Raw genomic sequence first — 441559 nt, 5'->3', positions numbered from 1 at the left:
GGTTTGAATTATCTCACAAAACACAATAGGGCCACATGGTGGACGAGTGGTTAGCATGTTGGCCACACAGTCAGGAGATCGGGAAGACCTGGGTTCGATTCTCCGCTTGGGCATCTCTGTGTGGAGTTTGCATGTTCTCCCCGTGCATGCATGGGTTTTCTCCGGGTATTCCGGTTTCCTCCCACATTCCAAAAACATGCTAGGTAAATTGTCCATAGGTATGAATGTGTATGAGTGTGAATGGTTGTTTGTCTATATGCGCCAGATGTCTGCTGGGATAGGCTCCAGCATACCCTTGCGGCCCTAGTGAGGATAAGCGGCATAGAAAACGGATGAATGAATCATGTTATGATTACACATATGCTATATAAATATTATATAGGCCACTACATTTTGTTGTGACTTCATTTTTAAGTCATATATAATTGTGGATGTTGATATTTCGTTGTTTAATTGTCAGTGTTTAATTGTCACCTTTGGTTATGTTCTAATGCAGGCCATGTTTGATGTTCATTTTCTTTAAATATACCACAGCCCAATAAAATACGCTGCTGGCCTACAGGGTACGTGCAAGCATGTTTGCACACCTGAACTGAGTAGCCTAGTTCACACAGTTAAATGGTGTGTTTAAGTGACAGTGAAACAGTCACACATGACGTTCCTTAAGAATGAGGCGTCTCAAGTCAACTTACCTGCGGGCCGCCGCAGAGAGGAATCTGGGTGAGGCTCATGGGAAGCATCGGGTATCCCACACAAAAAGGGATTTTGAAGTATTTCTGAAAATAGAAAACATAAAGATAAAAATGTAATATATTGTACCATTGCTGGGAGTGCTTCCGCCTTCACAACATGCTTATTTTTATTATTATTTAAGCCTCTAATTGCCAGAACTAGCCCTGTAGCTTAAGCTAACATGGTTTCCAGCAACACTACCTGCACAAGGCCAGACTGAGAAATATAATACAGCACAGCGGTGTGTTTCAGTAAGGATCACGGGTGGTTTTGATCGTGTGCACAAGCTGGAACTTCACACAGCGACATACAAAATGCAAACTGTGAAAAGCTACAAGTTAATCTTGCATGAAAGTGAACAGTCAGTGCCTCTTCAAACACACTGGGGGGCATGCTTCATGCTTTAAGCCTCATAGGAAGACATGGCTTTGGTACTGGGGTCCTTTTTTTTTTTAACATTCATGGATTTGTGCTCAGCCTGTGCCTCACCCCTGCTTAAAGGCGATGTATTTTGTTCATTTTCAGCCCTCTGTATTGAGTTGTGGAAGTTACACACAATTACCTGCACAGAAAGCTTCCTAGAGCTGCCAGAATCTGCACCTATTCCAGCTGTATTTCCTTGGATTTCCAAAACGGTCTATTCTAAGTGGAAAAAGAAGTTAACCCTTATTGCCATTAGAACATGAAAGTATAAAACACTATTTGAGAAGGCATAATGTGAAGGTGACCGATTCGAGACGCACTTCCATGTACAGTCATCCCTCGTTTTTCACAGTTAATTGGTTCCAGATCCGACCGTGAAAAGTGAATTTCCGCCAAGTACAATTCACTGTTAATAAATTGAAGATTTTCATCGACAGAGCATTTAAAACCTGCTTATGGCCTTCTGAAAACATCCTTTTAAAATGATTAGAGCCCTGGAAACATGAAGTAACACCCCTATATTCAACTTTATACTCGTGTTAATTAATATTGTAGGCATGATAAACAATAGGACATAATAACACAACTTTAGCATTGGGAAATATCCTTGTTGATGTAGTATCTCAAACATAATTTAGGTGGATGGGGCATGGCATGGCAAAAATGACTCTGCCATACGTAGTCGAACACGCCAACAGCATTGCTAGCTTTGTTTACATCCCAGGCCAACATAAGTTTGAAACTGAGTGAGGAAAAACAAAATAAGCAGGCAAAAACGTACCACTTCCACACAAAATACGAGGCCATTAATTCATTCATTAAAAAAAATTTAATATACAACTGTTCGAGTAGATTCTCAGTCATGCAGGTACTGATAGGTTATTCATCATTCTTACAATAAAAAAACAAGTTAGCCACTGTTAGTATTAATTGCTTTATTTTGCAACATTGGACTGTAGTTCCTTCTCATGTATGCAATGCTACAGGTCCATGTATGTGGACCAGGCGGTGAGAACCGGGTCACACCTGCAAGGTCTGGCAGAGTGATGAATGATGTTGCTTTCAACTTTGAAGGCCATCATTTTTGGCAGCCACCATTGAAGTCAAACGGCGGCCTTTGAAGAGCAAAGCGTGTCTGCTTCTTCGTTTTGGGCAAGAGGACAAACTAGTCAGTTAATGACACTTTCTGCTTCTAAAAGGAAAAGAAGTCTTCTTTGGGATGGGGGGGGGGGGGAGTTCTCTCTGACAAACAACAGCACGCTACACTGTGGCCGTCATCCATCATGCCGCCGCAGCTCGACAGGAAGCGTCCGCAAACATGACGCGCGTCATTTAAAGCGTTGTTCTTCTCCGCTGTGATAAGAGGGAAAGAAGGCCAAACTCTACCTCATGATGTTCTTCAATGTGAGCGACAGCAGACCTCAGCCTGTCAATCAAAGCGCTCCAGCAGAGATGGTAAAGCTGTGTTGGACTGACCCCTAGTGGCTGTGCCTGAGAACTACAGTCCAGCTGACTTTCAATGCTGTGTTAAAAGCATTCATTCATTCATTTTCCTCACGAGGGTCATGGAAAGTGCTGGAGCCTATCCCAGCTGTCTTCGGGCGAGAGGCGGGGTACACCCTGGACTGGTCATCAGCCAATCACAGGACACATATAGACAAACAACCATTCACACTCACATTCATACCTATGGACAATTAAATAGCATGTTAATGGAATGTGGGAGGAAACCGGAGTACCAACATGCAAACTCCACACAGAGATGGCCAAGGGTGGAATTGAACCTTGGTCTCCTAGCTGTGAGGTCTGCACGCTAAACACTCGACCGCCGTGCAGCCCATGTCAAAAGCAATGATAATGTATTCTATTCTAGTATGTAGTCAACTGTGTTTGTGAAGGCAACAGTAAAGCATAAAGGAGACGTTCCTCCACACTCTATATGGATAAGAATAAGCTGCCATAGTGCTCCATCATTCATATCATGCTCATAAAAGCGGAGGCCCATCACGGCTTTACGGTACCCTACACTGCCGTTACAGCAGCTCTCACATGATGGAGGCCTGCAGGCTGCCAGTAAAGCTGGAGGCAAACGAGGGATGAGAGGCCTTATTGATGTGCAATAAACCTCTGGATTGTGTTTGGTTTTATTTTAGCAGGAGGAGACTGTGTGTGTGTCTGTTTCCAGCAGGTACGTCTTAACTTTATACATGAGCTGCTTTGGTTTGCTTTAAGCCCGAGTCACATGACCTGCAACAAATGTGGATGCCATAAATATAAACATGGATATGACTATGAATTGCCATAATCACCAACAGTCTACTGCATAACAGTATGGTAATGGTAATGGTTTTATTTCATTTGAACATGCATCAGATTACAATTGAATGCATCACATAATCAGTTCACAGTTCCACATGTCCAAAAGGAGTAGGAAGAAGCAAAGCTTATTAAATCCTACCCCTCCATTTGGTACTTTTACAATCAGTAACTGTTACATTTGTTCACTTCCTGCTTTCCATAATACAGTTGTTGTTTTTTTTGTGTGATATGCCCATACAATGACACTATGTGTACCATAGTAACTGTCCATAATTGTAAGTAATAATTGTAAGATAAATTGGAGTACACCAGACAATAAGAGACCGTTTTCCTGTCTATTTAAGTGGTGAGTCCCCCCCCCCATCCCACTACCACCATTTTTTCCAACCTGCAACACTCTTCCTCACTTCTTCCTCACCACTTGTGTACAAAGATCTTCAACGTGTCTTTTCACACACACATGCGTCCATAAAAACACACAAACAGTCCCCTGGGCAGCCATTTGTCAACTGGGGAGGAATCTACAGTCACGCTCTTTAATCCCGAGCCTCCAACTTGAGGCATTCCTGTGGAAAATTTATGTCCAAACAGCTGTGGTCTCATCCGCCCATGTGCGGACCTTCAAGACAACACTGTCCCAGGATTACGAGGGGGGGGATCTAATCCATTACACACCTCAAGTGAGTCCACTTGGAGAATGGTGAGCATCTCGGAGCGTTGTTGGCATGCTAGCAGCTGCACGACAGCCATACACATGTGCTACTGACTTAAAAAAAAAAAAAAAGAGTCAGAGGTGGTTTTGTGCTTGTTTCTTTGATGGCTCAACAAGTTATCCGGTGGTTTTACACCAGGATATAAAGTTCAAGAATAAAAAGGGAAACCATCATTATCTTAATTCTGCTGCGTTCTCATGACAACGACCTTGTAAACAACAGAAAACAATGTCATGTGAATGCCAGGCCACTAGTTGGCGATGTCTGTAATACACTTCATTGTGTAGTTCATTTATGTGATGAGTGAACTTGCTGTTGATGTGTTGTTTCTGTTTTGTTGCACTGTGAACAAGTATGTTGCCCTGCCTGATGCCACCTACACTCAAAGAAATAATTTGTTGGTTGAACGTAATTAAATTATGGATAGAATTTCCACCCAATTAAAATGCTGTCATTTAATGAGATACAATTTTGTTGAACCAACTAATTGCAAATATGTTGAGTGAACATAAAGTATTGGTGTTACCATTAAAATTTTTATATAGTTTTTTTAATATATTTACTAAGGTAGAAGCTGACTTATTTTCCTTGGGTTACATTAAACTTCTGTATGATTATGGGTACCTACCCTATCGCCCTGTAATATTATGAGAGACAAAATTTCGGGTGGGAAAAAGTTAGAATATTATGATCAGAAAGTGAAAATATAATGGGAATAAAGTTAAACTAAATAAAATGTAAATGTTGAAATATTTCGGAGAAAAAAATGTAAAAAGGAAAAAAAAAAAGTTTACACTAATATGCTTTCACCGACATCACAAAGCTGATGTGCTGGCTTTTTTTTCTTTAAATATATATAACATATTGCATATCTACATGGATTATTACAATGATTGTGACGTGACGTGAAGTGTAACATTCAGTGTAGATTTCCTCTCACTCTGCGAGAAAGCCAGAAATCAAACAATCTGACAGGAACGGAGGTACACCACCAGTTGATGGAAAGCCAATGAAGTGTGTTGATGTTTTAAGTGAGGAGAGGAGAAGGGTTCAAGGCGTGGGCTTGTGCGTGTTTTCAGCATGGCGTCACCTCTGTGGAAGAGGAGGAGGAAGAAGAGGAGGAAGAGGCCAAACCTCACTGGGATGTGCAGCCGTGCATTGTCGGAGACTTGGAAAGTCTGATGATGTTTGCCCACACGCATGCTGACACTTTTTCTTATGCTTGGTGCAAAAAATCAAGAGGTGAAATCATGATGTCTAAATGTTTACAAAGGAGAAAGACCAACAATAATGGCAACCAGAACGGCTCTCAGGAGAGCGCAGATGTCCGCCAAGGTTGAACCAAAGCTAATGTGTTCGCTAGCAGGTTCACAAGATGACGTTAGAGAAAAAAAAGGCGCCATTTTGTTATTCTAGGTGCAGATATTGGCTGGTATCAAGGTTTTTTTCTGCTAATATAATTATATCAAAGCTGCATGGTGGTCGAGTGGTTAGCACGCAGGCCTCACAGCAAGGAGACCCGAGTTCAATTCCACCCTCGGCCATCTCTGTGTGGAGTTTGCATGTTCTTCCCGTGCATGCGTGGGTTTTTTTTCCCGGGTACTCCGGTTTCCTCCCACATTCCAAAAACATGCTAGGTTAATTAGTGACTCAAATTGTCCATAGGTATGAATGTGAGTGTGAATGGTTGTTTGTCTATATGTGCCCTGTGATTGGCTGGCCACCAGTCCAGGGTGGCATCACAGTAAAAGAAGCATAATGTGCTCATTACTCGAGATTTCTCATTCAGAAAGAACGTCTCATGGGAACTAGGCCTGGGACGATAATAAATTAATAAAATAAATAAAAATGAACTCTGCAATCATCAGTGTACGTGTTAATGTATGATCACAGCATGGATATCAAACCATGCAAGGTTGTTTGAGGTTTTTTTTAGAGGGCTTCATAGTCAAAATAAGTGTATCCCAATGACGTGCATTTTTAGCTAGCTCATGTTAACTCATTTTCTCATGTTCTAAAGCACAAAAAAGAAATATGTGTTCATGTTTCACATAAATATTGTTAATGATGGAGCAATATTCCAAGCATCCCTTGTTTAAACACAAATGTAAACTTGTTCATCTGTAGATCACGACCGAACCCATGATGAAATAAAAATGACATGTCCATCTTTCACTCACTTTGCTCAAAGCAAAAACTTTGTTCCAGGCGTCTTTCCTACAGCTTTCAGGGCCAAAGTCAGCTTTGAAGACCCATTCCAAGTTTGTAAATATCTGAAATGTCCTGGCTCGGGATTGGCTTTGTAAGCAATGTCATTGATTGATGAGTGGGAAAACTCACAGTCCATTGAATTTTATTTTATTGCATTTTTTCAGATGATTATTAATACAGTCTAGTGTAGTTTTATAGTCCAACAATGTTCTTACCAATTCAAAATTAACTGCTAACATTCATTCATTCATTCATTTTCTACAGCTTATCCTCATTAGTGGTATGCTGGAACCTATGCAGTCCAGGGGTACATCCTGGTCGCCAGCCAATCATAGGGCACATATAGACAAACAACCATTCACACTCACATAAATACCTATTGACAATTTGGAGTCGCCAATTAACCTAGCATGTTTTTGGATTGTGGGAGGAAAGCGGAGTACCCGGAGAAAACCCACGCATGCACGGGGAGAACATGCAAACTCCACACAGAGATGGCCGAGGGTGGAATTGAACCCTGGTCTCCTAGCTGTGAGGTGTGCGTGCTAACCACTCGCCCACCATGCAGCCTAACTGCTAACATTATTACGCAATTTAGTCCGAGGTTCAGAGGTGAATATCTTGACATAAAAATACACAAAGTTGGTACCAAAGATGCTAACATCACAGGTCTGGGGAACCTGACTCCATCCACTTCGCCACTACAGAATGCTTTGTTGTAATTTAGGATCATACCATATAAACATTCTCGCCCACACAATCAGTGCAAACCAACATTTTATGTGCGGCATATGCAGAGTTGAGATTGAAGGACAAATGCAGGAAATGAGAGGATAAATCAAACCTTTCTCCCAAAAAAATAAAAAAGCCACACGCCAAAGTCTGACACGTCTTAGAGGCGAGTTAAGAACAACAAACGGGTGGAAAAAGTCAAGAGGAATGAGATGCCGGCTGTTTTGGCAGAACAAACGTCATCTTTGGACGCTGCAGCAGAATGGAGGGATGATGAAAGGAATGAAAAGATCAATTCCTGAGAGTGGAGCTCAGCGCCTGCTTGTTTCCTGACCGTGATTAGAGGCATGCAGGGGCTGGTGGGCACATTGAGATAAAGATCTTGGCTTTCCAGAGGGAATCACACAAAGGAAGCAACGTGTGTGCGTCTTTATTCAATGTGACATAACTGCCTTACAGCTACATTGTATTGGACTATTTTCTAATCACACGTTTGACCCCCTCCAGGGCCCATCCAAATTGTTACCATGCGTGCGGCTTTCAGTGAGCAATTTTCTGCCTGATTTACTGCCACCATATTATTAGGTACACCAACAACTATAACAGTTGCATGCAAAAACTGCCTTTATAAAGTAACTATGCTTATGTTTGAATGTTTATTGTGCATATGCTGAGCAAATAGAAATACATTTATTTTATTTAAAAAAAAACATTCAAAATACTTATATTACGCTATGAAACACTTTATGGAGTCATACAGAATGTCCAAGACCGTAATAAGTTTGACTTTATATCAAGTGTGAATAAACTGAATAAAATAAATAAAATAAAAATAAATTAAATATATTAAAAACTGCACGAATTAAATACTTAACATTTCAATTAATGTATTATAATGTTGCAAACGTGCATTTTACTGCAAACAAAGTCATAACAAAGCTATTTATTATTAGCGTGAATACATATTGCATACGTCGCCGTATGCTTGACGTTGATTGGTTCATATTCAAGTGTGTGACGTCACTGTGTCAATTGTGGAGATAAAATTAAATGTGATTATTATCTGCACATAAATGTGACGTCGTGTTAAGAATTAAAAACATTTTACTCACCTCCGGTAGAAGAGTATGTGGCTGTCGACGTTTCCGAGCAGTTTGAACTTGTTTGGCGAGGCGCCGTCGTCGACTTGCGGGTTACCTCATTGACAAAGTGTCCTCATTCATTGATAGAAGTCAAGAAATGTTTAATGGATAATTTTCACTTTTAAACGTATTTTTTAAGAGTTGTTTTCTTCCGTGTTGCACTGTGATTTAACGTGAGTTTAACACGCGGTCATTTTTGTTTTTTTCCAGGTTACACTAGTTTGATAGTTCTTTGACTTCCTGTTTCTTTACCATCAGTCAATCCCCGGATGTTAGCTATGCTAGCAATCTAAGCTTTCGCAATATAGGCTCGTCTATTAGCCGGTTGCTATTGTAATAATCTTTTATTTAGCCGGAGCCAGTCGTGTTTTTTTTTTAAGTCACACAGACATGTATTTATTTGAACACTGTTTTTATTATTGTGCTTATAGTGAAATAAAAATGCACCATACAATTAATTTGTGCTCAAGATATTATGAATACCTTAACATTTTCTGTCTTTGCAAAGCCCTGTTATGATATTAATTTTCAACCGCCAGGCGTGCTGCAGCCTATCCCGGCTCTCTTCGGGCAAGAGGCGGGGTACACCCTGGACTGGTCACCAGCCAATCACAGGGCACATATAGACAAACAACCATTCACACTCACATTCATACCTATGGACAATTTGGAGTCGCCAATTAACCTAGCATGTTTTTGAAATGTGGGAGGAAACCGGAGTACCCGGAGAAAACCCACATATGCATGAGGAGAACATGCAAACTCTGCACAGAGATGTCCAAGGGTTGAATCAAACTATGGTCTCCTAGCCGTGTGGCCTGCGCGCTAACCACTCGGCCTGTTTTGACATTCAATTTATTTAAAATTGTGCAAATCCCATACATAGGATTCATTCAAATTCTGACACAAATGTTAGTCCACCCTATAAAAAAAAGCCACGTTTGGATATCAACTGTCTATCCTTGGTCAACACCCTGAATTTAGGTATGATCACAGCAAAAAAATACAAAATATGGATTCACAGAATCACTTTAAAAATAGAGAAATTATAATTTCTCATTTGGTTAACAAAAAAGCATGACATTAAGTTTACACAGAACACGTTTTAAGTCTTACTAAATACTAATAAACATTCATTGAAATTCACACAGTATTCCAAAAAGTCACTTTTGAGGTCATTAAAAAAATTACATTGTTGTATTTCAGAGCAGCTGTACATCACATTAGTCCATCTCAACTCTTCTTTGCACGCTTTGATGGCGTCACATCTGAGGTTTTGCCGGACGCCGCTGCCTTTTTCTTGGATTCTCGCTCTTTCGGATCAGCGAGGGCATGCCTTAGAAAGCGGCCGGCGGCTCCTTTATCCAGACGGGCTGCTTTCTTCTTGTCTGTGATCTCCTTCACTCTGTTCATGTACTTCCTGATTCGTTCCTAAGCACCCACATACATGGTACACAGTGAATAAACACATAATACTGTAAAATGCTTACAAAATTATACGTACCAGTTCCTGTTTGACGCCATGATCTCTGGGATTGACACCTTGTGTTACTAAGTACACTGCAAAAGACGACAAAGTAAAAATAAAATGACAACACTCAAAATCAAAGCTTGAGCACTGATATTAGTGAAGAGAAACAACTTACTCCAGTATAAAGAATTGAGGGTGTAAACAGACATTAGATCCAGCTTGGCCTGGTCCAGCGGGTCCAGCTGTTGACATGTTTACACATGAGCACATTTACTACTCTAAGTAATAAGACAATACTAGAGTTACTCCTATATGTTATAATTGTATAACTGTTTATGTGCTAAAAGATGTTTAAACGCTGTTGTTACCTTCTGCTGCTGATCATTCCTGGGTACCGACATCAGTTTGTCCAACATGGTTTTAACAGCAGACACAGACGAGTCGAACCCTTTCAGCTGCTCGTCTATCTCGTTAGGGTAATCGTCCGTCATGTCATCGGCGGCCATAGTTCTGTATAATAATAACAACATTAACGTATAACTTGTTTTATAGACATTCACAGTGTTGATTTGCTACGCCGCAGCTAAAAATTAGCATTTTAGCAACGGAAGGCGATCGATAATATTCAACGTCTGACTGAAATTCAGTAACATGTGTTACTTATATTTATATATGAATCCAGGAGATGACAATTTTAACGCAATTTGTGGTTTAAACTATTCAAATTGTCTGCTTATATTTACCTTTAACTATACGAGAACGCTACCTTAGCTTCTTTCCGCCACACACCACGCTGAATCAAGCCGGAAATGACGTTTGAGGAAGGAAGGAAGTACTTTTTGCTATTTTTCTGCCTCTGTTTGTTCATTGCGTTTTTGTTCTACTTTTAAACATTTTTTTAAAATATATTAATTCATTTATTTTCAACCGCTTATCATCACGAGGGTTGTTGTTTCTAAAATTATCGTACTTTTTAAACTTGAACTGCGTTCTATAGAATTTCTTTGTAAAATCATGGCGAATATCTCAATGTGTCCAGCAGATGGCAGTAACGCATCGGTGGAATGGCGGATTGACTGCATAATGATATATTTTACCATTTAAATGCTTTGCAGTTATTCATACCTTTTCTAAATTGTTTATATGGATTGTTTTATAATTCTATAAAGCTTTTTGTTTTTTTGTCGCCATGATATATTTTACCCTGTCATTCTAAAGTACTTGTGAGTGCCTTTTATAAACCATGTACACTAATGAGTGGCCGTAGAAGATAACAATATACAAGCAACCCACTCCAAGTGAAGTATGTGACAATTGTAGACATCAGAATGTCCCTCGGTGAACGTCCAAATGGGCCCACAGGACTGCAGGAGGGAAAGGTCAGAAAGAGAGATCAAACCCAAGCCAACATGGCCACGATCACTAGCGATCGACGTTTCTCATCCTTTATTTAAAAGTCAGTTCAAAGAAACTAAATTGGAGGTCACGTGCAACATTTTAGTATGTAAAAAAAAAATCAATGGAAAGGTCCAGTTCAGTTCGATGGTATGGTTTGGAAGTATAAATCCTGGTTTGGTGTGTGTGTGTGTGAGATTTATCACACCAAATTGAGTTTAGTGACAATGAGCACGCGCACAGACTGGTCAAATCCAGCACAAACACACAAGCCTTGTTTGTCGGGGCTCCAGTCCAGACTGGCAACTGGTTGAGTGGACAGCGTGACGTTCTGTAAGAGGTTGACCGTCCCGGCTACGCCCACACTGGTGCCGTCTGAATCCGGCTTGCTTCTCTGAGCAGGATACTCGCTGGGGATGATATCGTAAGATGGGATCAATAAAGTCAAGATAATGAGCATAGAAGATGATCAATAGGTTAACAAGGAGTAAATTCAAATTTGAAGACTTACTATTTCCATAGATGAAGGCTTCCTGATCCACCTGTGGTTAGAAAGATCTCTCTGTTCTGAGGTAAATGTTTCACCTGCCAGATGGTGGATTTATGAGCCTGAAGTCAAATCAAACACAAAAAGGACAAGAAACTGCTCAGTTTTCATATTTTATGTTTTGCCCTCATGAGTCTAGAACACGCCAGGCATTCCAGGTCCGCCCCTGAGTCAATTACCTTTTCTGACACGGAGGCAAAGCCTTTGGTGGGGTGCTGAGTCCTCATGTCGAAGACGTGGAATTTCCCCTCCAGCGAGGTGGCCACCAGCTTGTTCATGTTGATGTCTTTCCTGTCGAACTCCACGCAGCAAACCTGGCCAAAATCAGTCACTATGTTTACATGGAGTCAATATTCCAGTTAAGGTCAATATTCCGGTTTCTGAAACATTCGGAAGAACCCGTTTACGTGCCGGTGCAAACAGGGTTATTCCTGTATACATGGTAATTGTAAACAATCGGGATATCCCCAACAAAACATTGACGCACAAACAACGTCATGCGTGTCATTCCTGTTTCTTCTTCCTGTATTCAAAAATAACACTAGCAACACTCTATAAAAGGACATCAATATTTTTCTGTATTTCACCACATTAATGAGATGTTAGTTTCCCCCTTAGTTCCCCCCCATGCATTCAAATTCAATACCTACTATCAAAAACCCAAGATTCCTTTTAAATGGAACATGTGCAGAGCATGGCTGCCGAGTGGCTAGCGTGCATGCCTCACAGCTAGAAGACCCAAGTTTGATTCCACCCTCGGCCATCTCTATGTGGAGTTTGCATGTTCTCCCCGTTCATGCGTGGGTTTTCTCCGGGTACTCCGGTTTCCTCCCACATTCCAAAAACATGCTAGGTTAATTGGCAACTCCAAATTGTCCATAGGTATGAATGTGAGTGTGAATGGTTGTTTGTCTATATGTGCCCTGTGATTGGCTGGCGACCAGTCCAGGGTGTACCCAGCCTCTCGCCCGAAGACAGCTGGGATAGGCTCCAGCACCCCTGCGAACCTCGTGAGGATAAGCGGTAGACAATGAATGAATGTGTAGAACACAAATCAATATTCCTTTAGATGGGAATATCCGGATAGGCGTATACATGACTCAATATTCAGATTAGAAAAGGAGTAACCCAAGGGTAAAAACCAGAATACAAGAAAAGGGTTATTAGTGTTTACATGGCCGTGCGCAACCGGGTTATTGCTAATATTAAGGTTATGATAGGGTTGTCTGACTGCATATAAACGTAACCATTAAGGATCTTCTACTTGACTTAGTTCACTTTGCTAGCTAAAACATGCCCTTGACTCTAACAGAATAGGCAGCATCAACGTCCACCTCACCCCATTCTTGATGTTGGTCTCCCACCGCAAGGACATATTCCGCAGGTCAAACAGTTTGATGTCGCCGTTGTCGTAACCAGCACACACACATCGGTCCTGGTCATTGAAGGAGTGACCTGTAGTGACAGTGACGTTCACTTAGTAGAGGTTAAACATTTTCCAGAGACATATATTTGATACGGGACGCACCGAATGCGACAGTCCAGCAGTCCCTCTTGGCGTCTCCTTCAACGGGTTGCATGTTGGCCACGGGTGAGTCCCGCTGACGAGGGTCCCATACTTTGACTGTGCCTGTAACACGCACAGAAGGCAACTTGTCAGATCTCTTATTACGGTGTGCTATTGAATTCATTCATTCATTCATTCATTTTCTACCGCTTATCCTCACGAGGGTCGCTGGAGCCTATCCCAGCTGTCTTTGGGCGAGAGGCGGGGTACACCCCGGACTGGTCGCCAGCCAATCACAGGGCACATATAGACAAACAACCATTCACACTCACATTCATACCTATGGACAATTTGGAGTCGCCAATTAACCTAGCATGTTTTTGGAATGTGGGAGGAAACCGGAGTACCCGGAGAAAACCCACGCATGAACGGGGAGAACATGCAAACTTCACACAGAAATGGCCGAGGGTGGAATTGAACTAGGGTCTCCTGGCTGTTAGGTCTGCACGCTAATCACTCGTGCGACGTGCAGCCCTGCTTTTGAATTATGATGATTAAATTAATCAATATTTCTGTACTCTAGTTGGTTTACCATCTCTGCTTCCAGTGACAATCTCAGGCGCGCCGTCACCGATCCCCAGGCCCCCGACGCCATCAATAGCGTTCACTATCTCTTTGTGAGCCTTTACAGTGTACACCGGGATGTCAGGTACTTCCAGGTTCCTGTGAACAATCAAGAAGATTTGCACTGAATGAACGAATACACTTCAGGTAGCTCTGCTTGGTTCTGCAGCCATTTCAAATAAACACATTAATGGCTAGGACATGACTGTGTTTTTGTTTTTAAAAGATTACCATATATTTAGATGTCCGTCAAAATCACCCGTTGCTATGTGTCTTTGTCGGAGAGATGTGGCCCCAAATGTGCCGCATTTGATGGGCTTGGGCTTCTCTACCTGAAAGATAAAAATAGATAGAAGGCATTACTATAGTGTAGATATAAGTATAAGGCTACATGTTCCTATTAAAGGGGTGTACCATTTTATGGCCCCCAAATAATATTCTATACATTGCAGTACATGTAACTTTATGAAGGGCAATTAGGGCAACATTGACATGAGAAAAAATTGAAATATTGATGGTTTGAAAAAGATTTTACAATAATAATGGTAGTGTGCTTTTTCGAAAAAAGTACGATTATATCCGATTCACCGCAAGTTCATGGATGTAGCTACACTGCGTTCTGGCTGCTGATTGGTTAAGCAAGGGAAGAGGGCGGGGTGGCCAGTGTGTTTAATCAATCAGACAAAATGTCTTGAAAACACCAGTGCGGGGTTATATGTTAGTAATATCGCACTTGGTTATATTATGCCGTATTATACTAGTCGTACATATAGCACTACATTATGATGCAGCAAAATCATGAAGTATAACAAGGGTTTTGTACGTATAATTTGATATATGCTGTTGACTTCAGGTCGAAATGTATTATAGTACTGCGTCACCTGTTGCTATGGAGACGGGACACAAATAGGAATGGAAGCCCCCTCATTAATACCAAACCCTTTTATGTTAAAGTATGCTTTTTTAAAAATATTTACCTCTTTGATAAGCTGAGCCTCTCCATGCTGCATTTCATAGATTTGCATCACTCCGGTTCCTCTTGGAAAGTTGCCCATACACACAAACTTGGAACTACACGGGATCCATTTACAGTCAAACACTGTGTAGTTTAAACTTTTCTGGATGTGCGCGATGATTTGGGGCTTCGAAAGTGGCGATGACATCTTGTTCGGTCCAGTATTTTGTCAAAATAATCCGGAAAATGTGGTAAGAACGTACTAGTGAGCTAGTCAAATGTAAACCTCCATGTCCTGTCACGTGACTTCACGACAGGACCAGCTTCTTTCGAGCTGTATGTCCAAAGATATGCCTGATTAAATGTAGTCTTTTAAGTTAAAATCTTCCTCATTTATGAGGAACTGAAATTACAGTTGCGTGTAATATGGCATATAAACATATTTAATTTAGAAATTATCGTTAAGAATTGTTTTTTATTTGTGTTATTTTATTCAGGCGACATCGATGTGGCTCTTAGGGTCTTTCCGATTACACGAGGACAGCTTCATGCCTCGCTGTTCACATTCGCGATAATTTTCCCCTTTTTATTTGTCCTTTGTGAGTAAATTTTGAGAAAATGGACACGACAACAAATACAGAAATGGACGCTCGCACAGATGAACAAAATGACACCGACTCCTTTATTAAAGTGAAGTCTAAAAAGAGCCAAAAGCGGAAACACGATCCAGCAGACATGGACACGGACGGACCAGCAGCTAGCAAGAGGCCACAGTTTCCACCTATTTCTGCAGAAAATCTAAGGGTAAGCACAACACTTAACCTCTTAATATGTGTTAAATGCAATATAATGGGTTACAGTAATTAGCAATTTTTTTTATTCCAGGGGGCGGATCAGATGCGTAAAGTGGCCGTCCCTGCCCATAGGTACACCCCACTGAAGGACAATTGGATGAAAATCTACTCCCCCATCGTGGAAAACCTGCATCTTCAAGTTAGATTCAACCTCAAAACACGACACGTTGAAATTAAAGTGAGTGGTGTGGGACATGCTTTCATTTTTCCAACCTGGTGCCTTTTAACATGTATTATCCCCATGTAATGTAAATATCATTATTTTTCAGACTTGCAAAGAGACACAGGACATCAGCGCACTCACAAAAGCATCAGATTTTGTTAAAGCTTTCGTTCTGGGATTCCAGATAGAAGTAAGTATGTTGTTTACTGACAGCAAGCATAAACAATGTGTACTGTGATTTCAGGAAGTACATGAAAATGTTTGCAAGAACAAAAAACTAACAGAAGTAAACAAACCCGGACTGCTGTTGAGGGAGCAAAGCATACATTCATATACCATATTTTCTGCACGATAAGGCGCACTTAATACCTTAATTTTGTGTGCAATGAGTTCCAAAATGATAATATACTATTTTGGTAAGCCCCTGTTTGATGCAATGTAAAATCAGGATGAATAGAGATGCTTGCCATGATTAATTAATTACTTTAAATAGCGCAATCCAAACCTACACTTATGATATTATGCAAATGAGTGTGGTATGGCATCTTAAATTAGCAGCAGCTAGCAAGAATTCACAAATTTGCTCATATGTGATTTGACCTGGACACGTCATGCTGAATGATATCCTGTAAGAAAAATCTGCAAAACACAGATGGATGTAATGAATGAATCATTACACTTGTAGTAACAAGCTAATGGCTATCTATGTAAAGCACATAGATAGAGGAACCTGCTGAAGAAATACATGTTTTTGTGTTTTGTTTACATTGGGTCATGTTGCATAAACGCCACTATTACCTTTCCCCAGGATGCGCTGGCCCTCATCAGACTAGACGAGCTCTTTATAGAAACCTTTGATATCACAGACGGTAAGAATTAATGTCATTGTACTATTTTTTATATATATATTTTTTATCATGGTACAGCTGTTTAATTTCTGGTGGTTGTTATTGGGCTGCAGTGAAACCACTGAAAGGAGACCACTTGTCCAGAGCCATTGGAAGGATAGCAGGCAAAGGAGGAAAAACTAAATTCACCATCGAGAACGTCACAAAGACTCGCATTGTATTGGCAGAAACGTGAGTCGAATAATAATTAGTGATGTTTTTGAATGGAGGAATAGAATGAATGACTATATTTTTTGTGATTTATCGCTCTTTCGACAGAAAAGTGCACATATTGGGCTCCTTTCAAAACATTAAGATGGCCCGAACCGCCATATGTAACCTCATCCTCGGTAAGTCAGTTGGTTGTATATCCTCATATTTCTATGTACACAAAAGCCGCATTTCTCTCATATTGTTCACATGTGTCTAAATTTGTGATTAACAAGCATTCATAAGTCATTCTCCTCACAGGCGTGGCTTATTAGACAGCACAGGTTCTGGCCACAATAAAAGGCCACCCCACATGTCTAAATTTGTGGTTAACAAGCATTCATAAGTCATTCTCCTCACAGGCGTGGCTTATTAGACAGCACAGGTTCTGGCCACAATAAAAGGCCACCTCACGTGTCTAAATTTGTGGTTAACAAGCATTCATAAGTCCATTCTCCTCACAGGCGTGGCTTATTAGACAGCACAGGTTCTGGCCACAATAAAAGGCCGCCCCAAAATATGCAGTTGAGCTATATTTAACGGCGTTTGAGGGAAATGGTGCTCACTGACTAGTTTTCTTAGCCCCCCAATATCGTTATACTGCACATTTTGGAGTGGCCTTTTATTGTGGCCACTAATCAGCATCTTGATTTGCCACACCTGGGAGCGAGTCGAACTATAAATGCTCACAAACACAGATTTCTGAACAATATTTGTCTAAGCTAATCTTGTGAAAAATGGGACCACTCATTTTGGAGTGAATATTTCTTTATGTGGATTCATACAATTGGAAATGTCTCCCCCAATGCAGGAAGTCCACCTTCGAAGGTCTACGGCAACATCCGAGTGGTCGCTAGTCGAGCGGCTGAGAGATTCTGAAGGGTGATTGGTTGCTGTGTTTTATTTATCTCCATCACGGGTGATGAATTGCGGACATAACACCAGATGAGGGATGGATGATCAATCTGTATGATTTCTGTGTACAGTAAATTTGATAAATACAAATCACAAGAGCGTTTTTGTTTCCTAAGTGCCTCCAAGTTCAGACAGAGCATTGGCTTTTTCTAAAGACGTCATTTCTGTGAAGGACTTTGAATCAGGGGTGTTGAAACTTTTTCCATAGGTGAATAAGCGTATTATTTGTACAAACTTGGGACTATTAAGAAACAATATCTACAGTATCTCTACTGTACAGACTGAAATGGAAACTGAAAGCAGGACAATGCAATAAACTGGAGAGCAGTGCAGCATACAAGCATATTGAAGAGTACGTTTGTACAGATCTGCGCCAACATTGAAAGTACTCGCTGCCTCTCACCCCCCTCCTCCCCCCGACCGCCCTAAAGTGAGTAACCCACACTCAAATCCAACCATTTTTTGCATTCAAGTACAAAAACACACACAAAGGAACAACAAACATCAATATTTTTACGTTTATTTAAATCGTATTTCATTATTTTCATACAGTATCAAGTTTCCAACAGTCCCATAGCATAATATGCAGCATGCAGAAAAAAGAGTGAGGGGGGAAAAACCTTAAATATATTATCTGATAACCCCCCCCAACACAAACAAAAAACCCAAGTCCCTCAGAAAAAGAAGCACTTACAAACTAAAGCGTAGTCTGAACTATAGAGAACAGCTACATTGAAAATATACAAAAAATAAAAAACAATGTCCCCTTTAATGAGTTTGAGTACAGTGTGTATGTATATGTGTGTGTGTGTGTGGCAGTCAGACAGGATCAGATATGCAACCGTTTGAAATAGAAGCATGTGGCTGATCCGGCAAGAGAATACAAAAAAAAAATATATATATATATATATTATTCCACATAAGTTGAGATCATTTGGATTACCTCTCATGTACATTGACCAAAACATTTGGCAACATCCGCACTGTGGACCGGTAAATTCTTAAATATATTCACATCACCATCCATGTGTAAACAAGAGGATCAGTTCAAACATGTTCATCTACATGCACAACAAAAAAATGAAAAAAAATGAATAAAATAAAATTCCATGTCATGCAAGCACAGGGAGGCCAAAGCCGTGCAGTGCAGAGCTTTGGGAGTTTGGGATAAAGGGGTATATATGTAGAGGGGTGAACGAGGGAGGGGGGGCGGGTGTTCCAGTTTTACATCCCGACTGAAAAAAAAGTCCTGTTGAGAGCAGCATCTGTGGTGGTCCGCCTCCATCTTCTCAAGTCGGAAGCACTTTTCCCTTGCAAGACTAAAAAATGTCTTTTTCTATTTCTTTTCTCCCTGCTCGTTCATCGCCTGGTGAAGTGATGGGAAGTTAAAAAAAAAATGTAAATACTTCAAAAACAGCATATACAGCCTATGCCATCCGAGGTTCAGCAAGAAGTCTTCTTCACGGTTAAATACTCATTCCAGGCCCGTCTAGTGAGGACAAAAGCCTTAAAACTGTGTTATATGCATGCTTGTATGTGTTTTTAAGCTAGTTTGAGTCAACTAAAGCTCTGCATGGAGCCTGGTGGGTTGCGTGTGGATATGTTCCGCTTGGCACTTCATACCCTAGTAGCTAGTTATGTACTGTCAAGTGTGAATTCATGTAAAAAAAAAATAAAAAAAATCAAACAAAACACAAGCTACTCCTCTGCCTCATCCAAAATGTCTTTCAGGTCCGTTTTAATCATTAAAAAAAAAAAAAAAAAGTGACCGGTAGTAGCACTTGCTCTTCACTTAACACTTTAGCAAGGCTATTCCCAGTCGCAGGGCAAAAAAAAAAAAAAAAAAAGATAATTCTTCCACTGATGGAATCCGGAGCGTGTTGTTTTTTTTTTCTAGTTGAGCAGATCTTCAGAGATGGAGGAGAAAGCGACTGGAGGGGGGACGAGGAGAAGGAGGAGGAAGAAGAAGACGACGACAGGGAGCGCTCACACGTCCACCACCATCTTTTTGTGTATATCCAGACCGCCGACCACCTGGGAGGAGAAACGGCAGAAGAAATGTGGCCAAAGCGCACCCCAAACCTCCACACCAAACTCATCCAAGCGTGCTGGAACGTAAAAGGTCCCTCCCAACAAAGATGGAAGCATCCATTCATTCATTTTCCACTGCTTATCCTTTTTATCCTTACAAGGGTGAACCAAGATGCTAATGATGCTGTTTAATGCAACAACATTGTTATTATGGAGGTTGGTTCAGTGATGATATTCCTAAGAGGCTCCTTTGTCAAACAGATGACACACTTTTATCTGACTACAATCATCAGGAGCTATTTATAATATTCTTTTTTTTTTCTTCAGGCAAGTTCCAGACGTTTTGTTACAGGAAATTGCCTTGCATCATCCAACAAACTGTTCTAATAACAACATGTATTGCACATCAACAATAAATTAGAGACATATACATATATGGACAGTCAAAGGCAACATATCTAATGATATATAATATCTGCTTCAATGGTTTATATATATATATATATATTTCCTTATACTGAAAGCTGGTTGTAATATTTTAATACTACAATAATCCCTCATCACTTTGCACTTGATCAGTTTTTCAGAAACTTGCCTATTTTTAGCCAAAAAGTTTGCAAGTTTGGCGTTTTCAAGCATAAAAACAGCTACATGAACTAAAATAGAAATATAAGGCATTCAGAAGACACATTCAAAGACATATGTAGTACTCTACACTGGTCAGTGATGTTATTGATGCGACCGCAGGAAGTACTGAAATCAACAGGAAGTTGAAAAAAAAACAATGCTAACATGTATGAGTCTATATTATATCTTGTTTTTTGTTATTATGTCTACTATATTGGGTAATACCAGTGTAAAGGTGACTATAGGGGTGCTATTTCGTGTCTAGAGGGCTCTAATAAGGTGAAAAACTGATATTGGTATTTCTATGCTATAATTATGAAAATATTTCACAAATAAATACAAAATCGTACTTTCAATTAACCATGACCGCAGGAAGTACTGAAAATGAACAGGAAGTTAAAAAAAAACAATGCTAACATGTATGAGTCTATATTATATCTTGTTTTTTGTTATTATGTCTACTATATTGGGTAATACCAGTGTAACGGTAACTATAGGGGTGCTATTTCATGTCTAGAGGGCTCTAATAAGGTGAAAAACTGATATTGGTATTTCTATGCTATAATTATGAAAATATTTCACTAATAAATACAAAATTGTACTTTCAATTAACCATGACCGCAGGAAGTACTGAAATGAACAGGAAGTTAAAAAAAATCAATGCTAACATGTATGAGTCTATATTATATCTTGTTTTTTGTTATTATGTCTACTATATTGGGTAATACCAGTGTAACGGTAACTATAGGGGTGCTATTTCATGTCTAGAGGGCTCTAATAAGGTGAAAAACTGATATTGGTATTTCTATGCTATAATTATGAAAATATTTCACTAATAAATACAAAATCGTACTTTCAATTACCCATGATAAACGAGTGTAAATGCTGACTTTTGATTGGATCTCATAAGCGGGTGTACCTAATGTTGTGTCCAGTGAGTCACACATGTTAGCTCACTTGTGCTTGCGTCAGAGACAACAAAGACCGCATCAGCACAAACGTCAACATAAAATAAAAAAAGAACTTACGGCGCAGAATTCTTCAAAGGATATCCTGCCGTCGCCGTCCTTGTCGGCGTTGATGATGGTCTTGTCCACAATCTGCTGGAGCTGCGTGTCCTTCAGGTTGTTTCCCACCATCATCTTCAAAACCTGGAAGAGCTCGCCGTTGGAGATGTAGCCGTCCTTGTCCATGTCGTAGATTCGGAAGGCGACTGCGTGGGACGAGGGGCAGGGTAGCACGGACCAAAAGACGTTACATCACTCACCATGACAACTACCTTGTTTACGTGTTCCTAATAAGTCGGAAAAGGCTCAATTCTAGCAGGGAGTGTAGCTAAGTGGATATGCTTCCTGTACTGTTGCGATTCAGTCTGTGATGACGTTGAACTTACATCGAAGTTTCTGTTCCTTGTCGCCTTTGACGCTGAACTGCGACACGCCCTCGATGAACTCTGCGGCGGCAGATAGTGAGGATTAGTGCCGACAACTCAATTACACAAAACACAACATGCTAGGTTAATTGGCGACTCCAAATTGTCCATAGGTATGAATGTGAGTGTGAATGGTTGTTTGTCTATATGTGCCCTGTGATTGGCTGGTGACCAGTCCAGGGTGTACCCCGCCTCTCGCCCGAAGACAGCTGGGATAGGCTCCAGCACCCCCGTGACCCTTGTGAGGATAAGCAGTAAAAAAATGAATGAATGAATGAACAGCATGTTATTGTTACATATGGAGCATTGGATGTGTTCAAGGGGGCTGTACGGTTAGCGCGCAGACCTCACAGCGAGGAGACCCGGGTTTGATCCCACCCTCGGCCATCTCTGTGTGGAGTTTACATGTTCTCCCCGTGCATGCGTGGGTTTTCTCCAGGCAAAAACATGCTAGGTTAATTAGCGACTCCAAATTGTCCATATGTATGAATGTGAGTGTGAATGGTTGTTTGTCTATATGTGCCCTGTGATTGGTTGGCGACCCCGCCTCTCGTCTAAAGACAGCTGGGATAGGCTCCAGCACCCCCGCAACCCTCGGGAGATAAGCGGTAGAAAATGAATGAATGAATGAATGATGTGTTCAAGGTGTGCTTGAAGCTAATTGCTGTGTGGCTACAGGCTACAAATGACCACCGGGGCCGCTCTTTGGACACCCTTGCTCTATGGTCTACCTTTGTTTCCTTGTCACTGGTTTCCTCCTGCCTGTGGCTTATAATACACAGTGTTCTGTTTTTACTATGTTCAGCTTATTAACGGTTCCCTACTGCCTTGGTTTCCTACTAACCTATTGGTTATTGATTATGTGCCTTACTGCCTTTATGACCTATTATTGGTTTCTTCTAGCTGTGTGGCACCCACCTTTAAAGTCCACTTCCCCGTTGCCGTCAGTGTCGAATATGTCGATGACCCTCTGCACCAGAGGGTTCTGTTGCAGTTCCGGCAGCGACATGAACTCCTCCACGCTGAGCGAGCCCGAGTTATCGAGGTCTAGTTTCTTAAAGCGTTTCCCCAGCCGCTTAATCTCATCAGCATCGACTGGGTGGGGAAAAAGGGGGCAAGGGCGGAAAAGACGGGAGTTGAGAGACACATAACGTGTTATTTGCACCTTGTTATAATCACAAAAGACAAAGAATGCAGTAACCTGTTAAGTAGACATGAGACAGTCAGAGCACTTTATTTGACAGGAAATACAACAACAACAACAACAACAAAAGAAGAAGCCAGACTAGTCCTTGCTGGCACATGAATAAGCTGTCACCAAGACGCTGCCACTTCCAACTAGGTCAAGGACGAGACTCCATATTGCATGGTAGCAAGCTGCAGATGGTACACTGTGTCCTGATCCAACCACTTTATTACTGATTCTTACATGTTGGAGAATTACTGCTTATTTTTTAAACAAACTAGTCATGATAATGACCCCGAGTTGTCCAATCTATTGTAAATACAGTAATCCCTTGTTTAGCACAGTTTATTGTTTCTGGAGCTGACGGTGATTAGTCAATTTCGGTGAAGTAGGATTCCTCGTACAGATCATTAATGCGTTCCAGAAGGTCCGACTAAAACCAAAACAGACTGTAACCAAAGCAAATTTTCCTGTAGAAAATAATGTCAATGATATGAATGTTTAATGGATTCAAGTCCACATTATGGCTGCACGGCGGACGAGTGGTTAGCGCGCAGACCTCACAGCTAGGAGACCCGAGTTCAATCCCACCCTCGGCTAGCTCTGTGTGGAGTTTGCATGTTCTCCCTGTGCATGCGTGGGTTTTCTCCGGGTACTCCGGTTTCCTCCCATATTCCAAAAACATGCTAGGTTAATTGGCGACTCCAAATTGTCCATAGGTATGAATGTGAGTGTGAATGGTTGTTTGTCTATATGTGCCCTGTGATTGGCTGGCCACCAGTCTCTTGCCTGAAGACAGCTGGGATAGGCTCCAGCACCCCCCATGACCCTCGTGAGGATAAGCAGTAGAAAATGAATTAATGAACAGCATGTCATTGTTACATTTGGAGCATTGGATGTGTTCAAGGGGGCTGCATGGCGGACTAGTGGTTAGCGTGCAGACCTCACAGCTCGGAGACCCGAGTTCAATCCCGCCCTCAGCCATCTCTGTGTGGAGTTTGCATGTTCTCCCCGTGCATGCGTGGGTTTTCTCCGGGTACTCCGGTTTCCTCCCACATTCCAAAAACATGCTAGGTTAATTGGTGACTCCAAATTGTCCATAGGTATGAATGTGAGTGTGAATGGTTGTTTGTCTATATGTGCCCTGTGATTGGCTGCCTCTCGCAGGGTAAGCGGTAGAAAATGAATGAATGAATGAAAGTCCAAATTATCACAAAATGCAATTAAATCAATTGGGTTTATTTTCAATAGAATTGTATGATATTGTGCCATAAACAGAAAACAGGAAACCAAATGACACTTTTTATGGTTCACATTGTCGCAAAAAAGCCAAAGTGTAATCATACACGGCAATAACAAAGCCAGCTGTTAATTACTATACAAGCCCGTCCACACGTGGTCACATGACCCTGGCGGCCAAACCCAAAAGACAATGTGCTGTCATCTGAGCTCCCCGAGTGACTCCAGCTATATATTCATCGGCTTGCGTGGTTTCTTTCTGACCCACATGCGGGCAGCCTTGTTGGAATCACTGATAAGAACTGAGATGTGTGCCAACTGTCATGGCCGCAGAGAAGCAAGAGAGTGAGATGTTCTCACAACCGTGCAGAGACGAGAGAGACGGACGTGGGTTGTGTTTATGGGTTTTGGACGCCCGGACAGGCTGTGCTGCATCAGCTCGTTGACTATGCACCGCGTCGGGAAGGGGAGGGGGGACGGAGAGGCCACATTAAAAGGAGCACTGAATAAGAAAACTGTCCTGATATACGTATTTCATTGCTCGATACAGCGCTCTTTTCCAGACACTGTTACCAGTTTGGGCGGCACGGCGGTCGAGTGGTTAGCGTGCGTACCTCACAGCTAGGAGACCAGGGTTCAATTCCACCCTCATCCATCTCTGTGTGGAGTTTGCATGTTCTCCAACGTGCATGCGTGGGTTTTCTCCGGGTACTCCGGTTTCCTCCCACATTCCAAAAACATGCTAGGTTAATTAGCGACTACAAATTGTCCATAGGTATGAATGTGAGTGTGAATGGTTGTTTGTCTATATGTGCCCTGTGATTGGCTGGCGACCTGTCCAGGGTGTACCCCGCCTCTCGCCCGAAGACAGCTGGGATAGGCTCCAGCACCCCCCGCGACCCTCGTGAGGAAAAAAGCGGTAGAAAATGAATGAATGAATGAATGTTACCAGTTTGACTTGCAGCTTGATCATCACAATTTAGAGGTACTTATGAAGAATTGTGGATATAAGCGACCGAAATTAACTTTCTCGGGGGTGTTCGGGGCATCACCATCCGGTAGGAGACCCCAGGGCTGACCTAGGACACGATGGAGGGATTACGTTATGTCTCTCAGCTGGCTTCCCCTATTGAGACTGCTGCCCCCGCGATTATTGAATATAATAAACACTACATGCACCAAAATCTGTGTTACTAGGCAAAAGGAACCCATTCAACCCCCACCTGTTGACCAACATAAACCCTTAACCTGATCACAAACAATTATCTATTAATGACTAAAACCCACAACCTGCAGCTTATAGTGTCGCCCCTTCATCTTACACAAAAGGTAAGCTTAAGTAGACTTACATACATGGACATATGACACGCAAGCTAAGCAGTTGAGTCGCTGAGTGTTGAGCCACAACGTAGGTGAAGAAAAAAAAAAAAAAGCTAGTTACATAATACGGAAAGGTAGAGTGTGACCGCTAGAGTCCAAGCTTTCTGAAGAGAAGAGATAAAGAACATTGGAACATACAAGATCAAATGTGTGCATTGTATGTGTGTATGTATTACAGCACATTCCCAATTACAGCGCAAGCGGGAGGTGGGCGTTTATTGGAATAAAGCAATGAATTAGAGAGAGGCAGTTGTCTCTCAAATTTTTTTTTTGGCTTTGATAATGATTTGGAGAACACAAGAAAGTGGACGGGCAAAGCATAGTTCTCTTGGACCAAATGGTCATTTGTTAAAAAGTACCAAGCAGCAGCAGCAGAACCAATGTTGTAATTACAAAACAACAAATGGCTCAGCTAGCATTACTAGCACTGTTTGATAAGCTCATTGTAAACAATGTCCGACATGATAGAGTTAAAAAAAGTTATCCTCCCATTTTGTGTGGAAGTGGTACATGTTTTGCTTATTACATTTGAAACACTGTCCTAAGTTCATTCATTCATTTTCTACCGCTTATCCTCACGAGGGTCGCGGGGGGTGCTGGAGCCTCTTCGGGCGAGAGGCGGGGTACACCCTGGACTGGTCGCCAGCCAATCACAGGGCACATATAGACAAACAACCATTCACACTCACATTCATACCTATGGACAATTTGGAGTCGCTAATTCACCTAGCATGTTTTTGGAATGTGGGAGGAAACCGGAGTACCTGAAGAAAACCCACGCATGCACGGGGAGAACATGCAAACTCCACACAGAGCTAGCAGAGGGTGGGATTGAAATCGGGTCTCCTAGCTGTGAGGTTTGCGCGCTAACCACTCGCCCACCGTGCAGCCATAATGTGAACTTGAATCCATTAAACATTCATATCATTGACATTATTTTTTACAGGAAAATTTGCTTTGGTTACAGTCTGTTTTGGTTTTAGTCGGACCTCCTGGAACGCATTAATGATCTGTATGAGGAATCCTACTTCACTGAAATTCACTAATCACCGTCAGGTCCAGAAACAATAAACTTTGAAACCGGAGTACCCGGAGAAAACCCACACATGCACGGGGAGAACATGCAAACTCCACACAGAGATGGCCGAGGGTGGGATTGAACTCGGGTCTCCTAGCTGTGAGGTCTGCGCGCTAACCACTCGACCTCCTAACAACAAAGCAGTCATAAAAGTGCAAAAGTCATCTCCATACTATGTGAAACTAGTACATTGCTTCACTTGTGAAAGTGTGCCAATGGAGATGGTTTCTGTGTGCTGTTCAGGAAATCGGGTCGTTACTAGGACTACAAAAAAAAAAAAAAGGAGATGCACCACTCAGCTCGCACACACCGATCCGATTTTGAGTGTTCTCGCTGTAAGAGGTGAGTGCAGCCACTTCCTGCATTATGCTGATTGCTATCATAATGTATAGCTCGGCCTGTATGCAGCACCCGAGCTGGGCAGCGCATGGTATTATTTATAGCTACGCAGTCATTAGAAAACCCCTGACAACCCCCCCCACCACCACCACCACCACCGGGACTGTCACCACTGACAGTGATTCCCAACCTCAGGGAAATCCCTTAGCAACAAGAAAGTCCGGTTGTCCCTGCAGGCTGCTCCAGACGGGTTATTGATGAAACAGTGGCTATACTGATGAGACACATTCATGGTAATAGTAAACTACGCCACCAAAACTGTGTGTGGGGGCGGGGTTTGTGGGTCTAAACTATCAAGAATGGGGCTAAACTATGTAGAATATATTACACATGGTGGTCCCCTATTATGCAAAACAGACTTTTAATGATTTTCAAACCCTAATGCGTCCCTAGAGTCTGTTTATGAGCACCAAATACAAAAAAAATTATAATTCGCAGCTGATGGGGTTAAACTAAGAGAGGCTGTAAATATCCCTGACTGAGGTCCTTGATGGGTTCAGCTCGGGGGCATTCATCATCCAACCCCTGCATGGTGGCACCATGCCTGGGGAGGAATGCTTGGAAGGCCCACGGTCTAAGTATGGACGATGTGCTTATGTGGTTATTTGGAATATGTCGAGGTCTTGCTTGGGTGAATATACGGTATAAAAATGGCAACCCTTATATAAGGCGGTTGTTACTATGATCTACTGCAGGGGTCTCAAACTTGCGGCACGCAGGCCAAATGGGGCCCGCAGGACGCTATAGTTTCAGGCCCCCGCGTTGATATGACAGTTTAATGTGCGAGTTTGATATGGATGCTGTATGGTATCATGTACCCAGAAATTACAGCTTAAATTATTTATTTTTTCATCTTATTTTATGTAGAAAAATACAAATTAAGATATTTGAGAACAGTGGAATGTTTTATCAGAACTTTTCTTGTCGAAAACCGAAACCAAAGCACTGAAAAAGTGAAGGTTATAGCAGTACAAGCATTAAACAGAGTTTATTTATTTATGTTTCTGTTTTTAATAAATATGTTTTTTTTAACCTGATGTGGCACAGCCTCACACAGACACTAGCTCAAGTGGCCCCCCAGGTAATAATTTGAGTTTGAGACCCCTGATCTACTGTGTTGGGGGATCTCTGTGTGGAAGAGATGCAGATTTGATTGACAGTTAACAAATAGTCACTAATGTGCTGCAGCACCGCCTCCCAGAAGACTCAAACGGAATAGTATTGGTTCACAGTCAAAGCGAGTTGTAATTTCCGCTAAATTCACAAATTTGGCACCTCAACACATACGATCAACTCTTGAGCCCAAGTGTCAGACTTCCTAATCAGGCGTAATTGCAATGAGGTCATCCTTTCAGTCCCTGAGCTGGATCTTCAAATTACAGAACGTCCCATTGGCGTCCTCGTTGCTCATTAAAAACGGATGCAGCCTGTAGTAGGCCCATTTTTAGCCCCTTGCCTCTCAACCGTGTCCTTGCTGTGTGTAAAATGTGCCGACAACACCACAGCTCGATTCTCGACACAGAGCTGAGATTATCATCAGGTGGAGAAAGTGAAGTTTTTTAAAAGGAAATACTTACAATGCGAGCACATCTCCAGGGGGTAACTGGCTTCATTTCCCTGAGGAGAGATGAAAAACAGAGGTTACTGATATTGGTATGAGCGAGTTCACAAAAATACTTCCCATAGGAGTCACTGAGGGGGCAATGGCGATGATGGTTGGTGGTGATGATGAAACTGAGCCAGCGATTGATTTTCGAGCAGCTTCATCTACAGCCAGCTTTATTGTATTGTCCCTCGTGGTGCAATACATCTTCATTTTGAACAAATAACACCTCTAAAATCTTTCCTCTGCTACTAATTGTTAATCAAAAAACAGCACTAAGGCACCAAGAGCAACAGTAATAACCATTAGCTATGGGCAAAATAGACACCAGCTGATAATCGGGTTCCTGTGGATGGGATTGGTAATGTTTTTATTTCATTTGAACATGCATCAGATTACAATTGAATGCATCACATAGTCAGTTCACAGTTCCACATGTCCAAAAGGAGTAGGAAGAAGCAAAGCTTATTAAATCCTACCCCTCCATCTGGTACTTTTACAATCAGTAACTGTTATATTTGTTCACTTCCTGCTTTCCATAATAATTTTTTTTTAATTTTTTAATTTTTTGTCCCGTACCGAAGTACGAGGTGATATGACCATACAATGACAGAATGGGTACCATAGTAAGTGTCAATATAGTGATATGTATAGCACATCATGACTGGTTCAAGACTCTTCATCCTTGTATTTAGCAAACATCAACTGCTTGTATTGTTTCTTGAATTGGCTCATCGTTGTGCATTGTTTGATTTCCTTACTCAATCCATTCCATAGTTTGATTCCACATACTGAAATGCTATGGCTTTTTAACTTATTGTTTCAAATGTAGTTCTTCCCTGAGATCATATTTCTCCTCTCTTGTAGAGAAGTATTGGATGACATTTTTAGGTAATTGGTTGTTTTTAGCCTTATGCATTATTTTAGCTGTTTGAAGATGAACTATATCAGCAAGTTGAAGTATTTGTGATTTTAGAAATAAGGAGTTAGTATGTTCTCTGTAGGCGGCATTATGAATTATCCTTACTGACCTTTTATGCAGTACATTTAGCGAGTGAAGATTGCTTTTATAGTTATTTTTTGACATTTCCTTAGGTCATCCATGAAAGCAGACCCTAATATCTTTGTGTTTTGCCTAAAAATATTCACAAACACATCAGCTTGGACTTTGGAAAACAGTGATCAACATTTTTGCCTCATTTCTGATTGGTTTTGTAGACCAAACCACTTACCGTTGTGGTGCCTAACCGGTTACTTGATTAATCGAAACAACAAGCTTCAGCTTAAATCGACAAAAAAAAAAAATACTGATACTGTTGTACAGATTGTGTACCTGTAAGAATACCTAATGTCATACCTCAAATAATACACAACAACACACAAAGCGGGCCCAGAGCCACTTATGTCATCTGGCTTACGGCCTTGCAGACTTACCTCACAGAGCATTGTGGTATTTTAAGAACAGCAAGGAGACAGAGGTGACACGGAATTAAGTCATGGGAGCGACTTAGCTTTTGACACAGATTTCAAACTAAAACCAACAGCGCTTCATTACTACATGCAGAACGGCAAGCCAGACGCGGCTGACAACAAACAGGGTTGAGTTTCAGCATAGCACACAACAACACCGCCATTGAGCGTGGGTGTGCTGTTACCCGTAGTGACAATTCGATACCTTTTAGAACACTATAGGACAATACAAAAGCTGTTCATTCAAAAAAAACTGAAAAAACATCCTGAGGCTCAGAGCTAACGGTCTTCACATAATGCACAAGCTAAGACTAACAACACACAGTTTGCCCAGCCTGTTCATCCTTGTTTAAAAATACAGTATGATCAGCCACCAAAGTTGATTAGGAACTAATGATAACTTCTCCAGCCTGGGAACCTCACTCATTCATTACTCACTGGTATTAGTCATAGGTGTACACAGTATTGCTGTATTTACAAAAAACATCTGGTTAGCCGGGGCGGCACGGCAGTGCGCAGACATCACAGCTAGGAGACCAGGGTTCAATTCCACCCTCGGGCATCTCTGTGTGGAGTTTGCTGTTCTCCCCGTGCATGCGTGGGTTTTCCTCCCACATTCCAAAAACATGCTAGGTTAATTGGCGACTCCAAATTGTCCATAGGTATGAATGTGAGTGTGAATGGTTGTTTGTCTATATGTGCCCTGTGATTGGCTGGCGACCAGTCCAGGGTGTACCCCGCCTCTTGCCCGAAGACAGCTGGGATAGGCTCCAGCACCCCCGCGACCCTCGTGAGGAAAAAGCGGTAGAAAATGAATGAATCTGGTTAGTCGCACTTGGGAAGTACAAGTGGATATAAGGAGACTTACAGCAAAGCAGATTTTGTTTGGAGAATTACAGGAAGTACAGAAGCAACTCCAGTCACTTCCTCTGCAGCGATACTCACTGAGCACGTCTGTGAGTACAGAGGCTGACTGCCTAGTGCAGTCTCATCAATAATGGATCCCTTATTCGCAATCAATCAGACCTTTTGCAAACACAAAACACATTTTTGCATATGGAAGAGGATGGCTGGCAGCAACACTATGGCCAACTCCAAAAAACACCCCTAATTATAGACTTTCAGCACCCAGTCACCAATGTGAAAGACATGATGATGAGGGGGCGCAACAGATCCGACTCGAGCACGCAGAATTCATACATTAAAAAAAAATACTATTATTATTTATTGACATTTTTCAATGTGTCACTGTCTCATGACAAACCCACGAGTTCTAATTTTGACGTGAAAACGTGACCTACGATATTAGCATAGCCCAACAATCAATGAAAACAATACTGTCACTTCCTGTCCAAGGAAGAAAGTGTTCACATCAAAAATCCTGTGGCTAAATCAGCTATTAGCTATGAATTTTGCTAATTTCCAACACCAGGGATGGACTTTGACTTTTGACTTTTTCCAGCAGGAAGATACTTTAGCAAGATATTATATTGTGTAACTGCAGATTTTGTCAGTACATCCATCCATCCATTTTCTAGGCCGCTTATCCTCACAAGGGTCACGGGTATGCTGCAGCCTAGTGCTGCAGCAATGTAATATTTTCCAGCAGGAAGATATTTTGACAAGATGTAATATTGTGTAACTGCAGATTTTGTCAGTACATCTATCCATCCATCCATCCATTTTCTAGGCCGCTTATCCTCACTAGGGTCACAGGTATGCTGGAGCCTATCCCAGCTATCTTCGAGCGAGAGGGGGGGTACACCCTGGACTTAGCTATGAATTTTGCTAATTTTCAACACCAGGGATAGACTTTGACCGTATGAGCTAAAATCAAAGACAGATGGAAGCGTACATCATAGGATGTGGGCGGGGCATGGATACAAACTTTTCTGTTCAGTCCGACGATGCACCACAAAAATGTAAACATTAATAACTCAGCTCCGCAAAGTCCGATCTTGGTCATAATTGACACGTATGATGAAAATTACATCATGAAGCTATGCGTTGGTCACAACACCAACCAGGGGCAAAAGGAAATTACAAAAATTGGAGCTTCAATTGGTCTTAAATCTATCCAATAGCAGTCGATTGCGGTGTGTTTTTGTCAAGTACTTCAGAGCGATAATGGCTGCAGTATCCGCTCATGAAGGCAGTAACGCCTGCATCACTCCCTGCAGCACATCAGTGTATTGAACACCAGGATAGATGGGCGGCCAAAGTGAGAGTACGACTGATCCATCTATCGTGCAGGGAAGCAAGCACCATTTTGAACTACAGAAGTCCTGTAAATTATTATTAAAAAGCCTAGAATGGGGAGTTATCTTAGGGGAAGAATGACAAAACTTTATTTACAAGGTCCTCCTTCTTGTGGCATTCAGATTTGGTTCTGTAAACACATTGCAGGCAATCTCCTGCTCCAGACATACATAAAAAAACACAGTAAAAAGCATCACTTATTTTACTATACAATCCTACTACAGTATGTGTGTCAGCTGTAATCCTGTCCACTATTTCTATCCCTACAAAAAGGTCCTGAAGGCCTCATAATGCATGTTAACCAGCATCTGATGCGATAAACCCAGTAACACTCCATGCACTTCTTGATGTGTGCATTCATGAGGCTTATTCACAGTAAACGCCTCATGTTCTTTAATTCAACGCAATTCAAAGCAATGTCACCAAGGCTAATTGACACAAGATAGGTGAAAAGTATTGGGACGTGCCTCTTAAGCAATTAATGAATCCGTTTTGAAAGGTTAGACTAGAGTTTGAATCCTAATTCATTATTCCATCTTTGTGGGAAAACTTTAGGGAAGGTTCCAGAATACACATAAAAGCATGCTTGGATAAGTTTGGTGTGGACGAGTACCCACCCAACAGTATTGAGATGAAGTAGAACAGAGTCAGCAGTGGTCTGTGACTTCTCAAATGGAAAAAATAATAAATTGTCCACAGACACATTTTCCCAGAAGACTGGAAGTTATTAAAGGAATAGCCACATACCCAAATACATTGTATATACAGTGAACATTTGTTGCATTAACTATAAATGCACAGATTCAACAACGTTTGGCTGACCACAGCCACTGGTACAGGTATTGGTACTGGTGCCAACCACCGCAGTGATGCACTGGGAGAATAAATGCAGATTGAGTGGGATGCTGGATTTGTGCAAGTGCAGCTCTTATCTCTTCAGAGTCCAGCTTGATTGCGCAGCAGCATATGGCCTCCATGGATCAATCCGCTATATTGTATGTGCTGCTGCAAATGTGCACCCAAAACCCAACACCCGCCCACTCCACACACACACACACACACACAATTCCACCTCAGGGCGCTCAATATTGTCATTTGACAGACCACAAGTTGGCACGCCATGTGCAGTATATTATGTATAGGTGCTGAATTCTGCATAGAAAAGCCATATAAGCAGAATGAGTTTTTGCAAGCTGTGTTTTACTTAACTACACAAATAGCAAAGTTGGCAACATAAATAAGCTCAGTTGTGACATAATCTTCCTGCTTCTTAACCCATTTCTCCTCTGGACGTCTTTTTAGGTATGGATTACTTACACAGACGTACACGATACAAATCAACATTACTTAACATACACTAGACTACCATCTTCCTGCACCATGCATTTCCCCTTTAATTCAGTTATCACTGTCCAGGGTGTACCACGCCTTTCGCTCAAAGTCAGCTGGAATAGGCTCCAGCATACCCCCATGACCCTAATGAGAATAAGCGGCATAGAAAAAGAATGGATGGAAATCACAGGCACTATCTTTAATTCAATTTATTCTGCTTGAGTCAAAAATTCATTCATTTTCGATGCCGCTTATCCTCATTAGGGTCCATCACGGGTATGCTGGAGCCTAGTGCAGCAGCAATGCAAGATTTTCCAGCAGGAAGATACTTTGACAAGATGTAATATTGTGTAACTGCAGATTTTGTCAGTACATCCATTTTTTAGGCCGCTTATCCTCACTAGGGTCACGGGTATGCTGAAGCCTAGTGCTGCAGCAAAGCAATATTTTCCAGCAGGAAGATACTTTGACAAGATGTAATATTGTGTAACTGCAGATTTTGTCAGTACATCCATCCATCCATTTTCTAGGCCGCTTATCCTCACTAGGGTCACGGGTATGCTGGGGCCTAGTGCTGCAGCAATGCAATATTTTCCAGCAAGAAGATACTTTGACAAGTTGTAATATTGTGTAACTGCAGATTTTGTCAGTACATCCATCCATATATTTTCTAGGCCGCTTATCCTCAATAGGGTCACGGTTATGCTAGAGCCTAGTGCTGCAGCAATGCAATATTTTCCAGCAGGAAGATACTTTGACAAGTTGTAATATTGTGTAACTGCAGATTTTGTCAGTACATCCATCCATCCATCAATTTTCTAGGCCGCTTATCCTCACTAGGGTCACGGGTATGCTGGAGCCTAGTGCTGCAGCAATGCAATATTTTCCAGCAGGAAGATACTTTGACAAGTTGTAATATTGTGTAACTGCAGATTTTGTCAGTACATCTATCCATTTTCTAGGCCGCTTATCCTCACTAGGGTCACGGGTATGCTGGAGCCTATCCCAACGGTCTTCGGGGGAGAGGAGGGGTACACCCTGGACTGGTCGCCAGCCAATCGCAGACTTGAGTCAAACAATTTGGGCCAAATACGCCACTTAAGTGCAAAACTATGCTTTAGCTATGCACGTTGTAACGCAAGATGGCAGTGAACCGTGGAGTCGTTCATTCAATCATTCACTGAAGAAGTGATTCGGTATGTGCGTTTTGGTTTGTTCCCGGCAAAAAGATGAAGTGCACTAACATTGAAAGACTCTAGCAACATGAAACCGTTACTTACATGCTAGCAAAATTAACATAACCGTTTTAGTACTTTTACAGCATTTGTTTGAATGTCAACTTAATCAATCCATGACTTTTGAGTGTTTTAAAAGACTATTTAATGTTCTTTTGCAGGTATCACCATACATTTGAAAGACAGCGTCAATCCCAGCTCGAATCCTGTTCTGTTCTGTACAATCTGATGGTCACTCTACCGATGCCTTGTGGTTACTAGGCAACCTCACCTTCACTTATTTAATACATAATGAGCAGTCAGTACGATGCAGTCTAGTGGCCACTCGCTACAGCGCTTTTCTTATGGGTCTTTCATTGCAAACGTAACATTTGGCTATTATGCAAACTGCATTGTTGCAAATGTCAACACACACATTTCTCACAACGATGAGTCTGCACAAAAACACACGACGTTCCCGTCTGCAGTCTGGCTGGCTTTCCTGTATGGATTTGTGTCACCAAAACTAAAAAAAAAAAAAAAAAAAAAGCAGTGACAGTTCAGACGAGAAGGGATCAAGAGAAGCGAATGTGGGCCAAAGGCTTCAGGCTGCTGGTTGACAGCCTCCGGGTATTGCACAGAGGAGCCAACAGTGGCGGCTAAAGCATGATCCCCACCTCGGGTGCTCGTTGTGGTCAGCTTTTAACCCAAATAATCAAAAACAGTTGATTACTCAATGCAAAAAGACGCGGGCCTGCTCACTATGGAGGAGTATTTACCAGTCGCAGGGTGAAAACAGTAGCCGCTTACCATGGTGCCGTTCGGATGATCGAATCCAGGCGACGTGGACAGAGATACAGCAAGTGGGAGTCGGTGGGTTGCCGTGCGGGGGCGAGGAACGCTCAACACACCACCGCGGTGGAGGGGGGAGGGGGTGTCACTTCTCTGCTTTTACACCCAGCTTTGGGGCTCTCTTTTCAGCCTCGCTCGCCTTCGCCGAAGCGGTGACTGCAGCGGCGAGGAAGGGAGGGAGAGCCACTGGGCGGGGACAGTAAGGCGGAGGAGGGGGCTCGTTTTGATGAGCAAGCGGTGGCAGAGGGGTGGAGACAGCGTAAGTAAAAGGGGGCGGGGGGTGTTACTGTGCATCAGTAATTATCGTTTAATTTCTCGTTTAATCTCGTTTAATTCAGATCTAATAAAATTATTTTATTAGATTATTTATTATAATAATTTATAATTATTATGTTTTAAGTCAAATCGCAATTTAATTCCATCACTTTCAATCTATGCAATCTATGCAATCTTATTATTGTCTCTACACTCGTACATTGATTAGTGTATTTTGTAAATTACAGTACTTCTCTATCACTGTTAATGCAAGATATGCATATTATTACTTCCGGTATGACGTCACATATTAAACGCGGAAGTGAGTCGCATCCATCCATTCAACGGTACCTGTGTTCATATTTAAACAGTAAGTCTCACACTTTGTTTCACAAACGACACATTATCTGTCACACACCTTCTTAACGTATATCTTATGAAACGTTAAGTGATTTTTTTTGAATGAATTATGACAAGTGTGTTTTTTTTTGCTCATTGTGACATGTCGTTTAAGGTAAGCTAACAAATGTTTTTGTTTTTCGCCCCTCCCCGTTAATCGTGCAACGTGAGACGTTTCTAATAACTAATAAACGTTTGAGTAAACGTACTTCTGGCGTATACATACAAGAACAGTGTTTATTTGCAGTACTGTATTGACAATTGCGTATGCGAGGAAAGGTTTCCCTCTCCACGATTGTTTGGGTTCCCCCTGGTGGCGGTGAGACGCCACTTCACCATGTGAATGTCCCCAGTCTTTTGCCATGTTCTCACAGTGCATGCGTGGGTTTTCTCCGTGTACTGCAGTTTCCTCCCACATTCCAAAAACATGCATGTTAGGTTTTCTAAATTGTCTATATGTGCCTTGGGATTTAGTGGCGACCAGGCCAAGGTTTACCCGGCCTTTCACCTAAAGTCAGCTGGGATCAGTGACCCCTGCCATTGCCATTGCACCCGTCTGTAGTACATATAGATGGATTTTTTTCCTATGTAATCCTCTAACGTTAAGATTGTCTCACGCACACACTTTAAATCCATGCTGAACATTCTAAGCCTTGGTTAAGGTTGGTTTAAGTGGCTTAAAGATAAAGCGACGCTGTCAAGAGAGCCACCTCTAAAGAGAAACTAATGTTATAATAACAAGGTAGTTAATTGAAATCACACTCTTAGTAACTCACCAATACATTACTTGGGGAACTGTAAATGTTAGATGAGTTATATTAATGCAATAAACCCAAAGAAGAATCAATCCTAACTTGTACTTTTTAGGTGTTTATTTTTTTCTTGCATAGGTCGAGTCAAAGAAAATAGTATATCACAACATATATATCTGTCAAAAATGTACACACATTTAAATTCATTGTCACTTTGTACAAAAAATACACCATTTACAACACAAAATAGAAAAAAACCCTGATATTTTTATCCTTTTATACAGTATTACATCCATTGAACGAGGTAGACAGAACTTAAACACCAACAACAGGAGCATATCATCACAAACTGTCATAATACTGGGTTCAAAACGGCATAGTTCCATTTTCGTAGGTCACACGAGTTCACACAAGACGCTGACTTGAACGTTTCATCATAGTAATAACTTTGCTTTACAAGAACACATGACCACGATGAGCTTGATTGCCTCTCTTTGTTGATGGATGACAGTTCAATTGGACTTGCGCTTGTGTCTGCATATACAATTTAATTTAATGATTAAAAAAAGCAATGAAGTAACTGTTAAGCAACACAGTGTATAGCTTATTTAACAGGGAGTTGCAGAATCAGCAAGTGTAGCCACACAACAAAGAGAGGTAGTTGTTATTAAATTGACAGAAATCACCCTACTTAGCTACATAATAGCTAACCAAAATATTAGAAACAAGCCTCCGTATGACGCGGTGCAGTGGCACACCGCTGAAGACTACATCCACAATTAAAAACTGAGCATTATTACCTTTTGTGAAGGCGGAATTGTGGATACAGTTCTTATTAAATTGTCTGAATACATAAAAACATACAATGTATTTATGGAAAATATAACCTGGGTTCACGAGCACCATTTATAATAACAATAACACATATGCCAGCTAAAGCCTAAAACAGTTACACACTCCAGTCACTTCGGTTGTGTTCACACTTGTGAATTGGTACTCTTGTATGGGACAAAACACTTAATGACTTTGGACTCGAATTGAATAATCAAAGACTTTTTAGTTTTAGTCTTTCGACTTTAGTCTGATGACTTGAAAATACAGTCAGTGTGTTGAGTAAGTGTGTCCCCATTCAAAGTATTCAACTAACAAAACCGGTATTAAGTCATTTCAAGCCAAACAGCAAATTTCCCCACATAATCTGCCTCATTGAATGCATCTATCAATGTCCAATGAGGTTTAAGAACAAACAACGAGTGTGTGGTCTACATTTCTGTGAGCTCCAGGATGGGTCTACATGCTACCGAGAATAACATCATTTGCATTCGTAAATTACGAAGTCAAGGCATTGTATTTGGTAAAGACTTAGCAGTGCTTATGACTTGTAAGGACATAATTGCATGCCTATGACTTTGGACTTGACTTGGACTTGCACGTGTTTACTTTTACACTTGCAAAACAGTAACTTTCTTTCACTTATGGTATTTTTGTGTACCAAAATGCAGTTCACTGGGGTGAATAGGTGGGTTATTTTTATACTCCGTTATGATTACTAGCGGGTGGCACGGCGGTCTGGTGGTTAGTGCGCAGACCTCACAGCTAGGAGACCAGGGTTCGGTCCCCGCCCTCGGCCATCTCTGTGTGGAGTTTGCATGTTCTCCCCGTGCATGCGTGGGTTTTCTCCGGGTACTCCGGTTTCCTCCCACATTCCAAAAACATGCTAGGTTAATTGGCGACTCCAAATTGTCCATAGGTATGAATGTGAGTGTGAATGGTTGTTTGTCTATATGTGCCCTGTGATTGGCTGGCGACCAGTCCGGGGTGTACCCCGCCTCTCGCCCGAAGACAGCTGGGATAGGCTCCAGCACCCCCCGCGACCCTCGTGAGGAAAAAGCGGTAGAAAATGAATGAATGAATGAATGATTACTAGCTTAGAGTCTCATAATGTGCTATATACGTATGTCACTATATGGACAGTTACTATGGTACACATAATGTCATTGTATGGTCATATCACCTTGTACTTCGGTACGGGACAAAAAAAAAAAACTTAAACTGTATTATGGAAAGCAGGAAGTGAACAAATGTAACAGTTACTGATTGTAAAAGTACCAGATGGAGGGGTAGGATTTAATAAGCTTTGCTTCTTCCTACTCCTTTTGGACATGTGGAACTGTGAACTGATTATGTGATGCATTCAATTGTAATCTGATGCATGTTCAAATGAAATAAAACCATTACCATAGATTTCACAAAAAGCTTCTAAAATGTACTTTTAAAGAGCGGTATTGTCAAATAGCACAAACACTGAGAGAGAGTATTTGTGTTGCCATTTTAACACTGATCCGAGTCTTTGGTTCGCATAGCGTTCACAACCAAACCGCACCAAACTTCCTTTGCAAGTAGACCGAGAACCATGTCAATCCACTTGTTTGGTGCACACCTTTTTAACCCAACCAAACACGACTAGTGTGAACTCACCCTTACAGACACCATCAGTCAACTTGAACATTAAATATAGATTCAGGTAAACGCTGTCAACGGTTCAAATTGGTTGGGAAGGTAGGAACACACACATTTGTGGGTTTTTAACCCCCGACCCGCCCCTCACATAAATGTCTCTTTGTTGACCCACATGAGCGTGCGCGTGTCGTTGGGTTTGCACTCGTACTCGATGCTGTTGAAGCTGTTCCCCCACTGGCAGTGGTCCCGCTTGTTGTAGTTGTAGTACTTAACCTGCCACACCGTCTCAAACATGCCCGCCTCTGTGAACTGACACACACACACAACATAAAGAAGGACACATTCAGAGTGCAGGTACCGTATTTTCCGGACTATAAGACGCAGTTTGGTTCAGGTTGGCTGTTCCTGCGACTTATACTCCAGAGTGATTTATACATGAAAAAACTGTTTATGTTACATAAACACTGGACATATTTACTGCTCATGTTTATTTTTTGTGTAGCCGAATAACCATTGTGTTAGCATTCAGCCTGTTCTCTATTATTTTATTGTTAGAACTTGATCTTCCAAGAGGACGTAATGTCTGTTTTGGTCAAGTAGTTTATAAAATAAATTACCCGCAAAAAATGCGACTTATACTCCAGTGCGGCTTATGTATGTTTTTTCGACCTAACTATGCATTTTGGCCTTGTGCGATTTATACTCGGTATATGAATAAACATGCTTTAAGTACACACGCATGATGTACGTGTGATGCATCTAGTGATGGCGAACTGAACTCAAATCACCGCCATACAAGCGCTATAAATAAATATACACAGGATTTTTGACTTAAACACAGCAGAGCGCTCCTGTCATACAGAGGATCTTTGGCCAGCATTTTTTGCAGTGTGTTCTTCAGGGTGTTGTCAGCTAATGATAGCGACTTGGCAAAGTTTAGCTACTAACACCAGCTATCATTGATGTTCAAGATAGTACCTTTAATACATTATGTGTTACATTCCCTTGCCTTCTTGTTTGTTTTTTTTTCTATTTTCATAGACCCTCGGTTCGGCTGGAAGCAGGAACAATAACTTAAATAAGACAGGCATGGGTATCAGCTAAACAAAGTGAGCCTGATATCATGATACTGGTACATGCATCGTCTTAAGTGTACCTGTATGTCGATCTGAACAGGTTGCCTCTCCCCACTCTTGGTGTGTGTCACCCCCTCAGTGTTGTAGAGGCCTGTATAGACGACCGACTGGGGATCTTTGGACTGCTGCTCCAGGATGAAAGTGACACCCCCTATGGTCATTGACCTGCAAGGAGGACCACCAATGCTTATTAGGGACACACAAGGTTCTGTACTTATGTCATGTAATGATTTAACCAAACAGTAGTTGGTTTTTGTCCAAAGTACAATACTACATATTTATATTACATATACAGTATTCAGGCTACATGGCGTATGAGTGGTTAGCATGCAGGTCTCACAGCTAGGAGATGCGAGTTCAATTTCACCCTTGGCCAACCAGAATTCTCCGAAAGTTACAACTTTTTTGTTTTGTTCATCATATTTAAAACATTTTTTTGTGTTTTTTGTGGTTAGCATGTTGGCCACACAGTCAGGAGATCATGAAGACCTGAGTTCGATTCCCCGCTTGGCCATCTTTGTGTGGAGTTTGCATGTTCTCCCCGTGCATGCGTGGGTTTTCTCCGGGTACTCCGGTTTCCTCCCACATTCCAAAAACATGCTAGGTTAATTGGCGACTCCAAATTGTCCATAGGTATGAATGTGAGTGTGAATGGTTGTTTGTCTATATGTGCCCTGTGATTGGCTGGCGACCAGTCCAGGGTGTACCCCACCTCTCGCCCGAAGACCCTCGTCAGGATGAGCGGTAGAAAATGAATGAATACAGAATCCAAAATGATTGGAGGATGCCTGATGGCATATATTGTGGTCATCTGCAACCATGCATTTGTCATTATCATAACAATAACAAATCAAAATGGTGATTCTTAGCCGTTACATATATACCGCAAAACCACTATTTCTTTTTATGTCATCACGTGCTTCTTGCCATGCCAGCACAGCTGTGCTCATGCCCCAAATTCTCCCATATGCACCATGCCATGTGTGACCTATTTTCATGAATTGCTCCATCAGATCATTGGCATATTTCACAGGCTGTGTGATATATGTAGAAATCAGAAAAATCTTATTTAAAAAAATAAATTAAAAATATTTACATTTGAGCAGATAATTGTAAAAAAAACAAAAAAAAAACTTGGAGTTCCTAATCTCTGGGCTGTCGTGCAGCCAATTGGGTTTTATGTTGCCTTCTAGTGCTCCTCTAAAATCCTTCTTCCGGGATTAATTTAGCAACAGGCGCTGAGGTGCGTCACCTTTGACCTGCCGTAGCAAAATAAAACGCCTTTACTGTTTGTTTGACACACTACATTGAGATAAATCACGATTTATATAACGATATAGTATAGCTAGTGAATTAATTGCCAGCACATTTTGGAAGTCCTATTTAACAGCTTCGCCTTGAATGCATCTTTGCAATAGTCACCTGGTTTAAGGTCACCAATCAGAGCCTGCCAAGGTCTTTAGCTCTAATTCTCAAACCGAAATGCTAAATTACAAAAGAATATTGATCGATTATGATAATTTGGAGTGCTCCTGATTGGCTATTGAACACTAATCGACACGTCTCCCAAAAATAAATCACAACAAATAAATAAACTAGAGGTCTACCTACGTGGCCTCCACCGCTCCGGGTTTAACCACCACCTCGATCTTGTACTTGGACCCGGTCAGCAGCTTGATGGTCCGGCTTTGCCCGAACCTGGCGCCGTCAGATTTGAAGTATACGGCGGTGTTGCTAGGAAGCATTTTCAGCGAAATCCCGATTTTGACGAGCTGCGGGACGTCGGCCATGTCCACACCAATAAAAACAGCCGTGCGGATCCAGACGCGGGATTGAGGATGTGCAGAACGTGATCGAACCGTCTCAGGTGGCCGTCGGTCCGCACGCAAGGAGGGTGTGGTGCGCGCGCAGCCTGGACTGGAGCGCTCCCTAATCCTGTGTACCGGTCTAATCCCATTCCACAACCACTGATCTCGCTCTTTCTCATCCATAAACTAAAGTGCACACTATCTTCTTGTAATGTATCACAGCCATTACTGTCAGAGGTTCCGAAGTTCTGCCAATTGGACTGTTAAGTAATCTTCTAGTGAGTCACCGAAACATACAACATACTTAACACCACCAAAGAATACATATTTTAATGATAACAGTATTTACATCTTCTAAATAAGCAGTTGAACCAATCAGAAGAAATCATTTTACGACACAGCAAATCTCATGTAATAGCAAGGTGTAACCACTAGAGGTCAGAGTTGTACCATGCTCACACTTCAAGTCACCTGAGTCCCGGGAATATGTCAGTCAAAGTAGCTTCGTAGCTTCCATTAGGAGACACAGTTCATGCATTATGTCCAGTTGGCATTTTATAACAAACATTATCCTTATACAAGAATTGAATCTGATAATGCAAAAGACAATGCAGCCGAAGTCAAGGCCACATATTCTAAATTTGGAAATGGGCACCTTTTCCAGTTCATCATGAACTAATATGGTTTAAGAAAGGGAAGTGTATAAAACATGCCTTTCTATAGAGGAGTTCAGGACACAAAGCAAAGCCATCAAACAAATGACTTATTACAGCATAACTATTATTAGCGATGGGCATTTTAGTTAGTTTATCCATAATCAGAATGATAATGATGGTATGCAACATCTTTCCACAATTAGCTGTTGATATTCACATATAAGTCATTGGTACATAAAGCTTACTCAAAAAGAGCCGATCAACTATTTACAGTCATGTTGTTGCAATGATAATTATCAGTACTGATAATAATCAGTATAAAATGTGATATCAGTCGATATTGGTATTGGATTTCCAATACTGTATGCTGTATACAACATATATGTGTGCATTCCACCGCATGCAATATGTCATGTTACACATATCGGTATGGGCTGATATCGGTATCGGCATATTGATTTTCAGCAAAAAAAAACAATATCAGACATCCATAGTAATGACCTTCAGTGTGCCCTTCCCTCTGAAGTCGCCTGGATCCCCCCAAATGTAGCCCACCTCACAGATGAACTGTTAGCTAGTTTTGCATAATGGTACATCAATAACTTTCCAAACAAATATGATTCCTTTGCGTTCCACAACAAATGCCAGTAAAACTAAAACAGTATAAAGGTACAAATTGGTAAATAACATAAAGATAAAGTTACCACTGTGGCTTTAAAGACGGTTCTTCTGCCTCAGATACATCTTAAATGTGTTTAATGTCATCTTCACTGCACATTTTTATTGATGTTGTATCCACAGGTAACACAGCCGTGACGTCAGTGCAGCCCTGGGGTCACATGGTCAGTCAACCCGGAAGTGTGTTTTGGCGCAAATCAAACAAATTGAGAGTAAAAGGCAACAGCGTGTATTAGAGCGTAACTTTCCAAATTAATGAATAGACAATGCAGCTAGGTTGATTATTTAAGGTATTTGGTTACTTATGTATGCGTACAACGTGTGTTTATTGACGTGTTTCCCTCCAAAAAGTGACAAAGGTGTATTTTTGTGGCACTTTGTGGTGGTAAAATTGAGGAGCAGCTACAATGAAGACCTGGGAATTGTCTTTGTGTTTTTTTGTAAAAGAGAAATGAGATGGTGGGATGGTGGGTGAGTGGTGAGAACACATACACCCCCCCCACCCCTTTCAACACAAATGTCTCCATGGGTCCACTACTTCTTCATAACCCAACTCTTCTGCCGCTGTGCGCACATGCTCAAAGGAGGAGTGTTCGAACCGGACACTCCATGTGCAAAATGAGAGCAGCAGATTTCGCCATTTCAGTTTTGTCCAATTAAAAAGTCTCCACACACTTTGTATGCGAACGTCCACCCGACTCCCGGCGCCCTCCACGCCCGCGCCGGTGATGCCATGCCGCGGGGTGACGGCGGCGACGAGAGCGCTGGTGGTATCGGTATCGGTGGTGGCGGTGGTGGTGGTGGTTTCGGCTCCGGACTCTGGCTGAATACTTCCCCTGGACGCCTGGCGCGGGATTTCCCTCTCAGGGATGTGGAGTGCGGACAGAGGATGATGAACAACGCGGTTCGGATCGGGGACAGGCTGGGGCCGCCCGGTGCCGACATGAAGCAGGGCGCCCGGCTCAGCCTACTGGGCAAGCCGCTGACGTACAGCGCGCAGGGCGGCCGCAGGAACGCGCGCTACCGGTGGCTCCAGAACTACCTGTACAACGTCCTGGAGAGACCCAGGGAGTGGGCGTTCGTCTACCATGCTTTTGTGTGAGTACACTTTTAAAAAAAAAATATCATTTACACAGTTAACTTAGTTGCATTCACTTCCAACATACTAACAGGGCCGGTTGCAAGAGGTGCACTTTTGGGAACCTCGGCCCCCAATCTGGCATTTGTGAGATGGACTTGAACGTATGCGGTTCTAGCTGTTTAGAATCTATTTGCAAACTGTCAAAAAATGAACAAAGAAATAGTTTTTTTGCTTCATGTTTGGTGTACTAGGGGCAGCACGGTGGGCGAGTGGTTAGCACGCAGACCTCACAGCTAGGAGACCAGGGTTCAATTCCACCCTCGGCCATCTCTGTGGGGAGTTTGCATGTTCTCCCCGTGCATGCGTGGGTTTTCTCCGGGTACTCCGGTTTCCTCCCACATTCCAAAAACATGCTAGGTTAATTGGCGACTCCAAATTGTCCATAGGTATGAATGTGAGTGTGAATGGTTGTTTGTCTATATGTGCCCTGTGATTGGCTGGCCACCAGTCCAGGGTGTACCCTGCCTCTCGCCCGAAGACAGCTGGGATAGGCTCCAGCAACCCTGCGACCCTTGAGAGGAAAAAGCGGTAGAAAATGAATGAATGAATGAATGTTTGGTGTACTATATTCAGAAATGTAGTATGTTTTTAAGACGGCGCTGGTTCGATTCCTGGGGCAGTGCCGCAACACCCATCCGCTGGAGATGCACAGTGCAGGTCCCAAAAGTTCCATCAGGAAGAGCGAAAAAGAAAACCAGAAGACAACATGCAACTCATGATGCTAGACATCTTCCAAATAAAATTAAACACCATTTTTTATTAATTAAAAAATATATATAATTTAAAAAAAAAAGGACCCATCGACATGTCAGTCAGGTCTGGGTTTGGTATCAGTCTAGGGAAGCAGAGCGTTGTTGGTATCAGCTAAAAAAAAGTAGTGGAGGCCATGTTGGACACGTTCTTTGCTGTCTCCCAAGTGGAAAAAGAAGCGAAGTCATGGTGGGGTAAGAAGAAGAAGTGAAAGAGGAATAAAAAAAATACTCAGCAGTGAAAAAAAACAAAAAAACACCAATGTTATTGTGAAGAATTCACCTCGCAAAAGCAAAGTGGTTAAAGATTAGCTTTTTTATGCCACTTTATATAAACCTGCCGTTTGTTATTGTGCAGCCTCAGCACACATACAGTAACTAGCGACATGCCACCGTCGTTGTCGACGATAGGAATGACGAGCAAAGGGCATCAAGAAAACGTGGATGTTTAAATCGTCACCCTCCACCCAGGGCTCGACAATAACGTTGTACCGATGGCCCGGGGCAAGTTAAAACAAAATTCGGGCAAGTAAATCCAATCATTAATATTCCCGTCGGGCAAGTGCACTTTAGCATGCCGTACTGCCAAGAGTTTTTTTTAAAGCGGTTCTTGTTGGGTGTTGGTAAAACACGGACTGCGTAATTCCGGTGGTAATTTGCAAACCAATCCTTGCAAATCTTGAAATGGACCAATCAGAATCGTTTATTTAGACCGCGGTCCGTAATCCACAATCCGCGTTTTACCCACACCCGTTCTTGTTCGCGATCAACCAATCAGCGATCGTTTTACTAGGAAAACATCTATCATGGCGTCCCTGCCAACATCGTCTAATTCTTCAACAACTTCTGAAGGAAAACACCAAAAAGTGATGAAACAGTGCCTCCTAAACAAGTATTTTATTAGCGGCAGCAAATCAAATGATGGCAAAGGTGAGTGAATCACATTGCTGTGACAATTTGAAGTGGTCACAATGAAACACCACCCATCAGATCCAATACCAAGTGCTGATTTTGCACAAGCTACAAAACCTAGCGGTTTCATTTCTCTGTGTATTTTTCTCACCTTTGCTTCACAAATTATTGTTTGACCATTGAGCATTTTTTCTGAGCATTTCTTTCTAAAAACACTTTACTAGTACACAAATGTGTCAAATGTTTCATTGAGGTGCACAACTTAAATAAATATCACTGCTTACTACGACTACCATGTGTAAGGTAGCATGGCTTGCCATGTTAACATACATCTCCACAAATTTTCAGACATTCCTCCAAATACAATGCATCAGTACTATTATCTGATGAATTATCAGCATATATTGATATATGATATCATTATGGCAGTCTTTTCATTTTACATGGGGCAAGTAGTTCGGGCAAGTAGTTCTCACCTTAAGGATTCCCCATGGGCAAGTAATTTTTCTTTTTAACGTAGAGCCCTGCCTCCACCGCTTCTTTAGTGTTGTATTAAGGAGAGAATCCGATGTACCATTGAGCTCACGTGACACTTGTTTCTCCTTGAATTGACTGTTGCTATGTCGGAACTCTTGTCAATTGACCACCTGTTACACCCGAGCGCTTTTAATGATTGCTTAGGGCTTTGAATTTATTTATTGGACCTGTGTGTGAGACAGACCACATCAAATATAACATCATTGATTATGTGACCACCATTTCATTTTTTGCCTTTTTCTTTAAGTGACGTACCACAGCAAGCAGCATATCATTCATTCATTCATTCATTTTCTACCGCTTTTTCCTCACGAGGGTCGCGGGGGTGCTGGAGCCTATCCCAGCTGTCTTTGGGCGAGAGGCGGGGTACACCCTGGACTGGTCGCCAGCCAATCACAGGGCACATATAGACAAACAACCATTCACACTCACATTCATACCTATGGACAATTTGGAGTCGCCAATTAACCTAGCATGTTTTTGGAATGTGGGAGGAAACCGGAGTACCCGGAGAAAACCCACGCATGCACGGGGAGAACATGCAAACTCCACACAGAGATGGCCGAGGGTGGAATTGAACCCTGTTCTCCTAGCTGTGAGGTCTGCGCGCTAACCACTAGACCGCCGTGCACTATATCATGCACTATCTTGGATAAAGAAGCTTATTCCCATGACAGCATCAAATAGCTATCCAACATATGTCCTTATATTTTACGTCAGGATCAATCCGGACTTTGGCTAGCGGACCCTGAGTCAAACCTTTCGAGCAAAATCTTGGTACGGAAACAACGTCATATAACGCCAGTCGACTCGTCAAGTCTAATTAATTGAGTAGTATAGTATATAACATGATTGGGAAGTGAATTGATGTTCTGTGTATGACATGTTTTTCCGAATGTACATTCCATCCTTATATGTATATTTCGAAATTGTAAGTGATCCTGGATATTGGAAAAGGAAGAAAAAGGAACATGAAAATCTGACAGGAATATCATGGGTTTATTGAGTGGCTCTGATACGAAGTGTAATTGCATCCTGTAAAATGATTAACAGAGGAAGTCATTATTGATGTGCTGTTTGCAAAATGAATGGATGCCTTCTGTTTTGCGTCTAACACACACCAGCTGCAAATTAGGAAGCAAGGCCAAATTACTCCATGTGAATTAAAAAAATAATAATAATTATCAGCAGGTTTGGAGAATATGACATATATGTTGATATATATATACTTACAGTGGAACCTTGTATACCGTCATTAGTTGCTTCCAGTTCTGACTCCAACCTAAATGGACACTAACCGAAACAAGCTTTAACGTAAGAACGGTCTCCAAGTAGCGCTATCATGTATCTTATCCACCTTTTACATATGCAGCTCCAAAAAATAAATAATTAATTATTAAATTATTGCTATTTCATGGTTGCCTATGTCCGACATGATGGAGTGAAAAAAAAGTTCTCCTTCCATTTCATGTGGAAGTGGTACATAATTGGCTTATTCCATTTGAAACACTGTCCTAAGTTTATTCATTCATTAATTCATTTTCTACCACTTATCTTCACGAGGGTCGCAGGGGGTGCTGGAGCCTATCCCAGCTGTCTTTGGACGGGAGGAGAACACCCTGGACTGGTGGCCAGCCAATCACAGGGCACATATAGACAAACAACCATTCACACTCACATTCATACCTATGGACAATTTGGAGTCGCCAATTAACCTAGCATGTTTTTTGGAATGTGGGAGGAAACCGGAATACCCGGAAAAAACATGCAAACTCCACACAGAGATGGCCGAGGGTGGAATTGAACTCGGGTCTTCTAGCTGTGAGGCCTGTTCGCTAACCACTGTTCAGCCGTGCAGCCCCATTTATAAAATATGACCATTATAAGAGATGTACAAGTAATTCTTGGGTTACGACGACACTTGCCTATAAATTAAATAAAAACTTAATTCTGGTCTTTAAACATAACATTCAAGTTCGAAGAAAAATACACAACGCGCGGCTTCTAAACAAACAATCCCTTTGGAAAAACATAACAGTTGAATGAATGAACTACCACAGACACCATTTGAGGGAATCGAGTAATTGCTACCAAATGATTGTGGTTGTCTGTACACGCACAAACAAGAAAACACGACAGAAAATTGCTATTAAAAAAAACATTACCTCCCAACTTGCCCTAGGTATTAAAAAAATATATATATATTTATCTCACAACATTTAGATAATTCTTAAGCGAAATTCCGCCTCCACAGTGTCCAACATTTGGACCCGCCGTGTCTTATGTAAGACTGGAAGCCCCCAGCAGCACATGTGGAGGGGCTCTTAGAGAAGGTCAACAAGCTGTCAGCTGCACAGGCTGAATGAAACATTAAGCCTCGCGTGAGTAAGCCAGTCTCTCACAGGCCTGAGACTTGGACCATGGAGGCGCTGTGGGAAAAGTCCTGCGGTGGAGAGACGCCTCCAGCTTGGTGTGAAAGTGTCTGATTTGGATTGTGTTTGGATTTGTGCGTGAGTCTGAGAGAGGAAAAACAACAATACACTTTTTTTTCTTTTAAGCAATTAGTCAAGTCACGGCAGATGGGATTTGTGCCTTGATGCTTGTAAACATGTCAAACATATTAACTGATATATACACCCATGCTGTAGTACTCATCTAGTACTCATCTCATCCCTCATATAGTACCTACCACATACATTCACATACAGGGCATCCAGGAAGTGTGCAGCCTGATTCCAAAATTGTTTTTTTTTACTCTATACTCTGCTATAAATATCTCTTATACTGAAAAAAAAAACATTATTTTAAATATTCTTGCTAATTAAGTACAAATAAAACATTCAAGTGGATTTTATTTCTTTTACACTCCTATTATTCTTTGTTTACACCACATTTTGAAGGCTATGACATCATTGTAGGGGCATAAGAGACGGCTACGGCTAGCATAGCCAGCTACTGGGCTACCGAGTTAGCCTCTCCTGTTTATTCTAAACTTATTCTAAAGTTAAAATGTTTGAAACGGTTGAAGAAGGACACAGTAGGAAGCTAAAAATGTACCACTTCCACATGAAAAGGGAGGAGAATATTTTGTCACGCTACGATATTGGACATTATTTTTGGACAAGTATTTTAAGTTTTGACAGGGTGCTTCTATTTTGACTGGTGTATCTTTTTTTTTTTTTTTTTTAGATTTTATGGTGATCAGCTCAGGAAAACTACTCCGCCAATCAAATATGTGCATTTGCACAAAATACGGCGACTGATAGCCAGCTACTGGGCTAGCTAGTTAGCCTCTCCTGTTTACATATTCTAAAGTGTTTGAAACGGGGGAAGAAGAGCACAGTAGGAAGCTAAAAATTTACCACTTCCACATGAAAAGGGAGGAGAACTTTTTGTCATGCTATGATATTGGACATTTCCATGTCTGACTACATGCAGTGGGAAAGTAAGGTAATTTTTTTTTTACTAATAGGCCTTAGTCAGCCATGAAACAGCGATAGAATAAGTGAGCAATGTGCTAACCGTGATGTGGTGAGGGACGATAATAAATTAAATATTTCAAGTTTTGACAGAGTGCTTCTATTTTGAAAAATACTCAGCCAATCAAATATGCGCATTGCATTTGCATTTGAGTACAACAGAGTGACATACACCCCGCCCTTCCTCGCCCTGGCCACCGGCAATGGCGGAGGAGTGACGGACTGGACCTAACCTTAGCTTCAATTTTCTATATCTGGACCTATTTGAATTTCAGCCGACAGCCCCTGCTGTATGCCGAACACTCTGAGCAATATCCATATTTATAAGCTTGCCTGTACCACATTACCCTCATCTTACCAACACGCCCTGTTATATCTTGTCTGATTGCATGTTACTATTCTTACCCATGCCGCGAATCTGTCCTTAAAGCTAGCATGTCTACACGCACGGATGTAGCAATCAAATGTATCTACTGTATGTCAGAGCGTCAGGAAGAGGCCAAGCTGTCAGGAGGAAGGGGGCTGCAACGCCGGATGTGGACATTTTATTTGCTCAGGCGGGACAGCTGAGGTCGCCAGGGGTTAAGTTGTTACATCTGCTCCCCGCACCGGCTCCCACATTTGTAGTCTGCATCAGCTGGATGTTGGAAGTCTGAATTAGAGTGTAGGACATTGGGCGTGTATGTTAATGTAAAGAATCACACCAAGAGCTTTTTCAGACGTGTGTCTAAATGAGGTATGCAGCTAAGTACTAGTATTAGGATCAGCTCTCACACACTACATTTACTTGTATTGACTTAAAGCGCAGCCTTTCTACATCCAATATGGCGGCAATGTTGACAGGCAGCCACTCACAAAGCCACAACAATGTGCTTTGTTGTACTCATTCATTATTTTTCTACCGCTTATCTTCACAAGAGTCGTGGGGGGTGCTGGAGCCTATCCCAGCTGACTTCAGGCGAGACTGGTTGCCAGCCAATCACAGGGCACATATAGACAAACAACCATTCACACTCACATTCATACCTATGGACAATTTGGAGTCGCCAATTAACCTAGCATGTTTTTGGAATGTGGGAGGAAGCTAAAGTACCCTGAGAAAATTGCAAAAAATGCAAATTCCACACAGAGCTGGCCGAGAGTGGAATTGAACTTGGGTCTTCTAGCTGTGAGGCCTGCGTGCTAACCACTCATCTGCTTTGCTGTACTCATTCATTCATTCATTTTCTACCGCTTTTTTTCACGAGGGTCGCGGGGGGTGCTGGAGCCTATCCCAGCCGTCTTCGGGCGAGAGGCGGGGTACAACCTGGACTGGTGGCCAGCCAATCACAGGGCACATATAGACAAACAACCATTCACACTCACATTCATACCTATGGACAATTTGGAGTCGCCAATTAACCTAGCATGTTTTTGGAATGTGGGAGGAAGCTAAAGTACCCTGAGAAAATTGCAAACACAGAGCTGGCCGAGGATGGAATTGAACTCGGGTCTTCTAGCTGTGAGGCCTGCATGCTAACCACTCATCTACTTTGCTGTACTGTTGCAAAATTCTAGCAGTATATAAATCCGATGAGCTTTGCTAGCTGTTCCATAGCAAGAGAGTCAATGCAGGTGCGTGCTGCGTTCGGGATCTTTCAGATGTTGGAGAACAGTTTCCAGTAACAATCAAACATTTTTTTCAACTTAAAAAAAAAAAAAACGCCCTAAGTCAGATGCTACACACATGTGTCACCCTCTCACGGAGACGCACACAAACACAAGAAAGTATGTGATTTATGAAAGAAATATCCTCTTTGATCATTGGCTTGTGTTGAAACAGATGCAGGCTGTGTGTGTGTGTTCTTAATCCACACGCCGTTCAACGCACGCTCCTCCATATAGATAGACTCCTCGGTGGGCTTCTGATACGTGATGATGCATCTGGGTCTGCTTCCCGCCTGCCAAAATAGTGCGTGCCTTCGGAAACACCGCTAGCATTAGCATGCAGCTAATGAGATGGCGTGTTAAAAAAAATGTGTGTGGGACAAATCACATTCACGGAAATGACTTCCAGCCGCAAGTCCTCGCTCGAGATGATGCACACTTTTCTGACACAAGTTTTTGAGTTACTCATGGTTCACTAGCAATTCAGTTCAGGGACAAAGCGCCTTTTAGGTTTTACTAATTCAGAGATCCACTTTTTTCTTTGTCTTTTTTTCTGTAGGCATTTGAAAATGAATGGCAAACGGTTTGACCCAGGAACAGATCGACTTGTTATGTACTGCGTTTGGCGGCACGGCGGTCTAGTGGTTAGCGCGCAGACCTCACAGCTAGGAGACCAGGGTTCAATTCCACCCTCGGCCATCTCTGTGTGGAGTTTACATGTTCTCCCCGTGCATGCATGGGTTTTCTCCGGGTACTCCGGTTTCCTCCCACATTCCAAAAACATGCTAGGTTAATTGGCGACTCCAAATTGTCCATAGGTATGAATGTGAGTGTGAATGGTTGTTTGTCTATATATGTATGTGCCCTGTGATTGGCTGGCGACCAGTCCAGAGTGTACCCGCCTCTCGCCCATAGACAGCTGGGATAGGCTCCAGCATCCCACGGGACCCTCGTGAGGAAAAAGCGGTAGAAAATGAATGAATAAATGTACTGCGTTTGACCTGTGAGGTTCCACTACATGCGGTTGGTTGCTTTGGTGCTTAGTAGCCATGGAATCTTCAGGTGTATCGACAGGATCCCGCCTCATGATGATGTTGCTTTGAGGCGGAAAAGAACCTTGTGTAAATGTGTTTTTTCGACAAGTATTTCCTCCATTTGTGCATATTTTTATTTAGATTCTTCGGTTTGTATACAGTATATGTAGTATCGTGGGTATTGTTATGGTTCTGAGGTGTGATTCAGGCTATACGTAGAGTCAGCCCAAGAGAGAACAGTTTCGGAGCTGCGTTAAACGTGTGGAGTGTATCTAGCTGGAAGTATACAGTGCTCTTTTGTAGATGCCAATAAAAGCTTGATTTGGGATTTGGGATTTGTGAGTCATACTGCCTCATGGCCGTTCCACCAACATTATAATGTTTTATATGTTTATCTAACAGTGCTGTTGTGATAATTTTGTTTTATGTTTTGACTGCAATGACAAAAAAGTACTTGGGATATATATGTAAATCTTTTTTTCAGTGGCTAAAAAACCATAACAGTCTGACACTTGGTTTCATTTCATAAAGAACACTAAACACATCACACAGCAACTTAACACCCAAACATTATACCTTTAGAAATACACAAACATGTGCCAATATGAGTTTAAAATAAAAAAAACAGAACTCTTTTATAGTTTTAACATAAGTATTGCGTCTGAGAAACACATTCATCGGTGGCTGCCGAGGTGCTGCAATGACGTCAGCCTCCCTCTGGGCTCTCGGCTCCTTTGTCTCCCTCTGGTAGACAGAGGCAGCATTGCAGTGCCATCCATACATTAATTTTCTGTGCTGCTTCTGTTCTCCAATGAAATGCTTAGTTATCGGATTCATCTGTATGATGTCACAGTTCCTCATATTAGCCCGATAATGATTGTGCACCCCAGCCTCCAAACATTATACCTGAGAAATATACAAACATGTACCAATATGAGTTTAAAATGAACAAAAACACAGCTCTTTTATAGTTTCAATATAAAGTATTGCGTCTGAGCAACGCACTCATTGGTGGCTGCCGGGGTGCTGCAATGACGTCAGCCTCCCTCTGGGCTCTTGGCTCCTTTGATCGTGCACCCCAGCCTCCATACATATACCTCCTATTATATATATATATATATTCCTCCAGGCTACTGAAACGCATACATGTTTAATGTTATAATTGATTATAAATGTTATAATCCATCTATTAAGAAAGCAAAGTGTGATGAGAAGTGATAACATACAGCAGAGCCTACAGCTGTTCCTTGCCCCACACACCCCATAATACCAAATTTTCATGAAACTTGGGGGCTCTGATTAAAACCATGGTGTTTTATTCATCACGATAAGCCTTTAATGTAACATTTGCCTGCCTACTTTTAGCTTTCTTTCCCTCTCCTGTCTCACCTTTCTCTTCTGGCAGCCTGATTTGATTCTTTGCGGGGGACGTGACGCCGTGTCGCTCTGAGCACTGTGTACGAATGAGCAATAGGCTGCAATAGCACCCTTTTAAGCAACCTTTACCGTTGGTGAGTCCTATCGGGTGGAATGAACCGTTTGCTTTCACACGTTTAGGTTGGTCTTTTTAACTGACATATTTAAATCAAAGAAAAAAAAAAATGTCTTGTCGCCCCTGCCTCCGCAACAATAAAATGAACCATATCTTGTCATGTTGCTGTAATTACAAATAATACCAATGCCAGTTTAATATTACAAATGAACTGGAATCAATACCAATGCATGTTATCGTTGCCTCTAATGTATTGTATTGTGCAAGTGTAGCTAATGTTGTGCGACTCTTTGTTTCATGATGTGAGACACCTGAGCCCATAAAAGAGTCTCTGTTGGGGCTCAGTGACACTCCCAGGTAGGGGGCGAAATGTGGAGGGGGGGGGATATTGGCCTGCCTCCAATGGAAAAAGCTGCAAAATGCAAGATAGCATGAAGACGGCGAGTGACGTTTGTGTGTATAAATACTGTCAGCATGTCTTATGCATGAGTTGCTAGCTACCTTGTTAAAGGGGGGGGGGGGGGTTCTGTAGGGAGCATAGCACATTACATTAAACCACACAGATGGTGGCGTTCCATACAATTGGGGGGTGGATGGGGGGGTCTGCTACTCTCAGTTCTGGTTTTGCGCACGAGTTGAAGCGCTTCCCTTAAATGTGGCCAAACACACGTGACCTAAATGATGTTCAGACCGCAGATTCTTTCCATCGCTACTTTCCAACGCAAAGCACGAGTTTTTAAAATCAGTAACATGCCTGAGAAAGGTGCAGCTCCTCGAGGTCTCAATGCAGAAGTTTGGGATGTTTTTTTTGTCTTAGTCTTCCCCAAAGAGCCTTTCTCATCCTCACATTCACGCCATGTGAGTGGAGCTATCAATTTATCATTCAACTGATAATGAATGCGTGAATCAGTGCAACATCATCAAGAATACCCTTTTTATTACACTTTAATGACTCAATCCAAGTCCACCCATTATTATTTATAAAGGGCCGAATGTCAACAAAAGTTATCTCAATGTACTTTATATGAGGTGACGAGGTCGACCCCCAACTGACCTTGAATGTATTTTTAATAGGGCTGTCAAAGTTAACTCATTTGCTACCAAAGACGTGTTTACGTATATGTTTTTTTTTTTTCAACCCGACCAGCACAAAGAGATGATAATGCAACTCCACAATAGAAGAGATCATGTTTGGTACAGTTTTAAGGCGGATGGCCACCAGGTGGCAGAAATGCATTTTCTAAGACCTCAGCATGCATCTCTCCTATTGAAATCCATGCTCCGCAGTAACTAGGAGTCAGAACATTCATTCATTTTCTACCGCTTATCCTCACGAGGGTCACAGGGGGTGCTGGAGCCTATCACAACTGTCTTTGGGCGAGAGGCGGGGTACACCCTGGATTGGTGGCCAGCCAATCACAGGGCACATATAGACAAACAACCATTCACACTCTCATTCGTACCTATGGACAATTTGGGTCGACAACAGTACAAGAAAATATAAATGTTGAAATATTTTTTTGGGGGAAAAAACAGTAGAAATGGAAAAAGTTTACGCTAATGATTTTTTTTTTTACCTAGATCACAAAACTGAGATGGAGGCTGTTTTTTCTGAACATGTATATCATTTGATTGTTGTACAAAATTTAAAATATCAAAGTGGTCTATCCTTCCTTTTGATTTTTCAGTTTGCATCCGTTGTCGAAATACTTTTGCACACCCCCAACCTATAGATAGATAGTCCATTGATCTCCAAGAAAAATTCACATTAGTCCTCCAAACACATATGGCGTAGAGGAGGAATGATCTGCTCAGTCTTTCATTGCATCTAATCTGCCGCTGAAACTGCATGCTCTGCATTGGGTGATGCTGGTTGTCCATGATGGAAAGGAGCCTCCTCAGTGTCCACAGGCTGTCAGGCTGTCCAGCTCGGTGCCAATGACAGAGCCTTCCTCACCAGTTTGTCTTTTTGAGGCTGCTACCCCAGCATATGTATGCTACCACATACAGAAAAGCACTAGCTATAGCACTAACAGTCTGGTAGAAGATCTGTAGCAGCGTCTTGCATACATTTAGCCTTCCAAGGATGGCTCAGCAATTTCCTGCACAGAACATCTACACTTCCACTTGGTATTTCTAGGTGTGAACTACCTCCATGATGTCACCTTTTAATGAAAACAGTCTACCACAAATTCCCTGGTCTTGGTAGCGTTGAGTTCAGTCATGGTTCAGTTTTCTGTACTCATCTTCCTGTTCATTTCCAACAAAAAATGCCGTGACGGAACATCACTGCTTGTCAAAGCATCTTCATGTTGAAAAATGTTGAGTGAATTGACTTGTGAGACAGCGCCTTCTGCTGGATTCATAGCTGCAGCACTCTTTTCCCACCATCAATCCACTGTTTGGATTCATGTTCTTTGGCTACATTTTTTCATATTTTTCTTAAAATTTATAAAGTTTATAAGTTATATATCTTGAGAATCTAAATTCTTTGTGTTTTTTTTCCTTGCAATGCATCCTGGTCTGCTGTCGCCATGATCCATGCAAGTGTTTCCATTGCGTTAGATTGCGTGCTTGTCGATTAAGTGCGTTCACCGAAGGTGTCAGAGCCTTCAAGCCTCATCTGAGAAGCAGACGGAGACATCAGTAAGAAGTCAGTGGTGAGAATGTGCGACATTGGGAGGGATGATGATGATGATGACGAATGCGCTGTGACATGCGGGCAGGTCACGCGATAAGTGTGCTGTGTTTGTGCGAAAGAGCTGTGGTGGCAAACTTCTTTTTTTTTTATGACGCCTCTCTTTTCGATATTAACTATGAAGTCTCAGTAGCCAACGCAAGTTTTTAAAGGTCCCGTGTTACGTTTAAGGTGCCACAATATGAGTGAGAATGAGTAATAGATTCCATACGTCACATACAATGTCATATTAAGGAATGGGATAGGATTACAAGCATTAAATCTACTACAGAGAATGTAGTACTGCTTTTCCTTCACTGATTATGTTTCTTGTCAAGCGTTGAAATTTTGCACGTTGTTTGGCGGCCTTGAAGGCACCATAGTGAAACATTCAAACAGCAAATCATGTTAAGTTAGCCCAAGGATCTGCAACCCGTGGCTCCCGAGCCACATGTATTTCATGCTGTAGTCAAAGTTCTGCATCACAGTCAGAGTGTATACACAGCAGTTCTCCTAGTACTAGTAACTGGGGGCGGTATTTTCCCATGAGTTAATTCGGTGAGAAACCATAATGCTGCTCTACTATTTAGCTTGTTAGCTTTCATTGGCAACTAACAAGAGCGGTACTGGAACTGTTTGTTTTTTGCAAATGTTGATCTGAAATTGGTGGAGTGGGTGTTTGCAAAGATGGACTTGACCTGGGTTGAAAGAGTCATATCAACACAGGAAATAATGTACTAAAATATGACCAATTACAGCCATTATGTAATGTATATTCCCTCAACAATGGTGACGGAGGAGATGTATGGCAAGATAAACTGATGAACCTTAAGAAACATAACTAATTACCAGGAAGAACAGGAAGGCAGAAAATGAATATGACAAGATGTTTAAGGAAATGTGTATCATTACCTAATAGGTTATGTGGCTCCAAGTGGGCGAGATTGACAGGCAGATTGGTGCGGCGTCTGCAGTGACGACTCTGCGTCAGTGAGTTGTGGTGAAGAGGGAACTGAGCCGTAGGGCAAATCTCTCTATTTAGCTGTCAATCTATGTTCCTAACCTCACTTGTGGTCATGAGCTTTGCATATTGACAAGAAGGACAAGTGGCTGAAATGATTTTTATCCATCGGGTGGCTGGGCTCTCCTTTAGAGATAAGAAACTCAGGAGTTGAGCCGCTGCTCCTCTGCAGTGAGAGGAGCAAGATGAGATGGCTTGGGCATCTGATCAGGATGCCTCCCAGACGCCTCCTTGTCGAGGTGTTCATGGCATGTCCGACCAGTGAGCCTTTAGTAAGAGCCAGGACATGTCGGAGAGACCATGTCTGGGAATGCATGGAGCTGGACCAGGTAGCCCGGGACAGGGAAGTCTGGGCTTTCCCGTTTAGGTTGCTGCCCACGCCAACTAGTGGCCAGGCTTATGTATTCATTCATGTATTCTTTTTCCACTGCTTATTTCATGGTTGCCTATGTCCGACATGATAGAGTTAAAAAAAGTTATCCTCCCATTTTGTGTGGAAGTGGTACATGTTTGGCTTATTACATTTGAAACACCAACTCGTGGCCAGGCTTATGTATTCATTCATGTATTCATTTTCTACCGCTTATTTCATGGTTGCCTATGTCCGACATGATAGAGTGAAAAAAAGTTACCCTCCCATTTTGTGTGGAAGTGGTACATGTTTGGCTTATTACATTTGAAACACTGTCCTAAGTTCATTTATTCATTTTCTACCGCTTATCCTCTCGAGGGTCACGGGGGGTGCTGGAGCCTATCCCAGCTGGCAGGGTACAGCCTGGACTGGTCGCCAACCAATCACAGAGCACATACAGACAAACAACCATTCACACTCACATTCATACCTATGGACAATTTGGAGTGGCCAATTAACCTAGCATGTTTTTGGAATGTGGGAGGAAACCGGAGTACCCGGAGAAAACCCACGCATGCACGGGGAGAACATGCAAACTCCACACAGAGATGTATGAGGGTGGAATCGAACTCGGGTCTCCTAGCTGCGAGGCCTGCGTGCTAACCACTTGTCTACCGTATAGCCCGGCTTATGTATTACAATGTTATTTTTTGCAAAACGTCCATCCATCCTTTATCTGTACCGCTTATCCTCACAAGGGTTACGGGCATGCTGGAGCCTATCCCAGCAGTTTTGTTTTTTTTTTATTTTGTGAAAATAACACTCATTTTTGACTGCCACTATCTGAGAGTCATTCATGCAGCAAAAGTTTTATTATTGACGTTGTCGTCCGCTTTTTGATAGAATCAGGCCAGTCTCTGTGTATTCCTCTTGCATTGATCTCAGATAGAAGATTTATTTCACCACGAGGGACGAGAGTTTGAATATTTCAGTAGGGTGCGTGTGTTCCAAAAACACATATTGCAGCAAAAAAACATACAATGCAGCCCATCCCGACACTGTGTGAATAATTTAGCATCGGTATTTTTCCCAGGTGGCGCTCTACTGATGCGGAGGCTTGCTGACCTGATACTGTTTGCTTTCATAGGAGAGAGAGTTGGACCTCCTGACACTGCACATAAAAGAAGCTGACGTCGTTTTTTTGGCGTTGTAGACTTTCTCTCGGCATGCTTTTGATAGGAAAGTTATTTTTACTTCTGAAATAATTAATGTATTTATTGTTAAAAGCTATTAAAGAGCCAAATCGATGGCTGCCAACAGTCGTCACTGCCTCTAGCAACCAGCAATTTGACTACTCATGGACACGAGTGTGTACATCCAAGGAGAGAGAATGTCCCTGTGAATGAAAGTGTGTGTGTGTGGGGGGGGGGACTTTCTCTGGCCCTGTGTCTGTGTGTAGGCGTTGGGCCCAGTCCATTGACGGCAGTCCGTCTAATGTGGAGTGAGGCTCTGTTTTGTCAAAGTAAGCCTTCCCCCCCAGGCCTGCAGCCAACAGAGCAAGCAGCCTGACACAACAGGACAGCTGGCTGTTTGGATAGCATCACACTGGTCTCTCTCTCGTTCTCTCTCTTTATGTGTGTGTGTGTGTGTGTGTGTGTGTGTGTGTGTGTGTGTGAAGCTTGTAATCTTTGATTAAACCAAAATAGAAGCAGACGAGCGGTCGCCATTATAGTTTTTGTACACACAGTGATATTGCTGTTTGCGCTCACTGGTGCACATGTCCTGTTTGGTGGCACAGGGAAGAGGACAAGTGTTTTGTTGCACACTTCCTAAATGTCCCCAAGGGTGTCACATGGTATGGTGTCATAATGTGAAGGCTGACGACGGCTCCCTTTCACTTCCTGGTCCAAGTGACTTTTTTGTCACTGTGTGTTGCAGCCGTGCGGGACCATGAAAAAGACATTAGCACTCAGTCTGAGTTTAACAGACCGGTTCATGCGTCATATCGCCGGTGAAGTGCTTTTCTACACCTTTGTGGCCAATCTCATTATTAGAGAGGTTTTGCAACGTCCCTTGGTGTCCATTGTTCAAAATCCAACAGAGAGAGAACGAATATACTAATATAATTTGTTTTTATTTGGACCAAATTCTGCTTTTACAGCGGCATCACTGTTGCTCTGGCACTGATTTGATTTACTGTAGAGTGTTCGTTTTTCATTACTCTTGGAGCCCAGCTGATGCTGAGTGCAAAGCTGTTGTAAAATAAACACAAATACTCATGCCTGCAGAGAAGGACTTGAATCTCCAATAGCAACCGTGCGCAGGTTGGTGCACCACTATTAGCATTTAAATGAGAGTTCCATGGAAAGTTCACTCGGACACTTAAAGGTCCCAGATTATAGTATTTGTAATTTTAAATGAGTCTCGGAGGTTTCACAAATTGAAATCTAGCATTGATGCTGGAATTTAGACAGTTTTCGTTGTGCTTTTAAGTGATCCCAACTGGGAACACGCATTTGTGTGTGTATGTATTTTGAATGCTAATGAGCTGTGTTGGCCAATGTCTTTCTTCGATCGAGTGAAGGTCTCCAAGTTACGGGTTATCTTATGCACTACGGGTGTATCTTATGCACCTTTTATATACCTTATATACCTTTAGTGTGGAAGTGGTACATGTTTGGCTTATTACATTTGAAACACCAACTAGTGGCCAGGCTTATGTATTCATTCATGTATTCATTTTCCACCGCTTATTTCATGGTTGCCTATGTCCGACATGATAGAATGAAAAAAAAATCTCCTCCCCTTTAGTGTGGAAGTGGTACATGTTTGACTTATTACATTTGAAGCACTGTCCTAAGTTCATTCATTCATTTTCTACCGCTTATCCTCACCAGGATCGCAGTGGTGCTAGAGCCTATCCCAGCTGTCTTCGGGCAAGAGGCGGGGTACACCCTGGACTGGTCGCCAGCCAATCACAGGGCACATATAGACAACCATTCACACTCACATTCATACCTATGGACAATTTGGAGTCGCCAATTAACCTAGCATGTTTTTGGAATGTGGGAGGAAACCGGAGTCCACAGAGAAAACCCACGCATGCACGGGGAGAACATGCAAACTCCACACAGAGATGGCCGAGGGTGGAATTGAACTCGGGTCTCCTAGCTGTGAGGCCTTTGCAGACTTTAGCTATAGTTACAGTCACGATGCAGTCATGATACCAATATGATGATAATAAGGGGGGGGGGGTCCTTGCCGCTTATTACGCATGGAGCTTATTACGGAGATCACCCCACAGCGCTGCTGGTTTGCGAAGCTAATGCTCAGCCGTGACGTGCAAACCGTCCGTCCCCCTTGGCCGATATCAGTCGCCCCTCAGGTTGCCACGACAACAAGCAACACTTGTGCAAACGGCACTCTTCTTGTTCAAGAGTGCTTTGGATTGATTAGCCCCGGGCTCACAGGGTGACGTGTGTGTGTGTGTGTGTGTGTGTGAGTACAAAGCAGAGCAAACAAAGCAATGGTTGGATCAATGCAAAGGCCAATACATCGGCAACACACGTTTTATACCTTCTCTCTCCCTATTATGATAGGCCGGCATGCCTTCACTCTTTTATTCTTTGTACATATTGACATGCTGAATAGATAGGAGGAAATGTGTGTTGTTGCTATTATTATTATGTACTGTATATGTAGATTACACAGGTATTTTGAAATCTCAACTGTGTTTCATATCACAGCGTTTAGACTCCATAACAGGCTTCAATGTGTTTTACGTTTGGGGTTATTTGTACCCTCCACCTGCTCCACTTATTGGGTTGCATTTCCTTTTTTAAAAATACTTCTGCTCTCCCCTTGCAAGTATCACTATCATATACTGTACTGTAAACAACTACATATACGTCCAAGTTGGTTGTGATGAGCCTTTATATTTGTATTTGGCTAAAAGCGAAGAGGCGTAGAACCAAGGTTGAAGTGTTAAAAGTTTGAAGGGTGGCGTAAGATGATGGGATAGGAATGTACCATTTTTGATGGTACAAGGGGGGGTGATTCACTTGACTCAAAGTTGGGCCATATGCTAAAAGTGGACATTTGAAAAAGATAAATCTCCATTTATTATCAACTCCTATACCGTTTATCAACTCCCAATAAAGTTGGGTTTGCAGCTAGCGGCACAAACCTTCTAAGCACTGGAGAGTGTGACCATCCACACCTGAGTGGGCGTGCCTGGAGGCGGGCCGTGGGTGGAATACATTTACATGAAAACATTCATGAAAACATTCATTCATTTTCTACCGCTTATTCTCACGAGGGTCGCCTATCCCAGCTGACTTTGGGCTGGACTGCTCGCCAGCCAATCACAGGGCACATGTAGACAAACAACCATTCACACTCACATTCATACCTATGGACAATTTGGAGTCGCCAATTAACCTAGCATTTGGAATGTGGGAGAAAACCCACACATGCACAGGGAGAACATGCAAACTCCACACAGAGATGGCCGAGGGTGGAATTGAACTCGGGTTTCCTAGCTGTGAGGCCTGCACGTACATTTAAACAGACCGTTTAAACGTAAAGCACGAAATACAGCGGAATAGGTGCAGATTCTGGAAGAACTACAACGCTTTTTGTAGTGGTCATTGTGTGTCGCTGCTCTATAGGAGTCCACAATTCAATACAAAGGGCCAAAAATGAGCGCAAAAGGTCCCCTTTAAACATTATCTGTATTTTAGTTAATTGAGCCAATTTTAATGTGGTACATTAGGAATAGACAGACAAGCCCATTGGCATTCCATTGTGAAAAGTGCAGGAAATCTGCCACAGGTGGTAGTTAAGTAGACTTCCGATGGAATAGGAATAGAAGGAATATACACATTTGCATTGTGGGTAATGTAATGTTTCCACAAAGGTTTTACATAATCCTGCAATGGAACAAAGCCGATAAAGGCAACAGGTTGCACTCATGCTTTTTCTTCATCCATCTTTCCTGCTGTGAATAACTGTGGCATGTCCACATCTCCACTTTACAATGGAGTACATCCAAGCCTCAGCGTGCCTTGTCGTCTTTCTCTGAGCTTGTTTCTCCTAATCCTTTATTTGGCTCAGCTGGTTGCTGAGCCTGTCTCTCTCTGGGGTTCAGATTTTCTTTTAACGAGATCTCTCCTGTTCGTAAAATAAGCCGAATGGCAGTACAATTGGTCATTTGTTGTTTTGAAAGATGTTCAAGAATTTGCATCACAAACGTCAGCGCGCTTTTCCACCTTATTGTACGATGATCCATTAGGGTATTGTGAAGAAATTCATCACAATCTTGCTACTGTATTTTGAGAAGCTTATAAAATAGCATAACCTGTGTTTTTAGTCAATATGGAAGTGGAAGTTAACTCTGTTGATGCCTGGATGAGAATCATCATCAATACGGGTCAGCGATGCAGCGGGGCCGTTTTTTCGCTCATTTGATGGAGTCATCTGACCTTCACAGTGCGATCTTCAAATGTTAATTGTATAATTGACATCTGCTATGGTGTTGATGATACTCGCATCACACCAATAAGTAGCTTTTAAGAGGTGTTATTAACTGACTGGGAGAGGCTAACGCTCATCATCATTAAACTGTTTTTTTTTTTTTAAACCATGGTCTGAGCTTTATAAATATTAGACAAATGGCTACCATGGTAATCCCAGAAATGTAGTGGGCATTCGATGTGATGTGATTTAAAGTTATTTTTCTAATAGGAAATAATGTAAGGCATATTTCCTGGTTCTAGTTTAGCCTTTTTGTCCCATCTTTTCTGAATTCTATGACATCTTTTCCGACCACATTTTATCTTTGATATTTTCAATCATATTCCAAGATATTCAAAAGCATAAACAGTCGACTTTCAAGGTTCCACTCTCATGTCCACCGCTATATGTCATTTGTATGCCAGTGACATGTTTAAATTGTTGAATTATTAATGTTTTTGAAATGGTACTTTTAGTGTTAGTGTAGACCTGCCAACATGTACACATTTATAGTACTCATCATGCAATTTGTGCAGTCTGTACAATAAATAGATATTATCATTTTCTCTAGTATTTCAAATCAGGGGGGCATGAAAACATTCCTGTCTCAATACATACCATATTGAGAACCACTGGTTAATGCTAACAAGCTAATGGGTAAACAGGTTGGTTTTTGGTCTTTGCACATGCAATAATTTGCTAGATGCTGCTAGTTCGAGGTCAGAGTGGTTCAAGGAGTGGAACAAACATTTGGAAACAGAACGTCTGGTCTCTGGTGTACTGCAGTACTTTGGCACCCTCGACATCAACTGCTGCTGGACTAACAAGCATCTTGTCATGAAGTGGTTTGATTTTGCTGGTCGCAGCATCATCCAATATAATCAATGCTCGGATGCGGCATTTAAAGGCCTTTCTGTGTACTTATTGGGAATTTAATGTCCTCACTCTATCTAGCTGACATCATGGCTGACTTGGAGTGGATATGCTTTTAGGAAGATTACTGCAGCTCAGAATCGGTCTTGCTGAGCCACTCACGTTGCTACCACTAGAATTGGTATTTAAAATGAAACATAGAAATTTGCGGCACTTATCCTTTACATATTTCACCAGGACGGACACATCTTCTCAAACAATAGACTAACAATGAAAGAGGTTTGTCAAACATGACTTGTTCTTGCTGTTCAAATCTCCATTTGGGAATCTGTGTGTGTAGTTTACATGTTCTTGTATTGCACCTTCTTCCCACGTTCTCAAAATAGCTTTATGTTATTGTTACGTTAATTGGATCATCTAAATTGTCTGTAGGCGTGAATGGTTGGTTTGTGAATGGTCTGTACATGTCCTACGACTGACTGGCCACCGGTCTAAGGTCAAACCCGCCTCTCACCCAAAATCAGCTGGGGATGGGCTCCAATTTACCCCAGTTTACCCGGGACGTCAAATGAGGTATAGAAAATGAAATAGGACCAAGTAAATAAGGATCATTAAGCATGTACTAATGACACTACTGTAGTAGTATATCAAAACAAAACTAAATGCAGCAGTCCAACCGCTTGTAAAAGGTCCAACTGAAGTGCAAGACATTTCACGATCCATTTGCAAAGTTTTCCACTACATTACACCACTCGAGAAATGATACACTCATGCACTTTTGTTGCAGTAGTGGAGACATGAAAAGAGTTGAAAGAAAGCAGTTTTAAGCACGTATCTGAATGAAAATAATCCTCAATATGTTTATGCATATTACATTTAAATATGAATAGTATATTTTGTGAAAAATTTAAAAGTAGCAAAGAAAATGCTACAACTCTACTGGATCCAGACTTTGCTAGCGCCCTGTGAATTATGCATGACCCAATTCTTCAAATGTTAAACCTGCTCCAACCTTTGGAGATTCTTACTGTATTGCAACGTAAGTTCGATTAAGTAAAGATATGATTCGGATGAAAGGTCGTATTGGTAGGTAGTGTTAACATTCAGCAAGTGTACTTTCAAGAATAAATAAGAGGGAATTTCACACCGTTTTGGCTATTATAGTTAGGAATGTCCGATAATATCGTCCGAATAGCATTATATAACTATTGTGTTTTTTCATAAATGAATCAATTAAATAATGATTGCTGTTTCATGGTTGATTATGGCATTTTATTAATATTAAATACAAAATATTATACTGTATTTTCCAGACTATAAGTCGAACTTTTTTTCATAGGTTGGCTGTTCCTGCGACTTATACTCCGGAGCGACTTATAAATGGAAAAAAAAAACTGTTTATGTTACATAAACACTGGACACCTTTTCTGTTCATGTTTATTTTTGTGTAGCTGAATAACCATTGTGTTAGCATATCTTACACCGATTCAGCCTGTTCTTTATTCTTTTATTGTTAAAAAATGCGACTTATACTCCAGTACGACTTATGTATGTTTTTTTCTACCTAATTATGCATTTTTGGCTTTGTGCGACTTATACTGCGGAGTGACTTATAGTCCAGAAAATACAGTATTTAGGCAAATTGTACTTGTCCAAAATGGAGCATTTTCAAGCGCAAAAGTAGCGAACTAACGACAAGCTAAAGCCATCACTTCATGTTCTTCACACATCTGTCCTCCCGCCAATAAGGTCCCTTGGGGGGAACTCATTTACTGTGACACACACGATCAGAAGTTGTATATACATTTTAAATAACTGATTTACTATATTGGGTATTACAAGTGTAAAGCCAACATTCCAAAGCGTTGATGCGACGATATCCACTGCAGAAGTAAATTGTCCAGAAAAACAACAACAAATGTGAATATATTTTTTAATTTTTGTAAAAGAAACCACAACAGAGTAAGCAAAGAATGGGCGTTTCCCTTGAACAACAGTTTGCCGCTACATGCCACCTTGAGGCGGCTGTGCGTAACCCAATCTGATCCACGTCTTTTGGACCTGGCCCGACTCTAAATATACACCCTGAAGGGAGGATCTAGTGTAGCATTCGCAAACCGGGGATGGGGGGGGGGGGGGGGACCACAGGAGGAAAACCGATCACTTGACATGGTAAACAAGTGGCGGGTGGAAAAACAACGTTGGCGTCAGAAAGATGCCCGCTGAGATTTTGGCGACATAGAATCCAGTAACTTGCGGTGATAGTGGGACTCGTTTATCAACGTAATATTCTTATCATGATGATGAATGAGTGTGAAACGGTAGAGAGAGGCTAGCCTCAGGAAAGATGAGCTCCTTGATGAATTTTCCAATCAATCTTCTTGGTTCTCTGCAGCAGGATTTCACTTGTTATCATTATTATGGTTCTGTGTGTGTGTGTGTGTGTGTGTGTATGTGAGAGATGCTGATTACAGCGGCTTCCAGCAAACCGTACAGGAAGAAGAAACCACTCCATCAGAGCCATTATGATCATTCAGGTCAACATTTATGAGTATTGATGGTTTTATTTCAGCGTCATTGACTTCAGAGAGCGGAACAAGCTGCACTCCTAGCTAGTACATCTTTAATATTAGATTAGCTCAAAACTTTGTTGTTCATTTCATCTCATTTTGACTTTGCATTCCATCGCTCCAAGAAACAAATTCCATGCGACCTTTTTCCCGTGGTAAGCAAAATACACAATTATGTGATTAATTTGCAGCAAGTGCTCTCTCGTGCATTTACTGGACACTAAATTCATGACTGAGACGTTGGCACACTTGTGGAAGTGGTAATTTACTGACAGTGTGTGGGAGGTGCTCATGGGAAATCGGGGGGTTGATGCATGAGGACTGAAGCCTAGTCTTGTTTATTTGGCAGGATAGCAGAAAATGTACTGCCACATAACTTTGTCGAGGGGTGCGGCATGAAACAAAGCAGAAAATAATCCATTAAAGATACAATATTAAAGTATTATTCATTTTAAATAAGTCTCAGAGACAGTTTCAAAGTGTTTTTCATTAGCTCTAATGGAACCTGAAGCTTTAATGCCTAATGACTTGTGTTTGTCAACACCTGTGTTGCTAATGCTAGGAGTCCACTGGGCCGGCGCCAGTTGGTGCCAGTTCACGCCGAAGATTATGTGATTGCCGCATCGTAGCGTAGTGGCTCGCTGTGGCGCTGAATAACGGCAACATTAATCAATCACATAATCTTTGGCGCAAACTGGCAGTGGACTCCTAGCATCTTTGGCGCAACTTGGCTTGCGCCATTACATTCCAGTGGATTCCAATAGGCATTTGTTTGTGACATTTGGTTCCACTTGGAAAAACACACTTTATAAGATTTAAAATTTTTGACATTTTCTTGTTTCAAACTCAATTTACTGGCCACCACGAGCCAGTTGGGAGGCGGTTTGAGCCACTGCATGCCACTAGGCACCCTATTGGTGACACTAGGCACCACAGCAAATTGCATTAGCGCGAACTGGCACCAACTGGCGCCGGCGTAGTGGACTCCTAGCATCATTGGCGCAACTTGGCTTGCACCATTACATTCCAGTGGATTCCAATAGGTGGATTGTTTGTGACATTTGGTTCCACTTGTTGGACACTTTTTAAGATTAAAAATTTTTGACATTTTCTTGTTTCAAACTCAATTTAAGGGCCACCACGAGCCAGTTGGGAGGCAGTTTGAGCCAATGCACGCCACCAGGCACCTTATTGGCGACACTAGGCACCACAGCAAATTGCAATGGCGTGAACTGGCACAAAAAAACTTAATTACTGTGAACTTTATCCACTTTTACATAAAGTCGTTACCATTGTAATAAGTGAGGATTACAGATTACATCCCCTGCTACATCGCGGACATCGCTTCCTCTATCTCGTCCTCTATCCTCGATGAAGAAAAAGACAAAATTGAGAAAGATCATGCAGACACAAACTGATGTTTTTCACCAGGAAAGTCAACTAATATCTCGGACTAACTATCGGTCGCAATCACAGCCTCTTCCTCCTCCTCACTCATCTATTTGGCTGAGTGACGCATGAAGCCCTTTCCGCTTATTATAGAAGTCACAATCCAATTAGCCTCCGCTTTAAGTGACTTTATCGTCTGTCAGCTCATCTTCGTGGTCCCGGAGTCTGACAAACTAGCGTATCACGCACATGTCATGACCCTCACCCAGTTTTTTTTGGGACTTAAAGTTCAAATCAAATCACATTTCCGGCGCCTAACATCCAAATAGCATAGCAACGCTTCTAATTGATTGTTATTTTAACTAGATTAGCATTTCATGAAGGCGAGACAATAATAGCAAGTAATGGGATTCCTGTTATTTTTTACGTCGACATCTTTAGCATTCCTTCCTCCGAGCTAAGAGGCTGGTTTTTAATGAACTGATACATATATTCTTCTGTTTTTCTTTTCTTTTTTTATTACAGTGAAACCTTGGTTAGCGTCTGTCCCAGTTAGCATGTGGTTTTGTTTATTTCACGATAATCAATTAATTTCACGATAAATAAAAACAAATTCAGTCATTTTATCTGCGTAAATTGTTTTATTCTTCACTCAGTGCCTCTGTTTTAACACTTGGGCAGGTTGCTTCTATTGCAAAGAAATGGAGCGAGTGTCCCAGTGGGTGGAGTCGGGGCTGCTCGCTGCACGTAAATAAAAAAAAAAAATATGACTGATGGCACATAAAGTGATAGTATCTAAGGCGTATGCCACAGCCCCATTGTGAGAATATTTTGGTTTTAAACACAATTAACAAGGTGAGCTTAAAGAAGACCTACTATGGTTGCTAACTATGAACCATATAAGGAAGTCCCTCTGTGATGTCACAAAGGAACGGGTTAACCACGCCTTTTCAAACCGAGCGTTTTGAACCATCCCAAACTTTATTTAGGGCTCACTTCCAAATGCGCAAACCTCATTATCTGAAACTTTGACATCGTTTAACACAATAATACGACATTCTAACTACATTTATAGGTCAGAAAAGTGGAAAAGCATAATCGTTCCCTTTTAAACACTATTGTGTCTTGTACTCCGGAAATTATAGTAATAAATAGTTGCTTGAAATACACTTTAATATATTTTATTTTTAAATACATGAAGAGATGCCTCCAGACAGGTGAAAACATTTATTAGGGTTATTATTCCTCTGCAGAGTCCAAAGTCCTGCTCACGGCTGGCGCTGAACTTTAATGAGGCCGGCCTGCAGAAAAGGAAAAAGAGAAAAAGCAGCCATATAAACGGCCTCGTTGACAAGACAAATCTTCTCATTTAGCGCCGCGCTAGCCTGAGGGGCTTATGTTAAGTTCAGCGGTCACCATGGCAGGATGACCAAAAATAGATGCCGGAGTCAGAACTGCAGAGTGGTCCACACCGTGGCCTGGTTAACAGGAAATAAAAACTACGGCTGAAATGATCACTGCTCTCATTCATGCACTTTGTTTGTTGTCATCTTTCTGCAGAGGAAGAGAGAGACTAAATTAGAGACGTCATCATCGGCTTGGCTCATTTGTAACTTCACCTCCTGTCTGCTGCATGATCCAACCAACACACAGACACACACACACATTTGTCCAGTCATGTCTGCCGCCGACATTTCCAAAGTTCAGCAGCTTCCTACATAAAAGCCACAAACGCTTCCTAAAATAACATGACTGTCTAAATACGTTGCATCAAACAGTTGCGTTTGATGCGAGCTGCGGTTAGACTAGCACGTTAGGAGATAAAGTTACTCTAAATTGCATGTGTGCATTTTTTTTTTTTTTTTTACTACAGCTACAGCATGGGATGGTGGCCACCCACCGCTTCTGTATAAACTGCTGAGTCTACTTTGAAGGGAAATTGGATGGGAATGTCAAACATGAGCATTTAATGTCATCAGCGTGCATGCACAAACTCAAAGAGGGATTGACCGTCTATGACAGTGGCGTTCAAAGTGCAGCCTGGGGGCCGTTTTTGGACAGCGGCTTTGTTTTTTTATGTATCGTGAAAATAAAATAAATGCATTATTAATGAGAAATATTACATATTACGTTTATTTGCTTTGTTGCCTATAACACAAAGCTAAGATGTGGATGCTTGGTTCGGAATGGAATGGAATGGAATGGCCTTTATTGTCATTATACAAGATGTACAACAAGATTGGAGAGCTTCTCCTTTCAGTGCAGTAGTCAAGTTTTAAAAAAAAGTATATAAAAGTAGAGTAAAAAAGACAATTTAACAAGATATATACAAGATATATACAAGATATCCAAAATACACACATAGTATTGCACAGGAGCATATGCAGGAGCAGACATATTGCAGATATTAATTTTAGTGCAATGATAAATGGGTCATAGTGCAAATAATGACTGGTGTATACGGATGAGTAAAGTCACATATGAGTGTATTGTATTGGGTTATTAAATAAATAAACATGATTGAGGTAGTAACAGAGGCAGTGATGGAAATTCAAGATTAAGATATGCCTTTATTCGCCCCTCAGTGGGGAAACATGTCAGATAACAAACATATACTGATCTACAGTGGATTGGTTTTAGCATCTTCTTGAATGTGCGGCATGTATCAAAACGTACGCCGCCTCGACTTAAGTACCAAACCACAGGCTTTAACTGCAGGTTTGAATGGTCTCACAGCGCAAAGCTGAAACTCAATGCTTCAAAGTGCACAATAACATTTTCGAAGCCCTCAATGTGCTGGTGCTCATAGATCTTTCAGACGCTTTTCATACTGTACAGCACTCAAGTCTTCATCTCCCATCTGGACCACTTCATATCTTCAGTAATGATGAATGATTTTTCCTCCACAATCGCTCCTTTTTCTTCTGGCGTGCCCCAGGGTTCAATCCTTAGGCCTTTGCTATTTTGACACTACATGCTCCCGTTAGGTCCACACGAAAAAATTGTGGGAAGTAGTGGTATGGTAACACACACAAGCTTGAGTCTTATGGATCTTATGGAACAGCCTATAAATGCTCCAACTATGAAAGTACTCCATTTTGAAATAAGGAATCCTACTTTGCAGAAATTTGCTGATCACAGTCAGGCCTGGAACCATTCATTCATTCATTAATTTTCTACCGCTTAAAAATTCTCCTCCCCTTTAGTGTGGAAGTGGTACATGTTTGGCTTATTACATTTGAAACACTGTCCTAAGTTCATTCATTCATTTTCTACCGCTTATCCTCACCAGGATCGCGGGGGTGCTGGAGCCTATCCCAGCTGTCTTCGGGCAAGAGGCGGGGTACACCCTGGAATGGTCGCCAGCCAATCACAGGGCACATATAGACAAACAACCATTCACACTCACATTCATTGTCACCTATGGACAATTTGGAGTCGCCAATTAACCTAGCATGTTTTTGGAATGTGGGAGGAAGTTGAAGTCCTCGGAGAAAACCCACGCATGCCCGGGAAGAACATGCAAACTTCCACACAGAGATGGCCAAGAGTGGAATTGAACTCTGGTCTCTCTGTCTATCTGTGAGGCCTGCGCGCTAACCACTTGCCGTGCAGCCGGTCTGGAACCAATTCACTGTAATATATGAGGGATTACTGTACTTCTTCCAAAACATTCTGACTATAACCCATGGGGGTGTCACAAATGTCACTTCCAGTCGTGAGAAAAAAACTGACTGTAAAACTGTAAATAGATCGAAACAGGAAGTTGAGCACATCATTTCACTTTGCCTCAACATTTGTGCAACGCCGTCTTCATCAGATGTACGTATGTGAACATGTGAGACCTGCAACAGCGGTACAAGTGCAGGATGCGGTCGTCGTGGATACGGACAATGGAGTTGTTAGCATCACTGGAGGATTTATGGAGCAGATTGAGCGTATCCCTGTTGTGGAAAATTCCTGTCGCATATATAAACAGCCAGCTTGCGCTTAAACGGCAAAGAGGATAAAACACACAGGAAGAGCTTCTGTATGTATAGTTATAAACGCCGCTTGCCTGCGTGTGGTTAGCTCAATTGCCGCATTTTTACGAGTATCTCCTTGTTTGCTAACAAGTTTTGCGGCTTGCCAACAAACAAAATGTGTGGTATTGCTCTGGCTTATTGAGTCACTTTGTTTCTCTTTACTGGGCGTAGCGAGACCACATTAGCAGATCTTTGCCTCGTTTGCAACTCGTTTGTTGTCACCAGAATGCAAACACCTGCATGTAGCGGTCTCATCTCACCCCCTCGGTGATGCAATGCCCCCTCTTTGACCCCCATTTTAAGTTAGGTTAACTAGGGCCATGACCCAAACCGGCCTGCCCGTTCATGGGTGTGCCTGTGGGGGTACAGCTCGGGACAAGCGCTCCCCACTCACTCTCCTCTGGGGCTCTTAAACACTGAGAGCTTGGGGGCCGGGAGCACCATAGATGTCCATGCATCCTGCTGGTGATGGCTCTACCATAAACGGTGGTGAAGTGGGAATAGGTTCCAGATGCTGTTGGGGGGGGGGGAGCAAGCAAACGCACATTAACATACACACACACATACACAGAGGAACTGCAAGACTTTAAAGGAAAAAAAGGAGTCTCTGTATGATTGTTGTCCCCTGGGAAGAGGGGCTCTTAGTCTGTAAAGAGATGCAAGTTCAAAGGTGAAAGACCACATGATTAAATGGTCATCATTCATATCTAGACAGCATTTTGCTTGTGTGTGTGTGTGTGTGTGTGTGTGTGTGTGTGTGTGTGTGTGTGTGTGTGTGTGTGTGTGTGTGTGTGTCGGGGGAATGTAGGACAGTTAAAAAGGGAAGGTGTATCCTTTACCATCATCAGCAGCGCACCCGGCCTCCTCCGCATGCCTGATGGGAGAGGCTGATACTCCCGGGCAGCTGCCAAGATGCCACTTGAGCTCGTCAAGCAGCTGATAATCACCTCCTCATCCGGGGTTCCATTTTATTTTTTATGTAATTCCCTAAAGGAATCCCTAAATTGTGCAAGTTTAAGCATCATCCTGGAGTCTCAAACTCGCATTATCTGCTATACATCATTATTTACATTGTCTGGAAAGCTGCTCACTATGTACAGCAGGGATCTCAAAGTCAATTTACTTGGGGGGCCACTGGAGCTAGGGTCTGGGTGAGACTGGGCCGCATCAGGTTTTCAAAAAAAAAACAACACTTTTTCAGTGTTTTGATCTCAGTCGTGGATGATGAGAGAAAAAGCAAAACAGGCGGGCTCGTTCGCTTGCGTATGGGCGGGGCAAAATCGCATCAATTGTGTCCAGTGTGCACGCAGCTCTAAGCTGTTATTTCTGGGTTCATGAAACCATACGGCATCCATATCAGACTATTAAGGCGGGGGCCTCAAATTAGCATCCTGTGGGCCGCATTTGGCCCGCGGGCCATGAGTTTGAGACCCTTGATGTAGAGTATAGACACAACTTTCATTCTTTTTTAATCTGCTGGGGCCAAGTCGCCAATTAAGACAAACAGTGGGGCCCTTTAAGGGTCAAACACAATCTGTCACGATATGTTTTTCCCATAGGAAATAATGGAAATAGAAATAATCTGTTCCAGGGTGAAACTCAGGCCACTGTAAATGCTTTATTGACAATATAGGCAACATTTGAAGACACTCTTTAAAACTCTGTCATACAAGTGTAAAAAGAAGTTAACCTCTGCTCATAGTCAAATGTAAAACTTGTTTGAAACCGCTTATGTCGACGCCCTTCGGATTGACTGACTGACTGATGCTGACTTAAGTGGTTGTTGACATAACCGAAGCTATACAATGACTTGGGACTTTATATTCGTGTATTACAATTTATATATTATATAATATATTTATATATTATATTACGGGCGGCATGGCGGTCTAGTGGTTAGCGTGCAGACCTCACAGCTAGGAGACCCGAGTTCAATTCCACCCTCGGTCATCTCTGTGTGGGGTTTGCATGTTCTTCCCGTGCATGCGTGGGTTTTCTCCGGGTACTCCGGTTTCCTCCCACATTCCAAAAACATGCTAGGTTAATTGGCGACTCCAAATTGTCCATAGGTATGAATGTGAGTGTGAATGGTTGTTTGTCTATATGTGCCCTGTGATTGGCTGGCGTCCAGTCTAGGGTGTACCCCGCCTCTCGCCCGAAGACAGCTGGGATAGGCTCCAGCACCCCCCGCGACCCTCGTGAGGAAAAAGCGGTAGAAAATGAATGAATGAATGAATATTATATTACAATCCTGGTGCTGACTTCCAGTTTAGAACTAAACTCATCCAGTGCTGTCCCCTGATGTCCAGCTCGAATGACTGTGGGTTCGCCGCCACGTTAGAGTCAAACAAACTGTTTTACACGGCCGTCGCATGCTTCCTTTGGTGTGTTTGTGTCTTATGAAAAGGCCTTTGAACTGTGTATAACCCAGACACCACAGTATGGACCACAGCTCGTGATGCTGTCCAGACCGCAGTGCATACATGTGTGTGTGTGTGTGAGAGAGAGAGAGAGAGATACTGCATGAAATGAAACATAACAGCAGCAGTAGTAAACCAGACACAAGAGTCACTAATATTCCATTACGTCGTGGCCTTTTCCAGCAGCTGGCTGCAAACAGTCAAATCATGCAGCTCCCATTAAACTGCAGATTAGCTGCTCCGGAGGAGAGGAGAAGAGAGGAGGTGGGTGGCGGTGGGACGGTGATTACAATTGCTTTATGTTTTAGGAATGAGAAGCATCCTTCTTGTTGTTCAAACGAGCACGCATCAGGCTTTATGTGTTTTATTGTTTAGTTTGGTTATTTTTTCATGTTGCGGCAGATTGTTGCGGAAAAACTGACCGACATTTGAACATAGAGCGCATGTGGTGAAAACGTGCAATGTATGCAAAGCTCAGCAGGGATCTCCAACTTTCATCACTATTAGATCATCAACTATGATATCAAGCTTACCCATGGGACAAAAAGGAGCGCCTAACTAACCGCATTGCTCCTTTTAAAAATAAACAATGATGCAAGAAAAGTCGAGCGGCGTTAGGTTTGATAAGGGATTGATCAAACGTGATGGCATCGATAGTTTATGGCAAGCGGTCAAACTGAAGCCATTGAGGTTTTGCAGACTAATTTTCATTGTTGCGTTAATGACAGCAGACATGGAGGGTTTCCCGCCCTACGGCATTCGTTTTTTAATTGACTTTGAAAGGCGTTTTTATGGAAATCGTCTGACACTAGCCACGTTTACATGAAGAGTTTTTCCTCTTTCCGAATGCCTTTTCCGAAAACAATGGTATACATGGAAAGGAATATTCCAATCTCTTGTCTACATGCGCCGCTATAATCAAACAGAATAGTCAATGGGGCATGCGCAGTAAAGCGTAAACATCAACATCACGTGATACAGACTTCCCCGAGTTTTTCTTTCCCTTGTTGGAATAACTCCGTATTGCCAGTTTTTCGTTCGTCCAGTCTTGAAATTTAGTTTGGATCAAAAACAAACTTTCCGCAGCAGTCCAGTGCCGATTGCTGGCCTCCATTTTTAAAACCGAAGAACGTCTGGAGCTGCGTGTTACGTCATATCTGAGCATGCGCTGAAAGAACGCACCCGGGATAAATTTAAAAAAGATCAATTAAATCTTGCTAATATTTTATAATTAAACTCAGGACATGTTTTATATAGATATATATTTTCTTTTTAAGAAAAAATGGACTTGAATGAAGTATAGAAGGGTTTAGATTCTGTTCCACAGATGGCGGTAATGCACACGAAAGCTGCTTGCCAACCGCCAATACACAACAGAAGAAGAAAAAATACACGTCGTATTATGGTAATGGTAATGGTTTTATTTCATTTGAACATGCATCAGATTACAATTGAATGCATCACATAATCAGTTCACAGTTCCACATGTCCAAAAGGAGTAGGAAGAAGCAAAGCTTATTAAATCCTACCCCTCCATCTGGTACTTTTACAATCAGTAACTGTTACATTTGTTCACTTCCTGCTTTCCATAATACAGTTTAAGTTTTTTTTTTTTTAATTATTATTATTATTATTTTTTAATAATGCACCCCGTACCGAAGTATGAGGTGATATGACCATACAATGACATTATGTGTACCATAGTAACTGTCCATATTGTGATATACATATATAGTACATCATGACTGGTTCAAGACTCTTCATCCTTGTATTTAGCTCATCCGTTGTGTATTGTTTGAGGTCCTTACTCAATCCTTATTAAAGAGTACTGTGGAAGTATTCCATTTGAGACACAGCAATTGTCCAACTTGAGTATTTTATTCCCTTCCTGCTCGTGGAGAAAAATGTGTTTTTCATGAGACATCTTGTATATGAGAAGCTGATATATGAGGCAGAATGGATGTGATTCATCACTTGGACATGAGAGTATAAAATCCATCCTCAAGAAGAAGACCGACTTAATAAAAACAGCCGAGGTGCGAGTGGAGCATCTCACACGGAGGCACAATCTTAGAAACAGATGTAGAGTCCTTTGCGTGTGTATGTGTGTTAATATATGCCCGTCTCCTACACAGATGCTTTCCATCATGAAGCCATATGTCACGCATTCAGACACGCTGACCAGTTGGAGGTCAAACAATTTCTTTGCGAGAATGTTTGTTTGAAACCAACGTCATGGCTGCACACGTTTCTCTCATGCTACTATCAGCCAAGCACATTACATCATAGTCTATCTTTCCATCAATGAAGGTATTTTCACAAGCTTTTTAGATTGTTTCATGTCTATTATTTGACTTTATGATGCCTCATTGAAGATGAAGTATTTAAATTTTTTATTAGTCTGCACGCCGACGCATCTCATCTCCACCAGACAGGAAGGAGAAAACATGAACGTCATTTGACTTACCTGCTACAGCGGTTATTCAGCCAAGGTTCCGAAGGTTTAATTTTCAAAAAGCAACGGATCGTAGGGGCCGTCACTGTTAATCTTCTATCTGTAAGACTTTAAAGGGGACCTATTATGCTTTTTTTCCACTTTTCTGACCTATAAATGTAGTTAGAATGTCGTATTCTCATGTTAAACGATGTCAAAGTTTCAGATAATGAGGGTTGCACATTTGGAAGTTAGCACTAAAAGGAGTTTGGGATGGCTCAAAATGCTCGGTTTCAAAAGGTGTGTGTCCTACATAGTCTTTGAGCATGAACTCGACTAGAGCTGTCCTATCTAGTTACTGTTGTGTGTCCTACATAGTCTTTGAGCATGAACTAGACTAGAGCTGTCCTATCTAGTGTGACTGGTGTGTGTCCTACATAGTCTTTGATCATGAACTAGACTAGAGCTGTCCTATCTAGTGTGACTAGTATGTGTCCTACATAGTCTTTGAGAATGAACTATGCCAGACCTGTCCTATCTAATGACTGGTGTGTTCTACATAGTCTTTGAGCATGAACTCGACTAGAGCTGTCCTATCTAGTTACTGTTGTGTGTCCTACATAGTCTTTGAGCATGAACTAGAGTAGAGCTGTCCTATCTAGTGTGACTAGTGTGTGTCCTACATAGTCTTTGAGAATGAACTATACGAGAGCTGTTCTATCTAATGACTGGTGGGTTCTACATAGTCTTTGAGTATGAACTAGACTAGAGCTGTCCTGTCTAGTGTGACTGGTATGTGTCCCACCTAGTCTTTGAACATGAACTAGACTAGAGCTGTCCTATCTAGTGACTGGTGTGTGTCCTACATAGTCTTTGAGCATTTTGAGCATGGACTAGACTGGAGCTGTCCTATCTAGTGACTGGTGTGTATCCTGCATAGTCTTTGAGCATGAACTAGACTAGAGCTGTCCTGTCTAGTGTGACTGGTGTGTGTCCCACATAGCCTTTGAGCATGAATTAGACTGGAGCTGTCCTATCTAGTGACTGGTGTGTGTCCTACATAGTCTTTGAGCATTTTGAGCATGAACTAGACTAGAGCTGTCCTATCTAGTGACTGGTGTGTGTCCCGCATAGTCTTTGAGAATGAACTAGACTAGAGCTGTCCTATCTAGTTACTGTTGTGTGTCCTACATAGTCTTTGAGCATGAACTAGACTAGAGCTGTCCTATCTAGTGTGACTGGTATGTGTACCACCGAGTCTTTGAGCATGAACTAGACTAGAGCTGTCCTATCTAGTGTGACTGGTATGTGCACCACCAAGTCTTTGAGCATGAACTAGACTAGAGCTGTCCTATCTAGTGTGACTGGTGTGTGTCCTACATAGTCTTTGAGCATAAACTGCTCAGATGAGATCTGAAAATGTGCACGGTCACAACAAACAGAGCGCACAGATGGGGGCGATACATGTTCTCGACAAAGCCACATGTGTACACACACACACACACACACATTGAGTCAGCCTCTCTGCTGACCCAACACCTCAGTCGGTAAAGCGGTGCGACCATCTGTGTTCCTAATGAACTGCTTCACCCTTCACACTCCCTCCCTTCTACAACACACCAAACTCACTCACACAGGATTTCATCATCATCATCTTTCAGGGTTATTGTTAATGAAAAAGAGGAAGTCGTGTGTGTGTGTAAGCAGCCGTGGGTTCTGTTTCGAGCGGTAGTTGCTTAGAAATCAAAGACAAATCACTTAGCGCTGCCGTCATCACTCCAGTAGATAAACATGATGGTGGTTAATAATACGTCTGCACTGTCCTTATACTTCTCTTTTTCATCATCTGTGAATGGAGCTCATCCTTGTTCCTCTATTTGTTGCCTTTGTTAATGTTTCATTCATTGTTTGTCATCTTTTGTTCGTTTTTGGGGCATCTTATCTTCATCTTAGTGCATCCTTTGTTAATATTTTTCCTGTCTTTGATACTGTTTTGTCATCTTTTTAGCTCTTTGTTTACCCTTAGTCGACTTCTTGTTATCTTGTTGACTGTTTTGTTTGTATTAATAAATAATATATAATATTTATACAGCACCTTCCTCTCAAGAACAGTTTTATATCAGTTAAAATTTACTAAAACAAAAGGACAATGTAGCATTTACTGTACGTAATGTAGTAGGTACTGTTGTTTCATCTTTGGTCATTTTTTAAAAGGGAACCTATTATTATGATAATTTTTCAACCCTTTGTATTGAGTTGTGGACTCCTGTAGAGCAGCCACACACAATAACCCACACAGAAAACTTTCTAGATCATCCAGAATCTGCACCTATTCCAGCTGTATTTCTTTGGATTTGTGTTTCCCCGCCAAAACTGTCTGATTTAATTTATTCCACCCATGGCCCGCCTCCGGTCACGCCCACTCCACTGTGATTGGTCACACGCCCAAAGTGCTTCCTAACTATGAACAAACTCCGCTTTCTGATATAGTGGGTTGACAAGATTTGTTGTTCAGAAAGCACTAGGTCTGGAATGATCATAAATAAATGTAATTAATTAATTAATCAGCCAATAAATGAAAATGAATTATCTAATTTTGCCGGCGTCAGTATATTGTCTTATGCATGCGCGTCTATCAGAGCGTTCCCTCTGTTCATTGGTTTCAGCACCTTGGTTCTTTTATTCCATAGAACAACTACATGAACAGAGTGGAGGTGGGGCCACTAGCATACACACACTGCAGAAGAGTGATACATAGTAGAAATGATATTAATATTTTGTCATATATTTTTTCCACTGTACTTTTCTTAAAAGTAACGTCTCGTCTTCATATTTAAACACCATTGTTCATTTTTACAATCATAGATAGATAGACTTCCTTTATTGTCATTGCACAATAACAGCAGTGAAATTGCCACCGTATAATTACATTATTAAATATGATATTTCCACAGTTTGATTCATTCATTCATTCATTTTCTACCGCTTATCCTCACAAGGGTCGCTGGAGCCTATCCCAGCTGTCTTCGGGGCGAGACACGGGGTACACCCTAGACTGGTGGCCAGCCAATCACAGGGCACATATAGACAAACAACCATTCACACTCACATTCATACCTATGGACAATTCGGAGTCGCCAATTAACCTAGCATGTTTTTGGAATGTGGGAGGAAACCGAAGTACCCGGAGAAAACCCACACATGCACGGGGAGAACATGTAAACGCCACACAGAGATGGCCGAGGGTGGGATTGAACTCGGGTCTCCTGGCTGTGAGGTCTGCGCGCTAAACACTCGAACACCGTGCAGCCCTGCCACAGTTTCATTTATAGATAATTTGTTCAAATTAGTTTTGTTTTTTGGGGGGAGTTTATCTCTTACTTACTATTTCATTCATTCTGGTTTCATTGAGTTCAAACTGCCCTCCATTCACTTTCTAGCATATTTTCCCTTCGTGTCTTCTTGAAGGAGCCTCCTAATATTTGACCACATCTTCAAGTGTGTCTTATTCAAAGTAAAATGTCTCATCTGGCACTGTTTTTGTCTTTCTTCTTTCCATCCTCTCCTCCTGCTCATCCTCCAGTCTCCATCCTTTTCTTTTTTTTGTTTTGTTTCCATTCGCTCTTTCGCCGCCTTGATTGAAAAGTTCTGCATGCTTGGCACCGTCACATACTGTAGATGATGGTACCAGGGGATAATGAGTGGAAAACTTTCACCTCTGACATATACCACATCCTCCTCTCTCACGCACACACACACACACACACACACATTTTATTCCTGCCTAGATGATTTATCGAATTGTGTCAGGAAGCTCTTAACACTTTAAACCTTTACAAAGTGTGTCTGCGGCCAAGTTTACGTGTTTTCTTTTGCTCTGAGATTCCTCGTTTTATGACTACTGCCGCTGTCGGTCAAATATTATTTTCACCATCAATCGAAAGGACGTATTTTACTGCCATACACATGGAAAAGAAAGCAAAGAATGATTTTAAAAGTAGATTGGACCATGGCTGACAAGAGCAAACCTTTGGGTTTAATCATAGCGCAGTGGTACTTAAATATTCATTGTCATGCCTCCTTAGATTTTTTTCCTCCCAGAAATTATTCTGGTGTACTGTAATATTCTTTATTTTACTTTATTTATGAGTGATGCTGTTGGATCGATATGGCCAATTACCCGCCTGAGTTTTACTCAGTATCAAATTGGAAAAGAAATCAGCTGCATCACACATCAGATGTTTTTAGCCGCATCACTGGGTAAGCCACAGTGGAAAAAAAAGAGGTGATGATGCAACTGCACACTAATAGATGTCACTTTTAGAGCAGTTTTAAGCCAGAAAAACAGCCAGAAGGTGGGCTAAGGTGGTGCTATGAGTTTGGTCTGTGAATTTGAATGGGAAAAAAACACAGTTCAGTTCCAAGTGTGCAAATTTTAAGTAGTTCATGGTGTTATATTTGTAAATTAATTGTTAATTCGATGTAAAACCACCCTTTGTTTATGTTGTGGTATAGTTGTTTATACAGGTATACTATATTTGAGATGTGGCTGCTCAGTGGATCAGTGGTTAGCATGTTGGCCACACAGTCAGGAAATTGGGAAGACCTGGGTTTGAATCTCCACTCGGGCATCTCTGTGTGAAGTTTGCATGGTCTCTCCTCTCACATTCCAAAAATGTTAATTGCCGATTCCAAATTGTCCATAGGTATGAATGTGAGTGTGAATGGTTGGTTGGTCTATATGTGCCCTGTGATTGGCTGGCACCCAGTCCAGGGTGTACCCTTCCTCTTGCCTGAAGTCAGCTGGTATAGGCTCCAGCACACCCCCGCAACGAAAAGAAAATTGAAAATTTCTCCCTTTTTTAGTTGGCAACTGATATTTTCCTGAAACTTACCTATGTTCTACTACTGATTACTAAAGAACGGAAAAAGGTAGAAACAAACTTTTTTTTCTTGTCGAAAGATTGGAGTCAAATTCTTAATTTGGTAGGTTCCATGGATATATATCCATAGAACACAATATTCTGTGTGCCTTGAAAAATTTGTTCAAATTGTCTAAAATGGCCGGGACTGAAGGATTGAATGAGTTAATATAAACAACACACATATTATGTGAATAATTTGCATCATTTTCCAATTGTATGTGCATTATGGATGAGTGGTGCAGGCCACACAGCTAGGAGACCCGAGTTCAATTCCACCCTCGGCCATCTCTGTGTGGAATTTGCATGTTCTTCCTGTGCATGCGTGGGTTTTCTCCGGGTACTCCGGTTTCCTCCCACATTCCAAAAACATGCTAGGTTAATTAGCGACTCCAAATTGTCCATAGGTATGAATGTGAGTGTGAATGGTTGTTTGTCTATATGTGCCCTGTGTTATTAACATTTGCAATGGCTGTTCTTAATGCTTTGTATCCTGAACTATTCTTGGAATCATTTCATGTTGGAAGCATCTGATGTCATAGCTTTTTATCAAAAATGACCATATAGGCACAAAGTGGTGTTATTTCAACCAATTTGAATGCTTTCATGTTTGATGGGGGTAAAAAAAATGTATAAAGAAACGAGAGAAGAAACAAGTGGCATCAAAGATTAAAGCCACGAGGAGTCCATCGACGGTGAAGTTGTAAACATGCAAGAGGCAGATGGCGTCCTCCTCCAAGACTTCTAGCACATGCATATGTTGCCTGGAAGCCCCCTTATGAATTTTAATTTGCCTTTGCTCATTAAGCTAGTTACCATATGACACAGAGGAGAGGAGAGGTGCATTCTGGGTCGCCGTGTTCACATTTTAATTGAATCTCCTCTTTTATTCGCTGTGCTTTGCTGTTACACCCTTAACATGAGATTGACTATATGCTTCAGTAGTGGATAGCGTTATAAATAACCAATACGGTCAATTTCAGCATAGCTAGACTACATCTACATTGTTTATGCAGAGATATGATAATATCAAGGGCGCTGTTTCTGAATAATTCATGTCTTTGAGCAGAGTTCTGAACACAGAAATCCCGGATATTTCCTGTCAAATTTTGTTAGAAGATAAACAAAATAAATTGCAATACAATTGAAAAGTAATGATAGCCAGAATGAAATGTCATTTTTCTGTCATTTTACTGTCAAATATTAAACAATTGAAAGTGTGTTTTTAATCAAAACTTTATCAATTGTATTTAAATAATTACATTTATTTTAAAATGTATTTCTCAACAGTATTTGAAAATGTTATTTGGATTGTCATATTGTAAAATCTATGAATGACAAATGTATTTTTGATTTTTAAACATATTTTTTAATGAAAATGAAAGAAATAAAAAAAAAACATTTAAAATTTTACAAAAAAATTCAAAAAATATTGGCGTTGCCAGATTTTAATTAGTAAGAATTTATAAAATGGATTTTTAATTTATGATTTAATGTATCTGTAATGAAATTTAATAAAATTGTTTTGGGTATTATTTTGAGTATTATTTTGTTTTGTTGAATTGTTATAATAATGTATTTTTTTATTTATATATTTGTAGATAATAAAATCTACGAGTATTATCATATTTTAAGCTAAATTAAATTTAAATTTATTTAAACGTATTTCTGAAAATGTTTGTTGTGCAGCCAATCAATGGACAGAAAGATGCAAACAAATAATAAACAGCGATATTCGCATTATGTCTGTGTTTCCCATGCACACAGTGTGGTAATCAAGTGTATCGCCATGGCAACAGCTATTTAATGAAGCTAATGTGAGTTTTTGGTGGCTCACAGAGGAGAAATAATCACATCATTGTGCGGGTCGCCTTTGTGTGTGTGTGTTGTACATCACCTAACATAATGAGACTGACCTTCACCTCTTTGTTTGTTCAATGGGCTAATTGCGTGCGGGTGTGTTTGTGTTTCCACAGGTTCATCCTGGTGTTTGGATGTTTGGTTCTGTCTGTGTTCTCCACCATCCCTGCTCACCAGGAATTCTCCTCACACTGTCTGCTTATCCTGGTAGGACACACAGACACAATTATCTGCAATCAAGACGTGTGTTTTTTTGACTGATGAACTTGTAATTAAAAACTGAGTGACAGCTCATCATTCTGTCATTGGTTAGCATTTTAAAGACAGCAGTACTGTTGTGTGGCCTGACACCAACATACAGTAGCAGTGCACGAAGCAGAATAGCATCACTGTCGTTGTCATGGTGACTCATGATGACCAGCCAAGACACATCTTACTGGTAGTCACAACATAACTTTGTGTGTGTGTGTGTGTGGTGTGCAGGAGTTTGTGATGATTGTCGTGTTTGGCCTGGAGTATATCATCAGAATATGGAGCGCCGGTTGCTGTTGCCGTTACCGAGGCTGGCAGGGACGCCTCCGCTTTGCCAGGAAACCTTTTTGTGTCATAGGTAAGTCCATGTTTAGGTAAAATGTTATAAGAGATAAAGATGACATAGTAGTTATAAGGATGTCAACTTGAGGATGTTCAGTCATCTTTTGTCACACCCAGACATTATCGTACTCATCGCTTCCGTGGCCGTGGTTTCGGCCGGAAGCCAGGGCAACATTTTCGCCGCTTCCGCCCTGCGCAGTCTTCGCTTCCTGCAGATCGTACGCATGGTACGCATGGACCGAAGAGGAGGGACATGGAAGCTGCTAGGATCTGTGGTCTATGCACACAGTAAGGTACAAGTCATGGAAGATCTAATAACTAAAAGCATTCAGATAATTGGTGAGTATGTGGAAATTATTTTTTTATAGCATACTTTTTCACCATATACAGGAGCTGGTGACGGCCTGGTACATCGGCTTTCTTGTGCTTATATTTTCCTCCTTCCTGGTTTACCTGGTGGAGAAGGAAGAAAACAAAGATTTTGCTACCTATGCTGACGCCCTGTGGTGGGGCACGGTGAGCGGCCTTTTCAGTGTCTTTTCTGGCGTATCGCTGTGTCCTTCATAAGAGCATTTTCTACACTTTTCAAGGAATTTTGGGGGTGATAAAATACATATTTTGCCTAGCCCAGGGGTCTCAAACTCAATTTACCTGCGGGCCACTGGAGCTAGGGTCTGGGCAAGGCTGGGCTGCATCAGGTTTTCTAAAAAAAAAAAAAACGCATTTATTATTTTCTACAATAAAAGCTCTGATAAAACATTCCACTGTTCTCAAATATCTTAATTTTTATTTTTCTGCACAAATTAAGATGAAAAATAAATAAACAAATAAAAAATAAAGAATATCAGTAATAAATAAAAATCAGAAATAAATAAATATAATAATAATAATAAAACGGCAAAAGAAACCATATATTTGGTGGGTAGACAAATTATTTTTTTCAGATTAAAATGAACAAAGCATTATTAGAAACCTGTAGACATGACAAAACACGACTATAGTCACATTTATACTTTTTTTTATTTACAACATATTGCGCAACTGCAGGTTCTTGAGACACATGCTAACTCGCAAACTAGAGCGCTAGCGACCTAAACGGTAGCCTTCAAGTTATTTCCTTTAAACTTAAATAGCCAAAAACGTACCACTTCCACACGGATAGGGAGGATAACTATTAACAGTTATTTAACCTTTAACATGAACATTAATCAAACATTAATAATTTTTTCTGGGTACATGATACCATACAGCATCCATATCAAACTTGCGCGGGTCGCACTAACATTAAACTTTCATATCAAGGCGGGGGCCTCAAACTAGTGTCCTGTGTGCCACATTTGGCCCGCGGGCCGCGTGTTTGAGACCCCTGGCCTAGCCTAATGTGATACTGTTTTTTTACATACCAGGTCTGTCGATATATTTCTATTTCTGGTGTCTTTGCGATGTTAATGACAACTACACTTTCCTGTCACACTCTGCCGGTTTCCCTTTATCGTCGTTATCCCAAGCCCATTACACTGTGACGCTCCATCTAAACTAGAGATGGACCAATCAATACATTCAATTTTCTGCTGCTGCCAGGGGAAGTCGGCCTGTTATTGAACGCCGAATGTGGGAATGGCAGTAATTGATGAAACTTTGAAGCATCTTTCTCCCTGATTGACAATACCTTCATTCAATCACAAGTATTTGAACACACAAATTTAAAAAAATATATTAAATATATGTGATAAGAGTGGAGAGAAAAACGGAAAAAGCAGAAAACAGTTTTGCGATGTACAAATATTAATTTTTGAACGCATATTGTTTTGAGAAATGACCCCAACCAGCCGGAACTACTTTCTTCAACGGCCAAAAACTAACCAGAACTCTGCTAAAACGCTGACAAAGTAAGGGGAAAGTCACTGTTGATGCACTACACTGCAGATGGGGTATTGACGTCATGTAACAATATAAAGAACACTAATAAAAATATGCAAAAAACACAAAACTGAAGGTTGTTAAATATATAATGTATGGTTTTAGCCTGTTTAGTTATCAAACTGGCCTCTAAAAGTTGGGCACCCCTGCCTTACACAATTATGATGAATGTAATAAGTCATAATCGATCGCAATGTCTATAGTAGAGATTTCACACTCTGCCCTTTCAGATCACCCTGACAACCATCGGCTATGGTGACAAGACCCCGCAGACCTGGACGGGGAGGTTGCTGTCTGCTGGATTCGCTCTTTTGGGAATCTCCTTCTTTGCCCTGCCAGCTGTAAGACACAGACACTATGGTCATGTTGTGGTGGTAGTGTATTGTATCGGAGGCATCTTGTCCAAAATGTTACATTAGACATATTTAGACTGTTTAAAGGGCTTTAACGCTGTTTTGTGTGTCTGTAGCATGAATGAACTATTTGTCTCCAATAGAGTGTGTGTCTCCAAGAAGCACTATTGTGCACTTTATCCACAGTTTACATATACAGTACACTAACTCTGTTGTTATCCACTGTAATAGTTGCCATATATCAGATATGACAAGGCAACGTTAAAGGGGAACTGCACTTTTTGGGAATGTTGCCCATCATTCACAATCCTTATGTGAAACATGAACACATTTATTTCCCTTTTCTGTGCATTATAACACGAGAAAACAAGTTAATTTCAGCTAGCTAACAATGCTGTAATTGGGATACACTTATTTCGATTATGAAACCATGCAACGTTGTCGAGATTTTTTTTTTTTACAGGACTTCATAGTCCTGTAGGACTATAGGTGTATCCCAATGACAGCATTGTATGCTAACTGATATTAACTTGAAATTAACTCTCGTGTTTTAATGCACAGCAAAGTGAAAATAAATATGTGTTCATATTTCACGTAGGTATATCCCAATGATAGCATTGTAAGCTAGCTGATATTCACTTGAAATTAACTTTTTTATTTTAATGCACAGCAAAGTGAAAATAAATATGTGTTCATGTTTCTAATAGGTGTATCCCAATGATAGCATTGTAAGCTAGCTGATATTAACTTGAAATTAACTCTTATGTTATAATGCACATAAAAGGGAAATAAATATGTGTTTATGTTTCACATAGGTGTATCCCAATGATAGCATTGTAAGCTAGCTGATATTAACTCTTGGGTTATAATGCACATAAAAGGAAAAAAAAATATGTGTTCATGTTTCACATAGGTGTATCCCAATGACAGCATCGTTAGCTAGCTGATATTAACTTGAAATATAACTCTCATGTTATAATGCACAGAAAAGGGAAATAAATATGTGTTCATGTTTCACATAGGTGTATCCCAATGATAGCATTGTAAGCTAGCTGATATTAACTTGAAATTAACTCTCATGTTATAATGCACATAAAAGGAAAAGAAATATGTGTTCGTGTTTCACATAGGACTTGGGCTGGCTTAGCTATGCTGCCCCGAGGCCTAGACTGCTTAGGAATCTCCCTTGATAAGACTGAGTTTTCCTTTTCTTTTTTTTTCCTGTATCTTTCCTACCTCTATATCTTAGTCTGCTTATATGAACCATTGCTGTCATCATGGGACTATTATTGTTGTTATGGCAGTGCTTATGCCCCCTCTATCCTGTTTTCTCTCCCTCTCGCTACCATTTATCTCTCTATTCAGTTTATTTATCCCAATTGGTTGAGACAGACAGCCGCCCCACAGAGGTTTTATTCCCTTGCCTCTATCCCTAAGCGCTTGCTCACGTGGGCTTCAGTTGGATCTCTTTTAATATATGCAGAGCCTCCGTGTATAAAGTGCATAGAGATAGTTTCTATGTGTGAATTGGGGCTATATATCAATAAACTATATCAATAGAATTGACTTGGCTTGAATTGACTCTAGGCTTCTTTCAGGGCATCCTGGGCTCAGGTTTCGCCCTGAAGGTACAGGAACAACATCGCCAGAAGCATTTTGAAAAGAGGAGAAACCCAGCAGCCAGCCTCATCCAGGTAACGCACACAGACACTCACTGCATCCCTTGTCTTGCAGCAGCTGAGTGGAATCAAACCGCATGCATCTGATGTCACCCTTTTGTCGTGCACCACCATGTTTGCCTACGTGCTTTCAGCGCCGCTCGTCTAATCAGAGTGTGTGATGAAGAGTGATGTGTGCCTGTGTGCGTCGTCTGGTGGATGTATAGCCGGTAATTAATTACGCCAGGCAGGCTGGGGTCGGACAGCGAGGAAGCTTGATGGGGTGAGTGAGCCGTTACCATGGTGATCACTCCCAGGACATAGGTATGCACAACTTCAAGCCGACTTCTGAGAATGATGCATCATATTCAATAAGCTATGTGTGTGTTTTCTGGGGGCGTTTGCACATAAAGTCAATATTAGATTGCGTTTGTGCATTGACGGTGAGGTCAGTTGTAAATGTGTTTTGTTGCACAATATAGTATTGTCTATTCAATCTGCAGTAATTGGACATAATTAGAGCTGTTAATATTGGTATATGTAATGCCATACTATTGCGGAAATGACGCTACTAGCTAATGACACAATATAATAATAAGTAATAATAAATAAAGTAATAATAATAATAATAGTTAATAATAATTCAGCTCCAGAACCCTCTCTCTTTACTTACCATTGTTCGTAAGCTAGCAAGCCGAAAGCACAATCCAGGTTTAAGCACTATATACAGTCGTCCATCCCTACACCGGGGTTCAAACATCACTCCCTCACTATATTGCGTTATTTAAAAAAAAAAAATCATTAATAAATGATTGTGCATGGCGGTCAAGTGGTTAGCACTCAGGCCTCACAGCTAGGAAACCCGAGTTCAATTCCACCCTCTGCCATCTCTGCGTGGAGTTTGCATTTCCGGGGTTCCTCCCATAAAAACATGCTAGGTTAATTAACGACTCCAAATTGTATGAATGGTATGAAAGTGAGTGTGAATGGTTGTTTGTCTATATGTGCCCTGTGATTGGCTGGCGACCAGTCCAGGGTGTACCCCGCCTCTCGCCCGAAGACAGCTGGGATAGGCTCCATGAATGAATGAATAAATGATCATGAGTGAATGTGCCATATTGTTAGTAAAGAAAAAAGAAAGAAAAATTCATATTTAAGCGACCTGTAGCTATTCTAACCATTTTTGAGCATGAAAATTGCTAAATGAAGTAACAAAATGAACTAAAATATAAATTCAAAACAGAAAACCAGAAGTTTGTACTGTATTCTACGCTGACTACTCGACAGGCACTAGACTCGTCACTGAGAAGGCATTTTATTTACGTCTTAAATGGTTTACATACTTTTATTTCGTCTACTATAATTGAGTAATACGATTATAAAGCCAAAACACAACTTAAAGAGATTTTTTGAATTTTTTTTGTGTAGTACATCAATGGAGACTTACCCCCACGATTGGTCCTATGATCCCAATTCTGGTAGGATTTAAATGAGGACGAACGTAGCTTAACTGTCTTGCTTATCCAGGCACCCCTCACAAACAGTAGGAAATTACAAAACTCTCGCTATGATACGTGCCGAGCAATACGTCAGAACGCATCGTTACACTAAGGAAGGACAATGTCACTTTTGCTCTTTTTAAGTAACTTTTTAAATTTAACCTCCATGATGCCTCCCCCAGGAGTAGGACAGACGCTTCTGGTGGCAGCGCCTTAAAAAAAAAAAAAAAAGGACAGTAAAAGTGAAGAGTGAAGTTAAATTAGACCTCGTAAAATGCTCGATGGAGCAGCGTAGTGGTTTCATTATTTCCTCCTTCCAATAAGCGTGTCTGTTTGCAATAGGGATAAAAGTTTCGTTTTTTATTACTGTTTGATTTAATCTTTTTATTTTATTTTATATGTTCTTCATCTATTCTTCTTAAAGTGTGAGTGACTTAGCAGATAGTTTATGTACAATTTGGATAGAAGATCCAACTTCCAAGGCTTGTTTGTAACCCAAGGATCACCTGTAGTGTAAGTAGAAGTAGTATAATACCCATCCAACCGTTTTCTATACTGCTTATCCTTATTAGGATCTTGGGGGTATGCTGGAGGTGGGAGGCGGGGTACACCCTGGACTGGTCACCAGTCAATCACAGGGCACATATAGACAAACAACCATTCACACTCACATTCATACCTATGGACAATTTGGAGTCGCCAATTAACCTTGCATGTTTTTGGAATGTGGGAGGAAACCGGAGTACCCGGGGAAAACCCACGCATGCACGAGGAGAACATGCAAACTCCACACAGAGATGGCCGAGGGTGGAATTGAACCTGGGGTCTCCTAGCTGTGAGGTCTGCGCGCTAACCACATGTCCACCGTGCAGCCCCACGGCCTTAGTATAATACTATTAATTAAACTATTTGGGATAAGTCTAGTTTCGGCCTTTTAAAGGGACGAATATTGTGATTAGCGTCGATGGTTACGATCTGAAAATAACCAAATGTTTATTTTAACAATGTGTCACGTGCAGTGTGTGTGTGTGTGTGTGTCATCCTCTGCCTTTTCTTGGCTTCTATTTCCCCTGCAAGCTCCAGTGTTGCCAACTTGGACTTTGTTGCTAAATCTGGCTAGACGCTGACAGGCGTTGGCTGGGATAAAATATTAAAACGATTTATTTTTATGACGAGATGGCCAGTTTTCATATTTGTAGCTGTAAATGTAATTCAGGTGTTTTTACTTACTTTTTTTGTTTCTCCTATGTCTCTCTATTATGATCCTACAACATGATATGTAAATGATATGCAAATTAGCATATTGGCAAATTTGCAATCTGCTTTTTTTTTCCGAGGAGTTGGCAACAGTGACAAGCTCATAAAACCTTTTCCCCAGCAGGTGAAAGAAATCTTGATAGCAGACTTATTGTGTTTAAATGTGATTACGCTGCTCGCCTGTCAATCATTCATCACACACATCTCTCCATACCGCCACACAGGGGCGGGAAATCACCACCATCACCACCATCAGCACATCGCCACCACTGGTCCGTTCTCACTAATTGGCCGTCACCTTTAGTTTTTAAAAGATGACTCTAAAGTGGGCTCCAACGTGACCTGCTCCTGTCAGGTGATTGGTGGTCGTGTTCCCGCCCCTTGTCATGTTTCTGTGAGGGCCTTCTGGACTTGTCACTCTCCTGGCGCCATTAGCGGGTGTTCACACATGATGCAAAAGTGCACACTCTAATGTGTGAGGCCACACAGTATGAGTGAGTAGGCGTGGTGCCTGAATGGCCTGCAGATGTTTGATTCCCATTTGGAGCCGTTTATAAGAATTGTTGTGTTTTCACTGCCGATTGCGAGTTTGTTTGTTAGGTAGCAGGATTTCACCAAAACTACTTCAACAGTTGCAGTAAAGCTTTGTGGAGAATGACTGCAAGACTTTGTTGACGGGAACATTTACATAAAAGTGACCATAGGCTGTTATAATGATGGTTTTGGACCCTTATAATGCTTTAAAAAATATAAAAAGTGGAATATTTTAAAAAGAATGGCATCTTTGTCAATTGAAAATTTGAAAATTGTTATGAACTGTTCTCTGAACTGGTACACACAGTGACATCGCAGGGTAAAAGAAAATAAATCCTATGACGCCATCTGGTACTTTTACAATCAGTAACTATTACATTTGTTCACTTCCTGCTTTCCTAATATAATTTAAGTTTTTTTTTTTGATTTTTTTTTAAAACTTAATTTAATTTAATTTAATTATTTTTTGCCGCGTACTGAAGTACAAGGTTATTGCGATTGTCTCATCAATGTGATTGTCCGACTATTTTAACTGCGTCGTTGCTGTGTAAATAATTATGTTGTGTAACCTTATTAATGCATGACACTGTCAATTATTCCAGAAAATAGGTAAATTTTCCTTATTTCACATATTTTCCGCTAAATACTGACAATAATGACAAACTTTTTTGTGCTTGATATCAAAAACATGTTTGCATTGTCTCTAAAAGACCACTTTTTGCACATTTTCCTATGTGCAAATTATTCCAGAAAATAGGTACATTTTCCTTATTTCACATATTTTTCTCTAAATACTGAAAATAATGACAAACTTGTTTGCTTGATATCAAAACCATGTTTGCGTGGTCTCTAAAAGACTACTTTTTGCACATTTTCCTATGTGCAAATTATTCCAGAAAATAGGTACATTTTCCTTATTTGACGTATTTTTCTCTAAATACAGAAAATAATGACAAATTTTCTTGTGTTTGATATCAAAACCATGTTTGCGTTGTGTCTAAAAGACTACTTTTTGCACATTTTCTTACTACATGGTGTGGCCACTCACTCTAAAGCTTAACTGTGAAAAGTGAGGTAAAGACTACAGGGCCTCCAAGATGGCTGCCAGCTGGTGACACGCTCAGGATGCCATGTTTATGTCACATGATCACATATTTCACATTCCCTTTTGCCTCACCACATCTGTGCCATTGCCCCTTTGTGTCGTCTTTCTGTGTGTGTGTGTGTGTGTTTGTGTGTGTTTGTGTGTGTCATGTGGTCCTCCACCAGGCGGCTTGGCGTCTGTACTCCACTGACGGTGCTCGTCCCTACCTCCGAGCCACCTGGCATCACTACCAAAGTGCCCTCCCCCCCTTCAGGCATGTATCCTCCCCGCTGCCCGCTCTCCACCCACCACCACCAAAACCACCACCGCCTCCTCCTTCCAACAACCCACCCCCGTCCCACACGGTGCATCAACAGTACTCCCATCACAAAATAACCTAATCAGCTTTTTCTCTTTGTTCCTCTTCTCACTACTTTAACTCCATCACCTTGTGACCCCTCCCCTTCCCTTCTTCCCTCCCTCGACCACCTTCCCTCCTTTCCTACTCTGGCCTTTGTTTACATTTCCAATCATGACCTCTTCCCTCCTTCTTGACTCTGCACGTAGTGTGTCTGGCGTAGTTACGCTGCCGATGAGAACTCGGTTTCCATTGCTACCTGGAAGCCTCATTTGAAGGCATTGCATACCTGCAGCCCCGCCAAGTAGGTGACCTGACTTACTGACCTACAAACATGGCCGCTGCTGCTGCTGAAAAGCCCTTCTTCGCCTCACGTCTGCTCCTCGGCTGCCGCCGCCCGGCGCAGCCTCAACACACGTCTTTCTACCTCCATCTTTTTCACCTAGCGACCACTATGTCGGTGCACGTGACTCTCTTCATACTTCCTCCTCTGGCATGTTGAGCCGAGCATGCGTCGCTCTTGCCACCCGCTCGCCACGGGCGTCATTCTTACCTATCTTAACACCGGCCACAATATTAGGAACGCCTGCATGTTCTCCAAAAGAGCTACTAAAAGGGCTATGCTCATTTTTGAGGTATCATTTTCAACAAAACATTGTTGTTGTGTGCATACATCATAGTGAGAAGTGTTTCTAATATTTTGGCTACCTTATATCATATGTCTAACATGGAAGAGACAAAATATTAGAAACACAACATACATCAGGGGTCTCAAACACTCGGCTTGCGGGCCAAAAGTGGCCCAAATGTGCGGCCCGCGCAAGTTTGATATGGATGCTGTATGGTATCATGTACCCAGAAAAAAATTATTAAGTTCGATTAATGTTCATGTTAAAGGTTAAATAACTGTTAATACTTATCCTCCCTATCCGTGTGGAAGTGGTAAGTTTTTGGCTATTTAAGTTTAAAGGAAATAACTTGAAGGCTACCGTTTAGGTCGCTAGCTCTCTAGTTTGCGAGTTAAAGTCTCAAGACCCTGCAGTTGCGCAATATGTTGTAAATAAAAAGAGTATAAATGTGACTATAGTCGTGTTTTGTCATGTCTACAGGGCTCTAATAATGCTTTGTTCATTTTAATCTGAAAAAAATAATTTGTCTACCCATCAACTATATGTGGTTTCTTAAGTTTTTATTATTTGCCCTTTTATTATTATTATATTATATTATATTATTTATTTATTTTTCATCTTATTTTGTGTAGAAAAATAAAAAGTAAGATATTTGAGAACAGTGGAATGTTTTATCAAAGCTTTTCTTGTAGAAAATTGGAACCAAAGCGAAGTTTTTTACATTTTTTTGTTTTTAATAAATGCGTTTTTTTTTTGTTTTTTTTTTTTAAAACCTGATGCGGCCCAGTCTCACCCAGACCCGAGCTCCAGTGGCCCCCAAGTCAATTGAGTTTGAGACCCCTGGCGTACATAGTCATACCATGTAGATGTGCTGTACAGTATGTATACACATCCAACATCCGCAATGCCTCCTAAGAACATTAACAGTAATAATATTATGACTCAAAAGTGAGCATCGTTATCTTCAGCATGTGTACCTAATAAAGCGCCCAATCTCGTAAGTTAAGTCCGATCATATATGAGAACAGAAGACAAGAGTTCACGTATCGACCCAACGTCCCTACAGAGCTTTATCGAATAAAAAGCCAAGGAAAAGCCAAGCTAAACATGTTGAATTAGCAAGACGCCATTTGCTTTGGCGCTTCTTTTGTTGTTTTAGATGTTTTACCAGCCAAACGTTCCACGCAAGGCCTCATCCGCATGCCACATCCACGACTTTATACCTTCGCCGGTTCCCACGCCTTTCCACATTGTCTTCTTCTTCTTCTTCTTGTGGTTCTTGTGCACGGTTCACAGCTTGCATGCGTTACCTTCTTGGCCTCCTTAGCGGAATGTTCTCTCGTAGAGGCTATTTTTAATCCTCTAGAAGACTGACTTCTCTCCCTTTGTCTCCTCCTCATCGCACTAACCATCGAAGGAAAGAGCAGGGCGAGGCCACTTACAGGTTTGTATGATTCTCCACCCCTTCGTTGCTACATTTACAAATACACACACAAAACCAACAATGGATGACCATGGTTTGCTGCTCAAGGAAATGTGCAACCAGATTTCAACCTTCAGTGTTTACATGTGTATTTATGTCTAGCGAGTTGTACCGATTGTGACCGATTGATTGTTGTATTGGTTCAAAGCTGAGGCTTGAGACACTTGCTGGTCATAATATTAGATAATATTAGGTACCGGAGTTGTGTGCTTAAAAGTGAGTACACTATACAGTAGAATGAATATTTCTATACAGCTTGTATAGCAGTATAGTTTACTATTCTCACAGCCATTATTATTGCTGCCAAAATAGCAAGAGTCATAACTGTGTCTTGTACAGAGCTGCATGAGTGCTGCCACTACTGGAATACCTGTTGTGACACTTTCAGCATATTTTGTCTTCCACAGTGGTGCGCAGTTCTGCATGCCACTGAGTAAATTGATAGTAAACAGGTGTGTAGTATGCAGGGCTGCGTTCGAGTGTGCCATAAAGATGTGTGGCACGCATACTGTAATTTCTGTGAACTTTTTTCATGAACGCACCGCAACTTGTGCCTAAACAAAGCGTATCAAAGCGTGTCTCATTCACATGAATGGGTTAACTTTTCCGCCACCTCTTAGAGCAAGTCGGGGTGAATTCTGTAGCCTCTAAGTTTTTTTTATTATTGTTAGTAAGTGATCATAATGTCCAAAGCAATGTCTTCAAGTTAGCAATTCCCTGTCCTGAACTGTCAGTGCCTCCTTTTTTTGTAGTTTATGCCTCCTTCCTACTCTTTCCGCATCCTCTTTTTACAACTGCGAGGTAATATAAACCTAGCTTTCTCTTCTGCATGAGCTTCTTCTCTGGAGTTCATCATCGTCCCTTGCAAATAGAGGAATTAATAAAGGTAGCATGACGTGGGACGCAGCAGGAACAAATATTGTCGCAATTGCCTCATGGATGCGGGAAGTGGTGGTGACAATGCGGGAATCATGACTCACTAGACGTAAACAGTACTTGACGTGGTGTAAATAAGTCGTGTGGGAGTGTGGGTCATTTTGTGCCAGTACGCACCATTTTTCGATGACGAATAGCATGCCGAGTGCGGACTTAAATAGAATGCAAAGAGTAGACTAGTCTTCAATAAATAAATGACATCGCTTCAGAGTGCCTTCATTCTGAAATTTCACCCAAAATCTGTTGTGAAAATGAAAGTGAAAGTCTTACAAAGTCTTACAAAGTAAAGTCAATGAGGGTAAACATAAACTCCAACATATACACTACTGTACTCTGGACTCACTTGTGTTGATATCTATCTATTTTTCTGTGGTTGTAAAGTCATATTGGGTGTTTTGAAAGGATCTCATATACATAAAGAGGGTTATTGTTATAAGAGCCCTGTTTTGTAAGCAAAGGTAAGTGGTGAAAAAAACACTATTTCCATTCAAATTACTGCACTTCTTCAAACCTAACTGGAAGACATATCACCCTTGTCAAAAGATGCATGCAGTGTGTCATATACATTCATTCATTCATTGGGGTGCTGGAGCCTATCCCAGCTGTCTTCGGGCGAGAGGCAGGGTACACCCAGGACTGGTCGCCAGCCAATCACAGGGCACATATAGACAAACAACCATTCACACTCACATTCAGGGTCGCGGGGGTGCTGGAGCCTATCCCAGCTGGGGTACACCCTGGACTGATCTCCAGCCAATCACCAATCAATGACTCCAATATTTCATCACAAAAAAGTTTGTTTCTACCTTTTTCTGTTCTTTATTAATCAGCAGTAGAACATAAGTTTCAGGTAAATATCAGTTGCCAACTAAAAAAGGGAGAAATTTTCCATTTTCTTTTCCTCATTTCGGGGGTATGCTAGAGCCTATACCAGCTGACTTCAGGCGAGAGGCAGGGTATACCCTGGACTGGTCGCCAGCCAATCACAGGGCACATATAGACAAACAACCATTCACACTCACATTCATACAATTTGGAGTCGCCGATTAACCTAGCATGTTTTTGGAATGTGGGAGGAAATCGGAGTACCCGGAGAAAACCCACGCATGCACGGAGGAGAACATGCAAACTCCACACAGAGATGGCCGAGGGTGGAATTGAACCCTGGTCTCCTAGCTGTGAGGTCTGCGCGCTAACCACTTCTCCACCGTGCCGCCCGTGTCACTTACATATACATATATATTCATGAGGCACATGAATACCGTTAAAAACTAAGGTTTTCCCTGATTTGTCATGTCATGCTAATATTGTTTAATAAGCTCTGGCTTGTATTCCCCACACTCAAAGATGGAAAGTATTTTGGTGGCCAATTGGTTTGGCGTTCAAATCTCTCCTTGGGCATCTCTGTTTGGCGTTTGCATGATCTTTCTTCCCACATCTCCAAAATCTTAACTGAAGACTCTGGCGACCAGTACAGTCCTCTTGCCAGAAGTCAGCTGGGATAGGCTCCAGCACACCCTAATGATAACAAGTACTGTAGAAAAGATTTTTGGAAATATTGGCATGTTGATGTTTCAGCTTTTTGTTTTCCTACACTCTAGTTAAGACAGACAAACATGCTCGTCATCCTCAAAGCAAATATTTAATTAGACCCGCCAGTGCTCGCATCCAGAATTCCGAGGCCACATCAATCCCTACCTTTTAATTAGAAATTCCTTTCTTAGACACTGTTGTGGCGAAAAGCCCAATTTGCACTCGTCAAATCACACTTTTGGACACCTTTTATGGTACTGTTTGTTAGCTTTGCAGGCCGTCGGCTAAATTTGCGAGTAGCTTTTGTTTTAGCAAATGTATAAACATCAACTGTGGGGTTTATTTGAGCCACTCAACCACTCAACTATTTTGTTTCATTTAGATTAAAGTGCCCGAAACCACTACAGCTGTCACATTTCAGCAAGCGTATGATTCTGTCTTGTAATGGAACAATACTATAGAAAGTATAGATTCATTAAAAATGGGAATTTCAGACATAGTGTGACATTGTGATTAATCATGATTAATTGATTTGAAAACGGTGATTAATCTGATATTAAAATGGTAATATTTGAATATTTGACAGCATTTAATCCACCACTGCGAGGGTCACGGGGGTGCTGGAGCCTATCCCAGCTGACTTCAGGCGAGAGGCGGGGTACACCCTGGACTGGTGGCCAGCCAATCACAAGGCACATATAGACAAACAACCATTCACACTCACATTCATACCTATGGACAATTTGGAGTTGCTAATTAATCTAGCATGTTTTTGGAATGTGGGAGGAAACCGGAGTACCCGGAGAAAACCCACACATGCACAGGGAGAACATGCAAACTCCACACAGAGATGGCAGAGGGTGGAATCAAACTCGGGTGTCCTCACTGTGTGGCCTGTATTCTAACCACTTTGACGCTGTGCAGCCTTGACAGCATTAATTATTATATATAATATTAATATATTATAAATAGGGCGGCACTGCAGTCGAGTGGTTAGCACGCACACCTCACAGCTAGGAGACCAGGATTCAATTCCACCCTCGGCCATCTCTGTGTGGAGTTTGCATGTTCTCCCTGTGCATGCGTGGGTTTTCTTCAGGTACATGCTAGGTTAACATGCTAGGTTAATTGGCGTCTCCAAATTGTCCATAGGTATGAATGTGAGTGTGAATGGTTGTTTGTCTATATGTGCCCTGTGATTGGCTGGCGACCAGTCCAGGGTGTACCCCGCCTCTCGCCCAAAGACGGCTGGGATAGGCTGCAGCACCCTCCGCGCCCCTTGTGAGGAAAAAGTGGTAGAAAATGAATGAATTAATATATTATAATAAATATTATAATATATTCTTTTTAGATTTTATATTTGTGAATATGCACCCATCTTCTACTAAGTACCAACTCACTAAATATTTGAATGTTTTTGAATGTGATAGTTTAAAGGGAGGTGGCTGGAACGAGAAGACTTTAATTAACGTAATTCACATTTTACCCTTTGACAACAACTGGCAGCCTCATGTAGATCCTGGCATTTCAACGTATTCTACATTTCTACATTCTAAGACACACAAAATGTGCTCGTCATCCTCAAAGCAAACTTTTAATTAGGCCCACCAGCGTCCGCATCCAGCATTCCCAGCCTCACAAATCCCTCACTTTAATTAGGCTTTCCTTTCTTAGAAATTCGTGTGGCGCAAAGCCCAATTTGCACTTGTCAAATGGCACTTTTGCACACCTTTTATGTTGCTGTTTCCTAGCTTAGCTTGGCGCACACTAAACAGCTGGCGGCTTTTGTTTGAGCAGACATGTAAACATCGACAATACCGTTAAAAAAATTACTGTCATTTGGATTAAAGTGCCAAAAACAACTACGGGATCTTACAAAAAGAAGAAAAGCCATCACAATGCAGCATGTCGGCAGCACTCGTGCATGCTACCACCACGCTTGACTGTAGGAAGAGACACAACTATCGTGCTACTTACTTGCGTACACAAGCTGTACACTGACTACTCTAAAGGTAAACCTTTCTATGGTATATATTATATACTATAATAATGTACTATAATAAAATAAGGTTCCCAAGGGCGTTGATCATGCACTGCTTCATAATGTACATGTTGGAATTTATATTTACCCTCAATGAACCGCAGCTCCCCCAGTGTCGGCAGCACTCATGCACACCACCACCACCATGCTTGACTGAAGGAAAGACAGTTATCTTGTTACTCACTTGCATTTTCAGTAAATAGAAAATCTATACTGCTAAACAAGCTGTGCATTGACTACTCTAAAGTGTATTTTCTATGGTACATATTATATAATAATAATAATAATAACATACATTACTATAATAAGCTCAGCTTCCCAAGGGAGGGGATCATGCACTGCTTCACAATGTCACAGTTCATGTTGGAATTCATGTTTGCCCTTGATGAACCACAGCTCCCCTGTGTTGGCAGCACTCGTACACGCTACCACCACTGTATTTGACTGTAGGAAGGACAGTTTTTTTGCTACTCACTTACGGTTTGAACCAGAGCTCCCCAAGGCCGGCAGCACTCGTGCAGCCTCATGCAGACCACAGTCCGTTCATACCATGATATCTGTTGGTACAGCGGATGATCTTGTTGATAGCAAAGTTGTTATCATCCCACAGAAGATCTTGTCATGATGACTCCTATATATGGTATCTTCCAATCCCGGTTCTCCGGGATAAAAGGTGTGAAGGCTGCTTAATTATCTATTAGTCGGTGCTAATGAGACATTTCTCCAAATCTGACCTAAGTAATGTTTTTTCAGCCTTGATTATGAGTTGGGCTGCACGGAGGTCGAGTGGTTAGCTCGCAGACCTCACAGCTAGGAGACCCGAGTTCAATCTATATGTGTCTATATGTGCCCTGTGATTGGCACATGGCGACCGGTCCAGCGTGTACCCCGCCTCTCGCCTGAAGTCAGCTCCAGCATACCCCCGTAACCTGTAAAGAAAATCGAAAATTTGTCCTTTTTTTTTAGTTGGTAACTGATATTTTCTTGAAACTTACCTATGTTGTACTGCTGATTACTAAAGAACAGAAAAAGGTAAAAACAAACTTTTTTTGATGAAAGATTGGAGTCAGATACAGCTGGGATAGGCTCCAGCACCCCCTGCGACCCTCGTGAGGATAAGCGGTAGAAAATGAATGAATGAATGAATGATTATTAGGTAGTGTCCTTCAAACGAGCATCTGTGTGTGCTGCAGTCAATAATTCCACATATTGGTTAAAAGGACTAGAATATTTTTAATCATTTCAATATGCAGAAATATACGAGTGTTTAAGATTTCCGGATAAATAATGAGCGATACAGTTTTTCAAAGTAGGCTTTGAGTTTTGGCCCCCCCGCGTGGTTGAGTTTGACACCCCATCCTGTAGGTCAAGCTTGTCCCTGCTGCAAGACACCTTCACTGACTGTACCGTGCACACCGAGGGCGGCCAATAATAACCTTGTGGCTTGCTGCTGGGAGCCGTGTTTATTAAAATGGAGCCCTGCAGTGCACGTCGAAGAGGAAATGATTTCCCTCACGGCTGAAAAGCCAAACAGAGTGAATCACAGTGTGGATGCTTAGTCACAACACAACAGCATCATCTATACATCGCCTTCATCGTTCTAGCAAATATGTACTCTTCCTTTACTTTGTGTACTCTGCTCCAATATTGTCTGTGTGGCTGGGGATTCCTCCTCATCTTTTAATATCCTTCCTCCTCTACCTCCTCTTCCCTCCCTCCTTCCTTTACTCTAGTAAGAGTCACGGGAAGTTCTTCCGAAGGTATACTAGGAAATACAGGAGGTACTTCCCAATATCCTCTTTACGCGGCAAGCTATGGGAATGACTGACTAATAGCATGGAGGACAACATATTAGAAATCAGAAAAGGTTTATTGCCATGTATGATCAAACACATACTAGGAATTTTTTTTGGTATAGTAGGTGCAGACACAACTATTAAAAAATGAATGAATGAAAAATACAAAATATACAGAATAACAGTATAAATATATGTACACAGTCTGTTTTTTGTTTGTTAATATACAGTCGTCCCTTGATTATCACAGTTAATTAGTTCCAGACCTGTGGAAGTGAGTTGGGATTCATTATTAGAACCCCGCGAATATGAGATAACACCCCTATAGTCACTTTTATACAAATACAGTAAACCTCGGATATATTGAATTCAATTGTTCCCACTGGTTTTGTCCGATATAAGCGAAATCCGTTATATGCGTATACCGGAAAATGTCCGTTTTACGCATATATCGGATTTTATCCGTTATAAAAAGGCACTTCCTTGACTATGTTTCCAATGTAAAATGACCAAACCAAGAAAGTACAGTAAACCTCGGATATATCGGACTCGGATATATCGGAAATTCGCTCACAACGGACAGATAAAAAAGAACCAATTTTTCTGTAATGCATTTCCAATAAAAATTCATTGCATATATCGGATTTTTTATAACGGATTTCACCTATTTCCCGTTCCAATGCATTTCCATTAAATTTCCCTCGCATATGTCGGCTGGCCGCATCGTGGCGCTCCGATTCGCCGAATCGTGACAGGCCGCTATACGACGTCATTTGCAGCGTTTGCAGCGTTGCCTGCGCGTCCAGGTACATTGGAAACATAGTCAAGGAAGTGCCTTTTTATAACGGATAAAATCCGATTTACGCATATACCGGATATAAATCCGTATATGCGTAAAACGGACATTTTCCGGTATATGCATATAACGGATTTCGCTTATATCGGACAAAACCAGTGGGAACAATTGAATCCGATATATCCAAGGTTTACTGTACCACTTCCACAACAATAATCAACAGACCATAATCAACTACGAAACAGCGATCATTTATTACTTATTTTTTTTAAAAAGTGCCGTAGAGTAAGGAAGAGATATTCGTGAGGGACGACTGTATTTCATCTGTTTTATTCAATAAAAAGTGTGCTGACAATGTCCAACACATTTGGCTTTGCATGTGGCAGAAAAGTTATAATATCGACTTTTTTTACTAGAACACGAGCTAAGCGCTTTCTGAAATGCAACATTTTAAGAACAGGATGTTTGGGTTGGAAGTGCAACATTCGAGAGTCAAACCAATGCGGTGTGTTGCGGAATGTCATAGTTTAATTGGAAATCGTTTTAATTGTGCACGATGAAAGATGAGAAACACGTGGTGGCCTGCATTTGTATTTTTTTTTCCCCCAAACCCCGCCCCTCTGGTCTGCTGCAGTGCATGATGGTCCTTTTTGATTCAGGCCTTGCTTTTTGGTTTTGGATTGGAAAGACTCTCATGTGCGATTTCAAGTATTTTAGGGCTGGTTTTTGTAGCTTCTGATGAACGATGATGACGTTTTTGTCACCAGTTTAGTTGGAACACGCATATTTTATGTTGCGGTTGTGAAAACGAAACATTTACTACAGAGCTCCCCGATGGTTGTATATGTGTATCTGTGTTGCAATGTTGTTGCATTTTGTGTTTTTTAAATTTAAAATATCATTAAATTAATTTATACGTTTTTATACTAAGCGTTTTTTTCTCATTTTAATGATGGCGTACTGTTACACCCTTAGTGTCGAGGGCTTGGCAAGCAAGCTGGCTTTTGCACTTTTCTTTTGGGCATGTCATCTGAATGGTGTTTAGTTGGAGTGAACACTCTCAAGCAGACCCTAAGTTTGTCTATTCTTCTCCTCTCCCCATTTGTCTTGTCCACCCAAACTCACAAATCCACCTTTAATCACTTCCCCTACTTCCCTCCCAACCTTCATCTGACCTTCACCGCCCGTCGTTCCTTCAAACCACACAGCCAAAAGTTGAGCTTTAAGGAGCGAGTCCGCATGGCGAGTCCCCGGGGACAGAGTATGAAGAGCCGGCAGTCGTCCATCAACGACCGACAGCGCTGTTCCCCAGGCAACGAGGTGGCGAGCGGCGCTGAGCTGATGAGCGGGAGCCCGGCCAAAGTGCAGAAGAGCTGGAGCTTCAATGACCGCACCAGGTTTAGACCCTCCTTGAGGCTGAAGAGCCAGTCGCGGACCGTTGCCTCAGACGGTGAGCTGCACTGACTGTGTGTGTGTGTGTGTGTGTGTGTGTCAGAAAAGCGAAATAACAAAAAGACAAGTGTCTTTCTTGACAAAACCGTTGTCTCTCAGTGGACACAGGCATGACCACAGAGGATTCCCAAGATGAGAGAGGCTGCCATTGTGACATCACCGTGGAGGATCTGTCCGCTCCCCTCAAGGCGGTCATCAGAGCTGTCAGGTGAGACCTAAATCGGACATTTTACGGCCTTTGAGGTGCCATCAGTCAACGTCTCCACGTGCTTTATTATATATGCTTAAATTCAGTCATCAGTGGTTGGATAAGAGCTCCTTAGTTGTCTTAATTCTTCAGCCGGAGGACATAGAGGGAGGCTGATGTCATTACAGCACCCCAATTAAGGTGTTGCTCAGGTGCAGTGCATTATGGGAAAGCTTTAGTCCCCCATGCCCCCGTTGTAAACTTGCATTGGTATATGTATCAGTTAAGTTGCTGTGTGATGAGTTTAGTGTTCATAGTGAGATACATAGTTAGATTGTTATGCTGTTATATGTACTGACCTGGGATTTCCAGTGGGTTGACAAGCTGATTAAACAATTAGTCGTGGTTCTCAAATATAAGTGGGAGGAAACCGGACAAAAACTCCACAGAGAGACCGGCACAAATTTTAAATTGTTGTTATAATTAATTCAGTGATATAATTTCAATACCAGGCTGCACAGTGGTGAACTGGTTAGCGCGCAGGCTACACAGTTAGGAGACCATAGTTTGATTCCACCCTCGGCCATCTCTGTGTGAAGTTTGCATTTTCTCCCCGTGCATGCGTGGGTTTTCTCCGGGTACTCCGGTTTCCTCCCACATTCCAAAAACATGCTAGGTTAATTGGCGACTCCAAATTGTCCATAGGTATGAATGTGAGTGTGAATGGTTGTTTGTCTATATGTGCCCTGTGATTGGCTGGCCACCAGTCCAGGGTGTACCCTGCCATATACCCATTAATGTATTATCAATCTGCTGAATGCTAATATTTTCCATGAATACAAGGACTGATATATATATATATATGTTTTTAAAGTATATATTTCCTCCTCTGTTTGTGTTCTCGAGAGGTTTCACGCTGCTGTGCACAGTTGTGTTGTTGAGCTAACAGACAGATGAACGTCCATTGAAACGGCACCCTGGTGGTACAATGTTTGTCCCTCCTGCCCCCCCCCCCCCCCCCCCCCATTTCTTCATCATCATTCAATTCTCATGACGAAGAACAAAGTGCAAGCAAATCCACATATTGTTCACATCTGAATTCCTCCATTGCAACTGCATTGGTGGTAAAAAAAATGGTAAAAAAAAGAATTTGGACACATGCTGGCGTGTGTCCATTTGGCTCGTCATCTTTATTCTAGCTAACATTAGCCATCAGTTGCTCTATAAATTGTGAAGTATTACAGCCAACTGTTGAATATAGCTTTTCGAAAGTGCGCCAACTTTCTTCAGAAGTTATCCCTCAGGTTGTCTGGCTAACTTCTGTTTGCATTTGCAGCATTTTTCTTACACATTTGTTTTTGTTCCTATAGGTTTTATGTGATGGCAGCATCCATTTTTAATTTCATTTTCTCATTGAATTTATTTTCTTATGTGTGTGTGTGTGTGTGTGTGTTTGGTTTTGTATTATTTCTGTGTTTGGGTGTTACTGCTTGTTTGATCACAAAGTTGGAAGCATGCAATTGTCCGCAACATCTTACTAAGATGAAGAATTAAGATTCGGGGATAGCTAAGGACCCTGGGACAACTTCTGTTTGATGAATATATCAATTCAGGCGGGGGTGTCCAGAGTGCGGCCCCAGGGGCCATTTTTGGTCTGCGGTTTGTTTTTTAATAGGCATATTCTATAATGTTTGTTATTATTGAGATTTTAGATATTACATTGCTTTATCACCTAGAACACAAAGCTAAGATACAGATGCTTTGCTAGCATGTATTGACTTACAACGGGTTGGTTTTAGCACCTTTTAATAGAATAGAATATTCATTCATTCATTCATTTTCTACCGCTTTTTCTTCACGAGGGTCGCGGGGGTTGCTGGAGGCTATCCCAGCTGTCTTTGGGCGAGAGGCGGGGTACACCCTGGACTGGTGGCCAGCCAATCACAGGGCATATATAGACAAACAACCATTCACACTCACATTCATACCTATGGACAATTTGGAGTCGCCAATTAACCTAGCATGTTTTTGGAATGTGGGAGGAAACCGGAGTACCTGGAGAAAACCCACGCATGCACGGGGAGAACATGCAAACTCCACACAGAGATGGCCGAGGGTGGAATTGAACCCTGGTCTCCTAGCTGTGAGGTCTGCGCACTAACCACTCGACCTCCGTGCAGAATATAATATAATATAATATAAATGGCATGTAAAGGTCTTCCTCTGTACTTTAGTAGTAAATAGTCCATCCAGGAAGTGCCAATGTATTGTTCTCATGTTGTCCTAACCAGGGTTTGAGAAGAGCTGGTGGGGTACCAGCCCCACCTTGCCTGCCCACCCAGCAGGCCTCCATGGGCAGCCAGACCTCAGGCCTTTCCCAGGGTGTCGGGTTGAGGTTTTGGTGCCGTCTCCCCCGGTGGGAACTGTTATAACTGAGGGTCATCTGTCGCCGCTGTTTTCACTCAGACGGTGGGAAAGGCAGGCAACTGTAGGGAAGCGCCACCCACCGGGGAGGGATGACGAACAAGTGTAGATCAGCTTACCTGTATCAATATTATTCACGCAGGAAATACGACTCACGTTTGGATGCTGGGGGGGGGGGGGCTTTAGTGTCTTCTTTGACACTGATGGAGTTATCTGATATTGCAACAATGTTTGCTTTGTTCCCCTCCGACACTGATGGCTCAACCCCCCCCCCCCACACTGCACCCCGTTCTTGCTTTTGAAATGTTGTTGCTGCCCTCTTATGGTTGCTTGCTGTCCTTACATCTTTACGTCCATGTTACTGATGTTCATAAATACACCTCTAATTTAATTTTTTTAGTCTGTTCATTTATTTCCTCATTATTTACTTCATTCATTCATTCATTTTCTACCGCTTTTCCTCACAAGGCTCACGGGGGTGCTGGAACCTATCCCAGCTGTCTTTGGGCGAGCGGTGGGGTACACCGGAGTACCCGGAGAAAACCCACGCATGCACACAGAGAACATGCAAACTCCACACAGACATGGCCGAGGGTGGAATTGGTCTCCTAGCTGTGAGGTCTGGGCGCTAACCACTCGACCACCGTGCCACCTTGACTTATTTGCTCTAATTACTATTCAGGCAAAGTTTTGAAACTCTCTTAGGCTGCATGGTAGTCAAGTGGTTAGCACACAGGCCTCACAGCTAGGAAACACGAGTTCGATTCCACTCTCGCCCATGTCTGTGTGAAGTTTGCATGTTCTCCCCATGCATGCGTGGGTTTCCTCCCACATTTCAAAAACATGCTAGGTTAATTAGCGACTCCAAATTGTCCATAGGTATGAATGTGAGTGTGAATGGTTGTTTGTCTATATGTGCCCTGTGATTGGCTGGCCACCAGTCCAGGGTATACCCTGCCTCTCGCCTGAAGTCAGCTGGTATAGGCTCTAGCATACCCCCGCAACCCGAATGAGGAAAAGAAAATGGAAAATGTCTCCCTTTTTTAGTTGGCAACTGATATTTTCCTGAAACTTACCTATGTTTTACTGCTGATTACTAAAGAACAGAAAAATGTAGAAACAAACTTTTTTTTCTGATGAAATATTGGAGTCATTGATTGGTGATTGGCTGGAGACCAGTCCAGGGTGTACCCCGCCTCTCGCTCATAGACAGCTGGGATAGGCTCCAGCACCCCCGCGGCCCTCGTGAGGATAAGCGGTAGAAAATGAATGAATGAAACTCTCTCTGTTTTGTAAAAAGAAGTGAACCACTCGCTTTGGATCGTGACCAAAAGGACAACCAAGATCGCGGGTCCAAGCGGCCATTATGAGTTTTCTCTATTGGGTGGCTGGGGGGGGGGGGCTTAGAGATAAGGTGAGAAGCACTGTCATCTGCGAGAAACTCACTCGCTGCTCCTCTGTATTGAGAGGAGCCAGAGTTGGTTTGGGCATCTGGTCAGGATGCCTCCCAGACTCCTCCCTGGGAAGGTGATCAGGAGACATTCGACCGGTAGGAGGCCTTGGGGAAGACCCAGGACACTGACCTGGGTCCCTGTTTAGACCACTGACCCAACCTCGGATAAGTAGAAGATGGATAAATGGATACATTACATCTACTCACTCTTATCATGATGGAGGGGTAACATTTTTGAAGTACTTGTGGAAGACTACTGGATGCAAGTTGACTTCATGTACTTATTATGTGTTTATGTATTATGTATTATGTGTTTATTGTGCAGGATCATGAGGTTCCACGTGGCCAAGAAGAAGTTCAAGGAGACGCTGCGTCCGTACGACGTGAAGGATGTCATAGAACAGTACTCTGCGGGACACTTGGATATGCTGTGTCGCATCAAGAGCCTTCAGACCAGGTCAGAACACATTTATGGGTCCTCTATTTTTATGTGTCTCACCAACCGGATATCCTCGCCTCCACATTTGAAGCCACTTTTGATGCACTTTTTTTGTGTGGTACGTGTCTTTCTCTCTTACCTCAGACTGGACACTGTAGTCGGGCCCGCTCCGAGGCCGCTCAACAGGCGTGTCAAGACCTTTTCCTCCCCGTCGCTGCATTTATATTACAGTCAGGCGAGGAGGAAGTCCTCAGCACCGGGGTTAGACCCGCCCCGCCCTGCCCCATCTTGCTCGCTCACTCGCTGCTCCCCTTCAAACTAACACAAGACTAATGTCAAATAGCGTTCCAATGCTTTTACAGCATTAAGTACACATGCATAATATAATGAGATCTCAAAATCACAACTTAGGTGATACAGTAAACCTCGGATATATCGGACTCGGATATATCGGAAATTCGCTCACAACGGACAGATAAAAAAGAATCAATTTTTCATTGCATATATCGGATTTTTTATCACGGATTTCGCCTATTTCGGACAAAATCTCCAGTCCCGTTCCAATGCATTTCCATTAAATTTCCCTCGCATATATCGGATGGCCGCACCGTGGCGCTCCGATTCGCCGAATTGTGACAGGCCGCTATACGACGTCATTTGCAGCGTTGCCTGCGCGTCCAGGTACATTGGAAACATAGAAGTGCCTTTTTATAACGGATAAAATCCGATTTACGCATATACCGGATATAAATCCGATATATGCGTAAAACGGACATTTTCCGGTATACGCATATAACGGATTTCGCTTATATCGGACAAAACCAGTGGGAACAATCGAATCCGATATATCCGAGATTTACTGTATTTAATCATGAGCTTATTATCATGTACTATTTAATCAAAAGACCATTTTGTTTCCAGAAAATGTTCAGTTTATTACATGTATTATATCTAAACAGTGTAAACACAACAATTGCAAAAATATTTCAACAATAATATTTTATCAACAGTCTTATCTTATCAATGTCTGACAATTAAAGTTCCATTAATCAAGTTTGGGTTTTTTTGGTGACTGGAGAAGCACTAGGCACTAAGCACTCGTGTGCTGTTCTCTGATTGGTTGTTTCACGGGCACGATACCAGAGCAGCGCGCTCTGAGTGGACAGCTACGGGGGCTGATACTGGACATGGTTAAACTCTATATTTTATCAGTATCACTGCCCTGGGCTTTGACACAGTATCATTTCGGCCTTTTCCCGTATCATTCATGGGCGGTTTCTAGGGTACAGTTACAATTAATACTGTAGTATGTGATAATAAGTCAAAGAATTCTATTGGATCTCATTTTATTGTGCATCTGTGGTTTGTAAGGTGGATGGTGTTTTTTTTTTTTGGTTAGTTTATCCTTCTCATTAAAGGCTTTCTATGTGATTAGCGACACTTGGACTTGTTTTATTCAAAGTCCTGCATCTGACTCGGTCTTTCTCCTGTCTCCAGACTAGCCAATGCAGCAGGTTCTGGTCCCGTCTTGAGTAGTCGACTCAGGAACATGTCCTCCCCCGCTCTGCATTACTATTACGCCAACAAGAAGAAGAGCACAGGCTCAGGGTTGCCTTTTATTTTTTATTATCCCTCCTTTTTTTTTTTTTTTGCTAGCTTTGTTAGCTCCCCACAAACACTCCAGTGTTGCATCATGGATGCAACTCAGTGATGACTTATTAACCCGCCCTACCAGATGGTTGCAGTTTGCATCTGCATGTACACGGTGTCGCCGAACAGCAGAGATTGATGGGAATGTTGCATTTTATGTGTGGAAACGATAAGGTTGGCGGATCCTGTTCGACTCCAACCACCTGGGGAGGCTTTCATTGTTTCGCTGTGATATTGATTATTGTCATTTATGTATACTAACATGCACAGAGATCCCGCTTGCTGCATTAGATGGTCTCCATGATTACGGCCCTATAGGTTGTGTTTGAATGTTGCTCAATGGTGTGTATATGTGTCGTCAGTCTTTAAAGATCCCGTATTATACAGAAGTGACTTTTTAATGATGGTCTAACAGTAACATGTTACAGATAATTTTTTTAAATAACTTTTAAAGATAATTGTGTGAAACTTTGATTATTTTTTTTATTATCACTTTTTAAATCTATGATTTCCTGTGTATGTGTATTCTATTGTGGAGTTACATCATCACCTCTTTTTGCCTTTAGCGCAAAACAATGTAAACAACATAAAAATAATCTTTGGGTGTGAGTGGTCGCTTTGAAAAGAAAACAAATCCGTCTTTGGTATCAAATCAAATCAACTTTATTTGTATAGCACTTTTCCTGCAAAGAAATGCAACACAAAGTGCTTTACAGAATTAAAACAATTTCCACAATTAAAAGGAAAAAACAAAGAAACAAAAGAAAGTTAATATTACATTGTTGACATATGGCATCTATAATATCTATTAAGTGCAAAGTTACAGTGTACTGCATAGATAACAAGTGGATAAAGTGCACAATATTGGTTCTTGGAGACCCACTCTCTGTTGGGGGCTGGCATGGACAAATACCGCTCATTTGCATTAAAGCTACAGACACACAAAATGATGTGATCCCATTTAAGCGTACTAAAAACATTTTTAAATTGGCTTATTTCACTTCAAATGTACTAGTGTGGGATAAGGGACTTATTTCAAAAGAAAAATATTATAATATGGGATTTTTAAATGAAGCTGGCTATTTGTTGTGTCATTTAAACCAAGTGCATATTTGACTTTACTCCTCAACAGGATAATATTGTCAATATTGTCATTCAACTCATGTTTGTGTCGAATGTGTGAAGATGCATATTTGAAGCTCAACATTGAGCGCTCTTTAACCTGTAACAGCAATAATGCAATCGATGACGCCCCCCCCCCTCCCTTTTTCTTTTTATTTTTCTACTAATCCTAACATCCTACTTTAGGTGTGCTCTTCAGCCTGACACAAAGTGGCGTGCGTGCGTGCCGCCGACTTCCATGACCAGTTTTTTCCCAATGTGGTAACTCCAATGTGTGTGTGTGTGTGTTTGTATGTCCACCAGAGTGGATCAGATCCTTGGAAAAGGCCAAATTCCTGTGGATAAGAAGCTGAGGGACAAACTGAACCCAGATGGAGATCCTCACGAGGGCATGAGTATGCTGGGTCGTGTGTGTAAGGTGGAGAGGCAGGTGAGGAAAAAAAAACGTCTAAACTGGAACACCCAGAAGAATTCAACCCTCCTCTTGTGTTAGGGTCGGCAAAGACCCATTTTACATTTTAATGCATAAAAAAAATCACATAACATTTGTTTATTGCATCAAGTCTTTTTGACTTTGTCAGGAAACTCTACTTTAACAAAATAAAACAAAAAATAATAATTTTTACTACATTTTAAAATGGTCTGGTTGAAATTATGACCACTGTATTGTTAGGGTCGGTTTCGACCCGGTTATAATAATATGACTATAAAGCAATATTTTGAGCCTCAACTGAAATCATAAGTGTACAATTAGCCAACACAATGACAACCAGCTCCTTTTTTCATCATGTAAGCTTCAGGGGATTCTCATTTCACTTATTTGATTTCACATTTAAAATTTGGATCATGGAAAGAATGGCAAGAAGTACAGTGAACCAAGATCTGGACCTGTTCTGCTTTTTGATTTCAGTTTATACTAAAGTTCTGTTGCTGAAAACAATAAATGTTTCTACCTTTTTCTGACATTAATATATTAATTCATTAATTTTCTACTGCTTATCGTCACAAGGGTGCTGGAGCCTATCCCAGCTGTCTTCGGGCGAGAGGCGGGGTACACCCTGGTGGACTGGTGGCCAGTCAATCACAGGGCACATATAGACAAACAACCATTCACACTCACATTCATACCTATGGACAATTTGGAGTCGCCAATTAACCTAGCATGTTTTTGGAATGTGGGAGGAAACCGGAGTACCCGGAGAAAACCCACGCATGCACGGGGAGAACTATGCAAACTCCACACAGAGATGACTGAGGGTGGAATTGAACTTGGGGCTCTTCGTAGTGAGGCCTAGATATGAATTGTGCAGCCCAGAAGCCATAATAAATGCATAATAATTAATGTAATGATAATACAAGTATAAATGTCATCAAATAACATACAGCTCAATGAGAAACAATGAGGGAGAATTTTGTATTCGAGTGGAATTGAACCCTGGTCTCCTAGCTGTGAGGTCTGCGCGCTAACCACTCGACCACTGTGCCGCCGACATTAATATATATGGGTCAAAATTGACCCGAACACCATAGATGTTTCTTTAGTGATTAATACTAAAATGAGAAAATAAATCAAACTAATTGCTTTAAGAGATACATATGTTCTATAGCCCTCAGTAATTGCCAGGTAACAAAAGAATTAAATTTATTAATATGATTCTTTTGAGGTTCATTTTACTATTTTCGGAAATTGAAATGGAGGGGTATAATGACAAAAAAAAGGCCTCCATGCCCACAACAAAAGTATAAAAACCAACATTTTCAATGAATGAGGAAGCCTAAGAAGTAAATTTGATGGTAACTTATTGTTTTTAGTGTATTTTATAGCTGATTTAATACACGGGTCAAAACCGACCCATTAACAAAAGAGATGATACCAGAAAACTAACACAAGAGGAAGGTTAAGCAATACCTATATACTGACACTAGGTGTCAGTATGGCTGGAAAAAACACATTCATTGATGTTAATGAATGTTTTGCTTTCAGGTGTCCTCTATCGAGTCCAAGCTGGATTCTTTGCTGGATGTTTACCGCCAAGTCCTCCAGAAAGGTCCCTCTGCTCTCGCTCTCTCCTCGCTGCCGCTTTTCGAACTGGACCAACATCACGACTCCGATTACCAGACCTCCATCATGGACCGGGACCCGCCCTCCCCGCAAGGAAGCGGGGGCGACACCAACTCAAACCCGAGAGGACTACGGCTCATCTTAGCGCCCGTCGACGACGATGGCCCGCCGGATTCGGCCCCTCCATCCTACCCGCCGTCCACCGCTTCGCTCTCCCCATCGCCACTGCTGCCCCCTGATAGCCCTTACCCCACCCTGGTCACCCCTAACAGCACCAGGAGGGCGCACTTCCCTGACCTGCCTCCTCCGCCTCCTCCGTCAGGGGGGTTTACACTCCAGTTGCCTCCTGTGATGCACCCATCCCACCTGCGCTGCCTTGCTGACCCCGTCCCAGATGATATAACAGACGGAGTGCTGGCACACAGGGGGAGTCCGAGTCCCTCTGTTATCGTGGGAGCCGGTGCTGAAGTGGACAGCCAGCCAGGGAACGCTCAACTCCGGGAGAAGCACTGCGCCAAATCCGAGGCGGCCTGGAGGAGACACATGAGTCTGGAGGTGGACCCCCTGCTGCTGCTGTCACCGAGCCCAGACGTGGCGCCCCCAGACTTGGGGGGGAACACTCTCGGAAAGTCCCTCTCCATGCACAATCTTAGTCAGCCTTCCAGCAACCGGGCCACGGGCCACAGTAGCGAACACGCTCGCAGTGACCTCAGCGACTGGGATGCGAGAGAACTCTTTATCAGTGAGCACAAACTGCAAGGGGACACCCCTGAACGGCATTTGGACTTCCTGGCCCAGGACCCCGCCAAGGGTCCAATACACCTGTCGCACACTGTGGACGAGGCTGCTGCTCTCTCCAAGGAAACATCAGACTTCCTTAGTCAGTCGCCACATGTCCAACTGGCCTGATCCACCACCCCCACCCCCCGTCCCCCGCCCCCCGCCCCCCTGTCCCCACACACACACACAGTCACTGTATGCCATTCATAAGGAGGCCACTTTAAAACATTATTACAGGAAATGAACTTGTTTGCCTTGAATGTACTACTTTTTCATCATATTTCACCAAGTTTGCTTTACAAAAAATACACAAAAAATATGAAAGTCAGGCAAAAAAAAAAAACAGATTCATTTACATATTTAGGATAAATTTAGATCGAAACTGGATGAGAAGAAAAATGAAAATAAGTGTCACTTTCACCGTTTCATTCATTAGCTTATATTCCAGTATTTTTACCAAATTATCATGCGGTCAAACAATTTATTAATACTAAGAAAATAATCATGGTCGCATGTCACAATCATCTCAGTGTGTTTGTTTACCGCATAAGTGATGGCTGCTCACTTTTTTGACACAAAAATCAGCCCTTGAGCAACCTTTAATGGGTAATGCACGGTGGATGCTGCATGTCTGTAACTTGCTTAAAAAGAGTTCTATGCATGTTGTCCCCAGCATCGTCACATTATATTCTTATTTTCTTCATTTGATAGCAGATAAAAACACTAGAAAGATTAGAATTTCACAACAAAGCTCTTTGGACAACCCCTATATTGGGTGCTGCTAGCACCATGTGCATAATATATATAATATATACAATAATAATAGTGGGCTGAATCCAATGGAACCAGCCAATGCTTCCATCAGTTGGAAATAATAATAATAAAGTCAAATTAAACACGGTACTTCTCACTGTTTTAGCTTTTTATGCGATTCTTTAAATTTCTAACGCATTCTGGTTGGAAAAAAACTGTACCAAGGATGAAATGTTGCCCTTTTTGTTGTAAAAATGGTTCAAGACTTGTCAAAAATGTCCTGAATTTTCATCACAAGTCTGTTTCCTGTTTTTAAAAAAAAATGTATTTTTCCAGATTTCATTAGAAGTGCAGGTTTACCATCATGATAGTCTTAAATGTATTTTAAAAAAGTGTCACAACTTGTTTTGAACAAAACTTAACATTAATTTCAAGCAGGTCAGTCAATGATATACTCTATTTAGACTCCGATCTTGATTTACTGTTATACGATGCAATATAAAAGCACAGCGAGAGCCTGAAAATGTGGTTAATTTGTAGGATTAATGTTGCTGTTGACTGATGACTTTGGCTTCATATGATAAGAGGTCAGCAAAAAAGTGAAGCAGGAGGCTCATTAAGTAAGAATTAACGCATTAATGATTGTGTTTAGAACCTGTTAACGGTGCCCATCTTTCATGCCATATTTGTTTGTTTAGTTGTATATCTCTTGTACTAATTTGGCTATAAGGTGTCAATCCAGTTAACACACATAGCTCTCCACTGATTTGTTTCTTTATTCTCATAATGCATTTCCGCTCTCTACTGCTAGAACGTAATTTATTACACAGCAGGCCTTAAAAACGCTTGTCAATGTTAACACTCTTTTTACGTTGAAATTAATTTATTACAAGTGCATATTATATATATTCTCTGGATGAGAAACGCAAAATGATTTTTTTGTCATTCTTAAATAAAATTGAAACTTTAAATGGATGTTGATTGTGGGTTTGTTTGTTTTTTGTGTGTTTTTGCCAATAAATTAATATATGCGAGATTTCCAAGGGGCTTTGAAAGCATCATCTTGATTGACGGTTAGGTCCTTACAGGTGTATTAGCTCGCTAGCTTCTTCAGAACTGAATGGAAAATGTCGGACTGGGAGGAGGACGGCGACGAGAACGCAGCTAAACTGACTCCGACTAAATGGAAGCCTCCGACTGACGTTCCTCAAAATGGAAATGTTTCGTTCGGTGTACGCAATAGAAATAAATTCGGAGCTCGGCAGCAGAGTGGAGAGGACAATGGTGGCGGGAGACTTGACTGCCAAAGTGGGCTAAATGAAGGCCGCTTTTTTAACCGGAGCTCTGAGCGACGAAACACTGGACGGCGTTTTTTGGGGGCTGACAAGTCAGACTCTGCCGTCACTATCACCGTGGAAAATGGCATGGTGGGGAGAATCATCGGTATGTGTGTTTGTTTGGTTTTTTTTATTCATGAAAATTGCAGGAATTTACGCGAAATCTGAATGTATTTGTGGTGACCAGCTAGCTAGGTTAGCTAAGCTAATCTTTGCTAGCTTGGTTATTTCCGTTTTTTTATTTGTATTTACAAATCCCACAGTTGTTCTAATGACTTGTAATTGTCTTAAAGGCCGTGGAGGAGCTAAAATCCGTGAACTAGAGGAGAATACTGGTGCAAGTATAAAGGCAAGTTGACAAGTTCTTGTGTCTAAAGTAGAGGTGCACATGTCAAACACTTTAGTTGACTAAAATACCCCAAAATATACTTTTTTGTGAACAATGGGTTCGGTTATGTGTCCATGTGTTGTAGAAATGATAACTTCAATATTTTATGTAAGCCAGCAACATAATTAGGGTCCTATGAAATCAAGATACAGAGCATGTACACACAGTGACTTCCTGTTCAGTGCAAAGTAGCCTCAAACTAAATGGCAATATTAACATGGATTCTACTGCTACAACTTAGAAAATGCACCTATTATTTTTTTCATAGATCATATAGATTTACACATTTTATATCACATGCGCAAGGTACAAGCAAATTACAGAAGCTCTGTTGGATAAAATATACAAAAATCCTCAAGGATTAAACAAATGTACACACAAATGGAGGAAAACCATTCGAAAAAACGGCCATAGGTTTAATAGTCCATTGATCATCCATTGTCATTATGTCTATTGCAAAAGTCACAAGTAAATGTGCAAGCCATGGCTAGGTTCAGTTTCAGTTAGTCAGTCAGACATAAACCAGTTCCACTGTATTAGTCACAGTAATGCGCAAAAAAACCCTGAACAATAGTTGTTTTTCCAACCTATAACACAAGATTGAAATATAGGCTTTTTTTACTTGAAATATATTTAACTGCTTAGCATATCATGACTTACATTAGTGTCTAGGCCTGTCACGATAATGGATATATCAGACTAGGTTGATAATTATGAGCCCTCGATAAATTGACATAGATGTGTATGCAGGTCTGCGTCATATGTTAGTCTGTCTGTGCTGCAACGGCTAGATGACAAGGGGGTTCACTCTGCAGCTGTCTGTGTGCATTGGTTCTATATGAAATGAATACAGAAGAGAGTGAGCATCTTCTCACTAATGACCCCTACAATCGTTTAGCTACACTACATACTGTAACTGAGTGTGGAGGTTTTATTAAAGTTGTTTTTTTCTTCTTAACAAAGATGATATATATGATGTAGCATCTCTGGGAGAACTTCCTGTTTCCCCGAGTGCTTTGCTGTACAGTTTTTGTTTAAAAAAAAAAAAAAGCTCAGATAGTAGTTGGTTAATATTCTGCATTATACGTTGGTAGTGTATTGTCTGTTTTTATCCACCCGTTGTGTTGCTGCATGTGTCTGACGTGGTGATGCTCCGTGATTCGTAGCTACAGCAATAAGGTATGCCTCACACAGGAACACTACACTTGTGCACCATTTCATGGCTCAATTTGTTTAGTTTTTTTAAAAAATGACCAAATTAGTGAATATCGGTCCAACACAATCACCAAAATTTGTTATCGTGTCAGGCCTAGCGGTGTCCAATGCATGAACCCCAGGGACCATTTGCAGTCACCATTCTGTCCCGTTTTCTTTTTGCGATGTAGTTCTTTTCCATGAAATGTTCAATAATTGCATTAAAAAGCTTATAAACTTTGCCGACGTTGTAGATCAATAAGGGAGAGTATGAGGGCCAGGTGGTCATCCTTGGACCTCCTGTTGCCCAGCAGAAAGCCAAAGAGATGATAGAAGAGCTGGTGGCAGACAGCAACTCTCGATTCCACAGTGGTGAGTTTTATAAACTATATGATACTATATGGTTTACTATGAAATTTAATTCTGAATGTGTCTCCCAGCTTCCTCAAGAGGAGGAGGCTATGCAAGAGGAGGGGCTGGAGGCGAAAGGGCCGGTTCCGTCTGGTCCAGTTCACAATTAGAGGCTTCGCATGTTGCCCCGCCACGTGTGTCCATAGACTGGAGCAGCATTCGAGAGAACAAGCAGAAGTATGAAGAGTTGAAGTGGAAAGGTGCATTATTTTGGAGTCCATGTTTGATGCAAGGTGGAAGTTATTAAATATATGCATATATATGTGATTGCAATATATTTGGCCACTGTACGTGTGTATATGTTTCATCTCTATACTCATGGTGCGCAAATATGGTACTACACATATAGTGTTTTAAACAGATACTAGAAGCCCGGTAGGATACATTGTGGTTGTCTTTGACATATTAATATTCTTCCAGACTTGCCACCCATGAAGAAAAAATTTTATGCAGAGGCTGAGAGCGTTTCCCTCCTCACATCAGAAGAAGTTCGTGACTGGAGGTGATGCTCATCATCATCATCATGTTCAAGTGTTGGGTGACAGGCCCCCCATCTCCCCACCAAAAAAAGGCAGCAAAGACTAAACATAAACACTGTTTCTCCCCAGGAAGGAGAACAACAATATTTTTGTGGATGACCTAATAGACAACGGGAAGAAGCGCCCCATCCCCAATCCCTGTCGGACCTTTCTGGAAGCCTTTGAACTTTATCCAGAGATCATGGAGAACATCGAACGGGTTGGCTTCGTCAAGCCAACCCCCATTCAGGTATAGAGGCAATATCCCCATAGGAAAATGTGTTGTAAACAACTTTACTAACTGTACAGGCAAGGTTCTTTGCCTTTTTTTTAACATTCATACAAAAGTAAAATGAAAGAGAAAAGTTTATTAAAAAATTTGATAAATCTACTCACTTTGAAAATGCCTGACAGACTCATAAGGTGTTAGCAGGGAAATAGTGCCATCTAGTGGTGTGTTTTTGTAAGCGATTTCCAGAATGCATTGTGTTGGAATGATTAATTACAGAGACAACCAGACACTTTTCTTTGTTGCTGTCTGAGGCGGACTTGCCATGAGGCAAACCCTGGCAATTGCCTAGGGCCCCATGATTTCTAAGTGCCCCCAAATGTCTCATAAAAATTGCTCTCATCAGTCTCAGGCGTGGCCGGTGCTGCTGAGCGGAGAGGACCTGATCGCCATCGCTCAGACGGGAACAGGGAAGACATTGGCCTACCTGCTCCCGGGATTTATCCACATGGATGGACAGCCCGTGTGAGTACCAGAAGTTTTGGTCATTTGTTGAGACAGAGCTTTACTATTGTAACGTCCTCACTGTGTGTTCTTCCTTCCTAGTCCTCGCTGTGAGCGGGAGGGCCCAGGCATGTTGGTGCTGACCCCCACCAGAGAGCTGGCCCTACAAATTGAAGAGGAGTGCAGCAAGTATCGTTACAAAGGCTACAAGAGGTCACAATGCTAATGTTGACGCACAGCACCTCTCCATAAACTAGTGACGATGTGCTATTAAAATAACGCAAGCTGCTCTCTTCTCTCAGCATCTGCATCTACGGCGGCGGGGACAGGAGGGGTCAAATCAATCAGGTGAAAGGCGGCGTGGACATTGTGATTGCCACGCCAGGACGACTAAACGATCTACAAATGAATGAGCTCATCAGTCTTCACTCCATCACCTACTTGGTTCGCTGTGTGTGTCTGTGTCTGGTCAATGCTGCTGTTTATCGACACTATCACATTTATTCTTACATATTCTGTTCTATTCTAATGGTTTGGAAACAAAGGTTCTAGATGAAGCAGACCGTATGCTTGACATGGGCTTCGAACCCCAAATTATGAAGATTCTGCTTGACATCCGTCCTGACCGACAAACTGTAATGACCAGGTATAAAATATTCCAGGTTACCTGTATTTTCACCCCCTTCGCTTACCTGTCATGACTTATTTCAGTGCTACCTGGCCTACCGGTGTGAGACGTCTGGCCAAATCTTACCTCAAAAATCCCATGATGGTATATGTTGGTACCTTGGACTTGGCTGTGAGTAAAGATAATGTTGAAAATACAAGTACACGTTTAGCAGATTTTTTTCATACAGCCTAGTTAGAACAGCCCGAGAATGTGAATTTCAAATACCTTGAAATGTTTTACGATGTCTGTACGTGGTGGCTTACCCAGGCTGTAGATACTGTGCAGCAGACGGTGCTGGTTGTCCATGAAGAAGACAAAAAGTCCTACCTTTTTGGCTTCATCAGAAACATGCTGCCCGAGGATAAAGTCCTAGTCTTTGTTGGCAAGAAGATCGTGTAAGTGTGGTGTACCGTTTATGTTACACACTCTATATCGTCACTGCAGGGACACTGGACAACGTAAATGATCAAATAAGTTTCTTTTAGTCCAGATAAATTCACTGATATTAGTTTTAAATGCACTTCAGACAACTTGTAGCATATTACATCATTGTTGTGTATATTGATTTTGGGTGGCAAGAGTGGTAAAGAAATAGGATGCTTTGACTTTTGTGTGCAATCTTAGGTGTGATGACTTGTCCAGTGACATATGTCTAAATGGTCTGGCTGTGCAAAGTCTCCATGGCGACCGTGAGCAGTGGGATCGGGAGGAGGCACTCAAGGACTTTAAAGAGGGTAAACGACCAGAGAGCAAATTGTTGCTTTGTCTCTTCTTAACACAAAACAAAATATCTGTTTTGGGGGGTGTTTTGTGCCTGCCAGGTCGAGTTCGTATCCTGGTAGCAACAGACTTGGCATCCCGAGGGTTGGATGTCCATGACATCACACATGTGTTCAACTTTGACTTTCCGCGAAACATTGAAGAGTATGTGCACCGCGTGGGTCGTACCGGACGAGCAGGGTACGTGTGTGAATTTAGTCATATTGTAGTTTTCATTTGCTGCTTTTTTCCAAGATTTCTAATGTTTTTATGATCCAGACGCTCTGGAGCTGCTGTTACCTTGGTAACAAGAGACGACTGGAGGATGGCACCTGAGCTGATTCCCATCCTGGAGCGGTCAGGGCAGGTCGGCACACTTAAAACTTACGCTGCTCTTGCAATGCAGTTTTTTCTGGCTCTGTCTCTGACAAAAATATATGTAATGTCATTGCAGGACATCCCGGTGGAACTGATCCAAATGGCAGACAGATATGAGAAGCACAAGAGGGAGAAGGAGATGTACAGTCCAAAGGATGGAGGTGGTAGAGATGGACGACGAGGAGGCAGGGATGGAGGACGAGGTGGCAGAGACTCCCGCCAAAATTGGAGATTCTAACAGTCTTCCTCTTCACAGTGAGTCATCTTATCCTGCACAAGTATAGATAGATTTACAATACATTATACAGTGGAATCTCTGTTTTCGACGTAAAATATGCCTCAGGTTTTGTATGGACGAGAGTGAGTGTTCCAAACAAGTCTTCAATGAAGGTAAAATAATCATCACAATTTCAATTTGTCATTTATATGTATTTCACTTTGTTTTTTGTTGGTATAACTATATTATTGTAAGGGATTATTGATGAAAACGGAGGTTCAACTGTATAGATGTATGCTACGTGATGGTCAGAACCATCGACAGTGCACAGCCATTGACATACATAACATAGTTGTATACAAGCAGTAAGTCGCCATTACTTTGGTTTTCTCAACAGAACGTGACAGAAGCTGAAGACTGACCTTGTAATTTGTGTTTAGTTTGCACGTTATCTTTGTCTATATGACTGACAAACTCATTTAGTTAGCGACCATTATGTTGGCATTCAGTCTGTTGTAGCTGCACCAGTTCCCGTTTGTATATATTTTAGTTTACATCCCATATTATTCTGTTTAATAAAGACACATTTTATTACTTGCAGACTGTAGACTCGGTATTCATTGCATAACACATAAAATGACCACAGCTGAACATGTTGAGTGGAATAGTGTTTAATGTTGCAAAGCGGCTTGTGCCATTCTACAGTAAGGTGCAGTTGCGTATTCATTTTTTTTTTAAATATCTCCACAGCAAGTGCAAAGTTAGCAAAGTGCCAATGAAAGTGCTTAAAGAATTAGGTGGCCTATTTAGAGCCACTTGGGAAGGACACATTTTGCCATTTGTTTTAAAATGCTTTGTTAAAGCTGAACCACAACAAAACATGACGGTCTACTCGTCTACATACTGCTCTGAAAAACATACATTAGTCTTTAACTGCTTATACGGAGCGTCATGTAAAAACTGAAAACCGACACTAATAAAAGACGACATTCATCATGTAAACACACCAGTACCTGTATTTGAGCTATAGAGAGGTGCTAGATTTGAATACCCCTAATTGTACACGATCACAGAATGGGATTGCCATGAATCAAATGAACAGTGCACACTTAAAACTATGTGATATTACATTATTGTATGTCATAGTAATACAACAACAGGATCTGAATGTTTTTCTTTTCTTCTGATGGTTTTGCGATGCATCGTGATGATTAACCAGTCTTTGGTTATTAAGTTGAAGCAGCCAATCGTATGATGGAGTTGGATGACTGATGTCCTGCCCTGGGAGACCCTGGGGTCGGCAGCGAAGCACAACATTCATTTGTTCCTCTGGGCCTTCTGGGCGGATTTGGTGATTTTCCCAGTGGTGGAGGCCTTCTTCTCCACACCCTTGATGACGCCCACAGCCACGGTCTGGCGCATGTCACGCACTGCGAAGCGACCTGCAATTCAGAAGCATTCGATTCGGTGAATATGGACCCAAGGTATTGTGCAACATCTAGCAATCAGTTGATCAGTCATGAGTTCGGCCAGGCCCTTTTGGTCTTTGTATGTGTTTGTAAGACATCTTTATGGACTTTGAATACAACGGCCAGCAGGGAACTAGATCTACGAGCAACTACTACAAATATGTTCCAGCATGACTCTTTCCCCTGTGAAAACTGCAAAGTCCAAAAACTGCCTTTAGGTGTGATCATGTCAAGTTCTTCACCACCAAACAGCTCTGGGAAACAAAGCTGGTATAACGGCAAAGAGGATACTAAGTCCACATTGCTGTGATCTGGACGGGTTAATTCATCGATCTGTTTTCCTTGGACTTACCCAGTGGAGGATACTCAGAGAAGCTTTCCACACACATGGGCTTGCCAGGAGTCATGTCCACAATGGCAGCATCTCCGGACTTCAGGGATTTTGGGTTGTCCTCCAACTTCTTACCGGAGCGGCGGTCAATCTTCTCCTTGAGCTCGGCAAACTTGCAGGCGATGTGAGCTGTGTGACAGTCCAGCACGGGAGCATAGCCGGCACTGATCTGGCCCGGGTGGTTCAGGATGATGACCTGTGAACACAACGGACAGTCAGTATGATTTGTTTCTGCCTAAACTTTTAAGAGCAGAGTGCATGAAACCATAGCTGCTAAAGAAAATCCCAGTCGACCTGAGCAGTGAAGCTGGCAGCTTCCTGCGGCGGATCGGTCTTGCTGTCGCCAGCCACGTTTCCACGGCGGATGTCCTTGACTGACACGTTTTTAACGTTGAAGCCTACATTGTCACCGGGCAGGGCCTCGGACAGCGCCTCATGGTGCATCTCCACTGATTTCACCTCGGTAGTTATGTTGACGGGGGCAAATGTCACTACCATGCCAGGCTTTAGGATGCCTGTTTCCACGCGGCCTACAGGCACGGTTCCAATACCTGAGCATAGACAGCAGTGGGTCAAAAAGTAGTTCAGAGCAGACTTGATTTTGCTTTCATTTAATTCTGACATCTACGCCTTCACACCGCCAGCGCTTAGCAAAGGCTCCTGTGTGTTCGAAGTTAACCATATAAGTGTTACAAACCGCTCCTTTAATCTGTACTACTCTACTTCTGGAAGAGGCAGAGCGAGGCCACCATAATTAGGACGTTTTCAGTGCCAATGACTAAATTAGGTGAGGGAGACACTATGGATTCTGAAGGAAATTCTGGAAGTGGTCATCATGTTATGATCCTGGTGCACTTTGGCTCTCTTAGCCAAAAAGGCCTTAGTGCGTTGGGGGTATATCTCATTTATATTGTCTGGAATGCTTGAAGTTGACGACTTCACATACCTCCTATCTTGTAGACATCCTGAAGGGGCAGACGAAGTGGTTTGTCAGTTGGTCGGGTCGGTGGTTGAATGGCATCCAAAGCTTCCAGCAGTGTGGTCCCCGATGCATTACCATCCTTTCTATTGATCTTCCACCCCTTAAACCATTGCATCTTAGACAGAAAAAATACAGTATATTCAGAGTAATTTGCATCACCAACAACGGAGCAAGAGCCAACAAAATGTCTTACATTGGGGCTGGCGTCGAGCATGTTGTCACCGTTCCAGCCAGAGATGGGCACAAAGGGAACCGTGTCTGGATTGTAGCCTATCTTCTTGATGTAGGTGCTAACTTCCTTCACAATTTCCTCGTAACGCTTCTGGCTGTAGTTTGGCTCTGTGGAGTCCATCTTGTTGATGCCCACGATGAGTTGCTTGACACCCAGAGTGTAGGCTAACAGGGCATGCTCACGTGTTTGCCCGTTCTTTGAAATACCGGCCTCAAACTCCCCGACACCGGCAGCCACAATGAGGACGGCACAGTCGGCCTAATGACACAAATGACAAAAAAACTAGCTAAGAGGAAGCCATTTGTAATACCAGATTACCAGTTTTTTTTTCTGCCTACACTGCATCCTCATGTTACCTACCTGAGAGGTCCCAGTGATCATGTTCTTGATGAAGTCCCTGTGGCCTGGAGCGTCGATGATGGTCACATAATACTTGGTGGTCTCAAACTTCCACAGAGAGATGTCAATAGTGATACCACGTTCCCGCTCTGCCTTTAATTTGTCCAGCACCCAGGCATACTTAAACGATCCCTTCCCCATCTGAAAGAGATCAGAGTCTATGTTAGCTTGATTGCATCGGGTCTCAATTAAAAATATATTTTAGCATCAATCAAGATGTCCTCAGTCTTTTGGCACATCAACACAAGATGATCACTGGTAGAGTAGACTCACTCATCATCCGCAGCCTTACCTCAGCAGCCTCCTTTTCAAACTTCTCTATGGTCCTTTTATCGATGCCACCACACTTGTAGATGAGGTGGCCCGTGGTAGTGGACTTTCCAGAGTCCACATGGCCGATGACAACAATGTTGATGTGGACTTTCTCCTTTACCATGGCGACCGGCTCAGGCTGAAGTCAAGACACACTCTGGGGGTTTTCTGGAACTGATTGTCTTAGTTAGTGTGGCTTTCAGATGGTTAACAGACCGGCAACATGTTGTTACATGACGTGGACTCTGAAGCCAGTCTCAAGGTTGTGACCCAAAAAAAAGTCATCATACAAACTAATAGTACCAAGGGAATGTCTAAAGTCGGAATTCCTTAGGATTAACTGCATGTTTGCTTTTTAATTCAGCTTTTTTTGTGATATTCTAAATGGACAAGTAGCCTCCGCAATGGGTCTGCAGAAGATTACAAATAATGCGTTCTTACATTGGCAATGGTCCAGTAATTGTAATTAGTCCACACTAAGTCATACTATATCCATAAAGACACGCAAACAGCTGCTGCACACTCTTAAGTATAACCTCGATATTCTGGTTGATGGGTGGCAAGGAATGGCTTCATATTTGGGGGGGACGTGGACTGTGCCTCAGCATCAATGGTGTACCTTTTGTAGAGAAGTGACAACTGACGGAATATAATAAAAAACAGAGTAATATACACCATTTTTGTAGTGTAATTGTCAAATTGGGAGGGATGGGGGTAGGCCAACCTAAAAAAAATATAAATGAAAATTCAGCTTCTAGTGATGAAGAGTGCAAAGCTATGCCTCTACCCTATATGGTTCATTCATTCATTCATTTTCTACCGGTTGCGGGGGTGCTGGAGCCTATCCCAGCTGTCTTGGGGCGAGAGGCGGGGTACAACCTGGACTGGTCGCCAGCCAATCACAGGGCACATATAGACAAACAACCATTCACACTCACATTCATACCTATGGACAATTTGGAGTCGCCAATTAACCTAGCATGTTTTTGGAATGTGGGAGGAAACCGGAGTACCCGGAGAGAACCTACGCACATGCAAACTCCACACAGAGATGGCCGAGGGTGGGATTGAACTCCGGTCTCCTAGCTGTGTGGCCTGCGTGCTAACCACTTGTCCACCGTGCAGCCCCTATATGGTTCAATGACAGCTTTGTTTACTTTGGATGACTTCCTAACAACATTTTAGGTCAGGCAATCACTGAATGCTAAGGGGTTAAGATGTGCTCCTTTTAAAATGGCCTGTTTAGGATAGATTAGTAATGACATTTTTCCACCTTTCCTCTATGTCGCTATGGGGACACACCCTGGTAATGTTGTTTGACACCACTGTAACGCCACAAAACCCCAAATCACCACCATTTTTACAGGCAAGTGCAGCAGCGTCTGTCTCTGCATTGCAATGAAGTCAGGTTGAAGCACAGCCGGTGCTGGGTGAAAGATGATAATGATGATAAAGATGGCGAGGGATGCATTAGTGGTGTATGCTAATTGACATTAATGTTGTAAACAGATCCAGGACAGCTCATCCTCATCATCATGCTGCTGCTGCTGCTGCTTCTTCTTTAGGAGCGTCACTGCAGTTGCCGCAGTGCGCTCTCGTTGACAAACACCCCCCCTAAAAAAATAAAAAAAAAACTGCGCCAAGTCCGCCAAACGGCTCAGGTCATCTTAATAAAGGAGGGATGTTGATAGACACCTCACGCCTCCGCCATGTTCTGGCACCGTCCCTTTTTTCCATGAACCAAGCAGCAGCAGTAGCATCACATTCCCGGGCGGTCTGCCGCTACGATGGGCCAAAGCAAAGCACGCACTTTGCTCCGTGAGGACTTTTAGAGACGTAAAAAGACGTCGTGGGGCTTGGAGCTGTCTTACCTTAGCAGGGAGCAGCCGGTCACTGCAGGTCGTCTGACTGTGGAAGCGCGCACACGCTTGAGGGCAGACGCTTGCTGATCCTCCGCGGGAGCGAGCACAACCTGACGGGAGGGAGGGTTGCATAATTTGCGCGCGCACGAAAACGGACAGCGTCACAAGATCAAGATACAGTATAAAAAAAAAAAGTCCCGTTTAGGATTTGATGTATGCCAAAATCAGTCCCTACTCTTTTCTAATGGACACGGTATTTTTTTATTTGTTAATATTTTATACGTTTTGTGACAGGAACTCCAGAATAACAGAAGGGGGCGCACTAATGTATACTTCAACTTTCCATTGCAGGAAGCTACTTCATCAGGTACACTTGCACGTGACCTCCATTGAGGCCCAATACTAAAATAATGACCGACACTCGCAGAGAGGTTTGCATTATTGTCCTTAATGTGTTTCTTTATTTAATATTTTATACATTTTGTGAGCAGTTTTGTGACAGGAACTCCAGAATAACAGAAGGGGGCGCACTAATGTATACTTCAACTTTCCATTGCAGGAAGCTACTTCATCAGGTACACTTGCACGTGACCTCCATTGAGGCCCAATACTAAAATAATGACCGACACGAGCAGAGAGGTTTGCATTATTGCCCTTAATGTGTGTTTCTAATATTTGGATCCTATAAAGTAGCTAAACAAGGGAGGGGGGTGACACCCTGTACTATTGGATCCCAAGGTACAATAATGTCATGGTTGTGGAACCTGGGAGGGGCGGAGAAAAGATTCACTGTTGGTCAATTTTCATTCACTTCAATTGGAAATGATGCAAAGAGAGAGAAGTAACATCGGGGTGTCCAAATCTTTTATTCATTTGGTACATTAAATATGATAAACACAATACAATATTGGTCAAAATACGCTAAGCTATACACCACTAAACAACTGAGCTTTGTTAGAGGTAAATAAATGAGTGTGATATCGAATAATATTAAAGTGAATCTGGGGACTGAAAATGGTGCACTTTCGACAGCCCTGATTGCATCATAACCATAACACTTAACACATACTGTAAAAGCTCAGTTGTGCTGTAATGATTCAGTATTTATGATAAACAAATCATTGAGACAACTTTACAGGAAAATTAGGATCGTAAGAAAAACAAAAACAAGTCCCTTCATTTCAAGCTTTCTTGTGTGAATAAGGCACAAGTGCAATTCCACAGTACTTGTTGACCAAGTGTGCAAACTGGCCCCCCCCATACGTGACAACAGACGTTATGGGATAAAAGCTACTACTCTGACCCCTGTGTACAGTTCATATAAACCTCATTGTTAAAAAGTAACAAAATGACTTCCTTGAATCCCTTTTTATGACACCTGAGCATTGACACATGGCCAAAAAAAATCATAATAATAATCACATAAAATACATCTGAAACTTACAGCTTAGTGTCAAATACAACACAGAGTTGAAAGCATCTTAAAAAGCTCTGAATGCTGGCAATAACACCGGGAATATAAAAACATTACAAGCAGATGAAGTCATTTTGTATATTTAAAAAAAAAAAAAAACTAACTGAATTAATTAGATTAATTAGCCGGAATGGATTTACACCCTGGCAGCATTGTTGATGTGTTGAATGGCTGGAAATGACACCAGAAAGTGGCTGGAAGATGGCATAGCAAAGAAAAATATTCACTCGAAAAATATTCTATCGCTGATCTTATTTGACAGTTTGGTGAAAATGCAATCTTTTCCGCCACAGGTTACTGTTAAAGCAAATGTTCCCATCATCCTTTGATACATGAACACATGCCTTTTTCCTCTTTTAAATATGTAACACATAAAAATACATTAATGAACATTTCAAATGAACTAATATAAGGCAAGACGGCTTTTTGCAGGTTTGAATTGGCACACAATAAAAATTTATTGAGTAATAAAAAAAGTTTAAATGTGACTATAGGGGTGTTAGGTCGTGTCTAGAGGGCTCTAATTATGTAAAAAAAACGCACACGTATGTGGAAGGTTGTAAACGTGTTTTCTGTGCTTAACTATTCAATTTAAAAATAAGGAATCCTATTTCATGGAAATTCACTGTTGGGTCTGGAACCAATTAACCGTGATAAACGAGGGATTACTGCACATGATGTATTTTTGTACAACTAATTGGGGTCTTGCTCTCGAGAAGGAAACCCTTTTGTAGACATTCCCAATATTGGATATGAATGTTTATAAAGAGAGGCTATGAAAATGTAAAACACAATCATAAACAGAGCAAATATTTTCCTTAATAAAACACCTTTGCCACTTCCACGTGTCATTATCAGCTAGAGAACACTGACTGATTTTGAGGCAGATGCAGCACAGTTAGCAATCAACCTAATCGACTTCTGCGCTTCGTATTGGCCTCATGGCCTTACTTGTGACTGGGGCTCCTTACTCACGGGACATCAGTCATAATCACCAGCTTTAATCAAGTCCGGTCCAAGACTGGCGGGTCACGTGGTCTTAGTCCCCTCTGTGGGGCAATTGGACGGCCCAGGGCTGCACTGTACCCTGTCCTAGCAGCGTATAGGTGGCGGCTCCAATGAGGTTGATGGCGGCAGCGATGTAGAAGACGGTCTGCCATTCTTCAATGGTATTCTAGAAGAAGAAAACGGACAGACGTCAGTTGATGGCCAAAAACTGTTGGTTCATAGGGAAACAGTGGTTCTGGTTTTCAGTCTGTCAGTTCCCAGAAGAAAGAAAATCCACACTAGTTTGAATATAATTAGTGACAAATGAGTTTGTTCCCGATTTTTTTTTTGGCACCCCCACCCTTACCATCTGCAAAATTGTCCAAAAAGACCAAAGAAATAAATAATGAAACTGCAAAAATGGTTAGCGCGCAGACCTCACAGCTAGGAGACCAGGGTTCAATCCCACCCTCGGCCATCTCTGTGTGGAGTTTGCATGTTCTCCCCGTGCATGTGTGGGTTTTCGCCGGTTACTCCGGTTTCCTCCCACATTCCAAAAACATGCTAGGTTAATTAGCGACTCCAAATTGTCCATAGGTATGAATGTGAGTGTGAATGGTTGTTTATCTATATGTGCCCCGTGATTCGCTGGCGACCAGTCCAGGGTGTACCCCGCCTCTCGCCCAAAGACAGCTGGGATAGGCTCCAGCACCTCCCATGACCCTTGTGAGGATAAGCGGTAGAAAATGAATGAATGAAACTGCGAAAATGGCCAAATCAATTTCATTATCTCTAATAGCATTTGTATATGAACAAAATGGAGGAGAAACATCTTACATTTGTAGTGAGGTGCCTTGCAATGACCGGTCCCACCATGCCAGGAATGGTGGCAAAGGTGTTGGTGATGCCCAGTAGGATGCCGGCATACCTGCCAGGACGACAACATCCACACCGAATGCTGTGAGTGTTTTCTGCTCTGTTTATCACATTTTCCCAAAGCTAAGATATACACGTTGTTAATCCTTTAGATGTTGACTAAGGAGGAGTCTCAACAGGTTGGTTGAAGGTCTTACGAGGGAGCGATGTCAAGGTGGTTGACGTTGAAGCCCGAGGCTGACACTCCACCCAGCGAGGAGGAGATGGTGAGGAAGGTGATGGCTAAGATGTAGTTGCAGCCCGTGTAGCCTGCCGCCACCAGGAACACAGCTGGGCCCACCATACCTGTACACACACACATACACACCTCTGAATTGTCTCACACAGGACAAGTCCTCAGGCTTGAGGCTGGGGTCACACTTACCAACGATGGTTAAGGCCTTCCTGACTATGACGGTGGAGTAGAAGCACCTTTCCTGCAGGTAATCAGCCAACTGAGCGCTCAGAAGCGCCGTCACAGCGCAGCCCACGTAAGGCACAGCAGACAACCAGCCGTTCTGATGTGGAACAACAATCTGTGCTTAGGTACGCACCACAATCTTGTGTTGCCGTTGTATACAAAATATGATGGTGGTCCTGACCTCCTGGATGCTGAAGCCCAGTATGTCTTTCATGTAGGTTGGCAACAGGGTGAGGAGCGTGTAGAAGGTCCAGTTGTAAGCGAAGTGGGCCACCACGATGGCCAGAAGTGGCCCAGACGTCAACATGGCTCGCCAGGGGATGTCTGCATGTGAGTTGGACAGCTGGAAGGAAGCAAAATGGAGTCATTCTAAATTTTAAACAGCAGAAAGACAAGTTTTACAGTAAGTCAATCAAGCCTGATGCATCCCATGAATGTGATAACAGCTGATTGTGTAACGTTAAGTGTTAAGCTAACAGCCTGTTTGCTTTGTGCTACATACTCATTAGGTCAACATTAGGTACAAGGTAGGGCTGCAGGAATAAAGTGCTTTAAAAATGGCCGTCTGGATTCGCAGGAGTGGGGAATCTAATTTCAAAATAACGATTCTTTCCATTTGACTCGCTGTGACGGCTGATGCTTCCTACTTGCTCTCGCATGACAGGGCCAAAATGCGGCTCGTACCATTTATCAACTGGCGGGAGGAGCGAGCACATTTATGAACTGTTGTCTTTTTCAACACATACGTGAATGTAATGTTAATGAGAAAAGAAGAAGTGTCAGCTGTCCTCCCCTTTAAGAACGTCAGAACAAGACAGCAGTATTTTTTTTTTTTTAGAAGAAGCACACAGACATGAATCTATATGTAAATAAAACAAGAAAAACTGGTTTTATATAACTTTGTGGCAACTTAAGCAAATACAGTATAATGCACAACTTGACTTTACCGTCGCATAAACCGCTCAAAGGACTTTATCACAGAACACATATCGACACACAGCCGTTACCACTCACAACACAGTAAGTTATGCTTGAACAGGAAGGTGTTGATATCACTGCCATAGCATGTCGAAAACTATAATAATGGGTTTTGTGTTAATATTTTTTAGTGTCAACTTTTAAGACATTATAGACGGGTTGACACAGCCGACTTTCATTTCTGGATGCCATTTTGTTAAGCTAGTTCCTCAGTCACTACTCTAAATTTATAAAAAATATTGAATAAAATATATTGTGCCTTGGGCATTAGTTCCTCGGCAACCACTCTATATTTATTGTGCTTTGGATATTAGTTCCTCAGTAACTACTCGACATTTACCTATGTGACTTAGTCATTAATAAATCAGTTACTACTCTACTCAGTACATCACTAACTACTCTAAATGTAGGTGCTTTAGTCATTGATTCCTCAGTTACTACTCTAAATGTAGGTACCTTAGTCATTAGTTCCTCGGTTACTACTCTACTCATTTGTTCCTCAGTTATTACTCTAAATGTAGGTGCCTTCGTCATCAGTTTCTCAGTAACCACTCTAAATGTAGGTGCCTTAGTCATTAGTTCCTCAGTTACTACTCCACTCATTTGTTCCTCAGTTACTACTCGAAATGTAGGTACCTTAGTCATTAGTTCCTCGGTTACTACTCTACTCATTTGTTCCTCAGTTATTACTCTAAATGTAGGTGCCTTAGTCATTAGTTCCTCAGTTAGTACTCCACTCATTTGTTCCTCAGTTACTACTCTAAATCTAGGTGCCTTAGCCATTAGTTCCTCAGTAACTACTCTAAATGTGGGTGCCTTAGTCATTAGTTCCTCAGTAACTACTCTAAATGTGGGTGCCTTAGTCATTAGTTCCTCAGTTACTACTCTAAATGTAGGTGCTTTAGTCATTGGTTCCTCAGTTACTACTCTAAATGTAGGTGCCTTAGTCATTCGTTCCTCAGTTACTACTCTACTCATTTGTTCCGGAGTAACTACTCTAAATATAGGTGCCTTAGTAATTTGTTCCTCAGTTACTACTCTAAATGTATGTGCCTTTGTCATTAGTTCCTAAGTTACTACTCCAAATGTACAGGGGTATGTGGCCGAGTCATTAGTTCCTCAGTAACCACTCTAAAGTTATGTGCCTTAGTCATTAGCTCCTATTTGAACAAAATGGCTACATCATAGCTTTGTGTTATAGGTGACAACGCAAACAGTTTAACATCTTGTTATTTGTAAATGAGTTGTATTTTTACAATAAACCAAGGGCACAATATGGTCCCCGGGCTGCACTTTGAACACCCATGGTTTATGGTGATGGTTGAGTTGCTCTTCTTTGTTGCAATGTTTGCGCTTTCTCAGCAGATAGCAACCGATATTTGATTTGCAACACAACCATGGATCCGTGCAGGTGTTCCACTGTTTCATCTACTGTTTGCTCTTCCAAGTCAAAGTGTTTTTTCAGAGTATGGTTGTGCTTCTGTTGCAGAGAACCCAAGTCTCCTCCTGGCCTTTGCTTTACAAGCAAACGTCATAAAGCCTCAGTCGAGCTTTTCTATTTCTACGCGGCATCACCTCGTTCTTCAGCGAGCTGACGATGTAGAGTCTTTCTCGCTCCGAGATCCACCGGTGAGTGTTTGGACTGTCAAAGACCAGGAAAGACCACAGCACAAACCACAAGAGGCCCACAGCACCTTAACACACACACATACATACACACATTAGCTAACACAGCACAAGTCAAATGTGGCCAACATGCTAACAACACAACATAAAGAGGAACAAAGACGGCGTAATCAGCTCATCTGAACACTGAATCAGAGGCCACAGGTCACATGACATCTTGAAACCTACCACAACCCACAATGTGATACAAGTGTCATAAGCAGTCAGCGAGCTATTCACTTCATGTGTTGTTTTTTTTTTTTTATTGTGCATCAACCTGGTTAGCGCTTTTTACAATAACTACAATTGCCCCATCAGAGCCATATCAGCTTCTACCCCTCGTACACAGAAGCCATTAAAGCGGGATACTTCCCTAACTGTGTGCGCTAATCAGATAGCTAAGTTGTGCAACATCATGCGACTATCTGACAGGGGCCAGTGCTTACATCAGCTGTTTTTAAATTCATTTCAACTTGATGAATGTATGACTTTTTCCCCCCAATATAATTTTGTGCCTCAACCCAGCCATTTTTTCAAAAGCCGTCCCTCTCTGTACCGGCCATTTTATTACATGTCATTAATGTTATTTTGGGTAGGAGTTAGTGTCGTTACCAAAGATATAGAAGACGTAGGTCCAGTCCAAGTAGAAGCAGATTTCACCAGACAGGGGGAGGGCCAACACCGTCCCAAATTGGGCTCCTGTGAGACATTGTTGCTTAGAAAAAAACAGCAGCTCGTGCAAATAAACTAGTTGTGCTCAACTTGAAGGTTTGACCACATGTTTTGTTCATCTCACCGATGTAGGAGATGCTGACAAGACGGCTCCTCTCCAGGGGCGGCGCCCACACGGCCCACATGCTGTACATGGCAGGGTAACTGACGCCCTGCACGCATGATGAAAATACACAAAGTCACACCAAGCTTGTACAATAGAAAACATTACGGGTGAATGCATGTTTAACACATGACTTCATGCACAACTTATGGGGTAAATACTATTTGTTTTTTGTTTTTTTGCAGTTGCTCAACGGCCTACCTCCCCGATCCCTTCCAGGATCCTGACGCCGATGAGGTAACTGGCGCCGAGGTCGGCCGCCAAAGGCGTGAGCAACGTAAACACAACGGTTACCAGGATTCCAAACCCCAACAGCCACTTTGACCCAAAGCGTCCGGCCAGGTAACCTCCAGGGATTTGCGTGAGGATGTAGCCGTAAAAGAAAGAACCCAGGATCCAGCCCTGCGTCTCTGTGTCCCAGTCATACACGCTAGCCTGGGGGTGGGGTGGGGGGGAAGCGACACGGGGGTTATATTTCTGAACATTCCGACTAAATGACACTGAGCCTCGAATAGAGAATAGAGTACAGGAAATCACCGTGTGGTTGCGTTTGGGCCGTGAGGGGCTGATGTGAGGGGGGCACACAGAGCTGCTGTGGTTGGTGTTGGGCTGGTTGGTGTCGAGCATCTCCACCATGGCCACGCTCAGGTTGACCCGCAAGCAGTAGGCCACAAAGAAGGCGAAGCAGGAAATAATGGCTAGGCCGTAACGGGCCGAGCAGCAAGCCGGTGCTGGGAGACACAAAAAACTTTTTAGCACCTGAAAAGCACCTTAACTGGCTCAGTGGCCATTCTGTGTTTTGTGTTTTATATTTCACACATTCTTCTTCCTGTTTTCTTCAGCACAGTGGGCGTGGCTAAAATGTGACCCTTCTTTTGCTGTCATGTGGGGTAGTTAGATGGAGCCCTGTCAAACTCTGCCTAGCAATAATTGGATTTGCACCTCAAATATACTTTTTTAACCTATGAAGTAGTTTTTTTCGATATGCATGACTTCAAGTACAAACATTGAAAACACGCACTTGCATCTTTTACCAACAATATTGATGCTAAACGTCTTACGTTTGGTTTAACTGTGGAAATAACGTCATGTGTATTTTTTTTAACATTGTAAACGACCATAATCCACATACACAAACACAGTACCAACCACCAAATGAATAGTGTGTCTACGTAAGGATAACACCAAGTCCAGGTGGATTCTCACCAGCACAATCAAAGCGCGCCATATGTTTTGTCCAAAGCAGCAATCTTGTGACCAGGGCGGAGAAGGTGTTAAAAAAAAGGGTTTGTCAGCCTGGAGCACCACAGTCGTGTAAATATTACATTTGGGTGCGTTATTGCAGAATGTGATATTATTATTCCGCGGGACATTAAAGGCTTAGAGGGACATTGCTTCAAGCGTCAAGTCACTCACCTCTCTGGACGTTGCTTTTGTATCTCTGATGAAGAAGAGGCGTTTGCTGCTCCTCCCCATCCGTGTCCGAACCATGCGACTCCATTTGGTAGATTTAGTTTGCGGTGGCGGCGGCTGTGTTTTCCTTCTGAATGACAAACCGCAAGTTTTCCAAGCTAACGACAACACAAGCAGGAAGCGGAGTGTGTAAGCCACGCCCACAGTTGATTGCGTCACAGGCACTGGAATTTCGGCTCATTTCAGAGATCCGGCTTTCGGCGCTCAAATGGCGACTCAATATTTTTTTATTCAAATTAACTGAAAATTAAGTGCAAATATAATTAGTCATAATTATTATTTATGGCAATGTTTAGATGCGCGACACAAACACTCATCTTAATTAGACAAAAAGGTCCAATCAGTTTTTGTACATTATTTGTACAGTTCCGATTATTTACAGTGAAACAACAGAACACTACACAGCAAAATATACATCACAATGTAAAAAAACTAAACGATTTTAGAAAAGAAAGTGTGTGTCAACACTCAAAGCGCTGTCTCCAAGAGCCGAATCGTTCACGAAGGACCCATCACTAGTTTCAAGCAACTGTCGATGCGTCTGAAATTAATATAATAATAATAAAACCACAGCATGATGTATCTGACTGAGAAACAAAGGGTAAAGAACAAGGTTTTTTTTATTTGCCATTTATTTGATGACACAGAAGTCCTGATGATTTCACATCTTGTCCTACTTCTGTCATTGTTTTATAGTTAAAACTACAATCATGTATTAGAGATCATTTCATAACTTAATAATTGCAGTTGTTAGTACATTGGAGTCAAAAGTCAAAGTTAACCTAAATGTGTCTGAAAACCAACATTCTCTATGTACTTCAATAATAAACCCACACAAACCCATTCAACTGTAAGTGATGAGATTCACAGATAGTGATTATCAAAGACCCACAAAGGTAATCATCTACAGAACAACAAGCAGGACCCACTCAGTCCTTTCTTGGACAGAAATAATGTGCTCAAGGTGGGGGGCTCATTCATTCATTCATTTTCTACCGCTTACCCTCACGAGGGTCGCGGGTCCGGGCTGCCTTCGGGTTAGAGGCGGGGCCTGGACTAGTCGCCAGCCAATCACAGGGCACATATAGACAAACAACCATTCACACTCACATTCATACCTATGGACAATTTGGAGTCGCTAATTAACCTAGCATGTTTTTGGAATGTGGGAGGAAACCGGAGTCCCCGGTGGAATCGAACTCCGGTCTCGCACTTAAACAATGCTTTAACATGCTTAAAAATGCATTTCTTCAGACTAATAGTAGGCCGTATTCCACCACAAAAAAAGCATCATTAATGAAGTCCTTCATCCACATAGATGCTCAGACCCTGCTAGTCAGACCGTGGCAAGGTGGTCTGCCTTTGGGGGGTCCATATAGGACCACTCCCTCTCTTTGACCATCTCAATAGACAGCTCAATCTGCTTCTTCCCTGCCTTGGATGACTGACCCCTCTGAGGCTCGGAGGGCTCTGACCCGCCTCGCATATCTGGATCACTTGCCCCGTGTCTGGCCGCATAGATCGAGCTGGGCACGGGCCGGGCTTTGAAGGTATGGCGCTCCTCTTGTGGTCCAACGACGGCCAGCTCCGCCTCCATCTGTGCCTCCTTCTTCCTCCTGTCTCGCTCCAGGAAGTGGAAAGGTGGCAGGGTGCGGGTAGAGCCCGATCGCCGCGTGTTACGCGAGTGACGGCTGATGATGTCGTAAAGGGGCAGGTGTACATGCGCCGGTGCTGGCGAGGCCCGGAAGTTTTTCTGACACTCCTTGATCTCTTCCAGCTCCCGTCGAAGCAGCGTGTTCTCAAGCTCGATCTCGGAGCGAGTGCGTACCTTGTGCCTCTTGCGCTCCTCTTCTCTCAGCGTCATTTGGAAAGGTCTGGGCACCGTGGCCTTGGACTTGGATCTTGGCTTTAATAACCCTGTCTGACATGGCAGCCTTCGCTGGGATTTCAGGCTGAAAGACTTTGGCTGGAACCTGAAGTGCTTCTGGATCATCAGGTCATCTGGGCTGAGCAGTGTCTCTCTAGTGGGAAGTGAAGGATAATGACTTATTAGCCTCAAACATGGTAAGTCATCTTATGTTGCCTCTGCAGTTTAGCCCCTTTCACACAGAGATCCGGCAAAATTCCCACATCGGTAGTAGTAGAAGCTCCAGATGTATCTGCCTGTACCTTTTTATACACAACCCAGTGAAGCATAACAGCACATTCACACAACCCCTGCAGAAGCACCACTTCTTGAAAATTATAATTTTTTGTGGTGATGTTTTGTATGAAAAGCACCGTCACAGAATCAGGCTCTTTTATTACAGCTCTATTTTGCTTGGCTCTCTGGGCTTCCGAAATTCCATCAAAAGCAAAATAGCAACCTTAGCTTTGTGTGACGATATCTGATACATCTCTAGTCCCTTTCACACAGTCATTCTGTGTGAAATGTATCAATATCTGTATCAATACGGCCGTCAAGGAATCGGGGAGCGACCAGGCAATTTTCAGTCGTACCAGACGGGAAAGCAATTTTTGTTCTAGTCGTCATGCCGGATCTCTGTGTGCAAAGGTTTTTGATACCACCTCCAAAGCTGCAAAATTGCCGATACAAAAATTCTGCCTTTAATGAGAAAGGGGCTACAGAAAGTCGTCATACAGGAAATATGGTCAGTCAACAGGTTTACATGCCTCCTTTGTTCCTTCACCACCTGGATCAGAGTCCTCCTCTGACCGTCCTGCACCATGTCCTTCATATTGTCCTCTCCGGATTGCTCAGACCCACTTGATGTCTCGTGGAAGTCCAACTCTTCCTGGGAATTGATCCTTTGGAGCGTTCTCATTCTGAGAAGAAACATTAACATTGCTAGTCTAATATTTCATGGCCATGTCTTACAACTTAGGGCTGGACTGAAGCTACAGTTGATCTTTGCTAAGCTTCCTAACTGACATGGAGACATTCTAACCTGATGGGCCTTTTGTCGCTCTCTCTCCCCAGACAGCTGCCATCTTCCTCCCCGCCGCCCGGGGTGATGTACATCCTCTCCAGCTCGGCCATGTTCCTTAGGTGAGTGTTCTTGAGCTCCTCCAGCCTCCTGTGGTACTCCAGGTTGGAGAAATTAATCCGCGGCTCCCTCTGCAGGCCGTAGATCTCCAGGGAGAGGGATTTGCGGACCCCCCTGCTGCAGTCTGGCTCCAGGTCTCCGTCCTCTGAGGTGGGCAGCCATGAAGCTCTCTTAATGGTAAGACATGGCAGGCAAATATGAGATACAGCAGTTATTCACCTTGCAGTAATAGAAAAAGGCACTAGGTGACAGTAATGCTCAGCAAAACTCCATTCCCGTCACCTCTCTTTTTTTAATTATGCACAGCAATTATTTATCTGAGCAGTACCAGTAAAGCACCACCAGGGAACAATAACTCTCTGTCAACACCTTCCTGTTCCCTCTCTCCTTACCTGTCTCCAAAGAATGAGTATTTTTCACTTTTATTATACAATGGTTAACTTATCTTTAAACTTGTACGTCTTAAAACATCACCAAAATAAAGGCTTTACATTTTTTCCTAGGGAGGGAAATTATTTTGAAGTCCCATAGTGTCGACTTTTGGAGGTTCCAGTTTACAACAATAGCCTGGCACTTGTTTGCAGTATTTTTTTAAAGGAGGGATTTAAATGAACTTAAATGGTGATGGACTGAGTAAATCCTGAAAACAGTTCACAGGGCCTCACTTTACAATAAGGTCCACAAAAATAACTACTGGGGAACTAAAGACTGACACACATATACATTTAGAGTAGTCACTGAGGAGGTAATGAAGAACTAATGAGTAGAGTCCTTACTGAGGTACTAATGAGTACTTAATGAGGAAATAAAGCACATACATTTAGAGTAGTTACTGATGAACTCGCGACTAAGGTACATTTGTTTAGAGTGGTTACCAAGGAACTAATGAATTATTACTGATGAACTAAGGCTCATATATTTAGAGTACTTACTGGCTTATGACTTGAACTTATGACTATGGAGCATGCATTTAGAGTGGTTACCAATGAACTAATGTGTAGTTACCTTTGAACTAAGGCTCATACATTTAGAGTAGTTACTGATGACCTCACGACTAATGCACATGTATTTAGAGTAGTTACTGATGAACTCATGACTAAGGTACATGCGCTTAAAATAGTTACCAAGGGACTAATTGGTAGTTACTGATGAACTAAGGTCCATACATTTAGAGTAGTTACTGATGAACTCACGACTAATGCGCATGTATTTAGAGTAGTTACTGATGAACTCATGACTAAGGTACATGCGCTTAGAATAGTTACCAAGGGACTAATTGGTAGTTACTAATGAACTAAGGTCCATACATTTATAGTAGTTACTGATGACCTCATGACTAAGGCACATGTATTTAGAGTAGTTATTGATGGACTCATGACTCAAGTACATACGTTTAGAGTAGTTAGTGAGGAACTAAGGTCCATACATTTATAGTAGTTACTGATGACCTCATGACTAAGGCACATGTATTTAGAGTAGTTATTGATGGACTCACGACTAAAGTACATACGTTTAGAGTAGTTAGTGAGGAACTAAGGTACATACATTTTGGGTAGTTACTGATGAACTCACGACTAAGGCGCATGCATTTAGAGTAGTTGCTGAGTAACGCATTAAGAACTAATGAGTAGTTAGTGAGGAACTAAGGCACATACATCTTGAGTCGTTACTGAGGAACTAGTGACTAAGTCACATAAATTTTGAGTTGTGACTGACAAACTAATTAGTAGTTACTGAGGAACTAGTGACTAAGTTGCATACATTTAGAGTTGTTACTGAGGAACTAATGAGTAGTCACTGATGAAGTAAGGTTCGTTTGTCGTTAACTACTGCAATTGCGTGTGCTATAGGACCAAAACCAAAGAGAAAAAGCCATAATGTCTGCAAGTACTCACCCTTCCGCCTCTGTCTTCATCTCTGAATAAATTGCTTGGTCTCCCCCCGCCATACGGAGCACACAGCACTTGCTCGTTTTGCAGAGAGTTGGAGTGACACCTCATCGCCATGCAGAATCACTAACGCAAGATGTAAAATAAACACAAATACAAAAGTGCAGTTTCTGCGTCTGAGCGGGGCGTTTGTCTCGTCCGTCTGCAAAGCGCTCTGCCGAAATGAAAACACACACAGAACTAAGCTCATCCTGTTACTCTGATGTTTCATTTGTCAGGGGGTGTCGCTGTCCAGATGGTCAACAAACTTTAATGGGAGATCAATAATCTAATTTACAGATTAGCTTTCTTAAAACATTAGTGGACCCGTCCAGGTGCATCCTACACCTGTCGCCAAGATTTGACATATGCTGCCTGTCAAATGGAATACCTGTTATCAGTAGAGTTCAATAAGTAGACCTCAGACCACATGCAAATGGCAAAAATAAAACCGAGACACCCATAAACACACACAATGTAACTGCACCATGCACACATACTATGGGCGTAGTATGCAAATGCAAAACTATACTGTTATTGGTCAGAATTGATAACCACCGAGGCATACGCCAGGGCAGATGTGACTACAGATGTAGATTACCACCACCATTGTGTGACTGAACATTTTCCTACTCCTCAGCTTCTATTACTTCAAGTTGGAGGTCAACCATTGTTCCACTGGTACACATGGACAAGAGTCCTCCACCCCCCTTCCCGGGAAGCTTTAATCCACAGAGGTCACATGACATGAGCTCTGGCCTCACTACAACGTTTTAGGATTCACCCGCCAGAAAAGGCATCTTTAATCCTTTCACTGGCTTTCTCGTCACTGTCACGGTCTCGTGCCTCTCGTCCTCTTACCCATCTGGCCCCCTGTCCCCCTCCATTCCATCGCCTGTCCACCTACTTGACACGGCAATGGGACGGTTGCCGCCCCTGTGGCTTTTGGGATCAAACACAAATGTGCACGTTGTGTCTTCCACTGATCATCCTGCACGGACAGCAATGGACAGTAGAGGTGTCCAAATTGCAGCTAGGGGCGTGCACATTTTTATTGGCCCTCTCTATATTCTAAAAATAAGATTAATCATAAATAATGCGATATATTACTTGACATAACACAATGACTAAAGCAACAACAGTCGGTTATCATATACTGTATTGACCTACAATGGATTGCTTTATGCATCTTTAATGTATCCAACAGGTCATAATGCAACATTATCTTAAAAAGTATTTCCGTATTTGTCCACTGGGTGGTGCTGTTGTGCTTTATTTCTGAGTTACGGTGTCAAGTACACACTCTCAATGTCCTTATCATTTGACTAAACACACTAGAATTACAGAGTGCATTGAGCTGTAGGAGGATTTTGACTCATTTTCTTAATTTAGCGAAGCTTGCATGCGAAAACTAACATCCAAAAAAAGGCAATGTAACTATAAACGTACATTAGATATGCTTAACACAAATAAGCTAGCCAAACCACAACTGATACATTACTAACAGCACACCATCAAGCTTACAAACATATTAAAAGTAATAAATCAGGAACATTTGCGGTAGTTATTTTATATTTGTACACATAGATAGTAATGAAGACAAAAGTTTGCCAAGGGTCAAACGTTTCAAGCAAATCCAGCGTGTTTATGATTTTGCAGACTTCCTTTCTTTGCTTGCTTCCTGTGCTTCACCCAGACAGGAGAAACGTCAAAGATTGTCTAATGGCAAGAAGAGAACTCACTCTGTGTTGTCACTGAAACGTTAAACTTTAACTATAGCTTTTTTTGTTTGTTTGTTTAACCATACATTTTTAACTTATTTACCAAATATGAACATATTTACACATGAAACCACTGAAACCTTGTGCTTTCATAACAGCTCTGCTGTTTGTGAGGAAATTGATATTATTACACAGTGTGGTTGGGCATTAGTCATTTGTTTCACATGACTGTGTTTGCATATCAGCTGGTTTAAAAAGGGACACCAATCTGTCCCTAAAGAGGCTACTGTGTACTGTCAAAGTGACCGGTTTTCAATCCGGTGGGTCGCTGTTACTTTTGCAGTGGAGTTTTTCCGCCGGCGTGGGATGAATGGCGCGAGTGTTTGGTCAGAGTGGGCTGAGTAAACAGTCATCACAAGCACACACCAAGAGTCTCCTGCAGGGTCAGAATATCCTAACAAGGCTGACTTCAATTGTAAAAGCAGACTCATATTGTTAAGCACAAAATAAGCAAAACATGCATTTTTGGTGATGATAAATAGCAATACTTAACAAAGTGGAGGGAAAAAAAGAGAGAAAGAGAGTTTACATTGATTATCCGCAAACTGTTATCTCCTGTGATAAATATTGTACATTCCAGTATTCCTTAAAGAATAGCTAGCGTGTTTGCTAAGTCTGCTTTATCACCGTTTGGAGTTTCAACCACATTTCCCACAATGCCCCCTGACGGTTTCAGACAAGAGTGGAAAACATGCACATGATGGAGGGTAAACTTCAGCTGTAACACATCCAGATTTTCCAGCAATTAATAGGCCTCTTCATGCATTCCAGTCAGGAAAAAGTTCCCACAACCTTTAAAGGTCCCATATTATAGTACTTCTTGACAATTTAAAGGAAGTATCAGAGGTTGCTAACTATCTTAACTATTGTAGGTGTGTTCCATAGAACAACGACATGAACAGAGTGAGACCTTTTGTCAGCTATACAGTCTCAATGGGTGGGGCCGCTAGCATACAGTACAGTATAGAAGAATGTATGGTAGTAGAAATGAAATGAGTAGATTACAATCAGTAGTGGTTCTAGCTATGAGCCCAGGTGAGCGTTTTGCCCATCATTCCCAATCCTTAAGTGAAACATGAAGATGTATTTCTTTCCTTTTTTTGTTAGTTAATTTCAACTATCTTACAATGCTGTCGTTGGGATTGGTTAATTGGTTAGTTAATTTCAACTAGCTTACAATGCTGTTGTTGGGATTGGTTAATTAGTTAGTTAATTTCAACTAGCTTACAATGCTGTCGTTGGGATTGGTTAATTAGTTAGTTAATTTCAACTAGTTTACAATGCTGTCGTTGGGATTAGTTAATTAGTTAGTTAATTTCAACTAGCTTACAATGCTGTCATTGGGATTAGTTAATTAGTTAATTTCAACTAGCTTACAATGCTGTCATTGGGATTAGTTAGTTAATTTCAACTAGTTTACAATGCTGTCATTGGGATTAGTTAATTAGTTAGTTAATTTCAACTATCTTACAATGCTGTCATTGGGATTAGTTAATCAGTTAGTTAATTTCAACTATCTTACAATGCTGTCATTGGAATTAGTTAGGGTTAGGGTTAGGGTTAGTTAATAAGTTGAAGCCAAATGCAATTTAAGGGGAGCTGAGCTTGTGAAATGATAATTTTGTGACAATGTCTAACTTAATATATATTTTTTTTATTTGTGCTAGTCTTGGCTTGGCTCGTAGACTAAATCTCGTGTCGTCTTGTGATAAGGGTAAGCGATCACTTATACTGTCTTGTGTTGTCGCGCCGAACACACACGCACAAACACACACTTTTCATAAACGCCCTCACTAATGCTGAATGCTGATAACATGCAGTTGTATCCACAGACGACATTGTCAGTCATCAGCTAGCTAACCACAGTGAACCACCAGTGATGCCCTGGCATTGCCTCACCAAAATGTCACTGAAGCATCTTGACTTATATATTTGACCAGCAATATGCAAAAATTTTACCATTTGTTGTTGTGTGATAGGTGATGTGAAAAACCTCAAATGCACGCTAAATGTAGTTTACATTAGATTACCCAGAAAGAAAGCTAACATGTCTAAAAACGTACGTCACAGACGTATCTGATCTGGTCCTCTCTGCCAAACTCCGTCAACACTACACTAACAGCCGAGAACCATACACTCCTCATCAAAATAAGTTTAGAATAAATAAACTGTTAGCCGCGGTCCTCCCAGCAGTGTAAAGGTGACTATAGGGGTGTTATTTCCTGTCTACACAGCTCTAATAATGGTACTAAAAAATATTTAGAAAGTCATTTAACTACAGATGCTGTCTGCTAGATAAACATCAGGATGTCGTGTTGGGCAGAAGCGGTAGCAACAAGCGAGGAGAGATGCTAGATTAAACTCCTGAGATGTGTTCACGGTCATGACTGCAGTCAAGCGGAAAAGATGTATCAGTGCAGTATTTAGGTAAACAATGGTGAGCTCACTGATGGGTCACACGGACACAGCAGAATTCTCCTGTCATATAGATGATCTTTGACTGGCATTTTTGCAGGAAGGTCCTTTAAAAACAGCAGTGCTTTCTTGTCGTGTGGAGGATCTTTGACTAATTTGATGGACTTCAAAACAAAAGGTAATTCCTTTTCTTAAGAAGATCTTTGGCAAGGGTGTTTGGCAAGTTCAGAATGTTGTAATGTGACTTAAAAGTGACCTATTATGTTCATTAATCGACCCTTTGTATTGAGTTGTGGACTCCTATAGAGCAGCTGCACATGATAACCAGCACGGAAAGCTTTCTGGATCTTCCAGAATCTGCACCTATTCAGCTATATTTCTGCTTTCAGCGAAAACGGTCTATTTTAATGCATTCCACCCATGGCCCGCCTCCAGAAACGCCCACTCCACTGTGGTTGATCACACTCCTGAGTGCTTATAACTTCTTGCGCCACGAGCTGTGAACCCAACTTTATAGCAATTAATAATAAACGGCGATTTATCTTTTTAAAATGTGCGCTTTTAACATACAGCCATATGTGTTGGATCCTCAATCCGATCCGGAAGTACAGCAATGACAGTCCGACATTTCTCAAGAAAAGAGGTTATGTCAAGACGTCTCTTGATAAGTAGCGTTAGCATTTTAGTGTTTTCTATAGCATCACTAATGTCTAATATGGTCATTACTTGTTTACTAGTGTTAAAAAACTCTAGTAGAGCCACTAATTGTGGTGGGAAACGGGTATTAGCAACCCCGCTTCCTCTATGCTATAATGCTATACAGACAAGTGATTTTGCTCCATGACTTACAGAAACACTTACAGTGTGACATCACAAAATAACAGTTTTGCCACGCCCTCTGAAACCGAGCGTTTTGAGCCATCCCCAACTTTTTTCAAGGCTTACTTTCAAATGCACAAACCTGAAACGTTGGCATTGTTTAACACAAGAATACAACATTTTAACTACATTTATAGGTCAGAAAAGTGGAAAAAGCACAATAGGTCCCCTTTAAAACTTTGTCTGCACTGTTAATAAAGGTTTTATGATGGCAAATTGGATCAGGTGAAATCACCCAGCATGGTTTGGTATGGGAAAGCGAGCATGCTGTGCAATGTTCAAGCATGTCATTTTAATACCTTGAATGAGTCCGTCACTTCTCGTTTTCCTTCATAAAAGGACATCACATGAATCACTCAATGTTGTGACTCATCAACACATGGAAGCAAAGACACACACACACACACACACATTCGCACACATGCAGTGGCATGCATTGTTGCAGAGCGGATGGGGTGCGCCCCGTGACCATATTGCACATGCGGTGAGCCGTTTTTTGGCACTTCTTCAAAGTGTACCGCTCACGTAAAACACAGCTCGTGATCCCTGAAGCTGCAATTTAGCAAAAGTAGCAGCAATCGCAATGTCGAGTGCTGCGGTGTCAAGACTGCAAGGGCCACATGAAAGGATGCAAAGAAATTTTGATGTTTTGTAAGAAAAAAGTTGCATCCGAGTTTTAGGTGAAAAGGCTACTACTACCAAGAACGTCTGTCTTTGCTTTTTTTGTTGTTGTTTTTTTTACATTTTGCAAATATTTATTTCTTTGTTTCTGCGATATAACTTCATATATAAATATTTATAACTCAAATATTTATAACTTAAATAATTATAACTTCCCTCGCCCAACTTAATACTCCAAAAATCATAACTTTATTTTGTTTTTTTTATTGTGTTATTTACAAACAGTGTATTTTTTCTTTCATATTTCAAGCCTGTGGTACTACAAAATATTTTCCAAAATATATCATAATATTTAAACTTCCCGTAGAATTTTCTAGCTTATTTTTGCAACCTAATTATCCAGATTTATTTTTTTTAAATTAATTAATTTTAATTTTTTTCTTTAGTATTTCAACTTTATGCGACTAAAATTACTTTATTTTTCCTTATAATATTATGCCATTATTTTTTGCCATTATGTTTATGTTTAAACTTTTTTTTTTGTCAAATTACAACTTTTTACAACTTGATTACGTTTTCTCCTGATATTTTAACTTTGTTCTTGTGAATGTACTGCTGATTTTTTTTTTTTTTTTTTTACAGTTTTTTTTTCCATTTAAAATTTCTTGTTGAATTATATTTTGGGAATAAACAGCCGTGACCTGTTCTTTGGACACCCCTGGTTCTGAGGTCCTTAACTTTAGAGAAAGTTAAGGACCAGGAGGAATGAATGTCTATTTTGACTGTTTTGACTTTTTTTATATAATCAATGCACTTGAACATTTTTACTTCCCCCGATAACAAAACTAAGCCCAAAGCAAACAACAGCAAAAAATAGTCCTAAATACAAGGAATATGTTTCCGTCATTCAAAGATCCTCTAAATGACATGAGCATACCATAGACACCCGCAGGCCACCAGTTGACAAGTCCTGGTCGTGGTTGTGTGATATTTGTCACACAAAACCGTAAGCAACTACTACTGTGTTGGCTAATGATTAGCCATTAGTGTTGACCTGGCTTTCCTTCACATGTTGACCTTGAATCAATCTGACCGTCCGACTGAGCAGCTTGGACATTCCCACCATGGGGCATATGGTCCCTTTTTGTCCTTGCTTTTTTACACGAAAGAAAACCTACTGATTACACATGCACTCTACTAACATTATCACGCGAAAACACAAGGAATACACACCTCATACTTATTATGAATTGCAGCAATGCCAACACACTTTATTATTTTTTTATATTTCATGTACAGCACTTGACTAGTTTACATTGCATACTAGTGTATGACAGTTAAAAACATTGGAATGGGGGTCTTAACCTTGCTGCTTAATAAAACTTTCATGATATTTCCCTTTGTAAAGACATGTATTTTCTCACAGTCTGTCAAACGTTTGCAGCATTTCTTGAAAAGAGCAGAATTTCTTTTGGGATGTTTTTATTTACTTTGGTGACCAAACATCTAAGTGAGTGTTGACTGTCAGAACAAAGGCTCTGTTGTGTTTTGTTCCCAGGATGGGAAAACTGGGTGGGGTGGTTACGGTATGTTTGAGGTGGGCAGATTTTTTTATTTTTTATGTTGCTACCACTTTCAAACAGATTCGGACGATTTGTATTGTTGGGCTCACTTTGCTCATCATCATCACCGCAGTATAGATTCAATGTTTTTAAATGGACTATTTTTGCAGTTACAGCATAGAAACTGTGTTTATGACTTTCTAAATATGTTTTTAACATTAGAGCCCTGTAGACATGAAATCACTCCCATATAATTGCTAGAGAGCTAAGAAGCTAGCGAGCCAACCAGGTAGCCTTGCATTAATTTCTTCTAAACTTAAAAAGCCAAAAATGTACCACTTCCACACGGAATGAGAGGAGAACTTTTTTTCCCCACTCCATTATGCTGGCCATTCTATGGCTAACATCAGGCAGTATTAAGGTAATATAATGTAAGGTAATGTCTCAATGTTTTGTGTCAATACTGTCACCTACTGACCAAAATACTACCTAGAACTTGTATTTAAATATGTTTTGACTAAAAATAGACCTCGAAACCCCGAAATTTGTTAATTCATTTCTGGGAAAAACTTGATATAGCAAGGGAGCGATAATCGAACCATGATATTTATACTTTAAGCCTATTATATTCCTATTATATTATTATATTCCACATCCCGGGTGTTATTTTCTGACTAGTTCATTTGTTGGCCCTTGGCACATTGTAAAAATACAGTTAATTCATTATTAACGTGCTACAGTATGGATCAATAGCTTTACTGCTATTATGAAAAGAACATTACAGTACAATGAAATTGTCATTTGCTATCAGTAGATGGTCTTCTGATGGGCTCCAACCAATCATCGGATGGTTGTTGTTGATGGAGAGGTGACCAGCTGGGACCCAAAGTCACAGGACCCAAAGACGTCGCTGCCAGGATCTGCAGCAACAAGCGACAAAGCTCTTATTGTTGCTCCCGGAGGAACCTCAAGCACACAAATAAACAACCAATTCCGATGGATTCCATCCAGCTAGATCTACTGTACGCTGATGAGAAAGATTTGTGTCAATCATATTATTTTGACTGTGCAAGTTGACCGCTTGGACTTTCTTGTTTCAAGTTAAGGAAACTCTTCTCTCTTTCAGATCTTAATGTAATGATCTTTTCTCTGTCTGTCCCCTTTTAAATCATTGTTTCCTATCTCTATTCCCTCTTAAACTAAACACCAACTGATGCTGATGTTGTTTAATTATTGTTTTTTTCTTTCTCTTTTTTCTCCATCTGTCCCCTCTTAAACAGCCACAAGCCAACAATGATATTTTTGCAGTTATTTCCTTCTCTGTCCCCTCTTAAATCATGCTGAACCAAACACTTGCCAGCAGTTTTGTTAGTATTTTTTATTCTTCTTCTCTTTGCCCCCTCTTAAACCACACATAAGCAGACAACTGTCTTTTTTTTTTTTTAAAGGGGACCTATTTTGCTTCTCCCACTTTTCTATAAATGTTACAATGTTGTATTCTCGTGTTAAACGATGCAAAAGCGTGAGATAATGAGGTTTGAACATTTGGAAATGAACACTGAAAGACATTTTCAATGGCTCTGCATGCTTATTTTTTTTGTCATTGCGATCCGGACATGTATCCAGAAGTCCTCGGGAGCGCTTGGGAGTGTCAGCGATCACAGTGGAGTGGCCGTAGGAGTAAATTAAACAGACAGATAGGGTTGGAAGCATGAAACACTGCAGAATGAGGCGCAGATTATGGAAGATCTAGAAAGCTTTCTGTGCGGCTGTATAGGAGTCCACAACTAAACACAAAGCGCTAAAAATGAGCACAATAGGTTCTTTTTAAATTGATTTTTTTTCTCTCTCTCTGTCCCCTCTTAATCTAAAAGCTAGCAGCTATTGTTTGTCGGTCCCCTCTTAAACCAAGTCCAGCTGCTTCTGTATGGTGGAAAGGTTCCATTAGATGAATGAGTTGGTGGGGGTTGTCATGCCCAATTTGAATGCTGCAACTTTATTGCACTTTTGTTGTGGTTAGCATAATGTCTGTCGTCTGGCTTCAAAACTGCAGGACTTGAGTTTTGGTATTGTCACTTCATTTCTTGTATTCCATCCTGAGGAAGTAGTACTCCCACTCACGTGCTGCTTTGACTTCTCAGGAATCAACAGTGGAAGTGAGAATGCAAGATGTCGAGTTAGCATTTTAGCTCTGTTATCGTGTGTTGTCACAATAGCTGCTTAGTGTTGTGTCAATAAAGGGTCTCGACTGCAAGAGGGTGCAAACGTTCTGCATTCAAATGCAAAATCACTGCTTCACTGATGACAGAACGTTAAATTTGACTTCATCAGTTGAGTGGCAACACCAGCCACAACACGACAATGCTTCCTGGACCACCTGAGACTCTCACCAGCAGACACCTGAGTCCTGGTACTCATCATCCTGGTCTGGTTAACACTGGTTGCTAGGAGACGTGCATGCTCTGTTGTGATGATACCGCGTGTGTCCTCCGCTGCACATGGGGCAATTAGCCCCAAATCCACCCTGAGCCCAACATAGTGGGATTGCAAATACAGTACTTGCTAAGATGACGCTAAGGGCCGCGTCCATTGTTTCCATTGGAGAGCAGATGTGTGCTCACAGCAGATCCTCTTTGTCTTGACCCTGGTCATTAGGTGGAGACAGCTTGGCAACAACCGCCCCCCTGCTGTTCGGAAACCACATACACACGCACACACTTCTATACACAATGCCAACAAGTAATGTAATTAAGGACATACCGCAAAAGCGCTATCTATAGTGAGCTGTGTATGAGTGCTCTGCTGTTTGTAAGGATCTACTACTCATGTTAGAGTCAGAAATTCTCTATATTGTTGTTTTTAGTACTTACTAAAAAAAACATGAGTCAAAGATACTATTTATGACAGCACTCTAGCGTTTTTAGGAGTCTGCTGTAAAAACGAGGCTGCACGGTGGACGAGTGGTTAGCTCGCAGACCTCACAGCTAGGAGACCAGGGTTCAATTCCACCCTCGGCTATATCTCTGTGTGGAGTTTGCATGTTCTCCACGTGGGTTTTCTCCGGGTATTCCGGTTTCCTCCCACATTCCAAAAACATGCTAGGTTAATTAGCGACTCCAAATTGTCCATAGGTATGAATGTGAGTGTGAATGGTTGTTTGTCTATATGTGCCCTGTGATTGGCTGGCCACCAGTCCAGGGTGCCCGAAGACAGCTGGGATAGGCTCCAGCACACCCCTCGCGACCCTCATGAGGATAAGCGGTAGAAAATGAATGAATGAATGCTGTAAAAACGCTAGTCAAAGATTGTGTATTTGACATGTACGTTGCTCTTGGGGGAAAAAAAAGTGTTGTTGTTTTTAGTAGTCTGATGCAAAAACACTAACAAAGATCCTCTATTTTGACAGTGCTGTGGCATATTTAGGTCTGATATCACTCACTGGGCCGCGGCAACTAGTGTGTGTGTGGGGGGGGGGGCAATATTGGCAATAATTCACACAGGGACCATCTAAACACTATTATGGTAATAATTTCATCCCTCTGGGCTTCAAGATTTTAGCTAGGCAACTAAATGTCAACACGGACAATCATGTGCTACTTTAACAGAAAAAAACGACTCTTTCACATCAAAAAATGGCATGGTCCTCTTTTTATGTTAGAGGACATTTACCTGTGTAGGTGACTTACCATAATACAGTATCACTATTACCATTGTGGATAGTGCACGTGAGATCCCACGAGCAACATAAAATAAGACTGTGTGTGTGGGAGGGGGCGCGTGTGTCCTGGCCACGCCCAAAAAACGTCACACTGGGGTGGAAGCACAACGCTCGAGACGAGAGTCAAGCAGTCATCTTCGGTTCTCCTCGTCCTCCATGGAGGTCCAGTTGCTAGTCGACTACCAGGGCTAAATGTGTGCCTCATTCTACTAAAATACCACCGAAGAACAACACAATACTTCTTTATTTATTTTTTTAACTTTCCCACGGCTCTTTTGTAGTCGGGGGCTCCTTCGACGAGTGGCGGAGTTTGTGTTTGGATTCTAAACCGCCATAAAGTAAGCTAAGGTAAGTGTCACAATGTAAGACAATGTACGTGTCACGAAGTAAGCTAGGGTACCTAAGTGTCACAGACTAAGCAAAGTGTCAAAAATAAGAAAGTAAAGTAAAAGTATATAGTGTTTTGAAATGTTCTCAGGGCATGTTATGTTCGTTCTTTAAACATATGACAGGAACTGCAGCGTTCAGACAAGTATAGCACAAGAAAGTCACGATTGCTTAAATCGATTTATTAGAAGCATGTAAACACATTTGGTTCATTGTGTGCATTGACGGGGTACAGGACATTCTTAAAATATAATTTAACAAGAAAACTAAAAATTGCAAAAATTGAAAAAGCATCAGTAATGTTACTAGGCTGAAGTCAAACTATTAAGACAATGAAATATTATGTGGGGAAATGGCATTTTAGTGGCATAAAATTTAAATATTAAAGTTAAAAATATTGTTTTAAAGTTGTAATTTCTGAAAAATAATTTTGTGGAAAAAGACAATATTATAGGAATAAAGTCCTAATTACAAGAAGTTAATTTACTCAATAAAGTCGAGGTAAAAAAAAAAAACAGCAAAAATAGAAAAAAAGAGAGCAAGAAAGACATGCTATACAAATAATATGTTTTTTATTTTTTTACATTGAGATGCATTTTTAAAAATGTACTGTATACAACTTGGTTAGCGCGCAGACCTCACAGCTAGGAGACCAGGGTTTAATTCCACCTTCGGCCATCTCTGTGTGGAGTTTGCATGTTCTCCCCGTGCATGCGTGGGTTTTCTCCGGGTACTCCGGTTTCCTCCCACATTCCAAAAACATGCTAGGTTAATTAGCGACTCCAAATTGTCCATAGGTATGAATGTGAGTGTGAATGGTTGTTTGTCTATATGTGCCCTGTGATTGGCTGGCAACCAGTCCAGGGTGTACCCCACGTCTCGCCCAAAGACAGCTGGGATAGGCTCCAGCACCCCCGCGTGACCCTTGTGAGGAAAAGCGGTAGAAAATGAATGAATGTATATAACTTCTTAGCATATCAACACGTGTTTGTTTACAATATATCAACGTTCCCTTTAATCAGGTCATTTCTCATGTATGTGGCCTTCTTTCCTAAATGAGTCATGGGGAAAAAGAGTAATCTTTATATTATGACAGAGCATGGTGATGTCTGATTTTAACAATGATTTTAACATTTCTGATTGCTCTTTTCTTCCATTTGAAGCTTCGTATGACTCAGCGATAACGCTTGAATCGCATGAAGAACATTCTCCAGTGCTCAGCTGTGTTAACATTGCTGTCAGAGATATGAGACATTGAAATATTCATTCTTTCTTTTAGTGTTTTGTTTGTTCTCAACATGCTTTTGTTGTTTGACAGGCCCGACGTGTCATTGGCTTTCTGTATATTTGCTTTAGATCCAGTTTTGTCCATTTGAGTTCTGCTGTCAAACTATATATTCATTGATGCATCGCTCAGCTGAAAGCAATCTATTTTCTATGCTGCTTATCCTCACTAGGGTCGCGGGTATGCTGGAGCCTATCCCAGCTGTCGTTGTGGCCCTGTGAGGACAATTATGACTGCGATGTGGCTGTCAATGAAAACGAGTTTGACACCCCTGTACTACAGCGTTCTAGTATGAATGCTGGTCTCCCAGCATTTGATGCTCGTTACTGACTGTTTTAGCAATTAGCTGCAAAAAGAGTTGCTCCCCAGTCGGGCCCGATTAAGGCCACCAGTGGAATAGCCCTGTTGTGTTTTGTGGACGTTGTTATGCAGTCTACATTGGATAAAAAACATATTGATCAATGTTAACTTTTAGTACTCATGCGCGGCCGCTAGAGATGTTTCTGTGTATTTGTGTAGGTCAAGCTTTTTAAAGATCCACTTAGCCGATCACGCAGTGTCATGTTGCCCGAATGCGGAGCTGTGATCAGTTTTGATTCTGTTTCAGAGCGGCAACAAACTGACACTGTATGATGGTATTCCCTTCTAGCTGAAACACAACACGCTGCCTTTTATCTTTGCAACTTCACAGTGCCTCACACTGTGAAAACGCCTTTTTCCCCCAAAAAAAGCTTTTGGCATTCTCGGCTGCTCAAGGGTAATCTTATGCAATGTATCACCTGATTCATTCTGAGCATCTGTATTTTTTTTTAATAGCATGAAGGACATTTTCTCCTGTCCACTCTCTCTTCCCCTCTCCATTCATCTCACCTAATGCATGTCACCTAATAAACTATTCATCACCGCGGGTCCAGACACTCGGGATGATGTCTGCTTCCAGGAAAGCGGAGACAAACATCAGTGAGTAACAAATAATATTCATGTGCAGTTTTATTCTTTCCTGGAACAAGTGAGCTTATAATTGACTATTGTTTTAATGATTTTTTTTAATATGTGTGGGTGATTTCAGTACTTTCTGCAATGTCTTTCTCTGATTGGTTGTCTTCAGTAGCCTCGCTCATTTTAAGGTCAGTATTTTGGGCTCATGCCAATATGGAGGGCAGGAGACTCCCATGGGCGCTGCTAATTATGGTGACATCTCATTCCTTCTGTACTGTAACTAGTCACGCTGACACTGAAACCTGTACTGTTCTTTTTAGCTTGACAGACGTACTCATTTAGCTTTGGTCTGATAAATGCATAGAATCAGTAGCCCCTTTTACACAGCATATTCAAGATGGGATTGACACAGCCTTTGCTGTTCTGTATAAACGGACCCACCGCAGCAGTTCAGAGAGAGAAAGCAAGGAACAGACTCCATTTACCCATGTTGATTGATCTGTGATATGTGATAATCGGCCTGATTAATCGGCCACCGGATATATCGGTCAGGTTTTAGTCACAACACCAGAGTTTACAAAGTCAACCCAGCGAGGATCAAGCTTCAGCTAGCTTTGAAAGTGATTCAGAAATCATTTTAGAGGGAAAAAAAAACTGGAAACATCGAATTCCACACCTTGCACCTTGTTGTATACAACACTTTTTGATGGCTTTGACATGGAATCAGCATTGCATCATCATTAATGGCCTGGAATCATAATTGCATCATCCTTGATTGAATCCCTTATAAGGGCGACCCTTATCCTAATCACAAGAGCACTCGGCCTGCCATTAGATGAAGAGGCTGTCCTACAAACTTTTCAGCGCAGAGGCATGAAACAGCAAAGATGGCATTGTGTGCTCCGGGGGTGGGCAAACTACGGCCCGGGGGCCACATGCGGTCCACCAGGCGTTTGAATCTGGCCCGCCAGTTGCTTTCAACTTTTAACATACAAACTGGCAACATGACTTGCAAGTTGTTTGTCTTATTTAGTTAAAAAAAACTGTTAAATTAAATTACATAGTTTGATGTGGTGGGTGGCACGGCGGTCGAGTGGTTAGCGCACAGACCTCACAGCTAGGAGACCAGGGTTCAATTCCACCCTCAGCCATATCTCTGTCCGGGTACTCCGGTTTCCTCCCACATTCCAAAAACATGCTAGGTTAATTGGCGACTCCAAATTGTCCATAGGTATGAATGTGAGTGTGACTGGTTATTTATATGCCCTGTGATTGCTGGGATAGGCTCCAGCACCCCCCGCGACCCTCGTGAAAAAAAGCGGTAGAAAATGAATGATGTGGTCTGATGTTTAAAGTGCTCCTTAAAAAAGGGACATGAGAACATACAGGTGATTATTTTACAGATAAAATAGACAAATAATTCAAGGAAAATTATAAGCATAAAATATTGTGTGTGTGTTAAATATATGGTATGCCCCCCCCCCCCGGACAATTCGGGCTCTCGTTGTGACTGTGTGTTCAGTCAGAACTGACACAAGGGGAAAAGTTAAGGACGGCAGGAAAGGTACTATGTCGCCTACAATGGCTACTGTCTGAAAGGCAAAGACGCCTCATTGCACTCACTCTTTTGACTCCAAACATGCAATGAAGTAGCCTGTGGGCCATTAGAGAGAATGGACCTCTTAAGCCACAACCAGTTTTTAGACCCTGAGCCCCCGCCTCCCATTGTCCAAACATATAGTAACAATTAGTATCTGCTATGATACTTCCTGGTTGCAACTATAGCTTTAAAATCCTAAAAGCAACATTATGGTATGCACCACTGTGTTGTCTATAGAGGCTCTACATTCTATTTATTTACAGTAATGCCATAAAAAGACTGGAATGGCCAACTTAAGTGAGCGATGGATCGTTTTATCTAGTACACTGGATTACAAAGGGAATGTGTGGCTAGCTTACGCTGGAGGCGCACCGTATGTTTTTAGATGTCTGCCATGTGACGGCTGATGGCTGCAAGTCAAGCATTCAAACACGCTGTAGCTCAGCAAGGTTGTGCTTTATTAAAATGCCTGGCGCTTTCTTTGGGGGGCCGGGATACACTTAACTTAATCAGGGATTGTACAGACTCTGTTTAGGCTTCAGCAAATGGGTTTGTCTCTCACCCCTGCGGTGGAAATATTTTCACAAGGTGTATTGAAGCCTTTCTTTCCACGGCAGTGATGAAGAGTCGAGTTGGATTTTTCCGTGTAATCAAAAGTCTGTTGATGACAAGGAAAACCCAGCGTCAACCCACAGTGCTTGGGGAAAAACAGGATATGACTACCACAGACCGGATTTAGCTGAAGGTATTGACAGTTGATGACACAACTAAGAAACTCCTAAGAAAGAAGAAGTTCTCCCCAAATCTCTGGAAGCCATTAACAGTCCAGGCTGTTTAGTCAGAAACTTACCCTCACCCTAGCAGGAAATAGCTCTTGATTTTTTGATGTTCTTAAAGTACTAAGCGAAACATTTCCTCGTCACTCAGCTAAGAGTGAATAATGTGTAATTCTGGATGTACTGTACCACCCAGCCCCCACATGAAAGTACATAAGTACACAGCCCAGTGGAACTTGAGAGTCCCTCCCAACAAATTGACAAGCACAATAAGTATGTGTATCCTGGAAAGCCTTCCTCTTCACCCCCTCATAGATCAACAGATAGGCGAGACTCGCTTCCCTCGCACATCAACAAGCTTTCTTTGAAATATTTTTTTTCTCCTCCTCTTCTATTAAGGTCTTTGCCACCGGTTGCAGAATTGTCTCGCTTCCGCCCCCGTCGGCTACCTCCTTCCTGTCCACACTCCCAGAGGATGGGACTTGTGTAGCAGTCTCAAATTCATAAGCAGATGCCAGGCCGGATATTCCACTACTGGTGTGTTTGCACACGAACCCATCAGACTTGTTCCAGAATTGCTCTTCATTTACTGAAGGCGGTAGATTCAATTCCAGTCCAAGCTTCCTAGTTTCTGTGAGACACACGACTGAAGATAATTGTTTCTTTTGGACCAAAATCATACCTGATATCCAAACTCAAACATTTTTCTGTATAAAGCTATGATTAAGATATTTCTCGCTGTTCCATGATAACTCTGTGTGTGCCACTTTTTTTCAAGAAGCACTAAAAACTGTTTTATTGCCAGACTATTTCATGAAAAAACACACCACAAACGGGTGATGATGGCTTTAGCGCCTTAAACATAAATCAATTTCATATTTTACACTAGGGATGTGCAACGTACATTTGTTTTAATGTCACAGTTATTAATTGTGATTGGATTCTGTCCGCCCGTCAGAGCGCACCATATGCGTAATGCGTCGCCATTTAACTTGTGATAGATTACCCAAGAGTGGACGTGCACAGTCGCAGTACCCCTCATGTGGACATCACTTTTAGTTTAGATTACAGCCAGCATGTCTCACCATACATAGAGATGACCTTTGAGCAAGCGGTGTCTCAGTGGCAAGTATTTGTTGATAATGAGAAATTCCGTTCTATTTAAAACGCCCGCCTTCCAACCTGACGGCTGACGTAACTTTTTGGCCGGTCACCAACACTCACTTGAGCTGAGGGCCTGAGGATTTACATTGCGATTGGATGATCCTGCGCATTAAAACAATTGATAAGCATCGCACGTGCTCTATTACTGCAAAGTGAACCCCCTAGCTGCATCTTGAGTCGAGTCAAATCAAATATAATAATGAAATAAAATGGAGACAAGGACAGCCAAGTCAGGAAATAATAAAAGTCCATTAATCTAACCGGTAAAGATAAGGTTCCTTAAAGATAAAGATAACACAAAATGATAACACAAAAAAGGGGGGCATGTTTACAATGGCAATGTAAATATTGACTTAGTATTTATGCAATAGTTCGGCTTAATTGAACCTCCTACTAAAGTTTATTGGCCAATGAAAATAACAAGCTATACGCATGCCGGTTCACAGCTTAAGGTCACATCCAGTATTAGGCAGTATTAGTAGTAGTTATTGTTACTCTCAAAGTAATTGAATTAGTAATGGAATTCCTCATTCTTAAATGTAATTAGTTACCAGAAGAAGTAATTGTTGTATGTCAAAGAACTGCCAAAGAACGTTGTAGTGGCGTGTTCCTTTTGAAGATGTTGTGAGATTAAGGCTGTGGGCTGAGCTGATGATTCAGTGGGGGCAGTGTTTCCTGAGAGTGGGCAACCATAACTTTCCTTGACTAGTTGCTTAGTTTCCTGTGCAGTGGTAGCCAACAATGCAGTCTGAAACGACATCTAGATTGCTGATCGACCAATGATTATCAACTCGTAGGTCAAAACTGTTTTTAGCGGGTCGCGGGGCCAAAAAAACACAATAACAATGTAATGACCTGATGCCTATGAATGCACTTTGTCTGTGCTATTGGCTTGTTATTCCGCTACGAGGTGCATGCTTAAGCAGCCGTGTAACCATTGTAAACCCAATACAAGTTCTGAAATTTTAGTGGCCTAAAAATGACTTGTGTGTTTTTGCGTGTATGAGCCCACCCAAACTTTACAGCAGCTGCTATTTTTGGTTTTGCAACATCTACTGCTATTCTGATACAAGCAGTCCGCCCTAGCAAGTCTACCCAGTAGGAGCCGGCAAGTGTTTGCTAACATGTTAACAGACTGGCAGAGAACCAGAAAAGTTTAATAATAGGCCCAGCCTCAGCGCATTTCAAGCAGCATCACAGGAGAAACAGGACAGCAAAGTCATTTGCTATAACAAAAAATAGCCAGCCCTTGTTTGTGGTAAGTAATATCGGGTATAAACGCTTAGTTGAACACATTGAACCTGTATTATGCATATCTGATAAAGCTAAATCCCAGAGGAAGTAGGCGGGTGACTTTTTCTCATATATAGTGTTACTGACAATTGTTCTCTGCTTGAATAAAGCAGTCTATTCTAACATTCCACACTACAAAGTAACAAAAGTATGTATTATTCGTGCTGATATTGGATCAGTATCGATATCGACCGACATTCGGTATCACTAAATTTGTATCAGGACACTCCGACAAAATACAGTTAAGTAGAACCGCTACGGCACCTGCACGGCCGCATGTCTGTAATCCACAGTACGACCTTTGTGCCTGCACGAATGCTGTTGTTGACCGAAGATATTTGGTGCTCAAGCTCAAGCTCAAGCAGCACTCATCCCAGCGGCGGCCCGCAGGCTATTTATGGTGCTGTTAGGCCCACATTCTATCAGGTCATAGCATCCTCTTAGCCTCTTTTCGTCCCTCCTAATAAGGCCTATTTAATTGGTACTGTAGTGGTGTGGTGTGTGTGGCAGATTACACCAAACTGATCTCACGGATATTTTAATATTGTCATTTCAAGATTTGGGCTTTGTCAAGGGGAACTGCGCTTTTTGGCGGGAATTTTGCCCATCATTCACAATCGTTATACGAATCATGAATACATATTTCTTTCCATTTTCTGTGCATTATAACGCGAAACAACGAGTTAATATGACCTAGCTAACAATGCATGTACTTCGGGTGCACCTATTTTGACACTTAAAGACCTAACAAAAAACTTTTAGCGATTTTGTTATTGTTGCAGGTAACACAAAGTACTATATTTCTGGTAACAACGCCTTGATTTCGGCGATATGAGTGACAGCTCAGCGTCACTCATAACGCCTCAGTCACGCTACCAGACTACATTGCTACAAAGACTCTTCTGAGCGTTTTTTATATGTTGGACCAGTTCAACAGAGAGCGCATATCTTGTGCTGAATGATACATCTATTCCATCAGTCGGCATCCCAATGAGAGCGTACGTTGTAATTAACTGTTGTCTGTGTGTGTGTGTGTGTGTGTGTGTGTGTGTATGTGTGTATGCTTCACCATAGCCTGATCTGCCTAACACACAACAACATTATTATCTTCCTGGAAGGAAAGAGCGCCTTACCTTGTAGCCTTAGTTCCGATCGGTGGGTTCTGTGAAATCAGTGCGCCTTGGAAAGATATTCCGGTAATCTTTTAAATCATCAAAATACAGCAAGTATTTAACAATGTTACATGTTATCATCAATGTACTTGTTCTTGCATGATCACAGCATGTATATAAAACGATGAAACATTGCTAGAGGTTTTTCTAGAGGTCTTCATAGTCGAAATAAGAGTGTCCCAATGGTGTACATTGTTAGCTTGCTCGTATTAACTCGCTTTCTGGTGGTATAATGCACAGAAAAGGGAAAAAAATATGTGTTCATGTTTTACATAAGGATTGGGAAAATTCCCCCAAAAAGCGCAGTTCCCTTTGAAGGTGGTTGAAGTCATCACAAGCTTTTTTTTTTCATTGGAGTACCACATGTGTACTATTTCTTTAGTCCTTTTAAACACAGAAAATAATTTTTGGTTGAAAAAATTAGCCCCTTTTGATGACTACTGATCTATTGTACAGACAGGCCACATACTAGAAGTCTTCATATTGTTTACATGTTTTGGGGCTTGCCTTACAGTGTGTTGCCAGACGTACTAGTTTTTATTTGGAATGAAATGTACTATTGTGCCAACAAGGCATGATTTTCTGGATTTTGTATAATCGGATTGGATTGGACAAACCTGAATTCCAGGCTGTATTAGCTTCCTAACGATGTTAAGACTGTCATTACAAAGCAGTTCATTATTGAAGAATTGGCAGATTTTCCTTTCTGCTTTTGCCTTTCTTCCTCTGGCTCTACTTTTAGCTTCATGTTTGTAGTTTTGTATCATTCTGTAGTTCTGTTTAAAATGCAGCAACATGGCAATGGTAATATAAAGTCGACCCATGAATTTTCTGGCTTCTGTGGTAGCATCACAGGCGTTACGGAGATGGTCAGGGGTGTGAAGTACTGCAGTGACTCCCTTGCCCCGCCCTGTTGCATTGAAAGCAGTTGTCCCTTTCAGACAAGTATTGTAACGTCACACCAGATGCTGCCGCTGATGTAATCTAATTATCTGATTGAGAGATACACTGTTGCTGCGTGAAAGCGCACACACTTAGGACAGTTCCTTGTTCCGCTGGGTGAATAAATGGAGGATGGTCTGTTGCACAAAGTTATGGGATCACTGTACCCCTTGTCCGCTGTTGCTGTTTCAGAGCTGCTTTGGAGTAGGTTTTCAGAGCTTTTGTTTTCCTTTTCCAAGACAGCGCAGGGGTTTCGAACTGGAAGGGTTTTTTTGGGGGGGGTTCTCCCCTGGCTGCAAAAGCTAAACCCTTTTGCATAATGAAGTGGTGGAAGGGTTACTTCAGGTATATTACCCGCCTTTATATTACCTTCTCCCTACTGTGATTGTGTGTGTGTGTGTGTGTGTGTGTCTAGTATGGAGGGTTGGAGGGAGTTGCTTTCCTAGTAATTGTTTTTCCTTTAAATTGTGGTAATTGTTTTTAATTCTGTAAAGCACTTTGTGTTGCATGTCTTTGCAAGAAAAGTGCTATACAAATAAAGTTGATTTGATTTGATATATTCCTTGAATCCACAGTCACATGTCATTTAGAATCCAAGGTTCCCAAAGTGGGGTACGCGTAATGGGGGGATAAGTGAATTAAAATGAGAAACACTGAACACATCACGACATAAGGAAAACAGAGCAGAAAGGAGAAAGATCATGAAGTTGTTCACTGCATCATATGAACAAATAAGTAAGTTTGATGATTATTTAGTGCGTTAAAAGTGTTTCATTCTTGCACTGTGAGTGGAAATTCCCCTGAAAATGAGACTAATTTGTTAGTTGTCTGTATTTCTGTACTTCGGATACTTTCATTTTCAATTTGGTGTTAAGTTTTTGAAGAGTGCATGAGTAGGGGGTACATGGTTTCAGGTCTAATGTCTGAAGGGGGAAGCGACTAAAAGGTTTGGGTACCACCGATTTGTGATGTATTTTATTGTTATTTCTATTATTTTGGAGAACAGGAAGTGATACATATCTTGACTGCATTTTGTTGCCCTGTACCAGTGACATGAGCAATAACAATAAAGTTGAATCTAATCTAATCTAAAATGCTACAGTCTTTTATAACATTTATTCTACTACTAAAGATCGCTGGCGTGGAAAGGAAGTGTGTGAAAGAGACAAAAGTTAATATGTCTCATTGTGGTGCCCTGCTTGTATTTAATGCAAATAAGCAGACTTTGTAATCACATCAGGAGCATGATGATAAAGTTCACCTCAGCCCCTCCAGTTCTACTCCTCTAGTCTCTCTTTTGCAGATGCCACTTGCAGTTCCTTTTTTTTTTATGTGTGTGTGTTGACGCTGTGGTTGTGTTGGTTCCAGGTTGAAGCCGCCCCCCACCCCGCCTCGACCCTGTTGGCTGCTCTGCTGCACAGGGCACAGCTAAGTATGGGGTAAGAGCGCTGAGAGGCAACATTACAGCGAGCACTCAGCAGCACAGGTAAGGTTTCACAACACAACAAAATGCTTCAGATTACATTTTTTGGTTAGCATATCAGAATCAGAAATTGTTTATTGCCAGGTATGATCAAACACATACTAGGAATTTGTTTTGGTGAAGTAGGTGCAGACACATTTATTACAAATGAAAATACAAAATATACAGTATAAATATATATACACAGTCTGTTTTTTGTTTGTTATTCCAGAAGCACAGTCTGATTATTATTCCAAAAGAGTCCAAACTGAGCGTTAATGTAACGCATAGAGTGTGTGTCAATATGGCGGGATGAGGCAGAGGTGGGGTGTGAGGAGTGTCGGGGGGTCCCAGGCCTTGTTGATAAGGCTGACAGAAGACCGGGAAAAAAACTGTTCTTTTGGCGTGAGGTTTTGGTCCTGATGGACCGCATCCTCCGGCCAGAGGGGAGCATCTCGAGGAGTTTGTTTTACTAATATTGTTTTAAAAGAACAGATTGTACTTTTTTTTTAAGAATTTTTACAACTACAGCTGGAGTTACATAAAAAATAATCCAAAATTTTCATTCAGCATGAATAAAATACGGTACGGTGCGTCCATATAGTACACCAAAGCAGCCTCAGAAAGACGTTGTTGTTATGATAGACTTTACATTTAATGTTATCGTCAGTAGCTAAATGTTAATATTAGTAGCTAAGCTTTGCCTTTATTGCTATCATTAGCTGACAACTAGTGCATGTGCATGTGTGACGTTGGCGTAGCTTACGTACAACAGGAAGAGATGCAATATACATTTTTGGGAGGTGCACTTTGGGAGGCTCCAAGTGAGGGGGGGGTGTAGGACGGTGTAGAAGCATAAATCAGTCTTGTATCAATCCTAATACAGCCTTATATGGTAGCACAAATGTCCAAATAGTGTAACTTCCTCTGTGCGATTATTTGACTTATGCCACAACTCCACAGCGTGTGCTTCCCTATTTTGTGATTCTTTACAGAACTTGCCGTTGGTTGCACACTGCAGATTTTGAAATATATGCTAAGAAGTTGCGAAAAAAACAGCCTGCGTATCAGTTTTGGGTAATAGATGAGAGCAGATTATTATTACTGTTATACGTATTAATAGTTCTTTTTTTTAATAAACTTCAGGTGTATTTTTTTGTGGGGTTAGGGGTTCTTGTATTGTATTTCTGGAATGTGTCATGGCCCAATATAAACCAAGCGGCAGGTTAGATACCGCTCAACAGATAATCTGTAGCCTCTTTCACACAGTTTCTGCAGAATTGCAGTATCAGAACCGTAGCCGAAGATGCGGCATTTGTCCGCCTTTTATTAAACAGAACCCAGAGAAGTGGTATATTTCTTGCTTGGTGTTCTCTGAATCCTCCAATCGAATAATTAGAGACATAATTAATGATATCACATGTATGAAATAATTACAGTTGACCATACCTTGCAGATGCTGCTAATTTAGCTAGCTGTTTCTGGAAGTTAATCTGAGGTTAGGAAGCTCTACTCTTGTCAACATGTTGTTCAACCTTCTTTTTTTGGACTCCTCCTCCTCCTCTTCTCCTCTTGTTCCACTCCATCCCCAGGAGTCTTCTTGTTTTTTTTGTTTTTTTTGTATGTCAGGCAATGCTGAGAACAGGGAGGTAATTATCCCCGAGAGAGGGAGGCGGTTGGTGCAGAAAAGACCATGTCTCGTGCTGGTTCTCTGATACCTGGTTGTGTTTGCATGTCAATGGGAGCACAGTTTCAGGGAGGAAACAGTAGGGCGAGGTGAGCAAGGATTTATATTGGAGCAGCAGTGTGGACGTGTTGCTAGGAGTCGGCTGGGTAGGAAGCGCTACGGCCAGTATTGACTTTGATCTATCAGGTGGAGTTTCTACGGAGGAAAAAAGATTGGGAATGACTTCAAATAAAGACGGGCAAACCCGAACAGATCAGTAGAAGTTTTGAAGGGTCAATTGTTAGACAGTAGAGCTGAAAAACAAAACCAGAAGCATCTCTTGGATGACAGCTTTGTGGCCGAAATATGCTGTGATGGTTTCTAAGGTCTATTCCCGTCTGACTCCAGCCAAGATGACATCCAACCAGTCAAACCTGGTCTAGCATTCAAACTCCCCTGTTGGTTAATTCAGGAAGAAACTCCATCTAAATACCCAAAACATGGCTTATTTGTTATTGGACCTCCACATATTGTTCTGTTAATGTTAGCTAGCCAGCTAGCAAGCGGGCAGTGAGCAGCATGGTGGGAATATTTTACACTAGAAACACCGCAAAGCAAGACAGCAACGTGGGAATTTTTGCAAGGCTGTTGTACCGAGAAGCGAAAACTCTGTCATAACTGAAAATACAACAACCGTTTGAAAAAGCACCATATACACAATAAACATGTTCATGTATACGAATGGCTATATGAACTACAATACAAATATAAGGCATTCAAATGACGCATTTAAAGACTTTGGTATATTCTGCAACATAAGACACTCTCCAACACATAAACAACAGGATATGTGCCATTGTTTTTTTCATAAGCTTTTTAAAAATACTAATGATTTGTGAATGTGTACTCCTATATATAATGTATATTTATGTTCATGTTGGATGGTTTGATACTTACTGTATATACTGGTTATTAATAACCCTGAGAAAAAATCATGGTAATTAAGAAGTCGTTCATAAAAAGTCATTCATTCATTTTCTACCGCGGGGGTGCTGGAGCCTATCCCAGCTGTCTTCAGGCGAGAGGCGGGGTACACCCTGGATTGGTCGCCAGCCAATCACAGGGCACATATAGACAAACATAAAAAGTCATATTCAAAATAATTTGGAGACAGACATTTCATCCAAGGACTTTGGTTAGCGCCCTCATTTCTTTTTATGACCCCCCCCCCCTCTCTGAAAAGAATCATAATCAGAACCGGAATCGCTCAAATTCAAATGATGCCCAACCCTAATTATGATGACGACTATATTTCTGTAATAGGGAATATAAAGGTGATTGTAGGGGTGTTAGTTCATGCCTGGAGGGCTCTAATTACGTTAAAAATACGTATTTAGAAGGTCATAAACATGAATTCACTTCTCATGGTTGGGTCTGGAACCAATATTTACTGTAATACTAATAAATATGCTTTGCATATGCAGCTGGTTTAAAACTTAGCTAGCTTATCTCGCTGCTACATTTTTTGATACTGAGTGACGCATCGATGTGCAGTTTTTTTAAAATGTTTTTCATGATTCAGGATCATAATAAAGCAGTTGTATTGATTGTATCAGTTTGTGGCACATGGGTGAATTTTTATGATTTGAGGTTAGAGGGTTTGTGTTTTTTTTCCGAGGTGAAACGCTCGTTGCACGGTAAGCTTGCAACGCCCCCTCAAGTGAACCTTTAATGGTTTTATTGTGTTTAGTTTGGACTCCATACAGAGCAGTTTGCAGTTTAACAACTGGGCTAACACAAACGCACGCCGTATGACATTCTTCACCTGAGTGATACCCTTTGGTTATTTATGGATTTGAACAACGGTTTGTTTAAGACTGTGCAAACGGTGAAAAGAATTAGTTGGTTGTGTCTGCCATTAGTTGCCGAGAAGACGCCATGGAGAGGAACAAATAAAAGTTGACCCTGGTAAACAAGTCATTTTGTGTGTGTGTGTGTGTGTGTCAGGTCATGGCGGTGCTGCGGATGAGGCTGAAGGTTGTGGTGATGGTGACGATGGCGAACCTCTTCATCTACATCCTAGTTTTACGTCACGGCAGCCAGTACAAGAACAACAACTTGAAGTTCATCGTCTCCTTAAAGTCGTTCTGGAACAAAATGGTGCCCAGCGTGGCTTACTGGAACCGCCAGCAGCAGATATTGGACTTTTGGAACAACCCCATCCTGTCCAATCACAGCCAAGGGGGCTTGCCAGACTGGCTCAACGGCACGCAGGTGGACTCTGACACCTGTCGGCCCGATTTCAGCGTTAGCACTCAGGTGAAAGACTACAACTCCTTACCCGAGCGCTTCAAGGACTTCCTGCTTTACATGCGCTGCCGCTCGTACCCCATCCTGGTGGACCAGCCCGACATCTGCAAGAAGCCCCCGTTTCTGCTTCTGGCCGTTAAATCGCTGGCGCTGCATTTCGACCGCCGCCAGGCCATCCGACAGTCGTGGGGGCGGGCGGGCGTTGTGGGCAATCGCACCATAGTCACCGTCTTCCTTCTGGGCCAAGCCACGGCAGGAGACGACCATCCGGATGTGTCGGAGATGCTGACGTACGAGAGCGTTCGCCACCGAGACATCCTCCAGTGGGATTATCGGGATTCCTTTTTTAACTTGACCATCAAGGAGGTTCTCTTCCTGGATTGGATTCAAACGCGCTGTCCTGATGCCAGCTTCATCTTCAAAGGCGACGACGACGTCTTCGTTAACACCTACAGCATGTTGAGCTTCCTTGATCACCTGACGGAGCCCAAAGCCGCTGACCTTTTTGTGGGCGATGTCATCACCAATGCGGGGCCACAACGGGACAAGAAGGTGAAGTACTTCATCCCGCAGAGCATGTACATAGGCTCCTACCCTCCTTACGCCGGCGGCGGAGGCTACCTCTATTCCAGAAGCGTGGCCGCTCGTCTTCACGAGGCTTCCCACCGCGTGGCGCTCTACCCGATAGACGACGTCTACACAGGCATGTGCCTGCTCAAGCTGGGGCTGGCCCCTGAGAAACACAAGGGCTTCAGGACCTTCAACATTGAGGAGAAGTACCGTAACAACCCCTGCGCCTACAGAAGCCTCATGCTCGTGCATCCGAGGACGCCGCAGGAGATGATGCGGATCTGGTCCTGGCTCAGCCAGCCGGACCTCAGCTGCCAGTGAGCAGGAGTCAGGACTCTTAAAGATGGCAGCTCCCAAAGCTGCTAGTATTTTAAATGTCTGCTTTGCTGTACAAAACAGCTTCAATCAAACCATTTCTCTTTGCACGGCACATATTTACATCACAACTATTTATATGGAACGCTTTAACACTGTGTCAGCTCCACAAGGGGGCGCCAAAATGCTGTATTATTGTTTTTTTTTAGGTAAGAAACCAACTCCAGGTTATTCCTTTGGTGATATTAGCCCACATTTTTTTCCCAGAACACCAGCATAAAATTCCTGACATTAGGAACATCTCATAAATCCCACACACAAAACTATATCGGGAATGCTGAATTCTGCATCCTGAGTGGTTTGGGGAATCGGGACCGCTGTTGTTTCAGTCACCGATGGTGGCGGTCAGAGGTAAAATGCAGTGGGGTCTGTTTTATTTCCACACTCGTTCTCGTGGATGGAGGCTACTGTCGCGGTGCTGCTAGTCCCGCCAGACTCCTTCCAGTATTTACTGTACGTGGGACTCTCTCTCTCACAGACCCAAAGCCCTGACTTCGCTGCCGGGGCAACCGCTTGGCTCGTCCTCATCGTCTCGCTTTTGTTCAAAACGCAAAAAAAATGCCTCAAGTGCTGGATGTGAGCTTGTATGTGTTTCTTGTATGATGTGATGGATCCATGTTACTGAAAAGGAAACCGTTTTTTTTTTTATTCCCAAAGGTCAGGAAAGCATGTATTAAGCTCAAAAATTATTCATACTTTTTTTCATCTTTACTTTGTATTAAAAAAGATACTTATTACACCAGAAATGCATAAGATTAAATTTTTATTTATTTATTTAGAAGTACAGCATACATGGATATTTTCATTATTTATTTGAAATTCTGACAAAATCGTCATAGCCTTTCACAACACACGCTATCCAGGGTTCTAAATGCATTGTTACATTGTTACACTATGGCTCTCTAACGAGTTCTACAAATAAGCTTTAATGATAAATATTTTTTGGGTAATGAATAATTTTGGGCTTAAATGTACTGCATATTCTATTTTGTTTGAATTGTGTTTTATCTAAAATAAACGTATAAATTTTAATCCCAAATTCTTTTCCAGGGCTTCAAAATAGAAATTATAAAAAATAAGCTTTAATGATAAATATTTTTTGGGTAATTAATAATTTTGGGCTTAAATGTACTGCATATTCTATTTTGTTTGAATTGTGTTTTATCCAAAATAAACGTATAGATTTGATCCCAAATTCTTTTCCAGGGCTTCAAAATAGAAATTATAAAAAATAAGCTTTAATGATAAATATTTTTTGGGTAATTAATAATTTTGGGCTTAAATGTACTGCATATTCTATTTTGTTTGAATTGTGTTTTATCCAAAATAAATGTATAAACTTTATCCCAATTTTTTTTTTCCGGAGCTTCAAAATAGAAATTATAAAAATAATAAAAATAATAATGAACCAGGACTACCATTAAGCTTTATAGCAGATGATCCCTTCACTTTTACTTTTGCGCAAATGTACTTTTGTTTTTTTTGCTGCTGAGCCAATGTTACAGTTTCATTTGCCTGTCTTCAGTATTCCATGTTGTAAAAGTGGCAGGACAACGATGATGATGATGATTATGATGATGCATGAATGTTGGCCTCCCCTCTGTTAGGACTCCCACTGCTGGTCAGGCTGGTTGATATGCAACTCTATTGTTTATTGTTTATATTAATTGTTAATTTAAAGAAAACCTGCTACTCTGGTTGAAAGTGTTCTCCTCGTGCACATCCTCTCATGTTATTTATCTCCTGGCTCCTTTTTTTGTTTGCGTCACCCAGGACAGCAGCCAGGCTGGACAATCACATAAATAAGACCAATGACCCGTTGAACGACCATGCTCGAACGACACGGCAGCGCGTGATACGCTGCCCCATACTTGAAGCGTTGAGAGGTCATCTGTGCTTTCGGTGTCCGTGACTGCGTGACTTTTTAGCTTTGGAAACTATTTTTAAAAACGCTGGCTTAGATTTCCTGCGCCTTCTCCCTGCTGATGCAAACAAAACACTGGTATTATCAAGTCACAGGTTGTTTAAGAAACGTGCACTCAGGGTAAAAAAAAAAAAAAAAGACCAAATATGTGCCTGATTGTTGAAGATGTTGATTGTACAAACATTTACAACTTGATGATGTCAGAAAATGTATATTATTTTCATGTTGGTTTTTTAAAAAACTCTACTTGTGTTTGTATTGCAACATGAATAAATGAAGTAATAAAGGCTGGTGTGGCCTTGTCTCTTTTACCCTCAAATATGGATATTCAGCTAGCAAATAAGCAAGTAACAAGTAAGTTATTTACTGTATGTAATGCTAAGAGTCCACTGGGCCGGCGCCAGTTCGCGCCAATGCAATTTGCTGTGGCGCCTAGTGTTCCCAATAAGGTGCCTAGTGGTGTGCAAAAAATTAAGTTTGGCGGCAAGAAAATTTCGAAATGTTTAAAATCTTTGTGTACACCAAGTGGAACCAAATGTTGAAAACAATCCGCCTATTGGAATCCACTGGAATGTAATGGCGGAAGCCAAGTTGCGCCAATGATGCTAGGAGTCCACTGGGCCGGCGCCAGTTGGTGCCAATTGGCGCCAAAGATTATGTGATTGGTGCGCTGTGGTGCCGAATAACGACAACATGGCAACAAGTCGTACATTTACGAGAATAAAGTCGTAAATTTATGAGAAAAAAGTTGTAAATTCACGAAAAGAAAGTCGTAAATGTACGAGAAAAGTCATGTACAAGAAAAAATTTCATAATATGAGAATAAAGTCGTAAATTTATGAGACAGAAAGTTATAAATTTACGAGAACAAAGTCGTATATGTATGAGAAAAGTCATATGTACAAGAAAAAAATCATAATACGAGAATAAAGTAGTACATTTACAAGAAAATAAGTTGTAAATTCACGAAAAGAAAGTCGTAAATGTATGAGAAATTATTCGGGGAATTATTATTAAACGGGGAATTATTCTGTTGGAATAATACTATGAGACCAACAATAAGTGTGTATGTGTGCTCAGTATAATAAACAACAGCATGTGATAACCAATTGCTATATTGTGTCTTCTTTTGTAAGACTAAAGTGTACCACCCTAGTCAGTACAGTATATTGTGTTTATTTTGTGCAGTGATCGTTTTTTACCAGCAGAGGGCAGCAGAATACAAAGTTACCACAGTCGTTTTGTGACAAACGGGCAAGAACAGTATTGGTGTCCCGAAAAATCTATAAAGTATACATGAACCATATAGTGAAGTATTTTCTCTCCATTGTGTCGTTAGCATCAAATGATATTATGACGCTATCGGCATAAACACACACACACACACTGAGGCTTTGATTCCTCACATGCGATAAGTCACAAGATTAATTCCTCAGCGGTGTTCAATCCAATCAAAGTGATGTCAGTGTGCGGTAAATCTGTCATGTGACCTTTTATTTTGTAAGCGTTTAGTTGCGTAACTGCTTGACAAATACCCAACGTGCGTGTCGGCCTTGAACATGTGCGAGCTTGTCGAGTCATTGCCAGTCAAACTAACTTTTGTATTTGAACCATGTGGTCAGTGTGGCTTATTGAACACTAACTGACTGACTGCATGTTTTTGTTATGTCAAACTTAAATTAAACTTTAATTTGTGTGGAAAACTACGACGGAGTATTAGTGCCACAAAAAATCACCTGAGATTTCTTTTTAATTACAGCATATGAACATTGTTATATCCGTGCCTTTAAGAAAAATTGCATTGTGGGAAGTTGAGTGTCTCTTCCCTTTGGCATGTGTTTGCACCGCCCACTGTTTTCTGCATCCTGATAGGCTGTGGACTTTGTCAATCAATCTCTTTCGCGCTCCCTTGTCTCCCGCTCAGGTCATTGCTAGCTTGCTTGCTTGCTAGCTTGTAAATGAATCTTTTGATCAAAAGAGGACGTCAAAAGAAGGACTACTGCAGCATCATAAGGATATAAAAACAGGATACAAATGGCACAGTCACATTGGAAATATGTGTGAGTAGCTTAATAATTTCTCGTGTGGGAACTGTGAAATTGTTGATGAAAATTCAATTGGTTGGTTGTCAATGCGTGTCTGCGAAAAGTGTATATATGTATGGTGATGATGTTGACAGCCTTTAAATATATATATCTATATATTAATTGTAAAAAATTATGTTGGCTGCTTCATGTATTTCACTTATTGCAGGCTAGTTAGGGGAACCTACCTGTGAAAAACGAGGGAACACTATTACAATTCAATTTTACGTAATATTACGTAAAAAGTTGGAAATTTACCAGAAACAACATGCAATATTTTCAGAATGAAGTCAAGAGTTTAAGAGAATAAAGTCCTAAAACCAAGATGGGCTGTTTTTTTTTTTCATTAAAGGGGACTTATTATGCTCAATTTCAGAGTTGTGGAGTCTTATAGACCAGCTACAAACGATTACCCGCACATAAAGCTTTCTGGATCTTCCAGATTCTGCACCTCTTTGTGCAGTGTTTCCGACCCAAACGCTCTGTTAAATGTGCGCTCTGCTGTGATTGGTCACACTCCCAAGCGCTCCCAAGGACTTCCAGAGGCGTAGGTCTGCTTTTACTGAGTGCTAGTTAGTTCTCATTATGAGAATACAACATTGTAACAACATTTACAGGTCAGAAAAGTGGCTAAAGCATAATAGCATAACAAATGTCTCAGCAGTATCTGCTTGGGTTGGTGTAAAAAATAACCACTGCAAACTTATATTTTTCAGTATGCGGCCCTCTGTGGAAAAGGTTTGGACACCCCTCGGTCTAACTTTTGCATGTTAAAACCATGCTGTGTGGCAGCATTCCAAAAAGGAAAGTGCCTCACCCCTCATCCACCCGTGTATCCATTCAGTCATCCTTGCGGAAACATCCAGGCTTCCTGTAAGCGGCACACTTACCATCAGACTCTAAAACATGACTCAGCAGATTGTGCTGTATATAGAAAAAAACAATTATGTTATAGGAGCACTCAGGCGTCGTGGAGGCGAGGAAGGAAGCTTGTCTCTTTTTAAAAATGGCACCTTGTATTTCTGAATATGGCTGGTCTGGAGTCTGTCTTTGCAGGACTCAGGTGTCCCCGCGCACTTTTTTTTTTTTTATCATCTGGAGGATGTTGTTAACAGTTCTTATCAAGTGCTTCAACAACACAAGCTTTGTCCAGCTGATAGCTACAAGAGGATGTGGGACTGCTGGCTGCCTGTAGAGAGAGATGTTGTAGAGCGCTGCCTAATGACAATATACTACAATAATACACAAATAAGACAAAGGCCTGCGGCGTCACATGACTTCTGTCGCTTTCTCACTACAATACAGTCTTTCATACACACACACACGCTAGGCCCATGTATGAAATGAGGCCTTTTCTGGCATGTAGGCAGACACAAATAGCGACATTTAGCAGGGGGTTATTTGTCCCATCAAAGCGTTCATTGACATGTGGCGGAGTGGGGTCATTATGCCGTCATGTCTACTGCTCATTTGTATGCTCTATTAGTGGAGGACGAAAGTAAAGCAAGCTTTATTGCGTATATTGAATGTTTCTATGTAAGTTGCCTTATTAAAAAATATGTTTTCATGAATTGGGCTTCTCGTGCTTGAGTTGTAGGGCGGGGTCATACCCTGAAGTGGATATTGATGGGTTGTCAATGTGTTTGGGCTTGTTTAGCGTCAGTCCTTGGTAGGGCAAGGTGAGGAGCGGGGAGTAATAGTCAAAATGAACGAACATGAGAGAATTGTTCGTCCAATGAATTGGAAATTTACATTAAACGCACCAAGGTAGTGTGACCATATCGACATAAAGCACCGACTTGCGAGTGCACCCTCAGGTAATGTTAGCGGCGAAGGCATTAGCAATCTGGGGAACCATAGTAAATCTCTTCGCCAAAACCAAAACATCCCCCGTATGAGCAACTCTAAACATAGTCAAGAACGAGCGGCTAAGAAAGGTGTTGTAAATTGCTTCCAATTAGACGGACTAACAGACAGACAGAATACTTTATTACATTACATTTATTACATTATTTATAACATCATCAAGGTGAACGGTAATTAATGTGAGATATAAAGGTAAACACAAAAGTAATACTCTGGACTCCAAAGGGTGAATTGCATGCTAAAACCAATGCAGTGTAGGTCAAAATATGTTTAAATATTTAAATTAGCTTTGTGTAACAGGAGACAAGCAAATACTTTGTGATTGTTTTGATGTGTTCTGAGTTTACAATATGCTGCAGGCCCATAAAAAATGAGCTGTGCGCTGCAAAAGGCTCCTTAACATCACTGAACTGAATTTGTCACTGTCTTTCATCATGAGGATAAAAATGTAAATTTCCTGTTATTAATATAATCTCAGCTCCATATGGTGTTGGCCTCCTTCCGCTACTTGCAGCAAGGATGTGTGTGTCGGCATGTACACAAGAGCAGGTATTGATTCCTGATGGATGCTGCTGCCGCTGCTGGGTGTTTTATGTCCTCCCTGCATGTGAGGACAATATAATCACTTATTAATGCACTGGGAGCAGGAAATTAAATCCTCATTAGTACAAAGCTTTGATACAATGTACAAAGGTACAATTCTACAATGTCCTGGGAGACTGTCTTGGGTTGTTTTCATTCCAAGTCAGCATATTTAATGTAATTCGATCACTTTATGGATGGATACCTAAACATTGAGGTAAGTCATCTATATTTAACCTGGTATAATGGGTATATGGAGTACAACATGAAGTGGTGAGAATAAAGAGGATCATACCGCACATCCATACTTTTCTGTACTTTACAAATGTGTTGCTCCTTCCAACAGTCATGGAGTGTCGACAAGATGTAAATGTGACAAAAAATCCAACCAACGATAGATTCCTGGAGGCTTTTCATCACCTTAAAGTCAACCGGGTGATGGAACAAAAAGCTGCATCAAGCGGAATGGAGAAACATAGCTTTTACCGGAAATGTGTGGAGTCGCCTACAAAACAAAAGATAATAAACTCCTTTGCAACTATTCAGACGCCAAAGTCAGCGGTAACACATTAAACCATTCATCTTTGAATAACATGTACGCGTATTTATGGTATGTTTTTGAAAATATAGAAAGAATATGTCCACGCCAGATGTGCGTGTTTGGCCTCTTCCGGTTATATTTTGAAAACGGGATCCGTGGAAATGTCAGCACGTTCGGTCAAAGTACTTTATATGCTTCCAACTACTTTGCCGTTAGAATTACAGCCGGTTTGTGTGTGACTGCTCCCTTTTATTTATAACCGCGGGGACATCCTCCAACAAATGTCACTCGTGAGTCACTTCTGACTCTTTGGAGCCGCCCGTGACCTGTAAGAATAAATGTGTCATCACGCCGGCCAAAGCAGCAGCGGCGCTATGTTATGGTAGCTAGTAGCTAGCATGCTATCAGGCTAGCAACCGTAACGAAGGCGATCATTATAGCTAGCTAGCTCGCTAGCAATTGGACATCTCGCTTCGCTCCTACTTATTCTCAGACGGTTCGTCATATCTCGCGTCTGGGTCCACTTGAGAGGCACGGCATCGGACTTCACAATAAGGTGAGTGTCATCCGAGCACCGTGGATGTATTTTGGCACAGAGCGCGAGCCTAGCAAGGCTGAGCCAGACGCAGACTACTCCCTGGATTGAGAGCATCATTGCACAAAATATTCCATGTGGCAACATGTCTGCTAGGCTTTTACTTTAGGGCGCCACTGTTTGCTTTAGTGGATTCGTGAGTGGTTTTATAACTGTTTATTTTTAAACAATCTATATTATTGTCTCTGGCGCCAAGTTACACAAACCCGTTGACAGACACGCGTGGATGTACTAACGTTCTTACACATTAACAGCAAGCTTTGCTTGGATTTAATTCCAGCTTTATGCATAAATACTTGACTAAAAATACGGTGGCCGACATGGGCAAACACAACGGCCGCTCTCTCCATCCAAATATTTTCTATGCCGCTGAATCCTCATTAGGGTTGCAGCGGTATACTGCAGCTTATCTCGTCCACTCTCTCCAAACAGAAAGAACTGACCCAAAACCGTGGACATGCAACAAATGCAAACTGCTGTAAGTTCACAGAACAAAAGTTAGCCAAGCTAGCTAGCCAAGTACTCAGTAAATCGGTGTCTTCCATCGGCAAGAAAGGATAGTCATCGGCATCCATTTTCAATGCTGCTTTTCCTCACTGGGGTCACAGTGGCTGGAGCCTATCCCAGCCGACTACGGGAGCGAGGTGTTGTACACCCTGGACTGGTCGCCAGCCAATCACAGGGCACACATATAGACAAACAACCATTCACACTCACATTCATACCTATGGACAATTTGGAGTCACCAATTAACCTAGCATGTTTTTGGAATGTGGGAGGAAACCGGAGTACCCGGAGAAAACCCATGCATGCACGGGGAGAACATGCACACTCCAAACAGAGAATTGAACCCTGGTCTCCTAGCTGTGCCCCTGTCTCGACCGCCGTGCAGCCCATCTAGTCTAATGAATTCAATAATTTAATATTACAGCACATAAGAACGAGTGTTGTCCACATGTCTACGTTAGCTGCCGTTTGACAGATGATCACACCGTCAAGTGTTCGGTCTTCAAATACCGAATTAAATTAAAGCCTTTTAATGTTCGACCCCCTCAAAAATGTTTCTGTGGCATGCATTGGCAGTTAATTTACACACGGTAGACATGATTGTTTTTGTTTTGGCACGCCTGCGCACTGTGAAGGAAAGTGTGAGGAGGATGCTGCCCAAGGCGTTAGTTAGGGCAAGACACTACATGCACTCAGAGATTGCTGCGGGCTGCAATAGTACGAGCCACAGGTGATCGGCATTGAAAGGTCGGATCATCGATCGGAGCATCTCAATGTAAAATTAGTAAAAAAGTGTTTAACAATGATCATGCAGTATCTAAGTGATTGCAGCATTTTAATTAGATAAATAGATGACCTTTGTGTGCTTTTGATTGTACCTCAGTTATGTGTTCGGTTGTTGTGTGGTTTGGCTCTATCGGCCACTGTATTTAAAAAAAAAAAAAAAAAGCTCTAACATGGCCAGCTCATCCCTGCTTTGGAACAGCTTCTATCTTTGTTTTGTCCAGCCAGGATGAGCATTATGATGGATTCACTGTTTTGTCTTTTCTCTCCTTTTGCAGGATGTCAGCCTAGCATCTACACCCAGCACATTACTCATCATGCCACTGGAAATTGTGGAATGTTTTTTTTTGCAAGATAATGCACGTCACACCAGACTTGTGTTGCAGAGATTTTGAGAGCTCGGTAATCGGCATTTCTCTGCTGGATGTCTTATCTGGCGTGCTTCCGGTAAGACGTTGACTATGTGTCTGGCCGCCTTGGATTTGCTGGGATAAACATTGGCGTAAAGTCTTGTGGAAAAAGAAGCGGAAAAAAAAGCCCAAAGAGGGAGGCCCAGGAGGGGATATCTGCTCCCCGGAAACATGGCTTCAGTTTGGAAGAGACTGCAACGTGTGGGGAAGCACGCCTCCAAGTTCCAGTTTGTGGCTTCCTATCAGGAGTTGATGGTGGAATGTACCAAGAAATGGTAAGTTCTGGGGGCGACTACAGTGCTGTCATTTAAGCCCCATGAAAAGTCTTGTGTGTGTGTGTGTGTCCTTACTGGAATGCAGTGCTCATTTCATAATACACACACACACTCATCTTCTCCTTTGGTGCGTAGGGTTGTCAGTGTGTTGGGAGGCGCCCGCACGCCATAAAGCAAAGTGGCAATGGTCATTTTCCTTTTGACAGACATTTGAGTTTGTTTGCTTTGAAGTCTTGAGGAGTGAGCGTGTTGGGCAGCTTTCAAGCTGACCTCCTTCAGCGATGGTGGTGGCTATCTGATCTTGACATCTCACCCCGCTGCAAGGAAGGGAAGCTATGCAAGCACTTTTGAATTATTATTCGTGTGCTGGAAGTTTACACTTCCAGTCTTTCACACAGCCCTTAAATGACAACTCATGTCGCTCATGTTGCTGTATTGACCGGAATATAGCACAATTAGTACGCATCATTTGTATATTATTTACTTATTTTGTAGTGTACGTAGAGTGTTAGTAAAGGCAGACAGAACAATAATCAACAGTAGTAGTTATGAGGAAAAAGTGACCCATTTACTTCTTTGTGCCTCTGGGGTACAGTTTTATCCACAATGTAGTGGCAAACACATATCATATAGCGTGCTTCCAGCTGCTGAATTCATTTAAATGAATTAGACATTACTCATTTACTAGTTATCTTTTTTGTTAGAGCTGACCACTTGTTGTCTCGGAATAGTTTCTCTTGTACCACTTCTTGTGTTATGCTAGGAGTCCACTGGGCTGGCGCCAGTTTGTGCCAGTTCACGCCAATGCAATTTGTGTCGCCAATAAGGTGCCTAGTGGCATGCAGTGGCTCAAACTGCCTCCCAACTGGCTCGTGGTGGCAAAAATTTAGTTTGGCGGCAAAGAAAATTTCGAAATGTTTAATGTCTTCGACGCAACACTTGCAACAAGCAATCAGCGCAAAGTGTCCACCATGTGGAACCAAATGTCGCAAACAATCTGCCTACTGGAATCCACTGGAATGTAATGGCGCATGCCAAGTTGCGCAAATGATGCTAGGAGTCCACTGGGCCGGCGCCAGTTGGTGCCAGTTATCGCCAAAGATTATGTGATTGGCGCATAGTGGTTCGCTGTGACGCCGAATTAACGGCAACATGGCAACATAATTCGGCGCCACAGCGATCCACGACACGGCAATCACATAATCTTTGGCGCGAACTGGCGCTGGCCCAGTGGACTACTTAGCATTACGTGTGCGATTAGTCTGGTGGTATTTACTTTCCCAGTTCTGTGCCACCACAGGAATCGGTTGTTCAAAGCTAACAGCTGCTGTCGAGTGTAAACAATGGAGCAAGCGTCAAGCTACAAATGTAAAAGATGAACATCCATAGCTGCACACTTGCTTAATGGGTCGGTATGGCACAAAACATAGTAAGGAAGTAATAAATAAAGCACTATTAAACACTAAAAACACGGCTGGAGACATGAAGCTGCCGGAACTAGCTTGCAGTCTTGTGGCGTCATCTTGCGGCATTAGACCTCTGTATCAAATCTAGTCAATATCATTATGAACGATATGCTCGTTTTCGATATCTTGCTGAAACAAATATGGATATAGTAGTAATGATAGTACAATGCAATGTATTGTCATATATTTTAAAAGTAATGTTAAAGTCTCAATTCGTTCTTGTAGACCCAATCTCGTGTATCACTCCTAGTAAAATCTGAAATAAACGTCTGGTCCTGCAAGGAGGCGTGGAGGCCATGTTTTCCAGCAGTGAAGATCCTGTGGAGAGATTGTTATACTTGAGCCTCGTGGCTCAAGAGGGATGGGCAAGAGATTCTTTGCCTGCAGGCATGGATTCTTTTGAGCAGCTCACCGTAGGCGGGGACTAACTCAGCCCCAAATACACTGCTCTGAACCTGGGACAGATGTTAGCGTGTTGGGGAATGGAATGAGAAAAATGTCCATGTCTTCCCAGAGCGAAGGGTGGGTGGGCGCAGCTTATAGCCGGCGGTACACTTTGTTTTTCCAACGTGGCCTCGGCTCTATGTTTCTATCTGATGGTCTGCGTTGATGAATGGATTAAGTGAGTTCACGATGTGGGCTTTTCTGTTATTTTACACAAGTCCTCTACCTTTGAAATACAGTCCCTCATTTTTCACGGTTAATTAGTTCCAGACACGACCGCGATAAGTGAATTTCCACGAAGTAGGATTCAACATTAATAAATGGAATATTTTCATAGAAACCTGTTTACGATCTTCTAAATATAGGACCCTATGATTTCCGTGTTAACGGAATCATGGACGGAATCGCAGAATTGGCCAATAAAAATTTAATTTTCAGTTAAATGCGGAATCTCACAGAAAGCAAAATAGTGTGAATTAAATTATGTCAGCATTAGAAGGAGGAACTATCGTGTGGGGAAGTATTTTCCCGGTGGACAGCTCTGTCGTAACGGAATCTCATCCCAAACACTAACACGCCCCCTCCTGAACTAAATATATCGAAACAGTGACCTAAAAACCCTGGTGAAAGTTGGTAGGAAAAACCATGAAAACTCCTATCTTACGGAGCGTGAATGGAAGCTAGCGGGGTTAGCTTAGTTTAGCAGAGCATGCTCATGTGGTTGTGTGTCTGTGACACTCGATTGTGTTTTACAGCTTTAATGTAAGTCAGCATTTTAAAATGCCCGCTGACGATGTGCAGGTTCTGATTGGAAAAAGATAAGTGGCATGGTTATTCTTAACCATCAATAGACATTCCTATCACACAACACATTTCCAGCTTTCAAAATAAAAGCGCTGTTTGTCATGTATCTAGTTGTGTAAACAAAATAAGGGTGTGATGAAAAATATTGTGCCTTAATAACGTAACTGGACAATTTTTTGGACAATAATGTACAATGTTTGTTGAATATTTTGTGAGGCTGCACGGCGGTCGAGTGGTTAGCAGACCTCACAGCTAGGAGACCAGGGTTCAATTCCACCATCGGCCATCTCTGTGTGGAGTTTGCATGTTCTCCCCGTGCATGCGAGGGTTTTCTCCGGTACTCCGGTTTCCTCCCACATTCCAAAAACATGCTAGGTTAATATGCCAATATGCGTCAAAGGTTAGCCAAACTACCTCCATTTATTTATTTCCAATGAAAACCGAATTAAGCAATTGTGTGAAAAGATGATATCATAGGTCCATATAAATACGTCTTTTAACATTATTAAAGCCCTCAAGACATGAAATAACCAATATAGTCAGTTACCTTTACATTTGTATTCCCCAATACAGTATACATGTGTATATACATTAGTCTCTTGAGCCATGGTTCACAGACAAAGAAGTACAACTATGACGGCTAACAGTTCAAAGTTCTGTGCTAACATATTGTCCTGCACGTGTCCTCAATAATGAGTCTGGTAATTCATCCTCCTGCTGTCTCTGAATGGAGCTCAACTATGACCTCAGCGCTTTTAAGCGCTCTCATCTTACGTTCCTTCCCTGCATGTCTTTCGACTTTGACTGCCTTATCAACTTGTTTGGATGCTAGCTGGGCAAAATGAGCATTTCACTTACAGACCGAATCAGTTCAGAGTAACCATAATATGATTGGGTTCAGTGTGTGTAATAATATTTCTTAAATGTATAATTATTATTTCCTTACTTGTGCATTAATGAGTTGACTTTCTGTCAGCCTCACTGCTTCGGAACCTTGGCGGTTTGGTATGTTTGTTTTGCAAGTCAGGCTGTGAGGAGGCTTTATTGGGTCATGAAGAGATGTGTCATGTTACAGGCAATATGGCGTTTTAAGTTAGGAGCTGGTTTCACTTGCACGGAACAGCTTGCAGTCGGGAGAGGTGTAAAAATGGAGACAGTGTTTGGGAGCGCAAACAGCCAGCGCGTGTCAGGCTGTGACACGTTTCTTCTGTTCAGCATGTTGCGTTCGCCGCTGTGGCGCGCGTCCATCATGTCGCTGCCAGACAAACATTTCCCTTGCCAACTTGCCTGACATCGACGTTTGACACATTCCTGCCTTGGAAGCTGTTGGGACTCCACTTAAGATCTACTCTACTGCTGCTTGTCGTAAACTGAAGAAGTGATGTTTTCTGACTTTTTGAGATTTAAACGATTTGCGGAGCCTTTTGGTTGCATGTATGGTTAAATGATGATGCATCTTCTGGATGTGGAGGTCACTTAGTCCCTATGGTCTTTACCTACGGTCACTTTTATCCAGATCTGCAGCAAAGTGTCATGGCTTCCTTCCTTCCATCAACACTGAAAAATCATTCATTCATTCATTCATTTTCTATGGTGAGAGGCGGGGTACACCCTGGACTGGTCGCCAGCCAATCACAGGGCACATATAGACAAACAACCATTCACACTCACATTCATACCTATGGACAGTTTGGAGTCGCTAATTAACCTAGCATGTTTTTGGAATATGGGAGGAAATCGGAGTACCCGGAGAAAACCCACGCATGCACGGGGAGAACATGCAAACTCCACACAGAGATGGCCGAGGGTGGAATTGAACCCTGGTCTCCTAGCCGTGAGGTCTGCGCGCTAACCACTCGAACGCCGTGCAGCCTACTGAAAAAATCAAAGGATTCATATTATTCATTTTCTCTAAAAACTAAAATCAATCAAATATTTCAAGCAGAAATAGAAACAGCTGCCTGCAGATGGGCCTCGGGCCACACGTTGGACACCGTGATTTAGGAATTGCATCCTAGCACCGAGAACCACACCGATCCACCTCTCTCACTCTTGTATATTTTCTCTCCACCCTTATCTCCTCATCTTTGCTTGTTGTTTCTCCATCTCCTTCCTCCTTTCACATTTTTCTCCCACCCGCCTTTACGCTCATGTGCAATGGAATCAGTCCAAGTGTGCAAACTGAAGAGATGTGCAGACAAACGGGGGGGGGGGGGGGGGGGCTTCGACAAAGTGATGCTCGGAGTCAATAGTCGGTTTGAGTGTCCACATACGGCCTTGGCGTTATCTCGTCACATATCAGCCTGCGTAGAGCTGACTTTAGAATGTGGAACTCGAACATCTTTGTCTCTCATTCGGAGAACGTTTCTTTCTCACTGCTGGGCTATCTTTGTGTGCAATGCAAATCTGCGGATGTTGTCAGAGCTGATGTTTTTGTTGCTAAAATCCCCTTAAAAGTTAATCAGCCTGAAATGTGCAGCTGCTGTTGTTACTAACATGGTGGGATTTTTGTTGATGGCTAGAGATTAAGACTCCAGCATCATGGCGCCGGCTGGCTCCTTTGGTGTAGGTTGACATGTACCTTCAAAAAATTGTAAGATTGCGCCAATGATGATGCAGAATGCAGAGATGTGATTGGTTTGTACAGTTCATTCATTTTCTGCCGCTTATTATCACGAGGGTCATGGGTTGCAGCTATCCCAGCTGTCTTCAGTCGAGAGGCGGGCTACACGAGAGGCGGGGTACAACCTGGACTGGTCAACAGCCAATCACAGGGTACATATAGACAAACAACCATTCACACTCACATTCATACCTATGGACAATTTGGAGTCTCCAATTAACCTAGCATGTTTTTGGAAAGTGGGAGGAAACCGGAGTCCCTGGAGAAAACCCACGCATGAACATGCAAACTCCACACAGAGATGGCCGAGGGTGGGATTGAACTCGGGACTCCTAGCTGTGAGGTCTGCGCGCTAACCACTCGTACGCCGTGCAGCCCTCGTACAATTCAGGTATTTTAAATCTGCCAAAAATCTTGTGAAGTCCCTAGTAATTTAATTATATAATAGTAGATACATATTTTAATATTGGAAGTGTTTTATTATTGATATTGAAGCCTCTTTGCAGTCTCAGAGAACTCTCAGAATATGACTTGCGAGCAAAGACGCCATTTCATTCTCTCCTCTTCATCAGCACTCACTCCTATTGTCTTCTCTGCTGGCGCAAGCTACCTCTGAACTGACCTTCATCCCTCCAGGATGGTGGAGTCATACATCCATCACGGCCGCTCTCCCCTCATAACCTAACTCACACAGACACAGCGCTTGTCTTTAAAAAACGTGAAAAAAAAACATCAATGTTGTTTGTCAGGATGCAGACATGAGCACTCGTACTAAAATAAATCTCAACACGTCGCTATGTGGGATATAAAAAGGCAACTGTAAATATTTATTCAAGGTTGTTATGATATACCATGTCGTTATGTTTAAATAACCTGATGACTAGCACACTGACTGCGAAGCTAATGGACAAGCTTTGCTGTCCTTTTGTAAAAAGGAGGAGCACCTCAGTGATTTTATGCTGAGGATGCTTCAAAGCATGCATCAGAATTGGTAATAAGAGTTTGAGGCTACATTGTTAGCTCGCCAGTGACATCAACTTAACCCGACACGGCTGTTTGTGTTCGTACTCACAATCGACATCTGGCCCATGGTATTGGATGTGAAGTGGTTCCTTCCTGCCGCCTTACAGGAAGCTCTGGGCAGCCACAATATCCTCTTGCACACTCTCCTTCCCAAGGATGGACCACCAAGCCTTCATAATAATAATAATAATAATAATAATAATAATAATAATACTAATAATAGTAATTCAGTTGCAGTTAATTGCCTTTTTGTTTCACATTGTCGTCGCTTCTATGTTGCTTTGCAGGCTCTCATTGTTTATTTACGCCAGAAGTGACTGTGTAGCGATGTGTGTATGAAAACTTCCCATATAAAGATGATCTTATGACTTGGGCTGAGGGATTCTATTGACACCCGAAAATAATAATAAGTGTAACATGCAGAAAATGTGAAATAATTCTAAATGATGAATGAAAGGAGCTTATTGTTGATGCAGAATTTCTGTACATCCTGGGGTGATTGAAAGTGCTGGCACTCCACATTGGTTCGGTCCCATGGCAGGTTGTTAAGCAGTCGCACTCACTAAAAAATGCATGGACAGTAAGTTAGCAGCCCGTAGGGTGCTTTGTGTGGGGAACTTGATTTAGCTGAATGATACAGTCCGGGGCAAACGGGACCATGTGTTATGTGCAATACTGTATGAAAACCCAGACTTTTTTTTGCAATTCACTTTCAAACATCTATAAAAAATGACAGCATATTGTTTGTAAAATAATATTAGTAATTCACTTTGAGAGCTCTGACATTATGTTATTATTTGCCCTCATGTCTTCTCTCCTATTTTTCAGGCAACCAGACAAACTGGTGGTGGTTTGGACCCGTAGAAGTCGACGGAAATCCTCCAAGGTTGGTATTTAACCATACTGTAATAGCTTAATGGTAAAATATATTCAGAATTTCTACTATGCAAATAAATCTTGCACATGAATGTTTCCTGTGGAACCATCCCAATATAATTTTGTCCACTAGAGGTCGTCCAAACATTGCTAATAGATTTTTAGAAGGATACCCATATTTTCTTTACTTCACTTTGTGTTCATGTCACATTTTGTTATGACAAAATTTTTAACCATGTGTGTTTCTTCTGTCCTGCAGTCTCACAGCTGGCAGCCTGGTATCAAAAATCCCTACAGAGGTGTGGTGGTGTGGCCTGTACCAGAAAACGTTGAAATCACTGTCACGCTCTTTAAGGTACCTGTGTGTTGTTTTGTTTTAATAATATTTTGTGCCATGTGTCATACTTTTCATTAGTTGTTGTCAGGCAGCAAACAAGCCAACCGACAAGCCAAAACATGTAAACTAAGACAACGCCATAAACTGAAAGTTGAGAAGGGCGATACCACAAATTTTGGCGTCAATCTGATATCAAGTAAATACCGGGATGGTATCGTTGATACTGATATTAAAACTAAAATGGATAATTTGGGGGGATTTTTAAAAATTTACACACTATTTACTTAGGTTGAGGAGATTGGCCATTCGGGAGGAGCTCAGAGTAGCGCCCCTTCTCCCTCACATTGAGGTGGCTTGGGCATCTAGTCTGAATGCCTCCTGGGCACCTCCCCGGTGAGGTGTTCTGGGCATGCCCAGCCGGGTGGAAGCCCTAGTGCAGACTTAGGATACACATGTCTCACAGCTGGTCTGGGAACACCCTGGTGTCCTGCCGGTGGAACTGCAGAACGTGGCCGAAGACCAGTAACTCTGGTCTTACCTGCTGAGACTGCTGCCCCTGTGACCTGGACCGGGATAAGCAGAAAAAATGGATGGAACAAAAAAAGACACAGATATTTGTGAAAATTAACGTAGAAGACAATCAATCTCTGATGTGATACCGATACTACTCTGGTATTGACATTAATGATACAGTTTGTGGATGGATTAGGCTTTTGGTGTTTGCCTGAATGAGCAAGGCAGTTTGATAGCTCTTTGTGTGCTCGTGTCTGTGTTGTGTTGTTTCTAGCTGTGTGCTTCACAGCTTCACATGGATGTGTCACATTTAACGCATGTGTACATAATCTATTAGTAAATAAACCGTATTTATGCAATTACATTGTGAGAGCACAATTGAATTTACATTCCAAAAGTGGTATTTTATTGTCAGGTGTTTTGTGTAAATAATAAGTAACTGGTGTACTTGCTGTGTTGTTACAGGACCCTCATGCAGAGGAGTTTGAAGACAAAGAATGGACATTTGTCATTGAAAACGTGAGTAGTCTTGTTCCATGTACATATTAGCACAGCCACTTTTTTTTCCATTCATTGTTGACATTTACTTTTTTTTTCTTGAATCTTGAATGATTAAATAACATGTGTTGGTGCTCATTGTATGTGCAGGCACTGCCACCATGTGGTCAGAGATTGCTATTACATGTACTGTAGTATAGTGGCGTATATAAACAAAGTCACACTGAGCAAGTATTGTGGTGTACTGCTTGATTAGAGTCAGTAAATATGTGTTAGCTAAAGCTTACATACAAATATATCAATAATCAACTTGGTTTGTATTGTCTGTTAATTAGACAATATAAACATGATGCTTGTTTGCTTAGTCTTTACATTGTGGTTCAAACGTGGCTCCCTCACTCGCTGAGGTTTTTTCAAAAATTGTTGTTGACTATAGTCTTTAAAAAATATTGAAGGACAAGTCATATATAATATTCTGGTCACTAGGTGTCAGTCATGTTATATTGATGAGACATTAAATTAGATTACCATTACACTGCATGTTGTCAGTGCATGTCCGACATGATAGCGTGAAGAAAAATTCTCCTCCCATTCTGTGTGAAAGTGGTACGTTTTTGGGCTTTTTACTTTGTTGATCATCCCCACACACTGGAGGCTAACTAGTTAGCTCCGCAGTGATCTCTTAGCCTATGCATTACAGTTGAGCCAAGAAAGAATAAAAGCAGTGTAAAGGTAACTATAGGGGTGTTATTTCTTGTCTACAGGGCTCTAATAATGGTAAAAATGAATTTAAAAAGTCATTAACAGGTTTTCTATGAAAATAGTGCCTTGATTAATCATACTTTGTGGAAGTTTACTTCAGGTCAGGAACCAATTAACCGCGATTAATGAGGGAGGATTGTACACTTGTGTGTACATGTGTGTCTCCTGCCCAGTTGGCGTCATTAATGTTGACATTTTATAGGCTGATCGTCATAAACAGTGCAGAAAGTCTTGCCTATTTAATTCCGCATTCTCCACAGCCACCTTTCCAAGAATGTCAACTACACACCCCTCACTTTTTTTTGTGCACACATCAAACGGACAACATAAGAAAGTGCTTGAGGGTCTGGTGGGGGGGGGGGGGCAGCAGCTTCTGGGGTTTGATAAAACACCAAGGTGACAAGCAGGTCAGCCGCTGTTCTGTGGTCAGAGCGTGGGAGAGACATCAAGGCAGCGTGAGCTTTCTGGGGTTTGTCTCTGCATACCTGACTAATGACTACTGCTGCTGCAGCACCATTTCTTGACAGCCGGAATGGACAGGAAGAATGCGGTTGTGACAAAACGTCTCGACGTTTATTCCTCTTGATAAAAAGCATCAGTTGACCTGATGGGATACATGTTGCAAATACAGAGTGGGATGTATAGTGAGATACATTGTGCCTGTCTCGGACTTTGAGCGAAGCTGGAACCTAGCTCTTGGGCAAAAATTCCTGACTACACCTTAGTAGTAGTCACCTGTGAATTTCAGAGTGGTTGGGAATGAGTCACTGACAATCATTCAGCTAATGGAACCACCTCCATTCATGCCATTGAAGTTGCGATGTTGAGCAATCTGTTATATAGAGTTTGACCACCAGGGTGCAGTATACACCTTTTATAATTTGTCACAATGGTCAATCCAGTTTATATTTGAGTCCTATGCTGTGTCTCAAATGCAATATTTCTCGAGTATACTGTGTACTTAATAATAATAATAATAATACATTTTATTTGTATAGCGCTTTTCAAGATACTCAAAGACACTTTACAGAAGAATGAAGTTGAATAAAGCAAGTAAACAGAATAGAAGAGACACCAAAATACAACATTCATTGGTTAATACAGTTAAAACATGAGTAAAAGCGGGGCGGGGTACCTAAGTACTTAGTACCTAAGTGTCTGAATGACACTGGTAATATTTACCCAGTACTACGACTTCTTTTCTCCTTTTTTGGTGGTGAATGACATCCACCAATGGTGTTCCAAAGTGTGTACTTGTGTGTGATGAAGTCACTATGTACTTTTTTGTGTATGTTTCCATAGTTTAAAGACAGCCATGACCCTCCCTCACACACATTGAGGTATTGAATGATATGAAGGCGGGACCTATGAATTCATTTGGCAGGGAGGTCCACATGAAGGAGAGGTGAGGTCTCCTCAACCCTCATCAGACGACAGAGGAGAGAGGCAAAGAATACGCCATTGTGCCAGAACGCCGGAGATGATGAAATTTAAGATCCTCGCGCTCTGCCTTCGTCTTAATCTGGTGGTGGGGGGGGGGCCCAACCTCGCGCTCGGCTAATCCTTCCCCGTTGAATTACTGGCCTCGCTAGATTGTATTTTGTCATTGAAAATGGCAGTGTCAAACACTGCCTTTTTCCCCTCTCCTATTTGTTCCTCTGCCAAGGCAAATCGCATAATCAAGAGAGGGCGCGGGAGTGAAGAGGAGGAAGCGACGAAGAGGGGAGGGAGAGGTGGCAGCCCGTAAGTGGCGACACAGTAGTATCTCTAAATTGCATGCTACCCTTGCCTTTCACCCTTTTTCAAATAGGTGCACATTATCAAAAAGGTGGGCAAATTGGTAGTCGAAAGATTGGACGGCTATATTTGAAGGCATTGTGCTGACAGACATTCAGGCATCTGCGTGTGCATATCAACCAGAACTGGAGATCAGAATCCATCTTCTTCGGAGCTTTGTGGGAGGATTTAATGCAACACACAAACGCAGAGTTATTTTTTTAAAATAAAACACGGGCTCTCACACCGCCCTCGAGTCACGCAGACCTTTTTGACTTGCATTACATCCAAGGCCTGCTGACAAAAACGGATTTGGGAATTTTTGGTAAATAGCGCCATCATCCACTGACATGGAACCAAAGAAACCCACTTAATTAGTGGGCTTATGCAATAAAATATATCAATATCAATTAATGGCAAAGCTTTGTGGAACTTTTTAGCTTTGTGAAACTAAAAAGTTTATTGCGCATCTGGGTGGGGGACACGAGTCAGAGGGGGCTGCTCCCGCTAATGTTTGGCCTCTCCTTGCTAGCATAGCAGACATACAGCTTCTCAAAGACTTAAGCGGAGTTCCAATTTCAGCGCCTCCATTTAGAACAGATCATACTGCAATAAAACCTGTCAATTAGGGCTTACATAACATTACATAACATGAATAGTTTCTGTGACATTCAACATAATGAAATGCATTAAAACACGTGTGTTAGCTCGATGCTAACTTGCATTGGTATTCCCATGTACACGCTCACGACATGCAATCTGCGATTTACATGGTGATTTTGAGCACTACGACTTAGACATTTAATTGTACGTAATGCACTTAATGTACTTAATGCACTTAAAGCAGATGATACATCATTAGCTTAGCATTCTTTCAGACATGCAAACATTTTCTACGCTACAACAGTAGCTACTTTCTGACTACAGCAGCATATCTCGGACGAACTGAACGTAATGCAGACTTCCAACATGAGAATGAAAGAAAGAGACGGCGAGAGTATGAAAAGTGGATCAGATATTTTGATTAGCTTGTTGGGCATTTTTGGGTGGAGACCGGAGGCATTTCTGAGCACTGTGATGTCAAAATGCTAATTAGATGAGTTAATTTACTCCCATCATAAACCTTGGGTTATACTGATGATTTATCTCATTTACAGTATGCATTTATCTATTACCATTTTCAAGCTCTAACCTTTAGAAATGGGTGTATCATGCGACCCCCATGTCCCCCCCTCTGTCATAAGGCTGGGCGCGTTCCCCCAGTTTGACAACCACTGCCTTCGGTCGTCCCCTTAAGTAATACATCATCATACATCAGTGAACAGTTCTGTATTACTAGTTCATCCTTGGTGAAGGTCTACTGTACTATTCTAATCAAATGCGGATGATAAGTTTACCATTTTGAGTAGCTTTAAAATGTGTGTACAGTATGTCAGTAATGACATACTTTCCACGGTCTGTTGTAAATAAGATAAGATATGCCTTTATTCGTCCCTCAGTGGGGAAATTTGTATTGCACAGCAGCAAGAGTACAGAATCAGTTAAGCAGTACAAAATACACAATATAGAAAAATAAACAATATAAACAACCCAAATATTAACAAAATCAACAGTTTTACCCAGAGTTATATACAAATACAGTATGCAGATAATATGAAACGAGATGAGATACATGACCAGTCTATACACTGAGATCTTGCTAGTGAGTTAATATGAGGCATTATAGAAATACTTCACCTAGAACATAATATATTGCATTTAGAGCCTTAATATTGCACGTGAAGGTGCATTGCGCTTGTACTTCTTTGCCCTCCGCAACTTTTTTTTTGTTCCGTTTCCAGACCTCCATTGCAGTTTTACTTGTGACTCCATTCAAGCCATCCAGGCAAACCGCACACACTGACACACTCCTCTTAGCGCTCACTCAAGAAAACACTGACATCCATCCACAAACCATCCCCATACCTTCTCTGTCTCTCTCGCTCTCTCTCTCTCTCTCTCTCTCTTACACACACACACACACATGTGTGCACTGTCCCCCCACTCCTCTTCCCTGCCAGGAACACATTACGTAGGCCAGTGGCTTGTGAGTGCAGACTGGGCCTCTGGGAGAAAAAACACAATTATTTCAGCCCTCCGCTATTCACGCAAAGGTGACAAAAGCTGGTATGAAGTATGAAATCCCAAAAGTTTCCTCCTTGCGCCAAGGCCGACAAATTGGGATTAATTTGCGCTTGGAGTGCATGCGCGCGTCTCCAAAGTTTTCACCTTTTGCTTGTTTCCTTCCTCCGTTTCTTAAATTGTTTGGGGAACTCCAAAGGCCCAATTTATTTGTGTCAGAAGGAAGTCTGTTTGTGTGTGTTTATTTTGGCTCATGTTGCGCATGTGTGCTCGCTGTGCTAACTTTAAATAATATATGCGTTGTAGTTCAAAGCTGCAAGCATGTAAATTATTGTGTGTGTGCGTGCTTTCAAATTAATTTAATTAATTACCCTGAAGAGAGGCAACAGATGCTGGTGATTACCCACCCCAATGCCCCCCCTCCCTAGACTGGCACACAAGAAATAGACACTGCAGACAAACACTTCACAATTGGACTCGCCGCACACAGGCATCGAAACGTAAACATGTCCGCATCCTGTCGGGCGTCTCTTTTTTGGGTGTCATGAGGTCTGTGTGCTCAACCGGCGACGTGTTCAGGGTGTGTGCATGTTTGTGTACGTGGGTTGTTGGTGGCTGCAGAGGCCGGGTGGTCTCTCCCCCGTCCCCCTTAATAGGCTTACCGGCCCCCTAATCCACGCCACACCACCTTGTCACATGGCTGGTCTGCTGACTCCCCAGCCATCACTGCCATTGGGGGGGGGGGGTTATGTGTATCGCTAACTGTGTGTCTGCGTAGGTGGTGTTCAGTCACTGGGATAGTTGTGTCACAATAGAATGTCTGCATCATTTATAATTAAGTGATGTTCAAAAGAAATATGTGATACGCATTGTTGTCATTGGACAGTGATGGTATCTTAAGTATTGCATGCATGTGTTTATCACTGTAAATATGCAATGCATTTGTAATATGCTTCAAGGCGCGCATCGACACACGCAACATATCTTCCATCAGTCTATATGCTGCTTTTGCTAACATATGCTAATGAAACTGATGAAACACTCGCCCTTGACCGTGAGGGACACTGCTACAGCGCTTATTACATCATCTCTCGTTTTTCTGTTCTGTGTGTACGCTTACTTTTGTATTTTGTCTCTCTTTGTATTGTTTTGTCTGCCTTACGTCCCTCCCCACTTTGTCCTGTGTGTTGTGTGCCGCCTAACGTCCTTGTCTTCTCGTAAGCCCTGAATATGTGTGTGTGTATTTGTCCATGTAGGATGTTTGTGTGCATTTGTGGCTTTCTTTTTGTGTGTGATGTGTGTTTTTTTGTGTGTGTGTGTGTGTGTGTGTGCCTCACCCACCGGTCCAGGTTGTGACCTCGGCTTTCATCTTCTTAGTCTGAGGCTCCTGCAGCCCGCTGCGCTCTGCTCTCGGCCAACAACACAGCAGATGTCACCAGACACTGCCGTGTGTGCGCACACACACACACACACACACACATACACACACACATAAGTTTGTCTTTCATTTTTCAACCTGTACACAAACAGCATATCATCTCTCAGTACAGATAAACTGGCTACACAGAATACAACACTTACCTCGAATATAAAGTATTTGTGCATAATACATGAGATTGTGATACTGTAGCACCACAGATCCATTCCAGTTGAAATGTTTCCAAATGGGAGGACCGCGGTCCCAGACTGTGCCTTTTTTGGTCCCGCATGCCCGTCTTCCAGGCAGGTCTCCTTGGGCTGGCTTGTGTCGCTCTCCAAAAAAAACAAGCTGCCCCTACTGTCACTGCATCCTGTCCCCAAGCTGACCCAGTAGACACTAGACCCAGCCCCCCCCCCCCCCCCAAACACTTTTGAAACCCGTTTGATGTTTAGCCAAAACGCCAGACCCGACCACCCTCTTGAGTTTTACCTCCTGCAGACAGCCAAGATGTACGCATTTTGAACTTTGAATACTTTTGTACGCATTTTGTGGCATTTCTCCGATTTCTGTTTCAAGTTGACCCCCCCCCCCAAAAAAAAAAACCTTCTTTGCACAGCTTGTTGTGCACCTCCACAAAAATCTAACCATGAAAGCTGTGATTGGGTGTTTTTTTCCCTTTGTGTATACAACCACTCTTCTGATTTTGCATCAACATTTGCAATAAAAGTGACTGAAAGTAACACACTGATTGGCTCCAGCTCCAATAACACACCACTTCTCTCTTAAATTACTATTGCTTGCTTGCAATGAGGCGGTACGGAGGTCGAGTGGTTAGCGTGCAGACCTCACAGCTAGGAGACCAGGGTTCAATTCCGCCCTCGGCCATCTCTGTGTGGAGTTTGCATGTTCTCCCCGTGCATGCGTGGGTTTTCTCCGGGTATTCCGGTTTCCTCCCACATTTCCAAAAACATGCTAGGTTAATTAGCGACTCCAAATTGTCCATAGATATGAATGTGAGTGTGAATGGTTGTTTGTCTTATGTTTTCAACCACGACTATAAAAAGACCAAGTCAGCGTTTCGGGGTCCGAGGATATCCTTAAGAGTTCTTCAATGTTGACAGGTCTACACCAGGTGTGCTCCCCAGTTGAACTTTTAGTGTAGATAATGGCACCTCCCCCCTCCTACCTTACTGCCAAATGTTACAGGTTGATGACGTCGGCCAGTCAGAGCGTAGCGACGGCAGTTATCAACAACACAGTTATTTATTTTGCCTCTGTTCGTCTTAAGATGGCTGCCCGCGATGGAGACAAGCCCGCGTGGCCCGCAAGACATCGGGCTCCCGCAAATCCCCTTGTTTATCCACAAGCTTGACCCACGTCGCTCCCCTGTGGGTGCTTCCGCAGATACTGGCGATTGGTGCACGGGGCGGTTAGTCGTTAGCAACTTGTTTGGCCTCGTTGGTTGTACATGCGCGTTCATGCCGGGAACGCTGCAGAGAGCGAGGCGATTGTTCTGCCGGGTGGCGATGAATAGGGTCTTATGACGTGCTCCGATGCCAGCGCTAAGCCAGCCACTGACAGTTAGACTGACACCCCCCCTCTCAATAACACGCTACAGCAGAAATCTGTCCTCTGTAGCGCCGCACCCACAGGTGACGGGGTCAGGAATTTTGAGGTGACTTTGCGCTTAAAGGCCTTTAGGAGTCAAACAGGGGGGTAGTGGGTGGACGTGGTGAAGGAAAAGAACATTCCAGCCTTGAAAGAAATGCTTGTATTAGGCGTGCTACAACTCAAATTACACTCAAATATACCAGAAAACAAACATATTTGCAGGAATCCTTCAACATAGTCGCCTCTAACCACATGATTGACAACATGTCAGCATAGAAGAAAGTTTCAGACGCTTTAAACGCTTTCTGCTCTTCTGCAGTATACTCTTTTATGTACTCTTTTAAGCTTTTGTCAGTGCATACACAGAATGCACATAAACAAAACTGGGGAAACCTTTTGTTCTGTGGAAGGACAAAAAAAATCAAAGAACAACCCATACACACACACACACACACACACACTGAGGCACACCGGCTCCTTATCCAATCCCTCCGCTAATTCCCCCTTGGTAGAAGGTGTTCATTGTTTCTCTTTCATTCTAATCTCTGCCTCTCCTTTTTTTTTAAAAAATCCATATTAGATTCTCTTTGAGTTGGCCACAATCAGAGGCAGTGGAGCAGAGCATCACCCTGCTAATGCTCTTTGTCTCCGCAGATTTGTCACTTAGCATGGAGAGTACACCTTTGTCATGGAGCAGGCTAGGAAAGAGGCAGACTCTCACTTGGGGCAATTGTTTTTTGTCACAGGCCATCTCAAACCCCCCCAAACCTCCCCCCACACAAGCAAATCAGCTTTGCGCTGGATTAGGGCCCTATCATAGCTCTGCCACATCTCTGCTGCCTGACTAAAACTGTTGAAACAAACAGACCCTTAAAGTGAGAACCGTGTAGATATGAAGAATCTGATTCCTTCACCAAGATGCTGGATTACATTAAAATTCAAAATGCTCACTAAATATATTTTAAATAAAGGTCACACACCTCACAGCTAAGAGACAAGGGTTCAATTCCACCCTCTGCCATCTCTGTGTGGAGTTTGCATGTTCTCCCCGTGCATGCGTGGGTTTTCTCCGGGTACTCCGGTTCTCAGATTTCTGTATCAATTTGAGCCCGCCCACCCCTCCCCCCCCAACCCTTTTTGCACAGCTTGTAGTGCACCTCCACAAAAATCTAACCATGAAGGCTGCGATTGGATGTTTTTTCCCACTCTTCTGATTTTGTTTCAACATTTGCAATAAAGGTGACTGAAAGTAACGCACTCATTGGCTCCAGCTCCAATAACACACCACTTCTCTCTTAAATTACTATTGCTTGCTTGCAATGAGGCGGCACGGAGGTCAAGTGGTTAGCGCGCGGACCTCACAGCTAGGAGACCAGGGTTCAATTCCACCCTCGGCCATCTCTGTGTGGAGTTTGCATGTTCTCCCCGTGCATGCGTGGGTTTTCTCCGGGTACTCCGGTTTCCTCCCACATTCCAAAAACATGCTAGGTTAATTAGCGACTCCAAATTGTCCATAGGTATGAATGTGAGTGTGAATGGTTGTTTGTCTATATGTGCCCTGTGATTGGCTGGCCACCAGTCCAGGGTGTACCCCGCCTCTCGCCTGAAGACAGCTGGGATAGGCTCCAGCACCCCCGCGGTAGAAAATGAAATGAAAAAAATGAAATAAAGGTCACACTAATACGTCATAAACATATAAGTATACCTTAAATATAACAAATAAAACTATAGGTGCATAATATCACAATACTGGGCTCAGAATGTTATCTGATTGACCCCCCCAACCAATTAAAGCGGTACTACTAGGATAATAAAGCAGTTTTTCCTGATAAATGATTATTCAGCTTGGCACATCTCGGCTTGACCCCCTCATACTGGCAAAAGGACTTGTCACCCTGCATTTTTCCGGTTAGATTTAGGTCTGGGCTCTGGCTGGAACAAAACAAAACTTGGCTTTTTTTTGGGCTGATGTGTGATGTATTTTTGGGTGCTTTGACAATGTTTACATACACATACTAGTATTCCTGTGTTAAGGCGTTTGCTTGCTAGCAGAGGTTTGTGGTATTTCTCTGGGTCTGGAATGATAGATACCCTTAAATACTTCAATTTTATGGTGTGCATCAACGGGCATTAGTCATGTACATTTATTTTACCTGTACCTGAAAAACATTGTTTGAAATTTTGATTTGAACAGCTGACTCTTGATGTCGACCCTTAGAAAAGTAGAATACTATGTGCATGTAAATGTAGTGAAGCCTGAAGCAGAACAAATAAATTGGGCTACATTTAGCTAGGAACTTAGAGCACTCAAATGGTGATGGACATCTAACCTGCCTCACCTTTATGTTCAATTTGTCAAGCTGCACACACACAACACAGATGTTACACTGTCTGCCACCATTTGGAATCTGCTGGCTTGATATCTGAGGTTGTGCTTCATGCAGGGGAAATAATCAATCCCAGATACAGTAGCTGACTTTCTGTGTGTGTGTGTGTGCCGATGTTATTGGCGTTTTATGCCTTGATGATGGCGAGAGATGGCGAAATGGCGGTAAAATGATGAGCAGGCACTTCATAGGGCAGGGATGAACTCTAGCTATAATCCTGTCGACCTTTCTCTGCCCCCCCCCCCCCCCCAGCTTGCCACGTCGTTCCCTTTCCTCATTTCCTCATCTCCTCATCTTTTCCCCCCCTTCTTTCTCCGTCCCTTCCCTTCCCTCTTCTTGATATCCAGCCCTCTTTCTTTTACCCCTCTCTCTTTCCATTTCCTGACCACTCTTTCTCTACCAAACACCCCCCCACCCCAGCACACGTCCCTCTCGCTCTCCCCAGCAGAAGTGCAGAGCCAGGGCTTTTTGCCTGCTGGTAATTTATTTTCCCATTAGCCCCCCGTCTGAAGTGCACGCTCTGGGTCTGAGTGTGTGTTGGGGGGCACCGAGGGCCACCCAAAAGAAAGATCCAGAGAGCAGGAGAGAGGAGGGCACTCTGGACACACAGATAAGACCAGGCAGGGAGGAAGGCAGGGTGGGGAACGTACACTGAGATGATGGGGAAGTGCGAGGATAGCAGATAGTAACTCTGTAAGCATTTTTTGCTGCTTTGTAATATGATGCACTCTTTTTTTTTTTTTTTTTAAAGCTAAGTAAACATTTGATTAGGTGTTTGATTTAGAAGTTGACATTTCTTTCCATACAGTACGTTAATAAAACTACACCAACACGGGAAGAACATGTGAACGCCACACAGTTCAAAATTAGTAAAGTTTTTGATATTTTTGATTTCCTGTCGTAGTTCTATCGTTATGGGGCGGCACGGCGAGCGAGTGGTTAGCGCGCAGACCTCACAGCTAGGAGACCAGGGTTCAATACCACCCTCGGCCATCTCTGTGTGGAGTTTGCATGTTCTCCCCGTGCATGCGTGGGTTTTCTCCGGGGTACTCCGGTTTCCTCCCACATTCCAAAAACATGCTAGGTTAATTGGTGACTCCAAATTGTCCATAGGTATGAATGTGAGTGTGAATGGTTGTTTGTCTATATGTGCCCTGTGATTGGCTGGCAACCAGTCCAGGGTGTGAATGAGTTCTATTGTTATGTCCATAAACATGTCAGCACTGATACCCTTGTGAAAAGTTTTATATCACTCAAAAAAGCCTGAAAAATGCACAACTAGCAACAAGGACAACTGAAATTAGATTTTAGATTATTTTTCCACTTTTTGAACACATTTTCCTAAAAATTTGAGATGCAATTCAGAGTTGTTTGACCACTGTAATGCCGATTATCATGTTTGAAATGGGCGTTCTTGCTACTTGTACACAGTTGAACACATTACCTGCATTCTGTCCAAGCAGTGCCAAGTGTTGTTATGATGCTGATTCTGGTTAGTAGGCACCACATCAAACAATCCGGTGTCATGTAGCTCAGCGTTTAGAGAAACAAGGCTGTGTCGGCAGCTCAGTGTCACTCGCGCGTTTGGACGTTCATCCAAAAAGCACAGCGCACTCTGCTGTAATCTGCCGTTTTAAAAGGAGCCTAATCCTGCTCTTGTGGAGACTAATCGCTCCTCCCGTGTGCGATTCTCTCACCTTTTTCTCCACTGTTTGTTGTTTTTTTTTTCCCTCTACTTTTGTGTGATGCACGAGCACGGGCGGAAGATTGTTTGTTTTTGGTCAGTCGTCCATTAGTAATAAGTATTGTGATGAGCGCTACTCTACTCTAGTCTGCTGTCCTTTTTAAAGGGTGGGGGACTACGTGTGTGTGTCCCAGTGAAACATGAAAGCAATTTTTTGCACAGATCTTTCCATTATTAAGACCATTGTTATTGTAATCACATAACTGCTGTGATAGTATTGCAAGCCATTTAGGGCCATTGTTGCCTTTAATACACACACACACACACACACACACTGCTTAGGCATATAATGGTGGCAGATATAAATTGGTCCTAATATGTGTGTCCATATATAGAGGCTGCAGTGGAGTATTCATAGGTGGTATGTAAAGCTGCCGCTTAGTTATCAGGGGAGGCCAAATTGATGCAGAGGAATCACTCCATTGTGCGTGCATTCAAAGAGAGAACGTCGGATGTCTCTATTTCGAATAACTGTGACCTTGAGGGGAGTGGAATGGCACAGTGCCCCCCCCCCCCACCTCCCTACAACTCAACACCAAAAAACACACACACACACTCTTCTTCAATCTGCTGACTGCTGAATTCAGCCAGAGGCAGCTGATTCTGGATGTTGAGGTGCCGAGCTAATCGGTGCTCCCTCAGGGACATTCCATAGGCCAAATGGAGTTTGTTATTTTTCTATTTATGGCTTGAATGCAAATTATAGACATGTAGTACGTCGCTCAGCCTCTGCGGACATTTCAAGCTCCTTTCAAGTCTGACAGTGCTTTTATACCACAAAGGTCGAAAAAGAGGAAGTACAGATCATCGGAAAATGCCAAAAGTTGGCGCTGGCACTGTTAAAGATACATTGTACATGCCACTGTTGGACCCTTTTTTCCAAAATGTTTTGTTACCACAGTTGTATAGGTTAGGTTTAGTGTAAGATAATTTTAGTAATGGTTTTATTTCATTTGAACATGCATTAGATTACAATTGAATGCATCACATAATCAGTTCACAGTTTCACATGTCCAAAAGGAGTAGGAAGAAGCAAAGCTTATTAAATAATACCCCTCCATCTGGTACTTTTACAATCAGTAACTGTTACATTTGTTCACTTCCTGCTTTCCATAATACAGTTTAAGTTTTTGTTTTTTTGTTTTTTTTAATCATGTACCTCGTACCGAAGTACGAGGTGATATGACCATACAATGACATAATAGGTACCATAGTAACTGTCCATATAGTGATATATATATATATATATATAGCACATCATGACTATTTTTTATGTTTTGTATATTGCTGTGATATAACTGTGATTGCATGGCCTTTTATTTTCCTTGTGGTATGCATGTATGATATTTACGGTGATGTGAAAAAATTAGGACACCCAATGGTGTAACTCGTCTACTCCTGAACCACTGCCTACAAAGTAGGAGGAAGTTTGTCAAAACATACTACACCCCCGACTGCGTAGCCTTCATTATTTTATACCACATATAATTTCTCACACAGTTCCATGTGCTCCACAAAACACCTGCTGCTACTTTAGAGTGTTTAACCCAATCATCGTGAAATTTGGTATACGCCTTCCGGAGACTGACAAGCACTTGTGTGTAAAATCTGAACAAGATTGATTGAGAAACATGGCTGGCATTGAGCAAAACGTTGATCAACGGTCACAATGGGACTTTGGGACTACTCGCAATTTTTCCAATACTTCTTGTATGGTAAACCACACCTTTGGATGACGTAGATTGGATACATATCAGATATGTTTATCCACATACAAACGAGGCCCAAGTAGTGGCAACATAAGCTCCGCATTTAGTTCTACGTTTGGCCATTGTGTTTATTTTTCAGCAATTTACAAACGGAAGTGACGCAAGAAAAGGTGGACTCTGATTGGCAGTTGTCATTTGGCCATGTTTGGGTGAATATGCTACCAGCTGATCACCATAACAGACCTGAAATTGATTACTATCACTGATCACAGTCATCAGGTCTAATTACATGTATGCAAACATGTCTCCAAAGTGTTTTGACCACACGAGTCATGTGACAAAAAACATTTATCACTTTGAACCGTCTTTTGGAAAAGCACACAAGATGACTTTTAGAGTGTCTCCAGTCTGAAATGTAGTGACCTCGTTTTGTCCTTTCCCAGTCGCCACCCAGCTCAGGATTGTTTTTGTTTCCGTGGCAGCAGGCTTAAGTCCGATAATCATCAGCCCGTTGTGATTCGTCACTTCTGCGTTTGTATCGTGTCTGCATCTTCCTCAGCGATCCGCCGACCCGTAGGTGTGACTCTTTGCCCCGAGCACAACAAACATTCGCACTAATTGATTGCGCTCCCTTTGCAGTTGTCGCCAATGAGACGGCCAATGAGATGGCGAGTTTGGCGTTATGATGATGCTAAATTGTTAGCAAAGGTGGAGGTACAGCAGATCAATAGGAAACATCGATCATGTTTGTTAATATTAGAACCCAATTGACTTTTGACCTGCGTTAAAAAGCCATTAGTTGATTGGTGTGTGCCGCTTTTTCCTTCATCACGGTCCAACTCCTGTGTGTGTGTGTGTGTGTGTGTGTGTGTGTGTCATCACAAAGCAGCCAGCTTCTGTTAGCACTCAGTCTAATTAATCCATCTCTTAGTCTCAAAGGAAACCACCCCCCACCCCCACCAGCCCTCCTTTGCCCCCCCGTCACCACCCCGGCCCGTCCCATTGGCATTTTGGGGCAGAGGGTTTCAGCGGGACCCCTGGGCACCCCTGCTGCCCTGACCCCTGCCCCCCCACCAGGGGAGCATCTGTGAATCGATCCGAGGCCAGCTGGCACCGAGTGAGAGGGGCAGGATTGGTACCCTGTTCATGCCACACAAAACACACACACACACACACAAGTGAGTCATTAATTAAGAGAGAATAAAATGACAGTTTTCCGGTTTGAAGGCATATTTTTATTTGTTGTCATAATACATTTGTATGTGTTTGCAGTGTTCCTTAGCAAAAGTCTGCATTTGCAAGTAGCTGCAGCCAGGGGGCAGCATACAGCCATCACCATTCTCTCCATCACAAGCGTCTTAGTCTTTAAAATAATGTTTTTTGAGACACACACACACACACACACCGACACACAGGTATTTATTATTAGTTATTCTCTGGGCTCAGAAAAGGGAGAGCATATTGCATATTGATAGTCTTATCCTCTGTAATAAATTAAACTTGTGTATTGTCCGTCCCTTTCATCTTACATTATCACAACCTCCTCGTCGCGCTAATCCCAGGGATGCCCCCCCCCCACCTCACCCTACCTCACCCTGCACCTCCTCTCAAACAGACATATGCACCCATCGTTTGATTGACAGGAACATCCAGGGAGATGGAGCAGATTCCCATTGTTTCAATGTGTTGAAATGTTTATGTCATTCACTTTCCTGGCGTATTTGCATATCCTTGAGTATTTCCCATTACCCCCCCCCCCCCCCCGCACCCCATTCTTTGCCATGCTCATCTTTAGCAAATCCCCTTCTTCTTAAGTGTTTGCCGCATTTAGCAAATTCATTCATAAAGTATCTACGCACGCTATTAGCTTAGTATAATAGCCTGAGTGTAATCTGCAGAGAGATAAGGTTTTTTTTTTTCCTCCTCCTGATGGGCTCTTCTGTGGACCAGCTCGACAGCGGCGCGCTGATACGTCGTTGCGTTTACCCCGCTTCAGTGACGAGGCTCAAATGTCAGCGGGAAAATGTCAAGTGGCCTCGCCTTTTTTTTTTTCCTCTCTTTTTTTCATGTAATTATTTGGACTTGCAGGTGGGAAATGGGAGGCATGATGGGAAGATAGGAGGAAGATGTATGGATACAAGATGGAGGGTGAAAGTGAAATAGTTATTTTTAATCTCGGTTACTCATGGCGTATGTATTGGAGAAGTGCTTGGAATTGATTGTCGGAATGTTACATGTGACACTTTGCACTGCTCATGTCCATCTTTCCCGTGTTGTACTTTTAGTCCGGCTCGCTAACATTGCTTCTTCTAAAATGGTGCGAAAAAGTGTTTCATTGGCATGCCATGGATGTCACATGACCAGTTGTTCAAGCGCCATAAACCACAGTTGTCATAAAATGCACCTACTTGCAGAATGTGACCATAATAAATGAAAAAAATGGATAAATCTGCCCTATTATTAGACAAAAACATTTGAAAGACATGATGTTATATTACATTACCTTCACAATGCTTGAAGTCAATGGTGAAATCAGGACATTTGCAGTACAGTTTTAAATGAAACGATGAATTAATTACCAAGATAGTTGTCGATTAATTGATTAATCATCGATTAATTGATTAACTTTTGCAGCTGTACTGTAAATATAGTAAATATAGAATAATAGGGGTGTAAAGGTGGCTATAGGGGTGCTATTTCATATGTACAGGGCTCTAATAATATTAAAAAACATTAAAGTCAAACAGGTTATGCTTTTTCTATTAATTCTACTTTGTGGAAATTCACATAGCGCTCGGGTCTGGAACCAAATGAAGTGTCTTCTGCGCTCTGCGCTGTGATGCATTCAGGTGCACTCGTAATTGTAAGTGCGAGGAGCTAATTGTTTTTCATTTTTATTCACATACCCACAATGACAATTGGGGTACCCCACTTTGGGAACCTGGGCATTGGCATACTCTGTATTGTATGAAGCTACACTTGCTTTTTAACATCTTCAATGCGCATCATGCATCAAAGCACAGACCCCACGTTATTGAACTTTTGTATATGCGGCCCTTGGTGGAAAAAGTTTGGACACCTTACACAGCCACCCTTGGCTTGGAATAAGACAGACCTAAGTATGTACTCTACGTTTAGAAAAGTACACAGCACTTGGCGAGAAGAAAGGCCCGCCAAAACGCTCCAGTGTGTCCAAAATGTCGTTATACCTGAAAGCTTTCTTCACATGATCACTCACTGTGGTAGTGGTGGTGGTGGGGGGGGGGCGTCGGCTTCAGACGACCTTCCTTTTTGTCCCCAAAAGTGTGGTTTTGAATGACTAGAGGTTCCGGGACAGCTTTTTCCCCTTTCCCTTTACTCGAGAGCGGCCAGTTTTTACATAATCCTTTTGAGTGAGCGGGAAGTCTGAGAGCGTCGATCCCTGCCAAATTCAATGGAAGGAAAAAAAAAAGAAGAAGAAGAAGAATGCGGCTCTTTACTATGTTAAACAGATCTGCCCCAAGATGTAATGCTTTCTTCCTTGGATCATGCTAAAAACCCCTTTTGGCAAGTTGACTAACAATCTGCCTCATTGTTTGTCCGCCATCTTGCTAACATACATGTTGGTTTATTGTCACACAACACAATTTTTCTATCCTTTTTCTGTTTTTCACCAGCATATTTACAGCTGAATCTCTGTGTGTGTGTATGCGTGTGTGTGTGTTTGCGTGCATATGAACAAATCCCCCGTGGACCTCCGCGATAAGGCCCCAGATTGAGTTTTCTTCACACAGTGAGATCCTCCTGAGATTTGCGCGTGAAGACATCAGGGGGAAAACGTTAAGGGGATGCTATCGCCTTATCTAGCCCACACGCCGGCGTCCTTGTATATGTATATGTGCTCTCCAATTCATGTTGTGCTGAAGCCACCTCGCAGATGTACTTTTGTTTGGCTTTGTGCGCGTGAAAGAGGTCGTCCTCGGGGCTCGATTCACAGCGCAGACGTGTTAGCAGTAGCTTTTTACAGACGACTGTGCATGCATGCTTTTAGATAGCCGGGCTATAAAAGGGGATGGAAAAATTACCAGTGAAAAGCTTTGGACACAGACAGATTATTATGCATTCATTCATTCTTTTTCTACTGCTTTTTCCTCATGAGGGTCACGGGGGTGCTGGAGCCTATCCCAGCTGTCTTTGGGCGAGACGCAGGGTACACCCTGGACTGGTCGCCAGCCAATCACAGGGCACACATAGACAAACAACCATTCACACTCACATTATGGACAATTTGGAGTCGCCAATTATGTAAACATACTCGTACTAAAGAAAATTTGGCTCCACAGATACATTTAATAAATTAGCTAATAGAAAGTGCCAGAAAACAATGGAAATAGTCTAAATAAAGATTCATTCATTTTCTACCACTTTTTCCTCAGGAAGAAGCAAAGCTTATTAAATCCTACCCCTCCATCTGGTACTTTTACAATCAGTAACTGTTACATTTGTTCACTTCCTGCTTTCCTTATATAGTTTAAGTTCATTCCTTCATTCATTCATTTTCTACCGCTTTTCCTCACGAGGGTCGTGGGGGTGCTGGAGCCTATCCCAGCTGTCTTCGGGCGAGAGGCGGGGTACACCCTGGACTGGTCGCCAGCCAATCACAGGGCACATATAGACAAACAACCATTCACACTCACATTCATACCTATGGACAATTTGGAGTCACCAATTAACCTAGCAGGTTTTGGGAGTGTGGGAGTACCCGGCGAAAACCCACACATGCACGGGGAGAACATGCAAACTCCACACAGAGATGGCCGAGGGTGGGCAGATTATTCTAAATGGGAAATATGTTTTTGTATGTTTTTTGTCTTTCATTTCATTATAATATATATACTCACTTGGACTTACGTCTTGGCCTTCCTATTTCCTCTGCAGGAGTCTCCCTCGGGTCGGAGGAAAGCCTTGGCCACCAGCAGCATCAACATGAAGCAATACGCCAGCCCCATGCCCACGCAGACAGACGTCAAACTCAAGTTCAAGCCACTGTCCAAGAAGGTGGTGTCGGCCACGCTGCAGTTCTCCCTCTCCTGCATCTTTCTGCGGGAGGGAAAGGCCACGTAAGGATTCTGTCATTGTTTGCCATAGATAGAATTTACAGTGGAACCTGCTTATGTCAAAGCGACTTCCACTGACCGACTGATGTTGACATAAGCAGTTGTTGACACAACCAGAAGCAAAATCTTGACTACTTCAAACCCCCCTCGACTACTTTTTGTAAGATATTTGAATTAATGCTGAAACATGAATGCTGTAACAATAAAGCTTGCATACATGTATAAATCTTATAATGTTAACAGAACAATAACAACAATAACAGTTGCAATGTGGGAGGTTATAACGTTTTGAACATCCTTTTTCGTTCAAGCTTACTTGCCCTGAACAGGAAGTGACTGTGTCCACATTTTAATGCTGTGTAACTAGACTAGTTACATTGCTGTTGTGTTTTACGCTGATTCGCAGTAATGGTAAAATTGGCGATATTGCAACACACAACGATACAGCATAAACGGCACCATTTTGGGTCTGAAATCTTATGTCGCCAAAAACTTAAGTGGGCACTTTTTAGGTGAACCGGGTGCTTGATTAATTGGGCCACATTGACTGGATGTCGATGTAAAAAGAACTGACTTAAATATTAGAGTAATAATTTGATGCTAACAATACTGATTTTTATTTTATTTTTTTTAAATGTGGACCAGCACCAGAACTGAACAGGATTTCTCTCCTGTACGGTGTTGAAGTATCGCTCTGCTGCCTGGATCTTTTGAAATAGAATAACTCATGATCTTAAAACGGTTTAATTTTCAGAGGCACGCTTCCTCTGCTAGTATTTGCCGTTTACGTATTCTAATTCCATAACAGCAACTTTCATTTAAAGGCACCCACATATATACACACACTCTCACACAAGAGTAGTGTGGCGGGGGCCTTTGTTGTGGCGTGGACGTCGGGTCGATGGCGCGTAACCCTTGTTAACCCTTCGGGGAATGATGTCGACCACACACAAACAAACTCCATCACGCCGCTTCAAATGAACCTCCAGGCCCCGGGAAACACCAAACACAAAGAACAGAGACCAGAAGAGCCAGATTATGATGGGATGGCGGTTCGGAAGGACTGCATGAAATAATGTAGAAGCCAAAGTGGGAAGAAGTGGCGGCGGCGGTGGGGGTGAGAGGAGAGATAAAGGCTGAGAAGAGACAAAAGGTTTTAAAAATGTAAGCAGTCAAGTTGAAGCCTTGCCTCAGTCAGGTCTGAGGAGGACGCGAAAGGCAGCGTTACATTAATCCTTACGTGTAATCGAGCTATCTGTGATCCCGCGTCTTCCTCCGCATCAAAATTCAACGCAATGCCATTCCCGTCTATTCATTCATACATTCACGTATAATCTTTCATTTCTGAAATCTCGATACGGCGTTAATCTCTCAAGGTTATGTATAGCAGGCACCTATTAAAAGTGTATCATATGCATGAGTGCTGCTGCTAAACCAATGGTGTGATGTACCAGGGACGAGGACATGCAGAGCCTGGCCAGCCTGATGAGCATGAAGCAGGCCGACATCGGCAACCTGGATGACTTTGAGGAGGAAAACGAGGAGGATGAGGAGAACAGGGTGAACCAGGAGGAAAAGGCCGCAAAGATCACAGGTGAAAACTGGCAAACAGATGGCAGAGCTCGCCAAAATTCACATGAAGACCACTTCATGTTTAGTTGGTCTTTTGGGCTTCTTACTGTCAGGTTGCTAAGCATTATCACAATCGCATTGATGATGCATTCATGAGGATTCCTGCATATTTGCCATTCTACAAATTACATAAAATTTGGTAATGGTTTTATTTCATTTGAACATGCATCAGATTACAATTGAATGCATCACATAATCAGTTCACAGTTCCACATGTCCAAAAGGAGTAGGAAGAAGCAAAGCTTATTAAATCCTACCCCTCCATCTGGTACTTTTACAATTAGTAACTGTTACATTTGTTCACTTCCTGCTTTCCTAATATAGTTTAAGTTCATTCATTCATTCATTCATTCATTTTCTACCGCTTTTCCTCACGAGGGTCGTGGGGGTGCTGGAGCCTATCCCAGCTGTCTTCGGGCGAGAGGCGGGGTACACCCTGGACTGGTGGCCAGCCAATCACAGGGCACATATAGACAAACAACCATTCACACTCACATTCATACCTATGGACAATTTGGAGTCGCTAATTAACCTAGCATGTTTTTGGAATGTGGGAGGAAACCGGAGTACCCGGAGAAAACCCACGCATGCACGGGGAGAACATGCAAACTCCACACAGAGATGGCCGAGGATGGAATTGAACCCTGGTCTTCTAGCTGTGAGGTCTGCACGCTAACCACTCGACCACCGTGCTGCTAGTTTAAGTTTCTTTATTTTATTATTATTATAATTTTGATGTAATTATTGTTGTAATTGCACATCAAATCGTTTACCACAAAGCGATTTCCCCTACCTGTTATAGATAAACTCATTTCTATCTGTGATTAAATGTGATTAATTATTTTTTTTATTTTTTTTTTAGAAAATAAAAGACTTTTAGTATAGTCCGGAAAATACGGTTACAGTCACGTTTAATGCAAATGTTGATCCAAATATGGAGAAATATGAATTTCAAGCTCCATAGGAGGCTTTGAATTGGCAGGGGTGACACAGGAACGTAATCCGGGCTTTATTGGGGTGTCAAAAATAGGCATTTTTATGGGCCTTTTCACTATTTGGGTCTCAAAACGTACTGTACAGTCAGTCCTTGGACCGTGCCCCAACCTTGTATATAGGAAATCAGAGAGTGTAATCCTGTAAAGGCAAAAAAAATATATGTTTGTGATGACTACTTGGATGACACCTTCAACACTTGTGTTCAACTCCTCAAATGGAATTACCAATATTTTTGTTGTTTTTTTCTGGTGATAATAAAGATATCCATTTATATTTTTCCCCCATTGCCAACTTCAGGTTTTACATCGTCCTCCTTTCTGATGCATCCTTGTGTACATACAATACATATTGGCTGCTAACGTACTGACTCCACCCCTCCCTTTCTCCGTCCTGTTTAGCCTAATCCTACCTTTTCCTCCCGCCTTCTGTTCATGTTAAGCTTCATGCTTTCTGTCCTCTCTTCTCCCGGTCTCATTTGTATGTGCAGTATTTGCATTGAGCGCCTACAGCGACAATTCAGCGCTAGCGTGCGTCCTGACCAAGCTGGCAAAAGTCCAACTGTTCTAACTCCTCCCATGGATGCTAGCTTGCTGTTGAGCCTGATACAAGCACGGGTTCTGCACCCCAGCTACTGTGTTTTGTATTTGTAGTACTGGGTGAAAGTGTCATTCTTGACTACTGGAGGAGTTGGAATACATGATTTTGGAGCATGATGCGGGAGTTTACTTTTGTGTTTCCTTGTTGTGATGAATGCACCTTCTGTCTTTTCTCTATCGCCTCACGTTACAATGTTCACTGTTGTTCTTCCTCCCTTCCTTCCTTCCTGTACGGCTCTGTCGTTTGCAGAGATAGTAAACCAGCTGAATGCCCTCAGCTGCTTACATGGCGATGATGATGATGATGATGATGGTGATGATGGAGGTCGTGGTGTCCTGAGGGGAGCACGCAAAGCAGCCGCTAAGCCTGCCCCTTCCTCCCAAGGTCTTTATTCGTCCACGTCTCTCACACCGTCTTCCCGAGTCATCACCTTGTTGAACCCTCCCTCGTGTTTTAGTTCTTATTCCTTTATCCCTCTCGCAGTCTCTTTTGTTTCTGTCTCTTCCCCCGAGCATCTTTGACGTTGGTGTTGTGCTCGTGTGGCTTCAGTTGATTTTGTTCCACGAGATGGTGTTTTATCATTTTGCATTGCCAATTTTTTTTGTTGTTTTTTTTTCAGTGGTTGTGACCTGTTGTTGTTGTTGTTGTTGTTGCTGCTGTTTTAACTGCAGTTAGCAGTGAACCAAATCCACTAAACCGTGGACTTTCACTTGAACCTCTATATTCCTCAACTTGGATCTTGAAAATGCGCAGAGGTGACAGCCCACCCACTTGTCGTCATGGCCTAAAAAGGCATATGAATGTTGCCGGAACAAAATGGCTGCCCCTCTTATCAACTGGCTCCACTTCACTTGGCGACACTGCAAATAGACGCCACTTTCAAGACCATCCTGCCATCTGCTTTGCTCTTCTTTTAACCTGCTGCAGCAAGAGCGACGAAGATGAAGTGGTCAAGCCTCTCCAGCCTAGCAAATCTTGCATGTATTGTCTCCACAGTGACGTCTCCCACTTTGTTCAAAGTTTCCCAGAAGACCACTGTAGTCAAAGGCTTGAGTGACTTAAGCCGGCAATCACTAGTGGTTCACTTCTAAGTGCAGCCTTGTTTTGTATATTTGACTTTATTTTTGAACCCATACCTATCCTTACTCATTGACATGCCTTTATTCTGACCTCCAAAGAGCTGATCAACAAGCTGAACTTCTTGGAAGACGAGGATCAGGAAACACATCCAGCCATGAGCAGCAACCCTTTTGACGAGCCTGAAGATAACCTCGCCGACCCCAACCACCTCAACCCATTTGGCGAGCCGGACGAGGAAGGTATTTGATCTGATTGTCACGTTCACGATCACGATGCACACAGTACAGTACAAAGTGCAGGTTGTTTTTCATGCATATATATAGTCCCTGGCTATATGGTGGTTGAGATTCTGTGGGTAGACAACCAATGAAAACATGTTTATAACACCATGTGTCTAATGGAGCAAGTACAGTGGCATCTCAGTTCATTCATTCATTTTCTACCGCTTTTTCCTCACGATGGTCGCGGGGGTGCTGGAGCCTATCCCAGCTGTCTTCGGGCGAGAGGCGGGGTACGCCCTGGACTGGTCGCCAGGCAATCACAGGGCACATATAGACAAACAACCATTCACACTCACATTCATACCTATGGACAATTTGGAGTCGCCAATTAACCTAGCATGTTTTTGGAATGTGGGAGGAAACCGGAGTACCCGGAGTAAACCCACGCATGCACGGGGAGAACATGCAAACTCCACACAGAGATGGCCGAGGGTGGAATCGAACCCTGGTCTCCTAGCTGTGAGGTCTGTGCGCTAACCACTGGACTACCGTGCCACCCCCATTGGAAATCATCTAAATCCAATTTTCTAATCAAGTTGCTTGTGCAGGAAACAATGTAAAAATAATGGATGAACGAAATGTATAATTTATATATTACAACAAACTTGTACATTTAAAACATTTTTATACAAGGACACCATTTTTGTACTGTGCAATGATTTCTTGAATTCAATAGTCTCACCCATTCTCACCCATTTTATCAAATTGCTGGCATTCTGAACTTTGTTTGGCCCCATGGCGGTTAATTTAGCAGTCTCTCAATTAAAAAATGCATTGACAGTGAATCACTATGGTGTTGGGTTCTTTTTGTTTGGCATTTGACAACTAAGTTTTTTTTTTGCAACAGGTCCAAATTGAGTAGCTCAGTTTAAAACTATGAATTATACTAATGCTCAATGCAGTAGCATGATTGTATTCTGATATCATTTCCAATTTTAATCTCCTGTGTAACACTGTCTAACTCGTCCAGCAGACCCTCTCGAGCCTCCGCTGCCGCCGTCAAGTCAACGGGTCGACAATTCCTTCTATGATCACGACTCCTCAAATCCATTCAGCGAACCCGAAGAATCACACTTGACTACGAGGAATCCCTTCGATGAGCTGGACCAGGACACAGAGCCTCAGCCAGAACCGGAGCCCCCAAAGCCCCGGCCGAGGAAAGGCGTGCGACCTGTTGACATGAGCAAGTACTTGTACGCCGACGTCGCTCAAAATGAAGAGGACGAACTCGATGAGTAAGATTTAATTTTATTATTTTGCATGCTGGGTGGGGTAGTGTTGATATAGTGGGTAGCTCTTTCAACAGGAACAATCCTCTGTTGTTTCACGGCATTCTTCCTTTTTACTCTTTCTCCTCCTCCCACCTTCTTTCACATCCTTGGTCATGTCCTCCCAGGGTCTGTGCGGCTTCAGAAAGTCTTAAGTAGAATGTGTACATTAATTCCAATTAGTTTGTTAAATATGTTTACCTCATAAATAACGAAAAGACACTGTTGAAATACATGTATCTGATACAATGAAAACCATTTAAGTTGGCCTCATTTATGTTGACCAACTCAAGTCCTGGTCCACCATTTTGATCCATTTCATTTCTTTTAGATTGTCGGAAGCTTTATTGTAAAAAAAAAAAAAAAAAATACCACAGCAGCTTCTTCAGATAATATTATAGAATATGAAAATAGAAGAAGAAGAAGGATGGAAAATTGTTTATCTTCACCCATTCTCCTTATGTCTTTAGCCGAAGTTGCAAGCAAATGTACAAACCGTGCTTAGTTTTGATTTTGGTTATGTCGACAACCTCTTATGTTGATGCCAGTCAGACATAAATGGGTTCTGCTTATCTTATAGAGTGTTTATTAACGTACATGTTTGCCAAGAGTGTACAAAAACTGTTTAAGAACACCACATATCCGTGTCTACTCTGACTATCTGAATTGTTGTCTGGTTTTCAGCGGCCTTCACAGGAGAATGACCGTAACTAAAGTCTACATGTATCTCATTGTGGTTGAGTTTTTTTTTTTTTTTTTTTTTAAGACAGACATGTTATTGACTGGTGCGACTGGCCCTGTAAATCCGAGGTCGCTCTCTGCAGAATGGAAAGTTCAAGAGGGCAGTGGGGTGTTTTGACTGGAGCCCTTGCAGGCCTCTTTTAGGGTCTGCAAGTCTGTTGAAGCCTCTCTTTTTAGGCTTGCCTTCTTTTCTTTACTTTGCCCTCTTTTTTTCTTTCCCCTCGGCCTCCTCCTGTCATGTCTCTGACCGGTTCTGACACTCTTTACTCCATCCATTTCTCGTGTTTATTTAGAACTGCTTGTCTCATGCTGAGTGAATATCTCAGAGCTTTTGCCTCCGCTTTCACTGCCACAGGCATGCCTCTATATTGATAACACACTGGCATGTGTGTGTCTGTCAATGGCTGTCACTAGTGCACCTTGAGCAGCGAGGATATGAGGTCATGCCGACTTGACCTTAGTTCACCGGAATCTTCTATTACCTCAGCACGTCTCTGTGTTGTTCATTGTGTCGCCAACAAATGCAAAAGTTTCCATTAGCTTCGACCCAACATTAGAGCTAACCATGGGTTAGGAAGTATGATGGCAGATGACTCTCAAAATTAGCATTTTTGTACATAAATATACTCCATGCTCCACAGATACATTTAATAAATTAGCTAATAGAAAGTGCCAGAAAAAATGGAAATAGTCTAAATAAAGATTCATTCATTCATTAATTTTCTACCGCTTTTTCCTCACGAGGGTCGCGGGGGGTGCTGGAGCCTATCCCAGCTGTCTTTGGGTGAGAGGCGGGGTACACCCTGGACTGGTCGCCAGCCAATCACAGGGCACATATAGACAAACAACCATTCAGACTCACATTCATACCTATGGACAATTTGGAGTGGCCAATTAACCTAGCATGTTTTTGGAATGTGGGAGGAAACCGGAGTACCCGGAGAAAACCCACACATGCACGGGGAGAACATGCAAACTCCACACAGAGATGGCCGAGGGTGGAATTGAACCCTGGTCTCCTAGCTGTGAGGTCTGCGTGCTAACCACTCGACCGCCGTGCCGCCCCTAAATCAAGATGTGTCCTTTAAATGAATGCAATGCATTTAAGCTCCTCTGCGCATGTCGAGCCAGAAAGGACATGCCTGTTTGTAAGTAAGAAAATAAATAAGAATAGTTTGTTTAATGAATCTTTCATATATGAAAGATACCCTGGCATTGCCTTTTAAAAAAAATAAATGTACTTGACCTTCTTGGTGGGACAGGAGTGGCCTTGGAGGAGTGGGATACTACTTTTATATGATAGGGGAAACATATTTGACATAAGTATTTGACAATGTGGCTATGCAACTCACCATAAATGTAATTTTTTTTTATTTATTATTATTTTTTGGCCTTGTATTGACATCTCTACTTTTCAACCAGGTCCAACCCATTCTACGAGCCAAAGTCCAGCCCATCACGGAGCCCCACTGGTGGCCCCACTCTCGATGCGGTCACCGGCCAGAAGAGGAAGGCTCCTGCGCCTCCTAGCACGGGCCCTGGCCTCAGCCCCAGTGTACCAGCTCCCAGACCGGGTTTTGGCCTAGTTGGGGAGAAAGCCCAGCCGCTGGGGCCTGGCCCACTGGCGGCAGTCATTGGGAGAGATCTGGTCTCCTCTTCCCCAAAGGTAAACATTGAACAGTGATATAGTTTTCAACTACGTTCCACACTGTTTATCCTCATTATGTGCGACTAAACAATAATATTTTTTGTCTACCTACTTGCAGCCATGTTTTTTATTGTCTTGAAACTTCCCAGCGCCTCATTTGAGTGTTTGTTTATTGAGGACTTTTCCAATTGTGATGTTTATTTATTTGTTTATTTAAATTAGGCAAATCGCGGCTGGCTCTAATTAAATGGCTGATGGTCACACACACTCACGGCAGGAGTCAGACCACTGGTGGGGAATGATTGGCTGGGGTGCCGTGGGGGTGTTAACGCTGCATATGTGTGTGTGTGTGTGTAGGGGTTGAATGGGCCTATGTGGGGCTTAAACACAGAGAGCTTAACTACAGCAGAGCGATCACAAGGGGGTGTTGACCCCCTGCGCGCGCTCACCCACACATGCGATCGCACTTTGTACAGTTACTTAGACCCACACAAGCACACACAGCCCCCCCCCCTTCACCACCATCACCACAACCGCCATGCACCTGGCTAGCTGACTGTTTTAGTGGCTGTCCATGTAATTATGGCACGGTTCCTTTATCACCCAGCCGCACTTGCCTGTGACCGTGGGTGAGGGGGGCCTGAACCACTTTAATTACCCAGAACCAGTGGTCTGTGGTGGGGCCACACTTGGCCAAGAGATGTCCCTGCCTCTGGAGGGAGGGTGGTGGAGGTGATGGGTGCATTAAAGGAGAGAAGTGAGGATGCTCTGAGAATAGTGAAAAGAGAGATATATTGTGGTTTGTGGACGTATACGCGCAGTGTGAATAGGTTTCTATTTCCTATTCTCGCCGAGCACTATATACGCACAAACGCGTGCACGCTGCAGCCATGTGTTGGCAGAGAGATGACCTTTTTGAATGTATGAAGTCAGAAGGGATTAAGAGAAGACATTCTCGCTATGAGAGGCTGAGACGAAGGCAACACATCGCACTGCGAACGTGTACGGAGTGTCGATGTACTCTTGAATGCACCTGTACGTCTGCTCTTAAAAGTCGCTGCTCAGCCCCACGGCTCAGATGAGCAAATGTGTTATAGGGGGGGGACAGTTGTCACCTTCCCCCAAAACCCGGCTAACCTCTACCTATCTCACACAATAGCTTTTGAGGTGTGCATGCCTCATTTCTATTTGTTTCCACCAACTGTTCTTGTAGCAATCTGGTGTGTCGGGCCGAGATAAACGCACACTGTGAGGCGACCGGGTCTAATCTCACCATGTGAATAAAAATGGTTTCATTGAAAGCCAGGGTGATGCATTTACAGCTTGCCCCGAAGGCTGAGATGTACGTATGTGTGTTTGCGTGAATGAAATCATATCCAAGCAAAGGAGATTAGTAAGTCTTGTATCACTCTCAGCTTTTACATATGGAGACGACTGAATGAAAAACACTTGCTTTCAACCGAGACCGTGCAAAAAGTAGAACATCCAAGTTACAAACATATGAACACATTGTAGTCTTAGTTACATTTTTGTTGACCATACTTCCAGAAGTTTGAATTTTGAGATGCACACCTTTGGTGTAGTAAAGTGTCTACTTGCTGTTCTGCGAAAGCGAGTTTGTTTATTCTAAACTTGAGTTAGTTCGGCACGATGCTATGTTTAATGCCTTTCCCTGCTGTGATATCCTAGCCGACACATTACAGTTGAGCAATGTGTTGTAAATAATGAATAATAGCAGTGTAACATGACTCTAGGGGTGTTATTTTATTTCTAGAGGTCTCTAATGCTGGTAAAATGTTATTTAAATGAGTTTAAAATCAGGTTTTCTATGCTCCAACTCCAAAAACATGCCATTTATTAATATTGAATCATACTTAGCGGAAATTCACTTATCGTGGTCGAGTCTGAAGTCAGTTAACCGTGATAAACGAGGGACAACTGTAATTTATTATAGTTATGGTAACTTAAATGGAAAGTGACAAGTACACTTTTATAGAATACTGTACACTGTAATGCTTTCATTTAATAACTATGCGAGGCATATTATAGGGTTTACTGTCACGTCTTGGCATTGTGCCGTAATATTCAAATCTATTCCGCCACGCCATCCCCATAGCAGCAGTTTGGTTTCGGTTTCAACCAAGTGGCGCAGAGTGAGAGAGAGAACAGGCGTGAATAATGATAATAATAATGATATTTATATTTTACAATTATATTATTCATTCATTCATTCATTTTCTACCGCTTTTTCCTCACGAGGGTCGCGGGGGGTGCTGGAGCTGTCTTCGGGCGAGAGGCGGGGTACACCCTGGACTGGTCGCCAGCCAATCACAGGGCACATATAGACAAACAACCATTCACACTCACATTCATACCTATGGACAATTTGGAGTTGCCAATTAACCTAGCATGTTTTTGGAATGTGGGAGGAAACCGGAGTACCCGGAGAAAACCCACGCATGCACGGGGAGATGCCCTAGGGTGGAATCGAACCCTGGACTCCTAGCTGTGAGGTCTGCGCGCTAACCATTCGACCGCCGTGCCGCCCACAATTATATTATATTATATAATATTATAATTATTACATGATATTTTATATATACGTAATGTATAATTATTATATTATAATTATTTGCCATTAATAGACAATTGGCAATAGATAATAGACAGTTGGGTTCTGTCTTTATTTTAAACACATACAAATAATATCCAATGTGATTTCCCAAACTATCCGTAAACTGGCTTAGATACGTTTCTAAGACGAACCGAGGCATAGCTTAAAACACTGAACCACCGTGTCATCGCATTAAAAGCTCCCTCTTCAACGGCAGCTTGTGAAAAATCGCCGCATCCTCAAGACATATGGGATACGCCCGCTTCCTCCGTGCGTACTTCTTCCACATATGGATCGGATTTGCAATAAGCTCAGCACACCTGCTGAGCACTGATTGAATGATTGGACAATATTGGAATTGCGTTTGTATTTAACATGTGGTGCACAAGTTTTCATCTTTATTTGGAGCTGAGGCGGCCCGGGAAGACAAGCAAATCAAATTGACATTTCTAACGCAGCATATGTACGGCGAGAGATGTCAAATTGAAGTGTTTTGTTTTGTTTTGTATAGTTTGGGTATGGTCTAACAAAGCGTACATATAACATATACAATGTACATATACAAGAACACAGTCAGGACCAGAAGTTTCATCTGTGGCGTAGCTGGAAGGAAATACAGTATCTATGGGATTAATTTAAATGAACAGTGGAAGCTCCTGTTCGGCGGCTTGTGAGCTCTGTCTGGTCCGATTCAGTCCATCTCCTTGGAGCTGATCCCCACCCACCCCCCACCCCCCAATAACCCCACCTCCCACTCCGCTCTCCATCCCAGTAATTCAGTGATCTCTTCTTCCTGTTCCATCTCTATTCCATAGTCAAAGCACTCTACACTTAGATGCTCTGATCTTAAGATTTTCATCCCGTTTCCGCTTCATGAATTTGTGTCATATTTTCATATAAGGAAAAGTTTCAAGCTTATATCTACTCGCTGAAGTTTGAGCAAAGATGTTCAACTCTATATTTAAATCAAAAAATCTTGAAAAGAATAAAACCACAACTATATGGGGTGCCCAAAGTCCAATGGCCTGCTTTTTTTTTTGCCGATATCGGCTCATTATCACATACTACAGTATTAATTGTCCCTGTACCCTAGAAACCGCCCATGAATGATACAGGAAAAGGCCGAAATGATACTGTGTCAAAGCCCAGGGCAGTGATACTGATAAAATATAGAGTTTAACCATGTCCAGTATCAGCCCCCGTAGCTGTCCACTCAGAGCGTGCTGCTCTGGTATCGTGCCCGTGAAACAACCAATCAGAGAACAGCGCACGAGCGTGAACACACAGCGTTTGTTTTGCTGCCGTCTTTAGATATAATACATGTAATAAACGGAAAATTTTGTGGAAACAAAATGGTCTTTTGATTAAATAGTACGTGATAATAAGCTCATGATTAAATAGTATGTGATAATAAGATCATCACATGGTTTGTCTGATATCAGGCCCGGTATCATGCCTTAACCTATAAATAGCCGATATCAATATTGGATCAGGACATCCCAAACTCATTCATTCATTCATTTTCTACCGCTTTTTCCTCACGAGGGTCGCGGGGCGTGCTGGAGCCTATCCCAGCTGTCTTCGGGCGAGAGACGGGGTACACCCTGGACTGGTCGCCAGCCAATCACAGGGCACATATAGACAAACAACCATTCACACTCACATTCATACCTATGGACAATTTGGAGTCGCCAATGAACCTAGCATGTTTTTGGAATGTGGGAGGAAATCGGAGTACCCGGAGAAAACCCACGCATGCACGGGGAGAACATGCAAACTCCACACAGAGATGGCCGAGGGTGGAATTGAACCCTGGTCTCCTAGCTGTGAGGTCAAACTTTGAGAATGTATTTTTTTTCTGCAAATCCTGATCAATATTGGATTGCTTTTAGTATATTTAATAAATAAAAATGGCTCCTCTAATCCCCGGACACCCCTGATCCACTTTTAGTTTATCGGCTGGCCTCACAATGAAATATAAATAAGCAAGTAGCATACTTTGCATTTTGGTTCAGTTCTCATCTGCTAACCTCAGCTCTCTCATTACAAACTACAATGCAATGTAAAATTATAGTCTTATTCATCATCTAACATGGTGTCGTAGCCATCTGTCTTTCTTGTACATTCTTTGCAGAGGTGAGGGAGAGGTGTTTTATCCTCGTCTGCAGTTGAAGGGCTCGTGTGATGACTTCTACTAATCAAAGGGTTCAAATTAAATCGTTTTTGCTCCTGTGCCATGGCGGCGGCGGTGGTGGTGGTGGGGGGGCAGAGGCCGGAGCGCTCCTCCTCCTTCTCCCATACTTTGTTTTCACACCCCCCCCCCCTTCAGTTCGCTCTACCTCCAAATTGAAATTAGAATAAATTAACATTATTTAATTGAGTTCGCGGAAGGCTGCGATATTTCTTAATTAGCTTTTGCCGGGGTCCGTGGCGGGAGTGGAGCGTGTGGACGCTGTGGAGCGCTACCGAGGTCGCCGTGACAAAGGAGAGACTTTCTTTTTTTTTTTTGGGAGGACAAAGGCGAGCCCAAGAGACAAGGACAGTCATCGCTCATCTCGTGATTGTTGCCCTCGTTAAGGCCTCATCTTTTTATCTTTATATATAGTATCCAAAGTTACTCCATCTTTTCTGATAAGTTTGACATGCCTTGTCCTACAGACTCTCACATATGTGGTCACATAATGGTTATTTCAAAGGTCCCATACATAGTGCCATAGTAGTGTATTGGAAGTGGGTTGTCCAAAATCAGACTTTTAGCTTTTAGTAAGCCCTACTGGGAACGTGCTGTATTCTGTGTCTGTATCTTTAATGCTAATGACCAGTTTGTCCACACTTGTGTCCAACAGCAACACAGTGTGTGTCTTCAAGCGGCGCTATTGTGCACTTTATAAAAAATTTTTTGCATATATACACTGGACGTTGCACTTTAACATAATAGATGCCATATACAGTATCGCATAGGTAAATGGGACACAAGGACACGAACGTTAGCAACACTAACACAGTTAGGTGAATCGTAGTCAAATTTTAACAGCATGCTAGATTTGCAGAAGATTTTCGAGAAGCCTGCTTTTTTCCCCCACAACTTGAAGGATGTAAACACGAGGCTCGTCTAGCTAGGGGCGGGCCAGAAGTGTTATCATGTCCATGATGGAGGAGGTTTTTCCTTCATGGCGTCATGAAAAGCCACTTCAAAAGCGAGCGTTTGAGCCCCTCTTCTCTCCAAAGTGGAGCAAACAAGGGAAGGAGATGATAGATTTTTGTCACGTTTATGTATTTACATACATATTTGATAAAGAGACAAAATTAACCGGTGAAACAAAAAGTCAAGAAGGGAAAAGAGGTGAAGCCTAAACCTCCAAGCTAATTTTGCCAACCTGAGCCCTCATGTAGAGCTGTCACTCATCTTTCGATTAATCTGGCAAAATTATTCTGATGTGTGTGAACTGACATGAAATAGCATCCATAGGGTCAAGTTTATATTGGTATTACCCAATATAGAAGATATATTCAGAGAAAATAAGCCATTTTAATTAGGGGAGCACAATGGCTGGAGGACCTTAAGTGGCATCGGGGGTTCAGAGGTCAGAGTTTGGAGTTTTAGCCCACAACAGTAACCAATGTTATTATGATGTCATTATTATTGTGAGATCATTTCAACCTGCAATTAAGCCAGTTGTTCAAGTCTGTTGCACAAGTAGTGACACCTTGTGACCAATACTTATACTGTATTTGTATTTTAGACAGTTTCATATCTGTAAATGCTTTATTTGGGCAAAAACTATGTGCAATTTGCGTAAATATGCATATTTGTTGTCTACAAATTGGCCATAGTCAACTACCAAACAGTATTTAATTTTTTTTATAACGTTTCAGAAATCACAAGTGAGGGAACGATGATTGAACCGTGATGTAGTGAGGGACGACTGTATGCGGTATTCAATACAACCGACATAGTCCACACCTCCCCATCTCTCCCCTACCTTCTCCATACGTTGTGTAATATTAGCAGAATAATCCTTAACTTGAGCAAAGCCACCTCAGGGCCTATCAATGTCTGCCCTATCCCTACGTGGACTCCCTCCCCTCCCTCCCTCGGCCTGTGTGCAGCCTCTGAGTAGTCTGACATTGGATCTTGTGGGAGAAAAGTTTTTCCTCCTTATTGGACCGCTTACGCTTTCATGCGGCAGGTCAGTGTTGTCGTCAAGTCGGGCTGAAGGTCGCTATCGAACTGTTGTTGATTGGCTTATTATAAACCAGTTAGTGAGGCAATTGTTGCGTGGTTTTGTTGCACAGTGGATGCTTACATCAACAACCTGTCTATTTTGGTCCAACTCAAGTCCTGGTCCACTGTGTTGTTCTTAGTGCTAAAATGTGCCTGCTTGAGTTAAGTTAAGCTTAAGTTTGGATTTCAGTGACGCAACAGTCAACTGTAGCAGTGAGACTCGCGGTTGTTAGTTGGAAGTTTCATTCATTCATTCATTCATTTTCGACCGCTTTTCCTCACGAGGGTCGCGGGGAGTGCTGGAGCCTATCCCAGCCTATCGTCCAGGGCGAGAGGCGGGGTACACCCTGGACTGGTGGCCAGCCAATCGCAGGGCACATATAGACAAACAACCATTCACACTCACATTCATACCTATGGACAATTTGGAGTCGCCAATTAACCTAGCATGTTTTTGGAATGTGGAAGGAAACCGGAGTACCCGGAGAAAACCCACGCATGGGGAGCACACCTGGTGTAGACCTGCCAACATTGAAGAACTCTTACGGATATCCTCGGACCCCTCCAACGCCGATTTGGTCTTTTTATAGTCGGGGTTGAAAGTGTGACGTCACATCAACAACCACTACTGTCGGTCTATTTAGCTTGTTGGCGTCCCTCATTGCAGGCAGTCGAGGGTCGCGGGGGCGAGAGGCGGGGTACACCCGTTCCTGGTCGCCAGCCAATCACAGGGCACATATAGACATATAGACAAACAACCATTCACACTCACATTCATACCTATGGACAATTTGGAGTCGCCAATTAACCTAGCATGTTTTTGGAATGTGGGAGGAAACCGGAGTACCCGGAGAAAACCCACGCATGCACGGGGAGAACATGCAAACTCCACACTGAGATGGCGGAGGGTGGAATCGAACCATGGTCTCCTTGCTGTTAGGTCTGCGCGCTAACCACACGACCGCCGTGCCGCCCTTAGTTGGAAGTTTGTTAGACTTAATACACAATATGGCAACGCACTTAATAATCACTGAATACAAAATAGTGTTTTGATGCGTTTCAGGGTCCATCGGAAACTCAATTTTATACATGCTTGCCTTGAAAGGCCGTCAGTGTGTTTTTTTTTTTGTGTGTGTTGTGACACATATTTTGATCCAGTTACTGTAATGCGCCTATCATTTCTTCACCTCCTCTTCGTCTGCCGGGTGCATGTCGAGTTCATAAGTTAAGCACTGCGCCAGAGCTCACTCTCAATACCCGCGTCGGCTGCTGTAAAAAGGGCCTTGCGCAAAGCGCCGCTTGTAATCTGCCTTTGGTAAGTCCTCTTTAGTTTTATCTGCCAAGGATTACCTCACAAGCTGCAAGCGGGATGGAGTACGGGGGAGAAATGAAAAAAAAAAAGCGAGTGAGACAGAAAACGATGAAGATGGAACCAAATGAAAACAAATCGCTGTGTAATCTCTGAAAAGAGAGGCAGAGACTTGCTTTGGTCTTGAAGGGAAGTTTCCCTTGCCACTCATTTAAAGAGGGAATTTACTAATCCCTCCATGATTGATGTCTGCTATGAGAGGCTCTGTAGCAGACTAATAGGGCTTATGAGGATGGCCACAAAGTCCTTTGTGTGTGCGTGTATGCGGAGAATGAAGCAAACCTTTTTTGTCTTGTGTGTTCCTCTATCCAGTGGCCGTGGAGGCCAGGGGTTTGAATGACATGGCGGCGGCAGAAGAAGTAACATTATCTTAATCTGGATTTAACTCGGACCCGCTCCTCCAGGTGTGTGGGTCTAAGCCCGCAAAGGACCTGGGGTTTTTGGGGGTTGAGCTTTAAAAGTGGGCTTTGGGTGACCAGATAAAAGTCGATGCTCTCGAAAAAGCTCTTCAAGCTCCCAAAAGGTCCAAGACCACCCCTCAACCATTGCACAATGGCTCCAGTTAGCCATACCACACTCTACTCATGTCATACTTGACGTTGCCCCCTGCTACATGTTTAATTGAATTAAATCATATGTTCTCCACAGTTTAAAAAGAAGCTCAGAAGTACCTTATGAATTCTTCCATCTTCTTTGTGTGTGCACTTAAATGTGCACTCTTGTGTGTGAAGAAAAGAGAAACGATAAGGCTCTAATTGCCTCTTTATAAGGCCCTCTAGCAACCTCCTCCTTTTTTCACTTATGGTGTTCAGCGACTAGAGCAAATACTGACTGGTTTCTTTAGTGCTGCTAGCTTTTATAAATGGGCCAGTACCACTGTGTTCACTTTATGCATGATATTAATCATTTCATGAATCAATCAGAGGTTTTGTACTTGACTTTGTGGAAGATCATAAAGGCATGCTTTGAGGACTTTTACTGTGGAAGAACATATTTTCACTTCCTGTTTAAAGACTGGAACATTCGTTCTATATCTAACAACAAAAGAGCAGTATTTCTTCTTGGCTTCTGGTCTCTCACTGACCCACAGTGAACTATTATTGACTCATGAGTGTTAGGCCATTATTATGACTATTGATATTGGCATAAGGAGTCTTAATCCAGTGCTATCTAGTTCCTCTATCAGGTCAATATTTCCTCTATATATATATATATATGTATCCTTCTTGTCAGTCAATTTATTGTCACAGAAATGATAGATAAGGAGCTTATTTTATCCTCAATCAACAATATTTAACATTCAAAGCAATGGAAGATTTGGGGTTGTGTTTTTTTTTTCCAATTCTGGGGTTTTTCAAGAACAAACATCGAAAAAAATACCTCTATATGATAGGAGCGGGGCGGCACGGCGGTCTAGTGGTTAGCGCGCAGACCTCACAGCGAGGAGACCAGGGTTTGACAAATTCCACCCTCAGCCATCTCTGTGTGGAGTTTGCATGTTCTCCCCGTGCATGCGTGGGTTTTCTCCGGGTACTCCGGTTTCCTCCCACATTCCAAAAACATGCTAGGTTCATTGGCGACTCCAAATTGTCCATAGGTATGAATGTGAGTGTGAATGGTTGTTTGTCTATATGTGCCCTGTGATTGGCTTGGCGACCAGTCCAGGGTATACCCCGCCTCTCGCCCAAAGACAGCTGGGATTTTCAGGCTTTTTTTAAAGTTGCAACTTCCCTTGATGATAGAATTTCATTCTCATTTGGTCAGCTTGAGCGTTTAATTCCGTGTTTAACAGTAGATTCTGTTAACGTGGAACTCATTGCGCACTACTATAGTGAAGGGAGTCCAGCAGCAACCACAGTGGAGCATCTCATCATCTCCTACTCTACACTACACGTTCTTCTCTAAAAGCTTTAATGGCATTTCTCTTCCCGAATGCCCTTGTCGGCTTCCTCACAGTCAGCATTGTTTCCCACCACACTCCCAGCTGGTGTGTGTGTGTGTGTTGATGCATGCGTATTCTGATCTGGAGTCAACGAGGTGACTTTGTAATTATGTTCATTATAATTGGCTGTGCTATCGCCCCGCTCATCGTTTTGAAGCCCATGCTGGACTGGACAATGGCGGTCTATGGTGGTGGTGGTGGTGTGTGTGCTGCTTGCTGTGTCAAGTCAGTAACCCCCCCAAATACACACACACACAAACACTTTCTGCTTCCTACCTGTGGAACGCAATTCCTAAAGTGGCCTCCTTAATGAGTTTTCCCTGCCCACGCTCAGATTAATTGATAAATGTCTGCCTTATCGGCGCGGCTCATCTCTGAATCCATTGCACCTCTAATTTGTTTGTTGAAGATGGTGAGGAGATTAATGCCTGTATAGATTTATGAGAGAGACCCCTCCCTCACATGCTGAGCCTATTTTAGGATGCTGGTAGGGGAAGAGAAGCTTCATGATTGGTGGCTTTTGGGATATTTTTTCTAGATTCTTAGAAATCAGTTGCAGGAAACCTCCAATGATTTGTTCCACTCGCTAATCAGCTAATCAAGCCTCTTGTTTACAAACCAGTTCTGTTCCTACGACATATGTTGATTTTTGAGTAAGTTGGAATTCATACCAAAAGTAACACTTGTGTCACTCACACGGTACGCAGAAGACAATAAGCATTTCTGAGAATTTCATGTCTAATTTCACTTTCACTTTCCTTTTTTTTTTGATGCATGGCCATCAGAAGAGTCTGCCTTATGCTTGGGCAAAAGTTTCATGAAAAACGTACTACTTAAGTAGTTCTCCAGTGTGTTGTAATGTGGTGTCCGAAGGCCAGACAATTCAGGAGGCAGACTTGCAGTTCGCCCAGTCTAGGCTCATTTATTTAGCTTGGAAGAGAAACTTATGGAAAACTATAACTTTCATTCATTCATTTTCTACCGCTTTTCCTCACGAGGGTCACAGGGGTGCTGGAGCCTATCCCAGCTGTCTTCGGGCGAGAGGCAGGGTACACCCAGGACTAGTGGCCAGCCAATCACAGGGCACATATAGACAAACAACCATTCACACTCACATTCCTATGGACAATTTGGAGTCGCCAATTAACCTAGCATGTTTTTGGAATGTGGGAGGAAACCGGAGTACCCGGAGAAAACCCACGCATGCACGGGGAGAACATGCAAACTCCACACAGAGATGGCCGAAGGTGAAATTGAACCCTGGTCTCCTAGCTGTGAGGTCTGTGCGCTAACCACTCAACCACCGCGCCGCCCCTAGCCTGGATTAATACATCACTATTATCATTGACATAACGCCACAAACAATGAAATCATGAATACACTAATACAAGGGACAAGTGATGAGTTCTCACTCATTCACTTTGTCACACAGCGAGTCTTGTATTTTGGAACCACTTAGGTGAAAAATACGTGTTTAAGTCATTTATAGGAGCGTGTCATAACCGTGAAATACAATACGTCGTCAACAGACCATCTCCTGTATCGACCAATATAAATAAATCAATCAGAGGTTGACTAAACCCGTTCATTGCCCCTGAATCTTCATTTTGGGAATATTTTGGACAGCTGTATACGTCCATCTTTGTGGGGATACGTTGGGGAAGGTACTTTTCGGTTCCCACTACACCAGGGAATGTCCATATGTGTACCTAAAAATGCTTGGCTTGGTACAAGGTCCAACTTCCGTGACATCCGACCTCACAATTGCACAAGAATTTGTACCGACACACAAGTCTGCCAAACCCACTGTGCCTATCCTCATCTTTTTCGTACCCCCTCCTCCACGGGCCAAAGCTCATTTTCCAAGGCGTGAGTGTGGGTAATGCCACTGCTGTTTCCTTGACAAGCTAAAGCCAGCGCTTACAGCACATTAAGCTGCCGTGTCACATGTTAGACGAGTGAGCATGCACGGGCACACCAGGCTGGCACGGTCGCTTCTTTGTCTGTTGCTGCTGTTGCCGCCACCGCCGCCGCACCGCCTCCATGCTGTGGTGCTTCTCTGTGCTTTTGGGGAACACTTTCAATTTTATTTCAGACTGTGGGCCCTGAAGCAAAATGGTCCTGGAAGATGAGGCCATGTTTTTACGTTTTTATGGATTTTACATCTCTGAGGCCAACTGCCGAAAGCCCCCCCCCCCCATATTCTTATGTCATGATGGAAATGCAAAGTCTGGATGTGAATGATTATACAGTGGAACCTGCAGTCAGTCTTCAGCACAATTTAAATCTGTGGCTCAGGAGGTTGAGCGGGTCGTCCAGTAACCGGAGTGTTCCCCGCCTTTCGCCCAAAGACAGCTGGGATAGGCTCCAGCACCCCTGCAACCCTCGACCCTGAAAATGATAGAATATTCTAAGGTCCATATCACCCAACCTTATTAACTTCCATAATTCAATGGTGACGCTGGAGTCTTATTGCTAACTTTGATTAACTTTCTGTGTATATTCTTCTCTTCACACTTTCTTCTTTTGGACTGTATGACCACAAAGCCAAAGAAAAAGCAAAACACACACAGTCAATGCTTGATGCTGGGTCAGTTTTGCACAAAATTCAGAATCATATACGTTTGGTTTCAGCTGTACTTTTTTACCGTCACAGCCGGTGTGTAAATATTGTCCCACCCCCCATGGCTGTCGGCTGGTACCTGATGTTACTTAGCAGCGTCTGCATGCGCGGTCACACATACATGCACACAGTCGCCCGACCCCCTCCTCGGAGCGATTACAACAGTAATGCGATATTTCCTTTTGTATGTTAATGTGTATTATTTTTCACGCTACATTCTCTCTCCTCTCCTGTTCTACCCTTTTGTCCCCCCTCCCCGCTCCCCCGCCTTCCACTACCACATTGTTCCACCCACTCCACATCTCCATTTACATAATTGAACTTTTGATTGGACTTTGCTTCCTGCTCTCTGCTCTCATGCATGCGGCGTTTGAAATCTGAGGTGTAATTTCATGGGTAAGATGACGCGGGACGATCTTTTTTTTTTTTCTTTTTCTTCTTCTACCCCGCTTTGTTTTGCTTCTTTCTAATGAGAAGACGCCAGGCACACAGAGCCCAGATTAAACAATCGGTGTGTTTAGTTAAAGGGTACAATTAAATAATTGAGCGTGTTGGTGGTTGGATTGTAGCCAATCAAATTGCAGTTTTCCAAAAGCCTGCTGGACGACCTACTGAAGTGCACCCGCCTTCTCAAATATGCTCCTCAAGTGTGTGTTGGATGAATGTGTTAATGTGTTTGCTCACCTTCTCCAAACTGTCTATCACGCCACTATGCGGTTTTCTATCCCTGTATGTGTGTTAGACTGACAGTATATGCATATATAGTACATGTGGCTGTCGTGTGTGTGTGTGTGTGTGTGTGTGTGGACGCGCGGTCTTGTGTTGCCGTAGGCTCCTTGAGCGGATTACAAGTTTTAAAGAGTAGCAGATTCAACACATTCTCAAATCTGACACACTCTGACACCACTTTGAAGCCATGAAAGTGAGATTGCAAAAAAAGACACGGAGGCGCTCTCCTCTCGTCGCCGCACATTGGCGGGCTTATGTCATTGGCTTTGAGGCCAGTTAAGTTCCTGTTCAAGCGTTATGGCCCAGAGTGAGAGACAACGCTGCCACTTTACACTTTCTTTTTTTATAAAGGAACACCCTGTTTACGTCATTGTTTACAACGGTATGTAACTTGGGTTACATTTGGACATCATTATGGCATTTTCAGAGTACCTTTAAAGCAGTGGTAGTAGTGCAGACCTGGCGGCCATTTTTTTGGCATGAAAAAAAAAGGTTTAAAAAACCTTAAACCACATTAGGAAAGCAGGAAGTGAACAAATGTAACAGTTACTGATTGTAAATGTACCAAATGGAGGGGTAGGATTTAATAAGCTTTGCTTCTTCCTACTCCTTTTGGACATGTGGAACTGTGAACTGATTATGTGATTACTCAATTGTAATCTGATACATGTTAAAATTAAATAAAGCCATTACCAAATATAATAAATGAATTATATATAATATTAGATATTAGATATTACATTCACATGCTTTTTCGCCTGTAACGCAAAACTAAGGACTAGTTCTATAGAGTGTATGAAACAATGTCATTGAAGTACATCACATGTTTACATTTACACAATATTTATTTAACCCTACCTCTTCTCCATATCTCAGCAATTACTGGTAGTTGGTTCATTTCCACAATTTTACCCTTTTTTTGTGGTAAAGTCAGTAGGGTTTGTAGATACAGTGGCTCTTTCAATGTAAAAAAAATAAATAATTAAATGCATAATTGTTCATGTAAAAAGATGTTAACCACTATCACAGTAAAATATCAAGACCGTAATCACTTGAATGGCGAAGGTGCATCACAGTAAAAGCTGTTTGAGTTATAATAATATAAATAATAATATATTTTATTTGTATAGCGCTTTTCAAAGTACTCAAAGACGCTTTACAGTGAAGAAAAAAAGATATAAAAATAGAGTTGAATAAAAAAACAGAGTAAACGATGCATTAAAATACAATATCCATACATTCATTCAGAGCTAAAAACAAGGCTAAAAGCGGGGCGGGGCCGTCAGGTATAAAAAGTTAGACATTAAAAATGGATTTAAACAGGTGGGTTTTGAATTGTTGAGTCTTGAAGGTGGGAAGGTCGGGGCAAACACGGAGTGAATGGGGCAAAGAGTTCCAGAGGGTGGGGGCAGCGATGGAAAAGGCTCTCTCTCCCCAGGTTCGGAACTTGGTCTTACAGGGGAGTGCCAAAAAATGTTATGTTATGTAAATGTTATGTTGCACATTCACCAGTTGTCATTCACCGGGTTGTTCCTTCTGAAATCTTCTGACGTTTTGCATTTTTAAACACTTTAATTGACTTTCCCCAAGTAGCACACAAAGCCCGAAGCCTTGGTCTTGGTTTTTTCTTTAGACAAGCAATAACTATTCTGAGAAGAAGCGAATCAATGAATCAATGATCCGACCAGCATATCCACATCTGCATTGCCTTACACCAGATATAATTTTAGAAGGATTAAATAAAAAAACTGAACAAAAAACTCTTTTGTTTCTTGTTGAGGCCTGTCCAATTGTACAACCAACCAATTAAAGTGCTGTAAGCGTAGCACAGTGTGGCCCAGTTAGTTTTTATAGGAATATATAACCCTAACCCTAACCCTAACCCTAACACACACAAATAATCTGACACACATCTGCTTTATCACCTACAAAACTAAGGTGTGAATGTTTTGCTCCAATAGCTTAGCATATAGATGATAGATTGTATTGGTTTTAGCATCTTTCAATGGATAAAATGTATCAGTTTTCTGCACATGCTTCAAAAATTCTGTGTGCATCCCTCGCTAGAAAAAGTTACCCATGGTAGCCATCATCGTGCTAAAGCAATACAAATAATTCTCTCGTTGGGAATGTTCTTGCTTAAGACCTTCCATTGACCTCCATTTTCTAATATTCCATCGTATCGTGATTCAGTGGACACAAATCCAAAGTCATATTGCTGACAACTGCAATGCTTCTTCCTGACTGCAACTGGAAGCTGCATTCCCAAGGTTTTCCTCCTATCTTGTCGTTCAGGTATTGTCAGGAGCTTAACCCCCCTCTTTTCTCGCTCTCTCCCTCCATTTTTTTTTCTTTCTTTGCCCCGTCGGATGTATGTTGTTGACACGGAGGCACGAGGAATAATGGGTTCTCTTGTCGGCGGTTGTATTTCTTCGCCCAGCCTGTTAGGCGTGTGTATAATAGTAGCAGAGGAGGTTATATGCCGCTGATAGTAATGAAGGTTGCCTTTTTCATTTTTTAATGTGGAATGTTTGTGGGCCCGGGCAATGCTCTCTGCTAATCCTACCCTCCAGCTGAGCTAGCTACATGACTGTGTGTGTGTGTGTTACAGTGACACACACTGATAAAACACACACACACGTGCACACTTTCCTGCAGGCAAGACAGCGCTGTAAGTTAATGCAGTGCATTTTCACTCCTCGTACGAATTTCACTCTAAACAAAGCGCTTCTTAAAAGTAGATACCGTGTTTATGCGATATTTGTTTGAGCATTTCTAAACTCTTTTATGGAACAGTTTGGACATTTTTATGAATATGGTGGTAACACTGTTAGTCATGAGCCACCCTTAGGTTAGGGGGTGTCCAAAATGTGGCGCGGGTGTCCATTTTTGCGGCACATTTTTTACTTTTTTCTGAAGTGTCCCTTAAACGTTCATTCATTCATTTTCTGTCGCTTATCTTCGAAGGTCGCGGGGAGTTCTAGAGCCTATCCCAGCTGTCTTCAGGCGAGAGGCGGGGTACACCCTGGACTGGTCGCCAGCCAATCACAGGGCACATATAGACAAACAACCATTCACACTCACATTCATACCTATGGACAATAGCATGTTTTTGGAATGTGGGAGGAAACCGGAGTTCCCGGAGAAAACCCACGCGTGCATGGGGAGAACATGCAAAACTCCACACAGAGATGGCTGAGAGTGGAATTGAACTCGGGTCTCCTAGCTGTGAGGCCTGTGCGCTAACCACTATTCCCGCCGTGCAGCCGTTCCTTAAACGTACCACAAAGAAAACACACATCAGCATGGTCGTATTTATACTGTCTGCTGGTCAGACAGGTGCGGCAATCATATGTGATGTACAGAAACCTAAGGAGGGAACATTTGGTTCCGCCTGTAGTGTATCATGGCTAGGAACCGGGCAGGGTGTATGTTCAAATTTCATAGTAACACAGAGCAATTCCCCATTTACCAATCAACAAACAGTATGTGCAGCTCCACCCTTACACAGGGGATTTCTACAAATAGTACTCCTTTGGGATCAATGCCTTATACTCTCTACAGTTAAGTAAGTAAACAGCTAATATTTGGGAAACTATTCAAACTATTGTAGAGTGTATAAGTATATATTTCCATATTGGCTGAGTCCCACAGACTGTACACGACTCAAGTGAGCCTGTCCCGCTGGTTATGCATATTTTTGTTGTTGTCGTTTTCCCACTAGCTTGTGTGTGTGTGTGTGTGTTTTCCATGGGCTAGGGTGCGGGGTCTGCGGCCCCCGGAGCGCGGTGTGTGTCTAAATGCTTTAATAGCACCTGGTGTCTAATCCCAGGTAATTAGAGTGCTCAAATTAGACAGCTACTTTCCACCGTCACTTGAAAGACCAGAAGGGGGGGAAGGCCTGGAGGAAGACCACTCCACAACTCATCACACACACACACACACACACCTAATGATACACACACACAGTGAAGCGCTTTCAACCTGTCACCTTCTTTTGTTTTGACATGTCTCTTCTGTTCTTTTTACATTCGATATAGATTTTAATAATTCCCGTGCTCTGATTTATTTGGGCGGCACACAGGCATTGTCGAGGCCCTAAAAACGTGTCTGCGGAAGGTATGAGGAAAGGTTAAGGCCCTCTTTTAAAGATGAGCCGGAAATGTCAAGTGTCTGCCCCTCAGGCTCCTGCTGCCGTCTCCCTGTACTCAGACAGCCATAGGGGCATTTCCTTTATTCGACAGACACACACACACACATGCACACACACATGCACACAGGAGCACAAAGGTCACGAGTTGCTAGTAGTGACTGCCTCTAGTCTTTCATCTCGGAACCCTTGTGGCATCTCGTGTTTGCAGGTCGCACTGTAAAAGAAATGAAAGCACACTACAACTCCATTCAAGCCTCCATTTCAGTGTCGACAGAATGCTTAAATACAATTTGCTGCTGTAAGCCTTCCTGGCACATTTATGTATTCAGCTTCTAAATATTTGAGTTACTGTATGCCCTTGTAGTAGCAGATGGACACCAACAGAGGGAGTTGGGTGGCCACGACTCTGCTTTTTACATGCCTGAAGCTATTCTGCTGTCCTCTGTCTTCCTCAAAAACTGTGGCGACGTCTACAAACTTAACTTTTGTCATGTAAAAAATCATATTTTTACCCGCCATAACCAAACGTATGATTTGAAACCTACCTTTATTTCCTCCATTACCCGATTAGGGTAAGGCCAACATAATGCATGCAATAGTGTTCCTCTGCTACAAAGGATTTTAGTGGTTTGGAGAGAGAGCGGGAGTGAAGGCTCCCCTCATGGCGAAAGCTTTGGACCCTGATAAGACTTCAGAGGCGGAGCTAATTAATAAATGTTTACATTATCCACGCTCTCACGCTTCTTTGTGAACATTGTGGCTTTCGGTGTATGGTAGTGTGCTAATTGGAGTGTAGATGTTGCAGGGTAAAATGTCGTTTTAGGGAGATATCTAACGTGGACATGCTGGACATGTGCTGTCATGTGCTGTCTCTTCTGTACTCTAACGAGTGCATGCGTTTTTGTTTTACAATCCCCACAGATGTTTGAACATCTCCATTCTCATGCTTCTGTTACTGTTACCTCTCTGCTCTGCAGCCCAGCCCGGTGCCAAGCCCCGTTTTGGGAGGGAAGCCCAACGCCAGCCAGTCGCTGCTGGCCTGGTGCCGCGAGGTCACCAGGAACTACCGTGGGGTGAAGATCACCAACTTCACCACCTCCTGGAGGAATGGCCTGGCTTTCTGCGCACTGCTGCATCACTTCAGGCCTGACGTCATGTATGACACTCACACGCATACACACATGCTTAAATGGGAGGCTTCGACGGAGGGAAAGGAGATCACCCTATGTAATTTATTATAGATAATGTATTAATTTCCAAGAGAAATCCTTTAATTTGATGAAAATTCACTATGGCATCATTTCATTAGCATCCCTGTATGTTGGAATGGAATGGCCTTTATTGTCATTATACAAGATGTACAACGAGATTGGAGAGCTTCTCCTTTCAGTGCAGTAGTCAAGTTAAAAAAAGTATACAAAAAGTAGATTAAAAAAAGACAATTTAACAGGATATATACAAGATATCCAAAATATACACATAATATTGCACAGGAGCATATGCAGGAGCAGACATATTGCAGATATATTAATGTTAATGTAAGATGTTATTAAAGTTGTACCGTGTCGTTAAATCTTTAAGCCAGGGGCGTCCAAAGTGCTGCCTGGATGGCAAATTCTAAAAACAGAATGAATAAATAAATAAAATAATGTTTTAATTTTGCTTGGTTTTGTTTAAAATTTTTATGTATGCTGCAGGTCGGGAAAAATCAAACTCTGCAGGTTGCAAATAATCCCAGGGCTGCATGTTGGACACCCCTCTTTTGTCAAATCATTGTGAACAGTTTGTAAAGTGTACTTTGGAGGTTGTACAGACAGCACTGCAATATTCCTGAATATTTCCTTCAAGGCTTGAAAAAAAAAAATCCGTCTCCACTCCGTTATTTTTTACATATTTTCCACTCTATTAGCCCTCTTGATTACGCTGCTATGAAATTGCATGTTTCAGTGCCATTACATGTGACGCATACTTAAATACACCTACTCTCTGTCTCTCCTCTCCGCCCACCCCCCACTGTTCTACCAGAGACTACAAGTCGCTCAATCCTCAGGATATTAAAGAAAACAACAAAAAGGTAAGAGACAACCACCGCTGAGCCCTTCACATCACTTAGCTCCCCTCCTGTCCGCTGCCACAATTGGCCTTATTTCCAGATTAATCCCTAAATAGAATGTGTGTGTGTGTCACAATATGTCGGCCGTTTTTCATTAGAGCCGCCCCCCCCCTGCTGTTGTAGATAGATGTGGCCGTGTGTGGTCACCTGGCGGAGGTGAGATGGTCTCCTAATGCGGCCTCCTGCTGAGCACTTACACAGCAGCCCCCTTGATTAGTTGTGTGTGTTTATAAAAGAGCAGGGTTGTTATTTGGTGTTAATTGGCGTGTACCAACTGTAATCCACAGAGTCCTTTTTTTTTTTTCTTCCTCCCACACACACAAGGACACTCAAATGGGAGCTACTTCATCAGAAGCACACAGCCAATCAATCAGTATTAGGCTTTAAAAATATTCTAATAGGTCATCGGATTGAAAATACCAATCCTAAATACTAAATTGTAAAATAAAAGCGTAAACTTCAAGCGATAACGTCACCTTCCAAAGGAACCTCACTCCCTTTGCTTTCCATGTATTGGAGGAAATAATAATAGTACAGTTGATCCCTGCTATTCATGGGGATTACGTTACGAGACCACCTGCAAATATGCAAATAGTAATGTCATATTTTCGTTACGCTAATAGATCCCTGATTCTGCTGCAGCATCGATGTGCCACCATACGCTACAATCCTCATCCCCCTCCAAACCCTCAGGCACACTTGGCGCTGATGTTCTCTCCAGTAAACCTCCCTGGCTTGTTTACAAATAAAGCTAACAAGATAAATGCATATGTGCATATGATATTCCTCATACACTTATTAAACATATTCTAAAAAATATACGTGTTCACCACTAATAGTAATTGATAAAGGTGATTGATAGAAGATACTGTATTTCCGGAGTTACGGTCTAGCCTTTAGCTTGATCATAAGGCGATAAGGCAAGTGAAACTCTAAAGTTGCTAGTAGTGCTATATGGCTCCGCCACTCCACAGGCTGATGGGGAGCTTTGCTAGCCGAGTAGTCGGAGAAGGAGCTTCTCTAATGCCTACATTCATTCATTTTCTACCGCTTATTCTTACGAGGGTCGCGGGGGGTGCTGGAGCCTATCCCAGCTGTCTTCGGGCGAGAGGCGGGGTACAATCACAGGGCACATATAGACAAACAACCATTCACACTCACATTCATACCTATGGACAATTTGGAGTCGCCAATTAACCTAGCATGTTTTTGGAATGTGGGAGGAAACCCACACATGCACGGGGAGAACATGCAAACTCCACACAGAGATGGCCGAGGGTGGAATTGAACTCAGGTCTCCTGCGTGCTAACCACTTGAACGGCGTGCAGCCTGCCTACATACATATAGATACGTATATTATTATTTTTGTTATATCCACATCATAGTATATTAACATGTGTTCACTTCACTGCAAGGTTTGAGGTTGGATTATAACCAAGCTAGTGCTTCCGTCTCCACATAGGGCGCCGCCATATTGCACAAACAATTTGCAGGAATGTTACGACTTTGACTTTTTTTAAGTAAAAAAAAAAAGGTCTAACCGCACATACACGCAACTGTATTTTCCTCCTTGCCGTATCTGCACATTCACAGTTTGAGGTGCAGACTCGCTGGCATCACTGCTTTCCCCCGGGCTCTTTTGCACGTACGATTCTTCTTTTTTTCCCCCTCCCCGATACACACAAATGCACACTTGCTACTACTACACACACAGCTGTCCCCTCTGCGGCCCCGAGGGCTACAGAGAGCGATATGCGTTGGCTTCCTCCTGCAGCTTGATTTCCTCTACTCATACACACTCTGGCTCAGCGATAACCTCTGGTGGCCCTGTTAGGCATGAATGCTACCCTGTTGACAATAACCACAGTGCAGTCGGAGCCAGAGAGCCAATCCCATATCTGCTACCTGCCCCTCACCCCCCCCTCCAGGTGTTCAAGTAGAAATTGGCTAGAAATAAGTAATGTGGTAATATGCTGCAGGAGAATGGCTGCCCAGCTTTCTTGTGAAGATCTTCACCACCGACTGCTGCTGGTGTAGCATCATCAGACGTTCCTAGTGTAGGAGTGCAGTTGGATATCTGTTTATTTGTGGGCAATGTAAGATAGCGAGGAGTTCTTCACAGTTGAAATTTACTCACCTGCATGAGATGTGTCATCTTTTCAAGGTCTTTGTACTGCTCAGAGAGGGTACCGCTAAAGCAGGGGTGGCCGGGGCCAGGGGCCATTAAACAGCACGCTCTCCTTTCCAACAAAGACCAAGCAGCGGGCGGACAATGGCCCCCAGGCTGCACTTTGCACACCCTTGGTTTATACGTACTGGGAAGGTGTCTCAATGCTTTAGTATATTGTGCGTCATCTTGCACCTTCACATAAAACCTCCTTTGGTGCAGGCAGAAAGGGAACAAAGAGAGGCGAGAAGAGGACTGGAATGAAATGTTTAAAGATTGAATCGAGATGAGTGGATGACTGCGGCAAACAGAGGCGCTCGTGGCGGCGATGGCGGTGGTGTTATTAGGATGTATTGAATGCACAGGTCAAATGAAAACACGGCAGAAACCACACCTATCTGCTCTTTTCATGGCTAGTTGATAGACATGCCCCCCCTCCTCCTTTCACAGTCTGTGAAGAGTGATTGCAATGAGCTCAGACTGTGCTGAATTATGACAGATAAGGGCAATCAATATTGGGGGGGGGGGGGAAGGAGGGCAGTAAATATTTAGGCGGTTTTAAAAGATGCTTGTTTATCTGTGTATATGCCCGCATGACTGTCAGCTTTGTGTTTTAAGGAGTATTCATGTGGAGAGTGTTCCTACGCATGCACCTCTTGTGTGTGTGCGTGTGTGCGTATGTGTGTGTGTGTATGTGTGTGTGAGAGCGAGAAGGCGACGAGGCCAAGGAGAAGTCATTTGGCGCGCCATCTTGATAGCGTAGCACCAAGCAGCCGGCTAAAACGCTGGGAGGGGTTGGAGTGAGGGGGGGTAGTGCTGATGATTGACAGCGATAGATAGCTGTCAGTCACTGAAGGGGGAAGCGAGGGTGGGCGGTGCAGGGAACAGCGGCCCGGGGCAGGGAACGATGACATTTAGTCCAAAGCATTGTCGCTGGGTTAATGGAAAGTGAGCAAGTAGAGAGAGTTTTTTTTTTTTTTTGTCATTGTCAAATGGGTAATATTGTGTGAAAAGAATCATATTGTGGACGCAATCGATGTTGCAGGATGCTCAAGAGTGGACCGGCTCACTCTTACGTGCGTTACACTTTTCACCCGATTCAGCAGCTTCACTTTTATTTATCTTAATTACAATAATACAAGCATATCTAAGCCCCCCTTCACGCTGCCTAATTTGCTATAGAAATTTTATTCGCTTAATTGTGATTTTGTCGTATTTATACAGTACCCATCCTCCTTGCATATACCTATATATTTTTTTAATTAATATTATTATTTAAAATATTATAAGAAATAGTGAAAAATGATAACATTGAATCTGGAATATCACACCAAAAGTTTAAATCAGGGGTCTCAAACACGCGGCCCGTGGGCCATATGTGGCCCGCAGGACACTAGTTTGAGGCCCCCGCCTTGATATGAAAGTTTAACGCTAGTGCGGCGCGCACAAGTTTGATATGGATGCTGTATGGTATCATGTACCCAGAAAAAATTATTACGTTTGATTAATGTTCATGTTAAAGGTTAAATAACTGTTAATAGTTATCCTCCCTATCCGTGTGGAAGTGGTAAGTTGTTGGCTATTTAAGTTTAAAGGAAATAACTTGAAGGCTACCGTTTAGGTCGCTAGCTCTCTAGTTTGCGAGTTAGCATGTGTCTCAAGACCCTGCAGTTGCGCAATATGTTGTAAATAAAAAGAGTATAAATGTGACTATAGTCGTGTTTTGTCATGTCTACAGGGCTCTAATAATGCTTTGTTCATTTTAATCTGAAAAAAATAATTTGTCTACCCACCAACTATATGTGGTTTCTTAAGTTTTTATTATTTGCCGTTTTTTTTATTATTATTATATTTATTTATTTATTTATTACTGATTGATTGATTTTCTTTATTCTTGATTTGTTTATTTTTCATCTTATTTTGTGTAGAATTGGATTGGATACTCCCGGAGCCTTAAATTTTTTCATAAGTGAAACTCACTGAAAAAAAGTTGTGACACCACTGGCTTAAAGTGTCCTCCATGCCTGTCAGGATATGAGAGAAGCTCCAAAAAGAATAGAGTGTGACACCAAGGTCAAAAAAGAGCGCATCATACGTCAAGACGAACACAGACCCTGAAACAAAACCCATCCTGAGAGCATCCCTCCCCTCCCTCCATCCATCCATCCCCGTGCAGCTCTCACTTTCTCCCGGGGTCTCAGCGGTTTCTCCGTCTTTCTTTCACGCTCTCCCTATTGAGCGGGCCAAGTTGTCGCTCCTTTTCACCCTAGACGGGAACAATGCCAGCACGCTTTTGCTCCCTTCAATGCGTGTTAGAAACCCAATCAGGCCCGCTTATTGCACATATTCATTTTCTTTCTTTTCTCTCGTCTCCTTTCACATGGGGCACCTTTAACAGACAAACTCCTCTCTGTTCTCTTTCTGCACACTTTTGAGTATTGATGTTCAAGCCATTGTTAGCTTCTACATCGGTCCCGGCGCAATAGGTTGGGGCGGGAAAAAAGACTTTTAACAAAAGACGTTATAATTGCTTGTAAATGGAGAAACATCACTGTTGAATGCACCGTAGTCTTTTTAGTTTTGAGTTTCCACTTTTCTTCATCTGAACTGTAAGCGCGGAGTTGGACAAACAAAACAAAAGTATATTTTGCAAAAGAAAAGAAAGGGGAAGTGATAGATTGGGCAGATGTGCAGGAGCAATGAGACGCAGCAACAGGTTGGAATTAGATCAACACTATCAAGCGGGCCAGATACAAGCTGAGATACGTGCACGTCTGTGTAGGAATGGAGATGGTGTGTGTGTGTGTGTGTCTTTAATCTATTTATTTACCTGTCATTGGCTGCGATAATGGTTTTCATCCCGACTCTCTGTCTCAGTCATTCTATGTGGGGGTGGGAGGGGGGGCTCTCTCCCGTGTGTGTCACTTGATAATCAAACCTGTATTTTCTCATCAGACTCTAATCAGACCAATTACACGCGTGACGGAGAGCGTGGGCAGGCTGATGTGGGAGAGTGATAACCACACACACACACACACACACACACAGTGGGATTAAGCGCTCTGTCTCAGGGTATCTTGGTCTCTTATCTGGGACAACCATCCCCGACGTGACCTGTCAGCAGTCCTGCCAAAAGGTGTCTCTCGCACGGCCCGGCATGGGCACATCCACCCAAAACCACCTGTCAAAAAAACGAAAACCCACTTTCTCTTTTCCAAGTTCAGTTCAGTTCTGGGTGTTGGGAATCTTTTTGTATCCGAAAATATCTTCATGTTTAGTGGTGTACTCCGTTTTGTGACATATTGGGGCAACATGGGGCTTTGGTTCTTCTTCATTCATACAGTACGTCACCCTATGAACACTTCTAACTTGAGCTCCTCTGCTGGTTTCCTTGGTGCTAGGCATATGACGGTTTTGCCAGTCTGGGAATCTCCCGCCTCCTGGAGCCATCGGACATGGTCCTGCTGGCCATCCCCGACAAGCTAACCGTGATGACCTACCTCTATCAGATCCGAGCGCACTTCTCCGGCGAGGAGCTCAACGTGGTGCAGATCGAGGCCAACAGCAGCCGCAGCACATACAAGGTGGGCGACTTTGAAACCGACACCAACGCCTCCATAGACCAGGACAAGTTCTATGCCGAGCTCAACGACGTGCAAAGCCGCTCCCAGGCCGCCGACTCCGCCACATCCACCGGCGACGCCACCAAATCTAATGGTTCCAAAAGCATCGAAGAGGACCTGACCGTGGTCCATGTTGGAGCACCTTTGGTTGGCTCTGAAACATCAGCGTCAACTCCGTCCTCAGCTCCTGTCCCGTCATCCCACACAGCTGCAGAGTCCACTCGGGTGACATCATCAGGTTCTGAGGACAGGGGCAGTCTTCTGAAAGCTAAAACTTTGGACCTCTGCGACCTCCCGCAGAAGTTAGAGTGGGACTTGGATGACAAGCGAAGAATCCAAGAGGATACAGAAAAGGTGTCCTCTACCCAAAAAGGGATGCCCTCCATCTTGCCTGCGCAACAGAAATTGGGCTTCTCTTATAATCGGGATGCTGACCTCATCAAGAAGAAAAGGGCCAGCCTGCGTCACTCCGAGTCTGAACCCACGTCAGATACCAGCCCTCCAGTCAACCACAAAGAATCCAAACAGGTACACATTTGGTACAACCTTAATAGTTAAGAGGTTTTTTCACACTATTTATTGACCTGACACTTATGCTAAAAATACAATGAAAACTATATAACAACATCAGAAATGAATACAGGTTTTTTTTTGTTAATAATAAAACTCATTCATTCATTCATTCATTTTCTACCGCTTTTCCTCACGAGGGTCGCGGGGAGTGCTGGAGCCTATCCCAGCTGTCTTCGGGCGAGAGGCGTGGTACACCCTGGACTGGTGGCCAGCCAATCACAGGGCACATATAGACAAACAACCATTCACACTCACATTCATACCTATGGACAATTTGGAGTCGCCAATTAACCTAGCATGTTTTTGGAATGTGGGAGGAAACCGGAGTACCCGGAGAAAACCCACACATGCACGGGAGAACCTGCAAACCCAGAGGGTGGAATTGAACTCGGGTCTCCTAGCTGTGAGGTCTGCCTACTAACCACTCAACCACCATGCAGCCCTTTTCCTCATAATATTATGACTTCATTCATTCATTCATTCATTTTCTACTGCTGGAGCCTATCCCAGCTGTCTTCGGGCGAGAGGCGGGGTACACCCTGGACTGGTGGCCAGCCAATCACAGGGCACATATAGACAACCAACAACAACCATTCACACTCACATTCATACCTATGGACAATTTGGAGTCGCCAATTAACCTAGAAAACCCACGCATGCACGGGGAGAACATGCAAACTCCACACAGAGATGGCCGAGGGTGGAATTGAACCCTGGTGTCCTTGCTGTGAGGTCTGCGCGCTAACCACTCGCCCACCGTGCTACCCCCACAAAGCTGTTATTTATTTAAATATTGAATACATTAGATTAGTTTTTAGCCTGTTAACATAATGACACAGCAAAATGTCCTCTGTGTCTTTCGATTTGTCAGTATATGCAGTCCTCGGTGGAGAAAGTTTGGACACACCTGCCTTAAGGTGTCAGTAGACGAGACTTTTTATTGAAATTGTCTTCATTTCAACTCCCCCATGAAGTTGTTTGAGGTATTAGCATTTCTTGTCTGCCAGTTTCATTTGTATAAAAGGATTCTAATCGTCTGCAGACTCCTCCCTAAATTAACCACTCACATTTTCTTTTGTTATTATCCTCCTTACACTCACTTTGATTGAAACTTCCTGTGTCACGTATGCCATAAGACAGAGAAAGATGGCAAACATTCATTGCCTGCCGGCGCTCGCTAAGCTTCAAATCCCGACCAGCTTGATGGCATTGCGAAGATGACCCTCGCAAAAATTGTGCCGCTCTGCATTAGATGTTGTCGTCGGCTGTCCCAGACGCTTTGAGGCCGTCCCCGTAACAACATGTGGCGGCACCCAGGAAAACCCCCTGCTTTGACATTTAATCATATTTTTCATTATATTTCTCATCCCCTCGCTTGATGGCAGTTGGCGGCGTGGCCGCTCAGGCGTGGCGACACTTTGCGCCGAGCACACCTCACCTCACCTCATTTCCTCTCGCGCGTTCTTGTACACGTGTGCGCGCTCACACACAAACACCCGTTAAATACTTTGCTGCCTGTGTCGCGTCGACCCCCACCTTCTCTCCCCCACACCCCAGATTAACGCTTCCTGTTTACAAGTGGAAAGGTCACGGGACAGGTGGGGGTGAGGCAGCCATTGGGGTGGGGGGGGGAGACGGGTGCTTTGACAGCTATGACACCCCATTTTGATCTGCTGTTATCTCAGCAGCGGGATGCAGCCTTGCTTGCAACACAGGCCACATTTGACTTGTGGAAAAGGATAAACATGTTTCAGTTTGGTTGCAGCCAATTAGATGCACAACAGCCAACATTACCTTGCAAGATAAACTTCTATGATGCCTGTTTATTGCCAAAGCAGTCACGTGGGCCTGCGCTTGGCACTGATCTCATCTGATATGTTTTCTGCTCATAAACACCCAAACATTCTTTATTACAAGAGAAGATGTGACTATTGTGTCGGAACATTCAGATATATATTTTGCCTAGGCCTAAATACCACAGTTGCTGTGTACTGGTAGTCAAATTTAATTTGTATACAATCTGAGTCAATACTTTTGTCTTTTAAAGGAACCAGCGCCTGCCCCTGTTTCAAGTCCTACGGGTGAGAAGGTGAGTGCCAGACTGCATCTTTGTTGCAATCTGATTCATTAGAGTTTCTTTATAGTCGACTAATTGTACAATGTTGTTGTTATTGTTTTTTTGTTATTTTTATTTATTATTATTATTATATATATAATATTATATATTATCAATTATTAATATTATATAACATTGTTATTTTATTTTGGGGGGGTTCCCCACAAGTGGAAATAATACACATCAGAATTGTACAATGTTGTTGTTGTTTTTTATTTTTATCTATTATTATTATAACATATATAATATAATATTATATATTATTAATATTATATACTATTGTTTTATTTGGGGGGGGGGGTTTGCCCCACAAGTGGAAATAATAATACACATCAGAAAAGTGTAATATTATATAAGTATTATAGTATTAATTATAAAAGTATAATATTAAATATATAATATTATATATTAATTTTTGATATTATATAATATTATTTTATTTTATTTTGAGGGGGGGGGGTTCCCCACAAGTGGAAATAATAATACACATCAGAATTGTACAATGTTGTTGTTGTTATTGTTTTTTTTTATTTTTTTATTATTATATATATATTATTAATATTATATAATATTGTTTTATTTTGGGGGGGGTTCCCCCACAAGTGGAAATAATAATAATACACATCAGAAAAGTGCTCATCAAATAAGTCATGGCTTAATTTATTTGGAACATGCATACAAGTTCCATTGAAATACATCACATAGTACAATTCCCAATTCCATATGTCCAATTATGAGTAGGAAGAAGCAAAGCTTATTTAATCTGTTTCACATCAATTGACAGAAACATAGTCGGGTGAGTAAGAAAATGAACAGTTAGTATGAAGTGGTTAGCCATAGCATTGGCAAAGTCAGGCCACATGGACACTCCTGCTTTATTTACTGTGTACATCAGTACCGGACCTGACCTATTCCTGCCTGTTCTGTGCTCCCAACACGCAGAAAGCCTTGTCCCGTCAGGAGGAGCTGAAGGAGCGAGCCAGGCTACTGCTGGAACAGGCCCGCAGAGACGCCGCCATGAAGGCGGGCAACAAGAGCATCCTCAACTCTGGTGTCTCTGCACCTAACAGGAGCACCAACGTCTCTGATGTAAGTCAGCGTTTATGTTTTGGTTGTCTATTCTTGCACTGCGATATTTGGGTCAGCCTTGGTCCTTCATTCTGTTTGAAGTTCTTGTACTTCAGTTGATGGTATGCGTTCGGCTCTCTTGCCACTCGCTTCACAAGAGCTTGTCCAAAATGTCCCCTGCCCAGGAAGTCTTCTGTGGTGAACACTTCATGAGAACACTGTGTGAGGAAGAGAAGACCTCCTCATTAACTTTTGCTCACACTCTCTTGAAGATGTCAAAACCTGTAATGTCAACTCACCCCCATTTATTCTACAAACACTTCTTTTTTTTTTTTCCATCCCCTTTTTTGGCTCTTTGGTCATCCCCTCCCCGCACAATTTTTATGACATGCTGTCCAAATGTGCTGCCCCCGCCAGTGTCCCGGCACACTGAGTAAATGTACACCTGTCAGCGAAAAAGTGCATTGAAGGTAAAACGGTTGAGTTGAGGGGGTGAGAAAACTGGCAAGAGAAGATGCAAGTGAAATTGCCAGTTCTAAAGCCAAGCATGCTCCACTGAACATAATACACTGGGAGGGCACCGGTGGAGTGACGGGGGCCGCTAATGGACCAGGAGTTACCTTGGGAAAGCACAGTGGTCAAATCTTCAGTGAAGCTCAGTAGGAAAAAGTATGTAAAATAAATACTGTTTGGTAATGAAATATCTAAAAGGCTGCAGTTGCCTGAATCTAAAAAGAGAATTGTGCCCTTGAATTAATTTTTTTTTTAAATGTTGATATGCATGCAAATGTGCACGTTCTCATTTCCACATAAGCTGAAGAAACAAACAAGGACCTTTCAAGGACTATTGCTGTTAAAAAAAACCTCAGTGGAGCAAAGCAACTTAATTCAAAGCTGAATCTTTTTAAAGCCGTGAGGAAGAAGGTGGTGCACTGTCCCGCCTTGTCTTTTTAAGATGGCGGACTCCCTAAAGTGGCCATCCCTCCTGTCTGACTTTCTCGTTTCCTCAGGCCCGCCCAAGGACGGTCGCTTAATAACCCCCTTGCACGCACGTGCACGGCACTCCCGTAACATACGGCAAGGAGGTGAACGAGGCGGCGGATATTGAATTGTTTACACTTTTTTTAATAGAAAACATTGATCAAAGGAATACGACTGGCCCCCGAGGCCAACGTGCTGATAATTGTGAGCGATTCAGATTAGATTACTTGATGTCTTGTTTTGATTAGCGTGAGCGTGTGTGTGTGTTATCAGCCCGCAAGGCCTGAGCCTTCTCCATCTTACTGCCTATCTGTCTAAGTAGGCGCTGTGCTGTTTAGCATGCATAAGGTAGAATTTAATTAAATTAAAGCAGGCTTTCTTCTTCCAGGGAGGTGTCTGGGGAGAAAAAGGGGGGGAAACGTCTACAGCGGTGGTGTTTAAAGTACCACATATAGTATTATAGTATTTTGTTCTTTGTCGGAGGTACCGCAATTGTGTTTTGAAGTATTCTGCTCAAAATCTAGCCTTGATGCTGGATTTAGTTTATCATTCATTCATTCATTTTCTACCGCTTATCCTCATGAGGGTCGCAGGGAGTGCTGGAGCCTATCCCAGCTGTCTTTGGGGGCGAGAGGCGGGGTACACCCTGGACTGGTGGCCAGCCAATCACAGGGCACATATAGACAAACAACCATTCACACTCACATTCATACCTATGGACAATTTGGAGTCGCTAATTATCTAGCATGTTTTTGGAATGTGGGAAGAAACCGGAGTCCCCTCCTCGGGACTCTGCGAGAACAGGATGAGAGAGGAGGGTTTTAAGAAAAAAAGTCCTCAAAGGCCTCATCTCCTTCAACGCCACAAAATTCCTCATTTGGGATTCATACGAGAGCACTAAGTATGGGAAATTGAAATGTGGGGAAAAAAGTTTTATTTTTTGAGGAAACAAAAAATGGCTTCCAACATTACTGTTACATCTCCTCTGAGATGTAACAGTAACCCCTCATGGCACAGTGGAGCAGATGCCATCATGATCTCAGGTGCTTTTTCCTTCAATGGAACAATGGAGTTTCAGGTTGTGCAGGGGTGTCAAACGGTGGATTGTCTATGTGGCGATGTTGCAGGGGGGGGGGCATCCCTCATGACTGCAGGCCCCCATTTGTGTGTTAATGACTAGCTTTTTCAACAGGACAACCCTATAGGGTACAATCTCTCTCGTTGTTATGATGAGTGCATTACTCTGTTGAAGTTAAGTGGCTCATTTTGGCAAATAAATTAGTGTTGTGTATGGGAATTGTAGTCCACATCAAACCCATTCCAACTCGGGAAGTGGTCCATTATTTTCCCATAGCCATTGTCAGCCAGTGTAGGTACATTGTTGTTGAACATTGTCTCAACTATTGTGATTGTGTGTGTGTGTGTGTGTGTGTGTGTCATCCTGTTCTCTTGACCTACGCTCTCCCTCCTGCCACCCCTAATTGTAGCCCACAGTGACTGTTTCTTTCATCTAAGGTCACAGGTCCACTTCTGTCTCTTTGCTGTCCTCTCTAGCACTCTCTTTTTCTCTCTCTCTCTCTGCCACCCCCCACACCCCCCCTTTATTCATATCTGTTTGTATTTCTCTCCATTTTGTGTGTCCATCACCAATAATTGTCACATACTCTCCACACTATCAGCAGCCGAGGCGCAGATGTCTCCTCGTGTCGTCCCAGACCCCCCCACCCCCCCTCCTTCAGCCAGATGCGTAATTAATGGCCTCATAAATGTGAGCGCTCAATTCCCTCACTTTATCCTTAATTGCCCAATGCCCACTTTTGACGTCCGTGTGGTGTTTGAGTCACCCCGTTAGCATTTTTATGAGAAACATCTCTTCGCTCCAGGTCATCTTCTTCATTAGCAGATGAGAGTAGTAATTTCACAGCGGCCTGGCCATGTTAATTATCACTATTCACACAGTTTACGTTCCATTACGTGTGTGTGTGTGTGTGTGTGTGTAGCACCTGTTCACTGTATTTGTGTCCTTTTGAGGCCTTGAGTGTGTGTGTGTGTGTGTGTGCTGTGTGTCAGAGGAGCGCACGCACATTCCTCTGTGTTTTCCAGGTAAAGAGAGTTCCCCTGCTCACTGACTCGTTGAGATTCCTATAATTGGTTCCTGTTTGATTTTTGCCGACGAGCGACCCAGGCAGACCCCCCTCGCCCCATGCCCCCTTTCCCCTGCCACCCCCTACAGGAGCGCAGGGGACGTCAGTGGTTTCTGCAGCACTGACCTGCGGGCTCCCCGCCATCCAGCGCACTCTGACCCTCACTCGACTGCCTTCCTCTTTTTCTCCTCTTTTGTGCAATCCGTGACCAAAACAAGGCCTCAATGTCTGCGCTTTTCCTGCAGGCTCCTCAACACAAGAAGCAGGTTACTTTAAAACAGGCTCTTTTCATACCAGCCTAACTTCAAATGACACTTTATGTAGGTTAAAAGTAGAAAATAATAAGTGCGTCGGATAACAACACAAATAGCATTCTAATGGACATTGCTTAAAATGCATTTTGGGTCAAAAAATACTGACTATGCACAGTTCACAATTCATAATCAAGTACCTTTTGGTATAGAAATTAATTTTTTTTCACTGTAGTGATGTTTGCATTAAATCATGTCCATCAAACCAAACAAAAAAACAGCAGGAATATAAAAAATAATGTAAAAATTGTTTAACAACATTAAACAACAATGTACGTCACATGTTTTTTCCTTGTTTAATTGAGTTTTTTTTTTTAACTCTTCCACCATGCCTTTCGTATCCCAAGCACCCCTTTTCTCGGCCTCATTTTTGTCCGCCATCCTTCAACCCACCCCTCCTCTCTGACTCTCTTCCTTTTGAAGCATCTGCCCCTAATGAAACTAAATAGTTTGCTGGGGAGTTCCTTTGCACTGTGTGTGTTGGAGTGTGTGGAGATGTGTCGTGGCTGAATTGGCCGGAGGAGAGATCAAAGGCGGTCTCCAAACGTGTGTGTGTGTGTGTGTGTGTGTGTGTTAATGAGCAATGAGAAATGCAGCTTTCTACATTGCATCACAAGAGCTGATCAAGCCATCAGAGAAGAAAGCAGTCACACACACACACACACACACACACACACACACTGGCATGCCTGCTGTTCATCTTTGACCCAATCACTTCCACCACTCCAAGAGAGAAAATGTCAAATGTTTTAGGTTCACCTTTCAGTTCTCCGCGCCCCAAAACCAATTTAAATGAGTGTGACGTTTTTTTTTTAATATAAATCTTTGCTACTTCCATTTAACAAAAGTACTCCATGTATTTGCATCATGACTTTATTTTTAGTCTTTTTCAACGTATACACTTTATATTATCTCCCAAAAGTGAGTCCGTCCCTCACATTTCAGTCTATTTTCTCAATGTTTCTGTCAACTATCAACTTTTCCATCATTTATTATATACTGTATTTATTAAGGCCATCAGAAATAGAGTGTTAGGGTGCAAAATAATTGTTTCCATCATTAATGATCATGTCAAGCCATCTTATAATAACTTTATTTTGACTTGAACACAACAACCGCATATACTGTATGTAGCCCCTTGATGTTGTGTGCTCTCTTTAAACGTACCATTCATGACATGTAGTCCATCGACAGTGATGTGATGTCGATATTTTGTAGCCACACGCACGCACATGTAGCAACACGCTACCTGAAGCGCGCACTGCTACACAAAGTTCAACTTCTGTTTGTTTATTTCCCCTCCCCTCTCAACAGCAATTATGTGAAGGGCAAAACCTTCCCATCTTACTCGCCTGTCACTGACATGTTTGTATGTCAGTCTCCATGCATCCTGTTCTACCTGTCCTGCTGCACAAGTGCTCTTTGTTCTTCATGCACACACACACATACAGTACATGCGGACACACAACACCGCAGTTAAACAGGAGTTAAAGAGAAAACAACAATTTGTCTCAATCTGTGGGCTTTTTGTCTGGACGAGCATAACAAATAATAGCCTGACGTCACATTTGCAACCACTCTCCCAAAGATCAACAGATCATCCGATATTCCCAAACGTGGTTAAATTCAAGTATTGACTCCAAGCAAACACTCCCAAGTCCATTTTCACATGTGTAAACAGCAGCCTGTCAAATCTCAAATGTATAAGATATTTATGTTCAAATAAACGAACACACACCCCCCCCCTATCATGGACGCGCACCCGTCACATTCATAATTAGGCCATGTCCCTGCTCTTTGATAGCCATGTACAGTGGGCTCTTCTTTAATTCTTTATCAAATGCATTGATCGCTGTGGGCCCTGCGCGCCCATTGATCCGCGCACTCCGTCTGGAGGCAGCCGATAAGCTCCCTTTCTGTCCCTCTCCCCTTTTTTTCTCCCCCGCTGCTCCTTTCTCAAAAAAATTGAGGGAGCAATTCAGGAAAGTAGTTTATTTCTGGACATTTAGTGTTTGTAAATATGGCAGCAGTGTTACATTAGCGGTGACGCTGGATGATGCAGAACAGGATGATGTTGCTAAAGAGAGAACCAGGGTATAGTCACATCAATATGATATTTTAAAAACGTGTACGCAAACATAGGTTTTTGTACTTAAAAAATGAGCTTTTGGAGAACTCGATAATAAATTATTGGCTGGTGCTTATTTCACTTCCTGCAATTGTGGATGCATGCACAACATGCGCAACATAAAAAAATCTAGTTGTTTCCTGAACTGAAGATATGTCAGACTTGCCAACATGTAGGATTTCTGTGTACTGAACACACAAAGGATAGAGTCCAATCGGAATCCATATCACCTGCGGCGATTTCCGATGCGGCCATGTCTGTGCTTTGTCTGCTGAAATGACTCCATAAGCACCTGCCGGGCTGCACTGCTAGCTGGCTGTGTCTCGACACACCTCCGTTCAGGAAATCCATTCCACAGTGGGCAGTCAGCTGGTAGACGAACATGGAACAGAATCAACTTTTCATCACAAGATATCCACTGTGTGGAAATATTTCTCAGTGGAAACACTGGAAGACAGCAATGTGCAATTATTGTGTAACCGGGGGGGCTTGACAAAAAGGTTGTAAGCTTATGACAACAGTGGATGTCATTTTATGAGAATATTTTAGGAGCATTTACTTTAGGGGCATTATAATCAGGACAAAAAAATTATGAGTCAAAATATTTGTAAAAGTAAAATAAAATTTTATATATATAAATATAGGTTTTTTAAATTTCTTTTTAATTATTTTTTTATTTTAGAATATTTTAGGAGCATTTACTTTAGGGGCATTATAATCAGGACAAAAACTTATGAGTCAAAATATTTGTAAAAGTAAAATAAAATTTTATATATATAAATATAGGTTTTTTAAATTTCTTTTTAATTATTTTTTTTTATTTTTGAATATTTTAGGAGCATTTACTTTAGAGCATTATAATCAGTACACAAAATTATGAGTCAAAATATTTGTAAAAGTAAAATAAAAATGTATGTATAGTTTTTTTAATTTATTAATTTATTTTTAATTTATTTATTAATTTTGCATTTTAGACCATCGTGAGACAAGTTAGTTTTACCCTACTGATGATGTGTCGTTGCTATATATATATATATATATACATATATGTGTATCTATATATATGTGTATCTATATATATGTGTATCTATATATATGTGTATCTATATGTATATATGTGTATCTATATGTATATATGTGTGTGTATATATATATATATATATATATATATATATATATATATATATATATATATATATATATATATATATATATATATATATATATATATATATATATATATATATATATATATATATATATATAATATAACCGAGCATATCTACCTGGTTTATACAATGTAAATTATCAAAGGCTCCTCGAACATTGTTTCGATTTTTCAGCGGCCCTTTTGGACACCCCTCACAGAGTGTATTCATAATAATAACAATGATTTACATAATGTATGTTTCAAGGGACCCAAAGGATGTTATTCGTCTTGTCATTGTTCTTACTTGTCTTGTCTTTCACCTCCAAAAGCTTCTTAAAATGGTATGGTCTGACTTTTGGGAGACTTCGTTACGTCACATGTCCCCACCCTTATCTGACATTCCGGTGCTAGATGGCTACATGTTAGCATTACTAACATCACATAATTTAAGAATTAAAATGTTATGGTCCCAAGAAATAGAAACATATGAAGCATCGGTGGTTTAAAAAAATAATAATAAAGACTTTCCTGTTTATTTTGCATTGCAATAGTTGTCAGTGATGAACCAACAGATAACTCAGCCAACTTTTTGTGTACCTCCATCATGCATGAGTCATTATTGTGTTACTGGAAACTGTGGAATGGCATTGTGGAAGCTTCTGTAAGTGTGTGTGTGTGTGTGTGTGTGTTCTGCTGCTCTTTAGTGCGTGTGGCCGGGCAAGATAGAGACCTAAAGCACCTCTTGACTGTGAATTAGCCTGTCATGACAAATGTCTGGACCTGCATGACTAGCTCCCAGACTGGCTGGCTATCTGGGAGGTTGGCAAACCCCTTTTTAGATAGTGATTGTGTGTGTGTGTGGCATCACCGTGTGCCCACGCCAGCTCTCTGTACATGACCAGCGGTGCATGCCCGCCCTCCCTCGTTCTCCTTGCACAGAAAAAGAGCAACCAAGGTGACAAACCTGTTTCTAAAAAAAAAAAAAAAAAAACCTCCAGAGCAGAGAGGGGGTCTTCACCGAGACGCCAAGCCCACTGTGGAGCCCTGTGTCTCAGTCTCGCAGTCAAGCGTTCAACCCCTCTTCCCCTGGAGGTGCCCAGCAGTCAATGGCAGACATGATTGTTCTTGCTGGTGCCTTTTCCGAAAGAGAATGTCTCTTTTCTCTCTGTGTTTCCATTCTTGTAGCTGTACTTCCCACGGACAACCGGCTTCTCTCATCCTTTTTTTCCACTTTTTTCCTTGGCCTTTATTATGTAGCTGGGAGGTTAGTGTTAGTTTCCTAAGGTGTGTTCCAATGAATGAAACGTCTTTGCTATTTTCCCATTTTAGTCAGATGTCTATTGTGCATTTCAACCTGGAAGAGGTTTACGTTTTATTCAAACATTCCCAAGCTGACGTTCTCGAAGAAGTATTCATAGTCACTGTCAGTGCAACTGAAAAAGATCCAAATCACCTTGCACTTTTCTTCTGTATAATTACTTGTTATTGTCTTGGAGTTGTTGTTTTTTTTTTGAATCAGTGGTTTTCCGAGTGAAAGTACAAAGGCCTCCCCGGTATACTTGCGTCCGGAGACATTTCATCCTAGATAACATGTTGTCCTTTACAATACAGCGCACCTCTCCTCCGTACCAATACACATTCTCATATTTTCTAATCAGCGGCTTTATAGCTGACTGAGCTTGGCGCTAGTCACATGCATTTTTCTATAGTGTTAATCCTAGCCTCTGGATAGACACAGTCAATTTCCCCATTGCTGTCCCTGGAACGTCCAACCAAAAAATTTAGTGGGGTGTTTTTCAGGGTGTTTGGGGGCACAAAGCTGTATGCTTATTGCTACACAGCTGCAATTACACGAGTGGTCCTGTCCCTATCTGCAATCAGTCCATTGCCAGAAGGCCCGCCTGTGACATTACCATTTATCATATTACATTTATAAAAGGAGGCTGACAAACGGCATGAAAAACAGTAAAATGCAAGATAATTACAAAGGGCTAAGAAAGTCATATCATTTTTTTTTTTTGCAAGGGAATGCAAAAATGACAAATAGCCTGGGAAAGACAAGTCATGTTTATTCATGAACTTATGTCGCAGTCAGCCTAGTTGTACTACTCTTGCTAGGCTGTTGTCTCTGGTTAGTTTAGGAATCTGCTTACATCAGGTTTTCTGCTTCAGCGGAAGTAAAGACGTGACTAAAACAACAATATGTCTGTGGCAATGGAAGTATTTAGTTGACTAATATTTTAGTTCTACTATTTTGTATGCATGTAAATTAATAGAGGGCATAAAATGGATCCCAGTGGGATGCCATAGTGCATGATTATAATAAAAAAAAAATTTGTTTGGCGGTGTGGCTTGAGATTTTGAGATTTGTTTAATGTAATATATGTGCCCTACTTTACAAAGATTAGAAAGAACTGCCATAGTGCATCTACAGTGTCTTTAGGATCATCTCAGACATTTATTATTATTTCATTATTAGAGCCCTGTAGACATGACAAAACACGACTATAGTCACATTTATGCTTTTTTTATTTACAACATATTGCGCAACTGCAGGGTCTTGAGACACATGCTAACTCGCAAACTAGAGAGCTAGCGACCTAAACGGTAGCCTTCAAGTTATTTCCTTTAAACTTAAATAGCCAAAAACTTACCACTTCCACACAGATAGGGAGGATAACTATTAACAAGTTATTTAACCTTTAACATGAACATTAATCAAACGTAATAATTTTTTCTTGGTACATGATACCATACAGCATTCAACATTAAACTTTCATATCAAGGCGGGGGCTTCAAACTAGTGTCCTGCGGGCCACACTTGGCCCGCGGGCCGCGTGTTTGAGACCCCTGATGTAAACCATTTTATATCATTACTTTCAATGAAGCTTGTTTTGAACTTTTTCATGCAAATTGCTATTTAAATTAATGTGTACATTTGAAATTTAAAAGAGTGATATTTACCTAAATAAAATGTGTATTGTCACCAAAACAATCCACAATTTTTTTTAAACTTCAGTACTAATTTCAGACTTTTAATTCTTAATTATCTATTTTCCTCTGTCTCTTTATAATTATCTTTTAAAGATGCGTTCCCATCTCCCTTCGGGCATCCCCTTGGGCACGCGCACACACACACACACACACACACACACACACACACACACACAGACAGAGTGCATTAAAGTTGCTGCCATTTACAATACAACCTCATTGTCCCAGCGCAACAATGGCTACAAACAAACAATTGACATGGAAATGGAGAGATGTAGCTCATTAGTGGGCGCTGCTTGTTTTGTTAATGGATAAATGCCTTCTTGAATAGGACCAGCCCTAAAAGCCCTGCCTCAATATGGAGAAGCCTGATTAACAGGAAACCACAGGGAGGGAGAAGAGTTACACAGAAGAACTTCTTCGTTAGTCCCTTGAGGTTGTATCTTTTGCGGTGCCGTTTGCAGCGCACGTCTTGTGTGCTTTGGCTTTAAGTGAGGGGACACATTTGTGTGCTTGCGTACTGCAGTGTAGTTTACGCAAGCTTTAAATGACACTTGCAGGGTTTTACCTGAACATCATTGTGCCGTCACTCCCACAATGACAACAGGATGCCACTGCTGCAAAGTGAATGTGTGCTTGTTGGGATGGTCATTATTTACGTTCACCTGTTTGCTCTCACAACGTGTGTGTGTGTGTGTGTGTGTGTGTGTGTGTGTGTGTGTGTGTGTGTGTGTGTGTGTGTGTGTGTGTGTTGGCGTGTCAGCCGGTGGTCTATGCTATCAGTAAGATCAGATTGGATCGGCGCGAAAATGTCATTTCTGCCATTACTGTGATGACCATGGCTCAATACTTTGTGTGTAGCGTCTAGATAGTGCTTGTGTGTATTCATTTTGATTATGCTTTCACGTCATAAGGATTTTGTCGAGTCTGTGTCGTTACATTATAAGTAGATTGTCAAGCACATTCACCCCAACTTTGAAGCAATAGCTTCATATATGTTACTTTTACACGAGACAGCCAACTCAGGAGATTGGATCCACGTAAACGAGAAGAGATGGGGAGAGGATATTTTAACAGTAATCTTAATAAAAGACAATATACTGTGTAATAATCATAATAAATAGACCAGGGGTCTCAAACACAATTTACTTGGGGGCCACTGGAGCTAAGGTCTTGGCGAGACTGGACCGCATCAGGTTTTCCAAAAAAAAACCTGCATTTATTAAAAACAGAAAAATGAATAAACTTTGCTTTGGTTTCGATTTTCTACAAGAAAAGCTCTGATAAAACATTCCACTGTTCTCAAATATCTTAATTTGTATTTTTCTGCACAAAATAAGATGAAAACTAAATAAACAAATCAAGAATAAAGAAAATCCATCAATCGGTAATAAATAAATATAATAATAATAAAACGGCAAATAATAAAAACTTAAGAAACCACATATAGTTGGTGGGTAGACAAATTATTTTTTTCAGATTAAAATGAACAAAGCATTATTAGAGCCCTGTAGACATGACAAAACACGACTATAGTCACATTTATACTTTTTTTATTTACAACATATTGCGCAACTGCAGGGTCTTGAGACACATGCTAACTCGCAAACTGGAGAGCTAGCGACCTAACCGGTAGCCTTCAAGTTATTTCCTTTAAACTTAAATAGCCAAAAACTTACCACTTCCACACGGATAGGGAGGATAACTATTAACAGTTATTTAACCTTTAACATGAACATTAATCAAACTTAATAATTTTTTCTGGGTACATGATACCATACAGCATCCATATCAAACTTGCGCGGGGCCGCACTAACATTAAACTTTCATATCAAGGCGGGGGGGCCTCAAACTAGTGTCCGCGTGTTTGAGACCCCCGAAAAAGACTATTCGTCCGTCCGCTTATCCAAGGTGCCATGGTGCTATGAGACTATGTCTCTCAACGTGTCCTCCTACTTGGTCAAAAGTGCCCTGAACACCTCCCCAGATGTCCGAGAGACATCCTGACCAGATGCCCGAGCCATCTCATATCAACCCGAGCGAATTGCCTAAATTGGGTGGTCTGGTACCGTATGCTACCGTGTTATTCCTCCAAGAGTTCCTTGAGGAACATGGTCAAATGCCTTCTCCAAGTCCACAAAATACATTTAGACTGGCTGGGCAAACTCCCATGAACCCTAAAGAACCATGATAATGTAGACCTGGTCCATTAGATTTTTTTATTATTATTATCAGCAATTAATTGACTACTTAGGATGAATAACAGACAAAGGATCTAAGGATCAAAAGATGGCTTCTTGCCTGCTTGTTGATTCTTTTATGAATTTTTTTCTCTAGTCGTGACTGCAAACAATCAAATGTAAACATTTAAATGTTTTTGTGTTTCTTTTTTGGAGGAGCGGGATGCGGAGAGGCGGAGACAGCTCAGAGAGCGAGCTCGACAGCTGATAGCCGAGGCCCGCTCCGGAGTCAAGATGTCTGACATGAGCCTGGATGTGTCTGGCACCGGCAGAGCCAAAGGCGGCAAGGGTGGCCTAGCTCGAGGTCAGCATACACACACACACACACACACACACACACATTCATAATTACTATGGTGTCTCAAATTGACTACTCCGGTCAGTGCACTTCATTAAGTATACTGAGTGCGCTAAATTTGACATTGAGTACCACCTTCTTCATCTCTGCTTTTTAACAAAGTGCAAGAGTACATTCATTCATTCATTCATTTTCTACCGCTTTTTCCTCACGAGGGTCGCGGGGGTGCTGGAGCCTATCCCAGCTGTCTTTGGGCGAGAGGCGGGGTTCACCCTGGACTGGTCGCCAGCCAATCACAGGGCACATATAGACAAACAACCATTCACACTCACATTCATAATTTGGAGTCGCCAATTAACCTAGCATGTTTTTGGAATGTGGGAGGAAACCGGAGTACCCGGAGAAAACCCACGCTTGGAATCGAACCCTGGTCTCCTAACTGTGAGGTCTGCGCGCTAACCACTCGACCGCGTGCCGCCTGCAAGAGTACAATGTTTTTGTATTATTGATATAATTGATATTTCCATCGATCCACCCACACTAGTGAATGCCCTTCCACACAGGAAACACTGTCAACTTTAAGTATGCATGTGTGCCATTTGAGACGCAGCACTACTCCCAGTGACCACCCAACTGTTTTAAGAAAATAAAAGTCACACAAGCAACCTTCTTAACACTCGCATCCTCCATCATCCACACACTTCCATTACACTCTCTAAAGGGGTCCTGCTAATCCTCAGAGAAAAACAAAATGTCATTTTGCACCAGACCGTGGGTCTCCATCAGCCAGTAATTGTTAATCAACACAACACATTGTGAAGCCAATTTAGACTTGGAATAGCCAAACGCTCCTAATAGTGGCCCGTTGGCTCAATGAAATGTTGCCCGCACACACGTCCCACTGCTTTCCATTTTCCACAAATTGGGGGTTATTTTGATAATGACCGTTATTGAGCCCTTTTGTCGTCATTTGTGTCAGATGCGTTAAACCCCCTATTTGCTTGTACTGTGGAGGTTGTGCGTGTTTTTGTGTGTTGCATGTTAATGAAAGATGAGCGACAGGTGAGTGTTGCATCAGGAGTGTCATGAGTATCAAGGACAATGAAAAGAAGAATCCTGATCCTGATGTTTTTTCCTCAGAAGAAGAATATAACTGCATAACCAGCAGCGAGGTCAGCAGCATGTGGCTGAGAGTAGCTATTGATTTATTTGCTCCTTGAGCTTTTTTGGAATCAGACTAATTGTTGATCTCATTAAAAAAAAGGAGATGGGGAGAAGGAGGTGGGAGGAGTGCTGTGGGCTGTGTTACACAAGGCCTGCCGAGCAGAACGGCTAATCCTAGTCTCTCGCTCTCTCTCTCTCTCTCTCCACCATTCACACTCTTTTAATGCAACTCGACCTGCCCCCCACCCTCCATGTTTTCGCCTGCAAAGAAACTTTCCGACTCCAATGTTATTTAATTAGACCCCGGCTAGTTGCCACTTGCTAGCTCGCTCCACATTGCAGCTAGCAAATGAGAGGAACGAATAGGAAAACAGGAAATGCTGTTATTGTCACTCGCCTTTCAGCTTGATATTTGACTGGGTGTTGTAAAGCATTCTGGATTTAGTGTGCGGTACGGTGGGGTATTAAATCACATGTACAAAATGCTGGGAAACGCGTAATCCATCTGACATCTCTTCCGGGTTACCCATTTTTGTTGATCTAAAATACTATGACTTTTGCCCTGATATTAGCCACGTTTACATAAGGAGTTTTTCTCTTTCCGAATGGAAATGTCGAATGACCTTTCCGAAAGCAATGGTATACATGGAAAGGAATATTCCAATCGCATGTCTACATGCGCCGCTATAATCAAACAGAATAGTCAATGGGGCATGCGCAGTAAAGCGTAAACACCAACATCACGTGATACCGACTTCCTCGAGTTTTTCTTTCACTTGTTTTTTCTTTCGCTCAACTCCATATTGCCGGTTTTTTGTTCATCCAGTCTTGAAATTTAGTTTGAATCAAAAACAAACTTTCCGCAGCAGTTCAGTGCCGATTGTTCGCCTCCATTTTTTTTAAATCGAAGAACGTCTCGAGCTGCGTGTTACGTCATATCTCAGCATTCGCTGAAAGAACGCACCCGGGAACAGGAAAAGATAAAGTTCAATCTTGCTAATATTTTATAATTAAGCTCGTCACATGTTTTATATAAATATGTATTTTCTTTTTTAATAAAACTGGACTTTTGAATGGCGTATAGAAGGGTTTAGATTCTGTTCCACAGATGGCGGTAATGCACACGAAAGCTGCTTGCCAACCGCCAATAAACAACAGAAGAAGTAAAACACCACAAAGAAAAAGAACGCACCCTGACAACTTTCCGATTAAGCGGGTACAAGATACCTCAATCGGATTGGGGAAAGGAATATTCCACCCCTGTGAATCCGATTATATATTCATTCGGATTGGCACTTTTCTTTCGGAATGAGGTGTATACAAATGTTAGATTCTTTCTGTTTGAGCAAATAACCTGAATGGAATTGGAATATTTGGGTCCATGTATACATGGCTATTGAGAGAATGACTTGATTGAAACAAGCAATGGCCCCAAAGCAACCATAGATGTGTGTGCGTGTGTATATATATATACATATATACACAACAGTGTTTGCTAGTTAATCCTACATGCAAAAGTTGTGTATTAAATGAGCAAAATGACTTTATTTACAAGCAAGACGCTAACTGCAGAATATCACCTCCAAGCCGATTAAAACATACTGATGGAAGTACTCCATTTGTGATACATCCATAGGCTGAGCACATATGACTGTAGAAACTAACAATGCTTTGTAATCTTTTTTATGTTTCATATATTTTTCAATGTTATTAACCAGGACTTCTCCTTCCTGTCTTTCTTCATGCCTGCACTGACTTTTCTTCTTTGGCTCTGCTCTTTAACCACTTTCCTCATGTTTCCCCACGTGCTCTCTCACCGACACTCCAACAGATGTTTTGGATGGAGAAGAAGGTTGTCATAGCGATGAGGGTGCGGATGGTAAAAATGGTGAGGATGAGGAGGAGCGCTTCCATGTCGGTGGTGGCGATGACAAGGATGAGCCTGTTACTGCAACCGCGTCTACGTCCGCCATGCCTACTAACCCCCTAGCCCTGGAGGTCCCTCTACCACCTCCATCCAGCAGCCGGGGCCCCCTGGAGCTTACTAACCCCAGCTTTGAGCTAACATCTCTTGGTAAAGTCCCAGGATGTGGTGCTGCATGTTGTGGTGGTGGACTGTTTTGGGCGCCTGTTTCTAATGTGTCTCTTCTATTGCTTGCATATTCAATTCCTTTCATTTCTACACATTTTCTTCTTTACTTAAATCCAAAAGTAATATAATAACCATGAAAACAAAAGGAATAGAAATGGGGGAAAAAAAACACAGATAAGCGCTTTTAATTGCTGTATCTTCACACCTTTGTTGTTGTTGTTGCTGTGTTTTCCTTCTGTTCTGTCCATTGATGTCGCTCACTTTTGTGGTCTTCAAAACGTTTATTAATGAATGTTGCAGCGCAGCGATCATCAGGCGTTAATGCTGGAAAAGCATTAAAAGTATGTAGATGATATTTTCAAAATGCTTCATGAAGACAAGACTCCGTAGGCGTGCAGGAGTTCGAAAACATTGTTTTTAAACATTTCAAAATGATTCGTTTTGTGCAAAAATAGGTCTAATTTTATAAAAGAACCTTTCAGACCACTTTATGAACAAATCATAAAACGAACAAACGTAAAACTAGAATAAATGAATACTTATTCAAAATTATTTGTACAGCTACAGCTGTCTTTTTGTCTATACAAGGTTTCCGGACTTGTTTTATTATTGTTTTTATTTCACATGTGAAGCTGTGGGAGGTTTAATTTTGTAATGTTACAATAAATCCATAAAATAGATATTCCTCCTGCTATCACCAAAACAAAATCCTTCCTTTCGAGCAGGCATTCTTAAACTGGGGGTAAGAGGCAGGGAAAGTGGTCTTCTGTGGTCACAGATTAAAATACCATTGAATGACGCTCTCCTCCTCCCAGGAATGTGACTCTTGTTGCCCCAAATTTTCAATGATGAATGTGTGCATCCATGTTGGGGGTCTGTATGTATGTATGTATGCATGCATGCATGCATGTGTGTGTGTGTGTGTGTGTGTGTGTGTGTGTGTGCACTGCACATGACATGGGGAGGAGGTGACACATGACAAGGTCGCCCTCCTCTTCTTTCATCTTCCTCAGTGCAGCAGTGCAGCCTGGCAGGAGAGAGCAGTGTTCGCCACTCCCTGCAAGCAAGGTGAAGCTAGAGGGGGGAGGAGGAAACAGGCAGACAAACAAATTAGCACTTAAAGGGGAGCCTATTAGTCTTGAAGTCATGAAATTAAAAAAAAAATGAAGAATGATGGCCTAAATCATATAAAAAGGCTGCTCATATAGAAGTCAACAGTGTTTTCATACATAATGTATAGAGCAGGGGTGTCGAGACCTTTTCCACCAAGGCCCACATATAGGAAAAATTATATTATTTACCTTAATTGCATTTAAAAATGAATGCAATGTAGGTCAACTATGTAGTTAACTTTATTTAAGCTAGCTTAAATAAAGGTGACAAAGCAATGAGTTTGTAATTGTTCTCATGTGAGGCCATGCTTGTGTTGAGGGCCAAAGAAATTGAGCCACATGACGCAAACAGCCCCCGCACAGGACTTTGGAGCCTATTAGTGTTAATACAGAATGGAATTAGTTCATTTAGCAAGAAAATAACATAATAAATTTTGGGGCAAAAATAACAATGAAGTCCTGAATGGTTTGGAAATGTCTACCTAAAGCAGGGGTCTCAAACTCAATTTACCTGGGGGCCACTGGAGCTTGGGTCTGGGCAAGGCTGGGCCGCATCAGGTTTTCCAAAAAAAAACCCAAAAAAAAACTTATTTACTTAAACTTATTATTATTAAAAACAGAAAAATATACAAACTTTTTCAGTGCTTTGGTTCCGATTTTCTACAATAAAAGCTGTGATAAAACATTCCACTGTTCTCAAATATCTTAATTTTTATTTTTCTGCACAAAATAAGATGAAAAATAAATAAACAAATCAAGAATAAAGAAAATCAATCAATCAGTAATAAGTAAATATAATAATAAGAATAACAACTGCAGGGTCTTGAGACACATGCTAACTCGCAAATTACAGAGCTAGCGACCTAAACGGTAGCCTTCAAGTTATTTCCTTTAAACTTAAATAGCCAACAACTTACCACTTCCACACGGATAGGGAGGATAACTATTAAGTTATTTAACCTTTAACATGAACATTAATCAAACTTAATAATTTTTTCTGGGTACATGATACCATACAGCATCCATATCAAACTTGCGCGGGCCACACTAACATTAAACTTTCATATCAAGGCGGGGGCCTCAAACTAGTGTCCTGCGGGCCACATTTGGCCCGCGGGCCGCGTGTTTGAGACCCCTGACCTAAAGCATATTTTCATACAAAATGTAAAGCAAAGAAAGAAAGATTATTACAGACTATACAGTAAATGCGAAATGTGAGAATAAGCTAACAAAATATGAGTAAAGGTTGTTTTTGTACTTTTCTGTGTGTGTGTGTTCCTCAGGATCTAACAGTAAGCACGTGGACCTGAAGCTGAAGAAGCTCGCCGAAGTCAAACCGTGCGCAGCGACCGGGCCATCATCCCCATCCTCCTCCATCTCCTCCTCCTCATCCTCCACGCCCACCACCGCCTCCTCCAGCTCCCCACTCAGCCCTGTTGAAGCAGCCGAGGTATGCACCATCTTGTTTTTTTCCCCCCACAAACACCTGTTATTTTCTACTGAGAGCTTCCAACCCCGCCCTCATCTGTACACTATCAAAGGGTCAGTCCAATCAATTAGGTCCGATTGACCTCAGTTGTCAGGTGACTGACGCTGCGAGTAGGTCCGACCTCTTCATAGGAGTCCACGCTGACTGGTGCTCCACCGAACACGTAACAGTGGAAGCTCTATTGACTCTGACCTTTCCAGTGTGTCACTGCGGCATGGGCTTGTATCTTCTGATGTGAATATTGAGTCAACGACTCGGTCAGACGGTCTTAACATCACTTTAATTGATTTTGAATGTCAAGTGGAGTAAGGTGTGTGTGCGTGCATGTGTGTGTGTGTGTATACATGCCTTGTGTGTCCAACAAGTGATGCTCTCAGTGCTTACGGTGGCACAGGCCTCACTTTGATCATTGATTCACATAAACACCCTCTTGTGTTCAAAGTCTAAAAGGGCTTAGTCCTTTAAGGCCATTGGAGTAACAGACAGTGTGTGTGTGTGTGTGTGTGTGGATGCGTGTGTGTGGATGCGTGTGTGTCTCTACTTGAACCACTTGGCAATAGCGTCACCATTAGGATGTCTGGTTACACTTATACAGAAATTTTGTGTTTGTCAAGGACAATAAAGTTTCACTACATGCGCAATTAAAAAAAAAAAAATCGGAATCCAGGTTAACACTGCCATGATTTTATTCGTCAGCATACTTTGCACTGAAGAGGAAGTCAGTGTGTGCACATTTGAATGCTGTGTAACGAGACAATAGTCGTCATGTGATGTTACACGTTGACCTAAATGTAACAGTTTTTGGTAGAAATGCACATATGCCACTCATTCATTCATTCATTTTCTACCTCTTTTCCTCACGAGGGTCGCATGGGGTGCTGGAGCCTATCCCAGCTGTCTTCAGGCAGCTGGTCTGGTAGCCAGCCAATCACAGGGCACATACAGAAAAACAACCATTCACACTCACATTCATACCTATGGACAATTTGGAGTCGCCAATTAACCTAGCATGTTTTTGGAATGTGGGAGGAAACCGGAGTACACGGAGAAAACTCACACATGCACGGGGAGAACATGCAAACTCCACACAGAGATGGCAGAAGGTGGAATTGAACCCTGGTCTCCTAGCTGTGGGGGCTGCACGCTAACCACTCGTCCGCCATGCAGCCCATATATGCCACTTTTTCATAAAAAAGAACACCATCCACTGGGACTTGATGAGTTTGTTGACACGAGTGGGTTCCTCTGAGGTGAATCAGCATCATTATGTACAGTTCAATGTAAACGTATTGAGACTGTATTGTGTCTTGTCCAGGTGTTATAATGTTTTAACATCCACACCCAAAAATCCACCAGGAGGGAGCACCAACCTGTAGGAGCGTCACCAAACGCTGTCACGCTCCCTCTCATTAGCGATTGTGCATTTGTGCCGCGCTACCCCCCCGGTCGTGCGTGATAAGGCTGCGTGGCGCTCAGCAGACGGCAGCATTAGTCACACAGCACCCCTTTCCCCGCCTGCGTTCTGAGTCCGCATTCACACCAAACACCAAAAAAAAAAGCTCTGAATCACCATGGCTGCGGCTTACCACCAAGATGATGGCGACGATAAGAGATAAAAGAGAGAACGGGAGGTGGCGGTGGTGGGGGGGCTACTCCCTAATATCTGCTGGTCCCAGAACAGAGGGGTGTCCAAGTGGGCAGGTGTTCCATTTGCACTGTGTGTCAGCAGCTCCTATTCCACCTTGTGTAGTTCTGTGAAGGCATATTGCTAGTTCAGCCAGGTTGTGTTCACGGTCGCAGCCTTTAAATGTTCTATATACTTTTCAATACTCATATTTTGTTTTTTCTGTAATCTGTTCAAGTGGAGGGCGGCACGGCGGTGTAGTGGTTAGCGCGCAGACCTCACAGCTAGGAGACCAGGGTTCAATTCCACCCTCACCCTTCCCCCATCTCTGTGTGGAGTTTGCATGTTCTCCCCGTGCATGCGTGGGTTTTCTCCGGGTACTCCGGTTTCCTCCCACATTCCAAAAACATGCTAGGTTAATTAGCGACTCCAAATTGTTCATAGGTATGAATGTGAGTGTGAATGGTTGTTTGTCTATATGTGCGCTGTGATTGGCTGGCCACCAGTCCAGGGTGTACCCCGCCTCTCGCCCAAAGACAGCTGGGATAGGCTTCAGCACCCCCGCGACCCTTGTGAGGAAAAAGCAGTAGAAAATGAATGAATGAATGTTCGAGTGGAAGCACACTGTAAAAAAAAATCCAAGTTGACTCAACTTAAAAAAAAAATTGTAACCTCACTGCCTTAAAATTTTGATTGAATCTAGCAAATTATTTCAGGTAAGTTTCTCCAACTTAAAAGATTAAAAGATCAAGTTCACGTGACTTATTGCTTTGTTTTGGGAACTTTCTTTATTAGGTCAAAAACAACAGAACTCAAGTAATCTCAACTCACTTTTGATTTAGTCTAACAAATTAGCGTAAGTAAATTCAACTCACAATTAAATTGAAATTACCTTCTACTCTTTAACCTATACATGCATTTATAGGTTAAAGAGTAGAAGGTCCACAATAGACCCTTGAGGAACTCCAAAAGTCATTTTTTTTGTAGTTACCAACATTCATTCATTCATTAATTCATTCATTTTCTACCGCTTTTCCTCACGAGGGTTGCGGGGGGTGCTGGAGCCTATCCCAGCTGTCTTCGGGCGAGAGGCGGGGTACACCCTGGACTGGTCGCCAGCCAATCACAGGGCACATATAGACAAACAACCATTCACACTCACATTCATTACCTATGGACAATTTGGAGTCGCCAATTAACCTAGCATGTTTTTGGAATGTGGGAGATGGCCGAGGGTGGAATTGAACCCTGGTCTCCTAGCTGTGAGGTCTGCGCACTAACCACTAGCCTAGTTACCAACAAACAAAAACAAATATTAGAAACAATAAACATATTGTGATGTTAATACATTTCCACTTACTAGCATTGAGTGGGTTTTTTCTCCTGAGAAAATTCTAGCAGTTTTTTTCCTTAACTGCTCCTTTTTGTTACGTTTGCCTCCCGTGGAACCCTTTTTTCCAAAGTTCACCCAGCCAAATCCACTGTGCTCACACTGCGAATGTGTGCACCCCAAATCTAGCTGTAGAGGAGCGATCGCATCACACGTGGCTGCAAGTGTATTTGTGTCCAATTCCCCCCCAGCCTGCCACCCAAATGCAGTCCCAAGGGGGCAGAAATTTAGCTTTGTGTGTCTTTAAGCGTTTGCGTGTGATCATCACCTCCCTGTTTGACATTTCCCAGCAGGCCTAGCAGCTCTGAACAGTCCAAACAGTCATCAGTGCAATAAATGCATATCCTTGAATTCACAACAAGGACAGCATCACTTCTTAATATCCAATTATTATGGATTTATTCTCCTCGTCAAAAGATAGCTGGTAGAACTTGTAGGACCAGGAGCACTGACCGATGTGGATCATTGATGTTAGGTCTTCCACAATGTTTAATAGCTTACTGTTATATTGCATTTCATGAATAGATTTCCCTCCGTATGACTCTACACAAGGTTTTTAGTGACTGGCAGATTTACCCAAGCAAACAATATGAAGGAAAGACTTAATTACTTGCTTTGTTTTTGAGCGTCAGCTATCGGAAGCTCCTCGTTTTAAAGCCAGTTCCACGCTCTCTCTATTACGCCGTTTGACTATCTCCCTCCGTCTCAAGCGGCGGAACATGTTTGCCCTAATTGTCGACTTTATTGCACTTTTGGCCGTCTTATTAGTGTTAGCGCCTGCACCGGCCTACGTCGGTTTCTTTTCCACTCGGCTTGGCTCATTTGGAGGCGCGCTAATAAAGCATTTGTGCATGCCGGTTTTGATAGCGGGAGAAGCGAGCGTGGAGCTTTTTAACACGTGTTCACTTTGAAAACAATAGCTTTTCTACCCTTTTTGCATAATTTGAATATATTTTCTGGCTTGGGGTTTTGTTGAAAGTCAAGTTAATTGCTTCCTTTTTGTATCTCCCTGGAGTAAGTGGGGGTGGGGGTATGTGAGTATGTTCGTGTATGTGCGTATTTTTCTGTAGACGCAAACAAGCAAACCAGTGTTGCTAACCTATCACCTTCTAGCAGATGTTCCATAGTGTTCCATCAGGAGGCACAAGTGTTAATGCATTTTTTAATTTTTTTGCAGGTATTTGCAGGTAAATAAAGACCGATAAAGCAAAGAAATTGAGAATAAATCCGTAAAAAAAAATTAATCTAATAATTTATTAACATCTAATCAAGTCCTTTCTGTATACAAATTAGCTACAGCTAATGACCAGTGAATGTATGCTCAAACAAAGCAAAACAAACAAAAACTCTTAACGGTACATATACAGTACAATAAGAAAGGCCTAATGATGTAATTGTATTGTATTGGTGTCATTGTAATTTGCCTTTTGTGCAAATAGCACCATAACCTCTAACACCCAGGCATTAGAGATGTCCACTTCCTGTACCAAGCCTGGATAAATGAGGGGATTGCATCACAAAGGATGCACCGTAAAACTAAGCCAACTCAACCATACGTTTGACTTATGTGTCAAGGAATGACTGTGCATTCTTTATTTATTCCACTTTTACGAGTTCTGTGCTTGTTTTGTGCATGTATTACTCCTCACAAAGTGTTTAGCATATCGTCTTATTGGTTCTAATGGCGTCTTATTCTTCCTCGGACAGAACGCAGACGAGTTGCGAGCAGAGCGACTGCGCCGTGCCACCGAGAGGCTGCGCAACCCCGTGGTCTTCAACAAGGACTCCGCAGTCAGGAAGACACAACTCAAGTCTTTTAGTCAGTACGTGGAGAACCGACCAGGTGGGTTTGTAGAAAGATGCAACAAATTAGCGTCTATGCACTGTGGAATTTTCGCGGGATTGGTAGCAAAATTCAGGTTCATGTGTTATCTTTGTATGATCGGGTATTAATTGCTCACTTTTCATTGTTTTCCAGAGGTGAAAAGACAAAAGTCTGCTCCTGAGGACCCGAGGAAGACTGAGGACGACGACTGGGGCTCACAGATGGAAGTCGACATCCTCAGACCGTTTGAAGAAGAGGTTTGTCCGTTTCCTTGTCCATAATAATAAAAACATATTTTGTTTTTTCTATAATCTGTTCAATCCAAGTTGACTCAACTTAACAAAATTTGTAACCTCGCTGCCTTAAAATTTTGATTAAATCTACCAAATTATTTCAGGTAATTTCAACTCACAACTAAGTTTCTCCAACTTAAAAGATCAAGTTCACGTGACTTATTGCTTTGTTTTGGGAACTTTCTTTATTAAGTCATATAAACAAATATTTTTGTTGTATCAACAATAGAACTCAAATAATCTCAACTCACTTTTGATTTAGTCTAACTAATTAGCTAAAGTAAATTCAACTCACAATTAAATTGAAATTAACCTATACATGAATGTATAGGTTAAAGAGTAGAAGGTCCACAATAGACCCTTGAGGAACTCCAAAAGTCATTTTTTTGTAGTTACCAACAAACAAAAACAAATATTATAAACAATAAATATATTGTTATGTTAATACAATTCCACTTATGATTGAGTTGTTTTTTTCTCCTGAGAAAATTCTAGCAGTTTTTTCCTTAACTGCTCCTTTTTGTTACGTTTGCCTCCCGTGGAACCCTTTTTTCCAAAGTTCACACACACACTCTCTCGCCTGTCCTCTCATCTCTGCACACACATCTTAGTATTGATCTAACACACTGCCATTTTAATTATAACAATGTTAGATATCCACTGGAGGTGTGTGTATTTGCAAAGGAGTGGCGTATGTGCACACGCACATTTACTCCTCTCGGCCTGTGTTTGAACTTGAGTGCACAAAGTGTGTGTGTAAGACTGCTATAATTTCATTGAGTGTGTGTCAGTGGAGACAGTGGGGTGAATCTCTCTCTTGCCAGGCAGCCCTCTCCTCTATCGGCGACCCCACACACACACACACATGCACACACGCACCCACCAGCGCTGCCTGGGCTCCAGGGTTAATGGGTGTTCAACCTTTCCATTATCCCGATCAGCCAAGAATTACCTGCTGAATGATGTTTGCATTAATATAATATATATGGTAATTTCCCTCCTCTTAATTACGGCTGGGCCGAGTGCGGCAAGGGGAGTGGGCTGATCATGTGTAAAATTGATTTGCCAAGGAAAAATATGGCGATAGAGCTAGAGCGCACGAGGAGGGGAGGGCCGAAGGGTTGGGGGGGGACAGGCTGCAGGGAATCAACACACACACACACATAGATGCACATTAGAGAGAGCAAAGGGAAAAGTGCTGGCTTGGGTGGAACAAGGGAGTGGAAAAAAAACTTTCCCTTGTACGCTTCTTCCCATTAAGAAAAAGGAAGTGCATCAGCAGTAAAATGGAGATATTTTCACATGCAGTCTCAGTACTGAATTTGAATAAACGCTCCATGGAATAGCAAGCATGCCCATAGCAGTTCGGAATGGTGTGTGTGTGTGTGTCTGAAGTTTGAAAGATAAATGGTTGAAACATGAACACTTGTGTGTCATTTCACATGGACTGTGACAAATGAAGGTGGCCTGAATGCAACATTTACGTTAAAACTGACGGCAATTAGATGGTCATAGTTGGGTAAAAAAAAAAATCACTGCAACAGGTCATATTTTGCATCCCGACATGTTTATCCCTATTATTCCCATTTTTGGGGGAATTTTGGTCATCCTGCCACCATGCAAACACGTGGCAATAAAAAAACTCCTTAGAAAATAATAGTAATTACATAGCGCTTTGTTTTTTTTTTTATTTGACATTTATGTTGACCTTTGATTTTTTTATATTTTAAAACAATTCTATGAAAATAAAAATACATTAGATCCCCATTTCCCTTATACGTCCATTATTTGCAGAGCCATGTTTGAGACCTCCTGCGAATTCATTCATTCATTTTCTACCGCTTTTTCCTCACGAGGGTCGCGGGGGGTGCTGGAGCCTATCCCAGCTGACCTCCTGCGAATAGCGAACAAAATGCGAATAACTGATGCACTCAAAGATGCCACATTTTACACTCTGAGCTTTACATTGTGGCTCACGCTGAAATTCACACATTAAGAGCATTTTAAATTGTAAAATGTATATTCACCGCTAATGAATGACCATGAAAGATTATCGATGGGAGAACAGATGGAATCGGAGTCACAGTCTAGCCTTGAGCCTGGTTGTCAGGCTATCGAGATAACTGCGCTTCCGTTTTTTGCGATTGTAAAACCTTTATTAACTTCACAGGCAACATTCCAAGTCATATTTTAACATAAATAAGTCAACCGCTCTATACAAACATACACGCAGATCAGTCTGCAGTATATATTTGAATTTCTCAGCATTTTCCCTCAATATTGTAAGACTTAAGGTTATTGGTATTTTGATACTCTGGTGTATTTTAAAGTTTTCCACAACGTGTTGCCTTTGAGGAACATTGAGGTGCTGTACAAGCGCACTGCTAAGCTCTGCTGCATCTTTTGCAGTGTGGAAAAACGAGTAAGAAAAGTATCAAACGGAAACACAAAAGCGTGTCTGTTGTTTAGCACTTTTCTTTTTAGTGAAATTGTCCTTTTTTTTTTGTTTCCGCAGGAAGTCTTGATGATGAGTGAAACAGAATTTGTGTTTTATGATGACTTTTTTTTTTTGGCTTCCATCCATCTCTGTTTTCCTGTATTCTCTTTCATTTCTCTTTCATGCCATATCGCTCTACCCTTCTCCTCCTCCTCCTAAACGTGTTCTCTCTCTCTTTTCTCTCTCTCTCTCTCTGACTCTCCCCATCTCTTGCTCTCCCTCCCTGGCGGCCGACAGAAGGCGTTCAAAGACACGAGTCAGTATGTGGTCGGGGAGCTGTCTGCGCTGGAGAGCGAGCAGAGGCACATAGACGCCCGAGCGGCTCGCGTGGAGAAGAGGCTGCGCTATCTCATGGACACAGGTACCCCAAGCCCAATTACACTGGAAAAACTGTTTTGGCAAATTGAGCGTACACACACACACACACACACACACATAGGGAGAGAGAGTGAGTGAGGCGTCAACACGAGAGAATCTTTGAAGCCACCACCACTACCCTTGCCCCACCACCACCACCACCACACCCCCCTCTTGGTTGCGCAGGGTGGGTATGAAAGGAGGGGGGTAAGGGAGGAGAAAGGGGGCGTGAAGGGAGGGAGAGAGAAGTGGGTGAGGTGAGGCGGGAGTGTGTATCAGGGATGGGAGAAGAAGGGGAGACCTCTCTGGGCCGGGGTGATAAGGGAGGCCTTCATGGGGGAAAACGATAACTGGGTGTGATAGCGCAGCCCCGACCCAAAGTCTGCGTCGCCGTTTGCTTTGCCAGCTAGCCCGCTTGCTATTGAACAGTGTGCTCAGCCATGCACGGATACACACATACACCCTCCCTCCCCTAGTACATATCTGGCCTCGCTTGATATGCTGTGTAAGGAAAGACGGGGGTGAGTTAAAGGGAGGCAAAAAGTAAATGTGGAAGTGAGGTGAAGGAGGGGGCAGGTTGTTTCGTGGAATAAAAAAAAAAAAAAGGTAACACAACATGAGCAGGGACACAGTTCACAAATCCACGCACACCCACGCATACAAAGTGTATTCTGCTTTGGCGTACAGACACGAGTAAGATTTGGCCGTGGGTAAAAGCCTTGTTAAAAGACATGAGACCGTGTGCCCCGCCAAAAGAGCCGCCTTGGTGCCGTTAAGTCCCTTGAGTGAAATTGGAGAAAAGCGTCCCATTCTCGATATTAAAGCTTCTCACTTGTCAGCCAAGAATGCAGCTGGAAAAATCAGTCAAATGTTGGTCTCACTTTAATAACTGGGGCCGACATGACACATTTTATCTATTTCTTTGGATCATTTTAAAATTCATTGTGTCGACATGGATTAAAATTAGTATCACTTTCTTCAAATAAGGAAATTATGACATGTCGATCTTGTTACTGCATCCTTTTAAGGTCGTCTAGTGACAATAAGCAAGTTTCGTTCCCAGGACCAGAGAAGTTTGTGAGTTGGAGATTAATTTATGGTGTTGGAATCGCACTGCTGTTTGCGTTTAGGTCACAATAAAGTTATTAAAGGGTGTCTGACTCTGTGGGGGACGCTATTGTGTCTCTGTCTACCATCATAACTATAGAGATGTGGCTTTAATGACATATTTAAATTAGTTACTGCCTTTAACAGCTCTAATTATTAAAAAAATTCATAAAAATTATGTGGTTAATTCTTTAAAATCCAATTAATGGGTGTAAAAGTATTTGGATTTTACATTATTTTAAATTAATAAATAAAAATATACAGATGTATTATTAAATTACTGCTTTCACTTTAAAAAAATGACTAAATTTCTAAAAAAAAATACATTGTATTTTAAAATTGATGTTATTTTAATTATTATAGTCTTGAAATTAAATTCTAAAATTAATTTTACATAAATTATTAGTACATATGGAACAAATTAATTGACTAACTTAATTTAAAAAATAATGTAAATCTTGATTTACAAAACAATATTTCTGAATAGTAATAATGGAAATAGAAATAGTCCGTTCTAGGGTCAAACTGTGGTATAACACCTGCATTAACCTTACGTTTCAAGTCACTTTGACATACAAGTAGCTAGTTGCGTTATACAGAGTGGTGTTATTACGTAGTTACTAACATTATGGTTTACATCAGCGCCAAATATGTCGGATTCAGCGTACAGCATCCCAAAAAACAAACAAAGGCAAGATGAGGTTTTCAGGGTGGTTGGGATTTAGGCTCACCTTCCCCATTCCATTTGGCTGCCTGTATCACGACTATCTTCTCCCGTGTTTGTTGTGTTGGCTTTGCTCTTCTTCGCCTCCCTCCCTGCCTCCGTGCCCTCTTCCCCGTCAGAGCACCTGCCATTGTGTCGGTGTGAAAAGCCGGTTTTCCCCTCCTCCTCCACTCGCTGATAAAGCAGCCGCTAGCCAGAAAAACGCCAGGTGATTTACTCAAACACCTTTAGCCATAAAGATTTCTTTCTATTTTTTTTGTATCCATATAAATATATATATATGCCTCCACCTGCAGCCCACTTCGGGAAAATATCAGTCAAAAAGCAAAAGGCAAGGGACAACAGGGAAGGACGAAATAAGGAAAAGGATATCAGGAAGAGGAATTCACCTTGCTTGCCTTGTCCTCGTAGGATCAGTGGCGAGTGGAAATGAGAAAATGTGCTTTACACAACAAGCCAAGCAGACAACAAATGTCTGTTTGCTAGTGAATAAAAGCCTCGCCTGAATATGAAACGGAACCACCTTCTCTGGTTTCCTAAAAACTGCTCTTTGCTTTCCATATCTCACTCTGCAGCGCTTATCCCTGCACAAACTCATCCAGTAGCTTATGGATTGTGCCTTTAGTCCAACGTCCGCAGGCATCCGAGCGTTGACAAGTGGTCACTGAAGTCACCTTTATCACCTCAGCTGCCGAGGTCACCTTACTCCTCGCTATCGTTGAGGATAACGCCTCAAATCTTGGACTGAAGCCGCTTCGGAGCACCCAGGTCGACTGTTTTTTTTTTGTGTGTTTTGCACTTGTATTGACTCTAGCGAGACGATTGCATTATTCTACTTTTTTTTCTTATACAGTGGAACCCACAAAGTCGCAAACTTACGACAAGCAACATTGCTCAATTTAACAAGCCATTTCAGCAAATATGGTGACTTATGTGGTTAATACTTTAAACCAGGACATGGCGGACATCGGTAATTTTAACCTGACCAACATTTGCGGGTTTGGTTTAATGCCAAGTGCAGGCGTTTATGGGTTTTAAGGCAGCAATTCTGTTCAAGATACCACTGTAAGTGACAATGATGATGGCTGGGTTTGCTTGACAGATGAGGCAAAGTATCACAAGTGGATCATTGTCATACTATGCAAATTATTCATTCATTCATTTTCTACCGCTTATCCTCACGAGGGTCGCGGGGGTGCAGGAGCTGTCTTCGGGCGAGAGGCAGGGTACACCCTGGTCTGGTCGCCAGCCAATCACAGGGCACATATAGACAAACAACCATTCACACTCACATTCATATCTATGGACAATTTGGAGTCGCTAATTAAACTAGCATGTTTTTGGAATGTGGGAGGAAACCGGAGTACCCGGAGAAAACCCACGCATGCACGGGGAGAACATGCAAACTCCACACAGAGATGGCCGAGGGTGGAATTGAACACTGGTCTCCTAGCTGTGAGGTCTGCGCGCTAACCACTCCACCGCCGTGCCGCCCGCTATGCAAATTAGAATACTGAATTTACTCCCATCACTACCTTTGGGTCATACTGATAATTTTTGTAGTTTACAGTATGCCTTTATCTCTAACTATTTTCAAGCTACTACCCTTTGCATAAATCGACGTTGTGAGCGACCTTTTTTGTAAACATAAAATTTGAGTGCAGTAGCATTAATAGCATTAAAACATGCACACATTGACTTCCTCTTCAAAGTAAGCTCGGAGGAAAACACACCGCCATAGGTTAAAAAATCCTTTATCATCACCCATTCCCATTGTATTTGCCAAAGTCACACATACATGTTCAAGCAATGGCTACTTTAAATTTCGATTTCCACTTGTGTCGACATACGCTTATGTCGATGTCAGTTGAAGTGTAATTATTTTGGTATGTAGTTTATATTTATATTCAATGATATGCAGTAGTATTCCTGTCCTTTCACATTGGTCTCCATGTATGGTTCATCATTGTTGTTGTGCCTTTTCTAGAAATTCAGGTTTCTGATTGGCTGACAAAGGCTTTGCTTGTAACGCTACCTGTTGCCACAACTTTAAAATGTATCTTCTCTTGTTGGTCACATCAGCAAGGAAGTCACCTGTTGTGACATCTCCGCCAGCAACCCGCCCCCCCTTTTTGCATGTTACGATTCACATTGCTTCTCTCACCAAGCCAAGTTGTCCAACATTGACCCTCAGCCGCCCTTTTCATTTTTCATTCTTTCATAATCATGCATCCCCATCCATTCCTCTCTTTCATCCTCTCCATTGTCTCCTTTTCCACACACCTTCCCCCTGTCCCCCCCACCGCAACGATTGCCTCCTCGGTTCAGGGCACAATGCAGCACTTTTCTGCTGCATTTTCTATTACGCGGTGGCCCTCCCCAGATGAATCCGAAGTAATTGGGGTGGTTAATTTATTTACTCAGAGGCAGTTCACAGCACATTAAATAATAGAGATAATTGAACAAGAATTGTCAAGTGTCTTCTGATATCAGACACATTACAGGAGGGAGTGTGCATAAAACTCCATTTCTATGCCCCCATTGTTTATGGTAATTAAGTACACAGATTTATTCCTTGGTTGCCTTCCAAGCTTATGGCAAGCGCCATTGTTGTCTTCTATTAATATGTAATCAGTAAATAGTTTAATTTTCTAATCTGCGGTTGGAGAATTCACTTTCTAATAACTCTTAATTACTGCTGGGCTCTAATGAGTCTTGCCGCGCTGCTGACGCCGCCAGCCAATCGTGGGGCCGGGCCCGGGTCGGGGGGGAATTTGAATTCCGGCGACACCCCCCTCTCGACTAATGAACTTGTTATTCTTGCACCACTGGGAGGACTGCCCTTCCACACGTGCAACGCTAGGAGACCACCAGGCGGCCGCCTCCCCACCTGCAACGTGGCGAATATTGATGCGGCCTTTGTTATACAGGAAAAGTATTTGGGTGTTTTAGCACAAGATGTGGATTCTCTTTGGCAACCAATGGCCTCCATTGTCTTTTAGGGTGCAATGGTCATGTCTTTAACCTCTTAAACTATTTTTCTGTAAAAATACAGGTCCAAAAGTATTCCTCTGCATGGATGGTGCTTTTATCAAAGAGAGAGAGAAAATGTACACATTATTAGGAGAGTATAAATGCTGCTTGTCCAGTAAGTTGTATCAATAGAGGAATGATACTTGAATCGTTGGAATGACTTACTGTTACCTTTCAAGCATTAGTCTTTGGTTTTATGAAATTGTATGCTGGTCATGAAATGTTTTGCTAGTTGTTGACATTTGCACATTGAAGGGCTCATGGTTTGAATAGTTTTCGGTTTAGCTTTTTTCGGACATTCTGGTTATACAGTAAACCTCGGATATATCGGACTTGGATATATTGGAAATTCGCTCACAACGGACAGATAAAAAAGAACCAATTTTTCTGTAATGCATTTCCAATAAAAATTCATTGCATATATCGGATTTTTTATAACGGATTTCGCCTATTTCGGACAAAATCTCCAGTCCCGTTCCAATGCATTTCCATTAAATTTCCCTCGCATATATCGGATGGCCGCATCGTGGCGCTCCGATTCGCCGAATCGTGACAGGCCGCTATACGACTTCATTTGCAGCATTTGCAGCATTGCCTGCGCGTCCAGGTACATTGGAAACATAGTCAAGGAAGTGCCTTTTTATAACGGATAAAATCCGATTAACGCATATACCGGATATAAATCCGATATATGCGTAAAACTGACATTTTCCGGTATACGCATATAACGGACAAAACCAGTGGGAACAATTGAATCCGATATATCCGAGGTTTACTGTATAAACATGTGTAAATGGACTATTGCAACACAGGCACAACCCAGCAGTATCTAGTACCGTGGTTTTGCAAAAGATCACAAATAAGGATTGTGTTTTATGTGTGACGAGCCAAGGTGTGACATCCTCCTCGTGCACCTGAAAATAAGAACTTTGCCTCTGTTAGTGCATCGTTATGTAGATTTTTTTGTAACCAATCTTTTATCTTGTAGTTTATTTCTATGTGTGTGTGCTTGTGTGTGTGTGTGTAATGCCTCTGACCTCAGCATTGTTACTTTTCCAGGCTTTTGTGGGACATAAAACGGGCTGCATTGATAGTTAAGCTCACGGAATGAAGCATTCAAACGCGTCATGTCACCCTTGTGCAAAATCCCATTGCCCCCTTCTGAATCAAATTTTTTTCCACCAGCTCGGCCCTCATACCTATTTACCCACAAGGCCACGTTTTGAAATGGCGAGATCACCTGCGACAATAGATGCAATTATCCAAATAATGGCACTTAGTATGGCCACAAAGCTACTCGCCATCTCCCGCCCATTTGATAAGAGATACACAAGCGCACAGGGGAGAGAATGAGTTTTAGCCCCGCGCCAGATTAACATATGTTTAAAAATTGCGGTATGCACCGATAAGATTGATGTCGCTTTAATCTGCCTTTGTGTCTGCGAGGACAGGAGGAGAATGGTGCATCCAGCAAGAGTTTAATGTACTTTTACACACAAGGCCTATCCGCATCATTATCGCAGAGCGAAAGGACTGTTGGCGAGGAATATATTTTAAGATATTAAGGCTTGTGTATTCATGGGTATGTGACCAGCCTAGACAACAACCTGTGGCTCCAGGAAATACGTTTGTACTGCCATATTGCACAGTACTCTCCAAAGAAAACGTGAAAAACTTTAAATTATGGTGGCCTTGCAAAGCTTTACAACATCATCGGTCCTCAGACTTCAGACCATGTGACTTCCTCGACAAGAAGGGAAATTTTGCAAAAGTCGAGGTTAGGATTAGGTTGTTTTTTTTTTCAATTTAGGAGCTGATCATTTCCACAAATTAATATTACATGGCAGTGTATAGTACTGTAAGTACGCTTCGATATAACCAGAGCTTCTCAAAATAATAATAATAATAATAATAATGACACTTACTATGGTACACATTATGTCATGGTATGGTCATACCACCTCGTATTTCGGTACGAGGTACATTATTTAAAAACAAAAAGCAAAAACAAAAAAAAAACTCAACTGTATTATGGAAAGCAGGAAGTGAACAAATGTAACAGTTACTAATTGTAAAAGTACCAGATGGAGGGGTAGGATTTAATAAGCTTTGCTTCTTCCTACTCCTTTTGGACATGTGGAACTGTGAACTGATTATGTGATGCATTCAATTGTAATCTGATGCATGTTCAAATGAAATAAAACCATTACCATTAGCATTACCATGAAGTGATTGCAGAAGTCACATAGTGAGTGCGGGTCAGTTGAAGACACAGACACTGAAAAAGATGTGATATTTCTGCCAACTCAAACATGTTCCCACGCCTTCGTCGTTGTAATTTCAGCCTCAGCGCAAAGTTTGACTAAAGATTTACGCCCGGCGACGCCTGGACCGGTGGTGGAATAACACCACAAACAGCCCGCCGTGTGGCTTTAAGTATATTAGCATGGCCGCTCCTTTCATCCCAGGGTTTTGCTGATGAAGCTTAACCTTAATCATTGTAACTTTGGGCAGATTACCAACGTGGCCGCCTTGTAAGCGCAAGCAGACTCTTCTTGACCTCCTCCACGCAAGGCTTAAAGACACAAGAATGGCATTTTAGCAACTTTAATGGGATAAACGGCCTAATCTTTCAGCGGCGAGACAAGGAAAAGTGTGAAGGCTATAATACTCGGCTCACTTTGCAGACGCTCGCTATGCTCATTGCTGCATTTAACCGCTTAAATATTCAGGGATTTTGGGGGGCTAAAACACCCCAAAAACAGTCAGACCCAAAGTAGATGAAGCATTTGGAGAAGACACATGGCTTTGGGCTCTTTTGAAAGCCAAGTGCTCTTGACATCTTGGAGTTTGGCTTTATATAATTTTCCAGATAATCTGCCTTCAAAATAACTAGTTTGGATGTATATTGAGTCCTTATCAAAGTCCATTTCAAGTTTGACAATGATATTACAAAAATTTAGTATTTTAAAGAGATTTTTCGAAAGTTAAGAAGAGGCGTTCCAAAGGTGTTCCATTTGGAGACCCTTGGTCACACTAGGCTATGTTCACACTGCAGGACTATTCTATTTTTTGTCCTCATGTGACCTATATCTGTTTTTTTTAATGTTGATGTGAACAGTACAGTTCCAATTTTTTCAGCTACGACTCAGGCCTTATTTAGATGTAGACATAAATCCGATATGTATCCGATCAACTCCAGTCTGAATAGTTACATTGCAAATTTCAAACCTAAACGTCATGAAAATATGTGTTTTACCGTATTTGCATAGGATAAATGACCTCACCGATGTAGGCAAAAGTTATACTTGTCATCTGAAATTTATTTATAAAACGGTCAGTGAAGAGGCTCACATCAATGTCCCATCACTCCCGGTTCTGCTTCCGACACATCATAAGCCATAGCCTACAAGTCTTGTACTCTTTCTTATTAATCTTGATGATTTCCTTAAGAAAATGTTGACTCTCCTTACACAAAATTCTCGATATTCCCACCGAGGAGAGCGCATAGTGATGCAATATTTATTTCCATAAACACACAGCAAAAAAACAGTGTGACGTATTTTTGTCGCATGTGCATCACGTCTATGGTATGGTGTCATTGTATGGTCATATCACCTCGTACTTCGGTATGTGATTAAAAAAAAAAAAACTTATATATATATATATATATAACTATATTAGGAAAGCAGGAGGTGAACAATAATGACACTTAACTATGGTACCCATTATGTCATGGTATGGTCATACCACCTCATACTTCGGTACGAGGTACATTATTTAAAAACAAAAAGCAAAAACAAAAAAAAAACTCAACTGTATTATGGAAAGCAGGAAGTGAACAAATGTAACAGTTACTGATTGTATAAGTACCAGATGGAGGGTTAGGATTTAATAAGCTTTGCTTCTTCCTACTCCTTTTGGACATGTGGAACTGTGAACTGATTATGTGATGCATTCAATTGTAATCTGATGCATGTTCAAATGAAATATTACCATTATTATTACTTCCCCGACACTTTGCGTTCCCATTGACAAGACTAATGTAATGTGAACAACTACGTAAAGGATCAGATTTGGACATAAAAGAATCTGAATTGGGCATCTTAACCAATCGTAGTCTTCATCAACTCCATGCCAACAAAGCTGTTTTGTCGCCTGTTAAGCAGGACTTCCTTACTTTGTGGACTATTAACATTCACTAGACTATAACCCACATAACATTGGCAACAAGGGGATAAACAAGACTTCTTTGCGATGTTGTTACGCTCTTTGAACAATAAGGTGAGCGCGCCATCATTCAATCAATAATGGCACATTTGGGAACAACCTCAACTGTGACTGACATTGATAAGTGTTGGGATCATAAACAAGCTTATGGCAGTTAAAGGCTTCTGTCATGTTCTTCTTGTTCTTGTTGTCAGGGTTCCAAAAAGAGCGCTCAAGAGCTGGAATGTGTTTGTGGTCATCTGGAAGGGAGCACATGCTCAGAAAAGACGGCTCAGATCACTCCTTTAAAAACCCATTGCCTTTTTCTTGCCTTTAAGGGGACAAAACAAAGGATTTGGGCTTTTTTTTTTTTTGCTTTGTTTTGTGTGAAAGTGTGTGTGCGTGCATGTGTGTGTGTGTGTGTATACCCGTGAGACTTGGAGGTTCAGATGGGTCAGAACACAGATTAACCCCCATTCCGTCCCTTTGCAATTGCGCACACACACCCAACCTCTCCCGTTCCCGCTCTTTCTGTTCATCCCGCCGGCCATTTGAATGTTTGAGCAGCAAAACAATTTAATTAAGAGTCGGCGTAGGCGAGCGCTGACTCCGCCCTCCGCGGTTCAGCATGACGACAACACCCTCCCTCCCAGATGTGCAATCCGTGTCCCCCATACCCCACACCCCCCCACTTCTGTTCTCCAGCTCCATGTCAACCTTTCATACATTCTTTAACAGTGGGGATGAAAGGGGGATTTTTAGGAAGATTAGGGAACGGGATCCTCTAGGCATTGTCTGAGAATCCTCAGATAAAACGAGCTGGGTGGACAGAGTCAACGGGGGGGGAGGGAGGGAGGATGGGGAGCGTGGAGCTACTTGCCCAGGGACGTGTAGGTTACATTTTGTGGCCGCCTCACACTTTGCTTTATTTTCTCTCTGGCTTTGTTTTGTCGCAGCTTTTCTTAAATCTCTTTCCGCCTAAGTTGGCGGAGGTTAGTGGGCTTCGCCGTGCCAGCAAAAGGCCCCGATTAACATTTTCAGCAGAGGGGAGGGGTGAGGGGGGCAGAGAGGGGGGGGGGGGGTAGTAGCTGTGGAGAGAGAATTGAGAGGTGGACAATGGTCGCTTATGATAATCTGCTCTTTATTGGAGCATCCCGCCAATGCTTTCATCAGCCGCCTGTGTGTGCCTGAGACCCCATGCAGAAGCAGACCCTGACGAATACACACTCTCACACACACATAATACAAACATGTTGTACTCTCAACCATAGCATAAAACTCTTAGTAGCAGATACAGATGGCATTGTATTTTATTTAAATTACTAGCATTTGAATTTAAGTACAGCAGTATTTTTATTTGAAGACCACCTGTTGGCTTCGTATTATTGGTCACTCATTGAAATGATCAGCACATTTTCAGTCCACTGAATTACATTTTTAAATATATTGTGATGTATTGGTATTTTGCTTTCTAATAATTATTACAAAATATTATTATTTTATATTAATATTATTATATTAATTATTACAAGATATGGTATAGTATAGATATAATAGTATATACTTGAGCACATTACGTTGAATTAGACTCTGTTTTAATTTCAAATATTATCTTGTATTTTGATAAAGTCCAATTAATGCTTCTATTTGTTATGAATTATCTGTTAAAAGTTGCGTTTAGTTTTGAGTTTATATAAATTCATGATTCGGAGCACTGCGATTCTTAGTCGAAATTCAGTGATTGATGTTTGTCATATTTGTTGCTCGTTCCTGTTTACATTTTATTGAATTGACCATATGTAATTTTATTAGATCAGTGTCAGTACTAAACAAAGTGTCATTAAAATACTGAAAATCATTTTAAAAGTATTAAAATAAATTTGTTTTAATATAAGGACTTCCGCATACGTGTGCAGAAATTCATAAAATTCATGAATTTGAAGTTGTGAAATAATTTCCCCAATAAACGGCAACTTTTCATCAAAAAACAGAAAGCTAAAACAAAAGATATATTTTTTTATTTTTGTTTTTTATTTTTTTTACACAGACTCTTATTTATTAATGAAGGTTTCCAAAGTATGGCGTAGTGGAATCCGGGCCCTCGCAGTCAATTAATCAAGTCTTTCTCATGGTAACGGCAGTGGCAGCACTCGACAATGCAGGTTAATGATGGAGGTTTGGCCAGTAATTACACCATTCACTTGCTAACACAGCTGCTCACGCCCTCCCTCCACACATACCCCCCCAACCCCCCCACTCACAATTTCCCATTGTAATCAGCACTCCAGGCTACAAATACCAACAGCTGTCTTTCCCCATACATTTCCATTTAAATATCTATTTAAACGCTGCGATTGCCGTGTGTGTGTGTGTGTATTGAGTCAGAGCCTGTGGCAATGGTGGCCTTGCGCTCGGCGTCGGTCGTAACGTCGTTGGCATGATATATACACACTGACAAAACACGTTAGCCGGGATGTAAATGAGCCAGTTAGCAAAGGTAAAGATCAGGTTTATCTGCCTGAAGATGTGAAGCGGACTGGATTAAAAAAAACATTTACAAGTTTAATGATCGGCGGTGGTATGTCGTAGCCTCCCCTCCTCCAAGCAAAACGGTTTAAGACGATTGCGTAACAGAATAATGGCTAATGTTGTTAGCGCAGCCATTAACGGTCCGCAGATTAATTCATTAGGCAAATTCATCGCTCGCCTCCCCACGCCCCCCCGCCCCTCTTCCATCACAAGGCGTGTAATATGACACCCCTCAAATTTGTTCTAACATCTACCCCAGGGGGGGTCAAGCCTCCCCCCCAACAGCACCACCACCACCCCTTCACACACTCTCACACACACACAAACACACACACTGCTTCTAGCTAATGGAGGAGGCGGAGCTGCTTATGTTAAAAAGAGTGTAGTTGTCCGTCAGCGAGTTGGGAATGGGGGGGGGGGGGGGTCCTCCTCGTGGGGTTATCACTGCTCCCTGTGACACACTTCATTCACAAAGCATCTGTATCCATTTTTTTACCCTTTCTGGAGCTGATTGTCATAACTGAAGTATTAGAAATGGCACATATTGTTAATTTAAACTTAAAAAATGAGCATTATCATTGTGAAGGCAAATATTGTAATATCTCTTGCCTAGTGTATATAAAGATGTGTACATTTTTAAACTGTACAATTTGCAATAATGTGTTTACTTACATTTTTTTAATTATGACTTAATTGTATTTTGTTTATATTTTGCATTTATTGCTGTTACAGAATGGCCGGATCTGTAAACCGTTAATAATGGACACACCTATGAAAAATGTCTCTAATACTTTATAATATGACTCTCACACAATAAACACATTTAAATTCAATCTTACACCATAAAAAAAACAATTGCAGTCATACAGTTTGGCTGATCATCTTCATGCTTGAAAATGTTGAATGAATTAACTTGCGCAACAGCCGATAGCACCATCAAACTACTTTATATTGAAGTTAACATAAAAAAACACATTTGTTACAATTTAAAGCATGGAAAAAGTCTTATGGACTACTGCATGTGATGTTGAAGCTTAAGTTCTGTCGAATCTAATCAAGTGCAAACCCCACAAAAGATTATGCTTTGGCAAAAATACTAAAAAAATGTGTTAAAAGTTGAAGGCTATACGTGTGTTTTACACAATGTACTGAAGCTTGTCTAATGGCCCCCTGTAAATAATATAAACTTGCTGGTTTGTTGAATATATCTGAATTTATTTCTTACATGAATCTTTTGTAATTATAGGAGCGCTTTGGATTTTTTTTTTATGGAGGCAGAAGCTACACTAAAATAGACCTCATAAAATCCATGGTCCGAAATACGACTCCAGACCCATGCCGTTGACGTTTGTGTTAAGCCAACCCCCTCCAATTAACACCGTGGATAGGCGCTAAAAGTTTACACTAGCGCTCAGTCAACTCATGTTCCCGCTGCCCGTCTAAGCTCCCACCACGAGCTTCACACCTCGCCGTGTGTGTGTGTGTGTGTGTGTGTGTGTGTGTAAACACATACTCAGGGGAGCTAAAGCACCTGGCTTAGCCTTAGCTTACCCCACCAAGCCCCGGCTTATCTGTCCGTTTCAACAGGCATCCCATAACGCAGCTATTAAGCTCGCTTGCGGGCCCGCGGGAGGGGAAGGAAGCCATGTTTAAACACCTTTTTTTTTTATGACTCCTGAAAAATGGTCCAGCTTGATGTGTCTCCTTGTCAAGCTAGCTCCGCCGCTCCATGTGGACCCGCCCCACCCTTCTTTTCCGCATTGCCCGGCCGCACTCGAGCACAAGGAGTCAGCGTGCAAAAACAAAGCCACTGCCTAACAAACACATGAACGTTTGCTTTAACTAAATCCTGCAGATAATGGCTACTGTGTCAAAGACTCAAGATAGCAGGAGGGGCGCTAGTGGAGGTGGATTGGGTAGACGGGGGTGGGTCGATGGGGGGGTACTGGTGGTGTTTTGCATCAGTTGCTTTCTGCTGGGTGGCCCTGCTTGACAAAAAAAGAGAGAGACGCAGGGAAAGAGAGGAAGAGAAAAGCATTTAACGCTGCACATTGAGGAGGAGAGGGGCTCTTAATGCCTTCAAAGCAAAGGAGAGAAATCTGCCATTCATGTATTCCGAACATCACACACACACACACACACACACACACATACAAGTCCTCCAACTGTTGATGTTTTCTGGTCTACAACAATCAAGGAGACTCTAAAGGACCGAGAATGACGCAATCCCACTGCAGCTCTCCCAAAACCCCCACCCTTGAATTCTTTTTTTTTTCCACCTTAAAAGATTTTTTTAATGTGTTGTGAATTCTAGACCTGCCGTGATTTGGGGGGGTGGGCGGGTGGTGGTGGTGACAGAGCTATTCATTGGCTGATAAGAACTGATGGAGGGGTTAATAAGCTACACAGCCAGGTCATCACTGGCTTTTTACCGGGCTTGAATGGAGGACGACGATGATGATGAGGAGGAGGAGGAGCAGTTATATGTGTGTGCATGTGTTGCATCTCTCAAGTATATGCATTTTAAAATACCATGTGTACTCCTCATTACAGTCCTCAATTGTGTCCTTAAAATGGACAGCGAAATATAATTTTAGCAACATTTCCACCAAGTCACTACAGTTAAAATCCTGTATAGCATAGTTGCCCAAGGTGCTATGGTTCAGTACATTTGTGGCCCGTGGTTGTCTTGTTCAGTCATCTTATTCTGAAAATGCATTTTAACAAGAAAACTGACACAGGAATTCTGAAAGATCTGAGTTCGAATCTTCATTGGGCATCTCTGTGTGGAGTTTTGCATGTTCTCACCATCCATGCAATGGGTTTTCTCTGGGTACTCTGGTTCATTTTAAAAACATGCTGGGTTAAGTGTTGACTCCAAATTGTCCATAGGTATGAATGTGAGTGTGAATGGTTGTTTGTCTATATGTGCCCTGTGATTGGCTGGCAACCAGTTCACAAAATGTACAAATCACATTGAGCCCATCGTTCTATTGATTTTTCAGTAGAACTTTTGTTTTTGGTTTTTTGTGGGGATTGGTGGTAGACACCACTGATGTATGGGCTTGTGTTACCAAAGTTATTAGTTTCTGTCAAGCAATCAGCAGACACATTGTGTTTAGCTCAGGGGTCTCAAACTCAATTTACTTGGGGGCCACTGGAGCTCGGGTCTGTGTGAGACTGGGCCGCATCAGGTTTAAAAAAAAAATGCATTTATTAAAAACAATTAAAAAAAAAAACTTTACTTTAAAAAAAACATTCCACTGTTCTCAAATATCTTACTTTTTATTTTTCTACACAAAATAAGATGAAAAATAAATAAACAAATCAAGAATAAAATATAATAATAAATATAATAATAATAATAAAACGGCAAATAATAAAAACTTAAGAAACCACATATAGTTGGTGGGTAGACAAATTATTTTTTTCAGATTAAAATGAACAAAGCATTATTAGAGCCCTGTAGACATGACAAAACACGACTATAGTCACATTTATACTCTTTTTATTTACAACATATTGCGCAACTGCAGGGTCTTGAGACACATGCTAACTCGCAAACTAGAGAGCTAACGACCTAAACGGTAGCCTCCAAGTTATTTCCTTTAAACTTAAATAGCTAAAAACCTACCACTTCCACACGGATAGGGAGGATAACTATTAACAGTTATTTAACCTTTAACATGAACATTAATCAAACGTAATAATTTTTTTCTGGGTACATGATACCATACAGCATCCATATCAAACTTGCGCGGGCCGCACTAACATTAAACTTTCATATCAAGGCGGGGGCCTCAAACTAGTGTCCGGCGGGCCACATTTGGCCCGCGGGCCGCATGTTTGAGACCCCTGGTAACAAATTTTTTGTGTTCCATATGTTTTTGAAGACTACCAGTATGGGAAAAGGTTGGACTCCCTGTTCTTCATCTAGCCATTAATGTGCTCTACCTCCTCCTGTCTTCTCAAGTTGTCCATAGCTGTCACACACAAACACAACCTAGCCATGTGTTCTCTTTTTTCCCACAATTCTGTTGTGTAACCTGAGGCTAGAGGCTCCCCCGCTGAGAAGAAGACAAAACACTTAACCAGAAAAAACACACTAATCTCCTCTCTCTCTCACACATACTTAAGATGTGGTTGGATGTCCATATTACAGTACATGTTTTGTCCCCTCTTCAGCAGCCATTCAGCCATTTTGGATTTGTTTGAAGTATTTCCATCATGATGGGTATCTGTCGTGTCAGGAGGAGTTGAAGGAAGCGAGGTTTTTGTTTGCAGAATCTCTCTCTTCTTGAGTTGTCTCTCTGAATCCAACCAACCCCTGATGAATACAACGAGGACCAGGGGGGCCTCTCCTCCTCCGTACCTGTCCTTGTCCCAGAGGTAATAGGGAGGCTCCCTATCAAGCACTCACCTTCATAATAAAAGAGAGCCCCCCCGTGAAAAGGCGCTAGTATGAGGCGGTGAAGATCACGCCGCTAATAGGATGATGCCTTTTTTGCCTTTTGTCATGAGATTATGAACGGGGATAGCCTCTCCTTGCCTCCTCTACTCTCCTCCTTTGCTCTTTGCACACACAGCCGCGGGCGTCCTGGAGGACCCCCGTCGAGTGGAGGCAGCCGTAAACGAGGCCTTTGTTCCTGGGCTTGTATGGTAAAAAGGCTGGTTAATGAAATACCTTTTAGGGGGTATCGGCAGGTGAGCTCCCCAATCAGGCGAACCGAGCACAAACACACACACAGGCCTTCGCACACTCGTCTCTTTTCGTTTTCGCCCCCTTCTTGCTATATTAATTACCTGAAGTGCTGCTGATCTGGCGCTCTTCATGCAGCATCGGCTAGGCTAAAGTGTGTGTGTGTATGTGTGTGTGTGTGGGAGGGGATAATAGTGTGATAATAGTAGTAGTAATGAACACAATAACCAGAAAGGTCATTGAGAATAAGTGTAGAACAACCAGGCTTCCTTTTGCTTTTCCTTTTCCAGCCCCAAAGCTAAGAGATGACAGGTTGCAAATCAATTTATTATTTTGGCTCACTTCAGTGTTTCCTAAACAGCTTGGATTACTGACGCTAAAACTAACGGGATAGGACAAGCATACTATGATGCGAAAATGTGAAAATGAGTAAGAACACGTCCTTGTTGCATTTCTTTCTTCAGATTTGTTTATTTTTCTCTTCCAATCCACTGATTTGTCTTTTAAGACATCCATATTTATTCTGCCTAATTTGTACTAGTAGATTATTTTATTACTAGTGACCCATGGATGAGCCTACACGTTGGTTATAACCCCGCTGCTTCTGCAAGACTACACTGAAAAGTGTAAAAATAAGTTAACCATTGTTAATATTAAGACCCGAAAACACTCCCATTTCACTTTTAATGCCAACAACATTCATGCATTTTTTAAACATCCCTTGTTGAGGGTAGTCTATATTTAGGAAGCATAAAAAGCCAAATAAAAAGCGTAAAATTTAATTCTTAGATGCTGAGGTTTTGTACAACTTTAATTTGGTCTTTTTTTTCTCCTCCAAAGACTTATACAACAACGTTTGTGGACATTTGTGTGTATCAGTGTGTGTGCACTTGATCTGCAGAGTCTATTACGTGAAGTGTGTTTGCCTCACCTCTGATGAGCCTTGTCTGTAGGGACTTCTACTGTTAGCTTACAGGTCAAATGTGTTTGCTGCGCCGTGTGTGTGTGTGTGTGTGTGTGTGTGTGTGTGTGTGTGTGTGTGTGTGTGTGTGTGTGTGTGTGTCGAGCAAAGAGATGTGTGTTATAATTGATGAAAGTGAGGGGGAAAGAGGTCACATAATAAAAGTAGATAGTAGCCTATGTGAACTTGGCTGTTGTTTAAAAAGGACCCGTTTTCTGTATATGATGATGTCATTCCTCCAACACAGAAACATATTGTAGTATTATGTCTAAAAATACTCAATGTTGACCCTTACAGATGGATGGATGTTTTTATGGCAGCTCAGGTGTGCTTTCTTGGTCTATGTAGTTGTTGGTTACTGAGTAAGATTACACCAAAGTCACCATAGAATTCCAGCATCTGCAAAATGTGTGTGTGTATATCTGTGAAGGTACCGATCCATACAAAGGTTCTTTAACAGGAATTTGTACTGTACTCAGTGCCATTCTTTGAATTTCTGGTAGACTATTCAGAACGACTATTTGACTCCAAAACATTTGTTCTATTTAAGCATAATTCTTAGGAGGCAAATTTGTGCTTGTGTAACACAGAACAAAAACGTATAGCATAAACTGCGAGTTGAGTCTCTAACATTGCCATGTTGAATGTCACTTCATAATTCTAAGAATTGACAGCAGTGTCAATGTGTTCATAATGTGAAACTGCTAGTATGGTACGGTGACGTAGTGTACCGACCGCAATGTTTATTTTGTTTCTGCTTAGCAGGTTATTGTTTGCTTTTCTATTGAAGGTCTACCTGATTAGCAAATGTTAATGATTATGATTTTAGGAATAAAAGGTTTGTATGTTCTCTAGAAGCAACATTATGAATTATCGTAACTGACCTTTTTGGACAGTTAGTGAATGAAGGCACAAGACATACCAGATATAGAAGTATTATGTTAAGAGTTTGTAAAATAAACAGAAAATGAAATAATAATAAACTTGAAATTAACTAAAATAAACTACAATTATTTATTAATAATAATAAATAATAAACTAGGGGTTTTCTTCAAGATTAATATGGTTAATTGTATGAGATAGTTTTGTCTGAGTTTGAGAATAAAGGAAGCTACATAGTGAAATACACCTTACTGTTACTGTACTGTTACTGTTTGTTTGAACCCACACAAAATACCGCAGAATAGAAGTTGGACTTCCTTAGTTGTCAGGTTTTGGACGGGTGTGACACTACAGTGTGCACGTTTGATGCCGCTCACAGAGGTGAACAGGTCGAAACATCCAAGGGAATATTTGTTTCACCCCAAATAGACAGTGATTTGGAGGGAGGGGCATATTTGTGTGATTGCAGCAGTTGACGATTGACACCAGTGTAAAAGCCACTCATTGTAGCTCACTTTTTAAAAAATGTATTCTTCTCCCCCATTTCTTCTGACTACTCCCTGTATGCACGGGTGGGTTGTAGCAGGGGGGGCTTGTAGAGTGTGAATCGGTTAATGTGTTCCATTCAGCGGACATTATACACGGGTTCAATAAAGCAGGAATCTGCTCTACGCGCTGGGCCCATTGTGCCATTGAGGGCGGCTAAAAAAAAAAGGCCCCCCCACCCCCACCCCAGTAGCACTCCAGTGGAGAGCAGAATGAAATCAGAGGGTGCAGCCAAAGTGACATTTGGATTTGGGGATTTGATTTTTGTAGATCAGTTATTTTATAATTTTATGAGATATTCCAAATATAGCAGCATACGTATGTACAGTCTTATTATCATCATCAAATCTTCAGTCGGCTACTTAGGAAGTGTCCCCCCCTTGCCTCAAGGCCCTAATGATCAAGCCTGCCCGTGTCATGCATATTCACACGGTGGCCATGACACCCTCTTAACGAGCGCGTACCTAATCACAGGAAACAATGTTCCTCATGTTTTTTTTGTATACTCGCGTCCGCAATGGAGAGAAAGCTCAGATGGCGTCTAGCCGCCCTTTTAACATGAGTGATAGACAAATTGGATTAGTGTTGAAATGTGGGGATAAGAAATGAGAGCAATATGCTGTGATCACAGCTTTTAATATTTTTCTCTTCATTTGTTCGGACCCTTCACCTTAGCCCTGCTCGTTCCTTCAAGGCACAAAGTGACGAGGAAGACAATCCAGGAATTACTTATTTTTCTTTAATTACTTAGTTTTTATCAAATGTTACATGGATAGCGATTATAAATTGAGTACAATTTTATTGAAAATGCTACCATTGTAGCAAGCATACAACAATATTTATATATGTTTACAAAACAAAATAGAAAAAAATGGAATAAATAGCTGAATAGAGACCTCCAAACGCCTCTTTCTTCTGCATGTTACCTTCTCTGCTTGCCAAGGCTCTACTGGTTACTACCAAATACTATTTGTAGTACCTGGTCAGGCATGCGTCAATGGATATGTTGTAATATGTTAGCAAGAAATGCTGTGTGATTGACTCCGCAGTCTCCACTTTGCTGCAGCAGCCCTCAATTTCATCTAGAGTAAAATGTCTCCTAAGCGTGGCTGAGTTACAGCAGAGCCTCTACTTCCATCCATCCATCCATTTTCCTCCGCTTAACTGGGAGCAGACCTTCTATTGTGCTCTTCAGTGGGGAAGCCATTAAGATAGCTCGTCACTGTACATTTAATCGAAGTTTGCAGCGGCACCGAAATGCATCATAGACGCTAACTTTTGGCGTTTAGTGGCGACACACAAATTTAAATGATGCTGCTCAGAAGCAAACGTGTTAGGACCACCTCATGGTGGCTTTCTTTCTTCTCAAAAGGAACAGCAACCATGATTGTTATCTTATTCTTATTTGGTGTTGGAGGCCAACCTTGTTTCTTTTTCTCTCGCTTCTTGACATGCATTTCACCGAGCAGCAATGGAGCGGCGTTGTAGCTAATGAGACTGTGCTCATACGCTGTATCCATTTTATGTGTAAGAGTGAAACAAGAGAGGCAATCAGATAGGCCGCGTGTTGGCCTGTGTCTATCACTTGTATCTTCTGTGTGTGTGTGTGTGTGTGTGTGTGTGTGTGAGATGGTATCTTCTGGCCATCATGGCCACAGTGATAGTCTCAGCACTCAAACCGTCTGTTTGTGAACCATCAGAAGGGCTGTCTCCACCAAACATGGCGCCATACGTCATTTGTTGTGGTCCAAGGCTAACCCAAGATGGCCGCCTGTGGGAGTTAGCCATTTTTAGGCATATTTTTCCACAATATGTAGTAGTAATTGTACAACCTTAGGTCTGTGTGTGTGTGTGTGATCATATCTTCTCACCATGATAGTCGAGGTTTTGCGTTAGCACTCAAGCCTTCTGTTTGGGGTCCACCAGATGTCCATCAAACCTGGCACCAGACCATTAGCCCAAAGATACCAGCAAGATGCAGAGATTTAAGGACCCAGCTCTGATGTTTTTGTGTCATTTTTGAGACCCTTTCCTCCCCCCAGATGTTGTATGGCCTACTAATTGTGTAAATTAGGTGCGTGTGTGTGCATCAGGGGTCACCTGAAGTCCAAGTTCAACCTTCTCCCATATTCTCTCCTTATATTCCTTCTTGGTCCCCTCCAACCTCCTTCTCTCCCAGCCCTCTTTTCCCCCCATGAAGTACAGCTGCTGGTGGGCTGGCGGGATGGCGGTGTGGGGATGGGATAGATTCATAATCCCCTCGCTCTCCGTCTTCCAGGCCGCCTCACCCCACAATGTCACAGGAGCTTAATATTTGCTGTGATTATTTGCTTGTTTTATTGGACTTGCAGGCAGCACAGTGATCCCCCCCCCCCACCCCCTTCCTTCCCCTGCATTCCCCCGCTGCCAGTGGCGTCCGTTTCAAAGTTGACTACAGTAATCCACCCGCCCGCCTCCTATTCGGCTAAATCCTGCTTTCCTAAATGAAATGACATACATCTGCTGGCTCAGAGTATCACAAATGTACACACGCTCACCGGTGGCCTCTCATCCACGCGCTCGCCGTACGGGACGCAGCGTGACACCGCTTATACTCTTCAATTCCCAATGACTTTTCTGTTTTGTTGTTGTTGCTGTCTACACTTTAGTCAAAAAAGTCAAAAAAATATATATAGACAATTATTAGGGATGTTCCGATCGGAGTTTTATGCTGCTGATACCAATCCCGATAATCCAGGTGTGGAATCAGCTGATACCAATGCCCATACCGATAACATATATGCAGTGTAAATGTCTACTACTGTGTACTACTGGCTGTATTAGAGGTTACCGAGGTTTTTACAAAATGAAAATGGCCATTTTTGTAAAATTTATATTCATTTATGTCAACCCAAACAAAGCCAATATGCTTGTTTCACCAGGACATGAACAAAATGCTGGTATCCGCAACTCACCTGTTGTATTTCACAATGCATTTCCTTCTAGTCTTTTTACATTAGTCATTGAAAAGCAGGTTTGCCCGCCTCTGCTGGGCCCCTCCAGCCACATCCGCTGCCGGATGATCACATCTCGAACCTCAAACTCACCACACCCTACCAAGTGCTCGCCCCCAAATCTAAAGCTTTTCAAAGTGCGACCCCGCTGAGACATTTTTTGAGGGACATTTTGCAGGGTGCAAAACTTATATCACTCTCAAAGACAGGAAGTCCCACACGCGGCAGACGCGTTTGTCCTGTAGCGTGGGCGGAGCTGATCGGGGTTTTGATATCAGTATCACTGATATCGCCCGATACCGATCAGTGGCCGATTGATCAGATTGACCCCTAACTACAGTAAACCTCGGATATATCGGATTCAATTGTTCCCACTGGTTTTGTTCGATATAAGCGAAATCCGTTATATGCGTATACCGGAAAATGTCTGTTTTACGCATATATCGGATTTATATCCGGTATATGCGTAAATCGGATTTTATCCGTTATAAAAAGACACTTCCTTGACTATGTTTCCAATGTACCTGGACGCACAGGCAACACTGCAAATGACGTCGTATAGCGGCCTGTCACGATTCAGCGAATCGGAGCGCCACGATGCGGCCATCCGATATATGCGAGGGAAATTTAATGGAAATGCATTGGAACGGGACTGGAGATTTTGTCCGAAATAGGCTAAATCTGTTATAAAAAATCCGATATATGCAATGAATTTTTATTGGAAATGCATTACAGAAAAATTGGTTCTTTTTTATCTGTCCGTTGTGAGCGAATTTCCGATATATCCCAGTCCGATATATCCGAGGTTTACTGTATAATATAGTTTGGCAACAGTTTGTTAGTCAGTAAAAACTGACTAATAAAGTTATTGAATATCCAGCAGAGAGAATAACACAAACAAAAACAACTGTCAAACAAATTTCAATTTTGGTTATGTCGATCTAATTCGGTTTTTGTGGTGCCAATGTTGCGTTTGTAAGGCGTTGTGTATAACTGCTGCATGTATGTCGTTTTTGTGTGTTTGCAGGCAACAACAAAGAGGAGGAGGAGGCCATGATGCAGGAGTGGTTCATGCTAGTCAACAAGAAGAACGCCCTCATCAGACGACAGAATCAACTCTCTCTGCTGTACGTTCACACTTCCTGTCATTTGTCTCGCCAACTTCACAACGGTGTCACATGGACCACTCCATTCACCGCCTCTCTTTCATTGATTTACATGAGGACGCCATATTGAATCAATAGGAATATCTCTATTGCCAGTCTCTTCATATGTGCTCACACACACACACATATGCTGCCTTGTCTGTCGTTTGCGGCTGCTGGGGATGTGGAAGTGCGCAAGGCGAGATTGAAGTATTCCTAATCACATTATATCACGGGCGAGGAGGGAGGAAGGGGGTGGCGTTTAAAGTGGCCAATTGACAGAAGGGCTTATTATGAGGCCTTTGTGTTCCCTCTTTGTGAAGAGACCACTGTCAAGGACAAATTCTATTAGGCCTCATTTTTTAATATGGCTGAAAGAGGAAAGAATTTAATTTGGGACACACACACACACACACACACACACCTGCCGTTTGAGTAGTGATGTCATTTTGCACACCAACACACACACACACACACACACACGGGAGGCTGCATGCCCACTAGATTAAATGTGTGAGAAGGTTCAGGCGAGTAGCGCAATCGATGTTTATTGCTGCTTTCTTTAAAGTGCTTTAATGATTTAGTCATTAACATATTGATGAACTTTGTTACCGCCGCCCGCCTCTCGGCCCCGCCGCAGGGAGAAGGAGCACGACCTGGAGAGACGCTTCGAACTGCTCAACAGAGAGCTGAGAGCCATGCTGGCCATTGAAGGTAACACACACACACACACACGGCAATGTAGTCAATCTGAGTTTGCATGTCAGATTCCACTCTGAATTGGCGGTGATGTAAAGATGGTTCACCCGTTTAGCAGCAGTGGAAGCTATATCACAACATATCATTTTCTCCTGTCAACATCTGGATAGGGAAACAGGATAAACATCCATTCTCTGTACCACTTATCCTGCTCAGCGTCACAGCAGGGGGCGGAGCCTATCCCCGCCGATGCACTATATCACAGAGCCATTTGTGTGGGATTTGATCCCATGTCTGGTAACACGCAAGCCGGCTGAAACACTACACTAGCAATGGTGTCCATGTAAAGTGTAAAATTATGGTAATGGTTTTATTTCATTTGAACATGCATCAGATTACAATTGAATGCATCACATAATCAGTTCACAGTTCCACATGTCCAAAAGGAGTAGGAAGAAGCAAAGCTTATTAAATCCTACCCCTCCATCTGGTACTTTTACAATCAGTAACTGTTACATTTGTTCACTTCCTGCTTTCCTGATATAGTTTTTGTTTTTTTGTGTCACGTACCGAAGTACGAGGTGATATGACCATCCAATGACATAATGTGTACCATAGTAAGTGTCAATATAGTGATATATATAGCACATCATGACTGGTTCAAGACTCTTCATTATAGTTCTAAAGTCGGAAACGAAACAGTGATGAACAATGTAACTTATTCCATGACACTAATGCTACAGTACTGCACACATAGTGCCTACGCAAATTAACACAATAAATGAACACATTAACAAGAGGTTTAAGCTTAGTGGAAAAAAGTCGTACATTTTTGAGAATTTTTTTTTACATTTATTTTTGACATGTTACAAAATTCTACATTTACAAGAAAACAAGTAATACATTTACAAGCGGTTTAAGGTTAGTGGGGGAAAAGTCGTAAACTTACAAGAAAGAAAAAGTTGTAGATTTATGTGACAAAGTTGTACATTTACAAGAAAAAAACGTCATACATTAACAAGAGTTTTAAGGTTAGTGAAAAAAAGTCGTACAATTACGAGATTTTTTTTACATTTATGTTACAAAATTCTACATTTACAAGAAAACAAGTAATACATTTACAAGCAGTTTAAGGTTAGTGGGGGAAAAGTCGTACATTTACAAGAAAAAAAGTTGTAGATTTATGTGACAAATTTATGCGATTTTTTTTTTTACATTACATTTATTTTTTACATTTATGTTACAAATTTATGTACAAATTTATGTTACAATGTTACATTTACAAGAAAAAAAGCCATTACAAAATTTTGTAACAAAATGTTTACGTTTAGTGGAAAAAAGTCGAGATTTTTTTTTACATTTGTTACTTAATGCTACATTTACAAGACAACAAGTAATATATTTACAAGCTGTTTAATGTTAGTGGGGGGAAAGTTGTAAATTTACAAGAAAAAAGTTGTAGATTTATGTGACAAAGTTGTACATTTACAAGAAAAAATGTCATACATTAACAAGAGGTTTAAGTTTAGTGGAAAAAAGTCGTACATTTATGCAATTTTTTTTTTTTACATTATTACATTTATGTTACAAAGTTGTACATTTACAAGCGGTTTTAGGTTAGTGGAAAAGTGGAATCATTAGTTGATTCCACGTGGAGAGCAAGACCTGGCTCTGGTAGTTTCTGGAGGACTTCTCCATCCACCCACACGTTCCACACGTTCCACACGTTCCACACGTTCCACAGACGTGGAGGTCTGGCATGGTTATGTAAAGACACCTATAGAGTCAAATACCTTGCTGGAGATTAGCTTGATGTTTATGCTAAAGGAACTCCAGTTCCCATGATGCTTGGTGTACGACCATGACATCATCCTGTTAGTTTTGTGTTTATCTTTCTGTCATGAGCTCCGTCTGAGCAGCTTGATGTTAATTCCGGTGATGAGGATTAAGATCCTGGAGGGATTTCTCTCACTGATACTTGATCAATGCTATCTGTTTCCCGCCCAGGCCTGATTGCAGATCCAGCTCCACTTTTATTACTGAAAGCTCGTTGGGCATCCTGCCGCCATTGTGCGGTATCAAAGTTGTCGCAGGTGGAGGGGGGCTCAGGGAACTTTAATCCCCTTCGATGGCGTCCTCTTTGGCGAAATCAACCTTTGGCCAATCAATGCTAATTGATTTTGCTATTCGACATTGACTACCCCCACTGCCGCCGCCGCCACACCCCCGCACACTGCCCCCCCGCCCCACTGGCAGCCTTTGGACCGCCATTGTCATTTCAGTGGCACCTGATAAGCTACCTGCTCCATCATAAATCAATTGTAATTAGCAAGACTGCACAAGGAGGAGGGACGGGCAGGTGGTGGGTGGGTGAGGGGGGTGGGGGCAGACATGCATAGTGGAGCGGGAGGGACCACTGACGCAGGTTTGATTCCTTCTGTCCTCCGTGTTTTTATCTTTATTGAGCCGCTTCAGTCCAATATGGCTCATATTCCCACATTGTGTGTGTGTGTGAGTGTGTGTGTGTGTGTGTGTGTGTGTGTGTGTGTGTGTGTGTGTGTGTGTGCACGTGCATTCAGTGCCTGACTCTCATTTGGTGCTTGGTCAGACCCATTGAGCGACGGTCGGGTGTTAGACTGATTGTTCATTTGCCTTACACACACACACACACACACACACACACTAGCACCAATATGCACATCTTAAATAAAAAGATGATGATCCGAACGGTGCATTCAGGGGCTCTTAATGTTGATGAAGATGATACATACATAGAATGCATACATGCATGATGCCATATGAGTAAATGCCTCTGGAAAATTGATCCAGTATGGCCTCTTCATCTGCTTACACATTCACACCTATGCATGTACGCGTGTGTGTGTGTGTGTGTCTGTGTGTGTGTGTTGCAAAGCGAGCGCCCTCTCACCATCTAAAGAGGATTTCTGCATAGTCGGGTCTGAGAGTTTATTTTTTTTGTTGCACTTTGATATGATAAGCTGTTTTATATGTTTAAAATCAATATGTAATCCTATGCAGGAGCTTATCCCTACACACACACACACACACACACAGGTGTTTGTAAGACGACAAGGGGGCGGGGCCTCCGGCTCCATTGATCGACTTTGCAGTGGAATGTCATCATGTGGACACTTGATGATGTCAGGGTTGAAGTGGCATCGTGTGTATTGTGTTCACGTGTACGCTGGATAAAAGTACAATAGACTGTGAGATTACAGTAGATTGGCTGCTACTGTACATGGAACCACCATTTGAAAAAAGTCTGAAGGTACGTTTATAAGAAAAAAAGTCATACATTAACAAGCGGTTTAAAGTTAGTGGAAGAAAGTTGTACATTTACGAGACAAAAGTTGTACATTTATGTGACAAAATTGTACATTTATAAGAAAAAGATCATACATTTACAAGAGGTTGAAGGTTAGTGGAAAAAAAACTCTTAAATTTGCGAGAAAAAAGTTGTGCATTTACAAGAAAAAAGTAATACATTTCCAAGCGGTTTAAGGTTAGTGGAGAAAAAAACATACATTTACGAGATTTTTTTTTTTACATTTGTTACAAAGTCATTTACAAGAGGGTTAAGGTTTGTGAAAAAAAGTTTATGTGACAAACTTGTACATTTACAAGAAAAAAAGTCATACATTAACAAGAGGTTAATGGAAAAAAAGTCGTACATTTACGAGATTTATTTTTGTTTACATTTGTTACAAAGTCATACATTTACAAGGGGTTTAACGTTAGTGAAAAAAAGTCGTACATTTACGATATTTTTTTTACAAGTTGTACTTTTACAAGAAAAAAAGTCATTTACATTTACAAGCAGTTTAAGGTTAGTTGGGAAAAAGTCATAAATTTACAAGAAAGAAAAGTTGTAGATTTATGTGACAAAGTTGTACATTTACAAGAAAAAACGTCATACATTAACAAGAGGTTTAAATTTAGTGGAAAAAAGTCGTACATTTATGAGATTTTTTAACGTTTATTACAAATATTTTTTACATTTATGTTACAAAGTTGTACATTCACAAGAAAAAAGTCATACATTTACGAGGTTTTTTTTACATTTATATGACAAAGTTGTATATTTACAAGAAAATTCATACATTTACAAGAGGTTTAAGGATAGTGGAAAAAAAGTCGTACATTTACAAGAGGTTTAAGGTTAGTGCAAAAGAAGTCGTACATTTACGATAATTTTTTGTTACATTTATGTTACAAAATTCTACATTTACAAGACAACAAGTAATACATTTACAAGCGGTTTAAGGTTAAGTGGGGGGAAAGTTGTACACTTACAAGAAAAAAGTTGTAGATTTATGTGACAAAGTTATACATTTACAAGAAAAAACGTCATACATTAACAAGAGGTTTAAGGTTAGTGGGAAAAAAGTCGGACATTTTGAGATTTTTTTTTACATTTATTACAAATATTTTTTACATTTATGTTACAAAGTTGTACATTTACAAGAAAAAAGTCATACATTAACAAGAGGTTTAAGGTTAGTGGAAAAAAAGTTGTACATTTACGATAATTTTTTTACATTTATGTTACAAAATTCTACATTTACAAGAAAACAAGTAATACATTTACAAGCGGTTTAAGGTTAGTGGGGGAAAAGTCGTACATTTACAAGAAAAAAAAGTTGTAGATTTATGTGACAAAGTTATACATTTACAAGAAAATGACACCCAATATTATGACTTTCTCGTAATATTACAGCTTTTTTTTCTTGTAAATGTAAGACTATTCTTGTAAATTTACCACTTTATTCTGTTTTATTTTGGTCAGCCATGACGTGGAGTTAAGGTTAGAGTTTTGTTTAGGAATCGGATTGGACCTAAACCCCAACCCCACCTGACTTTGATGAAAATTAGCCTTCATGACAAAAAGTCAAAGTCAAGTCTTTTTTTTCTTCTTGTTTGAATGCATAGATGGTGGTGAGACCAGGGGATGGGGGGGGTGTATGGGCCTAGGGGGGGTTGATGGGGATTTGGACCAGCGCATTCTTGTGTGTCTTGTGCCGACTCACATGGTTACCAAAAGTCTTATCTGAATATTCTCTGTGGGGGGGGGTTGGGGTGTCTGGTTACTCCGCCTTCCTCGCTCCCGTCCATCATCTCTTCATTGTTTACCTTCCTAATGAGGGGGGCGGGACTCTGACACGGTTGATTGACAGCACAGTCAGCCCCCCCAGTACACTCTGGCTTGTTGGCTGACTTTTTTTTTTTTTTTTTACATTCCTGTTTTTTTTTCTTGTGTCAGTCCTTGTAGTTAGCTTCCTGTTGTGGGCGGGGCTCATTGGCGAGGATGGCGGCTGCTTACCTGATGAGTCACATGAATGTTGGATTTTCATTAGAAAAAAAAGTCAACAGGTGCTAAGAATTTTAGGTTGACTTGATAAAGTGTGAGCCACTAAAGTGGAGTTCAGTGTTTTAATTAGTGACACTAATGATGGGGGAGGAGGGAGGGTGGGGGGGCAGAGGTTGTTGTGGCGGATGTGAGCCCGGAGGGAGCCGGTGCTCTCCCGTGTGCAGGCCCCTCCTCTTCCAGGGGGCAGGCCGAGGGGGATGTGGGGTCGGGGTCCTACCTGAACCCTGTGGGACCCCTTCCTGTCGAGACCCCGCAGACTAAAATCTGTTAGTGTCACATGATCAAGTGTATCTCGTTAGTCATTACTGCTGAGTGGGTATTCTGACATTTCCCAAAATGTGAAGGCAATGCGAATTTTTTTTTTTTTAATCACTTTTAATGTTAGTACTTTTGTTTCCTCCAAACTTGGACGCTGGTCTCGTATCCAAAGTCCACAGTCTAACATGGCTACCATGTGAGGTCGCTAGGATCAGGATCTGTTCTGTGATGCAGGTCCACTTCAAAGTGACTGAAAAGTTCTAAAGAAAAACAATAGGAAATAGAAATAGTCTGTTCCAGGGTCAAACTGTTTTTAGTTGCATTTTAGCATCGGAAATGTAATTTGAATGTTTAAAAAAAAAAGGGGTGGGGCCTTTAATAAAAGTAAAATACAGTAAAATGACTCACCCTTTGAAAGAGTCATGTCATAGTCATTAGCTATAATGCTTTCAGCTACATGATATTTACCTTAGCATGTACTTGGTCAGATGTACGCCACATATGTTACACTTCTATGGTTATCATCATATTAGTAAAAAAGAAAGTCCATGAGGATGATTTGGAGGTTCAGTCAACAATGAAGGACGTGTGCAGGCAGTATTCTCCTCCATTTAGAGAAGTCTTGCTGCCATGTTGGAGGTGCGCTTGTTTTCCACTCCAACATGTGGTGACGAGTTGCTGGCAAGACAAGATGAATATTTCCTCAAAGGTCTCAACACGTTTAAAGTGTGTGTGGGGGGGGGGTAAGGCTTGTTGCGTGGGTGTCTCTGAGCCATCTATGTGGACGTTTCAGACTGGCAGAAGACGGAGGCCCAGAAGAGACGTGAGCAGCTGCTGCTGGACGAGCTGGTCCTGTTGGTCAACAAACGAGACGCGCTGGTCCGAGACCTGGATGCCCAGGAGAAAGAGTGAGTTACTACACTTCACCTGAAGGGGGAGCCCTTGCAGCCCCACCCTAACATGTCTATAACCTTAAACCTGTCATCATCTCAGGGCCGAGGAGGAGGACGAGCACCTGGAGAGGACGCTGGAGCAGAACAAAGGCAAGATGGCCAAGAAGGAGGAGAAGTGTGTCCTGCAGTGACGTCATTTTTTAAAATTTTCTTCTTCTCTTTCAAATGGTACTTTTATGGCCGCCACTGCTTGATGACCTTTTGGGGGGGAGTGGGAGAGGGGGGGTTATCCCACCAAGGTACAAATTGTCTTTTTCCACCCCCCTCCCTTCTTCTTATCATAATGTCGAGGAGTTGAACAAAAAAAGGAAAAGTTCAAAAGTTTTTACTTGTAAAATACCTTCCAACAGGAACATGTATTGTTCATAACTGATTTTTTCTTTTATTTTTTTTAATTATCTCAGCTTGAAAGCTGTTTACCAAAAAAAAAAAACTGTCAATTTTACACAAAACTTTCATCTTGTATATTTTCATTACTCAGCTTTTTTTTTTTGTTTTCAGGAATGATGCTCACAGTGGAAAAAAAATAAGAGATATTATTTATTGTCATATAAGCTGCTTGTAAGTGAAACTGCCATCACATTTTTGTTCTTGTTTGAATTTGTATTTATTGACTCAACTGTCTGTACACATCTTCTGTCAAACTACACGTCTTTTTTTTTTTAACATTTAACTGTTTATTTATTCCACTGGCTTCAATAAAGTCCAATACTTTCATACTCCACTTCAACTGCCTGGTGTTTTTTTTTTCTATTATTAGCATTCATTTCAGGGGTTGTTTTGTTACAAAAAGTGTATTGTATTTATTTTTAAGCGTACATACTTTTTAAAACTATACACATAATTATAATTTCTTTAATTATTATGTAAATATATAACATTGAAGCCGTTGCAAGATTGTACATTCTTATTTTTTTTAACTCATTTTATTCCAAAGCGACTGACTGAAAACATGAAAAAAAACCTACTTTGTGTTAAACTTGAGTCGCGCTCCACCAGGACAAAACGATTAAAAACCTTTTTTCATTTTTTTTTTTTAATTTAATCCGTCTCCTCCAGCGCTCTGGTGCTTTGTAGCGGCACGCTGGAGGAGGTGAAGCCGCCGAGGCGACACTGTGCGACGGCCTCGTCCTGTGCGCTCCTCCCCGTGGGAAGGCGACCGAATCAAGTGACGGCAAAGCTCCTCTTAAGTTTCACATTAATTTAACAATGCCCCCCCCCCCTCTCTCTCTCTCCGCGCGGCCCCCCTACCCCTTGACTCGCTTTGTTTTTTTTTTTTATTAAAGTTGTCATCCATATTCTACGTTTATCTGATTATTTGTCTCCGTAAAATAGAGTACATTGTGTAAAAATGGCGTCTAAAGTCCGTTAAATAATCGACTGTTACATGCATGTAAACGAGTCTTACCTGGCATCAAGTAAAAATCCAAAAAGCTTGAAGAGAAGTCCTGCTGCTGCTCCATCCTCTCCTCTTCCCAGCAGCCTGCTGCTCCTGGAAGGATGGAAGGAATCATGAAAAGGTGGTGGAAAGGGATGATGGAAGGAAGTAAGGAAGGAAGGATGGAGGGTGCAAACTTTCCCTCCTCCTCTCCTGGCCACCTAATCCTTGGGCTTTACGGGCTCAGCGTTAAGAAAATTCGAGCACAATTTGGGATTAGACAAAATAGTCTTATGACTAAAGCTGCCTGATAACTTGATACCTGTTAGGTTCGACCCCTCCTTCCTTCCTTCCACTGCCTGTTCAAAAAAAAACAATTGTGACATTTCACACATTTAAACATGTTCATCTGATCTTTTGCATCATTTTTAAATAGGTGTGGGGGGCATTTTTGGTATAAAAAGTGTGCACATTGCTTTGGATTGGACCCAACATTACTAACGTCTAAATGGACAGAACTATGCAAACAATTCCATTCCTAGTGTGTGTGTGTGTGTGTGTGTGTGTGTGTGTGACATGCAAACATCGTTTGATGCAGTGACCGCAGAGAGTTGAAGGTGCTCCCTTATTAAACTTTACGTCAAATGTAATTCTAAATGGGGATTAGATCTCATTAATATTCATGAGGCTGGCCCTGGCTAGCTGTGTGTGTGTGTGGGTGTGTGTGTGCGTGTAAAAAAAAACACCACAATGGATTAATTCTATGTTTTTTTGCATTGAAAAAGCAAAGCATATGTTTGTGAGTTTTGGAAAAATAATATGCTAACTACTTCACCATTGCGTGTGTTTTTTCCATGTTAAATCTTTCATAAAAACGTCACTTTTAAATATTCTAATCGACGTTTTTTGTTACTTTTAACATGCAGCTAAAGAACTGTTTTAAATTGTGTAAAGAAATATTTTAAAGAAATATTACTCACATGAAATATTACTCACATGTTGCCATGTTTTCTATAAATAAATTCTATTTTTTAATGTGTTATTTTTATATTAAAAAACTAACCCCGTGTTGTTGGTGCTGCGCAGCCGACAGAAGGGAGGCCAAACAGCGAAGGAGGGGAGAGGAGGGGGAGACGAGGAGGAGGCGGAGCTCTGCCATTGGCTGGCCACGCCGTCCGTCATGCGGAAGTGGTGCTGTGATTGGCCGCTGGAGGCGGGCGGGCAGGTGTGAGCGTCTCTTAGAGGCGCGGGGCGGAGAGAAGGTGATCAATCTACATCGGCCTCCATTAGCTGACGATCACTTTGATTTGTTTGGCCGCCGGAGGACGAGGGTACGCCGGGGAGCTTGGAGAGCTTTGAAGGCCGACATGTGGACAACTTTGCAGGCCGAACCACGCTGACTTCAGGCGGACTTGTTGTTCCTGCTGCTGCTGCTGCTGGATAATTGTTGGCTTTATTTCTTTTTCCTGTAGCCTCCTGGACAAAGACAGGACACAAACAAACAAGGTAAACTTTTTACAGTACATCCATGTGGACTTTTATTATTGTTTTAAATTGTCAAAAAAGCGTATTAAGAGTGTGGAAGCTGTGGTTTGTCAGCTGATAAGAGAATCTCCCCTCATCTAAATTCTAATTGGCTTCATTTGCACAGAGAAGTCTTCTTTTCACTGCAATACACGTTGGCTCAGTTCAGCTCTTTGTTAAGCAATCCTCTTTTCTCATCATTTTTATTCATTTTATTCAAAGATAAGAAGCACAAATTGATACTAAAGCTCACACACACACACTACATGGACACTTTTTAAATTGGGGAAATGTCATTAAAATGCTAAGTGAAATAAACAGTTTAGTTTTTTTTTTTACATTAACTCTGTTTAGCTTTAAAATGCTTCCTAAAATATACAAAAATCAGAATATTTTTCTGCTTAAATCTCACAAATTGTTTATGCTTAAATTTCATTGAAATGTTGAACAAATAAATGCAAAATAGTCCTTTTAAAATGAAATAATAACCATGATTGAAGCAAATATTTTAGTATTTTCCCTTTTAAGTCTTTTTAATATACAGATTTGTGGTTAGAAATAAAGTCAATATAGTTTGAGCAATAAAACAACAATAAATCAGCTGTGATTTGTATTGATTTTAACATAGAATAATAACCTGCGTGTGTTTTAGGCCAACACAGATTGAGGGAAAGTCCTTTTATATGTTTTTGCATTAAATCTGTTCAACATTAAAAATGTCAACATTAAAATCCAATTTATTAACATTTCTCCATACAGATAAAAATGGTGTAGAAGTTGTATGATGTGATTTTACTGCATTCATTGAGTTGTATGCTTGAGAATGATTCAAGTGGGGCTGTTTTGCTGCAGGTTTGGTCATGGATTCACATATTTTTATCTTGTTCAAGTATTTATTAAATGCATTTGGAAATGTTAAAAAGATGATGCATATAAATTCAATGAAAAATGTCTCATCTTCATCAGAGGATGAACAATGTGATGTGAAGATGAGCAGTAAATGTGGTTATAATGTCATGAAAGTCAACAATAAAGATGTACTAACTTGTCCAATGTATTCTTTGCTGGGGGTGGCATCCAGTCAGCCGGTCGGTCCCGCCTGTCCCGCCAAGCTGCAGCATCGGGGGAGAGCGAGCCACTGGCCTGAGCTGGGCGGCGCAGTGAGCGCCTGTAGCATGATGTCCTACCTCAAGCAGCCCCCCTACGGCGTCAACGGCCTGGGGCTCAGCGGCGCCGCCATGGACCTGCTGCATCCCTCTGTGGGATACCCAGGTAATAATCATTATTATCAACATTATTGCCATTACCATCATAAAACTGTCAGTAGACATTTGCTCTTTTGAAGTCATTGACCAAACACTTAAATATGAATTGTATTTAACTGTTAAACATGTGCACAATTATACATGAACATTTTTCTAATTTAAACCATGTTTGGACTCTGTTAAATTTGTAACAAATGGACTCACACTGGGCCCCCTTTTGTGTTGCAAATTATTAGAATAAAGTATGTAATTCTGTTTGTCATTAAGCATGAACATAATTTGTCTTTTTATGAGACTTTGTAAGGTATGTTTCTTTACCACCAAAATTGTGGCGGTTGGTCTTTTTTGAGAAAAAAAAGAGAACATACCTTAGAATTAACTGTATAATCTGTTACATGAATTACTGCTTATTACAACGAATTACTAAATACATTTCTTATGGTTCTAAAAATAACAAACTCAACGTATAGTATTTTTTAAAGTTGTTTATGAAAACATTACCTTTCATAAAGTTGACTTATTGACGTTTGACGGCAGGATAACACGTCCATATTTGTAGTTTTGTCCACTTCAGCAAGGTGGTCCACGGCTCTGCCTGTAAAAAAAACAAACAAAAACAAAACATAAAAGTGTTAAAAAATATATTTAAAAGTCTAACAATTTATTGCATTATTTAATTGGTTTAAATTCGTCTGTGCCCCCCAGCGACGCCCAGAAAGCAGCGGCGAGAGAGGACCACCTTCACCCGCTCTCAGCTCGACGTCCTAGAGGCCCTGTTCGCAAAGACCCGGTACCCAGACATCTTCATGCGCGAGGAGGTGGCGCTCAAAATCAACCTGCCGGAGTCTCGAGTTCAGGTCAGCACTTTCGACAAAATTATGTGCCGTTAGGGAACCCTAATGTTACATTGGTAGTCATTTTATTTATCTTTTGATGTCTCCTTCCCTAATTTATCGCACCGTTACAGCCCAGCATGACATTAGACGTCGTTAAGGACCATAAATAATTAAAGAGATAATATCGACTTGCAGAGTCGTTTAACGAGCAAAGTGCTGCCAGCTAATAGGCTAATTAATTTTTACCTACCTTGGTTCGTTTACAAGCACTTTAATCGCTCACTTTAAGAATTTTGAGCACTTTAATCACTCAATTAAATCATTTCGAGCACATCCGAATGTCCATTTAAGACTTGGTATGTCTTAAATTCTTGAGTTTGTTGTCCAAATGAGTTTTACCAACTTAACTAATTGTGGGTTAGCGACGCCATTTTGATGGCAACATAAACTGCGTCATCACGGTGAAGACCATGACCCCACATTTGAGATCAATACTTTATTTTGGGAAAAAATGATTACAACTGACTCTTTCAGAACTTGTGTGAAGATTTAAACGGAGTATTGATTTAATGATAATCTGCTGTCCAGTAGAAGTTAATTTTAACTGTATGGGTTTACCTGCAAGACTTGTATGTATCTCTTGATTTGATTTACATGAAATTACAGCTTCTGCTTTGCCGTACACTAGCCACTCAGATCTAATTGTATACATACAAATAATGTATGTATACATACATGAACCATTCTGTAAATTTATCACTGCTATTTTAACAGTTGTAGCAGAAGCATACAGGACCTGAAGTAAGCTGCAGGGCACCCAAATACATGCCTGATAGAAAAAACCCAATTAGATTTAAATGTGCCACTGTTAAGGTATAATATGAATGAATGCATGTATTATCAGTATTTGATAAAAACAAACTTAAAAAAGCATGATTGGACAAATGCTGACATTAATGACGTCACTTTTAGGACTTAAAATAGATGGTTGCATGGTGTTGTGGTTATTACTTACATGGTTTTTATTTTATCATCGCTATGACTGCTTAAGACAACTGGAATTGACAAAAGTCTGGAGTATAGCGAAGCAGGAATAGGAAACAAACAATTTGAGTGTGTGTGAAACAAAACGCTGTAGCTGATGCGAGCATCTCTGTGTTCTCGAATGATCTCAGTGTGCACTGAAAGCCAATAGCTTGTTATCTTAGAGGCTGAAATTGGAGCCCTGGCCGGGCGAGCCGAGGGGGACCGAGGTGGAAATGAACCATGATGGCTAATAACCCCTCATTTTCCTTACAATGTGGTCTCAGCCTGGCTATAGCAGGAAGTGTTGTTTTTGTCTGTTTGTGTGCGTGCTAACATCTAGCATGTTTTTTTTTTAGGTGTGGTTCAAGAATCGTAGGGCCAAGTGCCGTCAGCAGCAACAGAGCGGCAGCAGTGCCAAAGCCAGGCCCCCCAAGAAGAAGTCATCTCCGGCCCGTGAGAGCACCGGGTCCGAGAGCAGTGGCCAGTTCACACCACCCGCCGTTTCCAGCACGGGTTCGTCGTCGTCTTCGTCCTCATCGGCCAACCACACAGGCCCGGCGGCACTCAGCAGCACGTCCACGTCCATCAGCACTGTGTCATCTATCTGGAGCCCCGCCATCTCCCCCGGAAATGCTCCCGCTCCTGCCGTAGCTCCGCTACCTGAGCCTGGACCGCCCTCAAATGCTTCTTGCATGCAGCGCTCTATGTCGGGTTCAGCCGCCGCCGCCACCTCTTACCCCATGTCGTACAACCAGACACCGGGCTACGGACAAGGCTACCCTGCCCCCTCTAGCTCCTACTTCGGCGGCGTGGACTGCGGCTCCTACCTGGCGCCCATGCACTCCCACCACCACCCCCACCAGCTCAGCCCCATGACAGCATCGTCCATGTCAGGCCACCCACACCACCACATCAGCCAGTCTTCAGGCCACCACCACCATCACCACCATCAGGCGTACGGTGGATCCGGCCTGGCTTTCAACTCCTCCGACTGCCTGGATTACAAAGAGCAGACGGCCGCCTCGTCATGGAAGCTCAACTTTAACGCCACAGACTGCTTGGACTACAAAGACCAGACCTCCTGGAGGTTCCAAGTCTTGTGATCGGCCTTTTTTTTTTTTTTTTGCCCTCCCTGCTGGCGTTCTCACATTAGCTCCTGTTCCTTTTAAAGATTAGACATAAGACCACAAGATGGGAATGCTGTGACTTCTTCTCTGAAAAAAAAAGAAATGAAATGAACAGTCATGAGTTTATTGGAGATTATTGCTGTGGATGACAAACATTGTTTCAAGAACCCCCCCTGCCCGCCCCCTCCTCTCTGTGACCACCAGCTCTCTGGACAGGAGGACTATTTCACCTCCAATCAAACCCCTTGTACAGTTTTTATTTGAAAAATTTGTTATTTTAGATGGAAGAAGAAGATTTTTAGTCAGCACCTGCGAGGAGCTGAAATGTGTAAATATGTATTTGGGTCAGTTCCAGTGACCGCCTTTAGTTGGTGTTTTTGCAGCTGTTTATTACCACTTTGCGAGGGAATAAGGACAAAAAAAATGTATGTAAATCTTTCCAAAGAGATCAAATTGGCCAACTTTTTATATATAATGTTTGTTTGACTCTGAGCGGTGGAAAAAAATGTTTGAGAAAATTTGTCTTGGAAAAACCCCAAAACTCTAGATGCAGGGATTAATCTGGGTGCTTTTGTTTCCCCCGGATGATCTAAAAATGGTTTCAGATGGAATTGTTCTGCTAGCTTCTCGTGATGTTTGAACACAGCACTTGACTTCACGCTGGAGTCAACACATTTTTAAAAATTTTTATTCTTTTGAAGAGGAAATGTCCCAAATGCCAGTGAGATGTTGAATGTATCCTAAAGGCGACCATGACCCTCACTTCCATGTTCATCCAATAAAGATCCCTTCAGTCATATTTACTCCACACAGTCAATTCTGTCCTACGCTTGTCAAACTCTCTCACATTTCAACTCTTATTTACAAGCTTGTCAATTCCTTTTTGCCTCCAATTATAACGTTTAGCACATGCAAATTGATACAAGGAAGCTGTGGCATTAATCCCACGCTCTGCTTGGAGCTCATTTGATCGAGGCGTCACTGAACGCAGCGTGAAAGAAAAAGACTTAACAAAAATATCCTGCAGGAATTTCACTGCTGCTGATGCGCTAATTACGTAGGTGGGGCAGGTTAGGGGGGTCGCATGGAAGAGTGTGTGTGTGTGTGTGTGTGTGTGTGCATGAGAGCCTGCAAGCAAACGCATTAGACAAAAAAGGGAGTGAGAGAGTAAAGAGGAAGCAAAAACAATTTAATTTCTTTAACATTTGCAGACAATATAGTTAATTAATGTGTTTACTACATTACAAACTATTTCTACTATGTTTAAACTAAAATTCCAAAGCTTCAATGATACGATAGGACTCCTTTTTTCAAAGAGACGATTGATCCCTGATCAAAAGTTGTGTTGGCCGTGCACGCGTGAATAAACATGCAGGACGTCAACCGTGTTTGCGCCAAATCATGTCCATGTTGTTTAATTAACCGTCAAAGGCCAAACATTAAAACGTGGGATTAAAAGTGAAGAAGCAAGGATACACAATTATACTTATTATGGACAAGTACATCTCTCATATTACCCCTAAAAGATCATTCATGAAAGATTAAAAACTACGCTGACAAAAGTAGGTTATTTGCAGTGAGGTGGCATTGACGAGAACAGCAGGTATCAAACATATGTTCTTTAAAAATACTTCCAGCATCAAAATATTTGAAATAAAATTCTGAGACAAGTAAATGTAGATTTTTTAAGTAAAGTTTTGTAATTTCATGCTCATTTTTTGTATTTTAGCATTAGTATGATTTAAAAAAGCTATTTTTGTACTGTGAAATTCTTTAAACAGAGATTTAAAAAAAAACTACCCTGAACAAAGTGAAATTAGTTGTAGTTTCTATTTAATCATGAACTCTGCAAAATGTTATGAACTACTGTACTAATGTGTCCAAATCAAGCATTTAATTATACTAAAGTGATCAGAAATCATTTCTAGCAAGGTGAAAATGCATTGAATACCAACTAAACACAAAGTAAACCATGTTAAAAGTACATTACAACTATGCATGTGTATACTGTAGCTCTGTGGCTATAGGTGTACTACAGCCCTTGTAGCCTATGCAGTGAGGAAGCATGGCACTTTGTTCACATTTCTCCAGGAAGTGAAATGGAACTTGACTCATGTTTGCATGAGTGTTTGGCATCTCAATCAGAGATTAACTTTTTTTTTTTTAATTGAACAAAGATAAAAGAGCAAAAGAAGATATAAGCCTGCATGAATGTTGACACTCTATTTCTGTTCATGCTTGTTTCTGATTGGCTGGAGAGTGGGGCCACACTTTGGGCTGGTCGTGTTCACACAGGAAGAAGTAGCTCTTCTTCTACCTTTTCTCAGTGTCACTTTCAAATATTTTAATGACAGCCAATGAACGGGCATAACATGACCATGCTTATTTTGATTGGCCGTGCCAGATGCATTGATTTAACAATACCGTATGTTCAATCAGTTATTAGCTTTGTGCTTGTAGTCTGCAGTTTTTCCAATATAAAATGTGTGAATAATTATTATGCAAATACCAGTACATGAAAAATTGACAGGAGACCACTTGATGGTCCTTTCCAATGTCACTTTGTGCTCTAAGACTTGTTCCACTATTTGACTTTTCATAGTCTGCCAAATGTCTTTTTTTCCTGATTTAGTCTGAGGAAAAAAAGTTGCCTAATAATTGCGCACACCTTATTATTAGGGTGTTCATCTCCTGAGGCCGCACCTTGCATCATGATACAAATACACACCATGCTATAAGCATTTAGCTGTATACAGCTTGGCCTTGCTAAAAAACATCATATGCTCTACACACATCATTTTGCACACAGGATTGTGCGATGAAATTTCAAAACAAGTTGGACAAATTGCTTGAAAGATAAAAGTTAAACCACTAAAAGGATATATATATATATATATATATATATATATATATATATATATATATATATATATATATATATATATGGAAGGTGGTTTTTACTTTTCAAAATGTGCTAATCGTTTCCACTTGACATTGACTGCCCATACTGTATAGATATTACACAGTATTTACACTAAATACGCTTGTTGAACTTTTGCCTTGTTTGCCCTCATGAAGGTGCCTGCAATGCAAACACTTCACCAACACTACAGTAGTACTGCAAACTACAACCACTATACACTACACTACTACAACTATTCAATTAATACCTCTATTCCAAGTATCACTTACAGTAGATTTTTTTTTCAATTGGATGTTCGGGTATAAGTGACGTTAAGGCAGGTGAGTGTGTTATGTACGGTACCTTCGAGTCCAGTCGAGGCCACACAAAGGTCAGGATTCTGGCAGAGCTGCCGGTTCCTCGTGAAGGCCGACACATGAGCCAATCACGCTTGGCTGAGAACATTCCAGAAACGCTGCCACCTCCTATCCTGGTGAATCATTGGGAAGAAATGTGCATGTATTAGGAATGCATTCCTCAAACACAACCTACTCTAGGGACTGGGGAAGATGACTTTAGATTTCGGTGAGGATCTGGATAATTTGGAATATGGCATCAATGGAAGCGCCCAACCCTCTAGGAAATAGTCGAACGTAACTGGCCTGCCCCAGCCAGCTCCTTGTGTGCTTAAAGCGGGAAGAGTCGAGAATGCTAACCATCGAGCTAAAAGCCTCGAGCTGTCAAATCGGTGACCAGCATGACTCTTAAGGCGTTAAGGAGTAAAGTTTCTGAGTGACAAGTTGTCCCAAATTAATTACTGTCATTACTGTCCAGAGATGAGTATGGTTATCAAACAGTGACCAGTGTTGTCGCTCACAAAAATTATAATAAATGCGATAATTGAAAATGAATGTAACAATTATTCTGGCCTCCATATATTGCCATATGTGATAATATTAACCACCAGCTTAATATTGTGTGACAATAACAGATTTTGCTGGATGATAACTGTGCTAAAAATTATTGCCGATAAGCAATATGATTGTCAACATTATTTGAGACCATTTTTCCCATTTATGTCATGATAAGATATGGCTTGTCCGTGTATTTGGCTTTGAAACGTTCATTCATATTTGTGTTTGCTTGGTTGTTACTCTTCTCGATGCTCACTTGCAGCACTCTGAGTGCACTCGCCAGCGGCCCCGCCTCTACCCACAGGGACAAAGAGACAAAAAGACTGACATGAGGGTTCACACTCAGCGACAGATCCAACATGCCCAGATGTTGAGACAGATGCATAGAGTGAACTCTCTTGTCATCCAGCCTGTTCCGGTAGCGTTCTGGACTTTGGAGCGAACTCCTCATGTTAGACTCTCCACTAGTAAGCATCATCGGTAGGTAGGGCATCCGGAATATAAAGACCTCAAGCCAAAAATCAGTATGCGGATCAAAAAGATCAGCTGTGGAGGCTCCATAATCAGGAAAAAGCCAAAAGAAACAAACCAAACATTGAGTTATTTATCGGGAGATATGTTTGTATGTTTCCTTGTCTCTTGCCTCCCAACAGGCGACCTCTGCATCGTCTCGCCTTGTGGGTTGGGTGTCTCGTGACAACCCTAAAAGATATGCATCTTTTGTTTGTTCGACGAATATATTTATTATTTACATCATTACATTAAAGTTCATGAGAGTACTTTTTGTTAAAGCTGGATTTGTTGATATAGCTAATATTTCATATTTTTTTGTTATTCAGTAAACCTTGAAAAGAGGGCTACTATTTTCATAGAGGATTATTTTTCTAATACAGAAAAGACATTATTTCTATCATTATTTCACGTATTTTTTTTCAGGACTGAAAATGATCAGGGATAAGTGGTAGAAAATGAATGAATGAATGAATATTATTTTAGACATATTTAAACATGTTTCGTAACCTAACAGGAGCTGAATTTGGTTTTTGGTTATAGATATTATGTATTATATATTGTCTATCCATACAGAGGAGACATACTTTAAATATATTGAAGTTATAAGGCATCTTTGAGTAAAGTTTGAGTATCGGTAATGAAAATATGGTCACTATATTACAGCATGGCTCAACACACTGTACTGTAGAGTAATACAACCTTCTACACAAGTTTTTTTTGTGTATGAGCCAAGCTCCACCCATTAAAATGGACTGGGACCATCAGCCATTTTAGGGTTAAAGAGCATTCCTAAAATTGATTGTGATTAAATCAAAGCAAATTAGGCTTTCCACAGGAAGTGGTCACCGTGACTGTCAATCACTTCTATCTTTGAAGTGTCTGATGGGAAATGAGACAAGAAAATGCGGGTGGGGTCTCACCTGTTTTGGTTTTCTTTTTTTGACTGACCTCACAAGACCACTCTGTCCGTCTGACAACTTGTTGGGAATCGTCAGGATAAGCAGGGTGGGGGCTTGAGTCATCTCATCTCAGGACGCACCTCCAGTTCTTCGTTTGGACTTGTCTTCAATTTACCCACAGGGGAAGCTTAATGGAGACTTCGGGGGCCTCGGGGCATTGGGAGCTTCCCGTTTAGTTTGGTGGGGGTCGTCTGCCAGAGCGTCCGCAGCCTGTCTGAGGTGTCGGCCATGTTTCCTCGCTCGTCAGCTGACTTATGACCTACAAATAGGCCAACAAAACCATTAATTTTAAACAAGTAATTGGTATTTTACTTGAATTTAAAAGGTGACACATACTCAATAAGGGTGACAGGAGTAAATACATTAACACAATATAAACACCTTATAACAATGTATGTTACTACAGTCAGGTGTAAAACCACAATTGTTGAAGTACAGTACGTTGCTGGTGTTGTCTTATGGAAGCCATGACGGTTGGAAACCTAACACAGAGACAGGGAAGGAACAAGGCCTGTTCAGGTGTTGTGTTTCATGCATTCAATAATGTACATGACATACTGTAAGTCGCTGGCTCAGAAAAATATGGGAAACAAAGCAAGCCGTGACGGGTGAGGGTGGGGGTCATTAAAAGTAGAACCCGTTAAGGTCTATTCCCCAATGACTGGCTGAAGTAGAAGTTGACGACATAGTTGAAAACTCTAGTTAACTCTTGATGGCACGTTTATTTGTGACTTTGATAATGAGAATGACATAATGAGAATGCGTGATGACAAAGCATTTTTGAACATTGGTTTTCTCCAATTGAGCATATTTTGTTCCTTGTTTTCATATATTATATAAAACAGGCACTTTTTTTTTTTTTTAAATAAGAAGACCAGGACTTGAGAAGCTTCTCGACACAGAAGGGCTGCCGACATAAGCAGGTTCTACTCTAATAACTAACAAATAAATAAAATCCCAGGATGCTGCAAAGTGCTGCAGGCTGCCTTCATTTCCAAACATGAACAAGCCCAGTAGTTAATTGCACTGCTAATAGGCTGACAAGTCATCTCAGGTGGAAAAAAAAAATGAAGCTGGTGGCCATATTTGAAATGAAGCTTCATTATTATTTATGCTTTTAAATTGCTCAAAGCAGAAATGAGGAGAGCACTTGGCCTTGTTGTGTGTTTGCATGTCAAAAAGTCTACGGTGTGGGCCATTGTCGGCGTGCTGGTGGTGATGGGGGAGACAAGAGAGGAGCCGGTCCTCGGCTGTTAAGCAATTTTGCAGTTGTCAGGTCAAACAATGAGGAGATGCTCTGTGAATTAGTGGTGTGAATGAAGGCAAGCAGCAACAGCAGTGTGCAGCGTGACTGCATCGTGGCAAGCCAAATATCACATTTGGATGTTTACATAAGAGAAGTATTAGTATCAGTCACAAATGTAATTCCTTTCAGACATCCCTCTCGCAGGGGATTGACTCCCCGAAAACATACAATGAATTTTCTTTTTCTGAAAGCTAACAAAACAAACAAGGGGGAAAAAAAAAGAGCAGAAAAGCATCCTCGCTGATCTTCTGTCCATTTCCAACATCGCTTCTTGTATATTTTTTTGGATGGAAATCCTCTTAGAATGCAAAGTAAATAGATTAGGATACAGTGAGGGATTAGGGCTCGCACAGCGCTGTCAGATTAGCCGCTGAGCGCGCCGCGTCGACAGCTCTGACACGAGCATGGCGGCTGTTCAGGAAAGGGGCTCGGCGCCACGCTTTAAAGTCGCTGCTTGGCTCCTATTCATGAATAAAACTGTGGCCCGTAATCTCGCTCGACACGCACACAGACTCCCTCTCACACACACACACACACACACACACACACAAACGCACGCACACACACCTTGAGGAACATTGAGTTTCAGGGATGGAAATATATTAAATGGTTTATAATATAGCATGATTAATGGCATCTTTGCAAGGTAAAAGCTGCCGTTTGCTTCAAGTTGCATTCAGGTCTCTGAGACCTAGTAATATGTGTCCCAAAAACATACTGAGTTTAGTGTGGATGAAGACAATCAATGCACATCGACCACTGATGTCTGATGTCTTGGTCATGAATGCTGAAGTCCATAGTAAGACCTTCATAGTCTGGCCACCTTGGGATTGAAAAGACACCTGAGTTGGTCCTGATGCTGCATCATCATCAGTGGACGACTTGCCTTCCATGGAAGCAATTAGCATTTTGAAGTCCATTTTAATCTATGATAATGATGATTAACAAAACTTCTTGTAATTAAATGGGTTGCAGATGAAGCAGTCGAACCATCCCGAGGTTGTCATCCACCTGAGAGATAAACACTGAATCAGTCGGCACATACAGTAAAAGATCAATTATATCATAAGCGTATCTAAACACAGTCGCTACATCACGCTCCCTCACTCTATATTATCTATTAGGAATATTGAAAAACATGTCATATGTAGTATTCTGGTCAGTAGATATTAAAGTTTGTATTTGACATTTGATTAGATTACATAACAACATAGTTCTCCTCCCATTCCATGTGGAAGTGGTAAGGTTTTGTCTTCTTATGTTCTACTTCATCCCCACTTGAAACACTTCAGAATAAGTAAATTGGAGAGGTTAACTAGTTAAACTATTAAGCCATGTAAGTTGCTATGCTAGCAGCTACCGTCTCTTCTGTCGCTGCAGTGATTCCGTAGCCTGCACATTACAGTGAGCGGTATTTAATCTCTAAGGGGCTCCAATAATGGTTTAAAAATAGATTATTTAGAAAGTCATAAACAAGTTTTATATGCTTTAACTAGAAAAATATTCTATTTATTAATATTGAATCCCGCTATGCGTAAATTCACCCATCATTGTTGGGTCTGGAACCAATTAGTCACGACAAAGACTAGGGAAGGGTGAGGCTGAAGTAACATGCAAAACAAAAACTGAGGAATTACGAGAAAAGTGGGAATTTTTGGGTTGTGGAACATTATTAGCCTTAAGATTTTGATACTGGTATGGTCGAGAAAGGTAGCAATATGATATTCATTTCAATGGAAATTTCTGGGCCGGGAAATGTGGAAATCCGGGAAAAGTCAAATAAAGTTAAATAACTCACGCTGCTGGCATCTCCGTCCCTTTCATTGCTTCCTGCAGTATAAGAAAGTGGGAAAACAGAAAATGTTACATGTTCATATTACCACAAGCCAAGCATTATACACACATACATATGCACACATGTCACATGTTCAATTAATCTGACACGTCGTCTTGACTGGTGTCGTTGTCGCTCAAGGTGAGCTCTAGCTAATAAGCTTGTGATTGACATTAAAACCCCTTGTACAGATATTTAGCAGTGATGCAAATCACTTCCATTAGCCTGCAGTCTGGATTTCAGACAACAGAGCGATTCTCTAGTGTGACAAATCCCCATCAGACGGAGAACTGGGATAAACTAAACTAAATGAAGCAAGCAACGAAATAACGAGCGGTGATGTTGCTTTATGGCTGCTTGTCGTTAATAATATGAGAGTTGTGATGTCGCCAACTACTGGCCTTGCATGCATATTACAGCGTCCAGGAGTTGTATAATTTTGTGTACTATAGTCATCCTCTTTTATTGCGGTTAATTGGTTCCAGACCCGACCGTGATTTGTTGATTTCCACCAAGTTGGATTCAATATTAATAAATTTAATATTTTCGACCAGTCCAGGGTGTACCCCGCCTCTCGCCCAAAGTCAGCTGGGATAGCCTCCAGCATACCCCCAGGACCCTAATGAGGATAAGTGGCATCGAAAAAGGGGGTTTCAAATGGACAAAGCGCTCAAAAACATACCACTTCCACAGCGATTCGGAGGAGAAATAATTTTCTCTCTCAAATGTTGGACATGCCATGGCTGACTCTCAGCATGAACGTAATCTACAGTCATGTCTTAGTGATAATGGACCATTACTGATGACTGGTGGCCAGAGTACTACATATACTGTACCTTTGTCTTTTAATACTTTTTTCACAAATAATACGCCATAGTCTCTGAAAGTGCAAGGGACGACTGTACATGGTTGCTGTGTAAACAGCGCCTCAGTTGCTGTAAAGTCTGCTGTCAGCTGACCCAATGGAGCAAGTCCACCAATAACACACAACATTTCCCAAAGTGCCAGGGTCAGCAACGCTCGCTAGGTTACCTTCTGCTTATTCCTATTCTTATTTATATTCCTGCGACTCGTTCACCTGCAAAGGTTAAGCTGCAGCCCGAGATAAGACGTGCGGAGACACAACACAGATAGTGTGACAGGCAGACACACCAGCTCGTATCAGTGTCCTCAGGACGTCTGGGTTCACGGTCACGTGTGTGCGCTCCGCCTGAGCTCGGACCCGATTGGTTCATCCATCGGCGCTGGAGACGAACAAACAAAGATTTCTTAAAAGTCGCGTGAGGCTGAAGACGTACAACACAAAGCAGATTGCAGACTTTTATCGCTCATCACTGAACTTGCTTCATGTTGGAATGCAGTTCTGCAAATATCATTAAATCAAATATTAAAGTGTATTACAGTAATTTCTGAAGTTGATACCACAAATAAAATAAAAAAGCTGAGAGCGTCGGAAGCCGGCGGCCATTAAAGAAACATTGGTACGCTTCCTTACCACTCTGATTTAGATTTCGGAAATGCACACAAGCCCCCAACCCGCCATTGTGCTCGCCCGCCTCTCTTTCAGCAGTTCTTTTCTCACAGAGCCAAACAGGGCAACACCGACTCCATCTCAGCTAAGCTGTCATTGGCTTCATGAGAAACAATGAAACTTCATCTGAGACCAGATTACGATGTTCGGGGAGCGGAGCAATATATAAAATTCTTCTACAGGAGGAGGGAAATAGTGTTGTAAAAAAAAAAAAAAAAAGGCAAAGGCTTTTGTTTGGCGCTCTCTTTGGGATGTGCTTTCTTGGCCTCAGTCAGCAGGGGAAGACTCAGGGCAGCACAAGCACCATTCTGCCAGCCAAACTGCCGACATCATTCCTTTTTAGTGTCTTTAAAAAGAGCTTAGCACCGAGCATCTTTCTCCCTCTGGACCCAAATTGGCCGATAAAGGGGATTTTGGCTGGATGGAAAGGGGGGCTTAGCGACAGGCAGGGTGGACGTGGACGGAGTCATCAGTGTTATAGTCAAACAGCCATGAAAAGCCTCAAGAGGACACAGAACAACAAGAGCGCCTTTTTATCTAATGCACACGAATCCCATATAAACACTCCAATATGTTAGTCGGGCGATGACAACAATGCCCGCCCGCCCTCCTCCTTCACAATAGCGCTATGGATGGTTATATTTGTGTGAGATGCTTTGAGCGTCTTTAGTCACACTCTTTCAACATGTCATTCACAACCACGGCTGTATTAAACAATCGCTTGGGTTTCGTCAGCTCGCCAGAGGCTGAACGCCGCTTCAAAATGTGATCTTGGTGGCGTTTGAAAATGTAGCTAAAGCACTGTTGCAGGGCTCGGAATTTAAGAGCCAGAACTGATGTGGCTTTGACATTTCAGACGTCACCAGAGAAAGGCACAACACTGCAGCCGGGCCGCTTGGACACACTCGGTTTTCATACGATTTAAATACGGACCATAATGGACCGTAAAATGATGGACTTCTCCTCACAAAACCGTCCCGGGAGGCTTAATTTACTTACTGAAAACGACAATATTGTGGAAACAAAAGAAGGAGAATTAGGATGTGCAATAAAAACAGACTCACAGTTGACATGATATAAGTAGGGACATGCAACTGACAATGACACACACACACACGTACAATATATATATAATGCACACACGGATTACTCACAGTGTTTTGATAGAGTGTGAAGGTCATGTTGTACTTTGGCCCTTGTCGCCCAAGTATACACGCCGTTTCTTTCTCTTGCAGGATCTAAAATGTTCAAAAGTAGGGAAGATTAATTGCGGTTTTAAAATTAATTAATCATCATTAATCTCCATTTGCAATGATGACTGAAAAATGCAATTTTTGCTGTATTTTATGAAAGAAAGATAAATGATTGTATATATTTATACATATCAACAGCTCCAAAGTACTAAAAAGTAGCTAAAAATAGCTAACATCTAAAAATCTATTCACGTAACACTAGTTTCTTTAACAGTGTTAGAAGCAAAAGTTTTGTTTGAAACAAGAGTACAGCAAGAGTACAGAATCAGTTAAGCAGTACAAAATACACAATATAGAAAAATAAACAATGTAAACAACCCAAGTATTAACAAAATCAACAGTTTTTCCCAGAGTTATATACAAATACAGTATGCAGATAATATGAAACGAGATGAGATATATGACCAGTCTATACACTGAGATCTTGCTAGTGAGTTCAAATGAGGCATTATAGAAATACTTCACATAGAACTTAGTATGTTGCATTTAGAGCCCTTAATATATTGCACATGGAGGTTGATCAGATATTGCACAGTGAATGGGGTCTGGAGTAACTATACTGACTATAAAAGCAAGTATTACACAGATGTAAAAAGGTGATTACACAAAAGCTAAGCAGCATTGTGTTTTGCATTCTGTTCCATTACTGTACAAAAAATGAACCATACGGCGCCCTTAAAACCGAGGTACGTACCGATTTGTGGCATACTGTTACACCCCTAGTTCTAAATGTGTTGTTAGAACACAATGAAAGTTCATAATCAAGCCACCACAATAAAGACATTGTTATATTAATAGCTTGCTGACAAGGATCCAAATGAAAATCAGCATTGTCTTGGCTAAGGCGGAACTTTACAATATACAGCACACTAAGCATGTATATATGTTATTTTCCTCCTGCTGTGCTCTCCCGTTTCTCCCCAATCATATTTCCGATGCATTTCACACCCACAGTAAACATCACATGTTGTCTTTGCAATAAAGCCTGACAACTATTTCCATTAAATTACATTTCTATGACAGCAATTAGCATAGCATGCACGGATATGCTTCAGTCTCATCATTTTTCATGACTATATGATGTGTGCTACCCAAAACCGGAGAGAAGGTTTCTCCTCAGTTTTTTTTTCTCTTAAGGATTTCACACTGTGACAACAGCTTCAGACTCCAGTCATGCCACTGAGTCGAGACAGGGAGTCGGCGGAGTTTGTGTGCAAAGATCGAGTGGGGCTGAGGGGGGGAAGCCGAAACTAACAGCTCTGTTCTTGGGGACACGCCGGAGCTAACAGGCTTTCCCTGTAACGAGCACGGGAGAGAGCAATGGAGGAGGTGTATAGGAGACGTGGATCTTCAGATAAAAGCGGCTCTTGTCTCTCCGCCAGCTCCAAAAGGGCCCTGAAGCAACATCAGAGACGCAGGCAACCAACTTGGCTTCTCCTCTTGGCAAAAAAAAGGCGACCCAGAAGAAAAGAGATAGCGTGAAAGAGACAAAGCTTCCCTCCCACTACTTGTACGTGAGGCTGCCGCTCACAATGGCGTATCTATCCCAATCACTACACTTGTCAGCCACACAGCCATGAGCCATTTCCTCTGCTCTCTTACAAAAAAAAAGGACCATCTCTAAGCTGCAACGTGATTTTTCTATTGTACGTTTTGAGTGAGCGAGCATCACCACAGTCGTTTGCTCTTCACGATTCACAAAAGGACGCGCATGAAAACCTGAAGACGTTCACACAAACAATCTGATCCGAGTCCAAGAGATCCACCTAAAAAGAACGCAGATCTTCTGACAGAAATCTAATTGTTTCCGCTGTTTCCTGGAAGTTGAATGAAATCATCTGTGGGCGGTACGTGTTTGTGCAAGATATCTAGTGACAAATTGTTCAAAGTTTGAATGAGTCAAACCGTATGAAGACTAAAAGCCTTTGGCAGTATAACGAAGATGCTGATGATGATGATTGAGGGCAAGCCTGAGCCAGCCTTAACTACATACATTATAAAACAGGAAGGTTGTATAGATGCATTTATAGATGCATACAGTTTACTGGGAAGAGTTAAAGACGGAAAACTTCCTAAATGGGATAGGGATCACACAGTTGAGACAACCTTAAAAACCATTAAAGCAATAACACTAGTCATCAGTCACTATGATTACATACACACAGTATTCCTCAATTAACCACAATAGCACTTATTTGAAATATATATATTTCAAATAAAAATGTATTAGTATTATTATTAAAATATAAAATTTAAATATTGAGGAAAAATAGTTTTCTGAATTCTAAAGGTCAAGGTTTTAGGTCAATATTGGGTCATAAAAACATGTGAATTATTATGTGTATAATGCGCTTACTCACTGATTAGATTGCTGTAGGATATGTTGAACATGTCAAACAGAGGTGGTTAAAGGTTTACATTCTGCAGAGGAAATAACAATACATAACCTTAAAACTTATATTATGGAGCGTGTTGATGGGTGTAAGTCCCGGAGCATTGACTGATTGATTTAATAGCAAAAAACAGGTAAAGAACAGATAGAAACTATTTTAATCATCTGAGAGATCACAGAACATACCATGCCAGGACAGAAAATAAGTGTCTAAACCTTTTCCACCAAGGGCCACATACTGAAAAAGCTAATCAAATTTGCTTTAATACAAGATATTTTCATGTATAGTATACACAAAAAAGACAGAGCTTTGTGTTATTATTAAGAGCTGCAATTTTGAAGCTTTTGCTCTATTTTTCCTGGTTTTTGTTTTGTTTTGTTTGTTTAATTTTATTTCTAGAATGTGCCACTGGACCCAAATTGCCCCTAGGCTGAACTTACGGACACCAAACTGATTAGCCACAATATGATACAGACAGTAATGGCAATATGCTAATTTACATGTAAACTGGAATCAAGTATTTTTATTGGATGCAGGTTGCTTCTTATATTCATAATATTAAGGTCAATACAGGATTAGTATAGTAGTCGATGTGGTGGTGGAACATGGAGAACATAAGAGGGTAAATTAAACGTGCTAGGTGAGTATGGGTGTGTTTGCACAGAACATGTGTGTTGTTTGAACAAAGAGTTTGGTGTGGTAAAAGGTCACCCATCATTTGTTATGGAGACGAGCAGGATGTTGTACTGTACAGGCAAACTGCATTTTATAACATTTCACTGTAAATTACTGCATCATTCAGGATTCAGCTACGTTGCATGTCACACAGGACATGCCCACTGCATGTGGACAATATTGACACACACAAGACTTAGTGCAGACACATTTCAACCTTTAGTTTGTGTGTGTCTGGAGCAAAAAGGTCACTGCAGGTGTGTCGGGGGAATTTGGAAGATCTGAATGGTCCAATTACAGTACAGGTGACCAAAGTATATTATAGCATAGCTCGCACATGCACATTACAAATGAGTATTGGGTATACACAAACAATTCAACCTCAGTGCATGAATAAACGTGCTTCTCGTCTGTTGGCACTCAGAACCTGCACGTCGTCATCGGGCATTGTAAAACGCTTCTTACATTAAAGAGGTAAAACACAATGCGGTGATAATATTTTGTCATCCATCCTGTGTCGCTCACACACTCACACGCACTAGCATGCTAAACTAAGCTAACCCCGCTAGCTTCCATTCACGCTCCGTAAGAGTAGGTTCCGACAAGGTTTGCCGTTGTTTAATGTCATTTCAGCATGTTTGGTTCATCAACTCTTTTTTTGATGTTTTAAATGGTAATTTCCATTAATGGAGCCTATCCCAGCTGTCTTCGGGCAAGAGGCGGGGTACACCCTGGACTGGTCGCCACCCAATCACAGGGCACATATAGACAAACAACCATTCACACTCACATTCATACCTATGGACAATTTGGAGTCGACAATTAACCTAGCATGTTTTTGGAATGTGGGAGGAAACCGGAGTACCCGGAGAAAACCCACGCATGCACGGGGAGAACATGCAAACTCCACACAGTGATGGCCGAGGGTGGATGAACAATATCATTTAAATATTAAAATATAGAAGTAGTCCACAGAACCATTCATTTTTTCTGTATGTGGCCCTTGTGGGAAAAAGTTTTAATACGCCTAAATTACAAACATTTTAAAGTGAGGAACAAGCGAAGTTGATTGCTCCTGTGCTACCACGGCTTCAACTCTTCTGAGAAGGCTTTCTATACCATCTCCATTCTAGTGCTTCTCCGCTCAAGGTTGGAGCATAGAGTTGTCCAAAATGCTTTTTTCTGATATGAAGATTTAAGATTCAGAAACAACTAAAATACTCTGTATGTTATCGCCTTCTTCAACGTCCCAATACAATTGTCCCTATGATGCAGAACCTCTACAAAGATGCACGCTAACTTTCCTACCAAACAAAAAGCACCTCCCCCTCTTGTCCTCCCTCCTTCCAAATACACTGTTGTTTGTCCAAGGATAGGACGTGCTGCAGGTGATGGAGACAAATCACGGAGGAGACAATTAAGAGGCTTACAAGCAGGATGAGGGCGCGTGTTGAGCATCACATTAGGGAAGAAAGAGAAACCTCACGCAAACTGGCCTCACAGTTACACACACACACACACACACACACACAAAAAATACTCATTTTAATTCGTTGAGCAGCATGTGGCCCGTAGGTGTATGACCTTATGCCGTAGAAGTTAAATACCTCTCGCGCCTCATTTTGGCCTCCTTGTTCTCACACTCTCTCAGCCCTCTGCTGCATTTTAAGCAACGATGAAGGACTCATCAGACATGTTCATCTAGTTTCCACGCAAACGTTGAGTGGCGTCGGCTGGGCCGTCAGCCACACAAGCCTCAGTGAGGAATTGTGAGTGTGTAATCAGCAAGTTGCCTTGATCCCCTCTGGTATGTGCTCTTGGGAGTGTTTGTCAAAGAGCAGCAGCACAGCCTGAAGTCGTGATGAAAAAAAAAAAGGTCTCTAAAGCCATTTGGTGTCTTAAATGCATTTCATCAGGCTGGAATTAGATTTTTTTTTGAATCACAAATTGGGACTAAATATCAAACAAAACCAACAAATGGTTAATTCTGCTTGATAAGTGTCTTTATGAGATTGTCACACTGTCCGTTTGGCTTTGTGTGCCATAATGATCAAGGAGTTTTAATTCATTTCACTTGTCCAACATGATCTTACTTGATATTAAAAAAGCGTGAAAATACAACGCTCGTCTTAAGATGAGGCCTTTAAATGTGGATGTTTTAGATATAAAGGAGAAGTGTGTAGGGGGGAAGCAAGTCACCTTCAGTGTCTTTTGGGTTAATCATCGTGATTATTTCCTCACCGTCGACTCCGAGGGTCCGCGCCTCCATTTCACAGGCCTTCCCCTTGGCCACCTCCGCTAGCACCACCTCACCCTTATCGCGGGCAACATAATGGAGGTCCTTTGAAGGTAAAGCAAGAAAGAAAGAAACGTTAATCTAAAATGAATCTAGGCGACAGTGACAATACAGTAGTTCTTTTAGGGGGGGGGGGGTGCCGGGATATTTTGGCGGGAGAAAGAGGAAACAGATGAAATGAAAAATGAGATGTTTGAAGCCCGACATCAGACAGAGCAACGGTTGGATGAAATGTCGGTTCCTGTAGAAAAGAAAAAAAAAAACTTTGAAATCAGCCTGCTTGCACCTCAAACCTCCCTCCCTTCCCAAACTACCCCCGTGCACCCCTACATCTCTGTGGTTTTGAACTGTGGCGGGATGTTATCTGTCACATTTCAAAAGTGGGAGAGGAGGCGAGGGAGCGAGACGCCGCTTTCCTCTCTTTACACAGAAACACATCCAGCCGAGCGTATTAGCACAGCTGCCTGTTGGAAAAGTCTCTGTGTCTCCTCTTTGAGCCCAAAAACAGCCATGAAGGCAGCGCACGCTGCTAAACGATGCCAGCGGGAGGCTGATTACTTTTCAAGGCTGCCGTACCATTCATCAATGAACACGACGCATCACACTGGTGTTTGGGGCCCTCGAGGAAACAACAGGCACCTGAGGTCAATTCATCTTATTCATTTTAACGGGAAAAACTAAAGCACTGGTTAAATAAATGAGATTAAAACTGTCCCATGAGACTTGCACTGGTTGGTAAATAAAAAGGCGTCAAGGCACAGTCAAGCCCTCAGCTGCCTTAGAGCACAATTAGGGCCAAATTGTAAATATTCAGAAATACTGTACCTACAGTCCCTCCAAGAATAATCCTAATTTTAATTAGGACCATACCAAAAACATTTACAGATACCCACTCCATGACCGCACTGGAAATAAAAATGACAAATAATCACAGCTCCACCGATTGCCTGTAATTTTAAAATGATTGCTCTCAATATAAATAAATAGAGACACATCATAAAGAGTTGCTCTAATGCAAAGGAACTGGAGGTCACAGAGTTGACCAACTATAGAAATTGGTAATGGTAATGCTTTTATTTCATTTGAACATGCATCAGATTACAATTGAATGCATCACATAATCAGTTCACAGTTCCACATGTCCAAAAGGAGTAGGAAGAAGCAAAGCTTATTAAATCCTACCCCTCTATTTGGTACTTATTAAATCTTATTAAAGCTTATTAAATCCTACTTTAACAATCAGTAACAGTTACATTTGTTCACTTCCTGCTTTCCTAATATAGTTCAAGTTTCTTTATTTTATTATTTATTTTTGTCACATACCGAAGTAATTTTGATGTAATTATCGTTGTAATTGCACATCAAATTGTTTACCAAAAAGTGATTTCCCCTACTTGTTATAGATAAACTTATTTCTATCTGCTATAAGCCTACCCCTCCATCTGGTACATTTACAATCAGTAACCGTTACATTTGTTCACTTCCTGCTTTCCGTAATACAATTATGGAGTTAATTTTTATTATTTTGATTTTTTTTTAATTTTGTAATTTTTTGTCCCGTACCGAAGTACGAGGTGATATGACCATCCAATGACATAATGTGTATCATAGTAAGTGTCAATATAGTGATATGTATAGCACATCATGACTGGTTCAAGACTCTTCATCCTTGTATTTAGCAAACAGATAATTGTGATAACAGATGATTGTAGCGGATAACGGCTATATGTGGTACACAAAAAGCATCCCTTCGCACATGCACATCCGTTCCAACAGAAGCGAGACTGAATGGAAAACCCTCCTAACGTGACTTGAGGTGAGAGTGAATCACATCCTGGCCCCCACAGAGGGGCTCCTGCGAGTGGCGGGGGCCTCCGCGGGCCGGGTGCAGGGCCTGAGGGCCCATCAAAGGCTCCTGCATGTTGAGGAGAACCTTCCGCTTCAGCGACATCACAGGACAAGAGCGCTGTGACTTAGGGCTCGCCGTGGATAACCCTCAGCTGGCTAAAGGCAGCCCCCAGCTGGGCCTGCACTCTGCCCTAATACCCCCATATTGTAGGCCAGCTTTTGTACCCCCCGGGAGGGGGAGGAGAGGAGGAGGAGAGCTGCTAGTTTCCACAAGAGATGAGAAGCAGAGGGGAACGGAGGCTGGTGAGCGTAAGGGAATGGGAGCACGAGAGGTGGCGAAATTGAAAAAGTATGAATGGGAGCAGATTGGGTAATTACAGTGCTGTGTCTGCCCTCTGAGGCAACCGGTTGGAGGGGAAATGAAAATGGCCGACGAGAAGATGGCCTCAAAAGAAGCGACTAAATCAGCTTCCGGGGACTGAAGTGAGCGCAAAGATGGCACTCCTCAATTAGACATGAGAGAGGATCCCTAATTGATGACAACACTTTAGGCGGGGGAGTAAACAAGGAGTTTTAATGAAAGTGTGTATGTGTGTGTGCACGCAGCAGGAACAAATATTGGATGACATTCACGACAGGACAATATGAACATTTTACGCGGAGCACTTTATTCCAGCTTAGCCGCTCGTAAAGCCGTCTGGATGTGGAGAGATGGACCCAGCAAGAGAAAGAGAACGAGAGAAAAGAAGAAAACAATGAGCAAAACGTGAAAAGAGGGAGAGACAAACTAAGCGGGAGACTGAGAGAAGAGAAGAGTATCAACGCAACTAAGCGGGGATAACAGTAATACTGTGCATAAAACCATCAGATATTACACCTCTTATTTCCCCGCGTTCAAACGCAACACTAATCTTATTTATACAAGAGCTTTAGGGGTTGCAGCGCGCCAGCTAACCGTACTGATAAAGAGGCCTGTTTTTTAGTGGGCCATTTTTGCAGCGGGGAGGGGGGGGGGGGGGGGGGGGTCGAGGCTAAAAGCCCAATATTGACTGATATTTGGGTTGGTTCCAAATAAATGACGGATTAGGTTAACTGGCACACGGTGGCGCTTACAGCACATTAACATTGGCTGCGGGTTCTCTGTCAAACGGGATCACAACACGTGTGCACACACAATGAGGATTTGCTCTTGTTATGGGATTTAAGCCTTTAACTTCGATTTGACTGCTATCAGACGTCATCTCAACTCTTGTTCTGGTGTCAGCGCTTGTCAATTTTATTAAATTCAAATTGAGGTGGGGGGTAACTTCAATTTCTGATCTCTATAAAAAGTGCAGGTCCATTTTTTCTACTTTATTGACACTAAGTAACAAATAATTCCTTAGTTTCCTGCATATGTACAGGAGGTGCATACAGTATTTTTTACTTTAAAAGGTTTTTCCTACACCCAGATCAAGATTTCTTTGATGAAATCCTATTACATTCATTACATAACACCCAAAAATGTACTTTCATCATTGTCAAGCTTGACATCTGAAACCCTCATATGACTTAGAAAAGTTTTTTTTTTTACTTTTACACAAATTAAATTGAGAAAGTAGTATTTTGTCAGCCTCATTTTGAGTCTGTTTTTGCTGGTAAATAAATATGACGCATTAAATTCAAGCACGCGTGTGTAAAATCTCTTTGGCAGACTTTTATCCTGTATTGACGGACACACAGCAAACGCTGACAAGCAGGCAAAAGTCTGCAAATGAGAAAATACACTTGACTAATTAGCGCAGGCGGTAATCCCTGGACATGAGCACATGTGCTGAGCAGGCACACACACACACACACACACACACACACCTGTTACTAGCAGCCTTGTGTTTGACTAGCACCTCTATCAGATAGCCGTTAAGGACTTTTTCATAATGCTAATTACTCATCTAAGAGACAAAAGAGAGCTTAATGGTGAAGACGTGTCATACTTCCATCAGCACCAGCAAGCCTGGCGTCAGATTGGGCAGGGAGATAGTGCGGGAACCCGTCTCTTCCTGCACGTGTTTGCTCCGAGAACCAGCACAAGCGGGCCCGTTGGGGAACAAATGAGCTGGCATCAGATTCTGCTATCACACAATTTGATTTAATTAACAAGCTGTATCAAGCGCTAACGACCCAGTAAGAGCAGGAGGGGCGAAAAGGGGGTGGAGGAGGGAAAAAAAAAACTTGTCATCATTTTGGCTTATGAATGACCTAATTGCTTATTTTTATCAACTCATTATCAAAGGCTAATTAGGCAGCCACAGAACAGCGGCAATTATGACCAAAAAAAAAACTGTAAATGACTCCTGGTAACGCCCCCCCTCCCCTCACGAACACCACTCCACCTCGGTCACTGGTATCCACCCCCATAACCCCCACACCCCCCCACCTGGAATACTCCTCCCCTTCAATTTGGGCCAACATTAAAGTGTTTCATTTTAACAAAAGGTTTCTTCTTTTGGTGAAAGACCGAGAGGACCTCCATTGTGAGCTAGGAAACAATGGGGTCTGGGGAGAAGGGGGGGGGCGCAAATCGTGGTAGGGGTGAGGGGGGGTGGCGGGGTTGTAATATCACATATCACGCTGTGTAGTTCTAGAAAAGTTATCTGCGAGGAGTGTGTGGATCTAAGCGAGTCGATGATGCGTTATTGAGTTGTGCCGGCAAGTTGGACGTTAGAAAAGAGTTGAGGCCAAGGACGGGGGGGTTGCCCTCATTAACCTCCACACTCTACCCACCCCCAGCCCCACCAGCCGAGTGGCAAGTTAAAGTAACATAACAGCCTAATTAAGAGTGCAGGGTGAAATGTCAGTGTTGTTTTTGACTCTTTCGAAATGATGCAACGCTGCCCATTCGGTCTAGCATTGTTTTTAGCATCCTCTGTAAATAAATGAATGTTACACAGAGAAAAATAAGAGCACTTCATTTACATAGCCTGTGCTGTTGGATTATTAAAAAAACACATAAATGAATGGTACTGTACACATTTTTGGTGGGGGAAAAATCCATGACAATGCCTGGTCGTGAATGTTGGATCATGACAAGTCGAAAATCCACTGTACCCATGGTTGTTTATTTTGATCCTTACATTTGCCTGTTTTCTTTTTTTCAATCTCCGGATAGTTTTCCGCTACATATGACACTCCCCCCACCCCTTACTTCCGCAACACCCTCTTCCCGGCACCCTTTCAAGGTCTGCATGCAGCCTCGACGTCACCTTTTCATTGCAACTTCTCCTCTCTGGTCCGTATTAAGTGTTTCAGAGCAAAAAGGGGCCCCGCTGGATAAAAATAAAAGGGGGCGGGTGGTCGGGTCAGACACATGGAGGAGCGTTTCAGCATGGAGTGGAGTAAAGAAAAGAGGACGAGCGGAGCAAGAGGCGAGCCGAGGCCGTTGAAAAGACGGCCATCACACCTGCTCCCTAACACTTGAATGGGTTACAAGTCAAATGCAAATGCGAGTAACAAGGTTAGAAGGGTGAATGGACTGCTAAAAGAGGTGGTACAATACTCAAAAGTGGAGCCTCTTTGGAGTGTGTGAACTTCAGCGCTCAACATATGAAACTCAGGTGGCCCTGACCGGGGCTTAATTGTGTCACATTATTATATCTCAGACACAGCGGATGTGTACTGCATCGCTTTCCTTGGACAGGTGTTGGAAAGCGCAAAATATATTTTATATTTAATATTTAAATAACAATTGGAACATGTTCCAGGCAGTTGTATAGTTTATGACAGTGATTGCGCCGCAAAATTATTGTGTTACTGGTGCATTATTGGTTAAGTTTGTTCATTACATTTCATTTGTTTGTCATAATTAATGAAATGGGGGGTGGGGGGATTATAGATTTTCTATAGCATCATAGCAAGGCATGCCGGCCTTAATCAATATATAGAGGGTCGGGAGTGAGAAATGCAGTAGTTCATCCGCTTATCCTCATGAGGGTTGCGGGGGGTGCTGGAGCCTATCCCAGCTGTTTTCGGGTGAGAGGCAGGGTACACACTGGACTCGTCGCCAACCATTTATATTCATTCAAGCCGTAGTCCACGAAGAAAACCCACGCATGTACAGGGAAAACATGCAAACTCCACACAGAGATGGCCGAGGGTGGAATTGAACTTGGGTCTCATTGCTGTGGGGCCTGCGTGCAAACCACTCGCACACCGTGAAGCCAAATGCAGTAGTATCATCTGCAAATACCAGCTTTTGGTCTTTTGGAACTTTCCAGATGTCATTCATATACAGGGCGAGCAGTTTTGGTCCCAGTATTGACCCCTGGGGTACACCACAAGATCTAAATATTAGATATATTACATATAGATGTATATTCTTGGTCACACAGTCAGGAGATCTGGACGATCTGGGTTTGAATCTCCATTGGACATCTTTGTGTGGAATTTGCATGTTCTTTCCGTGTGTGTGTAGGGTTTCTGCAGATATTCAGGCGGCCTCCCACATTCCAGAAATATGCATATTAGGTTAATTGGTGACAGTAAATTGTCCATAGGTATGAATGTGCCCTGCGATTGGCTGGCGACCAGTCCAGGGTGTACCCCGCTTCTCACCCAAAGTCATCTGTGATAGGCTCCAACATACCCCCGAGACCCTAATGAGGATTAAGCAACATAGAAAATGATATGCCCCTAGCTTCACATATTACTTCCTGTTTGCTAAGTAGCTTTTTACCCAGTTCAAAAGTGACTCTGATTCCATACCATTCTAGTTATTTAAAATATTGTAATTAATTGTATTGAATGCTTTTGTTTAATTTTTACATACTGCCTGTCCCCATATGCCCTTCTATCAGCACATTTTTTTTATTACATCAAAATTGTAATTTATATCACTCACCATGAAAAGATCTTTGGCTTGTAAATCTACGGCCAGGAGGAAGGCCTTCTCAAAGCGCTGATGTCTGCACACAAAATGGCAAGGAAGTGAGATCATTAAAAATTTGTCTTCAAGTTGCAAAAATACAATTTGAATGTAAATTTCAGATGCATCAAACAAATAGTAAGCAGGTACAAAAAAAGCTAAAGTTGTTCCTTCAGTGCAGAGCCTGCTTTGGAACAAACAAACATGATGAGATGGTCTGGGGGGGGGGTGTTTTCTCGGTTGATGTTGATTGAGAGAGAAAGAATGCAGGTAGGTGATAAGAGAAGCGAAAAGAAGGGATGCCAAACAGTGGTGGAGACGTTAGTGGCCGAGTGCGTGAACAACAGCGTCTATTTCAGTCGAGCGGACGTTTCAAAAGGTTCTTGTGACAGATGTGAGCATGAAACAGGTGCACGGATGGTACCTTTGGAGTGAGGATGATTGAAATATCCATCATGAGCAGGACAAGAGTTAAAACGTCATTTTATGAGAAGTATTTTTTTGGATGCCACTTCTGGATTTTTGGTGTCTTGCAATACTTTAGAAGGTGAGTTCCTGCTAGTTATAATTTAAATCTTAAAACAATTTCATGATACACTTTAAGACCTCCTCGCGCCTTACATTTGATTTGATATGTTATGCACTAAAAATACATAGAAGATACAAAGTAAAAGGTTTAAGAACATGCAACAAGGATTAACTTTATTTTACAGTTTGACATGTGACATATTCAGTCTTCCAAGTCCTTTAAAAGACTTAACCCAAAGTTATCCAGCGTTTTAACATGTTAAAAATGCAACGGTAAAAAAAAAGCATTGTTGCATTGCAATGGAGGATCATGTGTTACCTGAGAAGGTGGTGGAAAAAGCGACGTGCGTATCGGCTGATTGGCTCCTTGTAGTCCAACGTAACATTACCAGGCAGAGGTGTAGACGGGGCATAAAAAGCTCCTAATGCAGCTTCCAGTTGTGCTGCATACAAAACAAAAACAAAAAAACTGTAAAAATCTGTAAATTAATCAAAGGTGCATTATACTGTATGTTCTATAAGTATAATTGGAAGATAATAGACAAATAATTAAAATAATGTAGAAATAATGTACTGATACCTTCGGTCTGTGTATCCAGTGGGTGCCTCAATAGGTGGTTGATGATGGAGCTCAGGCCTCGGAAGCACTCCTGTCCCATGATGCTCCAGTCCATGGCCTCCAGGATGCAGAGGGCCTCTCGGACCTGACCACAACGCAGCCGCTGGTGGAGAAGCTCCTCTGTGCCCAGCTGGCCCCCATTCAGGGCCCCTGACACATTGAGAATGAAGTTTATTTCATGGAAATGTGAATAAACAAAACATGTCATAAAAAAAGGTTGTAGTTAGTTTTTCTGAAGATGTATATTTAATTTACTGGTTTTTATAGCGTATTTATTTATTTTTATTTACATCCTAATTACCACATGGTGGCCGAGTGGCCCATCTCTGTGTGCAATTTGTATTTTCTCCAGTGCGTGGGTTTTTTCCGGGTACTCCGGTTTCCTCCCACATTCCAAAAACGTGCATGTTAGGTAATTGGTTAATCCTAAAATCAGCTGGCATAAGCTCCAGCATACTCCCACGACTCTAGTGAGGATAAGCGGCATAGAAAATACATGGATGGATATTTCATAGGTAGGGATGCTCATCTATTACCAAGCATAAAATGTGCAACCAATAAAAGGTCACAGTGGTGAACTGTGCAAGTAATCAGCACCAGCAGAACTGGACATGACTTTCAAATTAATGAAGGAAGTGTGTGCAGATCATTTGCGTATGCTTGTGTGTGTGATGGGGCAATTAAAATGACAAGCTAGCAATTAGCAAAGCTCAAATCCCCTACAGAGTGTGCTAATGTGTGTAAATACATCTGCTGCACTGTGTGTGTGTGTGTGTGTGTGTGTGTGTGTGTGTTTATAGGGGGTCTCCTCCAACTGGGAAAAAAAAACAACAGATCATTCTCAATTCTGTCCCAAAACAGTCTTAAAATCCAATTTGATTATTCAATTTAATTTCTTCTGGTGTTTGTATTCACATGGGCACAAAAAACTAACGCCAATTAATAATTGTGTCAACTGATTTCATGCAAATGGCAACAAAAGTGAAGCACAAAAAGTGACTTTGGTTGTCAAGAACGTATTCAAGTCTATTGGAGTGATTAGCACCACTGGACACTGGAGTTATATAATTGGACGTCACTCAGCTCTCATTTGCGGGACATAAATGGTATTTTCCCTGCTCTTCTTTCATAGAATAGAGCTGCATGGTGCAGACCCAGTTTTGGCCAACGTGTGTGCCCAGATGAGATATCTCAGTGCAGGCAGGGGGTGGTGGGGGTGCTGCCTCTTATGGAATTAAAGAGAGAGAGAGAGCGAGAGAGAGAGAGAAGTTGGAGCTTGGCCAAGTCTTTCTTCACTCTGTCATGTAGCGAGACTTGTGAAAAGAGTCAACACAGAAAAGGAGTGCGAGCAAACAAACAAATGAGTTTGGGGGGGTTGTATATATACAGTACGTGTTTGTGTGTGCGTGTGTGTGTAGAAGCCAAGCAATAGAAGAATAAACGTGTGTGTCTGTGGCGAAGGAGGGGGGCAGGGGAATTATCATGGAGAAAAAGACGTGCAGTAGCTTCCTTCATCAAAACCTTGGCACACGATCAGAGGAGGGGGACGCCATTGTTAGAAGACACCCTCCCCCTTTCCTCATGCATGCAGACAACACACACCATCTTCTACCTACCTCGCCCAAAACACCCCCACACACCGCCCCCAGTTCCCCAACTTGAACAGCACATAGCAAGGAGGCACGGTGGCTCCGTCTTTTCCAAAGTCACAAAGACTGTGTTGTGTTGTCCGTGTTTACTATAAGTGTGGATACGCTACGGAACATTTTTGATTGGCAAACTTTATCTGGGGGACCCGAGGGAGTGCAGAGCCACCGTCAACAGTTTATCGGAAAACTGCATCCCAGAGAATGCACCTGCAGGGAGGGGGCGCTTTTGCCCCAGGACGATTATCGAGTGACCTCTGAGAGAGCGACTCCTGCTCACCTTGGCGCCCATCGTCAAATTAACGTCCCTTGGCAGTGTTACAGAGTCAGAGCCACAACAGTGAGAATACATAAAAGAAAGGAATATATTTTACATACCCAATCGGAATCTTAAGGAAGCTAATGGTCCTCCGTGAAAGGCCAGCATGAGCGTATCTGCACCCTCATCGCCACCTTCTGGACCTGTTTCCCATTGTAGTCTCTGCAGGCCTCCAGTGCAGCGCAGATGTTGGGCCAATTGTAGCGTAGATGTCGGAGTCACCTCTTCTGCCACCAGCCCCATCTTCAGGGGTGCCAGGCCCACATCAAAGCACATCAGATCGCCCTGAACAGCCCCCGCCACGGCCATTGCTCCAGCAGGATGCCAAGCCAGGAGAGTGGGCGGCACGAGGCAGGAGGCCAAAAGTGAGACGCACCGTCGCTGGTCGTAGAGGACCACGGAGGCGTCACTAAGACCCAGGAGGAGTATCCTTTCATTGGGATGACGTGAGCAGGATATGGGATGTGAAGGTAGTGGGATGCGAGTGACAGACAAGCGGTGCAGTCGTCCTCTCGGACATTCAAACACAGAGGATTTAGCCCAAGAGCCCTCTTTGGATGCTTGGGGTCCAGCAGGGGCTTCTACCGTCAGCAGGTGGTAGGACTGAAGCTGACTGAAGCTGCAGTCTAGGAGGTCACCTTCTGTCTGGGATGAGCTGAGGACCTGAAGAAACAAGAGGACCACCCTCATCAGATACAAAACAATGAGACAGACAGTACCAGATATGCTTAGTAAATAATTATTATATCATTGTATTTAATAATTCCGGTTTCCTCCCACATTCCAAAAACATGCTAGGTTAATTGGCGACTCCAAACTGTCCATAGGTATGAATGTGAGTGTGAATGGTTGTTTGTCTATATGTGCCCTGTGATTGGCTGGCCACCAGTCCAGGGTGTACCCCACCTCTCGCCCGAAGACAGCTGGGATAGGCTCCAGCACCCCCCGCGACCCTCGTGAGGAAAAGCAGTAGAAAATGAATGAATTGTATTTAGCACGGCGATTGAGTGGTTAGCGCGCAGACCTCACAGCTAGGAGAACAGGGTTCAATTCCATCCTCGGCCATCTCTGTGTGGAGTTTGCATGTTCTCCCCGTGCTTGCGTGGGTTTTCTCCGGGTACTCCGGTTTCTTCCCACATTCCAAAAACATGCTAGGTTAATTGGCGACTCCAAATTGTCCATACGTATGAATGTGAGTGTGAATGGTTGTTTGTCTATATGTGCCCTGTGATTGGCTGCCAACCAGTCCAGGGTGTAACCCGCCTCTCGCCCAAAGACAGCTGGGATAGGCTCCAGCACCCCTCGTGAGGATAAGCAGTAGAAAATGAATGAATGAATGAAAAAGTATATAATACACACCAAAATTGACACCGTATATATATAAATAAAATTTACCAAATTAAACTGTAGGATGCACTTTGAGCTACTAGAACATCGAGCTTCAAGGTATCAGGAGTCAGCGATGAAGCATAGATGGATTACTTCACACTCCCTCATCTTTGATGTGTTATCATTGATGTTAAACCATCCAGTGGGTCACCCTTCTCTGGTACACCCCAAGTCCAGACATGCACAGAGCCCCGCTTTTTCCAGACATCTGAAATAAACACACACAGCGCCCACCCCCCATGGAGCAGCAGGAGCATGCTCTGAGGGATTATTGAGAGCAGGAAAAAAAAAAATTCAGGAGGACAGTCATCCCGGCGTAGACTATGTGCAGGCAAAATAAACTCCCTTCCTCCCGTCCAATTCGCTTTTTTGGCAATACGTGCCAAAAAAAATAATAAAACGGGCGGCTTTGTGGAAAGAGAGCAAGGCAAGCAGACGATCCTTCTTTCTGTCTACATGGCGGAATGAAATGGGCTCATTTAGCCAAAGCTGCCACGGTCAATGCGAGGCTCTGATAGAGGCTTTGGTGCTGTGAAATCCCTCCTGAAAAGCTCCGTTAGTGACTGCACACGTCCGTAGACACCTTCAAGCCAGCAATGTTCCCGGTTCCTGGTGGGCGTTTTTTTATCAAGAACCCCACCTGTACCTGCACCCACCAGCTGATTATAATCCAGGTGCAACTGATTCTGTATTCTGGATTTGAGCCTTGGTTGTCAAATTGTATCCTTCTCATAGTGAGGAAGGCTTTTTTCCAGGCTCCCTGTTTGACGCCCAGCCCCTGCCTGTTCAGGGAGAAGATGTTTGACCTTGAGTTGAACAGAAGCGCTTATCATTAGCTTCTTTGATTGACAGCCTGTTGTTTATGAGTAAAGTGGCAGATGATGTCTTTATTCCCAGAGGATGTTGGCCTCTATTCTCTGCCTTCTCCTTTAAGTTACACAATGTTCTGTGTGCTATGTTATGGTAATATTTGTTTCGAACACGCTTAACAGGTTACATTAAAGAACATCACATGTTTACACTCGCACAGTTCAAGATGTCTGAAAAGAAGTAGGAAGAAGCAGAGCTCATTTAATTGGAATGAGAGCTGGGAAAACAAGGTCAAGAGCATCTGTGAGTACCAAAGTGAGAGAAAGTGCGAGTCAGACAGACAGATGAGAAAGTGGGAATTTAAGGAGACAGGAAGCGGGTGTAACGTGTGAGAGAGGGTGAAAGGCAAAGAGGAAGTAGGTGCAGCGAGAGAAAGAGAGAGATCCAAAGACAGCAGGGAAACACAGGCAGGCAGACAGACAGACAGAGAGGCCCCCGCTAAGTAGCTTTCTCCTGGTTATTGGTTTCAGTGACTGGTCAAAACTATTCTTCCCTATTCCCCCCCACTCCCCCGCTCTCTCTCTCTCTCACTCCCTCACTCTCTGGCACATTTTTTTTCCCCTCCGTGGCGTGAAAGATAAAGCGGACGGGCCCAACTGTGTGGCTGGCCCTTGTTCACAGCAGTGGCCTTTTGAAGCCAATTTTCCAGCTCACGGAGCAGAGAAAGACGGGGAAGAGACGACTGGAGAGATGGAGGGACTCGGAGGAGAGTCAAGGGATGATGGGATGGGTGGGGAAGGTGGCGAAGGAGGGGTGTTCAGGAGGGGTGGGGGATGAGAACGGGAAGTTTTAGGTGAATTAGGGTTATAGCAGTTGAAGCAGTGATGTGAGTCACAGCAGGATTACCTGCCAAAATATTCCACACACCTTAAATACCGTAATTGCTGCCACTGAACATAATTGTCGAGACATTGCGAATAAAGCCAAAACTGCAAAAGCAGATTTTTTTTTTTTAAGTCTAAAAAGCAGTGAAGCTCGGGGGTAAATTCTGCACTTTACATTCAGCACCAAAGCATTTCATGCTTTGAAATACTAAATTTCTAGTGCTTTTTACCGCCTGAACTCTCTGCATAATGCAGCTTTTCATATAAACATTTACATTTTATGCTTCCAATATAGTCTTTTAAGCAATCAAGCATTGATTAAAATACCCGGCAGAATGTTGAAACGAATGGTTTCCATTTAATAAGGTGGACAATCTTTTTAGAGTGTTTCTTGCTTTACCAGCTACAAAACGCCGAGCAGCGCAATGCCAAAGTAAATAGTAATTAAAAAAGGAAAATACAGATCAAACAAGTGCGGAAAAACTGTTTGGTGACAGATAACAGGATCGTCATGCGCAGCAGGGAGGGAATAAAATACATACACACACACACACACCCACACATGCAAGCAAGAAAACATTCACGTGGTGTTTACATTTCATTAAGAATAATAAATGCCAGCAAACTGTGTGTGTGCGTGTGTGTGTGTTGATGTTAAGAAGCATGAAGTATCATTAAATATGTTAACAGGCTGCATAAAAACAAACTGTCTATGTGGTTTTTTTTTGCACCCCCTCAGTATGCCATGGCTCCACTTTATCAGCATCATGTGTGTGTGTGTGTGCGTGTGTGGAGGGGGGCATATGAATTAAGACCACATAGGGGAAGAAATCAGACTTTTACAAATACCGAGAGACTGGCTAGAAAATTGGCTTAGTGCGGCAGATAGCGAGGTGAACAAAAGGAACATACACATGAGCTTGAAGTGATTGAAGTAGCTGGCGTCTCGCAATGTGGCGCCCGCCGTTTGATTCCCGCCACGGCTCTCACGTAAACTGCTCGCTTAATTTCACACCCCGCATCTGAACGGTGACAACAAACGCTTTCATTAGAGCAACGATGCCGCTCTGAAGAGAACGCAACGGGTGTAGGTGTTGGAGGGGGGGTTGGAAGGGGGTGCTGTGTGAGAGAGAAAATACTCGAGGTGAAGGAGTGTGATAAACGATAAACGTGCAGAAGGTTCTAAAAAAGCAAAGCAAAACATCTGTTTTGATTATTTCAATATTCATGTCCCCCCCCCACCGTGAATTTGTTGATTGGTAACGCTCATCATTCCTCCCTCTTACAAACTGCCTCCATGAGGTGAATATTTTGCATACGCTTAACAAGGTACATGACGGGCGGAGCGGAGTTAAGCTCCTGATCGGTAATTTGGGATCTTTCATGTGTTTTTCGGCGTCAGGCCAATTGGCTCTCGGGGAGGGGATCTTGCCAGAGGCCAGGAGGATGTGCTTAAAAGGAGCACGTACGTAAATGTGAGTTCTCAACTGTGTATGCCGTGTGGGCGTTCTTCACGCCGCGCCGCCGGCTTGCCTCCTGCGGATTCAACACGGTGAAGCGCGGAGGTGCATCCAGGAGAGGTGCCACCCTATAGGTGACTAACACGCCATACACAAATCCCATCCCCCACAATCACGGGTCTGCACGCCAAACAGCACCGCTGCTTGTGGGTTTTAAATGTACGTTTTAAGCATACGAATAAGAGCACCGACGACTTTGAAAGGAGATAGTTATTTGGTTGGGGAATGTAAACAAATTTCTTGCAGACTGCACAAATGAATGCATATCATTCATTGACTGTTGATGAATACAGTTGGAGATACACTGTAGACCCTATTTCCATATAGCACACATATTCTTTCAGTAATCCTTGGCAGATATGTGACTATATATACTAACACTTCATGAAAACACATGTAAACAACTTCAAACACAAAAACTGAACCGATACCTTTTTATGTTACAATTTCTTTCTTTTTTTTTCTCTTTTTTTTTAAATGGCAAGTTCTGTGTTCTTATGCCCAAGTGACAATTCCCAATGTTGAATGGTTCAGTTGAAACCAAACACTTTTGTACTTATAAATGTACATGATAGAACGCAAAGATTACGAAGTAATCAAAATAAACACGTCATTTAATTAATGAAATCGTTTCTACGCATGTCATACAGAGAGCAGACGATACATTGGAAACATGACCATACTGTCATGCAAATAAAATAACATACAATAACATAACCAGAGCAAATTTCATCTGAGTGATTAATTTAAAAAGTTGTATAACATCATTCTATTAAAACAAGTCAATTTTGGCCTAAATCATTTATTGATAATGCTGGTCATCTCTGGTAAAAATCGCCTAATTCTTTAGTTGAATGCTCGTTATACCCTATAAGACAATGGCCTGTGTCAAGCGGGTGACATTTTTGATTGATTGGTCAAACATGATGAAACGGATTTTACGTCTGAAGTATCAGACCAGGCAAAAAAAAGGAAGTGGAATGAGTGCTATACCTGGAGACCCTCCGAGGGTGAGCAGCTCAACAGGACCAGATTGTTCCTGTGCACGTTTGCAGGGGACCAGGGCAACAGCTCCTCATCTTGCTCACTACACCTCCACCAGCACAGTGCCAAGTCCTGCAAGCGGTTGACAGCCAGGCCTTGGTGGGGCCCATGTGCCCATCCTGATAGTTCCACACATTTCACCTGAGTAAGGAAAGAAGTAAAAGGTACAAGATGCTGAGACAGAAGACAGGGGCAGACATTGAAACATACACTATTCACTCATTTCTGTAGTTGGAATGTTTCTCATTATTTAGATTTAAGCATCAGTGTCATTTGTATTCACACATCTGCTAAATGTTTTTTCTTACAACACGTCCACATTAGTTAAGGTACGGTATTCCTGTCACTTCACATCCATGCAATGACCATCCACCTCTATATCTGCCCAGATATTCAACCATCTCTGTTTACTTTCCTGCCATGACTGCCAGGACCTGGACTTTGTCTTTCTCTGACCATCTGGTGCAGACATCTTCAGGATATTTCTCCATCATCACTGGCTTCAAACCATTTTGTGATCGCCAACTCAGGACTTCTCCTTATTACCATGACTGACTCTGTGTGAGTGTGAATGGTTGTTTGTCTATATGTGCCCTGTGATTGGCTGGCGACCAGTCCAGGGTGTACCCCGCCTCTCACCTGGGATAGGCTCCAGCACCCCCGCTACCCTCGTGAGAATAAGCGGTAGAAAATGAATGTATGAATGAAAAATAACACTATGTACATTGCAATAGCTGTGAAACAGATGAGGGGTAGGATTGAATAAACTTTGTAAAACGGCAAATTGTACTATGTGAGCAATGTAATACAGTTGTCTCTCGCCATCCCATGGTTCGAATATCACTCCCACACCATTTTGTTTATTTTGAAAAAAGTGATTAATTAATTAATGGTCGGGAACATAGAATAATAGGAGTATGAACATGACTATTTCATGTCTACAGGGCTCTAATAATGTTCACATTTAGCAAGTTAGCATTAACTATGAAAATATTCACTTTATTAATATTGACTACTACTTAGAGAAAATTCACTTATCACGGTCAGGTCTGAAACTAATTAACTGTGATAAACAAGGGACAACAGTACACCAAAAACACATGTGTACTACAGAGGACACAAATGAATAGGCTGGTTCCCAGGAGGATATAGAGGGATGAATGGAAATGATAGAGGGAAGGGTATAAAGTGCTGCCCAAAAAAGCTGAATGGTGGATCAGTGACAGCTGAAATGGGGAAAAAAAAACCCTACTGTGTTAATAACGTACTATATATCTAGCCCCTGCATGCCCTCTCATCTCTTCCTAGATAAATATATTTTTATATTTTGTTGCGTTTGCTGGTCAGCAATAATCAGAAACCACTTTTCTGTGGGCCGGATTAGCTGAGCCTCTCCTTGTAGCCCCCCCCTCCCTCGTTCCCCTTCCAGCTTAGCCCACTGGACCAGGGCAAGCGATGCATGTATCTACGGTTACTGTGAGTTGGGGGGGGAAGGGTAGTAAATGTGCACACATACATTGCAAGCACTGTGCAAGGTAGCTGCTGCTTAAAAAAGAAAAAAAACACACACCCAGACATGCACACACATCTGGACACACACAAGGGTGTGGCAGTGATGTGATGATGTCATTGTCGGTCACCAGCTGGCGTTGTAAGAGCAAAGATGGACAAAAGTACACTACTATCATCAGCAGTGAAGCTCCAGTGTCCTTGCTTGATGAAAGACAATTTCAATATAATGAAATGTCATAATTTCATCAGATTTGTGTAATTTGCTATTGAGATGGGTGATATGGCCGAAAATCTGTATTGCATATTGCATACATTGCAACCTCCTAACATATAATATAACGATATATATTATGATATCTGCATTAGCATATAAATTCATTATAGAACAATTTCAAAACAGTTTACAAGCTACCAAGGCTCCTCCTTTGGATGCTGATGTCTGCAGCAACTTATTGAGTCATTTCTGGTTGCTGCGAGAGAAAGGCAGTGGTCAACTCAACTGTGCAGTGGACATCAACCGCTACCTCAGTTACACCTACAGCAATGGCATGAGAGAGCAAGCTCTCCGCCTCTGTGCAGCTCTTATGTGTCAACCTGAACCCAACATCCTGTTTAACATCAAGGAACCCACCCTGAAGAAAGCCAAAGAGCATCAGCAATAGTGGAGTAGTGGAGTACCAGAATAGTGTATATAGGCATATGCACGACATTAATAGAACTAGCCTGGCTGTGGCTCCAGATTGCCAATGCTTATGGACTGATACCAATAAAGCTGGTGGAGCCGGCCCGTAGCTGATACCTCATCCCAGAGAAGAAAATTAAAGCATGTATGGATGATCTCACATTATAGACAACATCTGTCATCATCTGGTTGCTTCTCTAAAAGGTCTTGAAGAGCTCATAACAGGGACATAAATGAGCTTCACATCTGCAGTCCAAGTCCAGGTCCTTATTCATGACGAAAGGAAAAGTGACTGACCAGTTCTGCTTCCCAATGGGAGACACTCAGTGATGACTTCGAAAGGTGGCTGCTGAATGTGGAAAAAAGCCTCGTCTTCTGTGGTCACTGCTAGTCTACGAAGTCCCGATCATCATTGTGGAGGGTTTTGAAAGAAAGATTAGCCAGTTCCAGGCAGGTGGCTGGGCCTGCCACGGAGCTTTAGCGGCATTGCATTCTTCCAGCAAAACACCAAGCTGCAGTCTGGCAGAGGAGTTCAAGGTGACCTGAGCCAGAGAAGTCCTCCTCTACAGAGAGTCCGTCAACACCTTCAGCAGGTGTAGGTCCAAACAGGACAAAAGAGGGGACAACCAGGATGCCACAGAATGAGCGAATGCACGGCATCCTGGTGGGATGCCCAGTGGCTACTGAGTTTGTCAAAATCTAGCTAAGGTAAAGCTAGAGGAAGGGAGAAGCAAAGACTGATCCAGGAGGAGGTACCGTATGGGCTGAGGTGGACTGAGATAGCTTCAGACAAATGATGGACATGTCCGAGAGTGACCTTGGGTGACATTTGAGATTCCCAGACATCATGATCACCTGGGCAGTGGGTCATCTGGGTGAGGTTGTTACATAAAAACTGAAAGTTACCTCACTAGAGATGCATCCAGGATGCGCCAAAAGGTGTATCTTAGCACTAATACTTTAGATACTGCTATGCTCATGTGCTGCTAAGCTTTCCCTTCCAATTTGGTATCAAATGTATATGCAGACTTAAATCATAGCACTTGCTGAATGCACCAAAAGTGACACTAAAATTCAACTATGGTTCCATCGAGGACCAACGAATGAGAATATATATTCAAAAATATTATTTGAATAAAATAATAGACCATATTTCCAAAATTGATATGCATTTGAATAACATTTTCATTCATTCATTTTCTACCGCTTTTCCTCACGAGGGTCGCGGTGGGTGCTGGAGCCTATCCCAGCTGTCTTTGGGCGAGAGGCGGGGTACACCCTGGACTGGTCGCCAGCCAATCACAGGACACATATAGACAAATTCACCATTCACCATCATCATTCACACTCACATTCATACCTATGGACAATTTGGAGTCGCTAATTAACCTAGCATGTTTTTGGAATGTGGGAGGAAACCGGAGTACCCGGAGAAAACCCACGCATGCACGGGGAGAACATGCAAACTCCACACAGAGATGGCCGAGGGTGGAATTGAACCCTGGTCTCCTAGCTGTGAGGTCTGCGAGCTAACCACCCTAACACCGTGCCGCCTGAATAAAATTTTATGCAGTTATTTACAAATTAATTTGTATTTTTTAATAGGTTTTTTTTTTAGAAAAACCTTTTAGAAAAATCATTGCATCTGAAAGTTTCCTGCATCCCGGTTTAGTCCCACTAAAGGACCGAGGCACACTGGTTGGGGACCTCTGGTTTCAGTGACATCCATCAGCACTGATTCTGAATACCATGGGCAGATTATATTGACATGGCAACACACAGCAGCTGAAATCTGGTTGGGAAAAACACACACACACACACACACACACACACACACACGTACTGGAAGAAGTGCAGCCAAGAGACACCCTATGAAATAAAGATAATAGACCATTGGGAATACATCAATACAATTTCATGGAACACATACTAGAATTCAATCGTAAATGTAGGTCAGTGCTTCTGCAGTGTTTAGGCTAGCAGAGAAGGCTTTGCTGGCCCTGATGACACACCACTGGTATGTGTGTGTGTGCGTTTGTGTGTTGCACTGTACCTTTATTTCAGAAGCTGAGAGTTTGTCTGTGTCCCTGCCAGCCTCCTGGGAGTCCTGGTTCTTTTTGCCGAGGAAAACCGCAGCGACTTGGCTCTGCTTTAGGAAGGACAGCAGAATCAGCCTGTCGCTCAGCACCGCTGCCAAAGGAACACGGACACATTTCTCATTAAATGTAATGAAGGGATGCTTGAGGGTATGATGCAAAGACGGTAATATAACATATGGATGTATACATAGTATGGACAAAAGCATGGGGACCTGGTCATTCCACTGACAGGAAGTGATGAGTAAAATGTGGTGGTGTTCTTCCTTGTAGCTACGACAGCTACACTCACTCTGGGGAAGATTTTCCACAAGAGTCTGGAGTGTGACTGCGGGACTTTTTGTGGATTTGTGAGGTCTTCGAGCCTAAGTGTTACAAACAATGAATAATAAGAGTGTAAAGGTGACTGTGGGGTGTTATTTCATGTCTACGGGGCTCTAATAATGGCAAAAATCGTATGTACAAAGTAATGAATGGATTTTCTATGCTATAACTACAAAAATATTCAATTAATACAGTAAATATTGAATCACTTAAGCACAACAAAGGAGGGACGACTGTGATCTTCATCCTAAAAGGGGAGGGGCTTACGTGAGCTGGAAACGGCTCTGTTTGCTTAGTTTTTTTTAAAGCAGCAGCACCAGCTGGATAGCAGCAAGTTAAATGCATTAAATATATTTTTTATGCTCTGCTGAATGAACCACTGCCAAAATGGAGGATTATCCAAACTTAACAGAAGGCTATCAGACTTTTACAAAACAGTATATAAAGTGAAATGTCTTGCAAAAATGAAGAATTACAATTCACGGCTAAATAAAAGGTAATGAGGCCAAGCCTGACTGATCAAATGAGTTTGAATACTTTTGTCTGTGTAGCATCCATGTTTACCACTTTGCCTCATTCCTATTTGTATTCCTGGCTTCCTTCCTACTTTGTGTCCCGTTTCCCTCTCTGCTGCTCCCTGTGTTCTCCCTTCTTCCCTATTTTCCGTTCCGCTCAGAATTCGACAAGCTTGAAGGCCTTATTTCTTTTTGTGAAAACACAGTCGATCCTGTTCAACTCTTCAGGAGCCACATGGAAATGCTGATTAGCAATTAAGACCTCCCCCCCTCCTTCAAATTAATCTGTTTATGAAACCAATTAAACGGAAAAGAAGGGAGGGGGGGGTTGTAACACATGTCTCTCAGATATGCTGCTTTGAGTTGAACGAGTAAGACTGCACCCCGAGATTTGGAAATCTAACCGACAATTAACCACGGTCTGTGTGTGTGTGTCTACATGCAAGCGTAGTGCTATGATTACACTTCAAATAAATCGTCTGTTCTAAATTAATACGAACATATTCACAAGGAAAAAGGGAGAAAATGCTTAAAAATGAAGAAAAATGAACATAAATCAGGTCAGTGGAGGCGCTGCTATCCGTCTGTTGGATTATGAAGCATTTGTCAAAATGGGTTCAAGGCTTAAAATCCATCACAAAATAAAGTTATGAGCCACACACTGGATTTTAGACACAACAGTTAATGCAATATTAAGCATCTTTGTGATAGATTAAAAGGCAAATCAGAGTTAAATTCAGTTTTGCATTGATCTCTATGGGTGTCTATAAACGGGATTAGGATTAATCCCATTCATTCCCAAATGAAGGCGAGGATATGAGACCAGGCCATGGCTCAATGTGGGACCAGGTGGTTGATTTGGCATTATAGTCCAGACCATCCTGATCCCCCCCCCCCCCCCCCGCCCCCATGCTTGCATACAGTACTAAGGAGTACAGCCATGTTTCACATACTGTATGCAAAAATTAACACATTATATACAGTGCCATACATTCACACCCGCAAGCACAAAACTAAACTTTAAGCATGTTCAAGCATGTGCATGACCCCCACCATATCCAAACAGACAGAATCGCACATCCCCGCCCTAAATCCATTTAATGCCATCTCTTCAGCAGCATGTTGACATAAGAGGCCAATGGGCTTAACCAAAGCACATTTAAAACACGAGTAAATGAAACTAGCTATGAAAAATCACTTAAGGATGCTTAATCACGAAGCATCTGTGCAGCTCGCCTGGAGGACGTCGCTAATACTTTGATGGTGTAAACCTATGTAATCTAGCGCTCTCTGTGATGCAATATCGGAAATACAGCAATGCAGGCAACACAGATAATTCAAAGTTTAAGAAAGGACAGTAATCCATCATTGTTGCATGATATGGAATAGAGTAGCTCTCCCCAATACAGTATTTATTGTAGGATTATTGTCTGCATTCAAATACTATTCAGGTTTCTTTCCAAATGTTTTGTTCGGTCACACCTTTAAAACAAAAACTACAGCTGGCAAGCCATGAACTGAATGAAGATATTGGAACTGCAAATGTCGAATTTAAGAATGTACTATTTAAAATTAGCACCCGATGAACATTTCTCTTTAGAGACTAAAAACAGCTGATTTTTGGCGCACTTTCCACTTGGTATTTCATTACTGAGGCTATATTATTGTGGATTTGGTCATTTGTACTGAGCAGCCAGTACAAATGACCATTTCCGTTGCGACACAATCACTACGTTGTGGTGTCTGGTTCTATGGCTATTGTCACACTATTCTTTTTTTTTTTGCCGTCACTGGGACTCTTGTGTCACGGCATCAAAATTTAAAAACGTTCACGTTGCATAATGACAGTTCGACCTCTGAGGTTGTTGTGCAACTTCAGAGGGGTAAACAAGCTAAATACTATAAATAAAATTAGGGCGTGTCACATGTCACATGTAACATGACAGAAAACTGTCTCTCTAATAGTACACATCACAAAATGTACTCCAGAGTCTTTCCACTCTGGCCTCCTCGGCTTGTCTAAGTAGGCTAATTTAACAGAGTGACAGATGTGAGAACAGCTTCTAACGTGCACACACCCACGCAATCCCCCCTTGAACCCACCCTCGCACAACCATTACTCTAATAATTAGTGCCTCTGAGGCTTTGAATGGAGCACAGTGGGAGGCAGCTCGCTGGATGTGTACCTTTGAGGAAGTGTGTATGTACAGCACATATGTGATGCGTGCGTTCATGCAACATAAAGTGAGGGAGTCTGCAGCAAACAGTTGTTGGTAAAAAAAAAAAAAACAACAACAATGAATGAATACATGTGTGGCTTTCATGTGTGTGAACAAGTGTGTGTGTGTATAGGCGCTACTGAGGCTTTATCGGGTGTCTTGAGACCCCGCACGGAAGCAGGGAGGGCGATGTTATGAACAAATAATTGATACAGAAAGAAAGAAATAATTAGCAGATTTGGGCCGGTGCTAATTCTCTCCTGCCAGGTCTGCCGAGTGAGGGTTGTGCAACGAGGGAGGGAGGGAGGCGGTAAAGGGGGGTGGGGGGGTCGAGGTGGGACTCCCTGGAGGAAGGCGCAATGGAGGAAAAAACACTGATGGATGCTCTTAAGGGAAGGCCCCTGGACACATAACACAAAAGGATTTGCCCGCAATTAGCTACCGGAGTCGCCTTGCTCACCTGTGGCACCTGTTATGTGTTTCTGTGGTAAATGTATTGTGGTAATAAACAGTGTCTGCGACAGGTTGCCCGTCTGTGCAAAATAATGCTGACACCTTGATGAAGTCACCATAACAGCCAAATTCACTCTCTTTAAAGCAATATGTGCAAAAGTGATGATTATTATTAGCACAGTGTGAAGTGAGGAAACATCCATCTATTCATTTTCTATACCACAAGTCATGGGTAAGCTGGAGCCTATCCCAGCTAACTTTGGGCAATAAGCAGGATCCACTCTGGACTGGTCGACAACCGGTCGTAGGGTGGGAGGAAACTTACTCAATAAAAGTATTGCTAAAAACAGGATTTGTTGTATTTTATATTCGAGTCTAACCAACCGCTAGTCAAGGTGTCGCCTGGCAGTCGGCCCACAAGCACTCGGTCGATGCACACTTGCTCAAGTTGGAGCCCGTTGAGGGTCAAGGTCACCAGTATGCCACTGCCCAGTATGAGCTGCAAATAGGACACAAGAAAAAAAAAGACAAATGACAACCACTTTCACCAAATTGCAGTAAAATTAGTAGAGGAAGTACCACTCCATAAGGCTGAAAGAAGTATGTGTGTACCTGGCAGCAATGCTTATTCCTCCATCTGGTGTGAACACAGGTATTGGTCTGCAACAGTTCCTGAATAAGACAATGAAAGATCAACATACTTTCATACTTCATACTTCATAGTTAAATGATGCGTTTGTAAACTTGGTCCTTCCAACATCTGGATCAGCACCGAGGCCCATCTTAGCAGTAATAAATTAAACTAGAACAAAGTAGTACTAGGCGGCACGGCGATCTAGTGGTTAGCGCGCAGACCTCACAGCTAGGAGACCAGGGTTCAATTCCACCCTCGGCCATCTCTGTGTGGAGTTTGCATGTTCTCCCCGGTTTTCTCCGGTTTCTCCAAAAACATGCTAGGTGAATTGGCGACTCCAAATTGTCCATAGGTATGAATGTGAGTGTGAATGGTTGTTTGTCTATATGTGCCCTGTGATTGGCTGCCCACCAGTCCAGGGTGTACCCCGCCTCTCGCCTGAAGACAGCTGGGATAGGCTCCAGCACCCCCACGACCCTTGTGAGGAAAAAGCGGTAGAAAATGAATGAATGAATGAAAGTAGTACTGCGGAAAGCTGCCAAAACAAAGCTACAATAAAAGACACAAAAGAAACTGAGAACATCAGGAAAGTGGAGATTGTGGAGTATAACACTGCAGCATCCACATGTGAGGTGCAGCAGCAGGTCCAGCTAACATAGTCTCTTCTTGTCGTGCATTCACAAACACCGAGGGACCAGCAGTGTTTTACATCATCCATGATATCTGCTATCCTTGTTTGGAATCCCAGCTGACAAGGTACTGGAAATAGTAGCTCATAGTGTCTTGTAGTACCCATGAGCAGAGCACATGCACAACCCATTTTGATAACTGGTGCAATAGTAGGACACACTTTCTTACACATCCATCTAATTCTCTGAACACAGTGAATGGCTGTAAAACAACCTGCCCTTCCACACTCTTACATTTATTGTGTTGGCAGTACACATAACTTGCCAACACAGGTTTGCCTGCCTGCTTGGATTGTTTGTGTGTGTGTGTAAGGTCAGTCATTCCTGCCACATTCCAAACCCAGCTGGGGTGATTGGATGGGTGGAGAGAAGGACGGAGGAGGAGGAGAAGGACGAGGCGTGGAGGTAAGCTGGGGTGTTTCTAGTTTCAGACAATGGTTACGAGTGAGGTGTGTGTGTGTGCGTGTGTGTGTGTGTGTGTGTAGCCACAGACGACAGGTTCCAGCAAACAAAGCCAGGTCTGTACAACTGCCCCAAGTACAGGGGTGAAGCTGGGGGTGAGTGAGGGGAGAGGAAGGAAAGGAGGAGGAAGAGAAGGAGGGAGGAAGGGAAGGGATAAGGGGGCAGCCAGCAGGTCCCTGATCCCCTCAAATATCCCCCTCGATGACAGAGCTCGGCCAAAAGAGAGGTGATGAGAGAGAAGCAGGAGGCAAGAGAACAAACGAGAATGACGGGGAGAGTGAAGGCAGAGGCAGAAAGGAGAGAGAATGCCCCTATTTGTTAATCAATCAACCGTTTCGGAAAGGGAAAACTCTGAAAATCCCCAGAGAGAGGAAAAAAAAGGATGGGAGGGGTTGCGGTGCGGGGATTGAACAGCAGAGGCGGGTACCTCAAGCTCCTTCAGCGAATCACGTAGCCTCTCTGGTCGGCGGTTTGCGGGGGTCCAAGAGTAGCCTCGAGCTAAAAGACAAAACCAATCGGTAGATCATGTGACTTGAACTTAAAAAAAACAGAAACAGGAGAAATCAGGACAGAAAAAAAAAGTCGGAAGAATGTGAACAAAAATCAAGACATTTAGGTTGGGTTGGAGTGACAGGGGTCAAGGTGCCAAATAAAAGGTGCTGACAAGATAAGATGAGCTGAAGATGAGGAAGTAGTTTCAAATGTGATGCTAAGCATGTTCTAAAAGAATAGAACTAATTTGATGATTACAGACAGATATGCCATTTTTGCATTATATTTTCAAAATATTCATACGTTTATGCATTTACTACAACCCAATTAGTACCAACTACACCCTGTACCGAATCACATTGAGCTACGTCAGAGGAGCAAAATATTAAAAACTGATGCTAAGCATGTTCTAAAAGAATAGAACTAATTTGATGATTACAGACAGATATGCAATTTTTGCATTATATTTTCAAAGTACTCATACTTTTATGCATTTACTACAACCCAATTAGTACCAACTACACCCTGTACCGAATCACATTGAGCTACGTCAGAGGAGCAAAATATTAAAAACTGTTTTCAGTATGGTGTAGTCAACAATTATAAATACTATGTCTACTGCAGAGAGTATATTTATCTGTGAATCCAATGTTTTAAAAACACAATACGAACAAATAAGTGGTTTTCAATCCGAAAGCCATCCCCAGAGCAGCGCAAGTCTTAAGTCTTTTAGCGTGAAGTAGCCACACTGAAAGCCAAATGTCCTTTCAAAAAACACACAAACCGGTCCTTGAGGAGAAGTACATACTTAATTGTGCGCACTCAAGTTATCTCCCCGACGCAACCTCTCGGTTAGTGGCACATATCGGGGACACGTGCGAAGGCCCCTTCATGTTCATTTCCGCCCCTCTCCATCTCTGGTGGTTAACCAGCGAGAGAAATAAAAAGAACAGATAATTGAATTTGAGTATCTGCTCCTGCCCACATACTGTATAAAGTACCCAGACTTCAAATAGGAGGAAAAAGGGCCGACTGTTGTTTTCAATGGGATGCATCAGCTAAAAATAACCATTTAAGGAGTGGGCTTTTCCATTAAGAATGAGTGTGAAGAGGAGGTAAACAGATATGCATGTAAATGTGGGTTGGGTGAACGGGGTGAGTCAGGGATTGTGAGTGTTTGTCTCCTGATAAGGGTGTTTGTGTTCCACTACTGGGGGGGAAAAAAGCACAGAATGGGAGGGATGTGATGGGGAATAAAAGGAAGATGCTAACAAACAGTGGCACACCTACAGCTTGAAGAAATTACATTTACCTTCACTGAAATGCAGTTTCTCATTGTAATAGTGATGCTCCAAGAGATTGCCTGCAAATAGAAACACATTAAAAGTTACACGTGTCTTTTTATTTTTTATTTTTAACAATAGTTAGAAATAACAACACTGCAGGGAGCTCAAACGCCACCATGACTCCATTAAGCTGTTTTGGCAAAGTGCGACCCACAACTGTGCCTCTTGCCGGGGTCGCAGTGAGCAAGACGGTGGCCAGCCTAGTTGCAAGGCCCTCTGGCAGGCAGGGACACCTCCTGAATAAGTAGTATTAATCAGATAAAGGGGTTGGGGGGGGGGGCAGACAGGCCCAGACATGGGCACCTGCTACAGGGCCCGGACAGGGAGGGCTGATGTGTTTTTTGGCTGCAGGGGACCCCCGAGGCCAGTCGAGTGAGCCTGGGTCTCCCTCTAGTGGGGAGACGAAGATCTCAACTCTAACAGAGGAAGACATTGCAGCTGCTTAAAAGGACAACATGTCAGAGTAGGACATCAGCACAGTTACAGTGACAAATGAAGTAACAGCAAATATGATTATATTTCATCATATTGTTTACATAGTGTGGAATTGTTTTATTGCATATGTTCCAGCTGCAGGCAAAGCATGGTGTGACATAAGCTACAGTTTGCAATGAAAGCAAGACCTCGGCTATTGTTACAATCATGTGTGAAAATGTTGCAATACTCTGCACTCTGATATCAAGAGTATTGCAACATCAAGGATGATATCAAGGAAAAGAAAAGACACACAAGTGTACACAGATCAATGAAAAGAGACGAGGACTAAAAACACACAGGTGGAGAATAAGGCATTAAAGACAAGAGAGTCCCCCCAAATCCATACCAATGTCTCTCAGCTGCTACTGAGTGAATTGGTAAGGTCTTCAGCAGAATCTGGGAGAGTTGGCAACTCTGCTATGTGTGCAGATTACCAGGCCAGACTTAACATTCATTCATTCATTCATTCATTTTCTACCGCTTTTCCTCACAAGGGTTGCGAGGGGTGCTGGAGCCTATCCCAGCTGTCTTCGGGCGTGAGGCGGGGTACACTTTGGACTGGTCGCCAGCCAATCACAGGGCACATATAGACAAAACAACCATTCACACTCACATTCATACCTATGGACAATTTGGAGTGGCCAATTAACCTAGCATGTTTTTGGAATGTGAGAGGAAACCGGAGTACCCGGAGAAAACCCACGCATGCACGGGGAGAACATGCAAACTCCACAAAGAGATGGCCAAGGGTGGAATTGAACCCTGGTCTCCTAGCTGTGAGGTCTGCGCGCTAACCACTCGACCGCTGTGCCGCCTGAATAAAATTTTATGCAGTTATTTACAAATTAATTTGTATTTTTTAATAGTTTTTTTTTTAGAAAGTACATTTTAGAGAAATCATTGCATCTGAAAGTTTCCTGCATCCCGGTTTAGTCCCACGAAAGGACCGAGGCACAGTGCTTGGGGACCTCTGGTTTCAGTGACATCCACCAGCACTGATTCTGAATACCATGGGCAAATTATATTGACATGGCAACACACAGCAGCTGAAATCTGGTTGGAAAAAACACACACACACACATGTACTGCAAGTAGTGTGGCCAAGACACCTAGCATGTTTTTGGAATGTGGGAGGAAACCGGAGTACCCGGAGAAAACCCACGCATGCACGGGGAGAACATGCAAACTCCACACAGAGATGGCCGAGGGTGGAATTGAACCCTGGTCTCCTAGCTGTGAGGTCTGCGCGCTAACCACTGGACCGTCGTGCCCAGACTTATAACATATATAAGACTTAACACATATAACATAAATTATTTTTAAAACTTTTCCATTATAAATGACCTTCTTAGCTGCAAATATTCACAATTCAAAATGTGTCTTTTACTGCATCACTTAGCTTGTACTATACGCTAAAGCAGTAGGGTAACATTTTGAGCGCTTCCCGGCGCTACAGCAAAGCCTTTTTGTCCTGAGGCAACACGGGTATGTACTACACAGGGCCTCTTGCTATGTGATCTAGGACAAAGTCAACAGTTTAGTTCTTCTATCGCTTTGTGGCCAGACCCCGGGTCAACAGCAACACAGGGAGGGAAAGAGAAAGAGGGCCTAATAATAAACCTGTGCACATGTGTGTGTATAAGGTTTTAGCATGTAAATCCTACACACTACAGATTCTGTGTGCACAGGAATGATGAAAGACCCCCAAAGACCCCCAAAAAGCAGCTATAATTCCAAGGGCCAATACGGCTTATGTGTGCTTGCGTCTAATGTGAGCATTGTGAAAACAAATACAACTTATCTTAAACACAAACTCAATATAAACACTATTTACCTGGCTCTCCTTTATCGTAGTACTGATAGGTGCCAATATCTGTATCTGTGGGTGAGAGAGAGAGAGAGAGGAGAGAGAGATAGATGAGCATCTCACTGTCAGGGAAAAAAAAACAAAAAAAAAAAAAAACGCAGCAGCACAAGACAAATCAGCAATTCTGCACCGTGGGATAAACAATCGCTATCAGCCACTGGCCTGTCCCGTCTGCCAGCACCATGCTTTAGATAAGACCACAGCGGGGAGGGAAGGAGGCATGAGGGTGTGTGATGAGTCCAAGCCAGAATGAAAAAGAGGGGTTATTGAGTATGCCCATCTGAGAGACAACCCTAATTGACACATGTACGTTAAAAAAATACACACAGCAAGTGAGCTACAACACACAAATCTGTGACACGCACACACACGCACGCACGCACAAATTGCTGAGGTGAGCTTTTCCTCCTCCGTGTTATTCCTGTAGGGTCCAAAACTCAGATTCGCACAACACATCATTTCTTTATCATGCCGACGCTGTTGCTGAGGCCGGGACACGTTAATACAAAAGAGAGCTGACGGGACACACACACACACTTCACACACTTGGCCTAGGTCACCCACACGTGGATGTTTCACTGACCAAGTTGCTGGCCCCGACGATGCCCACTGGGGTCAATCAAATGCAGAGATAAATGTCACTATGTTGTATATGCGATAAAGATATTTATTTTCTTTCTTTTCGTTTAAAACATGGTAGAATTCATTCATTCATTCATTTTCTACCGCTTTTTCCTCACAAGGGTCGCTGGAGCCTATCCCAGCTGTCTTTGGGCGGGAGGCGGGGTACACCCTGGACTGGTCGCCAGCCAATCACAGGGCACATATAGACAAACAACCATTCACACTCACATTCATACCTATGGACAATTTGGAGCCACCGATCAACCTAGCATGTTTTTGGAATGTGGGAGGAAACCGGAGTACCCGGAGAAAACCCACGCATGCACGGGGAGAACATGCAAACCCCACACAGAGATGGCCGAGGGTGGAATTGAACCCTGGTCTCCTAGCTGTGAGGTCTGCGCGCTAACCACTAGACCGCCGTGCCGCCCCATGGTAGATTTGTAAGACAATTTTTTTGACATACTCACATTTAACTTTTATACTGTATTATGAAAGTCAGATACAAATTCCTGTTTTTTGAGCATGGTGAATTTAATAAATTTATGTCTACATTGTGGTTGGCTGTGTTAAAAATCAATATTCTTCCTGCTTTTAAGGTCGATGTATACACTGACAGTATAAGGTTGTGATACGGTGAGTCACACCTCAACGAGCAGGCGTCTTTGCTGAGATTAACCAACCATATTTTTTGCAAGATAGAAGCCATGCGGTAGGTAAAAAAAAAACAAAAAAACAACAGCAAACAAATAAGGCCGTGTCACCCAGGATGCACACCCGCCTGTACACGTGAATGGAGACACATCAAGTCACAGTCACACACAACAGCCAAAAAAAAAAAAAAAACGACACTATCTTCCTCTAACGTCCAGCAGACTGTGAAAGACGGAATGGAACGAAAACAAGAAAATGGAGAAGCAGAGTGTTTTTGACTGTCGGGAGGAGATGGACTGATAGGTGGCCAGCACGAAAAGTGACAAAAATGTCAAATGTACAACACAAAACCCTTGGACAGATGAGGAAGTTCATGTTTACTACAGTTTTTTGTACATTAAATGTACTATTACATGACAAAATGAGTTACTTTAAACATAACAGGTGCATTCAAAGTGCAGCTTGGGGGGCCATTTTCAGCCTGGAGCTTGTTTTTGATTGGTCTTTTTTTTTTTTTTTTTTTTTTTTTTTTTTTTTTTTTTTTTTATTCAGTCATGACAACACCAAATATTGTACACAATATTGACATCAATAACATAATCACAAAATCAAAATTCATGTGTTGAATAATAATGACTGAAAAGGCATAGGCAGAAGCAAACTGCTTATAAAAGCCTATCCTATAATTTCAGCTTTTTAGGCTACCAACCTCCAGAAAAGCAAAGAAACAACAACAGAAAATTAATCACACTTATAAACTTCAAAAATAGCTTTACAAACCATTTTCTTAAAAGCCAAAAAGGAATGACATGTTTTTAAATTTATGTTGGCATCATTCCAGAATTTAACTCCAGTGATGGAGACGCATCTCCTTTTCATACCTTTTTTAGCTTTTTGTACAGTAAATTTACAAACACCTCTGAGATTATAGGGACTCTCCTGAATTGAAAAGAACTTCTGTATTGAGTCAGGGAGCGTTTTTGATTTTGCTCTGAACATAATTTGCATTATTTTATAATAAAACAAATCGTAAAATTTCATGACATGAGAATTTAGAAAAAGTGGCTCCGTGTGAGCATAATAATCAGCCTTATTAATGATACGTATTGCTCGTTTTTGCAGTTTTATTATTGAATTTATGGTGCTTTTAAAAGTGGATCCCCACAATTCCACACAGTAAGATATGTAGGGAACAATCAATGAATTGTAGATCAAATGCAAAGCCTTGGAATTCAATACATATCTGGATTTATAAAGGATTGCAAGTGATTTTGACATTTTCCCTTTGATATATTCAGTGTGTTGTTTCCATGTTAATTTTTGATCAATGACAACCCCAAGGAATTTAGTCTCAGAAACTCTTTCAATGTCGACATTACAGATTTTCAGTTTAACATTACAATCGCTTTCATTTAGATTCCCAAAAACCATAAATTTTGTTTTCTTAATATTTAAAGATAATTTATTGACATCAAACCAAGTCTTGAGATTTTCCAGCTCCATTTCTACACAACGCAAAAGTTCCTTTAAATTCTTACCAGAGCAAAACAAATTGGTATCATCTGCAAATATTACATATCTAAAAAAACCAGTTACATTGCAGATGTCATTGATATAGAGAATGAACAATATTGGACCAATCACTGATCCTTGTGGTACACCACATGTGATCTTTCTAAGTGCTGAACTAGTGTTATTGATTTGTACACACTGGTGTCTATTACCTAAATAACTTTCCAACCAAGAATGAGCAACCCCTCGTATTCCATACATCTCTAATTTCTTCAATAACTGTCTGTGATCTATGGTATCAAAAGCCTTCTGCAGATCAATATACAGACCAATAGAACACTCACCATTTTCATTTGCATTTGATATTTCTTCTACCATTTGCATTACTGCAAATGCAGTAGTTCTACCTTCTCTGAATCCGTATTGATTTTCACTTAATAATTTATTTTTATGAATGAAGAGATTTAATTGTTTCACAAACAATTTCTCTAAAATTTTTGAAAATTGTGGCAAAAGTGATATTGGTCTGTAATTTTCCATACAGTGTTTGTCACCATTTTTATAAATTGGGATCACTTTTGCTAACTTCATGTTGTCAGGAAAGGTCCCTTTTTGAAAAGACAGATTACAAACATAGGTCAAAGGTCTGACAATATAATCAATAACATCTTTAATAATTACTGTATCAATGGAATGGATGTCGAGTGATCTCTTATTTTTTAATTTTCTTACAATTTCAATAATGTCAGTTTCATGTACCCCACTTAGAAACATAGAACTAACATTAGTGTTGATCAAATTTTTAAACATGTTTTTGTTGTCATCAGATACAGTAATCTGTTTTGCCAAAGAAGCTCCAACATCTACAAAGTAGTCATTGAACTCGTCAACAATATTTTTTAAATCATCCACTCTATCATTAACTTTATTTATAAAAAAATCAGGAAGTTCTGAATTATTATTTTTATTCTGAATGATAGAATTGATTACCTTCCAAGTTTTTTGTATATTATTTTTACTGTCCTCCAACATTTTACTGTAGTATTCCTTTTTTTGAGTTCTCATAATAGTAGTTAGTTTGTTCTTATAACGCTTATATTTTTCCTCACTATCACTAGTTCTCTGCTGTAAAAACTTTTTGTACAGTTGATTTTTCTTATTGCATGCCTTTTGCAGACCTTTTGTAATCCATGGTTTACCTTCATAATGATCTTTCACCCTACACATTTTTATAGGACAATGCTTATTATATAATTTCAAGAATACAGACAAAAATGCATCATATGCTAAATCTGGATCATCGACATAAACCTCATCCCAGTTACAATTCCTAAGATCCTTCTTTAAGGCTTCAGTTCTTTCTGGTGTTTTTAGTCTCCTTAATTTGCAGGGAAGTTTATTTTTATCAGTCGGACATCTAGCAATTAAATTATGCACAACTACAAAAACAGGAAGGTGGTCACTGACATCACTTATGAGCAAACCACTTGTTACTTGTTGATGAGTATTTGTAAAAATATTGTCTATAAGTGTTGCACTCTCTTTAGTTATTCGACTCGGTTTATCAATTAGAGGCCAAATACCTAAACTGAACATTGTGTTGCAAAATTCTGTTGTCATTTTATGTTCATTCCATTTCATTAAATCAATATTGAAATCACCACAAACAAAAACTTGTTTCTTATCACATACCTTACCTAAAATGTCAACCATGGAATTAACAAGGGAATCAATACAAGAGCCAGGTGTCCTATATACACAACTCACAATAATACTTTTCAGATTCGTGGAATGAATTTCAATTGTCAGACTCTCCATGATATCATCCACAACCGTACTGTCAACCACTCTACACTGAAAGTCTTTCTGTACAAAGAGAGCCACTCCACCACCCCTTTTAGTTTTGCGGTTTACACTAAAATGATTGTATCCCTCCAATATGAAATTGGAGCCCTTTTCATTTGTCAGCCAGGTTTCACTGATGGCAATGACTTGAAAACTATGTTTTAATGATTGCAAATTTTCTTTGATTTGATCAAAATTTGCATAGAGGCTTCGACTATTAAAGTGTATAATTGAAAATCCATCCAGACCGAGTTCATTAAACAGATTTTCCGTGTAATATTTGGACCCAGCGTTCCAATCTTTATAAAAATTTGCATCTGGATCAATGTCATTCTCAAAGCTAAATGATTTATGTTCATCTGACTTCAAAAAACTTAAGTGTGACTCCTCATATATTCTATTGAGACAGGGCTCAGCTAAAAAGTTTTCATTCTCATAGAAATCATCATACTCCTGTTCTAAAGGAAAATATATTTTTTTATCTGTCATATCCTAAGTGAAAAAAGCAAATATCCACAAAAAACAGCAAAACAAAATCACAAATTTTGTACAATGTACAAAATATAATACAACTGCTCTCTATAGAGCACATGGTATAACTCAAAGTAAAAAGCAACAAATTCTGTTTTCATACTTCGCACTAACTCTTTATCTTGCTTCTTTGTTCTAATAAACCAAACAAACATTTTCCAATCCTCTAAGTGTGCCATTTGCTAACCAAGCTGCACCTATTGTCACTTATATTGTTCCAGATCTCTCAGATTCCTCACTGCAATCACCTTTGCCTGCTCTGGTGGTCCGTTTAACTTGATAAATGTTTTCCCATTTCTTGTCCATGTTGCTTGAATTTTATTTTGTTTTCTGAGTATGCGGCTATGTCTAGCTATTTCAGCATTTTTCTTTGTCAAATGTTCATTTATGTACACCCCTGTGCCCTTTAGTTTTTTTGCCTGCCGTAGTAGATTAATCTTATACTTTCTGTTGGTAAGCTGAACAACAATGGTTAGTTTGGCATTTTTATCCTTATGTGGAAGGCTGTGGCAGGCTGAGATGTTCTCACTGTCCAGATCAATGTTCTTACTGCTCAAAAATTTAACAACTTGTGTCTCTAGTGTGAGCAGTTCTCCAGGTGGTGCATCCTCACCTTGCTGGTCGCTGGCTGCAGCCCTGGCATAGCTGCGATGTCTTGTATCCAGCCCAGTGATGATCAGATCATTTCCCCTGGAGAACTGCTCCAAGTCATCGATCCTTTCTTCAAGCAGATGGATCTTCTGGTCTTTAAGTTTGATTGTGGCCTTCAGCTCACGGACTTCTTCCACTAGGCCCATCAGACTGGCTTGCTGCTTAACCACTTTGCTGATCTCCTCAGACATGAAATTGAGCGTTTTTTTAATCTCTTCCAGCTCTTCTGCCAACTTTTTAGTTGTTGTCGCCATGTTTTCAACCTCTTTTACAAAAGGTATGCTCCAGGAAGCTTGAAGTTCTGTTGCTGGTCACTGTATGCTCTCAGGCCTCTTTCAAAGTTCACGGTCAAAAAACACCAGAACTCGTCAAATATCCTCAAAAAATGAACCAAAAGAATACTTTATCACCAACAATGCTTTCATAGCACATGGATGGCACCAGTATTTTGGTGATTTTAAACAGATTTGCAAAGAGACTCAGTCAATTAATTAATTGCTAATGAGATTATTAGATATTACATTAATATGTTATAACACAAAGGTGAGATGGTTATTGACCTACACTGGATTGTTATTATGTATCAAACATGTATTGATACATGGATGATGTATCAAGGTGACATATATTGATGTCTTATTACTACTTCAAGGTTTTATGATGGCAAATGTTTGAGTGGTTAGCATGTTGGCCACACTGTCAGGAGATCGGGAAGACCTGGGTTCGATTCTCAGCTTGGCATGTCTGTGTGGACTGCGTAGGTTTCCTCCGGATACTCCGGTTTCCTCCCACAATCCAAGAACATGGACGTTAGGTTAATTGACGACTCCAGATTATCCATACAGTAGGTATGAATGTGAGTGTGAATGGTTGTTTGTCTATATGTGCCTTGTGATTGGCTGGCGACCAGTCCAGGGTTTACTGTACCTCTCGCCCGAAGCCAGCCGGGATAGGCTCCAGCATACCCCCGATCCTAGTGGGGATAAGCGGCATAGAAAATAAATGGATGGATAATTTTAGATGAGAAAGATTTACTTTCGGGAAAATTAATTCAGGGGTCAAATGTATATGGTAATTTGTGTATGATATTGAATTCAAAATTCAATGCAATCAATATAAATAAGTATATTTTCCCATGTTTTCATGTGTGTGGGTGGGTGGTCTTCACAGTGTTTGGTCCCTCTTAAGTCGAATGGAGCCACACTAAGCAATTAAGACTGTCAACAAAGAAAGTGACAACAAGGGGTGTTGACTGAACATTGCGATTGTTTAAGTCCACGCAAGCGAAGATCGAAAGATGGCGTGAAAACAAAGTGAGCGATGACAGGCGAGGCGTCGAGTGCGAGGGAAAAGAGGAAGGCGGAGAATCGGTGAGTGGCAGATTGAACTTGGTGACAAGTACCTTTGACTTGGAGTGAGCTCTTGGTGGACCACAAGTGCAGCTCAGCCAGGCAGAACGCCATCTGACGGACGAGCGTAACCTGATTCTGCCGAGGCCAAGACGTGAAGGCGGGAGCGTCCCACGACGAATGCAGATGAGTATCTGGACATGGTAACATAACAGATTGACAAGAAGAGGTGAAAGTGTCAAGCTTGTGGTCACACACAGACAACGAAATGAGGTAATGTGTCACTGTGATGTCATAGGCTTACTGAAAACATCGTACCTGAAGGCAACACAAACTTTACTACAGCAGCATAGTAGATTGTACCTGTCCCGTGTCTTTTATTACTTCTGCCAAGAACATTATATTTACCTTAAAATGCCAACTGCCAATGTCAATGTCAATTGTGATTTATTGCCGTTACAGTCCGATTGCATTGGGAACAGACAATTTGAAATGACATTTTTCTCTCAGCTAAAACATGCATCCTGCTGAGATAAGTAGTCAGTGTGGTACAGTTTGATGCTAATGGAAATTAAGATCTTGTTTTTTAATGCACAAGATTAGACAAATGCAATCTAGAAAATGATAGTTAAATGTTACAGGGGGGAAAAAGTGGGCTAATAAATTGACAATAAAACATAAATACTGCGGATTTCAGAAAACAACAGATGGAATGATACAGCACTCTACAAGAAGCAATGAAGTCTGTAAAATTAAATAATAATAATAAAAAAAATCCAAACATTGTTACAACTATAATGATGAAAATGGTAATATTAATGATGATTATAATAATGGTTCATTCATTTATTCATTCATTCATTTTTCTACAGCTTTTTCCTCACGAGGGTCGCGGGGGTGCTGGAGCCTATCTCAGCTGCCTTCGGGCGAGAAATAATAATGATAATGATAATGATAATGATAATGGCGGCACGGTGGTCGAGTGGTTAGCGCGCAGACCTCACAGCTAGGAGGACCAGGGTTCGATTCCACCCTCGGCCATCTCTGTGTGGAGTTTGCATGTTCTCCCCGTGCATGCGTGGGTTTTCTCCTGGTACTCCGGTTTCCTCCCACATTCCAAAAACATGCTAGGTTAATTGGAGACTCCAAATTGTCCATAGGTATGAATGTGAGTGTGAATGGTTGTTTGTCTATATGTGCCCTGTGATTGGCTGGCCACCAGTCCAGGGTGTACCCCGCCTCTCGCCCGAAGACAGCTGGGATAGGCTCCAGCACGCCCGCGACCCTCGTGAGAAAAAAGCGGTAGAAAATGAATGAAAGAATGAATGATAATGATAATAATAATAATATTACAATGATAATAATAACAGGGGAAAACAAGACTGTGCTATGAACATGATTATATCTTGCAAAAAAGGGGTAGTGATCAGATGGTTGAATACAAATGTAAATAATGGAAAGTTATATTTTGATTGATGTAAGACATGCACTGTAATGTTTCATATATTTGCCCAAAAAAAATAAAAATAAAAACAAGATTGTCAGGCCTTGGTAGTACCATTCCAGTAAACAGCAGCTGATGGTATGCAAGCCCACAAAAACAAGAAGACAAATCAAGCCAACACTTAAGGTGAACTCACGCCGACATCGGGACGCTGCCACGGGTGGGGTCGATTGCTCGCACCCTCGGTCATGCATCACAGGCATGCACTGATGGACATGCACTTGTGGAGATGACATTTCGAACAAAGCAGACAACATTCCACACACATCTGTGCGTGAAAACACAACTACAACAGTTACAGGTTACCTCCCTTCTTATGTCAACCCCACCACTAGTTTTACACTTGGAACTGCAGAGGCATCACTGTCACGAGATTTAAATCTTGCGGCCTGTTTTTGAGGATGTGATGGAGTGGCGGATGCCAGAACATTCCAGTGTTCGAGCGTAAATGACACTAGAAGGGAGTTCATACCGAGCGTGAGATGGTTGGTGCACGTGGAGTCAAAGGTAAAGCCATCATATTGCTGCGTCAGCACTGCAGCTCTCTGTGCTCTCGTTCTTATTTTCATCGTTCTTATCTGTCGCTCATACTCCTCCTGGTGTGGGAGGGGAGGAATATCTCTTTTTGCCACTCAACCCCCAAAACTACAAGCCCCAACAAAATTACGGCGAGATAACGCTATAGGTGCCATGGAAACGCTGCAGCTAGCACGGCACAGCAGCGACGGCGGAACGAGTTTAGTGACATAAGAGGATTCTTCTATCCTCTGCTAAACAGCTTTTTTTTTTTTTTAGAGGGCATCAGCTATTTTAGAAGGGGTGGGGGACTCCTATCAGTTGTTACATGCCTGGTAAGTGTAAAAGTTTGCAAGGCTGTTGAAAAGACACGGGCGGGCTGTACGTTTGTTTGGGATGAGATGATCAAACGGTTCAGACGGCAGTTATTTATTATTTATTATTATTATAACAACCAGCAGTGTGTGGAGATGTTGGATGTAGCATTTCAAAAAGGTTGGATCACTAGCATATCACTTGCATAGTGTTGATTATTGTACTGATTCATGCCTACACATTAATACAGTGAATAGAATGTGTTTATTTACCTGTAGCACAAAAAAGAACAAGGCTTTTATTTCCAAAATGTGAACGAAAAGTCATATTATATATAACAAGTTACATTTTTAACTTTACGATAATGAGTGTGGGCTGCACGGCGGACGTGTGGTCAGCGCACAGACCTGACAGCTAGGAGACCCAGGTTCAATTCCACCCTCGGCCATCTCTGTGTGGAGTTTGCATGTTCTCCCCGTGCATGCGTGGGTTTTCTCCGGGTACTCCGGTTTCCTCCCACATTCCAAAAACATGCTAGGTTAATTGGTGACTCCAAATTGTCCATAGGTATGAATGTGAGTGTGAATGGTTGTTTGTCTATATGTGTCCTGTGATTGGTTGGCGACAAGTCCAGGGTGTACCCCGCTTCTTGCCTGAAGACAGCTGGGATAGGCTCTAGCACCCCCGCGACCCTCGTGAGGATAAGCGGTTGAAAATGAATGAACTAATTAATAATGAGTGTGCATGGGAAAGTGGTCATTTATCAACTATGGCACAACAGCCACAGAACCAATGTTGTAACAGTGGTAAGGATCAAACCGCTTAGCCAACTGGTTCCATGGTTTCACACCAACAATTTAAAACACGTGTAGCACACTGTTATGTGATGCTTTTTTTTTTTTAATTACATGATGGTTTCCTACAGCCGCAGCTGCTAATATCAATATTTTTTGACCCAGTGCCAATTAGAGACCGCACACACAGAGACGACAAAAGACTAATGAATTAGAGCATTTACAGCGTCTACTGGATTTCTATTGATTATTCTATTGATTATTCTATTGAAAATATACAGCATTCTAAATGTGTGAGAACATTTTACAGTCTGTGTGTACAGTTAAACTACACACAAACGCACACACGCATGGGCACTCTTGGGCTGCTGCCATTCAGATTTCTGGCTGGGATTCCTGAGGTCTACCTGTCCCCCTCTCTCAATACCGGAGGGCTCTGTGGGGGAGGAACTTTGCAAGTGGAAGGGGTGGGGTGTGTGTACACTGTCTTTACATTGTGAAGAAGCCGCTTCAACATCAAAAAGGGGGGTGGTTGGGGAGGGGGTGAGGCATATGACTCGCCTTTCAAAAGAAACAACGACCTTGTCTAGTCTATGCTGCATCTTCTTTATTGACCGTCCCCTCTGGGTGGTCACATATGTGCGATGTGTGTGTTTGTTCGGGACAGATGCAAAGACAAAGTCACAGACAAAAAAGTAAAGTCAGTATTAGAAGTCAATGCCTGGAACTTTCTATGCTGTCTGGTTTAAGCCCTGATCTAAATGTGTCAACATCAAAGAATAATGTAACATAAAATGTGTTTTTGTTGACACATAGCATGAAGTCATCATTTAAAGTCTCCGCATTAATGTATGTTCATATTTGTGTGCATACTATATTGCATATATAGAGATAGCACTACGTGGCATGCTCAACTGCAGCAAAAATTCAGCTTAAAGTGAAAAAGACGCATGACTTAGCTACAATGGCAAGAGGTTATCTGGCTTTTTAAGCACCACTAACCGGTAGAAATTAAGACAAGAGATGCGACAGATAGGTTAAATGGGTTTTTGCAGAATGAATGAATAATTTGTGAAGGCGATCATATTTGCAGATTACCTTCGAGGTCTTCTCGGGCTTCGACGTGGCGGAAAAAAAAGGGCCTGGAACGAAGAAAGGAAAATTTTCTGGTCAGTTTGGTCTTGAGAATTCTTTTGCAAAGAGGTATTCAAATCAAAAACACAGACGATGGTGGATGGCATAATGCATGTTGCCACTCATAACACATATACCTCAAACTTGCCTAAAACTAAAATAAGACAAAACATGAATTGCAGAAAGCCAGTAAGTAAGCTGTAACATAAGTGACATCACAATTGGACAAAATTCAATGCAAAATTTAAATATTTAGCATTCAATTCCAAGCTCATATTCTACTGTTTATGTCAGGGGTGTCCAAATGGACATTTTTAATGAGGTGTATTATTAGATATTGCACTAATTTTCTTTATCACAATGTCACAAAGCTCATATCTGGATCTATCACAATGCAATATTGCTATCAGAAATATCGATAGCAGCAAAAATACCAATACCGCAAATCTCTGATATTGGGATTCCATTACAAGCAATCAATTCCAGCATGTACATTCAGCAGCTGCCCACAACAGTGCTTGCTAGCGTGCTAACAAAGCGGCATCACACTGGAAACTCGCATGGCAAAAAGTCATTAGCGATGAAAACAGTGAGTGCCTGTCAGTAGTGAGTAAAGTCAGATTTATGCATAAAGAAGTAAATTGACGAGTTTTTCCTCATACCTACCTACCTGATTATTGTTCTCTGTTTGATTGCTAACATTCAAACACTATATTTTTTAATGTTTGAATGTTAGCAATCAATAATAAGGTATGTACTGTTTAATTTGTGTCATCAGATCAATATTGATACAGGCCGATATTCAGGGCAGCAATATTTGAAGTGAAAAAGTTGTATTGAAACACCCCAACTTAGCATACGTATATTGACCGATATTGGATTTACTTTAGCATATCAAATGTATCAAAGTATCAAAAAGTACAAATCTATTTTCTTGCAGCATTTAGTTGATCAGTGGCTTTAACTCAGCTCATCTGTAAATGTAAACATATCCAGAGAGTTCTTGTCAAGTTCTGTTCGCTTCACTTGTTAGCCGAGGACCCGAGGCACTTCAACACTCGACCTGCTTAAGAAAAAGAGAGAAAGGACCAGTTGAGGAGACGTATATGCTTACAGGCTCCGCTACAGTTTCTCTTCCCCACTGTGGAAGAAGAGTGGAGGGTGGGCAAAGCGGCGCCAAAGCAGCCTTTTCATTCACTCAAACAAGTGCGCCGAGTCCCGCGGGAAGACCATTCAGCTGTTGGCGGGGGGGAAGAATAGAGGTGATGGACAGGTAGAACAAAATGAGGTGAGGGTAATACGGCTGAGGAGAGGTGACAGGTACAGTCACTCTGTATGCATGTGCACGTCTGTCTTTTACAAGACGAGTCAATCAGCGGCAGAGAGGGAAGATGGCCTCTGGGCGACTCTGCATCTGTGTGTGTGCGTGCATGTATGGCTTGAGAGAGTGAGAGACGGAAACCAGTCACTAAAAGTAGCATTCCAGGTTCAAGGGGCATACCGGGGTAAAAAGTTCAGACGTTAAAATTTACCCCCCCACCACCACCAGAGAGGTCACCATTGCTTTGATTATGATATCAGAAGGTTGCCAAAACATTTAAATGCACATTGGGCTGTCAAATCATCAAAAACTTTTCAGTTTTATACTTAAGTGTTTTCACTTAAGTGTTTTCAATTCATCATCATTTGCCACTAGTGTGAAAAATGCCTGTTTTAGTTGGATTTTATCAAAAGAAAGATAACCAACGCAATTATATACATACATACATAAATACATATGTATTTTTTATGCATTGACAGCTCCAAATGAACTGATTTTAAAGCTAAAAGATAGCACACGTCTAAAAATATAACGCTAGCCTCAACAGTAGCACAATAACTCTTCAATGGCATTGTGAGCCATGAATAGATAGATAGACTTTCTTTATTGTCATTGTACAATAACACAGCAGTGAAATTGCCAATGAAATGTCGTTGCCTGGCTCCCGTATAATAATAAATAACAAATAATAATGTGGTGAATGAAGGATTGCATTTAAAGACTCCAAATGACTTAAGTTGTATTTTCTGGGATAATTACGGGAAAGTATTTTCCCGACTATAAGTCACACTTTTTTTCATAGGTTGGCTGTTCCTGTGACTTATACTCCAGAGTGTCCAAAAATGTTTATGTTATAAAAACATTGGACACATTTTCTGTTCATGTTTATTTTTCGTGTAGCTTAATAACCATTGTGTTAGCATAGCTTACACCTATTCAGCCTGTTCTCTATTCTTTTATTGTTAGAACTTGCCTTCCAAAAGGACGTAATGTCTGTTTTGGTCAAGTAGTTTGTAAAATAAATTACCCGCGAAAAATGCGACTTACGTATGTTTTTTTCTACCTAATTATGCATTTTTGGCCTTGTGCGACTTATACTCCAGAGCGACTTATAGTCCAGAAAATACGGTAAATGCAGCAAGTGGCACTTCCACAGTGACAGTTAAAATGGTGAGGGATGATGACTTGTATCTGTTTATTGAGACCACACATACAGACAAGATTTGGCGCTGTAGCGGTCCGCGCTAACTTGTAAACATATTCAATCGGACATGGTCTGCCAAAAACGACAAAGCAAGAGGGGATCAGTGTTACAAACTTTGTTGCTATTTTAGAGAGTAATCAAAGCCCTTGAGATCTCTTTGTCAAAAAATGGACTATTGACAAATCCAGCAAAAAGACTTAAAAAAAAAAAAGACAAAAAGAAGCGACGGAAGAAAGTTCATTTGTCGATCTAAACATATTTGTTTTGCTTTTTGTATGATTCTCACATTTGCAGTCCTGTGGTATCACTATAGCTCATTATAACTAAATGATAATACATAATATATTCTGTCAAATCACTGCTTTTACATCTATGCTAATGTTTGAACCGCTACTCTTTGCTGCTGTAATGTCGGGTGTCATACAAAGGATTATATGGTCGTCATAGTGTCCTGAATTTTACAAATTCATTCATATGATGGGGTTTAAGTGCAAAATACCTTTAAACACGATCTTGCCGCCTGGGTGAGCAAAGGAGAGCAGGAGGGAGGAGGAAGGCTTGCAGAGATGAGAGGACGCTTTTATAAGCAGATGTGTAAATGTTATTAGAGGGGGTAATGGAGGGAAGAAGGTGGGGAAAAAAGGGAAACTTACTCCAGCAGAGGTATTTACCCAACGCCTGGAGCAGAAAGGCAAACACAGCAGCAGTAATGACACACAGAAAGAAAGACATGTTTGGCGAGGGGAGAGAATGTCGAATCAGTCAAAAAAAAAAAAAAAAAATGATGGAGAGGAAGTCCAAGTGAGGAAGACATCCCGCTTGATTATGCCTTCAAAATGATTAAACAATCCATTCTAATGCATTTGCACATTGAGGATTGATTCCACTAAAGCAGTAATGGTTGTCAGTCCCTCCTGTTCCGCTAATAGGCCTAATCCTGGCAAGCGTTTCACTAAAAGCTCAGCGTATCTACCCTCTGGCGACGCCCAAGGGCACGAAAGGCAATACTTCCAAAGCAGCTACACAATTGCCGGCCAGCTTCAAAGAGATTCTCGGGGACGATGCGCCTCTGCGGTACCGCTCCCCTGTCGCCGCCAAGGTGACGCGTGTCACACTGACACGCTGTGGTTTTGTTTATGCTGCTGGATTTTCTTCTCTTAAAGCTGCTTGCTGCCCTGCAGTTCGCCCCTCAACTTTTGACCGCAGACACGAATGTTGACACCAATCATATGCATCAGCTCAACACACTAAACATTGCATCTGGGCGAGCACCGTACACTGCCACCAATCCTCTAATTGTACTACAGGTGGGAGCTCCACACCAGAAATGCCCAAACTTTTTCCACAAAAAGGCCACATACTGAAAAATGAAAGGATACACTGGTCAATATTTGCTATGGTATCGGAACAAATACATTAGTTTACACACAAGAGTAATATCTAATAAATTACTATAGTAATATATTTTAAGTCTACAATATGCTGAAGGTGGCCACACAGTGGTCGAGTGGTCTCCTTACAGCTAGGAGACCAGGGTTCAATTCCACCCTCGGCCATCTCTGTGTGGGTTTTCTCCGGGTACTCTGGTTTCCTCCCACATTCCAAAAACATGCTAGGTTAATTGGCGACTCCAAATTGTCCATAGGTATGAATGTGAGTGTGAATGGTTGTTTGTCTATATGTGCCCTGTGATTGGCTGGCGACCAGTCCAGGGTGTACCCCCCGCCTCTCGCCCCAAGACAGCTGGGATAGGCTCCAGCACCCCCGCCACCCTTGTGAGGAAAAAGCGGTAGAAAATGAATGAATGAATATGCTGAGGGATAATAAGAAATGAACTGCGGGCTGAAAATTGTAAAAACTTCAGTTACATTGTTGGCGAGTTCCCTACAATGAAAAACTGTTCCGAGTCATGTCTGCAAGTGCCTCACAAATTGCAAGCACGTGTCGACAGCTCCCTAACAGTAAAAGAAAATGTCCTACAGTTCCCTTTATAAGGGCAAAAAGTCAGAGACCAAAAGTCACATGTCCCTATTGTCAGATTTCACCTTGTCTAGTGGAAGTTTACCCTTGTTTTTGATGTTTTGAGGTGTTTCTAAATTGTTTCCACACATTCGACATGTGAAGAAAACTTGTTATCCACTGGTTAGCCAGTTCTGCTAGATGGCTGCCAACTGTGGAATGGACTTCCTGAACAGAGGCATGTCCCATTATGACACATCTGATTGAGACGCACCTCCGTTCAGTAAACCCATTCCACATCTTGCAGCCAGCTAAGAGGGCAGGGAAGAACCAGGTATTAATACTAGATTGGATCGGCTCTGTGTCTAATTACAGGAGTTCCTTTTATTGCAAATGTTGATCAAAAAATTGGAGGAAAACGGCATCAAGCTAGCAGGAGGGTTTTGTATGTTAGAAATATCTTGCTAAGATGAATAATTAGGATTCAGGGAGAACTAAAGGTTCTAGTACACCTCTGCTTGATTCATTCATTTTCTACCGCTTTTCCTCACGAGGGTCGCAGGGGTGCTGGAGCCTATCCCAGCGGTCTTCAGGCGATAGGCGGGGACCTGGACTGGTCGCCAGCCAATCACAGGGCACATATAGACAAACAACCATTCACACTCACATTCATACCTATGGACAATTTAGAGTCGCCAATTAACCTAGCATGTTTTTGGAATGTGGGAGGACACCAGAGTACCCGGAGAAAACCCACACATGCAGGGGGAGATTATGCAAACTCCACACAGAGATGGCTGAGGGTGGAATTGAACCCTGGTGAGGTCTGTGCGCTAACCACTCGACCACCGTGCCGCCTCCCCCTGCTTGACGAATTCCCAAATGTCCCAAAACTATATGTTTTCCATACAATATGATTACCACCCATGCGGACAAACAAGTATGCACTTTCACCAAACATCAGTCAAAGGCTTGTGATGATGAGGTCCTTTTAAAAGTTGCTGTCAAGCTACAGAGTAGCCATGGACCCCGGCAAAAAGAAAAGGTCAAACTCAACGTCCCCTAGACTTCTTAGCCGTCTTATTTCCCTGTCACACACTCACACACAGCCTGTCCGTCACCTCCCAGATGAGGCCGTGACACCTTGGACATCCCTCAGTGGGCAGCCCCCCCCTTCTTCCCGTCCCGTTTCGTTACTGACAGGTTGACACGGCAGCGAGTGGCGAGTCGATGGTGCATGGACCAAAAGGTCGCGTCTCTTCGCCGCAATCTCCAAGATGGATGCTGGTATCGTTATCCCTCTCTCCTCCCAACCCCGGATACAGCATGCTGTAAATAAACAATCTTTTTGACTTTGACATGGCAGATGTCTATCATACTTCATGGCTGTAAAACTGTTTTTGTATGGTTTGTTTGTGAGTATTTACTTTTTTAGTCCTCTACTGGTCTGAATTAACTGGATGAACAGAACCGCAATATTGTAGTATTCATTTTATACAGTTAAAACTGTCAAATAAATCAGCACAATGTATAGCACATACACACAGATGGAAGGCGAAACCCTACAAGTGTGAATTCTGCGGTTTATTCGCCACAAAAGCAGAGCCCTGCCTCGACTCTCGGGTCAAGTTGTGTCTTGTCAGAAGATGTATCCTCTTTCCATTGAAGCTGACAGTTGTGAGTAGCCAAGGGGCCCGGGCACTAGGCCCCCATGTTAAACACACTCACCCTGCAGTTTGACGTCAAGAGCATACAGGGTTCCTTTTTCCACATCCAATAGCTATTAATTCCCGAGCCCGCTCCGACAAAGCCAGCAAGTGAATAGCTAATGTAAAATGTAGAACATTGGAATCAGGTGGGAATAATAAATGACGATTTGACTGACCTATTCAAGACCAGCACGATTCTCCTCATTTTACACCTCCTCGCTTATTGTTCTACTCGAGTACCAACAGGATGTACTGTAAACGACAATGTTCGTGTCAATCATCATTAGGCTCAAGTTTGAAAAAAATATATTTTGTTTCACTCAATTGTGCTGCTGCTGTCACCGACTGTCACACAGAGAAACAATTGCTGCAAAAGCAACTCCAAACAATCACCAGGTGGCGCCGAAACAGCCATATTTTAGCCTTTTTATGCCGCCATGGTGCAGCAGTCATTCTCCTAATGTTATGACATCATTTTTAAAGTCTGTATGGAGGATCCTGAGAGAGGTCCAACACCGATAACCTATGACCTCACATGAGTGGATGCTACCAACTCCAGATTTAATTTACTGTAGAGCTAAATGCTTAATTTTGTACATTTTATTTGATATTTTCCTTTTTCGTCGCAAATATCTAATTCAGAATGTTTAATTAAATTGGCAGTTGTTTCTCTTGAAACACACACACACACACAGCCCTGAGGACCCATACATGTTCATATGCTTAAAGTCCTCTGGGCAGGCCCATCCCCATCCCAATGACTCCCTGTCGGCACGGCAACAAGCAGCTATCCTGGCTAACATCTGCTGCGCGACCCCGGGCCACGCAGAATGGGACTTAATCCCCACACAGAGCGATGTTGTGGGGGGGAAAACATTCTTTCCTTTTTGGAGAGTGTAGACAAACGGGGGACAAGCAGCGTTTGCTGGTAACCTGCAGGCGAGCAGCCGCTTGGAAGGTCCCACGATGTTGTCTGTTGCGTGCCCCTGCCCTCCCCTTATACCTCCAACCCCCCACCCCCCCACCAAACTGTGCCACGGCCCATTATGGCTGTGCAGAGGGGTGTGACCGCCAGCTTCGGCAGTGAGTTGCCATCACCGGTCCAGTTGGATGGATTTGGGCTTTGGGGTTAATGAAGGGTCGGGCTAGTGGGCTAGGTGGGTGGGTCATGTGGGGGGTTTTGTCTGCCAGCCTTGTTGCATTGATTTTATTTTTATTTTTTGATGTGAACCAACTTCAATTCTCTGCAGAGGATCCACAACAATGTTATTGCAGTACTTGTGGTCACTCAGTATGTTAGCAAGTGGCAGTTTGGTGCCCCCTAGTGGGTGAGCACATGCCTTACTCAGAAAAACATGTACAGTGAAGGGAGTAAAAGTAAATTGATAAAATAATTTTGCTATCTAGTTGTGATATATACATATATATATATATATATATTGGAAAAAAAATTGAAACAGAAGTCACAGATAGACCTCCACATTGACTGACCACCCCACCATGGCTACATGAAATGGTTTGATCCACTCCTGTCTTTTCAGTGCTTGTTGCAGCAGAGCAAAGTTTGGGAGTCAAAAGGAACGACAGGGAGGTGAGAGAAGAGAGGCAAATGAAAGGGGTGTCAATAATAAAATGTGACTCTTTTTTTTGTTTTTTTGTAGTTTGTGTGTTGTGGAAATGAACCTGTTAGCTTAATGTCCACAATGAAATAAGCTGGCCTAGTGTTAGCTTACATCCTTTTGAACCAACATTTAATCAGGTAAATGTTTAGCATGTGGGCTGCACGGCGGTTGAGTGGTTAGCGCGCAGACCTCACAGCTAGGAAACCAGGGTTCAATTCCACCCTCGGCCATCTCTATGTGGGGTTTGCATGTTCTCCCCGTGCATGCGTGGGTTTTCTCCGGTTTCTCCAAAAACATGCTAGGTGAATTGGCGACTCCAAATTGTCCATAGGTATGAATGTGAGTGTGAATGGTTGTTTGTCTATATGTGCCCTGTGATTGGCTGGCGACCAGTCCAGGGTGTACCCCGCCTCTCGCCCAAAGACAGCTGGAATAGGCTCCAGCACAACCCGCGACCCTTGTGAGGATAAGCGGTCGAAAATGAATGAATGTTTAGCATGTATTATTAAATCATCTGTCCCTCCCCCATACAACAGATGAGTCAGTCTCCCCATAACTTTACCCCTCCTTGTCCCAGTGAGCAACACTGTGTTCAATGACATGTCACTTAGTATCATTGCGGGGGTCTATCGGAATTTCTCTCTTGTTCCTATTACCATTACAAAAATATTTTGACAGAAATGTAAACAGACTGTTGCATGGACAACTCACTAGCAGTAAATATGACACTTGGTATACTACATATAAAAACAAGAAGCACAACATTTGAACACTTTCAGAGTTGGAGTGATGTAACGCTCTTGTTGTCAAAGTACGTTTTTTTTTTTCCTAAGGGGCCCAGAACTCCTGGCGCCCCCCCCCCACCCCCTCTCCGTGATGAAAGTACCAGAAAAAACAAAAATGAGGTATGAAATTACAAGCTAGCATGTCAACTTCCCAGTCGTAAAAAAAAAAAAAAAAAAAGTATCATAACATTCTGATAACGATCGTCTTGGGAGGAGATCCACAGAGGAAATGAAGATGCCGCTCCATCGATCAGTCCATCAACTGCTATGAAATATGCATTTGTCTTAATATGAAGTTTGATTCCATCAAAGCCATTTCACGGACCATTTCCTTATGCAAACACCTCCGGGAGACAGACACAGAGAGAGGGAGGGAGAGGGAGAGAGAGAGAGAGAGAGAGAGAGAGAGAACGAGAGGGTGGTTGAGGCTTGGAAAAAGAAACACCTCCTGGATGGTTGAGTGTGTGTATATTATGAGATTTAATTGACTAGTTCTGCATCAGTGCCAAGAAGTTACTTGGTGTGTTTGCAGAAGCCTGTGCCTCTCTCTCTCTCTCTCTCTCTCTTTTTCTCTCGGGTTGTCAACATGGTCACCTTCACCAAGCACACACACACACATAAAGCAAGCATAGTAAAATAATTACTAATCATTAAGTACTGCTTAGGTTTCAAAGGGGACAACAACCTTGCCCTGAATGACTTTCAGCATAGGTGAAAGTCATTCGCCATAAGCAAACAAGGTTAAGGAGATGGCACATTTTTAAAAAACCCATATTACAGTTAACATGCTTTAAATTTAAAATTAAGTTCAATCTAGAATGCAAATATCACCATCACTACATATGATCAGGGCTGCAGACTGCGACTAATTAGTCCCATTTTGCGACTGAAATATGTGTGAGTGAGTGAACTTCTACCCGCACATGTGCTACCAGATCAAAGTATGTATTATATGATTGAGTTGACGGGAAAATATCTGTGAAATGTGTGGTCAAATGATGACAGCTTGTCACAACCTAAGCCTATCTATACCAGTGTGTGTGTGATCGCTCATATTTGACTCACATTGAAGTACGACAATTATACTGTCTTTGTTTACACATTTTGCCTGGCTCATCTGTCTCTCATCTGTCATCTGTCATCCGTCTATAGTCTCTGGTACACAGGACTCCTAATGTGACTTTTTTTTTTTAACCACAGTGACTAACTTACTTTTTAAGTCATCTATTTGTGTCACAGCATTTGTGCCATCACACAATACAAAAACAAAACAAAAAAATCCTGTATCTGCAACCATATTTCATGGATTTGTTCCTTCACCCATGGCCCCAGCTCCTCACATAAACAGAAATCATTATTAACTAGTAAGAATGAATAACTTGAGGAGTATGTCCCTTAAAGGCCCTCAGTGCCAATGGCATTTTTAGATTCATGTTCACTGTGGTCATACAGTGACACCTAGCGTGATGTACACGCTACTGCAGGAGAGGGCTCAGAGGAACCGTGCAATGGGGCAAAGAAGTAATCTCCTCCCTGTGATGTTAGCTTTACTAAGCAGTATTAGACGGGAACACTAACGCACCGAGACACGTTGGAGGTGGACAACAGGTGGAGGATGCAGACGTTTTGATGAAGACAAATTAGGAGCGTGTGCAGAACTGTAATCTGGTTACATCTGCCAGAGCAGATAAAAGTGCCTGGCTATCTGTGTCAGTGTGATGGAGGCGGTTGCTCAGGTTCACTAAGGTGCGATAAAGAGGAGTAGAGAGGAGAGAAGAGGAGAGGAGGGCGGTAAAATGACAAATCAAGCATGAGATGTTCAAAATCCTTGACTGCACATTTGACATCATTACTTCTAAGGGACACAGGGTTTTTCCACCAAATGTTACTGATTATTTATATAGAATCCTGATCAAAATTTCCATTTCCAACCAGTTAACAAAATTGCAAAAATTTACATTTTCTTTCTATTGTGGAATTTTACCAGCTGAGATGTAGCAAAGAGAATATAAATTGCACAAAAATGTAAAAAAAAAAAAAAAAAAAGTGCTGCAAGTAGATGACATTTTTGAAGACTTAGCAAACTGTGCAACACAACCAAAAAACTTCTACTGGGATTTAAAAATTATTTTCACTCCACTTTCTGCTATGCATTGATTCTCGCCATCTCTCAGGTGGTCTCGGACCCCTGTGTTGGTCCTGGACTGCATTCACACTTCACACACCAAACTAACCGTACAAGCACAGCAACCAGTTCACGTTAATTGCACCAAAAATGCTCACCTGGAAATGGGCCTCTCAACTCAAAACCAGACAGCACAGCCAGAAACACTCGGCCTTGGTACCCTGCAAACATATAACACATAAATGAATTGCATGACTTAATCATAAAATAGATAACTTTACACAGTAATTGGGCAATGCATTAATAAGAATGGGACTTCTGTGGTTGATATTCAATGACCTATCTAGGTAAACCTTTTTAAAAAGTGCATCTTCGAGTGGTGACAGGAGACCTAATCACACACTTAAGAACTCTAGTCGGTTAAAATGTGATTAAAAGTTACGAAACACAGAAAATGTGCCAACTTACACTAAAGATGTTTCCAGAAGTAGCTTCTACCTTCGATTCATCTCACATCACCTGTCAAACTTTTGTTGTTGTCATTGTATACTACACTTTAAAGATATCCACGACGTCAAACGTCATTTAGACAACATGCATTCCGAGTAAACATTAAATGCGCTGCAAAATAGATGCCACCGGAGGTCCACTGTCCACGACATGTGTAAAGTTTGTTAGCTATTAGCTCCCTCGTTGCTAGATGCTAACCGCTTGCACGCCATTAGCGTCGCTACGCAACAAGCGCCACTGTGACGGCTAAGCTAACGTGCTAAACTATCGGTACAAACTATGACTTGTGAGCTTTTTGCGGCACTACCATAAGTCGAATTATATAAGAAGTGTATGTGATGACAATGTTACCGAAAAGCGTGCCGCTGGTAGCTGCGTTTATCTCAGACGTACGAGTAATATTACAAATGGGACTACAAATCCCAGACTTTAGTAAACACCGTTTGATCTCTCCAAGTGTCGCGATATTTCTTTTCTTTTTTTTACTTGTGCTCTCACACACGGCTTCCAGAGTGAGGCTGACAGTCCGGCTTGACGCTATTCATAAGTGGACATGGTGAGTGTATGCAGTAAATGTACTTGTTAGATATTATTCCTCGCGTTATAAAGTGAAAATTTTAACACTTCGTCGACGATATGTAACATACAGAGATGATTATATATGTCTGACTTTGATTGTATAACACCGTCAAACACGGTGTTGCATACCTGCATGTTTTATGTTCCTTGGAAGTTTTCTAAAAGAATATTTAGTTTTTTTAATGCGGTTTCCACGCGGTTATGTACTGTATGTATGGAAAGTTCAAAGAGTCTATATTTGACCGAATTCCTTAAAGTTAATCCCATCGACAAGAATGTCGACAACACCCGGTCTGCGTTCCTCAATCAAAGTGCCACCTCCATACCTGTGGCCCCAGTGTGAAATCAATGCTAATAGTACTAACTGCTGTGTTCTTTGCCTCGTCTCTTCCAGTCTGAGCCAATTAGAGTTCTGGTGACGGGGGCTGCAGGGCAGATTGCCTATTCTCTGCTGTACAGCATTGCCAAGGGAGATGTCTTTGGCAAAGATCAGGTAAAGGAGCTCTGACTTGATTAGACGACATCATGGGTGTGACAGGAAATGTCTGTGAATGTCATCTTGAGTGACTTTGACAAGATGTTGTGTGTGTCCGAATTGATCAGCTCGCAATAGCAAGGAATGTCCTTGATGCTTGACGCTAGTGAAATGGATCCTGTGCCAAGCACCTTGGGTGTAATTTAAAACCACCTCCAAAGTGAGCGGGCCACTCCTTGACGGAGTTCCTGAGAGTCCTGTCAAATCTTGTCATGCAACTATTATTCATTTCTATTTCATGGTTGTGTTTTTTTCATGCACTCCACGTCTGTCTTGGGTCTTCATGGCAGCCAATCACTCTGCTTCTCTTGGACATTCCGCCCATGTTGTCGATCTTGGATGGTGTGGTCATGGAGCTGCAGGACTGCGCCCTCCCTCTCCTGAGAGGTAACCATTTAAGGTCCCCTATGACTGTAATCTCAGACCATCGTGCATATCTTTTCAGACAACATTTCGAAAATGTAAATGTGCAGGAATATAATAATTAATTATTCAAGCAATGTAAACATCCTATTTTTTTTTTTGTTCCATTCGTTATTGAAACAACCATCATTTCACGAGGCGCCACTCTGTCGTCTCCATTGTGACCTGGAATTTTTCCTTTCAAAGTGCGCTGTCCTGTGCTTTGTTTGGACATGGGGCCATCAGAGGCCCCATGCAAGCAACAGTGCTGCAAAGACAACTCGCCACGCACCGAGATGGAGCCAACCGTAGTAGTAGTAGCAGCCTGGCCTCGAACCGACTGACTGACGTTGACATAAGCAAAACAGAATCTTTCCATGACTTCCTTGTACATTTACTTAGCAATTTTTCCAGACACATAAGGAGAATGGGTCATGTGATTTTTGTTGACATGGTTTTCTTGCATTCGTGCACATTTTTATTTTGATCATGTTTTTATGTAATATTTTATACTGTGATCTCTGATGATTTAATTGTACGTCTTTACGATTCTTTCATACATGTGCAAAAAAAATTTGCCAGTGGCAAACAATCTTAAACAAATGAAATGGGTGTATTTTGTTAGTTGCCGTCATAGAGTCCAGGTTAACAATGTCCAGCCACAGAACAGGAAGTCACTGCATAGTAGTCACTTCACGTTATTACCAATAATGGTGAAGTTGACAATGCAACACATGTTAACATAAACTGACCCAGTTTTCACAGAAATGAACCCTGTGGGTCTTAATTTTTATGTCAACATCTTGTATGTCAATGTTGACTTAAACAAGAACATGGTGGACTGAGACTTGATGAGTTGGTTGACATAAGCGGGAATGCTGAGAAGGCTCATAATTTTTTCAAATAAATCACTACACAGCCATTGTGGCCACTGGCAAGGAGGAAGTGGCCTTCAAGGACCTGGACGTAGCCATTCTGGTGGGCTCCATGCCCAGGAAGGAGGACATGGAGAGGAAGGACCTGCTCAAAGCCAATGCAGCCATCTTTGAAAGCCAGGGCAAGGCCTTGGAGAAGTATGCCAAGAAGACCGTCAAGGTAAGCGCACCAGAACTGGTCAGCTGATCCCTGTTAATATATCTGACACGTAAATGAATGCTTGTGGTTTAAGGTTCTGGTTGTAGGAAATCCTGCCAACACCAACTGCTTGATTGCCATAAAGTCTGCTTCCTCCATCCCTAAAGAGAACTTCTCATGCCTCACCCGACTGGACCACAACAGGGCTCGCTCTCAGGTGGGGAAAGGTTCCTTTTACAGAACAGCCCTCCAAAAACAAATATATATATATATATATATATTGTGCACACGTTCAAATGCCTGTGTGCCCGGCCGATAGGTCGCCATGCGCTGTGGCGTTCCCGCAACATACGTGAAGAATGTAATAATCTGGGGCAACCACTCGGCCACTCAGTACCCAGATGTTCACCATTGTTTGGTCAAGATGTCTGGCAACGAGGTCGCCTGCTTTGATGCGGTGAAGGATGAGGCGTGGCTCAAAGGAGACTTCATCACCGTGAGTCAACAATGATCTTTGTTTCCAGACTGAACAACTGTGACTGTTTATTCAATTTCCCCAATGTTTTTACATTTTAAACACAAAAATTACACTGCTTTTACTTACTCTAGATCAGTTTCGCTTATCAACAGCACTTTGACTTATTTTAGATTTCTACACGTTCGTTTTACTGATTAATTTTGTCAAGCTTTGTCTTTCGGCCAATGAACAAGATGAGCGCTGAAGATGGCGAGCCCTGGATTGGTATACAAAATATTTGAGGCAAATGGTGGACACACCAGATGCGGACCATCCCCAGTACGGTTAAACTGCACAATTTGGAGTGGCCTTTTATTGTGGCCATCCAAAGGCACACCTGTGCATTAATCTTGAAATGCCACACCTGTGAGGTGGATGGATTATGAATCATGAACAATGAATGCTCACAAACGCAGATTTGTGAAGAATATTTGAATATTTTGTGCACAGAGAAAAAGTTTCAGATCGTTGAATTTAGCTGATGAAAAACGGGAGCAAAAACAAAAATGTGCCAATTCAGACAATACCATAACACTCCATTTCGTTGCAATGCAGACGGTGCAGCAGAGAGGTGCTGCTGTCATCAAGTCCAGGAAGCTATCCAGCGCCATGTCTGCAGCTAAGGCCATCTGTGACCACATGAGGGACATCTGGTTCGGTACCCCAGAGGTAAATAACCTATTCTTAAAACTAAAGTAATCTATCTAATGAGAGCCAAATAATAAACACTCTTTGTTTAGGGGGAGTTCGTTTCCATGGGTGTTTACTCTACGGGCAACCCCTACAAAGTCCCAGAAGACCTCATTTACTCCTTCCCTGTCCAGATCAAGGTGAGAAATGAGCATACTTGTCCTCCAAAACACCTCAATGACCATACTTTCTCTCCTCAGGACAAGACCTGGAAAATAGTGGAGGGCCTGGCAGTCAATGACTTTTCCAGGGCCAAGATGGAGGCCACGGCCACGGAGCTGATAGAAGAGAGGGACACAGCCACAGCTTTTCTGGCCAAATGACTAGACCCTGTGACGACACACAAACAGCGTTCGTACGGCGTCAAAATACCAGATGCTAACCTGTGATGAAGCACTCCATCATCTCCCCTATATGAATCTGTACGTGTGAGAGAAACGTAGCATGTTTGTTTTGTGAACTGGGAAAAAAACGACTTGTCAACTGGAATGTTTTAGCCTTAGCTCTTCTAATGTGCACTTTAAAAAAAGATTCCACGTGGATGTTACCAGCACAGACATCGAAGCTTGACATCCCCCCCCTCGGTGTCTGCTGTTACAATCTTCCTCCCTACTAAAAGGATGCACTGTGCAATAAAGACAAACATGTTTGCAAAGATTTGTCACACGGCATTGTCCTATCTGCAAGTGTGTTTACTTTATTACCAGCTTTTCTTGTACTACAAATTGCTATGTGCAATTCACACCTGATACCATAAGCAATAAGCAATATTTTTTTTTTTTTAATTTAGAGGATTTGTTGTCTTGATAACCGATAAACCTATTTTCAGTAATATCAAAATCAATGATTAAGTAATTGATTTTGTTATTACTGATTGCATAAAAATTGGACAAGATTTTTCAATAGCTCACTATTGAAAAATCTCTCTCTCTCTCTCTCTCTCTCTCTCTCTCTCTCTCTCTCTATATATATATATATATATATATATATATATATATATATTATAAAAATATATTTGTGTATCAAGCGAATGGACCAAACTGCGTGGGATCAAGTGTTTTTACTGCTTGTCATATCTTTAAATTGACCAATTTGGGCTTATTTATATTCAATTATATATAAAGGTCATGTCCAAAATGGATCAAAACTTTGCCGAAAAGGAGATATTGTGCTAAAAGTATAATTTAAGTTGCAAATAGAACACTGGCTTTCAATCCACTTAAGGTCAAAAGTCATGCTTTTAAGTACACACTGTCAAGCTGTGATTTATTGTGAGCACAAAGAAACCTTCTCGAGCAGATGCACATGACAGACTTCATGTCAAAATTTTCAGACTTGACCAGGCATGCATTTTGAGTACATAAATGTGTCCTTTCTCAGAACATAATGCAACATCATGTAAAACATCATGCACTCATGTAGGTTACTGAGAAAATGTAAAATACAGCACATATTCCTAGTGCAATATCAACATGACACCAGAAAGGGGCAGTATTTCTCTACTTGTCTACTGTTCCCTTAGAGCAGTACTATGATGTAGTTTCTATTATTATTGGATGAGTATGATGACGCAGCAGATCTGACTCACTGCTTCGACTCCACAATGTGCAGGGTGGAGTGGTCTGCCACACAGCCAGTTTGTGATTTCCTATTGTGATCCTGTATTTGGTAATGTGATGTATCAGGATGACACAAAACAGGCACAATTTGGGTTATTTTCCAATGGCAAGAGTTGTATAACTTCATTGTAGTTTATTGTGTCATTTGCTTGCGTTTCATGGATTTCGTGCATTTTAAACGTAGTCTTTATTTTCAAGCCGGAATTGTCAAGTAGTCTGTCGGTCGTGAACGACACGTCTTTACGAAACAGCTTCCTCTTTAAATGAACGAGCCCTTCGTTTTTTCTGTTAAAATGCACTGGATTGGTCAAAACGCGTGGTATCGTATATGCCGACACCGATGAGATGGTATTATACAAACAAGTGAGTTGAACCAAAAAAGACGACTCTCTCGCAAGTGCCGAACTTTTCATCCCAACTGTCCAGACCCTCCATTTAACGTAGCAGAAAGTGATTGGCCTTTTACATGGCGTCACCACAAAGCTACACTCTGATTGGCTCTGCTCGCGCCACCAGGTTCCAATTCGTTCCTGTTCGGAATGTCAGTGTAATGAAGAAAAAACTAAGTCATTTATATTTTTGTTTGTTTAAGTTCTACACTTTAAACGCATTTTGATGTATTTTGGAAAACACAACGATGCACATGGCGAATCGGAATCTACTGTGCTGACTCATAACCCCGCGGAGAGAAAATAAATATATCGGCGTGTGTCCTCTGGGGGAGTTGCTGAGGTCCTTTCGAACCGCTGGACCAGGCCGACTCTATCGACCGCCCCTCCGCCAGCATCCTGCGGACAAACGGTAGGAATGCGTCATTTACATTTGAGCTTGACGTCGTTGGTGCTAACCGTGTTAGCAAGCTACGGCTTTTGCCAAGCGCTTTTCAGAGGGGCTTCATTTTAGCAACAGCAGTGGGTCCCCTTCGCGGTGCGTTGAGGGCACCTCCGTTTTTTTGAGTGTTCTTCGCGCATCGCAGCTAGACTTAGTTCCTTTCTTGTATCAGCCGCTCTCTCCTTTAAGTCCCGTTCGGCACGTCCCGCAGATGGGAGTGTGTGTGTGTCTCACCGGTTAATAATTGACATGCATGCCTGGACTCCAGTGTAAAAAATGAGAAAATTGCCACAATAACGTGGTCATAAAGTCCAAGGAGGGAGTTGGCGTTCAGGGTAAACCTGGGCAGAGATTGGTAGTCACAGCCAGAACTTGTGACGTGGTTTACGGCATTTGGGGCTGGGGGGGGAAAGAGCGCAGGAGGCAGGCGTTTAAAAAGGACAGAGTTGTGTTCATGTCTTGTAGACTACGCTTCAATTTGGCGGCTGTCCAGCAAGATACCTGTGAATGTGTCCTTGTTTTTGCCGCTTTTTATGACTTGTACGGAATGTATTGTACTCTGGAGCTCCAGTGGTGATTGGACTTTCAGCACTGAATGAATTGACACTTAAGCAAGCACCGGAGCATACACTTGATGGACACTACTCACCTGGGGGGGATGACGCTTCGGAAATAACTGACTTGTTTCTCGGGAATATTACATTTTTTAAGTTGTTTTTAACCTCATCTGACTGTTTCCTGACTGCTTAAACATGGCACTTTATGTGGAAGGTAAGTGGTTCAGTGAAAGTGGATTTTAAATCATGTAAAATAGAACAAATTGTGTCTTGGTGCTTATTTCCCATGAGATAATTCTCGCTTGTGACGCTACAGTAACAGTTGTCTCATCTTTAACTGCCTAGTGAAGCACAGTGCATTAACATTTAATGCTATTTTGCCAATATACACTGCTCAAAAAATATAGGGAACACTAAAGTAACATGTTGTAGATCTGAATGAATGAAATGTGTTTATGAAATACTTCTTTCCACAAAATCACACAAAAATGATCAATGAAAATCAAATGTATCAACCCATGGAGGTCTGGATTTGGAGTTACACTGAAAATGAAAGTGGAAAAACCCACCATAGGCTGATCCAACTTTGATGCTTTAGACAAGTCACATTTTTTTAGACAAAAATGACTTGTCTAAAAAGCATCAGTAGTGTGTGTGGTCTCCACGTGCCTGTATGATGGCATGGTGGCACGGCATCCAGGCTTGCCATTCTGGATGGTTTGCTGTGTCTGTCAGCGTAGTGTCCAGAGCATGGAGGCGCTACCAGGAGACAGGCCAGTACATAAGGAGACGTGGGGGAGGCCATGGGAGGACAACAACCCAGCATCAGGACCTCTACGTCCTTCTTTGTACAAGGAGGAACAGGAGGAGCACTACCAAAAGGAGCTCCAGCAGGCCACAAATGTGCATGTGTCTGCTCAAACAGTCAGAAAAAGACTCCATGAGGGTGGTATGAGGGACCGACGTCCACAGGTGGGGGTTGTGCTTACAGCCCAACACCGTGCAGGACGTTTGGCATTTGCCAGAGAACACCAAAATTGGCAAATTCTCCACTGGCGGACCTCTACTTCGAACCACATTTGCATATTAGGGGACCTTTAATAACTAACAGGACAAGTTTTATTATAAAGTTTACCGAAGTGAAAATTGTAGCATTTCACATCGCAGCTTTTAAATGATTAACTATTAAAACTGCTAAGTTCCTGTGCTGAAATGATGTAAGCTAGTATACAGTATGACTGTCAAAGCATTGTGGAAGTGGCTCACTTCCCTCCTCTGCACCAGCTCCGGATGCCATGGCATCCTTCGTCACTTTTCCCTTGCAATGTTGTTTCCTGTTATCACTTTTTGTCCAAGCACCAAAGTCCCCTGTGCGTTGCTGACAAAGCAAGGTCCCACACGCAAGAAATGAAGCTTTAAGGTTACAACCCGTTAAAATCCATCTACATCTAGTGGAGTCGTTCTCTCCTTTGCAGCTGCAGCAGCTTGCACTCCTCTGGGAGGACTTTCTGCAACATTTTGGAATGTGTGTGTGTATATGGGATTTTTTTTGCCCATTCATCCAGAAGAGGCATTCAGTCCGGCCGTTAGGTTCTCTTACCATGGCCTAAATCCACACTGGTCCATTGTGCGGAAGTACAGAGAAGCCTGACTGGTCACTTCACATAACAGATTTCCACTACTGTGCTCCAGAGTCCCGAAGTGGTATGTTTTACACTAGTCTAGCCAACATTTGGAATTGTGCTTGGTGATGTAATCAAGTAAGGCATGCAAGCATCAGCTGCACCGTGGAGACATTCCAAGTCCCACAGTTTTTAGGCTGAGGTTGACACAAGAAGATCTTTGAACAATTTTATGAAATCTTTACAAATGGCGGTTTTGGTCGCATTGAATGGATTGTTTGGCCACAGTGCTTCCTGTCATGTCCTTCAGCGTCTTTATAAGTGAACAGTGCCTTCTAACACACTGTTCCATGAACAGGAAAAGTGATTCATTATTCCCCAAATAAAAAAAAAAAGTCTAATGTTCTTCCGAATGTTTATCACAACTTTGGAGATGTGTCACGAGAAGTACTGACATCATGTTTCCAGATGTAACTAACCTTGCACTGGTGGAGCATTTCTTCTGGATCACATTAGTGTGAGAAAATGTCACGGAAAGAAGCGTCAGTAATTACGCCATGATGAGCTTGTCCACTCCTACATTGCCAAAGCAACAGCTTCCCTGTTTTCTCGCCTACATCAGAGGTCCACTTCAGTGCTGTAGGAACAGAGTCTGCATTTACATTCCAATGTCAGATCATTTTTTTTGCTGCTTTTGTAAATACACGGTGACCTTTACATTTTGTCTTTCAATAGTAACTGTTTGTTCTGTTTCATTCTACTGAATTATTATTACCATTATTATCATCTAGAGCTTCTCGACTAACCTTCAGCCACTCAACATGTTCATCAAAAGTTGTTTTCTTCCAAAGCCAGCAGTCTTTGACATTGAGGGTGTGCGCACGCTCATTCTCGGCACATTGTACAGTGCTGCTACTTTTTCTTAAAATTTTAACACTGCAGCGGTGGGACTAATTTATGGCTAAATTCTAATCTTTTGACATCTCCTTTACTTCAGAACTTCCACAGTTTTTTTTTTATTATTGTGCCACTCACAAGTCAGGGAGGAAATGGTTGCTCTTTCTTCGGCAGGAGACAATCACAAGCTATCAGTGAACTCAACACAAACCATTGGAAATCCCAGGAGGTTATTATATATACACACCAGTATAACATAACAGTCTGACTCACTGTGTCATCTCAGCAAACAACACTAAATTCATCACACTGTAACTTAACACTCAAAAGTTGTATATGGAAAACATGTCCTAATATGATTTTAAATAAAAAAAATATAAGCCATTGCATCTGAGCAATGCATTCAATGAGGCGCTGCAATGACTTTAGTTTCCCTTGGGCTCTGGGCTCCGTCTGGTGGACAGAGGAAGCATTGCAGTGTCATCCATCTGTTTTCAAAGCTGCTTGTCCCCCAATGACATGCTTTGCCCAAAGGAAATGCATTATTGGCAACCTTTTGAGTGTTAAGTTGGTGCGTGATGATTTCAATGTTGTTTGTAAGATGACACCATGAGTCACTCATAATGACCCCCTGCAATTTCTGATGGGTTGACAAGCTCACGATTGGCTCCTGTCAAATACAGAGCTGCTTGGTCCTCACAGACTTGTGCGTGCCACAATATGCCATTTTATGACATGGACAAGTGCCGCTCTTACTGGTTATACCGGTGCCGTTTTTTTCCCCTCTAAATTTAGTGGAAAATTTATAGTAAATAATCCAAAAAGTCAGGGAAATACGGTAATGCAGCCAAATAGAAGTGATGGGACAAGCAAACGGCACACATGGCCTAGTGTGAGTACGCCCCAAGTTTGACCCCACCTTCCCCATCTTCTGTGGTGATCCAGGTCTGAGGAAAGGAGCGCTCAACGGAGGGATGTCTCAGTTCCAAGAAATGATGCGGCAACAGCTGGAGAGTTCCATGCACGCTGAGATGCAGAAACTGTTGGACACGGCCCCAGGCGCTGACAGAGAGGTACTCTTCATTCACAACCCCCCAGGCCCAATTTCCCCAATCTTATATCTCCTTCCTCAACCATCTGGTTACGATTTGGGAAGGCGGAGGAGTTCACAGAGTAAGGCTGGGAAAACACAAGAGTGACACATACTGTGTGGCGGTGCCAGCGAGGGTTCCGCCTGCTAACAAACGCATACTTAAAGCATGTGTGTGGAGGGTGGGGACACGTTCTTCAACCGCAGCATTATAAATTATTTTGTTCTATCACTCCCAAGTTTATATAAAAAAAGATAAGGTTATATTGTTATGTTGACATTCAGCAGGGAATTATTTTATTCAACGTCACATTTAAATGTGTTCAGGTTCTGGCTCCCTTTCAAGTGCATCCCTAATTTCTACCATTCTAATGTGACTGTGTTTAAATAGAAAGTGTGTTTGCTCTGCTAACTGTCTGTTATCATTAACTAATTCATGTCACGCATACTCATCAACTATTCCAAAATAGTATCAACTAACTAAAATAGTATCAACTAACTCCAAAATGCAGGTGCTTTAGTTTGGGCAAAATACAATAATTTATTTAGAGTCAGGGTTGGTGGGAGCAAGGCAGGGCTCTGGCAGGGAAACGGGTCAATCACATGGGCTGCTACTACTACTACTCCCAAGTACTACTACAGGAAGGGATTTTTCTGTGATTGGCTGCTGACTAGTCCAGGGTGTACCCTGTACCCTGCCTCTCACCCAGGGTACTGGCACCAGCACACCCCCACAACCCTAGTGAGGACAAGTGGATAGCCGCACATGTTAGCTTTGTGTTATAGGTGTTAGTTTTAGTGTTATGGTGGTCTGCGGACCACACAATGAAATCAGGTCCTGAGACAGAGCAAGTCTAACAATAGTAGTGAGAAGATACACAACACATCACTGTGCTTCGCCACAGGAAGAAAAAGCAAAATGTGTCTCAGTTAGATTAGTTTACGCATCTATTGTATGGTCCAATAGAACAGGGAACTTAATCAGTACACCACAAAGTAACAAACACACCCAAGTAATGGCGCTTTGACGTACAACTGAAAATTACAGTTACACAAAGGTTTACCTGACAACACACACACATTGTGACCCATACCTACGTATATGAAATCTTTGTGTTTCAGGCATGCAAGAAGGACTTTGAGGGCTTCAAGAGTCTTTTTCACAGATTTCTGCAGGTGAAGGGGCCTTCAGTGGAGTGGATCAAAATACAACGACCGCCCGAGGACTCGGTAAGTTAGCTTCCTGTGTGGCTTGTGCATACATTACATGGTCACAAACGGTACAACGTGACGTCGACACGCACAAACCAAGCAGTTGGCATTACTAGCCAGGAAGTGTGGCACACAGGCACACGTTGTTGACATTGCGGATCGACCTTTGGAGGATCACAGTCCCCATTGCTCAACAAACCAACCCACATATTGCATAAGTTGATTTCTCCCTGTGCATACGTCCATGGCCTTTGAACTTTCATGGATGATAGCCATCAGCAAATCTAATGTTTGTCTGCATTTAGTATTTGTCTTTAGAGTTTCCAAATGATGTTGCTTTCTGCAGCATGAACTCTGAGGCCAGACACAATCCGTACCAGGATGTTCTTAACCTCAAATTTGTTTGTACTTGGAAATTAATTTTCCCACTGGAAATAATGGAAATCATATAACTCTGGCTTTCAAAAATAACATGTTAATGGCATCCATTTTGTCAATTTTTTTAGCGTAATTAACACATACGCATCACGGCAAGCCACGGCTCTTGGAGTCTGACACTCTTTTAGAACTTTATTGTAACCCGAATACACCAACAGCAGTGCAATTCCAACACCATATGTGTGTCTCAAACTACAAACAAACACGTCCATTAGTCATTGCAGTGACAGTTCCTCACACTAACCTCATGAGATGCATTCACGGACACTCCAAACATCACAACATCGTTATTCATTCAAAAAAAACAAAGACAAAACAAATAATAAGAAATAATTGAGAATTTTGGGAACAAAATATTATTGTGACAGGCCTACCTGTACTGTTAAACCCATATTAATTAGTGATATTTTTGTGTCGATATTGGCATAAAAATTAGATCATATCAGTATTCGTTTTTTGTAGTTTTGCATTAGTTTGTAAATATGCAATTTGGACTGACTGTAAAGTGCTAGTTATGCAAAGGGGGAGTAGGTCTACCTTTGATACTCCCACTCACTTTTTCATTCACTACAAGAGATGTGACGGACGTTAGTATCGGTTGATATCGCTACCTGAATGAAGTGTTGGACAGTATTGGCAAATTGGTAAGAGCATCTCTGCTACTAATCTGTTTGTCCATGACCACTTAGCCCTTGGGAAAAGTGGTAAAGTGGATTAGGAGCTGAAATCCATGAATCGCATTACTAATCATTTATTTATTAATGAATTACCCAAATTAACTGTAATATTTTTTTACAAACTGCGGTTGCCAACATTTTTCACAGCCTGGCAAACCAAATTTGAGTTGATCAGCGGAACAGTAAATAGTTTATCGAGCATTCACCGTGTAGAGATGTTGGTTCTGTCTCACTGAGCTTGTACAAAACATCCTCAGTGGCCCACAACCTCGCTCCCTCTCATGCGCACACACACACACACACACACACACACACACACACACACACACACACAAAGCCTAGTCTGTCTTTGCCACCCAGCAACTCCACCATCACGCACCCTACAGCCCTCTTTCTCGTGAGCGCCGTGTTTTGTGCTTGCAAACTTAGCGTCAGAGGAGAGAGATGTCATATGGAGGAAAGAGCTAAAAGGTTGCATGATGAGAGGAAAGGAGAATAAGGCGAGAGGAGCACTGAGGTGGCCAAGATTAGTGAGTTGAAAAATGCCGTAGATGCATGGTAATGAGGCAAGTGGATACACAGAGTTCTGCAAGTTTGCGTCACAAACAAGAAAACGCAAACATGAATGAAGGCACAAAAGCCGAATGCCACAGCCCAGTGTGGGAATATTTAGGTTTCAAAGTGAATGGACAAGGTGAGCGCAGGTGAACACCAACAAACAGATAAATGGCATTTGCTCAAAAGTAGTCACAACAAAGAAAGGCAATATTAGATTGTGTCCAGTTTTCCCAACTGCGAAAAATCACAACCGATGGAGGTGCAGCAGAGCCTTTGTCTCGACAGTCAACGCTTACTGAGGCGTTTGGTCGGCAAAAAGTATAGACAAAATGGTGCGCGCTCACAGTCGATGTCACTTGCAAATAGCAAAACAAATGAAACCTTTCAATACAGTTGAAAAGCCAACATTTCGAGAATTGTGTAAATGTTTAACAGACGAACAGTACGAATTACCGGGGAAAATGTACATGTCACAAACTGTAATTCCTTGTGCAACAAGCACCAGGTCTTCGAGAATGTTGAGCACAGCTGGTAACATTCCTACTACAAAGAGATCCTGCCTAAACCACACAAGGTCAACTGTCAAATTAAGTGGCTACAGATTTGCATTTGGCCTGTGGCTTGTCTGCAATTTTTTGGCTTATCTGTTCTTTGTTTACCTACTCAGGAATAATACTTAATTATCATTATTTATTGAAAGTGCAGTGTTGTTTACAGAGACTTGATACTCTGTTTATTTATTGTTGCGTGTGGTCTATATTGGAGTGGGTTTTTTTTTTCCCCTAACAGAGACAGGGTCTGTTTTTTTTATTATTGTTTTTGGTATCCCACGTCCAAGCGAGGTGCGGCCCCTCCTTTTGCATTTCTTCATATGGGTCTTCTGAATCAGTCTGAATCACCTAGGACCTGTTTGCCAAAGGAGACCCTACCAGGGGCATATAGCCCCAGACAACATACCGTAGCTCCTAGGATCAGTCATGCTGTCAAACCTCTCCACCACAGTAAGGTCGTGATTCACGGAGGAGTTGTCTTGGAATTCTTTTGCACAATTGTATGCTTCCAACTTTATGGAAGGCCCTTTTCTGTTCCCACTACAAAGCCAAGGTTCATATGCTTGTATGAACCAGCAGGCCCTCTCTTGAGTCCTACACCAGTAACCTTTGACCTCACAAATTGATAAAAAATTTCCCACAAACTGTTTTTTTTTACCATTTTCATTGGCTACTTACCCCAACACTTTCAATACCTTTTCAAAATGCCTAAGTCATCTTGAATGAATTTCCTAAACGAGTGTGCCTTTGAAATGCAATCACACATTGTAAATGTAAGAGTAACCTATTGAAATGATCATTAGTAAGACATTACTACATTGCAAATGTTCCCACAGATGTCTTCCTTCCTTGCTGACTGAAGCTGATGAATAATGTTTTATTTATACAAACATGGCCCATCCTGCTAAACCAGCAGACGCATCAAATACTTGGCTGTGTTAAATGCCTCAATACAATACAAAGTCAACATCTGGTGAGGGAAGCCGTCTCCCTTCAGGGGACACAAGGCCTGGATGGGAATCCTGTCCAACCACACATTACACTCAGGCTGAATATGCTTCACGGCGGTTTGTCTCTTAAAACATTTCACTGACTTTTACTGGTCCATCCTGTTAAGTGTGCTAAATTTTGTATGCATGCAAGTCAGCTATGGTATCCTTTTTCTGTCACACACCTCACTGAGTGTGCCGCTTGTGTTTGTAACATCATCCTCGATGTGGGACGAAGGGGGGTGGGGAGCTTTGCTTTGTTGTGGTTTGCAATCAGGAAGTTTAACACGTCAGCATTTTCACTCTTGTCCAAACAAAACATATTTTATCATCAAAACAATATTTTGTGGGAGAAAACATGATGAAGGTATGAAGTAATTGTTCCCGTTTATGAATGTTCATAGATGTATTCTGAACTCTGAACAGTTTATCCCACATCAATGCTGTCCTTTTAACCCTTCCAAAAAGACTTAGTCATTTAGCCTCTAAGAAATAAACAATGGTTTCATCATTTATATCCGAATGGGGTGCTAACAAAGATGATACCATCGTTGGCAGGCAGAGGCCCCACTCCATTATATCCCGACGATTGTTATTTGACACCACTTAAGAACTGACCTTCCTTTTTGGACCTGCCTGCTCCTTTAGAGAATAAATAGATTGGATCTTGCACCAAGCTTTCAGTCTAGAGCTGTCCTATCTAGTCTGACTGGTGTGTGTCCCATCTAGTCTTTGAGCATGAACAGATAAAGCCGGCTCACATGAGAGGTGATACGTCTTCTAAGCCCCGTGAATGTCCTGAGTGACCTGTATGAATGAGACTATTCACATTCATAGATACAGTATATATTACAGAAAATGCAGGGGTTCACAAAGAGGACATTATTAATCAACGACAACCTTCCGTAACATGAAAGGCCCTATTGTGTGTAAATGATTCAAAGCATTTTTACCTATTACATAATTATGATGATGTTTCTATTTCAGTTTGCCATAAAGCATTTTAATTGTGCCCTATGATTGACTGGCGACCAGTCCAGCGTCCTCTCACCCGAACTCAGCTGGGGAGGCTCCAGGATCCCCACAACCCTCAAGAGAATAAGCGGCATAGAAGATGGATGGATTTTAATTAGATTTTTTCATTTTCAGTTTATTATTTATTTAAGAAAAAAATATTTTTATAAAATTTAATTTTTTTAGGAGAGGACTTTTTACCTTCATATCTGACCATTAATTCATTCATTTTCTACCGCTTTTTCTTCACGAGGGTCGCGGGGGTGCTGGAGCCTATCCCAGCTGTCTTTGGGCGAGAGGCGGGGTACACCCTGGACTGGTGGCCAGCCAATCACAGGGCACATATAGACAAACAACCATTCACACTCACATTCATACCTATGGACAATTTGGAGTCGCCAATTAACCTAGCATGTTTTTTGGAATGTGGGAGGAAACCGGAGTACCCGGAGAAAACCCACGCATGCACGGGGAGAACATGCAAACTCCACACAGAGATGGCCGAGGGTGGAATTGAACCCTGGTTCAACCCAGGTCTGCGCGCTAACCACTAGACCACCGTGACGGCTCATATCTGACCACATCCAAATAAACCACAGCAGCACTAAAATCACAACACTCAAGAATTAACAAGACTTTTTGGTGACATGTCTCGTTATATAATATGTCTGCCTGTGTTTAGATCCAACCCTATGACAAGATCGCGGCACGGGGCCTTCCAGATGGCGTTGCTGACAGCCTGAACAAACTTGTGGTGGTGAAACTGAACGGAGGTCTCGGTACCAGCATGGGCTGTAAAGGCCCCAAGAGCCTGATCAGCGTCCGCAATGAGAACACCTTCCTGGACCTGACGGTGCAGCAGATTGAGGTAAACAAATTCTACCCACTTTGACAAGCTTCAGAATGAGTCTTACAAAAAATGATGTCAAACTGGCGGACTCGAGGGGGAGAACAAACAACCTCGCCAAGATTGTTGACGCAGTCATGATGTCAGAATGGGCCTGGCAGGATGTGATGTCATGCCAACATCAAGTCTGTGTACTTTGGGCTTAGATGCGCTCATGTTAGTGTGTATTAAGTTCATACCCGCCTCCACCTCTCTCCTCGATGACGCGTATTCCCGGTACGTCTGGAAGACATTACGTCAGAGAGAGCCAGATAGCTGTTTAATGTTTGTTTTGTCCAGTTGTGTCTCAAAAGTCTGCAGGTTGACATTGATAAGTGAAAAAAATTAATAAATCAACGGAATATTTTTGTAGTTAAAGCATAGAAAACCTGCTTACAATCTTCTAAAGACTTTTTTTATGTTATTAGCGCCAGGGAGACTTGAAGTAACACCCATATACAGTCACCTCTCGTTTGTCACGGTTAATTGGTTCCATACCCGATCATAATACTGCAAAGTAGGATTTAGTATTAATAAATAGAATACTTTGATAGGTAGAGCATAGAAAACCTTTTTATGACTTTGTAAAAGCAATTTTTACCATTATTAGAGCCCTGTAGACATGAAATAACACCCCTATAGTCACCTTTACGGTCCTATTATTCTTTGTTTACATCACATTGCTCAACTGTAATGTACAGGCTAGGGGATCACTGCAGGGACACAAGAGATGGCCGCTGCTTTAAGCAAGAAGCCAAAACATAGCACTTCCACATGGAATGGGAGGAGAATGTCGGAGATGCCATGGCTGATGTCATGCAGTGTCAGGGTCATCTATTGTCATGTCTTATCAACTTATTTTTCAATATTCGTTTGAATAGTAATAGGCCACAGTCGTCCAACAAACAGTGGTCACTAATTAATTGAAAAATTGAAAAATAATAATTGAAAAACCACGATAGAGTAAGGGACTGATGTTCAAACCTGGATCTCGCAAGGGATGACTATAGTCACTTGTACATTTGTATTACCCAATATAACAATAAACCATTTAAGACATACATAAAAATGTCTCAATAAATGTGTTCCGTGTAGAGTACAGGAAGTGACATTGGGGGTTCGAAGTTGAGTTTTAGTTTGTTACGAGTTAAGGCCACAACAGTAACACGTTTGATTACTATGATTATGATGGTGCCTGTTGTGAGATCATTTAAATCTGCAATTAAAGCCAGTTGTTCCAGCGATCAAGTCTGGTGCTTGTCTCACCGAATGATTACTGACACCTAGTGACCAATGTAGAATACTACATTCACAACTGGAGTGCATCTCAGAATGGCTTATATTTGTTTTAGTTTTTAGCCATTTTTATGCTTGAAAATGATTTATTAAGCCAGAAACTGTGCACATGTTGCTTAAATATGCATATTCAATCACAAAACAACATGATTTATTAATAGATATTTGAAAAACCGTGATAAGATTGAAGATACAAAATTAGATATGTGATGTGACAAGGGCACAACTGTATTAATTTTGTCAAAACAACATAACATGCAGATAAAAGTCATCCTAGTATGATAGTGTAGTCATTGTCACAGCTTCTTCCATCAAGAGTGGAAGACATGCTGCTTGCAGCTATAGAATCATAGTTGGCACAAATCTGCTGTCAAATGGAGGTGCTCCACTGGCATCATATGACCACTGTAGCTATGCTAGGGCCATGTGATGTACTAAGCTGGGATTTTCATCTATTTTGCATCTTAGTGTGACCACAAAGTGTGGACACGTAGGCAAAAATGCATCATTATACAACTATATATTACACTGACACTGACGTGGCTGCCAATTCTGATCACCAAACATTCATTACACACCACTATGGGGCTGCACTGGAGGAGGCATGGTGGATGAAGTGTGTTGCCCAAGGACACGTGGATGGCTGATTCGAGACACCGACACTCCAATTTCTGGCTGAACCTCCTGGGCCAATACTACCTCTATATGGAGATGGTTATGTAAAAATATTGACCTTGCCAGCTGAGGAAGCCAGACATGAGGGGGGGGGGGGGGGGCATGTAGGTTATACAGGGATACAGTGGAGGCCAGTGTGTGCTGCATGAGGAGTGTGTAAAGAAAGTGTGTGTTTTCCTCATCATACATCTCAACTTGACACGTCCCTAACTGCCAATAGAACCAATTCCCTCATTCATATGTGTACAATCTTGTGGAATTCATTTTATACTGTGTATAACCGGTACATATATTATATATGTGTGTGTGCGCGTGACATAGTGAGGTTGTGTTTTGTAAGTGCCCTGAGGGACGCCGCCCAGTCGCCCTTCTCCCAGCACACTGCTCTCTTGTGTCCCAATCACTACACTCCAGTTCTGCTGAGGTCTGATCACATTACCTCCTGTCCGAACCGAACTACCTGTTTGGAGAGAAAATAGAGCCCACTCTGTGTCACAGACACACACCGCCTCCATTCAGGTGCCGCATCATCTTATCAAGAGAAGCTTTTAGGTTACACAACAGCAGCAGAAACTCAGTGAAGATCCACTGAACTGTAGACTAAATCATTAAAAGGTAACAACTGCCTCGCCTTCTTCTTGTAAGAGCTGTCCACACAACCAGTGTCAACATACTGGACTACACAATGCTGAAATACTCTTTAATTGTGTTTGCAGTGTATTGTGTAGCATGTATGAATACACAATATGTGTTGGACATCCTGAAGTGACAGTACACCTCCTTCCAAAGGTGTGTCATATTTTCCAAATGACTGGCCGACACCCGTCCAGGGTAATGAATAGCAACACAATCTTTTTGTCCCACTTTAGAGGACAAATAGAACTTAAGTTACTCAACCCATTCGACCCGATCCTTAATGCCAAAGTTGAGCAGGCTTTCATTATGCTAACTTGTTCAGACAAAGTGAGCAAGCTATTCCGCTCACACAAAGCAGAGCAGCATGTCAGAGACTGTTGGAGTTCATGCCAAAGGCAGTGCCATGACACCTCACCATAGCACACATCGGCCAATCAGAACACATTGTGCAAAACAACAAATTCATTTGGAGATAACGGTGCCTACAGTAATCCCTTGTCTATTGCAGTTATTCAGTTCCAGACCCGACTGTTAAAAAAGTTATTAGAGCCCTCTAGACATGGAATAACAACCCTATAGTCACCTTTACACTCATATTACCCAATACAGTAGACATAATAAAAGTAAATTTAAGACATGAATGATACGTACTTGCAGTCATGTGTGTCGCTGTAAATATGTTCCAATACAAGAACAGTTGAGTGGGGGGACAGACAGGAAGTGACCGTGAGGGTTCAGGCCGCAACATTAGCCTTTTTTTAAATTAGGAATTATTGTGCCTGTTGTGATACAATTAAAACCTGCCAAAAAGTCTGTTGTTCCGGTGATCAAGTCTGGTGTGTGTGTGTGTGTGTGTGTGTGTGTGTTGCAGCACCTGAACAAGATGTACAACACGGACGTCCCTCTGGTCCTCATGAACTCCTTCAACACGGACGAGGACACCAAGAAGATCCTGCAGAAGTACACACACCACCGTGTAAAAATACACACCTTCAACCAGAGCAGGTTAGCATATACTCTATCTACATGTACAAGAAAACTATTCCGTTCACTGTTAGTTTAATTTACGTTTTAAATGCAAGTTGTCGGAGATATGACACCTTGCAGTCGTCCCTTGTTTATCGCGGTCAAATGGTTCCCAACACTGATACAGGAATTTCCATGAAGTAGGATTCCTTCTTTATAAATGGAATATTTTCATACTAACCTGCTTTATGATCTTCTAAATACATTTTTCAACATTATTAGAGCCCTAAAGACATGAAATAACACCCCTATAGTCACTTTTACATTTGTATTACCCAATATAGTACACATAATCAAAGAAAATAAATAAACATTAGCAGTTTCTTGTTTTTTCTTGCTGGACAGTGTACTTTAGAGAGCCCCTAGAGTACCCCCTCACTCATACAGTATGTATTGATATTTCTTGTACTAATTTATTCTCCAAAAATCACAGCGACTGTTGTGATTTTGGCACAGTTGTGTCACAGGTTATAGTCTCCCTGGGGAAATGTTGTTCCATTTTATTGTCTGGCTTGATACAAAATTTACTTATCTTGTAAAATAAATGTTTCAATGTAGGCCCTGCAGATTCCTCGACTATCACCAGGGGTGATACTCTGGTTGGAAAATTTTTGTGACATGCGGCCAGATGTGTGGAAGACAGGAAGTGACGTCGGCGGTTCAGAGTTTTAGCTTGTTGGGGGTAATGACCCCCGAAAGTAGCCCGTGTTATTATTATTATTACGTTGTTATTATGGCCGCACGGTGATGGAGTGTTTAGCATGTTGGCCACACAGTTAGAAGATCGGGAAGACCTGGGTTCGATTCTCTGCTTTACATATGATTCAAGTTGTACTTGAAGAAGCAAAAACATTGGAGTCATTCATATTTAATGTCACTTAGTCAGTCCAATGGAACGTTTCACCGTTTGCCTTGAAGGTCCACATCCTGGAGGGGAAGGCGAGAGTGTGCTGCCATGTTTGAACTATTTAACTGTCAATCAGAAAGACAACATGGAGTCAAATGCAAATACTCTCTTGTATTTTCGCAACCATTGCTCAGACAAAAAGGTTTCTATTTAGGGACTCAAAAGGGCTTCCATCTGGTGTAGCGCCATGGCCATCGGCACTGATGGGACGCAAGCTGATTGGTCCGAGATGGAGTTCCTCCAATGTATATGATCCATACTGCTTGCCTGTTGTTATTCCAGTAACGATTTGCGATCAATGTATTAATTTCAGGCCAGGTTGTAACAAAGTTGAGCGTCGAAAGCTAGTGTTGCCACAGACAATATGCTGTACATATTATTATACTTTATTATCACATTTGTATAAATCATTACCAACTTCTGGTGAATGAGATGGGTGTTCTCAGGGAAAAACATGCCTTTTTTCCAGAGAGAAACCACAGTAATTGTTGAGCATTCCCACAAATACAAAAAAAAATGACATTTGGATTTCATAATTGTGGACCCACAAGAATAATTCCTTTTGGTTCCATCAAATCGCTCCAAAGCGATGAATCATGAGAGCAATCATGTGGGCAGAAGTAATTCTTCATGGCTACTCTCACTTGACCCGCCATTCTTTTTCCATGATGTTGACTCAACAGGACGTTGATCCAGCTCTCGAGCTTTTTGATCAAGCTAACACGCTTGTGGGTTCGGCTCGTTTGGCGTGTTGCCTCATCTCCACAGACGTTTGAAGTCCTCTTTGAAGGATATCCTTTTCATCTTCCCCATCAGGTATCCTCGCATCAACAAAGAGTCCCTCCTGCCCGTGTCCACTAGCCTGAGCATGACGGGCCAGAACGCCGAGGGCTGGTACCCACCGGGTCACGGCGACATCTATGCCAGCTTTTACAACTCGGGCCTACTGGACCAGCTGATCTCTCAGGGCAAGGAGTACATCTTTGTGTCCAACATCGACAACCTGGGCGCCACCGTCGACCTGCACATCCTCAACCATCTGGTCGGACAGCCCAACGGGAAGCGCTGCGAATTTGTCATGGAGGTCACGGACAAGACACGAGCAGATGTCAAGGTTTGTAGCGCTGAACCATCACCTGCCACCAGGTGGCGCTTCGACATCCTATCCAACCATCTTGTGGTTTTGTAAACACTGAATATGGTGTTATAGAAAATACAAATAAATGAACTTGAAACAAACATACGAATATTTATCTTTTATGTCCCATTCTTGACTTTTAGGGAGGCACCCTGATCCAGTATGAGGGCAAACTGCGCCTCCTGGAGATTGCCCAGGTCCCCAAAGCGCACGTGGACGAGTTCAAGTCTGTGTCCAAGTTCAAGATCTTCAACACCAACAACCTGTGGATCTCGCTGCCCGCCATCAAGAGGCTGCAGGAGCAGAAGGCCATGGACATGGAGATCATTGTCAACCCCAAGGTGAGCCTGAGAGCAACCACACAGAACAGAAACAAAATATCGCCTAGCCCTACCATATAAGTTGAAATATTAAACAAAGATGTATTTTTTTTATAAATCGTAATATGAAAAACAACTAATAAAGCTGTAATTTTTTGAAAATTAGCCTGTGGAAAAATTTTGAATATTATAGGAATAAAGTCATAATTACGAGAAGAAAATGTACAAGAAAGTAGAACTGATAATATTATGAGATGTCGTTTTCTAATGAGAACAAAAATCACCATTTTATGAGAATAAACTTGTAATATTATGAAGAAAAATAATGTGATTTTAGGAGCAAAAAGTTGAAATGTTTCTTTTCAGTTGTATTACTATGAGTAATCGAACAAAACAAAGTAAATAAAATAAATGTCATTATTTAAAAACTAGTTTGGGAATAATATTACGAGTAAGAAAGTAATTTTTTTTCTGTAAATCTTCTAAACTTAATTTCATTTTTCATCTATCACTGTGTAGTATGCTATTTGATATATATTTATTTATGTTATTTATTTATATTTAACTGAAATGGTTGATCCTAACAACCAGTGTACAGTGTAGTTTGTTCTTTTTGCATGGTGGAAAAATGACAAATATTTATTGATAAATATTATTATAATGATATATTCTATAGACACAGGCCATATTGTGTTCCATGTTGTTTTCCTTTCACTTCTTGCCTGTTATCAGTTATGGAGGCTATGAGTCCCCCTCCATGAGGGGGGCCTTTTAAAGTGTCTGCTTGCGTGCACCACCACCACTCTGTGCGAGGACAGAAATAGACTCAACGCTGAGAAGCCTATCGTGTTTCCAGCGTGACATCAGAGTCCTTACCGCCATCGCGTTTCATTTCCTCACCACGTCATCATCTCTTGTCTTTTCAGACACTGGATGGCGGGCAAAATGTCATCCAGTTGGAGACGGCGGTAGGCGCCGCCATCAAGTGCTTTGATAACGCCATGGGCATCAACGTGCCGCGGAGCCGCTTCCTCCCCGTCAAGACCACCTCGGACCTGCTGCTGGTCATGTCTAACCTGTACAGCCTGGACGCCGGCTCGCTCACCATGAGCCCCAAGCGGGAGTTCCCTACCACGCCACATGTCAAACTAGGCAGCTCCTTCACCAAGGTGAAACACACAAGACCGTTCAAGTTCTTCCATACTAAACCCCTCTAAACATGCCTTGAAGGACCTTTCTTTGTGCTATGGGAACTTCTGAAGCATACAATTGTCCACAATGTGTTGCCGCCATGTCTTGTGATGCGCTAAACCCAATAACACATCATTTTAAATTCTGTTACACATCACGCCTTGTCGAAGCATCTTCCTGCTAGAAAACGTTGAGCGACTTCATATGCACTTCCTTGTAGATAACACCATCAAACTTTTCACTTTCTATCTTAAAAAAAACAAGAAATAACACATCATTTTAAATTCCATTACATATCACGCCTTGTCGAAGCATCTTCCTGCTAGAAAACGTTGAGCGACTTCACATGCACTTCCTTGTAGATAACACCATCAAACTTTTCACTTTCTATCTTAAAAAAACAAGAAAGCTGCAAATATGCAGAAGAACCAATACCAAACGATGAACAGGCGGGGATCGACCAGATCCTGATTACACGTCTGTGTTTGTATGTTCAGGTCCAGGAGTACCTGACCCGCTTTGAGAGCATCCCAGACATGCTGGAGCTCGACCACCTGACCGTGTCTGGGGATGTCACTTTTGGGAAGAACGTTTCACTCAAGGTAAACGTTCACGCCCGGGGCCATCTGTGAAACATACACTTTGCTGCTTGCTCTAAAATGTTCCAAAGCCAGAAGGAGCATTGCATTATTTAATCCATCACTGCTGCTAAAGATCAGCTGACTCTCGTCCTTCCACACAGGGTACCGTCATCATCATCGCCAACCACGGCGATCGCATTGATATCCCCGCTGGCTCCATGCTGGAGAATAAGATCGTGTCCGGCAACCTGCGCATCCTGGATCACTGAGGCCTTTTAAACCCCGCCCCACCCACTTCATCCCAATCATGTGACCTGATTTTTTTGTTATTGTCAGTTTCTTGTTTCCCAGTCAGATGGTTAGAGTGTGACTGTACACAGAGCAGGGACAGACTGCCCCCTGCAGGCCGTACACATCACTACTGATAATCGTCTTTGAGGGTCCTACCGTCTCACATCCCGGTCATTTATTTCAAACAGAAACTTCACTGGCTGAGTCCAACATTTACTGAACCTGATTTGGAAATCATGCCATTGTGTAAAGTCACATTATGTGCATGAATGGCCTTCCACATGTTAATCAATACTGAAATCTACTGCTATGAAGACGTATCATTGTAACGCTAACCTCATGTAGTGATTAAATGTAACATGACCCATAAAGGCTTGAAAAAAGTAGGAATATTTGGTTTATATTCTAATTATTTTAAATATAATCACACACTTACCTAGAGTTCAAATGCTGAAATGTGAAGTTTGTATGCAGAACTAGTCTCCAGACTTCCATTCCACTGAAGTAACCCTGTTGGAAAAAGAAAAAAAACATCAACTGTGATGTCACCTCAAACATGAAGGCCTTCTACTTGTCGTTGTGTCTTCATATCAGAACTTGTGCATTATTTTTTTTTTGGTTTGCTTTTTTTGCTCATTCATATTTTATGAAACCATGCGCCTCCTTTATGTTGTGTTGCCAGGGGATGCCAAACACACACACACACACACACACACACGTAGAGGATACATCTTTACACAAAGTGCAACATGTGAAGTGTCCAAAAGTTGAATGGCAAGACTGTATCAGATCAGGAAGTGTTGACGTTTGACTGTGAGGATGTCTGATTAAAGTGCAATATGATACACTCAACGCTGTCTACTTTTATTATTTCATTTTCTTTATGAATTAATTCAAACAATTTGAATATATACAATAGTGGCCTAGTGTTTTTTTTATACATGTTCTCCCAGTGCGGGTACCCGGGTTTCCTCCCATATTGGGAATGTGAGTGTGATATGTGGCCTCCGACTGACTCCGACTGACTGGGGACCGGTCCTGAGTGTACCCCGCCTCTCGCCAAAAGTCAGCTGGGATAGGCTCCAGCACCCCCCCCCCCCCCCCCCCCCCATAAGCGGCAATATAGAAAATGGTTGGATGAATAATGCAGGCTTTTTCAAATCTTTAACAAATGACCACTGTTTTTAGTCAAAATATTAAAATAATTTTACATATTCTTGGTCTAAACTAAGCATTTTCAAGCATTAAAATGACTAAATGAACTACAATTGCCCCTCGTTTATAGTCGTTAATTGGATTCAGACCCGCCTGCGTTAAATGCATTTCGATATATTCAATGTTCATTAGTGGAATATTTTCGTAGTTTGAGCATAGAAAACATGTTAATGACTTTCTAAATGCGGTTTTTACATTATAAGCGCCTCGTAGATCTGAAATATCACTCACATAGTCACCTTTACTCCTATTATTCATTGTTTACGCCACATCATTGCTGCTGGGACTCTAGACGGCAGCTAGCTAGTAAGCTAGCGCTAGCTAGTAAATTAGCGAGCTAACCATATAGCGAGTTTATTCCTTCTAAGTTTAAGACGCCAAAAACTTACCTAACTTCCACACAGGACGGAAGGAGAACTCTTTTTCATGCGGTGACGTCGGACATGCAATGGCTGACTTCACGACTTCATGTAGTTTTAAGGTAATATAAGATACTGTGTCAATGTTTTGTGTCATGACTGCCGCCTAGTGACCAGGATACCACATATCAATTGGATTTCAATATGTTTTCATTAATAATAGACTATAGTCTATCACCAAACAACCATAATTTATTAATTCTTTTCCGAATAACTGCTAAATGAGGATGGAGCAATAATTGAACCATGATGTCTCGATTGAGTTTAAGGGATTATAGGAAGTCACACAAACACCACATAGTCGCTTTTTTACACTTTTATTGTTTAAAGTTATTACAAAAAACATTCTTTGCTTTTGCCTTCACGAGCACAAATCGGTGCATGGGCAGGGTATCTCACGTCATCACGCACGAACGGAAGCCCTTTCTTCCATATTTGGGCATAGAATAAGAAGTGGGGGGGCAGTGATGGATAATAAGGATGAAAACGGATGAGGTACCCATTAGTATGCGAGTGCGTGTGTGTCTGAGAGTGGGAGAGAGACAACGTGTGAGACAGGTCGTCAACTTTTGTCTCCCTGAGGTGAGCTGTGGGACGCAGATGAGACGGAGACAACAAGCGTAAGTGACGTCAAGCACACGTGACGATAAAGTGAAATTGTTTGTACGCCTGTGAATATTCTCATTCATCCAGGTTACTGAATCGATCACATTTAGACTGTTCAGGTTGTCTTACGTCTTCTAAGACAACGCGAACAGTGCGATCAATTCAATGCCCTGAAGTGTGTTGGTACCGTTTAGTTTAGAACTGTCAAGCTAACCTGAGTCAAACAGTCTTTGAACGTGTTTATTGCATCGCTGACGTCATCAGTTGAGTGGATGGGCGGGGCAACCAATGGCGGAAATATTCTCGGGACGGCCATGTTTTCGGTCGACTTTCCAATTGAGGGTATTAAAGTTGCAACTCAAAATATCCAAGTGGAACACTTACTACTTCAAAGTATGCACCTTTAAACCAACATTACTTTGTCGTTTCGCGAATAAATCAGTTCAAAGGTTTTTTTTTTAAAGAACAAACGAAAAATGAAACCGTGCCTCAACGGTGGTTTTTAAGTTTTGGAAGTACTGGTTCACTGCCTAACAAAGTCAGCCATTCACTTTAAAATACAACGTTGTGTCAAAAGGTACCCCAAGTGAACGCGGAGTGAAGTACTCAATCGAGAGTACTCACGAGCAGTCCGAACCGGATCCACGTGATAAATACCGGAAGTGATTTGAGTGCCGTCCCATTGTTTTGAGGATAGGATATTTAAATAACATGAGGTGCATTTATGGATGTCCTGTAACTTTTAATATTAAAATGAAACAATTTATAACATTGGCAAAGGACCGGTCTTGTGAAAATGTTTGTTTCAATAAATTAGCAGGTCAGAATGTGACCAATGTGCCAATGTTATTATAAACAGTATTTGCATTGTACAGTGTGTTGGTGTGGAGGATGTGATGCTACATGGCTACAACCGCTCACGGCTTTAAAGGTTTTAAAGGGAGAGGAGGCGTCGTTCAGACGGCCATTAATGTTTCAGGAGGTTTGTGTATTGCTTTGAACCGCAGAATTGAACACCCACACAGTGAGAGCACACCAGAGGACAGAACGTTTAAATACAAACAGAAAAGACGTAACCAGCCCTCAGAACACACCTGTAGCTTGTAGACGTTAATAGTAATCTGCAAACTAAAAGACTGAAGATAACTTTTGAGGGTACTCTTTATCTGACAGGTGGGGGGGGGGTAAAGTGATACTTGGAGGGCCATAAATAAAGATCTTTGTTTAAATTAGCTTTAAGAGATGTACACAGATGTATATTGCATTAACAATAAGCCGTACTGTGGGTACGTTTCGATAAATACTGTTGCTGTTGTCACAATCACAAAAGTTTCTCCAGCAGTTTGCTTTGTTTGGTTTGTGTCTTTGTGAAAATATAGAAATCTTTGTAGTCGTTCATGTAAAAGGAATACAAAGGTCACTTACAAATGAGAAAAAAGACAAAAAAAGAAGTTCATAGTTGAACTGCAGAGGAGCAAAATCACGTCTTGTGTCCAAATGTTCCCGAAGGATGCTGGGAGACCGCCTCCTAGTCCAGTGGGCCTTGGAAGATGAGTCTCACGAATCCCTGCTCACCACTCAGCTGCTGTGCACAGAAAGGACAGGCAGCATGGAAGGTGTGCGTGCCGTGCGGCAACGGGATCTGACTCCAGAATGACGCCGTCTTCTCTGAGCAAACATGGCCGCAAGGGTGGAAGGCGTGCGTGGGCGGGGCGGCGTCCACGTAGAAGCCCGCCTCGCAGCCCAGCCACAACGGCACATAGGGCCCCTTCGCCCGGCACATGGGGCACTCCCGGTGGCAGCGCTCCCGGCCCTCCCGTTCCTCGCGGTGGTTTCCCCAGTTGTGGTATCCGTGCACATGGCCGCAGTGGAGGTAGACCCACGGCTGCTTCTCGTCCGGTGTGTCTTTGCGTCGCATGGAGGGGAAGGCCAGCGTGTTGAAGCCCACGGGACACTGAGGGCGCGCCGCGTTGATCTCCTGGCGCAGCGCTTCCAGGTGCTTGAGGGTGGGTGTGCGTGACAAGCCTTCGGCGGTGCGCCACAGCAACGTGGCGCCGCAAAGGTCGATGAGGGAGCCGTCCACCAGTTCCTGCGACTCTGCCTCCACCTGACAGGAAAGAAGCAAACTTTTGACAAATGTCCAAAAGTCCTATAACCTTTGTCAAAATTAGGGTCCCGGGTCAGTTTTTATTGTTTTGTATGGTATGGTATTTGTATGGTTTTTGTTTCAGACATGTTTAACATGTTTACATTTGCACAAGTCACCCAAAAGGGAGTAAAAAGAATAGTATATAGTATATATTACTTATAATTCATTCACATTATTTATTTTCTGCATTGTAAAAAAGTAATAAGAGTAATACAATATGAATAAACACTTAATAATAAATAGTAAAATAAATGTAAAAATTTGTGTTTTAGTGAGTTGTACGTCTAGTTTGGGTTTTGAGGAGAAAAATTGGCCTGGTTCATTACTTTAGTGTGCTGTGTAGTTATCTTCTCGCAACAGTAGGTGGCAGTGTTTCTTTACACCTCAGGTATCACTCAAGGTGACCAGGAAAAATATAAACCTCGGGTGTTCAAACCTTTTCCACCGAGGGCTGCATACTGGAAAGTAACAGGATGTGGGCGACCACTTTGATATTTGTATATAAATATATATAATTTGGATATTTTGTAAAAAGCTTCAACAAAACGTACAGTATCATTAAAGACAAACATTGTGGGTTCTGGGTTTATTTTGTTTGATTACAGGGGTATGAAAAAGTTTGGGCACACCTGGTAATTTTCAAGATTTTCCTTGGAAATCACTGGTTGTTTAGATCACCAATTTCAGTTAAATATACTTTATCATATAGTAAACTAACACATTGATGTATGAGAAGTGAAATTAAGTTTATAGGATTTACAGAAAGTGGGCAACGGTTATTTAAACAAAAGTAGGCAGGTGCATAATAAAATTAGGGCACCCTTGTTGTTTTATTGATTTTAGTAACTTTAACACTAATTATTGAAACACAAAATTTGTCTGGTAAGCTCATAGACCCTTGAGTGAAACCAATCACGAGAAAGGGTATTTAAGGTGGCCAATTCCAAGTTGCATCTTCTCAGTAGCAACTGTCAAATGACTTGAAAGCCAAGATTGTTCAACATCATGGTGTAGGGGGAGGATACAAAAAGCTATTTCAGAGATTTCAGCTGTCAGGTTCCACTGTGAGGAACATAGTGAGGAAATGGTAGACCACAGGAACAGTTCTAGTTCAGGCCGGGAGTGGCAGGGCAAAAAAAAAAATCTTAGATAATCACAGTCGAAGGATGGTGAGAAAAGTAAAATTGTATATTTCTACTATGTGCCGCACTTTGGACACCCCTGGTCTATCTGAAGAATGAAGAAACGTGTTGTACTGAAAACTGAGTGCATTGGATTGCAACCGTCTGGCATTGATGCACTGACTGCTTATTAAAGTATGATTTGCATTTTACTTCAAAAAGTGGACCCCTGCCAGTGTCACTACTAGTACTACTACTGCTGCTACTACTACTACTACTACAACAACAACTACGGTTAAAAACAATGTCAGTGAATCCATTTGACTAGAGGTGTGTTTAAGGACAATGCTGATTGGCCGAGGAGACGTATGCTGCAGGAGAATGGCCTTTCAAGGTTCTGCTACGTTCCACATTGACCGGTCGCCATGGAGGCAGCATCCTGATAATTTCCTGACTGATCTTCCTCCATCTGCCTCATGTCAGTCACCACGCCACCCGGTGGTTGGCCTAAGTCCTGCATCTACACCTAACTTACTGTTGTTCTATGCTCACCAACTTTCCCGGCTGCTGCGCCGAGCGCGTTTCTCGTAAAGTGAAGACGTTCCCGCACACCGAGATCTCCCGCCACACGCCCGGCCTGGAGTCCTGGCTAAAGCCGTGGCGAGGGTGCATCACCAGCACGCCGTTAGTGGTCAGGCCGTCCATTTGCCCGTCGGCTGTCTTCCACTTAGCGGCTTTCTCCTGCAGGGCAAAAAAAAAAGAACACATTGTCAACTTTTACTTCCTTGTCCATTAACTTGTCGCTCTCGCCGCTCACCCCGAGGAATATGTTCTTGGAGGAGTCGAAGCCTGCTGCGTAGATGCGTGCGCTATAAGGCGGCGTGCGCTGGCAAATGATGCGGCAGGCAAAACGGGAGATGGTGCTCTGGACTGTTTGCGCGTCGGCGTTGCTCTGACTGCCCGCCACTGTGTCCGTCACCACAAAGTCGATGGGGCTCTCAGTGGAGCGACCCACCTGGAAACAGAGGAGAAGCACCAAGATGTTTAGGCTTCAGGATAGCTGACTTTAGGAGCGAGAGGCGGGGGCCACCCTGGACTGGTCAAAGGACTGGAGACTCTAAATTCTATGTGCGTCCTGTGATTGGCTGGTGACCTGCCCAGGGTGTACCCTGCCTTCCAGACTCTTGACTCTAATGAGGACAAGTGCTACAGAAATACACATCTGTCCCGATACTTTTGTCCCTGTGGTGCACATTAAACCTCAACTTTCCGTCTCATCTTGCAGTCCTCCAGCAATGATGAGCAAAATGACATTTTCCTCTCCTCCGTCTGCTGTCTCTCTATCCATCCATCCAGCCATCTCCTCGCCACTCTTTCGGCTTTCATCCTTTGCTCTCCAGTCTTGCGGCCCCTGCAGCTTAACCTCTGCCCTCCTGCCGGCGGACGGGCATGAATATTAAAGACGTTTGGAATTAAACTTGCATGGCTCCGGCTGAGAAGCGGCTTGACCTATTTCTCTGCTCCTCTGCTATCAGCCCAGAGAGGGAGGAAGAAAGCGAAACGTTTGAATGTTATTTTTCCCGTCATTTAGCAGATAAAGACGTTTAGCGAGGGCACAGTCACGCCTCATGGCAAAGCTAACGCAGCACAGATGTCGTTATTTGGTTTCCAACACAAGCGTGTAAACAAGGTCCATGTACATTTTCCCTGTATTATGACATAGTTATAAATTATTACCAACTTAGGGTGACTGAGATGTCATGGTTTCTGTGGGACCAAAGTGCTGAATCACGAGTATGCGTGGTACTACTAAATATTTGTTTTGAACATCGAAGCATCCATTTTGTGTGGCTCTTGGGGGGAAAAAGTTCGGACACCCCCCATGTAAAGTGTCTTTAAGTTGAATAAAAGCATGCTCAAACTGCGATTGCTTGTAACGACCTTGGTACAGCCATCTCATAATAACCACTATGATGATGATGGGCTGTTTGCCGCCCTTGACAGTGACATGAATCACAACTTAAGCATCACCGCCGGGCCCCGCCCCCCTCACTAAAGTGTTAATGCTATCATCAAGGTGACTTTAAAAAAGGCACTTTGGACAATGTTGACTGCATTCTGGTCAAATGTCTTAACGGAGGATTAATAATTGATAAACGTTGCATGCATCTTCATTAATAAAAGACAACATCTGCCATTTCAGGTTGACTACCATCCACACATAATGACACTCGCTAGTACTTAGGAAGGCTGTGGAGTCAATGTTAGTTGTAGCTCCTGTTCCTAAAAGTGTTAGTAAAGTAGTACTTAAGTGCTTGGAGAAAAAAAGAATAATAATTTTGACCTTGGACGGTCCCTCGACGACACTTTTGATGTCTGCTGACGAGGATGAAAGCTTCATGACAATACATGAACCTGACATCATTTCCTCTAGCATTAGCATATTTCATTACTAAATAGCTGATCACTTCTAATCACTTGATTTTAATAATAACGCTAATAAGAATTCATGTATTATTATTATTAAAGGGGACCTAATTTTTCAGCCCTTGTATTGAGCTGTGAACTCCTAGCTACACACAATAACCAGCACACAAAGCTATCTTCCAGAATCTGCACCTATTCACTTATATTTCTTTGGATTCTGTGGTTCCTGCAAAAACAGTCTGTTTTAATTTATTCCACCCATGGCCGCCCGCAGGCTAGCTGTGAACGGTATAGGAGTTGCTAATACATGCCGATGTATCTTTTTAAAATGTCAAATTTTAATTTTTAGCTAGTTGTGTTGGATTCCGAATCCCACCCGTAAGGAGAGACTGGACAGTCCGACGTTGCACCTTTATCCAGATCCTCACCAAAAGTAATGCCTTCTTCAGAGGCCCATCTACCACCAATAGAGAGTTTGTTAGCTGTAGCTCCTGTTCCCAAAAGTGTGAATAAAGTAGTACTTAAGTGCTTGGAGAATAAAAGAATAATAATTTTGACCTTGGACGGCCCCTCGACGACACTTTTGATGTCTGCTGACGAGGATGAAAGCTTCATGACAATACGTGAACCTGACATAATTTCCTCTAACATTAGCATATTTAATTACTAAATAGCTGATTTCTTCTAATCACTTAATTTTTATTATTATTTTAATGATAACGCTAATAAGAATTGATGTAATATTATTATTATTAAAGGGGACCTAATTGTTCTGCCCTTTGTATAGAGGTGTGGACTACTAGCTAAACACAATAACCAGCACACAAAGCTTTAGTTCTTCCAGAATCTGCACCTATTCAGCTATATTTCTTTGGATTTTGTGGTTCCTGCAAAAACGGTCTGTTTTCATTTATTCCACTCATGGCCGCCTGCAGGCTAGCTGTGAACGGTATAGGAGTTGCTAATACATGGCGATGTATCTTTTTAAAATGTCGGATTTTAATTTTTAGCTAGATGTGTTGGATTCCGAATCCCACCCGTAAGGAGAGACTGGACAGTCCGACGTTGCACCTTTATCCAGATCCTCACCAAAAGTAATGCCTTCTTCCGAGGCCCATCTACCACCAATTTGGTTTGTTGTATATTTAATGTAATCCTGGTATGAGCTGTTACCTGGAACATGTCTACATTGCTGTCGTGGGTGTACTCCACCACCACCGTCTGGACTCGGGACAGGGTGTAGGAGATGCTGTGCTGGTCTTTGTTGCTGATGGCCTGCGGGGGTGAAGCAGAGAGAAGATGGATCAGAAGCACAGATCGAAGTCGTGAGGGCCCGACAGGCAAAAAAATCAAAAAACAAAGGAAGGTAGAACGGGTCGAGCAAGTTCATGTCGTCACTTTGCAAAAGCCAAAACATCTCAGGACCACCCGCTCGACAATCACTCTTCCAGATATGTGAAATGACCTCAAGCCTGGCCTCTTAAGAGTTTGTGCATATCCACACAAAGTATATTAAGCACAGATGTCCAACACACACTTCTCCGATCTACTTCCTTGGAACGCCCCGTCACACTTCCAAGTGATCCATGTACGCTACTCTTGTCTTGTAAACAATCAGTGTTCCACCAAATTTTTTGTATAAACATACAACGGAACCTTCTACACCTCTTATTTGTTTGAATTTCTAAACCATTTTTGCATATGAAATAACAGAAATAGAATTCTTAAAAAAACATGACTGTCACACAAGTAAAAAATAAGTTCTATAAGTTAAAAGAAGAATGTGAAAACAATAAAAATGTGATTTTTACTGCAGATTTGCTCTTAAAAATGTAAAAGTATAGTGATGCTGTAGTCTTTTACTGCTTTGACCGTGAGTCCGCCTCCTGTCTATAGTTTTCTTCTTCTCTTCGCAGAAAGCAAATGCTGAACTGAGGTCTCCTGAGATCCGCCGACGCCTCGTGTGAGATCGTACATGGCGAAAGTTAGAACGTAGAAGTGGTGTGCGACTTCGGAGAGAAGTGTTGCTTTACTCATCTGTATACACCAGTCATTATTTGCACTATGACCCATTTATCATTGCACTAAAATTAATATATCTGCAATATGTCTGCTCCTGTGCAATACTATGTGTATATTTTGGATCTCTTGTATATATCTTGTTAAATTGTCTTTTTTACTCTACTTTTATATACTTTTTTTTTAACTTGACTACTGCACTGAAAGGAGAAGCTCTCCAATCTCGTTGTACATCTTGTATAATGACAATAAAGGCCATTCCATTACGTTTGTGTTTGTAGCGTCTCTCACCTTGGCTGCCTGAGGAGAGCAGGCGACGTGAACCGTGCTGGGTTTAACCCCGTTCGCCTTGGGTCTTTTGCAAAGTGCAAAGCGGCTTTTACGTCTGCCTCGGTCGCCATTGGGCAAAGAGCCATTGTACCTGCACACACACACACACACACACGCATACATACATATAAACAAAAAGGCAACGGCTAACAATAGGACATTATAGTCTGAGCAGCTGGGAAAAAACAGTCATTGTGGAAAATGCTTTTCAATGCACCACCACCACCCACTGTCCTTCTCCCAAGTCCTTGAGAACACGTGTGGGGGGCGTGGGGAACTATGACACACTGTGCTCGCTTTGCTGGTTGACCTAAATTGAACTTAAAACCACAACCTAATGAAGGCCAAATTCTCAAAATGTGCCCCCCATCCCACCGTGAACTGGCTGAGAAAATAAACACACTAATGGGTTCACTGAAGCCGTTACCTGGCCGCACAGGAGAATAAACACTGCAGTAAGTAACAAGCAGTTTGGTTTGCATCTCAAAATATCTCCACCCACGTTTTGATGATACTCTTCTGGAGGGTGGAGCTAAATATACTGCTGTCTGTTGATTGGTTGACTGATCTACAAAAAAAACAACAAGCTGAAAGGTCTCCTTTTATGCCACAGTGACATTTTAATGATGTTCTAACAGAGCCTGTTTATGAGCACCGAACATGAGGAAGAGAAGAGTCGTTGCAAAAATGCTTGCTTTTTTATGTAGAGTCTTTTGGTGACTGATAAATAACTAGCGAGATAAGCCCTCCTTGCTACACGCACACCTCTTTGTATTAAAAAAACAGCAGGTTTTCCCACACATTTTCCAACTATTGCCAGTTTGGCTACAACTACAGACGTGGAAAGTTCACAGCATGTGGCAACGAAAGCTAACACATAACATAATATTAAAACAACAACTATGCACTAACAGACACATAAACTAAAATTGTTTTCATGAGGTGCCCGCAAGGCATGCTGGGTAATCCAGAAAATAAGAAGACGTAGCATGAGGATCGGGTTATTTTAATAAGCCTATATTTAATGAGTATTCAGACCGCTATAGGTGGCTTTTTAAAAAAAAGTATCAACAACCAGAGCAAAATTTTCTGGTTTTATTAGACACTTTTGGAGACTCATGCAGTGGTTTTGGTGTTTTTGTTTCACCCCTATAAACACATCAGGCATGTATCATATGTTATTGTGAGAGACCTTGTTTTCGGACCTTTGATTTACTTCAGCCATGCGATTTGTGAAACTTAAGGAGCCATTACTCTACAACAAAGAAGAGAAAATGCAGACCCTCTAATGTGTGGCCGTGTGCATTTCTACACTAGGAAATCAGAACAGATGGAGCATGTCTTTCAGGACCCTTGAACAAACGAACCCGCCCAGACGACGGGGTGTCAGCTGAACATTGTTGTTGTTTGACCGCGGAGAGAACACAATCCAGCGGGATCAAACAAGGTCGGGAGAGTTTTCAAGTGTAACCATGGCGAGGGAGCAGAGAGCCCCACCAACATTTGGGAGGAGTAACCATGGCAAGTGCGTAACCATGGCAAAGTTTCCAGAGAAAAAAAAGGGCAGGGCTGTTCACTGGAGACTACGCCGAGTGTTGCAGGCGCTCGGAGCCCACGTTTCCCATGGGTAGCAGCAGTGCGGTGTGCTTGTAAATACATCCGAACACCAATGAAATAAGAGTGATGACTTGAAGGCTAATCACACACATTAATGTCTTATCAAGTCATCAGCAATACATAACCTACACAAGTATAGTATTACAAGGGTGGTACAAATAAGACCCATGCACTTTTGCAAATGGTAAAACTACTCAACAAGTTGAACATAAGTTTGATTGCATCAATGTAAGCTTTTTGCATGGATGATTCTGTGAACACTCCCCTGTCCGAGATTGGACCATATACACACACATGGAAAAACACATTAGCATATACATCAAAGTGTAGAAGCTATAACTATGCTAATGCAGAGTCACAAATAGGTACATGGCACCGCAAGAGTCCAGAGAGGCCATAGTTGCTTAAAAAGACACGTGTGTAAACAACTCACTTCTTGGTGCCGTATGTTAATGCAGTTCTATTTTTGGTCGATGCACATCCTTTTTAATCTACCTGCAATTACCGGGCACAAACACACACAGTTCAGTTGAAAATGTGAAAATTGTAAATAAATAATGGTGATATATTTGCTAAAATATAGTTATTTTAATGTAAAACACCCATTTCTTTGTGTTGTGGCATTGTTGGTTAGACATTTTGGCTAAATACATATGCGTAAGTTTGTGTATGTTTGAAAATTATCTTTTCACAAAAAGTTGTTTTTTTTTAGTTGGGAACTGATATTTTCCTGAAACTTACCTATGTTCTACTGCTGATTACTAAAGAACGGAAAAAGGTAGAAACCATGTATATACAGCCCAAGAAAACAATAATCTGTGTGCTTTTGAAAATTTGCTTGTTATGATTAAAAAATGATTGTTAATAAATTAATTAAATTGAGAAATTCATTCGTTCATTCATTTTCTACCGCTTTTTCCTCACGAGGGTCGCAGTGGGTGCTGGAGCGTATCCCAGCTGTCTTCGGGCGAGAGGCGGGGTACACCCTGGACTGGTCTCCAGCCAATCACAGGGCACATATAGACAAACAACCATTCACACTCACATTCATACCTATGGACAATTTGGAGTCGCCAATTAACCTAGCATGTTTTTGGAATGTGGGAGGAAACCGGAGTACCTGGAGAAAACCCACGCATGCACGGAGAGAACATGCAAACTCCACACAGTGAGGTCTGTGAGCTGTGAGGTCTGCGCGCTAACCACTCGACCGCCGTGCTGCCTGGTAAATTAAGAAATTTATTTATTTATCACCTAATTTATTTAGAACCTTAATGTAGCGAGGGACGAAGTCTTTCATTCAATAAAATATTGCGTGTCTATGATGTTTAACAGTAGCACGACTTAAATCATCCCCGGTCAGACTTCCTGTGTTGACATTTAAAAGATGGCCGCTTAACCTAGAAACCAAAAGAGCACCAGCAGGCGGAAAAAAAAAAAAGCACTGCAAAGTGGAAAACCTAGGTTGTCTCCCTTGTAAAGATGCAGAGCCAGGCACCGTTTACTGCTCGCTGGGATTTTTCCGTTGAGGAAAACTTCCACGGTCATCTGCGTGACAATGCCGGTCCTGACCAACAAAATGTGACTCAGCTGTTAAACCAGCATGCATGTACGCAGTCTAAGGAGGTTTGGAGGCTGGGATGATATAGGAAGTTCTTTGTTGCTGTTGGAGAGAAAGTGTGTGTGTGTGTTCCGTGCTAAAGACGAGGGTGTGGTGTCATTTTTTCCCGCTCTCCAGCTGAGTATGTGGACTTTAGTCAAAACAAACCTCTGGGCTGAGGAGGTTGAGGCCAAGGAGTTTAAAGGCACTCGCTTGCTTGCCATTTGCTCTTTTAAGACATAAAGTCTTATTTGAGCACACTGGCTCAAAAGCGGCCCTCACCAGCTAAGCGCTTTTTGGAGTGTGTGGTTCTTCTAAAATGACGTAATGGCAAAAAAAAAAAAAAAAAAAAAGCATGTAACAAAAGTGTGCCTTCATATAGGCACACCAACATATGTCAGTGTTTTCATTTCCTCCATTCGGGAGGAGAATACTGAACCAGTGTTATGAGTAACTGAGTTAAAAATAAAAAGGTTACTAATGTTATGTTTGGGGCGGCACGGTGGTCTAGGGGTTAGCGCACAGACCTCACAGCTAGGAGACCAGGGTTCAATTCCACCCTCGGCCATCTCTGTGTGGAGTTTGCATGTTCTCCCCGTGCATGCGTGGGTTTTCTCCGGGTACTCCGGTTTCCTCCCACATTCCAAAAACATGCTAGGTTAATTGGCGACTCCAAATTGTCCATAGGTGTGAATGTGAGTGTGAATGGTTGTTTGTCTATGTGTGCCCTGTGATTGGCTGGCGACCAGTCTAGGGTGTACCCCGCCTTACGCCCGAAGACAGCTGGGATAGGCTCCAGCACCCCCCACGACCCTCGTGAGGATAAGCGGTAGAAAATGAATGAATGAATGAATGTTATGTTTGACTATTTCAATCATTTCCCAACAGTAAAGTGTGGAAGAGTTATTATTATATTATTATATATTATCGCAGTGTCCTGGCAGTCACAGTCTGATGTCATTTTTTCACTTCTGACCTTAACACATCAAGAGCAGCGCTCAGTTCCAACAGCGTATATATCCAACTTGCACACTGTCTGTGCACCCTCTCCGCCCCCGCACTACCCTTCTTCACGCGAGGTGAATCCATTTTCTATGCCGCTTATCCTCACTAGGGTCACCGGGGTATGCTGGAGCCAGTCCATACCAGTTGAAGTGTGAAATAAACGCCAAGAAAACCTACTGGATTATTATAAAAGAAGCCATTAATGACATATATAAGATTCATGCTTGTGTGTGTTGCTATAAATAGCCTACAGGAAGTGACGTCGGTTGACTTATTGCTTGGCGTGGGTTACGGTCAGAGCAGTAGCCCGTGTTTTTTTTATTTTTTATCAGGCATTGTTGTGAGATAATTCAAACCTGCAATAAACGCCTGTTGTCGGCGATAAAGTCTCATCGAATATTATAGTAACATTACTGACACCTAATGACCAGTGTAGAATACTGCATATCATTTTAGTTTATGTAGACATTTTTATGCTTAAAAATTATTAATTTAGGCATAACATTTGCTATAATATGCAATTTTTAACCAATAAAAGTAAACCACAAAACAGAATGATTCATTTTTTTTTTTTTTAAACTGATAAAAACAGAAAAAATTGAAAGCATGAAGTGATATGGGATGACTGCAATTACTTTTTTGGGAAAATAATTACATTTATGAAGTATTCTCATTGTTAATTTTTGCCAATACAAAATGTAGAAATGGTGTACCTCCGATTTGTTTGTATTTTTGAATGGAAATAGTATATATTTCTATTATATTCTTAAAGTATAGTCCGCAGTATAGATTTTCTTTTGGAATATGAGATGCAAAACAAAATACAAATATACAAATTTCCCCACTGAGGGACGAATAAAGGCATATCTTAAAATCAAAGAAATAAGGGTCCTGTGAGGTACACTGACGTCCCTATTTTTTCCAGAAATTTTGGTCAAATTCTCAATTTCATATCCTCTGCAATGTGGCGCTATGCTCTCCTTTTTCCTGTTGATGTACTGTCTTGCAACTCCTAATATGCAAACAAAAAGTGCCCCATCTTTGTCCACCAATCACCAGGCTGGACTGCCTCTAGCTCTGCCATATTGGTACCACAATAGAGTGGCACAGTACCCATCAGTCTTTCTGGTACCCTTACCAGCCACAAATCACAAACAAAGTGAATCAAAGTGTACTCAACGCTTGGTGTAAACGTCCGTGTCTGCTTACCCCAGCACAATGAGCTCTCCATACTTGACTGGCACTTTGGTGGAGGTGGTGCAGATGTTCTCCTGCTCAGGCGAGTACATTGGGCACGGCTGATGGTGGTCTGGAGGACGGGTGGGGTCCAGCAGGGTGCACGCAACAGGAAAGGGGGAAAGGAGGAGGGAATATGGGTGGGGGGGGATAGAGCTGACCAAGTGGAACACAGGGGTGGGAAAGGAGGAGGAGGAGGAAGGGGAAGGGTCAGCTGAGCCTCAGCTCCACCCTCTCATGCTTCAAGCGTCAGTCACTCACGGCGCCACCTCTCCTGCCCTGCAGTGACACAGGAAGTATTGACACAAAGATTAGCACATCTTGCACATGGGCAATAAGCAACTTTTCATACATAGGTCCACGTCTTCAGTCCAAGTGGAGCACTTTTGCTCTTGAAGGTGTTCTTCTCAAACAGGAAGTTACAATTGTTTCCGTTCCCAGCAGCCTTGCAGGACTTCATCACCATGCAGGTGATGATGTTGTTACCTTAGTGCATCTTCTCATGAAGAAAAAAGTCCTCATTTGTGTGCACATTTAGAGCAACACAAAGGAACTTGAGTCTTATTTATGTTTTTAATGGATTATTTACTCTCATTATGTCCACTATACTAGTGCACTTTGACTATAGGGGTGTTATTCCATGTCTGGAGGCCTCTAATATTCATTCATTCATTCATTTTCTACCGCTTTTTCCTTGCGGGGGTGCTGGAGCCTATCCCAGCTGTCCTCGGGCGAGAGGCGGGGTACATCCTGGACTGGTCGCCAGCCAATCACAGGGCACATATAGACAAACAACCATTCACACTCACATTCATACCTATGGACAATTTGGAGTGGCCAATTAACCTAGCATGTTTTTGGAATGTGGGAGGAAACCGGAGTACCCGGAGAAAACCCACGCATGCACGGGGAGAACATGCAAACTCCACACAGAGATGGCCGAGGGTGGAATTGAACCCTGGTCTCCTAGCTGTGAGGTCTGCGCACTAACCACTAGACCCTATTTAAACCCTATTTAGAAGATAGTAAACAGGTTTTCTATATGCTCTTCACTATAAAAATATTCCATTAATAAATAAGGACTCCTACTTGTTATGTCCTAGTCATATCTGGAACTAATTAACCTTGATAAACGAGGTATTACTGTATTCACAATGAATGTAAGAAAAATTTATAAAAATGTCTTTCTAATCTGCACAAAAAAATTATATATTTTGTATATATCTTGTATACATCTTGTTAAATTGTCTTTTTTACTCTACTTTTATATACTTTTTTTTAAACTTGACTACTGCACTGAAGGGAGAAGCTCTCCAATCTCGTTGTACATCTTGTATAATGAAAATAAAGGCCATTCCATTCCAAAATATCATGTGGTTCTTCCACTAAAACAAACAATGCACTGTAACAATGTTCCACAGGCTTACAATTATTATTAAGTTACTGAACCTCAAATTTTGTTTCCACACACAACTCAATGCACTGTAAAAAACACCCAAATGTAACTGTAACATTAGGATGTTTAGCCCTTCGGGGACTGATAAGCATGTCTGCAGAACGGAAAAAAGATTGGTTAAAAAGCAAGGACCCATTCATCATAAGAGCATTCCACAGCCTCGCAGTTGAAGGCCCTCCTTCCAGCAGCGTGTGAACGTTGTGGTAACAAGAGATCTAATTTAGGTATATCGCAACAGTACAGTTGTGAACTATAAATAGATAAATCACACATCGCGGGCGGCTGGGGAGGAGGTGAGAAATCAACCTCAGGTTCAACACTTTCACATTTTCAGCCCTGCGTTCATTTTTAATCTTCCACTTTCACAATCTATTCTCCCACTCGTAACCTCCTCCAAACCTTCCCAAAAAAAACAGTATGTCAGACGGTAATATGTCACATTCTGCTGCATCACCAGATAAAACAGAGAAAGCCACAAAGAAATGATTTTCCACATGAATGTGGAACGTTGACTGTATAAGCACCGTCCTCATGGTTAGATGTGGCTACTGGAAACATTTTAAGGCGGTGGATGTTAAGGACAAACAGGAAGTGGGTTGGACAGATGTGGCCGCTTTGTCCAGACCACTCAGTTAAAAGTAATACTGCTGTGTATGCAAACATACACTTCTCACTTCTGCAAAGGCTTCAATGTTTATTCAGAGGAACCTATTTATTATTATTATTATTGACATGTTAATAAAGGATCTTTTTATTTTGATTCTTGTGTTTTCATGTATTTACAGTCATCCCTTATTTATTACGGTTAATTGGGCGAAAAGTGGGACACAAAAGACGACCACCGCTTTAAGCGTAGCACACCCTTGACCTCCTTACGACACGCAGCCCGGGTGGCAGCGTGCCACAGGCTGCTTAGCGACAGACACACACAGTCGTACAACAATAGAAGAGGCGAGCTGGTTGAGAGACTCCGCAGGCCGAGGTCGGCGTGCCGATGATAGCCACTTGACACCCCAGCCGGGGCGACACTCAACCAAGCGACAACACCTGCACGGTGAAAAATATTTGTGCATTCCAACTTTCACTTTCACCACTTCCTGCATCTCGACTACTGTAAACAATAACCGCACAAAGCTTAGTGTCGTTTCATACATTGCATTGCACAAACTGCACCTTTTTTTCTTTTGTGCATCACTTTGTATTTCTAATTTTATTGCTTGCTGCATATTTTTGCATTAGATAATAGACTACAGATTGACAAGGTGTTCCTAAAGTCTGGACACAAATGAAATAGTTACTGCATCACATGAACTGTAGAAAAAAAATCTAGAAAATGTGCATTTTTGTTTATGTATGTTAATGTATATTAACAGTATTTAGCCACAACACTACAGTAGTGGAAAAAATGATTAGACCACTTCACTGATACAACCTAAGGTACATTTGTTAGGACAGACATAAAAATGATAACATAAATAGCTCATAAGAGTTTCATTTAATAATAATAATAATACATTTTATTTGTATAGCGCTTTTCAAAATACTCACAGACACTTTACAGAAGAATGGAGTTGAATAAAGCAAGTAAACAGAGTAGCAGACACACCAAAATACAACATTCATTGGTTAATACACAGTAAAAACGGGGCGGGGCACAGCAGTCAGATATAAAAAGTGAGACATTAAAAACAGATTTAAGAGATAACTAGAAACTTCCATGGTTTTCTTGATTTGGCCCAAATCTCTTATATTCCTACATGAATAACTATAACATTATACTTCCAAAAAATGTCACTCTTATGAGCTATTTTTTGTTACTGTTATATTTGTCCAAACAACTGTAACTTTAGTTGTACTAGGTATTAAAATGAAGATGAAACTGAATTAAAAAAGTGGTCAAATAATTTTTTCCATGACTGTATGCATTTGGGTCCGCGAACCGTACCCGGATAAGCAGAGGAAAATGGATGGATGGATGCATTTGGTAGTTAATGAGTTAAAGATGCTAAAAACCAATTCAGTGTCGATCAGTATGTGTTAAGCTATCAGAACAAAACACTAACATCTAACATATCATAACACATAACACACATAACACTAACATATCTACAACTATATTTCATTAATAATACATTTTTTGAGCAAACAACCAGCTGTAAACACAAGAGATGCATGGTTGTCGACGACCACAATGTATAGTATTATAGCAGACATCGATATTTCAAAGAAAAAGACACCATTTTGGACCACGCCTCAAGTACTGTTGTAACTAAGGCAGTGTTCTATTGGCTGTAGGACAAAACCCAGAACGCATCAGAAGGTGCAAAAAAGCAGGATTTCACTGGAAAAAAAACATAAAAAGGTACATTTCAACCGGAACACCTACGCCTTCAATACTAGATTTGCTTCTGCTGACCTCCTTTCAGTCTATTTTCTGGGGAAAAAAACGATGTGATGTGTCAGCACGACCGCTGAGCTTGGAAGGAGATAATCAATACCAGGTCACACACACTTTGCGTTCATGCATGCAAAAAGAGAGGAAACGTCAGCTAGACTCGACAGAAACCAACCTCTTCATCTGTGATTGTTGTCAAAGAGTCGGAACTTGAAGGTCATCCTCTCACCACATCCTCAAACACTCAAAAGGCTTTTAGCCATTTAGTACCTTTTATGTTTCCCTTGACGGGCTTCCCGGTGAAGACCTCTGGGCCCTCTGGCCGTCCTGACTCAGAACAACTGACATGAACTTCAAGTTTGCGGCCGTGGCGCTCTTCAAAAAGGATGACATCTGTCTGTGCATCTTTTTATCTTTGTGGGTCACACAACAAAGATCTGGGATGGCTGATTTGAACGATACCGCAGGTCTTCTTCACAGTCAAGTGCTTCGCACAACACAACGCTACAGGACAGACGAGGTTGCAAACGACATTGGGTACCGTGGCTATCAAGTATGAAAGGACAATCATGGACACGCAATAATGAAAACCAAATTCAAACTCTTACATGGAAACCAGTAGTATTGCTCCGATGTCATCTTTAGGGTCTTATTCCCATGCTGTAATAAAATGTAATGCATTTTGCATAATTACAATACAATGGAACCTACTAAGTCAAATACTTATAGGTTATCACATGGTATGTCTGGTATCAGGCCAGGTATCATGCCCCCAAGTGTCAGTATCAGCCCGAGACCGAAGGTCACATACTATTTAATCATGAGCTTATTATCACGTACGTATTTAATCAAAAGACAAATTTGCTTCCAGAAAATGTTCAGTTTATTACATGTATTATATCTAAACAGTGTAAACACAACAATTGCAAAAATATTTCAACAATAATTCAACAGTCTTATCTTATCAATGTCTGACAATTAAAGTTCCATTAATCAAGTTTGGGTTTTTTTGGTGACTGGAGAAGCACTAGGCACTACGCACTCGTGAGCTGTTCTCTGATTGGTTGTTTCACGAGCACGATACCAGAGCAGCGCACTCTGAGTGGACAGCTACGGGGGCTGATACTGGACATGGTTAAACTCTATATTTTATCAGTATCACTGTCCTGGGCTTTGACACAGTATCATTTTGGCCTTTTCCCGTATCATTCATGGGCGGTTTCTAGGGTACAGGGACAATTAATACTGTAGTATGTGATAAAACCCGTTATTGTCCCAACCGGAAATAATGGAAAAGAAATGATTAAAAACCTTGGTTAACTTTATAAGCCACTTTATACATAACAACATTCTAAACTGCCACAGTAGTGTTAGAATAACATAACAACATTGTAGGTAAAAACCAAAGTATACTGCTTTGAATGAGAGTCTGTTTATTTCTCATAATTTTATAATTAGGTTTTAGTTGAATTCTGCATTTAGTTTGCTTTAACTTTAGATCATTTATTATAATGTCCAATGTACTACAGTGGAACATTCATGTCAACGCCCCTCAGACTTATGTGCAGCTTTTTAACAAAGACAAAGTCGCTAGGGATCGGTACGGTAAAATCATCATGCAGAAGCCAAGCATCCGGGCCAGCCCACGGCCCCAAAGACGCCAAAAGATGCAGAGAGCGTCCCATGGGCGGGACAAAGCCCAGTCTTTAACCAATGGCCGTTCAGTTTCGGGCAGTGGAACAACAACAACTACACTTTCCCATCGATGAAGGTATTGTAGCGCATACTTAGTCAATGAAATGTACACATAGCAGTACATATTTTACCACTTGGACATTTTTAGGGGAACCTGAGCTCTCTTTCTCTGTGTGTTATAAATAATGACAAATTACTTGATATTAGATAATGGACTGGACAGGGATGATAATTTTCTGCTTATTTATTCCATCACTGTGCTGCATGTTAGCACGCTGCTTAAACATGCTATAGTTGTTCGTAAAACTAAATGTTAACACTTTAATTATGTCACCTGTTGATAAAGTGAATTGAAATTAGCAGTGCGAGAACGTCCATTAGACAAGTTACACCCAACATTTTTTTTTATTTACTTATTTATTTTAAACAAAATGTCAACAGCAATACAAACACACTCAAAACAAAAAGGGGGCACTGGACATACACAGCACACAATTTGGCTATCCCATATTCCCTGTCATGGTGCAATTCGAGTCATTTCCTTGATTTTTGTCCGTGAACAGAGTCCATTTCACCCATTTGTCTCCACATATGTCTTCTTTAGTCCTCAATCTATGTGTCAATAGTTCCATGTCATGTATTGTGTCACACAAAGCCAGTCCTCCAGTACCGAGGGTCTTGGATTAAGTTATTTTTTGGTAATGGCTTTTTTTACCTGCTACCAACATGATTTTATATAAATACCTATCTTCTCTTAACACAAAGTCTCCCACCAGGTGGCCCAGATACAATGTCTCACATGAAAAAGTCACACTGTAACCCAAAATCCTCTCCATGGTTTTACATACCCACACAAAATTTATGATATTTGGGCAGAACCAAAACAGCGAGATGTGAATGGTTGACATTGACTGTACCAAGTGAGTGCATTTTATGTGGTGACGGGGAGTAAAATATCACTATTGTACTGTGAAGTCTCACGTAAAGACGTGCAAGTCCAAGTTAAGTCTCAAGTCAATACAAGACAGGTCAGTCAAGAACTATTTAGTGTCTCCAAATGTAATCTATTAAATCTGACAAAGAGTGCTGACATGTACAGAAATGTAATCCACACATCCGTTGTTTGTTTTTAGTCCAAGTTGAGATGATACTATCAAAATTGTGATTAATTTATTAATTTAGCATGCTATAGATGTTTCTTGTCTGCTAACATGTGGTGTTTTCTACACAACAACTGCTATTCACGACATTAATAACAGTGAGATTAGTGGCTGATTAATAGTGGCTGATTATACAGAGCATAAACAACCGTCAGGTGATCAAGCTGACCTCCACACGGGTAACAAAAGATTCTTTTGTCCAACCTTTGTTTCCAATAGGAAATCTGTGCACCCCTCGTCCCGTGTCCCGTTCGGAAAGCTGCTTAAGTCTTTCAAAGCCACAAGGAGCCTTCAAGGAAAAGAGAGGCTAATCGCTGCTGTTGCTGCTGAAGAAACCTCCAGCAGGGCGACTTGCTGACGGTGCCAACACTCTAATTACTCCAGATACCTGTCACGTTTTTATGGTCTAACACAGCCAGCCGGCTGATTAGATGGGATTTTTATTATCAGATAATCTGTGTCATTGTTTTGTTTCCTTCTCATAATAACCAGGAAATGTTGAGTTTAATTCATAGCATTAGCAGCTGAAAACACGTGTGCCGTACTTAAAAGAGACAACTTCCAGACGGCTGTTTGGGACAAATCAGTCTTTGTTGCTACAAGCTGTGGCTGTCCACGTTTTTAAAAGCTCACGTGAAGCTTCTTGGATGTCTCAGTTTCTCCGATGAAGGATGTCAAACTTTTGAATGAGGGGAAACGACCTCACCAATTTCCATTTACACTCATACACACATTGACGCGTATGGCCACATGGTGGGTGTACTGCTGGTGGTGAGGAGGTTGTTTCCAGCCACATAACAATACAACTCAGAGGGGACGTTAAGGGAAAATGACTGCCGATGCCACATTACAGGAAATTAATAGCAGGATGAATTAGTAGTAGCAATCACACCTCCTGACACTTGGACTGCTCTATTAATCCAAGCCAGACTGCTTTCTGGCCTGCAGCTTCAGAAATAATCATAAAGCATATAAACTCTCATCTTTCATCAGGGAAAAAAAGATATATGTAAAAACATTCATGTATTTATTTTCTACTGCTTATCCTCACGAGGGTCGCGGGGGTGCTGGAGCCTATCCCAGCTGTCTTCGGGCGAGAGGCAGGGTACACCCTGGACTGGTGGCCAGCCAATCACAGGGCACATATAGACAAACAACCATTCACACTCACATTCATACCTATGGACAATTTGGAGTCGCTAATTAACCTAGCATGTTTTTGGAATGTGGGAGAAAACCCACGCATGCACGGGGAGAACATGCAAACTTCACACAGAGATGGCCGAGGGTGGAATTGAACTCGGGTCTCCTAGTTGTGAGGCCTGCATGCTAACCATTTTTCCGCTGTGCAGCCCCATATCTATATATATGTAGCCAAAATGTGTAAACATCTATGCCACAATAAACACAAAAAGGTTGTTTTGCAAGGAACTGTGTGTGAAAAATGTGTGTTAAATTTCCCTTCAATGCGTATCCTACTATGCGCTATACAGCGAGATGACTTTTCACTTCCTGGTTGCTGCGGAGCATGGATTTCAATGGGAGAGACACATGCCGAGTTCTTATTAAATGCACTTCTGTGGACTTGTGGCCGTTTTTTTTTTTCATCTTAAAACTGCATCAAATGTGATCTATTCTAATGTGGAGTTGCATCATCACCTTTATACCTTACCTTTTTACCTTTACCTTACCTCTCAAAAGGTAGTAGTGTAAAAAAACGCATAAACGCCCGTCCTCATCAGGGCGAGAGCAATGAAGGTTTTCAACTTTCTGGAATTGCAAGCAAGCGTGTGCACGATGACATGCACAACCACAAAACTGTGCATATGCCAATTTCGCGTGTCACTTGGCAGGACAAATAATCACCCTGTCATGTAGGCTCCATTGAAAATGAATGGACTACACAGGTGACGTCGGCCATAACTCTACTCCAGATCCGCTGCACACAAAAAGGGTGAAAATTTGTCAAAAGACGTACCCCTCATGTCTTTCCTGTGCTATTCATTTTCTGACAAATACAGCATATGGTGGCGCTGTTATTAAAGTTTTACCCCTGTGACTTGGATTGACTTGAATTTCCTCACAAGTACACCCACTGAAAATTTACTACATACCTTTAGGAGACTGACAAACGCGTGGGGGCATGTGAAAAAAATAGGACACCACGGGTCCTACATGAATGTAGCCAGTGGATGGTCGGGAACATTGCTACAAAGTGATCGCATGTCGATAAACACAGGAAGTCCCAATTCCCTGCCCACTCCCAGACAGGAGCACACCTCTCTCATGTCCAGTGGTCCCAGGAGGTCCGGTGTCTGTGTGTGTGTGTGTGTAAAATGTGTGAGTGCCAATAAAAGTGTGGGCCAATGAAATCATCATGCATGCAAAGCAGACTACCTCCAAACAGGTAGAAGTTCAGTGAAGCACACTTGTACTGTACTTGACTTCCAGCTCCACCCACCAGCGACCAACGTCCAGCACTTGACCTGAGGAAACGTTGCCACAACAATGCTCACGCTCGTCTGCTACAAACAGCGAGGCATGAAATATGTGGCAGAGGTCAGCAGGAGGACTTAAGCATTAGGAACGGGGTGTGGAATGTAAACCCCGGCCGCCTTGTTAAAAACAGATGTGTGAACGCAAGCAAAGATGGCGTTTCAACCATCGGGTCTTTTGCTGGACCGGGCAATGCTGACTCAGCAGCTCTAACACGGATTACGCTGATTTCAACATGCTACTTACACCACATGTCCCCTGGGATGCTGCAAAAGCCTCAGGAATATTTAGATTAAAAATCTAAAGTATGCAAAATACATTCAGAAGCAAATTTTTCCCCCGAGGAGGCAGGCTTAACCTCGTTAACCTGGTTCTAAACAAGATGACTAGAATCAGAAGCTTTGGAGCCAAATTCCTGCTGTGAATGAAAGTGATCCATCAACACAAACTGCCACTTGCTGTGGACACTGTGGGAACCAGCCATGCAATCCAAGGGTCTCATCTATAAACGTACGTGGAATTCGGACTTAAAGTCACCGTACACTAGAAACCCAAAATGTGTGTACAGACAAAAATAAGCGGGATACCACATATTTACACAATTTGTGGTTTTGAGTAGTCATGCCCTTTCCACAAAACCACTTCACCATAGAAGGTCAAAACAAAGTGACTCATGAATGTAGCGTCCATATTTAAAGAGTCTTGATTGCGTTTTGTCACGATGGCCACTGTCATTCGGAATCGTGGCTGGTGGAAAGACGACGACAACAAAGAAGCAGACTTTCATTCAAATTAAGGTGGAAATACTGGGGGGGAAAAATCTAAAAGATTGAGTGACAGCGGTTGGATATCATGATTATCTAATTGAAGCAAAATATGTTTAATTTAAAGGTGGATGCAAAGAGTGAAAACAGAAATTATTCATTCATTCATTTTCTACCGATTTTCCTCACGAGGGTCTTGGGGGGCTGGAGCCTATCCCAGCTGTCTTTGGGCGAGAGGCGGGGTACACCCTGGACTGGTGGCCAGCCAATCACAGGGCACATATAGACAAACAACCATTCACACTCACATTCATACCTATGGACAATTTGGAGTCGCCAAATGTGGGAGGAAACCGGAGTACCCAGAGAAAATCCACGCATGCACGGGGAGAACATGCAAACTCCACACAGAGAGATGGCCGAGGGTGGAATTGAACCCTGGTCTCCTAACTGTGAGGTCTGCGCGCTAACCACTCGACCGCCGTGTCGCCCAAAACAGAAATTAATCAATTCTAAATTCAATTAATACATTATTACTTACAAATACTAGATATGATTATTTTATGAACTAATTTTGTGTATTCGTTCAAAGCACAACAAAACAAACCCCCATCATTTGTGGATAAGGAAACTTTCCACACACAGCCCACACAGACACTCGCCACACAAAGGCGGTAGTAAAACAAATAAATGTTGCTATGGATGACATATTAATGTTTGCAACAAAGAGATCTTATTTTTTTCATAAAATGTCCAAAAAAAAAACAAGCAACCAAGCACTGAGGACATATTATCTTTGTATCTTGCAAACTTAAAGTGCTCATGACACCAAAATATGTTAATTTTCGCCAAAATTAGCATTGAAAAGCATATTTCCTGTGTTGCTGGAAATGTGTGCTTCAGTGTTCAAATATTTATTCATTTATTTACTTTCCGTGGCATGGTAATTTACAACAACTCAAATATAGTTCATGTACAAGAACAATATACATATATGACAAACATAACAAATATGAGCCACAGTTTTGTTGTTAGGGTTGTGTGTTGTATCGCATCTTCCCAGGCAGCCTTGTGTGATGTTCCTGAAAGTGGCACCACGGGGGGCTGATGGCACACAAAATAGGAGGAACGCGTTCAAGTTACAGGCTCATCAATGATTCAGCGGGACGAGACGTCAACAACAAACAGCAACAGGATCCAAAGCAGCAACATGAGCATAAATGCACAAAAGCTGAACTGCCCTAGCATGTTCACTATGGAATTATTACTGATGCCTAGTGACCAGAATACTACATTTATACAATATTTTTTGAGTCAGAACAGTGCCGAGTCAACCACTAAACATTTATTTATTCGTTAATTTTTGAAATACTGAGAGAGAATAATGTTCGAACTGAATGTAGCGAGGAACTAATGTAGTGTTGATACAAGCTAATCATTGCTAAAAGAAGCACGTCGTCTAAGTCGAAACCTCATCATTGTGTTGTTGTGATTGAGGTCAGCATGTGTCAACACGTCATGTGTATTGTTGACCATGCTTTCCGCACGCATGGAACATCTCGCTGTATACTTAAAATGTTCTTTGCCTGCAGGCAGGTGTTTTTTCCCTTCCTCTTTCTGCAGCATTTGTGGGAAATCACTCAAGAGTTTCCATGATTCCATCACTCGTCAAATGCAGGAAAAAAAAACCTTAAACAGGTATTACTGAGTTACAAGTTTTGATGCCCAACATGACTCCCGCAAACACAACACAAAAAGTTGTTCTTCTCCCTGACTCACATCATTGGAAGTTTCTTGTGTCAGCTGTTTGAGGTGTACGACTCCAGAGAATGACCTCACAGTCTGACACGCCCGAGCACACAAAAGGTAAGCAGGAAAGAATGTTCATTTTATCACCATAACACTTCCTAGCTGAGAACATGTTTCATGTTAAGAGGTGACGCTGGGAATTTCCAAAATAAATAAATAAAAAGAATGAACAAACTGACATAAAGTAGCTCTAAAGTGAAATATTTGTCAACATTTCAAATTAATTGTGAGAACTAATGGAATTCCAGAGTCGAACCGTCACCCCTGCTCCGTTTTTTTGGAGAAAAGCATGATGTAAATGTTGGTTGAATTCCAAATCGTATGACATCAAGTACATCGGGTTTCACTACGTTTGCACAGGTTTTATGACATTGCCTGTTTCAGTGATTCCCCATAAAATATGAAAGATTGGAAGCTTTTGAGATGTGGTGAGTACGGAAAATAGTAAAGATATCTTGGAAAGGGCACGCAGACCTCACAGCTCGGAGACCAGGGTTCAATTCCATCCTCGGCCATCTCTGTGTGGAGTTTGCATGTTCTCCCCGTGCATGCGTGGGTTTTCTCCGGGTACTCCGATTTCCTCCTAGGTTAATATTCCATAGGTATGAACGTGAGTGTGAATGGTTTGTCTATATGTGCCCTGTGATTGGTTGGCGACCAGTCCAGGGTGTACCCTGCCTCTCGCCCGAAGACAGCTAGGATAGGCTACAGCACCCTCCGCGATCCTCGTGAGGATAAGCGGTAGAAAATGAATGAATAAATGAATGAATATCTTGGAAAGAAAGAACAAGAAGAAGTCCTAACAGTGGCAAATCAACAAAGAAAGCTTTTGAAGGATATTATGGAAAACAAAAATGTCTTCTTTGGTCACAGAATTAGACATAGCCTATTTCAAACTCAACTCTTACAAGGAAAAATAGAGGGAAAGAGGAAAAGCGGTAGACCAAGACGCAAACGGATTGATAACATCACCACATGGAACAACAAATGCTATCAGAACTGCAAATTAGCAGCTGAGAACCATGACCTCCAACCTTCAGCGAGAAGATGGAACTAAATGATGATGATGTGCCACAACACAAATGATCTTAGACAGAATTTACTACAAATACTATCTATGCCAGCAATTTGGTAATGGTTTTATTTCATTTGAACATGCATCAGATTCACATCACATCACATGAGTGCATCACATCATCAGTTCACAGTTCCACATGTCCGAAAGGAGTAGGAAGAAGCAAAGCTTAATTTATAGTGAGAGGCATCATTAACCTGTGTATCCACCTGTTGCCATTCAGAGAATTTGCCCATGTAAAATATATGCCTTGGCTCAATAAAATGGGAAAACACTGGTCAATTTAACCACTGAATGAATTCATATATTCATTACCTGCTGCATGGGCAAGGATGTAGTGCAGCAATCACAGGAAATTAACCACGGGGAAAAAACACCCCTTTCATCCCCCCCCCCCCCCCCCCTCTTCTCTATGATGTAGAGAAATAAGGCCGTGAAAACATGCCCACCGCCTGACCCACTTTCAAAGATATAATCTGCCTCTGCTAACTTTCAGCCTGTTTATCAGCCAGACCCCTCTCACACCACACAGCTGCCAGTACCGTTTTTTTATCCTAAAATACCAAAAAGTAGTGTCTATGAAGCAATAGTAATATTGCTGGTATATCTAACGGTTTAATAAAATGAATATCAACCTTCTGTCTCACTAATTAATGAACTAATGGCGGGATAAGAAATACATATAGTGCTTTATGAGGTGTTAAGTGACGCCCTGCAGACACAGCGGCATACAACACAATTAGCATCTTTCTGTGAAATCTCATTTTCAACAACATCGCTCACACATACGGCCAAGTCTGACAGCCGTCATGTTCACGTTACAATCTTAGGGTTCATTCACAGCTATAATTCATTTATCTGCTCAAAAACAGGATTGGGAAATTTTGTGTGTTTCTGTTTCATCTTTAGGGTCTCAACAAACTACATGACTGCGCTCTTGTCTCTTATTGGTCACGAGAATGTAAACAGGAAGCGGGTTTCATGGTAATACAACACAAAAATGTCTATTCAAACCAACTTTTATAAGAATACTGACAATCTAATAAAGTACAGTAATAACACCAGCAAACAGCAGAAGTAAGTCAAGTAAAGACATTCAAGTTGAGTCTTAAGGCAAGACAAGAGTCAAGTCGAATGTCATTTGAGTCCTTACAAGTCAAAAGCACTGTTTAGTTTTTAGGGTCTATTAAATTTGACAGATACAATGAATGCATTTTTTAAAAATAAAATAAGACCTGTGTGACAAGACTTAGTCACAGAAAAACAGTGCTGACATAACAGTCAGGATTTAGTCCGAACCAGTACAACTGGAAATGAACTTCTGAAGACGTTTAAATATATATTAGCTTTACCCAATTAACTTTGTGTGTGTGTGTCTTTTCAAGTCATCAGACCAAAGTCAATCCCAAGCATTCACTTTCAAAATGTAGCCATATATTTTTCGCCAAATTATATAAAAACTGACACAACATAAACAATAACATTTTTAACATGAAAATAATAATTTATTTGGAAATATAACACCATAAACTATTTTTAAAAGACTTGGTGCCTTTTCACTTCCTGGTTGCTGTGCAGTGTGTATTTCTATAGGAAAGTTGCAGGCGGAGTTCTAATAAAATGCACTTCTGCCACCTTGTAGCCCTTTTTCTGTCTTTAAACTGCAACAAATGTGCTCTTTTCTATTGTGGATTTGGGTCACTCTTTTAATAAAAAAACCAAAACATATAAATATGTCTTTGGTAGCGAATGACTTAGTGTCCAAGTTCAGTTGCGAGTCCACGCCTCTGGCAATTGAAATTTAAAAGTACATTGCCCACCGTCCAAACACTGAAAGATGCTAATTTTCTATAACAGAGGACATATGCAAGTATGTCACATCCACCCAAAATAATCAGCTTGATTATTTCTCAAGTCAAGTGTCCATTATCTGCGGCTCACTCCCAGATATATGCCCAATAGTATATTAAAAATATGCTTTTGGATAAGCCTGAGACATGTGCATGTTATATTTGCTGGATAATTCTCTTGTAAATAAGCACAAAATTACTGCATTTTGTGCACAAACTTCAAACTTCAATGTATTAAAAATTCTGGCATGACCTTGATCCATTCATTCATGGACTACAGTAAGGCAGCATCCCACTGAGGCCAGGAAGATTGTGTGTGCGTGTGTGTTCTTCCATTAAGACATCAGAGTATCTCCACGCTCCCCTCTGACACCATCAGCTCCGGTTTCCTCCCTGAAATTGACACTCCGAACTCGGGAACAGAACAGAGGAAAGAGATAGAGACGTTACAGCCCCCGCCCTGTTCTCATCTAAATGTGCTGTGCAGACGCAGACACTCTGGCAAGGGACCCATCACCACTTTTTAAAGCGTTGTGGGACTAATAACTACACGAAAGCCTTGCTTATTTCCATTCCCTCAAGGTTTAAGTCAATGTTGTCATCTGAACTTTAATGCTGAGAGATGAAAGTATACCAAAAAAGTTGCACGACGCCAAGTGCTGCAAGTCTTTTGTTTGGACCAGCATCACTCACTAGGCAACAAAAAGCTCTATTGACTACAGTTTAGTGATAAATAATTCTACATTAGCTACGCCTGCACCGTCTAACGAGATACAAAACAAAATCAGCCATAACAGGATAAAAATGCAACTTTTTGGGGAAGTACGATCTATTTACATTGTGCAAACGTACCTAAATAAGTCTCATTTTTACAGTTATGGACAAATAATTGGCAATAATAATTTTGCCCATACCTGTACCTGGACAAATGTACTGTACATTTAGCAGTTACATATGCTGACAGTTTTCCCAAATATCAATGATAACTTGCCTATATTCTTGATGGAGATTACTGCATTAAAATTTGTATCATACATTCTGTCTAGTTTACTACTTTACTAATTGATTTATTTGCAATATTTCCCTTGAATTCATTCATCTGTGGAGTCCAGTACATCGACATGTTATCTCTGCATGGTCTGCACTTTAGCAGGAGCCGACAACTTGTTTAACACGGTGAGCCAAATGACAGTTAGTCTGCAAACAGGAGGACTGTCTTATTCATGGTGCAATCCTAAAAATAAACAGCACACACAAAAGGTACAGGAACGCAAAACAATAATGATGTGGGTAACAACATAACCACACAAACGTGTGACGGTTTAACTGTTATTATAGTACCCGCAATGCATATTGGGTAATCCAGCTGTGTGTACAATAGCTGTGCTCCAATATAGAGAGATACAAGAATGTGCGATATAAACAATATGTGATGGAAACTATATAATTTGCATTTTATTGCACGTGGTTATCCTTTTTCATTTACTATTAAACAATTGGTAGAATAGTAGACACTGAACACAGAAAATGAACATGAAATGAAATAAGCTTTTGCTTCTTCGTACTCCCTTTCGAATGGTGTTAATGTAAACATGTGATCTATGCAACTTTGTATGAAATAATCAATGCAATATGCCCTGATTTTTCCACGTATTGACATGCAATAGAGCCTGGGGCGTCCTGATGGAGGAGCAGCAGATGGAGTTTACATTCTCCCACAAGGCAAAAAGGGAAGCGAGCACGATGACTATCTTAGCAGTAAAACTTAAGCAAATCAAGCCTCTCCAAATGGGACAGGCTGGAGGAAGGGGGCCCAACAATGAGATGGGAGATAGAAGGAGGCTCAAGGAGGGAAGTCATTAAGCGGCAATCAAGCTTTTGAGACAGCACACTGCTTGCTTGCTTGCTTGCTGCCTTCCTTCCTTATCAGGCAATGTTCCTTCTGCAGCTCCCTGCCTGGCCTGCTGACAGGTCAGCATGCAGGCTTGGAGGAGGTGATGTAAAGTAATACCTGCAAGTCTGCAAACATGGAACATTCACATGCAGAGGAAATAACAAAAAGAAACGAAAAAAAAGATACAATAAACAGGTGCATGGCAAAACGGCTGCAGTTATGCAGCTGCAGCAATAAAAAAAAGACCCCACCAGTCATAACTTCAAGCTGGGACAGTCACATAATGAGCTAGCCCTTCTAAATCATTGTGGCACGTTGGAGTACAAAGACGGCTAGCTGCAAAGGAGCTAAAGCAGCTCAGCCATGACTTTTACAACAGAAATGAGTATGTGAATGAATATTGACTTACTGTGAATTCAATGACGATTTATTCCCTGCTAGCTGAGCGTCTTCACCAACTTGCTAGCAAGCTAGCTGACCGGCACATGAAGCAAAAAATTTAATTTATCCCTTCTGGGTTTGATGAACACATAAAAAGGACAAACCAAAAAAAATGGAAGAAATGGCTTCAAACGGCTTGAAGATGCGAGGAGTTGTGAGCGATAAACGTGCTCCGCGGAGAAAGAGAATATCCAGTGACTGACAGCCTCTCCACGGCGTCCTTTGTTGTGAGCCCTCCAACGTAAACACACACTGACCCCATCCTCGTCCGCTACAGCACGGCGGGGCGGGGCCGAGCGCGTGAAGGCGTCATGATGTCATGAATGCAAGCGCAGCACGCCGGGAAGTGTAGTTCTAGCTCACAGCCACTTGGGGAGCTAGTTACGACAATCACTTGCTTACTTCTTTACAATGAAATGTGGTATGAAAGCTATTACTGTATTTTACATGTACTTGTAAAACGTTTAAAAATTGATACAGCTTAAGAGAAGACAATATAAAAAACTTGGTCAAAACTACAACAATATTGGCTAACTGTGTGTCCACAAATGCAAGGTTTCTCCACTGATGCTTTTATTGGTGATAAAAAAGCAGATTTATTGAACTGACTCAGTGATAATTTTCCTGAAACAGGACAGGGCTGTTTAGGGGCCACATTTTTATCAACATGGACCAAAATATTTGCAACACAAAATGGCTAACAGAGTCATACACAACAGTTTCTTCAATATATCAGGAGCATACAAACGCTAGTCAAAGTTCCTCTGCATGACAAACAGCACTGTGCTGTTTTTAGGAATGGCTTCAAGCTGGAAAAAGCACATATTTTTACAGCAAAAAATACTAACTGTGTTTGAGAGCCTGTTGAACAAATGCTATTCAAAGATTCTCGATATAACATAGCATTCTGCTGTTTTTAAGGAAAACACATGCTGTTTTTGAAAACCTATCGCAAAAATGTCAGTCAGATCCTCTGTATGTTTTTAGGAACCAAAGCCAAAAAACACTTTCTTTTTCTACTGCAAAAATGTTGGTCAAAGACTGTCTCTATATAGAGATAGCACTCTGCTGTTTTTAGGAAGAAGCGAAAACGCTTCCTGTTTTTGAGGACCTACTGCAAAAGTCAAAAATCCAAAAGTCAAAGATCCGCTTATGACAGGAGTGTGCTGTTGTTTTTAAGGATCTGCTGCTGTTTTTAAGAAACTAAAAAAAACATATGCAGTTTTTGAGGAGCACAGCAAACACAGTAGTCTATGCAACAGAGCGCTCTGATGTTTTTAAGGACCTACTGCAGAAATGCTCGTCAAAGGTCCTGTATGGGCAGTGTGACTCAGGTGGTAGAGTTGTCATCTCCTGAACTGAAGCTTTGGAAAGGTCCTTCATATGACAGGAGCACTCTGCTGTTTTTAAGCACCGACAGCAAATATACTAATCAAAGATCCTCTCTATGACAGGAGTGCTCTACTGTTTTTAAGCACCTTCTACCAAAAAACCCCAATAACAAGAGCACTCTGTTATTTTTAGGAACCGCCTGCAAAAACGCTTGACACAGATCCTTTTATATGTCAAGAACACTGTTATTTTTGTGAACCTACAGCAAAAAAAACATTTGCTGCTTTTGAGGACCTACTTCAAAAATGCTAGTCAAAGCTCTTTTATATGACAGAAGCACTTTTACAACTTTCCTAATGTAAAAAACAGAACGTGAATGTGAGCCTGAAGTAGAAATTAAGCAGTGTTTATGCAGTACAAAAAGGCTTTGTCACAAAGGTGCGCATTAAGAGCTTAATTTGGACGTCATTGGAAACATTTCTTTATGCTACTGTGTGTTTGTTGTGTAATGCTTCGAGGCCGCCACTCCAGTCTAAATGGAGTGAGATCAGATAATGAAGTCCTTGTGTGCAAAGTAGACAAACAAAGCACATATTTTACACAGACGCCTCACACGTACAACATGTGATTGGTTCATGACACAAGAGCAAATGTGGCACCTGCTGCTGAGACCAAGTACATTTCCAGACGCCTTGGCAGAAACTCTCCATGCAGAATTTTTGGGGGACATTTACGGGCTGCACGGCGGTCGAGTGGTTAGCACGCGGGCCTCACAGCTTGGAGACCAGAGTTCAATTCCACCCTTGGTCATCTCTGTGTGGAGTTTGCATGTTCTCCCCGTGCATGCGTGGGTTTTTTCCGGGTACTCCGGTTTCCTCCCACATTCCAAAAACATGCTAGGTTAATTAGCGACTCCAAATTGTCCATAGGTATGAATGTGAGTGTGAATGGTTGTTTGTCTATATGTGCACTGTGATTGGCTTGCGACCAGTCCAGGGTGTACCCCGGCTCTCACCCGAAGACAGCTGGGATAGGCTCCAGCACCCCCGCGACCCTCGTGAGGATAAGCGGTAGAAAATGAATGAATGAATGAATGTTTATTTACTTATACAAACTGTGCAATATACTAAGTTCTATGTGAAGTATTTCCATAATGCCTCATATTAACTCTCTAACAAGATCTCAGTGTATAGACTGGTCATATATCTCATCTCGTTTCATATTATCTACATACTGTATTGTATATAACTCTGGGAAAACTGTTTTTGTTAATACTTGGGTTGTTTATATTGTTTATTTTTCTATATTGTGTATTTTGTACTGCTTAACTGACTCTTACTGTGCAATACAAATTTCCCCACTGAGGGACGAATAAAGGCATATCTTATCTTATCTTATCTTATCTTAACATATACAATAATGCACATTGATCTTTCTTGGCCTCACAGTATGCAATGGTATTTATTAGTATGCAAGCTATCACCCCCAAATTGTTATTATGTTGCTATTTTTTGCAACCACAACAGAAAATGTGCAAAAAGCCATGAATTGATTTGTGCATGTGCTAAAAGTGAATCATAACATAAAATCACCTTATGAGAGGACACATGGTGCAGAGACAATCTTAAATGGATAATAATAAACATATTTCCTGCAAGCGTCTTTGTGCACAGTCCTGGGAAGAAAGCATGAGAGTCGACAAGCCCTTACATAATGCATTGTAGTGTGTGTGTGTGTGTGTGTGTGTGTGTGTTGAGGCCTGCTGTTTATGTTGCCATGACGATGACAGCAAACACCTCCAGTGGGCGTTTCCAAGCTGCAGAAGCAGCAGACACACCTTCCTTTGATTAGGTTACTTTGTGATAGATGTTCTTGTGACAGGAGTTTCTCTTTCTGCAGCCAATGAGCTGCACGTCCGTGTGAAACGTCAGGAGAACATCCGTCTTGTCTTGTCGTTTTTTTTTCTTTTTTTTTGTGTGTGTTACACAGCTCCGAGCTTACTTTCTGAGGTCCCATGTGGTGTCTTAAGAAGAAAGTATGGTGGTCTATGAAGGGCAAAAGGCTACTGGATTCATTGGGAAAGTATAGTGAGATATTTCTACTCCAGGGTGTGTAAAGTAAGGCATGGGGGACAGATTGTTTTTATTGGCTCACAGCATGTATTCGAAATCTAAATAAATATTACCAAGCCATTATGTAACTGTAACTGTTACGCAATGGCAATCTTTCAGATTTCACTTCAATGTCGTAACGTCCCGAAAAATTACTCTTCTGTTCTTGTAAGATAGCAAACCAAAAAGTCCACAAAACTGTAGGAAAATTATGAAAAATACACTTTTTTAAATTGTACATTTTTCCACAAAAAAGAAAAAAAATCTGTCAGTAAGGTATACCTAGTTTTTTCTTGTTTAAAGACATTTTCTTATTAAAAATGCCAAAATTTTTCATCTATTTTTAAAATATGCAACTTTTTTTCTCATTAAAAAAATATTTTTTTTCCTCAGAAATTGATATCTCCAACTTTTTACCTCACAAAATGCAACATTTCCTTAATTGAAGAACTTAAAAGGGAACTGCACTTTTTTTGTTGCAATTTTGCCCATACAGCTGGAATAGGTGCAGATCCTGGAAGATCTACAAACCTTTCTGTACGGGTTATCAAGTGTAGGAGTCCACAACTCAATATAAAGGGCCAAAAATTAGCATAATAGGTCCCGTCTGACATACTGCAACTAAAACAGAAGAAGCTTGAAATTATTCCCATAACAAAGACTTTTTGTATGTCGTATAATACTTCGTTTATATTTTCAGTGTGGCTTTGCAGCACTGCTTGTAAGCGCCAATTGAGGAGGGCATGACAACTTCTTGTCTAACAAGTGAAACAAATATAAAAAGCGAATAAATTTTATGCACATTAGACATTTGTAATTTAATTATAAGGCGCCACCGGTTAAGAATCTATGAGCTCTACGACAAATCTTGATTCGACTTTAAAAGTGTCAGTGCCTGCACTTCCCAAAATCGAATAATGCATCTTTATGATGTAAGTGTCATCAATCAGAGCACGAGCATCTGTCTTGCTGACTTGGACGTGGTGCAAGGCGAGGGTGCTGGGGGGAGGGGTAGGCGGGGTCACGAGCAAGGCCAAGCCGTTCTGGCTCCTTGTGGCTGTTGTTGTTGTGTGATAAGAGCAAAACATAGCAACAGCTGGGCTGCTGCACGCTGCCTGTGTGACAGGATTATGTGATAGAAACACGCCAACTATTAAATAACACCGCTGTCCCGTGTTTGAGGGGAGCCGAGCTGAACGCTGTTGTCGCGCTACCATGGCGACCGTAACTATGCACGGTACTGTTTACAAAGTGTTTAGCATATCACACACAAAGCAGCAGCGCGGGGTGAAGGCAGATGATGAATCAAATAAGTGTGTAGTTGTATGTTAACTTTATGTGGCTTTATGGTCTATGTAAAGAATAAGAACATCCAGGGTACAGGGAAGGGTTGTAACTTAGCCCGTGTCCGACATAAATAGTCCTGCTGCCAGTCTATAAGTGGTTGCAGAGGACAAACCTGCCAAGACAGGGAGCAAGATGTTTTTTTTTTTGTTGTTTTTTTTAATCTCTCAAAGGCCTGTTTTATTTTAAGATGCCCTTTTAATCCCTGAGGTGCAATGAGGACTCTGATCTCAACTCCTACAACCACCGACATGCGTAATCTGCATTTAAATATAGCTCTTTGTGTAGCATTTAGCACACTCCAACTGGACATGACGCTAGGCAACATCCAATCCAAAAAAAGGATTTCATATTCTTTCCAAAAATAATAATCCCATGTTATTATTTAACAATATTTGTACCTATCAATAACAGGGGATTAAAATTATGGAACAGATTGAGTGAGGAACTAATTCAATGTCCTAGTTCCCAAAGTGGGGTATGCATACCCCTAGCGTACGCTGCCAGAGAACCTGGAGCCCAAAGCCCAGAGGGAGCTGATGTCATTGCAGCACCCCAATGAATGTGTTGCTCAGACGCAATAACTTAATTTGCTGTCTGATGAATTTTGTTGTCAGTAAAGTGTCCTTTGAAATATATAACGTCCAGTTAAATTATTACATGAACAATTATAAGCTGCACCCAGGCCAGAATTTGGGTACCCCTGGTTTGTAAGGTATATAAATAAAGAAAAATGCTGAGAACCTCAGTGTGTGGTATCATATTCATTCATTTTCCTCACGAGGGTCACAAGGGTGCTGGAGCCTATCCCAGCTGTCTTCGGGCGAGAGGCGGGGTACACCCTGGACTGGTGGCCAGCCAATCACAGGGCACATATAGACAAACAACCATTCACACTCACATTCATACCTATGGACAATTTGGAGGTGGTATCATATATTGTGCTTAATTTATTTAAAAAATTATTTGGTGAACATATGGAAAATAGGATATTATATTATAATTTTAATTTTATTTTTCAATTAATTTTTAATAATGTTAATATTATAATAAAATTACGTTTTTCTCAAAAACTTTTTTCCAAAAATAATTATTCATTCATCAAAGCGTTCATCAGTGATATTCCATATCATACATTTACTGTAAATTGATGCCATAAAAGTCGATGGTTATTGTGATATGATCAATAAATCTTAACAATGGTCATCCCGTGCAGTCCATCACATCATCATACATTAATAGTCGCACACTTTAGCCAGTTAGCTAAAAACTCAGCCATCAACCCACTTACCAGAGCAGCTCTCGAGGCTTCGGGGAGCGAGGTTTACTTCAAGTCCTATCACGCAGCTCCAGTCCACTCGCTGCATTATTGTTGCCATGCCAGCTATATGTGTCCACAACTGAAACCTTATGTAACATTGTAAAATATATTCTATAGCTCCATTTCCATTTTTTAAGACTGGAAAAAAGACACTCATTGCAATTAGTGGCGTGCTGCAAAAAAAAAAAAAGGAAAAAGAGAAAATGTTGGCCAGATGTTGTCCCTATTAAACTGGCCCTCCGTCTCACGTGGTGCTGGAACTTTGCTGTAATTGAAGCAAGCCTGCAACATCTGCAAGTGTTTCATCTTTTTACTGCCTTGGCTACCATGTTTCACTCGCAATGTCGCTTTCTGATCACAACAAGTCACATTCAGTTAGGCAATGTGTCAGGAAATATGACAATTATTATGATCATTTCATTTACATTTCATCATTAACATATTATTATTATTATATTATTGCAATATTATATTATTATATTTTTATATTATATTATTTTATTATTATTATTATTATTATTATTATTATTATTATTATTATTATTATTATTATTATTATCATTATTATTATCATTATTATTATCATTATTATTATCATTATTATTATACATAGTTTAGGCATAAATATTTTTCTAAGCCCCAAGAGGAATTTAAAAATAATATTACATCATCAAAAGGAATTAATCTTAATTAATCTTTTGCAAAGATATTATATTGAGTTTCTTTATGCCAGGGGTGTAAAAGTGTAGAAAACACTAAAATTAAATTAAAATAAATGAAAAAGGCTTTTTTACAAATTAAAAAAATATCAAAAAATATCCTCATTTTTCTGGGTGGAAAAAATCTTTGATCGTTCCGCTTTATGCCATCTGCCAGCAAACATTATCTCTCACAAGCGAGGACGTCATAAAATGTTCCGAAAAAGGCCCGCAATAAAGCAGGAACAAACACACCCACTGTCAGCACAAACCAGTCAGTCAGGTGAAGCTCCAGAGGCGGTTGGGTCATCATCATCATCATCATCACCACTATCACCATGGCGACGAGGTACACAAGTGATGCAAGGGTGAAGCGTTATGTCATCGGGAGGCCTCCGGCTGTTTTGTGTCGCCACGGGAACTGGTGGGGGCTTTTTCAGCCAAGCCAAGGTTCCTCCTCCTCCTCATCATCATCACTCTTTTATTGTTTGGAAGCACATGAGACAAGAGAGGCCTGTCTGTCATCAGGTGTGTCAATACCTATTATGACCTGTAGGGGAGGACAGAGGAACATTATGCAGACTTTGGATTACAGTAGATTATTAGAACTATGCAAGGGTACATAAATGTGCTTTTTCATACTTTCATTTTTTACCGCTTATCCTCACAAGGGTCGCAGGGGGTGCTGGAGCCTATCCCAGCTGTCTTCGGGCGAGAGGCGGGGTACACTCTGGACTGGTCGCCAGCCAATCACAGGGCACATATAGACAAACAACCATTCACACTCACATTCATACCTATGGACAATTTGGAGTCGCTAATTAACCTAGCATGTTTTTGGAATGTGGGAGGAAACCGGAGTACCCGGAGAAAACCCACACATGCACGGGGAGAACATGCAAACTCCACACAGAGATGGCAAAGTGTGGAATTGAACTTGGGTCTCCTAGCTGTGTGGCCTGGGTGCTAACCACTCGACCGCCATGCAAAGTGTGCTTTTTATTGCATTAAATATATTCAGTCCGTCATTCATTTTCTACCGCTTATCCTCAAGAGGGTCGCAGGGGGTGCTGGAGCCTATCCCAGCTGTCTTCGGGCGAGAGGCGGGGTACACCCTGGACTGGTGGCCAGCCAATCACAGGGCACATATAGACAAACAACCATTCACACTCACATTCATACCGATGGACAATTTGGAGTCGCTAATTAACCTAGCATGTTTTTGCAAACTCCACACAGAGATGGCTGAGGGTTGAATTAAACTTAGGTCTCCTAGCTGTGTGGCCTGCATGTTAACCACTGGTCCACCGTGCAAAGTGTGCTTTTTATTGTATTAAATATATAATATTAAATTGTGTAGAAACAATTTGTCATTGTGATTCTGACAAATCAAAATAAACCACCGTATCAGCACTTTTTTCCAGACCCTCCCTTAAATGTAATGGTTTCTTCCTCACAGCCCATTCAAAATTGCATATTTACAGTATGCTCTTGCTAAGTGGCCATTTATCTGCCAAGGAAGCATGTTTGTAACAGATAAATGATAGCAATCTTCTTGTAATGTACTCCTGTCATTGTCGATGCTTTCCATTTTGTTGAGGGTAAAAAAAAGCATAGGACAGATTTAAGTGAAGGTTCCATACGGAGGGCGTGGCCTAATGACTGCGCTTCACACAGTACATGGCATTTACAAAGTGTAATATTAAAAAGTCCATAAAAGGAGCGAAGCAGCGAACAGACAAGTTGCATCTTGAGGGATTACACTGCACATAAAAAGTATTTTTATCAAAAGTATCATGACGTTATAAGCTATAAAACGCCTGAGAACCTTTTGGCAGGGGCACATGACGTCTACAACCATCATGATGTTGACTTGGACGAATCATGTCATCTTTTGCTGAGTTTATACTGAGCTACATAACATTATGAAAATGTGAATCATATATACTAAAAATGAAGATTAAATTCCTGGATCTGCACCTTTATCCAGATCTGCACCAAAACGGGGTTAGGCTCAAGCTTTATTCAATTAGAAATAAAAAAAAAACAAAATCCTGGCTAAGACCAGGGTTCAATTCCACCCTCGGCCATCTCTGTGTGGAGTTTGCATGTTCTCCCCGTGCATGTGTGGGTTTTCTCCGGGTACTCCGGTTTCCTCCCACATTCCAAAAAC

The 441559-nt window shown here is 41.9% G+C and overlaps 16 protein-coding genes and 2 long non-coding RNA genes across 41 annotated transcripts; 9 read left to right on the top strand and 9 right to left on the bottom strand.

The window, feature by feature from the left end:
* Window positions 1-213: 213 nt before the first annotated feature.
* On the bottom strand, window positions 214-8560 carry LOC131107994 (uncharacterized). Its single transcript, XR_009120371.1, has 3 exons — window positions 8243-8560; window positions 693-776; window positions 214-303 (listed from the first exon to the last, which is right to left on the bottom strand). It is a non-coding gene; the product is annotated as an uncharacterized LOC131107994 (long non-coding RNA).
* Window positions 8561-9446: 886 nt separating this feature from the next.
* Window positions 9447-10610, bottom strand: c1d (C1D nuclear receptor corepressor). 2 transcript variants are annotated; one of them, XM_058058657.1, is made up of 5 exons: window positions 10487-10610; window positions 10112-10253; window positions 9919-9985; window positions 9777-9832; window positions 9447-9703 (listed from the first exon to the last, which is right to left on the bottom strand). In XM_058058657.1, exons 2-5 carry the CDS (start codon window positions 10247-10249, stop codon window positions 9506-9508), a joined length of 459 nt encoding a protein of 152 aa, XP_057914640.1. In that variant the 5' UTR covers window positions 10250-10253; window positions 10487-10610; the 3' UTR covers window positions 9447-9505. The 2 variants fall into 2 exon arrangements, with proteins under 2 accessions (XP_057914640.1, XP_057914641.1); XM_058058658.1 differs by having other exon boundaries at window positions 10510-10604.
* Window positions 10611-11174: 564 nt separating this feature from the next.
* On the bottom strand, window positions 11175-15096 carry dnaaf10 (dynein axonemal assembly factor 10). Its single transcript, XM_058058654.1, has 8 exons — window positions 14794-15096; window positions 14048-14148; window positions 13785-13915; window positions 13214-13315; window positions 13025-13140; window positions 11865-11999; window positions 11650-11747; window positions 11175-11548 (listed from the first exon to the last, which is right to left on the bottom strand). The coding sequence occupies exons 1-8, from the start codon at window positions 14977-14979 to the stop codon at window positions 11341-11343; spliced, it is 1077 nt and encodes a 358-aa protein (XP_057914637.1). The 5' UTR covers window positions 14980-15096; the 3' UTR covers window positions 11175-11340.
* Window positions 15097-15278: 182 nt separating this feature from the next.
* On the top strand, window positions 15279-18140 carry pno1 (partner of NOB1 homolog). The gene is made up of 7 exons (XM_058058655.1): window positions 15279-15575; window positions 15657-15803; window positions 15895-15978; window positions 16597-16657; window positions 16750-16867; window positions 16955-17025; window positions 17697-18140. Exons 1-7 carry the CDS (start codon window positions 15390-15392, stop codon window positions 17762-17764), a joined length of 735 nt encoding a protein of 244 aa, XP_057914638.1. The 5' UTR covers window positions 15279-15389; the 3' UTR covers window positions 17765-18140.
* Window positions 18141-19558: 1418 nt separating this feature from the next.
* LOC131108024 (calcineurin subunit B type 1) lies at window positions 19559-36084 on the bottom strand. Its single transcript, XM_058058656.1, has 6 exons — window positions 35861-36084; window positions 28750-28789; window positions 22809-22985; window positions 21852-21911; window positions 21487-21671; window positions 19559-19834 (listed from the first exon to the last, which is right to left on the bottom strand). Exons 1-6 carry the CDS (start codon window positions 35861-35863, stop codon window positions 19787-19789), a joined length of 513 nt encoding a protein of 170 aa, XP_057914639.1. The 5' UTR covers window positions 35864-36084; the 3' UTR covers window positions 19559-19786.
* Window positions 36085-36499: 415 nt separating this feature from the next.
* kcnq5a (potassium voltage-gated channel, KQT-like subfamily, member 5a) lies at window positions 36500-116858 on the top strand. Its single transcript, XM_058058024.1, has 19 exons — window positions 36500-36527; window positions 40810-40877; window positions 40984-41109; window positions 44170-45144; window positions 85211-85301; window positions 85578-85704; window positions 85806-85981; window positions 86079-86204; window positions 87839-87949; window positions 89560-89655; window positions 94561-94655; window positions 96398-96424; window positions 104774-105015; window positions 105117-105225; window positions 109407-109538; window positions 109665-109781; window positions 111018-111128; window positions 112596-112722; window positions 114277-116858. The coding sequence occupies exons 4-19, from the start codon at window positions 44780-44782 to the stop codon at window positions 115261-115263; spliced, it is 3039 nt and encodes a 1012-aa protein (XP_057914007.1). The 5' UTR covers window positions 36500-36527; window positions 40810-40877; window positions 40984-41109; window positions 44170-44779; the 3' UTR covers window positions 115264-116858.
* Window positions 37418-42926, bottom strand: cnrip1b (cannabinoid receptor interacting protein 1b). The gene is made up of 3 exons (XM_058058023.1): window positions 42516-42926; window positions 40925-41069; window positions 37418-40077 (listed from the first exon to the last, which is right to left on the bottom strand). Exons 1-3 carry the CDS (start codon window positions 42893-42895, stop codon window positions 39913-39915), a joined length of 690 nt encoding a protein of 229 aa, XP_057914006.1. The 5' UTR covers window positions 42896-42926; the 3' UTR covers window positions 37418-39912.
* A 98-nt stretch (window positions 116859-116956) lies between the features above and the next one.
* ddx43 (DEAD (Asp-Glu-Ala-Asp) box polypeptide 43) lies at window positions 116957-123092 on the top strand. Of its 3 annotated transcripts, XR_009120325.1 has the most exons (18): window positions 116957-117330; window positions 117518-117573; window positions 119061-119178; window positions 119247-119417; window positions 119638-119719; window positions 119826-119985; window positions 120371-120489; window positions 120571-120681; window positions 120771-120912; window positions 121014-121114; window positions 121180-121267; window positions 121406-121533; window positions 121763-121872; window positions 121960-122098; window positions 122177-122264; window positions 122352-122530; window positions 122619-122665; window positions 122890-123092. XR_009120325.1 is itself a non-coding variant. In XM_058058018.1 (17 exons), the coding sequence occupies exons 1-16, from the start codon at window positions 117015-117017 to the stop codon at window positions 122511-122513; spliced, it is 2031 nt and encodes a 676-aa protein (XP_057914001.1). In that variant the 5' UTR covers window positions 116957-117014; the 3' UTR covers window positions 122514-122530; window positions 122890-123092. The 3 variants fall into 3 exon arrangements, 2 of the variants coding, with proteins under 2 accessions (XP_057914001.1, XP_057914000.1); XM_058058018.1 differs by lacking the exon at window positions 122619-122665 and having other exon boundaries at window positions 119121-119178; XM_058058017.1 differs by lacking the exon at window positions 122619-122665.
* Window positions 123093-123147: 55 nt separating this feature from the next.
* Window positions 123148-128273, bottom strand: LOC131107745 (elongation factor 1-alpha 1). Of its 2 annotated transcripts, XM_058058021.1 has the most exons (8): window positions 128149-128273; window positions 126258-126451; window positions 125927-126106; window positions 125528-125824; window positions 125299-125449; window positions 124647-124903; window positions 124314-124548; window positions 123148-123934 (listed from the first exon to the last, which is right to left on the bottom strand). In XM_058058021.1, the coding sequence occupies exons 2-8, from the start codon at window positions 126399-126401 to the stop codon at window positions 123810-123812; spliced, it is 1389 nt and encodes a 462-aa protein (XP_057914004.1). In that variant the 5' UTR covers window positions 126402-126451; window positions 128149-128273; the 3' UTR covers window positions 123148-123809. The 2 variants fall into 2 exon arrangements, with proteins under 2 accessions (XP_057914004.1, XP_057914005.1); XM_058058022.1 differs by lacking the exon at window positions 128149-128273 and having other exon boundaries at window positions 126258-128128.
* Window positions 128274-128881: 608 nt separating this feature from the next.
* Window positions 128882-137020, bottom strand: slc17a5 (solute carrier family 17 member 5). Its single transcript, XM_058058020.1, has 11 exons — window positions 136831-137020; window positions 135952-136145; window positions 135616-135849; window positions 135376-135463; window positions 135192-135278; window positions 134490-134608; window positions 132118-132279; window positions 131901-132033; window positions 131674-131821; window positions 131438-131528; window positions 128882-130787 (listed from the first exon to the last, which is right to left on the bottom strand). Exons 1-11 carry the CDS (start codon window positions 136913-136915, stop codon window positions 130653-130655), a joined length of 1476 nt encoding a protein of 491 aa, XP_057914003.1. The 5' UTR covers window positions 136916-137020; the 3' UTR covers window positions 128882-130652.
* Window positions 132169-135451, top strand: LOC131107748 (uncharacterized). The gene is made up of 3 exons (XR_009120326.1): window positions 132169-132339; window positions 134404-134543; window positions 135384-135451. It is a non-coding gene; the product is annotated as an uncharacterized LOC131107748 (long non-coding RNA).
* Window positions 137021-152910: 15890 nt separating the features above from the next.
* On the top strand, window positions 152911-171734 carry b3gnt2b (UDP-GlcNAc:betaGal beta-1,3-N-acetylglucosaminyltransferase 2b). Of its 3 annotated transcripts, XM_058058910.1 has the most exons (4): window positions 152911-153186; window positions 158225-158362; window positions 163765-163882; window positions 167532-171734. In XM_058058910.1, exon 4 carries the CDS (start codon window positions 167535-167537, stop codon window positions 168723-168725), a length of 1191 nt encoding a protein of 396 aa, XP_057914893.1. In that variant the 5' UTR covers window positions 152911-153186; window positions 158225-158362; window positions 163765-163882; window positions 167532-167534; the 3' UTR covers window positions 168726-171734. The 3 variants fall into 3 exon arrangements, with proteins under 3 accessions (XP_057914893.1, XP_057914892.1, XP_057914894.1); XM_058058909.1 differs by lacking the exon at window positions 158225-158362; XM_058058911.1 differs by lacking the exons at window positions 152911-153186; window positions 158225-158362 and adding an exon at window positions 154151-155470.
* A 4205-nt stretch (window positions 171735-175939) lies between these two features.
* On the top strand, window positions 175940-300069 carry ehbp1 (EH domain binding protein 1). Of its 5 annotated transcripts, none has more exons than XM_058058178.1 (26): window positions 175940-176332; window positions 177940-178346; window positions 185535-185592; window positions 185842-185937; window positions 186898-186951; window positions 205378-205559; window positions 207011-207150; window positions 209031-209165; window positions 209960-210100; window positions 211113-211377; window positions 213574-213817; window positions 232432-232610; window positions 233480-233528; window positions 239137-239886; window positions 241979-242020; window positions 242990-243136; window positions 255220-255367; window positions 258357-258599; window positions 261013-261179; window positions 265940-266075; window positions 266211-266314; window positions 269088-269208; window positions 291915-292014; window positions 292673-292746; window positions 299172-299286; window positions 299372-300069. In XM_058058178.1, the coding sequence occupies exons 2-26, from the start codon at window positions 178243-178245 to the stop codon at window positions 299460-299462; spliced, it is 3885 nt and encodes a 1294-aa protein (XP_057914161.1). In that variant the 5' UTR covers window positions 175940-176332; window positions 177940-178242; the 3' UTR covers window positions 299463-300069. The 5 variants fall into 5 exon arrangements, with proteins under 5 accessions (XP_057914161.1, XP_057914159.1, XP_057914158.1 ...); XM_058058176.1 differs by having other exon boundaries at window positions 211116-211377; window positions 269085-269208; window positions 299372-300068; XM_058058175.1 differs by having other exon boundaries at window positions 269085-269208; window positions 299372-300068.
* On the bottom strand, window positions 296849-401568 carry wdpcp (WD repeat containing planar cell polarity effector). Of its 13 annotated transcripts, none has more exons than XM_058058187.1 (27): window positions 374961-375494; window positions 374651-374713; window positions 363732-363775; window positions 359558-359698; window positions 352306-352350; window positions 349961-350011; window positions 348584-348654; window positions 346984-347043; window positions 346756-346870; window positions 342818-342954; window positions 338520-338711; window positions 332983-333586; window positions 330920-331108; window positions 330659-330782; window positions 329788-329851; window positions 322967-323108; window positions 317601-317684; window positions 316068-316159; window positions 314880-314911; window positions 311765-312034; window positions 309753-309879; window positions 304000-304093; window positions 303279-303490; window positions 301773-302185; window positions 300740-300823; window positions 299350-299529; window positions 296849-299266 (listed from the first exon to the last, which is right to left on the bottom strand). In XM_058058187.1, exons 4-18 carry the CDS (start codon window positions 359616-359618, stop codon window positions 316107-316109), a joined length of 1992 nt encoding a protein of 663 aa, XP_057914170.1. In that variant the 5' UTR covers window positions 359619-359698; window positions 363732-363775; window positions 374651-374713; window positions 374961-375494; the 3' UTR covers window positions 296849-299266; window positions 299350-299529; window positions 300740-300823; window positions 301773-302185; window positions 303279-303490; window positions 304000-304093; window positions 309753-309879; window positions 311765-312034; window positions 314880-314911; window positions 316068-316106. The 13 variants fall into 13 exon arrangements, with proteins under 13 accessions (XP_057914170.1, XP_057914169.1, XP_057914171.1 ...); XM_058058186.1 differs by having other exon boundaries at window positions 299394-299529; XM_058058188.1 differs by lacking the exon at window positions 299350-299529.
* otx1 (orthodenticle homeobox 1) lies at window positions 301970-307286 on the top strand. The gene is made up of 4 exons (XM_058058199.1): window positions 301970-302215; window positions 303315-303505; window positions 304204-304355; window positions 305717-307286. The coding sequence occupies exons 2-4, from the start codon at window positions 303409-303411 to the stop codon at window positions 306461-306463; spliced, it is 996 nt and encodes a 331-aa protein (XP_057914182.1). The 5' UTR covers window positions 301970-302215; window positions 303315-303408; the 3' UTR covers window positions 306464-307286.
* On the top strand, window positions 375432-379456 carry mdh1ab (malate dehydrogenase 1Ab, NAD (soluble)). Its single transcript, XM_058058198.1, has 9 exons — window positions 375432-375558; window positions 375976-376074; window positions 376407-376503; window positions 377438-377613; window positions 377687-377809; window positions 377912-378088; window positions 378665-378778; window positions 378850-378939; window positions 379000-379456. The coding sequence occupies exons 1-9, from the start codon at window positions 375556-375558 to the stop codon at window positions 379120-379122; spliced, it is 1002 nt and encodes a 333-aa protein (XP_057914181.1). The 5' UTR covers window positions 375432-375555; the 3' UTR covers window positions 379123-379456.
* ugp2b (UDP-glucose pyrophosphorylase 2b) lies at window positions 380905-400653 on the top strand. Of its 2 annotated transcripts, none has more exons than XM_058058196.1 (10): window positions 380905-381219; window positions 385271-385398; window positions 386538-386645; window positions 391537-391722; window positions 395219-395352; window positions 397097-397394; window positions 397562-397759; window positions 398665-398907; window positions 399427-399531; window positions 399672-400653. In XM_058058196.1, exons 2-10 carry the CDS (start codon window positions 385300-385302, stop codon window positions 399777-399779), a joined length of 1479 nt encoding a protein of 492 aa, XP_057914179.1. In that variant the 5' UTR covers window positions 380905-381219; window positions 385271-385299; the 3' UTR covers window positions 399780-400653. The 2 variants fall into 2 exon arrangements, with proteins under 2 accessions (XP_057914179.1, XP_057914178.1); XM_058058195.1 differs by lacking the exon at window positions 380905-381219 and adding an exon at window positions 381303-382020.
* Window positions 401569-401637: 69 nt separating the features above from the next.
* peli1b (pellino E3 ubiquitin protein ligase 1b) lies at window positions 401638-432840 on the bottom strand. The gene is made up of 7 exons (XM_058058197.1): window positions 432549-432840; window positions 415519-415824; window positions 410049-410178; window positions 408912-409013; window positions 406129-406326; window positions 405864-406052; window positions 401638-404148 (listed from the first exon to the last, which is right to left on the bottom strand). Exons 2-7 carry the CDS (start codon window positions 415596-415598, stop codon window positions 403570-403572), a joined length of 1278 nt encoding a protein of 425 aa, XP_057914180.1. The 5' UTR covers window positions 415599-415824; window positions 432549-432840; the 3' UTR covers window positions 401638-403569.
* Between the last annotated feature and the right edge of the window lie 8719 nt (window positions 432841-441559).

This window comes from Doryrhamphus excisus, chromosome 20 (assembly GCF_030265055.1).
Source record: "Doryrhamphus excisus isolate RoL2022-K1 chromosome 20, RoL_Dexc_1.0, whole genome shotgun sequence".
In the NCBI taxonomy this organism is placed as follows: Eukaryota; Metazoa; Chordata; class Actinopteri; order Syngnathiformes; family Syngnathidae; genus Doryrhamphus; species Doryrhamphus excisus.
Note: the sequence above shows the minus strand (reverse complement) of the source record. Positions and strands in the feature narration are given on the sequence as shown.

What these genes read in the sequence shown, in the direction of transcription:
- mdh1ab (XM_058058198.1), top strand. An exon ending in ATGTCTTTGGCAAAGATCAG is followed by an intron (nt 376,075 to 376,406) that starts GTAAAGGAGCTC and finishes TCTTCATGGCAG; the next exon opens with CCAATCACTCTGCTTCTCTT. An exon ending in TCAAAGGAGACTTCATCACC is followed by an intron (nt 378,089 to 378,664) that starts GTGAGTCAACAA and finishes GTTGCAATGCAG; the next exon opens with ACGGTGCAGCAGAGAGGTGC.
- LOC131107745 (XM_058058021.1), bottom strand. Translation starts at nt 126,401, where the DNA reads ATGGTAAAGGAGAAAGTCCACATCAACATTGTTGTCATCGGCCATGTG. An exon ending in TTGAAAAGGAGGCTGCTGAG is followed by an intron (nt 126,107 to 126,257) that starts GTAAGGCTGCGG and finishes GATCTCTTTCAG; the next exon opens with ATGGGGAAGGGATCGTTTAA. An exon ending in TGATCACTGGGACCTCTCAG is followed by an intron (nt 125,825 to 125,926) that starts GTAGGTAACATG and finishes TTGTGTCATTAG; the next exon opens with GCCGACTGTGCCGTCCTCAT.
- otx1 (XM_058058199.1), top strand. Translation starts at nt 303,409, where the DNA reads ATGATGTCCTACCTCAAGCAGCCCCCCTACGGCGTCAACGGCCTGGGG. An exon ending in TCCCTCTGTGGGATACCCAG is followed by an intron (nt 303,506 to 304,203) that starts GTAATAATCATT and finishes TGTGCCCCCCAG; the next exon opens with CGACGCCCAGAAAGCAGCGG. An exon ending in TGCCGGAGTCTCGAGTTCAG is followed by an intron (nt 304,356 to 305,716) that starts GTCAGCACTTTC and finishes TTTTTTTTTTAG; the next exon opens with GTGTGGTTCAAGAATCGTAG.
- kcnq5a (XM_058058024.1), top strand. Translation starts at nt 44,780, where the DNA reads ATGCCGCGGGGTGACGGCGGCGACGAGAGCGCTGGTGGTATCGGTATC. An exon ending in CATACCTGCAGCCCCGCCAA is followed by an intron (nt 94,656 to 96,397) that starts GTAGGTGACCTG and finishes TAACCATCGAAG; the next exon opens with GAAAGAGCAGGGCGAGGCCA. An exon ending in AGGAAGTCCTCAGCACCGGG is followed by an intron (nt 109,782 to 111,017) that starts GTTAGACCCGCC and finishes TCCTGTCTCCAG; the next exon opens with ACTAGCCAATGCAGCAGGTT.
- LOC131108024 (XM_058058656.1), bottom strand. An exon ending in CGGGGAAGTGGACTTTAAAG is followed by an intron (nt 21,912 to 22,808) that starts GTGGGTGCCACA and finishes CTGCCGCCGCAG; the next exon opens with AGTTCATCGAGGGCGTGTCG. An exon ending in CAAGGAACAGAAACTTCGAT is followed by an intron (nt 21,672 to 21,851) that starts GTAAGTTCAACG and finishes CGTCCCACGCAG; the next exon opens with TCGCCTTCCGAATCTACGAC.
- ddx43 (XM_058058017.1), top strand. Translation starts at nt 117,015, where the DNA reads ATGTCGGACTGGGAGGAGGACGGCGACGAGAACGCAGCTAAACTGACT. An exon ending in GAAGAAGTTCGTGACTGGAG is followed by an intron (nt 119,720 to 119,825) that starts GTGATGCTCATC and finishes GTTTCTCCCCAG; the next exon opens with GAAGGAGAACAACAATATTT. An exon ending in TCCTGGAGCGGTCAGGGCAG is followed by an intron (nt 122,265 to 122,351) that starts GTCGGCACACTT and finishes ATGTCATTGCAG; the next exon opens with GACATCCCGGTGGAACTGAT.
- c1d (XM_058058657.1), bottom strand. Translation starts at nt 10,249, where the DNA reads ATGGCCGCCGATGACATGACGGACGATTACCCTAACGAGATAGACGAG. An exon ending in GGAATGATCAGCAGCAGAAG is followed by an intron (nt 9,986 to 10,111) that starts GTAACAACAGCG and finishes ACATGTCAACAG; the next exon opens with CTGGACCCGCTGGACCAGGC. An exon ending in CCTCAATTCTTTATACTGGA is followed by an intron (nt 9,833 to 9,918) that starts GTAAGTTGTTTC and finishes CGTCTTTTGCAG; the next exon opens with TGTACTTAGTAACACAAGGT.
- dnaaf10 (XM_058058654.1), bottom strand. Translation starts at nt 14,979, where the DNA reads ATGTCATCGCCACTTTCGAAGCCCCAAATCATCGCGCACATCCAGAAA. An exon ending in TGTCACTGGAAGCAGAGATG is followed by an intron (nt 13,316 to 13,784) that starts GTAAACCAACTA and finishes TGCGTGTTACAG; the next exon opens with GCACAGTCAAAGTATGGGAC. An exon ending in AGACCAACATCAAGAATGGG is followed by an intron (nt 12,000 to 13,024) that starts GTGAGGTGGACG and finishes GATTTTGGCCAG; the next exon opens with GTTTGCTGCGTGGAGTTCGA.
- b3gnt2b (XM_058058909.1), top strand. Translation starts at nt 167,535, where the DNA reads ATGGCGGTGCTGCGGATGAGGCTGAAGGTTGTGGTGATGGTGACGATG.
- cnrip1b (XM_058058023.1), bottom strand. Translation starts at nt 42,895, where the DNA reads ATGGATGAGAAAGAGCGAGATCAGTGGTTGTGGAATGGGATTAGACCG. An exon ending in CCCGGAGCGGTGGAGGCCAC is followed by an intron (nt 41,070 to 42,515) that starts GTAGGTAGACCT and finishes TCCTCCTTGCAG; the next exon opens with GTCAATGACCATAGGGGGTG. An exon ending in CTGTTCAGATCGACATACAG is followed by an intron (nt 40,078 to 40,924) that starts GTACACTTAAGA and finishes TGTGTGTGTCAG; the next exon opens with TTCACAGAGGCGGGCATGTT.
- ehbp1 (XM_058058175.1), top strand. Translation starts at nt 178,243, where the DNA reads ATGGCTTCAGTTTGGAAGAGACTGCAACGTGTGGGGAAGCACGCCTCC. An exon ending in GCCTGCCCCTTCCTCCCAAG is followed by an intron (nt 209,166 to 209,959) that starts GTCTTTATTCGT and finishes TGACCTCCAAAG; the next exon opens with AGCTGATCAACAAGCTGAAC. An exon ending in AGCCATGCTGGCCATTGAAG is followed by an intron (nt 292,747 to 299,171) that starts GTAACACACACA and finishes TGGACGTTTCAG; the next exon opens with ACTGGCAGAAGACGGAGGCC.
- ugp2b (XM_058058195.1), top strand. An exon ending in AACGACCGCCCGAGGACTCG is followed by an intron (nt 386,646 to 391,536) that starts GTAAGTTAGCTT and finishes GCCTGTGTTTAG; the next exon opens with ATCCAACCCTATGACAAGAT. An exon ending in CACACCTTCAACCAGAGCAG is followed by an intron (nt 395,353 to 397,096) that starts GTTAGCATATAC and finishes CTTCCCCATCAG; the next exon opens with GTATCCTCGCATCAACAAAG.
- peli1b (XM_058058197.1), bottom strand. Translation starts at nt 415,598, where the DNA reads ATGTACTCGCCTGAGCAGGAGAACATCTGCACCACCTCCACCAAAGTG. An exon ending in CCAAGAACATATTCCTCGGG is followed by an intron (nt 406,053 to 406,128) that starts GTGAGCGGCGAG and finishes TTTGCCCTGCAG; the next exon opens with GAGAAAGCCGCTAAGTGGAA. An exon ending in CGCAGCAGCCGGGAAAGTTG is followed by an intron (nt 404,149 to 405,863) that starts GTGAGCATAGAA and finishes CTTTCCTGTCAG; the next exon opens with GTGGAGGCAGAGTCGCAGGA.
- wdpcp (XM_058058182.1), bottom strand. Translation starts at nt 359,618, where the DNA reads ATGGCGTTCTGCCTGGCTGAGCTGCACTTGTGGTCCACCAAGAGCTCA. An exon ending in CTACGATAAAGGAGAGCCAG is followed by an intron (nt 350,012 to 352,305) that starts GTAAATAGTGTT and finishes TTCTATTTGCAG; the next exon opens with GCAATCTCTTGGAGCATCAC. An exon ending in GGAATAAGCATTGCTGCCAG is followed by an intron (nt 346,871 to 346,983) that starts GTACACACATAC and finishes TCCTATTTGCAG; the next exon opens with CTCATACTGGGCAGTGGCAT.
- slc17a5 (XM_058058020.1), bottom strand. Translation starts at nt 136,915, where the DNA reads ATGGAGTCGCATGGTTCGGACACGGATGGGGAGGAGCAGCAAACGCCT. An exon ending in TGGGCTTCAGCATCCAGGAG is followed by an intron (nt 132,034 to 132,117) that starts GTCAGGACCACC and finishes GTTCCACATCAG; the next exon opens with AACGGCTGGTTGTCTGCTGT. An exon ending in GAAGGCCTTAACCATCGTTG is followed by an intron (nt 131,822 to 131,900) that starts GTAAGTGTGACC and finishes GTGTGTGTACAG; the next exon opens with GTATGGTGGGCCCAGCTGTG.
- pno1 (XM_058058655.1), top strand. Translation starts at nt 15,390, where the DNA reads ATGGACACGACAACAAATACAGAAATGGACGCTCGCACAGATGAACAA. An exon ending in CACGACACGTTGAAATTAAA is followed by an intron (nt 15,804 to 15,894) that starts GTGAGTGGTGTG and finishes ATTATTTTTCAG; the next exon opens with ACTTGCAAAGAGACACAGGA. An exon ending in TTCTGGGATTCCAGATAGAA is followed by an intron (nt 15,979 to 16,596) that starts GTAAGTATGTTG and finishes ACCTTTCCCCAG; the next exon opens with GATGCGCTGGCCCTCATCAG.